This window comes from Mustela lutreola, chromosome 4 (assembly GCF_030435805.1).
Source record: "Mustela lutreola isolate mMusLut2 chromosome 4, mMusLut2.pri, whole genome shotgun sequence".
Classification (NCBI taxonomy): domain Eukaryota; kingdom Metazoa; phylum Chordata; class Mammalia; order Carnivora; family Mustelidae; genus Mustela; species Mustela lutreola.
Genome location: NC_081293.1, coordinates 105,588,171 through 106,164,886, shown reverse-complemented (window position 1 = coordinate 106,164,886; position 576,716 = coordinate 105,588,171). Strand labels below are relative to the sequence as shown.

Here is a 576,716-nt window from a genome sequence, read left to right as displayed (position 1 = left end):
GAACTACTGTGGATAAAGTTAAAAGACCTAATGGTTACTACAGCTCTCATGGTGAGCATTTCAAATTGTAGAAAATTGTTGTATCACTATGTCAGACACCTGAAACTAATATAATATTATATGTCAACTGTATTATGCTAGCTCAAGTTCCAAATTTCTAATAACATTGTGATTCTTTCTTTTTAAAAATTTATTTCTTTTATTTGAGAGAGAAAAAAGGGGGGGTACAAGAAAACATGAGTGGGTGGAGAGGAGGAGAGAGATAATCCAAAACAGACTTCCTGGTAAGCGTGGAGCTCTTCATGGGGCTTGATCTCATAACACTGAGATCATGACCTGAGCGAAAACCAAGAGTCAGATGCTTAACCAGCTAAGCCACCCAGTTGTCCCAACATGCTTGCTCTTTCTGGTGACCAGCCTCCATCCTGAGTCATTTCCTAGCACAAAGTCAAGTGCGATTCAAGTTGTTCATGAATAACAATGACATTACTGTTGTTGAAGAAATTCCAAAGGTTTCCAATGTCTCACTAAAGATCCAAAGATAAAGGTCAGTTATTTTTTAATTATATAAGTCATGGGTAATATAGTTAACATCTTATATTTGAATCAATATTAAGTCAGTTTCAAAAGTATAATATATTTACTTCTATAAAATTCTGTCTCCAACTTAAGTTTTTATTGTCAGAAATTACATCTTTATACATATGTATCCATCAAAATGATAAATATTTTTCACTCACTTTTTATTGAGTTATAATTGACATATAACATCATATTTCAGGTGTACAACATGATATGATGTCTGTATATATTGTGAAATTACATGCAGTAGTCTTTCAAATAATGCATACAAACCAAAAATACAGTAATACTATTATATTTATCCACATAGCTACTTTAAAAATTGTTCCTTATTTCTTGGTATGGATGTGAGTTGTTGCCCAGTGTCCTTTTATTTCAGTCTGAAACCCTCTTTGGCGCTGCTTGTAGGACAAGACCTACTCATGAATATTTCTTTTTGTTTTCCTTTATCTGGGCATGTCTTAATTTCTCACTGATTTTTTTTTTAAAGAAAAGTTCTGCTGTATACATAGAATTCTTGAGTGATACCTTTTTCCCTTTGAATATGCTGTCCCACAGTCTTCCATCATACATGATTTCTAATGAAAAATCAGGGCGGATCTGTTAAATATGGCTGGTATGTTAAAGTCATTTACCCCTTGTTACTTTCAAGATTTACCCTTTTTAAATCTTTCCGCTGTCCAATGATTGGGTCTCTCATTGTATTCTTTAGACTTCTTGGATATGTGGAATCATGTATGACCTCAAATTTGTTTAAGTTTTTGATCATTATTTCTTAACATATACTCTCAACATCTTTCTCTTTCTCCTCTCCTGAGATCACAACTATATCTATGGTGATATATTTAATGGTGTCCTATCAGTCTCTTATGCCCTGTTCATATTTAGTAATTATGTTTTATTTCTGCTTCTCAGGCTGAATCATCACCTAGCTTCAAGTTCACAGACTCTTATATATCTTCACTCATATCTATTATTAAACCCTTCTAATGAATTAATCATTTTATATAACTTTTCAACTCCAAAATTTTTATTGATTACTTTTGTAGAATTTCTTTCTCCTTATTGAAATTATTCTTTCTGTGAAACAGAAAAGACTTTTAGTTTTTAAAGAATATTTAAGAGTTAATGACATTTTTGTTTAGTAAATCCATGTCTGGATTTATTTCATCAGGGAAACTTGCTGTTAATTAATTTTTGTTTTTTTCTGTGTATGGGTCATGTTTTCTTGCTTTCTTATGTGCCTCAATTTTTTTTTGTTGTTGCAAAGCAGACATTTTAAATATGTTTAAGATGCCAATCAATTCTGGAAAACAAGTTCTCCCTCTTTACCAGCATTTGACATTGCTTACTGCAGGACTTGTTATATGTTTAGTGGCTTTTACAAATTAATTTTATGGAATCCATATTCTTTATCATGTGTGGCCTCTGAAGGCCCTGTTCCATTAGCTCACTGGATGTCTAGTTGTTTGACAGAATTCATTAAATACCTGAAACAAGCAAACAAAAATCCCAGTCTTTGCTGATGGGCTCTGTGTGCTTGGAAATACCTTAAACACTCTGCCAGCCAGTTTGAACCTTGCCTTCATTTTCCCTTCCTATTTGCACAGAGTCCAAAGGTCAACCAAAGACAGCCACTCTCTGAGATCTTTCCTGACTATGTGCCCAGCCCTAACCTTGCACATGGCCAAGATTCCCAGGAATCTTGGAATCCCAGGAATAGGTGGGGCTCTTCAAATCCTTATTTCCTAAGCTCCTCATTCCCTAGCCTTTCCTCTAAAGCTTTCACTTAATCTGTTGTTCTCTCTATAATTTATACCTGCTCCAGGTGGCAGCAATATATTTGTCTTTAATTGTTTTAAACAAACATCTCTGATTAAGTTAATCAGCCCTGGGAGAGTTATGAGTCATACAAAAATAAAGGCAAGTCACTTTAACCAGCCTTCATGGACACTCCATTTTCCAGCTGGGTTGAAACAAACAACCACAATTCTTTAAGAAGAAGGTTCATCCTGCTCTCTCCAGTAATAGCCTTGTATACCAAGAATACAGTACAAAGTTTTCAAGGCCAATATTCAAGGCCTCCCAAGGAGAGAAGGATGGTACCCACATCAATTAAACACTGAAAAATTCTCTTCTTTATATTCTTTTTTTTTTTTTCTTGACTAAGTGTTCTACTGATAAAGGTAAGCTTTTTTTTTTTTTTTTTTTACTTCTAAAGTTCTGAAAAAGTTTATTCTTATAAATTTTGCCAGTTAATTTATTGTTTTGTGGGGGAATAGACTCTTGGAGCTCCCTACTGATGTCTCCATTGAGGATCTTGTAGAATGAGAATGTAAGGATGTACTAAAACAAAAACATTTTGCACTTGTGAGAACCCACAAGTTGGTATTTCAGAATGAGCCCATATGTAAATGAAGGACTTCAGTTCATAGTAATACATCAATATCAATCCATTACTTGTGATAAATGTACCATAATATCTTAAAAAATTAACAATATAGAAATCATGATAAATGGATTAGAGTAAGTTATTAAAGATGTTAAGGGAGATAATTTCTCAGAACCAAAGCACAGGCTATTTTTTATTAAAATTTCCTAATGACACATTTCACTCAGAAATAAGTCAAGCAGAGAGAGTCAATTATCATATGGTTTCACTTATTTGTGGAGCATAACAAATAACACAGAGGACATGAGGAGATGCAGAGGAGAAGGGATTTGATGGAAATTGGAGGGGGAGATGAACCATGAGAGACTATGGACTCTGAAAAACAGACTCTGAAAAACAATCTGAGGGTTTTGAAGGGGCAGGGGGTGGAAGGTTGGGGAAGCCTGGTGGTGGATATTATGGAGGGCACATACTGCATGAAGCACTGGGTGTGGTGCATAAACAATGAATTCTGTTACACTGAAAAGAAATTTTAAAAGATTTCCTAATGAATGTGAAATATGATGAGTTTTAAAAGTAATCATCAACTTACTCAAAATTATGAAATTATAACCCATCTAAGATAAAGACCACATTCTGTAAACTTCCTGGATACAAAACAGGTCATCACAAAGAATGAAATATTTGGCTAACTTCAGATTTTTCTCTACCAACCCTATGTAGTAGAAGACATAAGACTATTACCTGTAAATTCTCAGGAACTTTAATTTTTAAGATCCATCACCCAGTCAAACTACCAACACATTTTGAATCCAAGGTAAACAAGCCTTTTGACAAGTGCAAGAACATACATATTCTATTTATTACACTTTTTAGGTAGATACTTGAGGATATGAGGCAGATTTTAAGGGACTAAGCCAAGAAAAAAAAAACAATCACAGATGAAGGAAATTCCAGACAGTAGAAGAACAAATCTAAGAAAAACAGTGGTGAGTAGTTGGAGAGATAAAATAGTCCATAATAAAACAAGGCAAAATTACAGAATTTTTTAATGAATCAAAATTATAATACATTGAGGAAGAGAGAAAAACCTAGAATAAAATAAAGGTATTTGATGAGGTTTGAAAATGGAATAAATATCAACTTTATACCAGGCATGTCTCTATTAGATACAAGGTATTGACACCCAGAGCATATACTTTAATCCTAACATATTATTAGATTTTACTCAATCTTGAAAATGTAAAAATTTTGTTGAAACTTGGAAATATTTCAAAGGAAATAAACTATCATTACATGCATACTTTTTTAAACTGGGCATTTGAATAGCACAGAAAGCTCAAATAAACATGAACTAGCTAAAGTTTGGGGTTGCTGACATGTAGATTTATAAAAGGTGTTGACCTAAAAAATGGAGTGGTATCCTGTGTACACAGATTGGATCAATATTGTAAAGGTGACAGTATTTTACAAAGTAGTTAGCCCTTGGACAATGTGGACTTGAGCTCCATGGGTCCACTTGTACATGGGTTTCAGAAATCTATGTACAGTACTGCAAATGTATTTTCTTTTATGGGTTTCTTAATATTTTTTTCTTTAGCCTACTTTATTGTAAGAATATAGTATATAAAACATACACAAAATACTTGTTAATCAACTATTTATCCAATCTATAAGGCTTCCAGTCAATAGTAGGTGAGCAGTAGATAAGTTTTAGAGAAGTCAAAAGTGATATGTGAATTTTCAACAGTGTAGGGAAGGGGGGTTGATACTGTCACCCTCCATGTTGTTCTGAAGTAATCTATGTATTGTTTCATCTCAAAATAAAATTCCCAGTGGGGTGTTTGTGTGTGTGTGTGTGTGTGTGTGTGTGTGTGTGTGTGTGAACTAGTAGGATAATTATAATTTATATGGAAATAAAAAGGACAGACATAGAAAAATAGTATAATGAAGAATTGCTTACTGCACAAATATAATTTATTTGATATTAAACTTGTTCAAAAGCTATTGTAAGTTAAGACATGACCACATTTTTCTACTGGAATCAAGAAACAATGGAATAAAATGGGAATTACAAAAATATACACCAATATAATGGATACTTAATTTGCAACTAAATTGGTATGATAGAGTAATTGAGGAAAGCTTTATCTTTTGTTTAACATTGTTGGATCAATTAGACAACAGCATAGAAGTTCATGAAAATTGATATCTAATTTACACTATAAGAAGTCAATTACACATGGATTTTAAGTCTAAGTGAGAATTATAAAACAATAAAGACTGTAAAAAATGTTGGAAATATCTCTGTATTTTAGGCATAGGGAAATAGTTCCCAGGAAAAGAAACCAATACTTGTCATAATGGAAAATATTAACAGATTGACTTTATTAAAATGAAGAACTTTAGTTTCTTAAAAGACATCACCTAGAGAGGCAAATGGCAAACCAGAGAATGGGAGTATATTTACCACTCATATAAGCATCAAAAGGCTTGTGTCCAAAATATATGAATCAATTCTACAAAACCATTTATCAAAAACCAATAACCCAAGAGAAAAATGGGCAAGAAGTACTGAAACTGGCACAGCAAAAAGGGAACAATGAACCTGTGAAAGGTGCTCAAGCTCACGACCAATAATGGAAACTAACACCCAAACCACAATAGATATCTACTGCTAACTTGATGGCATGACTGAGAGCCCTATTGAGCATAAGTAAATAGACATGATAATATATTTTTTAATCTGTCTGAAGTTTTCCAAGGCACACAGGACCTGAGAACAGGGACTTGGCAGGAAAGGGAGCCTTCTTCAGGCTGTTTATTCCCTCTGTCCTGCATAATACCCAGGCAAGGAGAGAGGCCTGGGGAGGCTGGTGGGTCACAGTGTCGCTCAGAGTTCTGGGCGGTATCACAGAGGCACAGAGGACAACAAAGTAACATGGGCACTGCTGAGGCTCATAGAACCCAGGGAACCCGGACCCCGGGGAGCAGGAGGATGAAGAGAAGTGATGCCAGCACTCATCACCAATTTCTCCCTTAAAGTATTTGCCAGTTAGGCTTCTCAGCTCAAGAAGCAAAAAGCATAAGCACAGCAACTAAGCAACAGAGCAAAGATTTTCACAATCACACGGTTGTGAGGAGCAAAACGAATATAGGAGCTACCAAAGGGGAAAGATTAGTACTCAAGAGACCACAGACACTCACATGGGACCCCAAGGTGTAGATGTTAAGAGTGGGGATCATTCAGAAAGGCCTAAGACATACCAACATGGAAACCAAGCATGTGTAAGCTCCTGGGTAGATGGAGGTGATGTGCCTCTGGGCTGCCCAACCCAGGAATTCTGAACCCCAGACAAACTTCTCCCAAAATGAAGGCATCTATAGACATTTGGTGGCATTGATTCATAGGGCCATGAAAACAAAGACCAAGATGGTAGATGTCAACGCAAATGTAATAGCACTTACAATAAACTTAAATCAAATTAAAAGACAAGAGTTGACAGATTACGTTATGAAACAAAACTTAAAAATATGATGTTTATAAAACACATGTTTTTTTTTTTTAAGATTTTATTTATTCATCAGAGAGAGAGAAGGAGAGAGTGAGCACAGGCAGACAGAATGGCAGGCAGAGGCAGAGGGAGAAGCAGGCTCCCTGCTGAGCAAGGAGCCCGATGTGGGACTCGATCCCAGGACGCTGGGATCATGACCTGAGCCGAAGGCAGCTGCTTAACCAACTGAGCCACCCAGGCGTCCCTGTTTTTTGTTTTTTTAAAGATTTTATTTATTTGAGAATGAGAGAGAGAGAGCACTAGAGGGAGGAAGAATCATGGGAGAAGCAGATTCCCTGCTGAGTGGGGAGCCCCATGGAGACCTTGATCCTGGGTCTCTGGAATCATGACCTGAGTGGAAGGCAGACATTCAACCAGCTGAGCCACCCATGTGCCCCACAAGACACGTGCTTAAATAAGATTTGAAAGTACAAGGTTGAAAAATTCATTAATTCATGCAAACATTAACTAAAGAAAGCTGGTATAATTAGGTCGGTATTAATAATATTAAGACATATTACTAGATATAAACAGGGACATTTCCAAATGACAAAAGGGTCAATTAAATATGAAAGTATGGAAATCTTAAATTGCCTGCACCTGTTCACATTGCTTGAAAACATGTAGAGCAAAAGTTGAGACATAATCATTGCTGGAATTTAACACACTTATCTCAGAAACCAAACAAGTTAAGAAACCAATCAGGAAGGTTATTGAAGCTATAAACAAAAAGGATAACATACTTGATTGACTAGATGACTTGATGTATGTAGAATGCTTTAAGCAACAACTGCAAAAAATACTTCCTTTTCAAGTGGAAATGGAATATTTGCAAAACTGATCATGTTTTCTGCCTTACCACAAGCTACAACAGATTGCATATGACCAAAATAAAGTGAGGTTTTTGTCTGGTCACGATGGCAGGGAGGAAGGCAGAAATCTGTAATTACAAGAAACCTGGAGAATTTCTCGAAGTGTGGAAAGGAAGCAACAGATTTCTAAGTAACTGATAAGTCAAAAAAGTTTTAAAAATATCAAATTAGACCCAAATAAAGTAAAACAATGGAAAGTATATAAATAAGAGTAGAAATTGATAGAAAAATATGTCCTTCGAAGAAAAATCCACAAAGATGTAAGTCAGTTCTTTGGAAAGTACTTTAAGGTGAATATCTAAAGTCTTTCTCCTGAGATCATTAACAGGACAATAGCTCCACTATAAATTCTTACTTTGTCATTTTACTAAACATTCCAGAATGTGAAATAAATCAAGAAAAAGAAATTTAACATGACCCGTGTGCGTATAATATGGAACAGAATCTTCAGTGAAACTATTTGAATTTTAGTGAATGATTTTAGCTGTTTGCTTTATACAAAGTCAACACACACCCCAATTTCACTGCTTTGTGTCACACCAAAGCATTAAAACTGAAATTGGAAGAAAAAAAATCATTTACAAATTCATCAATCAACCTGAAATACTTAGGAATAAATTCAAATAAAGATTCACATGAGCTCCACCTTGAAGACCTACAAAAATAGAGGGACATATCATACCGGTGGATATTGCATATTATATTTTCATTCATGTTATATCAGCCGTACATACATAGAATCACATGCATGTACAAGATGAATAAATGGGATATATATGCATGTGTATGTATGTGTATGTGATGTACACATCCTACTGATTCTGTTTCTCTGGAGAACACTCATACACATATTATCCTAGACCTATTATCCCTGCTGCTATTTCATCCCCAGTAGTGCTAAGAAATAATTAATCTACTGTCTGTATCTATAGGTTTCCCTTTTTCACAATTTCCTGTGAGTGAAATCATTGAATATGTGTACCTTTAGGACTAGCATTTTCCATTTGACATAAGGTTTTTGGGGATGATCCACATCATAGCATTAATCAGTGATTCATTCCTTTATAATAGCCCATTGTATGATATACCACGTTTGGTTCAGCCATTCATCTGTTGATGGACATTTAGGAGTTCTGACTAGATTGGGTTGTTGTCGTTTTCCATTGACCTTAATTGCTGGCCATGGTAATACTAAGAGACTTCCAAAGGTAATACTCTGTACTCCAGACATGCCCTTCCTCAGCTCCACTGTGGAGTAGCCTTCTAATTTCTCCTCGGGGGGGTCAACACCCCAGCTGCACAGAAACACCCTTTTCTGCCCACATGCATGAAGAGACTCTGTGGGTGGTGGGCTCTGCTTCTGGTTCCCTGGAATCCTGCTAGAGATGTAAATGACCTTCCTTCGGAAATAAGACCTCAAGGACAGCAGAGCATAAGGTCACAAGAACAGGAAGCCAACCTTTTGCTAGTGGGTCACTAGAGGTAATAGTGAACTGTACTAACCATTCCCATCCCTTGATTCCTGGACCCATGAATCCAGGCTGTGGGAAGGACAGCACCACCTATTCAACAATGATTCAGAGCATACACCCTCTCCTGGAGAAACCTGGCCCAGCCCTGAACCGTATAGTGCCCCAGCTGTCACTGTAACTGAGCTTTCAAAAGCTCATTCCACTACTCTGTGAAGCCAGCTGCTGCAGGAGGGCGGGGGATGCGGTAAGATCAGGGATTCCATGAGCAAGCAACCATTGCTGCCCCTCATTTCCTGTCAGGTAAGTTCCTTCGTCAGAAGCGATGCTGTGTGGAATATTGTGATGGGGGCTGAAACATTCTGAAAGCACAAAGACGGTAGTGTTGACAGAAGTGTTGTGTGCAGGGAAGGCTAGTCTGCCTCCGCTCTGGGTGTCTATACCACTAAGAACAAAACACGGCCCGTTCCATGATGGAAGTGGTCCAATGTAATCAACCTGCCACCAGGTGGCTGCCTGAGCACCCTGGGGACTGTGCCTTTTCGGGCGGGGTGCAGTGCTGGTCTCTGCTACCGGCAGACTGGGTACTGCCAGTCTGTGGCCACTGCCAGGCAGGTTTTGTGAGTGGAAGCCATGGGACTGAGCCTCTGTATAACTTCCGTCTCAGCCACCATGGCCATTTTGTTCATAAGGCCATGGGGGGATGGCAAGGTGGCTGAGGAGAGAGACAGACTGGTATCCACAGAATGGGTCACCTTATCCACTTGATTATTAAAATCCCCTACTGAGATCTTCCTCTGCTAAAAATTCACGTGGGACACTAATACCTTTATGGGTTTTGTTTGTTTATTTGTGTTTTTTGGCCAATTCAGCGATGTCTGTCCATGTATCTTTTGCTCAAATTACATTTTCCTTTTCATCCATTTGCTAATGATGTCCTTTCTAAGTCCCTGACCATCTGGACAAACGATTGGCCACTGCCCATGAATTGATATATAATCACCCATCTAGCCATTTCTCATTCCAAGTAAGGTGAAAACACAGATGCAGTCCTTGAAGTTCTGCCCACTGGCAGGATTTCCCTTCATCACCTCCTTCTGGGACATCTACCAGAGGGGCTCTAGGGCTACAGCTGCCCACATTCAAGGGAGCCTGTACACCATACAGAACCACCCATAAAACAGGCCCAGTCTTCTCTTCCTCCATCAGTTGGTAACAGGGAACACTATGAAGTCACAGGTACAGACAGGGAAAGAAGGCAGGTGTAACAGGAGTCAGGACCATACGCCTTGGGAACACTTGTTCCTGGAACATATACCTTCAGGGCCTGGGTGGAGCTGATCTCACATGTAACTCTTCCATTTGACGGTGGAGAGCTGCTGAGTGTGCCTGCTTGACTCGTGTCAGATAACACCTAGTTCATGATGGACAGAGCAAGTGGCACCATAACTAGGTGGCTCACAGAGGCCTGGTAGCTGGCAAAGAGCTGCTTCCCAAAAGGAAAGTAGTTATTTGAAGAAGGTGGCAAGGCTTGGCTCCAAAATTCTAAGATCCCTCACTGTGATTCTCATATAAAGGGCTTGAGAAAGGCTCTGAACCACATCCTTGTCTGCCATCACATGTCAGGCACCACTGGACCTCCTGGGTCAGCTGGCCCAAGGAGAAGAGCAGCTTGTAAAGCAGTCTAGACCTGTTGCAGAGACTTCTCTTGTCTTTGATTCAACTAAAACCAGCAGCTTTCCAAGTGATGCAGTCAGTGGACTGGAGTATCCCGCCCAAATGAGGAATATGTTCCCCTCCCATCCAGAGACCCACTAGGCTTGATGCCTCTTTTTTGGCTGTAGGAGGAACCAGATACAGCATGTTATCTTTGACCCTAGAAGAGATATATAAAGGGAATGATAACCATAGGATGGACTCAGGGTCCCACTGGGTCCACTGCAAGGTGGACCTGAGTTAAACCAGATGTCCCTAAGCCCCTGCTCCCACTAGCGGGCTACAGTGGTATTCTGGGTCTCCTGGACTTAGTAACAGTTCAGAACCAGAATCCAGTAATCCCTCAAAGTTCTGATCACTTCCTTTTCCCCAGTGCACAGTTACCCTGATGCAAGGCCACAGATGCCTTTGGGGAATGCTGCGCAAAAGGTTAACCATATGAATCTTGGGCACTGTACTGGTTCCTTCCTTGAGGGCACCCCGCCTCCCCTTCATTCAAGGGGTCCTAAGCTCACTAGCTCAATCCTGGGAAATGACAGAGGGGCCATGACTCTCTTCTTATGATTCAGGTTAGACTTTGCTTCCCTTAACCTAGAAGTTTCCTGCTAATCCAGATCTACGAATAATGTAGTAAGCTTCCCAATGATTTCACTTCCAGAAACACCATGATCCACCCACTGCTGGAGGCTGCCTGGAGTCAGACTGTTCTGATTGCTGCTTTGGTTCCACGGCCCATCGCGGCAACCACACCCATCTTGCCTTGGGTCCTTGAGTGCCACCACCACGTTGAGTGCCACCACGTGGCCCTGGTACCCCAGGATCCAATTACTCGCACTTGACTTAGGATTCCTTACTCAGTGGCTGCAGTGTCCACTGGAAGGTCTGGGCCACAGAAACAGCAACCACAGAGTGATGAAGTGGTGAAGACCACCGCCAGGGCCACTCTCACAAATTTATTTCTCCTAGTCTCCTGGACTGTGTCCCTCAGTTGGTTCTCTGTCATTAAGAATCTGGTCTTTTTGACCCCCCCACCCTTTTTTTTTTGTTTTCTTTGTTCATCTGTTTTGTTTCTTAAATTCCATATATGGGTGAAATCATATGGTATCTGTCTCCCTCTGACTTACTTTGCTTTGCATAATACTCTCTAGATCCATCTATGTTGTTGCAAGTGGAAGACTGGATTCTTTTGGGGGGGCTGAATAATATTCTATTGTAAGGCTATACTTTATCTTCTTTATCCAGTCATCTCTTAAGGGACACTTGGGCTGCTTCCATAGTTTGGCTATTGTAAATAATGCCACAACAAACACAGGGGCACATGTATCCCTTTGAACTAGTAGTTTTGCACTCTGGGTAAATCCCAGTGATTACTGGATTAGAGGGTAGTTTTATTTTAACTTTTTGAGGACCCTCTATACTATTTTCCACAGTGGCTACACCAATTTGCATTCCCACCCACAATACACAAGTCCCTGAAGCTATAAAATCCTTCTACATTAAACCAAGGTGAGTCTGGCATTTCCAACTTGCTCACTGCGGACCACTGTGGTCTGCATTCCAGCCAACCATCCAGTCACACTGTCCGGGGCTGTCCTTACTCCCAGAGCTGCCACCATAGATGCAGACTCTTACTCAGTTCATCAGCTGGGTCTGGTCCTACTTGATGTTCCTTTCATCCTATTCCACCCACCACATCCATAATGAGAGCTAAAGCAGTCGGCCTTTACATTTGAGGCAAATTTAAAACTGCCTCTGTTGCTGACTGAAAATATGTGTGAAAATACTAAAAACCCTTGAATTGTACATGTTAAGTGAGTGAACTGTATGGTATTTTGGGTCTATCGCCAGATGTCATTTAAACAACAGCTGGGGGGGCGCCTGGGTGGCTCAGTGGGTTAAGCCGCTGCCTTCAGCTCAGGTCATGATCTCGGGGTCCTGGATCGAGTCCCACATCAGGCTCTCTGCTCAGCAGGGAGCCTGCTTCCCTCTCTCTCTCTCTCTGCCTGCCTCTCCATCTACTTGTGATTTCTCTCTGTCAAATAAATAAATAAAATCTTTAAAAAAAAAAAAAAAAAAACAGCTGGGCCATTAGCAATAATGCTCCTTACCCAGAATCTCCTGTCTTCTGCAGGGTCTGTGGCAGCCTGACACAGGCTGGGGAAAGTCTCCCAATGATATTTCCTTTAGAAAGTGCCAGCCTTGCTTCAACCTTCTTCTCTTCCCTCAGCTGAATGGATCCAGGGGCAGAAAGCTACTGAGTCAAGATGTAAAGTTCCTGTGGACTTTTGAGCTTGCACTTGATTTCAAGAGGTGAGATGTGAATTTAAGAACGCTGGGAGGAGGTATGTTTCCCTGAATGAGGAGTAAACTAGTTTATAAAGAGAAGGGAGATGGTGAGTGTTCCTAAAATTCAGCTACTGTGTGGATCCTGGGGTGCAGACAGCACCGTGTCCTTCTTGTGGCTTGTTTGCGCCCTGTGCACGCCCCGTATCCTTCCATCAATTACGAACCTCTGCCTGATCTAACTACTAAAAGAGCACAACGTTATTTCAATTTTAAATAAGTATTTAAAAACTACGGCACGCACGTGCCCAGTTGCCAGGTGCGCTCACTGCGCCAGTGGTTAACTAACAGTAGATTTTGCCCCCATGGGGCACTCGGGGTCCTTCACAGCAGTGGCTCTTGTCACTGTTCTCACTCTTTCTCCAAAACTGTCACATCCACGCATCGAAATAATATACTTCCAATGCTGTGGCTGGATTTTTTTTCCCTTTTATAAAGTGTTTCTTTATTTCCTGATTTGAAAGAGAAAATTGAGCTTTATTGCAATGTCTACTCCACTCTTACCCTTTCCAGCTGAATGCAATCCGTGGTTCGTACTAAGCAATAAGCAGGAGGCTCCTATGACAGCTGTTTAAATGTTGTCGACTGAAGAGTCCAAGAGTTTATTATGGTCCTACATTTTGTTTTTCTGGTATTGTATTTTTCTTTCTTTCTTTCTTTTTTCCTTCGCAGTGCCATCTTTTTTTTTTTCTTTTTTCTTTTTTTGAAGTTGTTAAAACTTCCTAAAACTTGCAAGTGTACTACTGGCAACTGATACTCTCTCCCCTAGATCAGCAACTTCTAGCATTTCAACAGTCGCCTTCTCTCCCTCTCTGTCTTCGACAAGCACACCGTCTCCAACAAAGCAACCTGCAGCCTCTCATCCCTTCACTCTGAGTGCGTTTGCATGGGACCCCTAAGGACAATGCAGGGTTCTACAGAACTTCGATCCAATTAGTTCACAGCTCCCCACATTCTCACAATGTTTTAATATAATATATAAGCCATGTTCAAATTTACCCAGTTGTTAGGTAGCTTTTTAATTTTCTCGAACCCAGACTGCAAACCAGGACCACCTACTGTATTTAGCTGTTGGATCTCCGTCTCCTCCGCTCCAGAACACTTCTTTAGCTCCTCTTCCTGTTCTTCTTGTCTTCCCTTATGTTGACACCACCGGAGCCTCCAAAGCAGTGATTGTACGATTTTTTGAACTCCATCATACCAGATCTGTGAACAGTTTTGAGTAGTCATGGACTACTTCCTTTCCAGACCGTAAGTTTCACCCCCACCCAGTCTGCACTGACCTTCTTTCTTGGAACTGCTGAAAAAACCCATGCCTACCTACCTTTTCTTAGTTTCTTAGTTTTCTGGAACATGTATTTAGTAGCTTTGCAAGAAAAGATGCATGGGAACAATTAGCATAAATTTCGAGAGTTTAGACCCATTGCAAGGTTGTCTCCTAAATGAAAGGCATGCTTCCAGGGAGCCTGATTTTGCTGGATTTTCTTGTCCTTCCCCCCTTTGTCTTCCTATTGCTTTCTCATACCTGCTAGGTAATCCCTCAAATTAGTACACATTTTTATTATAATTTAGTAAGGTCTTGAAAAGGAAAAAGAAAGCAAATTTGCCCCGGTCGCCATCTTCGACAGGAATTAGTACATAAATTAAATATTTTTCTCTCCTGTTTTTTTTGCCATGTATTTGAGAACCCACTCCATTGTGTTGGATTTTTTTTTTTATTAGCACCTTCTGTAGAACTTCATTTTATGATAAAGTTCATTAATGAAATGTTCCTTCTCACACCCATCATCTCGTGTGTGTCTGAGGCCAGGCTTTCCTGACAATGCCTTTGTATATATCATATTCTTTGTTCTGAGTGTTAACCCCCTATTATGGTTCTATTTAACTAATTTTCAAATTTGCCCATAATAAAACAACTGCTATGACCCAATTACATAAGCAAAAACAATTTGACACACTCCTCCATTCTTTCCATTGAAAGGAAGGAAAAATTCTTCACCCTTCAGTGTCTTCCATCTGGACTCGGAATTAAATTGGCAGGAGACAAATTAACGAGAGAAAAAAAGAAAGTTTTACTATATGCACACAGAGGCCCAATGATGGAATCGAGACCTGATTAAATGACCAAGATAGGCAGCGTTTATGCTTTTTTTAGACAAAGAGATAATCGGTGAGGAAATGACAAGACAAAGAAAACTTAACTTTGTGAGTTTTAATTAGTAGGGGATTCTACGCAGAACTGCCGTTGAGGTGGTAGATAAGAAAAAAAGGAACCAGATTTGTTTCTACAGGTTTCTTGGCTTTCAAGTCCCTATCTCCAGAGATAAGGATGTCCTTTACTTGTTAGGAGAGGAAGGATGTTTCTCCAACGGGAGATGTGTTTCCTGCTTTCTGGGGGACAGAGGAGGGTCTGAGTGTCCTTGAACCGACTGTTTCTTCAATAAATTTTATTTAAAACCATCACTATGCCAGGGTGCTGGGTGGCTCAGGTGTTAAGCTTCTGCCTTCAGCTCAGGTCCTGATCTGAAGGTGCTGGGATTGAGCCCCACATCAGGTTCCCTGCTCAGCAGGAAGCCTGCTTCTACCTCTCCCCCTGCCTCATTGTCCTTCTCTTTCCAGCAACTAACTCACTAAAAACAATCTTTAAAATCATCAAAAAACCGTGTGTGGGGAGACATGCCCTTGTTCCTTCCACTACCACCATCGTCCCAAACTTTGCTGAGGCCTTTTCTTTCCCAGTTTATCTTACACATTAAGTCCTAAGTAAAGTCTTTGATATTCTACTCAACTTTATTACAACCAGAGTTATAAACAAAAGACTTAAAGTACCCCCTTAACTGTCGTGAATCATCAGAGTAGTCTTCCTATGGCATAAATATTTCAATTTCGGATTATTGCTTTGGATTTATCCATTAACATCTAAATATGCTACATGACATATTGAAAACAGCTCTTCAGAAAGAAAAAACAGGCAGAATAATTCTGAACCTTTTCATACTGCCAACCTTTATTTTAGCCCTTCAAACTGCTTTCATTAAACAAGCATCTTGCTCTTAACATCAGCCATTCAGCATGAAACACTAACCCTATGCCCATTTCTAATTAATTGTGAAAAAAAAATGAATTTGCATGACATCCAAAGTCTGCAGCCTGGATCCTAAGACACAGTAAAAGCACTCCATATAAGAAACTATCATGTTAAAATGTAAATGTAATGTTTTTAAAATGTAAAAGGCTGAAGAGAATCTTCTCTTAGGATCAGGGATTATGAATTCCGCTATTTGCATCCTGTCCCTTGGTAGGCAGCCACAGCACCTCCCAGGGCTGCCAACATTCAACAGATAGATATGTTCGTTTTGAAACCTGGAACGAATTTCAAACATTACCCCTGACTACGATGAATTAATACATGGGCTTGATATGGAATGAGAGATGACCTTCTCCTCTCCCCAGCTTCATTGAAAACATGGTGCGAAGTCCTGGGGACAGATCTCTCTCTCTCTCTCTCTCTTTTTTTTTTCAAGACTTACCTCCTGAAAGGAGGATGCATTGTAAAATATGCATATTTTATGTAGATCGAGTATGTAAAAGCAAAGGTAAGCCTGCCTAGAAGATGTTAAGCCAGGAGAGGTCTGGCAAGATGGGCCTCTGTTGATTGGACACAATGATTTCTCCTTCCAACTGAATGCAGGGTACATTTTCTACGGGTGTTCAATGATTGACACCTCGGTCACCCTCATTTTTGTATCTTTATATGTAACCTTTAGGATTTTAGCCTGCAAATGGCTCTTTTTTTTTAAATACTTTATTCATCTATTTATCAGAGAAAGAGAGAGAGAGAGCACAAGCAGCAGGAGCATCAGAGTGAGCAGGGAGCCCGATGCAGGACTCCATCCCAGGGCCCCGGGATCATAACCTGAGCCAAAGGCAGCCGCTAGACCGAATAAGCCATCCAGGAATCCCCAAATGGCTCTTTATTTATGGAAAACAATGCGTATGGCTATGGCTAAAGATTGTTTTCATGAAATTTGCATCAAGTATCCATACTCATATTTTTAATAGATTTTTCTAAGCATCTCATCTGTGCCAGACGTGGTGCAGGGATACAGTGGCCTTTGGAGCCCTGGTAATTCCATAATCGTTTCTGATTCCTATCAGTTATTGTTATGGAGAGCTTTTTGGCTCAACTTGCATTTCATCTCAGTCACAATCATGCTGTTAAAAACCGTGGGTCCAAACTCAAGTCACTTATGTTAAGCCCCATGTCTCCAAACCCAGACTTTGTCATTATAGGTCTGTCTCACCCAGATATCCTCAACCAGTCAGTCAGGTGTCACCTGAGCAGCACCTGTGAGGTCACCTGCCTGACAGAACCTCCTGTCCCTGTAAGGAACATAACCTTGTAATAGCCAACCTTTTTCACCTGGCACAACTTCCTTGTCCCTGCTCCCTTCTGTCTACAACAGTCTTTCATCTCGGACAGCCCCTTGAATCCCTGTCCTATCTGCTAGACTGGATGCTACCCACTTCCAGCTGATTTTTGCTCAAGTAAACTGCTAAAATTTTTAAATGCATTTTCTCACCTGTGTGGTGTAGTGGGAAAAACTAAACACCTAGAATTGAAGATCTAAAAAAAGGTATGAGGCTTAGGCATTATATGAAATGCTCAGAGATTCGGTTTCCTAATACAAAAAGTGGGAATGATAGAGATTTCAGAGATTAAAAAGATTAAAAAAGTAAACAAAATAGTAAACATTTGTGGGAACAGTGGAATACAATGACTAAACATCAAACTTTGGAATCTGAAAAATGCACACCTGCTTGTCATTGAGTGAGCAACCCGGAACACATCTGGGGGTTTGTCTGAGCCTCGTTGTCCTTATACGTGCTCCGTGGATTCAACACAGGGACCAAGAGTCACAATTCCCTACATTTCTGTTAAAGTAAACCTTTTAATTTCTGCCAAATCTGGGCAAATATATTAAAGATCAGTGAAGATACAGTCACGAGTGACATTCAGAATATGTCTAGGCTAAGTGTTTTCTAAATGGCATTTGTGGGTTTGTGGGGCACCCGGGTGGCTCAGTCATTAAGCATCTGTCTTCAGCTCAGGTCATGATCTCAGGGTCCTGGGATTGAGCCCCGCATTGGGCTCCCTGCTCAGCAGGAGGCCTGCTTCTCCCTCTCCCTCTCCCACTCCCCCTGCTTATATTCCTTCTCTCGCTGTCTTTGTTTCTGTCAAATAAATAAAATCTTAAAAAAAAAAATAAGCGTATGTTTGTGTTGGGACGCCTGGGTGACTCAGCTGGTTAAGCATCTGCCTTCAGCTTGGGTCATGATCCCGGGGTCCTAGGATTGAGCTTCATGGGGTGGGGAGTCTGCTTCTCTCTGCCTCTGCTGCTCCCCTGCTTATTCTCTTTCTCTGACAAATAAATAAAATATAAAAAATAAATAAATAAATGTGCATTTGTGTGTGTGTGTGTGTGTGTGTGTGTGTGTGTGGTATGACACCGGGGCCTCATCATCCTTTTATCTACTTTTGTTATTTGGGGAGACAGAAAACCAAACAACCCACCGACACGCATTACAGGGAGAAGCACAGCTTTCTATCACTGAGAAGATCCAGTTTCCCAAACCCTCAGTGATTAGATGAATACCATTAAGCAAGACATTGCCGAGACCATGGCAGCCCATTTTCCACATGGGTCTCAAATGAGTCCTGATGATCTTCGGGTCTGAAAGGGAAAGCAATTTGGTCCTGACCGGGCACTGCTGGACTGAGCCATTGAAATGAGTCAGCCAGCCTCTGTCAGGATGCCTTATTTGCAGATCCCGCTGGCCCGAGAAAGTCCACACTGTAACTGGCTGCTCACAGTGAGGACTCTGACCTTTCTGCTGGTTGGTGGGAAGTAGGTAGGTGATGGCTCTGAGGTGCCAGAACCCATGGGAAGCCGGGCATTCATTCCATGGGGTGACTTTTCAGCCTTGCCTTTAGTTGAACAGAAACCTCGATGCAAAATTTTGTAAGTACCTCAAGGAAAGATGGAGAAAAAAATCAATTTTTTTAGTCAGATCAAAGATGCTTGTCTACTCTTTTAATTCCTATTTACATAGGGTTTTTTTTTAAAGGGTTTTATTTATTTATTTGAGAGAGAGAGGCAGAAAGGGAGAGAGCACAGAGGTAGAGTAAGATGGAGAAGCAGACTCCCCACTGCGCAAAGAGCCCGACGACACAGGACTGGATTCCAGGACCCCCAGATCATGACCCAAATGGAAGGCAGACGCTTAACTGACTGAGCCACCCAGGTGCCACTGTGCAGAGTTATTAAGAACTAAGTAAAAAGCTATAGGTAGATTTACCTAGGAGAAATGACAACTTCTTGATCCTAACTATTTCAAAATAATGAAATTACTATTAAAAGGTGTATGGGGAGATAGAGAGGAGAAGGGAGTTGGGGGAAATTGGAAGGGAAGGTGAACCATGAGAGACTATGGACTCTGAAAAACAATCTGAGGGTTTTGAAGGGGCGGGGGTGGGAAGTAGGGGTACCAGGTGGTGGGTATTATAGAGGGCACAGATTGCATGGAGCACTGGGTGTGGTGCAAAAATAATGAATACAGTTATGCTGAAAATAAATAATAAATAAATAAAATGTTAAGAAAAAATGAAAAAAAAAGGTGTATGGCATATGTTCTATAGCTTTTCATCTTCAAGTAAATAATTCATTATTTGGATTACTTAGTATTAAAATGTGTTTCCATAGAAACTAAAGTGTCACAACTTGATTTAATTTAAAAAGTCTTAATTCTGATACAAATGGATGTTTGATTAAGTTTCCAGAAACCTGCCTGTGTTTCTTGATTGGTGTTGTGGTTTATTTTTCTAAAACACAAAAATGAAAATAGGACCGTGAGTAAGAATATTTGAATAAAGACAAGAAAGCCTGGCAATGTTTTACATACAAGTAGTGGTTATGAGAAAGAAAACGGAATTGTTTACTTTAATGTAAATGTGACCCAAAACATTTTTCAAAAAAATGACAGTTAAAATTTTGTACAAATCCAGGCTTATAGACACAAATAACGGACAACTGTTATGTTTCTAATAGCATTTATTGCATGGATAATATAATATCCATGTTATTTTCAATAATCATCCACTATATCTACATCCTATCAAGTACACCTTTTTTTTTTTAGTTTTTTTCACATTTACTTGCAGTGTTTATCCATTCGTTCTTTATGTCCTGTAAAAACCCCAATTAAGATGTAGTTCTGACTCCATATTGTCATCCCACAGTGTAGCAGAAAGAAGAAGCCCACGATAATTAAGTAGCAATTTTATGTTTGAAGAACCAAGTGGAAAACAGTTTCTTCCTTGAACTTTTAGGTACTGTAAAAGTATGCTAAATCCTGAATGTTTCCCCAGATTTAACTCCTCAGTGGAGGTTGTATTGGGGAAGGAAGGCATCGTCCTCTGTTAGCCCTGGAATCATTACTGTTGGATTGGATTGCCGCCATCACAAGGACATGACTCCTGGTTGACCTGGGAGCTGGAGCCCAGCAGCAGGGGACTTCCATACTAGAAGCTGCCCCAAAGAAATAAGCTTGAGACAGCGTTATGGTGCTGAGACCATTGGGATGGTACGCTTGACCGAGACCAGGTAAAGCCTCAGCAGAAACCTCAAGATTTGGCAGGTGGGAGCAAAGATCTCCTTGTTTTGCAGAACCCAAGTCAAGCCTTACGTATGAGTTACCTTGCTCAGTGCACCTGTCACCTGCCCATCTGGCCTGGCCTGCCTGTTCTGTCTTTCCCTGCCCTTCACAGGGGCCTAGTTTCAGATCACACATGGGAGGCTCTCAGGACAATGCACAGCAACAGTTAGGTCAGTGCACATTAAACCTGTGTCAAGAACACATGATAGGACAGTTAATTTGTAGAGGTGTGAGATTGCCTGATAGTTACATAGCATCTTCTGTTTGACCAAGCAATTTCACATGCATTTCTTGCAATCATTCTTTGATGAAATTATGGTTACTTACAATTAACAGTTCAGACTCCTCATCTGCCTTTGGGGATTCTGAATTTCAAATAGCAGGTAACTAGATCGTACTGAATAGCAAATCATGCACTTTTAACTATAGCTCTAGCTTTCCAGGATTATCACTTCTGCACTTTTTTTTTTAGTAATGTATGAAACATACAGAATTTGTTAGGTTTTCCTGATTTTGCCTGTCAGAGGACATTTGAAATGGTGCTCAATTCCCAGACCAAAATGAGTGGCTCTTTTTTTCTGTTATGTATTCATGCTTGTCTCTGGATCATTTTCATTTAAGTCACCATCAAAAGTCTCTAATTTAAGGTGACAAATATATATTTAGTGTAGACAAAAGGATTTGGAGAAATAAAGACACTTATAAGGCCAAGACAATTTTTATTAAGAATTCTTAGAATTGGAATAGGGAAGGTATTGGAGTTATTTAACCACATTATAAAGATATAAGTGATGTGAAACTTAAATATTATTGTGATAGAGTCAACTGTTCAGAACAGACCCAAATAAAATGTCAGTACAGAGGGAAGGTAACATTTCACAGGGTTTATCAACAATGGCTTTTATTAGATCATGGGATTGGGGTTTATAGCAAGCCAATTAAAAGAAAATTCTTTTTTTTTTTTAATAGTTTATTTATTTTAGAGTGAGAAAGAAAGAAAAAAAACATGTGAACTGGGGGAAGGCAGTGGGAAAGGGAGAGGGACAAGACTCCACACTGAGCTCAGAGCTGGTTCCAGGGCTCAATCTCATGACCCTGTGATCATGACCTGAGCCCAAATCAAGGATTGGATGCTTAACACACTGAGCCACCCAGGTACCCAAAAAAGAAAAATTTTAATTTAGATTAATACTATAAGCTATACAGCAAAATAATTCACAGTCAGGTTGAAGTATGAGAATAAAAATGTAAACCAATGATATATGCTATCTATAGTATAGGGCAGGACTTCCTAAGAATCATGACACCATACACAAAAATCAGAGAAGAAAAATGAATAATACTTGCAACTTTGTATTCTAAAAGTTTACTATAAACAAAACTTTAAAATAAGGGAAAAAACTAAAACATACTTTCAAAATAATTGAGAGATAAGGATTCGTTATAAGATGCTTCATTACAGAAAGTTCAATAGAAAATGGGCATGGTACTGAGACAGATAATGCAAAAAGGAAGGAGTAGAAAACTAAGCATACAAAATGTGCATTAAAAAAAATCAAAGATAAACACATTGAAATGGCAAGAAAGTTCATCATAATAGAAATGATGACAAAAATGTCAGTGTAGGAGGGAACTATGAAACACCATATTTCCACAAAAGCAATATATAAAAAGGCAAAAATGGTCAGAATCAAGTTTTTCAGATCTGTAGAATCTGTAAACAAAATTTAAAACATCCAGGGTAATGCTTACTGAAGAAAGAAGCTGATGAATTTTGTAAGAGCTGTAGTATCTCAATTACTGGCTTACCATCTCTCATTCCCCAGCTTTTACACTGAAAACTATAAGACGTTGCTCAAAAAATTAAAGAAGCCCTAATTAAATGAAAAGATACATCATGTTCATGTATTAGGAGAGATAATATGGTTAAGGAAATAATACTACCTAAAGGGGTCTACAGTTTCAGTGCAATCCCTATCAGAACCCAATAGCCCCTTCACTTTTTTAAACAAATGAATATGTTGATTCTAAAACTCAAGTGGAATTCAAAGGACACTAAATAGTCAAAACAAAGAAGAATGAAGTAGAAGAACATACACTTCCCAATTTGAAAGCACACTACAAAGTTAAAATAAACAGAAGAGTGCGGTACTGACATAGGATAAGAATATAGGTCAATGAAGAGGCCTGAACAGTGTACACAGAGTCCTACAGCTACATTCCATTAATTTTCCACAGGGTGCCAAGATCATTCAACAAATAAAGAATCGTTTCTTCAATATATGGTTCGGCGACTATTCTAGATGCAAAAGAATAAAATTGAAACTTTACCTCAGACAATATAACATTAAATCAAAATTGACCCCTCCCCAAAATAATAATAATGATGTAAGAGCGAAAGTATAAAGCTCATGGAAGGAAGCAAAGGTGTAAATATTCATGGACACAGATTAGACAGTGCTTCCTTAAATACGACACCAAAACTACAAACAGCTAAAGGAAAAGATAAATTAAATCCCTAACCCCAATGTGACGCTATTTGGAAATGGGTGTCTTTGGGGGAAGTAATTAGGGTTAAATGAGGTCATAAGGGTGGAGACCCAATCCAAAAGGACTAGTGTCCTTATAAGAAGAGGAAAAGACACGAGAAAATCCCTCTCTCCTTGTGCATGTGGAGGAAAGTCCATGTGAAAGCACAGAGAGCACAGAGAGAATTGGGCTATGTCAAGCCAAGGGGAGAGGCAGCAGAAGGAACTAACTCTTCTCACCTTGATCTTGGACTTTCAGCACCCAGAACTCTGAGAGAATCCATTTCCATTGCTTCACCCACGCAGTCTTGGGGTTTTGTTACTGCAGCCCCAGGAAACTGACACATTGATGAAAGCAAAAATAAATAGTGAAATAAAAAAGAGATTCAATCTAGAATTTATACTTCTAGAGATAAATGCCAAGACATGAATGAAGACATGTGTCCATTTTTACTTATTCCTTTTTGCATTTTTTTTTTAAGAGGGAGCAAGAGTTCTAAGTGCGCTCTGCGGTGAGCACAGAGCCCAACATGGGGCTCAATCTCTGAGATGGTGACCTGAACCAAAACCAAGAGTCAGATGCTTAAATAACTGCACCACCCAGGCACCCTGATATGTGCCTATTTTTAACAAAAAACAAGTTGTGGTGCATGTTATGCAGCTCAATATAGAATATACAGAAGGAATATAAATTTGCTATCTAAAATAAAGAACAGTTATTATAAATTTTACACCTATTTGAGGGAATAGTAATTGCTATTATAAAGAACTTCTACATAAATGCATTTATACACCTTTTTGCTAAGACAAAATTTTGACTAATAAAGTAATAATTCTCCATTAAATACATTTCTGGAATGAAACATATATTAGCATACTGCAAGATCTACAGACTAACATTGATTATCTCCAGGTGAAGGCATGGTGTGGTTTGGCCAACCTACACTGGCCAACAGCAGGTGATATTCTGTATACATGTCATTCAATGAAACCAAGTTGATACCTTGAAATTGACTGTTGTAGAAGTATTTACATCAGACATTAAAAATCAAGTTTTAAATTTCATTTTATTTATTGTTTAGACATACTGGCTTGCTAGCCTACCACTGGCTTTACATTTATGGTATTATTTGTTTGTTTTAATCTTTTCTCTGTGGTTCGTGACACCTTTTCATGTTTTCAGTACTAATCAGTTTTTGGTTACAGCTATCTTCTACTCTTCACATAGTTTCACTGTTATATGATTTGTGATTTTATTTGGTTGAGAATTTTAATTTAATTTAGCACAATTTATCAAATTTTATTTTTCACATTTTATTTTTAAGCTTAATTTTTAAAAATTCCAATATAGTTAACATATGGTGTTATGTTTAGTTTTGGGTGTACAATACAGCGATACAACAATCGTATTCTTTACTTGGTGTTTATCATGACAAATGTACTCTTAATCCCCTTCACTATTTCACTTGTCACACTGCCCACCTCCTCTCTGGCAACTACCAGTTTGTTCTTTATAGTTAAGAGTCTATATTTTGTCTCTTTTTGTCTTTGTTTTGTTTCCTACATTCCAGAGATGAGCGAAGTCATATGGTATTTGTCTTTCTCTGATTGAGTTGTTTTGCTTAGCAAAATACTTTCTAGCTCTGTCCACATCATTGCAAATGACAAGATTTAATCTTTTTTATTGCTGAGTAATATTCCAGTGTGTGTGTGTGTGTGTGTGTATGTGTGTGTGTGTGTTTACCACATCTTCTTTATCCATTCATCTATAAATGAGTGTTTGGTTTTTTTCATATCTTCTTTATATACATACTGCTGTAATAAACATAAGGATGTATATTTCTTCTCGAATTAGTTTCATGGTAGGGTGGCAAATACCCACTTTTCTCAAATGATTCCAAAAAATAGAAAAAGAAGGAAAGTTTCCAAATTCATTCTGAGGCCAGTGTTACCCTGATACAAAACCAGATAAAACACTACAAAGAAAGAATATAGGTCAATATCTCTGATAAACATAGATGCAAAAATCCTCAACAAAATATTAGCTAACCAAATCCAACAATACCTTTAAAAAGTTATTCACCATAATCAAGTAGGATGTATTCCTGGATGCAAGAGTAGTTCAGTATTTGCAAAAGAATCAATGTGATACATCACATCAACAAGATACAAGATAAGAACCATATGGTCATTTCAATAGATACAGAAAAAGCATTTGACAAAGTACAGCATATCCATTCATGATAAAACTGCTCAACAAAGTAGGTTTAGAGGGAACATACATCAATGTCATAAAGGCCATATTTGGAAAACCCACAGCTAACATCATACTCAGTGACAAAAAGCAGATTTCACCTACATCAGGAACAAGACAGGGATGTCCACTCCCTCCACTTTTATTCAACATAGTATGGGAAGCCTTAGTCACACCAATCAGGCAAGAAAAAGAAAGAAAAGGCATCCAGATTAGTAAGGAAGAAGTAAAACTTTTTCTATTTGCAGATGACATGATACCATATATAAAAAACCTCAGACTCCACTAACAAACCACTAGAACTCATAAATAAATTCAATAAAACCACCAGAAAAAATTCAATGTACAGAAATCTGTTGCATTTCTATAAACTTATAATGCAGTAGCAGAAAGAGAAATTAAAAGAACGCAATCCCATGTACGATTGCATCAAAAACAATAAAATGCCTAGGAATATTCTCAAATAAATGATTAAAAGATCTATACTCTGAAAAGTATAAAACATTAGTCAAGAAATTGAAGATGATACAAATAAATGGAAAGATATCCTATGCTCATGGATTAAGAGAACAGTATTGCTACACAAAGCAACCTATAAACTTAATGGAATCCTTATCAAAATGCCAGTAGCAATTTTTGCATAATTAGAAAGAGTAATCCTAACATTTGTGTAGAACCACAAGACACCCCAAATAGCCAAAGCAATCTTGAGTTTTAGTGAAAACTAAAGGTATCACAATCCCAGATTTCAAGATTGACTACAAATCTGTAGTAATCAAAACAGTATGGTGGTGGCATAAAAATATACACATAGATCAATGAAATGGAATAGAAATCCCAGAAATAAATCCATGGTTTCTAGGTATTTAATCTATGACAATGGAGGCAAGAATATCCAATAGGGAAAAGACAGGCTCTTCAACAAATGGGGTTGGGAAAACTGGGCAGCAACACACAAAGAATGAAACTGATCACTTTAACATTTGATTTTTAAAATCTGCTCAGATTTAGTTGTTTTTATGATATGAGACAAGTCTAACTTATTTTTTTACAAAAAAAATCCAATTTTATGGAAGTATTTATTGAATGATACCTAATCCCCCACCACTCTGCTATATGTAGTAAATTACAAATCAAATACATTTATATGCATAGATCTATTTCTGGACCCTTTCGTATTTGTTATTTGAACTGTTTTCTTCTCTGTGGCCGTTTGTGATAGACAGAATAATGGGTTGCCAAGGATGTCTTCAGGCTAAACCACAGAATGTATGAATATGTTACTTTACTGGCAAAATGAATTTTGCAGATGTGATTAACTTAAGTCTATTGAGTTGGGGAGATGACCCTGAACAATCCTGGTGGGTCCAATGTGCAGTTCCTCATGAGCAAAAGGCTGAGGTAGGAGAGTCAACCCCAACAAGCAAGGGCGATGGCTGAAGCACAGTCAGAGACACGGGATTGAGAAAGTCTCCACCAGCCATTGCTGGCTCCCACGGTGGATGGAGGCACTAACCAAGGAATGCAAGTGGCCTGTAGAAAGTCAACGTGCAAGGACAGAGATTCTCCCTTATCATCTCCACTGAGGAATGCAGCCCTGTGGACACCTTGAGTTTAACCTAGACTTCTGTCCTCCAGAGTTTTAAGATAATCAGTTTCTATTGTTTTAAGTCACTAAATTTGATGTGATTTGTTACCACAGCGGTAAGAAATAAAAATACCATACATCCATCATGACCTTCACCTGGTAGTGCTCTGTAATAAGCACTGTTGAGTGAGGGCCCAGGTCTCCGTGCACTGTTCTTCAGAAGTCTCCAGTCTTCCTTGATCGAACACTTACAAAGCAAGGAAACTCCTTCTCATAAATAACCACAGACACACCTGCTTTGTGTACACGCATATATGCACATATATGTGTGCATGTCCAGATATGCCAAACTTCTTGGGACTTCAGAACATCAGACATATAGATCAGCATTTCTCAAAGTAGGGTCCAAGGATACTAGAAGTCCCAAGACCCTTTTAGGAGAGTCCCAAGATTCTCCTTTTGCTGTTCATTTATATGTTAAAACAAACGGACTACAGAAACAGACCTGAGAATCCTGCCGTCTTCTACCAAACAGATAGTAAGTATCTTTTCAAAAATAGAAAACAAAGCTACTCTACTTGTGTTATGGAAACAACAGTTATTTTTCATAAAATATGTGTGATTTATGTTACATCTAATGATTTCTTATGGTCATTTAAGAGCTAAAAATACACACTTTAAAATGTTCTAAACTTCAATGTCTCATCAGATAAATGTAGACCGATGCAATGCACACAAGAAAAGCCTCGCTGTAATCTTTAAGAATTTACTGGAGGTGAAAGTAGTATGCAGAACAATAAAGATTTAAAACTGTTAATACATGTTAAGTTTTAAGCAAGATATATTTATGATGCCAAGTTTCTCTATGAATGAACACATCTCTTTCATGAACACATCACTTTCTGCTTTTATTAAATAGTATCTGATGAAAAAAAATAGTATCTGATGACTTCCAATAACATTTTAAAATTATTTCAAAATATTGTGTGTTTTTTGGTAAGTTTGTTGCTAAATAATTAGTACTTTTGTTTCTGCTTTATGAAGTTTATAAATGTTATAAGCATGTTTTATTTATTTTATAAGGTCCTACTATACTTTTAAAAATGGTATATTTTCTATTTTCTGTGACCTTGGGATATTCCTAAAAATTATCTTTAGATTCTCTGGGATGTTTGTTATCATAGGCAAAAATTTCCTACATTTTCAATACTTACAAGTGTGTTTTTTCTCAGTGCCTAATTACACCATCGAAGATTTTCAGTAGAATACTGAGCAAATCTGTAAGAACAGGGCATCTTGTGTGTCGGTGCCTGTAATTGCCTTAAATTAAAGGAAGGTTTCAAAAATTCAGCATTAATATGATAATTGCTGGAGGAACTTTTTCTAGGTTAATATTGTTAAATCAGGATAAGAAACATTTCTGTTTTCCTATATTCCTATAATTTTTTAATGCCAATAAATAAGTGTTGAATATCACCACATAATTTCTCTATAATGTCTAATATAAGGTTAGACTAGACTCTGGCTGTTACAAATATACCCCAAACCTCACTGCATTACCAGAATAAATACTTTCCTTAAATTACATCATTGTCTATCACAGGATAAATGGGGTATCTTAATACTTCTGTATCTACTAAAGAGTTTATGTATTTAATTTAAAACATTCTCATAAGAGTGTCTGGGTGCCTCGGTCATTAAAAGTCTACCTTTGCCTCAGATCATGATCCTGTGGTCCTGGGTTCGAGCCCCACATCTGGGTCCCTGCTCAGCAGGGAGTCTGCTTCTCCCTCTCCCCCTCCCCCTGCTTGCATTCCCTTTCTCACTGTCTCTCTCCCTGTCTCTCAAATAAATAAATAAAATCTTTTTAAAAATTTAAAAAGTATATATTCTTACAAAGAAAATTCCATGCCCAGGCAACTTCAATCATAAATTCTTACAAATCCTTCCAAGAGGATATAAAAATAGAAAAAAAAAACAATTTGCTTTAAGAAGTTACTATGGTGTAACCTTGATATGATCTGAAGAAGAGAACTGTAAGAAAGGAAAATATCAGGAAATTGTCTCTCATTAACATAGGTATGAAAATAATAAATAAAATATTAGCTAGTGTAGTTCAGCAATGTATAAAACTATAAATAGACCATGATTAATTGGTGTATAGTCCAAGGTTGGTTTAATATTAAAAAAATAAATCAGTGTAATTCACCACATTAAAAAATAAAGGCACAAAGACAGCAATCTTGGTGGTTGCAAAGTACAGCATTTGATAAATTGAAAAATCTGGAAAAAGAATTCAAAAATTCTGAAATTAATGGAAACTTTCTTAATCTGTTAAGGATCGTTTACAAAAAATATATATATATGTAAGCAACACCTTCTTCATGGTGACAGTTTGAAAGCTTTCTTTTTGATCTGAAGAAGAAAAGAGGTCTACTGTCAAAAGATCTTTTCCCCTTGTGTGGGAAGTCCTAGCCAGTGCAATAGTAAGGTCAGAAGGAGCAAAGTGTGAAGATTCAAAGTAAGGGAAAGCTGTGATGATTTGCACATGACATTCTCATGTACACAGAAAACACAGAAAAACTCACCATTAAATTAGGTTAATAAGTGATTTTGGTAAAGTCACTCAGTTCTGGATCTGATCCATGCTGGACCTATAATCTGTTGCTGATCAAAAAGTATTAATTGATGGCATGAACTAACAAAATATACTTATAAACAGATTTAATAGCAATACATAAGGGCTCCACACAAAAGTTATAGAGCTAAATAAATGGAAAAAATGTAAGGCGTTGATGGACTGGAAAATGCAATATTACAAAGATGCCATCAACTTCCAATTGAGCTGTTCATTCAGTCAAGACGACAGAGCTTTTTACAGTCCATATTTACGAAGTAGTTCTAAATCCATATAAAAATGTAAAAAACCAGGCTCCTGGGTGACTCAGTCTGTTAAGCATCTGACTTCTGATTTCAGCTCAGGTCGTGATCTCAGGGTCGTTGAGATCGAGCCCTGAGTTGGGCTCTGTGCTCAGCATGGAGTCTGCTTCAGAGTCTCTCTCCTTCTCTCTCTGCCCCTCAAATAAATAAATAAATCTTTAAAGGAAATGGAAAGGGCCAAGAATAGAAGAGATGATCCTATGGAATCAAAACAAAACTGGAGATCCAAGATTTCCAGGGGTAAAGGGAATGCAATAAAGATGTAATGAAGACAACATCACTGTCCAGGAACAAAAATGGAAACACTGGACTGAGAATCATAAGAGAGGCAGGAAAGGGACCCACAGATAGTTGGACATCTGATTGACAGCAAAGGTGACACCCATGCTGAGGAAGAAAGAGTTAATTTTTTTATATGTAACTGTTTCTTCATTAAGAGAATATTCTTATTTCTACATTCCTTTTTGAAGCAGGTGGCATACCAGGTGTCTTACAGATCTAAAAGTAAAAGGTAAAACAATAATATTCCTGGAAAACATAGAGGACTCTCTTCTGGAACTTAGGAAAGGAAAAATGTCTTATGCAAGACACAGCAAGCACTAGTCATAAAGTAAAAAATTAATAAATATGCAAAGCAAGAATTTCCATTCATTATGATAGCTAAGGAAAGCAAAACTGTCAGGCACTATGTCAAGGAGACAATTCCCAAACTTCTGACAATGGACTTGCATATGAAATATACTTCTTCCTTTTTTTTTTTTTTTTTTTTTAAGGAAAGTGGGGAAGGAGCAGAGGGAAAGGGAAAGAGAATCTCAAGCAGACCGCCTCACTGAGTGTGGACCCCAATGTGGGGCTTGATCTCAAGACCCTGAGGTCATGACCTGAGCCCAAATCAAGAGTTGGACACTCAACTGACTGAGCCACCCAAGCACCCCTAAATTATATTTCAAACTCTTTCTAATCACTCTTAAAATGAGAGTGCCATAAAAATGGGGAGAATATTGTGGATTTTCCTCTAAAAAGAGATCATTGCCATGACCACGATGGTTGACAAAATGTCAAACTTTATTCATTAGAAGGGGAATGCAAACAAAATCATAGTGAGGTAGTTGGAAGAGCTATATTTCAAAGGTGGACTATGGAAACACACTTAAAGAGTTTGTGAATTAATTGAATCACTTCAGAAAACTATTTGGCTGTATCTACTCAAGGTAAACACATACCTACCGTCACCTAGCAATTCTATCCTTAGGTATATTCTCAACAAAAAACAAGTGTGTGTGTGTGTGTGTGTGTGTGTGTGTGTGTTCCCTGAAATCCCCAAACACATTTTCATGGACATATTAGTCATAATAATCCAAAGTTAAGCATCACCAAAATGCCCATCAAAAATAGAATAGGGGGGTGCCTGGGTGGCTCAGTGGGTTAAAGCCTCTGCCTTCGGCTCAGGTCATGATCCCAGGGTCCTGGGATCGAGCCCCACGTCGGGCTCTCTGCTCAGCAGGGAGCCTGCTTCACCCCCCTCCCTGCCTGCCTCTCTGCCTACTTGTGATCTTTGTCTGTCAAATAAATAAATAAAATTTCTAAAAAAAAAAAAAAAAATAGAATAGGGACTAAACAATGCTGTATTCTTAGAATACTACTGGAAATTGAAGAGCGAATATAACACACAGGGTATCTATAATAAATACGAATGTGAGCAAAAGCAGCCAGGGGCCATGCTGTCTACTCTGTAGGCTAAGTACAGAAACAGAGGCAAATCTATGGTAAGCTATGACAGGGTTACCTTTGTAAGTGGGTGGTGTGCCTGAGAAGACTTATGAAGTGCATAACTGTGTTCTGATAAGGTTCTGACAGTAACAGATGTGTTTTCAATTTTTAACATACATTCAGATATAAATGCATGATTAAACACCTTTTTGTAAATTTCAATTAAATTAATTACCACCTGGGTGGCTCAGTGGGTTAAAGCCTCTGCCTTTGGCTCAGGTCATGATCTCAGAGTCCTGGGATAGAGGATGATAGAGTCAGGCTTTCTGCTCAGCAGGGAGTCTGCTTCCCTTCCTCTGTCTCTCTCTTTCTGCCTCCCTCTCTGCCTTCTTGTGATCTCTGTCTCAAATAGATAAAATCTTCAAAAAAATTAATTACTACCCTCTCTATTGACAATGCTCTTTATCTGCAGCTCCTGTGTGTTTTTCTCAACCTCAGATTCACAGATATATCCGATTACTCAATATTTCCACTGGGCATCAAGTGGACATACCAAAAGTCATCTGTTCAAAGGCAAAATCCTGCTCTTTCTTCCCAACTACACTGGACCTGCAGCCTCCCCATTTTAGTTGATGGCAACCCCATCCTTCCATTGAGAGAAAAACTGGGGAGTCGTCATTGATTCTGCTCTTGCTTGCCCACTACCAACCCCTTCTGCTCAGGAAATAGGGTTGGCTCTACTTCCAAATATATGCGGATCCCCACCACTTCCCCCTCTTCCAGTGTTTGCTGCCTGGTCCAAGGCACCATAATTCTTTGCCTAGGTGACTAGAACACTTTGGTCCCTGTTCCAACCAGTGCCCCCTTTTGTCCATTCTCCATACAGTTAGTGTGATTCCTGCAGGACCGGAATTGCATCTGTGGAGAGAACCGTCTGGACTATCTGGATTAGGCAGATGTGAACTACCCATCCCCGGATGCCTCTCACTTTGCCCTTCTAAAGTATACAGATGGGAGTGAGGGGCACCTGGTGCATAACGGGAGAGAGCCAGGATTCATTCTGACCACCCACTCAGACATGGGAGAAATGAGAGGGCCCAGAAGAAAGGTAGGGGACAAGTAAACAACTATGACTGGCCATGCCCAGTGGAGGCTTATTTGTAATCTATTTCTGAATTTACATCATTGATAAGGTATGACTCTCTGGATATTCTTTAATTTAAAGTATTTAACCCCAAATCCTTAATTTAATGTCTTTACCCTATGAACAATAAGATGGGGGTAGGGAGGTATAGGGGTCGCAGGTCTCCTGGGCAGTGTAGCAGTAAGTAAATTGATGGATGTGACCAAGGGTTAACCTTATTCACACTTTCTGTTCATTATGCAAATCCTGTCTCAGCGCGAGGCCTCCCTTGCCACCTGCGTGAAATTAGGGTGGATCCCATGACTTTTCTGGTGACTCTCAGATAATAAGAATGTGGCCACCATAGGCCATTTCCTTCGGCTTTTTGTCTGTGAGTAATTTTCAGGCATAAGCCTAATATCCATTCAACATGTCCCCTAAAACACAGAGAATGTGTTTCTTTGTCTTCAAATACTTTCTTTGGAATACTTTTCAGAAGTTAGACATACTGGGGATATGTGACTTCTAGCACACGGGCATTTTTCTTCAGAGAACTGCTTTTCTTCTTCTCCTTCTTCTTCTTCTTCTTCTTGGTGGGGATGGGGGATAGAGAGAGAAAGACTCCTAAGCGGGCTCCACATTGAGCATGGAGCCTGTCTCGGGGCTTGATCCCACAGTCTTAAGATCATGATCTGAGCTGAAATCAAGAATCAGATGCTTAACCAGCTGAGCCACCCAGGCACCCCAGAGAAATCCTCTCCTCTGATCACTCAAGCTCTTCAAAACTGAGCTGCAGGAGGGCCCTGGGTTGTGGGATTCTAAAGTCTCTTTGACCATGGTCTTTGAAAGTCCTCTATCAGTAGTGTTTGGGATGTCTAGGCACTTGTCACTCTTCTTCTCCAGGGCACTAAGTCTATCTCACATTCCTTGTAAGATCCTGTTCACAGGCTCTAGAGCTTTCCTTTAATTGGGCTCATTAAGCCCGTCAGCATGAACCTACCCCCCTCCTCCCCGCCGCCAAGCAGGGTGGAGATGGACATTCATAATCGTGCCCTGGTGCCGGGGGAGGAACACGGGGTTTCTTATCATGGTTGTGTGGTCTTGGACATATTCAGGACAGCTCTTCTCTTCAGTTTCCATGTTGTAAATCATGGCCTTTGACACCTGCTCGTTACGATGCCTGTGAATTTGATAAAGCAACAGTATGAGTGACTTGCATATGCCACAAGGGACCCTAACATGTATTCTGTGTGTTAATCATGGTGCTGTGAAGTATAAAGTTTGAAAAATAATTCCTAAATTCATACTCTCACTTACCCAGTGCAGTATTTTTTCTAATGCGTTTATTGATGTCAGGAAAAAAAAAAAAAAAAAAGCAAATGTATGGGGGGGGTGTGTATGCACACATAGGCAAATGGAAACATGTAGTTTTCCTGATTCCAATCAAGCGTCCAAGCTCCAAGCTCCCTGCTTCTTGTGTGTGAGCAGAGTACACGCCACAGTGTGCCTCCAGCATGACGTTCTGTGAAGGCAGTGGGTGGCAAAGCAGACTGAGATTCCCAAACCCCTGTCCTTAAAAGATTGAGTTCATGCCATGTCTATTTTCTGACCACAACACTATGAAGCTTGAAGTCAACAGCCAGCCCTTACCTGTCCAACTCTGAAGAGACCATTCTTCTGAATTTCTCTTAATCTGAACATCTGTTCTCTCTGTGTCAACTGTCAACAAATCTTCCTCTCAAAGTGCTCAAGCACTAACAATTAATATGTTCTATTTGAGAAAGTAATAATCCATTGCCTGGATAAGAGGCTCTTACTGAATCTTAAAACAATAGTAGGACAAAAATCTTACTTTTCTGGGGGCTTCAGCAAGTTATTTCAAGGAAGTGTCCTCTGGTTTTCTTGAGAGCACTACTTAGTTATTAGTTAACACTCCCTTCTTAAATGCCACATCATAATAAAACCTTCACATATTCAAATATTCAACCTGAGTCTGGTAGTGTTCCTCAAAATCAATAAAATGTTTAACATTTGTTTAAAGATTATAATTGTGTAAACCCCCCCGCCCCCACTGCAGCTCTGGTTAAAGTTTTCATTTTGTATCTTCATGATAAGGATCTAAGTATTAGCAAATGTAATTGTTCTCAAATTCCATATGCCGGGGGCCAGTGACAAGTGGACAGTATAGGCTTGCCTCCCTCAAGCAAGTGTGTAAGAACATGAGTATAATTAAAAAATCTGGGGACTCAGACTGGACCACCATAAGTAAAGAGGTAGGAAGAAATTATTGTATGCCATGAATCTTAATACTTGTCAGGATTTCTCTGATGCTTGAAAATAATAGTATTATTAAGTACTGTGCACTTGGATAACAATGACAGAGTGTCTTGTTTTCATAACTGCTAGGAATAGACTTCAGATGTCTAGGGAGACATAAACACTAAGAGCTAATTCAAATTGGTCCTTTATTTTTCAGATACTGTTCCTCTGCCTAATCCAACCAATTTCCCCATGACTTACCACGAGGAAACTTCCGCTGCTCACACATTAATTCCTGCATTTATCCACCTCATATATATTGAACTAAGTTTCCTGTAAGATTCCAGATACTGGAGATTATGCTGCTTACAGACCCACTGAGGCTTCCTCTCTGGTTTCTAGTTGATTCATGACCTCACCTGAATCCTGCTATAATTTTTTTTTTCTTGTTTATCTTATTTATCAAATTCTTGTGATTTGACCCTACCATCTTTGACTCCGTGTGCTACCTGGATTACTGGCATTTTGTTGATACTCACATCAAAGGGGTTTTAGTTCCCAGGAAGTTGTCCCTGAGTGGGGGTGGATGAGGCATTCTATGAATACTCTACTGTCATTTGTTGGTCTCCCTCGGTAAGGGACAGTCTATGGAGAGCAAGAGAAGAAAAGTGGAAGCCAATCTTTTAGACCATTCACTTTCATTGATGAACTCAACGTTTCTAGCAACCTTCCAAAGACAAGAGTGGAACTTTGTCTTACAACAAGAGAAACAGAAAGAATAGGTTTACGTGAAAGGGTATTCTCCCCACTTCTCATGACCAAAGTTCAGGCCTCCATCCCAAAAGTTCTGGCAAGATTCAGGCATAGAGTCAGTTCTTTCTGCACCTGTTGACACAATGGCTTTGGAACTCCCTGAAATTCTAGGTAGCATCCTCTATAGGACAGGTCTAATACTGTGTGTGTGTGTGTGTGTGTGTGTGTGTGTGTGTGTGTGTCTCAATATAGGCAACAATTTTAGAGCTTAAGGGGAGAAGAGTGAAAAAGAAGTTTTGCTACTTGTCTTTAAGTATGTTTGTTGTTTCTAATTTCATATGATGAATATCTTAGTTTTAGTCACTTTTATATAATACCTACTATATGTATTTGTTCAGGTAAAATAGGTAGACATAGACATTGAGACAGGAAGAGCTCTCTTTTTGCTGCTTTTCCTCCTCTCTGCCCTCTCCCTAGATAGTTTTCCTTACGCTCACGATGTGGTGACAACGCTCACATAATCGACTCCTCAAGATACATGGACAGTCCAGAGAGCTCTTCTCTGCTCTAGACCCATTACCAAGATGATGGTCTTTATCCTAAAAGAAAAGAAAATGCATTCTATTTTGTCTGCTGTCACCACCAGTTACATTTTATGTAACTTGGAAAGTTAGTTTTTGATGCCATTCTCCATTTCTTGCAAAGATAATTGATCACTTAGTCCTGGTGTGTTATTATTTCTAGCAAATCTCTTCCCTCTGTTTTAGCCACGCTCTCAATATCATAGTCAAAGTTAACCATCATCTCTCTTCTCTTCTGGAACTCTAAGAGCCTCCTAAACAATCAACACACAACTTTTTTTTTTTTTTTCACCATTCATTCCCTTCTCCACATACAACCAAAGATGCCTTTCAAACTCTAATGTTCAAAGTCTATGGGACCTGCAATGTTCCATAGAATCTGGGGCTACATTTGGGTCCTGGCCCTATGCCATTCCTCCACTCATGCTGTGATTTGAACTCTCTTAATGTTCCCTCAAGTTCTCAATTTCACCATGCACCTTGGCACCCCTGCCCCAAGCCTTTTTCATAGGGCATCTACTCACCCAAATGTCCTCTATCTCTATCCCTAAGCAGGGGTCAAGGCCGTCTGTTGACTTAAATTGTCAGCACAATCACATCTTCCCATGAAAACTTATTCTGGCTTCCCTGTGGGTCCTGTGCCTTCTCCACGACCCTGTGCATCATGTTCTTCTCCACATTCCTCACTACGTTGGAGATGCTTTAAGTTTGATGTTAGTCTAATATTGGGTGGGTGGTGACCTACTAGCCTGGAGACAACCTCAGATGAACTCGTAACTTTTCAAGTGTCTATGGCAGCTCTCCCCTTGCCTCATCCTTTTAGCCTTTTAAACCGACTCATTTTTTTTGCAACAATGTAACACATACATTTGTTAGAAACACAAGTTACCGCCTATCTATTTTTCTCCCCTCACACAACTGCATATATGATTCAATGTGGACCAATACTCTTCCCCAAAATTCTGAGCTTAAGGAATTTCATGGTAGCATCTTTGAAAGAAGTACAACTTCTCTGGACACTGTATTTGGGCCAGTAGCTTTCTATGTTTATGGATGTGGTATCTGTCACAGTGGTGATAGGAGGAGATATTGCAAAAGCAGAAGCAGCAGGGACAAGCAATAAGGCCAGTTGGGGTTGAAAAGGGTGGCACAGCGGCTTTCCAACATTATCTGCAAAGAAACTCAAATTTGAAGATCGTCTACAGCTGAAAAATAGTCTTTGAGGCAGCAGCAAAAGACAGTGTAATGTCCCAGAAAAAAATACCTGCATCTCTTCAAGGAAGATCCTCAGTGTTCAAATAACCATTCACTTGGGATCAAATTGGCAACAAAATAAAACAAAGAGCAAATCTGAGTCAAGCAGGTTGGTTGCTTGTGTCTCACACAAATAAATGATTGGTTTTTTTATTTCCAACCTATACCTGTTTTTCTTTTCATTAGGAGTTTTCTCAAGAAATATATAACTTAAGGCCCCAATATAAGAGTAGCAAAAAACCTTTTGTAACTTTTCTACATTTTGGAGTATCTACATTATAAAATTCTTGTCTCCTGGTCCCCTCATTCTTAGTTATAATTTGGTGTTAATACAGGCAAATTAGGTTCTTCCCCAAGACCATGTCTTCATATTCCTCCCAAGAAGCATGGAAGTCAATGGAATCACTCAAAATTGCTGAATGTACTCATATTTATTTGTGAATTATTTGATTAAATGAGATTAATGATAACGACAATGAACATTCAATGTAATAATCTCCTTTCAAGTATCCTCCACCCTCCCTGGGCACCCACCAGCCTCCATAAACCATTACTCATGGCGCTCACACGACTCTTTTTCCTGTTCATTAAATACACTAATTTTGACTGAGAAAACAGCTCCTCCTCTTCTTTTCAAGATGCAAGTGTGAAACGTATGATGAAAAAATGAATCACTTCTGGGAGGAGCTGTTAGGAAGAATGTAAGTGTATGAATGAGATAGCAATTTGCAAGCATAAATGGAAATTTCCACTCCACCAGCCCAGAGGGAGAAAGCAGCGGAAAACAGATTCAACAGTGACATAGACCCTGCCCACACTCACAGGTGCAGAGCAACCTGGTCTGGGAGAGGTCAGAGAGTATAGGGTAGACAGCATGGCTGGGGTGGGGGTGGCAGGTACGCAATGGAGCTCGTCGCCAGGTGTGGGGAGGGACAGTCTTGATGGGATGTGTCTCCTCGTGCTCAGAACCATCAGTATGGGCACGCACAGGGCAGTCTGAGCATCAGTCTGGAACTGTCTTTCCAACCAAGACAAGAGACCTGAGCCCTATGCATATCAGGTTGCCCTCCAAGCTCTGGGATTCCTGTTGAACTTCACAACACACCTGATGGCACAGGTTACCTGCCCATTTCAAAGGCAAGCAAAGAGGAGAAGGCTGGGTGATCCCCACGTTGGTGGCTAGCCTCAGCTTCAAGGGGCCTGGGAGTGTTTTTTTGCGAGGAGGGGAGCTGGGGGGGCAGGGAGCCACATCCTAGGGCTGCTCTAAAGTTCAGGGAAGCTTGGGGAAGGGACAAAAAGAAGCTGATGGCTCCTGACCACACTGCTCTCAACCCTGGCTGGAGGGGGAGGTGTTAGCTCAGAGAAGCCACAGGCTCTGGACTAAAGCAACTGGCACTCTTAACCCAGTTTTGCCATTTTTCATCCTTCTTAATCTAGACTGAGGGTTTCAACTCCATAACCATATCAACTCCATTTCAATACCATAACCCTGCAGGAGGGTTTTCCCTCCTGCAGGGTTATGGTGAAGATCCCACAAGAGGACACTTACAACACACAGTCAGTACTTCATAAATGTTTCCCTGTGAAGATGTGTAGCCCAGTGCCCAGTACTGAGTGAATGTCAGAAAGCATTTGATAATGCAATTAATAAATTAATTAATTGTACCAAGAGACAGGAAGTAAACAGCAAAGGAAAATGCATAGGAACCATAAAATATCTGCTCACAAGATTGAAAGACATTAAGAGCTATAAATGGGCTGGATTCCTCTAATGCCAAGGAGAAGGAGGCATTGAGAAGATCCATTTCCTTTTCTACATTTTATTTCACAGTTTTGTCTTATTTGCTAAAAGTGGCTTCATGTTCTGCAAGCTGCAGGAACTATGAGACCTAAATGCACCCCTTCCCAGCACCACGGGGTGAAAAACTGACATTTGTTAACTTGTTGCAGTCTTGTTTTATTTTATAAGCTTCCCCTTTTCCCCATTCCTTGAGATGACCTTGACCATCATTCATTATTGGTCTTTGAGAGAACACAGGTCTGCAAGGAAACAGACACCTGTCCTTAGGAGCACAAGGGACACCACTCGACAGATTGTCACAAAGGGACCCTGACAGGGTCAGGGTCACACAGCCTGCCCCGGCTGGCTTGGTTATATGACCAGAAACTACATTCAGTTGAAATCTTAGATAGATGAGACTTCCATCCAATGCTGCATCAGAAAGTCACATCTCAGGTATCTTCCCCATCGACATGTAACAATAAATGAGATTTTTAAAAAGCTAATAAACATGGCCTGAGATTCCCAGGCAGAATGGATCTATACACTCATATCACCACCTTTGTTCCAAACACAAACCCACAGCCATTATAAATAATGTGAGGATAGAAAATTCAAATTTCACAGCCATGTTCAGAAATAAAGCTATCAACTCCACGGGCCAGAAATGTAAGTGGAAAGTGGCCAGCAGGAGCCAGGGCTTGGGCGTGGGTCAGGACACAGACTCAGGCTCCCAACATCTCCTGCAGGTGACAGGAGGTGGGGGCAGAGTGGGGGGGCCGCTTGGGCTGGACTGGGGCTCTGCACCTGGGGCAGGACTCCAGAAACAGCTGTTGCCAATGACTTCCTGGGCCACCGCAGGGGAATTTACGTTTTGGAAGCTCTTCTTAAGAGACAATAGAATTTGATGAATACTAAATTGGTACAAATGTGAACATCTATTGAGATGAAGAAAGGAAATCACAACATATTATACATTTTTAAAAGCTGGAAAATGCCACCAACATCACAAATCTAGAAAAATAACAGTATGTATTCACTAATGAACTGATCTAGTGCTCTAACAATTTGCATCTTGTATTTTTACATATTTCTTTACCAAATTCTTCATGCTTATGATTTACAGAACAATGGCATTTTCATAGAACGCCATGTGTCCTATTACTATGTATTATAAATTCTCTCTAGAGGGCATACGAAGGTTATGCAGACTTGGTTCTAGCACAGTTGATATAAATAATTTTTGTGATATTGATACTTTGTTTTTCTTCTTTTGGTCCTAAAGTTATTTGTTGACAATGACCATAAATTTTTGGTAGCTTTGATAAATTTGAGAAAACTTCTAGTAAGTTTTTATTAGTGAGTCAATTGTAAAATTGGTGGCATTCCAAAACTGATTGACCAGTGACTAATAAATACCCTCAAATTAATACTCATTAACTGATTTGTTATAACAACTTCCTTTAGTGCGACTTAACTTTTTATCTATATCAATGTCATTCTTCAAATAATGTTGACAATACATTTAGAGAAAGGTCTCTATGTAAATATGATTCATTTTTCTTCATTAATTAAATTTTCAAACAATCTAAGAACCTACTTGTTACTTCTTTTTGAAACACATCTTTTTCTCTTACTGACTTAAGCTGGGTTCTAGGAGCAGGAATGAGGACTTGGTTTACTGGAGACAGTTTCAGTTTTACAAGATAAAAAAGTTCTGAAGATGGACTTCTGGTGATGGCCCCAGAACAACATGAATGCATTTAATGTTGCTATGAGTACACTTAAATATAGTTAATATGGTCATTTTAAATTTTTTAATTTAATTTTAATTTTTTGAAGATTTTATTTATTTATTTGAGAGTGAGTGTGAGACAACAGGAGCCGGGAGAGGGGAAAAGGGAAAGGGAGAAGCAGGGAGTCCAACATGGGGATTGATCCCAGGATCCTGAGATCATGACTGGGGGTGAAGGCAGACGCTTAACTAACTGAGCCACCCAGGTGCCCCAGTATGATACGGTAATTTTTTTAAGGTAATATGGGGCTTCAACTCACAATTTGGAGATCAAGAGTCAGATGCTCTACCGACTAAGGCATCCAGGCACCCCTAATATGGTCATTTTTATTTTATGTATATTTCACCATAATAAACAAAAAAAATGTGATTGATCTATATGTACTAAGAAATAACCACTATCAGGCTATAGTATGACAAGAAAATAATGTCAAAAAATAGAGAAACATTAACATCTTTATTGAAACGAGCTACCACATTCACAAGCCAAACTTCAAAAATCATACATTCTAAACATTACGAAATCTTAGTACAGGGGGCATCCCATAAGTAGATAAATGTCTTAATGACTCTGAGCAGAGTAGAAGTATTTCAGGATTTAGTGTCTCCATCCTAAAACAAAACAAAACAACACAGAAAACAAAAACCTCTATCCAATGATTATATGATCAGAGCACTAAACTCTACCTTTTACTGTCTAGCCTGTGAGAGGCAGATAGTAGCAGGGAAAGGCCATTTCGATCATTCTCTCCACAAATATTTATCAACCATGAGCAATTTCCTAAGAACTAAGTACTGGGAAGGCAGAAGTTAATTAAACAACCAAAACCATGCCCTTAGGGGGCTCAAATTATAGTGAGGATACACAGACAATAAAGATAATTTTTAAAGTAACATATAGACCATGTTAACACCAGGGTCCTCAGGTTCAGTGAATTAAAACAGAGGACAGTAATTGGTACTTACTTGTGCTAAAAATCGCTCACTGTTTCTCTGAAATTCAAATGTAGTGGGGCACCCTGTGTTTTTTCTGCTAAATGTGGTGGTCCTTCTAATTAAGCAGAACTTATTTAATAAAAAATATGATGAGCACTGTTGAGAGGAGGAAGATTCAGGGGCAGTTATGTAAAAATAAAAACGTGAAGGCTTTTGATCAAAGGAAGACATATAAGTCGACAAGAAGCCGTAGAGAGAAAATACCAAGTGTCAGAGGTCGTCACTACGGAATATTCCCATTTGAGTTCTACAGAATCGAGGTGAGGTCAGAGGGCAGCTGCGGTTGAACAAACGGAATACAAAGTTCATTTGAGAGAAAACTGTTAGCCTGCACATAGCATGCTGATGGCAGCCTGATGAGGGAATATGGCGCCTAAAACATACACTGTATCTGTAAGGGACCCCTTCATGTTCTGTGACCAGCATGCTGACCACAGGTATGGGCAGGGATTTGAAAGACATTTGGACCACCAAGAAGTAATAAAGGAAAAGAATCCTGGCTGAAAAAGGGAATGAGAGTGCCTGCTGAAAGGTCTCTGGGCACCAAGGTTGGATTTTTCATCTACTACCTCTGGCTCCCATGTGAGTAGAACCCACCATGGGCAGGTATGGATTCCACCTTCAGCTCAGCGGTCAGAAGTGACAGAGACCAAAAGTGCCACAAGCTCCTTCCCAGGAAATCTGTGCTCCACTGGTCTGACAGGGAAAGAAAACCTCAGCAAGCCTTCCACAGATCTCCACCCCCTTGTTGGCCAAAGGGAAGAAGAAAGAGTCACCACCCCCATTCTGTCTATGAGTTCACTATTTATCAGGTCACAATAGAATAAAACTATCACTGAAACTTCAACGCCTGTATCTGGCCGTCTTGCCCCAATGACTCAGAGACAGTGACCGAAGGCTTACATCTCTGCTTCCCATCAGCGACTGGTATGCATCTTAGATATTTTAAAGTAATGTTTGTAAGTCACCCATACCCACCTTCCTTGTAGGTTCTTGTGCTCATCTTTTTCCCTAAGTCATTTCATACCGACAACATCATCCACAGTCTGCTGGCCTCTGCACCTGCTGGACATGCACTTGGGCATCCACTTAAGGACATCTTTGAGCTATTCCATATCCATTTCCCCATGACACCAGGCTGGTTTTCCTTTGAATATTTGGGGATCAAAACTGTGTGCCTGGCTTACATCACTGTCCACCCAGTGGATGGGTGGACACCAACCCATCCTGGGTTACAGCCACACCTCCACCAGCTTCATCTCCACATGGTTTTTTGTCCCTCATTCATTCCCTTCTACATCCACTAATTCATTTAATCAGTGAAGCCCACCTTTGCATGTTAATACAGCCATATGATATATAAGAAGTATCTACTCTGTGTCAGGTACATGAGACATACTTTCTAGTCACAAGCCCATTTTATCCGTGAGCTATTCTTAACCTACCCAATTATAAGGTTGACACTAAGTCCAGAATTATTTCTACTGAATTCTGTTGTCCTATGTACAAAACTGAATTCAGATTCAGTCCAAGCTCTCTAATTCAGACTCAATCACATAAGAAACCTGTTCTTATCTGTTACCATCCATTTCAGAAGATTCTAGACAGAAAAAAAAATCAGAAAGATATACATAGGACAGTTAGTTGACAATGGGGTTAATTGTCTCTTTGGACAGAATTATGTCACCACAAAAAATTCAGATCCATGTCCTAACCCCCATCTCTGTAAATGTAACCTAATCTGGAGATATGGTCTTTGCAGCTGTAATTAAGGATCTTGAGATGAAATCATACTCAGTTTAGGTTGGATTCCAAATCCAATGAGTGGTTTCCTTATAGGAGAAGGAAGAGAGAGAATTTTGATGCAGAGAAACAGAGGAAAAAGTCCTATAAAGGTGCAGGCAGAGAATGGACGGCAGCCAACAGCCAAGGAATGCTAAACTTCGCTGGTGGTCACCAGAAGCTAGGGGAGAAGCATGAAACGGGGTCTCCCTCACATGGTCCAGAAGCAAAAACCCAGCCGAAACCTTGATTTTAGATGTCTGGCCTCCAGAACTGACAGAATAAGTCCCTGTTGTTTTAAGTCAGCCAGTTTGTGGTCATTTGTCATGGTGCCCCTGGGACACTAGTATACTCTAAACAGAAACTGCTGTACTCTCTTCAAGGATGTTCCCGATGGATCATTAGTGTGAGCGGTGACCTCAGTATAAGAGCGACACCTTGGGATGTTCAGGGAAACTGTTTCTATCTCTCTTTCTGTATTTCCCTCTCTGGTACTTTATTGTCTCTGCTAGATGGTGTGAGGCAGGGAATTCCTGTTCATGTGGGTGTCCAGGTGGCTTTTTTGCAAATACATCTTTTCTAGCTGTGGTTTCATTGGGTGTTGAAAACACCCAATAAATATTACCCCTTTTCCTCTGATTGAATGTAGAAATTGAAAACCAAAGTTGATTATAAGATGGAAACCAAAATGTGATCTTCAATCTGACAAAGTCTAAGCTGGAGGGTAGAGTATGGTCTTGTGTGGAGACAAGTGGGCTCTGCATACTAAGCTGCAGAACTAAGCACATTTACTCACAGTGCTGGGCACTGGGGCTTTCTCCTCTCTGGTAGACCAGACAGAGCAGCAGAAGCAGCATAACATCTGCTCTCAACAGAGCAAAATGAGGAGATTAAACAAGCTTACCCACTGTAATCTTCCTAAATTCCCAATCAAAATGAGCCATGCTGCCGCCCCTGGGATGAAGCAAGTGAGAGGACAGAAGACACCTGGTGGGTCCCACCAAAGACGTTGCATTGCCATGGAGGGAAGAAGCATTTACTGCTGTAAAATCAAAAGGTCTACATTTAACAGGAGAAAGCTATATATAGATGACCATAGTGACCTTTCCCAAGATAACTGTATCAGTAATTCATGTAATTAAAGAATGCTACGTTGTCCTGAAAACAAATGATCTGCTTAAAGAAGAGTCACCACTCCCTTTCTCAATACCCCAACAGCATTTTGCCTTTAAATTTATGGTAGGATTTTGGAAACGGTGTTATATATCAATATAATGTATATCAACTGATATAATGTATACCAATCTACATGTTTGACTTTCCGATTATGTAAGAACACTTACATATTTTATTGATGTCTATATTCTTGACCCATTGACTGGTATGGTAGGATTTTGGAAACAGTGTTATATATCAATATAATAATGTATACCAATCTACATGTTTGACTTTCCGATTATGTAAGAACACTTACATATTTTTTTTAAAAGATTTTATTTATTTATTTGACAGAGAGGAATCACAGTAGGAGAGAGGAAGGGAAGAGATCACAGAGAGAGGAAGGGAAGCAGGCCCCATGCTGAGCAGAGAGCCCGATGTGGGACTCGATCCCAGGACCCTGAGATCATGACCTGAGCCGAAGGCAGCAGCTTAACCACCTGAGCCACCCAGGCGCCCCAAAACACTTACATATTTTATTGATGTCTATATTCTTGACCCATTGCCTGATCTTGAAATTATTTCCTTCATTAAACTTTCTCTCTTCCACTGAATTATTAGCTCCACTCAACATGTTTCACACCCCTGAAAGTGAAAGCAGACTCCTGGAAGTTAAAGAGTCATGTGAAGGGGTGACTGGGTGGCTCTAAAGGTTGGCTGTCCAACTCTTGATTTCAGCTCAAGTCGTGGTCTCAGGGTTGTGGGATCAAGCCCCACATTGGGCTCCACACTGAGCGTAGCGTCTGCTTGGGATTCTTTTTCTATCTCTCCTCTTCTTGTCCCCACCATCTTTCTCTGTCTCTCAAAAAAAAAAAAAAAAAAAAAAAAAGCTTGATTTTTTTTTAACTTAATATTTTATTCTGGGCGCCTGGGTGGCTCAGTGGGTTAAGCCGCTGCCTTCGGCTCAGGTCATGATCTCGGGGTCCTGGGATCGAGTCCCACATCAGGCTCTCTGCTCAGCGGGGAGCCTGCTTCCCTCTCTCTCTCTCTGCCTGCCTCTCCGACTACTTGTGATTTCTCTCTGTCAAATAAATAAATAAAATCTTAAAAACATGTTAAAAAAATATTTTATTTATTTTTTTTATTAATTTTTTATTTTTTATAAACATATATTTTTATCCCCAGGGATACAGGTCTGTGAATCACCAGGTTTACACACTTCACAGCACTCACCCAAACACATACCCTCCCCAATGTCCATAATCCCACCCCCTTCTCCCAGGGTGATGCAACATGAAAGCTTGATGTTTTTAATTTAAATCATATCATATAAGCATAAGAGAATAAAAACACAAAGTGTGGTTTATGACACAGAAATGATGATATATAAAGAAAATATAGGATACTGGGAAAGTGGGTGCCTCTATTGGTGAGGCATCTGCCTTTGGGATCGAGTTCTGAATTGGACTCCCTGCTCAGCGGGAGTCAAATAAATAAGTAAATCTTTTAAAAGAAACAAAAACAAATTGCACTGATGCAAACTCAGTCATCTACTCATTCATTCATTCATTCATTCACTCACTCACTCACTCAACAAACACTTTATTGAGCACTTTTTTTGACACTGGCACTGGCACAGACACTGGCATTATCTGCCTATGGGAGGCAACTGGACATGTGGGTTATAGCTTTTCCCTTACAGGATTTCTAGGGATGTCTTCATCTTAGCTTGTTTATCCTATTTGTGGTTTCACCACTGACATAGGCTTATTGCAGCCCCTACCCCGCCCACTGCCTCATCACAGTGGGGACTGGTTATTCTCAATAAGTTGTAGAAATGTTTCCTTTTGATGCTTTAACTCCTTTAAGATTATCTATCTTTATTCAAAGAAAATAGAATAACTTTGCTTTTATGAAAGATTTTCATGTTTTTATAAAGTTTAGTAATGCATGCTTTTTAATAAGCTAATAAAAAATTCCTAAATTTGAGTTAAGTATACATTTGTCATCTGAAGTACAGCTTGAAGTGGTATTATTATAATTTTATATAGGTTAACATCAATTAGACCTAAAAATATATTCTAAAGTACTATTGTTCATAAAAAAATATATAATGTTTTAACTAGATTCCTTGTATCTATGAATTAAGTTTTATCCATTGTATTTTTTTTTGACTTATTAAGTATTTTTAAAAGATTTTATTTATTTATTTATTTGACACAGAGAGAGAGAGATCACAAGCAGGCAGACAGAGACAGAGAGGGAAGCAGGCTCCCTGCTAAGCAAAAAGCCCAATGCGGGGCTCAATCCCAGGACTCTGAGACCGTGACCTGAGCCAAAGGCAGAGGCTTAACCCACTGAGCCACCCAGGTGCCCCCAAATTGTTTTTTCTTTTTCTTTTTTAAGATTTTATTTGTTTATTTGACAGAGACAGAGAAAGAGAGGACAAGCATGGGAGTGGCAGGCAGAGGGAGAGGGAGAAGCAGACTCCCCTGCTGAGCAGGGGTCCCAATTCGGGACTCGATCCTAGCAACCTGGGATCATGACCTGAGCTGAAGGCAGACACTTAACTAACTCACCCAGGTGCCCCTAACTTATTAGGTATTTTATTTTAGTTACCCTATAGTTAGCGTACAGTGTTTTATTAGTTGCATAGTGATTCAAGTCTTCCGTGCTATCACCTGGTACTCATCACGACAAGTGCACCCCTCTGTCCCCAACATTTATGTCACCCATCCCCCTACCCACCACCTCTCTAGTAACCGCCAGTTTGTTCTCTATACTTCAGTCTGCTTCTTGGTTTCTCTCTCTCTCTCTCTCTCTCTCTCTCTCTCTCTGATTTTTTTTTGCCTTTGTTCATCTGTATTGTTTCTTAAATTCCACCTATGGTGAGATCATAGGATAATTGTCTTTCTCCGACTTCTTAGCATTCCACTCTCTAACTCCATCCATGTGTGCAAATGACAAGATCTCATTCTTTTTTATGGCTGAATAGTATTTGATAGTATAATATACCACATCTTCTTTATGCATTCGTCTGCTGTGGAAACTTAGACCACTTCCATATCTTGACTATTGTTAAGTGCTGCTGCTATAAACATAGCAGTGCGGGTACCGTCTCACATTACGTTTTTCTATGGTTCGGGTAAATACCCTTTAGTGTGGTTAGTAGATCACCTTTTAATTCTGTTCATTCTATTTTTAATTTTTTGAGGGAACTCCAGAGTGTTTTCTGCAGTGGCTGCACCAGTTTGCACTCCCCCAACGGTGCACAGGGTTCCTTTTTCTCCACATACTTGCCAATACCTGTTGGTTCTTGTGTTGTTGATTTTAGTCATTCTGACAGGTATAAGGTGGTATCTCACTGTGGTTTTGATTTGTGTTTCCCTGATGCCGAGTGATGTGGATCATCATGTGTCTGTTGGCCATCTGGATGTCTTTTTTAGAGAAATGTCTGTTCATGTCCTCTGCCCATTCTGTAATTGGATTATTTGGTTTTTGTGTGTTGAGTTGTGTAAGTTCTCTATATATTTTGGATACTAATCCTTTATCAAACATGTGATTTGCAAATATCTTCTCCCATTCTGTGGGTTGACTTTTAGTTTTGCTGACTGGATCCTTCATTGTGCAAAACTTTTTATTTTGGCATAGTCCCAATAGTTTATTTTTGCTTTTATTTCCCTTGCCTCGAGAGGCACATCTAGAAAAATGTTGCTAAGGCCAATGTCAGGGAAATGGCTGCCTGTGCTCTCTTCTAGGATTTTTATGATTTCAGGCCTCATATTTAAGTCTTTAATCCGTTTTGAGCTTTTTTTGTGTGTATGGTGTAAGAAAGTGGCCCAGTTTCACACTTTTGCATGTAGCGCTCCAGTTTTCCCAACACCATTTGTTGAAGAGACTTTTTCCCTCATTGCATATTCTTTCCTGCTTTGTCAAAAATGGATTGACCACATAATCATGGGTTTGTTTCTGGGCTTTCTGTCCTATTCCATTGATCTATGTGTTTATTTTTGTGCCAATACCATGGTTTTTTTTTATTACTTTACAAATTAAGTTTTTAAAATATTTATTGTTTTTTTTCTGTTTTTCACTCTCCCACTGTTTTGGCTCTCATGAAAATATCCATAATTTTTACCTTTCACAATCACAAATATTTTCCTGATAGCAACAAAGATTGGAAAATATATTTAGATAAATTTTAATGCAAAAATATGTAAGTTGGTAAAATCGTGCTTGCCAGAGGAGGATGTTTTCCAAAATCTGACAGTAGACATTCACCGTACTCCATTGTATGTAAGAACAAGTCAGTGTGGTAACAGGAAATGAGACATTACTGTGGAGATACGAGTTATATGTGCAATTTGCCACTTCTGAATTATGGAGACTTGAGGGTATTTTCCACCTATTGCCTGAATTTGTCTCCTATCCTGGCATCTGTAATCCCAGTTTGATGGTTCTATCTGTATATTTGCATCTGTCCTGGGGTCCATCTTATTAAATTTTCCTACTGGATTATTTATTTTTCAAATGTTCACAAACTTATTTTGAAGTAACACTGAAGTACCACTGATGCAGAAAAGTCCAGAGACCATAAGTGAACTGCGGTATGAATTTCTGCAAAGAGAAAAACTTGCAAAGTCTCAAGATCAAAAAACAGAGTAATGCCAGCTCTATAGAAGTCCATCTCTGGCCACTCCTCGCCTTCATCGGGACTGCGTTCACAGTAACCCCTTGACTTATAACCATATACCAGTTTTACCCCTTTTGAAGTTATGTTAATAAACTTGGATAATAAATAAATTTGGATTATTTGCCTTAAAATTATTTTTTTTTAAGACATGTTCCTTGTGTTGGGGGTTGTAGTGGCATAGGGATAAAGCTTGCTGCATAGTAACCATTTAAGAATATATCACAACTAATGTAACGCTCCCCTTGTCATTAAGTATTTACATGGTTCCTTTGTTTGCCAATTTCAGTTACTTCTTCAATGAACAATCTCATCCATGTTTTTATTTGTAATTTTGTATGATAAGCTTTATAAATACATTTGTATTGCTTACGTATTTAGCCTTGCAATTTTAGGGCCATAGGCAGTCTAAGTTTGGAATTCCAAAGTTCTGTATCAGCAAAAAGACTCCATACCTCCCCACAAGGGAGAAAGTTGCTGCAATAGAGCTGGTGTTGTTCCTTTTTTAAATTTTTTTTTTCATTTTGTCTATTTTAGGAAGTCTATTGTTAGTACCACACTGAAGTTATAATTTTTATTTTGCTGGTAGGCAGGTAATATGAGATTGCATACATTTGTCAAGTGTCTGTTTCACCCTTTTGCCTATCTTTATTATATTTTTATTATTTGCCAGCATTTTCTACTAGGATGTGTATCTTCATTATCTTAATGTTTTGATAAATGTTTTGTTATTTATATATATAGATATAAAGCAATCTTTTAAAGGTTTTATTTATTTAACACAGAGAGAGTGATCACAAGTAGGCAGAGAGGCAGGCAGAGAGAGGTGGGGAAGCAGGCTCCCTGCTGAGCAGAGAACCTGATGCGGGGCTCGATCCCAGGACCCTGAGATCATGACCTGAGCCAAAGGCAGAGGCTTAACCAACTGAGCTACCAGGTGCCCAAGAAAATTATTTTATTTTTTTTTAGTATCCTGTTTGTGAAATCTTTACGAATGCTGAAATCATAAAGATATGTATTCTTTTATATTATTTAACATATCATAATTATACCCACAACACATCTGGAATTGATGAGGTTTGTTTTTTGGCATAGAATGAGATTAATTTTTTTCCAAATAAACATTCAATTGACCCAACATAGTTCATTATTTTTTCCAGTGTGATACAATATCATCTTTGTCATAAAGCTAGTATTCTTATATTGGTAAGGGTTTTCTTAACCTTACTATTGACACACCATTGGCCTATTTCTCTTCCATATGTGTGTGTGTGTTGTGGTTGTGTGTGTGCCAGTACCATCCTGTCTTAAATACCATCACCTTTAAGAATATGCAATATTACCTCTTACTTGTTTGAATGGCTGTCAAAAGAGAAAACAACAAGTGTTAGCCATGATGTGGAGAAGTGGGGATTATTGGTGGAGTTGTTGGTACAATTGTAAAATGTTACAATTACTATTGAAAACATTATAGAAGTTCCTCAAAAAATTAAAAACAGACTCATCAATCCCATTTTTGAGTAAATATCCAGAAGACTTGAAATCAGTCTTAAAGAGGTATTTTTACATCCCTGTTCAGAGCAGCATAGCATAGCCAAGAGGTAAAGGCAACCTAAATGTCCACCAATGAATGAATGGATATTAAAAAAAAAAAGTTATATACATAGAATGGAATATAATTCCTTCCCCTTAAAAGGGAAAGAAATCCTGTTCCATGCTGCAACAGGAATGAAATGTCAGGCTAAAGGCAATCACAAAAAATCAAATACTGATTCCATTTATATGAGGTATCTAGACAGTTAAATCCATAGGAACAGACAGGAGAATAGTAGTTATCAGGGGCCGTGGGAAGGGAGGAAAGGCAAGTTGTGTAATAGGTACAGAGTTTCAGATTAATGCAATGAAAAGTTTCGAAAATTTTTTTCTGCTTTAATGTGAATACACTTCCTACTGAATGGTACACTTAAAATGATTCAGATGCTAAATTTTATATTGCTTTTTACCACAATTTTTTAAAAAACACATGTAATATGATAAATAATTGATAATTATATGATAAAAATATGATAAATTACTGTGTCTTTAACATTGTCTTAACTATTGGAGCCCTGGGAATTTGTATGCATTTTTAAATGTTCTTCTAATTGTCTACAGAAAAAAAGAAATGCTGAGGTTTTGGATTGATTGTATTCTATAGATCAGTTTTAAAAAATAAATTTTTACATCTGTAATTTTAAGCTTTAATTTTCAAAGATATTATATATCTTGGCTCACGTATGATGCTTAATTTCTCTGATATATTTGTAGTTTTGAAGGTATAAGTCTCATTTATCATTTATTACATTTATTCCTAAGAGTTTATTTCCAAATACTATTGTGATCTTTTTAATCCCATTTTTATTTGTTGCTAGAACATAGAAATACTAATGATTTTATGTTAATATACTCAGTGATTTTGCAAAATTCATTTATAAACATGATAGATCACTTGATGATGATGATGTTGGATTTTCTATGTATTCAACAATGTCACCAGCAATATGACAGACTTTTTAAAAAGATTTTATTTATTTATTCTTCTCGTACCCACTTAAGCCCCCGTGTTATAAAAAATAAAAAATTATATTAAAAAAAAGATTTTATTTATTGTGCTCGCTTCGGCAGCACATATACTAAAAAAGATTTTATTTATCTATTTGAGAGAGAGAGAGGGCAAACATGGTGAGGGAGAGAGACAAGCAGACTCCCACTGAGTGTGGAGCCTGATTCAGGGCTTGCTCTCAGGACTCTGAGGTGATAACCTGTGCTGAAAACAATATTTGGGCACTTAAGCCACTGAGCCATCCAGGTGCCCCAATATGACAAGACTTTTTTTAGTTCCTTTCCCCTTATTTATTTCCTTTTCTTCTTACTTAGGCTAGGGCTTCCAGTATAATGTTGAATTCAAGTGTGAATGTGAATGGAAGATACACTTTTTATTACTAATTTCAGTATAATGGAGTTTCTTTACATATTTTGTTTCTGTATCTTACTCTGCATATTTTTGATTGGTCTGTATACCAATCAAATAATAATAATAATAATAATAATAAAAACAGCTAATAATAGTGAAAATAATAATCATTATTTACCATCTATCAGCACTATAGTGTATTCAATAATAACTAATAATAAATGATAATGGTAACCAATAATATTTAATAATAAACAATCATAAGCAACTAAATCATAATAATAAACAATGAAATACTAATAAATAATAAAAACAAATGACTAATCATAATCATTATAAATAATAATAATAATTAACAATAATAATAAACAACTACAAACAAGGCACCTGGGTGGTACACTCCATTAAGCGTCCAAATCTTGGTTTCTGCTCACATTTTGATCTCATGCTTATGAGATCAAGCCCCACACAGGGCTCTGTGCTCAGTGGAGAATCTGCTTGAGATTCCTTCTCCTCCTCCCCCCTCTCCCTCTGCCCCTCCCCAGCTCGCATTTGTGCATTCTCTCTCAAAAATAAATAAATAAATAAATAAAATAAAAATGATTGATATAATCAGGCCACTTCCATAATCTTTTTTTACTGTGTCTCATCTGCTGATAAACCCACAATAGAGTTCTTAATTGCTGGAGAATATTTTTTCAGTTCTATAACTTAATTTAATTATCAATGTTCCAGTTGTATGGTAAATGTTTCTATTTTTTTCAGATATCTATTCTGTAATAATAGCTTTTTTGTTTTCTTCTTTTTTTAAGATCTTTTTTAATTATTTGAGAGAGAGACAGGGAGTGCAGGAGCAAGGGTGAGGAGCAGCAGGCTCCCTGCTGAGCAGAGAGCCTGATGCGGGGCTTGATCCCAGGACTCTGAGACCATGACCTGAACTGAACACAGACACTGAACTGACCGAGCCACCCAGATGCCCCTAGTCATAGCTGTTTGAAGTTATTTCCTCTTAACTGCAGTATCTGGGTCACCTGTGTATTTGTTGCTATTGTCATATTTTTTCTTGCTTTTGGTCATGGGGTCCTCTATCTCGGAATGTCTGGTAATTTTACTTTAGTGTCAGGTGTTGTTCATGAAAAATTATACAGATGTGTGTGTGTGTGTGTGTACATATATATATATATATGTTGACGAGAAACATACACACACACACACACACACACACACACATATATATATATATATATTTATGTTGAAGAGAAAAAAACATGAGTTTGCTTATAGCAGCAACCTCTATAGCAGCCAAAACCTAAACACATTATAGTGCTATCTGATAGAAGGTAAATAGTTTTGATTCTTTTATACCATGGACTGCCAAAAAGGACCATCTCTAAGTACTGCTAAAAAGGAATGCCCAAGATACATTTTTTAAAAAATGAAATGAAACAAATAGGAAGTAATAGTGATTGACACAGTGCCTTCTATTTAACAAAAGGGAAGAAAACCTAGAAGTGCATCTGCCAAAGTTTTCCCACAAGAACAGTAGACTAATTTATACACTCATGAAAATGGTTTCCTCATGGGGAGGGAAGGAATAGGACGGCAATGCAGAGAAATTGGGTAAAAGCAAGACTTTCCTAATACCGCATACTTTCGTGGTTATATTCTTATCATATGTAAATGCTTCATACAAGATAAGACTGTTAAGTCAAAATGAAAAACAAATCTTAACACTGACATAAAACCATTCATGGGTGAAAACCATTTTCGATGAAACAATTTGATGTAGAGAAACTGCCTTGAAACAGTCCAGTGAGACTGGAAGGAGATGAGTGGGGCAAAGAGCAGGGTTGAGACCGTGAAAGCTGAATGATGGAGATACGGACACATTCTGTTATTCCTGCTATTTTAACATACATTTGAGACTGTTTTGTGGAGCATAACAAATATCATGGAGGACATGGGGAGTTGGAGAGGAGAAGGGAGTTGGGGTAAATTGGAAGGGGAGGTGAACCATGAGAGACTATGGACTCTGAAAAACAATCGGAGGGAAATGAAATGGTGGGGGGGGTGGGAGGTTGGGGTACCAGGTGGTGGGTATTATAGAGGGCACAGATTGCATGGAACACTGGGTGTGGTGCAAAAATAATGAATACTGTTATGCTGAAAATAAATAAATTTAATTAATAAAAAAAAGATAGAGTAAAATAATAAAAATATTTTAAAAAAAAGAATGAAAAAATCATGCCAAGAAAGAAAAACCTACAGTAAATATTAGGAGTGACCATCTTGGTCTGGTATCATAACCAGTTTTGGGTGGGGAAATATTTCCTATTTTGCAATAAACATGTATTCCTGTATTGTTTTATTCTCCTTTAAACATTTATTTGTTTGTTTTTAAGAGAGAGAGAGAGAGCAAGGGGAGTGGTAGAGGGAGAGGGAGAGAAAGCATCTCAAGCAGACTCCATGCTGAGCTCAGAGCCCAATACAGGGCTCAATCTCATAACCCTGAGATCATGACCTGAGCTGAAACCAAGAGTTGAATGCTTAACCAACTAAGCCATCCAGGTGCCCCGACATATATTGCTTTGTAATAAGGAAATAAAAATAGCAATAACAAAAAAAGCATTAAAGAAGAAATTCCAGCTTTTCTTTGACCCATCATAGCTAAGGTCTCTAAAATAACATAGGAATTCACATGGTATGTGGTAAGTAGAGGACATCTCATTCATGAGAAGTGAATGATGTTCATGTTTGCCTTAAAATTTCATTTCTGCATTAACATTTGGTTAATTTTGCATTATTTTGTTTTGTTTTGCCATATTAATGATTCATATCTCTATTTGTGTATTCAAAGCATAGATTTATTTTAACTGCAGGTTATATAAGATATAGTTGCATACTACTTAAAGTGTCTCCAAAATCATGAATATAAAACTTTAAGGACATAAATTGCAGTTAGGGAAATGTATTTTATCCATACAAGTTTTATTCAATTTGATTGACATTCTAATGAAACATAACCACTGTTCTAACCCAGGAGACAAAAGAACAGAACAATGGCATAAGCAACAGGGACAGGGATCCGGAGAAGGGGAAAGCCCTGGAAAGCATGCCCATGTTTTCTTTATGGAAATGTTATGGCAAAGTGATGAATTACAGAAGTGTCTTATAAAAATCATTTGACATCTGTTTAGGGAGATTTTTACCTCTGCAGTCATAATTACATTGTGTTTAATTGAAATTTGTTAAACCAAAAATCGGGGCAAACCTTTTCCTAGCCAGCTGTTGAAGGGTAACGAGATAGTATGTTTCCCATCATTGTTTAATTTCCCTTCAAATATAGAATCTGTTGACATCAGTTTCTTCATAAAGGAGAGAGAGAATACACACTTGATGTGCCCTAGAAATTTGTTTGCATTTAATTGAGTTTCGCCTTTATTTTCTAACTGAATTTGACACGTGTTATGTTAACAGAGTGATTAATTGTTGACTTGTTCCTAGGGTTCTATCAAAATTTACCTTTTTTAGTAGCCCCTCCATGTTAAAAAAAAAAAAAAAAAAAAAAAAAAAAAAAAAAAAAAAAAAGCTGATACAATTCAGCAGCTAAATCCCAATAAAGCAATGGGAGATAGCTATCTACCCCAGCTGGTGAGACACAAGCCGTCATGGTATCCAGGCCAGCCTGTCCAGAAGCCTTAATTTCGGCCACGTACGAGAATGGGTTCCATGTGCATGGAATTCAAAAGAGCGCTGTGGTCAGAGAGGCGGACTTCTGTGACCTGCTCCTGTGGATACTTGGTGGCACTTTTTACTGGCCATATGTGACCTTAGATAAATGCCTATGGCTCTAGTTTTCTTCGTGACAGTTACTTCATTTATAAAAATAGGAATACTGGAAATAATAATATACCCACGAGACACAGACCATCAAGTGAGCACGTGCACATGGCACTTCACAAAGCACTTATTGTTTTTGTTTTTATTTATTTTTTTATTTTCAAATACTTGAAAATTTGTATAGCACTTAACTGTATATTGCTTATGCCTTAAGCAGTATTTAAGGGTGAATCAGTGTTAGCAGTATGAATGCGAAGTCTTGACTCCATATCTCTGGAATTAGTCCATTTTCTCTTTACCCACCTAAACATCCACTTTCGTCGTTTTCACTGAGCTCCTGATCCACATCCAGCTCTTGGTACCAGATTCCTGAGTTCCATTCCTCCTCGCATCACTTAGCAAATAGTGCCTGAGTGTTGTCCATGTGCCACGATTGTTGTGCACCGGCTTCTCCTTGCTCATCACTGGTTTGCTGTTGAGCTTTATTTCTTTCAATTCCTACATCCTTTTTAAATTTCCTAGCAACTCCAAGCATTCTGACTTGATTACCCCTGTGCCCACCACTGCTGTGCAAAAGAATTCCACTGACCCGATATCTCGTCTGTCTTAGAATGTGGGGAAAGGTCTGAGAAACAAAACAAGGAGCTCTGAGAAATGCTGTGCATTAACAGGCAGTGCCAAAAATGTTTTTAGGAAAGTCAGCGGAGGACAGTAGAGGAAGATAGGAAATTATCAGTGCTTCCACTTTCGTAACAAAAATTGGCAGTGCTCCCTGAAATTCTCACAGACAGGCAGATAGAGCCAAGACAACTGAAAAACAAATGATAACAGTAGGCACAAACTAATAAAGTTGAGTTGATATTGCATTTATGAAACTTGTGATCCGACGGCTAGATTGACTCTTTTGTAATTAATATATTAGTCTTCATGTGGAGAAGCACGCAGGCCAGTAAGAAGCAGAGCATCAGGCAAACAGATGGAGGGCCTCGGGCAATCAAACACTCTTTGCGTGGCCATGGTTGAGTACATTTTAACAGGCAAGAATTTCTACCATAAGCGCCTAGAAAACTAGACAAAATATATGAAATAACTGTTTTCAGACATCAGCCAACAGGCAGTACAGGAACGTAATCCCTGAAAGGAAACAAACGCAGTGCACATCATCATGATTACCCCAGTTCCGCCTGGAGGCGCCTTCCACATGGCAGCACTGGGCAGGGAAGGCTGAACGGAACCCAGCAGTGTTTTCTGAGCTGAAGGGAGGGATCCGAGTTTGGAGCTCTGGGGGTAGCTGGAATTTGCAGCAGACATTAGGATTCTGAATAGGTGTTCCCCTTTACTATTCAGCTGTGGATGTATGGGTCAGGATCGCAAGAAAAAAGTACCAGAGAAACTACTTGGAGCTGTGGGCTGAAAAGCTAGCAAACTTTGCAAAAGAAGACGTTCAAGTTCCAAGCAGCCAGATAGTGAAACCTTGTTGAATCCCCCGGTGACAGGAGAGAACACAGAATGTCCATACCCAAGAGAAATGGGAGCCAAGCCTTTGTTCACAGAAGTAGGTACCACCAAACATTAGATAACACAAACATTTTTCAAAAGCTTAAGAAAAAATACTGAGAAAGCCGAAGAAGAGAAACTCGCTACATAGCACGCACTCCAAATGGAAGTCATACTGCCTGCAAAGAGAAGAAAGTGGGTTCTTGGACAGATAAGCCAGTGAGGAGGTTGAGCTATAATTTTTCAGTGAATGTGAGCTGTGGGATTTGCACCTTTCTGAAGACTCTTCCTCCAGGAACCCCACTAAGACCCACAAGAAAATTTGGGGAGAATTGTAAGAAAGCTCCTCCATGGTGCAAGAGCCTGGGGGCAGTAGCGTGCTGCAAGCAATACTCGGACTTCTCCCTGGCTCATGTGCTCCATGGAAAAAAGACTCAATCTCCAGACAGAAGGCCATCCAAATGGGTAGGCTGATGGTGTGCTATTGGTTGGGTGAAGGGAATAGGGCCACCACGATGAGCCACCTAGACCTGTCTCCTGTCCCTCTAGGGAACAAAAATTTTATCTTCTGGGAATACGGCATCAAAACCGTAATGTGAGGATGCTGGTTGAAATAATCTCAGCTGGGAACAATAGGAATAGAAAAACAGCTCTGATCCAGGGGACCCAGAATTACATCTCGAGGAAGAGCAGGAACACTGCTTTACCAGTTGTAGCCCAAGACCGAGACAAAAGCAGAACGTCAGAGAGAACTCGTTGCCCCTCCGGCTGCTGCAGATGGTGATGGTTGAGTAAAGGAGCAGGAGAATAAATACAGGGGTTTGCAAGGGACAGCCTCTCCAGAGGGCAGTGAGAAAGACAAGACACAGAGCTCTTGCTGGATGAATTTGACGTCTTTGGTGCATCTACAAATGTAAAAACTAACCCTGCTCTTAATAAAATTAACATCCATACACAAAGTTCTCGGAAGGAAAAGTGTGCTCATCTTCAAACATACAAATACCTCAATATCCTTTGTTTTATACAATGGGTCTGGTTTTCAGTGAAAACTTAGGGTGCATAAGAAAAGGCAAGGAAACACAGTCTGAGGTTATAAAGCAATCCTCAGAACCACACTCCTGTAGGAAGTGGAGGTTGCCCCTGTCAGGAGAACTGTGGCGAATACCTTAGTGGTCCTAATGCAGTGATTCTCATCTGGGGCAGGGAGGTGCTGCCCCCACTAGGGACATCTGGCAATGTCTGGAGATATTCTGATTGGCTCAACTAGGGGTTGCTACGGAATCCAGAAAGATGCTGCCAAGAATCCTGCAAAGAATGGTCCCTGATGACATAAAATTATCCAGACCCAAATATCAATAGTGCTATGGTTGATAAATTTTACACTAATAAAAAAAGTAAAGAAAATGTAAGCTCAGGTAGGAAATTTTACCAGAGAGATACAAAGTAGAAGAAAGAATCTGTTGAAGATGTTAGCAATTAGAAGACAAAAACAAGGGGAGCTTGGGTGGTTCAGTGGATTAAGCCTCTGCCTTGAGCTCAGGTCATGATCGGGGCCCTGGAATCGAGTCCCGCATCGGCCTCTTTGCTCAGCAGAGAGCTTACTTCCCCCTATCTCTCTGCCTGCTTCTCTGACTACTTGTGATTTCTCTCTCTCTGTCAAATAAATAAAATCTTTAAAAAAAAATCCAAGTTAAAAAAAAAAAATCCAAGTTAAAGATAGGCCAATACGGGCACCTGGGTGGCTCAGTGGGTTAAGCCTCTGCCTTCGGCTCAGGTCATGATCTCAGGGTCCTGGGATCGAGCCCCACATGGGGCTCTCTGCTCAGCAGGGAGCCTGCGTCCCCCCTCTCTCACTGCCTGCCTCTCTGCCTACTTGTGATCTCTCTCTGTCAAATAAATAAATAAGATCTTAAAAAAAAGAGGGGTAGAAAGTGGGCAATAGAAATAAGCCAATAGAAATAACCCAAACTGAAAAAAAGCAAAAAGAGAAATAAGAGTGGAAACAGCTCCTAAAGAAGAGAACATTTAAGAATTGTGGAAATTTAGCCAATAAAATACCATAGTTGGAATCAGTAGATGAAGTAAAAGAGAGAAAAGACAGAAGTATTTCAAACAATTTTGGCCAAGAATTTTCCAAAATTCCTGACATGACTGAAGTCCAAGAATCTCATAGAACTTCAAGGAAAATGAGTATCAGTGACACAAACACTCAGGTGTAACCTTCAAGTTGCTAGAAATCAAAGGCAGTGTGCACCCTGCAGAGGCATATATATTAAACTTGGAAAGATACAAAGAAGGGCGTGATGTGTGCCCAGGGACAACATGAAAATTTGTGAACACGGCTTTACACTAAATTTCGGTTAAGATAGTAACCTTCATGGTATGTGTTTTGTTTTCACAAGAATAAAAGGAAAAAAATTAAAATATTTTTCAAAAGCTTAAGAAAAAATATTGAGGAAGCCAGAGAAGAGAATCCCATGACATAGCACACACTCCAAATGGTAGTCCTACTGCCCGCAAAGAGAAGAAGGTTGGTTCTTGTCGGGGGGAGGGGAGGGGGCAAAAATTCTTCTCTATCGCCATGAAGAAAATAATCGTATTGAGAAAAATGTCATTTGTTGGTATTTAACTTTTATATTTAAGGAGAAATTTAAATTTAGTTTATTTTTCCCATAAGGGGGAGGCATAATAATGATGAAAGCAAGGTCGACGGAGACCACTCCCTGCAGGAGAATAAGGATACGCCTCACGTGAAGGGAGCCTGCGGTAAGTCCTCCCAGTAGAGATGCCTTAACTGAGTATCCCAGAAAGAGCGCATTGTGGTTTCCCAAGGGTCGAGGTGCTCCACCAGCCTCCACCACACAGAACGACTCTGAGAACACTCCTCCAGAGGAGAAAGCAAGCAGTCAAGAGGAGTTACCTGTCATCAGTCCTGAAGCCATGTCCCAGCTGAACCAGCTCTCCCGCTGGAATCCCTCCTTGGAGATTTTGCAGAAAAGTTACTGCACATTGACTTATGACAATTATCTGGAAAAAGCAGTTTTACTAAGTAGTTCCCCAGACCTGGTGATTCAGAATGCAGCTTAGAATTGATAGGCTTTTAACAAACTCTTCTCTTATGTGGTGGTTATGTTTTTTAAAAGGGTTTTAATCCTTGGAGATACCAATTCCACTTACAGTTGGAATTATAAGATGTCTGTGATTTACTCTAAAAGGTTGGAGGGGTAGAAAGTGGGCAGAGCTTTGAATTGAATAGGATTGGGCAGGAGCTGATAATCGCTGACACTTGGTGGGTGTTGGTAAACGGTGTGATATTTCACTAAAGTAGAACATTAGAGGGTTATCTGAGATCACCAAGAGTTGTATTACTGTGAATGCTAGTTTTCCGAGATGGAAATTTAATTCTAATGAACTAATTTTACCCTAACAGTCAAGGGATGGGTTGATACAGGATATCAAAGAAACACAGGATCTCAAATGATTATTTGGGATTTTCCCCCGATGCCTCCCACAGAACTGTTTTCCTCCACACTAACTATATTCTTAAACAATCTCCTGACATATGGCAGAAAAGACAGCCACAGGCCGTTCCAGCCTTGCAATTCAAAATACTCTCACAGTAAAGACAGTAACCCCTTCCTCCTGTGCCCCTTTACATACTGAACAGTGTCTGTGTTATACTCATCAAATCAAGTTGGTTGGTCCTGCCCTGGTCACTGGGCCCAAGGGACAAAAGAGGTGAAGACTGGCAAGACAGATCCTTATATTGGCCCCCAAGGACCTTCCTGTTTGTGACCACTGGCAACTCTGTAGCTACATCTACTCTCCTCCAACCATACTGGTCTTTCTTCTGTTCCCCTGATATCCCAGGAACTCCCTCCCCTTATGACTTTGGACCTTGGCTGGAATGTGCTTCCCCCAGAATCCCCATGGCTAACTCCCTAACCACCTTCAAGTCTTGGCTTGAAAGTTTCAAGTGTTATGCCCTACCTTCTTCTCTCTTAGTTCCCCTTATTCTATGGTGTCCCTCCTATACAAGTGTCTTACATTTCTATAGGATAATACACACACAGAGGGGAAGCTGGTGGAGAAACTGGCAAGCTGTCAACATTACCCATGGTTGTGAACAGTGTTACAGTAGCAGGTTATGGTAACAAGCTTGGACTTCAGCCTGTGGGCATCAGGAAACCACTGAAGGCTTTTGTAAATGGAAGTGGCATAATCAGGTTCATTTAAAAATGTTCTCTCTGACTGAAGGATAGAAAACGAACCAGAGAAGGCCATGCTGGAAGATAAGAAGACTGACTTCAAGCAATGTGTAAAGAAGTGAGCGATGGGTCCTGATAGAAATACACACCACCCTACCCAGAGCCTGTGTGGGACAAGACATCTTCTCAAGTTGCCTACAGTATACAACGTTTAGAGTCTTTACCTTAACTCAGTTAATATAGCTTTCTTCTTATAAATAAAAGTTGACTGTAGAGCAAAAAAGTGGAGTTCTTGGTTTATAGTGCACTTTCAGAAATTATCAGTTGGATCTTCAACTGAAAAGTCTAAATTTAGAGTACACTTCAAGACATAATTACAGGTAGTATAGGACCAAGTATATCTTTTTTTTTTATTTTTTTTAAAGAGAGAGAGAGAGAATGCACAGGCAAACCGTGGGATGAGGGGCAGAGGGAGAAAGAGAGAGAGAATCTTAAGCAAGCTTAAGCAAGATGTGGAGTTCCACGCAGAGCTCGATCTCCCAAACTTGAGATCATGACCTGGGCAGAAATCAAGAGTGGGGCTCTTAACTGATGGAACCACCAGGTGTCTCTAAGATTGAGTGTGTCTTAATTGAAGGCAAAGGAATGTGAGGATTTCAGCTTAGGACGTGTCAGCTAAGGAGCACCTTAAGTCTGGCTAACTCTGTGTGTATTTATAATAACAGGTGACCAAGGGGTTCACCCACAATTAGTGTACTGCAAGCCAAGTCCTTCATGTATTGAATGTGAACTACTGAATGTCAGAATGGGACTTTCACATGGAGATGACGTAGAGGGTCCTCCCCAAGTTGAGAAGGGTTTCCATGCTGTGTCACCAAGGTTGAGTCTCAGTCTGTGAACACAGATTTAGATCTTTTTAATTAATTACTCAGAGTTTTGTAGTTTTCCGCATATAGATCCCATACATAATTTGTCAGATTTATAACAGTTACCCTGTCCTTCTTTGTTCCTACCCGGATACAGACATTTCAGCTATGCTGATCTCCAAGCCATCTTGTGAGGCTCAACCGGGTCCTTCATTCAGTGCTCTGAAAGGCTGGGAAAGCTGTGGCTCACTCTGACCATGATTTCCCTGCAAGGAACTCATGGATGGGGGAATTCATTCCCTCTTGCTCTCAGCACTGCAGCACTGGGAATGGGATGATGCAGGCAGAGTGTAATTATGCTCCCAATCCTTTTCGTGTGGTTGTTATCAGGTTCCTTGCTCCCATGTGTTGTTACAGCTTCTCAAGTGCACTCCAGAGCACTTGCCGAGCTACTCTCGTTTGTGGACAGCTGTCTAATTGTATGCTTATTGAAAGACAGAGCCTGGGAACCTCTACTCCACCTTACCTGTCATTCATTTTTTGTTGGGTTGTTTTCTTATTGTTGAGTTTGGGGAATTCTTTATATATTTGGACACAAGTTATTTATCAGAGAGATGTTCATGAAATATTTTCTCCCTGTCTTTGTCCTATCTTTACATTCTCTTAACAGTTTTTTTTTGGTGTGCCTGGGTGGCTGAGTTGGTTAAGCATCTGCCTTTGGCTCAGGTCATGATTCCAGGGTCCTGGGATCAATTTCTGCATTGGGCTCCCTGCTTAGTGGGGAGCCTGCAGCTCCCCCTGCTTGAGCTCTCCCTCTCTCTCTCTGTCAAATAAATAAATAAGTTCTTCGGAAAAAAGTCTTTTTTTTTTTTCTTAACAGAGTCTTTCACAGAGCAGAAGTTTTTCATTTTAATAAAATACAACTGAACACTTTTTCTTTATTGCACTTTGCTTTCACTGTTGTCACAAATATTGCCAAACCCAAGGTCACTTCAATTTTCTTTTTTTTTTTTCTTCCAGAACTCTTAGGGTTTTACATTTTACATTCAGGTCTGTGATTGATTTTGAGTTAATATTTGTGAAGGTTGTAAGGTCTGTGTCTGGGTTCATTTTCTGCACATTTTTTTTTTTTTTGCATACTTATATCGAACTTTGTCAGCACCATTTGGATAAAATACCCTTTCTCCATTAAGTGTCCTTGCTGCATTATCAGCATGTGTGGGGGCCCATGGCAGGCTCTGTTGTGTTAATATATTTCTATTAGTATATTTTTTGTGTTGTTGTCGTATTGTTGTAATTGTTGTATTAGTATATTTGTTGCGTTGTACTGTTGTAATTGTTGTATTAGTATATTTGTATTAGTATATTTGTTGTGTCGTACTGTTGTAATTGTTGTATTAGTACATTTGTATTACTATATTTGTTGTGTGGTATTGTTGTATTTGTATTAGTATATTTGCTGTGTTGTTGTTATGTTGTTGTGATTGTTGTATTAGTACATTTGTATTAGTATATTTGTTGTGTTGTTGTAATTGTATTAGTATATTTGCTATGTTGTACGTTTTAATTGTCATATTAGTATATTTGTTGTGTTGTTGTAATTGTATTAGTATACTTGTATTAATATATTTGCTGTGTTGTAGTATTGTAATTGTCATATTAGTGTATTTGTATTAGTATATTTGCTGTGTTATTATACTGCTGTAACTGGTGTATTAATCTATTTGTCTACACTTCCTCCACTACCATGTTGCTTTACTTTCAGTAGCTTTAAACAAAGTCTTGAAAATGGGTAAATCTTGCAACTTTGTTCTTCTTCTACAGTATTATGCTAGCTTTTCCAGGTCTTTTGTCCTTCCATACAAACTAGAAAAGCAGCTTGTCAGTATCTTCAAAATACCTTTTTGGGATTTTGTTGAAATGGTACTGAATCCGTAGTTCACACTGAGAAAAATTAACATGTCACCAAGGTTGAGTCTCAGTCTGTGAACACAGATTTAGATATTTTTAATTAATTACTCAGAGTTTTGTGGTTTTCCACATATAGATCCCTTACATAATTTGTCAGATTTATAACTGTTGTTTTTTGGGTACTATTGCAAATGATTTTTTTTTTCATTTCAAATTCCAGCTGTCCATTGTTGATACACAGGAAAACAGCCTAGTTGTGTATAACTTTGTCTCTTGTGACTTTTTTTATATTTGATTATTAATTAGTTCCAGAAGATTTTTTCTCTATTGTTTAGAATTTTCTGCATAATCATGTCATCTAAACAGAGGCAGCTGCTATGTTTCTTCCTTTCCAATCTCTGTACCTCTTATTTCTTTTTCTTGACTTTTTATCTAGCTAGGACTGCTGGCACAATCTTAAATCCCAGTGGCGGGCCTTCCTCCTCTCCTTGTTCCTTCTCTTGGTGGGAAAGCATCTAATTTCTCCCCATTAACTGTTAGCTGTGTATCTTCATAGATATTCTTTATCAAGTTGGGAAAGGGTTTTTTTCAATTTCTGTTTTACTGAGAGTTTTTATGATAATTGGGTGTTGAATTTTGTCAAATGCTTTTTCTTCATCTATTGATAAAATCATGTTATATTTTGAAACTCTACATTCCGGTGAAGTGGCGGATGAAAATGATGAATTTCATTTATTATTATTTTTTTTTTTTATTTTTTATTTTTTATAAACATATATTTTTTATATACAAGCCAAAGACTGTAATAAGAGATGAGGAAGGACACTATATCATAATCAAGAAAATGATGAATTTCAAATACTGAGCCAGCCTAATTTGGATAAATCATACTTGGTATATTTACTGTATAATACTTTTTGCACATTATTAGGCTTGATTGGTTAATAGTTTGTTGAGGCTTTTTGGATTGATTTTCATGCAAAATATTAATCTATAGAGTTCTTTCTCATAATGTCTTTATTTGGTTTTGGTTATTAGTGTAATGCTGACCTAATGCAATGGATTAAAAAGTGGTCCCTCTGCTCCTGTTTTCTGGAAAAGATTGTGGAGAATTGCTATCATAAATTCTATAAGAGTTTGGTAATACTCACCAGTTGAAACCACTGGACCTAGTTCTTTCTTTCTTTCTTTCTTTTTTTTTTTTTGGAAGGTTAGTAATTATTAATTTAAATTCCTTTTATAGATTTAGCCATTATCTGATGATCTACTTCTCCTTGTGTGAGTTTTAGAAATTTGTATGTTGCAAGAAATAGCCCCATTTCATCTAGGTAATCAAACTAATAGGCAGAGAGTTGGTCATTGTATTTATTAAACTTTTAATGTCTATGGGATCAGTAGCAATGAGATCTCTTTCAGTTCTGCTATTAAAAATCTGTGTCATCTCTCTTTTTTTCTTCATAAGCTGGAATAGAATTTTATCATTTTATTTATCTTTACAAAGAACCAGCTTTCAGCTCTATTGATTTTCTCTACTGTCTTCCTGTTTTTAATTTCATTGATTTCTGCTTTAATTTACATTTTTATATTCTTCTCCTTCCTTTACCTTAAATTACTCCACTCTTTCACTGGTTCCCTAAAATGAAAGCTGAGATTACTAATTTTATGTGTTTCTCTTTTTCTAATATATGGAATTGATACTATAAAATTCTAAGTAAATACTGCTTTCACTGTCTCCCATAATTTCTGGTAAGTTGTAAGTTCATTTCATTTAGTTCAAAATACTTTTTATTTTTAAATTTTTTTTCTATTTTATTTTATTCTTTTATTTTCCTGTTATTGTGTTCCGTTAGCCAACACACACAGTACATCGTTAGTTTTTGATGCAGTGTTCAGAGATTCATTAGTTGCATATAATACCCCGTGCTATCTGGAGACTTCCTCTTCGACCCATGTGTTATTTAGAAGTGTGTTGTTTAACCCAGTCAGTTGTGGATTTTCCAGCAATTGTCATGTTAATGATTTCAACTTTAATTCCACTGTGGTCTGAGGACATAGTGACTATGATCACTGTTCTTTTAAATTTGTTACGGTGTCTTTTGTGGACTGGGATGCTGGCTGTTTGAATAAGTTTAGGCAAGCTTAGGAAGTATATATTCCGCTGTGGTTGGAGAGGGCATTTTGTGCATATCAATTAGATCACATTGATTGATATCTGGGCATTTTTCCTTGCATTCTGGCATGCCCTGTAGCTTCTGTTGCAGGTGGATATGTTGCATTGCATAGCAGGAACAGAGGTGGGTGTTTAGATTTATGTTAATTGGGCCAAGAGTCAGGCTGGTTTAATATTTGCTGTAGGTATAAATGTCTGAAATTTCCCATTCATTTAGCAAACTTGTCTGTGCCTCCTGTCATGTTCTTGAGCTTCCCTGAGACTTCGTCCTTGGATTACATAAATTTATTTCAGCTCTTTCTAGTGTAATCTGTGTCACTATGCTGGGGCCTTGGTGTGGTGGTAAGGAGGGGGATGGAAAAGTTCTAGGACCTTAGGATCACATCTCGATACTACAGGAGACTGTGTTCTTCCTGGACTCTGACTTCACGATTGTCTCTCAACTCTCTCTTCGCCCTCTTAATTGAAAATGGAAGGTTAAGAGGACTGGAGTAGGAAAAATGTCCTTCCTCCAAGGGGGGATGAATCTCAGATAACTTTTTTCCCTAGAGTCTACGTCTTTCTTATGAGGCATGGTCTGGAAATGTTCCACAATGTGCATATGCCCTTCCTCTGCCAAAGCAACAGTGCTTAGGAGTTTCTGGGTCTGGCTTGAGGACATGGTGGGGTTCCTGGAGGTTAAACCCATGATATGTGGGGATGCAGGGTTCCTGATTCTCATGTTAGTGCATACCCAACCTGTAGCATCTTATTGAAATAGCCATGTAACTTTCCTGTGAGTGCATGGCTCCCTGAAGCACATCTGATCTGTGAGTCTCCTGAGAATGAGAGGGGACATTTGCCTGCAACTTCTGTCCTTTTATGCGTTCACGATTTCTGAACTTCCTTTCAAATCCCAAAAACTTCCCAGATGAGTTGATCTGCCTTTCCTCATCCCCATTTCGAAGATCCAAAGAAAAGTCAACATTTTTCTTACCAGGAATATTGCAATGGTCCCCTCACTGATCTCCACACTCTACCCTTGTGCTCTAGCTCCAATCAATTCTACACGCCACCCAGAAAAATGTTTTAAAATGCAAATTAAATCAATTCTCTCCTCTGCTTAAAGCTCATCAGAGGTGGTAATGAAAATTGAATGGTGAGCTTTTCTGTGTACACTTTAAAGCTTTTGCCCATGCAAGACATGGTGAAATGATCGCCAAGGAATGTAAGATCCTTCCTATGGAAAGAACAGAGCAATGTGGAGAGAGGACCATGGCTAGAGACGTCATAAAAGATGGGAAATGTATAAATGCATGGCGGCATGAGAAAGGCAGAGAATACTAGAAGATGAGGATGGGGATGGTCCAGCGCGAGACGTGTGGTGAAGGGTGCACGAACTATACAAGCACCCTGCTCGCTCTTCAGGATGGTGAAATACGTGGAAAATGAGAGACCCAGGACTCTGTGGACGATGCCAGCTTACACAGGAAATTAACTAGAATCTCTCTGAGGAGCAGTTCGACACTCAGAGACACTCCACTACTACATGCACCAACAGAGCTACCCCAGCTCTGCCCTAGAGAAAAAATCAAGCGTAGGATAAATCTGACTCACAAAAAGACTAAAGAAAGCCGCATAGGAAGCAGACACTAGTCAGAGCTAAAGGCGAGAATGAGGTATCACCATGACCAAAGGGATCAGATGAAAATATGTGAACAGTTTTCCTCACCCTGTGTTTCTATGGTGCCCCCTGAACGCAGGAATAAGTAACTGAATGAATGAGTGAGTGCATAGGGAAAGACTGAAGTGGCTGACTTCTAAATATTTCCAGTTTTATGGTTTGGAGATTTTACAATTTTTCCAAGTATCTCTCTAGAAAGAAAATTCTAGAAGTTAACTGTTGCAGCACTTGGGTGTCAGTTAAGTGTCAGCTCTCAGCTCAGATCACAATCTCAGGGTCTTGGGATAGAGTCCCACATCAGGCTCGTTGCTCAGTGGGGAGCCTGCTTCCCCCTATGCCCCTCCTACTCCCTCGTGAGCGCTCTCTCTCTCTCTCTCTCTCTCTCTCTCTTTGTGTCTGAAATAAATAAATAAAGTCACTCAAAAAATAAAATAAAAGCTAACTGTTAATTGGAAGTCCCATCTGTGCAGGGTGCTGTTGTCTGATAGTCTGTTCCCTGTGCGAGGGTAAGGAGATGGGTTCCAGGGTGCTTTAGCCACCTGGTGTGTCTGCCCCAGTGCATTTGTGCTGGAGACGTGGATTCGCTAGCTCCCTCAGCCTGGCTTTCAGTGACACAGGACATCTCAGCTCCTCCTGCAGATGCAGAAATCAGTGGCGACTTTCATAAAAGAGTGGCAACTTTCGTTCAGACCTGGCAGGCCCAGGAAGTCGTAATTCAAATTCTATTCACTAGTTCAAGACACGTGCTCGTCCTTGGGCCAGCATCCACTCTGCATGTTTAATGCACCAGTTACTGCTGAGACAGTCCTCGCGTGTCTATTAATCTCTCAAATTAAGGAAAGCCAGGTACTTCTTTAGCAATTTATGTTTATGCCCGTTGAACTGATTTTTAGTAGGCTCGGTGTAAATCAGGGCCGGTGAGCAGGATAAACAAAACACAGTTCAAGAAAGGTCAGTAGTATTGCTTATGAATATGGATACAAAATCTTATACTTAATATTAACAAACCAAACAGAACAGTGTATTAAAAGGATGATGTATCACAATCAAGCCAGGTTTACTCCAGAAATGTATGAAGGATCTGACATTTTAAAAAGTCAATTAATATGATCAACACTAACAGAGTTAAGGTCTCCAGATGTTTTTGTTACCTCAACAGATTAAATAAAAGCATTCAATAAAACACAAGCTCCATTTGAGATTAACAGACACAAGCAAATTACTGACTCAGTGAACCGAAATAAAAAACAAAGGACTTCCTCGACCTGATAAAGGCTATCAACACAAAAACTAACTTCGAGTTTAAGGAACAAGAGTGTCCACTTATCCCTACCATGCAAGGGTGTACTGAAGGTTTTGGTCAGTGCTGTAGGGCACGAAAAAAATATTTGTATATGTATATGGATCAGAAAGAAGAAAAAAAATAAAACTACCTTTTTTACAGATGACTTGTTGCATAATAGAAAATGTAAAAGTCTTTAAATAAAATATTAAAGTGAATAAAAGTATATAAGAAAACATAATAAAAAATAGTATTCAAAAATATTATTTTTTTTTAGATTTTTTAATTTATTTATTTGACAAACAGATCACAAGTAGGCAGAGAGGCAGGTGGGGGCGGGAGGAAGCAGGCTCCCCGCTGAGCAGAGAGCCCAATGCAGGGCTCGATCCCAGGACCCTGGGATCATGACCTGAGCCGAAGGCAGAGGCCTTAACCCATTGAGCCACCCAGGCGCCCCTCAAAAATCTTTTACATTCTTATGTATCAGAAAAGAGATACCATTTAAATAACATCAAAAATGTAAAGTATCTAGAAATAAATCTAACAAAATATTTGCAAGATTTTTATGGAGACCTTTATTGATAATATTTAATGTTATTATGGAAAAGTATCCAAATCCGTATAAACGAGGTAATAGACATGTAGTAGAAAATCATGTTCATGTATTGGAAGACTAAATATTTCAAAAATTCTACCTCTCTATGATTTGATCTAGAGTTAATGTCATCTTCATTAAACCCCAAGGTTCTTTGTTTTGTTTTGCTTTTCTATTGCTTATTGACTAGGGGTTGTTTGGGAGGGTGGGGTAGGGAAGGGAGTTGGGAAGAGCATGGCCAAAAGAGTCCAAAATCTCTCTGCACTTCTAAAACACTGAGAGGGTTGGGATGGGTGGTGGAACAGGACGAGGTGAAGAGATTAGCCATACTTAACACTGAGGTTATTCTGAGATGATCATAGAACAGTGTGGGTTTAGAATGAACTCAATGGGATTAGAGATCCCAGAAACACATGGATGACACAGGTAGTAGGGCACACTGAGGGGAAATTGTAAGCATCTTCATCAACTGAGATGAGAGAACATGTATCCACATGGGCGAAGAAGAAGTCGAACCACTTTCTTACACCAGTTCCAGGTGGATTAAAGACCTCAATTTCATTTCTTTTTTTTTTTTTTAGATAAGATTAGGGGCAGAGGCAGAGAGAGAGAGAGAATCTCAAGCAGGTTGATGTCCAGCACAGAGCTTGACATGGGGCTCCATTTCAAGACCCTGAGATCATGACCTGAGCCAAAATAAAGAGTCACATGCTTAGCTGACTCTGCCACCCAGTGCCCTGAAAATATGCTTAATATAATTAATAAGCATAAAAACACAAATTACAGCTCTGGTCAGACACCATTATAACCCAATGGGTTGGCAAAAATTAAGATCTCTTACATGAACAATTGTTAGAATGTGGAGGATGTCAACTATCATATGTGGCCAGGGAGTATGTCAATTGTACAACTACCTTTCAGCATCAACTAACACTTACATGTTCTTAAATCCAGAAAATTTGCCTCTAGACATATTTCTTAAAGAAAACCTTGCATCTGTGAACAAAAACTATCCAGCATTGTTCGTACCAACCAAAACCTAGAAACAACTTAGATCTCCATTCATAGCATATTTAACCCATTGTAGCATATTATACAATGGAATACTGCAAAGCAATAAAAAGATTGGTAATAACAACCATGAGCATCCACACAGATAAACCTTAGGTATTTCTGAGTAAAATAAGCAAGTCAGAAGAATATCTCTGTATGATTACATTCATCTGAATTTCAAAACGGTGCAAGATCAAACATCGCATCTTTAGACATTCGTGCACAGGTGATAAAATTGTATTTACAAATGGCAAGGGGCTATTTACTAAAAATGTCAAAATATGTCTTGGAAAGTGGTGGGGGGAGACACAATTTGGGGATAGCATGTGGGGGTTAATCTTTATAGTGGTTACATGGATTTTCACTTTATCATTCTTTAGTATGTATATATTTACTTCTTATACGCTATATTATATACTTCTTTGCTATATATCAATTATGCATATTTAATATAAATATTTAATATATATGAAATGTATATTTAATATAAATCTTTAATATTGACTTATGAAAGTATACTATCTATGCTTTTTGGTCTCATGTTGTCCTTCTGATAAATAGGATTCTTATCAGAGAACATAGTATTGAGTAATATTGCATGAGTGGCATTATTAAAGCATGAACAGTACAGTGTGCTAATGAAGTTACACACTCATTAGGATAATTGGAGGAGAGGGTGAGTTGTAAAAGTGGAGGAAGGAGGTGGGAATTGATTTTGCAAAGGAACATTGTAAACAGTGGAGAGGGCTTTGGTTGTCACCCAAGGGACTTAGAACCATGCTGTCAGCTAAAGATACCAAAAGTTTTAAAAAGAGGTGTGATATGGATTATAAACTCATCACAAATCCTTAGGGGGACACATGCGCACTTGCACACACGCACATGAATATAGACCACGTGAAGCTTTAGGAAGGGAATACAGAAGGTCTTACCTGACTCACTGAGCAGAGCGAGTCCACGGACTGTAAGTTGTCTGGTCATTCAGATAATGGAAATATATGCCCCTGCAGGTCCTTGTGTCCATTTTTGAAAGTGCTACTTTAGAGAAGCCTGAAGGATAGCCAAGTGGCACCTGGTTGCAAATACAAGTGAGGAGATGAGAGAAGGTGAGAGAGAATGATGTAGACTGAGGCTTCGTCTTCACGAATGCTCAGAGAATGGGGCCCCTGAGGAATTCATATGGTTGAGAAGGACAGAGGAACAAAGACAGAAATCCAGCAAAAACGTATTCATATGAAAGAAAAGAGAGAAGCCAAACCCATAATGGGGCAGAAAAAGAGGCTGAGAAGTGGTAGGAAAACAACTAAAATAGATTGATAATCATAAGGCAATGAAAGAGAGAAGTCTCGGGGAAAATCCCAAAGACCTAAGTAGGTTTTTCTTTTGAGGGCCTCACTCTCTGGAAGTGTTGTCTTCTCTGGAAGGATCAGAGATCAATCAAGGCAGAAAGAGACCCCTCCCAACCATGGCAGAACAACTCTAAATTCGCTTCCAAGTATCCAACTCTTTGAATTCATGTTCTCCATCCCCTGAGTGTGGCCTGCTAATTACTTCTGAGCATGCCAGAGAGGAATGTCACTCCACAACTACCACATATAATGATCACATCTTGCTAGTAGACTCCCTCTCTCTTGCTAGCTGTGCAAGCAAGCTGCTGTGCTGCAAGCTTCCAATGGAAAGGCCACAAAACAAGGAAAAGAAGATGGCCCCATCCAACTGCCAGCCAGGAATTCAAGCCACCAAGCTTACAACTGACAAGGAACTGTCAACTGTCAACACCACACAAGCACGGAAATGACCCTGAGAGAAAGCCACGGCCATGACCAACAGGTTGCTTGCAGTCTTGTGAAAGATAAATAAGAAATCAATCCTGTAACATCATACTTGGACACCTGATGCCCAGAAACTATGCAAAACTAAATGTTTCTCCTATGAAGACACCAAGTCTGTGCTACTTTGGTATCTAGCAATAGATGTCAAACAGTTGTCATGGAAACCAAATTCACCCAGTGATAAAGGGTCTAATGGACATCTCACTCTACTGGCTTTCATGTCCAGGATAGAGTCAGCCATGTCAAATCACTGGAAGTGAAGACTAAGAGTGTATGGCAGTCTTAGCAAAGTCAGTAAAAAATAAGGACAAAAAAAATTTTCTTTTTCAAAGTAGGGGTGGTGAGTTCCACATTGAGAAAGGCAGCGTGAAGATATCTTGGCAGACAAATCCCTTGGTGAAACTTGGGAAAACTATTAAAAAAATGTAACCACAAAATATGTCTAGAAATTGTCCTGAGGACATACAATAATTGACCAAACAATTATTCAAGAAAATCTACTATCACTTGGTAACAACACTGAGTCTTACATTCAAACTATGACCTCTCCCTCCTTTTCCCCCACGTTCAGTGTAAAAGAAACTCCACTCCAGATAGTGCAGCCTAGAACTGCTCTCTCCCATTCCCCCCAGCTGCAAATCAAGGGCTGTAATACCTTCCCAGGAGGAGCAGGACTTCAGCATCTCTCATTCTGTCCCCTAGCCACTCATGGCACAAGCTACACTCTGGGCAGCTGCACCTGGGGCATCACAGATTCCTTTTTGCACCCAGCTTCCACTGGTGAGTTGAGAGTCTGTATATCTGGCAGGAGCCCTGAGAACACTGGGGATCCAGTTACCCTCATCTTGGCTCATCCCTAAGGTAGGTGTTACCAGCCAGGAGATACAGTCCATGGAGGCAGGTAGTCATGCAAAGGGGCAGGTAGAGAAAGTCTTCATCAAACCACTGTCACCCCAGAATGACAGTGCATGTGCCTCAGAGGCTTCCTGCTATGGGAGACATAAACTTTATGAAGATAACTCAGCTAGTCAATAAACAGACAAATAACGACAGCAAGCTCCAGAGATAGAGGTGCACCCAGGGTTGCTACAATATATTATCTAAAATGTCCTGTTGGCAACAGAAAATTATGCAAAATGCAAAGAGCAGGAATATATACACAGGAGGTCAGTGACATGTAACACGAAAGTTCCCGTGAGAGTGACCAGAAGTTGTATTTATAACAATTTCTGAGCTGACATCTACTCCAATGTCCTTTCATTAAAAATAATAAAACCAGGGACGCCTGGGTGGCTCAGTTGGTTAAGCAGCTGCCTTCAGCTCAGGTCATGATCCCGGCATCCTGGGATGAGTCCCACATGGGGCTCCTTGCTCGGCAGGGAGCCTGCTTCTCCCTCTGCCTCTGCCTGCCATTCTGTCTGCCTGTACTCGCTCTCTCCCCCCTTCTTTCTCTGATAAATAAATAAAATCTTTTAAAAAACAAACAAACAAAAAAAAAACAATAAAACCACAACAATAGCAAAATCAAAAGAAACCCTCCAAATTAATATAGTAGAAATAGAAGGGAACTTCTCCAACCTGTTAAGAAACATATATAATATATGTTCTTATAATATGTTTATATATATGTTTATATATGTAATGTTAATATATGTTAATTATATATGTTTCTTATAATATAAGAAACATCTACTCCATCTTTTATTATATAAGAAACATATATAATATAAAGGGGTATGATGTTACCCCAGCTAACATCATACTCAATGTGAATGGCTGGTGGTTAATACTAGGACTATAAGGTCAGGAATGAGAAAGGCTCTTCACTCTTACCACTTGTTCTCAAAATTTACTGGAGGTCTTAGCAAAGGCAACTATGACAGAAAAAGAAATATCAGGCATCCAGATCAGAATGGAAGAAGAAAAACCATGTCCACTCACAGGCCACGTGATCATGCATCTAGAAATTTCTAAAGAACCTACCAAGGAACTATTAGAACTAATGGATTAAATAGGCTGCAGGCTTCAGGATCAATATGCAAAACTGTATTTCTATATTCACAATGAACAATCCATAAGTGAAATTAAAAGAATAATTCAACTTATAATAATATAAAAAACACTAAAATGTTCAAGAATCAATTTAACAAAAAATATGAAAACCATAATCTCAAACCCACAAAATATTGTTAAAAGAAATTAAAGAAGGGGGTGTGTCTGGGTGGCTTAGTCGGTTAAGCAGCTACCTTCAGCTCAGGTCATGATCTCAGAGTCCTGCGATGGAACTCCATATCAGACTCTTTGCTCAGCAGGGGCCTGCTTCTCCCTCTCCCTCTGCCTGCCACTCTGCCTACTTGTGATATCTATCTCTCCATCAAATAAATAAATAAATAATCTTTTTTAAAAAAAGAAATAAAGGAAGGTCTCAAGAAATGGGAAAAGTATCCCATGTTCATGATTCAGAAGATTTAATATTCTTAAGACATTGATATTTCCATAATATGATATAAAGGCATAACATAATTGCTATCATAATTATAGAAGAATTCAGTATAGAACTTAACAAGCTGGTTCTAAAATTTAATTGCAAAGTACTACTAATATCCAAAACAATCTTGAAAAAGAAGAATAGCGCACAAGGACTAATATTTTGTGATTTCAAGACATAAGTACAAGATATAATAATCATGACAATGTGAAACTGGCATCAGGATAAAGATATAGATCAATCTTATAGAACAGGGATTCCAGAACTAAACACATGCATCTATGGCCAATTGATTTTCAATAAGGATTCCAAGACCACCCAATGAGGAAAGAAGTATTTTCAACATATGGTCTTGGAACAACTGGATAGCCATACACAAAAGAATGAAGTTCTACCTCTCACCATATATAAATGTTAACTCCAAATGGATTATAGATCTAAATGTAAGAAGTAAGACTATAAAATCCTTAGAAGGAAGTATAGGGGACAAAATTTTGTGAGCTTGGTCTACCAGTGATTTCTTAGATATGATACCAAAAGCACAAGCAAACAAAATAAAAAGGTAACTTGTACTTAGGCAAAATGAAAAATCTTTGTTCTTGAAAGGACATTATCAAGAGGGATATAAGACAATGCACAGAATTGAAATATTTGAAAATCATACATCTGATAAGAGACTTGCATCTAGAATACATAAATTATCCTTGAAATCCAATAATATAAAGCCATATAACCCAATTAAAAATGTGCAAACATTTTTTTCATTTTTTCTGAACATATGCAGAAAAAGCATTTGACAAAGTACAACCTCCAGCTATAGTAAAAACTCTCAACAAAGTAGGTTTAAAGGGACCATACCTCATATATGGAAAACAACAGCTAACATCATCCTTAAAGGCAAAAAACAGAATTTATCCCTTAATGTCAGGAGCAAGATGGGGATGTCCACACTCACCAGTTTTATTTTTAAAATGTTGATTTGTTTTTAATAAACAAAATATATAAACTGACCATAGATTAATCTTCACAAAAATTTCAGTAAGATAAAAATGTGGAAGGTTTTTTTTTTATTTAATTTTATTTCTTCAGTGTTCCAAGATTCATTGTTTATGCACCACACCCAGTGTTCCACTCCCCAAACTCAACACCCCAAAACCAGATAATCACATCAAAAAATGGGGAGAAGACATAAACAGTCACTTCTCCAAAGAAGACATACAAATGGCTAACAGACACATGAAGAAATGTTCATCATCATTAGCCATCAGGGAGATTCAAATCAAAACCACATTGAGATACCACCTTACACCAGTTAGAATGGCCAAAATCAACAAGATAGTAAACAGCAAATGTTGGGGAGGATGTGGAGAAAGGAGAACCCTCTTCTTACACTGTTGATGGGAATGCAAATTGGTGCAGCCACTTTGGCAAACAGTGTGGAGATTCCTTAAGAAATTAAATGTAGAGCTTTCCTATGACCCTGCCATGGCACTACTGGGTATTTACCCCAAAGATACAGACGTAGTGAAAAGAAGGGCCATCTGTACCCCAATGTTCATAGCACCAATGACCACAATCGCCTAACTGGGAAAGAACCAAGATGCCCTTCAACAGACAAAAGGATAAAGATATGGTCCATATATACAAGGAAGCCATCAGAAAGGCTGAATGCCCGACTTTTGTATCAACATGGGCGGGACTGGAAGAGATTATGCTGAGTGAAATAAGTCAAGCAGAGAGAGTCAATTATCATATAGTCTCACTTACTTGTGGAGCGCTCTCACCACTTTTATTCGACATAGTACTGGAACTCTGAGCTGCAGCAATCAGACAAAAGGGAAGGGGAGGGGAGGGAAGGGAAGGGAAAGGAGAAAAGAGCATCCAAATCAGCAAGGAAGAAGTAAAATTTTCACTATTGGCAAATGGCGTGAAACTATATATAGAAAATTCACGAGTCTAACAAAAAACTGCTAGAACTAATAAACAAATTCAGTAAAGTTGCAGGACACAAAAATCAATGTACAGAAATATGTTACATTTCTATACAGCAATAATGAAGCAACAGAAAGAGAAATTAAGAAATTAACCACATTTAAAATTCCACCCAAATTAATAAGATAACTACGAATAAACCTAACTAAAGAGAAGAAAGATCTGTACTCTGAAAACTGTAAAACACCAGTGAAAGAAATTAAAGACAACACAAAGAAATGGGAGGATGTCCCATGCCCATGGATTAGAAGAACAAATACTGTTAAAATATCTATACCACCCAAAACAATCTATAGATTTAAGGCAATCTCTATTAAAATACCACAAGCATTTTTCATAGAACTAGAATAAAAATCCTAAACTTTGTATGGAACCACAAAAGACCCCAGATAGCCAAAGTAGCCTTGAAAAAGGAAATCAAAGATGGAGGCATCACAATTCTGGACCTCAAGTTATATTACAAAGATGCAGTTATCAACACATAGGATATTAGCACAAAAACAGACACATAGCTCAATGGACCTGAATGGAAAAGCTAGCAACGGAGCCATAATTATATGATCAATTAATCTCCGACAAAGCAGGAAAGAATATCCAGTGGAAAAAAGACAGTCTCTTCAACAAACATTGGGAAAACTGGACAGACACAAACAGAAGAGTGACACTGGACCCTTTTATATTCCATGTGCAAAAATAAACCCAAAATGGATTAGGGACCTAAATATGAAACGTGAAAACATAAAAACCCTAGCAGAGAACACAGCAATAATTTCTCTGACATCAGCCATAGCAACACTTTTCTAGATATGTCTCCTGAGGCAAGGGAAATAAAAGGGAAAATAAACTATTGGGACTTCATCCAAATAAAAAGCTTCTCCACCGAGAAGGAAACAATCAACCAAACTAAAAGGCAACCCACATAATGGGAGAAGATATTTTCAAGTGACATATCTGATAAAAGGTCCGTATCCAAAATATATAAAGAACTTATAAAACTCAACACCCAAAAAACAAATAATCCCATTTAAAATAAGTCAGAAAACATGAATAGACATTTCTCTAAAGAAGACATCCAGGGACACCTGGATGGCTCAGTTGGTTAAGCATCTGCCTTTGGATCAGGTCATGATCCCGGGGTTCTGGGATGATGCCACACTTTGGGCTCCCTGCTCTGTGGAGAGTCTGCCTCTCCCTCTTCTTCTCTCTTCCCCAGACACGTAAAAAGATTTTCAACAGCACTCATCATTAGGGAAATGAGAATCAAAACCACAATGAGATACCACCTCACACCCATCAGAATGGCTAAAATCAACAACACAGGAAACAACAGGTGCTGGTGAGGATGTGGAGAAAAGGGAACCCTCGTGCACTGCTGGTGGGAATGCAAACTGGTACAGCCACTGTGGAAAACAGTATGTAAGTTACACAAAAGCTAGAAATAGAACTATTTTGTAATCTAACAATCACACTAGTAGGTATTTACCCAAGGAATACAAGAACACTAACTGATAGGAGAACATGCATCCCCATGTTTACAGCAACATTGTCTACAACAGACAAGATATGCAAATCACCCAAATGTCCATTGACAGATGAATGGATAAAGAAGATTTGAGATATATATAGATATATAGATATCTATATTTATAGATATCTATAGATATATATATAACAGACTATTACTCAGCCATCAAAATGAATGAAATCTTGCCATTTGCAATGATGTGGTTGGAGCTAGAGAGGATTATGCAAGTGAAGTAAGTTAGTCTGACACTAATAGCCTATGATTTCACTCCCATGTGGAATTTAAGAAACAAAGCAAATGAGCAAAGGGAAAGAAAGAGGAGAGAGAGGCAAACCAAGAGAAGGACTCTTACCTCTAGGGAACACACTGATGGTCACCAGAGGGGAGCTGGGTGGGGGATGCGGGAAGTAGGTGATGGGGATGAAGGAGCACACCTATCGTGAAGAGCACCAGGTGACGTAGGGACATGTGGAATCACTACATTGTACACCTGAAACTAAGATAGCACTGCATGTTCACTATACTGGAATTAAAATAAAAACAAAGGAAGGAAGGAAGGATGAAGGGAAGGAAAGAAGAAAGGAATAAAGAAAGAAACAAGGAAAAAATAAAATAAAATAAATGTATCCATAGCTTGGGGGAAAAAAACTTATATTTGAAAATTGGAGGATGTTTCCTTTTTGTTTTAATCTAAATGGACAATACACACAAAAATAAAGGAACTTGGAAGTATCCATCGCTGTTTGTCTAGGACTAGGTGTTTTCATTATCATTACATTATTTAATACTTAAATTAATCTCATGAAGTAGGAAGTGACAATTCCCTACTAAAACCAGGAACTGGGCATTGCAGGAAATAGGAAAGGTCACTATAAAAGTGGTCAAAAACACCTCATCTAAAAATGTTTATATATATAATGAAGATTGAATATATATAATTAATATATATATTTATTTATTTTCCTTTTCAAGCCATTTTCAATTTTATACACTCCAACTTTAAAAACAAGAAGCATTTTTTTTTAAGATTTTATGTATTTATTCATTTGAGAGAGAGAAGAGCAGGGGAGAGGGGCAAAGGAGAAGAGGTAGAGGGGCAGAGGCAGAGGGAGAAGCAGACTCCTCACTGACTGTGAAGCCTGACGTGGGACTCAATCCGAGGACCCTGAGATCATGACCTGACCTGAAGGTAGAGGCTTAACCCACTGAGTCACTCAGGCACCTCAAAAACAGGAGGTTTAAAAACTAGATAGGTGGACAAAAGATGATGATAGACACATGATAGATGACAGATGATGATGATGATGATGATAGATGATAGATGACAGATAGATAGATAGATAGATAGATAGATACTGGAAGATACAGATAGATTGATAGACTGGTGATAGACAGACTTATATGGCCCTCAACTAACAAGTTGAAGTCCCAACCCCCAGTACCTCAAAATGTGTCTGTCTGGAGATAGAGCCTTGAAAGAGATAGTGAGTTGAAACAAGTCCATCAGATAGCCCTGATCCAGTCTGACTTGTGTCCCCATAAGAAGAGGTTTGGACACTCTCAGGGACACCAAGGGTGTGTGGATGCGGAGGAACGGCCACATGAGGACACAGGAAAAGGCAAGCATCTTCAAGCCAAGGAAAGAGGCCTCAGGAGGAATGAAATCTGCTGCCACCGCGATCTCGGACATCTGACTTTCTGAACTGTGAGACAATACATTTCTGTTATACAAGCCAACTGATCTGTGGTGTTTCCTGATAGTGCAAGAGAAAGACATTTTCATTTTTCTGGTCTCTAATTTTGTAGTTCCAATTATTTCTTGAAAAATAATGTAAAGGAGGCACTCAGAGAGGAGTATATTTTTAGAAATCATTCTCTCATTTCATTCCTAACTGCACAAATAATCCTTATTGATACATCGCCAAGGTAATCTTTGTCACTGGCTGATTTGTCTGGAAATAGTCTAGCTGAGACCCTCACTTTCCCTACTGCACAGTGATTCTCCTTAGCATTTCATCATTGAAAACAAAGGTTTCCTTCCGGGGATACACAAATAACAGATGTTACTACTGTTCATGAGACTGCCCCCCACCCCCTTGGGGCAGAAAGAGCTTCCCTGAGTCTGAACCACCCGCCAAGACTCCCATTTCCACAATCACGGGGCTTAGGTGACTACTAACGGCTCAGATTTTAGGAACCTGCTCACCAATCACTCCATGGCAATCCTAGCTCGATATACACATTTAACACGCATTATTATGAACACTTTTTTCTTCCACGGATTGTTTGCACCTGCCTTGATGACTGACTTTTGTTCATTGCCTTGAGTTTAACCTCCTAATCCCATTACTGTTGATGGGAACTGCCCAGTTAAAGCCCACGCACACAGACGAATATGCCTTGGACATGAGGCTTTGGTACATTCCATCCCATTAACCTCATTCACAGATGGATTTTTCATTGTTATAAATAGACATCATGAGGCGGGGTGCCTTCAACAGGAGGGGACTAAGGGGCCTAGTCCCAAGGGGGTTAATTGAGGAGAAAGCCCATCCAAAAAATTCAGGTAGGGCTTTCATAGAATGTTAGGAGTGACTCAATACCCCTGTCAAACATCAGGCCTCCCGCCTCTGATTCGGGCAAGTTTTGCACCCATGAAGTGTGGCCTTCTGCAGACCTTCAAAGGAGCCGGTGCTCTCATCCCTTCTGGAGTGAAGGGAACTGAGCACGCTTCCATTTCCCCGGGGAGGACAAGAACTCACAAGGGTGTTCACACTGCTTTAACCGGTTTTATACCCTGTTGCGTCTTGCGCTCAGTGGAGACATGCAGGATCCTCCTGCCAACACAGTATTTGTGGACTTTCAGAGCAATGTTTCTGGGTCTCTCTCGGTGACCTTCAGAGAGCAGACTTGAAGAGAAAGGTAGAGTCAGGGCTACTGCCTCTCGCCCATGCATCCCGCAAACCACACACAAAACACAAGCCCAGAAGGAATGGCTGTGCTGGAAGGCTCTTCAGCCACGGGTCAATGTCATTGTGAGAGCCTGTTCAGCAGGGAGCTGCCCCGGATCCCAGCCCACAGGCCGGTCCTCCTCAGCTGAAAGTACCATTGGCTCCTGCTCTCACCCTTGCCTTTAATGTTCTTCTCATCTCTTTCTTTTGTTGCATTGTGTTTCACTGGGATATGAGGCAGAGACAGAAGGAAACAGAAGAGGTAAAGCCTGAAATAAAGCACTATGGGCTAAGAGACCAGAATCTACCAGACACAGCACTTTACAGTGGACGGAGTATGCTCTGTCGTTTTAGACCCAGAGAAAGGGATTATTTTCCTATTTGGAAGCTCAGAGAATAGTCTCACCACTCATTTCCCAGCCCGATGTGAGAGGAGGCACCAGAGCTTCGGGGCGACCCCAGCCGCAAACACGAGGACAAAGTCAAGAACAGTGGGCCTGGGAGAGGAACGGGGTCTTTGCCTCCAAACACAAGCTGGCTGTGAACTTTCCTCTACATCTGTGAAAATATGTTCACTCTGGGGACGTGAGTTTCCAAATCACCAATGAGACGTCGTGCTTCCTGTGACGCGGGTAGCATTCTGTTTTTCACTTATTAACGGATTCAATCTTTCCTGTGATCTTTGATCTTTGAGGTGGGGGCCAGAATATAACTATTCTGCACAGGAGAAATGGATACATGGAGGGGTGAAGACATTGGGGAGGGGGCAGGGGAGCTGGGTTTCTGGACACTCCAGCTTTAGGGCCGCTACCCACATACTGTCTGCTCTCCCCATACTGAAGGACTTCCCCGGGAGCATGCACTGGCTAGTCCACGTGGGGCCTGCTTAAGGACAACCTAAGTTGCCATAGTTCAAATCCTTGAAAGCAAGAGACAAATGGGGGGGGGGGGTATTACGCACAATGAAAAAATATGCATAAGAAAATATAAGTATTTGTGTTGGCCTCTGGTCTAGTTTCTAGCACAGAGCTCTTAAGTCTCTTGAATTGTCTTGGTGACAGCAGTGGCTTTGGATCTAATGAGGTAACTCTTGGGTGGCTCCTGGGTGGGGGTGGGTGACCAGAAGGACCAACCCATGATTAGAAGCTTGTCATTTTCTGCCCCATGTCTCATCCTTCAGTGTAGAGAGAAGGACTGGAGATGGGGTTAGATACCAGTCATACCATGTGAAGAATCCTTAATAAACATCCCAAAAGTATAGAGTTTGGGGAGCTTCTAGGTTAGTGAACACATCTATGTGCACCCCAACTTCACAGGGACAGAAGCTCCTGTGCTTGAGAACTTTCCAGAATTTTCCCTACATTTCCGTTCCTCTGGCTGCTCATCTGTGTCCTTTGTTATCTCTTTTGTGATAAACCAGTAAACATAAGAAAGAGTTTCCCTGAGCTCTGGGAGCCATTCTAAGACCTACACAACCCAAGTGGCTGGTCATGAGAACCCCAATTTACAGTTAGTCAGTCAGAAGTAAGAGGACAACGTGAGACTCACTGGTGTCTACACTGGCTGGGGGTGCAGGGGACTGAGACCTTAACCTGTGGATGTCAGAAGTCTTATGACCCTGATAGCCATGGAGAGAAAGGAAGACACATGTAGGACAGGTGCCATTTTCCTATACGAACTACGAGATGGAAAGCCTTGCTTGTTAAGCACTGATTATGTGTGTGACTCGTCTTACAGGACACATTTACATATTTCCTAAGTACATAAATATAAATGCATATATTTAATATCTGATATGATATCTGTCGTACTATGTGATATAGAATACATAAAATGTATAATAATCATAATAACTCTTAAAACGGGTGTTTGCATCTCCATCTATTTATTTGATATCCTTTTATTTTTAAGATTTATTTATTTATTTTAGAGAGACACAAAGCGAACGTGGGTGGGAGGAACAAAGGAGAGAGTCTTTTTTTTTTTTTTAAAGATTTTATTTATTTACCAGAGAGAGAGTGGGAGAGAGCGAGCACAGGCAGACAGAATGGCAGGCAGAGGCAGAGGGAGAAGCAGGCTCCCTGCTGAGCAAGGAGCCCGACGTGGGACTCGATCCCAGGACGCTAGGATCATGACCTGAGCCGAAGGCAGCTGCTTAACCAACTGAGCCACCCAAGTGTCCCCAAAGGAGAGAGTCTTAAGCAGCCTCTGTTCTGAACGGGGAGCCTGACACAGGACTTGATCTCACCACCCTAAGATCATGAGCTGAGCTGAATCCAAGAGCCAAACACTCCACCAGCTCTACCACGCGGGTGCCCCTTGTTTGAGATCCTTTAATATGAAATATTTTAACCTTCATAAATAGGAAAAAAATACCTGCTTACACCATCCCGATTTTTTTGAATTTTAGCAATTTGCCATATTTCCTTTGGATTTTTCCTTTTCTCCCTGTTCCTTTCTCCCTCCTCTCCTTTATACACTTTCTTTCCTAGATTTTTTCTTCCATTAAAAATTTCAAATATTGCATACACAGCGGAGTCCCATTTCTTTACATATTCAATCCCTAGAGTTTCCTGAAGGTGGTAAGTTTATTTTCTATACATTCAATAGTCATACTGAATATTTCTGTGCCGTTAATAACATAGAATATTGTGTGACTGTGACCTTTTAAATTTTCCCAGGATTGAATTAGCAGATAAATGTATATTTAATTTATATGCATGAAGCATACACACACACGTGTGAATATAAATGTATTATATAACATTCATTGTATATATTATCACACACATGTAATTTTATACCCATTTCTTGTCCCCGTTACACACAGTGGGTCATCTCAACCTCTCACTAATGCAGCCCCAGCTGGCAGCCAGCTTCCCAGTGGGTCCCCCCCCTTCCTCACAAGCTTTTGCCATGGACCGGTGTGCCTGGTCCCTGACAACACCACCAGGTCTTGAGCTCTTTTATTTTTTTTTAATGATTTATTTACTGATTTGCAAGAAAGAAAGCACGTGAGTGGAGGGAGGAGCAGAGGGGGAGAGAGAGAGAGAAACTCTTAGGCAGGTGCCATGCTCCCTGCCGAGCTCAATCCCACAACCCTGAGATTACAACCTGAGCTGATACCAAGAGTCAGACCCTCAACTGACTGCCCCACCCAGGGGCCCAGGACTTGAGCTCTTGCTTTGCTTCTAAACTTCCCCTTGTCCAGCATCTCAAGTCTTTCTCTTGAGCCCAGGTCTGGATGTAGGTTTTGTTTCCTTTGTTCTGTTTATCCAGGCTTTGTATGTGTGTTGAACAAGAGAGATTTTGAACTAGTCCAATGTACTCTGCTGCTAGACAAAGTCAAAGTCGCATTTTATGGATGGAAAAACCAAGCCTCAGATGATCCGCTGACTTCCCCGAGGGCACTGGGACAGGCTGCACCAGGGATCAGCATTGGAGCAGAGCCCCACCTCCAAAGTCCACACTCTGTCTTCTCTCCCTCTCCCTGCTACAGATGGCCTCCTTGTTGGGGAGGTTAAATACTGAGGATTTATTCCAAGCCTATCACTATTTCCAAAGCAATACAAATGGGAATATTAATTTCAGTTTTTGCAGAGTTGTTGCTGGAAATGTAAATGGATATAAGCCAGACAATCATTTTCATTTTCATTCCCATTTAGGGTTTAATGGGGTGATAATATGCCTCTTGTGGAGACTCATCCACTAAGAGACAAAGTCTTGGGATCCAAATCCAGGGCTGTTTCTTCCAGATCATCCTGCTACCCCCCAGGGACTCTATGTCCCAAGGTCCTTTCTGCAGATGCTACGTCTATTTTCCTGTTCCTCCCTGGTCAGCACTGTCCTCACTGCCCACATAGTCACGTCTTTCCAAACTGGAGGTATGGTTTCCATGCACATGTTAACAGCTTCCTGTATTAGCCTTAGGGGGTCTTGACTCTGATTTCAGCTTTTTTTTTTAAGATTTAATTTATTTATTTGAGAGACAGCAAGCATGAGTGGGGGGTAGGGGCAGAGGGAGAAACAGATTCCCTGCAGAGCAGGGAGCCTGATGCATGACTCCATTCCAGGACCCCAAGATCATGACCTGAGCCAAAGTTAGACACTTATCCAACTGAGCCACCCAGGCGCCCCTGATTTCAGCTACTCCTAAATGCCCACAAAAATGTAGCTCCTTCCTGTTTCTGAATATTTGCTGTCAAAGGAACTGAACAAAATCTCCAGGCATTTTGCATTTGAAAAATGCTAAAGTACATGGAGGGGAAGAAAAGAATATATTCAGATTAAGCTTACCTTGAGTAATTCTTTGTACTGTATCATATACCGTGTTAATTAGAAAACCCACCACCTTTTTTTTTTAAACACTTTTTAAGGTTTTATTTATTTATTTGACAGAGATCACAAGTAGGCAGAGAGGCAGGCAGAGAGAGAGAGAGGAGGAAGCAGGCTCCCTGCTGAGCAGAGAGCCCGATGGGGGACTTGATCCCAAGACCCTGGGATCATGACCTGAGCTGAAGGCAGAGGCTTAACCCAGTGAGCCACCCAAGTACCCTCCCCCCCTCTTTTTTTTTTTTTTTTTTTTTGAGAGGGAAGCACATCACAGGATACCTGGAGACCTTCTTTCAACCTGTAGAACAGTTAGTGTCCACAGAACTCATCCATCCATCAAAATATACAGCCCCTCCTGCTGCCCCTCAAGTGTCCACTATGTGTCAGGCATAATGTGTCTGGTGTCCTCTAGAGCTAGGGTGTCTCCCTCACATATTTAGCATACATGTCTTGCTCAGGGATCCATTCTGGAAGCTGAAAAGTATGTTCATTTTCTCGGGCCACTAGAATAAGAACCATAGACTGGGCAGTTTCTAAATAACAGAAATGGGTTTCTCTCAGTTCTAGAAGCTGGACATCCCAGATCAAGCTCCCGGCTGGGTAAGTGCCCTCACATGGTCTTTTTTCTGTTTGTCCTCCGGTGTCTCTTCCACTTCTCATAAGGATGCCTGTCCCATTGGATGAGGGTTCCCCCCACCTGATGGCCCCGTTCAATCTAGTTACTTCCCCCAAAGACCCCACCTCCAAACACAGCCTTCAACGTCAACTTTTTGAAGGGGCACAGTTCAGTTCCTAGCAATGGGTTTCTATTTTTTTGTTTTGTCTGTTTCCCCCTCAACACAAGTTCAACTTGGATTCAATCTGTCATGTCCTGGAGCTCCCCGACCTCTGTGGGCCCCATACACTCAGAGGGCAGCCCCATATCTGAGCACCTCTGCCCCTAGAATTAGCTACTGTGGGACCTTATGGCTTCTTTGAGCTTGGCAATAAAAGTGAAATTAACTTTGGAGGAAGATTGTCATTGGTCCCAAGTATGAGAACAGGGCTGGGGGGTGGGAGGGTTCCTAAAAGATGACATCCACACAGACAAAATGTTCCAGCCTGCACACAGTCAAGTCAATAGAAGTGAGTGCAGGCATCCTTGGTGGAGACAGGGGTCACAAGGAGCCTCAGCGGCCCCAGCATCACCTGGAGCCTGGAGGGGGGAGCTCCCCAGACCTCAGGGGGAGGGGGAAGGGCAGTCTACTGAGGGAGAGCGAATCAATATTACAGGCTCAGGGTCCAAACGTAATTACCGTAATTACCGTCAGCCTTTCTTTGCCTTTGGGAGGAGAACGTGTTAAAAGGCGGCAGACTGAGCCCTCAGTCTCCCCCACTGAGGACTCGAAGAGCAGCAACCTGCAGCACTGTTCCAAAGTCGCGTGGTATCTGGGCCTCCCTCGAGTGGGTGCCGGGAAGTGCAAGGACACCGGCTTCCCTGCCCGTGGTCTGTATCTTCAGCAGAGCCAAAACAAGGGCGGCAGGGAACCAGGCAGGGAACTGGAACAGAGGGGCATCTGTTCTGACCATCTTTGTCCTGTGATCCAAGGGCAGAGTTAGGAGAATTTGGGAAGACATCAGAAACAGTTGCCAAAATCAATATAGCCCCTACCCCCTCCAAATGCAAGGGGCTGTGTGGGCCAGACCGCGGGGTGGGGGTGGGGGGTAAACCCGCAGGCGCGCACTCTCTGGAGAGCAGCCGCAGGGACTGAGAGGACTTACATGCTCTCAGCTGTCACCGGGGAGGTCGTGGGGCATTCAGACTGGCACCGAGGACAGGCATTAGGACAGCATCTCCACATCCCTCCAAAAGCACATGATTATTCCCAATCCCAGGATCGTCCTGACAGCTGACTTCTAATTGCAGTAAGTTTTTAGAAAATAATTCATGGGTGCACAGGTGCATTCTTGTTCCCTCGACAGAATTAGAAGAACAAAAACTTGAACTCTTCCATGCTGAACCACAGGCCTGTCAGAGCTCAGCATGAGAGGAGAAACGGGAATGCATCCAGGGCAAAGAAAGCCACTGGCAGCAGGCAGGAGACAGATGGAAGAGACCGGACAAGGGCAGGAAACCGAAGTCAGATGCACGGCTCCGGGAGACAGATGAGAAGTCAAGGAAGATGACTGAGGATGGGAGGATCGGGGAGGCAGATGGCGGGCTGGAGCAGAGAAACGCATTCCAGGAGACACCAGCCTCCTCCTGAGGCACCAAGAAAGGGGAGACAAGGCTGACCCATGTCTTCTGGGTTCTCTGACAACAAGCACTTCCTTGAGGCTAGTGACCCTTCTTCTCAAAGACTCCCCAGCCGTCAGGGAAGGGCAGACGTACTCCCCACTCACAAGTCTGCCCTTTCAAGGGCCTGAGCCCAATAACAGGCTGCCAAGTCAGTACTGCTTCCAGTGACCAGGGCTATGGTCCCTGCACTGAGACACAGGCAGTCGGCCCAACAAGGAGATGCCCTCCGCTGCTGGAGAACTGCATGTTCTAGCTGTACTTCGTGCCCCCAGCACTTAGTGATCTGACACACTGGCCTCACCCCACGTGGCAGTCCAGGGCAGTACCAGGCATTCAAGTCATACCCCCCTTGAACACCCCCCCCAGGAGTCAAAATTGAGCAATGCAAGTCTGTCACATGGCCACCACCTACCCTTGCAGAAGGGACAGGCTCCCACTTCTGTCCTAAGCATCCTCGGCTCTCCCCAGAGCTGGACAGATCTCTAAGGACAAAGCACTCAGCTCAGTGGAACAGAAGGAATGAGCACGGAAGTTTCAAGTTGGTCTGAGTATTTCTGAGTATGGCATCTGGCCAGGTAAAGTCTTCTCTGACCTTCAGGGCAAGGAGAAAGCCCATTAGTGATACAGGATCTAAGGGATCTGCCTCTTGATCTGTAATGAAAATGAATCGTGATTATGTTTCTTTTCAGCCAGTTTTCCCCAAAGTTGAATTTTATGCTCCCTCCCAACAGAAATTTTGAGGTTCCCTGCTTGGCTTTTGAAAGCCTCTGGTCCTCTCACCAACAGAGTGGATTTTCCTTTATATCTAGTGGTATATAAATCTCCTTGAGGACTGACCCCCACACACAGACCCCCATGTGCAGGCTTTACACACAAACCCCACATGCTGACTCCCTTATGCATAGATCCCATATGTAGACCTCCTTATGCATACAGCCTCCATAAAGACCCACTTACACACAGACCCCCCATATTTAAAAGCCTCCATACAGACCTGCTTACACATAGACCTGCACACACATACCTCCTTATGCACAGACCCCCATTGCAGACCTCCTTTTATACAGGTGTCCTCAGAATGAGCATGACTCCCACTGGAAAGCACCCCTCTAGCTTAGCCTATAGCCTGTACCCCACTTCATCCTAGCATCTAGGAAGATTGCTGGAGCCCCAGGATCTCAGGTCACTAGAATGATTACAGAGTTTCATAAAACCCGTAATTGAGCCTAGGGTTCTGCTGAAAACAGGAAAATGAATGCAATCAAGAAGAAGCAGGATCTGGGAGGCAGAGTCAAGTTTTCACTTTTTGCAAACCCCACGGAGCCCCACAATCAACATATGCTTCACAGATATGTGTTTGAGCTAAAATTTTCATAACTTCACAGGATCTTGTATTAATTTGTTGTCGGCAGATAGAAATAGAAATGAACATGTTTTAAAATCAAACAGACCTGTCTCCAAATCTTTCTTCCTCCACAACCTAATTTTTGGCTCCTATGGCCTGTTTCCTCATCTAGAACACAAAAAGTATGATAACTACTTCACAGAAGGCTGTGACCCAAAATTGAGCTCATGTACATAAAATTCCCTCCACACTTGTTATTACAGAGGAGACAACCAGTAAACCAAAATCCCCTTTTTTTCTCCCCGGGGACACAAAAGATAAGAACATCCAAGTACTCTCTTTCCTCAAACAGGATGTTTTTTACTGGATGGTCATTTGTTTTCTTTATTTTTAAAAAGATTTTATTTACTTATTTTTTTATTTATTCATTTATTTGAGATATATATAGAGAGAGACCAGAGAGAGGAGCAGAGAGACAGGGACAGGCAGATTCCATGCTGACCATGGAGCCTGACGTGAGGCTCCGTCCCATGACCCTGACATCATGACCTGAGCTGAAATCAAGAGTCACATACTCATCCAAGTGAGCCACCCAGGTGCACTAATGGTCCCTTATTTTATACCCAGATCTCCCATAATTAAAGAAAACCAGACCAACTGATTATTTTTTCTTCCAAAGAAAATCACTGTAGTCGGATTTCCAAGGCCATATATGGAAACTACCAGAGCAGAATTTGATGAATTCAATGATTTAAAGGAATGACTTTTTCTAGATCCTAGCTTACAAGAGATTTAGGTAAAACAAGACAAACAGGGGAGAGAATCCAAGCAGAGGAAGTAATTTGGAATATAAGAATACCCCAAAGAAATGTTACCAGTGTCAGGGGCTACCTCACAAAGGAAACCCCAATTTTTTGTTGTTTTGGGGTTTTCTTCACTTATCTGTGCAGCATTTGTGCACAGAAGCTTCTTGGGGGACCTGCCTGCTTTGGCCTTGCAGGGGTGGCATTCACTGGCCATTGTTCCAGTTGAACTTGAGTGCGGACGGGTTCCAAGAAGCAGCAGAAGTAAGCCTATTAGAGGTGGAAGTATCTAGAAGGGCTTTCCAACCTGCTACCCCTTTCAGATGACGTAGGTCATCCCCCAAAATGGGCACACATTCAGATTTTCTGCTCCAGGACCCAGACCTCTACATGGTGCCAAATCCACGTGCTGGTGCTCACAAATTTTTACCAGGTTTTCTGAGCTTCTGTGATGCGCCAACCGTCATTCCAGGTGCCTCATATGTGTAAGCTTATTTAACCCTCAAGACCTGTGTGTTGGAAGTTGATCCCCATGTTATAGGGCAGAGCTTGAGCTCAGAAGCTTGAGTCACGTGAGTTGAACTTGGGCTTTCCAACTGAGGAACCCATGAGTTTTTCCTCACTTCAGTCTCGCACCAATTTCAGGGCTCAAGGTTTTTTATCTCCCTCCATGGCTGACCATGGTCCTCGACTTCTCCTGGGAACCATGTTGCTTCGGCACCATGACCCCACCTCTCACCACCTCCCCCTCCCCAGCACGTGGGTCTCTGTGCATGTACTCCCCATCTCTCCCAATACTGCCAGCTTCTAGACACCCACCTCCAGTGCCCTGCTTGCAGTTCATAAGTGGAAACCACATCACGTGTCAAACAACAGCCTCAGCAATAACCCAACTGTAAACACAGCAGCACATGCCACAAAGCTCCTTCAGTACATGATCCGAAGCACCAGCAGCTGGTACAAAGCCAGCTGTCAAGTAGACCTATCCTGCTGCAGAGGGGGCCAGTTCTTGTGTCCCGAGCATGCTGTCCTCTGTGTGTCCTAGAGGAAGCTGAGAGCCCTCTGGAAGCAGCTAGAGGAACGGCGAACAGATGCTCTTCAGACCTTTATCCATGAATGTGGACCTGCGAGATAGGACATACATGGCCGGAGTTGGAAACCATCCTCCCTAACAAGAATCTGGGGAAAAGCATTCCCATGTTGCCACCCGAAGGCTATCCCCACATGTTGATACAAAGGCAAGAGCAGTATTTAAATCTTTTCTTTTGGGGCTCCTGGGTGGCTCAGTCAGTTGAAGTTCTGCCTTCAGCTCAGGTCATGATCTCAGGGTCCTAGGACTGAGTCCCGCATCAGGCTCCTCACTCAGTGGAGAGTCTGCTTCTCCCTCTGCTCCCTCCCTGCTCACATGCCCTCTCTCTTTCTCTCAAATAAATAAAAAAATCTTTAAATAAAATAAATTCTTTCTTCACCAGTGTTTGAAGGTAGGTGGCTTTGGGAAAGTTATGATGGGTCAAGGGAGAAGTCCCATGCCTTCATTCTCATTGACAAAATGCAAGTAGCAATATTTAGCTCACGGACCTATTCTGAAGCCTAAACAACATAATGTAAGTGGATGTCCATAGCTAATGACTGACACATCAAGTCATCAGCAGACAGATGTTTGTTAACTGTTCAGCCAAATCAAGACCCTTCTGTCTTACCACCCTGCACTGGCACACTCCCCCACCCCGCCCCGCCCCATGTACATGGGGTTCCTGAGGAGCTCTTCAACTCACCAGTTTTAACAGCAGAGTTTAACTGACCAACACTGGGTAATGTATTACATCGACAAAGGATATTTCCATTGGAAATTTTCATAATAAATCATCTCTGTCAACATGACATTTACCAGTACAAGTGCAAATGGCTCCCTTTTCCTTTTCTTTGGAGAGCCTTACCTAATCAACGTTATAATTAAGGAAGTTGTGGACAGGAGATCAATTGAGAAGAGCAAGTGGAATTATTAACGAGGTCCTGTCAGCCAAACGTCTTTGCCAACCTGTCAACATCCGTGTCCCACGCAAAAGTGAGTGTGGACTCTAAGAAGGGGTCACACGTGAGTGACAGCGAGGTGGGACCCTGTTCTCAGATGTTCCCAAATGTTAGCCATGAACTTTGACAAGTGGATGATACATGTATCCACAGTTACAGTATCATACAGAAGAGGTTCCACTGCCCTAAAAATACTTTGTGGGTTGCCTGTTTAGCCCTCCCCAAGCTCCAAACTCTGGCAACCACTGATCTTCTTACCATCTCTATAGTTTGTCTTTTCTAGAGTGCTGTACAGTTGGAATCATACAAGATGTAACATTTCCAGAGTAGCTTCTCTTTCTTAGTAATATGCATGGATGGTGTCTCCATGGCTTTTCATGATTACATAGCTCCTTTTGTTTTAGCACCAAAGGATATTCTCTTGTCTGGACAGACCATGGTTTATTAGCCATCTCCTTCCTGAAGAACACGCTGGTTCCTTCCAAGCCTTGACAATTATGAACAAAGCAGCTGTAAAAATCCATGTGCAGTTTTTGGGCACAACCATAGGTTTTCAGTTCATTTGGGTAAATACCAAGGAGCAAGACTGCTGGATTCTATATTAAGACTATGTTTGGTTGTGCAAGAAACCACCAATGGTTACCATTTTGCATGCCCAACAGCATTGAATGTTTCTACTACTCCATTTCCTTGGTGCTGTCAGTGTTCTGGGTTGGGGCCATCCTAATTGGTGTGTGAGGGTATCTCCTTGTTTTAATTTGCATTTCCCAGATGATCTGTGATGCATCTTTTCATATGCTTACTTACCATCTTCTTTGGTGGGATGTCTGTTTAGACCTTTTGCCTTTCTCGTAATTGTCCCCCCCCCCCCCCCGCCAATTTTCTCATTGCTGAGTTTTAAGAGTTTCTTAAAAGATATTTTGGATATCAGTCCTCTAGTGGAAATGTGTTTTGGAAATAATTTCTACCATCCTGTGGCTTGTCTTCCCATGCATTTAACTGTGTCTTCCACTGAGAGGAAGTTTTAATATTAATGAAGTCCAACTTACCAATGTCTTCCTTCACGGACCTTGAAGTTTTATAGATTTGCATTTTACATTTAGACCTATGATCTAAGTTAACTGAATTAGTCCTGGGGGTAAATTAAAGTCTCTGTCTGGAGTCACTGTTTTGCATGTGACTCCCTAGCCATCCAGGCGTCTTCTGGTGAAAAGAATATCTATGATCGGGGGCTCCTGGGTGGCTCAGTTAGTTAAGCATCCGACTCTTGATTTTGTCTCAGGTCATGATCTCAGCAGTGTGAGATCAAGTCCCGTGCAGGGCTTGGTGTGCAGCACAGAGTCTTCTTGAGATTCTCTCTCTCCCTCTGTCCCTGCCCCCACTCAGAACTCTCTCCAAAAAAAAAAAAAAATGAATATCCATTCTCCATCAAATTGCCTTTTCTTCTTTTTCATTTCTCATCAAAAACAACTCAGAATTATCTACTTTGTGGTTTTTTGAATTAAAAAAAAAAGAAGCAAGAGTTGGAGACTTAGGGTGTTTGTTGCTGGGGGTTAAGTGGTAGGCAGCCAGTACCATTCAGTCAGAGTGGATGAGCCCCTGGCACTTCCCTGAACCAGGTTTGCTCCACATGGAAGACCCTTGAAAGAAAAATTTACCTATTTACCTATTTATTTGACAGAGAGAGAGCTTGGGAACAACAGAGGGAGAGGGAGAAGGAGACTCTTGGCTGTGCAGGGAGCCCCAGGTGGGACTTGATCCCAGGACTCTAGAATCCCAATCTGATCTGAAGGCCAACGCTTCACAGAAGGAGCCCCCAGGTGCCTGGTGGTGGGCATTTTCACATGCGTTCCCGGTGCCTAACCTCCACTAAGCAGCCATGGCATGAATGCCAACTGGCTTTGGCTTCTAAAAGGTCGTAGGCAGCGGTCAGGATCCGAGGAGCAGAGCCGGCATCTCCCCACCAGTTCTGGAGAGGCCAGCCCTCCTGTAGGCCAGCATCGATTTGACCCCCGCAAAGAAGGCCCAGGGTAGCTGGGCAGGCGGAGGTCAGCCAGTCCGGAAGCCTCCCTTTCAAGACTCTCAGGCCCTCCTAGGCTTCAATAGTTTGCTTCAGTTGGAACAAATGACCTGCGCCATGGCCCTGGGGATGGATCTGGGTGGAGGGCACAGGGCCCTGGAGCAGGGGAAGGGAAGGGAAGGGTGCCCTTGCCAGGTTGGACACAGAAAGAAACTGTTCCTTTCCCCTCAGGGTGATTTCAGTTGTAGTTTTCAAATATTTCCACCAAACCCAGAGGCTTGTGTGTCATTTCTGCTCACTTCAGGATCGGTGGAACCCAGCACGCCCTGGGAGCCCCACGTGCGCCCAACGGGGGGGAGTGGGTAGCTGTGGGGGCCGGGGCAGATGCAAGTCAGGGGTAGGAGCTGAAGATCAGCAACTCAGGGGATGCCTGATGCCCCTCGCAGCTCTCTGGGAAGGATCTGCTCTTGTCCAGCTTTGCATCTGAAGAAACTGAAAGACAAAGACCCCTGTCCAAAGTTTGTTCGTGGATGGCAGAGTCTGCCATTACTCACAACACATGGAGTGCCTAGGGGGCCCAGTCAGTGATGCGTCTGTCTGCCTTCGGCTCAGGTCATGATCCCAGGGTTCGGGGATGGAGTTCTGTCAGGCTTCCTGCTCAACAGAGAGCCTGCTTCTCCCTCTCCCTTTGCTCACCTGCTCTGTCTCTCTCTCTTTCTCTCTCAAATAAATATATAAAAATCTAAAAAAAAAAATATTTCCAACACCTGCTAGGTACTTAATAAATATTTCAAAATGGAAGAATGAATAAATTTATCAATTCCTCTGCTCCATCAATCAATAACGCAACACTTGAAACCTCAGTGGGGACAACAGGGTTGCCAGGGGACAGCGTGTGGTGGGGGATGCAGCCCCTCACTGAGGTGTCAGCACACTGAGACATCCAGCTGTGGGACCACTGGCATCATGCCTCAAAGACCTTTGATCTGACTGCCAGAAGTTCGGTGCTGGGCACACAGCTGGTTCTGACTGGTGCCTGGGTGTGGAGGGAGAGGGACATGGCAAGGCAGAGCTGACTGAGGGCCTATGGGGACTTCCGCATTGCTTCACAGGGGAGCAGAGCTCACCAGGTGTCAGTCTGACACACCCCCTACCTGGAAGGCAGCTGACATGGGATCAGGCCAGGGAAAGAGCTGCGATGTGCTGTTAGCTTCTATGTGCTTGGTAGGAACATAAGGCTATTAGAAAGGCGATCCATGTTCAGTGCAGTTCTGACACATGCAAGTTCCACCTACCATAATATCAAAGGCTCCTGTGCCTTCACACCTTGGACCACACCATCATCATCAGCTACCACAGCTACCACTGTATTAGCTGTGGGTGATTGAAAAACCTCAAACCACCCTGCAGCTCTCTGGGCCAGAAATCAGGGCATGAATTAAAGACGTACATCAGGATCGGTGAGCAGTGACATCTTTTCCTGTTGTGTCGGCCAGGCATTGGCCCCTGCTCGTCTGCCACTGGGTCCCTGCATGGCAGGAGCTCCAGCTAGCTGCAGAGAGGGTGGCCTGCCTGGTGGAGGAAAGCAACAAGCTGACACAGAATTAGCAACCCAGCCTCGGCCACTGCCCTACGAGCAAGAGGCTAAAATGGACCAGGGCTGACTCTCCGCTGTTCCGTTGTCCTCATGGACAGTGTACCAGGTCAGATCAGCATAGACATGGGGTCTGCTCACTCCTGAGGATACCCTGATCCAGAGGCTTCTACTTTTTTTTTTTTTTTTTTTTGGATCCAGGAACTGGGTGGGGTGGGATCCATCCAGGAGTGACAAGTACTGAGTCCTGAATCAGGAAAGTGTCTCCAACATTTCCCCATCCCCTCATGAGCTGAGGGACGCCTCAGCAGAGGGTTTAGAAGAACATATAAGGAGAGACACCTGGGAATGGACATGCCTGAATAAGGGGTGCCAATATGCAAGCCAGGGTGCCAAAGTCCTTGAGCGTAAGCCTGCACAGAGTCTGTGCAGAGCCCTGGGTCTTCTGCAAGCAGGAGGGCCTCCCATGCGAGCTTGCCACTTGGAACCTGTGCAACTGTCCATGGTCAGCCTGAACATGGCACACAGTGCTTGGGCCAGGAACCAGAATCCCAGGAGAACAGAGAGAAAATTATATTCTCGTGTTAACCCTATATCTCCCAGGAGAAACAAGCATGATGTTTTACCAAAACGGGCCACCAGAAACAGGACAGTGCAGCTAAGTGAGGCAAAGTGAGGGTGTAGGAAGGGAAAGTGAAGTCCAATACAAACGGAGCTTTTGAAGAAACAGCAGAGGGTGGAATGTGTGTGGTGCTGTCCTTGGCACTCTGGAGGTGCCCAGAGGAGCCCACTGTGGCGACTTTCCCTACAGATGAACAAGGTGGTTTTGACAGACCAGCCATGAGTGATCCGGAAATGATCAGCACCTGGAAAAGTCTTCCCATGGAAGGAGAGTGTAGAGGACAGAAAGCACAAGGCACAAAAGGCCAGCAGCTGATCCACATGTAGAAAGTGCAGGCAGTTTGCTGAGACACAGGAAAGATGCTGCCAGCTCCCCTGAGTCACATCAGGAGAAGAAGAGGCAAATGCTGTCCAAACCTCTCTTTATATTTTTTAAAAGATTTTCTTTATTTATTTGAGAGACAGAAGGAGCACAATCACGGGGAGGGTCAGAGGCAAAGGGAGGAGCAGGCTCCCTGCTGAGCAGAGAACCCAGTGTGGGACTCCATCCCAATGCACACATAACACTGATAGTCAACATTCCTGATGTGTTAAATTAGTGTATACTATAAACATCTTTTACTGTGTTCTATTTCCCTATATATTTGTAACCAATGATGGGAGGGTCTTCCATGTTTCCACAAAAATTTTTCAAAGGTCATGAAACAATCATCTTTTCCTGCATCAAATATTAAGATGGCCTTGGGGTTCCAGGTCGCACAATCCCTCTAAGTCTCCATACTGCTATGTCTCATGAGGATTGCCTCATGATCTGATGCGATCCTGACAACAAATTTGAAAGGATGTGGACTCATTTTTTTTTTAAGATTTATATATTTATTTTAGAGAGAGTGAGAGAGAGCAGTTGGGCAGGGGGGCAAAGTAGAGGGAGAGAGAGAATCTCCAGCAGATTCCTCGCTGAGCATAGAACCCAATGCAGGGCTAGATCCCATGACCCTGAGACCATGACCTGAGCCAAAATCAACTTAACCAACTGCACGACCCAGACGACCCAATATTGACTCATTTTTAATTTGAAGGTGGACATTGAAATCAGCACAGTAAATTCACCTATCAGAAGTCACACATTATAAGGTGTGCAAATATTTGGCTTGAGGAAATAAACCCTACTTGTTTTCCAGAGAAACAGTTCCCGGGATCAATCCACTGGACACGGTCAAGGGCCCCTGTGGTTCCACAGCCTCTCCAGAGCTGACACTTCTGGACTCTTCTGTCCACCTGCAGAGCGACCACATGTCTTCAACTTCCCCTTCCTGGAGCTGTTGAACATCTGTTGGTGGGTTTGCTGCTCATGCATTCTCATGTTTTAGGATACCAGTTCAGGTCTCTGCCATATTTCTATCGATCACCTCTGCTAATAATGAGCCTATCACCAGAGAAATGACTCCGCATCTCACCCTGAAAAAACACGGCCAATTTCAGTCCCAACCTGATGTCATTCCTCTCACTAGTCTTATCTGCAATGAGTTTTACTGTTTTAAGACTTTGGAGCAAGTTGTATTACCCTAGTACTCACCCTGAAGGAAACTTCTGGAAGTTAGAGAAAAAGGAGAGATTAATCTGGCTCAAGACAGGTCCCCAGGGAAGGAGGATATATTTCAGACAAGGTTCCAGTGAGTGCCTTAGAGATTCCCAGTGGGTAAACAGGTGAAGTCTCCAAGTCGGGCCCGTCTAGATGTCATTCAGGTGACAATGGATCTCTGTGGAGGGGATCCAAGCTTCGGAAAATAGCAAAGGTCTTGTGGAAATATGTGCATCCTCTGGAAGCTAGGTCCGTGGAACAAGAACAAAAGTAAGGACATCCCTCTATGAGACAGGCTGGAAATCTACACAATGAGAAATGTTGAGTTAATATGAAGAGGGTGGGTAGGGCTGGGTTTAAGTCAAGCTAGGATTTAGTGATGTCCTGCACGACCCCTCCTGAAGTGAAAGAGTTGTTTTCTAGGATAAAAGGACTGGGTGTGATTAGCACGAAGGAGATTCTGGAATCCATTCTGGGTTCTGGGAGTCGTGCCTTCCAGGTGGGAGCTGATGGCTTCTGTGAACGTCCAAGTGTTGAAAGACAGAGCTGTTGACACAGTTTCTGGTTCATTCAGGACTGACTCGAGTACCACTAAACTGTCATGCTGGAAGCCTCTTTTTGAGGAGCTACAGAGGAGAAAAGGATTACAATTTTTTTTTTTTTATAAACATATATTTTTATCCCCAGGGGTACAGGTCTGTGAATCACCAGGTTTACACACTTCACAGCACTCACCAAATCACATGCCCTCCCCAATGTCCATAATCCCAACCCCTTCTCCCAAACCCCTTCCCCCCGGCAACCCTCAGTTTGTTTTGTGAGATTAAGAGTCACTTATGGTTTGTCTCCCTCCCAATCCCATCTTGTTTCATTTATTCTTCTTCTACCCACTTAAGCCTCCATGTTGCATCACCACTTCCTCATATCAGGGAGATCATATGATAGTTGTCTTTCTCTGCTTGACTTATTTCGCTAAGCATGATATGCTCTAGTTCCATCCATGTTGTTGCAAATGGCAAGATTTCATTTCTTTTGATGGCTGCATAGTATTCCATTGTGTATATATACCACATCTTCTTGATCCATTCATCTGTTGATGGACATCTAGGTTCTTTCCATAGTTTGGCTATTGTGGACATTGCTGCTATAAACATTCGGGTGCATGTGCCCCTTTGGATCACTACATTTGTATCTTTAGGGTAAATACCCAATAGTGCAATTGCTGGGTCATAGGGCAGTTCTATTTTCAACATTTTGAGGAACCTCCATGCTGTTTTCCAGAGTGGCTGCACCAGCTTGCATTCCCACCAACAGTGTAGGAGGGTTCCCCTTTCTCCGCATCCTCGCCAGCATCTGTCATTTCCTGACTTGTTGATTTTAGCCATTCTGACTGGTGTGAGGTGATATCTCATTGTGGTTTTGATTTGTATTTCCCTGATGCCGAATGATATGGAGCACTTTTTCATGTGTCTGTTCGCCATCTGGATGTCTTCTTTGCAGAAATGTCTGTTCATGTCCTCTGCCCATTTCTTGATTGGATTATTTGTTCTTTGGGTGTTGAGTTTGCTAAGTTCTTTATAGATTCTGGACACTAGTCCTTTATCTGATATGTCGTTTGCAAATATCTTCTCCCATTCTGTCAGTTGTCTTTTGATTTTGTTAACTGTTTCCTTTGCTGTGCAAAAGCTTTTGATCTTGATGAAATCCCAGTAGTTCATTTTTTCCCTTGCTTCCCTTGCCTTTTGCGTTGTTCCTAGGAAGATGTTGCTGCGGCAGAGGTCGAAGAGGTTGCTGCCCGTGTTCTCCTCAAGGATTTTGATGGATTCCTTTCGTACATTGAGGTCCTTCATCCATTTTGAGTCTATTTTTGTGTGTGGTGTAAGGAAATGGTCCAATTTCATTTTTCTGCATGTGGCTGTCCAATTTTCCCAGCACCATTTATTGAAAAGGCTGTCTTTTTTCCATTGGACATTCTTTCCTGCTTTGTCGAAGATTAGTTGACCATAGATTTGAGGGTCTATTTCTGGGCTCTCTATTCTGTTCCATTGATCTATGTGTCTGTTTTTGTGCCAGTACCATGCTGTCTTGATGATGACAGCTTTGTAATAGAGCTTGAAGTCCGGAATTGTGATGCCACCAACGTTGGCTTTCTTTTTCAATATCCCTTTGGCTATTCGAAGTCTTTTCTGGTTCCATATAAATTTTAGCATTATTTGTTCCATTTCTTTGAAAAAGATGGATGGTACTTTGATAGGAATTGCATTAAATGTGTAGATTGCTTTAGGTAGCATAGACATTTTCACAATATTTATTCTTCCAATCCAGGAGCATGGAACATTTTTCCATTTCTTTGTGTCTTCCTCAATTTCTTTCATGAGTACTTTATAGTTTTCTGAGTATAGATTCTGTGTCTCTTTGGTTAGGTTTATTCCTAGGTATCTTATGGTTTTGGATGCAATTGTAAATGGGATTGACTCCTTAATATCTCTTTCTTCTGTCTTGCTGTTGGTGTAGAGAAATGCAACTGGTTTCTGTGCATTGATTTTATATCCTGACACTTTACTGAATTGCTGTATAAGTTCTAGCAGTTTTGGAGTGGAGTCTTTTGGGTTTTCCACATATAGTATCATATCATCTGCGAAGAGTGATAATTTGACTTCTTCTTTGCCGATTTGGATGCCTTTAATTTCCTTTTGTTGTCTGATTGCTGAGGCTAGGACCTCTAGTACGATGTTGAATAGCAGTGGTGATAATGGACATCCCTGCCGTGTTCCTGACCTTAGCGGAAAAGCTTTCAGTTTTTCTCCATTGAGAATGATATTTGCGGTGGGTTTTTCATAGATGGCTTTGATGATATTGAGGTATGTGCCCTCTATCCCTACACTTTGAAGAGTTTTGATCAGGAAGGGATGCTGTACTTTGTCAAATGCTTTTTCAGCATCTATTGAGAGTATCATATGGTTCTTGTTCTTTCTTTTATTGATGTGTTGTATCACATTGGCTGATTTGCGGATGTTGAACCAACCTTGCAGCCCTGGAATAAATCCCACTTGGTCGTGGTGAATAATCTTTTTAATGTACTGTTGAATCCTATTGGCTAGTATTTTGTTGAGTATTTTCGCATCTGTGTTCATCAAGGGTATCGGTCTATAGCTCTCTTTTTTGGTGGGATCCTTGTCTGGTTTTGGGATCAAGGTGATGCTGGCTTCATAAAATGAGTTTGGAAGTTTTCCTTCCATTTCTATTTTTTTGGAACAGTTTCAGGAGAATAGGAATTAGTTCTTCTTTAAATGTTTGGTAGAATTCCCCCGGGAAGCCGTCTGGCCCTGGGCTTTTGTTTGTTTGGAGATTTTTAATGACTGTTTCAATCTCCTTACTGGTTATGGGTCTGTTCAGGCTTTCTATTTCTTCCTGGTTCAGTTGTGGTAGTTTATATGTTTCTAGGAATGCATCCATTTCTTCCAGATTGTCAAATTTATTGCCGTAGAGTTGCTCATAGTATGTTCTTATAATAGTTTGTATTTCTTTGGTGTTAGTTGTGATCTTTCCTCTTTCATTCATGATTTTATTTATTTGGGTCCTTTCTCTTTTCTTTTTGATAAGTCGGGCCAGGGGTTTATCAATTTTATTAATTCTTTCAAAGAACCAGCTCCTAGTTTCGTTGATTTGTTCTATTGTTTTTTTGGTTTCTATTTCATTGATTTCTGCTCTGATCTTTATGATTTCTCTTCTCCTGCTGGGCTTAGGGTTTCTTTCTTGTTCTTTCTCCAGCTCCTTTAGGTGTAGGGTTAGGTTGTGTACCTGAGACCTTTCTTGTTTCTTGAGAAAGGCTTGTACCGCTATATATTTTCCTCTCAGGACTGCCCTTGTTGTGTCCCACAGATTTTGAACCGTTGTATTTTCATTATCATTTGTTTCCATGATTTTTTTTCAATTCTTCTTTAATTTCCTGGTTGACCCATTCATTCTTTAGAAGGATACTGTTTAGTCTCCATGTATTTGGGTTCTTTCCAAACTTCCTTTTGTGGTTGAGTTCTAGCTTTAGAGCATTGTGGTCTGAAAATATGCAGGGAATGATCCCAATCTTTTGATACCGGTTGAGTCCTGATTTAGGACCGAGGATGTGATCTATTCTGGAGAATGTTCCATGTGCACTAGAGAAGAATGTGTATTCTGTTGCTTTGGGATGAAATGTTCTGAATATATCTGTGATGTCCATCTGGTCCAGTGTGTCGTTTAAGGCCTTTATTTCCTTGCTGATCTTTTGCTTGGATGACCTGTCCATTTCAGTGAGGGGAGTGTTAAAGTCCCCTACTATTATTGTATTATTGTTGATGTGTTTCTTTGATTTTGTTATTAATTGGTTTATATAGTTGGCTGCTCCCACATTGGGGGCATAGATATTTAAAATTGTTAAATCTTCTTGTTGGACAGACCCTTTGAGTATGATATAGTGTCCTTCCTCATCTCTTATTATAGTCTTTGGCTTAAAATCTAATTGATCTGATATAAGGATTGCCACTCCTGCTTTATTCTGATGTCCATTAGCATGGTAAATTCTTTTCCACCCCCTCACTTTAAATCTGGAGGTGTCTTCGGGCTTAAAATGTGTTTCTTGGAGGCAACATATAGAAGGGTTTTGTTTTTTTATCCATTCTGATACCCTGTGTCTTTTGACAGGGGCATTTAGCCCATTCACATTCAGGGTAAGTATTGAGAGATATGAATTTAGTGCCATTGTATTGCCTGTAAGGTGACTGTTACTGTATATGGTCTCTGTTCCTTTCTGATCTACCACTTGTAGGCTCTCTCTTTGCTTAGAGGAGTCAAGATGGCGGAGAAGTAGCAAGCTGAGACTGCTTCAGCTAGCCGGAGATCAGCTAGATAGCTTATCTAAAGATTGCAAACACCTGAAAATCCATCGGCAGATCGAAGAGAAGAAGAACAGCAATTCTGGAAACAGAAAAACAACCACTTTCTGAAAGGTGTTTTCTTTTTTTAAAAATTCTTTTCTTTTCTTTTCTTTTTTTTTTTTCTTTTCTTTTTGTTTTTTTTTTTTCTTTCTTCCTTTTTGAACCTCTTTTTATCCCCTTTCTCCCCACTCACGATTTTGGATCTCTTCTAATTTGGTTAAAGCATATTTTCCTGGGGTTGTTGCCACCCTTTTAGTATTTTACTTGCCCCTTCATTTACTCTTATCTGGACAAAATGACAAGACGTAAAAATTCAACACAAAAAAAAGAACAAGAGGCAGTACCGAAGGCTAGGGACCTAATCAATACAGACATCGGTAATATGTCAGATCTAGAGTTCAGAATGACAATTCTCAAGGTTCTAGCCGGGCTCGAAAAAGGCATGGAAGATATTAGAGAAACCCTCTCGAGAGATATAAAAGCCCTTTCTGGAGAAATAAAAGAATTAAAATCTAACCAAGGTGAAATCAAAAAAGGATTACAATTTTGTTTAATGATTTTTTTTTAATAGTCAGTGTATTCCAAACACCTTAATTTGTTCAGGGACAGAATCGAATAAGATATAACACCGCCTGGAAGTTGATGGTAATCACGGCATGGATTTAGTTTTTAACCAGTGTGACTTTGCTGTACCAAACACTTTAATGGATTATATCATTGAGCCTTTAAAAAAATCACATAAAGCAATTACCAATAGAGTCCTCATTGAAAAAGGATGCATAAAAAGAAATTTTCCCAAGGTCACCCACACAGTAAGTGGGAAGGGAGTAATCTAACCCTAAACCATTAGACTTTGGAGTCCACATGCTTAACCCCCTGACCTCTGTTTCCCAAACTTTGACAGGGGAAGGAAGGTGCTCCCATAGCCTCCTCAAACCATAATTCATTTTATGGTACTGTTAATCACCTAAAGACATAAATCCAAGTGTAAAGTCTTTCGGATCCCATGAAAATATGATATAGAGCACATCTACAGGTAACAGACGAACCACAACACCAATATAATTTAATATAATACATGAATGAGGCAGGAGATGTGGTTTTCAATAGTAAATTGCAACAGTATATCTGTGAGCCCAAAAGCCTGTCATGACTCACGCCTCCCACAGGTTCCCTGTGTTCCAGCAATGGTGAAATTCATTAGTGTGGTGTGTCGTGGTGCCATCTGGCCTCCACCAGTGAAAACACATCACTCAGGACTTAATTCTCCTCATGCTTTTCCCATTAGCGGGGGACAGAGAAAGAAGCATTTCTTGGCACCAACTGAAATATAAACCCGAACCAATATGTGGCCATTGAAATTTCCCACCTGTGATCAAGTTTAAGTGAGCAATCTCCTACAGAAATGGGGACCCTGGTTTGAGAAATACTTTATTATATTCTTCTACCTCCCTCATAACTGAAAATAGCAGTTGTCTCCTTGTATGATAAATGCCAAGATGGAGGAAAAAGCAGGGGTCCAAGGGATTGTTGAGAGCATCAGCCATTGGCCCTAAGAGGATAGGAAAGTTTTCCTGAAAGTGTGATTTGTGGGCTCATTGTTGAAGAGCTCATTCCTGAAGAGGAAGGGAAGGGTGTTCCAGGAGGAGGACACAGCATAAGAAAAGGCAAGGGGACAAAAAACAGCATGACATATGCACAAAACAGGGGGAAAAAAGTGTAATCCATGAAGAATAAGAGCAGGGAGAGGACGTTTGGGAAGAAAATACAGGACAGATCATGGGATATTTAGATCCACTGGTACATGTATATCCACATCTGCATCTGCACCAAGAGCCACACCCACATCAGCATCTACAGCCCCCTCTGCATCTGCATGTAGAGTCACGCCTACATCTGCTTCTAGAGTCCCATCTGCCTCTGCATCTAGAGCTTGATCTGCATCTGCACCTAAAGCCGCACCTATATCTGCATCTAGAGCCACATCTACATCTGCTTCTAGGGCCCTATCTACTTCTGCATCTAGAACTCCATCTGCATCTGCACCTAAAGCCACACCTGTATCTGCACCTAGAGCCACATCTCCATCTCCATCTAGAGCTGCACCTACATCTGCATCTAGAGCCCCACTTGCATCTGCATCTAGAGCCACACCTACATCTTTATCTACATCTACTGATAATTCATATCTATGTTCACATCTACATCTATATTCCCAAACCCACCCATGCCTATGTGAGGCAATGAATAGAATATCTCTGATGTGTTCATGTCCATTCCCTCCACAGTAGCTCTACAGAGAACACCTCTGCTGTGTTTGCAACAGGGGTCAAGAGCGTGGATGAGGCAATTCTCCACAGTGCCCCTGGACATCCACTTGCTTCATCAGCTTCCTTTATCCTGACCCGCCAGGCCTGCAGAAGGGAGGACTCCTCAGTTGATAAGAATAGCATTTGGAGGGCGCCTGGGTGGCTCAGTGGTTAGGCCGCTGCCTTCGGCTCAGGTCATGATCTCAGGGTCCTGGGATCGAGTCCCGCATCGGGCTCTCTGCTCAGCAGGGAGCCTGCTTCCTCCTCTCTCTCTCTCTGCCTGCCTCTCTGCCTACTTGTGATTTCTCTCTGTCAAATAAATAAATAAATAAATCTTAAAAAAAAAAAAAAAAAAAAAGAATAGCATTTGGACCTCTTTTATTTCCTACCCCTGGCATTTGCTCCTGTAATGTGGCCACGGACTGCTAGGTCCTTAAAATTAGATTTGCAGTTCCCCATGCTCTGATCACTGCATCTCTCATGGCTACATTCCTTAAAGCAATAACTTTCATTTACTATAATGTTTCTTTAATAGGAACATGTTGGCCAATATTCATGTGCACTTACTTGCAAAGCATTTTTTTATCCAAGAGCTTGTGCCAACATGAAGTAGGTGAATTCAGGAAAAGAAGAAAAGCAGAAGGAGAAAAATAAACATGATCACAAGCCCCCTTCCTAGAGTTACTGCTGACATTTGACATGTTTTGTCAGACTATTTCCTTTGCATATTGGGAACATATGGAACTCTGGGTTGTACCATTAACATTATAATGTCACCATGTCTATATAACTTTGACTATACTGGAAAATAATTTAATGGCCATGTACTACTTCTTTATATTCCTTCATACCCTTACTGGCACTGCTACCATATTTTGAACCTTCTTTGGCTCATGTTTCATTTATCAAGTATCTATTGAGTCTTTATCACCAATTAGGGCAGAGCACTTAGATGAATAAGACAAGCTAGGTCCCTGTCCTCAAAGGGCTTACAGTCAAAGGGACAGAAGCAGATAATGACAAAGTGGACAATGAGATTCTGAATTTACCTATATTGTACTCCAACTATTGCAGTGAAAAATTTTCAGTTTTTAACTTTTATTTATGACCCATGGTCCACATGGGTCAAGTGCCAGTAAAAGATTAAGTTCAATACATTTTAGGACACACCAAGAAACTGAGGCTGACTTACAAATCTGACTTACAAAAACTTGAATTCTGAGCTTAAAATATCCCATCACTTAGATTCCTGCTCCTTGAGCGGTGTTGCTTCTTGGGATGCCTGCCTCTAGTATCCACCATCAAACCCTCCTGCCTGTGAGGTCATCTTAATCCTGACCCTAGGTTGGCCAGGCCACTGTATTCTAGCTTGCCTCCTGAGGCACATGAGAATTTCCGGGCCCTTTGACTGAAAAGGGAAGCCCAGGGCACCTGAAGGGACACCACCCAACTCCTTCACCACCAGCACAAGCAACATGTGAGAAACTCTTGGAGGAGCAAGTTCGTGTGCTCCACCCAGAAGACCCAATTCAGAAACTACATGGAGCTCAGCTATGGGGGGTTAAAGGGTTTGGAGCACGCTCTGGGAGATGCAGATGTTCACTCTGTTCAAGAAGCATTGCTGTATGTGACCGCAGTGTGCGCTGGCCCCAAGGACTCTGCAGTCCGAATGGCTATAGCATATGTGCTATCAATCTAGATGTCTCTGAAATGCCATCCCTGCGTCAAGGCACAACCCCACATAGCGGATGAGAAAGGAGACTTTCCGGGGCCCTTGGGGGGGCTCCGTCGGTGAAGCGTCTGCCTTTGGCTCAGGTCACGATCTCGGGGTCCTGGGATTGCGTGAGCCCCGCATTAGGTTCCCTGCTCAGTGGGAAGACCGCTTCTCCCTCTCCCTCTGCGGCTCCCCCTGCTTGTACTCTCTCTCTCAAATAAATAAAATCTTAAAAAGAAAGAAAGAGGAAGGAAGGAAGGAAGGGGAAAAAAAAAAAAGAAGGCTTTCAGAGGTGACCTGTCCCCGTCCTCGTGTGGCACCTCATACAGCTTGAGGGGTTGCCCTGGAGGTCCCTAGCCCTGCCTGTGCCCTCTCGCCCTTCTCCTGCTCTGAGCAGCCAGGCTGGATTTCCTGCAGCCCCGGTGCAACACTCCGAACTCCCACGAGGGGCGCTGTCGTACGCCTCCTCCACCTGCACTGCAGGATGCTGCGGAGCCGCCTGGGGAACGTCCCTCCCTCCCTCCCTCCTGCTTTTCCCACAGGCTCCTGTGTATCCCCGCAAAGCCTGATTTACAATCGCTTTATCTTCATATTGGTTCAAACAAACAAACAAAAATCTACTTGACAGTCAAACTGGAGGAACTAGCTTATTGATTGAACAGGTATGTCTTCTCCCTCTGAAGCATTGTTTTAATGAGAGTGAAGTCGGGTTGTGGGGGGGGGGGCGGTGAGAAGATGGAAATCCACTGAAAAAAATCCACAAGTAATAACCCTGTCGTGCCAACACAAAAATCAATATGGATTCTTTTGTTCAGAAAGTACTTACTGAGGACGTGCAGAATCTCTTAGCCTAGGTATCAGGGAATCAGCAGACACGCTAGAAGTTTTGTAAATCTTGTTTCATCATTCCACCCTCACAGCAATTGTGTAAGGATAAATCATTATCCTGTTCTCCCATAAAGGAGACATGGGAGGAGCAGAGTCTGAGTCGTTGGCCCGAGAGTGCTCATACAAGAAGGGCTGCCTCCCGCATGGTCCCCTGAGTGTCAGCCAGAGGCAAAGGACACACCTGTCCCTCTCTTCCTCATGGTTGACCACCTTGTCCCGTAGACTATCTCTGAGTCTCGATTTTATTCCCGATCACATCTTCTGTGCTCCGGTCGACTGCTACCTTCTTCAGTGTGAAATTTTGTATAGATGTTTACATCCTTAGAAATGCACGCATTTTACTTTATCTGTCCGTCAGTCTTTCCTCAGTACAGGATGTGGCAGGCAGGTCATAATGCACCCACCATCACCAAAGATGACCACTTCCTAACCCGTGGAGCTTGGGATTGTATCATGTTACCTGGCAAGGAGGAAGCCGGCTTGCAGGAATGAAGGACTCCTATAAGCTGACATTGGGATGGGAGATTATCTAATGTGATGGGACGAGTAAAAGACCAGACCTGTCTGCAGAAGGGCGTCTGTGTCCTGCATCTTCCCCCACCAAGACCTTCTTGTCATAGTCTCTAGAATGTACTCTCTGCTTCCGGGTGAGACTTTCTCAAGTTTAGATCTACAAGATGAGTCCCCTCAAAGACCACCAGTGGTCATTCACACCCCTTTGCTCAGTCTTTAAAGATGTCACAGTATGGCTCTGACTTACACATCCTTCTGTCCTTCTTTTTAACTATCAGTTGTGTGTACCCAAGTCTAACCACTAGCTGCTGGCCATGGGTGCCCCCAAATTCCCCCAGAGCCCTGTTCCTGCCTCTGCCTAGATTCCCCGACCCTGTTCTCCTTGTGCCCCAGTGCCAGGCAGGAGACCACATGCGGAGCCCCGTTTCATGGCATGTGACGCTCCCATTCCCACCACGTTGGTGTCGGGAGCACAGACGTGGGAGCTGTCATCTTTAATATCAAAGAGTTCCACACATGACAGTCATATGGAGAACCACTGGTCCAACTACTACCTCTCCAGAGATCCCCCAGACTATTCTGGAACCCTTCACCAGCTGGCGGGGGGTGGGTGGGTTGGGGGATTCTCCCTCTGTACTTTTACCTCTTGACAATTCACAAGTCTTCACTTTAATTGCACATTCTTTTCCCCCTGACCACTGAGCTGCAAGCCCACGAGAGCCAGAAGGGGTCTGCTCTACCCTAGGAGCTTCCCGCAGGGGCAAGCAGGTGTCTAAGCCCGTAAGTAGAGAAGTCAGCAGAAGAGATTCTCGAATGAGCCACCACGCACTGCTCTTCTCAAGCTCATACTCTACAGCCTGCATAAATCAGGTCTTTTAATTATCCCCCAACCTGCCAGGAGAGCAGGATTCTCAGCCTCATTTTAGAGCTGAGGAACTGAGGCTTTTAATGATCTTCCATTGTTTGCCAAAGGGTCTGACTACCTGGCTGGGCTCCCTTCCTGCCCCAGGAGCAGAGAGGTTTTTCAGGATCCTGTCTTCAGATCAGGGAGTTTCAGCAGGGTCTGCTTCCCACCCCTCCACCCTCTCACCTCCTCACCTGCACGTCATTTCCCAAATTCTGCCCTTATCTGCCTATGCCCAGATTTGCCCTCTGCCAAGCGCCTCAGACTCATGACTTCACGGCACGCTTTCCTGCTCCGATGTTCACCTCCCACACCACCTCCAGGATTTTCCTCCAGGTTTCATGCTCCCCCACAGCTGGCCTGGGTGGCTCAGATCCCCAACCAGGCTGAGCCAGGAGCCGTTCGCCTTTCGATTACTCAGGAGACGGGGGATCAAGCCAAGGAGAGCATCTTGCATAGAATGGGCACCAGTAGACATTTGTTGGACTGGCACACGGTTAAAACGATCTACTGGGGTGCAGATGGGTCCAGGCATGGGGAGAAGTCATCCTCAGCCCCTCGCGTAACACGCTATGCCATCAGATCCACGGCCTGATACCCAAAAGCTGGAAAAATCGACGGTGAAATAGAGATTTTTATGGCCACAAGGACCGTGGCTGAATAGTAAACTCTCGGTTGAAAATTATATGGCCACAAATCTGGGAGTGAACTAAAGCAATCAATAGCAAGGCAAGGAGTGAGTAACAGAGGCAAGTCAGCGCTTGAAGCAGGTTTAGCCCCTGTGCTCAGAGCATCTTGCTCTGTTCTCTGCTTCCCACTTAAAATGCAGTAGATTCCAAAGTGGGCAGCTTACTCAGCATCATGTTCCCTGTTCCCTGGGAATCATATACTGCCATATAGTCATTAGCATTGAAACGCATGCCTCTAGGTTAGAGCTCCAGCTCCAGCTGCGTGGGGGGCTGCAGGGAAAGCCTACCCACCGTCGCCTCCATATAATCAGCAGCTTGCCTCTTGTTTGTGTGTTTGTTTTTCCTTGCTGATGTTCAGCCTTTTGCAATTAATCCATTCATTCCTTCTTTCTGCAAACATTTACTGAGCATTTCCTCTGCCCCAGCACCAGGCTACTTACAGAGATTACAAATGAAGGAGGCAGAGCCCCTGCTATGGGAACACACACACACACACACACACACACACACACAATGAACGCGGGTGACCAAACCTCCAGGTTTGCCCCAGGACTGGAGTGTCTCCTCTGTCTTATCAGTCCTGAGATCAGGGAAGTCCTAGGCCTGTCAGGGCATCTGCTCACCCCTGCCAGAGTTCAGTGGTTGGTAGATCATGATGACAAGGTGACTTGGTAACCTTGGATGTTCCCGATTGTAGGACAACCCCACATGGGCCGTCATCAGCAGGCTTGGGCTGCGGCCATAACTCAGGAGGAGAGTCAGGAGGGAGGATGGAGGACAGCCATGGCTGTCCGTGTGGAAGATGCAAGGAGGTCTATATGCAGCCAAACACCAACGCTCTTCCCTAAGGAACATGAAAACACCCACCATCTGCTATAGAATGACTATTCGTGCCCTGCTCCCTGCCCAAATTCACAGGATCCCCAGTGGGCTAGTATTTGGAGGTGAGGCATTTGGAGGTGAGTAGGTCATGAAGGTGGAGTCCCAGAGACCCCCGAGAACTCTTTCCCTCTTTCACCATGTCAGGGGGGAATTACCATGACTTTGCTCTTTTCCTTGTCGGGAGGCAATGCAAGCTGTACCCCATCCCCATCGCCAGGCTGAGTTTCATCTACTTCACACCAGCCCCGAGCTACCAGGGTAGCTGGTGTCCCACAAAGCAGCTGCTGTGAGCCACAGGATCAACGAATGAATTTTTAGCAATAGACCTACATGTTCAATTTGCATTAATGAAGGGTAATTGTGTCCATGCTATACGAGGAAGGATCAATTTCCTTTGTGATGGTAAGAACATAGAGAAACATTCACAGGGAGGATCACCAGGAATCGAAGGCATCTGGGCACAGATAGAGATGTCCTTTTTCTCTCCCACACATTCTCCACCACCTCACATGAGCACTCGCCTGGCACAAATCCTGCCCTCAAAACCCAAGAGGTCTCCATCCGACCTCCTTGTTGCAAGCAGTTCCATTTGCCAGTGGGTCCCTAGATGTGACCTGAGGCACCTGACAGCCCAGTCTCTACGTCTGGAATCATGTTGGGATGTCCTCTGGCAAGGTCTGTCCCTCATGACCCATGCTAGCTGGACACAGGATAACATCTGACTCATAAAGGCCCATCCACAAGGCGAGTTGAGTGGGTCAGACCCCCTAGAAGTCATCTCTGACCATATATAAAGAGAGGAAATGGGCCAGGAGAAGAATTACTGGGGAACAGACCTGAAAGAGACCTTGCAGCCCCTAAAAGTACCAAAAAAGAGGGTTTCAGATCCCACTGTTCTTGTGAGTTTCTTAAATGAGACAATATATATAAAAGCTTTGGAAGGCCACATGGCAAAAGTCAGGGCACAGTAAATGTTGACCTCTATTATTTTGGGTTTCTATGAGATTGCCTGAGGTAATGTTGGAAAACAGATGGATTAGGGCAACCTAGGTGGATCCCATTGGTCCACTCCCAAAGACTGTGCAAAATTACAGGATGCAGTGAGCCTCCCTCACCGTCTGGAATGAGCAGAATTGTGAATTTGGTTATTATTCAAATGAACCAAATAACCCAAAAGGTTGTTTCCAGGATCCACTGATCTCCATCCACACATTGGTTCTGGTGTTTCGTTTTCTCTGATTGTCCATAATATAACCCTGCATAATTGGGCTTGGCCCAGATCAGAGAAAGTTTTATATTTTACAAGAGTGACTTTATTTTTAACATCTGCCGAGCTCCCGTTAACGTACATTCATCCAATGCAACAACTTCTGGTCATGAGTCATAAATTAAACTTAAGCCACAGAACATAGAGTTTCATTTTAATACCTATGCCCTAAACCTGGCAAAATCTATGACTCAGATGACTATGTGGGGCATATGGCTAAGTTTGACTCAATACAAGTTACTTCCGGGAAGCCATATGCCGCAGGCATTCGGACCTACCTCTTGTCATATTTAAAGGAAACGTGTCTTTGTGTTGTTAGCTTGTGCACGGAAGTTCGGAGATGAAACACTGAGTGCACATTAGGTTTAATACTCAAAAAGTATGGGTAGACCTCATCCTGGCATGTCAGAAGCTGGACAGGCCAAGGTCAGCAGAAATTACCAGGGGAGGGGCACCTCGGTGGCTCAGATGGTTAAGCATCCAACTCTTCATTTCTGCTCAGGTCATGACCTCAGGGCTGTAGGATCGAGACCTGTGTTTGGCTCTGCGTGCAACATGGAGTCTGCTTGGGATTCTCTCTTCCCCTTACTCTCCCCCTCCTACCTCCCTGCTTGCACGCACTTTCTCAAAAAAAAAAAAAAAAAAAAAAAATAACGGGAGAAAACCACAAGTCTCATCAGACCCAGACCTGGACCTGGGAGTCACTGTCAGGGATAAGCAAGATGCTGTCTAGGGGACACTGATGCGGGGAAGGTCCATTCCTGGTCTGTCACTGTTGGAAGCAAGGATTCTCTAGGCAGTGGTTGTGATGTCATCTGTACACAGACGGCCACCCAATGGGCTGAGTGGGAGCTGAATCCCAGCAACTTCCTTTAGTGAGCTCTGCTACCACCGTGCATACATGGTGGGAAGGGGTGCCTTTCCTAATTCACTCCAAGATGCATTAGCGGTTAGGGACCTTGGAAGGAAGTCACTACATATATGCAAAGTCAATCAAGTGGTCAGTCAATTATTTCACAAATCCTTATCAGAGATAGAATCAACTTCCCAAAGAATGAAAAAAATGCATTCAAATTATGACCCTTAGGTTGAAAGAAAGAAGATGGGGAAGAGAGAAACAAGGGATCATCGCCCCGTATGACGAGCTCTTGAATACCATTTATATTATAAGTCTGTGACCAGGTTACTTCATTTGATATTTCAGAATTACGGAGAGATATTTCTCATAAAACAGCTGAACAATAAAAGAGAGACAGGCTGAACCACTACCCAATATGACGGTCAAAAATCAGTTCAGTGCCACAACACCTCTCCCAAGGAAGTCATAATCTCCGTGGTAACCAAGGGAACACCACCAGTGGGGAGGACTCCAAAGACAGAATTCAGGCCTGAGAATAAGGTATTTCTGTCACCAGTTCCCAAGTGCCAGTCCATGCCAATGCACCAGTGGCCCCTCAGTCCAGTGAAAGCAATGGGTATCTTATCATCAAATTGTTATTATTTTTTTTTCAATTAGAAGGAATGGTCTCTCTTCAAATCATCAGGTGGATAGAGTAGGGAGGATGCATTACAAGGACTCATCTAGCAGGATCAGACTCCCAGGAACACAGGAATCGGTTGCCGGCCCCATCAAATGGCAATTGTATGGATTGTATGCATTTTTAAAAATTCAGCTTAATTAACTATTCTGATGATTTGTTTTCTTAGCTTTGACCACTGGAACCCTTAAAGCCACAATGTATTGAGTTTTGTGTTTTTTTAGTAAAAGGAGTGAAGTCGGGACCTGTTGATCCAAGTTGGAGCAATCCCTTCGACAGGATTCAGCAGAAATAGAGGGAAAACCTACAGAGTGGCAGCATCGTTTAAAATAAACGAAAACAAATGATACTTGGGTGATAGTTACATCTAAATTTAAAGAAAGCTGGATTTAGAGAATAGATTGGTTTTCAGCTGGTTAATGCCATTTAGCTTTAAAATATAAACACTTAAAAATAAAAACAAATAAAAGAAAAGTATCTTAAACTAAAAAAAAAAGGAAGAAAGAAAGAAAGAAAGAAAGAAGAAGAACCAATCAACTAAAAGAAAAGCACATAATTACTTGTCAGATACACAATCCACTCCCAGAAGAATTTGACACAAAGCCTTCAAAATGACAACTCTTAGGTGGAAAGCAGGTGTGCGGGGAGGAAGAGGGTGAATCGTTCTCAACAGGGACGTGAGAATGAATTCCGTCCTCTGAATGTGATAGTATATAGTAATTCATTACATTGAATAGTATTTTTTTGAGATTTCTAAGTTACCAACCCCATGATTGTGTCCCCATTTTATTTGAATTACAAGCCTTGAGCCCACTTTATAGATGGGTATGTTGATGTCCTAATCAATTCAACCCCAAAAGTGGTTGGAAAAAAAGAAATGGAATATGCATTAGATAGTGCTCATTTGTTGAAACAGCTTAGGGGGGCAGAACCTAACCTCGGGGGAATTAATAAACTGGTTGACCATCCTGGAACCATACTGGCAACTAGTTCCTTACAGGTGAAACTCCTGTAAGCGTTCATTAGTGCAGTCAGCCCTCCAGTCAAGGACTTTTGTGAATATTTCCAGTGTTCCAACCAGCATCCTGGGTGTGAGATTCAGGAAGACAATTAAGGAAAACAAAACGCTTCCAGAAAAACTACCATATAAAATAAGAACCAGGTCATATGATGAATTCAGAGATGGTCTAATAAACTGATGTAAAAGATGACTAGATTTATGTCTTATTATGCAATGATAAGTATTTTAAGCATTACACTACTTTGAGAAACATACATTATGAACTTACATATATATATTATATATATAATATATATATATATATATATCCTTTATTTTATTTGAAATATCCAGAGAAATAAATATTTCAACCTGTAGACATGGAGGTTCTAATTATTTGCAACCTCTCATAGAAGCAGATAGTTCCCGCTACATCAAACAAATCCCCAAACCAGTCAAAGCAAATTCTCAAAGTTGCTTTGACCAGTTACCTATATTTATCCCCAGGTATTGGCATGAACACCTATCACAAGGCTTCCGACCTCCCCAGGGTGGTCAAGGCAGACCTGAATACAAGAGGAAAGTCAAGTCCGTCTAGTTTGTGTTAAGGTCAGAGTGTCAAAGACTCTGATAATTGTTCAACGGTATGAATCCATACAAATTTACAAAGAAAGAAAGTTAAGAATTCAAATCTGTGGTGGATGTAAGTGATAAAATATTTTCTAGAAAATATTTTCAAAATATGTTTACAGAACCTTAACATTAAGCTATCCTCTGACCCAGTAATTTTGTTTCCAGCAAAAGTTTTGAGAAAATTATCAGAAAAACAGGCAGAAATTTATATATTCATCACGCTTTTGTAAGTAAGAGCAAAAATGTGGAATCTCCAACATAGAATAACGGTTTAAAAAAACTATAGTGAACCCACAAGGTGCAATCAGAAAATATAACTTAAAAAAAAAAGTAAGTAATGACATAGGGAAATTCATATGATTGGAGGTTAAGTGAAGAACAGTGGAATGGGGAACTAATAGGCCAAATGATTACAATTTTTTAAAAAATGTAACATGACTTTCTAAGAAATGGGAATTTAGTTGGTTTGAGTTTTTGTCTTTGTAACTTCTACAATCTTAAAAATGTATACAAGGAGCACATAATTCACCCATTGCTGGAGGAATTCTCTCTTTTTGAGATTTTGATTCTCCATGCCACATACTTATATATCCAATTTTGTTAGAAAGAAATTTTCCTTTTGCTCCTCTAAGGTCAAAGCCTGGTCACAGTTCGCAAGAGGCAAGTGACACCGAGTTTCCCCACGATGCTCATTATCCAGAGTGTCAGTTTGATGGAAACCTCTGCCCTGTGTGCTCTCCAGACCAATGCACTTGCTTTAAAATCCATGTTAGAATAAAATTGCTTCCTATTTTTTTGCAAAAGTGGCTTCCAAGTACAGCACAAGCACTAATAATTTGCAGTCTCCAAACAACTGTCAAACTGGCAAGCCCTGGGTTTATAGCTGCCACAGTTCCCACTCGCTTTAAGAATATGTACACTTTATTATGGAAAAGACCACCAGGCACACGGGTGACTCTGGTTTATATTTACACATGCGTGCTATTCAGAGTATCTGCTTGATGTTCATGTTTGCTTGCTATTGATGGGCTACGGATCGATCATAATTTACTTTGGAGCTTTATAAGAACATTTTCTACGTAGTGGTGCCTCGGTGGCTCAGTCGGTTAAGCGACTGACTCTTGGTTTTGGCTCAGGTCGTGATCTTGGGGTCCTGGAATTGAGCTCCATGTTAGGCTCCAAGCTCAGCATGGACTCAGCCTGGGATTCTCTCTCCCTCTCCCTCTGTCACTCCCCACCCCTGCAACCTCTCTCCCTCTCTCTCTCCAATAAATAAATGAATAAATATTTTAAAAATGAGTATTTTCTGCATACTGAAAGTTTTGAAGTGCTTATATTCAAGTAGTGAAGGATGGGGTTGACACTTTTCTAATGAGAAAAGAAGATAGTGTTGTTGCTGTTGTTTAAATCAAATCACACAGTGGCAATTATGTCGGTGCAGGAGTTAGACCTCATTGCTTCCAATCCATCAACTACTATCTGGTATGCCAATGAAGAAATTGATCTCCAAAGACACTACATGATTTTCCCAAGATCACACATTACTAGTGTAGTGGAGGGAGCTCTAGAACTTAAATACTCCTGGCTTCTGGCACGAGTCCAGTGCTTTCTGGAGGGTACATCTATTTTGAGACATCTATAAGGAGGAAAGAAAAAAAAAGTCAAGTAATGTTTTGATGACAGGCAATAATATTAACATGGACCACATATTGAGGCATGAGTATTGGAAATGGTACAATGTATTCACACATAAAAATGGAAAAATAAAGAAATCTTCTGGTCTCAAGTATAATGTCCTCATATCCATAGAATCACAAAACACTTATTTGTTTACGGCTGGCTGTGTTCTCTCCATTACACGGGGGCATTCGTCCTGCATCATTTATCACTTTTTAAAAATATATACATTTTGAGAGAGAGGGAGGGAGCCTGCGCATGAGTGTGATCAAGGCAGGGAGGAGGGGACAGGGAGAGAAGGAGAGAGAGAATCCTCGAGCAGCCTCCCAGCTGAGTGCCGAGCCCAATGTGCAACTCAATCTTACACCTGCACCAAAACCAAAAGTTGGACACTTAAGCAACTGAGCCACCCATGCACCCGTTATCATCTAATTTCTAAAACTGCTTCAATCCACTGTTTCATAATTTTATCTTAAGTAGTACTGATTAACTTTTCTGCAAGCTTAATCCTACTCTGTTTCCAAATCCAATTTATTCAGTTAATTAAGGTCTTCCTTTCGATACATCCCTATCTCTATTTATTTGATACATAAAATACTCTCTAATCAAATTGAAATCTGTAACAGCCTTTCTATAACCTTATTTTACTTTACAAAATACTTTCAAGAGGAAGATTTTCCTCACATGCCCAAATGTTATTCACTGGATTATTTCAGATGATTGTTTATGCATTGATTAATAAATGTGATACTTCATCATTGGAATGACCAATACATTTTTTGTTTAGAGAGAGTGTGAGCGGGGGTGGGGGAGGGACAGAAGGAAAGAGAGAATATCAAGCAGGCTCCACACTCAGGGTGGAACCCAGCACAGGGCTTGGTCCCATGACCCTGAGATCATGATCTGAGCTGAAACCAAGAGTGGGATGCTTAACTGAATGAGCTACCCAAGTACCCCAACCAATATATTTCCAAGAGCTGGCTTTAAAATCTAACTAGACATGCTTATTGTAAAAAAGAAAATGGTTCAGTTCAAGGGGTACCTGTAGAGATAAACCGTCCCAGGATTCTCAGTGCTAAGGGACAGTCCTAACCGGAGTCGAGATGATATTGTTGGATACTACCAAATCCCCCTTAGTAAGAATTGAGAAAACACAGAGAAATGGCACAGGTACAAAATTATGGGATGACCAAATGGGAAAACAGGGTACAGCTTATATTTCTGAAATTTTTGAATGTAGAAGCCTTATGGTCTTTCCTAGAAAAGGTCATTGCTGTCGATGCTGCCGTGGATGCAAACGTTCTTTCTTTTGGATGCCTTTTATGGAATCCTGAGCATCACTCCGATTCTGCCACACTGTAATAAGGATGTTTTCATGAGGTTTTTGGCTACTATGTTGTGCTCTAGGTCACGAGAGTTGACCTAGTAATCAACCAACACTTCCTCACAACATTTTTCACCGACCTGCTATCAAATCAGGCATTGCATGGCTCACAGAAACTATGAAAGAAACATATCATGAACATTAAAAAGTGGAACACCATTGTATTAGTTAAGTCGAGCTCGTGTGACCATAACAGCCATGGATAAATCTCTTATTTAACACAATAGAATGTCTTCTGACTCAAGAGACGACCCATATTAATGGTTCTGGCTGCATGACGACACTTTCACACAGCATGTGCTTAATAACCCCACTTAACTACAAGGAATGTTCCAAAACAGAGCCTTAGTCAGTCCTTGGGGGAAAAGAAATAGGAATGAGGAACCCAGAGCCAGTCTCTGCCAGAGCCAACCCTTCTAGCACCCAAACACCCATTCCATTCTTTTCCTCAAATGAAGGAAAAGTCACTCTTACCCAGGGAAGATACTTCCTTTTCCAGTTAAGCACCAGCAACCAGCTCAGACATCACAAACATCTAGGTGATAAGCAACATCCACCTTTCAGGTGCAGATGGCTCTAAATGGGGTGATGACTTGCAAACCAAGACTATTATATGATTGTTACCTACACACACAATGCACATGGGAGACCAGGCACTGTGCCCCTCAATGATCTCTCCCTAGAATGTGGATAATCAGTGTTCCCAAGGCTGTAAACTTCCCAGCTCTGAGAGGTAACTACCATCCCTGGTTAGGGGCGGGGGTGGGGTGGGGGAGCTTCTTGATTAGCTCCTGATTTTATTTTGGAGGAAGAATCTCCATAGTCTATCATTCTTCACGCCCCATGGCCCTACCAATTTAGAGTTTCCTCCTTCCTTTTACCCTGTGGTTTGTGAAAATGTGCACCCTTTGGGCTTTTAAATTTCTAAGAGTTAAAGGAAGATTTGCATAAACTGGTGAGCCTATATTCTCCAAACGATCAATACTTCATGTCCCAAAAATCATGCATGAATAAAAAATATCTTCAAAGTACAAGTTAAATAAGAGGATTTTCATGTATATGTAAAGTTTTTGTAACTAATCTTCACCTGTTAAGAAATTACTTCTTATCCAGATTTGCTATAGAATCAAGTAAGAATGTCTTTAATCATAGCTACAATTGATGTTGACAATTAGAAGATGACTGTCATGTTATTCCATTTTGCAAACTATGTATCTGTGTGAGGTCATGTTTCTTTTTCCTATATGTCAAGCAAAACAACAGATTGCAACAGATTGAATACAGAGACAAGTGTGTGAATCCAACTACATCCTGTCAAGTTAGACATTAAAGAACTTTGAAAACATACAATGCCACTTTTCTCACTTTTTTTAGGGGATGGATATAGTTATTTTTCAAGAGAAACACATTACTTATGTTGACATGTAGTATATTTATTATTATTTTGAAATAAACTATTTTAAATATAGGTTTAATTTCTCATACAGTAAATATCAAAACACAGAAGGCAAACAAACAAAAGTATTTGTAAGGTCACTGACCATTTTTCAAAGCATAAAGAGACCCTGAGACACAACATTAGTGGGCTACCCATCTGGAAGGAAGCCAAGGAAGAGAGAAGAATGGGTTTTGGTAAATGCATCGTGTCCCTGCTGCGAACATTACAAAATTCCTCACTCCATACAGAATTCTTTGTTGTAAAAATCACAACTATCTGAGGAAAAACAGCAGCAAGCATCTGTGATATAGAATAAATCAACTAAAAGTAGCCATTCTGGGTTATTTCATATGAAAAGCCTTGCATACCAGGAAAGAGCGACAGAATTTGTGAAACTGTGACACGACTCACTATGTTACCTAACAGGGGAACAGGCAGCCCATGGAAACACCCATCCAAACCTGAGACAAATGGCATACATTCATATTTTCAGATGCTCCTAAATTTAGGTGGCCTAATTCCTACTTTATATTGTTATTTCCAGACTCTTGATACTTTTAGTTCGGTCTTTTACGTGGTTCCTAATGGGATAAGGTTCAGTGCTATGCAGTGGCTCATTTTTAAAGTATCTTAGAAAGGCTAGATTTTTCTTTTTAATGTCACTATTGCTTGAGACACACACTTAGAAATAAGAAATCACAAATTTAGCTCAATCCTACAAGAGAGTTGCTTCATCATCGTTGATATCGCTTTCTAGCATTACATACAACACCTAGACAGAACTCACAAGAGAAGTCTTGAACCATGGTGTAAAATGAGTCAATGTGGAAGACGTCTGTAGGACACACCATCCAACAACACCCAAAGGATGTCCCCCTCAAGTACATGGGAACATCCCGCAGCCTCAGTAAATTCCAAAGAACAGAAATCACACCAAGTATGTTCTCCAAACACAGTGGAATTAAGTGAGGAAATTTGGAAAATCCAAAACCATAAGCAAATGAAAGAACACTCTCTGACATGATCAATAGACCAAAAAGGAAACACAAGGAACACTGGAAGATGGAAGATAGTACCTGGACATAGGCGGTGACTCCTCACAGACTGTGGAAGTGGTGACCGGTCTGCTACACCTGTGTCTCCACTGCATAACAGGAGCTGTCCAGCTGCGGCGTCTTTCTCATCATTTCTGCTACTGTTGCAACACCTCAGCTCCTCTGTGGGGGCTAAGGAGGGCACCATTGTGGTGAGCACCAGGCGCCGTAGGAAAGTGTTGAGTCACTACATTTCACACCCAAAGGTGATATTGCACTGTATGCTAACTAACTGGAATTTAAATAAAAACTTAAAACCTAATGAAGTAAGATCAAGTCAAATCCAATCAAATCCTGGGGGGCTCTGTCAGTTGAGCATCTGACTCTCGGTTTCAGCTCAGGTCATGGTCTCGTGGTTGTGGATGGAGCCCTGCATTGGCCTCTGCTTTCACAGTGGAATTTGTTTCAGATTCTCTCTCCCTCTCTCTTTCTCAAGTGAATAATATAAAATAATAGAATAAGTAAAAAGAATCTCTATTTTTAGGCCACGGGTCACTCTAAATTATGTCAATATAGAAGTATAACCAAGAAATAAATTTTTGGGGGGCCTGGGTGGCTCAGTGGGTTAAAGCCTCTACCTTCAGCTCAGGTCATGATCTCAGGTCATGGGATCGAGCCCCACATCCAGCTCTCTGCTCAGCGGGGAGCCTGCTTCTCCCCCCTCCTTGCCTGCTTCTCTGCCTACTTGTGATCTCTCTCTCTCTCTGTCAAATAAATAAATAAAATCTTAAAAAATAAACAAATTTGTGTGGGGTGCCTGGGTGGCTCAGTCAGTTGAGAGCTGGACTCTTGATTTCAGTTCAGGTCATGATCTCGTGGTTGTGGATTGAGCCCTGAGTGGAGCTCTGTGCTCAAAACAGAATCTGCTGAGATTCTCTCTCCCTCTCCCCTGTCCCTCCCTTGTTCTCTCTCTCTCTCTCTCTCAAATAATTAAATAACATCTTTTAAAATAAAAAAAAATTAAAAACTAATTTTGTGTATCTCAAATTTCACAAGACTAAGGATAACCTATAAATGTCAATTCCATCATCTATCCCATGTAATAGAAACACGATAAATAAATGTGCAGTTTTAACATAGTTCTCACCGTGTGACCTAAAAGAGCAATTTTCATTGCCGTTGAAACTACACTTGGCTATTGAATAACACGGGTTGGAACTGCACAGATCCAATTAGATGCAGCTTTGTTTTTCAATAAATCCAGCACAGCACTATAAATGTATTTTCCCCTCTGTATGATTTTCTTAATAATATCTTCTCTTCTTATGCTTCTTCTATTGTGAGAATACAGCATATAATGCATATACAAAATATGTGTGAATAGACTATGTTATCAATAAGGCTTAAGAAATTCAACATAGGTTATTAGGACTTAAGTTTTTGGAGACTTAAAAGTTATTTGTGGATTTTAAGCTACATAGGGTGAGGGGAAGTCAGCATATCTTACCCCCCACATCATCCAGGGGTCAACTATAATAAAATCCTTGATATCCAGATCTCAAGCAAAATTAGTTAGGAAATTAAAGTACAGAGGGGAAAACTCACATCCCAGGCATAACTGACACTTGAGAGGAAAATTGCCAAAGTGCTTGTAGGGAAAAGTAATCATGTCCGTTACATGAAAATTTACAAGGAGGCACCTGGCCATTTCTGTAGCAAAAAACAAAGAGTCTGACGATCTAGAGAATGTTTCAGAGATCCCACTTGGATCCATTCAGAATTGCTCTACTGCAGCCAGATATATAGGAATACAGTAACTTTGATCTTCTCGGTAGATACTCAATTTTTGGAAAAAATTTATTCATGTGGTTCCAAGTCAAATAGTACAAGACAGGAGTGAGAAGCCTCGCTGATGCGTTTATTTGGGATCTAAATGATCACTCTGCATCTCCCCTCCAACCAGGTAATCGACCAGGCAACCACTACTACTGCTGGGTTGTCTGTCCTTTCTAGCCCTATACCATGAACACACAAGCAAAAGTTACAATGCTGTCTCGTGTTCCAGCTTTCCAACACAACGGGAAGAACGTGACCTGGAACGTGCTGGATCTTGGTTTATTCACTTAACTATGCGCGCTGGAGGGATGCCCATTTGCTGCATGGAGAGCTCTCTTTTTTCCTAAGTTTCATAGTACATTATTGGGGGGGGGGTTCAGAATTAATTTTACCATCCAGTATTGATGAAAATCCAGGATATTTTTTTGTTATGAAAAACAATGTTGCAGTGAATAATACAGTAACATGTTACTTTTTTCATGTGTGAATATATTCATAGGATAAATTCCTATATGTAGCATTCATGGGCCAAAGGGATAAGCCCTGATAATTTTGGTCAATATTGCTAGAATACTCTCCAATAGAAGTTTTCTGATTCACATCTCCACTAACAATATATGATTCCCTCTTTTCCACAGCCTTACTAAGAGAGAATATTAACACTTTTCCCATTTTTTGCCCATCAACAGAGTTTGAGGGAGGTTAACCACATTATCGGATGTATTTCCTTATAAAGGAATATATAAGGAAATATATAAGGAAATCAGTTCTTTGTGATGCAAATTGGAACATTTCTCCAATCACTTGTATTTCTTTTTGCCAACTACATGTCTTGTGGTTGTGATTATTGCCTTTAATGTACTAGAATTTCCTGACTGTCTTTTTGTGATTTAGGCATTTAAAATTACAGTTAAATGTACTTCTGCACTGCAAGTTTATAAATAAATTCTAATTTCTAATTATATTTAAATCCTTGCCCCACATAGAGTCTTTCCAGCTGTTCAGTATGAGGTGGAGATCCAAATTAATTTCTTTCCAGATGGTTAGCCTCATTTTATCAATATATTTATCGAATAGTCCTTATATGTCTCTACTGATTTAAGACACCAACTTTAATTTATGTTAAATATATATGTATACACATGCATTTTGATCTTTTCTTTAGTCTATGTATGAGTAGACCAGTGCTATGCTATTTAACAGCTAAATTTCTACAGAAGTATTTAATAATGTTATGACTCATCCACCTACATTCATTTTCACTTCTGTACAGTTTTTTTTTTTTTTTTCTTGTTAATTTCTTTTTCAGGAGTGCCTGGGTGACTCAGTCAGGTAAGCGTCTGCCTTCAGCTCAGGTCATGATCCCGGGGTCCTGGGATCCCGGGATTTTTCATATCTTTTAATACTATTTTCTAGTGTTGTTTTTTTTTCCCCCTTAAGTTTTTTATTACGTGCCTTGGGGTGTGTGTGTGTGTGTGTGTGTTCGTAGTCACGCTATTTCAAGTCCCGTGTCAGGCTCCCTGTTCATGGGGGAAGCTGCTTCACCTTCTCCTCTCTTATGCTCTCTCTCACCATCTCTCGTTCTCTCAAATAAATACTTTTAAAAAAAATAAAATAAAATTTCTTTTCCAATATAACTTGAAACATCTTGTGATAATTCACATCAAAAAAGAACTTACTGACATTTTTATTTACAATTCATCATTATATAACATATAATTTCTAATTCACATTATTTTAATTCATTAAATATATAAATTACCTTAGGTATGACTAATGTATTTACTAAGTCAAACCTCATCCACAGCATAGTAGATATTTCTACTTTTCCAGTACCCTTTTCAATGTATTTGATTATTTTTTATTCCACGTTATTTATTTACTCTGAGACAGAGAAAGAGACACACAGCATGGTGGTAGAGGAGCACAGAGAGTGGGAGAGAGAGAATCTCCAGCAGACTCTGTCCTGAACATGGGGCCTGACACGGGCTCAAACTCACGACCCTGAGATCATGATCCAAGCTGAAGTCAGGAGTCGGACACTTCAACCAAATGAGCCACTGGATGCACTGACTGCCATTTTTCAACTGGTCTTGTACAGAGTTAATTCCTAAGTACTTTTTCTGTTTGTTTTTGTGGTAAATGGCATGCTTTATCTGTGGATACATTCTAATTGGGTACGGTGGATACACATATGAAAGGTACTGATTTTTTTTTATAGTAAGCCTGACTTCTCTGCTAATTTGTTTTTCTTGATTCTCCTGGGTTTCCTCAACATACTTTCAGATAAGTGTCACATAACACCACTCTTAATGTCTTTTTAATTTCTGTGTGTCTGTTTTCTCTTTGCTAAATGTTTTTGCTAATATCTCCAGTACAGCATAAAATAATAGAATGTGGGCTTTATCACTGTGTCGTCCTTGGCTCTTACAGAAATGTTGCCAGAACCCCAGGTTTGAGTTGAAACAGATACATTTAATCAGGCTGCACAAGCATCTATGACTTTCAACTTAATAATTTGATTGCGTTAAGACTTTTAAAAATATTTTCCCAAGGGCTTTTCAGACCATTTAGAGGTATTCATACGGTCATGTTCATTTCCACCCCAGGGCTCCAAGTATATGGAACGGAACGAAGTGAAGGCGTCACTCTGTATACTTCCTCTGTGTCTGTGGTGACGCCCTCTTTTCTCATTCTGAGCATTTTCATGATTACATCAGCAGTTCATCTGTTTGTTGCCATTAGCACAGATCAACTTTAGATTTATTTAATTCAGGGGCCCCTGGGTGGCTCAGTGGGTTAAACCTCTGCCTTCGGCTCAGATCATGATCTCAGGGTCCTGGGATCGAGCCCCGCATCGGGCTCTCTGCTCAGTGGGGAGCCTGCTTCCCCCTCACTCTCTCTGCCTGCCTTTCTGCCTACTTGTGATCTGTCAAATAAATAAATAAAATTTTTAAAAGAAAAAAGATTTATTTAATTCAGTGTTTTCCACCCCACACCTCATCATTTTCTGATTTTATCTCTAGTAATTCCTTCCTTTCCTTTTTGTATTCCATACCTTTTTAAATCTTCTGAGTCAGATATGTAGTCATTGGCTTTTGTCCTTTCTTTTATAAGTACTTAAGGCTATGATTTTTTGTTGGGGTCTTCAGTTTGATACCTGCAGCTTTCCTTTCTTTCACTCTTAATTTTTCCTCCTTGGTGTATAATTATTTTACAGATTTGTTTATTTTATTTTTGAGAGAGAGCATGAGGGGCAGAGGGAGAGAAAGAGGGAGAATCTTCAGGCAGACTCCACAGTGAGCATGGGGCCCAACACGGAACTCTGTCCCACAACCCTGGATGCTGACCTGAGCTGAAATCAAGAGCAGGAAGTCTAATAGACTCAGCCACCCAGGCGCCTCTGGAGTGTATATTTTTGGTTTCCACTTAACCAAAGAGATAAGTGAGTGTATTTTTAAAGTTTTAGGTGAAAAAATTTTGACTGACTTCTGATCTTTAAAGTTTTTTTCTAGTTATATTTTGCATTTAATGTATAGGCTAGTTTTGTGAATGTTACAGAGGCACTTATATAAAGGATATATATTTTTCCAGTGTACTTATTTTAATAAATACCAGTAATCCTTATTAATTATGTTATCTTAGAATCCCACAGTTTTACTTATTTGGGGTTATCCCAATCCTTTCATACTAAGAAAATTGAATTAAATTCTCCTAGTCCTAGTGAATTTCTGTCTCTTCCTCATCTGTCTTATGTCTTGGAATATCTTCTTTTTAAAAGTCTTGGGACGCCTGGGTGGCTCAGTTGGTTAAGCAGCTGCCTTCGGCTCAGGTCATGATCCCAGCGTCCTGGGATCAAGTCCCATATCGGGCTCCTTGCTCCGCAGGGAGCCTGCTTCTCCGTCTGACTCTGCCTGCCACTCTGTCTGCCTGTACTCGCTCTCGCTCGCTCTCTCTGACAAATAAATAAAATCTTTAAAAAAAAAATTAAAAAAAAAAAGTCTGTAATTTAGTTTTTGTCTTAGATGGAATTAAATTATATATTCATTGGTAATTATATCCTTTACACCCAATTAAGTGTCCCCTCTTTGTCTCATGACATAAATATTAATTGGATTCCATTTTGTCTGATGTAACATCATGAGTTCTCCTTTCTTTACTTTTGCTTCATTTTCCTTGTCTCTGGAATATCATTTTTTTGTCAGCCTTTGGAAACCCAGTGTGTGTGTGACTCTTGTATTCAACACAGGGTTCGGTGCTGTTTTGGGTACCAACATGAAAATATTTTATTCCTTTTCCTCTTATAAGTTAAGCCTGTTTACATTTATAAATATGACACATACACGTGTTCTAAATTTTTCATGCTAAATTTTTCATATCTTTTAATGCTATTTTCTGGTGTTGTTTTTTTTTTTCCCCTTAAGTTTTTTATTACATGTCTTGAGGTGTGTGTGTGTGTGTGTGTGTGTGCATGTGTGTGTTTGTAGTCACGCTATTTCAAAGTTCTATAATTTTTGTCTAGTGTTTACCTTTATAATTATAAGTGATACACTCTCCTTATTTCTACTTTTTTGGATGTTTCTATTAATCCTAACCATGAGCCATGATAAAGCTGACTCATACCTCTTTCGCCTTCTCCCATCAACTCTCTCTCTCCCATCCAATTTAACCACATTACTTTTCTTAGTCCTTCCCTTTGGACTTCCCACTACACCAGACTTTTATTAGAGGATTGGTAAGCTGTTAGTTATCCTTCCACTCCCATTTTATAGGATGAGGTGATCAGAATGCACACTGCCTGGCCTCTCCCTGCCATTGTGTTTCAACTTTTCTGCAGTGTACACAACACCTCCATTCTCTCTGGTCACTCTAAAACCCACAGCATCTTCTGTGGTAATCATCTAGGAAATGTGTTCAGTATCCACTGCTAGTCTTTGGCCATAGTTTTTCTGGTTTTTTGTTTGTTTGTTTGTTTTGGTTTTGGGGGGGGTAAATATTATTTATTTATTCCATTTTTATTTTATTTATATCATTAGGGTTTTTAAGTGTCTAAACAGTGTCTTCCAGAAAGTTTCTCAAGGAAAATATTCCGAGTTCTTTAATGTTGAAAGCTCCTGTTTGATAGCCTTTATTGTAGAAGAACTATTGTTGAATTTAAAATATGTGACTCACCATTTCTTTCCCTGTGCATACTTTGGTATAATTTTACCATCTTGTACTGGATGTGTTGCATGTTGCCATGGAGAAGTCTGAGGCTATTTTTTTCCATATTAAATGATTTGCTCTTTTTGTCTGGATGCCCAAGTATTTCTTTATATGTAAGTGCCAATCTCATCACAATTCTATGCCTGAGAAGGAAACATTTTAGAGAAAGTTTTGCTTGGCATCTGGTATAATCTTTCAGGATATAAGCTGCAATCTTCATTTTATCTTTTTTTTCAATTCTCATTAAATATTTTTCCATGTTATTGTTTTGGTTTTGGTCCTTGGTGATTCCAATTGTACATATGTTGGATCACCTTTCGCTGTTTTATGGTTTTCATTTTCTCTCTATTCTTTCAACACATTTTTATTTCCATTTTATTTTGTTTACTTTTCCATTTCTTTCCTCTATGTCCCCTGCTCTGTATTCCATGGTATCCATCCTCTCCTTTATTGTTGTGATGGTTTTCCTTCTGTTGGATATCTCTCCTGGGTTATGCCAGCTCTGCTTTATCTCCTCCTTGCCATACCATTTCTTCCATTATTTTTTTTTTCCTTATTTTGTGGTCTATTCTCATAAAGGCACTTATTTCCTAAATTGGGGAGTATTGTTTTGTTTTTCTTTCTTTAAGCCAAAAATTTTGGTCATAATTTGTATCTTCTCTATGGCAAATTTCTCCAGGGAATGTTCTTTCTCTGTTAGTAATAATGTTTGCTGCCCTTTTTTTCTTCTTCTTTTTTTTTCCTTCTGCTATCTGCACATCAGTATCACAGTAGATCCTTTCTGCATCTCATCATTCCACACCTTGGCTTTTATGGAATAAGGTTCTTTCTGGGAAGACAGTAATTTTCCATGCTTCTAACACCATTGTGCTCTTCATGCTTCTTCTCTACTCCTGTGAGCTGATGCTGGGCTGTGTTGTTTCAGCTGCTGGATTTTTACACTCAGGAATGTTCTCTCTTCTCCTTCCACATGGTATTTCCTTGGTCTCAGCCACTGAGCCTTCTATACCTCCTTAACTCCTTCCTACTTTTTTTATTCTCACTCCTTTGTTAGTCTCTCTCTTTCTTTTTTAAAGATTTTATTTATTTAATTGAAAGAGAGAGACTGAGAGAGAGAGAGAGAAAGCATGAGAAAGGGGAAGGTCAGAGGAAGAAGCAGACTCCCTGAAGAGTGGGGACCCTGATGTGGGGCTTGATCCTGACACTTCAGCATCATGAACTGAGCTGAAGGAAGATACTTAACCAACTGAGTCACCCAGGTGCCCAGGTTTGTTAGTCTTTTATATGTTGTTGGAATCTAGGAATTATATGTATTTCTTAGTTTACTAAAAGTTGAGTTTTCTGCTTTTTTTAAAATTTATTTTGAATAATTTCCAGGAGGAGAAGAATAAGTTGAGCTCTGCAGTCAATAGAACTTCACTGTAGTAGCTTATTGCAATCAGCCTCAAAGATTGTTTTTATCAAATAGATACACAAATTCTCCTTAATTAAAATATTGATCAGAAAATACGTTCTATTATGAACTTGAAACTAAACAATGAATTGTAAAATACAATATATATATATATTTTTTTTTTGCTAGAAAGCATACACAGAGGAGAAGAGGTCTAATACAAGGTCTAGAGAAGAGGACCAGGGTAATCTATGTGATCCCAATTTGCATATCAGATAAAGAATGGTTAGGACTATTTTCCTTTTAAACCTAGGAACTGGCATCACGGAAAGTGACTAGGAATATTGTACCCCAGGGAAACAACTCACTGATATTAGATTTATATTTACCTAAAAGATAACAATAAGGCTTACAAAAGAATTTGCCAAACTACCTTTCCCATCTCTAAAATCTGTTTTCTGTTTCAGTCTCTCTTGACATGACCAATGATGAAAGAGATTCCTCTTCCTTCTCAGATACTTTCAATCCCATGGAATCTGAGTCTGTGAGGGGTGAGAGGGGAACTCCCTTGTTTCTTTTCTTCATAGGTAGGTAGGTAGATAAAGGATAGATAGATGGATGGATGGATAGATAGATAGACAGAAAGGTGATAGATCAATAGCTAAATAGATGAAGATAGGTAGATGATAGATAGATAGATAAGTAATACATGATAGATTGATAGATAGATGATAGATCAATCGATAGATGATAGGTAGATGATAGATGGATAGATACATGATATATACATGATAGATGTATAGGTAGATGTATAGATAGATAGACTGATACATGATAGAGATATATAGATAGATGATAGATGATAAATAGATATCCACACATATCTATATTATAATATAGAAGTTTTTCATCATGAAAAACATCTATATTTTTCATGATGAAAAGTATCTATTTGGTGAACTATCTCTGATGTTACGAGGAATGTTGGCCTTTTTCTTCCATTGTTACCATATTACTGCTTTTTTCTCAATAAAAAGAAGGGAGGAATTATGAAGCCCAGGTGAAAGGTTTAGGCTTTTAACAGACTGAGAGAGAAAGCAACCTCTACCTTGCAGACCTTTTAAGGCCAAGTCTACTTTTTGATGCAGGAATCTGTGACTTTGTTAATTACCTTTCCAGGTTCTTTTTTTATTTCTTTTCTCCTTTCTTTTTTTTCTTTTTCTCTATCTCCCTTCCTTCCCTTCTTGCTTCTTTCCTTTCCTTTTTTTTTTTTTTTTTTGCTAAAATTAGTTTCATTAAACCAGTTCTTCATAAAACAATAATACGACAACTAAATATACATATTTTAATTTTATTATTTTAAAGATTTATTTATTTATTTGACACGGAGAGAGATCACAAGTAGGCAGAGAGGCAGGCAGAGAGGGAGTGGGAAGCAGGCCCCGCACTGAGGAGAGAGCCCTATGCGAGGCTCGATCCCAGGACCTTGAGATCATGGTCCTGAGACCATGAGAGAAGCTGAGCCACTCAGGTGCCCCACATATTTTTTTTTTAAGGGCAACATGAAGACATCTGTTGAAAAGGGGGTGATAAAAGCAACAAAAATATTTGAATTAATACAATCACAGCAGAGATTCAAATGCAAGGTTAGAAAAACCCTATTGTTTGCTGCATTAACCTACGTGAAATAACTTATTTGTGGTGGTTCATTAGGCTTGGAGGAATCCTCAATGGACCGTATTATGCAGAATAAAATTAGAATAAAATATCCCAACCTCCAACATTTTCAACCCAGGTATGAAAATCACAAAGCTATGCTTACAAACTTGTTTACACATCAAAAATTTTAATCAGATCCTTGAGACCACTCCGGATTGATTCATCCAGATTCCCATGATTTCCTTTCAGCCAACTGGGCTCTGTCTCCGAGGTGTGGAGCCATTATTGTTTTTTAGGGTTTTGTTGTTGTTGTTTTGTTTTGTTTAAAGCAAACACACAGGAGCTGGCATAGCTGATGAGCACAGCAAGAGTCTGTAAGGTAGGGACCTCAGGTGATTAGCTGTTCTCTGGTGCCTGGAGCTGAGTTCTAAGGTGGCCCCTAAGCCAGCCTCCTCATCCATAACATGCAGTTCAAGTGTTCAGAGGGGTTTAAATGAGATACCAGGCTCCAGCCATCAATGGAAAAAACTCAATATAGTGATGCCAGTTCACCCAGCATCACTCATCATCCTGATTCCACAATTTCCTTTCTCCCATTGTCAAACTCAGGGACCCAGGCGTGCACCCTGAGCACCCGTGTATGCAAGTTCCCTGAGATGTGCCTTGGTCCCCATTCTCCCACGTTCTCATCCAAACACCCAGAGCTGCTAAACCCTCCCCATTCGTTTAGAAGTTTGCACACCTTGTCTTCTGGCTTCAGTGTGAACTACCTACAAATTTAGAAAAGCTGATGGAGAAGAAGAAGAAACTGGATGATTGGACCCTCATTCAAACTGGACTGCCATCCCGTGTCTCTGTTTACATAAACAAAGTCATTTCATTTGCACGTCCTTCTTCGGGGGCTGGGAGCCTGAGAGAGGCATTCTGATTGTTATATCCAGATGCATTAACTAAGAGTCTGGTGTTAGAGCTTTTTTCCCCCCCTTTATGACTTTGGTGTCCCAATCTTTTGTTTATTAAATAATATTTGATATTATTTAATATACATTTAATATACATCATAAAAACGTAAGTTGACCCTCAGGGGTCATAGGGATAGTGGCTCCACCCACCCCACAGTCAAAAATCTGAGGATGAGTGGACCCTTGCAGTTCAAACCCATGTGGTTATGTAGGGTGGGCTGCACCCTTGGGCAGAATCAACGTCCCCAGTCCCTCTTTGTGTCTTATCTTGTCCTCGCAGGCCAGCAGACAAGGTGGGGTCCACCTTCTGTTTGCGTATCTAGAGCGGCAGCAGAGCAAGCACATGGCCCCATGACTCAGTAAGCAGGGGCAAGGAAAGGACTTCTTTAGGATAATTGGACCCACTCTTTTGAAATAATGATCACGATACATATTTAAAGTTAAGGCGGTGGCTTCTAAGCTGCCTGTTTCTAAAGCACCAGGCATTTTTTTCTTCCTAAAAAAAAAAAAATCTGATTCAAAATCTCATTATATAGGACAGAACAAAGTACAAAGCCGAGCTTCTCTGGTGAAAGGAGGAATCAGGGACCTGACTGCTTGCCAGGAAAAGCCAGAGTCCCTCAGGACACTGTCGGGGACAAGGGGAACGAGGTCACACAGCCTTTCCTTCCAAATGGATTCTGAGGGAAAAATCCGATTTCTCTGTGTCGGAAATCACTGATGATCTTGAGTGAGGTGGGGCTTGAAGTGGCTTCATTCATGCCAAGACTGCATTCTTTCTGCATTCCCGTTCCTCTGATTGTCTTCTGTGTTCACAGCCCTGTCACTCTCGCCTGCTCCGTGTCCTCCAGCTCTAGGTCCTGACAGATTAAGATTCGATTTGGCCCCACCTAATTGATAATATTGTGAGGGAGGCTTGCTTTCTGCCTATAAAAAACTTAAGTATGGCTTGCCACCCAAGACAGCTCTCCGCTCCTTTTTCTCCAGGACCTGGGCCACACTTCATAATGTTGATGCCAGTTGGTGAGCACCACGGTCCCCGACATTCCTCAGCTCCTGCTCCTGGGATGGGGTGGTTTATTATCTCCGTGACTGAGTGTGTTTCTGGCTGACCTTGAACTTCAGCACAGGCTGCTACCCTGGGACATTTCCTTTGGGTTAATCTACTCGACGTTTTGTGCCTTCATGACACAGTTAAGCACAGGCGAAGACTATCCAGGGAAATCAGCATCCCTTTAGGGTCCTGTTGGTTTTCTCACCCCGGCCGGGTCTTAGCATCATTTGGGGAGAATTTCGAAAATCCTACATCATCGACACCCGGACAAATTCAATCAGAGTGCCCAAAGGCTCTGCTCAGAGGTTAGTGTTTCAAACTCTGCTCAGGACATTGCCACGGGCGGCCCCGTGCCAGAGCTGCTGTGTGCAGCTGGGAAAGACCTGGCCCCTTCTACCAAGGTAAGCCCGTTTCCAGGAAGGCCCTCTCCTTTCTCCAGGCTGCACTGCTTGTTTCTCTAGCCACGCTGTGCTAAATTCATATTGCCATGCCCTTTGTCTACTATCCTTAGCTGGTTCTCCTGAGACAGGGTTGCTGGGCACCTGGCCTGTGCCTGGCTTTGCTTCGAGTCACTTCCCTGCCTTTAAGAAAGGAGAATGCTTGATGGGGCCTATGGCTATCACTTCAGGGGACTCTGAAGAAAGCCCATTTGTCCTTCCAAACCTCACCGTCTTCAGCCACCCAGCTGGCCAGTCATTCTGACATTTGAGTTCCCACCTGGTTCCAGAGTCCACTCCTTGGTTGGTGCAGGGAGGGAGGGACAATGGCTGGTTCTAAAACCTCTGGACTGTGGGTTCCTGGTGCACAGAGCTTCACAATGAGGACTCGACTCACCACATGGCTCTGGATAGGAGCTTCATAGATGCTTCCCCCCAGGTGCAGCCCTGTGCACCCCGTAGGCCCAGGAAGGTGCCGTGCCCAACACCCAGTGGAGGACAAAAGGCTTCTCCCATGTCTGCCTGGACCAGAGCTCAGCTCCACAATAGTGAAGAGAGGAGGGAACAAACAGCTCCTGGAAGTCCATGACATCCCTGTGCTGGGATTACCCAGAGGCCCTCTCAGGCCCGCAGAGAGCATGGTCAGCACGGACAGCGGTTTGGGCCTGCCCCAATGCTTGGGATAGCCCTGATGAGGTGTGAGATCCAAGAATCAATAGGTTTCTATTCCAATTATAAGTAAAACCCTTTTTACTTATTAATTTTTTGTTTTTGAGAGTTCTGATTCCTAGTGACTTTTTAGGTTTTTTTAGCTGCATTTTCTAAACTTTAGTCCGAAAACATACTGCTTCTGGAAGAAGAACCACAGTGAAGAGGTATTACAAAAAAAGAATGATTGTTTCAGTGTTAAGTTTTGAGGTTTGCTCCGGTTTATTTTTCAAGACCCGGGTCCAGCTTTTGGTGTGAGCTTAACGTCCCAAAAACAGACCGCATCACCACTGAGGTATTAAAATGCCCAATATTCTGAGAACTATGCTTCAGGAAGGTACGAGGCCTTTTGTTAAGTCATGTAAAAAATAGGCATGTTGTCCTTATTTCACAAATGAAAAACTAAAACCCTCAAATATTTGTAATCACTGGTCCCTCCCTCCACCATTCTGAATATTCTGTCATTGATTTGTAATTATTTTGGGGGCTCAATAATCGATCTCTCTAAAATTAGGAATTAATTTTCAGAGCGTTATATGTTGAACCCCACAAATATTTTAATACTATTTCCCAAACTATGTGGTTAGTGCATCTTTCTCTCCTACTGTATACTTTTATTTATTTTTTAATTTAAATTCAGTGAACCAACATAGAATAGTATGTCATTCGTTTTTGATATATTATTCAATGATGCTTTCGTAGCATACTTTTAAATTTCTATTTGTTAATCTAAAGAGCACTCCTTTTGGAATCTTGAGAACTAGATTCACATCCTAGGTTTTCCTGATAGAAGAGGGGTGGCCAGTGGCTTTACACCCAGAAACATGGGGGCTCCTCAGCTCTGCTGTTGCCCTCCAAGAAGCTCATTTTCCTCGTCTGGAGAACGGTGGTTATCTTGCTTTCTTCATGAGATTATTGTGAGGACAAAATGAGGTCATGCCTATAAATCCAGTCACACTGTGACTGGCACATCATAAATGCTAAATTACTCTCCGTTGTTTTTCTTGCCTCTTAATCATACATACAGATATTTCAAGTTTGTGTAGCTAAACCCCCATGCTGTGCAGAGAGCCCTGGTTCTCCTGACCCCTTGCCTCATGCGTGACTCATCAGTGGAGCCAGGGTTAAAGTTGACGACAGACAAAAATATCTCAACTCTCTTTAATGGGTCCGTCCAAAGCAAGGATTGTATGTCAGCAACAGAAGGACAATGGAAATCTGTAATAGAGGGTTTATTTCTCCCAGAAAAAAAAATGTGTATGAGTTTTAGACACTGAGTTGAAGGTTTTGACAGGTAGCAGTCACCAGAGTGAATGCAGATCTCCTCCTAAGAATCCCTTTGTTTCCTTGCTCAGCACTGCTTCATAGAACACCTGCTACCAGAATTCTACCAGAATTCAAGTTAATCTTTTATTTCCAGTATTAAACCCACATTCTGAATACTCGGTCCCACTGATGTCCGTGACATGGAGGCCACCCCTGGGTTTCACTGCGTTCCATGAAAGAAGAATATAGAATTCTGGGTCTTTTCCTATGAAGTATTCACCAGGCTAGAGTTGCATTAGATCGGCAGCTTGTCCATTGTGTTCTTCCTTAGGAGGGTGTTGATAGTTTGTAACTCAAAAGGCAAGACAAGATCCATGCAGATGAAACGAATCACCTGCGTTTGCACATACGGGCCAGTCCCTGATGTCTCTCCGAATCAGACTTCTGAACAGATGAGTCCTGCCTTTGTTTCTGGTTAGAAACTTCCCCACGCTGGCAGCGCAGAGACTGTCCTTACAGAATATTTAATGTCTACACCCACCCACCACAGAAGCATTTCCACATCCACCCTCATAGCTGGACATTTAGGCTTCCTGTGAACAAGGATCATGCAAAAATAAAGTAGGAAAAAAAAAAAAAACACATGGAATCATCCAGATCTTAGCATTCCTGGCTTTGTTACTTCATCAATGCTCTAATTTACGTTCAAAAATTAACTCACCTGAGCTTCAGTTTCTCACAGGAGATCGCAAGACCAGACACACAGAACGTTCTTACCCCCTCTGTTTCCCTGTCCTGCATACATCCTGTCTGTTTTCCTGTAACTCCCACTCCTGATCTTTTTCTGTCCTCAGCACTGCTTATCTTCATATAACCTCCCCTTCTCCTCCTCCCTGCATGACCCAGCAGTCCTGCATCATTGCAATCTGTTCATTTTTAGGAGACAAAAAAGCCACTCAATGATCGTACATCACACAGGACTTTAATCCACCCAGTAATTGAAAAGTATGAAGGTCTGTAGGCTTCGTGCCCAGACTTCTCGACACCCTGGGTGCCACGGCTGCGTCTCTGGGATTGTGTGGGCTCTGGCCCCATGCACATACTGACTTTGCCTCCAGAAAGACGGCTGTTAGTATGCAGGGTGTCCCTGGGTCACAGCTGGGGAAACCATGAGTCTCTTCCCATGGCTATTCTGTAAGTGGCTTCACCTTCACAGTGTTGGGACCACCTCAAGCCATGAGTTCACTCTCCCACCAACCATTACAGTTAGGGTACCAGATGGCCCTGATTGGCCTAGATTAACTACCCGACAAGAACATATGGTTGTCACACACCCAAGGAGAGGGCTGGCATGGTTTTGGTGTGGCAAATAAAACTTCTACATCCCCTCATCATCACCATCGTTCTCTACCGAGTTCCCTGTTCCTCTCACCTTCACTCCCGTGCTGTGCCGTTCCAATCCAAGCCCATCCTGGTGGCCAGCCACAGAAAGTTCCATAGGAGCACCCTGCCCCCAGAGAATAGTGTGCTAGAAGTGTTTCCAAGAGAAGGTCACCTGCTTGGCTGCCCAGAAATACATAAAGAATTTGCCAGAACTATAAAAACTTCTTATAAACCACACATGAGTCTGAAAGATTTCCTTCTTTCTTTTTTATTTTTTAAAAAGATTTTATTTATTTATTCATGAGAGACAAGAGACAGAGAGAGAGGGAGAAGCAGGCTCCCCGCCGAGCAGGGAGCCCGATGTGAGGCTCCATTCCAGGACCCTGGGATCATGACCTGGGTCAAAGACAGACGCTTCACCGACGGAGCCACCCAGGTGCCGACATCCAAAGTAAAACTCATCTACAATCCGCTTCTGCCCTGGTGAAGAGAGACTGCTCTGTGGAGGAACTGGGGGGAACGTCCAATAGCAGAAGACCCATCGATTAAACGTTGGCTTCTTTCCCACTCAGTCACTGCAATGACCACAAAGGTGTCCAAAATGCACAAGGTCATGGAAATTCATTAATTATTTATATTAAATTGATAGGTTTTGATAGAAAACTTTGTTTGCAGTATGATTAAACTTATGTGAAATAAACAAAAACCATACATGCGAGGATGGTGAAGACCAAAGAAAGTGTGAAAATATTAGCCCTGTCCACCTTCAGGACCATGGATACATTCGTAAGAGTGCAAAAGGGAATACACTTGAGTGTGGAAGTTACAGCACGTGTTATCAACAGATCCCATAGAGAGTATGTCACATTGTAATGAAGATACACAGACTCTCCGGATGCTTCACGTGAGTCATGTCTGCTCTGTTTAGTTTTTTGAAATGCCGATACCTGGGGTGCCTGACTGGCTCAATCAGCTGAGCGTCCAACTCTTGATCTCTGCTCAGGTCAGGATCTCGCCCGGCGCCGGGCTCTGTGCTGAGCACGGAGTCAGCTTGGGAGTCTCCCTCCCCCCACTCCCCTCACCACCACACTCTCTCTCCTTCTTTTCCTCTCTTAAATAAATAAATAAATCTTCCTTAAAAATCCCAGTACCTTATACCTAATAGACCTAAGAGGGCATAACTAGTTAATACTGTGTTCTTTGTCATCTCTCCCATTTCTAGAATGTTCTCCTCAGTGCTTTTAAACCCCCATCATATACCCCATTCTGTAGAAAAATTAGCAATTGTGCTACATGTACATATACCTTAATAAATGTTAAAACTTCACAAAAAATACAAATATTACAAAGGTCTTTATCTTTACAAAATCTCATTGTCACCCACCAATAGAATACCACCTAACAAAAGCACCTATCCCAGGACCCCCTATAATTCTACTTTTTCCTCTTGAAAAACCAGAGCCACAAGCATCTCCCTGGCTGAGTTCCCAGATGCCTGCTGCTTGAGTTTTATTACAAAGCTTGCCCATTTTAATCTGATCCTTTCTTCATGATACATGAGGCTCTCCTTGCAGGGTAAGTTCATTTGAGTGCAGTTCTCTCATTTTAAATTAATCGGCTGCTTTCAACATTATCCAGATTGAAGTGTTGATTGTGTACTATTTATCTTCTTAATAAAAAAAAATTAATCTGCAAAAGATACATCAACGAAGATGGTCTGTTCTCCACTGTGAGAGATGAAGTGGTCTGATGTTCTCACTGAGAGTAACATTTGCTTCCTTGTATTTATTGTGGGGTAGCCATTATTTTATTTAAATGTGATTGCTTTCTGGACTTTATGTTTTTAACATTATTCCCCAAACACCCATCAGATTCACTCCAGATCTCATTGAGACAGGAGCAGCATACTGGCAGGAATGCTGAAAAGCGCCTCCTAATTTCCACTTTTAAGCCAACACCCCCCAGCATCCTGTTTTAGGACCAAAGATGTAACACCCACACCAAAAACAAATATCGCAAAGAGATGCTCTGGTCTACAGAACACGCCTCCCTCCCACCTGCTCAGTGCAGTCCCTTCCTGACAGCACCCCCTCGGCTGCTCCCCTGACCCCCTTCCTCCTTCCCATTCCACCATGTGATGTGGGAAGATGGGCTCACTCACGAATGCCAGAGAGAGCCAGGGAACACGTCCACATAAGCCTAAAATATTCGATCCCACTCTAATTAGTGCAGGATTCTACTCACCAAGAGGTCAGCCCTGTGTGTCCTTGAAGAACAGATGCCTATGATTACTTCAAGGTTAAGAGAAGATGCAGAATGACACAGGTCTTTCTAAAAACCTATGCTCAAAGGAATAAATAAATGAGATGAGGGGTCATGGTAAAAACATTAGCAGAGCCCGGAGATGAAGTCTAGCTCTCCATAGCTTTTCTTCACTCAGCCCTCCAGCCTCAACCAGTGCGTGCCAGGAACCAACAACAGCACATCGGCATGGAGCAGGAAACCATGGAGTCACAGCCCTGCCCTCGTGGTGGGACGAGCTCCGTAAGTCCCATAACAACACAAACTCTCACAGGGCCTCATCAGATGCCATGCACTGCTCTAGAAGTTTTTCACATATTCATTCTTTTAATTCACAAAAATATTGTATGGAAATATTTTTTATTTATTTATCACTGTCCCAATTTTTACAGAAGAAGAAGCCGGGAACGGAAAGTTTAAATAACTGGCCCCCAAGCATGCAGCCAGCCAACTGCAGAGCAGGTATCTGGGTGGGGGCAGGGAATGGTCCTTGCAGCTGGATCCACGGTGCCTGCCACGCTCAACACCCATCCTCACAACAAGGAAGAGTACAGAACCTGGAGGTCCTAAAGTCAAGATAGAGATCATCTTTATCGAAAACTCCAGTGCTTTGGAATAAGGAGACCAAAGCCCAGGGAGGGCTGCTGAGAGAGCACAAAGTAGAGCCACGTCCCCACATGCCATATGACCCTCCTTCATTCAAGACTAGCTAAAGCCAAGGGCGTGCTCCATTTACCGCATCACCTCACGCTGCTTTCCCTGGCCTTCCCTGCCCCCAGCAGAGTGAATGCCTTTGGACAGTGCTGTCTGTACTTTAACTTCAGCTTCTCCCAGTTGGCTCACCATACTTCCTTTTGATGTCTCCTACTATACTGTGTGTATGTACTTCCAAGTCTCACGTCTTCACAACAGGCACCACATACTGGCTAGGCTCGTCACACAGTGTCCAGATAGCCCATGTGTGACGTGATGGTTTCCCCTATGACCAACAAGTAAGGAGCTGACCTCCTAGAGCATTTGGGAAGATCAGAACCAATACGGAATCATTCATTACACTCTGACCATAAAGGGGAATCTCCAAAATGATGGAGTAGATGAAGAAGAAAGGGAAGTGTAGCATGAGGCATGAGCACTACCTGAACACAGAGGAAGCCATGGTCATCCTTGCTCCACCAAATGTGAGCTCTTCTCTTGGCCTACTTGCCCTCATTGTAAAACAATGACTAAGAGGAGATGGTCTCTAGAACTTGGGCTCATTTTCAGCAAGTGCTCTAAACCATTCACTCTGGTTATTGATGAGTGAGATTCAATCCAGTGTTGGTTACTTAGGTGATTCTACTTTGCAAGAATGTTTATCACTTTTGATTTGTACACTTTGCTGTGTACATGACATACTCACCAAGCTACATGAGGGTCTATCTCCAGACATTCACTCCTACCTTTGAAGCTGGGCAAGTGTCCTCATCTCTCCCAGCCTCCACTTATAAATCAAAGCAATCCTACCTACCAGAGCTTTCCTGGGAGAATAAGAGGTCCAGACACATCAAAGCATCTGGAACACAATAGCTTCCCTTGATAATTCTCATAAGGGAACATACTGTGTCTTTTTCACCACCGTTACTCCCAAACGCCCACCATGGAGAATCTTATCAAATGTCTCCTTTAAAGGACCTATTATGTGATTAACTTCCCTACTTTTCTCGAAGACACAGCACACGTTTTATCAACATGACAGGAGAGTTTCCTTTCAGACAGTACCGCACTTGAGAGCTTGGGTATTTCTTTACACAACCCAAGTGGCAGGCAAGATTCACTGGATAATAGTTTCTTCTCCCACGGAGGTTGAGCACAAAGTCCTGCTGAGTTTGTTAATACAGTCCTTCAAGACCTGGCTTGGACTGGGCTGTCCCTAGCCAAGAGACGTGGTGTGAGGCGATGAGTATTTATGTATGTAATTACCTGATTTGCATAGCTAATTGCCCTCTGTCGCTCGTGCAGCACGGCCAGTGCCAGCAGCCTAGACGCAGGGCTGAGAGCCAGCAACGGGCCAGTGCAAACTCTCTCTGCAATTCATTTGCTGAATGGCTTAGACAAATCGGTTAGAGCCTCCACATCTCCATTCCCCACTCTCCATAACAGTGGCGATGGTTAGACTTGTTTACCAATTAGCTGACTTAGTTAATAAATTTAAATTGCTTTGTAGATAGGTGATATCGAGTGCGAGTAAGTATTAATTATTGTGATTTGTGAACACTTCCGAAGTAGTGAGTCTTCTATGCAAATGAGGCAGTAACTAGCCTAATTTGGTAAAAAGAGAAATAAATGTTAAGTAGGAGTTGTGTCAGCAAGTGCAAATGTTTACATGAAAGCAGAAAGGAAGAATTAGAAGACTCTTTGGTGGGGAATTGTCCTTGTACTGCCAAATTAATCTGTTGTTTGAGGCATCTGAAATAGACCGAGTGACAGAGCAAGTTGCGAGAGTCCCTCCCTGGGACGGCCTCGCCGCCCGGGGGAGGGCCAGCAGCTCTCACCAGGTGGCCCAGCAGCTACTCAGGCTGTCCTTGGTGGTGGTTGATTATTAGATTCAATAACCCTGAACTGAAGATGTATTAGGAGCCACACACTGTGTTGGGTGATTGGCAGGATGAGTGTGCCCATCAGACAGACTTGTACTAATGAGTTCTTTTCAGCCTTTAGGGAATTCATAATTTAAGAGAGTAGAATCTGCACATACAAGGGATTGAAAAGCTGTAATGGATGCATGGTAAGAGAAATCAGGAGAGGCTTCATTTTATCAGAGCAGGTGATGTTTGCATGGGTTTCTGGATAACTAGGAAGACAATGGAAAAAGGGGTGCTGAAGGCAGAACACGTAGCTGTACTTTTTGAGCAAACAGATAAGCAGGCCATTCTAGCCACTGTTTGGGGTGTAGACAGAACAGGACCAGGGACAGGGAGCTCAGGTGGGAGATGATATACAGATGTCAGGAGAGGCCAACACAGGGCCAAGGGGAGTATGGGAGATCATCTCATTAGTATATTATCACCCAGAAAACAGGATCCTGTACCAAAGACAGAATTTCAATTCTACAAAAGGACCTCTTCCCTCAGACAATGAAAGTTCCCTTTTCAAGGAACCCCAAGGAATCAAAACCATGACAACACAAGAAGAGTATAAAAATGTCAGGTCTATGCCGTTAAGTGTAAGGGACACAAATGCCTTAAATACCTTTATATAATGAATATTTACTTGTGCAACTGAGAATATAACTGTTTCTCTCATTTCTTCATCCACTGCCAAACATAAGATTATATGGTGGGCATTCGTCAATGTGGGTTTCCTGGGAACTAAACACTTTCTATTTTGTCCATATTCATAGACAATGACCCAGGTAGGAAAGGATAAAAGCAGCTACTTACTTATATACAATATGTTTTTGTCTTGTGTGTTTTTTTTATTTCTTTTTTAAGATTTATTTATGCATTTATTTAAGAGAGAGAGAGACAGAGAGAGAGAGCAAGGGGAGGGGCAGAGGGAGAGCAAGAATCTTAAGACGATCCCAAGGTGAACACCGAGCCTGATACAGGGCTCGAAGTCACAACCCTGGCTCATGACCTGAGCCGTGAAGACATGGATGCTAACCCTACTAAGCCACCCAGGTGGCCCAGCCTTGTGCTTTTATACAGCCCCTTACATGCACGATGTCATTCAAGCTTATTATCCAGATGAGGATGGTGTTACTATCCTTGTTTCCAGAATCAGAAACCAAGCCAGAAAAACATAAGTGATCTGCCAACAACACAGAAACAGTACAGGTTTGCCTGACTCCCAACCCACATACTTCCTGTTTCACCAAACTACAGTTATACCTGAGAAAGGCGAGTTTCGTTATCTGCGATAAATGTCATCTAACAGCTTGTGCCGAAAGAGGGGCAGCAGGGCAGAGCAATGTTAAGAAAAGGGGTGCTTATTTTTAGGTTTTACTTTATTATTGTAAATGACCCCTAATATTGTGCAGAGATAGAAGGTGTGTTGCTTTAACCTCTCCAGTGTCAGGAAGAAACGGAAGGAAGGAAGGAAGGAAGGAAGGAAGGAAGGAAGGAAGGAAGGAAGGAAGGAAGGAAGGAAGGGAGGGAGGAAGGGAGGGAGGAGAAAATAAGAAAGAGAAGAAAGGAAGGAGGAGGGAAGAAGAGAAATGAGAGAAAATATTCATAAATCACACATCTGATAAAGTATGTATATCCAGAATACATAAGAGTTCGTACAACTCAATAATAAAGACAAATAACCCAATATTAAAATAAAATAGGGAAATTCAATTTAAAAGTAAACGAGAGAGTAAATGTCTTCTTGAAGTGTGAAAAAAAAAGTAAATGAGATACTAGCTGACACCCACTAGATTGGTTAAAACAAAAAAGACAAAGATTATTCGTTTTTTGGGTGTTGTGTTTTTTAAGTTCTTTATGTATTTTGGATACTAACCCTTAATCAGATATGTCACTTGCAGATACCTTCTCCCATTCCGAAGGTTTCCTTTTAGTTTTGCTGATTGTCTCCTTCACAGTGCAGAAGCTTTTTACTTTGATGTAGTCCAACAGTTAATTTTTGCTTTGTTTCCCTTGCCTCGAGACATATCTAGTAAGAAATTGCTATGGCTGATATCAGAAAAATCACTGCATTTTAATGGCTTCAGGTCTCACATTTAGGTTTTCAATCAATTTTGAATCTATTTTTGTGCATGGTGTAAGAAAGTGGTCCAGTTTCATTCTTTTCATGTAGCTGTCCAGTGTTCCCAACACCATTTGTTGAAGACACTGTTTTCCCCTTTGGTAATCTTTCCTGCTTTGTCAAAGGTCAATTGCCCATATAACTGTGGCCCATTTCTAGCTTTTCCATTCTGTTCTGTTGCTCTGTGTGTCCATTTTTGTGACAGGACCATACTGTTTTATCACTACAACTTTGTACTATAACTTGAAGTCTGGAATCCTGATGCTTCCAGCTTAGCTTTCCTTTTTAAAGGTCATTTTTGCTATTTGGGGTCCTTTGTGGTTCCATAAAAATTTTAGGATTCTCTGTTCTAGCTCTGAAAAATGCTGTTGGTATTTTGATGGGGGATTGTTTTAGTGTACAAATTACCTTGGGTACTATAGACATTTTAACAATACTTGTTCTTCCGATCCATGAGCATGGGATGTTTTTCCAATTCTTTGTGTCATCCTCAATTTCTTTCATCAGTGTTTTATAGCTTTCAGAACACAGGTCTTTCCCATTTTTGGTTAGGTTTATTCCTAGGTATCTTATATTTAAAGAACTTATTAAACTCAACACCCTAAAAATGAATGATACAATGAAAAAATTGGTAGGAGACATGCATAGACATTTTTCCAAAGAAGACAAACAGATGAAAAGACAGTCAACATTGCTTGTTGTCAAGGAAATACAAATCAAAACTACAATGAGATACCACCTCACACTTGTTAGGCTAAAATCAACAACACAAGAAACAACAGGTCAGTGAGGATGCAGAGAAAGAGGACCCTTGCTGCACTGTTGGTGGGAATGCAAACTGGTACAGCCATGGTGGTCGCAGTATGAAAGCTCCTCAAAGGGCCTTAGTTAAGCCTCAGCCTTCAGCTCAGTTCATGATCCCAGGGTGCTGGGATGGAGCCCCACATCAGGCTCACTGCTCCATGGGGAGTCTGCTTCTCCTCTGTTTCTACCCTTCCTCTGGCTCATGCTCTCTCATATACTTACTCTCTCACACTCTCTTGAATAAATAAAATCTTTTTCCAAAAAGCTCCTCAAAAACTTACAAATAGAACTACCCTGTAATCCAGCAATTGCGCTATTAAATATTTATCCAAAGGACACAAAAATACTAAGGGATACAGGCATCCCAGTGTTTATCAGCATTATCAACAAGAGCCAGACTATGGAAACAACCCAAATACCTATCAGCTGATGAATGGATAAAGAAGAAGTGGTATATGCACACAATGGAATATTATTCAGCCACAAAAAAGGATGAAATCCTGCCATTTGCAAGGATGTGGGTGGAGCTAGAGAGTATAATGCTGAGCAAAGTAACTCAGTCAAAGAAAAGCAAGCACCAAATTATTTCACCCACATGTAAAATTTAAGAAATAAAACAAATGAGCATACAGGAAAAAAAGAGAGAGAGGCAAACCAGGAAACAAACTCTTAACTCTAGAGAACAAACCACTGGTCGCCAGAGAAGAGGGGAGGAGGGGGGTGGGGAGACAGGTGATGGGGATGAAGGAGCACGCCTGTTATGATGAGCACCAGGTGAGGTGTGGAAGTGCTGAGTCACTATGTTGTATACTGGAAACAAAGACAACATTGTATGCTAACTAACTGGAATTTAAATTTGAAAAAAAGACACAGAATAACAAGTGTTGGCAAGAGTGTGGAGAAGTGAAAATTTTGATACTTTATTGATGGGGATACAAAATACTTGTGGTACCATGGATGAACTTCACCGACACTATGCAAGTGAAAGCCAGTCACAAAATAATAAAAGGAAAAAGGGAAAAAAAACACATATTTATGATTCTGTCATCTGAAATATCCATAACAGGAGAACCTAAGAGAATCAAAAGTGGGGGCAGTCAGGGACAAATGCCCTGTGGCTGATGATAGTCACAGGTTTCTTTTGGGCGTAACAGCAATGTTCTAGAATAGGATTATGGAGATGAGCTTTTTCTTAGTAAATATTCCAAGAAGCATTATTTACTTTGGATAGGTGAACTTTGTGGTACGTAAATGTTCTCTCATTAAAGTCGTCCACATAAAAAGGGAATGCTATGAAGCCAATTGATAATTATATCCCCTGATATGCTTTCTTACTCTATAACTCTAAAATGTAATAACTGACCTTGTCCATGTCTGACCAGCCTGAGGATGCAGAGGGCAGATGACCCTCTCAGAGCAACACAGTGAAGGAGCAGCTGGTTTCTACCCTGGACCTATGTGGAAGGCAGCACCCCCAGCAGCACCTGCCCCCCAGTTATGAGAACTTGAGCTCCATCCTGTTTATAAACAAACAAATATTATTCAAGTAGAAGGACCCAAGATTGTGTATTAATCTCAATATAAATTTTGCTGTCTCTATTATTATTCTTGTTTTATGTCTGATAAAACCAAGGCACAAAGAAGACATATATATTTTTAATGTCATACAATAAGTCACCCAAATGCACATTTCCTTGACTTCAAAATGGGAGCTCTTTTCTTCTATGTACATTAGACTTCTTTCTTTAGAAGTTCAAATCCCTAAGAGTTAATTACTTGCTTCAAAGCTATCAAAAAGTTATGGAAAACAAAGTTACTTCCTTACAACTGGTACAAAGAAATGGGCACCAAAGGACTGCAAAGACTGTCAGAAGTAAATGCAATGTGCATGAATGATGGCATTCGTTCCACTTTTAATCTGGTGTTCCTGAAAATGTCTAAATAGTGCAGTACTACACAGAACCTAAATTTCATTTGTTTTTCTTTAATTCTTCTGAAATATATTTCTTCTTATTTTTTCTTCTTTAAAAAGGCAATGTAATTAATGCTCTGGTGGTTAAAGAACAACAACAACCAAAAAAAGAAAAAAAAAAAAAAAAGAACTTTCCATCCTAGAACAGGTGTTAAATTAGCCACAAGAGGACTCTCATGTTATTTCCCAAATGTAATACAATAGAATTACAAGGAATGCATCATTAAAAAGGGAAATGCTTTTTAAACTCCTATTCGCCAGACTAAATTAATAGCTTCTAGGGTTATTGGTTCCCAGAAGGAAACAAGCTGAATTTGTTTACCCCTACATATGAATAATCATGTCCATCATGTTCTGTTGGAAGAAAACATTCAAGAATGATGAATGTTCTTAGTTACAACAAGTAAGCAGTGCACAGTTGGAGGGATGTTGAGAAGAGACACAGATAATGGAGTGTGCCTCAGGAAGTTTGGGTCTGCAGATGAAGGCTGCAAGAGCTCAGTCCAGTACGAGATGTGATCCCTATTATGTGCAAACCAGCACTGCATGAGAAACATTTTGCCCACCGGAGAGTTTAAGGTCTTCCTAATATCACTCAGCCCAGGACAGCAAGTGTCATTTTTGGACCACAAGAAGAGAGAAGCCTGGGAGATGGAAATAAGTAATTCATAAGAGAAAGTAACTTTTTATGGATTTCACCTGAAAAAGAAAAATACTTCACATTAGTGGGTTACCCTAGTGTAACAAATGATTTCTACATGTGCAGTATTCCTAAGAATCCTGTGAGATGGGGCACCTGAGTGGCTCAGTGGGTTAAGCCTCTGCCTTCAGCTCAGGCCGTTGTCTCAGGGTCCTGGGATCGAGTCCTGCATCTGGCTCTCTGCTCACTGGGGAGCCTGCTTCCCTCTCTTTCTCCACCTGCCTCTCTGCCTCCTTGTGATCTCTCTCTCTCTCTGTCTGTCAAATAAATAAATAAAATCTCTAAAAAAGAAAACAAAGAGTCCTGTGAGATAATGTTGTCCACACGTTCCCAATGAGAATACTAAAGGTAGAGTGGTTATGTGCACCCGGGCTTAGCTAGCCTGGATCCACCAGGTGGAGCACTTCAGCTCGAAAGCTGTCCTCCCCATCCCCATGGGCATCTCCTTCACTTGGAGGAATAGGCAGAATAGGCAGACAAAAGGCTGAGGACAATCACTGCTGGTGTTCAGGCCAGCCAGAAAGCAACATAAGCTGACATATCCTGTTCAAGGAGATGCCAGCCTATGGAAGTCAATGGGGAAAAGTCACCGGGGGCAAGTGGTGGGGAGTGAAGCAAAAGAATCAGGAGGATCCAGATTCTGGGAAATGTTGTAAAGGATTTGTAATAGTCAGCTCTGGCTGAGTCAATGTGACTGCACTACCATCTTCCTCTGGGCAATCAACCATGAGGTTGGAATGGGACTGATTCTACCCCTTGACCTGTCTCTGAGAATACAGTCAGCTCAGGAGAAGGGATAAGTGAAATGAGAAATGGACAGGCAGGCAGATAAGAAGCAAGAGAGTAAAGGATAAAGAGACTGTCTGAGATAATGTCATCTTTTGATGTCACTGAACTCCTGGATCCAGCCATTCCTGAAGTCAGAACTAAACTTCTCAAACAACCTCACGATCTCAATGCCATACATATCAAAGTATCTATTTCTTGCTCACATGTTAGCATATCGTTGGGGCAACTTCCATGCACATGTCTTTCCTCCTCCACACAGGACCAACAGGCTACCAGACTCTATTCTTTCCAGAATGATGGCAGAAGCTCAAGAGAACTCACCCAGCATGCGAGCACAATGGAAACCCCTATATCCTCTTAGCTGTCACCCCCATGGCCAAAACTAGTCACAAGACACAGCCCACAGCCGATGGATGAGGAAGTCCACTTGCCTCTGTGAGGTGTGAGGAGCAGGAGCCAATAAATCAACTACCTCCAGCTTCTAAAGGGACTTGACTTCAATAGAAAGTTTCTGCCTGCTTTTACTCACAAATGTGAGACTGTCAGACTTGTTTTAGAGAGAAAAAACTGTGGAAGAAGGAATCAGTTCTTGAGATGTCTGAGGAGGGAACAATTTTTCCCCTTTCCTGAAAAATGTCTGAAACAGAAGTCCTCCTGTGTCTGAGAAGAGTGATGGGATCCACACGCCTGACTCAAGGGAAGGACTTCTGTGACCTGAACACTTGTTGGATCCGACTCCTGCAAATACACGAGGGCACACGTTTTCCTATAGTTTTCATATACACTTGTTGAAAGAAGAAAAAAACTAGAAGGCAGCTAGATCAGGCTTCAGACCTACTTCAAAGGAAGCCACATCCTTCTCCTTCTCCTTCTCTTTCTTCTTCCTATTATTATTATTATTAGTATTAGTAGTAGTAGTAGTAGTAAGTGGGCAAAACTTAAGTTTCCACCTGACTTATTTGTATTGAGTATATGTACATCTCTATTCAATAAGTATAATCCTGTTGTTGTGTCTTTAGACTGATTTGAGCACTTTCTAGGCCATGCCAACCTTCTCCCACCACCTGATCTCACTGCACTGACCAAAATACGTGTGCACATCTCTGTTCGTAAAACTACCACTTTCTTCATTTTTTTGGACTTTGAAGTCACATACCTGAGCACTTCACTTTTCTGAGGCTCCATTTCCTTGTTTTTAAAAGAAAAATATGGGAGTACCTCGGTGGCACAGTCCGTTAAAGCCTCTGACTCTTGGTTTCAGTTCGGGACTGATCTTGGGGTCATGAGATCAAGCCTCACGTCAGGCCCCAGGCTCAGTGCAGAGTCTGCTTGGGATTCTCATTCTCTCTCTCTCAGCCCCTCCCTACCATGAGGAAGTGGTGGGTGGTAAAATCTGTAGCCAGCATGGGGTCTACTGCATTATTAGCTATCACTCATTTCAATGTGGACACACGTTCCCAACGCATCAAAGGCTGCTGTCAATCCTTTTGAAGACACGACAAGCAGGAGGAAAATTGTTCTGTGTCTTAAAAACCAATGACTCCATCTTCTTCATCCATTTATATATACAGTGGAATACTAGGCAGCCATCAAAAAAACACGGAAATCTTGCTATTTGCAATGACATGGATAGAACTAGAGGGTATTGTGCTAAGTGAAGTAAGACAGAGAAAGACAATTATCACATGAGCTCACTGATACGAGGAGTTTGAGAAACAAAACAGAGGGGAAGGGAGAGAAAAATGAAACAAGATGGGACAGGGGAGGGAGACAAATCATAAGAGACTCAATCTCAGGAAGCAAACTGAGATTTGCTGGTGGGGTAGGGAGGTGGGGGATGGGGCGGCCGGGGGATGGACATTGGGTATGTGCTATGGTGAGTGCTGTGAAGTGTGTAAGACTGATGAAGCACAGACTTGTACCCCTGAAACAAATAATACATTATATGTTAATTGAAAAAAAAAAATAAAATTCCACTTAAAAAAAAATTGATGACTTGAGGATAGGTTTAAAACCAACAAACAAAAAGCTATGGCACTTTCTCCTTCCTGGTCAGTTTGAATCTAGCCCTGTACTCAGACTGAGAGTGATATCCGCCTGGTGGCCTGCAGTAAAGAAGGCAGGGCGGGGGGCGGGGGGGGTCTCTCCATCAAGGGCCACAGACATGGGTCTGGGGCAGGAAAAGGAATGCTTTTAATTACCAGTCCTGCTCATAGAGCCTGAGAGAGAGGAAAAACCCACAAAACATAGTTATGTGTGGTCCGTGGCATCTTCTGCTGGGGCTTCAAAGCTCAGTGGGAGGCGACAGGGGGAGGCTGGACTTTCTGCTGTGGTCTCTGGGACTCTATGGGCACTAGAGTCATATGATGTTGAAGGAACGTCCGTGGTAGTCAGTGTGGCCCACACCTGACAAAGTCTTCATCGTGCAAATCTGCACGCTATATACGCTATCACTTTATGGTATTTTTTTAAATTTATTTCTTATTTATTTTCAGCATAACAGTATTCATTATTTTTGCACCACACCCAGTGCTCCATGTAATCCTCACCCTCTATAATACCCACCACCTGGTACCCTGACCTCCCACCCCCCGGCCCCTTCAAAACACTCAGACTGTTTTTCAGAGTCCATAGTCTCTCATGGTTCACCTCTCCTTCCAATTTCCCCCAACTCTCTTCTCCTCTCTATCTCCCCTTGTTCTCCATGCTATTTGTTATGCTCCACAAGTAAGTGAAACCATATAATAATTGACTCTCTCTGCTTGACTTATTTCACTCAGCATAATCTCTTTCAGTCCCGTCCATGTTGCTACAAAAGTTGGGTATTCATCAATTTATGTTTTAATTTTTTAATGATTTATTTATTTTTAGAGGGGGGGAGAGCATGCGAGTGGGAGGTGCAGAGGGAGAGGGAGAGAGAACCCCAAGCAGACTCCATGCTGAGTTTGGAGCCCGACGCAGAGTTTGATCTCATGACCTGGAGACAAGGACCTGAGCCAAAACCAAGAGTTGCACGCTTGACCCGCTACACCACCCAGGCACCACTACGCTATCATTTTGAAGGAAACATAAAGGCAACAAATTAATGTATTTGGATTTAATCTCTTAAGCACAAGAATCATAAATTTCTCCCAAGATCCCTCATTAAGTGTTAAAACAAATATTCTCCTTATATTTAGTTTACCATCTGTGGAAAAAATATGTGTTTTGTTTTGTTTTGTTTTTGTTTTGTTTTGTTTTGTTTTTTTTCAAACTACATTAGAGAATAAGACTCCAACTTGTATCCAGATTTGTCCTACAAATGTACCACTGATGTCGATGACGATTTTGGCAATGCATTCATCATTTTTTGAAGTGGACAAAAGCCAGGATAATTAGCAAATTTACTGGATGTCAGCATCCAAATGACCTTAATAGGCAGTGGGAAAGCCAACATGATGATTAATGAGGATAAAATTCCCTCTACTGGTTTAGGAAAGAGGGAAAGAATCAGAGTTTTTCTTCTACCTGTTTTGTTTGTTTGTTTGTTTGTTCATTTGTTTTAAGATACTTCTACTTTGCAATACAGGAACCAAAATGGGCAATGCTAGGTAGGTCCACTGAGGCTGCCTGAGAGACACTAAGAGGGTATTAGATGGTCAAGCCAAGGGAGTTCTAAACTGCACATAGTCTGCCCAAGAAATGCTCCATGAAGTCAGGAAGTGGGCCAGGACTCTTCAGGTAAAGCAGTCAGTCAGCCTCGAAAGCATCAGTTCGCTGCGGTCCAAACACTGGAGACAAGGATGAAAGGAATGAGCAGGCAAAGGAAGGAAGCCAGAGCTCAGGGCAGGCAGCAGGTAGACCTGCATGGACGCACATTTGGTTCAAGACCAAGCTTGTGCACATGGTCTTCATCTTATCCTATCCCACCTATGAGAGGCTCATCCCAAATTGAAGGGAGGCTCCAAAGGTGTTCTCTTCCACTGAACGGCTGTGAACAAGCAGTTAGTTTGAGTGCTGCCATAGAAGGGTACCACAGAGTCTTCTAGAAAGACACACAATTGTCACCTTCACGAGGTGGGGATCCTGGTGATTGGGGCTGAAAGGATGGGGCTACCGACTGACGATCAGTAGATGACTTCATTTCTTACAGTCACTTCTTTTATACTTTACACAAGATCTGATTACAAAGAGGATATAGATGTACGTGCGGCACATGAACTGCGTGTGAGACATGAGCTACCTGCAGGCTGTGGGCTACGTGCGGGACGTGGGCTACGTGCAGGCTGCGGGCTTCGTGCAGGCAATCAAGTGAGACGAGTGAACAACAACGATTACCTTTTAGCTTTAAATGACAAGAGAAAGTTAGGGATTTTCCACACATACCAGATCCATCTAAAGCAGGACATGTAAGCACTCCAGGATGCTCCGTGTTTATTCCGGGCGTTGGCCCAGGAAGACTCTTGCCCTCCATCTCCTGGAGTTTTCTCCCAGGATCCCACACGACCCCAGTCATACTGGCGAGGATCAGGGTTTGTGTCCCAACACACAATCTTACCACATGTAATCATGGAGGGACGTCACCGTTGCCATATTCTGTTGGAGAAAAGCAAGTCACAGATCCTGACCATACTCAAGGGGAAGGGACAGAGGGACTGAGACCCAAGAAGTGGGGATCTTTGGGAGCAATGATACAGGCTATCAGCCACACGAGGGAGGAATGGGGCAAGAAAATGAAGAAACAGAAACAAAACCCAAAACGGCTCACCCCCTGCTCAGAGTCACTCCCTTCCACTCTTTCTAAAACTTAGAACAGGCTCCACAGAAGGCAATGAGTTACCACCGGAGATTTCCAAGCAGAGACAGAACAGCTGGTCAGTTAGAAAATCAGAAAAGGATGAAGTGCTCACATTACATAAATATTTGAAATTCAGTTTCCGCTATAGAAAATTGGAAAAGACATTAAAATCAGTTGAACCCTATTATTTGCCAGACACCCTTAGAGATACTTTATAAGGTTTTTTAAATTAAATAATGACACACCTCCCTCACATCTCTGTTTTATAGAAAAAGAAAATATGATCAGAGAGAAAAAGGAACTTTTCCAAGTTCTATATGTGGAGAATGTCAGAGCTGGGACTTGACCAGAGCCAGTCAAGTCTTTTATTTTATTTCATGGAAAAGTCTTTGTTTTGCTTCACCTCACAGTACTACTTTATGGCCCTGTACATGCGACATTTGTGCATGATCGCAATGTGAATTTGATTGAGTCTGGCCTCTTTCATTAGTGACGAATCACATTACCCTATGAGTCAGAAAGGAAAGCAAATAAGAGAGCAGTTTCTGTAGAACCATCTCCTTGCCGTGGCTTGGCTGGAGGGGAATGAGAAAAGCAAAAGCTGTAAAAACAGCTTTGAAGATAGAAATAAAATATTGCACTACCTAAATAAAACTGGTACCTTTTCCTGGCTCCCAGCTCTTCCTTAGTCAAAAAAAGATGCTAACTTGGCAGGAGCCGGGAGGAGCAATGTGGAAAATAAAAGCTTTATCCTGAAGCAGGGACGGGAATACAGAAGAATTACCAAATATCTATGTTCTTCCAGCATCAACAAAGACTCTCTGCTCAACTCAACAAATTCAGGGGCTTCCCTGAAGATAGAAGTTAAAATTCCTTGAGAAGTCTGATATGGCTCTGCTGGTTGGAAAGGCCTTGGACCTTCTCTAAATCCTCTCTATGGAGTTCTTGATTTCTGGAGGAGTTGTCAAGCATAGCAAAGAAGAAGAAGAAGAAAGGTCTACAGGAAGGCAAGAATTTCCCTTTTAGCCATGTTCATAAGAACTGCAAATAGCCAAGCACTGGGGAAGGCCGGATTAAAAAGGGCATGATCAGCAGTTTCCAGGAGAGCAGAGAGGCCACGGAAGGTAAGATGGGCAGAAGTCAAACAGCAGAAAAACCACAAGACAGAGCAGCAAAGCTTGCTCCTCCCCTCTGATCTCCCAAATACTATTCTAGAATTATCCATAGTCCTTAGTCCACCCTCCAGTTGACAGGGGTTAGGTAATTTTAAGTGTTAGACATATCTCTAAATGTTGGCATCAGAAATGTAGTAGTGGGGTGCCTGGGTGACCCAGTCAGTTGAGCATCCAATTTTTTATTTAAACTCAGGTCATCATCTCAGGGTCATGAGATACAGCCTCCCATTGAGCTCCAAGTTGAGCATGGCGCCCACTCAAGATTCTTTATCTCCATCTCTCTCTGTCCCTTCACCCCTTAACGCATGCTCTCCTCTCTCTCTCTCAAAAATAAAAATTTAAAAAAAGAAAAAAAAATTCTTTTTCTTTTTGTTTTTTGTTTTTTTTCTCCAAGAGACCCAGGACTGGTGGAGAGGGCAGGGAAGCAAGTCAGCAGTCAAACCTATGTACTGTAATGGTGGGCAATTTTCCACAATTGGTTGCAGAGGAGGGCATCATGCAGCAGGTCGGAAGTAGAAAGAAGAGTTGGTTTTAGCCAAGCAATTAACATCATAATAGCTGCTTTAACCATTATCAGTGTGTGTTAATGGAGCCAGACATAAGTTTCCCATTGGGCAAGGAGGGGAAGGGGACTGTCTTTGCAGGCAGGCTGCCTACCTGTGAACCCCCGCTCCAACATTTACTGTCTATGTGACTTCAAACAAGTGTTTAAGTTTTCCAAGCTGGGGTTTTCTCGACTGAAATGAGCATACCAACTGTCCTATCTCTCAATGTCCTTGTGGTTTTTATGTTTATTTTAGAGAGAGGGGTGGCAGGGGTGGAGGGACAGAGGGAGAGAGAGGGAAATCACAAGACTGCCCCATGAGGCACAGAGCCCAACACAGGGCTTAATCTTAACCACCCCAAGCTGAAATCAAGAGTTTGATGTTCAACCAACAGAACCACCCAGACGCCCTGTGATGGTTTTTATGCAGATAGTCAGAGATACACGTTACTGACATGCTACCTGAAATCCAGTATGTCTTATATAAATGTTGGCAATTGTTTTCATTATAAATAAGATGCAAAGACTTGGATTTGTTCCCTTCATCAGGGTTTTATAGACCTCATGATCTTCTGGATGGCCACCTCCTACAAAGATCCAATAGATCAAGATGGAAGTTCTCAGTATATCTTTGGGGATGGTAGCAGTGCTGGACTTTTACTTGCAAAAGATTGAATTTTGATAACAATATTTTCTTGGCATAGGTGCAAGCATTCTTTCAGGATTTCTAGGGCAAGTGGGCTACAAAATGAAGAAATGGTCCATGTTTCCGAGATAACTCAGTTATAGCATTAACATGCATGAAAGGAAACTAGGTCTATCATGCTATGCTCTAGAGAAAAGAAAAGAGTCTGAGCACAAAATGTGTGAACCTGGGTGGGCCACTTGAGGCTTTCCAGCACCTGGGGACTCCAACCCTCCTTATGGTCTTAGAGCAAATCAGTGAGTCCTACAAGAACTGCCAGTTCTCCCAGCTGCTGACTTTGTCTTTGACCATCTTGTTTATAATCTTACCTCACTGCCTCTGTCACTCTGCTTTATGACACTTCCCTTCGCTAGCATTTCTTCTCTCCTTGACAGAGCTGCAGATGGCCCTTCGGTCTACATGTCTGAGTGAACATCCCACCCCTCGTCTAGAGCCCTTGTCAGGTGGTCCTGTCAAGGACAAAGTCCCCTATAGACTTGAGCAGCCAGCAGTTCAGAATTTCTACTTGTGTTAGTCAGCAACACCGGCTAGGTCCACTGTGGGACGCAGTCCAAAGTGAAATGTCTCAATATGGTGACAGCTGACAACTAAACCAAGCACAGGGCCTTCCAAGAGCGGGACCTGTTCACCTGCATGGTCCCATTCATCAAGATCCAACCAGGAAACCAGAGCCACCTGAAGTATTTGAGACTAAGAAGTGAATTTGGAAGTGGGTTCCTCAGACATGGGAGACCTCAGAAGATAAAGACAGACGACAAAACAAGCCAGACAATGGGCCCTATCAGGAAGCCATCATCAATGACTCTAGACAGAGGGTCAAAGGACAAAAGGAAGAAGGATTTCCAGAGCCCAGCAGCTAGAGGCATCCCACAAAAACTGCACTGATAGTTCCCCTCCAGGTCCCCACAGTGTCTCCTACAAACCCATCCTTGTGGGGAGGCAGCTGACACAGGAACCTGAGCACTCAGCTGGCATGAAGGAGTACCACTGTGAGATAAAGCAAAGATGAAGAAAGATGGGGGATTGGGGCATGGAATCTGAAAGGTGTCCATCTTAAAGATAAAATAACCAATTGCTATTGTTTATTTTTTTTTAACCCAAGGTCATCTTTTATTCAGGACTCTTCCTTTTTTTTTTTTTTCTTTCTTTCTTTCTTTTCTTTCAAAGGAGGTTCCATGCCCAATGCAGGGCTCAAACTCAGGACCCTGAGATCAGAAGTCTCATGTTCTAACAATGAACAAGCCAGGCACCTCAATAGTCAGTTATCTTACTAGAAAAAACAGTTTGAGAATAGAAGAAGAAATGCAAAAGAAATGCTTGCAGGGCAAGCAAACCTTAGCAAGGCACAGATAAGTCCAAAGAGACAAAGGGAAGGTCAGCTTTTAGTAGGTTTTAGAAGAAAACTGAGGAACATTGTTTTGAACAAAAGTTCACTGGAGAAGAGCACAAGTTTGAGGTTATAACAGTTCTTGTTGGCTGGAAGCTGTGATTAGAGTGGTGTTGTTGGGGCAGGAGATCTTCCTTCTCTTTCTTGAAACAGGACATAGAATTCCTAAGTGAACAGTGGCCTCCTTTTATTAAGATTAAGAATTACCTTCTTCCTCCTGGGACCCAGCAGGTTGGAAGGAGTGGTATGTGTGTGAGAGCGTCCCCTTGAGGGCCTTCTGACTCCATTTTTTCTTTTTTTTTTTTTTAATTTTTTCAGTTTATTTATTTTTAGAAAAACAGTATTCATTATTTTTTCACCACACCCAGTGCTCCATGCAATCCATGCCCTCTATAATGCCCACCACCTGGTACCCCAACCTCCCACACCCCCGCCACTTCAAACCCCTCAGATTGTTTTTCAGAGTCCATAGTCTCTCATGATTCACCTCCCCTTCCAATTTACCCCAACTCCCTTCTCCTCTCTAACACTCATTGTCCTCCATGCTATTTGTTATGCTCCACAAATAAGTGAAACCATATGATAATTGACTCTCTCTGCTTGACTTATTTCACTCAGCATAATCTCTTCCAGTCCCGTCCATGTTGCTACAAAAGTTGGGTATTCATCCTTTCTGATGGAGGCATAATACTCCATAGTGTATATGGACCACATCTTCCTTATCCATTCATCCATTGAAGGGCATCTTGGTTCTTTCCATAGTTTGGTGACCATGGCCATTGCTGCTATAAACATTGGGGTACAGATGGCCCTTCTTTTCACGACATCTGTATCTTTGGGGTAAATACCTAGGAGTGCAATTGCAGGGTTATAGGGAAGCTCTATTTTTAATTTCTTGAGGAATCTTCACACCATTCTCCAAAGAGGCTGCACCAACTTGCATTCCCAACAATAGTGTAAGAGGGTTCCCCTTTCTCCACATCCCCTCCAACACATGTTGCTTCCTGTCTTGTTAATTTTGGCCATTCTAACTGGTGTAAGGTGATATCTCACTGTGGTTTTAATTTTTTCAGTGAGATTTCCTTTACTCAGTCACAGAGGCAGGCTGGAGGAGGCTCACACTGTCTCTCACCTCTGCTCATCACATCCATTTCAAACCCAGGATCCCATGGATCTTCAGGTCTCCAGCCGAAGTGTGGTGTGACTCTACTGGGTCTGATAACCTCTGAGCTACCCTCAACACGCCTCCCACAGAATCATGGGTGGGAAACCACTGGATGTTGAGCACACAGCAAAAATCTACAATTGCTTCCCTTGTCTTTTCTGTAACTGGTCAAGAGGCAATGGCTGACCTGCGTGACTTCTCTCACCCACACCTGTTGCTGGGCACACTTACCCTCAATTAACACCTTGACTAATTTGCATTCTTACCCTGCTGGAGGGCATAATGGTCCTCACCTTAATGAGTCATTACTGTAGCATATGACTGCTACCATCAAACCTAGAATTACTTCAGATTACTAGATTACTAGAATTACTTCAGAGAATCCCCTACTTCCCAAATGGGTGCTCCCTGCTCTCATTGTGAGCAGCAGCCACGCTTCCCCTCAATAATCAGGATCAGTCCTCTCAGAGAGGACAGTAGTCCCATGTGCCAACTGGTTCAAAGTCCTAAGGAGACAAAATTAGCCAAGTGGTGCTCTCAGCTTCCAACCAAATGGAACTGATGTTGTTCCCCAGACACAGCATCTCTTTCTTGGAAAGGAGTATCTCTAGACCAGCAGATGTCAAGACTGAAGGGACAGGAAGCAAAGGCCCAGCAAAGGTTTTCCACATACTCGTCCTGTCCCAGTATATAGTCCATTCTGCAGAATGGCAAGCCAATCTTAAAGGTGACATCTCTAGTAAAACCTGAGCCATCAATGGACATTTAATAGGAATTTATCAGGCTAGCTGTTCCTAGATTATAGAGGATATATCAAGACAAGTGCAGCTGGCAGAAGAATTCTGGGCATACAAAATAAATCTATACCAGGAAGTGAAATCTCTGTGTCCCCCAATCCATCACAGGAAGGTTACAATGTTAGCATAATCTCTGTTTCTAGGGAACCGGAACCCAGCGTTGGTCCAGCAATAGTGTTCATCAGACCAGCCTCAGTGTAGGAAAATCCTTGTGTTGAGTCCAAGAAGAGCCCCCACTTCTGCCACTATGGTGACCATACATGGGTCAATGAGCAGTTGCCATGTGGCTGCAGAGAGTGGCTGGCTCACCCCCAGGGCGTGGATTTTCTTGGTCACATCATCGCAAGAACTTTCTCTGCAACAGACGATCTTCTTGAACATTTGTATGAGACAAAAATATCCTCATATTCTCTCTCCATTGCAATATTCCCAACCTCCTATGTTTCCCTAAAATCCCTTCTCTCTAATTGTGGTATAATGATATATTTGTCCTTGTCCTTGCTTCCTGGCACAGAGTTGCTAAAACCCTAGGAATTTCCTGAGGAGAGGAGTGTCTTACCTATAATGAGACCTTCGAGGTCACACCAGGGTTTATGTTGATGAGGTGCTTTCGGGCAGAATTCCCAAGTAGCCTCAGGATGGGGCTGATCACCAGAAAGCCAAGTAATCAGAGGGCTGGAACTTTCCGCCCCACCCCTTACCTCCGGAAAGGGGGCGGGGGAGTTAAGATCGAGCTCTAAAACAGTCTGGAACAGTAAGATTTGGACAGCCTCTGGGTTGGTGAACATATGGACTGGCTGGGAAGGTGTCTAGGAGGGTGGTGCGCCCAGCGGGGGCAGGGAAGCTCCACACCTCCCCCATACCCTATGTTTCCATTCCATCTGGCTGTCCCTGCCTATATCTTTTATAATAAACCAGTAAATGGAAGTAAAGTGATTCTCCCAGTTCTATGAACCATTCTAAAGAATTATCACACCTGAGGAGAGGATCGTGGGACCCCTCGATTTATAACCAGTCAGTTATAAGTATGTGGGACCAGGACTTGTGACGGATGTCTGAAGTGAGGACAGTCTTGTGGGACCAGTCTCTTAAAGCAGTGAAATCTGATGCTAACTCCAAGTAGTTAGTGTCAGAATTGAATTGAATTATTGGATGCCCAATTGGTTTCCAGAGAATTGGTTGTTGATGCTGGAAAGCACCCTACCAATAATTTCAAATCCTTGGCTAAATGTCCGAACCATAAGTCACTGCCCATGATTAAGTTATGTCTACAGCTGTGGCCATTTCTCCCTCCACTCAAAATGGAGAGCCTGACATTACTTCTGGAAGTACTATACTTTGGAAGGATTGTCCGTAACCACTAATTCCCAGGACCACCCCTGAGTGGGATTTTATTGGGGCAGCAATTCACTTTTGGCTGATGCCAGTATATTACACAGTCTTCTGGAAACCAGGACTGAGATTTTGTTCCTTCTCAGTAACTGGCCAAAGGGAATTTCCCTTGAGGCCATAGATTTGGGCTGCAGGAAGGTTAAGAAATTATAAAAAGTCTTAGTCCCCTTCTCATTCAGACTGTTTGTGCTTTATAGATCTGCCTGATTATATGTATATACCTCTCCACTCGAAAATATATTGCTGCTATACTCTTCAGCCTACAGTTTTGTGATTGGATATTGACCAGTTCATCATGGAAAACTCAAGTCTTATAGTCACCTGATACCTCATGGCAAGTCGTAGTCTCTACCAGGACTCATTAACAAGTAACAAGCTATTGAAAAGGGTATGGTTATCAACAGAGGAAGGCATGGCTTTGCTCTATTCCCTGAGATCTTCTCTGTGATTCTCCTATTAGGGATGGCCAGGGGCCCTGAAGGTGCTCTAACTATTACGTATTTTTCCTTGAACTCCATTAAGTCCACTGGACCATGGGGCAGGAATGTTCATGTCACAGCTTGGACCTGCCCCAAAGCTGATCCACTTAAAACTAGCAATCTGTGGGTTATTCCATTACTGGGTTGGAGAAGGACATTTCCAAAGAGCTCAGGGGTAAGACCTGATGGGAGCATGTAAGTCTCATGAAGTATCCCTCTATACTTCTGCAGAGTTTTCAATATCTGAAAATTTCCTTTGTTTTAGCCACCACTCACTATAGATACACCTGCATTAATGCTAAAGAAAAAAGAAACAGCCTGCAGAGAAGCCAGTGAAGCCACTGTCAGACCCTCCCAAAATGTTGCCATTAAATATACTGATGCCAGTAATGCTCCTGATAAAGGGAGCCAGGAATGTTTCTTTTGTACCTTCCCCACAAGATGCCGGGTGGGCTAGGCCACCGCTCGTGCTCCAACTCATTCCAAGTCACCTCACTGTGGATGGTACAAATCATTTATGAAAAAGGCTGCAGATCCATTGTGGTTTAGCTAAACCTTTAGTGAAACAACTCTTAGTTATTTAAAATAAAAAGTTTTTATTTTAGAACAGTTTTAGATTTATAGAAATATTGCAAAAGTTATATAATTTATAGTACAGTATTATAATAGTAGAGTGCATTATTATTAATGGTATACTCATTAGTGAATAGTATCATAATAGTATTATTAACAATAACAAATAGTCTACTTTTGTGCATAAGTATGGTATGCTCGTCGCATTGGGTAGATTTCTTTTTTTTTTAATGTCTCTTTTCCTGTCTAGGACCCCAATCTGGGTACTATGTTAGGTTGCCATGTCTCCTTAGGCTCCTCTTGGCTGTGTAATCATGATTACATGGGGGATATGGATATACCCCTATTTCCATGGGGGAAAGGAATACCAGAGGAAAACTGCCATTTCCATCCATCATATCAAAGGTATACATTAATAAGATGAGCTACTACAGAGCTCAAGGTACTATTTCTCAGGTGTCTCCACCATGGGTTCCCAGCACACTCTTTGGAAGGAAGTCACTATGTCTAACCCACATTTAAGGAGTGAGGAGTTACATTCCACCTGTCTGAGGGCAGAGTGTCGACATAAAGCTTTAGGAATTCTTCTGTATAGGAGATTAGACTGCTCACTTTCATTTACTTATTTATGCCATCATTGATATCAGAATGGACTTATGGATATTTGTGTTATACTTCAGGTTAAAATCCAATATGATTTTATATCTTTATTTGCTCAAATTTTCCAGCTCCAGCTATTGGAGATTTTCAGTCATCTCTTGTGTCCTTTTGAAATGTTCATTGTGTTGAGATTTATTTTGCTCGTTTTCATTTGTGTGTTGGGGGGGGGTATTGCTGTTTTTATTGCTCTTTTGTTTGGTTTTGATCACTTCTTAACATTTTGGCCCAATAAGATAATTCTGACTCATCTTGTGCGTTCCTTTCTCCAGTCCTAGACTAAGCCATTCCTCCTAGAATGCTTGCTTCCTTACACTGGAGAATTAGAAACTATGAGAACACTATTAGAAACTATGATTCAGGCACTAGGTGTGCTCATTGTTACTGGGGTGTTGTTGCTTCCAGCCTCACTCAGCTGATAGAACTATGTACATACAAACCCACATACATACATGTGTCCATGCACACATTTCTATCAGTATTTCTGTATATAACTCTTGTATGTCTAATCTAAACAAGAGCTCGTACTGATGTCTGCAACTCTAATCCATTACAGCATCTAATCCATGGATCATTCTGGCCTCTTCTCCTCACTTACCTGGAACACCAACTCCAACAGTGAGACACCTGGCTCCAGCCAGGTACCACCCATTTACGCATTCAATTCCAGTATACATGTGTAACAGTATCAAGATTATTAAAGAATACCCTCGTGGAAAAAAACCTTATCCACTAAAGCACAGTGCTTTTAAAAATTACTTTTGCCTTTACTCTGACAGACTCCATTCATTTCCAGAGTAACTTGGGTCAGCATCTTATTCCCCTCCCCACATTGGTGAGATGGTTTCATGCATTTATAGTATTACAGGTTGTAATACTTTGTTTATAACTGTATAATTAGATTGCTGTGTGGCATTCTGCTTCCATCCTGTGTTCCCAGACATTCCAAGTGGTTTGTTTGATCAAGTTTTTTCATATGTTATGGTTTACTCATTAGGCTATAAATATCTGTAAGTTTTCACAAATGCATAATATCATGGATCCATCATTATAGTAGCATACAGAATAGTGTCACTATCCTAAAAACTCCCTATACTCCCCCTATTGAACACTTTCCTTCTCCCCTACTTTCACTAATCTGTTCATTGCCACAATGGTTTTGATTCCTTAATGTTGTTTAATTCAATCATGTAGCTTATCAGGCTGGCTTTTTTACTGTGCATTTAGGATTAACAGTTATTTCTCTTCTTTCTTTCTTTTTTTCTGAATTATATTCCATTCTATGAATGGATAACTGCTTTTTATCCATTCACCTATTGGAGGATATCTCGATTGCTTTCAATTTTAGATAATTATACATAACGTCTCTATAAACACTCTCATGAAAGTTTTTGCATAGACATTATTGTTCAGATCACACAGGATGAATACCTGGGTGTGACTGCTGGCTGTACAGTAAGGCTATCTGTGTATGAGATTGCAAAACTGTCTTGCAAAGTAGCCATTCCATGTGCATTTCTACAGAAATGAATGAGAGTGCCTATTGCTCCACCTCTAAGTAGCATTTGGTGTTGTCAGTTTTTTTGGATTTGGGCTATTCTAATAAGTGGTAGTGGTATCACAGTGTTGTTTTAATTTTCAGTTCTCTAAGAACAAATGATATTAAGGAACTTTTCATATGCTTATTTGTCATCTATATGTTGTCTTTGGTGAGGTGTCTTCTTAGGTCCTTTGTCCATTATTTAAGTAGGTTGTTTGATTTCCTGTTGTTGAGTTTTAAGAACGTTTTATATATTTTGACTCCAAGGCATTATCATATATTTGTAAATATTTTCTCCCCAACTGTGGCTTGCCTTTTCATTCTTTGAAAAGTGTTTTTTCGTAAAACTGATATTTTTAATTTTAATAATATCCAACTAATCCATACTTTTCATCTTGTATGAAAACACACACACAGAGAAAAAACACTCATCACCAAGCCCAATGCCTGAGATTTTTCTCCTGTGTGTTCTAGATATTTTATGGCTTTGCATTTTACATGTAGGAGTAAGATCTATTTTGAGTTAACTTTTGTGAGAAGTGTAAGGTCTGTGGATGTCCAGTTGTGTTGCTTTTCCTCCTTTGTCAAAGATATATTGACTATATTTATTTATGCTTGTTTGGGGGCCCTCTGTTCTGTTCAATAATCTGTTTGCTTTGTCTCTCTCTCTCTCTCTCTCTTTTTTTTTTTTTTTTTTTGAGAAAGAGAGCACAATGAAGAGAGGGATAAAGGGAGAGGGAGAGAGGGAATTTCAACCAGGCTCCAAGTTCAGCTAGAGCCTAAGTAGGGCTCAATCTCTTGACCCTGAGACCATGACCTGAGCCAAAATCAAGAGTTGGATGCTTGTGGAAAAAAGACAGTCTCTTCAATAAATGGTGCTGGGAAAACTGGACAGCTATATGTAGAAGAATAAAATTCGACGATTCTATTACACCGTACACAAAGATAAACTCAAAATGGATAAAAGACTTCAACATGAGACAGGAATCCATCAGAATCCTAGAGGAGAACATAGGCAGTAATCTCTTCGATATCAGCCACAGCAACTTCTTTCAAGATATGTCTCCAAAGGCAAAGGAAACAAAAGAGAAAATAAACTTTTGGGACTTCAGCAAAATCAAAAGCTTCTGCAAAGCAAAGGAAACAGTCAAAAAAACAAAGAGGCAACCCACGGAATGGGAGAAGATATTTGCAAATGACAGTACAGACAAAAGGTTGATATCCAGGATCTATAATGAACTCCTCAAACTCAACACACAAAAATAGGCAATCATATAAAAAAAAATGGGCAGAAGATATGGACAGACACTTCTCCAATGAAGACATACAAATGGCTAACAGACACATGAAAAAATGTTCATCATCACTAGCCCTCAGGGAGATTCAAATTAAAACCACATTGAGATATCACCTTACACCAGTTAGAATGGCCAAAATTAACAAGACAGGAAACAATATGTGTTGGAGGGGACATGGAGAAAGGGGAACCCTCTTACACTTTTGGTGGGAATGCAGGTTGATGCAACCTCTTTGGAGAATGGTGTGGAGATTCCTCAAGAAATTATAAATAGAACTTCCCTATGACCCTGCAATTGCACTCCTGGGTATTTACCTCAAAGATAAAGATGTAGTGAAAAGAAGGGCCATCTGTACCCCAATGTTTATAGCAGCAATGGCCACAGTCGCCAAACTATGGAAAGAACCAAGATGCCCTTCAATGGACGAATGGATGAGGAAGATGTGGTCCATATACACTATGGAGTATTATGCCTCCATCAGAAAGTATGGATACCCAACTTTTGTAGTAACATGGACGGGACTGGAAGAGATTATGCTGAGTGAAATAAGTCAAGCAGAGAGAGTCAATTATCATATGGTTTCACTTATTTGTGGAGCATAACAAATAGCATGGAGGACAAGGGGAGATGGAGAGGAGAAGGGAGTTGGGGGAAATTGGAAGGGGAGGTGAATCATGAGAGACTATGGACTCTGAAAAACAATCTGAGGTTTTTGAAGTGACAGGGGATGGGAGGTTGGGGTACCAGGTGGTGGGTATTATAGAGGGCATGGATTGCATGGAGCACTGGGTGTGGTGAAAAAATAATGAATACTGTTATGCTGAAAATAAATAAATTTAATTTAAAAAAAAAGAGTTGGATGCTTAACCAACTGAGCCATCCAGGCGCCTGTTTACTCTGCCTTAATTATTGTAGCTTTATGGTAAGTCGAGTAGTGTCAACCTTCTGAGTTTTTCCTTATTCAGTCACATGTTGGCTATTACATGGCTTCCTGTAAACCTTAGTAATTGTCAAAGTCTATAAAATAACTTGATGGAATTTTAATTAAGACTGCACTGAATCTATATATCAAGTTTAGAATAATTGGCATGTTAATATGGACTCTGTGAACATCAGATATCTATCCACTTGCTTAGATCTAATTTGATATCTTTCATCAGAGTTTTGTAGATTTCTACATATAGATCCTATACGTATTTAAGATCTGACCTAAATATTTCAATTTTTTTTACCACTGTACTTTGTATTTCAAGTTCCAATGGTTCGTTGCCAGTATATAGAAAATTAATTGATTTATATACATTATCCTTTTGTCTTGCCAATTGCTTATAGTTTCAATAATATTTTGGTAAATTCTACATAGGCAATCCTATAAGCTAAGAATAAAGACACTTTTGTTTCTTCCTTTCCAAACCTCATGCCTTTTATTTCCTATTCTTGTCTTGATGTATTAGGTAAGCCTTCACTATGATGTTGAACAGAAGCAGTTCTTTTAGTCTTTTCATGATCCTACTGTATTACCTCATCCTAGGACTAAGATAGAAGTGACTTAATAAAAATCCACCAAGTAATTTTAAAAAATGCTTTATAAATCCAGCAGGTCAGCCCCTCCACTGGCCCATGATCTTTGTATATTTCCTCTTAAATCCTGGATTGAATACAGCTGATCAACTTGAACTCACCCTATGTCATCACAATCAAACTGACTTTTTTTCCTAGTACTCTGTTCAGGGAATGAAAGATTTCACTGGTGGATGTTGACATTAAGAAAGAGGGGAAAATCATTTTAGAAACTAAATATCAGGAAGAGCCAGAATAATCAGGATAGAAGAGAGAGGAATGGAATGGAAGGAAGGTAGAAACTAAGAAGCAAGAGGGAGTAGAAAGAAAAAAAATGAAATACCATGGAAGACAAGGGGCATATACTTTAATCTTTGCTTGGGTTGGAGGTAAGAGGAGTCCAGGTATGCATGTTTTCCTCTCTGCTGCAGAAGGAGTTTTTAATCTGAGCCAGCCATAAAGCCTCCTCCTGCCTGCACACTCCCACTCATGATCTTTAACAGGTCCTAACACTGTCTTTTGAGAATTACAGTAAATGAAATTCTAAGAGATCAGGACAGCAACATGCACATTCACATAATGAGGCAGAGGGCAGAGAAAAACAACACCTGGCTGAGAGGTTATTGAATTTAGTTGGGAAAAGGGGTCCCTAAAAGGGCAAGTGCCTTAGCAACAGACGCATTGGAAATGTAGGGCCAGGAAAGCAAACTTTGTAGCCCCCCCTCCTCTGTCTCTCCCTGGAAGGAGGTGCCTGGCCTCGGAATTGAGCATGCCCTGGTCCTGGAAGAAACTATCCTGCTTCTGTGAATGTAGAAGCATCAAGTCAGCCAAGTCAACAAAATCAGCTCAGTTCTGAACTCCCAAAGCAGCTCCCTGGGTGCACCAACTTCCCTGTGCTGCCCACTACCTTCAGAGTAAGGGCACCAACACTGCATTGCCCAAGAAAATATAACCTTTGACCATCTTATTCTTCACTGCACATGAACAAACTGATATCTGTTGTATAAAATTATTGTCAAGAGTTCAGTTAGTGCTAGTCTACCTATTCTGACGAGACTGAGTGACCCATGAGCTGCGTTCAAGGGCAGAGCCCTGAGCTAGTGAGTACTTGAGTCACAGCTCATATTGCCATCATGTGCCCATCTCAGTCAGACTTCCTTGTCAAGTCCAGGCACCCCACCTTCCTAAAAATGTCAAAACCTCCCACTGACAGTATTTGTATTCCACAAAGCTTAAAATGGTAAGGAAAGAGATAACAAAATGTCATCCTGGGCGCACCTGGGTGGTTCAGACTCTTGATTTCAGCTCAGGTCCTGATTTCAGGGCCCTGAGATTAAGCCCTGCCTCAGGCTCTATACTCACCACAGAGTCTGCTTGAGATTCCTTGTCTCTCCCTCTGCCCCCACCACACTCTGTCTCTAAAATACGTACATACATACATACATACATACAATCTTTAAAACCAATAAAATAAAATACAATGTCATCCTAGACTGGTTCCTTCTGGGGAAGAAGATTTTCCCCTCAAGGAATACCAGGTTTTGTTTTCCCTCAGGGGCCATGTCCCTGCATCTGTTCTGTCTGAGGCTGAGCAGACCACTCAGCCATCTCCTGGCATGAACCTCAGAAAGGAGCTGTTAGTTTACTGCACATTGTAATAGAAGTGAGCAAAGAGGAAACCTTTGCATGGTGCAGTCAACAGACCCTGATGTTCTTTCCTAAAGAGGGCAGTGCATGGTGGGGCGTTGGGTAGATGGAAAATAGCCTAAAAGAGTGAGAGACTCATGTGACAAAAATGTGACCCACATTCTGTGCTAGAGAAGGTGTTTGCAGAAATGCCCACTGCAAGAAAGCAGACAGCGGGGGATCTAGTGCTCCCCTGACTCCACGTACATGAGTCCTCCATTCTGCATGTTAGTCAGGATGTTGGTCTCTGAACATTATGTCCATGTTCAGATTTATGAAGACTGACTTTAAACGATGGATGAAGCCACATCACTTCTTGTAAAAAAAAAAAAAAAAAAAAAAAAAAAAAGAAGAAGAAGAAGAAGAAGAAGAAGAAGAAGAAATCACATAACGGTGATTAATGGCTTGGGAGTGTAGGTGAGCAAACTGCATTCAATCTGGAAATAAAATACATATTCAGCGATGTTTCTTATTCTCTCCGCAGGGGAGATCTGTGATAAAGTTGACTGTGGTTAGGGTGTGTAAAAAGTCTGCTGTCCTTGGGGAAGCAAACATTTTGATATCAAAAGGACTGTGTTGGAAGAACAGGTACCATAAGAAGAGCTCACAGCTCAGCAGCTACAACTGGACACACACCTTACTTGGGCACGGTCTTTAGCTCAGGCTACCCGTTTGGGAGGTATTGTGTTTCTCTGAACATTTTCTACTTTATTCTGATAGCTTCCTCTAACTCTTTTGATAATATTGACAAAGCTCAAAATATGGGCTCAACTCCATTTTATCTGAGAAATAATAACTATAATGCAATGTCTTGGAGAATCTTGATTGCATAAGCAAAATTCTAATTGAACTTGTACTCACAGGAGGGGCTCTGTTGAGAGAAAAGCCCTTGAGAATGAAGGCACACAAGGGAAAACTAAGGCTATTGTAATACCTTCCATTCCCGGGGCATATGAGTTTGAGAGGGGAGGACACAACACTCTGAAATCAATCTGAAGGAGAACGACAACGTCATCAGATCCTAACAAATGGGTAAATATCCCAAATAGTCAACTGGATTTATCATACTATGATGTAAGAACAACTGAACTATAGGGCCCCATGCCCACAGCAGACCCAAGAAGGTCAACCACAATGAAATGTGAACTACTGGACACAAAATTCAAGCTTCCTTAAGTCAAGTGGGAAAAGTCAGGATTCCTAGTTGTGAAGTAACTAGAGTCAACTAGAGTCACACGGAAAACAGATCTTTTCTCCAGAGACCTAGAAAGAAGGGCTTGTGAACAGGAAGGTATACTGATGAGGACCCTCAGATGGAGACTACAGCCCTGAGTTCATTCATGTGAGATGTGAATCTCCGTGTCAGCAGACAATGTAAGCTCTTGACTTCAGGACATCAACATGCAGAGATCTGATTTATCACTAGCAACTTAGGAAATCCATAATATAGCAAAAAACTCATCAGAGTCCTCAGGATGATTAAAATAAATAATGCATAGAAAGTTCTCTGAACGTGCTTGCGTTATGTGGGTGAGTGAGTCTAGCAGGCCATGCCAACCTTGCATCTTGTTGCATTTTGTTTCTGTTTTTAAGCTGAAGAATAGTTCACATGTCTGTGCATTCCTTGGGAATGGGAAGGTCAGATTTCCTTCCAACTGCCAAAGAGTAAGGACTACAGTCAAGGGCACACGAGTGCAGTTGTCTCCAGACAGACTGGGCCCCAGACAGTGTGCATACGGGTCTCAAGAGAAGCTGAAGAGGCTCTCGTGAGTCCTCAGGCACAGAGAAGCCACTGTGGTGGCTGCTGTGGGAAGTGGTAGCCTCGGGGAGGAAAATGGGTCTGCGTTGGCCTCTGTACCACCAGAAGCACCGACAGCAATTCCTGGCACAATGTCAACCACACAGTGGCTAATGCTAGACACTGGATGGCTTTTCAGGCATGCCCATGAGAGTGGCTGGGAGAGATTCACAGTGAACTGACCACACAGAGTTAGAAGCAGCACACGTCCCCTCACAAAGGTCCAGGTAGTAAACTCTTCAGGCTTGTGGCCCACACACTCTGCTGCAGTTAAACTCCGTGGTTATGCACAAAGCATCACCAGAAGATACATCAATGAGCGAGGACGACCATGTCTCAGTCACAGTTTTCCAGATCCAGTTTGCCACCTGGATTCGGCAGCAGTTGGATGCCTGTCTTAACAGAGGGCCTTTGCATGTTTAATAAAATGTTATTCTTCTGTCCCTATAGTAACGAAACATGTCATCATTGTTCACAATTTGGGAAAAATAGAAAAGTGCAAAAAATATCTTAAATCACCTACACATCACCACTCAGAGAACCACTGAAAGGTTTTTATAGGCATTCCATCCAATATTTTTGCCAGACTCTTCTATGAAATTGAAATCCTAATGGTAGAATAATCCCAACTACTGCTATTTCACTGAAAATCATACCATGTAAATAATCTCATAAAAATTCCCCATAAATATTTGGATCACTATATAATATTCTGCCATATGGATATAGCAAGTTTTACTCGATCATATAAACTAGATAAAGAGGTTGCTTCTGATACTTTATATTATGAATAGTTTTGTGATACACAAATCTGTTTTCCCACAAATCTTTAACACATAAATCTCTCCCCATGTGTCTTATCATTTCCTCATAATCCATTGCTTGAAGTAAAATTTAAGTATAAAAGCCAGGCTGTGACCTTTGGAGGACGACAAGAAAGTAAAGGAAATGCTCCTTTGTGATATTTTCTATAGCCTGGCTTCTTTTAGGACAGAACAGATAATATTAAAGAACTTTTCTGTGGTTAAAAACAACTATAATTGATAAATGGTAATTCTATTACCATAAAAACTATTCTATTACCGAAAAACTGTGGTATGCTCATTGATCAGAAATTGTAACAGTCAGGGGTGCCCAAATGGCTCAGTTGTTGGCTCAGGTCATGATCTCAGGGTTGTGAGATCAAGCCCTGCATCAGGCTCCACACTCAGTGGGAAATCTGCATGGGATACTCTCTGTCCCTCTGCCCCTCCCCTGTTCTCTCTCTGTCTCTTTAAATAAATAAATGAATTTTTTTAAAAGAAACTATAACACAGTTCAATTATTCAATTTCAGCAGTTGAGTTTTAAATTTGGATGTTAAGAAGAAGAATCTGGAGATAGAGTACAGGAACCAAAACTGTTTGGGAAGTAATCGTTGTAACAATAATTAACATTTGTGTAATGACTTACTAGTTTTAAATCAATTTCCCATATGTTATTTGATTTGCCTGTAGCATTAGCAGTTTCTCCAGATGGGTGTTTTGCTTTTTGTTTTAAAGATGATTTATTTATTTGGGGGAGAGAGCACAGATGGAAAGGAAGAAGAAGAAGAAGACTCCCCACTGAGCAGAGAGTCCAGTGCGGAGCCCTATCCCAGGACTCCCAGATCATGAATGACCTAAGCTGGAGGCAGGCACACTAACTGACTGAGCCATCCAGGTGCTTGTCCAGATGGGTGTTTTAAGACAATAGGTACATGATCCCAATTAAGCAAATCTGCTCCTGGGCTTGGCACATGGGCATCAAAACATATCCACAGAGTTATTATACTACCACAAACGGAGCTCTAAAGTCTTTGTAGGAAGGAGCTGGTGGGCAGGCACCATCTATTATGTTCTGTTTCCTGCACCTGCTATGCTCACACAGCGCCTGATTGCTTATATTTTCTTTTTGATGGAAGGCATTTGGTTCTTCTAAAGCAATTAACAGTCGGCTTGGTAAAAAGGCCAAATTAGTATCTGAATTAAATAAAATCCAGCATTTTATGTAACACTTAACAATTTATAAAGATCCAAACAAACATTAGAATGTGAACTATGTAACATTAGATTGTTTTCATTCTTAAAAGTAATTATTTCCTTTAATTATTGTTCAGCATAAGAATACTGCCCATGGTCTGCACATGTTCAAAAAATTATTTTGAAATATGACTATGCTGAATTGTGTAGAGGGCTCCCTCATTCAAAGCCACAGAAAACAAACTCATCTCAACCCATCCAACCATCCCCGCTGGTAGCCCCTGGATGAAAGACAACAAAGAGTTAAAAACAATGCTTTCCCAAGTGTTGCAGTTGGTTTCAATAGAGAAGTCTTCTAAAAAAAAGTCTCTAACATTTGCAGTGGATATTCCATTGGGACATAAATCTGAAGAAAAGAGCGAAAATTAAAATGGACATTGAGAAATGACTTTTTTATTTTTGTCAAAATCTGATGGGGGCCCTGCAAACTTAAAAAGAAAGGTTTTATAGTGCATAATCCATAGCTTATAGCCATCAAAACACTCCACAATGTTTTTGACAATTTCTCAGAGATCGTACATTCTTTTTTATCCCAATGTAGTGAGCGTACAGTACTGTGTTAATTTCACAAGTACAATGTAGCAATTTAAAAATTCCATATATTACTCAGCTCTCACCACAACAAGTGCACTCTTTCCTCCCCATCACCTGTTTCCCCCATTCCCTCAAACCCCCTCCCATCTGGTAAACAGCAGCATCTTCCACATACTTAAAGAGTCTGTTCTTTGGGTTGTTTCTCTCTCTCTCTGTTTTTCCCTTGATCATTTTTTTTTCTTTAATTCCACATATGAATGAAGTCACATGGTATTTGTCTTTCTCTGACTGGCTTATTTTGCTTAACATTATACTCTCTAGATCTATCCATGTTGTTGTAAAAGGCAAGATTTCATTCTTGCCTTGGTTAATATTCCATTGTATATATACACCACATCTTTATCCATTTATCTATCAGTGGATACTTGGGCTGCTGCCATAATTTTGCGATTGTAAATAATGCTGCAGTAAACATAGGGATGCATGAATCCTTGTGAATTAGTGTTTTCATATGCTTTGGGTAATATCCAGTATGTGATTACTGGACTGTATGGTATTTCTACTTATAACTTCTTGAGGAGCTTCTATACTCTTTTCCACAGTGGCTGCACCAGTTTGCATTCCGACCAATAGTGCACAAGTGTTCCCCTTTCTCTGCATCTCCACCAGCATTTACTGTTTCTTGTGTTTTTTATTTTAGCCATTCGTATAGATGTGAGGTGACAGCTCACTGTAGTTTTGATTTGTATTTTGATGATGAGTGATGTTGAGCATCTTTTCATGTGTTCTTACGTAAGTAAGGTTCTCTCTCTCTGGCTCTGAACTACTGTTTCCACTGAAATGATGAATTTAATGACTTAATTGTCTAGAAAGTCTACCAATGTCCTCTCCATCTGCTACACTGATAGAAAGAATCCCAGGTTACACATAGGTACAAAGAAATTAAAATAGCTACAAAACCCACTGTAATGAAGACATTTCATTATGAAGGGCAGAACAGTTTATGTCTAAGCAATGTGAAGAATATCAATGTAAACAGCCTTATTCTTAACAATACTTCTGCAAAGAACAGGTGTTGAGCGTGAGGACAGGCTCATGGCTGGGAGGCTAAGTGGTGACTTCTGTGTAGAGGGTTGACAAGAGCACCTCACCCCCAGGTTGAGTGCCAATGAAAAGACCATCCTGAAAAAAACAGACCAAACACCAGGAAACATGCTTCTTTGTAACTAAAATGTGGAGGAGTAATTTTTTTAAAAAATCTCCCTCATAAAACCTAACCAGAGTTTGTACACTTAATCTATGTCACCAGTGTTGCCTGAGAAATCTCAAATGAGGAATTCAGCCTCATGTAGTCTTTGGTTGGTAGTATCAGAGGTGACAGAAAAATCTCAGAAGGAGCATCATTTCAACTGCCCCCAGTAAGTTTCCAAAAATGCCTTTGCAAATACAATCATTCAAAGAGAAAAAAAAGAAAATAAATAATGAAAATTAAAAATAAATAAAACAATAAATAAAGATAAAGGTAAATAAATAATAATAAATGAAAGCGTTCAAGGAAACAGGCATTGTGAATCAAAACAAGTCTTACAATGAAGCTACTAGAATGAGTAGGGACAGAACATAAATTATGTTTAATAAATATCTTGAAAGAGAAGTAGCACATTGAAATATAAGCAAGGAGCAAGAAACCAGGTAGATTTGGGAGAAAATAAATAAATAATAGAACTCAAAATTAAGGAAATAATTATTGAAGTTGAAGACTCATTGACATAGTAAGGAGCAGATTAGCTATAGCTAAAGATAAAATTAGAGAACAAGAACATACAGTATGAAAAATTATTTTGATCACAGCAGAGGGAAGAGTATGAAATACTTAGAAGTGCAAAGAAGAGTTTGACATATATGGAAGATTATTAATAAGAATTCAAGAAAGAACTTGTAAAAATGTTGGGCAAGAGGCAATATTCGTTATGACAACATTTGGCAATTTTGAGAATAGCTAAAAAACACCAAACCTCAGAATCAGAACCACAGTGAAACTTGAAATCAGCTACAGAAATAAAGGTATTTTATTGAAAAAAAAAAAGAAAGAAAGAAAAAAGAAAAGAGTTTTTCCACCAACAAATACTTAAGTAACTTCTAAAGCTGACAAATACTTAAGTAACTTCTAAAGCTGACATTCCCAGGGATTAATAACCTAATCTGAAAATTCAGAAGAAGAAAAAATAAGATGAGCAGCTATTTTAATAACTAATTTGTAACATAATATACTAAATAGGCTAATAATACTTCTGTCTAACTTGTGGAGTTAAACAAAACAAGGTAAAAACTAAATACTGAAAAAAAAAAAAGCATTAAGAATTAGAAAGGAAATGATCCAAATAAAGTCATCCACATGAAGATTATATTTCATTCATGAAAATCATAACTTTGGATTAATATTAAATATTTAATCCCAAAAAGACAAAGATCCGATCTGAAAAATAAGCACAAAGGAAATGATAGAAATAAGTTCAAATATAGCAAAATTAAATAAGTGTAAAAGAACTATGATCCTTAATAAATGACGGATTTCATGCAAGATTAAAAAATCTGGAGAAAGCAAATTTCAAAGGTAGAAAAAGATTGTTAGCTATATTAATCAAAAGAAAACTAGTGTTGTTATATTAGTATGTGGGGAAAGAGACTTGGTAAAGAACATTTCAAGGCAAGGATATTATACACTTATCAAAAAGTACGATTCACCCAGAATAATCTAACACTTTTTTATGAATTCACCAAATGTTATAACCTCAAAATATATAAATCAAAAGCAGGCCTGACCAATAAGAGGGAGAAAAGTAAGAAAATCGACCTCACCAGAAGTTTAAAACTATGCTTGTGAAGTGTGTAAACCTGATGATTCACAGACCTGTACCCCTGGGGATAAAAATATATGTTTATAAAAAATAAAAAATTAAAAAAAAATTAAAACTATGCTTTTCAAAAGATATAAATAAGGGGGCACATGGGGGGCTCAGTTGGTTGAGAGTCTGCCTTCAGCTCAGGTCATGATCCTGGAGTCTTGGGATCAAGCCCTGCATCACAATGGGTTCCCCTCTCAAGTGGGGGTCTGCTTCTCCCTCTGTCCCTTCCTCCTGCTCATGCTCTCTCTCACTCCCAAATAAATAAGTAATATCTAAAATAATAATAATAATAATAAAATTTTTAAAACATATAATTAAGAAAAATAATAGGTAGAAAATGTTAGCAAAACATATATCTGACAAAGTATTGTGTATACCCTTTTAAAAGTAAGCTCACCACTCAATAATAAAGGAAGATTTCCAGGGAAAAAAATGGGCAAACACTTTGAGCCAACATTTCACACACAAAAAAACATATGAATGTCCCATATGCATAAGAAATGTTCACCATTGTTAAACATCAAGAAAACAATATTTAAAACTAAAATTATTCATCACGACATACCCATCACAATAGTAAGATTTAAAAGAGTAAAAAGCATCTACTATTGGCAAGGACTTGGATTGCCTGAAATTTAAAATGGTATGACTACTCTGGAAAAAAATTGTTGTTTTTTAGTTTGTTTTTTGGTTTGCTTGTTTTTTATAAAACTAAAGATACATCTGTCATATGATCCAATCAATAATTCTACACCTAGGTATGTCCACAAAAAAAAAAAAAAAAGGTAGAAGATTGTACTAGAATGTTCTTAGTAGCTATCTTCACACAATAATCTGAGACATGGAAACAGCCCATGAGTCCATCAACAGGAAAATGAATAAAGCAGTTGTGGTATTTCTCTATTTACAATGGAATCCTATTCAACAATAGAGAACACAAAATGACATGGATAAATACCGAAATTACTATACCGCCCGAAGGAAGTCTTTAAAAAAGGATGCATTATGATTACATCTCTGTAAGTTCAAAAATTGGAAAAAAGTAATCTTATAATAGAAAAAAAATCAGAAAGAGAGTTGTCTAGGGTTAGGTAGAGATCTACCAGGAAGAGACATGAGGGTACTGGTCATGTCCTGTACATAGATAGAGATTTTGGTTGCAAAAGTACATACAGTTGTTAAAATTTAAGAGAACCATACATACCTTAAAAGACTTTATTTATTTATTCATTCATTCATTCATTCATTCATTCATTTGAGAGAGAGAACACAAGTGGGGTGAGGAGCAGAGAGAGAAGCAGGCTCTGTGCTGAGCAGAGAACCTGACATAGAGCAAAATCCCAGGATCCTAGGATTACAACCTGAGCTGAAGGCAAGTGCTTAACTGTCTGAGCCACCCAGATGCCCCCAGAAGATACATTTAAAATGTGTGCAGTTTACTAAAAGTAAACCTGACCTCCAAAATATTGTTGAATCATAAGCAACTATTGTTAATGTTTTACATGATGAAATATTAGTGGGGTAGGGAAGTATATCTCAGTGTACTTTGAAACGCATCCAAAGAACAAGTTGGATGTACAAATGGAAAAAGAGAGATGTCACCTGTAATGTTCAGGTCTTGGTTTTCTGGGACTCCACTATAAAGTGTTTTCACCTTTTATTTTTATTTTTAATTATTTAATTTTTAAATAAGATTTTATTTCTTTGTCAGAGAGAGAGAAAGAGAGTGCATGTCCACAAGCATGGGAATAGCAGGCAGAAGGAGAAGCAGGCTCCCTGCCAGGTAAGGAAGCCGGATGGATGCAAGGATGCTGGGATCATGACTTGAGCTGAAAGCAGACACTTAACTGACTGAGTCACCCAGGCATCCCATACTTTCACCTTTTAAAAATATTTATAAATATGTATAATAAAGCCAAGGGGTAAGAGGTAGGCAGAACTTTAAAGAGAAAAGGGATTGACCATAGTTGGAGATGTTGGCATATCATGTTGTGTAATTGTTGGACCAAGCACACAAGGACAAACAGGCCTGAAAACGTGTAGGACTAGAGAAGATTTGAAGGAGAGTCAACCTGACCCAATGGACAAGCCATGGAGGAGAGCTCGTTCTTTTTCTGCCACATCAACACATTTCAAAGTCAGAGACATGAATTAATCTTAAGGAAATACAATTAAGTTAGAGATTAAGAGCAAACAGATATGGGGGAAAAAAAGAGGTATACATTTGAAAATTTTAAATACTATGTTCTACAACTCATAAGTCAATGAAGAAAGCAAAAAGCAGTTTGAAAATACTTGTTTTTGAAAAAAAAAAATGAACACTAATCCCTACCCAATGAACTTTAAATGAAAACTCATAGTCATTACTGCTGAAGTCATTAATGGAAAGAAAGCCGGACAAAAAAGGGCAAGCATTTAACGTGGGAACATGAAAAAGAGCAGAAGAATAGCCTAAGGAAATGAACAGAAGTGTGTAAGAACAGAAACTAGGAAAGTTAAAAAAAAAAAAATACACTCACAGATGCCAAAAGGTGTTTATTTAAATATATTAGTAATATAGTCAAACTTACAATAAGTGACCAGACTTATTACCACAGAACTGTGTACTTAAAAATGGCTTAAGATGTTAAAAAAATAATAATAATAAATGAGGCAAGAATAACACCAGGGCAGAGAAACATGGGATAACACAGAGAAAAAGTCTGTCATGATGCCTGAGGTAGAGTAAGAATTCAAGAAATCATGCCTTAAAAAGGTAAGAAACACAAGGAAACAATTTTAAGAATGAAAAATGTTAACTAATGAAAAATGTAGCACATAATAAGAAACAAGTGCATTTTGGAGGTGCCTGGTTCAGTCAGTTGAGTGTCTGACTCTTGATTTCAACTCATGGCAAGATCTCAGGGTCTTGGGATGAGATTTGCTTTGGGTTCTGAGCTCAGGGGGGAGTCTGCTTCGGATTTTTCTCTCTCCCTCTTCCTCTGCCCCTCTCCACCATCTTCTCTCTCCCTCTAAAATAAATAAATAAATCCCAAAAAAGACCTACGTGTATTATAATCAACTTAATAGCAATAAATTTGAAAACAAAGAGTGTATTGATAAATTCTGAGAAAAAATTTGGAACTTACCGAAATCATTTCTCAAAGAAATATAAGAATAATTATTAACCAAGTCCAGTTGACTTTATGACTTTGTTGGTAAATTTTACCAATTATTCAAGAAATAGATAATTCCAAAGTTATGTAATTGTAGGATACACACAAAAAAACAACAATCTTCAACATGCCCTAAAGGGATAGAAGAACCATAATAGTATTTATATAGATGCAAATGACAAAATATTGTATTTAACAAAACACAAATGACAAAATTAACAAATATAAAAATATGATATATAAGGGAAAATAACGTATAATAAATGTCAATATATGATACATGGCAAAGGAATCTCAGGAATTCATAGCTGCCAAATATCAGAAAATTAATAAAATTCATCACATTTTTGCAGGGCCATTCTTCAGAAAGTTCAACATAGAATTACCACGGGATCCTACAATTGTACTGCTGGCCATACACCCCCAAAATTAAAAACCAGTATTCAAACATGTATGTGCACATGTCCTCATGGTAGCCTGATTCACAATAGTCCAAAGGTGGAAAGAACCCAGAATTGTTGTATACCAGAAACCATGGGAAATATTCCCCATAAAAAGGAGAAAGTTATCGATACACACTAACATATGGACGAATGTCAAAAACATGCTATGTGAAAGATGTTACACTTTAAAATGGTTACTTTCATGTTCTATGAATTTCAACTACAGAAAGAGTGGGGGCACCTGGATGGTTCAGTTGATAGAGACCCTGCGTGAGACTCTTGATCTCAGGGTTGTGAGTTCAAGCCCTTCTAGGTATAGAGATGACCTAAAACAAAATAGAATAAATTAAATTTACAAAAAAAAAAAAAAAAAGGAAAAAAAAACAATACAAGCACAGACACACACACACACACACATAAAGAGAAAAATTTGCCCTTGTCAGGGTGAAGTTTAGTTGCAGAAGTGGGGGGTGTTGTGTGACTATAAAGAAGCAGCAGGTTGGGATGCCTGGGTGGCTCAGTTGGTTAAGCCTCTGCCTTCAGCTCAGGTCATGATCCCAGTGTCCTGGGATTGAGTACCACATCGGGCTCCTTGCTCAGTGGGAAACCTGCTTCTCTCTCTGTTTTTGCCTTCTTGTGCTCTCTCTCTCTCTCTCTCTGATAAATAAATAAAATCTTTAAAAGAAAAAAAAAATAAAAAGAAGAAGAAGAAGCGGGGTGATATCTGTATGTTCTGGGACCAGTTCCCTGTCTTAATTATGGTTGTTTCATAAATCCACAGTGTGATAAAATGGCCACTGTGTCATATTAGCTCTTGGATTTGGTATTTTCCTATAGTTCTGTAGATTGTAACCACTGGAAAAACTGAGAGAAAAGTATAAGGGACCTACTTGTACTATACTTGCAACTTCCTATGAATCTATAATTGCTTCAAACTAAAAAGTTAGAAAAAGAGTTTGATACCCTGACTACATTAAAATTTAGAACTTCTGTTAAGGGGCGCCTGGGTGACCCAGTCAGTTAAGTGTTGCCTTTGGCTCAAGTCATGATCCAGGGTCTTGGAATCAAGCCCTGTGTCAGGCTCCTTGCTCAACAGAGAACCTGCTTCTCCCTCTGCCTCTCTCCCTCACCCAAGTTCATGTTCTCTTTCACTCACTCTCTCCCTCTCTCAAAATAAATAAATAAAATCCTCAAAAAGTTAAAAAAAAAAAGCTATAAAGCATGAAAGTTAAACCCAGAATTTGGTAAAGATAATATATATATATATTAGATATAATATATACGTCTATATAGAGACATATATATTTATATGAAAATGAAAGTTATGGTCTATGAAAGTTAAACCCAGAATTTGGTAAATATAATATATATATATATGGCTTTATATATATATATATATATATATAATTTATATATATATAATTATATATAATTTATATTTAATATATTATATATTTAATATAATATATTTATCTATAAATATATAGACATATGTATATATGTATAATGTGTGTATATATATATATATATATATATATAAAATCAACAAAAGACAATACAAACCACATATGGAATAAGCTTACAACTCAATTAGCAGAACAACAATCAAAAAGAAAAATGAGCAAACTACTTAAACAGGTATTTCAATGGAGAGAAAACATGAATGACAAAAAATACATATATGAAGATAAACTCAACTTTATTAGAATTCAGTATGAATTAACTAAACCACAATGAAGTCATTTACAACCTCTAGGGATGGAGGGAGCTGTGGAATGAAGTGAATTTATAACCACTATCGGTGGGTACGGAAATGGGACCATCACCCTGACAGCAGTTTGGTGAACTTCAGTAAAGTTGAAGACTTGCATTTCCCACAACCTAGTATGTTCCTTCCAAATCATAATCCTTAGGAAACCTCTTGCACATGTGTGCCAGAAGATAATACAACACTGTTCACAGCTGGCTGATGGTCATAGAAAAAAAAAAAGTAGAAACAAACAAAATGTGCAATAACAGGAGAATTTGGAGGAATGCTGTTTGGTGCCTTTCTACAACAAAATTATGTGGAAGACTAACACTGGATACACTATGATTACCTCTTACCACAGTGGATGCTTCTCAGGAGAAAAAAATCCACAGAGTAATACATCTATGTAAAATTCCAAACCTGCTACAATAAGTGAAATGTAGATGACTGGGATAAACCACACACGTGAGATACATGGTGTATAGGATAGAGGTTTCCTCCTTGGGGTTGGAAGAGAAGGAGGAAGATAGAGATCAAGAGGAAACAGCTTCCCAGGGAACTCACTCTGTTCCTGCTCTTAAGTCAGGTGATGAAAATCTGACTGTTTGGATTACTGTACACTTTACTGGATATTAGTAAAAAAATAAATAAATAGGTAAATAAATAGAGTTAGCCTGAGCACTCAGTTGGCATCTCCCCGCTCAAGGAGAAGGCCACTCCGTCCCTTGAGCTCCCTGTGCTCACACCATATCACTGGCTCCCACCCCCTTTCTCTTTCCATTCCTCCTTTGCAACTTTTCCTCCCTTTACTTTATCCTGCAAAGTAGGTAACTGCATTCCCCAATTCCCCATGGAAATCTCATGGCAGAGCACCCCCCTTTAGATGTTCAAGTCCCTTACAATGTCTACAGAGGCGACATTCAAAGCCTTTAACCTGGCTGTGGACTAGATACTGACCATTAGTACGGACATTGAGCTCCATCAGAAGGGACACTGTCCACAAACACCCACATCTCAGTCTTAGTGCAAAGTACATCTAATCAACCGGGCACAGCACTGACATGGAAATTGGCTAACATCTGGATATGCTTTTTGTGGGTGTCACCCCGATTGGGTGGCATGTGCACACCTACAGTTTTGCTGAGGCCTGATCTCCAATGCTTTGCTCAGCTGGGCTAAGTGCAGGCGAACCTCTTACCAAGAAACGCATCCAGCCCGACACTCGGATACGTGAGCTACTGGGTTGTTTTCACTTGGAATAGAACGACATCTTGGAGGAACTCCTATATTTGAGGCACTCTACAAATCTGGCATTTCCCAAGCCTTGACCCAAACCCTCCCCACCACAGAACTTCCAACCACATGAGACCATACAGTTGACAACAAATCAAAATGTTATTACAGCAATTCACTGTATTAATAGCACAATTATCTTTTGTTTGTTGTCTGGACACCTGTGCAGATAAGCCATCTCAAGACAACGGCCATCTCTCATTTTTCTCTTTATTTCAGTACCAATCATAAAGCCTAAAATAAATGTGGGTTCCTAATAAACTCTGGAGTTTATTAGTTAAAAATGAGAATAAGGCTTTTAGTCCTCGCAAGCACTAAAGGTATTTAAGGATGATGTGTGTTTGATGTCTTTCTTTTATCTTTTTCCTGACAGGAAAACAATGAAGAGAGAAAGGGCATTTTATTGTGCTGCCAAACTGGCGACTGTGTAGACATTTCTCATCTCCGCTTTGGAAGGGAAACAATTTATGGTTCATGTTAGTCCATCTATAAATGGTGTTTGTCAGATAACATTCTGTGGAAATCAGAACACTCATAGGGGTACAAAAATCTTGGTACGGATTACTCAATGAGAAACAAGGTTCCAAACTGCAAAGCTGTAGCCAGGCGGGTACAGGACGCCTGGCTCCAGGGATCCCAGAAGACCAGGTTCACCACTCGTCACTGACAAAATCCTGAGGCAGAAAAATAAGTGGTGGGGAAACAAGAAACAAATGGATTCCCGTGAGGCCAACACTGAGAAGACAGTGGATGGCATCTTAAAGACAGTCTCCAAAGTGCCGAAGACACTTCCAGGTTGACAAAAGGAAAATGTGGGGCAAAGGTCGGTGGGTACAGGCAGGTGGACAGTACAGGTCAGGTCCTTTGTTGTCTTGGGGTCAATAATGGAGTAGAGGCACATCTTGCTGGTTTGGGGTAGTCCTTATTGCTTGAGGGGATAGTTTCAGTTCCCATCAGGGGATGTTTTGCCTGCAGGGTCTTTTGCCTGAGTTAAGAGATCAGTCATGTACAGTGAGAATCCCCAGAAATACAGAAAATGTAAAATGTTTATCTACATGATTATATATTTGTTGTGATTTCACCTACTGCTTTCATTCTAAAAGAAATTTTCTCATCATTATCTAATAAGGATGCACATACCTCTTCTAATATAAAATTACTTTAAACTCTTTTTGGCAGGGGGGCACCAGGGTGGCTCTGTCAGTTAAACATCTGTCTTCTGCTCTGGTTATGATCCCAGGGTCCTGGGATCTAGCCCCAGGTCAGACTCCTTGCTCAGCAGGGAGCCTGCTTCTCCCTTTCCCTCTGCCTGCCGGTCCCCCTGTTTATGCTCTCTCTCTCTACCAAATGCTCTCTCTCTATCTATCAAATAAATAAAAATCTTTAAAAAATAAAATAAAATACAACTCTTTTCACGTTCACAGACAGGGAGACCCAGTATTGTCAAGATTCAGTCCTCTCCACTTGATCTAGACGTTGGCTGGAATCCCAATCACAACCCCAGCAAGTTATTTTGTGGATCTTGAAAGAATTATTCTAAAGTTTATATGGAAAGGGGAAATACTCAGAAAAGCCAACAAAATATTGAAGGAGAAGAACAAAGTTGGAGGACTGACAGCCCCCGACTTCAAGATTTACCAGAAAGCTACAGTAATCAAGACAGTATGCTATTAGTGAGAGAATAGATTAATAGATCAGTGGGACAGAGGAGAAGCTAAGAAATAGCCTCCCATAAATAAAATCCACAGATGTTTGACAAAGGAGCGAAGATATCACAATGGAGCAAACAGATGATGCTGGAACAGCCAGTTACCCACACACAACAGAATAAAAAATAAAAATAAAATAAAAATTAATTCAGACACAGACCTTACACCCTTCACATAAGTGAAAGTGGATCACAGACCTAAACGTAAGACCAAACAAAAACAAAAACAACAACAAAAAAAAAACTATAAAAATCCTAGAAGATGACACAGAAGAAAACCACCATGACCTGGGATATGGCGGTGAATCTTAGATACAACACCACAGGCAGGTGTCAATGCAAAATTAACAAACGTTTTGGAATCTCTAGGAGTAAGAAAGAGAGTTGTGTTTGTGCCCAAGTTAGGACAGCTGCCTAGAAACACACTCTTCACAGGGAAAGGACTGTTCTCAAGAATGAATATCTTTTACAATGTTATATACTTTTTACATCTTGTAAAAGTTCAAAAGATTAGTGATTAACATATAAGCAAGAATCACAAATTTTATCATAAAGGAAGGCAAAGAGTAGGAGTGCTGACCCCTATCTCAAGGACAAGATGGTTTTCCTTCATGCTACTCAGGCACAAATCACATGGACAGTGCATGTGTGGAGGATCATAAATCAGGCTGCTGGTTCGAACAAAGTTCATATAAAGTTATGTTGACTTAGAAAAAATTCTAAAGTGGCCTCCCTTGTATGTCAGCCCATGAGATAGTTATTCTCTCCTCACACAGTCCATGAAAGAAGTCAGTCATAAGTGGAACCTCATTAAAATTTACGACTTCTGCCCTGCGGAAGACTAGGTCAACAGTATGGGAAGACAAACCACAGACCGAGAGAAAATGTCTTTCCAAAAGATACCTGAGAAACGACTTATACAAAATATACAAAGAATTTCTAAAACTCAACAATAAGAAAACAAACAATTCAATTAAAAAATAGGCCAAAGACCTTAACACACACCTCACCATAGACACACAGATAGAGAGCACATGAAAAGTTGCTCTTCTTCGTGTCATCAGGGAAATGCAAATTAAGAGCTCAGTGAGCCTCCCTGACATACCTATGAAAACAGCCAAAATCCAGAACACAGACAAAGCTGGTGCTGGTGAGAATATGGAGCAACAGGAACTCTCCTGTATTGCCAGGGAGCATGCAAAATGGCATAGCCACTCTGGAAGAGAGTTTGGTGGTTTCTTACAAAATTAAAGAAAGTGTTACTATATGATCCAGCCATCTCGTGCTTTGGTATTTTTTCCCAAAGGAGTGGAAAGCTTACATCCAGGCAAAAATCTGCACATAGGCTTATCCCTAATGGCTAAGATGTGGAGGCGCTCCAGATGTCCGTCAGTTGCTGAGTAGATAGGAAACATTATTCAAATGAGCAGTCAAGTGACAGAAAGACATGGAAGGAGCCCTGAATGCGTATTCACATGGGAAAGAAGCCAGTCGGAAAAGGCTATGGGCTGTATGATTTTGACAATATGACATTCTAGAAGAAGCAAAAGTATGGAGACAGTAAAAAGATCAGTGGTTCCCTAGGCTTGGGAGAGGGAGGAAGAATGTTTGGAGCACAGGGGATTTTTAGGGCAGTGAACTTGAACGGATTCACATGATACTCATTTGCTTAAAGTCACAGAATGGACACACCAAGAGCGAATCCTCCCATCAGCTAGGACTCTGAGGGAGTCTGACATTCCCGCATAGGGTCAACATGACCCATGGAGCAGTCCAGTGCCAGAGGGCGGTAACAGGCGTGTATGGCAATCTCTACCCCTTCCCCTTGATTTTGCTGTGAATATGAAACCTCTATAGCAAAACCAGTCCTAAGAAAACACTTTTGAAATAGAGAACAACTTCATCGCTTTGCATTTTATTTCCAACTGTTTATTCTCTGTTTTGTGGAGTTCTAGTCATTCTTTGTTGATATACTAAAGGCTTACGTGTATCAAAACCCAACTGAAGGATTTCTGTTTCCCTGGTTGTCTGGGGTTTCTTAATGGCTTTAGATGTTACAAGTTTTAGTGAAGAACGAGACAGGCCACCGTCTGGCACCCACTGTCTTCACTCTCAGAATGGACTCTCTACATCCAGTCACCGGACCTTTAGCTCCGCTGCGGGTCTAGACGGAAGATTAAACCCACACATGCAAATGTGCTCCTTCCAGGTCCACTTGAAAAAGAAAAGTTAATTTGAAAAAAGGCATAAACTCACAGGCACAGTGACTCAGGGGCAGGAGGGAGCAAAGGAGACGTGCAAAAGTAAGGCGCGATGAGGAGGCAGGAGCGGACCTCGCAGAGCGAAGGAGGGGAGTCTGCGGCCCACAGACAAGCAGCCAGCGGCTGGATTCAAACCGCGGAATCCTGCAGTGACAACTTCCTCCTCCCTAACCAGACCTACTCTAAGAATGGGGATAGATACTGAGGAGGCAGGCACGGAGCCTTGGGGTCCTCCAGTCCGCACAGACTGCCCCCCCCCCGCCCCGCCCCGCCCCGCGGATGAACGCAGGGTGGGGCCCGTCACTCCCCAGAGACTTCCAGTCCCAACGGACTAGCTGAACCAGCCGTGGGTTCCCCCCAGAGTGGGCACACAGCTGCCAGATACAGCTTCCCCATGCCAAGGCCAGGAGAGGTCCTCGTCCCCAAAGCTCAGGGATGGCCAGCGAACCTCAGCCTCCGGGACCTTCTCCGCAAAGTCTGTTCACGACCTGGGGTCACCGAAGACACTGACCAGAGGATGCTTCCAAGGCCTGGCAGGCTTGCGGAGCGCCGGTGCTGGCCCTCACAGTCAGCAGCGGAGCAGAGGACCTTGTGCAGACCTGGCTCCACAGCCCAAACCAGCAACCCCGGGGGCCCAAGGACTGCAGGAAGCATTATTTCCACGGACTCCATAGGTGCTAGGATGTTCAGAGGCCTAGGACACTTGCCTTCCGCAGAAGGCAAGTTGTGTGCTCTGAACACAACAGCTCGCTCTGCGGGGCCCCTGGACCCAGTACAAGACCCAATGTCAGAGGACACTTGCAACAGGCTTCAGCCCCTCCGCCACTCCGCTACTCCATAGACACCAATGGACAACAGTCAGAGAGCCCCCACGAAGCTTTCTGGAATGATCCCCCGTTCCCTGAAGTCACTGACGTCCTGTAGAGTACGAGTCCCCATCAGTCAGGTCGGGTGCCCCCCCCCCACCTACAGGGACCCAGTGCCTGGTGAGAAAGGGGGGCGGGAGCATGGTGTGCCTTCCCATTCATGCTTGCACACTTCAGGATTCACTAGACGCGACTCAGAGGCCTTTTGAAAGGGGCTTTTTTTGGATATCAGATACTCTGACTTCCTAAGTATGCACTCCAGTATTTCTCAGGAAAAACTAGGGTGAGTGTATTTCTTGGGATGCTTGAAGCATGTCTAAATCAAGAGTCCACTGCACGAACTTATTTATAACAGGTGAACCCAAAATCAAGTTCACCAGCATTTTAAAAGTATTTGCCAGAAGTCCATTAGATAAAAAAAATTGTCACACGTATGAAACTAGTGAGCTCACATACTTTTTGAGAGTCTGGTCAAGACTGGTGCCAACATATAATTAAATAAAGCTCTGGAGGATTTATAACTGCTACTAACACTGAAAATATATGAATATTTAATTTTAGATTGTAAAGTGTTTCGGGCATTTACGCAAACACAGTGAGTCATTGATTATTGGCTAATGCTCCTTCTTGCAATGTCACAGAGAACTTCAGGGGTTTTCATCCATTTACTATGTGAAACAACATATCAGAAACCAGCCTAAAGGTGGATGCAGTAAATAAATCATAGAAATGTTCACATAATGTATAAATAAATTGGTTAAAGGAAGAAAATATGGGAAAGTGGCCCTAGAGAAACTAGTCTGGAAGCCAAGTGACTTCAGCCAAAAATCCTGTCTGCATGTCTCCAATCTTGCCTACCACTTTGTTGTGTTTGTATGTGTGGTCAGTGCCCTTGGGAGCAAAAGCATCACCCTGCCGGAGATCAGAAGGCAGAGACGGGCCGTGCCCTCCTTGCGTGTGGCTGTGAACCCACCTAAGTCTCCTTTCCTCGTTCTGATGAAGCCAGGAAAAGAGCTTCATGTTGGAGATTGTCCTTAAAATGTGTAAAAGATGTGTTATTTAGAATAAAAAGTAACCTTTTAAGATTAGAAGAAGAAGGAGGAGGTAGTGGAGGAGGAGAAAAAGAAGAGGAAAACAAGGGGAAGAAGGAGAATTTTATGACTGGGTAAAGGCACGATGTGTAACATTGCTGCTTGGACTTTCTTATCATCTACAGGTCTGGGTGCCTGCCTGAAGTCTGGAAATGCACTGGGGGATTCTCAGCTCTACTGGGTGTGCACCGAATGTGCCCACCACTAAGGGAGAGTCCAGTGACCATGCAGGCTAACCACTGGAGGCAGAAAATCAACCCCCCACCTCCCCACCAGGAGCTCCTAGAATAATGAATGAGGTTAAGCCCTTGCCTCCCCAGCAAGAGATGGAAATGCTCTTCTCCGGGTAATTCAATTAACCCCATAGGAAAAACCTAAAATAGTGTCAGTAATGACCCTCACAAGCAGCTCTAACTAGCTGAGGTCGAAATTAACAATCCCTACTCATTTCAGAGCTTCCAATTAGCTTTTAATCCCCTACTCTTTTTTTTTTTAATCCCCTACTCTTAATTACGAAAGGACAGCCATATATTATCATATATCAGAAGAAAGCTCCTATGAGGAAAAAGAGAGGCTTCCTGAAATAATCAGGGGGAACAAAGTAATTTGGGGGAAGTAGAGATCATGCTGACTGAAGAAAACTAAAACAAAGCAAAATTAACATGCTCAGAGGAAGAAAAGACCTACATGGTAAGGGAAGTAATTATATATAAATAAGAGGTATGTGCAAATATATATGCTATCTTTTATATATATATTATTTATTATATATGTTCCTATATATACTGATACATTATTAAGGAATATATAATTCTTAATGAATAAGAATGCCTAATAAATCAGTATTATATATACATATGCATAATCTTTAATTCTCAGTATATAAGAATTCTTCATAAGAATATATATAAATATATATTCTTATATATAATTTTTTTTATTATTTATTTGATAGAGATAGACATAGCAAAAGAGGAACACAAGTACAGGGAGTGGGAGAGGGTGAAGCAGGCTTCCCAGTGAGCAGGAAACCTAATATGGGGCTCAATCCCAGGGCCCTAAGATCATGACCTGAGCCAAAGGCAGACACTTAATGACTGAGCCACCCAGGCGCCCCTCTTATATATAATTTTTAATAGATAGGAATATAATTCTTATACATAAATAATTCTTAGTAAATAAGAATTATGTATACATACATATTTGACATGCACGTTCTGTATATATTTGTCATATATACTACATGCAGCAAAAAATGAAGAATTCATAAAAACTGAAGACATGCTAGCATGTATAAAAAACTGAGCAGAAGAATATACAAGGAAAGTCGAGGAAATCTGTGAAAATTATTGGAAAGATGAAAACATGGAATATACAAAAGGTAAGAAATGTGATTTCATGCAGAAGCTCCAAAGCCCAGTAAAAGGAGTTCCAGGAAAAGATAACCAAGAAAACAAAGTCAAGACAACCATCAATGAAGTAATTCAAGGAACCTTCTAAGAACAAAAGGACATGAAAGGTTCAGTTAAAAGGCCTTGTTTCTGGCTTCCAATTAAGATCTAAGAAGCTGGGACACCTGGGTGGCTCAGTTGGTTAAGCAGCTGCCTTCGGCTCAGGTCATGATCCCAGCGTCCTGGGATCGAGTCCCACATCGGGCTCCTTGCTCGGCAGGGAGCCTGCTTCTCCCTCTGCCTCTGCCTGCCATTCTGTCTGCCTGTGCTCGCTCTCTTTCCCTCTCTCTGACAAATAAATAAAATCTTTAAAAAAAAAAAAAAAAAGATCTAAGAAGCTGGGGAGTGCTACTCCATACCTCACTACAAAGGAAAAAAAAAAAAGGAGGGGGGGATAATCTACAAAATCAGACCTGTTCTTGAATCCAGCAGAGAACCAAGACTTTGAGATAAATCTTGAAAAATGACTTTTCACCATAAACCTTTCAAGTGAGAAGAAATGAGGGACATGCTTCAAGTGCTCATTACAAAAATGGGGAACCCAGAATTCAATTAATTCTGCTGAAAATACCTTTCAATAAAGTAAAGAATTTTTTCAAAATAAAGAATTTTTCAGATGAGCAAAAAGCTTAGGAAAGCCATTAGCAGCTGACTTGCACTGTAAGGATTACTCACAGAAGCTCTTCAGGCAAGGGCACGGGGGTGTCAGGCAGAGACGCACATCTGCATGGAGACATGAGTGTGCTGCGTGTGACATCCACGAAGGTACATGGAGATCTATTGCTTCCTGTTCTTAATTGCTCTAAAATGTGAGGAGCTGTGTAGAACCAACATGGGAACAACACATTCTGTGTTTGCATCATATACAAAATGTATGACAAAATGTCACAAATAATGGGGGGAAGAAGTTGGGTGAATCCAATTGAGTGATCTTTACATGTCACAAGAGGTAGTATAATATTTGAAGATTGTATGTAATTAATTCAAAATGTATAATATAAATCTCCCCCCAAATCACCCCAAAATAGATATTAACAATAAAATCCAAATGACAACCCAAAAGTGAGTATAAAAGGGAATCATAAAAAAAAATAATACTGAATTAAGGGGGCCTGGCTCAGTCAGGGAAACATGGGACTGTATTAAGGTTGTAAGTTCAAACCCCACATTGGGTGTAGAGATTACTTCAAAATAAAATATTTTAAAAAGCACTGAATCAATGCAATGAAGAAAAAAGAGGAAAAGTGATAAAGTGAAAAAACAGAACAAATAAAAAATGACTAGCAAGATAACAGATCCTAATGTGGTCATATCTAAAACCACATTAAATATAAATGCTCTAGGGATAGCATCTAAAGCAGAGATGACCAGAGTGGATACAATAGTAAGGCCCAAATACATGGTGTCTCTGAGAGATCCACTTTAAATATAAGGACTAGGGATGCCTGGTGGCTCAGTCAGTAGAACATGCCACTGTTAATCTCCAGGTTGTGAGTTTGAGCCAATGTTGGGCAGAGATATAAATCAATCAATCAATTAATCAACCAACCAACCAACCTAAATGGGTAAAATTTAATGGATTTAAAAGATATATTATTCAAATCAAAAGAGAAATGGGACATATATATGAATATCAGACATTGTAACTTTATTTTTTAAAAGATTTTATTTCTTTATTTGACAGAGAGAAAGCATATGTAGGCTGAGCGGCAAGCAGAGGGAGTGGGAGAGCAGACTGTCTGCTGAGCAAGGAGTCAGACACAGGGCTCCATCCCAGGACCCTGAGATCATGACCTGAGTGGAAGGCAGAGACTCAACCAACTGAGCCATCCAGGCATCCCATGATATTGTAACTTTAAAACAAGCAGTATGACCAAGGATAAAGAGGGAAGTTGCCTAATTTTTTGTGTAGCAACAATGCTTCAAAATCCACAAAATGAAAGGAGAAATACAGAAATCCGCAATCATAAATGGAGATTTCAATACTCCTTTCTCAGTAATCAGTATAATAGAAAATATGTAGATAGAATGGAACTGAATGACACTGTCAACCGATTTGACCTAACTGATATTTCTGGAACATTCCAACAATACAAGATATGTATTTTTTTAAGTGCACATGGTATAATCACCAAAAAAGCCTTTATTTTTGGCCCAAAAAACCCCAACCCTTAACAAATTGAAGATACTGAAATTATATGAAAAATATTCTTGGAACACCGTGATAGCAAAGTGGAAACAGAGAAAAATATCTGGAAAAAAAAAACCAAATATTTGGAAATCAACAAAACACTTAAATAACCCATAATGAGATAATTAATAGGAAATATTTTTAATTTAACAGAAATAAAATCACAGCATATCAAAATTGATAAATGCAGTTAAATCAGTGCTTAAGGGAAAATTCATAGCATTGAATGGTTACATTACAGAGGAAGGAGAGTCTGAAATCAATGATTTAAATTGTCATTTTCAGAAACCAAAAAGCAAACAATAAAGTACATCCAAAGCAAGGAGGAGAAAAATTAAGATAAGAACCATGATCAATACAATTTAAATAGAAAAGCAATAGGGAAAAAAGTCACTGAAACAAAGAACTGCTTCTTTGAGAGAAATCAATAAAATTTTGAAACCTCTAACTGGAATGACCAATAAAAAATACAGAAGAAATAAATTATAAGCATTAGGAATAAACGTAGTGACATTCCTTTATACACTCCACATACTATAAAGGAATAGTAAGGGAAATGTTGGAACAATGTTCTACCCTGGAATCCAATGGTTTAGAAGAAATAGAAAATTCTTGGGGAGAATTATCTGAATTGGGGTGCCTGGGTGGCTCAGTGGGTTAAAACTTCTGTCTTCAGCTCAGGTCATGATCCCACAGTCCTAGGATCGAGCCCTGCATCGGGCTCTCTGTTCAGCGGGGAGCCTGCTTCCTCCTCTCTCTCTGCCTACTTGTGATCTCTGTCTGTCAAATAAATAAATAAAATCTTAAAAAAAAAATAAAAGATTTCTAATGGACATCAGAAGAAAGCAGGAGTGGCAATCCTTATATCAGATCAATTAGATTTTAAGCCAAAGACTATAATAAGAGATGAGGAAGGACACTATATCATACTCAAAGGGTCTGTCCAACAAGAAGATTTAACAATTTTAAATATCTATGCCCCCAACATGGGAGCAGCCAACTATATAAACCAATTAATAACAAAATCAAAGAAACACATAAACAATAATACAATAATAGTAGGGGACTTTAACACTCCCCTCACTGAAATGGACAGATCATTAAGCAAAAGATCAGCAAGGAAATAAAGGCCTTAAACGACACACTGGACCAGATGGACATCACAGATATATTCAGAACATTTCATCCCAAAGCAACAGAATACACATTCTTCTCTAGTGCACATGGAACATTCTCCAGAATAGATCACATCCTCGGTCCTAAATCAGGACTCAACCGGTATCAAAAGATTGGGATCATTCCCTGCATATTTTCAGACCACAATGCTCTAAAGCTAGAACTCAACCACAAAAGGAAGTTTGAAAAGAACCCAAATACATGGAGACTAAACAGCATCCTTCTAAAGAATGAATGGATCAACCGGGAAATTAAAGAAGAATTGAAAAAAATCATGGAAACAAATGACAATGAAAATACAACGGTTCAAAATCTGTGAGACAAAACAAAGGCAGTCCTGAGAGGAAAATATATAGCGGTACAAGCCTTTCTCAAGAAACAAGAAAGGTCTCAGGTACAAAACCTAACCCTACACCTAAAGGAGCTGGAGAAAGAACAAGAAAGAAACCCTAAGCCCAGCAGGAGAAGAGAAATCATAAAGATCAGAGCAGAAATCAATGAAATAGAAACCAAAAAAACAATAGAACAAATCAACGAAACTAGGAGCTGGTTCTTTGAAAGAATTAATAAAATTGATAAACCCCTGGCCAGACTTATCAAAAAGAAAAGAGAAAGGACCCAAATAAATAAAATCATGAATGAAAGAGGAGAGATCACAACTAACACCAAAGAAATACAAACTATTAAAAGAACATACTATGAGCAACTCTACGCCAACAAATTTGACAATCTGGAAGAAATGGATGCATTCCTAGAAACATATAAACTACCACAACTGAACCAGGAAGAAGTAGAAAGCCTGAACAGACCCATAACCAGTAAGGAGATTGAAACAGTCATTAAAAATCTCCAAACAAACAAAAGCCCAGGGCCAGACGGCTTCCCGGGGGAATTCTACCAAACATTTAAAGAACTAATTCCTATTCTCCTGAAACTGTTCCAAAAAATAGAAATGGAAGGAAAACTTCCAAACTCATTTTTTGAGGCCAGCATCACCTTGATCCCAAAACCAGACAAGGATCCCATCAAAAAAGAGAGCTATAGACCAATATCCTTGATGAACACAGATGCGAAAATACTCAACAAAATACTAGCCAATAGGACTCAACAGTACATTAAAAGGATTATACACCACGACCAAGTGGGATTTATTCCAGGGCTGCAAGGTTGGTTCAACATCCGCAAATCAGTCAATGTGATACAACACATCAATAAAAGAAAGAACAAGAACCAAATGATACTCTCAATAGATGCTGAAAAAGCATTTGACAAAGTACAGCATCCCTTCCTGATCAAAACTCTTCAAAGTGTAGGGATAGAGGGCACATACCTCAATATCATCAAAGCCATCTATGAAAAACCCACCACAAATATCATTCTCAATGGAGAAAAACTGAAAGCTTTTCTGCTAAGGTCAGGAACACGGCAGGGATGTCCATTATCACCACTGCTATTCAACATCGTACTAGAGGTCCTAGCCTCAGCAATCAGACAACAAAAGGAAATTAAAGGCATCCAAATCGGCAAAGAAGAAGTCAAATTATCACTCTTCGCAGATGATATGATACTATATGTGGAAAACCCAAAAGACTCCACTCCAAAACTGCTAGAACTTATACAGGAATTCAGTAAAGTGTCAGGATATAAAATCAATGCACAGAAATCAGTTGCATTTCTCTACACCAACAGCAAGACAGAAGAAAGAGAAATTAAGGAGTCAATCCCATTTACAATTGCACCCAAAACCATAAGATACCTAGGAATAAACCTAACCAAAAAGGCACAGAATCTATACTCAGAAAACTATAAAGTACTCATGAAAGAAATTGAGGAAGACACAGAGAAATGGAAAAATGTTCCATGCTCCTGGATTGGAAGAATAAATATTGTGAAAATGTCTATGCTACCTAAAGCAATCTACACATTTAATGCAATTCCTATCAAAGTACCATCCATCTTTTTCAAAGAAATGGAACAAATAATGCTAAAATTTATATGGAACCAGAAAAGACCTCGAATAGCCAAAGGGATATTGAAAAAGAAAGCCAACGTTGGTGGCACCACAATTCCGGACTTCAAGCTCTATTACAAAGCTGTCATCATCAAGACAGCACAAAAACAGACACATAGATCAATGGAACAGAATAGAGAGCCCAGAAATAGACTCTCAACTCTACAGTCAACTAATCTTCGACAAAGCAGGAAAGAATGTCCAATGGAAAAAAGACAGCCTCTTCAATAAATGGTGCTGGGAAAATTGGACAGCCACTGCAGAAAAATGAAATTGGACCATTTCCTTACACCACATACGAAAATAGACTCAAAATGGATGAAGGACCTCAATGTGCGAAAGGAATCCATCAAAATCCTTGAGGAGAACACAGGAAGCAACCTCTTCGACCTCAGCTGCAGCAACATCTTCCTAGGAACAACGCCAAAGGTAAACGAAGCCAGGGCAAAAATGAACTATTGGGATTTCATCAAGATCAAAAGCTTTTGCATAACAAAGGAAACAGTTAACAAAATCAAAAGATAACTGACAGAATGGGAGAAGATATTTGCAAACGACATATCAGATAAAGGACTAGTGTCCAGAATCTTTAAAGAACTTAGCAAACTCAACACCCATAGAACAAATAATCCATTCAAGAAATGGGCAGAGGACATGAGCAGACATTTCTGCAAAGAAGACATCCAGATGGCGAACAGACACATGAAAAAGTGCTCCATATCACTCGGCATCAGGGAAATACAAATCAAAACCACAATGAGATATCACCTCACACCAGTCAGAATGGCTAAAATCAACAAGTCAGGAAATGACAGATGCTGGCGAGGATGCGGAGAAAGGGGAACCCTCCTACACTGTTGGTGGGAATGCAAGCTGGTGCAGCCACTCTGGAAAACAGCATGGAGGTTCCTCAAAATGTTGAAAATAGAACTGCCCTATGACCCAGCAATTGCACTATTGGGTATTTGCCCTAAAGATACAAACGTAGTGATCCAAAGGGGCACATGCACCTGAATGTTTATAGCAGCAATGTCCACAATAGCCAAACTATGGAAAGAACCTAGATGTCCATCAACAGATGAATGGATCAAGAAGATGTGGTATATATACACAATGGAATACTATGCAGCCATCAAAAGAAATGAAATCTTGCCATTTGCAACAACATGGATGGAACTAGAGCGTATCATGCTTAGCGAAATAAGTCAAGCAGAGAAAGACAACTATCATATGATCTCCCTGATATGAGGAAGTGGTGATGCAACATGGGGGCTTAAGGGGGTAGGAGAAGAATCAATGAAACAAGATGGGATTGGGAGGGAGACAAACCATAAGTGACTCTTAATCTCACAAAACAAACTGAGGGTTGCTGGGGGGAGGGGGTTTAGGAGAAGGGGGTGGGGTTATGGACATTGGGGAGGGTATGTGCTTTGGTGAGTGCTGTGAAGTGTGTAAACCTGGTGATTCACAGACCTGTACCCCTGGGGATAAAAATATATGTTTATAAAAAATAAAAAATTAAAAAAATATAAAATAAAATAAAAGATTTCTTTAAAAAATTATCTGAATTGTCCTTTATCTATTAAAGAAATTAATTTGACTGTTAATAATCTTCCAGCACAGAAAACAACAGAAAATGCCTCCACTGTCCAATTTGGACAAACCCTTAATGATGAGAAAACAACAAAAGTCATCAAACTCATCCAGAACATGAAAGGGGAGAACAGAGTTGATGATGTTCATCTTACACTCATACCAAAACCCAACAAAGGTCCTACAAACAGAGAACCACAGTATAATATCATTTGTGAACACAGATGCCTACATTTTCAATAACTCTTCACAAATAAAACCCAGAAACACCTACAAAGGAGTCATGCATTATGACCAAGCTTGTCTCTAGAACGCAAGCTGCTCAACATTTGAATATCTATCAACGCAATTCCTCATATATCACAGATCCCATCTTAAGGGTTTTAGAGTAAGAAGTCATTGTGTTTGGGGGGATGGGAAATGCAAGGCCTTAGAACCAAGACTGGAATTGCTGCATTAATTATTCTCATCAACAGGCTGAGTGAGAATAACCAGAGGACTTAAAACAAGGAGAGGGGACAACTGAGCCTTGATGGGCATCAGTCTTATCACACGTCACTTTATGGTGCTTCGCAGACCTTGGGGTTTTTACAAATTGTACGTTGGTGGCAACTCTCCCTTGAGCAAGTCTTTCTAACATTTGCTCACCCCACGTGTTTATAATACTCACAGTATTTCGTGCATTCACGTGATTACTCTAGCTATCATGGTGACCTGCACTCACTGATTATGACTTGCTAGAAACTTGGACAATGGTTAGCGTTTTTTAGAAATAGAATTTGTATGTTGTCGTTAAGGTTTGTACGTTGTCGAGACACAAGGCTAGTGCATACTTAGCAGATGACAGAATAGTAAAAACAGGAATTTATATGCACTGGAAAAACAAAAAAAAATTAATTTGACTTGCTTTATTGCAATATTTGCTTTATTGCTGGAGCTTAGAACCAAACTGATAACATCTCCAAAGCATTCCTATAGCTTCTAAATTAAAATTCAGAAGGGAGAGCAAATAGCGAGGCATTTTACATTTTTGAAGACTCGAGGACGTTTCTGCACATGTTCTTTTCCAGGAAAATCAATGAATAGAAGCACAGACCTCCCCAAACGGTCCTGTTAATAAGGATTCCAAGGCAGCAGCTTCTATTTTGGGGAGTAAGAACTAAAACGGTCCGTGATGCATTTTTTATTAAAACCAAGTACTTATTAGTTGTGTAAATTACAGAAAATACAAAGTTGTATAAAAGTGTGTCTGATTTCTAACCGGTAGTGCATGAATGTCAGTGGCTGTTCTGCCCTGCACAGGGCCCCTGTGGCAACAGAATGGTAGAGAATTCTAGAAAATGGCATTCAGACAAGCAATATTTCGGTCGTTATCTAGGTAGTTTCTGCTTAGAAAGTGGAACACTGCTTTTTGTCTCATGCCCACTGTGTTTTATATGGAAAAACACATAGGGCTCATAAATTGTTGACTTCTATAGATTTTCAAAGGTCACAGTTTTCCTTGCTTACAATATTAAATTTGGTATAGATTGTTGTTGGTATTTTTCCTTGTATATTGGTACAGCATTTAAACTGACTGTAGCCTTCCTTCAAAGTGTTATTTTAATTGAGAGAAGTCTTGCAGGATGAGGAGCGCCTGGGGGGGCTCAGTCGGTGAAGCGTCCGACTTAATTTTAGCTCAGGTCATGATCCCAGGGTCCTGGGATCGAGCCCCAGATTGAGCTCCCTGCTCAGCAGGGAGCCTCCTTCTCCCTCTCCCTCTGCCTGCCTCTCTGCCTACTTGTGCTCTCTCTCTCTCTTTGTCAAGTAAATAAAATCTTTAAAAAAATAAAAGGTACATCTTTAAAAACAAAAGTGCAGGGGTACCTGGGTGGCTCAGTGGGTTAAGCATCTGGTTCTTGGATCCAGCTCAGGTCATGATCTCAGGGTCCTGGGATCGAGCCCCCCATCAGGCTCCCTGCTCAGTGGGGAGTCTGCTTGCCATTCCCTCTCCTTCTCCTTCTGCTCTTCCCACTCGTGCTCTCTCTCTCTCAAATAAATAAATAAATCATAAAAAAATTAAAAAGTCCAACCTCCTGCTCACCCAGCACCTCATGGCAATAGTGGTTCATCACACCTTAAAAACTGGACGGATGCTCCCAGATTATGGCATTTCTTTTCTTTTTAAAGATTTGATTGATTGACTGTTTGACTTACATGTTGATTTATTTTAGAGAGAGAATACATATGCTGTGGGAGGAGCAGAGAGAAATGAAAGGGAGAATCTCAAGCAGACTCTGCGCTGAGCACAGAACCCGACATGGGGCTTGACCCCACGACCCTGAGATCATGTCCTGAGCCAAAATCAAGAGTCAGACCCTTCACCATCTGAGCCACCCAGGGGCCACAAACTATGATATTTCTATTTTTTTTTAACTTTAGCTGTGACATTTCATTGTTTCCTTTTCTTCTTTTCTTTTAAATATTTTATTTATTTATTTGACAGGGAGAGAGAGAACAAGCAGGGGGAGCAGAGGCAGAGGGAGAAGCAGGCTCCTCACTGAGTAGAGAGCCCAACACAGGATGTGAGCCCAAGGCAGATGCTCAAAGGATGGAGCCACCCAGGGCCCCTCTTTCCCTTTTCTCTTTTTTCTTTTTCTTTTTTTTTTAAGATTTTATTTATTTATTTGACAGAGATCACAAGTAGGCAGAGAGGCAGGCATATAGAGAGGAGGAAGCCAACTCCCCGCTGAGCAGAGAGCCTGATGTGGGGCTCGATCCCAGGACCCTGGGATCATGACTTGAGCCGAAGGCAGCAGCTTAACCCACTGAGCCACCCAGGTGCCCCTTTCCCTTTTTTCTTAATAAACTATATTATAGTCACTGTGGGAGAATAGGAAACACATATTTTAAAAAATGAAAAAAAAAAAAAGTCATCCAGACTTCAATTTTCTAGAAAGAATCTCTATTAATGTAATGGCTCTGTTCTTCTGGGTTGACACACATACACGTGTGTATAATGCTTCATCTTTCTTAATCCACCTCTCCTCTTCCAGTGCAAGGCTTTCCATGTAATAACTAAAACAGCATGGCTACTTTAAATAACTATCGCTTTGAATATGTCATAATTCACAGAATTTTTAGCCAGAGGCTAGAGAAGAAGCTTTATCCATAAAGATGGACTTTTAAGGACATAAAATGACAAAAGATCTTGGGAGACTGTGTGGGCGAGCACTTTATATTTTAATAAATGAATCAATTTACTAAAAACCATGTGCAGCGAGTCTTTTGCACGCATGGCAGTTTTCCAGGGTCTATGGAGGAGAGACGAAGTGGATCAGGATTCTGATCTCACAGCGTTTACTAAGGAACAGCAAAAGAGACAAGTTCCTCGGGGATGTGGGTAAACAAACTCAGCAAGCAACAGATCACACTAAGAGTACTTTATGGTGGCCTTGGTGGGCACAGACAAGGGTCACGATTACCCAGAGATACAGCTATCTCCTGCTGGGTGTCTGGAGAAGACTTCATGGAAAAAATGGACATTTATTTGGATATTTCAGACCAAAGAGTCTCATGTCAAACTCGACCAGGAAACTTCCCAGCTAGACCGGAAAAGAAGAGTCTATGCAGAATGCACTACTGGACAGACAACCCTGAGCTACTGCACCAGTCCCAGCCTCAGTATGTAATGGGAGCCACTGGGTGGAGATGTTCTTACCGCTAATGTCTGGACTGAGGAGGTTGGAGAGGATGGTGGCCACCTGCTCAGAGCTGGCAGTGAAATTAATCAGAAGTTCTATGAACAAAATCCCCACTGCTTAAGACAGATGTACCAAGAAGAAAAGAAGAGGAATAGGAAGCATCCCTCTGTGGGAGCTCTCCTTGCAAGGGAAAACATAGGCCATAAATCGTGTGCCCTGACGCCCACCTGTCTGAAGTGGACGTTACTAATTGTTTTGTAAATAGTGAGAAACAGAGGCTCACAGCATCAAATGTGTCCTCCAGTCATACGGCTGGCAGGTGAAGGGACGTCAGTGCCACCTCACGGTAATTAGCTTTCGAACCTACCCACTTTGGGTCCCATCACCACTGCCCTGCAAGTGATTGAATGCAAGCAAAAGCCTGAAACAGACTTTTGCATGAAAGCAAGCCCCACATTTTTGGAGGAGTGCAGGGAAGATAGGACAAGCCGGGAAGACAGAGGGGAAGCAGGATGTGAAGACCAGCGTCTGCCTGGCGTCATGGGACACTAACAGCAGCTTCCTTCCGACCGCACTGTCTGCCCAGTTTCAGCAGGACGTCTGTTCTCATACACTGGCCACGATCCAGGCAGCCCAGAACTACAGCCACAGATAGGGGGAGGCCAGGATCTATAGGGGTGAGAAGGGGAGAACTTTGCCCCATTCCCAAAGCAGGTGGACCTGTGAAACTTGGAAATCTTTCTGAAAATGCATGCAGACAAAAAGGGAGAGAGAGAGAGAATGAATAGAAGAGAATATTCCCTGCTAATCAAGACATGCAAATTTTAAGCCCTGTTTTTGGTCTCTAGAAGGACCTCTTCTGCAAACACAGCCCCGCCCCTTTAGTTTCTGCCCCAGAGCTCCCCAACCTCTATGATCTCTAGGTGGGCGCCAGTCCTCGTGATGTTTTTTATTTTGTTTTTGTTTTTCCCAAAGCAGAGAAATATCTCCAGTCACCTGTCACCTAGGGCATTAAACTGAAGCAAAAGTAGAATAGAAATACTCCATGCACCAGCCAACAGGAATGCTGACCACACAGACGACCACACTGTCCCCAGGACTTCTTATTTGTCACCACTGTAGACGTGCTGTGGATGAGATTCATCTTCCAATAAAGAGGCACCGGAAGATATTTCTAGACCATTGAGACAGCCTAGCCCTACCCCAAAGAATCCCCCTACCTTCTGTGCTCAGGTCAGCTTTATAGTTTCTTAAACAATGAATGGCTGTTGTTCAAGACGGCCTTTGGCCATGTTGGCAGGGGGTGGGAACAGCTTTCCCACCTGCCAGCAAAGGCCAAGGGGATGGAAAAACTGCTTTTCCCTGGACTCAGAGCTACAAAAAAGCAAGCAATTCGCTGCTGGTTAGTAGAACAGATGGGCACTTGGCAAGAGGAGACCAGGAGATTCGAATGGGGATGTCTGAGATTGCGTGTATCATTCAGAGAGGCAAGGAGTCTGGAGTAGCAATCACCAGCAGAAAGAGCAGAAGGGCATTTTAGGGCTGCAGAATTATAATTGTATGCATAAACATGAATGCAAGCAGCATTTATAAGCTACCTTGCTGGAGAGCCTGGGTAGCTCATTCGATTAACAGTCTGCCTTTGGCTCAAGTCCTGAGGTCAAACCCTGAGTCAGGCTTTCTGCTCAGCAGGGAGTCTGCTTCTCCCTCTGCCCCTCCCCCTGCTCTCTCTCTCAAATAAATAGATAAAATCTTTTAAAAAAAGTCACCTTGTAGGTGATTTAAAAAGCTGTTTCTGTAACTATGCACACACACACACACACATACACACACACACACACCCCACATACACATACCCATCCTTCTTATCTCTACATAAAAAGTAAAATGAACATATCAATATGTGAAAGAGGTTCCCTTGGGTCATGAATTTTTGTTGCTTTATTTTCTTATGCAAGGTTATAATTTTCCAAATGTCCGTATATGAGCATTTTTTTATTAAATGACATTCATATAATCTTTAATATCAGTAAAAAGAGCATGTCCTTTCCCTCGAGGAAATTACAGTATAATGAAAGAAATGTTAGATCCCCAAAACCTTTGCTTCGATCCTTTCCACATATCCCAGGATCATAAAGTGATTTCACTGTATGTCAAAATTCTCTACCAGCCAAACTGATCACATAGAAGAATGAAGGTCAAAAACTAATTTTTTCACCTTTTGATTTGGAAAAAAAAATAAGGGGGGAAACTTTCATGATAAATGTCTTCTTGTAGAAACTGCTAACATAAAAAGAGTTGGTATTATGCAACAGAAGTAGGGTCGTCAGGCTTAGCAAATAAAAATGCAAGCTTCTCAGTTAAATTTGAATTTCTGATAAACAACATACAATATTTTTAGTAGAAGTATGCCTCCCGCAGTGGTTATGCCTTTTTTTGGCAATCCCAAGTGGAAAGGGTCCAGGAAAAGAAGACTTATTTTTTATTTTCATTTATTTATTTTATATATTTATTTGAGAAAGAGAGAGCTTGATTAGGGGGAGAAACAGGGGCAGAGCAGAGTCGCCACTGAGCAGGGATCCTGACCCGGAGTTTGATCCCAGGACCCCTGGATCATGACCTGAGGGGAAGGAAGATGTTTAACCCACTGAGGCACCTGGGTTCCCCAGAAGATTTATCTTTTAATCTTAGACCCTTACCCTAGCCCTTGGGCTTGGATTCACTTTTCATATTAAATAAGACCACTGGCTTGATATTCTATATAAAGGCACACAGGGTGAGGCCACAACCCATTGGAAGCTTCCTGAGGTTTGTGACAGCCTAAAATATTTTTGCCAGATTTGGACCTGAGCATTTTGAGACATAGGCATTGAGGTATTTGTACCCATTTTGTTGATTTAAAATTTTAGCTTCATTTTTCTAATATTTTTTATAGACCACATAAGCAGTCTCCACATCCGGTTAGCATTTAGAAGGATGTGGGGAGGGGGTCACTCCCATTGCACCAACAAAGAGACAAAGGAAATTTTTTAACAAGTCACTGAGAAGCTGTAGGATGCAAAGAAACTTGAAAGAACTAAATTCTAGAAAGACATGCCTGTCCTAATAATGGAGGGCCCCAGCACCCCTTCCTATCACTATTGAGCTTGGTGGCGGGAATTGGGGACATTAGCCTGAGAAAGTACAAACGTGCTGGGATAAGGAGGCACTGCACAGACTGCTGATAAACCCACAGGCCGACATGCCACTCCCAAGTCTTGGGAAAACACACAGGCAAAGATAATCCTTTCCACCATAATTCTGTAACCTGTGAATTTTGCTGGGAGTTTGGGGGGTAGTGATGGGGTTGGACCATGAAACCTCTGTCTGTGAATCTCATCCCTGCAGCATCTAGACCTCAGCCTCCTGGTCTCACAGTTTCCGTACCCGGCAGCTTCTCTGGGTCTTCCAGACGTGAGACACTGCAGCCCGGAGATCTTTCTGGGTGATTCCCAGAACTGATCAGTCGAAGTATTCTAGTTGCCAAACAGACAAAAGAGAGTGTTTCCTAAAATAAGGAGAATATGTCTATATCACATATATTGGTATTTATCTATAGCCGAACTGTACTGTATCTGTCTCCAGACACACACACACATACTTTCTTTCAGCATATATTATCCTCTTAGAAAAATGTCCAGCACATCAGCACACAAATAATAGAGAAATATTCAGGGAAATAAAAGATTGCAAACCACACTCTGGAGAAATGTCAATCAGTAAAAACAGCCAACAGATGGCTCAGCTTTTAGAATCAGCAGATAAGTGCTTTAAAATAACTACTAAATGAATATATTTTTTAAAAGTAAAAGAAAAGAGTAAAAAGAAAAATTTTAGGAGAGACAAAAAAAAAGAAAACTACATAAAATGACATAGTAAAACCAAAACATGCAATACCAGAAATAAAGTTTTATGGTATAGGATTAACAGCACATTGGACATGGAGAAATAATGAAAAGTGAATTGGAAGAAAAAGTCCATATAAATCACCCAATTGAATTATAGGCTGGGAAAATATTGCTTTTTAAAAAATTGAACAGAGGAAATAAATGAAGTAGAGACTAAAAACACATTACAAAAAATCAATGAAACTGGCGGGTGATTTTTTGAAAAGATAAATAGACAAAACTTCAGCTAGACTTGTCAAGAAAAAGAGCACTCAGATAAATAAAATCATAAATGAAAGAAGAGACATTACAACGGATACCATGGAAATACAAGTAACACTATGAACACTCAGACAGCAATCAAATCGACAAACTATCAGAAGTGGATAAACTCCTAGAAACATCCAACCTACCAAGACTAGATCATGAAGAATTAGAAAATTTGAACAGATCAGTAATGAGTAAGGAGATTTAATCGATAATCAAAACCCTCCCAACAAACAAAATGTTCAGGACCCAGGCTTCACAGGTGAATTCTACCAAACAGTTAGGTAAGAATTAATATCAATCTTTTTCAAACTGTTCTAAAAAATACAAGAGGAGGGAACAGTTCCAAACTTATGAAGCCAGCATTACCCTGATACTAAGACCATACAAGGACACCACAAGAAAAGGAAATTACAGGTCAACATGCCTGATGAACATAAGTACAAAAACCCTCAAGAAAATATTAGCAAACCAAATGTAATACCTTAGAAGGATCACACACGATGATCCTAGGAGATTTATTCCAGTGATGCTTCAACGTATGCAAATCGAATAATAGGATACACCACATTAAAAGAGTTAAACATAAACATAATATGATCATAGGGGTGCCTGGCTGGCTCAGTCGGTAGAGCATGGGACTCTTGATCTCAGGGTCATGAGTTTGAACCCCATGTTGGGTGTAGAGATTACCCAAGAATTTTTTTTAAATTATATGGCCATCTCAGTAGATGCAGAGAAATGGATTCGACAAAATCCAGCAACCACTTGTCTTAAGCATTGTCAGCAAACTGGGTATAGAAGGAAGATGCCTTAACCTATGAAAGCCATATGTGACAAGCATACAGCTAACATCCTACTCAAGAGTAAAAGGCTGATGGCTCTTCCTCTAAGACCAGAAACAACACAGGGATGCCCATACTCGCCCCTTTTATGCATAGTATTCCATAGTGTTGGAAGTCCTGTCCAGAGCAAGGACATGAAAGAAAAGGCATCAAAATCAGAAAAGAAGGAAAACTCTCTCTAGGTGCCAATGACATGATATTACATCTAGAAAATGGCAAAGACTCCACTCAAAAACTGTTATAACTCAGAAACAAATTCAGTAAAGTTACAGGATACAAAATCAGTGCACAAAAACCTGTTGCATTTCCATACACAGATAACCATCTATCAGAAAGAGGAGTTGAGAAGACAATCCTATTTACAATTGCATCAAAAAGAACAAAACACCTAGAGTAAATTTACTAAGAAGGTGAACGAGTACAGTGAAAGCTGTAAACCATTGATTCAAAAATATTGAAGAAGACACAAATAAATGAAAAATATTTCATGCTTATGGGCTGGGAGAATTAATATTGTCAAAATATCCATACTGCACACCGTGATCTAGAGATTTATTACAATCCCTATCAAAATTCCAATGGCATTTTTAATTGAAATAGAATGAATAATCTTCAAATTTCAAACTATGTTACAAAGCTATAGTAAGCAGAACAGTATGGGGCTGGCATATAAACAGACACACATATGGATGGAACAGAGGAAACAGCCCAGAAATAAACCCATGCATATGTGGCCAACACATTTACATATGTGGTCAATTAATGTGCAAAAAAGGATCAAGAAGATATTACAGAAAAAGGATAATCTCTTCAATAAAAGGTGTTAGGAAAAATGGCCAGCTACATGCAAGAGAATGAAAATGGACCTCTGTCTTAATTAATAAACCAAATCCAATCCAAAATGGATTAAAGACTTCAAGGTAAGAAATGAAACAAACAAACAAAAATCCTAGAAGAAAACACAGGGGTAAACTCCTTGACATCGGTTTCAGAATGACTTTCTGGATCTGACACCAAGAGCAAAGGCAACAAAAGCAAAAATAAAAAAGAGAAATCACTTCAAACTAAAAAGTTTCTATATAGCAAAGGAAACCGTCAACAAAATGGAAAGGCACCCTATAAAACGGGAAAAACTAGTTGCAAATGGCATATCTGATAAGGGGTTAATGTCTACAATACATAGTCCTCACACACGTAGAGACCTCTGCCTGCTCCAGACCTTGCATGGATATGACAAGGGACAGGGGGTACAATGGGGGAGTTTGACGAGCTCTAGACAAAGAGCCGCCTGTCCTTGAACCCAGGACCCAGTGTGAGCCAGACCAAGGAGTGGAGATTTGCTTTCACAATGGCTCTGCTGTCACTTGGGAGAAGAAAATAAAACTTATTTTCTATACTGGATGTACACAGAAAGGTTCAAGCTGACACGAATGATGTTGAAACCTTTCTCAGTTTCTCCAAAGACTAGTTACACTCTTCCCTTCTAGTTTTTAGAGGTGAAGGAGAGACACGCAGAAAGAGATAACCTCAGGCAGACTTCCTTCTGAGTGTGGAGCCCAATGCAGGGCTCGATCCCAGGATCCTGAGATCATGACCTGAGCAGAAACCAAGAGTCAGATGCTTAAGGGACTGAGCCACCCTGTTTTAATTTTGACTAAAGTTCTCACGTGTAGCTTGTGAAATCACCCCAGTGCCTTGAAGGCTGCCAACTAACCTCATGAGTACACGTGAGAAGAACTGTTCTTTTTTCTACCATAAAAATGTGTGACTGTTATTTAGAGCTAAGAAATCATTAAATTTTGTGTAAAATTAAGTAAATCTGCAAGTAAGACACTTGAGATGTTTAAATAAAATATAAGTGTGTATACACACACACACATAAAGAATGCATACAACTCAAAATCAAGAGCAAAACAAATCAATGGGCAGAGAAACAACATTTTTTCCCCATGAAGACACACAGATGGCCAACAGGTACATGAAAAAATGTCAACATCACCCACCATCAGGGAAATGCAAGTAAAAACTACAATGAGATATTATCCCACACCTGTTGGAATGGCTATTATCAGAAAAGATAAGAGCTCACAAATGTTGGCAAAGATGCGGAAGAAAAAAAGGAATAGTGTGCACTTTGGGGGAAATGCAAGTTGGTACAAGGTTCACTGCTGTTCCTACTTCTGGATATACACCAGGAAGAAACAAAATCACTCACTTGAAGTGATCTTGTACTACCCCTCCCATTCACTGCAGCATTATTTACAACCGCCAAGACAAAGAAACAACCCAAGTTATCTATAGGTGAATGAATAAATAAAGAATATGTGGTTTATTTACACAAATGCAATATTATTCAGCCATAGGTGGAAAAAAGGAAATTGTGCCATTTGTGACCAAGGTGTTGGGCCTTGAGGGTGTTATGCTAAGTGAAATATGTCAGGCAGAGATATACAAGCACTGTGTTTCACTTACATGTGGACTCTATAGAAACCAAATGGATAGGTACAGAGCAGAGATTTGTCTCACTGAAGGTAGGAGGTTATGGACAGGTAAAATGGGTGAAGGTCAGCAGTCAAAGGCTACAATGTTGAGGAGCCTGGTTGGCTCAGTTGGTTAAGCATCCAACTCCTGACTTCAGCTCAGGTCATGATCTCAGGGTCCTGACACTGAGCCCCACGTTGGGCTCCCTGCTGAGTGGGGACCCTGCTTGGATTCTCTCTCTCCCTCTCCCTGCTTACTCACATGTGCCCACAGGCATACACATTCTCTCTCTCTTTAAAAAAAAAAAAAATGCAAACTTCCTAATACAAACTTACAAAGCAAGTTCTGGGAATGTTATGGACAGCATGGCGACTGAAGTTAACAATATTGTCTCATATATTTTAAAGCTGCAAAGACAGGAGATCTTAAAAGTTTTTGCTCCAAGAAGAAAACATTTATAACTATATGAGATGAATGGATGTTAGCAAATTTATTATGGTAATCATTTTGTAATGTATACATATATCAAATCATCACTCATACACTAAAATGAATACAATGTTGTATGAAATGAATACAATGTTGTATGAAATCTCAATAAAGCTGGGTAAAAGTCATGTCTAACCCCAGTGATCTGATATTGTCAAACATTTGGAAGTATGTGTACCTGGATCCCCAGTAGAAGAATAGGAGAAAAGAGACAGGCCAGGAGAGAAAAATGTTTTTTTTTTTAATTTGGGGCAAAATTTTGTCAAATTTGATCAAAAACAGTAATCCATATATGCAGAACGCACTGTAAGTGTAATCAGGATCGATACAAATGAAATGATAACTGAGAACAGCATAGTTAAATGGCTTAAAATCACCGATATATACAATATCTTAAATGAAGCCAAAGCAAATTCTGCAATAGAAACAAGGAAATAATGTTGCTTTGTTGTTGTTTAATTGCTGGACTTCTCATTCCAAACAATGGAAGATCAAACTGTTGAAACCAAACCTTTAATGTTCTGGGGAAAACAAAAATCTATCACCCTAGAATTCAATATCCAGTGATTAGAATTTTCCATAATGAAAGTCAACTTGTGATAAATGAAGGCTGAACGATTTTGTTGCTTGACTGTAAAGGCTGCTACTGGGAGTTTTTCAGGCTGGAAATAAACCAAAAGAGGATACCAAGTGGAAATCTGTATCTAGAGAAAGAAACAAAGAGCCCTGGAAAGAGTAAATATGTAAGTAAATGGAAATATTATTTTGGTTTTATTCTTAATTTTTTAAATCTAAGTGACTGTTCAAAGTACAGAAACAATAGCTCTAGAGTGGGGTGTTTATAAGATATGTAGAAGTAAACTACATGACCACAGTAGCAAGCAGAACCGCAGAGGGCACACCTGGAATCATAATGTTGTAATATTTCTTGAGTTCTCGATGGAGTGCTACAACAGCAATCAAGGCAAACCGTGACTAAGTAAAGGGTACCTATTATAATCCCCAGAGCAACTATAATGAAAGTAATACAGACATTTAGCTTAAAAAGCCAATAAAACATACGTAATGACATAATAAAAAAATCATTCCAGAAAGAGACCCAAAAAGAGGAACAAAGATCCTAAGAGAAAAATAGAAAACATATATCAAGATGGTACATGTAACCTTGACCATATCAACAATTATAGTAAATGGAAATGCACTAAATGCTTCCAATGAAAGGCAGAGATTTTCATTTAAAAGGCATTCAAGAAGGGGAACAGACATGCTCCTGTCTGGGGATGGACAGGTTGGCCTTGCCCACCTTCCCGCTGTGTTCAAGGGATGAATGTTAAATACAAAATGTTAAATACCCAGCATGTAGACAGATTGAAAGAATAGAAAAAGATCATAGAAGCAGTAAGCATAAGAAGATTGGTGTGACTATATCAGACAAAACAGAATTTCGGAAGAGGACTATTGACAACACAAGACATCACAAAGTGAAGAGAGCTTTGCTAGGAAAGTCATTCAAAACAGCGCCCAGAGGATATGAAGAAAGCCCATCCAGTGCAGGTCTCCTGTTCCAATTTCCCAAACACCCTGAACTTTCAACTTTAATGAATTTCAACTTGTGAGTTGCACCTGGACCACCTCCTAGAACACATCCCTCCACTCTGGACTGAAACAGAGATAATGCAGCATCTGTGAGCTAAACAGCCCATCATGGATGAGATTGCCCATTTAATTCCCCCAGAACCAATCATAATTCTTTCAAAACAAGTTATGTAACCCTGTGTTTTCTGCCTTTGTAAGCTTGTGCTCCCCACTTGCCATTCGGAGCACACTTTCAATTTGGGTCAACTCTGTGTCTCCCTGATTGTAATCCCTGAGACCCCAAATTAACACTTCTGGTGGCTTTACGGCCCCTTCCTGGTTGATGCCAGATAGAAGGAGAATCTTTTCATAATGACAGAAAGGTCAAATAACCAAAAAGTTATAGCAATCTTCAATGTGCATGAAAATACATAACAATATGAAACCATGACAAGAAACATGGACAGAACAGAAAGTACTCAAAGAAAACAGTCATGGCTGGAGATTTTAATGCCCCACAGATGATAGAATATTTTTGCAAACAAAAATTCACTAAGAATATAGAAGATACAAATAATATTCTCGACACAATTGACATTTGTAAAACATTACACCTGAGTCTGCAGAATACAAAATGTTTTCCAGGGCTCATGGAATATTGACCAAAAGAGATCATGCTGGGCCACCAAACAAGTCTTGGTACATTTCAAAACACGGCAATCATAAATATTTCGTTCTCTGACATTTCAATTACATTAAAATTCAATATTAGTGATTATAAAATATGTAGAAAACATTTTGGAAATTTTGCAGCAGCCTTGAATAAGAAATGGGTCCTCAAAAATTAAAAAATCCCCAGAAAAATTAGAAAATATTTTGAACTGAATTATGAGAAGGCATTTACTGGATGCAACATAGCGTTTTTTAAAGTAAAATTAGTCGTTTTTAATAGTTACATTTTAACAGAGGAGTATGAAGTGACTCCTCTAAGCTGCCAATATAGAAACACTAGGGAAAAAAGAGGGATGAAATAGAAAACAAATTGTAGAGCACATCGGTGGAGGCCAACTTCAATGTCTTTAAAAGATTGATGGGAACTTTCAAGGGAATAGAAGAAAACCCACTTAGAAGGAAGAAATTGGAATGACAACTACAGATTGGATGGTTCCGGTATTAAGAGGATGGCAGAAGCACATTATGAACAACCATATGCCCAAATAATTTGATAACCTAAATAAAACAACCAAACTTCTTGAAATTATCTTACCAACATGGTACAAATTAGATCAGAATTGTTAGATATTTATTTCTAAAATAGAATTTATAATTGAAAATCTACTCACGAGTGTTGGTTCTCAGCCTCAGCAGCTTCCCTGGTAAGATCTCAAACCAACCTGGCCTCGGAAGGCAGGGAAGGAAGAAAGGCAGCGGCCGGAGGTGGGCAGCGGCAGGTGGGACGAACTGGGTGACTTACAGGACCCTAGTCTCAGGGCCCTTGAAATGAGGTGCTTCTCGCCCCTCTCCCAAATCTTAAGGAGGCACTAACCGGGTTCAGTCCCTGTACCATTTAGGTGGTCTCTGCCACACATGACTATCTCAAGGCTGTGTCCTTGGGGCAGCTTCTGGGAGGAGGAAAGGCAAGTGGGAGGCACATTCCCAGACCAGGGGAGGGGTAAGAAGCTACCAGCTGCCCAGGTCTGGCTCTTGGAACCACAGGCAGTCATGTCCTCTCGATGACCTCCTCCAACCCTCCAGGTGTGGATGGCTTTGCTGATGAGTTACATCAAACACTCAATGAAGGCATTATTTTAAGACGATGAGAAGATGCTTCACGGTTTCTCCTGTGAAGCCAGTACCCCTAACAGCAAAAACTGATAAAGCTCTCACAAGAAAAAAATTATAGACTAAGATTTCTTGTGAGTATAAACATAAAAATCCACAAGAAATATTACCAGATTGAATCTGGAATTGTGAGCTAATGGGGTTCATCCCAGGAATGCAACATTTGTTCAACATTCAAAAATCAATCCGCGTAATTCACACGTTAGGAGAAAATCTTATGATCAGGTTAACAGATGCAGAACAGATGGACAAAATTCAATACTTGTTCATCATAAAAACAATCAGCAAAGAAAAAATAGGAAGGAATTTCTTCAGTCCAATAAAGGAGAGCAGAGATAAAAAACCAATAGCCAGTATCATATTTAATCACGTACTTTTTAATGCTTTCCATGTGTGATTGGAGACAAGTCTCTGAGTCTTTTATTCCACATTTTGTTGGTGGTCCCCAAAGAATGTAGGCAGGAATTAAAAGATAAAAACTAATAAGGATTCAAAAATAACTAAAGAGGGCTTTATTTGAAGTCCATATAATTTTTGCTTAGAAAATCCTGGGGAATGTAAAGAAATAATTAACAGAATTCCCAAGTGAATGGAGCCCCGGTAACAATAATACCCAGATTCATCAGTTCTCCCTCTCAGAAAAATGGAAACCTATATTCACAAAAAGATTTGAACTTGAATGATCATATTGGCTGTTATTCTAAAAGCCAGAAACAGCCCAAATGTCCCTTGGTGGGTGAATGGGAAAACAAACCTGTCTCCCAGGACACATCACACAGGTAGGCGTCTTGAAAACATCACAGTGAGTGACAATTCGAGCCCCAGAAGGCTCTGCGGTACTCCAGGATGCCCAGTATGGGAAGTGGCTACCCAGCAGAATGAAAGCAGTTCCCCGGGGGCGGCATGTGAAGGACAGACAGGGAGGACAGTCTGATACGGTTCAGCGGAGCAGAAAGTAAGCGGCGACCATGGCCATCTTGAGGGGGTGCTGGCCACACCCGCATATACCTCACCAACATTCACCCAGGTAAATAAAAGCAGTGTGGTGCATTGTATATGAAGCAGGTCCCCGATACAGTTGGTTAGAAACCACAGTGTATGGGTAGACCCTCCAATGAGGACCTTAACAGAGGAGATGGAGGAGCGTGATGGAATTTCGTTTCCTGCAACCCACGTCTGTCTATTGATGAGCTTGCAGATTACCACGCTTGCTACAGCCGTAACCCTGACAGACTTCATAAAGAACAACAGCGAGTCTTTATAAACATGTGTGGCTGTGTTCAGCAGAGGCCAGTGACTTTGTAAGAGCCATGCTCATGGAGCTTTGAAGGAGTCTAAACCGAGAAACGTGCTGGAGAACCCAGCCGCCACGAGGCCCCAGTCTTGCCATGATACTGAGCTCAGAAGAACCGGGGTCGCTGAGGACACGAGCCTCCGCACTGGGAGCCGCCATCCCTCTCCTCTGTCCCCTTAACCGAAGGGGGTCCATTTCGGTTTCATTGGTTTTAGAGTTTCTTTTCTATCTGATCTGTAAATTCATTTTTATCATTGCTTAAAAGCTGTAAGCCGGAGAGTCTGGAGGGTTTTAGGTTTGCATATATTTAAGTGGGATTACAATAAAAAGAATCTAAGTTAAACATTGGGGGTCTGTGAGAATATTTTCTCCTTTTAAAGGGATCAATACATTATTCAGGGCTGGGAAATGCTGAGTATTTCTATATGGTGTTATAACTGGAAAGGATCCAGAAATCTCGATTGGATGCTGGGGCTGCCAGGGCGGGGGAAAATGTAGCAGAGCTGGCAAGGGTGACTCTTCGCACAATTCGGGAACAGTTCTGCCTCTGAGCGTGCAGACGCAGATTGCTGGAACTGCATGAAAGGAATTCTTGTGCAAAAGGAAGCCCGGGCTTAACTGCCAAGCGAGGGGGCATTTTGGAGGCTGCCAAGGATGGGGCTGAAGCCATTTACAGTCTGACCATTGTGGTGGGATTTGGGGAATCTACAGATATGCTTAGGGCTGCCCTTTGAATTGGGAGATTACTGAATTCAAGCAGTGAGCTATTTTATTTGCCACGCCTTTTGCATTTGCAAGTGATAGAAAACTCCAGTCCAAACTCCCCTCCTCACCCCCCCAACCCCAGGGCAAAAGAGAAAGACATTGGCTTTGGCTAGTGGAGACCACAGGTGGAGCCTTCTTGAGACCATGAGGCTCTTGCATAAACATTTTGGGGATTTAATTTGTCCTCTTTTCTTGCTTTGGTTTTCTTCTGTGCTGGCTCCATTTCGGGTAGAATCTACGACTTTGAAAGCCCCCAGCTGATCTGGACTTATTTGTTGTAAGACTCGTCCAACGGCTTCTGGGCTCAGTCGGCTGGGCGTCTGCCTTCCGCTCAGGTCAAGATCCCAGGGTTCTGGGATTGAGCCTCGCATTGGGCTCCCTGGAGCCCTCTTCTCTCTCTCCAGATGCCCCTCCCCCATGTTCCTGCTCTCTCTCTAAAATGCATAAATAAAAATCTTAAAAGAAAAAAAAAGATTCAAGTCCAGTGGGAAAGAGAAAAACCTCCCGTTTTCATACGGTTCAAGTGTGACTCTCATAGTCTTCACTAAGACAGCCAGAGCATCCCTGATTTCCCACTGTGGCCCAGGGACCGCACTACTGCCCAGACCAGTACCAATCCGACAGCTCTACCTGAGAAGCAGGTGGCTGAGAAGTGGGCTAGGGCTTGGTCCTCTCGAGGAAAATCAGATTAGAGTTTGTTACCAGAAAAAAGAAAACGGGCAATGGGCTTCAAACAGTTTTATTTCTATAGTCATGGAAAGAGCTGTATCTATTTACCTGCCCAGGAGCTCCAATAAAATAATTATGAGCACAAATAAGTAAACCTCGAATGAATAAATAGTAACAGTATCTTTGGGCCACGAGGGAGAAGTGTAATTTGAATGCCAGTATGGACGGAATGAAGGGAAAGAAAAACTCTTCTACCCTTCAAGGTTTTCCGGATGGATCAAGAATAAAATTTACATGGGACAGATTTGCAGGAGAAGAAACCAAACTTTTATTATGTGTTTCTAATACTGAAGTCAGAACCTCAAGAAATGACTAAGGCAGGCAGTTTTCATACTTTTCAAACTTAACTTTGAAAGCTTCAGTTGGTGAGGAATTCTAACCAGAATTCCAGCTGGGGAGATAAATTAGTGAAAAGTAGCAAGGGTTCGGTAAATAGCCTTCTGGGCTCTAAATTTCCTTTCTCTGGTGTTAAGGATGTCTCTCTACCTTCTACATGTGGTACCTTCCACATGAGAGATTTATTTCTTGCTTTGAGGGGGCAGAGGAGGGTCTTGGTGTCCTTGAATAAGGGTCTCTTATGTAACTTTTATCAAAGTGGCACACGGACAGACAGCCTGCCTTTGGTCCCTACGGTAACAATTTGAAAAATTTTGTAACAATTTGAAAAACTTTACTCTAAAAATACTAATGAGTGAATTAGTTTCAACCCAGAAGCAAACGAGCCATAGTGTGCTTTTTGAAAAGTCCCAAACTTGACGGTGAGCCGCCAAGCCGCACTCAGGAAACCTCTAGATGAAACAAACGTTGGCTGGTGAGTTAGTTTGCAGGAAGATAGAACGAGGATCCCCAGATTCGTGGGCCACGTTGAATATCTCGATGTAAGTGGCTCATTCCCTGAGACCAACTCCACAAGTAGGTAACAGGGAGTCAGTACCTATGACCGCTTCGGGTGGACACCTCTTCATGACCAGCAGTAGGGACTGGGAGTTGAATCCCTCAACCCTCAGTCAAAGCTTCAAAGGACCTCTTCCTCGAGTGCTGGAAGAGAGTAGGGAATGACCAGGATGCAGAAGGTATAAAACAGAATTCTTCTTGGCCCAGGACGGTGGGGAAATTTCAGGCCTCCTCATGTCTGGTGCTAAAAGACAGGAGTGTCTTTTCACAGCTAGAGATAAAGCGTAACTTGCATGTTCTTGGATCAGAGGGAGAAGACTGGGAGCCTGGGAGCACTCAGGGCACTTGTGGACTGTCTTCAAGGTCAAGCATAGCGTGGGGGTGGGACAGGAGCAGGGGGTGGAGGCAAGACAGATCTCAAAATGCACTTCGTGTCGTGTTGTTGGAGCTCCCTCCTTAATTCTTTTGATAAACGCTTGCCACAGCTCATCTGTGAGCTACAGACGCTGCCATAGAAGCGAGATCCTGGAAATACAGAAGTGACTTAGGGTAAGGAGGTTGGGGTATGAGGGTAGAGAGAGGTGATTGAATCAGCGTATGTAACATCATCTTACAAATGCTGAGGACTGTAGATTTGGGAGGGCAACAAAAGGCTGCTAGAGAGGCAATGTGGTGGCAGCCCTGTCTGCTCACAGGGCCAGATCACCACCCACCGCCCCCTCCCCGGCAACCCCCATGAGGCCAGAATAGGTGGATTCCGTGGAAAGCTCGGTGTGCAAGAAAACCCTGTTCAGCTGTGGCCATGCATCACTGTAGGGTCGTGGACCCGTTACACACTTTCCTCACTACCCTGGATCCCGGGTTTGTTCTGGTTTAAGTGCCGGCCTGTGACCATGTCCTGAACAGCCTGTCCTTCCCACTTTGATTCCCACTGTCCCTCCCACAGATGTCTTAGGACTCCCTCATGCTCACGTCCACACTAGTCCCAGACACCTGGGCAGTCCCACGTTCAGTTTCTATTCAGAAGCAGTTGGGGCAGGGAAGCAACCCCTCACGACAGTGATTCCACACTTCGCACCGGAACACTTGCTCGCGTCTGAGGCCCAGCCAGCCTCCCAGCCCCAAGCAGCATCCCTGCCTGACTATTTCCAGAACTCACTCCTGTAGCTCCCCATCCTCGGAGCTCTGTCACTAGAGTGGCTGATCACATCGGGAGAACAGTGAGATACCCCAGGCTACTTCAAAGTCCCCTTAGTATACCATGGAAGGTTCCAGAAGCCAACCGGCTTGGGGCCTGGGGGAGAAGTCATCCCAGGAAGACACGTGGCCTGACTCTCCACCAGTCTGCATGTACCACCCATTTCTGTTCTCAGTCCCCCTGGACACACCCTCCGTCACACCCTGCGATCAGCTCAGCCCAGCAAAGCACACCCTTCATGGCCCACTCTGGGAGCCCTGGGAACAGCGTAGAGATAATGCTAGGCCTATGGTAGTGCCATAGCTGGGCCAGGCCCTGACACCAGGAAAGACCACGGGCCAGAGAAGCCATCAGGAGAAAACACACCTTGAATCAGAAGTGCCCCAGAGGGGACTCCGGATTCTCTTCACCAACCCCAGGGAAATCCTGCCCTGAATTCCCACAGCATCCAGCACCTGCCACAGACTTCCTTCTTTGGAACTGTCTAGAAGAAGGAGACAACCTTAAGTAAGACAACTGAATGCTTTTCACTAGTACTGAGTGCATGCAGGCCCTCTCCTCCCAGGGCTCATAAGATGCCCACAGAATGTGCCAGCAGGTTCCACACCCCTGACCTCACCGCCTGTTGCCTCAGGCCAATGCACTCTGGTGGGCCCCTGTCTCCTAATGATTGCTTCTGAAACTTTCTTATTGGTCAATGTGTATGTGGTCTGTGATGTTAATGTGGCAGTTGACTTTAGAGTGTATGGACAACAGATCCCTGGAAACCCCCTTTCAAGGAACGCAGTTTTGCCACTGATTTGAGAAGGATATCTGTGAGTCATACACTGGATGGTCTGAACAGATGCTGCTGACTTTTGGCATAACAAGAAGGGAGGAGCCTCCACAGTGCTTTGTAATCAGGCAGCCAGGGCCACGGACTGCACCAGAAAGCAGTGACTCTCCCACCCAGGCATGGATCAAAGGGTAAGCAGGAATGGAGCAGTTGCCTCTGTTGTCTACTAGCCCAGTCCACAGCAGAACTTTAATTGTTGGCTCCCGGAACAGCCAGGCTTACTCAGGGCACATCCATAAGGAGACATCAGAGGACCAAAGGTGGCTTCTCCCACTCCTCGGGTTGAACGAGTGATCCACTTCCATCTAGACCATGGAAGTCCTGCTTCCCCTTGATTTCAGCTGGAAGCAGTTTTCACTCCTCCTAACCCTGACTGATGAAGGCTGACAGCTTCTGGTTTTTGCAGTTTTTCCTTTTCCTGTTTCCTCACTCCTCCTCTAGGTCTGAGAGGCTGTTCATCAAGTTATCCTCCCTCAGTTTGCTCCCGCATTCCTAGGCAAAGGTCAGCTGAGCTCCTGCCATCGTTATAAACAGGTGAACATTCCTCAGAGTGCCAGCAACTGACATCTAGCATCCACAGCCTGGTCTAGTCACTTCCATGTCCCAGGGCTTCTCCGCACCCTGGGGGCGCGCAGTTCCATGGGAACGGCTGAATAGTGGAGCCTGGAGGAACGATGTAAATACAGTAAGTGACTGACAGAGCGCCTCCCCCTGGAGACCACCTGTCTTGCTGCCCCAGGACAAGAGTCTGAGATTTCGGTGTCAGCTCGGCTGGAGCCCAGTTAGCCCTGACCTTAGTGAACTCACCACCTCGTTGAGGTATGGTTTCCCACTGGCAAAATGGAAGACAGTAATGGCACCCCCAAGACTTGGGAGCGTGGAATGGAAGGGAATGAGATGCGCCTGACCGTGCCCAGCACCGTGGGAGGGATGAGTGTGTTTCTCGAAGATTTCTCTCCCCTTGCTCCCACAGAAGTTCTTGATCTTCCCTCCTTCCCTCCTTTCATTTCCTCTCTTGCCCTCTCTCTCTCTCCCTTCCATCCATCCGTCATTCCTTCCCTCCCTCCTTATTTGAGTCACTGAGGCCCTAGACTAAGCACAGAAAGATGAATCATGAACAGCTCCAGCCCTCCACGGAGCCCCTGTTTCTGAGGTGGGTGCAGCTACACAGCCGCTCCGAGAAAGTCACCTGCCTGTCACGGAGACATAAACCAAGTCTTGCTGAGAGAGGATGTTAATATGTCATTGTAGACATATAAAACTCTGTCATAGTCTTGTTTAAAATAGAAGAGAGGACTGAAGAGTTAACCTAGATCTTGGCCTGGGACCAGCCTCCCCTCTCCGCTGCTCAGGACAGGCACTGGCTCTCAGATCCCCTGCTGAGCAAGGTAGTGCTCCTGCTGGTGGGTTTAACTCGGGCGCCCAAAAGGAAACATGGACGGAACAGACTGGGTTCACCGGACAAGGGGCCAGAAATGGGCCACGGCACCAGTGCATTTTTGGGGATTCATATCCATATGGAGATTTTCTTTCCTTTTTCTTTTCTCAGTGAGAAAACAAAGCTCCTGAGACACCCAGTAATTCACCCCAGGTCCCCCAATCTACCCTTGGTAAAGCTGAGATGACACCCATGTCACTTCACTCCCTAACTGGAAAAACTTTCTGCTCTTTATCTGTAGCCCGAGGAGACAGTAGACAAATGATACAAGAAGAAGAAAGGGGGGCAGGGGGGGAGGAAGGGTCATTATTGCTAATGCAATAAATTGTAAATTCTTCTGATGCCTGCAAAGCCCCAATATTTCCTTGGATTTCTCAGCTAATCAAGGCTGCCTGGGTATTGTTATTCAGAAGGACAGAAATCCTTCTAAAACTGCTTTTCCCCTTCATTTCATCCCACCACCTCTGAGAGCATCTGACAGAAAGTGGTTTGGATGCTGGGCTGCACAATTAGCTCCTAATTTTATCAGGCTGCTTCCTGTGAGCCCCACTGTCTCCTAATCATGGCTCTCCACTGTGACCAGGAGGCTGGGACAAAGGCTTTCTGATTCAACTGGAACTGTGATTGAGGTGGGATCGATACAGAGACATCACGATTCCCTCAAACAGACCCCCAACCAATTTTTCAGCCAGAAGTACAAGCACGTATCAGTAGGGTTTTATTATTAGTCACATGCTCTTGGGGCTACCCCGATGCCATGACTTGACGGTACTGTGCAAAACAAATGTATTTAACAGGTGGCCAGGCTGCTGCATTCCAGGGGCACATGTGACTTGAGAGGAGGCGACAGAGAGAAGAGAGAGTAGGGATTCGAAGGCAGAAAGTCTCAAATCATTGTGAACACAGAGAGCCTCTAACCAACCTTGTTTTTAAATTTTTTTTTTTTAATTTTTTGGTTTGTTTGTGTGTGTGTGTGGATAAGCTTCTCCCTGCCTCCTGTGGCCTCTTTGTCCTTTCAAGAACGGAAGGTACATCATCTTTGCCGAAGATGAGAGATGGGAGAGGGGCACCTGGCTGGCTCAGTTGGTTGAACATCCCTCTCTCTTAATCTCAGCCCAGGTCTTCATCTCAGGGTCTTGAGTTCAAGCCATGGCTGGGCTCCAGGCTCCACCTGCAGCCCACTTTAAATAATTAAACAAACAAACAAAAGAGGTGGGGGAGAACAGGAACTTGTCTTAAAGTCCTCTGGTCCCCAGTCCCCCAGTTCAGAGTCTGAGCTTGCCTCAGCTCAGAGCCTGTTTTGCCCCCGCATTTTCAGTGATTCTCAGATGACATTGCCCCGGGAATGCACATGCTTATAAAAATTCCATTTGGGGAGTTAATGTGAACAGGTACCTTTTTTTCCTTTAATCCAAGAAAAGTAGCACATCCACTGGCCAAGATCAAAGGGTGAATCCAAGACCCAAGACCGCACAACACAGGGCTCTGCTTAACAGTTTAGCATCCTTACAACATTAATCCGAAATGTTTCTATTTGTGGCAGAAGAGAGAGTGGGCAGGACAGGGATTCAGAAAGTACGCTGTCCGGATTTTCATGAGTTCTTTCCTCCATACCTCTGGGTTTCTGACCACCAGGAGGAAAATAACTCCCAATGGTCTGCTAAGCCGACGCGGCCTTGGAATTCCAAATTGAACACAGTTTGGTTCAGGTTTTCCAACAGCGGCAAAACCAAGCCGTCCACGGGGAGGAAAGCCAGAGGGGGCCAATTAGGAAGGAAGAAATTAAAGAGAAGAATAAAGGAAAGAAGGAGGCGCGGATGAAAGGTGCCGTGGAGAGTGAGCGACAAGGCAGGAGTCGGGCAGGCGGCCGTGCGGGGGACTGACAGGTGGGTCTAGCGATTTGGGCAGGGAGGCGAGCGGCCAAGAGGTCCCCGACTCCCCGCAGAGCTGGCCGCCGCAGCAACGCCTCGCGAGAGAGCGGGGGCCGCAGAGGAGGGAGCGGGGAGCGCGCGGGGCGGGAGGAGGCGGGAGCCTGGCGCGCGGGCTCCCACGCCGGGCCTCAGTGCCACCCGCCCGCCCGCCGCGCTCCGGGCGCCTCCTCTCCCTCCGACGCGCCGCGGCGGCCCGGCATCCGGTTGCCTGGCGCAGAGATCTCCCCGAGCCCGCGGGGTGGAGAAAGCGAGGCCAAGCCGGGCGGCCCCCCGGGCGCGCTTCGCGGCGGAGACGCGGGGACGAGACCCGGGGCGGAGCGGCGGAGGGCGGCGCGGGCACTGACGCCAGTTGGGCAGCGCGCTGAGCCAGCCCGCGGAGACGCCCTAGCCGAGTGCACGCGCCGGGCGGAGCGCGCAGGTGGGGCTGCGCTCGCCGCGGTGTGCCCCGCGCGGGTCCCCCGCCGGCCGGAGGATGGGCGCCGGCGCCCCGGAACCGCGCCCGCTGCTGCTGCCCCCGAGCCCGCCGCGAGCCCGGCGTCCGGCCCGCGCCCTGCGCTCATGTATGTAGGCTGGGCGCCAGCCCCCAGGGCTGAGGGTGCATGTGGGGTGTCCGCACCCAGCGCGCCGGGAAGCGCTGGGAGCACAGTTCCACCTCTCACTGCTCGGGAGGACCTCCCCCGGACCCCGAGTTTGCAAATGCGGGTGGGAATCGAGGTCCATCTGGCCGGGGCAGGAAGTGAGCACAGGACAAGATTGTCCTAGCTCTACGGGGGGGAGGGGATTTTCACCGGGTTAGGGGGTGTGAAGACCCCCTGCAGCGAGCCGGATGGAGGGTAGGAAGTAGTGGGGAGGGCAAGGGGAAGGGAGCTGGGTTGCCGCACCCTGCAGCGTCTAGGGTTCTCTTGGCCCCTTTGGGCGACAGAAACTTTGGGATCCATGGAGGCTTTCAGAGATGGGGAGAGTGAGAGGGACTCGCCCCCGCCCTGCATCCCCAGCCTCCCCAACCGCCCACGGTGGTGCTGCCTGGGCACTTCTGCTTCACCGCTACGACCCCCTCCAGGGTGAAAGCGATTAGGAGCCCAGCGTCGCAGCCTGCACGGGGGTTTCTCATCAATGCTCCCGGTCGCCGAGTGGCTGGCTGTACACGGAGGTGGGGATGGGGACGAGGGACGGCTGAGGTGCCGAAGCCTCCGGAACCCCCGACCCCGCCGCCGGGGGTGGTCGGTGACATCCTTCCGTGCTTCTGGGCCTGGGGAGGAAGGCGGGGGAAGAGGCGTCTGCTCCCTGCACGCGAGGCATTTAAAAAGTTGTTGGAGATGAATCACGGGGTCCTGGGAGCTTTGTTAACCCCCTCCCGCCCCTTTTCCCAAACGCCCTAAGGCAAGACAGGGAGGGTTTCCCTCCTGTCTTCCTGCACAGTCTTCCTTGTCCAACTCCACTGCGGAATTCTCCATTTAGCAACGGTTGGGAAAGTGTGGCTGGCACCCAGGGGGGCACATCCCGGGCTCCCGGATTATGTGTCTCTCTCCGAGTTTCGCAGGAGGGCGCGGGCCCGGCTCGCTGCCTTCCCGCAGCTCCGGCTCCGCCACCCGCCCAGGGCCGTCCCCACCGCCTACCGCGGCCACAGGAGGAACGCGGCGGGCCGGTGTTTCTCCCGGAGTTCGCTTCCACGTCCGTCTCCACCATCTGTGAGGTCTCAGAAGCCGGCTGGGCAGCGACGCTGGGCATGCTGCCCCCGCCCGCGTCGTGCGACTCGTTAATCTAGAGTGCTGCCGGGGCCGGGCGGCGCGGGGCCGGGTGGGGGCCGGGCGCGCGCGGGCCGCGGGGCTCAGCTGTGCTGCTGTTCTCTCCGCAGGGACGGCGGCTCCCGGCTGGCGGCGGCGCGCCCCCGGGCTGTGAATGCGACTCGCCCCTCGGCCGCGCTCCCCGCCCGCCCGCCCGCCGGGACGTGGTAGGGGATGCCCAGCTCCACTGCGATGGCAGTTGGCGCGCTGTCCAGTTCCCTCCTGGTCACCTGCTGCCTGATGGTGGCTCTGTGCAGTCCGAGCATCCCGCTGGAGAAGCTGGCTCAGGCGCCGGAGCAGCCGGGCCAGGAGAAGCGCGAGCACGCGTCTCGGGACGGCCCGGGGCGGGTGAGCGAGCTCGGGCGCCCCGCGAGGGACGAGGGCGGCAGCGGCCGGGACTGGAAGAGCAAGGGCGGCCGCGGGCTCTCCGGCCGGGAGGCGTGGAGCAAGCAGAAGCAGGCCTGGGCCGCCCAGGGCGGGGGCGCAAAGGCCGGGGACCTGCAGGGCCGGCCCCGCGGGGACACCCCGCAGGGGGAGCCCCCGGCCGCCGCCGCCCAGGACGCGACCGGCCCGGACCTCGCGCCCACGCCGGAGCCACCCGAGGAGTACGCGTACCCGGACTACCGCGGCAAGGGCTGCGTGGACGAGAGCGGCTTCGTGTATGCCATCGGGGAGAAGTTCGCGCCGGGCCCCTCGGCCTGCCCTTGCCTGTGCACCGAGGAGGGGCCGCTGTGCGCGCAGCCCGAGTGCCCGCGGCTGCACCCGCGCTGCATCCACGTCGACACGAGCCAGTGCTGCCCGCAGTGCAAGGAGAGGAGGAACTACTGCGAGTTCCGGGGCAAGACCTACCAGACTCTGGAGGAGTTCGTGGTAAGAGGCGAGCGCCCGCCGGGCCACTTTGCACCTCCCACAGCGGGGTGAGACCTCTCTGCGCACTATGCGCCCCCACTTTGAAGAAGAGGCGCGTTCGTTCTGGTCCTCAGAGGCGGACAGCGCTGTGCTCGCGTCCCCTCAGCGCGATCTCCCATATCAGTGCGGAGGTAATCTCTAAAGCAATGTGGCCAATGCACGGCCTTGCCTTTGGTCTTTGGGTCTTCGCCTTAGAAGGGTACAGAGAGGATGAGGCCCGCAGCAGGGCAGGGACACCCCAACACTCATTGGCTCTGCTGTTAATGTTCAGCCACTGCTCCTAATTTAAAAGTGTTGCCGCTGAAATGCTCAACCTGTTTTCAAACACAGGGTAATTTGCCGTGCCATTTGGGATACATCCTTCAGCTAATAGCTAATTAAGGAAGACTAGTCATATAAATAAGCCATTTCCCTAGATTACATGTTGGGGTATCATGCAAATGTTCTAAAGAATGAAAAGGCAAAGAAAATGCTTGCTCATTGGATGCCAACGGATAGTGGAGGGCGAGAACCAGAAGCTCAGTTTATGGTTACAAATTGTTTGGTTTGAGGTCAGGACTGGTAAGGAGATTAAGAGCAGCTGGCCATGTCCCAGGGGCCTACTGTGTGGCAGGCTTGATGCTGCATCTTCCACATGCATTAACTTAGTTCAACCTCATACCACGCAGGGAGAGAGATTATTACCTGTGATCTCCAGTTGATGGAGAAGAGGAAACTGAGGCACAGAATCTTTAAATATCGTGGGGAAGACAAGGCAGCTGTTCAGCCGACTCTTGTGCTAGGCCAAGCGGTTCTACTCCATATTGCCCCCCTTTCGCCCTACATCTTATGGGAAACAAAAGGCCAGCCCCAGTGGGTGCAGGTTTGGTTGGATATGCTGGCCACGTGTGTGCTGGGGGAGCGCTAACAGCCCTGACTCTCACAGGTGGCCTGTTCAAGGATGCGAGACTCTCCATCTGGATGGCCCCAAGGGGGCTCACCCTGTGGCCTGCTCAACGTGGCCTTGCCTTGGTACATGGGAGGTTTCCTGGGTGGAAGGGGGCACCCTGGGGCTTGCAGCCTCCAAAGCTATGCAAAAAGGCAGGAGTCCCCCAGAAGCCAGCCTCTGAGATCTGCACATTTGGAAATGCCAGGATGTGAGGGCACCGAATGAATTTCAGGAATAAATACCCAGGGGTATAGAACTAGACAGCCAGGAAGGATGGATCTGGAGATAAGATACAAAGTATGGCAAGCATGCTAGGATTTAGTCAGGAAATGGGTGTCCCTCCTGGCCTTGCCAATAGCCAGCTGCATGACAGATACAAAGCGTTGGTCCCCTCTGGAGTTCTTCTTCCTCATCTGCAAACCACAGACTCCAGACCTGATGCTGAGAGTGTGTCTCCAGGCCCTCCTGGTCAGCACAGTTGTTCACTCCGGGCCTTTGGAGAAAGACAGATTTGTTAAGAAAATCCTATGAATAAGGCTTTGGCCATAGGCCCTGAGTGGGGTAGGAATCTTGTTCTCAAAATGTTCTCTGACTTGTGGGAACCAGGGCCCATGCCTCTCCAGATGTTTCCATGTGGAGGCAAAGGTCCTTGTGCAACGCAGAGGCAGCACCTTCCCTGCTGGCCTGGGGCAGGGCTAGAGGAAACGGGCCCAACCCGCTAAAGCTTTTGAGTTTGGGGCTTATAGGAAAATCTAGGAGTTACAAGAACAAATGCAAATTGTTCATTTTTAACTAATAACATGTATGGCTTGCACTCTATGTGGTGTTAAGAGTTCTTTCTTAAGAATCTCATGAAGTTGGCCGAGGAATTATTGCATTTCTGATCTAAAAAGCCAGAACACATCACAAGGTGCCCATTCATCTACCTGAGATGGCAGATAGAAGGGAGAACCCAAACTTCTGTTTTTGTAACTCACCGCTAAGTGCTCACTGCCAACAAGCTGCCCTCGCGTTCAGGGATGGGGGGGAGTTCTTATCTGATTCCTGTTTGCAAAAATCAGTGGTCAGTCAGTAGACTGTGTTTTAGACTCTGGAGACGGGACATGTTAGAGCCACAATGGGACGTTGGGAAGATTATCATCTTGGGAAGAATCAAGATCCCAGTGAACCCATTTTTAGGGTATTAAGTGCATCTTTTCATCTTCAAGTGACACTTTATTTGTAACTTTCATCCCGTCATTACCGGCTGCTGGGAGGGACACGTGCGTGAGTGCATGTCGCCTGGCTGCTGCGAATGTTTGATTCTGTGCTTGCTCCTGTAATAAGCACAGTTTCATCATGAGTTCAGTCCCAGACATTGTACCTATCACGCTCCTTCCTTTCTCTTCCCATTGTAGGCATGACCCCAAGTCACCATGGTTTTGTGCAAGTCATTTTGTGTCCATGTTTTTGTTTCCTTCCATGTCCAAGGAAGGATGCAGCATGCAGCATGAGAAGAATGGCCTAGAATGGAATAGGGTCGTCCACAGGGAGCCCAGGGCGGGGGAGGGAGGTGCTGTGGGTCTCAGTCCTGCGGAATTGTGGTGCTGAGCACCAGGGCACAACCATTGTTCACCTGCCTGCTGAGGCTATTCTGGCTTCTGAGAGAGAGAGAGAGAGAGAGAGAGGCCGGGGTCTGTGGTTTGCACAGCACAGTGAACGCATCTGCTGTCTGAAGCGCTTTGCTCTTCTTGGAAGAGGACGTAATTGAAAGGGAGGTTGTGGGTACAGTAAGGTTCTGCTCGAGGTGCTGTTTACTATAGCAAGGAGGGAGGTGACAAGGAGGCCAGCTCCGGGCCTCCTTCCCTGGGAGGCACACAGGCGCTTAAACCATCCGCTCTCTGCCCTCTCTCTGGGCACTGGAGGCTGGCTGCTCACCGTGGGCATGGCAGAGCTGTCCCTTGTGTCCTGTGCCTGTCATGCGCATTCAGCCCCAGGGAGGGCTCAGCCTCTCTTCTTTCTTGGACACGTGGCTCCCTGCCCAGTTTGCACTGCCAATTCCGCCTTTCCTTTTCTCTCCGAGCTCCCGACCCCATGACAGCCTCCGTTCCTCACGGCCTGGTTGATCTCAGCCAGATGTCAGCAGAAGACCTCACTCACTGCTTCCACGGAATCCCATGAGGCTGCTGGTAATAATTAGAGCCCTATCCGCATTTTTCTGGGGATATTTGCAACTTAATTTGTATATGCAAATAAAACTGTAGTTACGATAGAATTTTCTCCACTGCCTCTCAAATTATACCAAGCGTTTGTCACCTTAGACCAGCAGGTATCCAACTTTGAATAAGGAAACCTGTCTGTGGGTTGATGTTTTTTATACCTGAATGGTATTTTCATGTGCTGTCTGCTTCCTGGGGTCTATTCATTCGCTGGGGTTTCCATAACAAAGTACCACAGACCAGGCGACTTAAACAATATAGATTTATTGATTTACGGTCCTTCAGGCTGGAAGTCTGAGGTCAAGGCATGGGCAGGGCTGGCTCCTTCTGAGGCCTCTCTTCTCCGTGTGCAGATGGCCACCTTCTCCCCAGGTCCTCACCAGGCCCTTCCTCAGGGTGTCTGGGTCTAATCTCCTCTCCTTAGAAGGACACATGTGTCCTCCTCACATCAGATGGGGGCCCAATTGTATGACCTCATTTTAACTGAATTTTCTCAGTTGAGACCCTGTCTCAAAATACAGTCATGTTGGGAAGTGCCGGGGTTAGCCCTGGAACCTGTGAATTTGAGAGGGAGGACCTGATCCAGGCTGTAACGTAGCTAGCTCTAAGGGGCATCAAAGGCCAGAGTTGACCTCATATGCATGAGCCCAAGGAAATACAAGGAATGGGAGGTGAGGGAGGCTTCATCAGCAACTATGATGGAAGAAAGAATTTACAAAGAAAGCACAGAGTGATTGGTGATAAACTCAGTGCCCATGAAGCAGAGTCAGGCAGCCCACCCAAACCTCTGATTCTGTGTGCTTTCCATTCTGAGCCTGGCATTGGAATGACTGTACTGTGCATGTCCATGGAGCCGTGCATCAGATATAATCTGTGGGTTGTTCTCAGGGGCTCTGTGGAGCCTTTCAGATTCGCCCCGATGGGTACCAGGCGGACCAGCAGCAACCCAAATTTGCAATTTACAGAGGGTTTCCCCAGCCCCTGGGGGGACCGTGAAGTTAGAAGTGGGGTCTGCAAGCTTGTTTCTGTGTTTTCTAGAACTCAATCAGTTTCCACGATTCTTTTGGCTGGTGGGACACCCGTGCGGTCTGTCCACAGGGCTCTCGTAGTTAGCAGGAGCTCTGATTGGCAATTGTGTTGGTCTTTGAGGAAAAAGGGAAACTGAATTATTAAAAAGCTCTTGCTCACTCGACCGTCTTCCAAAGCGTGGAGGCCTGTGGAACGGGAGGCAGCTGGGCAGAGATCCACAGGTGAAGGAACTTGGGGCCGCTGGGCCATCCCAGGCTCTCCCTGGGCATCAGTGTCTGACCCGTGATCAACCGTGCGGCAGGATCTCATTTCCACAAGTTTAGTCATGAAAACATTCCATTTAGTAATGAAAACATGAAATTTGGAATCAGAGCTCTCATAAGTAGATCTATCACAGGAAAACGTGGCGGCAGAGAGAAGGACACGGTCATCATAGTTTTCAGTTCCCCGGTATTTATGCTCTTTTGGCGGATGGTCACTTCACAGAAAACAAGACTATTTTTACTTATGTTTGCAAAGAAAATGGTGTCAAGCTGTGTAAGGCTCATGTTCGGAGGTCAGCCCACGACTCCTGCTTAGTTCTGAGTCAGATTTTCTAAATTATGGACATATCAGCTTCTGCCTGTCTGTCCAAAGCCATTTAACCAGTCACAGGTTCTTTTTGTTTTGTTTTGTTTTAAATTTATTTGTTTTCTTTTTAAAAGATTTATTTTTATTTATTTGGGAGAGAGGGAGAGAGAGTGCATGCACACAGGAGCGGGGTGGGGAGTGGGTGGAGGGAGAGGGAGAAGCAGACTCCCTGCGGAGAACAGAGCCCAGTGTGGGACTCAATCCAGAACCCTGAAGTCCTGACCTGAGCCAGAGGCAGGTCAGACACTTACCTGACTTAGCCACCCAGGGGCCCCTAAATAGTAACAGTTTTTTAAAAGGAGGAAGTCTGTGTGCTGTCTCAGGAACTTTCAGATGGGGGCGGGTGTTGACCTTTTAAGATCTGGCAGTTTAGTCACCTGATCAAAGTCGTGGAGCCTAGTCAATGCTGGAACCAGGCTCTGAATCCTAGATTGTGGCCCGGTGAAGGCTGTGTGCTTCCAACCATACCGTCTTATGTCGGCGACCAAATGGGGATGTGGTGAATTCTAGGTAGGGGAGGAAGGGACCGCTCCTACAGGTTTAGAACCTGCCCCACACTTGTGTCCAATAAATGCTCGGTCAGCTTGGCCAAGTGTTTATCTATGTGGATTCCTGCTACATTCAACTCAGGCCATCTAGGACAAAATAAAGGCCTGAGATCCTGTCCTTCAAAGTATGACATCTTGAGTTGCAGTGAGAACAAAAGCGCTGAGTTCCAGGAGCTCCCTCAGGGCAAGGGGGCAGTGGACAGCACCATCAATCTCCAGATGCGGGCAAAACCCCGGACTTTATCAGGCCGACAGCAGGCAGACTGGTGGCCTAAAGCCAACTCCAGCCCAACGAGGTGTCCTGTTGGGCCCACCACACATAAGACATTTCTTTGCCCGTATAGATATTTAACAAATGGGACATTCTTCTACATACCCAGATTGCCAATTTGCTGTCAAAATGGAATGATTCCTAAATGGTGGCCATCTGCCAGAGCTGTGCTGGGCTGCTCCTTTCGAAGGGCATTGGCTCCTCAGCTCCCCATGTCTCCACTTGGCACGATTTACCCTTGGCTTTACAGCCACATAGCTTTGGAACGCCTCTGTGGCCACAGGGGGAGAAATGTCCCCTTAGGAGCCCAGATCCCATGCTGTCATATCCTACCCCTTCAGATGGAGCAGAAAGTCAGCACCTTCTAGAACTTTGAGGACTAAGTACTTACCATTTAAAGACGTCCGTGTGGGCCATTTTCCTGTGGCATCTTGAGTCCCTGAGCAATTCTCAGACCTCTTTTTTTTTCCCCCCAATGGTACAGAATGGAGAGTATCCTGATTATCTCTCCATTTATGAAAAGTTAATGAAGTGTATGTGAAAGCAGTTTGAACCTACGAATCTCTGAACGAATTAAAAAAACAAAACAAAACAAAAACCAAGAAAGTCTGCAGCTAGGTTAGTGTGGTGTCTAGGTATGTCCTGTTGAGTTTGCATCTTGGGGGAGATGACTGCCCCCTAGCAGGGTGTTTGGGCCCTGGCAAGACTTCCTGCAAAGGCTCTCCATCAGGGAGGGGCTCTCTGGGGCTTGCCCATATGTATTTTCTCGGCAGGTGGGGTCTCAGAACCTGATAAATCCCAACAAAAATCTGTTCTTGCTTTTTTTAATTCAAAAACATTGTTTGGGACAAATATTTGCCAAGCACTGGACAAGATGCTGGAGACATAATGTCAAGCTTTGGAGTGCTTCCAGTAAACAGGCAGTGACCCGAGAGCGTGTGATGGGCTGTGAGGAGCATCATGGGGCTCTGCGGGGTACACAGGTGGAAACGGCCCATCCAGACTCTGTGGCTGATGGGTGGTTTTTAAATGACTGAGCGATCCTGGGGCAGGTTTCTGGGGAAGAGTTAAGAGTCTGTCTCAAATAGAGCTTGGGTAGAGGCTACAGTTTTCTACCCCAGCCTACATACCCTAAAGCCATCCTTCGTGGTATGTTTCTGACCACATAGCTGGAAATCCAATTTTTTTTTTTCTGTTTCTGTTCCAAGCCTGAGATTCTGCCAGCTGGATTTCACTTCTCATTCTATTTCTGTCGGGCACTGGGGTGCGGCCAGGACATGGAGTGCCTTTCGAATCTGCAGAAAAGGATGATGTCAGACATCTGCCCATGGCCCCGCGAGTTCTCTTGGAAGCCCTAGGCCCGTAGAAAAGTATAGGGATGGAAAATTAAGATGTCACGTGGGTCTGAGCATTTCCAGAAATGATTTTGCCTTAAACACGATGAGACCACCCCTTGCTTGCCTGGGAATATGGAAGAATGATAGCCTGAACACCTACCGCTTACCAAACTCATGAAGTCCCAGATAGCATATACAACCCATTTTCTTAAGAGCACAGCTGAAACAGATAAAAAAAAGAAAGAAAGAAAGAAAGAAAAAGAAAAAGAAAAAGAAGAAAGAAAAGAAAAGTAAGAGAAATTAATCCCCAGAGGTAGAATCCAGGCAGGAAAGTCAGCCTTATCATGGTGGCCATCAGCAAGCAACCCCTGATACCTGGGACCCAGGCCTTCAATACTCGTGGCCAGGCTGGGGCACATGGCAAGCCCAGGGCCCCAAGCGGAGAGCATCGGATCAGGATGTGACTCATAAGGGTGTGCTCCCCCGAAGAGCATGTCCTACAAGGGGGCAGTGCAGACTGCCTGCCCCAGATGGGCCTCAGGGCTGAGTTGAACAGACAGGTTTGCTCTGAATATTTGTTGTCTCTAGTGCCCACACTCTCTTACGAGCATGAAGCCCATATTCATGCTTCCCTGAGTGGTCCAATAAAAAGTCCAGGTGGGATATTTTTGTTTAAAGGAGCCACAATTACCTGGCAAAACCAAATGCTCCCAGAAGGAATGCACACTCCATGCAAGCTATAAAGAATCCCCACAAATAGTGTTGCCAGGAATGTGACCGCACAATGAAAATTACACACAAAAAGGGGCATCATCCCCAAGGGTCCACCAAGACCAAGGTAGTCCAGTAAGACTCAGATGTTGGGACATAAATGAGACTACTTAATACACAAATATATATATATATATATATATATATATATATATATATATATATATGTTGAAGTAAACTGTATGAGTAAACCAAATGAGCATATTCCAAGTACTAGTCAGTTTTGAAAAGGAGTTAGAACTTGTATAAAGGAATGATAGAATAGTTTGAACCAATATTCCTGAGGGTTCAATAGCTCGTCAGATAGTTTATGGGACAATTCAGCAAGCCAACAGATAGATTTGAAGAAGTCTCCCAGAGTGAAACAAAGATGTGCAGATGGATCATAGGAAGGAGATGTTTTCATATGTGGAGGACAGGGAGAGAAGATTTAATATGGGTCAGATCAGAATTCTGGAAGGGGGTAGTAGGGACTATGGGAAGGGTTATGAGGGGTTAGCATGCCAGACCTTCTATTGGAAAGACTGCCGTTCTCCAATTCAGGAATCCCCATGAATCTAAAGAAAGATGAACAAAATGACACCCCTAGCCATATCATAGTGAGATGGCAGAACACCCAATGCAAGATATTTTCCGAGCAAACAGAGAGAAAAGACTTGACCTGCAAAAAAGCAGTAACTTAGCGGACGTCTGACTTCTTGTCAACAGTGGAAAATCCCAAACAGTAGGAGAACATCTTTAAAGAGCAAAGAGAAAAGAAGAGTTAATCCAATTTATGTATCCAGCAAAACTATCCTTTAGGAAGGCACCTGAATGAATATATTTTTATTTTTTTAAATTGTATTTATTTACTAATTTATTTAAAGAGTGAGTTGGGGAGGGGTAGAGGGAGAGGGAGAATCTCAAACGGACTCAGCACTGAACACAGAGCCTGACTCAGGCTCTATCTCACAACCCTGAGCCCAAAGCAGGACTTGGATGCTTAACTGACTGAGCATTTCGATCAAAGATATTTTAAAATAGAGCATGCCATCAAACAAATCATTGCTGAAAGAACTTCAAAATGCAATCGAAAGGATGAAATCCAGGGAGGAGGAACGTGACCCTGGAAGCTAATCCACAGAGCTAAGAGGGAACAGAAGAAAACTTTTTGCTCACTGAAGTGTAGACCCCTGGTTTTCCATTGGGGGTCATGTTGAGGGGACGTTTGCAATGTATGGGGACATTTTTGGTTGTCATAACTGGGGTGGGGTGGGAAGGTGGTCTCCAGGCTGAGTTTTGAGTTGGGAACTTGATCCTTGAACAACTACGAAATGCCATTAGATAAGACGTAAATGTTCTTAGAAAAAAGTTACTGTGCGTGGCCCAGCTAGCTCAGTCTAGGCTAAGTCATGCCACAGATGAGCAGTTCCAAGGGCCCTTCCTGCTTTCCAGGGCTGTTGGTCACAGATGCTGCCAAGTTCTTATGGCCGTCCACTAGGTAACTCAGAAATAAATAGTATTGTCTTTACCAAAATCTACCACATGGGCTGGTCCATATAGACTGGACCTTCTGTATGGTCCCTTTGCTATCCCCATAGGCTGACAGGCTACACTAATGTATTTACCTCGTTCAACTTTAAGAACAGTTTCTGACTTAAATTTGACTTTCAAATATCATGTGACTTTGAAAAAGTTATCTCAATATCTCCGTAGAGGCTTAAAGCAGATAAGACACAAACTTAGTTTCAAACAAGCCATGACTCATTTATTAATTCCCATTTAGGAATTAGAAGCAATAACTGTGCTCCTTGGTCACACTCTTGAATAGTTGACAGTCCTGGGGACACAGGGCTGTCGGCCAGTGGACAAGCTGTCACAGTGGCATCTCTGTCCCCACAGCCACAGCTGCAGGGAGTTCTCAGGTGGCCCGGATGCAGCGGTCCCTTGTCTCACAGGGCAAGCCTCCCCTGTGCACCTGTTCCTCAACCCACTGCTGGCTTCACCGTGTCACACACGCAGACATATCAGGGGTGCGTGGGTTGGAAGAGAAAGAAACCACACAAGGCCACTGCCTTTCCTTGGGCCTGTGCAGAGCAGGGAGGCAGGTAGCCTGAGGGATGAGCTGTGCTGTGACGTCAGCCTCTCGGCTTAGGTCACTTCCCACTGATGGCAGAGATCCCCTTTTGTCCCCGTGGCTCCCAGGACGCCAACGAAGAAAACTTCTTGCTCTTAGTGACAGCACAGGGCAGCTGCCACAACTTCATGGTTAGCCCTCAGGTGCCACAATGCCCATGCCTGAGCCCAAAGAGGATGTTTCTTGTAAGAGAGCTCTGCAGCATCTTCTCCACCCAAGGGAAAAACCCACAGGAAGGAACTTCATTCACTGGAGAAGCAGCTGGCAGTGTCCTGTTGTGATTCTAGGATCCTCTGGAAGAGGCTCAGATTCAAGAGGAATGCAGGGCCACTGGTGTGAGCTGACAGTGCCCCCACCTGGGCTTGGGCTCCAGCACCCCCTGGGTAACTGGCTGCTGACACACGCCGAATGGAGCTTCAGGGCCACCAGACTCTGACCTCAGATGCTGTCCAGACGGGTGCCTGCGTGGCCACCTGATAGTTGGGGAGGGTGAGCCCTGTTCCTGAAACCTGGCCAGCTTTGGGCAGAGGAAATGGACACCCTCCTTTGGTCGTCTTCATTCCTCCCCACTGAAGATGAGCGTTATACTGTCATCTCAAATGAGGAAGGCCAGAAGGAGCAGCACAGTTTAGTTTTCTTCCAGGGTAAGAGTGTGTGTGTGCTTGTGAGGGTCTGTTAGATTGAGGTATGCCTCTTGATTTCAGTGCATTGTTTTTTCTATTTTTTTCTAATTTGTCACAGTCCCCACCATTCCCTATTAGCACCTCATTCACCACCTTATTTCCTTACCTGACAGGCCCCTGAAAAATGTTGAATTTGTGATCCTTGGGAGAACCAATCACATGTTATGCCCTCATACCCACCTTTTAAAAGCCTCCTCTTTGGAAGACATTTAATTCCAGTCCTTTTTATATTAAGAGAGGACAAAGCTTTCTGCTCAGGGATTACTTTTCACCCTTTACTCTGATTCTAAAACAGAAGGCTTTCAATCTTCCCATTTTTAAAACAGAGAAGTTTGGCTTTTACAACATTTTTCACAGGGTCAGTATCGACCTGGTCTGCCCCCAGGCAGGTGGGAGAGCCCCATAGGGAACGTGTCCCTTCTCTTAAGGGCTCAGTTTAGGAATCTTTGAATGAGCAGAGCTTCTTTTAAAAACCTTAACATCACCTGCTGCTGGGGTGAGTGGATAGGGGCCCCAGGTGGTTCTCGAGGCCTGCGGTCATGGCGCCTGGTCTCTCCTTGCTCTGCTCTATTTGCAGCGGCTGGGGGCTGAGGCACCATGAGTGCGCGTCTCCCTCCACCACAGAAATGGATAGACACATCTCTCCATTGTGGAGGCTGGGAGTGGGATCTGATTCTGTTGAGGCTCAAAGATGGCCATATCCACCTGTGCTCTCCCACAGTGGAGAGAAAGCCCAGAGTGATCACCAGGCTCTTCCTTTCCTTCAAAGGGCACTAATCCTACTTAGGCTCCTAGCCCCTCCGACTCAGCTCCTGACATCCCCACCTCCTAATACCATCTCACTGGGGGGGGGGGGGGGGGGGGACACAGACGTGCAGTCTGTAACAGAAGGCCAGATTCTCTGTTCTGCTTTGGATCTGACCATGTAGTCAGGGCATTCCAGAATGTTCCCCAGGTCTGGATCTTTAGCCCAGAAGGAATAACCTTCTTCAGTTTTGTCAGCTGTTCAACTGCTTGCTGCAGAGCGAAAAACGCCGTGTAGACGCTGCCGGCATCCTTCCCCGCTCTCTGAGGTGAGATCCCACATGCTCTGTATTAATCTGAGGGAGTTCGTCACAAGAGGATTTGAAAGGCGTCCTTAGACAGCCAGTCTTGCCACAAGCTAAGCCGTAAAGAAGGAAAAGTCATTCTTTGATGTGGCGTTGGGTTGTCAGACTGTTGCACTGTTGATCTGTTGAGCGGTAGGAGGGGCGGCTTTCTTCCCAACACTGGAGACCTGACAGCTTCTGGGGACAGTTCTTAATTAAGTCCCTTTGTGTGCAAATCCGCTCTCTGACAGAGAGTGAAAGACAAAGAGAACAAAAACACAATCTTTCCCGCAGGGCGCAGGAAGCAGAAGCTTTCTGTTGCTACAGGGCCAGTGGCTAGTTTGGGGGGCTGGAAGGGGGCTGAGGACAAAAACCCATTAATTGGGGGTGCAGAAAAGAGGGCAGAAAGGCACGCAGGGGTCCGGAGGCATCCTTGCTGCTCTGACTGGTGGAGGGAGCCTGGAGAACAAGGGCCAGCAGGTGCCTCAGTGTCCCTGCTGGACCCTACTGCTGTCCTGTGTGGAGACAGAGCTTTGCAGTGCCTTGGCTGATTTAATAAGAAGATTTCAGGTAAGGAACCAGAGGTGACCTCAGAGGAGGAGTTCGTTCCAGGTGACAGCACACAGTCCCTTGTCCCAGGATTGTGCAGGGAGTCGGGAGAGGGAGGAGGACGAATTCAATGAGCTCACGACAATCGCACGAGTGGCCTGGTGGTCCGCGCCTGGACCCTGCATTCGGGCTGCTGCTGAGACTTGGGTGTAGTCTTTGGCAATGCACCAGACGTGTGGGTGTGTTTCATTTGGGGACGGGAGAAGCGGGGAGGAACCACAGTTGAAAGGCAGCAGTCCCGAGTTTTTCTCCAGCTGCCAAGTAACACAGCTCCGGGCCATCGGAAGCTGGTAAGACCTGGTGGTTTACACAGAAGCAGACTCTGATTTACCTCCGATGCAACTTGCTGACTAGTAAGTGTGACGCCAGGCCCTTCGGAAACAGGCTCAGCTGCTGGAAAGGACGCTTCCGCCATCTGGTGATCAAAATGTGACAGTGACTTTTGGGGAAGCTGCTTGTCATCCCCAGCAAAGACCGCGGTTAGTCACCTGCCTTTTTGCTTGGTGTCTCTGGCAACTTGTGGCTTAATTCACCGTCATCAGATTAATTCCATAACAGGGTCTGGATGTGTAAACAAAACGCAGGTTTTGTTTAGCTTTTGGAGAAGTCCTTCCGTGCTGTGGCTCCCCACATCTGCTGGTGGTGGAAAGCGTGCTCCTTTGAGGGTCTTAGGAATCTCATCATTGGGGGTAATTACTCAGCATTTCCAAATCTCCCCCCTTGGAAGAAGTCTCTCACCTTCTTTTCGTCTCCACTAAATGGTTCTGGGAGCTCATGTAGCCCCACGACAGGGGGAAGGGGTGTTGTGCTGCCTCCTGGGTCTGTGGCTGTGGGCTTCCTTTCTGCTCCCTGCCGCTGCCCCAGCCCCGAGCTCTCAGGATCCCTGCTAGGTTGTCTGGCTGTAAAGCTCCTCCCTGTCCTTATGGCCGTTCCGCTTCTCTACCTGTCCCGTCCTCCTCACCTTCCTTAACCGTCTTCCCTCTTTTTCCAACTAGAAACCACAGCTTCGCCTCAGAATTTCTTACGATGCACCTGCAATTCTCAGCGTCTGTGACTTTCTTCCCTTCTGTTAGTTTCTTTTTTACTTATTTATGCCTCAGCTCCCAAGCCAGATGGAGCACTGAGGCGAGCTGTAGATTTTTTCATATCTGTCCTCGACATGCAGGATTCCACAGGGCAGGGGGCCGGTGGGGTTGCACAGAGGTTGGAGCGGGCGATGGGACCCAGGGAGGCCAGTCCTGGTGTCGCTGTCCCAGGACCTGTGTGTCCATCATCCAGTCTGCAGGATGCACGAGTCCAGACCTTGTATCTTCCATATTCAGATTTGAAAAGAAGTTTGTGCATCGCCTGAGTAACAGAATCTGAACCCCCAGCTGCTCAGTACAAATTTGAGCTCTTTAAAGGCAAACCTGGCAAAGAGGACAGTTAGAAAATCTGTAGCAGGAAGCACATGTGACATCTGTCCACTGGGCTCGGGACTCGACTCCTGCAGAATCTGGAGGCTCTGCTGTGTGATCACAGGCATGCAGCAAGGTCCTCAGATCCCATACATGCTTTTGACATTCTCAGGTCCCTTCTGCGAAGTTGCTGCCTCAGTGTTCACATTGCGCTGGCGACTGAACCTTCTCTTCCATGTGTCCTCCAAATCCCCATCCCTCTTAGTGGAAAGATTTGTCCTCCTTCCCTCGTCCCCAGATGTGGGTGTCTGATCCTGGCGCAGCTTGTGGGGTGCTGAGCCAATTCCTACTGCAGCAAAGCTGTAAATTTTATTTTTTATTTTTTATTTTTTTCATCATGTGCCATGCAAGTTCATTTCAGCTCTTCCCAGTTGTCTCTTTCTTGACTCCGTCAATATCTAATGAGCCTGGATATTTGCACGGGGACAGTCACTGTAACAATCCCATACGTGACGGACACATGGCCCTAGTATTGAGGGGTCCTGAAAGGAGCTGCTGGCCCACTTGCAGCCTGGGATCCGGGCTCTCGGTGCCGAGGACTTGATGCTCTAAGCCCAGTGCACCCGGGAAAATTCAAGAGATTTGGAAGGAAGGGAAGCACGGGGAAAGAGGAAGGGAGAAGGAAGCCCAGAATTCAGCGTCCTTTGTTTTCATGTGAATCTTACTTCGTGTCATTGCAGTGTCCCAACAGTTTGGGGATTACTAGTGGGACACCTCTGCTGATGGGTGAAACAGAAATAGGGAGAAGATTTTATCCAACGGTGAGGGTTTTCACTGTGAAGGTTCTACACTACTAGCTCCTCTTCTCTTTCTTCTCTGTGTGGAAATTAAACCCATCTATGAAAACCCTACAATTGTTCGGGAATGTTCTGCCTTCCACTTGTCTGTCCCTACAGAAGCATCTGCACCCAGCCTGGAATTGTCTCCTGGCCACGAGGAGCACATGCATTTCGTGGCACAGGGCTTTCATGGCATTTCCTCCAGCAATCCCAGCAGAAAGTTCCAGATCCCAGTATAGCAGAGGTTGCCATGCAGGCAACGTGGGATTCAGGGGATGCACGGCATTGTCTGCCCCCTCCCCCTGCCAGGGGCCCTTTGTGGCAGCATAGAACAGGAGGGCGAGTTTAAGTGGATTTGAGGAGAGCAGATGCGTCTTCTGGTGCGTGATGTGAACCTGATCTGTAGGAAGGATGGAGCGAGCTTGTGCCTTCCAGAGTGGAAAGAGATTTGGGCCACGGACAAGACCAGGATTCCCTATTCAACACGCTTTCTGCAATATTTCAGAGCCTGGTACTTCTCGTGGTGATAATGATTATAATCACAGTTGTGAAATCATACAAGGCAGCGTTTCCTACCATCGGTGCCTCACTGCACCTGAGTTCATTAACGTAAAATATAGGTGATAAATGGGAAGCCGCTTATGTAATCCTCACTGAGACGTGTCCCACTCAACCTCTGTCCCCCTCCCGTAGAGATCTTCAATCTGGACGTATGGGGCACTGGATTTCAGCAATATCCATTTAAGCAGGCGTCATTTCACATTTGAGAATCGTCCCAGTAAATGACGGTTCCTGTTCCTACTTCTTTGTTAGGAAATAGACGCAATCTTTACTTTATGGTCCTTATAGCCAACACACATGTGATGGAGATATGCGAATAATTATCGAGCATTATGAGGGTCTAATTACGAGCTGCCCTCAAGGTAATAGCACTGGAGCTTCCGTGATGCGTTGTGTTTACGGTGGCTTCACCGAGCACGTGCTCGAAGGGTTGGTCCTTCACTGCACTGCCTCAGGTTGGAGGGGAACCTTCTCAGATGCACATTGAAGATGACCACAGTAAGGCAGGCCAGCGGCCTCCGCCTGGACCCTGGATCTGAGGCTGGGCCTGGGGTGCTTGGCCTGCTGGCAGTCCTGCTCACCAGCCCAGCTCCCGCCCGTGCTCTTACCTTCCAGAAACATGGCGGAAGCGGTATTTGTCAGTCTGGTTTCAGGACAGGGGTGACTGCACGAATCCACAGACCTTGTCTCGCTTCCGGTTCCTATTCTCTTTCCCCAACACAAGTCCTGTCTCCTCCCGGCACGCGGTGGAGTGGGGGGGTTCCTTGAGAATGGGGACTTTTCCTAACATGCTGAGCTGTTCTTCTAGGCTGTGTGTTTAAATTCTGTCTATGCAGAACCGGGGTTTGTACCCAGAGGATTGCAGAGAAGGGTGTTCCCGTCAGAAGGCGTGCCATCCAGGATGTAGGCTGTGACCTGCTAAGGAGAGGGGCTGCTGTTTCAGAACGAGGTGACCCCTGCTGAAATGTCTTTGGGGGACTGAACAGCGTGGGAAGCAGAGAAAGGATGGCCTCGTCTGACTGCCGGAATGCAGCTGGCAAGTTCACCTTGCTGGTCACAGGCGCAGTGATGCACGGGCATGGTCAAGTTTAGCTTCCATGGCAGGATGGAGAAGATGGGGACGGCGGGAAGCCATCTGGTGCTCGTGCTGGTGCGTGAGGACTCTGCAGCTTTGGGGCAGCTCCGACCTGGTGGCTACAGTCAGAATTTCCTCATGGGCCATCCAAACCTCCACCAGAGTCCGGCTGCTGGAGTCAGCTGCCTGCCCCTGCTGCCGCGTGTGGGGGGGCGGGGGGGCAGGGACTCCATCCATACGTGGCTTAATGAAATGAGCCAGAAAGAGGGTTATGGGCACCCGGAATGCCAGATGCACCCCATGACTGCTGACCCAACCTCTGCGTTGAGGCCACAGCCCATGCTGGATCCTGGGCTGCGGCTTCCTGTCTTCTGGGAAGCCCTCGCATCCCCATCTCAGTCACGGGAGGGCCCCGGCAACTGCCTTGTAGAGGAGTCAGCTCTACGAGGTCTGTCTGCGACAGACCCAGGGACAGCGCTTGCATGGGAGTCGGGGGTGCAGGGGTGGGGTGGGACTGGCAGCAGGGAGAACAGCCGTCCCGAGTGCAGCGGAGTGCTGTCACACCTCCCTTTGAGATGCTGTCACACCTCTCCTTTGTGACATGGTGACGCTGAGCTCACGTGGCTGTGACTTCCTGGTCCAGCCACTGAGTTCACCTAGGCATTTGGAGTGGTGGCAGTGGAGTGGTTTGCACTTTAGTGAACTTTCCTGCTCCGTATGAGGCACTGATGGGAAATAAGGTGATGGACTTAGTGAGGGGAGGAGCCTGTTATAACTGTGCTTTCTGAGCGGAGAGCCGGGTGAAGCCTGACCCTTGGTGATCAGAACTAGACATGCACAAACTAGACATGCACAGAACTCAGCTGGAGTTCTCTGGGGTTGGATTGCACTCTTCCCCCGTGCCCTGGGACCTTGCTGCCAATGGGAGACTGCCATCCTGGGCAGGCAGTTCCGGGAACCGTGGTCAGATGGGGAGCTCTGACTCAGGGCAGGCAGGAAACCTATGAACAGGGTGTGGGGGCCTTTGCCCAGATGGGACTGCAGTGGCCACGGTGTTCTCTGAGCGGTGGGGCAGGGCTTGGCCACTTTGCTCTGTGTGGGACTCAGCAGAGCTAGAGCTCTTTGACGAGGGACAGGAGCCTGGTGTGGGGTGTGGTGAGGATAGGCAGAGCAGGTGACAGGAGGTGAGGCCTGAGTGTGACACTCTTGCTTGTGGTGGTCCCACTTCTGAGCCTCAACTTATATATACATTTTTAGATTGTTTGATTGATTAATTGGAGAGTGAGAGAACGGGCAAGCAGGGGTAGAGGGAGAGAGCGAATCCCAAATAGACTCCGTGCTGAGCACGGAGCCCTACCTGAGACTCCATCCCAGGACCCTGAGATCATGACCTGAGCTGAAACCAAGAGCCTGACGTTTAACTCTCTGAGCCACCCAGGTCTCCCTCAAACTTCTGTTTTTGAGACATGAACCTATCTCCAAAGAGCTGAATCAGGGTTTCTCAGTGTTCTATGATAGCAAAGTTCCCAGCAGAACTTTTGGTCAAGTTGCAGAATCTTTCCAAAGGGAGCAGTCAGGGCCATGGGCATGCACCGTCCGTGCCTCACTCTGTGCGTGGACACAGGGAGGTCGTGGAGCCGGGAGCAGGAGGGAGTGTTTGGTTCTGGGCTGTCTGGCCCAGGATGCGCTCCCTCATGTGGGGAGCTGCAGGGTGAGGCCGCCTCCAGTCCTGTATCCTAGTGTCTGCCGTCTTTGGGACCCACGTCTGCTCCTTTGTGGTTTTTCCTGGAGCTCCCCTCCGGGACAGCCCGGAAACCTGGTCTCCCCTTCCGTCAAATTCCCAAAGCAGAACGGAGCATTTTCCTGCATCCCCACAGTGCAGGCAGCGTGAGGGTGGTGTCAGGCTGTGCCCCTTTCTGGAGGACAGACCCCAGTGATTGTTGACCTTTTTGTTCCTTTCGGACTACCCTGCCCTCCAGATGGAACTGTCCTCACCTCTTCTGGGGCCGGGGGCCTGGCTCCGCACCGTGCAGCCTGCCCTGTCTGTGCTGTGTGGCTTCGGTCCAACACTTCACACTGAAGGCTCGGACACGCAATGAACTGTGTCTCTTGCGACTCAAGGTCTCTCCTGTTAAAACTCCAGATCCTTTTCTTTCCTGCTCACTAAGGCAACACAGCCTTGACAGAAGGATGCTACAGGCTGACAAAGGAGTTAGTGTGGGCAGAAAGAAAAGAGAGCAGCAAAGAACAAAGTTTGTGACAGCATCATGAGCGCCTCACGTTGGCCACCGTGTTCCTGGAAATCGTGCCTTGTGTTGTTGCAAGACTGGCAGCAGCTTCTAAGGCTGTCCTGCACACCAGCTCAGAGCATTACCCTGGGCTGCTCTGAAGTCTCACAGATGCATACTCACTCACTCTACAGGCTCGTGTGCACACACACACAGTCCACACACCCATACACACACACTCTGAGAAACCCCACACTCACAATACACGCACACACTCTTAACATAGTTACACACTCACACACATACACAGGCTCACATACAGTCACACACATGCACTCACAGTCACACGTACACACACATACAAGCACACAGTGATTCATTCTCACACACTCACACATACACCTAGTCACAAACTCACACACTGACACACACAGTCACAAATACACACACACACACAGTTACAAACTGATGTTCACATACTGACACACTCACACCCACACACACTCCAACAACTCACACATATACCCATGTAGCCACTCACACACCTACACTCACAAACTCACACACATACACATGCACACACGCACTCACACTCACACAGATAAGCCTCAGCCCTTGCTCCCAGGCAGACTGACTGAGGGCTAGAGCTGGACAAAAGACCAGGTTTTCATAAAAAATGAGCTTCTATTTCATGAAATAACCAGGGTATTTGGTAGAGATTTGGGACTTAAATTTGGCTAGACGAAGGAGGTGTCCGTGAGTGTTATTTGTGTTCTCTCCCTTTCAAGTGCTGGTTAGTCAGGGTGTGCTGTGCAGAGCAGAGCACCCAGGACCCCCTAGTCCAGGACGCTCTGCCTGACACCCACCCCCACTATCTTTCAAAGCGTCTATTTCCACATGGTGGCTCCTGCTTCTGATTGCTGGGTCCCCATGTGCCGTTTCTGCTTTGTCCTGGGTCAGCCTCATGAACAGTCACTCTAGTGGTGATTTCCAGGGGGAAAAAAATCATCTACATCACAGCCTGCGTGTGGCTGTGACCGATCGAGTTGGTGTCAATGCAACCCTTCTAGGAATGCCGTCATGCTTGATGGGAATGATCCGAGAGGTAGAATCTGGGCCAGCTGCCGGGCTGCAGCACAGAGAAGGCCCCCGCTCACTCAGTGGTGGAGGGAGGGCCCCCTGGAGGCAGTGGGGGAGAAAAGGAAGACCTGCCTGGCTCTGGAATCAGGCCCCTTGGCAAGCTGCCTGCCCCCGAGTCTGCTTCTGCAGCAGCACACTGGGCGAGGGTTCGGTTGACTGCTGCTGTGAGTGCTCCCTGAGGTCGCCTTCAGCCATCTCTTGGCTAGGTACCTCCTTCCTTCACCCGGTCCCATCCCCCTCTGCTATCTGCTCTGCTCCCGTGTGGCGGTGTCCCCAACTAGCTGGGTGGCCCTGGCAGAGCTGTGCAAAAGGGGCTTTCGGAGGGAAACCCGCTTTGCTCCAGCACCCTGGCTCCGCACTTTGCAAACCATGGGGCTGCATCGTGTTTGACACTCCTAAGACACTAGGGTGTCTTCACAGAAGATCCTGGGATTGGAGGGGCGGCGGGGAGGAAAACCTGAGTTTGTCCGGGGAGGATGGCGGGAGGTCTGAGCCTGACCGTGGGCTTGTGTTGCAGGTGTCTCCGTGTGAACGGTGCCGCTGCGAAGCCAACGGGGAGGTGCTGTGCACCGTGTCCGCGTGTCCTCAGACGGAGTGTGTGGACCCCGTGTACGAGCCTGACCAGTGCTGCCCCATCTGCAAAAACGGTACGTGAGGCAAACGTCGAGCACGGGGCGGCCTCCCCCACGCCCCCAGGGGGTTCACCCCAAGTTCGCGGTCTGTTTCGTGGAGGATGAAAGATGTGTGCCTGTGGGTTCGAACACCTGTCTTCACACCCTCATGTGCACACCACGTGGCTGCAGGGCCCTGGGGCGCACTCGGGAGCCCTTCTGCATGGAGGTGTGGTATCAGTCCCCGTGTTCCACAGACTGAGTCAAGAAGCGCTTTGGGGAGAAATTTCCATTTCCAGAGCGAGGAGAGTCACTTATTTTAATTTAACTCTGTTTGTTCTTGCAAAGCAGTTTCTCTCTTTTCAAGACAAATCAAACATGCTGGTTGGGCTCATTTACTTTTCATTACTAAGTGAATTAAACTTGGGACGTAATTGAATATTTTTCATAAGTAAATTAGGCAGGAAGAGCACCCCCTCTCCAGTGAGAGCCGGTGTTAGATCAAAAGCCTCATCTGGTTTATGGAAAAGAAATGGCAGTATGTCCTTGATCATAATTTATAAAGGGAGAGCGTTTCCTCATCCTGAATAATGAGAATGACTTTGTACCTTAAAGTACTGAGTGCCGTCCTGGGCATCACGTTTTAAGAGGGTATATGACAAGAGTGCGTTCCCAGGGACAGTGGGCTTCGCCGTGATGGCTCTCGAGGGAGGCTTGATGAGGCCGTTGGGTTGGAAGCGAGCTGGCTCTGGATTCACCTCTTCAAGAGCTTGAGTCCCTTCCCTGCAAGAGGGATGGGGGAGGGGAATGTCTGCGTGGCCACAGTACATGGTGCTAGGATTCAAGGCCAAAGCCACAAATTGGCTCAGAAAGATGGGAGCTTATCCCTGACCTGAGAACTCCGGAGAAGGAGATGGTCCACTGGTCACCGCGGCATTGCTGGACCATGCAGGAGGCCCTGAGATGTGGGCTTTGTAGGTGGCAGATGGTGACACAGAGGCTATTGTTAGAGTCTGGGGGGATTTGGAGTTTCCGCAATCAAACTTTTGTGGGCCGTGGGGTGCCAAGGATGCCCTGCCTGCCCGAGGTACAGGCAGACACCAGATTTCACCACGACCGTAAATAAACAGAAGAGGGAATGTCACTAACTTTCCAACGTAAGTTTCCAGTGGAAGTGGAAGAAGGAAGGTCCCCGAAGAGCAAGCTCACCGCAGCTGGGGAGGGGGGAAGGTCACTCTATGAGGCTTGGCTCGTGCAGTCTTCTGCACGAGAGTGGACCATGTCAGAGCTGTCGGGGAGTGCATCTGCTGTGGGGTGGGCTGTTCCGTGTGCACCCATCGTGAAGAATGGAAACCACGAGGCATGATTCCATGAGACTGAGATGGAGAGAGTTTCTGAGCAGACTTCACAAATAAGGTTTCTCCACCAGCTATGGGGTGGGAAGGACATCAGTTTGCCTTTCTTTGTGGGTGTCAGTTAGGACTGGCAGAATGGAGTTGGGCTGGGGAAGGGAGGGAAGGTAGAGAGGCCAGCAGCCCTTGGAGGCGTGTGTAGTGCTGCGAGCCTGCTGAGGAACTGGTGAGCTTGTGGCATCCCTCAGGAAATCAGGGAGGTTCCTATCCAGGTAGCAGTACCTGCCAGTGGGCAGGGGAGTGCACTGCACAAGAAACCTCTCATGGAGTCAGGCTATTCAGTAGAAGGCTCAAATGTGAGGTGCTCACATATTTGGTTATGTTAAATATCCAAGATACAGTGTATTTTTTCTTAAGAAGCATGGTAAGAAACAATGTTTTGGCATTTGATAGGGTGTCTTTGTATATTTCCAAAAGTTGGAAAGATGTGGTTTCAGTCTCTGAGGAAGTGCTAGTCCTTGAAACTGTATAGCTTCCAAACCCACAGAAAAGTTGAAATCCTTGTACAATGAACAAGTGTAGACCTTCCACTGCATTTACCTAGCGCAAATGTTTTGCCATTTTCGCTGTTATCTCTTTTGGTCTCTGTCTTTGTCCCCACTTCCCCCCATCTCTGTATATAACCCAATGCCATCAGCACATTTCTTTCTTTGTTCGTTCCCATCATAGAAGCTGGAGACCTTCTATTTATACCAACGCCAGCATGAAGCCTACTGAATAGAGTTCAAGACTTTTTTTTGCAGTTCTGTTTGCTCTTAGGATTTATCCCAGTTAGGGTAGAGAATCGGTGAACTATGATTAGAAAGTATCTGGATTAATTTCTTTTTTTTTTTTTTTTCATCCCCAGGACATTGATTTCATCACTGAAAGTTTATACCCCTTTCTCCCATACCCCAGCCCCTCCCTTGTGGCAGTCACCTGTTTGTTCTTGAATTAACTCTTTATTGGTGTGCATATGCTAAAAGTTTAAGGATTCTTACTTTGAGAGATAGCACAGGCTGGAATAGAGCAGGATTTGGGGGATGGCATATTAGAGATTCTTAGAAGGAGCATAAATATATATTTTTTAAAAAAAACCAGATTCAAGAAGGATTACAGATTCAAGAAGGATTTGTATTAAAAGGTTTTGATCCAATTATGTCAAAACATCAACAACTTCTTATTTTCAGGAGTGCCAAGGAGAAAGAAGTTTAAATGAGCCTAATCATATACCATATTCACCAGATGGAATGGCTTTCTGCGGCCTGTAGTATTCTCACCTTGACAGGGTCAATGGTGTTTTGAATTCTTACCAAAAGATTCGTTTGAAAATGAGAAGAATTTCTATGGAATGTGAATGCTCTATAGTAATTAACTGAGATTAGCAAATAATTTATAGTAGTCTATCTCTGCTCCCCGCATGCACAAAACAATGGTGTCATAAGAAAATACTACTAGTGGGCTCACAGACTGTAGACATCAAAACCAGTGCCTTACCCAAAATTAGATGCCAGGATAGAAGTTGCTTGGATGCAGTATGAAGATTCTGAGTCCCAATCTTGTGAGACAGGCCTTTACTCTGCATACTCTAATGTCTTCCCCTGTAGCACTGAATGCCTCCTCCTTCTGACAGAGGGAAAATTTCGGCTCTGTAGCAAGCTGCCGAAGTCACTCATGTCAGAGGAGCAAGAATGCAAGGGATACAAATAAAAGATCACAAACCAAGTACGACTTAGTATTTCCACTTTGATGACTGGTATAGATGAGTCTGCCAAGGATTTTCTTTCCATAAGATGGCTTGTGTGGCACTGGGGTTTTTTTGTTGTTGTTTTTTTGTTTTGGGGGGTGTTTTGTTTTGTTTTGTTTTGTTTTTCCCCAGTGATACAAACAGCAAATGTTATTTGTATGGACTTTCAAGATTTCAGGTTTGCTCTGGCGACAGGGGCATCTCAGAGGTGAGTTTCACAGCACTCATGCCACGGAAGCCCCTTGGTCTCAGAGCACCTATGATGGCAGAGGTGAAGCTGCTCTGCTCTGCACATGCACACGCTCTTCCTTCATGCATAGGAACAGGCACGACCTTAACTCTGAGCCTTGCTCTGATTCTCTGAAGGGGAATAGCCCAAGGTGGTAGGAGGTAGTTCGAGAGCACTAAAGTCCTGAGTTAAGAGACTGTGCATCTCACGACAGTATCATGCTCACTAATGATACTGTTGACCCTTGAACAACATGGGTTTGGGTCCACTTATATGCAGGGGTTTTTTTCCCCAATAAGTACAGGATAGTTCTATAAATGTAGTTTTGCTTCCTCATGAGTTTCTTAACATTTTCTCTGCTCTAGCTTACTTTCTTGTAAGAATACAGAATATAACACATACAGCATACAAAATATGTGTTAATCAATTCTTTGTGTTATTGTTAAGGTTTCTGGTTAACTGTAGGCTGTGAATTAAGTTAAGTTTTGGGGGAGTCAAAAGTTATACACAGACTTTTGCCTGCACAGAGGTCAGTTCCCTAAACCCCCACATTGTCCCAGGGTCGATTAGCTATTTGAACTGTATTTCTCCAAGAAAATAAATATGGCTTTTTGGAGAAGAAAATGAAAATTTTCATAAAATTTGTAAGAAAAATACTGAGACTTCAAATTACTAGAAGCACTTTCATGAAAAATATGAGAAACATTGACTAAGAATTAGAGTTTCTTTTTTTCCCCCATGTATCTCAAAGAGTAGGATAAAATAATTAAACTGCATGTAGTGAGTTGGGAAGAACTGAATGGTGTGTGTTTGCATGTGAGAGAGAGAGAGAGAGAGAGAGATTCATATCAGGAATCCTTTTCACGAGGAACAACCTACTCTCATTGGCCTCACCATCGAATCTTTCCAAAATCTTTACCACAGACATAAAACCAATCTTTTGGAAATGCTTGGTTGCTATTTAGAAATGACGTGAATTTTGTCTATTAAAAATATCAAGGAAACTATAAGTATCAGAATTAATCCTTGATACAGAATTGTTGTACAGGTCAATATGTAAAAATCAGTCATGTTTCTATATACCAGCAACCAATAGAAATGAATTGAAAAATAATCTTTCATATAATATATAAATATATAAAATATATGCATTATTATACACACACACAGTGGAATATTATTCATCCATCAAAAAGAATGAAATCTTGCCATTTGCAATGACGTGAAACTAGTGGGTATTATGCTAAATGAAATAAGTCAATCAGAGAAAGACAATTATCACATGATTTCACTCTTACGTGGAATTTAAGAAACAAAACAGAGGATCATAGGGGAAGGGAGGGAAAAATAAAACAAGATGAAATCAGAGAGGAAGACAAACCACAAGAGACTCTTTTTTTTTCTTAATAAAAATTGTTATTTATTTATTTGTTTATTTGTCAGAGAGACAGACAGAGAGAGAAAGAGCACAAGCAGCAGGCAGAGGGAGAATTAGGCTCCCTGATGAGCAAGGAGCCTGATGTGGGACCTGACCCAGGACCCTGGGATCATGACCTCAGCTGAAGGCAGGCAGTCAACCAGCCACTCAGATGTCCCAATAGACTCTTAATCATAGGATACAAACTGAGGATTGCTGGAGGGGAAGGAAGGTTGTGGGATAGGGTAACTGGGTGATGGACATTAAGGAAGGCATGTGATATAATGAGGACTGGGTGTTATATAAGACTGATGAATCACTGAACTCAACCTCTGAAACCAATAATATATGCTATGTTAATTAATTGAATTTAAATTAGAAAATAAATAGGACCAATTTCATTTTTCTGCATGTGGCTGTCCAATTTTCCCAGCATCATTTATTGAAAAGGCTGTCTTTTTTCCATTGGACATTCTTTCCTGCTTTGTCAAAGATGAGTTGACCATAGAGTTGAGGGTCTATTTCTGGGCTCTCTATTCTGTTCCATTGATCTATGTGTCTGTTTTTGTGCCAGTACCATGCTGTCTTGATGATGACAGCTTTGTAATAGAGCTTGAAGTCCGGGATTGTGATGCCACCAACGTTGGCTTTCTTTTTCAATATCCCTTTGGCTATTCGAGGTCTTTTCTGGTTCCATATAAATTTTAGCATTATTTGTTCCATTTCTTTGAAAAAGATGGATGGTACTTTGATAGGAATTGCATTAAATGTGTAGATTGCTTTAGGTAGCATAGACATTTTCACAATATTTATTCTTCCAATCCAGGAGCATGGAACATTTTTCCATTTCTTTGTGTCTTCCTCAATTTCTTTCATGAGTACTTTATAGTTTTCTGAGTATAGATTCTGTGTCTCTTTGGTTAGGCTTATTCCTAGGTATCTTATGGTTTTGGATGCAATTGTAAATGGGATTGACTCCTTAATATCTCTTTCTTCTGTCTTGCTGTTGGTGTAGAGAAATGCAACTGGTTTCTGTGCATTGATTTTATATCCTGACACTTTACTGAATTGCTGTATAAGTTCTAGCAGTTTTGGAGTGGAGTCTTTTGGGTTTTCCACATATAGTATCATATCATCTGCGAAGAGTGATAATTTGACTTCTTCTTTGCCGATTTGGATGCCTTTAATTTCCTTTTGTTGTCTGATTGCTGAGGCTAGGACCTCTAGTACGATGTTGAATAGCAGTGGTGATATTGGACCATTTCCTTACACCACACGCGAAAATAGACTCAAAATGGATGAAGGACCTCAATGTACGAAAGGAATCCATCAAAATCCTTGAGGAGAACACGGGCAGCAACCTCTTCGACCTCTGCCGCAGCAACATCTTCCTAGGAACAACGCAAAAGGCAAGGGAAGCAAGGGAAAAAATGAACTACTGGGATTTCATCAAGATCAAAAGCTTTTGCACAGCAAAGGAAACAGTTAACAAAATCAAAAGACAACTAACAGAATGGGAGAAGACATTTGCAAACGACATATCAGATAAAGGACTAGTGTCCAGAATCTATAAAGAACTTAGCAAACTCAACACCCAAAGAACAAATAATCCAATCAAGAAATGGGCAGAGGACATGAACAGACATTTCTGCAAAGAAGACATCCAGATGGCCAACAGACACATGAAAAAGTGCTCCATATCACTCGGCATCAGGGAAATACAAATCAAAACCACAATGAGATATCACCTCACACCAGTCAGAATGGCTAAAATCAACAAGTCAGGAAATGACAGATGCTGGCGAGGATGCGGAGAAAGGGGAACCCTCCTACACTGTTGGTGGGAATGCAAGCTGGTGCAGCCACTCTGGAAAACAGCATGGAGGTTCCTCAAAATGTTGAAAATAGAACTGCCCTATGACCCAGCAATTGCACTATTGGGTATTTACCCTAAAGATACAAATGTAGTGATCCAAAGGGGCACGTGCACCCGAATGTTTATAGCAGCAATGTCCACAATAGCCAAACTATGGAAAGAACCTAGATGTCCATCAACAGATGAATGGATCAAGAAGATGTGGTATATATACACAATGGAATACTATGCAGCCATCAAAAGAAATGAAATCTTGCCATTTGCAACAACATGGATGGAACTAGAGTGTATCATGCTTAGCGAAATAAGTCAAGCAGAGAAAGACAACTATCATATGATCTCCCTGATATGAGGAAGTGGTGATGCAACATGGAGGCTTAAGTGGGTAGAAGAAGAATAAATGAAACAAGATGGGATTGGGAGGGAGACAAACCATAAGTGACTCTTAATCTCACAAAACAAACTGAGGGTTGCCGGGGGGAGGGGGTTTGGGAGAAGGGGGTGGGATTATGGACATTGGGGAGGGTATGTGATTTGGTGAGTGCTGTGAAGTGTGTAAACCTGGTGATTCACAGACCTGTACCCCTGGGGATAAAAATATATGTTTATAAAAAATAAAAAATTTAAAAAAAAAAAAGAAAAAGAAAATAAATAGGAGAAACAAAAGATAAAAATATAAAATTAATCTTTCAAATAACATCATACATATTAAATACTTAGAAGTAAATCTAACAAAATTTTGCAAGATTACCACAGTTAAAAATCTTAAATTTATTGAGAGAAATTAAAGAAGTCCTAAGTAAATGGAATGATATAATATGTTCATTAAGTGGAAGACTCAATAATGTGAAAAATGTCTATCTGCCTCAAAGGAAGCTCTTGTTTCAGCACAATTCCAGTTTAAAAAAAAAAAAGCAAAAACAAGACAACAGAAATGATGCTGTGTATGTGTGTACATGTGTGGCTATTACCAAACTGATTCTAAAATCCACATGGAAATATAAAAGTTAAAAGACTAGCCAATGAAATGCTGAAGGAGAGCAACAAAGCTGAAAAATGTGCACTACAGAAGTAACTCACGTATTGTGGTATTGTCTCAAAGATAAAAATACTAACAATTGGGAGAAGAAAAGAATCAGAAAAGACACAGACATAAAGATCACTAGATGTGTGATTAAGCTGGCACCACAGTACACTGGGGTAGGAGGATCTTTTCAATTAATGGTGCTAGGTTTATACAAGACATAAGTACCAGGTCTTCTACTTCACACTGTATGAAAAAATCAATTTCAGATAGTATTTAAATATGAAAGTTAAACTAATAATGATTTTAGTAGAAAACATAGGAGACCACTGTTATGATTTTGAGTAGGCAAAGATTAATTTAAAAGGACACTGAAAACATTAATCATATTGAAAGGAATTAATAAAATTGGACTTTGTTAAAATTAGGAACCCTTGGGGTACCTGAGTGGCTCAGTGGGTAAAGTCTCTGCCTTTGGCTCAGGTCATAATCTCAGGGTCCTGAAATCAAGCCCTGCCTAAGGCTCTCTGCTCAGTAGGGAGCCTGCTTCCTCCTCTCTCTGCCTGCCTCTCTGCCTACTTATGATCTCTCTCTCTGTGTCAAATAAATAAATAAAAGTTTTTTTTAAAAAAAATTAGAACCTCTATTCATCAACAACACTTATTAAGCCAGGGCAAAGCAACCCAAATATAGAGGGGAAAAATGCAACACATAAATCTGATAAATGATTGAACAACTCCAACACATAAAGACAAAGCTGAGAGATAAAAAAGAAAGAAAACCATAATGGGGACTCCCACCTCTCTTTGGACCTCAGTGTCCTTTTCCTCCTTCCACTGATCAGAGAGACATATCTTCTCAGTGAGTGTTGGGTACTGCCACTCCCCACAACTTCCATAATATTACGGTTTTGTAACAGGACCTATTCTTGGTGCAAAGACATGAGAGAAAGAAAATTGGATTTCCTGTTTTTGTGAAATTAAATTAGAATTACTCTATAGTAGATTGTGATAAATTGAGATGCATATTTTAATTCTTAGAAGAGTAATTAAAATCAACATGAGAATTAAACATGACACACTAAAAATATTTATCTAACATAATAAAGGTAGTCAGGGATGAACAGAAGATTAAAATCCAGGAAGCTTACAGAAAATAAATAAAAATGCATATGCACTTAACACAGCCCCAAAACACATAAGGTAAAAATGGATACAATTCAAAGAAGAAATAGAAACTTTAAATAATTGTAGTTAGAAATTGCAAAAAAACAATGCAGCAATCATAGAAAAACTAGATAGAAAATAAGCAAGGATATAGAAGACTTGAATGACAGTCAAATAACTTGACCTGACATATGTACAGAAAATAATACCCAACCACTGGAGAATTCTTTACAAGTGGAGATGGACATCTCTAGGGCAGACCATTTGTCAGGACATAAAATAAGTCTTAAAATATTAATATAAAGGTTGATCACATAAAGTATGTTCTTTGAGTACAACACCATTAAATAAGCACTGTAAACAAAAAATTTATGATACTTAACAAAAACTTACTATATGTCCACAAGTTTGAGAACATATGTCCACATAAAGATGTGTATGTAAATGTTCACAGCAGTATTATCCTTAATAACAAAAAAAAAAAAAAAGAAAAGAAAAGAAAATGGAAATAGTCCAAATGTACATTAACTGGTAAATGGATAAACATGTGGTAAAACCACATGATATTATATAATTTACCAATAAAAAATGAACAATGATATGTGCTAGAAAGGATCAAACCTCAGACAAATCATTCCATATCACAAAAGATGGCCTGCTGTATGATTCCATTTTTTGAAAGCTCTAGAGTAGGCAGATATACATAGGGAGAAACCCCTCACTGATGGCCTAGCCCTGGGGTCAGAGAGGGATTCTTTGCAAATGGCCATGAGGGGATTTATTCAAGTGATGGAATATTTTTAAGTCGGTTGTTATGATACCTACAAAATTAAATAAATTTACTAAAATTACTAAATTGTGTACTTATAATAGGTGAGTTTTATGGTATTTAAAATATACCTCAATGCTGCTAGAAGTATTGACAACCTCTTAAAAAGATGGACAAAGTTGGGGTACATGGGTGGCTCAGTCATTTAAGCATGTGCCTTCGGCTCAGGTCATGATCTTGGGGTCCTGGGATGGAGCCCCACATCAGGCTCTCTGCTCAGTGGGGAGTCTGCTTCTCCCTCTGCCTGTGCTGCTCCCCCTGTTGTGCCTTCATTGTCTTTCTCTCTCTCTCTTTCTCTCAAATAAATAGATGAAATCTTAAAAAAAAAAAAAAAAGACAATGTAATTTTTGTAATTTGCCTTACTCACTCCTAAGGCTGGTATGAATACATTTCCTTCCGTCTTTCCTCAGAGACTGTCTTTTCAGATCCTGGTCTGGTGCCTTTGATAACTATGAAATGTTCTCATTAGGTCTCTTGAAGCTGAGACCTTTCTAAGCATGTACCGTTATTGACCTTCAGGAGCTGGGAGGCTGTCAAGAAAGACAGACATACACACTCAACCAGGTGGATGGCTCCTCATAGACTTCCGTGCTGTAGATACCCTGTACCTGGAACAGAAGTCAGCTCCCCACACAACACCTGTCTAGTTATTCTTCAGTTGCTCTGTGGATACCTCTGCCTCCTTCAATGGCGCCCTTGTAGTCATTCTAGACTCTTCCTTTCTATGATTCAACTTCCTACATCCTAGGGCTGCAAATGCAGGGAGAATGAGGGTCACTAGGTGCCTGCAGGTCTCAGGTGGGAGCCCAGACTCCAGGATGCACCTTTCACCCAGATAAACCCTGGTAAGCATCAGAATAGCTTCCAGGACTTAGGAAAAACAAACCTTCTGGGCATCACTGCTGAAGTTCCTAATCTGGAAGGTTTGGCCTAGGGCCTGAGAATTTGCATTTTTTTTAAAAGTAAGCTTTATGCCCAACATGGGACTTGAACCCCACCCATTGATCAAGAGTTGCATGCTTCTGTTTCTGTTGCTGCTGGTGCAGGGACTGCCCCTGCAGAACCAATGATTTCAGGCTTGTGTCTTCTCACTCTGTCGTCTTGGTCAAGTGTAAGAAGAGAAGTTGCGAGGCTTTTGACATACAGGAGGTCATTCAGAGCTTGGGATGCACTTCCAAATGCCTTATTTTGTACTTGGTGTTCCTCTAGAGATTTTAGAGTTTAGAGAAATAAGTACCATGTAATAATATTTTAAAAATGGAAATATCAGGGCAGAAAGAAAATGACTTGCCTGGCCAGTCAAAAACGTTGCTCAGGATTTATGCTCTCCATCACCCTACACATCGGCTAGGACAGGCGAGCAGCAGATTTGACTGTAAGCTTCCTAGAAGACAAAGCAGTTTTGCTTTTCAGCAGACATGTCTTCCTAGTGAAGTGTTTGCCTAGGAACAATAACATAAATGATGTTTTTTACAATTGTAAAAGTTTTAGGGACGCCTGGCTGGCTCAGTTGGAAGAGCATGTGACTCTTGATCTCAGTGTTGTGGGTTCAAACTCCATGTTGGATGTAGAGATTATTTTTTTAAGTCTTCTTTCTCATGTGTCTTCTGTTATACTTACATTTTGGTGTTGTGGGAACAGTGATGCAGACGGCATCCCATTAATGCTCATAAAGCCCGGTGAGCATCAGTCACTTGTTCTTTCTTTTTAAAGATTGTATTTACTTATTTTAGAGAGAGAGAAAAAGAGTGTGAGTTGGGGGAGGGGCAGAGAGAGAGAAGGAATCTCAAGCAGACTCCTCCCGGTGCACAAGTTGCTGACACAGGATTTGCTTCCATGACCCTGAGACCATGACCTGAACCAAAACCAAGAGTCGAACGCTTAACCAACTGAGTCACCCGGGCTCCCTTAATCATTTGTTCTTTAGAGAAGGTCTCAAATTTCCCCTGGTGTTCCTCCTCCCTCTCCTGAGAGTCCCTCACTCTGGGTTAGAGGTTGCTCAATCCAGGCTTAGATCCTCAGGGTCATCTGAGAAGCTCGGACGGCTCCCAGGTCTTCTCCTTTCTGATAACTTAGCCAAAGAGGAAGAATGGGTAGAGTGTGAAATCCTAAATCCAGAAGCTTCATTTGTTTTCATCTCCTCCTGAAATCTCTGCATTAGCCACTCTTCTTTGGAAATTTGTCAGTAGTTCTAAAGGACACTTTTGTGTGCAAACATTTGGGACAGAATCCTTTTTGTTGAGATGAATAAATCGAGACCCATACTGCCCCAAAGCGGTGGCAAGCGGATAATGATGGAGAACCGCTTTCCTGAGTTAAACCTCTAGACAGAAGCTGTATGACTGTGGCTTTTTTGTTTTGTTTTGTTTTTAATGTTTCCTAAAGTCAGACTGCATTTGGCCACGAATTTCAGGCAGGCAGGGACTCTGGTCACAAACTAGTGTCCACCAGGCTTGACCATTTCCATTTTACCCGGTACATTCGATCTTGCTGAGGGCCAGACCTGGAACCCCTCTTTCTTCTCCCCTCTTTGTGAAGACCCATATTCAACTGTCCTCACCTGGGAAACCTTCTCTAGCCTATTTCTTAAGGCAAGTTTGTGGCCCTGTTGATTCTTCTCCAAAGCAAGAGCCCTAATCACTTTGTATTCTGATGCAGGAACTGGGGAGACACCATAATGAAACATGGTCTTTTGTTGACCATTGGGGTCTTTTTTTTTTTCTTTCTTAAGATTATTGGAGAGTAGTGTGTGAGTGCACACATGTGTGCTCATACATTTGTGTGGGCACATGTGTTTTAGAAAACATTGAGGCACATCTTCCTTATTTAACTGCAGAGACAAAGATGAGTCAAGTGATGGTGCCCGGCCTTAGTGAGCTCATAGTCTCGGGGGTGGAGGGGAGAGTAGTCCTGTAAATAACTTGTGTCTGCTACTTTGCTGGAATTTATGATGACAGCAGTGAGGGACATAGGGGGGAAATCCTGAGTAAGATGGCAGTAAACATTACCATGTGTATGGCCTGTATTTGTTTTCGAATCTTGTCCTTTGGATGCAATCCCAGCAGTGAGATGATTAGGTCAAAGGGTGAGAACATTTTTATGATTCAGATACATAACTTCATGTGGTTTTGCAGAATGGTTCATGCATTTATAAAGCTTCTGGTTTCATGATAACCTTGCTAAATTTTTTGTTATTTTAATTTATAGAATATGTTGCTTATTTGTATTAAGGACCTAGACTCTAAAATATTTCATGGCATTCGCCACCCCCTCTGCTGCCATAACGTATTCTACTCTGCTGCCTTCTTAACAAAATAACTTTGAGTAATATCCCATTGTGTATATGGACCTCATCTTTATCCATGCATCTGTTGAAGGGCATCTTGGCTCTCTCCATAATTTGGTTATTGTGGCCATTGCTGTTATGAACATTGGGGTACAGATGGCCCTTCTTTTCACTGCATCTGTATCTTTGGGGTAAATACCCAGTAGTGCAATTTCTGGGTCATAGGGTAGCTCTATTTTTAATTTTTTGAGGAACCTCCTTACTGTTTTCCTAAGTGGCTGCACCAGCTTGCATTCCCACCAACAGTGTAGGAGGGTTCCCTTTCTCTGCATCTTCACCAACACCTGTCATTTCCTGACTTGTTAATCTTTGCCATTCTGACTGGTGTGAGGTGGTATCTCAGTGTGAGTGCATACCCAACTTCTGTATCAACATGGACGGTACTGGAGGACATTATGCTGAGTGAAGTAAGTCAAGCAGAGAGATCCAATTATCATATGGCTTCACTTACTTGTAGAGCATATAGAATAGTACGGAGGACATGGGGAGATGGAGAGGAGAGGGGAGTTGGGGAAATCGGAGGGGGAGATGAACCATGAGAGACTGTGGACTCTGAGAAACAAACTGAGGGGTTTGGAGGGGAAGGGGGTAGGGGGATGGGTGAGCCTGGTGGTGGGTATTGAGGAGGGCTCGTATTTCAGGGAGCACTGGGTTTTTTTTTATACGTAAACAATGAATCAGGGTGCCTAGGTGGCTCAGTTGGTTGGGTGACTGTCTTCTGCTCAGGTCATGATCCAGGAGTCCCAGGATCGGGTCCCGCCTGGAGCTCCTAGCTCCACGGGGCGTCTGCTTCTCCCTTTGACCTTCACCCCTCTCATGCTCTCTCCCACTTTCTCTCTCTCAAATGGATAAGTAAAATCTTTAAAAAGGAAAAAAAAATAAACAATGAATCATGGAACATTGCATCCAAAACTAATGATGTATTTTATGGTGACTAACATAACACAATAAAAAAAAAGTCACTAAAAACATAAATAACTTTGAGCAGGACTTCAAGAGTCCTTGGTGTCTGGAAGTCATTGCTGTGCAAACAAATTCTTGCAGTGCCCTGTAATACAACGAGGTATGTAATACAGCGAGGAATTTAATCAAGTAACCTGATTTCTCCGTATCCTTTCTGTATCTATAGAGTGGATATCCAGCTTCAGCTGTGGCTGCCTTGAAACAGCAAAGCCACAGGGTGGGTTTACAAGTGTTTCATTCATTCAGATATTGGCTGAGCCTCGCTTCCTGCTATAGGAGATACATTGGCAAAAGGGAAGGATTCTAGAAACACAGGTCCTGTGAGGGAACTGGGACCCACCCCTGACCCCTGTTCCTCCGAAACCGAGAAGCACATGGGAGAGGAGGAGGGAGCAGCCCCAAGGGCTCTGGAAGCAGGAGGAGCCAGGAGGGTGGCCCTGGGTGGGGCATGCACAGGAGTGAAGGGGCTGGGAGAGTCCCACAAGCCTGGAGGTAGGAGGGAGTGGGCTCCTGCGAGGGTGGGCACACACAAACTCACCAAGGACCTTTATGCCACATAAGAGGTCTGATTCAATCCCAAGGCAGTGAGGCACCCCACAAGGGCTTTAGGACGGAAGCGGCACAAATGTATCTGACCTGCAGTGGTCACTCTGGGTGTGGGCTCAGATCCCGCGGAAGAGCAGGCTGTAGGCTCTGTTGGAAGACAACGCCTCTGTGGATACCCTTGTGCGGTGTTTTGCGCGGTCGAGTTAGACTAAATTCCTTGTAGGAGTAGCGTGGAAAGCCCCGGCTCTGGAGCCCAGCGGATGTGACTTTCTGGCCGAGTCCCTGTCACCTTGCTCCGTGTCCTTCTTCCGCTTCTTCACCTGCAGACGAGCACCGTCCATGCGCACCCAGCAGGCTTGGTGAGAGGGTCAAACACACCAACTCCTTCTGTCCGATCAGGACGCAACGACCATTTCCTCCCTCCTTTGTCCTCCTAGGGCTCCGTCCACCTGGGCTCCTTAAAACTAACCTGGCCCCAGATTTTCTTGTGAGGAGCCCCTGAATTGGTACCGTGGATGCTGTGGCAGTTGGCCCAGCCTTAGGCAGACGAAGGTTGCAAAAGAGCTTGTGTTTCCCTTTGTCCTCCAGAAGATTACCCATTCATAGACTTTGGCCATTATTCATCTGGTAAAAGCCGCTTGGTCATTAATACAGTGGCCAAAAAATACCCCCACCCTGTGTCCTTAGCCAAAGGGAAATCAATTGTCACGGTAGACAATAAAGCTATTCATCCTGAGGCAGGCAGATATCTTTGCCACATCCAACAGCATGATCAATGGCGCCATTACCAGAGCAAACTCGAACTGCATCCAAAATGCTTAAACGGGCTGCATTTGGGTAGAAATGGGCTGACAGTGTGAAGACAAGTAGCCCCGTGCACGGCTTCCCCAATTCGTCTCCGTCTGCAGGAGAATAAGCCAATGAATATTCTTAGAGAGGGCTTTCAGGGATGCACCAGGGAATATAAAATCCCGTCTCTGTTGATCGGAAGACACATTCCACTCTTACGCCGACAGAAAACTCACACCTTTTATTTGTCTTGCGGGAAGATAAACTTCAGGTATAAAAGAGCCCATTACCCCAGGAGGGATCCATAAACCACGGGTTCTGAAAATTGTATCTCATCTTTTCTAAAACAAATGCCTTCGCTTAAGAGCGGTTTCAATTTGGTAACCCTGACAGCTGTGCACTGAATTCATCCTTAATCACACATTTGCTGAGTGTCTTTTCAAAGCCCATCAGCCAACAGCGAGAACAGTATTATCCTATGGGAGGAAAACATCACCAATTCTTTAATGAGAAGCCGTCACATTTCATAGAATTGCGGGACCCTGAAAAGAGGGTCTCTATTTTAACCTATGTTCTAACTCGATTCTGGTAACGAAGGGAGACAGAAGCAGTTGTTGGAACAAATCTGGTCACACGAGGTGGGAGTGAGTACATCTTGGGCTTCACCCCCAAGAGCCCCAAATGCTGGTGCGTCTGCACTCAGGTCACTGTGGAGACAAAGGCTAAGTGGGTGGCCATGGAAAAGCACATGGGAGATGCCTTTGACCGTCAGGAAAATCCCTCGAAGGTGTTCAGAGGCTGTGAAGCCCAGTTCAGAGACTAACCGGGCCAGAGGATTTGTAGGACCCTTCAGGGCTAAAACGTTATTCCTCTTTGGCTCTAACACATAAGCATCTCCAGCATCATTAGTCAGCAATGCACTCTGAGTGCCCAGTAAGAGCAGTGTTCCTTTCTCTGGTAAATTCATGCATTTTCTTGTCTTTCCTCATCTTCCTTTTGTCAGTAAGTCATTTTGTAAAGGAACACGATAATCGCTGAAAACAAGATACGCACTTATTTTTTGAAGACCCACAGAGAGCAGGGCGTGTGTCGCCTCCCAGTCTTGTAGAGGAGATGCACAGAGATGCCAGGCAGGGCTGCTGGCTCCTGTTCCATCCACCCCTGCCGCCCACCTGAGAGAGACCAGCTTGGTGGCAGTGACCATGCCATGCTTCTGGAAGCCCCAGGAGGAATTTGTGTCTCTTTAGCTCTCATGAATACTTTACTGACCATCTACCCCATGGCTTCTCTGGGCTCTGAACTATCTTAAGTGCCGGAAACATCTCTCACGCAATCGCTTCAAACCCCAGACTCCACGAAATGATCACGAAGGCAGGCTGACGTTCATTATCTCTAGAGAGCAGCCTCAGAATAATGAAGACGCTGGGACTGTTCCCTCCAGGCCCCGTGAGTAATGAAAAGCCTGAAGATTTTATAAGCAGGCGACAATAAAAAGATACTTGTTTTAAGGAAATCCATTTTTGTCTAGTCTAGCCTTACCTTAGAAGAACTTTGTAGAGATTATAATGTATTTTAAAAATAATGATTACAACAAAATCCAGTGTCGCCAAAAGGGGGTCTTTTACCCACATTTTGTTCACAGATTCTGATCAGTGTGACCAATTTTGCTTTTGTCTTGTGGTTCTGAAGGAATGGAAATATGTTCCCAGGCATATGCTGGGAATACAAGTAAGGTGCACCCCACCGAAACTGCCTCTTCCTATCACTAAAACAGGTAATGCCTTTACAGCTTCTAACCACACTGGTAGAAATCGATCATTTGAAATGCCTGAAGAGTTGAAAAGGGACAGTCACACCCCAGAGAAGCCGTGCAAGCCTAAGCTTGTAAGTATATGGGGAGTCTGGCACTCCCGGGGACCCCGAGGAAAAGGTCTTCATGCACAGAAATGAGCAGCCGTCCCACAGCCAGAGCTGCACTCTGCAACCCTCTGTTTTGTAACTAAACATTTTATTAGCAATGAGCTAAAAAAAGGGGGGGAAGGGGAGAAAAAAAAAGGAAGGGGTAAAATTAGGAGGAAAGTGAGCATTTACATTTTTTAAAGATTTTTTTATTTACATGAGAGAGAAAGAGAGAGCACGGCGGGGGGTGGGGGTGGGGAAGCTGCCCATTGAACTAGGAACCCAGTGCAGGATTTGATCTCAGGACCCTGGATTCATGACCTGAGCCAAAGTCAGACACTTAACCAACTGAGCCACTTGGATGGCCCGAAAGTGAACATTTAGCAAACAGTGTTGACTTTCCATTTCTCGAGGTTCTTGGTGGTGAACTCGTAATTTATAAACTTTGTCTAGTCACTGATGAGGTCACAGTGAATTCTCTGAACAGATACAGATAAATTGGAAACATGAATCTGCTTAAGACACATTGCTCTCAGGGGCTCCTGGGTGGCTCAGTGGGTTAGGTATTCACTCTTCATTTCAGCTCAGGTCCTAATCTCCTGGGTGGTGAGACTGAGCCTAACATCCAGCTTCCCCCTCTGTGGGAATCTGTCTGGATGTGGACTCCCTCTGTCCCACTTGTGCTGTCTCTGTCTCTGCCTCTCTCAAATAAATTTTGAAACATTAAAAATTAAATTTAAAAAATAAAGAAATATGGCTTCCAGCTCAAAAGTTAGTAGTAATTTTAAGAAGACTGTCTAAAGACAATGATTTAAGATGATTTAAGACAATGATTTAATGGTGACAAAGGCATACTTACCTGTTCATCTCTAAACCATGAACTCTCACGGAGAGCCACTTACTGCAGACTAATGTCACTCATTTTCAGCTGCATGTTTTTTTTGTTTTTGTACAAAAGCTAAAACAACAGCTGTTAAAAATGGTTTCTCCAATAGCAGAAGAAAAATGCAGCAAAAAAAAAAAATGTCCATTTTCTATCAGTTTCTCCTAAGATTAAGATAGAAAATCAATTCAGTTATTTTCAAAACCAAAGTCAGTTTTGTTTGGTTTTGTTGTTGAAATTCAATTCCTGGAATCAAAGCAAAACTTTTGGAAATTAATCCTATCAAAGGTAAAACATCTAAAGCAATCACTAATCCTATTTTAGACGTGTTTTAATAAGTTCAAGGTTGAAAGTAAAATTATTGTTTGAGTGCTATTATGAATACATTTTTGGCAGAACAGAGTATCATTGTGAAAACATGATCGCGGGCGCCTGGGTGGCTGAGTCGTTTAAGCATCTGGCTCTTGATTTCAGCTCAGGTCATGATCTCTGGGTCGTGAAGCCTGCTTAAGATTCTCTTTCCCTCTACCTCTGCTCCTATACCCTCTGTCCCCCACCCCTACCTAACCTGCTCTCTCATTCTGTCTCTCCTCAAAAAAACAAAATAACACAAAACAAAACAAAAACACCATGATCTTGCTAACCTCATAAACCGGTACAGTAGAAATACATTTGAAGTTGAATGTGGCGTGCATGGTATTTGTAATGGCGTCCAAGCAAACTGTGGTATCCTAGAAATAGATACGGAAGCTATAATTGTCAAGATTTTAAAATAATCTAAGCATATTATTTTGTGAAGAAAAAAATCTCTTGGGCAGATTTGTGGGTGCCACTTTCACCAGTTGGGTTCTCTTCAGAAACGGGTGAACTTGGAAGATTTGTCGAGTTGACCTTGAGTGCATAACAGTGTTTTTTGGCATTTTTTGTTTTAAACATAAAGTCATTGTCTACATTTTGGCTGTGTATTTCTTTCAAAATCAGTTGGGAGTCTTTAGTCACAGTATTCCACAAATAGAAAAAAGACTTCAGCTTTTGAAGTTTTACAGAGGAATGGTTGAGAGAACCAAACTGGTCAGCCAGACAGTAGGTAGATGGCTCTGGATAGAAAGAGTGGGGCCACCCCTGTGTGTGATTTAATCCTCAGATCATTGTGTGTGGGGACATATCAGTGTGTGGGAAGAGTGTTTTGATTGAGCTCATGTAAAATTGGATCCCTAGATACTGTGTAATGAAATGACACAAAGTTGAGAAACCCTGTGATTTTTCTAACATTTGAATTCAATGAACACACAAAAAAAATCATAAACAGGGACAAAATATTTGTTGTGTTGAGTCTTAAAATGTATTTAATAAGGAAAGTCACTCTATAGTGCTGTATAGGACCTATGAAAATATTTGGCATATCCATGAAAACCATGATTAGAAATGAGGATTTTTTCCATTTCACAAATTTTCTCTTAGTTTGCCAGGTGGTAGCTCAGCACCGATAGAGAGAGAATTTTCCCAATTAAAAATATACTCTCAGAGAAGTCAATTCAATATGTTAATCATTACAAATTTATAAGCTATAATGGTAACTTGAAAAAAATTCCAGGAAATTTTTTGGAAACATTTAAAATAGTAAGACTATAAAAAAATTTCTCTCAAAAATGGGATTGTATGGTTAAGACACTGAAAATGAAGTTTGTTATTAACTCTACAAAAGATAATTATTCCTAGTGTAGGGAGGAAATAGTTTTCCTTGGCCCCTTTAGAGTTCCTGCCTGGATCTGAAAAGAAGATTGACAGAGATCAACAAGAGAAAACAAGGACACAAACTTTATTAAATGTTTACACATTTATGGGAGTCTTCACAAGGGAATGAAGAGCCGAAGAATGACCAGAGCAGGCAGCTCTTTGACCTTTCAGACAAACAATACCTTTGTGGAGATTTGCCAAGTGCATTTGGTTGTGGGGTCGGTGGTGAAGGGTACAGGGGTGGGGCTCCTGTCTGGCTCATTCACAGAAGGATGGGACTCTTGCTTTCAGGGTCATGAGTTCAAGACTGGAGCAGGAAGACCCTCAGGCAGCAGATTTTTTTTTTCTTTTAAGATTTTGTTTATTTATTTTAAGAAACAGAGAGAGGACATATGTGTGAGTGGGAGGAGGGGCAGAGGGAGAAGGAGAGAAGCAGACTTCCTGCTGAGCACAGAGCCTGATGCAGGGCTCGATCCCACAAGCCTGAGATTATGACCAGAGTCAAAGTCAGGTGTTGGTTGCTTAACCAACTGAGCCATCCAGGCACCCCACCCCCCGTAGCAGCTTTAAAATAGGCACATATATAATCCTGTGGGACCATAGTTTTGTAATCCTTGCTGGTCACTAGCCTGGGTGGTCTAGAGGTGTCTCCTGAGTGGTCGTTGCAAAAATCAGAGCCCTAGACAAGTGCATAAGCTCCTTTCTGGGAGGTACTGGTGAGATTTAGTGAAGCTGAGGGAGAATGCAAAGATGGCGCCCCCTTGCTCCCAAAAACACCTTCATCGCATCTGTGACATAAACCTGAAGCCTGTCCCTCAGGCTGAAGCTGTAGGACAAGTCAATAGACCTTTTTCATGGAAAAAAGGGGGTTTACACTTCAGTCCACTGTGTGAAGTACTTGGGGGTTCCAGCCTGACAAGACCTGTCTTTCCAGTTGTCCCAGATCCATGAGGCGGAGAAATACACCACCCCACCCCCCCACTGCTACCAGAGCCATGTGATCAAGGGGCATCCCCCAAGTGAGCTGGCTGTGGCAAGGTGTCAGGACAGCACAAAGCCAAGGTGCATCTGCCAATGTTAGAGGGTCAGCAGGAGCACTCAGGGCTGCAACCCACCTGCCTGTTCTAGTGGGGGCTGCAGGAGAGCTTAGGGACCGTTTGCACCTGCCTGTGCTAGATAGGTAGAGAGAAGGAGTGCACAAATGGCAACCAACAGTGCCTCCATTTCTGGAGACCATTCTGATGGGTCCCTGCCCTCCAGCAGATCCTTCACGATTAGCCCAAGAATCCCCCTCATGACAGTCTTGGGGCTTCTGGAAATGCTGCCTTTGTGCCAGTCCAGGGTGAGTGGGTCTGTACACAAGGCCTTTAAGAGTAATGTTGCAGTTCCCTACGGCCCTTTGGGTCTCCTGGACATGAGCCCCATTGGTTCCCAAAGCCAGGTGTTCTGGGGGCTCCTCTTTCCAGTGCAGCTCCCAAGGGCTGGGGTGCCTGATGGGGGCCACGAACTACTTGCTTCTCAGAGAGAAGCTCAGGATTTCTGAGATCTCTCTTCATTGTAGGTTGCCACGCCAGGGGTGGGATTTTGTCAAGACCACATCTCTGTCTCTTTTCCCCAGCTCCTTTATCGTTCGTTGAGGAGGAGCTGGTCAGCTAGTTTTCAGGTGCTTCTTGGAAGAAATTAGGGGATATGGAGCAGTAGATTCAGTGTTTCTGTGGGAGGAGGCGAGTTCAGCATCTGCCTGTGCCGCCATCTTGGACCACCTGTCAGCTCCTTTTAGTTCTGTATTCACTATCTGTGGAACAGTAACCACCTTTTTCTTCCTGTAAGATGAGAGGTAATTGCATTTATTCTCTAGATTTATTCTGAGGGGAGTTGACCCACAGTGTTACATCAGGGGTACATCTTACTGATTTCACAGATTTATACGCCATGCTGTGTTCACCACAAACATACCTTCCAGCTACCCTGTTATGTTATCACAGTATCATTGACCTTATTCCCTATGTGGTGCCTCTTCTACTTGTGACTTGTTCACACCACAACTGGAAGTCCGTGTCTCCCACTCCTTCTCACTCATTTCTGCCCATCCCCCACTCCTTTCCATTCCCCCTTCAGTTCTATTTATAGATCTAATGGGTTTATTCTACTTTTTTAAGTTTTATTTATTTGAGAGAGAACACAGTTGTGGGGAGGGACAGAGGGGGATGGAGAAGCAGACTCCCCACTGAGCAGAGAGCCCACATGGAGCTCAATCCCCAGACTCCAGGATCATGACCTGAGCCTGAAGGCAGATACTTAACTGCCTGAGCCACCCAGAAACCCCATTTATTCATTTCTTTTATTCCACTTAAGAGTTGAGTTATACGGTATTTGTCTTTCTCAGTCTGACTTTTTTACTTAGACTAATATTACATTCAAAAACAGTTGCTTTGGGGCACCTGGGTGGCTCAGTTGTTAAGCATCTGCCTTTGCCTCAGGTCATGATCCCAGCATCCTGGGATTGAGTCCCACATGGGGCTCCCTGCTTGGCAGGAAGCCTGCTTCTCCCTCTCCCACTTCCCCTGTTTGTGTTCCCTCTCTCGCTGTGTCTCTTTCTGTCAAATAAATAAAATCTTTTAAAAAAAAGATTGTTCTCATTGCTTCCTGCCATTCCTATGGGAAATCCTCTTGTTCATAGTCCTCACTGTCTGAGATGTCCACTTGCTCCCTGTAAGGAGCAGTTGTACACCATCTGTCATGGCCCAGTGACTCCATGCCTCACGGACTTGCTAGGAAGCTTCTTTGATGGAGCATTGGGACCCCCCCCACACCCCTCCAGCCATGGACCTCCCTTCCCTTCTTAGTCCTTTCGTTTTATTGCCCTAGGCTGATCTCTGAATATGTTTTCAGAATGAATTTTGATCTTTTCTCTATTCGGGTCGAGCGTGTATGGGGGCCTGATTTACAGGCCATGAAATGCACGTATTTTCATTATCTGGTTTGTTGCAATATGTGCATTTGTGTCAAGTACATCGGACTACCTGTTACCACAGAAAGCTCCTTCAGGCACACAGCCTTTAATTTCCACCCTCATGCACTCGCCAGAGGAACCCAGGTTCTAGTTTCTGTCCCTGTAGATCACTTTTGTGTGTTTGTAGACGTCGCTTAAGTGGAGTCACACATGGGATACTTGGTGCACGGCTTCTTTCACTCAAGCATTGTTTCCGATGCTCTTCCATGGACCCGTGCTCCTTTGCATCTGGGCTCGTTTTTCTTGCTGAGTGGTGCTGTATGGTACAATCCACTGCAATCCGGAGATCTTCTCCCCTGCTGATGGACATGCGGTTGCTTCCAGTTCTGGCTGTAATGAATATGGTGCACAAACACTTTGTAGCAGTCTTTGCACAGACTTGCACTTGTGTGGCTGTTAGGGGAACAGTGGCCAGTGGACCACACATTAGGTCTATGTTTAAAGTCACAAGAGTGCCTGGTTGGTTTAGTGGGTTGGTCTCCTGCCTTTGGCTGGGGTCATGATCTCAGAATCCTTGGATCAAGACCTGCATTGGGCTCTCTGCTCAGCAGGGAGCCTGCTTCCTCCCCCCTTTCTCTACCTGCCTCTCTGCCTACTTGTGATCTCCGTCAGATGAATAAATAAAATCTTTAGGCACTTGGGTGGCTCAGTGGGTTGAAGCCTCTGCCTTCAGCTCAGGTCATGATCTCAGGTCTTAGGATTGAGCCCCACATTGGGCTCTCTGTTCATTGGGGAGGCCTGCTCCCCACCCCCCTCTCTTTGCCTGCCTCTTTGCCTACTTGTGATCTCTGTCCAAAAAAAAAAAAAAAAAAAATCTTAATTAAAAAAAATAAATAAATAAAGTCACAAGAAATCGACAGTTTGCAAGCGTTGGGTACCATTTCACGTGCCTGCCAACAATGTGTGAGAATCCTGGGTGATAAACCTCCTCACCAGGACTCTGTATTGTCACTTTGGAAACCCAGCCTCCCTGGGGGTGGATGGTGGCACCCCCCCAGCATCTACATCAGGTTGCGGCCTTGGAGTGTAAGTTCTTCCCTGGTGTCAGGTGTTTTTAGAGCTTGACCAGGGCTATCCCTTTACCAGGACTTGGGATCTGAAAACCAGTTTGACCTGGATTTTTTTTTTTTAAGTTTCCTATTTCAGTGGACAGCTTTCTGAACTACGAGACTCTTTCTCTGTTTACAGCCAGGCCACTGGTTATTTGGTCCCTGGGGGACTCCCCTTGCTCTGCCTCTGTGCAGCTGGTGTCCCTGGCTTTCATGGTTTCCTTCTACTCTGTGCCACTGCAGGGCATGCACAGTGCTCAGCAAAGACCCGGACAGCTTGGCAGCTCTGCTGCCCTGCCCTAGACGTCCCCTAGGCCATTGATGAACCCGTGGAAAAGGGCAAGTGTTGGGGCGGGGGGGAAGACTGGCTTCAGAGCTGGTGGATAGCATCAGGCCATCTGCTGGGGGCTATTAAAATTGGCAAATATTCTAGCTGCCCCCTCCTGGTCAGTCACTCTCTGTCACCAGGAAGGCTTGTCTTTTTCTGGATTTAACCACTCTGGGCCTTTTGGCTCCAAAATGATGAGCACATTAAACCTCAATCCCAGCTTAGGTCCTAGAGGGCTTGCAATGCCTTCTGGTTCTGAGAAAAAGGATGGCGTCCTGAGACTGTGCATTAGCCACCTGGAAGCTGAGCTTCCGAGAGAGTCATCTGGAGATCAGCCACTCTGTGCTGGGCTGCTGTGATCTCTCCAGCTCACCAGCTCTCAGATTGTTGTTGCTGCCTGTAGTGAGGTTCACAGCCATGGGAGTGGGTTCACAGATTTCTCTCATGTCCTCCTGCTACTGAGACATTTTTCTTCTGCCTTCAAAAGAACAGTCCATGGAATGGAGTGAGGCTTTTGCACTGGTAGCTCCCCTTCTCCTGGCTATGCTCAGCTCTTCCCTGGAGGTCTCCCTTTCTTCCAAGTCCCCGGGAGCAAACCTGAGACGTTCTCCTCTGTTCTATTCTCGCAAGTTGTAGCATCTTCATTTTCCCTTTAGAGTTTAAAAAATACATATATATTTAGCAAGCAAAAGTCCCAGCTTGGAAGCAAAGCTTTTTCCTTAGGAACTGGTCCTCCATGGGGTGCTGAATGCTCCCTGTGGTTAGAGTTCTCTGATCTCTCTGGGGTCTTGATTTCTGAGTGAGGGGAGTTTCCTGGATGTGATTTCAGAATCTGTGAGTTCACCTTGTGTCACTCTTGCCTTCTTGTCCATTTGGCTGGTGATAGTTTTCCTGGAATAGCTCGTTTCTCAGGTAAATCCCTTCATTGTTCCTCTCTAGTCCGTGGTTTGAACCTTCTGGAAAGTTCATTAATCCTCAAGCCCCCGACTGCATGTCTAGCATGACCGATACAATAGGATGTTCTTGATACTTTCTCTAGGGAGTTGCGCTTCTTCTTTTGCTTGGGAGGCTGCCCCTGGGTCCAAACGGAGGGTACTTGTCCCCAGCTGCCTGCTCTTCTCCTCTTGTTCCAACACACTTGTTCATGTGGTGGTTTTACAGAGTTGTTTTAAATAATTGTGAGTGAAGTATTATTCTTTTTGGTTAAATGTTATTCTGTCCTTTAATTAAAAAATTTTCAGCCACTATCATAAAAAGGAACATTCCATGTGGTATGGACAGCAGGGATGATAGGACAAAAGTTGTGTTTCTTTAGCATAATTATTTAATCTGGAGAGGAGAAGGTTTTAACGTTTCAAGGGAGAAATGTAATAACTGAGCACTTATTTAATGGGGAAGGAGCTAGATTTATTCTGTGTAGCTTAGTAGGCCCTTATGGGTAGAATGAATGCACAGGTGGAAAATTTTGGCTCAGTATAGAGACTCCTAATAATGACTAAGAGTGCTTTGGTCGTGATGAGCACTGAGTAAAGTACAGAAATGTTGGGTGACTATAGTGTACACTTGAAACTAATATAACACGATGTTAATTTTACTGGAGTAAAACAAAAACATTTTTAAAAATTCCAACTTGGTAAAAATAGCCTTTCATTTAAGACAATCATTGCAAGGGGAGAAGGGACCGTTGCAAAAAGCAAAATCACAGGTGCCCTCAGGCCAAATAGGCTTTCTTTGCTAGAAAGGAATAAGCCAGACAGAGACAACTATGCGGGGGAACATGGGATGGATCAGAAAGTACATCGGAGAATATTCTACACGAGATCAGTGTGTTTTGGGTAAGGGTGCTGCTGTCTGCCCCTCACACTGATGGTGGCCCTGAAGAAAGGTTAACTCAAATTTTGTTCTGATCGATTGCTGGGGATATATCAGTCCAGCTAATCAAGAGTGAACATTTGGAAGGTCTGTGTCTGGCTTCATCATGGGTGAATAAGAGAGCAACTGTGAAACTCATCTAAGTCACATGGGGAAGAGTCATCCTTGGTGGTCAGCCATTTTCCAGAATGCAAAATGATGGGGGGATTCCTTGACCTTCAGATAAAACTCAACATTGTCAAGACTTTCTTGTGTCTGAGAAGTCTTGACAGTGAGCAGTGCCCAATAGTCCTTTTGCTTTCCTGGACCATTTACCAAATGCCTACCATGTGCTCCACTAGGTCCTGGAGTTAACGGTGTGGCCCATAAATTGACCCTTCCCCCAGGAGATCACACTAAAAACATCCCAGGGAGGAAGACATTTCCAGAACTCCAGCTACTGACTATGTACATTTTGAGTGGAAAATGCACAAAATTCAGGAAATCAGGATGAATAGTCAGGACTAAAAGCACACAAGGAAGCCCTATGATTTGCTGATGGATTGGATTTGGGGCATGAAAAAGAGGCATCCCAATTAACTACAAGAAGTTCAGCGAAGCAGCTGGAAGGATGGGATTGATATTTGTTGATGCTGAGAATGTGGGTGCATCAAGATGGTGGGGATGGCTTAGGAGTCCATTTTTAGGGAGTTAAGTTTGGCAAGCCAATTAGATATCCAAATGGTTTTACCACTTAAGGAACTGGAGCCTGGAACCCACACGAGGCATCCAGTCTGGAGAGGAACATGTGGAAGTGGCCCTTGCATCATCACATGCACAGTCCGGAAAGTTGGCCTTGTACCACAGGGACAGTAGATTGGTTGGGCAAGACCAGCTATGGTCTTTCGGAGTTCTGGGCTGATGGGTAGGATTTGGGAGTGAGGTAGTGTTCCTGTTTTCCAAAACAATCTTCTCTGATCATTGAGCAGGGCTGTTGAGTTTAGCTGAACAACATTTTATGGGTTATGTGGGCCTTGGGGCACACATCGAGGTTGACTTGATGCAGCTCATTTGTATGTTCCTCTGTCTTCCTTTCATTATCTCCAGTGGCTAATTCATTTCCAGGAGGGACTCTGTGGGAATCAAATAGTTCAATTATATGGAGAATGAATCTAGGCAGAGAGCTTTCACCACACATTAAGAAGCCCATGTTGGAAATAAAGTACAGAGCTTTAAGAGTAGAATTCTGGTGATGTGAATATATATTCTTCCAGTAAGCTGGTGAGCAAGTTGATTACTTAGCAATTTCGTCAGTCCTACTATGTGTCAGTAGAAAATACAAGGTTTTCTGGCAATATGGCAGACAGAGCTGAGGCTCATGAAACCCCTCCTATTACATGCAAGAAATGCTGGGTAAATACATACTTTTTGTTTTTGTTTTTGAAATATGTAGCTGGTCTGGAAGAGAATAAGTAAGTAAAATCCCCCAAGTGTTAGACATGAAGTGGAAACCAATCAATCAAATTAGACAGTCAATACCAGTGACCTGGCAGTTTGGGACTGGCTGGAGGCCCCAACAATTGGCCTTGTGATCCCCTGTGGGGACGGGGCATTTGGCTGTGTGTGACACAAGTAGGAAGGGAAAATAACTTCCTCTAACCTTATGAGCTCTTAACTGAGACCCCTGAAACAAAAGATAGACTTAAATGAAAGAAAAACAAATAGGCTTTTTAACTGTATACCTCATGTCTACTTGGAAAGACCCAGAAAAACTGAACAAGTCTCCAGGACGGCCCAAGCCATCTTTGGTTAAAGGCAGAGATGTTGGGGTGTGGAAGCCAGTTATGGGAGGTGACTAGGAAAACAGCAAACTAGGGTAAGTTTGTTGAGAGATTTAAGGCCCTGCCTTTGTCAATGGTAAGAGTTTCTTGTGATTTAGCCTTCCTTCTCTTCCGGATATGAATCATGATTTCTCTTATAAATATAAATTTTCCTCCAAAAGGGCAGTTTCTGTTTGCATAGCGTCTCCTGTGTTTGCAGCCTCTCAAAAATATTCAGCCCCCAAAAGTCCTTATTCCAAAGAAGCGCATTTTAAGGTGAGAGAATTCTGCCCCCCACCACACATGTGCATGGGCTTGGGGTACAACTTTTTCTGTGCCCAGGGTGGGGATCAGAAAAACACGGTTGGAAATTGTCAAGGGGCAGCAAGCAGCATCGGAAACATGTTGCCAGGGGCAGTGCAAGGCTGATTCTCTTCAACCCACTGCAGTTGGGGAGAGAGACCAGTGTAGACTGAGCTCAACTGCACCCAAGGCAGGTAAGAGGGTTTCTAGCGGAGAACAGTGGGAATAGAGGCGGATACGGGGAAGTGAAAAAAGAGGAACGAAGAGGGTTTGGGAGACTGGGGAAAACAGGAAGTACCAGAAGAGAGGACCGAACGTGGCTTGGCTGAGGGTCGGATGAGGTGGTGTTTGGCAGCTTTGCGTTTTCTTGAGTGAGGACTCCCCGAAGACTAGAGGAGCTAGGGGGGCCTCGGTGGGGCACCCAGGTAAAAGCCAGCTTTAGGCGGGTGGGGGTAAACACAGTCTCAGAGGTCCCATCTGACCAGGTACTTCAAGGTCCACAAATTAAAGTTTAGACCCATGGAACCCTGGTGGAAGGAAGCTCACACCAGTCCAGGGACATTTCCACAAATCGGGAGCAACGCAATCCCTGAAAATATTAAACTGCACCAAAAATAAGGTCACGTGAAAAATAATAATGAACTTGCAACAGGGAGCATAAAATAGAGAAAAGGCACAAGCAGTATTCAGGAAGAGAAAAGTCACAAGACCTACTCAAAACGATAATGGAGGTTACACTATTTCAAAGAAGAACACAGTGAATAATTGTATGCAAAAATACTGAAAATGTGAGCAAAATAAACATTTTTGGAGAAAGATGAAATTCCAAAATTGATCCAAGAGAAGAAAAAAAATCCAAATAGCCATGCAAACATTGAAAAAAAAGTGGAATTAGTGATTTAGTTTTTAAAAACCTGCTCCCAAGTAACAGGTGCAGATTGTCTTACAGACTGTCAAGAAGCGGCGAACCGCTGTGCTGCTCTACAGTGTGTGGGTGATGAAAGAATGTGAAAGTGCCTGAGCGCTTCATGAGGGGAAAAGAGTCCTTGGACAAGGTAGTTCTGGAATTCGGTCGCACAAACACAGATACAACAATTAATACATAAAATGTCATCAGACCGAATCCATCAAAGTGACACGAAAACCCTTTGATGATCAAGTAGTGTTTCTCCGTGCAGTCCAATGGCCACCATAAGAAAAGCAGTTGAGAGATAATCAGGGGATTAAGTGTGCGATTCTTTTCCCGTGCTTGGAAGAAGTGTCTGAGAGCCCTCGGTTCCTATTCAGACCAAACAGTAACACCCGCTGCAAATGAGGGGTGAGAGCGAGGTCTAGAACCTGATAGAGACGCCAGCAAGACAAAGACCGGCCGCAGACACAGTTAAAGCTGGAACACGGTAAGCATTCTCTTCAGGAAAAGGAGAGACTCCCCGTTCTCATCATTTGTGTGTTGGCGGGTTACTGGAAGTCCTCAGGAATACAGGAGCGAAGTAGCAGACGCACAGGAGCGAGCGCCCGCGGGGGAGGAGGGCGGTGCTGTGACCGCTGCGCGTGTCTGCTCTGTGCTGAGCTGTCGCTGGCTATAGGCGGTGGAGAGTCGTCACCAAAGGTGACTTTCTTTGCAGCAGATAAGGAGATCACGGGGAATGACTTCCAAACTCCTGGCTCCCCAGGTTGGGGTGTCTTTCATGTAGCGTCAGAATGATTGTCCCATGTAAAGGCGGGCTTAAGGTTGTGCGTGGCTGTTGTCTGGGATCCTCATGACGTTCGTGCTCCTCCCAGGGTGAGGAGTTCACCCTTACGAAGAAGCTGAGCTCAAGCCAGCTTGGCCTGCCTTAGCCCCGCTGGTTCTTGGGAATCTAGGGCTATGCGGGGGTCTAAGACCATAACAGGAGCGCAGGACCTTGTTTGCTCTTGGGCTGGAACCATATCCATTGACCTGGACTCCAGACATCATATGATCTCAGTCCTATTCACAGAAGACAGAATGTGGAAAATCCAAAGAGTCTAAAGAGAAGCCATCGGAGTCAGTGACTATTGATACAAAAGGGGGGAAAAAAAAAAAAAGGAAAGAAAAGAAAAAAAAAAAATCAGTGGCTTTCCTATACAACAAAAACAACTAATTAGAAAGTGTGATAAATGGGTTATTGATTCAGTGTCACTGCAAGGACATATATGACCTATCGTCATTGACTGTCTGGCCTATTAATACTTTTCTTTTCCTTCTTGACACATTTTTTTTTCCAAATTTGTTATAATGACCATCAGACAAAAGGAAAACATTGAAACCTTTACCGTGATTTAAGTTCCTTACAAAAACAATTGAAGATCAATTCAGTTGCTTTATATGAAAATACAATTCCTTGGTTTTCCATTCCTGGACGTTGCATGATAATTTCAGGTAGTAATGAACAGAAGCTGGCGGATGAGTCTTCGTTAAGTGGTTTGCTTTCATTCTGGTGTTAACAGAAGACTGAGATGCTATTCCCAGATTAATCCAATACAGGAGTCAAGCCATCAATTTAATGTGGAGACAGTATTTTAGCCAGATTACTCAAAAGGTATATTGGTGGGCATAAAACAAATTGGTAACAATGTTTGAGTTAAAATAAATTGAGAAAGGAGTAGGTTGATGACTTCCATTAATATCTTTACTATTAATGTTTTGGTCTTTGGCTTTTATTACAACTTCATTTGAAATCTATATTCAAGCATGCACAGAATTTACAAAAATCTTTCTTGGAGGCTGGAAAAATATTTCAGAATTTTGAGAAGCAAAACGATATCTGTGCCTTCAAAAATAAACCAGATGCTGTTTCATCATGGATACAGCTTGTATTGGGTATTCTGCTCAGAGAGAAGTAAGGTGGGAGGTTCGCACTACCTTTGTCCTGCCCTTGAACAGAATTTCAAAAGACATGAGGGTTTGTGCACAATTAACTGCTAAAGACTGTAGTCAGTAATTACTCAAAGTCTGAGTCTTTGAAGTCTAAGTTACTTGGTCTGTGTGACATTAAAAATTGGCTTTCGAGATATTATATGGCAACTATTGAAGTGAGTTGAGGAACTTCACAAAAATGACCCAGTTCTTTTCAAACATTTTTATTAAACATATTCCATAGAGATGTGAGGATTTTAAATTAAGAATTGCAACTGTGATATTCAGTGAGGGAATATTGAAACCACCAGAGCTCTGTGAAACTCGGCGGACCATGCAAACGTTTTTCATACTGCCTTGTGTAATCAAGCTTAATTAAATTCAGACATTCCTAGAATAATTGCTGAAAATTGTGTCTATCTTCTACAAAAACTGATATTCAGTGTGAGGAAACCAATAACAAGTGATCTGGTTTATGTCCTTTACTGGATTAGGCGAGAGCGCGGGTGGAGGAATTTTGGATCCCCTCTTCTTGGCTACAAAAAAAAGATCCTTCATGCAAAGCTTGTCCTGGAGGCCTGGAGGCTGCTTGTGGCATAGAAAAGCTCAGAACAAGGCTCCAGTTCACCTGCTAAGAATAGGACACTCACTGGACACCTGTCCTCAGAGCGATCCCTGGTATCTGGAGGGACACGTTGAAACTCACAGTTGGGAAATATACACGAAAAACAAGGAGCTCTGTCCTCTGCACCCCTACTTCCTTTCAGAAAGGACTTGTGACGATATCGCAATAAAACTGGAAAAGAAGGGAAGTCTTGATGACACTCGCCCCAGATACAGAATACAGAAAGGTTTGAAATCTAAGAAGCGACGTAATCTGGGAGGAAGGGAAAAAAAAGATCAATCGAATAGCAGGCTGTGACCCTGAATGCTTTCCAAAGGTCACTCACACTTCTTCGAGAGGACACACAAATTCTGTTTTGCATTTTCTAGAACCGAAGGTGGGGGATTCTAAGCCATCACATGATGTGGAGTGCTCATAAAACAAACTATGTTGCTCAGGAGAAGCCTATCTCTTTATTTTTTGGAGAACTCGGAAATTCCCATTAGTCTTTATGATGTAATAAAAAATAATAATAATAAAGTCTCTGAAATCCTTACAGAAAATGCAAGCATAAAGTTCAAGGATATGCTTTTAACTTTCTTCTGTGGACTTGGTGGGTCAGGGCCAAGCACTGCTCAGTGAAAGTGAATCAGAAGTCTGAGCTCTCCAGCCCAGACAAGGGAGTCTCAGGTGGTCTGGTTTATCCAAGCATTAAATGTACACATACACATGCTGTGGGATTGAGGGCTTTCTAGAAGGTTCTGTTCTGTATCCCTCTCTGATGTGTGAGCCTCTGATAAGAACCGGGGAGTAGAATCAGGCTTCTCGTTTTCTGGTAACTATGCACTGGGGACCCATAACCAGGAACGGGGAACGGCGGAGTGAGTGTGACGCATTTTTCATCAGAGACTCTTGAATGATATTGTGTGAAAGGCTTAAAGTGTGATTTACCTATGCTCTCTTATTTAAATCACGTCTTCTTCTGCACATCTGCCCTCTGCTTCATTTGCTAGGATAATGGGTTGGACCTTTCGGAAGGATCTGGCTGTTGGCAGAGCCAGGGCAGAGCAGAAGCAGACTCTTGTTGCTTTGCATCTTGACCCCTTGACGGTGGGAGCACAGCAGGGACAGGTGTTAAGGACGTGAGGCTCACAGCTGGCATCCCTCCAGGGGCTGGGGAAGGGAGGGCCCTCTTCGATGGGGCTCCAGGGTGGTCTGTCCTGGAAATGGTGTGTGGTTGGATACTGCTCTTAGAGTAGACCATCCCGTGTGCAACACGTGTTCCGAGAGAGGGATGGCCTAACATCCTGGTAAATCCCGACGGTCATGATACCTACAGTGATTTTTCAAGACCTTTAAAGTTTGCAGGATTTTCTAGGACTTTTTATTTTATACCATATCGCTTAAGCCTCATGGTGACTCTCCAAAAGATATATACTGTGTATAAATAGTATATCAAGAAACGAGGCTTAGAGGGGGTTACATATGGTGCCCAGCATCACGCAACTATGAGGAGGTTTTCCAGACTGGATTACATCCTTCCAAAATTCATGAGTTGCATTCCTGACCCTCAATAGGACTGTATTTGGAGACAGCACCTGTGGGAGTTGATAAGGCTGAAAAAGTTCATGAAGGCGGGACCCTCATTGGATAGGGCTGTTGTCCATACAAGAAGAGGAAGAGACAGCAGAGTGTGCTCTCCTTATGCAGACATGGCCAGAAGGTGGCTGTCCACAAGCCAGAAAGAGAGTTTTCCCCAGAAACTGAGTCCCTAGCACCTTGCCCTTGGATGTGCTATCCTTCTGAATTTGGAGAAATACCTTTCTGTTGTTTAAACCCCTTCCCAGTCTGCTAGGGCAGCCTGAACTGTATAACATCAGATCCAAAGGCAGGATTTGAATTCGGACTCTGTATCCCCCGAAGTCTTTAACAGATGCCCCGGTATCTCACAGGCAATAAGCAACATCACGTGATTTACTCTTCTCTGGCACATGTGCTCTTAGGACCCTGGAACTGCAGGGGACCTGAAGCTTTGCTGGTTAAGAAATGTCTGGAATCCCATTTCACATATTTGGGACGAGAAGTGCAGAGATAGAGTGTATGGATTGGTAGCTTGCACCTTAGGCATGATCTGGGGAGGAAAGCACCTTCCAGAGGGCAGGGCTATCCTCCGGGAACTGGGTGTGTGTTTTCCTTCAGCGATGCTGGAGGTCCCTCACGTGGTGCCCTTGCTTGGAAGGTCCAGGACAACACACTCTGGGTCAGTGCACATGGGAGCTTAGCAGGTAGCTGGAAACGTTCTGAGATAAAAGAGCCTGACAAAGGAGGGTCCTCTGACCCTATCTCAAGGTTAATGCTGGGGTTTGAACCCCGTGTTTCTCATTGTGAGGTCTTGTGTTTCTAGAACCTGAAGTTACAAACATTCAACACAGGTGTATTGTTTTCTAAACTAAGTGTCTGTCACTGTTTTCCCACATGAATGATTTTAAGGGCCATATCGTGTCTTCCTAAGCTCAAGGCCATGGTGAGGGCTCAGGGAGTTGGACATAATGTCTCTTTCCATGAGGTGGATGCTGGGACACTTTTCTCCCACTCTAGCCACCACTCGGGCCCACATGGTCAACTGAGCATCCTGTACACAAACCCAATCCCCCCTTCCTGTCACACTGACTCTACATAAGGAAGGCTACCCTAGGGCAGCCACCGTTCTTTGGATAGTAGTGGAGTAAATCTTGGAAATTATTTCCTAACATGGCTCATAGATGAGTAAATGTTTCTTTGGATACTAAATGCAAATTATTAGAATCGCCACCATGGTCTAGAACTGCGGAGAGCATGGGGTTGAGGGGGGCTGTCTCTTCAGACTGAGTATAAAATATTCTAATAGTCCTGGGGAATACACACCTCAGCATTGAAGTTGTGGTCATTGAAGGGGCGCCTGGATGGCTCAGTCGGTGAAGCGGCTACCTTCAGCTCAGGTCATGATCCCGGGGTCCTGGGATTGAGCCCCGCATTGGGCTCCCTAGTCCTTGGGGAGCCTGCCTCTGGCTCTGCCCCTCTCTCCATATCTCTCATGAATACATAAATAAACTCTTTAAAAAAAAAAAGAAAAGAAAGAAAGAAAGAAAAACTCAGGAAGACTCCAGCGCCAGTGGTAATGTCCGGCAGTGGGAGCAGGAGTTTTGGGTCACTGAGCGTGTCAGCGTTAGGTTCCCTAATAAGCAGATGTTTTGGAAATTCCTTTGCTTTTATTTATTTCGAGAATAGAAGGGATGTGGAAAGATTATTCTTTTTTCTTCCTAAATATCTAAAACCCTGACTTCAGTGCAGTGTCAGGAGCTTTACGCCTAATAAGCTGCCTATTTCCTGTCTCGTTCATTTCTATGCATCAGGCCTTCAGGAGAATTCTCATGATTTCCTGCTGCAGCTTCACTGGGGTTCGAGTTCACAAGGAGCCACGCACCCTTATATTTGGTTTGTCTCTTGCCGCCATCGTCTCTCTAACCCCCAAGGCCATGGGCAGCCTCGGCATGTGTGCAGGTCGGCTCCACCGCTGGTCAGCGAGGCAGCTGCAGGAGAGGACGAGGGGGAGGGTGGACTGGGAGGGCATCAGGAGGAGAAGTAGAAGGAACACTTTCTTCTGGATCAGATCCCCCCGAAGGAGAGGAAGTAGAAACACTTGGTCTTATTTGAGTGCACGTAGGAGGGTAGCTTGGGATTTTTTTTCTGTCTGTTGAGACATCATACATGTGGGAGTGAAGCTGTCTGTTCCGGTCTGGGAGGAATTCCAGAGAATGTGGTCTTTAAGTGCTAGGCTCACGGGGCACCATGGAGGCAAGGAAGAGGGCCCTGACAGTTCCCTGTTAACACAGACAAACACAACCGAGACTATGGCCACTTACGAGAACTAGCGTTTGCAAGGGAGCCTAAGACATCACATGGTATATTTCTTGTAAGAAGAGAATAAGGCAAAAGCAGTTAGCAGAACTATCAGCTCTAAGTACCGTAGGCAAGCAGAAATAAAAGATTTGAGTAGAGAAAGGAAATTAAATGTGTTGGTGGAATTTAAGTGAGGGATTCACCACTTAAATGTGGATATAAAAGTTTCACCTAAATGCAAGCGAACAAGTATCTTTTTTTCCGGAGTTTCATGCCTCAGAGGTCCAGTTTGGCAGGGCATATTGGGAATCTCTAAGAATCAGTACAGCAAATTTCCTGAAATAAGGTGGATGTGGAGTGTGTTCCATCTGACCTCATAGTTGGCAGGGACACATGTGAGAGGCCCTGCTGTATACATGTACACAGCTTGGCTCCCTTTTCTTCTAATGTTTCATCCCACTCAATGTCCTTGTCCACTTGTCCTATAATCGTGTCATAATTTAAGGAGACGTTTGCACAGAGCCCGCTTCTGTGGGAAATCAGTGCTCGCCTCTCTGCATTTCTTAGCACCAGAACCTGTAGCACCTGCCTTCACCCCTTCATGATCAGCAAGACAAGTGCAACATTGCACCCGATAGAAAATCAGCCACTCTTATGAAGAGAACCTTTTAAAGTCAGCTCTTCTAGCGATGTTGTTAGCATCATAGAAATCTACAGGAAATACACGCTAAGTTCCCATTCATGCACCTGCATGAATAAACAATGGCGACTGTGACACCGTAGCTCATATGAGAACACTATCATTTGGGAAATAAAAAAAATATTTAAAAATCTATTGTCCACCGATTTTAATTTAAAATAGAAAAAAAAAGCCATGACTTCTTTTATTTTACTTCATTTTATTTTCCTTTCCTTTATTTTTTTTTATTTTATTTCCTTTACTTTTATTTTTAAGTGGATGGATACCTGTTAGATACGATAGTCTAGACAAATCAGTACAGTAGAATATAAAAACTCAGAGGGAACATGTGCACCAAGCATGGGTTAGGTTACTAATGTTGGGAAGTCCACCCCAGAAATACTCAATGACAGGAAAGGAACCTACACCTTCATCTCAAGGATTCTTCCAGAAATAGATCCCCCGAGCCTGTGTTAGTGAGCTTAATTAAGAAGTTCTTGTCAGAATATTCTATGCACTTGCATACTGATTAACTCTCATTGACGTTATCAAAAAGGAATTTAGGAGATGATACAATAAGTTGTGCAAGTCCAAAGTGAGTGATTATCATGGAGCTGTTGAGATGGAAGAAAATCTCCGTGAGAATTTGGTGATGTTTCCACCAGAGCGTGGAGGCCAGTGGGACCCAGTGGGAAAGGCTGTATTTCCCTGTGCTTCATGATGAGTGCTAGATGCCCCTGTGAGATCATCCATAGGCTCTTGCTTGAAAACGTCTTGATTCCTATAACAAGGAGGGGTGCATATGGGAATTCCAGGACTTGGCCATACTCATGAAAATCCAGATTCAAATTCTGCATTCAACTTCATTTTCTTATGAATGAGCCACTTTTCTTGGTGCCGCCAGATAACTCCAGGCCCATGAACGTCTTGGGCCACAGATCAGGAATTATCAGACCCATGGCTTTGCTGAGTGAAGGGGCTGTGGCTCCGTGAGGCCCATCGGCTGACGAGGCACACATTTTTGGAGATTCAGGGGCTTGTGCCCCTGGTTCACATTCAGGAGAGAGGGGACCTGCCCTTGATCAGCTCAGTCCACAGAGAAGCAGCCCAATCTGCAGACCCAGGAACATTCTCCTATTCCCTAAAGTGAATGATTTCAGGAGGTCCAGAAATGGGTTTTCATTCCAAGTGCCCAAACTTCACCTGTTGGCTGTTTTTCGCTCTTCCACGATTCCCTGGCAAGCAGCAGCCGTGGCCTGAGGACACCCATTATGGGTGAGAGGAGAGAGGTCTGGAAGCAGGCCCACGTGTTCCGAGGGACAGGGCACTTGCAGGCTCCTTCGGGACCAGTAGCTCTTGCAGACAGTGGGACGGTGTCAAACAAGGGGATGCTTGTTTTGGGAAGCTACCTCAACTGTCTCTCAGGAAGGGAGGATGACAGATCAGCTGTAGAGCAGAAAGCCGAGTTTTATGATGAGCATGCCGGGGAGGATCTAACCGAACAATTCACGGGCGTGGGCTCCAGAGACACCGCAGTGAAAAATCTCTACCCACCAACACCTAATAAAAGAAACTGAGTGCACGCACACACACACACACACACACACACACACACACACACACACCCTCCTTTCTCCCTAGATGCTTCTGCGTACAACTCCAACAGGACAAGCTTTGGGAACTGTGGCCCCTCTGAGACTTGCCACAGGGGAGGAGAGAGCTCACTCTGTTTTGTACCGAGAAGTGTTCATGGTTTCCATGGTGTTAAAATGTCAATATCTTCTACTAGAAAATATAATTTGTCTCTGAAGTACCACGGAGGGTTGTTGTCTTGACATTAGGGATTTCTGGTTTTGAAAAGTGACCACTGTCCCTGGCCCCAAAGATTCCGTCTGGTGTTAACATCCGACTGGTTTCTCAGACTAACCCTTTCTCCTGTGTTCTCACTCCCTGTCTCTCATTGTTTACACTTCATTCTTTAAAAAAAAAAAAAAAAAGTATTTATTTGAGAGAGAGTGAGAGAGCCAGTGGGAGGAGGGACAGAGGCAAGAGACAATCTCGAGCTGACTCTGAGCCTAGCACAGAGCCTGAGGCGGGTCTTGATCTCATGACCCTGTGATCATGACCTGAGCCAAAATCAAGACCCAGATGCTCAACCAGCTGAGCCACTCAGGCACCCCACTTTAGTCTTTTTTATACTGAAACTATTAAATGTCAAGGGTAACTCTCTTATTAGTGTTTGGATGGTTATAATCACAAATGGTATTATTGAAATTATTGGTTGTATATGAAAATGTGCATTTCTGTAGAAATTTTAGACCGGTAAGCACCTGGACAGAGTCCTAGACCACCTTCTCTATTCTTCAGGATCTCTCCAGACTGGCCTCCCACTTCTGCATTCCTTTCCCAACCTCACATAGTGTCTAAGATAAAAATAATCTCACATTACTACCCAGTGTGCGTCCTTCCCCGACGTCCCGAGGCATTCGGCGGAACACAGACGCCAGCTTCTCACCCAAACACTCTACCGTCAGCCCCAGCCTTGGCTGCTGTCCAGGGGCAGACTGCTCCCCACTCTCACGGGTGTGTCCCAGAGCCCCGCAGAGCGGCTTACCTTCCCCCTCCCCTTGGCCTCTGCACCTGCTCTTCCCCGTGCAGGCTCTGCCCTTGCCACCTTCCTGGTTTGGCCGTGACCCTGCAGGATTCAGCTCAAGCAGCCTCTCTTTCGAAAGCCAGTGGCATCTAAGACGACTCCCTGCTTTCATCCTAACGACACTGTTATTAGCATTGCCTTACAATCCTCTATTATTTTAATATTTTAATATTCTCTTTCCTGCGTTCAGCTGTTAACACCACACAGATTTCTTCACCTTGTACCCACAGGGCCTAAAGACTTGCTGACCCTCTAGTCCCTCACGATGTATTCCCTGAATTAATTCATCATCTCACCACAGAGGAATGCACGCCTTTTCCCTCCCTGTATCTGGCTGCGTATGTAAATTTCCCCCACATCCTCTGACAGGCAGAGAAGCACGCTCACTCGCTAATCACCCTGACACCTTGGCAGTTTCTCCTGGATGCAGAAAAATATTATGATACAAATATCTGATTGTTTTTCTTTGAAAGAATAATTAGCAGTTTGACAGACCGCACATGTGAATTATTCAGTGCGAGGCTGTGAATTTTCTGCACGCGGAGTTTAACTGTAGCTCGCAGTGAGCAGAAGGTCTGTGTTACAGACTGTGGATGTCTTTGAAAATGTTGGCTTCTTACTTGCAAAGTGTTTTAAAAGAACAGCAAGCTACAGGGACTGGAGCGTGATAAGAAGAGATGAGTTTTAAAAGGGCCTCTCCCAGGTGGGAGGAAGCTTCTGCAATATGTGAGTTTAAGACGTAAATAGGGAGAGCATTTTATAATCCAATAACTGAGTCGGGCGACACATTCCTTATCTGACCAGGATCGGGCGTGTGACCTCCAACAATCTGCATACTGTCCGTTACCCTCATTGTTCATATGTAACTCGGGGTGCTGATGGGACCTGTGTGGCAGGATTGTCGCGAGGGTCCAACAGCGCTGAGTGTGGGGGCCTGAATATAGAGCCAGCCGGGGTCCCTGCGTATCAGCCCCCTGATATCCTTGCGACCCTCCTGGGGCCATGCGCTTTATGGGGTGCCTTCCGTGATGATTACAGGTGGCAAGCCAACGCATGCGGAGATGAATGCCCAAGAAAAGGGGTGCAGCAGCCATAGGGGGTCACACAGGGAAGCACCAGGGTCCAGTGGGAGGCCTAGGGAGACGGAGGAAACGTCCTGCAGCCCTTTCCTGTGGTCTCCCTGGGAAGGAAGCAGGTGAACAGGCTGAGGACTGTGAGTAATTCCATGCATTCCAGGCACCAGGGCTGTCCTGATGCCTGGTTCCTGGCTCTGCAGTGATGAGGAGGAGAGATAGCCTCCCCCTCCACCTCCCCGAGGGTGAGAGCCCACCATGGAGGACAGGTGGGTTGTGGCTTGGGATCTGATGTTGTGCTTCTGGAAAGCACTTCAGGTAGCTGTTGGCTACCTCCACGTAGCTTCGAGGCCCTGGGAGGGGCCATCTCTCCAGGCCCCAGGGCCCCCGATGACCAAGCCTCAAAACCTGGGAAACGGACCAGGCTGATGCAGCATGGCACGCCCCATGGGGCATCTGTTGTGTCCTGTGTGTCCATCCATCCATTACCCAGGGGTCCCACTGCAGGCATCAGATCTGCTCACAGCCATCTTGCCCCTGCCCTGCCGCCTTTGTGCAGCCCCGCTGAACAGAGGAAGTAGGAGACGTTCTCCCCCGTGGGAGCCAGGGCAGGGGCTCCAGACAAGCGTTCTCTAGGTGACTCCAGATGACCTGGCCTGGGGCAGACATCCCCGTACCCTGACACGTGCTTCTGTCCCTAGCAGAGGTCTCAGCCCCTGCTCCCCACTGGCCTGCCTTCTCCCCTCTGGCTGCTGGCAGGAGCTATCACTTGCATTTGCCATTTGTGAAATCTTGCCCCAAAGTGTCCATCTATAAACCATTGACTGCTCATGCCTGCTTCCCCAGATCCCATAGGTTCAAAATCTACGAAACAAACTTGTTTTTATGTTTCGTATAAAGAATTTTTCTTACATGTTGATGACATCGAAGGACATTTTGGTAACTAGTCTCTGGTCTTTAAATTTTACATATATATCTATATATATATTCATATATATATATGAATGAATTTATTTATTTATTTTGGTGGGGGCAGAGGTAAAGGAAGAGAAACTCCAGCCTACTCTGGGCACTGAGTGTGGAACCTGACGGGGCACTCGATCTCACAACCCCGAGATCAGGACTGGAGCCAAAACCAAGAGTCGGAGGCTTAACCCGCAGTGCCACCTAGGAGCCTCCTTCAATTATTTTCTGTTCCACAAAAAAAGAAAAAGAAAAAAGAAAAAACGAAAGAAAGAAAATGCATTTTAAAAGTATAATCAATGTAATGAGTTCCAGAAAGGAATCTAGGCGATAAATACCACTAAGGATATTTCCAGAATTGTTTTAAAGCTCCGTATCTGTGATGCATTATGATCTTACAGGGAGCATATAAACATACTGATACTTGTCAAGTGTGTTTTTATGGCACTTGATCCTTGAAGTAGCAAAGTGTTTCACGGGCCCCAGAACATGTGTCTGTATGTGGCAGAGCCAAGAGCTACAGCCTTGGGGTTTCTTGTCCAGCTGTGACCCATATCCCCTTCTCCCACTTTGCCCCCAAGGCCCCACCACCAGTTTCTGGTCTGCGGCCCTGGGAAGGATACAGAGAACAGCTGTGCCGTCCACCCCACTGGAGGAGAAATGGACGCAATTGCCAGGAGTTGAGTCCACGCTACTTAGGTCGTTGACAAACAGATTGTCCTTTAGATAAGCATAGCATCCTCCCAGCTCTGAAATCATTCATCAGGGCAGTCAGGTGGGCAAAGAGAGCACTGGGGACCGAGTAGCCAAGGAAGGAGCTGTATGTGTGGCCCCAGAAGGCTCTGGAAGCAGGGCTGGGAGAGGGCACCTGCCTGTGGGGCTGGTGGGACTCATGGGGCTTGCAGGCCTCATGGGGCTCAGTGTCCACGGCCCCCAGGCATCTGTGCTCCTGTTCCACAGGGGGTAGGGCCAGATGTCAGCACCTCCAGAGACACACCAGCCTCCACCTGCCTTCCTGCACCGGCTCAGTCTGAGAACAGCAGCTGTCGGTCAGGGTCTGAGGTGTACTCGCCCTTCAGTTATAACAGGAGGACTGCACATGGCTGCCTGGGCCAGCACCACGGGCAACTGCCCTGACTGTGCCCTGACTGTGTGTCTAGCTGTCCAGATGGGGCTCCTGCCCTCGTCGTGTCCCAGGCTGGATCACAGCTTGTCTTCCGACCTGTGAAGGCACTGGAAGCCCAGCTGGTGGAATTGAGAAGAGTTTGGGAGGACGGAGCACATACCATGACACAGTACTCAGGAAAAGTGAGGGTAGGACCCTATAGCACAGTGCGTGGGAAGACTGAGCACAGTCCCATAAATGAGTACCCAAAACAACCGAGCACAGCACTGCACATTGCACAGGAGGTCTGACCGCAGTCATGTAGCACAGTAGGTAGGAAGACTGAGCAGAGTACCACAGAATAGTACAAAGGAAGACCAAACACTGACCCATAGCATATTGCATAGGAGAACTAAGCACAGTACCATACCACAGCTGGTAGGAGTACTGAGCAGAGTACCACAGAACAGTACACAGGAAGACTGAGCACAGTACCACAGCACAGCTGGGAAGAGGACTGAGCATAGTCTTGTAGCACAGTAGGTAGGACTAAGCACAGTACCATAAAACAATATACAGGAAGACTGAGCACAGTACCACAACGTATTACACAGGAGGACTGAGCACAGCACCACAGAAAAGTACATAGGAGGACTGAGCACAGTCCCCCAGCACAGCACGCACTAGGGGTCTGTCACCAGTGAGGGTCTGAGAGTAAAGACCCCTGCTCGGGCCGCACCCGGGCCCTGAATTACATCCCCCTTTACTGCAGACGCAGTGGCTGACTTGACCCTGCTCCTGCGGGGCTCGGTGGGCGGGTTCAGGATGAGCCCGGCAAGACCATATCTCAGGACCGGGACGGCCTGGAACTAAGAGCCCTTCAGAGCCACAGCGGACGGCGGGGTGGTCTTTCCCTGCCTCCGCTCGGGAACAGAGTCTGGCTGGCTCCTCCCACTGTGGCTCCGTGCGGCGCGGGGTGCGGGGGTGTGGGGGGAGGGCAGGTGCGCCCCCATCGATGATGCATGCACCCCGCCTTCGAGCTCTGCGTGAGCAGATGGGCAGCGCACAAGAGCTGCCCGAGAGTTGGGCCTCGACGCTGGCGGGGGGCCAGCCGCACAGACGTTCCCCCGTGGACACGGCGGGCAGGAACGCGCCATGCCTCGGCCTGCCTTGTGTGAGACCCTCCCCACACCGGCCCGGCGCACGGGCAGCCGCAGAAGCCCGGCCTGCGTCCAGCCGAGTGACCGGAGTGACCCCACGCCCTGGGACTTCACTCGCATCCTCGGTCTTGGGGCGTTAGAGCAGCGCGGGGCTCCCCGAGGAGCCGGGATGACCCGCGCGGGTCACTTTCTGGGCCCGGGCCACTTGCTGTCAGCGGCACGTTTGCTGATCAGCCGCTGGTCTTTGCGCGCTCCCCGAGCGATGCCTCTCAGCCCTTTAGCCAGAGGGTCTCACTCCGTCTGCAAAGCAAACCCTGGGGGCCCGCGGGCTGAATGAGTGAGTGTGTGTGTGTGTGGTCGAGCCTTTCATCTGGGACAAAGTGATGGCCTGGGGACAAAGCGACTGGTCCGTCCTCAGCGGAAGCCCGGTGACCCAGCAGCGAGTGGACCGGGCTGGGTGTCGCTCCTGCAGACCTGTGTCTGGGGGGTGGGTGTCTCTGGCTTCATCAACCTCCCCCGGAGATTGGAGCGGCATTAACTTCTCCCGGAGCCTGGTCCTGCACAGGCCTTTGGGGTCTGGGCTTTCCACCCAAGTCTTGGCCTGGACCGCCCCTCCACCCAGGAGCCACAGTTGAGTCGTGCCCTGGACGGCAGTGCCATCTGGTGGCGGCATGCTTGAACTGCGGGCTCAGTCAGAGGGCGCGCGGTGAATCCCCCGCAGGGGGCTGGGGACTCCCGTGAGGATGAGAATAAGCACGGGGTCATCATCTTCCATAAAACTACATACAGCCCTTCATGACCCAACACCCTGCCCTCCTCCTCCTCGCCCCACGCAGGAAACCCAACAGCAACAAAGGACAGAGGCAAAAGCCCCAGGGCCTCAGCCTTGGCCGAAACCTTGTTTGAGGTTTTGATGGGGTCACAGGCCGTCGGGCAGGGGTCCCTGGGGATGGCCATAGTGTCTGCTCTTACGCCTGTGGGAAGCAGGGAGCACCGTCGGGAGAGGAGGACCTCTCGCAGGTGACTGAGGCCTTACTTTCTACCTCCCTGTTGCTGGCGTACCCACACGGGGGAGGGACCTGGCGGCGTGGCCATCACACCTGCTGAGGTCACTGTCACTGTCCACATGAGCTCTGAGGACAGAGCAGGAGTAGTATGGCCAGTGCCAGCTGCGGGAACTGCCTGGTTAGGGGCCGGGGAGAACATTTTTTGCCATCAGAACAGAAATGTGGGAGCCTGGGAGGCTCAATCCGTTAAGCACCCGACTCTTGGCTGTCGGCTCAGGTCACGGTCTCAGAGTGGTGGGATGGAGCCCTGCGTGGGGCTCAACACTCAGCGGGCTTTCTGCTTGAGATTCTCCCTCTCCCTCGGCCCCTCCCCCTGCTCTCTCACTCGCTTGCTCTCGCAAATAAATAAAGAGAAATAGGAAGTATGGTAACGATGCAAGGACCGCGTGTCTGTCTGGAGGGACCAGGACTTCCCTGCTTCTGTATTCTAAACCGGAGAAATGAATATGCTTCCCAGTCAGGTGTGACCGAAGCAGAAACGTGATTGTAAGAAGTGTGCTCCTGTTACGTTCTTAACAGTGACCACGACGAGCCTATTTCACGGCTCCTAAAAGGCACCTCCTTCCATTGCACACGTCATGCATCCCCTTTGGAAGTGGGATGTGTTGCAGTCAGTGGCCGGAGAAAACATTCCTGGCGAATTGACAGTCCATGTTCCTTCTTAGGGATTCCTCATGTTCCCTCCCGTCCCTGACAGCCCAGAGTAGGTGGGATCCCGATAGCCTGGGCTTGGGGGGTGCATGTGCTGGACAGGGACTGGCCGCTGCTGCTGCTGGATGAGACTGACTCTCCCAGAGCCCACTTCGTGGGACGACGTGGCAGGGCAGTTCCAAGGGAAGGAGGAGGGAGGTCCAGGAGAGAGGGAACATGCCTCAGTGAGGACAAGGTGAGCCAACAGTGGGGAGGGGCCCGCATATTGCAGGTGACCCTGTTCCTGGGACTAGGGGCAGGACAGCATCCAGGGTCTCGTAGTGGTTTCAGTTGTCTTCATAAGATGTGTTGATGGTGGGTCCCTACACCTCATGTTGGCTTTGTCTCATTTTCACAAGTTACCCTTCCTTCGTATCAAGGAAATACTTCATGGGGTTTTTGACGGAGGATCAAAAGAGCGCTGCCCTGGGGTGCGAGAGCCCTCATTAGATGATGACTGGTTTGCTGTCCCTTCCCTTGGACATCGCCGAACTGGTTTCCAAATCTGTAAGATGGGAACAAATTGGTCCCAACTCCCTGCTTCACAGGGTCAGAAAAACGTCAGAAATTACATGTGCAGATACATTTCAAGAACTCTATGTCATATGGGGCTCCATTGTTGTCCATTTACTTGTGTGTGAATCTCCCATCTCCTTTCTGCCCTCCTCAGCCTGCCTAACACCCTTCCCTGAATCTGAGCTCCAGGAGAGAAGGAAACTTGTCTGTCTCATGTATCGGTCTACTTGTGTGTCTACAAGGGTAGGATCTCCATAAACAGTCGCTGATTATATTGTATGAATAAATGAATTAATTAACTCTCCTTTTTTTGAAGATTTATTTATTCATTTGAGAGAGAGAGAGGGAAAGGGCACGTGCATGAGTAGGGGAGGGGCAGAGGGAGAGAGAATCTTAAGCAGACACCGTGCTGAGCAGGGAGCTCAATGTGGGGCTTGATCTCGTGATCCTGAGATCACAACGTGAGCCCAAGCCAAGAGTCTGGACCCTTACCCAACTGTGCCACCCAGGTGCCTCAAATTGCGTCTCCTTTTGTTCCTAAAATCAAGAAGCGTGCAGATCCTATTAGTGTCAGGTAACTTACTTATGAGGAAGGTTCTCTGCTATGCTTCTGAGCCCACTGAGCGCCCATACCGGCTCCCTGAAAATCAGCGAGCATCAACAAGGGGCTCCTCCCAGAGACAGCACCCTGGCCAGAGAGCCCCTATATTTTCTGCTGCACCCTGAAATATGTTGTTAGCACATGCATTGACAATTAATTTCTCTCTCACCAAATAAATCCAGACCATGGCTCTCCACCGTTTCAGGTGTGGACTGACATGAGAGTGAAGGGGTGCCCTGCTTCATAAGGAGGGGGAGCTGGAAGATTCTGGAAGGCCTGTGTGGTCTCCCCCCCTCTCTTTGGTGGACAAGGACCACTAGCCTATGGAGACACCAAGTGGGCCGGAGAAAGGCCATGGCACTTCTGCTGAGTGTAGGGATCAGTCAGCCTGAGATGGAAGCTTAGGGTCTTTTTGGGATATTTCTGACCATGCATCTTGCTTCAGGTGCGTCCACTGTTTTCTAGATCTCCTCCTGACCCCGGTGTGCATGGGCACTTTTGAATGCTCCAACATCACAAATAAACGTTTCCCTGGGCTTCCTCCCTTCACTGGAGGAGGGGGTGGGGTGCTACCCCTGTCCGACACCCAGGTGGCTGCAGGTGTTTGTCCCTGTACGAGGGTTTCAAGTTCTCTGTGGGGCTTTTCCACCCCAAGGGAACAGGTTCCGAGCTAGAAGAAGCAGACTTGGTCGGGGTCCCACAGGTAGCCCCGGGCAGCTTCAAACACGCATATACAATGGTTTGCAAATACGCCCCTTCCCCCGCACCCAGGACCAGGGTCCCCCTGGGGAGAGCAGCCTGCAGTCTTCAAGGGGAGCCACAAGGGGAGGGGAAGAGCTTTCCTTCCATTCTTCCATTGCCGTTTTCTTGCTTCGGTGCTCACTCAGCTGCTGTAGACCATTGACAGGCTTCATCTCCTAAGTTCTGTCGGTTATTTCTGACCATTCCTGCTTGTTTCTCAGCGTTTCTGCAGGAGGATGGAGTGTGGAGCCCTCTGTTCCACCATTTTGCTGAGACCACTCTATTTACTCCAAAAGGCCTCATGGGCCACGGTAAATAATTGTAAGTGGTACGGGGTTTGTGCCACGTTTTCCAACTGAAATTTGTCATGTAGAAATGTAATTTTGTATATTGATTTTATAAGAACGTGGAGTTAAAGACGAGGAGACTATTCTGGAAGGGGCCAAGGGCATGGCAGGGAAGTTGGAAGCGTCTTCATGGGTTGTGATCAGAGATCAGATTCCTTCAGATCAAATCATGGATTCTCTCCCAGCCATTTGGTACTCTTTGATAAGTTAAACTTCAGCCCTCAATTTCCTCACCTGCTGCCTCCCAGTCCCCCAAGTTCTTACCCAGTACCCCACTGGTCTCCACACCGTGGTGGCCCTCTACACTGGGTAGCATTTCATGATGTTGTCGGCGATGACTTCATGATTCTTGGCAGCCATTTTGACTCATTGATGGACTCACTGACAACCTCCTGAAACCTTCCCAGTCTTAGTTTTAAAAACTCTTGCTTTATGTGTCTCCCAAGACTAGTTCTTCCTTCTTCCTAGAGTCTTTCTCTAGGTGACAATATGGGAAATGGGAAACTTTTATTTTTCAACCCAGAAAATTCTGGCTTCCCATGTTTCCTGTCCATACTGCCTATAAGCTAAATAGTTCTTCTCAGGCTCATGCCTCCCCCGCCGCACGTTAGTCCCTTGCCAGACACAGCTGGGAGCAGCTGACCCTCAGACACATCCCAAAGCAAGTGAGGTGTATGTGTTCCTGTTGAGTTTCCCTGAAGTCACATAGGCTAATCGTGTCACCATCACCTGACCCCAGCTGTCCTTCTTCCTGCCTTGACCAGCAGGGTCCACGCCACTTGCCCAGCCTCTGCCCGCGACCCAGTCCTCATGCTGATGGCACACAGAAGCTTGTGGCTGTTCCCTGGGGCCTTGGGGCTGTGGAAGGAGTGAGAGGTTCAGGCCTGCTTGTGTTAGACTTGCTGGTGCTTCTCGGACCAGAGCAGGTCACACAACCACATCCTGGCTTCAAAGATGGGCGAACAGACTCCAGTTCTTCCTGGAAGGAGACGTGAAGGCTCATCGCAAAGGGCTGGTGATGGGCCTCCTTTGGAGGACGCCGGAGAGTTGCTGATCTCCCATTTGGTAGAAGGAGGGAGGACACGTGAGCAGCGGCTTCCGGGGGCTGTAATCACTGGCTCGTTGGAGTTCTGAGCAAAGCCGCACTGCATTGGGTCTCTGGGCTTCTGTGTGGTAGGGATGGAACCACATTTGCTTCCTTTCAATTTGGACAGACCGAAGCAGGGACATGCCTAAAGTGGTTCCAGTGAGCCACAGCAATGAAGCAAACCCTCCTGTCTCAGAGGGACAAGAGATTGGAAAGCCATTCTGTGGCCTCTCCTTGTCAAGAGGCTCCTAAGGGAGACTTTCAACCAGGGCAGGATCACCCAGAAAGGATTATGCTCCTTATCCTGTGGCTCCATGTAGAAAGACAGATGGCTCATGAAATTTAAATGACAACACCAGGGGTCCTGCGAATATTCCGGGCCCTGCTCTCTGGAGTCCAATGTATACAGAGCAGAGTGTGAGAAACATCTTTCCCCTCAGCCAACTTGCCCTGTAGAGATTTAGCCTGTATCTGTCCACACCCCTTATGGATCCCACAGAGACATTTTATTAACCAGAAGTATCACTACTAAATATCTATATATTTGAGGATTTTTCACTCCTGAAGATGGGTGGAAAGGAGGAACAAGAACAAAATGAGGAAAAGCTGTGTTCTCATGAATTCACTTAATGCCGGATTGGGCTTCTGAGCCCAGACGGGAGCAGGCCGAGAGCGTGGTGGAAGGCAGGTCAGGACGACCCTGGGGCGTCCTGCTGCACAGCCACGTGGAAGGAAAAGGTTAGGAAATGGCGCACTGAGCTAAATCAACAGTGTCCCACGCGCTGACACCCAACACTCGCAGGTTGTAAGTGAAGGGATGTACAGCTGCCCACAGGCTCTGTGGAGGTCAAGGTTCTGGGCTGTGTCGGGGAGGACCTGGGAGTCTGAGGAGCTCATCTTGCTGCGTTCTGGCTCTGGGAGAGACCTGGGGCTGGAGGTGCGGACAACCCTGGTCCTAAGGTACCCCTGTCAGTCTTCCCCACACAGGGGCTGGGAATGTGCCCCAAGACACCTGTAGGAAGGATGGACTCTTTCCAGGTGCCCGCTGTCCCCAGAAGTAGGATTTTTTTTTTTTTTTAAGGAAAATTACATCTTGATCAGGAAGACTCCATATAATCCACTTTCCCTACAGTGATGGTGCTCCTGTCCCTTGAGGTAACATTAAGGAGAGCTCAGGGAAAGATTAGGTTCAGCTGGCAGAAGGCATACATTTTTGTTTATTTACTTTTGTTTATTTTTTTTTCATTGTTTTTAAAGGCAGTAACCAAGTTTTGTCCTCTTGACCCACAGGAATTTTGCATGAATTTCTAACTATCCATGGGTGGTTCACTTCTCTGCTCACAGACCTGTGGACAGGGTACATACACTTAGTACTAGTGAGATGAAGCTCATCTAGTTCAGGTCACCATGCCTGTTGAGGGCTTATGGTTATGTTTCATAAAAACATGCAGACCACCCAGAAGGAGAGAAAGTGCTGGCAAATGTTCCCGTATTTAGATCGTCCTACACCTACGATAAATTTTCCTGACATTCACATGCACCATTAAAATGCTCTCAGGGGCTTCTGGGTGGCTCAGTCAGTTCGTCTCAAATCCTGATCTCAGGGTCCCGGGATTGAGTCCCACGTCAGGCTCCCTGCTCGGCAGCAAGTCTGCTTCTCCTTCTGCCTCTGCCTCTGCCACTCCACCCCTGACCCTCTCTCTCGCTCATGCTCTCTCTCAAATAAATAAATAAAATCTTTTTTTTTTTTTTAAAGATTTTATTTATTTATTTATCAGAGAGAGAGCGAGCGAAAGCGAGCACAGGCAGACAGAGTGGAAGGCAGAGTCAGAGGGAGAAGCAGGCTCCCTGCGGAGCAAGGAGCCCGATGTGGGACTCGATCCCAGGACCCTGAGATCATGACCTGAGCCGAAGGCAGCAGCTTAACCAACTGAGCCACCCAGGCGTCCCAAAAATCTTTTTTTTTTAAATGCTCTCACGTAAGGAGGTATGAAAGATGGTTATATGGCGGGAAATGTTCTTGTCTCAGATATATGTAGGGTATTCTAGAATATAACTTTCAGAGGGAAAAGCGAGTTTAAAAAAACATTGGGGTTCCCTCTGAAATGTGAGTTTTTGGAAATGCTGCAAGTGAAGGCCTGTTGACACGTCCACACGATTTCCCCATACCTCTCCTCAGAACACTGGCCCCCCAGGTAAGCGCTGCAGGAGATCGAGGGCATACATTTGAGAGACACATGGCATCCTGTAGCTCGGAGAAGAGGCGGACATTGACTCTTCCGTTTTGTGCGGTAATTGCTGTAGGTTAAGCCTGTAGGAAGCATGGGGTGGACGGAGATATTCCTTCACCCGGGCCCCAGGGCGTAACGGTGGGAAGTCATACTGAGCAAGGCTGGAAGGGGGCACTCCCGCTCCAGGTGGAGGAGCAGGAGTCCAGGAGATGAACGGTTTCAAAAATCAGGGCCACGCGAGGGTAGGAAAATTCCAGGCAGGGGAAAAAAGAATCGTCTCATAAAGGATAAAATGAGGTGCTGCCGTTGGTGTTTCACAGTATTTCTAGGCTGTGAGTAGCTTAGATGTTTATATGTCCATCATCTTTTCTCAAAAAAAAAAATTACAGAGAGTGATCGGGGCAGGGTGGGCAGGCAGAGGGACAGGGAGAGAGAGAATCTTAAGCAGGCTCCACGGCCAGCACAGAGCCCAAGGCAGGGCTCAATCCCATGACCTTAAGATCATGACCTGAGCTGAAATCAAGAGTCAGACACTCACCCACCTGAGACACCCAGGCACCCCAATCTTTTTGCAAAAATTTAAATCCCTTTTTTGATACACGTTGATCAAAGTCATTGGAATAAGAGTCCTAAAAATCAATGTGTTCCTCCCTAGAATGGTTAAAATGCAAAAGCCTACCCGTGGCAAGCAACAGCGAGGGCATACAGCAGGGGGCGCTGTCTCACTCAGCAACCGTCCCCCTGTGCCCCTCAAGGCCAGCACTTCACTCCTGGAGACCCGGCCAGGGGAAGGAGTTGCACCTGCCCACCAGGAGACATTTACAAATGCGTGCAATACGTTTTAGTCAGAGGAGCTCAAAACTCCAGACAGCCTACGTGCCCATCCGGAGGAGGGCGGATTAACACACTGACCAATTCCAGATTTCAAAACCAATGAACCACTTCTCAGATGCAACACATGGTGGAGTCCAGAAATGCTCTTCTGAGGAAGAGAAGCCGTGAGCAAAAGAGCGCGTTAGAAGTCTGTGCTAGTGAGGGGCGTGAGGAAACATTCGGGGGAAATAAGAAGTTTCTGCTGGTGACTGGGGTCGTCGCTGCACAAGTACCTATGTATGAAAATACTCCTCTGACCTGTAAGATTGTTATTTTTAAACTGTATATAAGTAACCAAAAATTTTTAAAGGTGACTAAGTGATAGGGGCACCTGGGGGGCTCGGTCAGTTGAATGTCTGACTCTTGATTTCAACTCAGGTCATGAGATCAGAGGGTCATAAGATCGAGCCCCACATCAGGTGCCAAGCTCAGTGGGGAGTGTCTGCATGAGATTATCTCCCTCTCCCTCTGCTCCCCTCCACAGGCACATGTGCTTGCTCTCTCTCTACAATAAATAAACAAATAAAGAAAATATTTTGAACAAAATTTAAAAGATGAGTAAATGGTAGGTGATAGCAGAGACCATTACTTGGGTAATAATGAACAGATCTTGCCTTAAGGGTTGAGAGTCTCATCCCTGCACAAGTGAGCTAAGGCTACAGGTGTCTTGTGCCTGAGGGAGGACAAAACTGGCTCCCCTTTGGGTGAAGGAGCCAGGAATCCATGACATTATCACGGGGAGATGATAGAAAATTTCCCCCATGAACCTGGGCTGGGGAGACGCCCCATGCATAGTGAGTCATGAGTCCAACCCAGTCCCTTCCTGGAGAGGAATGACTCTCTTACATCTCATTTTACACTGATCTTTGTGGGGGTCTAATTCAAGAAACTTAAAAAAAAAAAAAAGCTGACTAATGACAGGTAAATTCCATAGGGCCTGAGCAAAGCACCTGTGAAACCGCTCTGGGATGTGTTAGACCCTCTTAGAGGAAAATCCTTTGTAGGAGTTGATAATTGAAAATGAGGAAATGTGCTAAAAACTACAAAGCTATGGAAAACATCCCAAAGAACCAACGCATTGGAGAACTTACCCCTAAGAATCCAGAGATAAGGGAGCATTACAAAACAAACCTCAAACAACTAATCAGAAATAAATAAAAGAGGGCACCTGGGTGGCTCAGTTGGTGAAGTGTCCGACTCTTGATTTCAGCTCAGGTCGTGACCCCAAGGTCGTGAGATCGAGCCCTGCCTCAGGCTCCCGTAGGGAGATGGTCCTTCTCCCTCTCCCTTGGCCTTTCCCCCCAACTTGCACACACTGTTTCTCAAAATAATTTTTTTTTTGAAGTTCAGAATATGTGACCTAGGGCTTGTACTTCTAGAAGCTTATCCAAAGGAAATAATCCTTTGTAACCCACAACTTACAGAAGGCCGTCTCAGGCATATAAGTCACTGGTGAGGACTTCTAAGCTAAGAGACACAGTCTGGGTCAGTCCTGTCAGTACGCTAGGATGCTAAAATACATCGTGCAAGGAAATTGGAAAACGGGCATTTTCTGCACGGGGAGCAGTTTCGGTTGCTTCAGTGAAAAATCCATACATCCTCCATTTTAAAAAAAAAAAAAGCATGTTGGTTTTTTTCCGTCTGCTGCTTTGTCATTGATGAGCTTGGGCAAGTCACGTTTAAACTTCAAGCCTCAGTTTTCCTATCTATAAAGTGGGAACATAACACCTGTCTCACAGAGTTCTAAAAATCACCGAACATATGCCAAATCTCTTTTAAGACCAAAACTCCTATCTAAGTATAGGGGAAATCTTAAGGAAATCTTAAGGAGTGTCCAGAGATAATTTTTTACATGATTAGTATTTAATTTAGTACTTCAGTTAGAGACCTATTTGCAGGAAGAGTATGAGTGTAACTGAGGGCAGCCCCAGAACAGGGGTCAGGGGAGGAATTTTCCTTTTCAGGAGCCTTGACATTTTATCCTATTTTAAGACCCCCTTCCTCCTCCTCCTCTTTCTGACAGTCTGCATCTGTGTTCAGTCTTCACCTGTCACTACAGTTCTATTTGGTATGCATAAATGCGGCATAATTAGCTTGAAAACGCATCTCCTAATTACAGTTGTGGAGTTGCTTTATTTGCTCAACCCTCACAGCAAAGGAGTATGACACAGCCTGCCAAGTCAACTTAAAACACAAGGTCTAAATTTGTCCGTGCGGGGCGTTTGGTGTGCTCATTTCACGGAGCCTTTGCTCCATTTCTTTTGACGGGTTTGGAGGGCGAGCACTTAACCACATTTATTCCTTCGCTTGCCCTGGCGTCGGACTTTCTGCTTGAATGCCAGCCTCTTCCAGAATTAGGGGCGATGCCAGAAGGAACCAGAAGGAAAAATGTTGCCACCGGCATCCCTCCCAGGTGGTGTGAGGGTCGAATGAGAAAACCCGTGGGCAGACACAGGCCGCTGGCCTGGCACCTAGTGGGTGCTCCGAAGTCTTCCCCGAGCCCCGGTTCACTTACTCATCCTCTTTTCCCTCCTCCTTCTCCCAGACTCATGGGTGGACAGATTCTGATTGGTCACCGCTGCGGTGTGTCTGCTAGGGGTGGGGGGGTGAACACAGAGAGTCAGGAGCTGGGGGTTACAGCCTTATGTCAGGCCCTAACTTTAAACCCTGGACAGCCGCTATCAGCTACTTTCACTTAAGCCTCTTATCATTAATTATAATAGAATTCTAATTAATGTAATTGTAATAAATTATTATTACTATAATTATTAGTATGGTGGTGATTTTGAAACCGGCAGGGCCCTCTCCCCCTCTTCCCCACCCCCACGATCAGGCACCTGCTTCCTCTCTCCTCATGCCTGGGCTCCGCGTTTTGGTTGTGCTGTGGGGCAGCATCCTGTGTCCCTCACATTAGGTTTCCCTGTCCTTTCCTGATCTCTTCTGGATGTTTGAAGGCCATCTTAACAGGTGTGAGGTGGCATCTCATTGGGGTTGTGATTTGCATTTTCCTGACGATGAGTGATGTGGAGCATCTTTTCACGTACCTGCCTTCCTTAGACAAATGCCTGTTCAGGCCCCTTCCAGTTTTTTATTTGGGTGATTTGTTTGTGTGTTTTTGCTGTCGAGTCCATATGTTCCTCACGCATCTCAGATACTGACCCTTATTGGGTTATATGCTTTGCGACTGCCTCTTCCATTCTGTAGGTTGCCTTTCATTTTGTTGATTATTTCCTTTACTCTGTAGAAGCTTCTTAACTTGATATGGTCCCACTTGTTTTTGTTTTCGTTTTTGTTTTCTGTGCTTTTAGTGTCCCATCCAAGAAATCCATGTCAAGGAGATTTTTCTCTAAGTTTCCTTTTAGGAGTTTTATGGTTTCAGGTTTTATGTTTACTGAAGTCTTTAATCCACTTTGAGTTGATTTTTGTGTATGGTGTAAGGTAGGGGTTCTTCCCTTTGTATGTGGAAATCAGTTCTCCAAGCTGTTTGTTGAAGAGATTTTCCTTCCCCACTCTGTGCTCCTGGCACTTTGTGGAAGAGTAAGTCTCACATACATACGCCTGCCTATCCATATCTCATATCTATATATCTATATCTATTAATAAAATCCTTTTAAAAAGAATGAACAAATATATTTTTTAAAGATTTTATTTATTTATTTGACAGACAGAGATCACAAGTAGGCAGAGAGAGGTGGGGAAACAGGCTCCCTGCTGAGCCCGATGTGGGACTCGATCCCGGGACCCTGAGATCATGACCTGAGTCGAAGGCATAGACTTAACCCACTGAGCCACAAGAATGAACAAATGCCCCAAGAATGAACAAATACTAAAATAAAAATGTTTATCATTTGGTATAGTCAATCTTGACTTAATTGAGTAAAGTTTTGCTATTCTTTGTTTAAACTTGTCCTGAAAATAAATTATATTTTTATATCAGTTTCCATGCCTGAGAGCAAACGAAAACAGCTTCTCAATAAGCAACAAAGTGCCATCTGCTTGCTTAACTGTGGTGCACAGAAGGTTTTTTTTTTTTTTTTCGGTTTTAAAAAATTTTTAACACAGAAAATGTGCATAAATATTTAAGAATAGATTTACACGTGCCATAACACTTAATAAACTGGAGATACAATTAATATTCATTCTGTTCTTCTATTAATTTAACAGAAAACAGGACGAAGGGAGAGGCCCTCTCTTCCTCACAGGGAACTCGTCCAATATGTGCAAGTAGGAGGAGGAACGTAGCTTGCTGGATATTTCTCTCCATTCTGTAGGGCCTGTCCCCTAGCCCCACCTCATCTCATAATGTTTGCACATATGTTACAGCAATAAAAAGCCAGTGAGGAAAACATTGTTCTTTCACAGCAATAAGCCACCACTGTCTTCATTTCAGTGTTCTCTTCTATTCTTTTTCCAAGTACATCATGTTCAGACTTCCACTATAATGGTTGGATACAACAGTGTAGCTGGGGAGGGAGAGTGACAGACAGACAGACAGACGTGTGACTTCCCCACCCCCAGGTTTCAGTTGGGGAGATAAATGTGGGACCCTTCTTGAAATGCCTATTCCAGAAGCATGGAGAAAAGTATCTAAAGGAATCTGATTATTCTAATTTCCAAAAGGGAATTAAGGCAATTTTTAAGCAAGATTTATGTACTTTTCTCGTCTAAATTCTCCTGAGACTTGTCCTCTCTGAAGCAGTAGCCCACCCAAAGCTGAGTCATCCCCATCACTGGGCCTGTAGGAGAGATGAGGGCTCCTCTCACCCCTCCCCCACCACTCTGTCACCGGAGGTGTCTCTCCCCCAGTCTGTCCTCCGAGACCGAGAACCCAAGACAAGATCAGAAACCAAAACTCAGGGGCACCTGGGTGGCTCCATGGGCTAATGACTCTGCCTTTGGCTCAGGTCATGAACTCAGGGTCCTGGAATCGAGCCCCACATTGGGCTCCCTGCTCAGTGGGGAGTCTGCTTCCTCCTCCCTCTGCCTGCCTCTCTGCCTACTTGTCATTTCTGTAGGCAAATAAATAAATAAATTTCTGTCAAATAAATAAATAAAATCTTAAAAAAAGAAAAAAAGAAACCAAAACTCAGGAAGAGACTTCTTTGACCAAATCAATGAAAGTACAACCTCCAACGAGTCAAATAAAGACAAAGATGCGAAGAATTAACCTACAAAATGAGGGGGACGTAAAGAGGATATAATAGTGGTGGGGCTGAGTTTACAATATTAAAGAATCCATTGTACACGTGTAAGGTTTAATACATAATTAATAAAATACGAAAGTCTCAAAGAAGGGAAGTATTTTGGGGTTTACTAAAAATGCTGCAAAAGGAGAAGTGGAACGTTGCAATGGTCTTAAAAGCTTAGAAGAAATTGAAATGATTGTTAAATAATTTAGTTTCAGGAGTGTTTACGTGGTGACATTTTGAAAGCTTTCAAGGAGCAGATAATATGTCTCTAGCTCAAGAGGTGTCCGGGTGGCTCAGCCGGTTAAGTGTCCGACTCTTGGTTTCTGCTCAGGTCATGATCTTATAAAAGGAGAGAAAGTTTCTAATGCACTTCATAAGATTAGGATGATTCTGCCACAACCAAATTTGAAAAAAATACCTCTGTAGGAAAGCTACAGAAAAATCCCACTTACTAATATGGATAGGACAGTAAATTAAATATAAGCAAAGCACATCCTAAAGGGTAATTATTCTAGAAATGATAGGATTGGCTCTAAAAACACTTTTAAATACAAGAAATGTCTGTTTCAATTCAAGCTTAAAGAGTGAGATGCCAAGAGACACTTCTGAGACTGAAAACCTGTTCAAACACCATTTTTTTTATTATTTATTTCTTTTTAGTGTAACAGAATTCATTGTTTTTGCACCACACCCAGTGCTCCATGCAATCTGTGCCCTCTATAATACCCACCACCTGGTACCCCAACCTCCCACCCCCCGCCCTTTCAAAACCCTCCGATTGTTTTCGGAGTCCATAGTCTCTCATGGTTCACCTTCCCTTCCAATTTCCCTCAACTCCCTTCTCCTAACTCCCCATGTCCTCCATGCTATTTGTTATGCTTCACAAATAAGTGAAACCATATGATAATTGACTCTCTCTGCTTGACTTATTTCACTCAGCATAATCTCCTCCAGCTCCGTCCGTCCGTGTTGCTACAAAAGTTGAGTATTCATCCTTTCTGTTGGAGACATAATACTCCATAGTGTATATGGACCACATCTTCCTTATCCATTCGTCCGTTGAAGGGCATCTTTGTTTCTTCCTTAGTTTGGCAACTGTGGCCATTTTGAACACCATTTTATCTGGAAATTCTTCTACCAAGTCTAGGAAGACATGAAACCTGTGTGGCAGTTACATTACTGGGAGCGAAAAGGATCATTTTCCATTAGCTTTCAATTATTCAGTTAAACAGCCTAAAATAAAGTACTGGGCAGCTAACATGCTTCATGATGGGGTTCAGTCATTTCTCCCAGCAAACGACACAACGTGGAATTTTGCGTAACAGCCAAGAAAAGTGACAGTGGAGGAGAGACACTGGTTCCCGGCGTGAGGAAGTTCAGGGACGACCAGAGGCCCCTTGGGTGTCGTGTAGACAGGTGGAGAGGTCAGGCGAGCGAAGCTGGGGAGCTGCGGGGAAGGGAGAACCCGGGGGCTGGGGGCTCGTTGGGGTCTGAGGCCACCAGGCTGGGTGAAAGCCAAGTGCACCCTGGCCGCCACCACGCAGCCCCGGAAGAGGGGACCCTGGCAAACTGCGCTTGCATTCTGTTTACTGAGATTGTCTGTGGGGCTCTGAGTCCTTTTCAGTAAAAGCCCTTGAATATTCAGACACGAAGAATATTCATATCAGAAGGGGTTGCTTCTCCATATCAGCACGACCTCTACAATGATAATGTCTCCCGGTGGCTGTAAACCCTCAGTTAAAATGTCTCCTGGTGTGGAGGCTTTGACCTCAAAGGGATTTTTCCTCATGTATTTCATAAGTATGCTCTTCGATATATGTACAGCCTAATTTTAGATTTTATTTTTCTGACAAAATGTTCATATTCATTCTTTAGGTAATATGATGAGTCATGTCCTATAGGAATGGCCCCCTCTTTGAAATTCATCTTTCTGTTCAAATTTTCTGATCGTTGGTCTATACTTCTGCTCCTTGCAGGCCACACTTTCGGTTGCTTCCTTCAGCTTCCCTGTTCATGGAAAACCATCAGCTTGTTCCTTACCTCACCATCGCAGAACCCCATGAGACTTTGCTGCTTCCTATCTCATGGATCCTTTTTTAGTTTTGTGTTTTTTTCTTGGCTTTCAACCCGTGTGTTTTGCTTTTATCCTTTGGTGTCTTTTAGATGTATCTTATGTAGGTTCCTGTTGGAGTTTCTTGAACATTCTGAGAGGGTGTGAGGCAGAGTCTGTCTCCGGGTGGTCTGTGTGGCCCCCTTGCTTGTGGGCCCCAGAAGGCTGAACTTCCTCTGTGTCTTTGGCAGATTCTGCCTTGACTCCTGATTGACTTTTAGGAGGGATTTAACAGGATGTTCCTTTGGTATCTAATTCACTGTTTTCTTGTGTGTGTAGGTTTTATTCTTCCATAAAATGGCATGAGCTAGGTAGAGGGACTTGACCCTTCCTGTCCGTAGCTGTGGTTCAGTGGGTCACCGAACGTTCTAAGTTTAGTTCTTGCTCAGATAAGTTTAGGTATTGGACTCTAAAGGTGTTATTCTAGTACGTTCTATTCTACTAGAAATATAAGGGTTTTCCCACCCTCTTTTGTAACTTGCTGGTCAGGTTTGGTGATGTCCCTCAGCCCTTGTGGCTCCTCTGTGCAAAGGGGTTGCTGCAAATGCTGGGCCCTGGGAGGCCTGCCGTAGTGGGAGCTGTGTTCCAGCACAGCCCCAGCCCCAGGGGTGCAGAGGCTGAGCCCTGACACCTGTGTGGCAGGGGGAGGCCCGGCGGGAGTGTACACACAGACCAGGCACTGCCTGTGGCCATCAGAGTGGGCCCTGCTGAGGACACCAGACGTCCATGGCAAATCTCTTCCAGTTCCAGTGGTACAGCCCTCGTTTTGGGGTGACATGGGCTCACTTCATGATGACCTCAGATGTGTTTGTCTCCCATGGCCCGGAAAAGGGCCATTTCCTGGACTGCCCCCACGTCCATGGGGTTTGCAGGATGCCATATAGGGTCCGTGTTGAAGGCTAGCCTGATGACATGGCACTGGACACAGCTGGGTGCCGTGAGAAGAGTCAGGTGGTGATGCTGGTGTTTTCCCACGTGCTTGAGGGGTCTGTGCCCTGTGTGTGGGGACAGCGGGAAGTTTTGCACAACAAGAGGAGAGGGCCAGCAGTCGAGACGGACAGACAAAGGAGGACGCCCCAGGTGCAGGGACCCAAGGCTGACAGAATGAGCGAACAAGGAGGCGGCTCCAGGAGAGTGGCCTGGGCAGAACTCTGGGGCACACAGGGATCTCTCTGCATTCCCTCCTTGGTCCCCTTCTCTTCAGAGCTTCCACAGGTGGCTTTCCAAGGTGACCAGTACACTTTTGTTGGAGGGAAAAGTGCATATTGGAAAAGACTGGCAGGCCTAATTAACATGGCTTTTAAATTTCCCATTTGAATTCCAGAAGCCTTTGTTGGTCCTCAGCAACAGCACAGACGTGTCCCCGTATGTCACCGTCATTCACACTTGCGGTTTTAAAACAGGGAGGCCATCTGGCACGGTAGAAAGCATCCAAAAGTTCAAGAGACAAAGACACATTTTGCAAAAGAAAGTCTAATGTCTAATCTCACCTCAACTGTATTGGTATTTCTAGGCTTCCATCCTCCCATCTGTAGGTCAGGGAGGTCTGGACACGATGCCCAGTTCCAGATCTGATATTTGACATCCTAACCCTCAACCTTCCCATCTTCCCATCTTAACACCCACGCCTCTCCCATGGGAACATACGGAGGCAAGACAAAGAGAGGGTATGAAGAACCACATACGTGTGCGGTGTTGATTATCCTACTAATGGTAGGGCAGGTATATTTGCTACAAACTTGGAAATTGTGTTCCCATATACATTATATTTTTACTTAAGCACATAGAGCACACATGAAAACTTGTACTTAATTTGCTAATGACTTAATAGCAGGAGGGCAAAAGAGCTTGCTTAAAACCAGGGACGTGGGGCACCTGTGAAGCATCTGCCTTCGGCTCAGGTCATGACCCCAGGGACCTAGGATCGAGCCACACATCGGGCTTCCTGCTCAGCGGGGAGTCTGCTTCTCCCTCTGCCTGCTGCTCCCCTTGCTTGTCCACATGCTCGCGTTCTCTCTCTCTCTTTCTCTCACACACACACAAATAAATAAATAAAATATAAAAAAGAAAAGAAAACACGGACGTATATGGTTCCTGCAGAAAGGAATGCACACAGGAGATTGCTAAGTTAGACTAACATGCTGTTTCATGGTTGACAATAAATCAGTGCATCCCCCATGGTTTATATGACGTTAGCATCTTCACGATGTCTACAGGTGATCATCCCACCTTACAGAGCTACCTAGGGTCTGTTCCTCACTTGAGAACGGTCAGTCCAATAGGTTTTGACAACAAAATTATAAGCCCATGCTCTCCTCTCAGCCAGGACGAAATAGGGCGGATGAAGAGAAGCCCATTTAAGGTCACGCTAAGGGCAGGATAGCGTAGACCCACATTTAAACCCAAGACAAACACACAAAATGGTTTGGAGACATTGGGGAGCAAGTGCCCTCAGTCTTCCTGGGACAGCAGTGCTGGGTCAGATGTCCCACTGAAAGCCAGAGCCTGGGCTTTGGGCTGAGCTGAGGGATGGAAGATGATGTTGGGGCAGCCAGGGCAGCTGGGAACTGAGAGGGAAGCTCTGCTGGAGAAGAGGGAGCCACCAGGAAGTGAGGCTGAAATTCTTCATGGAACTTCCCTTCCATGCACTCACAGGTTCTGAGGCCGTTCACGTGCAGGGCAAGGCCCGCAGAGCCCAAGGAGTAAGCAGTGCGGTGGCTGGGACTGGAGTAGAGATCTCTCTGGGAATTGCTGTGCTTAGGACAGAGATGACATCCCAGGGCCTTCCGAGTCAAAGAGACCCTAGTAAACATCCTGGGCTTTCAACCGAGATTGCCCCAGGAGTGTGGGGAGACGGTCGGACCCACCCCAACAAAGCCAGCAGTCTACTCTCAGCTGGGTCCAGTACTCCTCACGTCCCCTACTATCTTGCCAAAGGCATCATCCCAGCCTTACAGTTCTGCCTTCATATTTCCTAAAAAACAGCCAGGCAGGCCAAGAAATAAGACCAGATGACCCAAACCAAGAGAAACACAAAATAGAAAATAATAAATATACACACAGGTTATCAAGATATGGTAAATACCACACAGGTTTGTTTTTTTGTTTTTTGTTTTGTTCCTTGTTTTTTGTTTTTGTTTTTCTTAAAACTCTGTTAAGATGCTCAAGGAACACAGAAGAGCTGGAGAATTTCCCAGAGAACTGGACTGCACTGAGAAAGTCATAAAACTGACAAATGCAGGAAGAAATCCAGGATTCTGGGGAAGGGTTTGCCTAAGAGCTGAGGTGGAGCAGAGAGCAGGGTCATGATCTAGAAAGCGTGTCTGTGGAAAATAGGTGAGGCAGCCCAAGAAACAAGAGGAAAATGGGAGGAACGTAATGGATTTCTAGAAAGACAGAAGGTCTGATGCAGGACTGACCAAGCTGCAGAAGCAATAAAGAAAGGGACAGAATGGAATGGGAATGAACCTGAAGAGGCGTTGGCCCAGGAAGTCCAACCAGAGTCACAAGTCGCAGAAACCCAAAGCAGGAAATAAAACAGAGAAATCTTCAGCAAGACGGAGACTAAAAACACGGAAAACCAGAGGACACAAAAGTCTCAAGAGTGAGCAGAAGGACGGCAGGCTATCTTCGGGGGAACAAAGCCCCGTCCAGGCCGGCTGTCAGCAAGGATGCTGGAGAAGTCTAGGAGCACAGCATCACCCTTCGGAAGTGAAGGTTCCATTTCCAGTCCTTTGGGAAACACTGCAGAAGAGGAAAGCAGAGAGTGTCTTTTGCCAGCAGACGTGAGCTACTGAAGTGGCTCCAAGGAGCGTGTCAGGCAGCAGGAAAAGGAACAAGCTCAGAGAAGAGATCAAAAGGAATAAAAGTGCTTGATTAATCCACAAGAAGACAGCAGAGGGAGAAGAGGCAATGAAAACAGCTGGAACAAATAGAAAATAAATCCCAAGACCATAGATTGAAGCCCAAATGTATTCAGCATTGCATCAAATAAAAATAAAGCAAGTGTGACTAAAAGATTAAGAGTTTCGTGCAGAGCCTTTCTAAATCCAGATTTTTCTTTCAAGAGATACTTTAACAATACGGTCAAAAAAAAATATTGAAAATAAATACAGGGTCAAGACAGACCCTGTAATGTAGCCAACGGGAGCATCTGACACATGATATCAGATAATTTAGATTTTACAGCAAGAAGCATCCCTAGAGACCAATGAAAACGTGAACATGCCACTGATCTAAATATACATGTACCTAATGGCATAGCTTTAAATAGGTTAAAAAATTGAGATAACTGAAAAGAGAGACAAGAATCCCGTAATTATAATAGGAAATATTATTCACAGACATGTGTCAGAAACAGGACCCATCCGCGTATGTGAAGACTTCTTACAAATAAATAAAATCTGGACAACCCAATGGAAAATAAAGACAAAAGACTTGGATGTCACACTGTGAAAGGCAACATTGAAATCATTAGTGATCAGAGAAATGCAAATTAAAACCACCATCTAGAGGTGCCTGGGTGGCTCAGTCTGTTAAGAGTGGGTGGGACTCTTGGTTTCGGTTCAGGTCATGATCTCACCGTCCTGAAATCGAGCCCCTCCAGGGCACCAGGCTGCGCGAGAAGCCTGCTTCAGATTCTCCCTCTCTTCCTCTCTCACCTTCCCTCTCCCTGCTCATACTCTCTCTCCCTTCCCTGAAAACAATAAAGAAATAAATATTTTAAAAAATTTTAAGAAACACAATCCAATATTTTGACACATGCACTTGATCTGATAAAATATAATAAAAAATAACAATGTCAGGTGTGGCCAAGGACCTGAATGAACTAAAATTATCACATACTAACTCTGGGGGACTAAAGTGTTATAGTCGCTTTGAGAAAACGTGTATGCATGGGTTTCTACTAGGGCTGAAAGGTCACATACCCCATGTGACCCGAGTGCCCCACTCTGGTGGGGGGAGCACAGACTAGAATCAAGTCTAAGAATGTATGTAGCAGCTTGTATCCCCTACAGCTCAGATAGTACTCTAGCCCGCCTCTCAGAAATTTGGAAGTCAGACATCTATCAATAATAGGAAGGATAGACAGATTGTAGAATATTCAGAAAATGGAACACGAATGAGCTAAAGACGCATGATGGCGGGAGCATCACATTGGGAAGAGCTGCCTGCCGCAGACCAGTTTGTGCATGAGGGTTCTATTCCTACGAAGTGCAGACACGTGTGGCCCTATGAGGTCTGTGGCTCGCTGGGGCCGGGGCACAGGGGGATACTCAGGTCGCAGTCCTGTCCCCATCCTCAGTTTGTGTGGCGGGTTCATGGGTGTGTTGACTGGGGAAAAATTCACCCAGCTTACAACCGAATATTTGTACATTTTTTCTGGAAAATAAAACGATTGCGTTAAAAATGCCCCAGTAACAAGGTGTACAGCGTGCTTGAATTAGGAAACATTTCGGGGGCTGTGGGATGGCCCTGCGCACCGGCTTACCTGCTGGAGAGCTGGCCTGTGCTGCCCCCCTGTCTACCTGTGGGCTCTGCGGTGCTGTGCAGGGCGTGGCGGTGGGGGCGGGGGAGACGTCTCCTCCCTGCACTTATTCTTACTGCTTCCCTAATCAGACACCGCTCTGCGGAATAAAAATGCCCCTCAGGATAGGAGTGACCATTTGTGCACAAAGGCCTCCATGGTCAGCTGAGTTCTGAGCAGGCTGCACACGTGAGCCCGTCCTCCAAGGCTCTCAGTGCAGATCCGACAGTGAAGACACCCATTGGGTCTGCAGGGCACAGACCCCACGAGGCCTGCCCCGGGTGATTTGACAGTGGGGACTTCTTCCCAACTGCAGGCCTTTCACCATGTGTCAGAACTTTGGAAAATGCTTCTTTCAGGTCTCATTACTTAACTAAGGCGTTTTTGGAGATTGTGTCACTTAAAAGGGAAGGACTTTTTTTGGCTTCTTGAATTTCAGTGCATGCTTGGGGTCAGAGAGTAAACTGCACCAGTTCGGAAGGATGGGGTAAGATGACCCAGGATTACCTACTCCTAACCAGGAATCGGAAAAAGGGGGTTCTCCCAGGAAGCTGAAGGGAACATCAGCTCCCAGGACTGGAAAGGTGGGACATTGCAACCTCATCTGCTCACTTCCGGAGCTGTCCAGAGGACAGTATATTCCTCCGGCAGAGGCAGCTTTCTTACAAAAAGGTCTGTTTTACAGAAATCAAACCTATTTCCTTTCCGTGCACAATTTAGTGCCATTTTAAATTTATCCTTATTTTAATTGTCCTGCTGCTGCTTCCTGGTTAAACGATGATCTTGTACTAGATCGTTCCCTGAAGAACATGTGTGCACATGGACACGTATGCACACACATACGAACATGTACTTGGTTACTTCATTTGATTTGGCTGGGAGATGAGAATGCACATTAGGGAAACAGTATTTCCTTTCTGAGACCAGTGCCCTGCAAGGCACCATATCTGCCAGGTGCACAAGGAAATTGAAACCATCGTTTTCCCTGTAAATACCAGCAGGGGGATTTCATATTCAGAAGTCAGATTTATGGGTAGGAAATGTGACTTACAATAGGGTAGAAAGAACATCGTTGTTTCAAGTCAAGGAACTGGTGTTCAAGTTCGGCATACTTGGAAATTATTCTTATATTAATGTCATGGTTCCCAGGGAGCGAATGCCTGTAATCTGGTACCTCAGATAACATGAGCTGCCCTGAGCCAGTGCTGGCCCCGCTGGGCACCTACACCCTGTGGATTTCTGCTCCAGCTCCCTGTCATTCTCGGGAGCAGGGCTGTGCCTCAGCGTTTAGTCTTTGATGGAAGAGAAGGCGATACGCCTCCAGGCACCTGCGTAGCTGCGCCTTCATTAACACCAGGTCGTCTTGCTGCGTACATTGCTTGTAAACATTCAAGCACATCAGCAACTTGTCCATCAGCCTGGACGTGTTAGTTTCACTGAGCTAGGTCAATTCATGACTTAATTCTAGAACTGTAACCCGTCTGTACCTGTACTGTAACTGTAACCATAACTCAGTAATAAACTGAGCTCCATCCCAGACCCTGGGATCGTGGCTCCTGCCCGCCGGGACGCCCCATCAGGGAAAGCACCCGTCATGGCCACGGAGGTTGTCACTGTGGACGGAGTTTCCGGTGGAGACGCGGGAGTTTCCGGTGGAGACGCGGGAGTTTCCGGTGGAGACGCACGCAGGAGCAGCCAGGGCAGTGGCTCATGACAAAAGTCCCAGCAGGTGCCTCTGGACTTGGAATCTGTAAGCTCAGCCTCATGCCCTGAGCTGAGTACACACTAAGAGGACACACCTGTCATGGGCTACTTGTGTAGGTGACCAAGGCAGAACAGGGAACTGGACCCACTACCTCGGGAGACGCAGTGTGGAGGACCGTGCTGGGAGGAGAGACGCTCCTTGCCGTGGTCGGCCGCGGGTGGTCAGACCTCCGTTCGCCACGCTCGGACTGCTACAGGCTCTTCCGATGCCCTGCCTCAGGCTCGTCCAGCCGCAGCCAGGTCCTGACGGTACAGATGACGGCTTCCATCCGCAATGCGAGCCCTCTGCCCTGACACCAGGTTAGCACAGAGAAGTTTGATGTAGCCGTGCCTGCCAGCTGTCCCCTGGAACAACTGTCCCAGAGGCAAGAAAAGCCTTCTATACTGTGTTCATTTCGGAATCGGCCATCTTTAGCCGGAGGGTCCTCTCCGAACAACCGGGCCCGATGAACATAACGTATTGTAGCCGTAATTGATTAGGAGTCGTGAGACTTGACTGATAGTTGTTCTAAGTCTCATTTTCCATATTTGTAAAATTGTTCTCTATGCCTCCTGTTTCTGCTAAAGTAGCATATAAATATGAAAGTTAAATAGTATAATGAGATTAATTAATAAAGATTAAAACCTATTTATATCCCCATATTTACTAATGAAGTAAACTGTCTGGAATTTTATTTGCAGCTAAATGGCTAAAGTAGCCAGAATCTATTTTTATACATCAGGATTCTCTTCAATCATTTATCTTTTAGTTTTACCAACTTTTACCAACTTAGCATAAGCAGAAGTGGGTGGGTTTTTGTTTGTTTTCCCCTCAAGATTCTTAGTAGTTCTTGAGTTATAAGTCTGTAAGACTGTTTCATGAAAAGGGAAAATACAGCCCATCCACACCTGTGAGATGGCAGTTAATGCAGTACGGGAGGGGAAATGGATGAAACCGAATGCTGACACTACAAATCAGTTAAGTCACCACTTCAAGAAACCAGAGAAAGAAAAGCCAAATAAACCGAAAGTAGCAGCAAGACAAGAATAGTAAAGATAAGAAAAAAGTCAATAAAATTGAAAACAGAAGATCACTAGAGAAATGTCAATGAACAAAAAAATTGGTTCTTTGAAAAGATCCATGAAGTTGATAAACCTCTAGCAAAATGAAGGACTTTAGTGGGGGGAGAAGGTGCAATTTACTAACAACAGGAATATAACAAGATACACCACACTACACCCAACAGAAATGAAAGGAGGGACAAAGAAATACTGTCAGCAGCTCCACATGCATGAATTTCACAACCAGAGGATAAGTGCCAATTCTTTGAAAAATAAAAACAACGCCAACTCATCCAAATGGGAAATAGATAATTTATATGAAAACTATTAGGGAAATTGAATTAATAATTTTAAAACTTCCCTAAAAACCCTAATGGTTTCACTGGGGAATAATACCAAGTATTTAAAGAATTAATATGACCTCAATGCAATGTCTTCCAACAACAGAGGAGGATGGAATTCTTTCCAACCCATTCTATGAAGCCGGTGTTATTCTGATACCAAAACCAGGTAAAGACAAGAGAAAAACAAATAGCATGGAGGACAAGGGGAGTTAGAGAGGAGAAGGGAGTTGGGGGAAATTAGAAGGGGAGGTGAACCATGAAAGACTATGGACTCTGAAAAACAATCTGAGGGGTTTGAAGTGGCGGGGGGTGGAATGTTGGGGGAACCAGGTGGTGAGTATTAGAGAGGGCATGGATTGCATGGAGCACTGGGTGTGGTGCAAAAACAAGGAATACTGTTATGCTGAAAAAAAAAAGGCAAGAGAAAAAGACAGTTTTTTTTAACTACAAATCAATATCCTGCATAAATAAAAACAAAATTTCTTACTACAATATTAACAAACAAAATACACCAATATACAAAAAGAATTTTATGCTGTAACCAAGTTGGGATTTACTTAAGGTATGCAAAATTTGTTTAGTCTTCAAAAATCAGTCATTGTGGTTTCCAGTTCATCAGAGAAGTAAGGTCACAGGGCAAACTGCTCCCGCTAAAACTGGAGACACAGACAGATACAGAGAAGCCAACTTAGCAGAGCAGGAACCTCCATGGGAACCAGTGATGGGCTAAAAATCCTAAATTATAGTTGATGAAGACCCAACTTGTAATTGACAAGTTGCTGGAGGTTCAGTTGCTTGGTGAGTCTGAGAGTCAAAAACTCCAACAGGACCTAGTCATGGAGGATTCCACTAATTTTGTGAGCTTTGATGTCTTAGGGAAGGGAGAAGGAGGAGAGGAAATACCCATTTTGAAATTGTTCAGAGCATTCTTTTCCCTCAGGAGAAACTATTTGACAGTCTAACTGACCTGGGGTACAGGACATAGCCAACCCTATCTCGCCCTAGCCTTCCACATGGGAAAATGGAAGTACCCAATTCCAGCCCAATCTAGCCATCCTGGACAGCCAAAGTGGATGTAGGGATAAGAAGCATTTGTGAGGTTCACAGTCCAGAGTCAATGGCTTGGGAAAAAACTGAGATGGAGTCATAGGCTGGAGAATTCTTCCTCTCCCCCACACCTTACCACCATGCTACTACACTTTTATTCACAGTGCTTTCTTTTATCCAATATATTATGTCTTTAACTATCAAAATTTTTTTTTAAAAATTATAAGGCATACTAAAAGGCCATAAAGATGAGACAAGCAAGTATCAGAACCAGAGTCAGATAATGTCATGTTGGAATTCTCAAACCAGGATTTTATTTTTACTCTTTTTCAAGATTGATTTATTTAGAAGAGAGGTGGTGGGGAAGGGCAGAGGGAAACTAAGAGGGAGGGAAGCAGACTTCCTGATGAGCATGGAGCCCAATGTGGGGCTCGATCTCATGAGTGCAAGATCATGGCCTGAGCTGAAACCAAGATTTGGCCACTTTACTGACTGAGCCATCCAGGTGCCCTTCAAACTAGGATTTTAAAATAACTATGATTAATGGGGCGCCTGGGTAGCTCAGTGGGTCAAGTCTCTACCTTTGGCTCAGGTCATGATTCCAAGGTCCTGGGATTGAGCCCTGCAGAGGGCTCTCTGCTCAGCAGAAGGCCTGCTTCTGCTTCTCTTCCACTCTCTCTGCCTGCCTCTCTGCCTACTTGTGATCTCTCTCTGTCAAATAACAAATAATTAAAAAGTAACTATGATTAATATGTTAAATGTTCTAATGGAAATAGACAACAAACAAGAATGGATGGGTAAGTTGAGTGATGGAAGCTCTAAGAAAGAACCAAAAATAAATTTCAGAATGCTATAGAAATATCAAAAGCACTGACATAAATAAAGAATGCCTTTGCTGGCTGATCAGCAAACTATCCAAGAACCATGGAACAGCTGCAGAAGGTATAATGTATGCATAATGGAAATCCCAGAAAGGGGGGACACATAAAAAAGAACAGAAGCAATATTTGAGTTAGTAACTGAGAATTCCCCCCAAATTAATCTTATACACACCAACCTATGGATCTAGGAAGCTCAAGAACTCCATGCAGAATAAGTGCCCCCCAAAACCCCAAAACAAACAAACAAAAAAACCCAAAACAACAACAACAATAAAAAAAAAAAAAAACCCTACACCTAGGCATACCATAGTCAAACTTCAGAAAATTAAAGATAAGGAAAGACTCTTAAGAGAAACAGAGAAGAAACAGAGGCCAAAGCACCTCACCCATAGAGGAGCAAATAAAGGGATCACATCCAACTTGTCTTTGGAAACTACTTTGAAGCAAGTAGTGTATATTAAAATATTTCATATTGAAAGAATTCTATACCCTACAAAAATATCCTGAAAACTGAAAGAGAAATAAAGACTTTATCAGACTAACAAAAATTAAGGGAGCTTTCTGCCAGTGGACCTCCCTTGCAAGAAATGTTAAGAGAAGCTCTTTAGAGAGAGAGAGAAGGTGAGATGCAGGCACTTGGATCTATGTAAAGGAAGAGCATCAGAGAATGAATAAGGAAAGGTAGGAAAAAAACGTATTTTTCTTAATCTTTTTTTTTTTTTTTTTAAAAGAGAGAGTGAGCGTGTGCATGCAGTGGGGAGGGACAGAAGGAGAGGGAGAGAGAATCTTAAGCAGGCCCCATGACCAGCATCGAGCCCAACTTGGGGCTGGACATAGCGCTTAATCTCATGACCCTGAGATTATGATCTGAGCCAAAGTCAAGAGTTGGACACTTATCTGACTGAGCCACCCAGATGCCCCTTATTTTTCTCAACCTTCAGTGATCTAACAGATAATAATTCATTCAAAATGAAACTATTAACCATAGATCCAGTTACATATGCTGATACATAGTTGGATAGATACCTTTAGTTATGCTTATGAATAAGTGAAATTAATAATAATATAGCTGCAATAGCTGGGAGGGAGGGGTTGGGATTATTTGTTATTTGTCATTATTCACACTATTCTTGAAGCTCAATAGTGTTATTTGAAAGTGGGCTTGGATTAGTTAAAAAAAAAAAAGTGCAACATATGTTTAAGAAGGAGAGAAAATCTGATCCTATAAAGTGCTAAGTTAAATCAGAAAAGGCAGAAAGAGAAGGAAATAAAAATAAGAACAAAGAATAAAAGCAACAAGTAGAAAAGAGTAAAATATATGGTAGCTAGAAATACAATTATATCAATGATCACTTTATTTGTTTCAAAGATTTTTTTTTTTTTAATTTTAGAGAGAGGGTGCATTAGTGTGCACAAGTCGGGGGAGGAGAAGAGGGAGAGAATCTTCAAGCAGACTCCCCCCTGAGCATGGAACCTGACATGGGGCTCAGTCTCATGACTCTGAGATCATGACTGGAGCCCAAACCAAGAGTTGGATCCTGAACTGACTGAGCCACCTAGGCAACTCTCAATAATCACTCCAAATGTTAGTGGCCTAAGAGACAGAAGTAGAACAGATCAGAAAGTAAGATCCAGCTATATATATGTATTGTCTATGAGAAACCCATTTTAAATATAAAACATATATATATTAAAAGTAAGTGGATGGAGAAAAATAAAGCATTCTAATGCTAACAAAAAGAAAGCAGAAGTAGCTGTATTTTTTTTAAAGATTTTATTATTTATTTGATAGACAGAGATCACAAGCAGGCAGAGAGGCAGGCAGAGAGAGAGGAAGGGAAGCAGGCTCTCCACCGAGCAGAGAGCCCGATGTGGGGCTCGATCCCAGGACCCTGGGATCATGACCTGAGCCGAAGGCAGAGGCTTTAACCCACTGAGCCACCCAGGTGCCCCCAGAAGTAGCTGTATTAATTTGAGTAGACTTCAAAGCAAAGAAGGATATCCAAGATAAAGGAGGTAACTACATAATGATAAATGGGTCAGTTCTCCAAGAAGATATAATAACCCTCAACATGTATTCTTCAACAACAGAATTTCAGAGTACAAGAGGCAAAAACTGATGGAACTGCAAGAAGAAACACATGAATTCACTATTACAGTGGGAGACTTCAACATCTCTTATTGGAAATGGACAGATCCAGGAGGCAAAAAATGAGTAAGGACGTAGTTGAACACAGTACCGTCAATCAACTGAATATAGTTGATATTTATTGGCTACTTTACCCAAGAATGGCACAATACACATTCTTCTCAAGTTCTCATGGCATATTTACCAAGATGGAGCTCAACCTGGGCCATAAAACACACTGTGTCACATGTAAATGAACAGAAGTCATACAGTGTCTGCTCTCTGTCCACAGTGGAATTAAATCAGAAATCAATAAGAGAAAGATATCTGAAAAATCCACAGATACTTGGAGGGGCACAACAGCCTTCCAAAAAAACACACAAATCACAAAAGGAGTCTCAAGAGAAATTTTAAACATTTTAAAAATTTTTAAACTTTTTGAACTTCATTAAAATGAAAACACAATGATCAGAATTTGTGGGATGCAGCAAAAGTGGGGATTGGAGGGATACTTAAGGCATTGAATGTATATATTAGAAAATAAGAAAGTACTGAAATCAATTTGAACTCCCATCTAAGAAACATTGAAAGAGAAAGGCAAATTAAATCCAAAGGAAGCAGAAGAAAAAATAATAATAAAAATTTGAGCAGAAATAAATTCCATTCAAAATGAGAAACAGAGGGGCACCTGATCTCTCTCTCTGTCAAATAAATAAATAAAATCATTTTTTTAAAAAAAATGAGAAACAGAGAAAGTCAAACAGACCAAGAGTTGGTTCTTTGAAAAAAAAAAAAAAAAAACAAATTAATAGAATTGAGACGCCTCTAGCCAGGCTAACTAGGGGAAGAAGAGAGAGGACACAAACCACTAATACCATGAAATAGGGGACATCACTCCAGATCCTACAGACGTCAGAAGGGTAACAGGGGAATACTAAGAACAATTCTGTGCCTACATGTTTGACAACCCACATGAAATGACAGTCATTGGTATTGGCAAAAGAATATATAACCAGCTCAATAAACAGAATTGAGAACCCAAATATAAGTCCAAATACATAGAGTGACCTGATCTTGAAGTAAACACAATATCATGAAGAAAAGATGATCTTTTTAACAAATGGTGGTAGAATAATTAGGCATCCACATGCATAAACATATAACCATATGGCATTTGCCTTTTTCTGAATGACTTACTTCCCTTAGCGTAATACTTTCTAGGTCCATCCATGTCGTTACAAGTGGCAAGATTTCATTCTTTCTTATGGCTGAATAATATTCCAGTGCATATATATTCCACACCTTCTTTGTCCATTCACCTATCAATGGACTTTTAGGTTGCTTCCATAGCTTGGTGATTGTAAATTATGTTGCTACAACATGGGGGTGCAGGCACCCTTTCAAGTTGGTAAATACCCAGTAGCAGGACTGTTGGCTTATATAATATTTCTATTTTTCATTTTTTGAGGAACTTCCATACTGTATTCCACTGGGGCTGCCCCTGGTTGCATTCCCACCGACAGTGCATGAGGGTTCACACCTCTCTCCATCTCCACCAGCACTTGTTATTTCTTGTTTTTTGTTTGTTTATTGTTGGTTTGTTTTTTTGTTTTTCGTTTTTTTCCCTTCTGACAGGTGTGAGGCGATAGCTCATTGTGGTTTTGATTTGCATTTCCCTGATGATGAGTGATGTGGAGCCCCTTTGCATGTGTCTGTTGACCATCCAAATGCCTTCTTTGGAAAAGTGTCTATCCGGGTCCCTCTGCCTAGATTCTGTAAAAGAGGCTATTAAAGCTCAAAACAATGAAATTACTTAGTCCAAGATCACATAACTATTAAGCAGAGGTATCACATTTGAATCCAGATTTTTCTGGAGAGGAGACCTGTAAGGACCTACACCCACAAGTACAGGATTTCTGGACAGTTGTGTCTTCTAAGTGTGTCTTCTGTGTGAAGAGCACACTGAGAGATATTAGGGAAAATTAGAAGGAGATTGTGTCCTTAGATTAAACTCTGCAAAAGAAACAAACAGAAATAAAGAAACATGCTAAAGACAGCTAGAGGGACTGTAGATTTCACCGGTGTTTCACGTGCCACAGTGTGGACAAAGTGGATCCTGCCCGGAGCAGCTGCCATGCCACTGTTAGGCTCTCACCTCAGACAGAGAGCTGAGGAAGCCATCCTGGGGCACAGAGGTCAGGAGGAGCCCCAAGTGGGTTGTGCGGGAATGTGCAGAGATGGAGGATCTCACGTTGACCGACTGAGTGGGTGAGGGTCTGTATTTAAAATACTGTAATTCACCAAAACTGACAGAGGAGAGGATCTTGACCACACCTGGTAAGGCTGGATATACAGAACCAGCGCTCGAGAGAGAAGAGCGGAGCCGCAATTTGGATTCATCCTCAGATGGATGATTGTGAATGCTTCAAGGTCTCCAGTGGAGAAAAAATAAGGCAAGGGCTGAATCCTAGGGCTGTGTCTGAGTAGGAAGGGCCAGGGGCAAGAAGAAGCCAGAGCCCTGGCAGGGAGAAGGAGCTGTGTATACTGGGGTACAGGTTCCAGAGGATGACATCGACCCCTTGGCTAATGTGAAAAGCAGAATTATAAGAGCCAGTTTTTATCCTGGAGCTTGTTTGGATTAGTTTGTTAAAAAAAAAAAAAAAAAAAAAAACTTGCAGGCGAATGTTTCTCATCTCTTTTATGGCTGTGAACATCACAATTAAACATATTTTGGTAGTGAGCATGTTATCAAAGACTACAGATGCAGAGAAGGGAGAATGAGACTGACTCAGTGTTGAAGTTCAAAGCTGGGGGTGGGGTGCCTTATTTAGGCCCCAGTAAGTACTCATGTGTCCATTTTACAGGGAGCTCGGAGGTAGAGCAGATCTGGAAGCCTGTGGAATGTACAGGCCTGGTCCAGTGCTAAATGGTGCTTTCCGAAGGGGATCCCAGACCAGCAGTGGCAGCAGCACATAGCACGTGGGAACATGTCACCTAAGCTTGTTCTCCAGCCCCATCCCACACCGAATGAATCAGAACTGCGGGGTTAGGACTAGCAGCCAGTGTTTGAAGAGCCCCCTGGGGGCCTATGTCCAAACACCGGCTCTGAGAGGTGCAGCAGTTACACGGGGCTTACTATGACTCCAGGAAGTTTGCTTATTTAAACTTCCTCCTGTAAAGGTGCCATGAAGAATAAGGCTGGTTGTTTTTGAAAGTCACAGTTAATTAGCTTTTTACTGTGATTCCTTAGAATTAATTAAATTAAATGATTGCAGATTGGACTTCTGTAGAAGGCCCCCGAATGGAACAGTTAGTGAAAATCACAGTATGGCCTCTCATAAAAAATGGAAATAACATTAGTTTCATTTCAGGACAAACGTGGGAGTGCTTCGTATCATTTAAGTTGTCACTTTGCCACCGTCATTCATAGGAGAGGGAATAAAACACATCCTGTAAAGCTGGCTACCTAATGAAATGCATTGCGTATTCATGCACACTGCTAATATAAATGTTCTTCTGCATTGCAGGCCCAAACTGCTTTGCGGAGACGGCGGTCATCCCAGCTGGGAGAGAAGTCAAGACGGACGAGTGCACCATCTGTCACTGCACTTATGAGGAGGGCACGTGGAGGATCGAGAGACAGGCCATGTGTACGAGGCACGAGTGCCGGCAGATGTAGACCCAGGACCGCAAACAAAAACAAAAACAAAAAAAAGTTTTTCTAGAACATTTTACTGATGGGAACATTCTAGATGATGACTCTGGGGAATAGCATTCAACAGGAGAAGACTTTTTGATGAGGACAATGGAACATGGTTGGTACTTTTGCGTTTCTTGCTAACAGTTACTGCAAAAGAAGGAAATGGGTGTGTTTCCAAATGTCCACAAGAACTTTGGGCATAAACCCTCTCTCTAAATAAATGTGCTATTTTCACAGTAAGTACACCGAAGTACACTATTCTATATTAAATGTATTTCTATAATCCCTCTATTAGAGAGCTTATATAAATGTTTTCTATAGATACAGATTAAAAATGCCGTGTTGTCAACCGTGCTCACTGTGTACCTGCATATCGTCTTCAGTTCCCGATTCTCTCATGTGAGCTTTTAAGTGGTAGCTGGCTTCTGCTTCACACCTTGGAACAGTGCGCCCATCGATGGACCGTAAGAAAATGAAATACTGAAATCCTGACCCCCGTCCCGTTCTGTCTCGTTACAGAGACAGACCCCGTGTCTGTCCTTACAAGATCCGGTCTCCTTTGCACAAACATGCTTCCTACTCGTGATGACTCCCTGCTTTGCTCACCTCTGTTCTCAGTCATTTGGGAGAGGAAGGTACAAAGTTAACCGACACGCACTTTTTCTGTGTATTCAAGGCTCCTGTGTTGGGGACCAGAGATGATCACAAGCATAGGGCTCATTCTCACGCACATTACTTTCTCTTGCGGGCATGCCTTCAATCATCTCGTAAGCCAAGCAATGGCGCAGGATGGACAGTTTGCCTTACCGTCCTACCAGGCTGAAGCGCACAGTGAAATAGGGGGGTTTCTTGAGTCTGGAGCAGAATAGAGGAAAACCCAAACCCCAGGCAGTCTCCACCTGGAATCCAGACACAGTGCAGGGATTCCCACCTGTCCTCTCAGTGGATGCGTGTTTCTTACCAGAACGATCAACTCCCCTCTGTAAGGGGCAGTGTAGACTATGAAAGATGGCCCTGTATTAGGCGTCCTTCCTGAGCAGAGAGAGGCGCGTCCCAGCCAGTTTGTGAACACAGCACCCCACATGTGTTCAGCTACTTTTGTGTGGTTACCTGTAATCCCAAACGGATTTTGCCTCTCCTCATTTGGACAGGGGAGCAGGAGAAGCCACTGCAGATCCCGATCCTTGAGCAATGCATATATCAGAATATCTCTGCCTTTAGCAATCACACTGACCCCCGGCACACTGCTGGGGAAGGTGACCAGTCTTAATAGGCATACAGTGAGAAATAATGATTGTCATTATCTGAATCTTTAAAGGGTTTTTTTTCTTCCATATTTTTATTTATTCCAAATTTTTGAATTAAGCAGCGATTAGGTACAAATCATCTGATGACAAAAAAGAGAATAAAGCATGGTTTCTTGTCTTCATGGGCTTTGGGCCCTAGACTTAACACGAGTAGGAAATTATAGTGCCTTGTGGCAGGAGGTCAATTCAAGGAGACTTTCAACTTTCCTTTTCAACTTTCAAAGGAAAGTTGGAAAACTTCCCTGAAAAGAGCAGAGAATACCAAAATATCACGCAGTATCTAAGAAACCCCTTCAATCATTAAAGGTTGACTAATGAAGAAAAATGGATATATTTGTCATTATTGAAAACATGAACCACTATGTACCTTAATAAATGTACAGCCAGCACTAACCGAAGCCTCAAGAACTTTACATATGCTTACACTTAATTTGAATCTTGTTTATCACAAACCGCCGTGGGCCAAATGGGCTCCACACACATAGATTTTCAAGAAAACACTCAGGGGAATTACTAGCTAGTTGCTTTCCAAAACTTAAACTTCCGTACTAAACTAAAGGCTACTAGACATTGGCCATCATCACTCTATTATCGAAAGGTAGATTTTCTTTGGAGACGAGGTTATATAAATTACGATTTTGCCACCAGTGGGCTCTAATCCCCACTGGGAGGTGGGTCATTGACTATTGCTAACAGTACACAAAGTAGCCTCTTCTCTCCCCAGGAAACATGCTACAGTTAGACTCAGAGGCCCAGGGTCTCCCTGCCTCCCGTGATGATGTAAGTCCCCACCTGCATGGGTGGTGAGCTCTGCAGTAAGTACAGGGGGACCTGTGAGAATTTCGGGAAACCTGGGACTTTGTCGTATAGAGTGAACAGGAAAGCACCTTGAGAAACAGACTTGCTCATGCTCTAAAAGTGTGACCCGCCCTTGTCCCAGGTGCAGTGTGGAGATCTGGAACACAGCAGCTGTTCTTACACTGAAGTAAGTCCCTGTCCCTCTCTGGGACGAACCCCTCATTCCTCTTTCCACGTAAGAACGCTACGTAAACCACACATGTGGCCCAATCTGGGTTAATGACACTGCGTATCCTTAATGTAGAATGACGCTATTTGCATTTTTGTCTAAGAGAGACTTATTTTTCTTAGGTTAGTTCTTGCCATGAGTGTGGGGTTCCCCATCTAGAAGGTGGTAGCACATTGAAATTTTATTTTCTTTTTTCCCATAGAATCTTTTGCAAAAGTTTTTAACAGTGACATTGTTCTATTCATTCAACCTTAATAACTGCATTATAAAAAGAGGAAAATACACATCCAAGTTATCTGATTCCAAAATATTCTGGTTTGGACACGGTCCTGAAAAGGAACCTCAAAGTTCACATGCAGATGTGTTGGAGAGCCATAATTCTTAGTATTCCCATAGGTCTGCTCCTTGGGTCCCTTTATGTTGTTAAGTGACTTCTTCGGGTTGAAAAGGGAAATAGCGCTTTCAGACGTAACGCACACATGTACTTCAAGTTATTCAACCTGCATATCTGCCCATGCGAAGCGACATGTACTCTGGAAACGATCGAACCTGGCGTCCCAGACATCCAAGCGAGATGTTCTCTTTCAGTCACAGGATCTTTCCTGTGTCGTTGCGTGGGTCTGTCAGCCCTTGTACATTTCACGGAAGTCTGGGGTAATTTCAAAGCCCTGCATTTTATTCCTTCTTGCAGCACATGTGAGACGCGTCCCCACCCAGCACCAGGGCTGGTGCAGAAGTGAGAGCGTCCTTGACACAAGGAGATTACATGCCTTGAAGCTGACATTTCAGCATTTTTCTTTGGGCTTTTTGACACTTTCAATTTGTTCTTCTTCTTTGCACAATGAAACAGGTTTAAGAGATAGATTCTTACCCATTTTAAAAATCTGTAGCAACATGAATATGTTTAAGAAACTCTCCTCTCTGTTCCCCCAACACAAATGTCGTATGTATAAAATGTTTAAAAAATCCAGTTTCAAAGAATTTAGGTGTTTTCTTTCTTTTTCTTATCTTTTCTTTTCTTTCTTTCTTTTTTTTTTTTTTTTTTTTTTTGCTTTGCTTTTAAGCAGTGAAAGGTGTTTAATGTATCCATTATTTGAAATGCTCCCAGTATACACTAACTTAACCGAACACTGAAAATTATATCCATTATTTTTAAATATAAACATCCAGGAAACAGAATTATAGACACAAGTCAAATTTAACAAATATCAGCAGTTTGCTATATCTGCTTTAATAGGCAAGAGATTGAGTCTGCTCTTAATAACTTTTAAAAAATCAGATGCTTTTCTGCAATGCCATGTAAAAAGGAAAGGTGAGGGGCACCTGGCTGGCTCAGTCGGTAGAGCGTGTGACTCTTGATCTCGGGGTCATGAGTTCAACCCCACGTTGGGAGTAGAGTTTACTTAAAAAACAATTAAGGGGAGGTGATTAGGTGCCACCTTATCCACACAACAAGGCAGGTTAGGCACCTGTGGTTGCAGCATCTGCTCCGTTAGCCAGTATAATTGGCACACACTGTCGTTACTAGACTTACCTGCACAGCCCTCTGTTCCCACTAGCAGCCCCTGTGGATGGCTGGTGCCCTCACTTTTCCTGAGTATTCAGATGCAGAGAGAGCAATCACTCCTTCAGGAATACACGAAGGTTTCTAGCTCATATGTTCTGTGTGCTAGAGGCTACTTCTCCCTGTTCCCTGTAGAGCTGGCTCATCCTTGCCATTCTTGCCAGCCTCCCCAGTCTACCAGTTTCGTTCCCTGAACACAGATGATGTTTTTGACTGAACAAATACAGGGCAAACTCCTCAGGGTATGGGCTGGCATCTTCACAGCTAGGTCACAGCCCACACCCTGAGTCTCTGCTGGCTGTGAGAGCCTCAGGCTTTGGGTGCCGCCAACCACTCTCTGAACATGGCCTCTGTTTCCCAACTCCCTGGCTTTTCAGCACTTGTAGACGGTCACCATTTTTCAACTAACGTGCTGTTGCTTCTGAGAAAGCTTCTTTCGTCCTAATGTGGACAGTTGCTCTGGGCACCTACCATACTGTCTGTCTGGTATTTTATGCTAGCATGATTTAGAGATCATAACATACTTTGCAAAATAGTTCCTTTTGTCTGTTTGCTCTATTATTCATGCTAAAATCTCTTTCTTTCAGGCTACAGAACATTCAGTCCCTAGACTCTCATCCAATACTTTTATGCTAAAGGCTTGCTGAATTGTGTTCGATATATTAACACAGAGTTCTTTGCTGTCCATGTTTAAGGCCAATGACTGTCTTGAAGAGCAACTCAAAGCTTCCATGACTGTTTGCCCGACCTGTTGTCTCCTGCTTTCTCAGCTGACGTGCAAACCTCAGTGTCCAGGGTATAGCAAACTGAGACATAGCAAATCCCCACCATTGCAGAGTTTATAGCGAATGGCCCTTAGGCGCTGGCCATTTCTGATGCAAGCCTAATTAAAATTTCTGAGGCTGAAAATAATTTCTTATATTGAGGAGACACTGGTTCTTAGTAATGATAAAACAAATCAAGTTTACAGCTTTGGTCTTTACAGTATTTATTTACTTACTTCTGACTTTCAGAATATAAATTTCTTGTCTTAGACTTTCACAGTGCAGTATGCATGCATGCTGTCATCTTTGTACGTAATTACTCAATAGGTCTCTGATAAAGTAATGAATCAATGAACTCAGTCATGTCTGCAGAAACACCCACTTCCACAGGCTGTTGGGAAAGTGTTAGGAGGTGGTGGTTGCCTACATTTAATCGCGTGTCAAAGTTCACTCTGAGTTTTGCAGAGGACCTGGGTTTGGGGGATTTTTTATTTGTTTTTGCATGTGTTTTAACTTTAACATGAAAATGTAGAAATAAAGTCCAAACACCTAATTTTTATTTTTATGTTTTATTGCTTTTACATCTCTATTTTAATTCCAGTTACTTGGCATACAGTATTGTATCTGTTTCAGGAGTACAATGAGTGATTCAAGAGTTCCAGGTGCTTATGATGACAGGTGCACTCCTGCTTCCCCACCACCTGCTTCCCCATCTCCTTCCTCTCCGGTGATCATCAGGGTGTTCTCTAGAGTTAAGAGTCTGTTTCTTGGCTTCCCTCTCTTTCTTCTCCCCCTTTGCTCATTTGTTTTATTTCTTAAATTCCACATGAGTGAGATCATATGGCATCAGTCTTTCTCTGATTGACTTATTTCACTCTGCATTATTCTCCCTAGGTCCATCCGTGTTATTATAAATGGCAGGATTTCATTTCTTTTTCTGACAAACATTTCATTGTTTATATATATTACATCCTCCTCACCCATCCATCAGTTGATGGGCACTTGGGTAGCTTCCATAATTCTGCTCTTGTACATAACGTTGCTATTTTGATGTAGTCCTAGTAGGTTTTTTTTTAAATTAATTTTATTTTTTCAGTGTTCAAAGTTTATTTTTGATTTGTTTCCTTTGCTTCAAAAGACATGTCTAGAAAAAGTTGCTGTGGCCGATGTCAAAGAAGTCACTGTGTTCTCTTCTAAGATTTTTACGTTCAGGTCTCTCATTTAGGTCTTCAATCTACCTTGAATTTATCTTCAGGAATGGCATAAGAAGGTGGTCCAGTTTCATTCTTTTGCATGTAGCTGTCCAGTTTTCCCAACACCATTTGTTGAAGAGACCATCTTTTTTCTATTGGATATTGTTTCCTGCTTTGTCAAAGAATAACTGGCCATTTAATTGTGGGTTTATTTCTGGTGTCTTGATCTATATGTCCATATTTGTATGCGTACCATATTGCTTTTTTAAAAAATGTTTGTTTGCATTAGTTTCAGAGGTAGAACTTAGTGACTCACCAGTTGCATATAACACCCAGTGCTCACTACAGTGCCACAGTGTTTTGATCACTACGGCTTTGTGATAGAACTTGAAGTCTGGAATTGTGAGGCCTCCAACTTTGCTTTCCTTTTTCAAGATTGCTTTGGCTGTTTGGGGTCTTTGGTGGTTTTGTACAACTTTTAGGATTCTTTGTTCTGTAAAAAATGCTGTTGGTGTTTTGATAGGAGTCCCATTAAATGTGTAGATTGCTTTGGGTGACATTGGCATTGTAACAATATTTGTTCTTCCACTTCATGCTCATGGAATATCTTCTCATTCTTTGTGTCACCCACAATTTCTTTTGTCAGTATTTCACAATGTTCAGAGTATAGATCTTTCGCCTGTTTGGTTAGGTTTTATTGCTAGGTATCTTGCTACTTAGGGAATAAATCCTGTTGAATGCTACGTCACAGGGACATCCTTGCCAGGCATGCTCACCCAAAGTGTCAATAACATTAGGAAGATTTAAGTGAAAATGCGCTCTGGCACATGGGCATTTGACAGTCCAAGTGATATGTACTATTTAACTCTCTCCAGTGAGTTCAAAGAAGTACACAAAACCTATGACTTAAACGTTATTCAGGTACAGGGTTAACTATAATCAAAGGATATACCTAGAGTCACTTTAGTACATCACTGACACATGCTGGGGAGTTAAAGCAATTGTAAATGTTGCCTCCTTAGTTTCAAATTCAATTTTCAGGAAATACAAACATTTCTCACTCTTATTTAAAATTTAGTAATATTTAATGATTAACTTTTTAAAGATTTTTTATTTATGCATTTGAAAGGCACAGAGCATACAAGTGAGACCATGAGTCGGGGGAGACGTAAAGGGAGAGGGAGAAGGAGACTCCTTCCTAAGCAAGTTGCCCAATGTGGGGCTCGGTCTTAGGACCCTGAAATTATGACCTGAGCCAAAATGAATAGTCAGAGGTTTAACCACTGAGTCACCCAGGTGTTCTATAGGTGCTTTTTAATTTCATTTAGCCTCAGTATCCCCAGTGGTTCATAGTCTCCCTTTGTTTGCAAAAAAGTCAATGTGGGCTTGGAGAAGTTCAGAAATAGGCTTAAATTTCAGTGTAGTGATTGATGGGATTAAGAACAAAACTCTGCTTTATGAGAGAGCTTGGGCTTTGAAGTCTTACCATTCACTTTTAGAGCAGGGGCCTCTAGATAGAAGACCAGATTTTCAAAATGCTCTTGGGTTCTACTCCTCCCAAATACTGGGAATGGTACTTGTATGAATGGCATTTAGGAGATCAGCCTCCTGACCCCCTAATTCAACTATGGTGATTTTGATATTTGTCAAAGCAAAAGGTAGCTCCTCACAAAATACTGACCTCCTTTGTCTAAGTGTTTGTCATATATTTTGATCCCTAACTGATCAATACCTAGATTGCTTGTTCAAATAGTATTCAAGCTTCAGTGGTGTTTTATATGTCTATTTTTTAGATATGGTCCTTCCACTGAGACTTACAAAATATGGCTAAATGTTAGGACCCAGTCTTCCTGAAGCTGAGTGAAACTACCTGCCATTTACTGTGTGCCAATTCTATGACAAGCACTCCAACAGGCATTTCAAATTCTTTCACTTTAGTTCTCCCTTTTGTCAACTCTGAAGTATTGATGAGGAAATTAACACATGGTAGGTAACTTGTTCCATGTCAGGGAGAGAAGTGAGGCATCTCCATCTGGTTCCATTTTCCTGCGTGGGGTGTGGTCAGGGCTGGAACGGATCGCACCACCTGCATCAAATATTCTCCCATCAGAGTAGCTGCTGACCTTATTCCATCATTTCTCTCCGTCTATGGATATTTACGGGGTATATGCTGTGTCAAGTTTGGCTTCAGCCTCGGTGACTAGGAAATGCATGGTTCCCAAGTGTACCCTTAGTCAAGTACACTACAGAGGTGCAAAAATCAGCAGAAATAGGGAAGAGATTGCAGGCCACTTTGAACTTGGGCACTAAAGCCATTAACTGGCATCAGCAACACCATTTATAACTGAGAACAAATTTGCACTACCTCCTGGCATACGTTAGCTGGTGACTGAATGATGAAACTCATACTGTGTGGAACCAATGACTTAAAAAAAAAAATTAAGTGCCTTCTTGGGTTAGTTCTGCTCTCTCCATCGCATTCTACACACATTTTCCACCTCAGCCTCGCCAACTCTGGTTTAATGTAGTTACTATAAATTAATTATAGAGTGCTCTGCTCACGTTATGTAATGTTAAATCTGCGACTTCAAAGTACGTGCTATTTCCCAAAACAACTCAGAGATGATGGGAGTGGTTGGAGAAGGTGTCCCCAGCTGCCAGTTGTGGGCTGCTGGCCAGGTGGATCCACCTGCCCCTGCCCTCCCTTGCTGTTTCTCTAGAAGAAAATAGTCCCATTTAAAAATAGATGTTGTTGCAATAAAGGGGTTTGATACAAAAATATGTCCCATCTGTCTTTTTGTATGTTGTAGATTAATTGTGGCATTGATACTGTAAAAAAATATATATAAAGATCTTACAACTAGCAACACTGAAATGAGAATCAAAATGTGCCCTTTACCAAAAACTAAATGTCTTTAAAAGAAACACTATGGGCTTTTTTAGTACAATAAACAGTTTATCTACACTTTGAAAGGACAAATAATTTTATATAATAATTGGGGGGGACGTACAGAGAGTGATTAATTTGCACATGGAACTCAAAATGGGAAAGTTGAAATTTAAGAGTAATGCAAATTTTAAAAGACATTTTAGAAACTTTTCAAATCATGACAGGTATTTCTTAAAAACTCAAGGTTATATAATGAACCCCTTTCTTAAGGAAACAAAGAAAATAATAAGACAAAAGTAGTTTATGGGTGAGATAATTTTCACTCAATTTATTCCTCAAAAAAGCTGGAGGTTCTCTTTCTATACATGCATGAATACAAATGGATAGTTACCTTCTAAATTTACTGAAACCTAAAATATAAATAGAAGTGGGATATGATGAAAACAAAAGACACAAGAAGTATCATTGGCTAGACATTCCTTTTAAACCAGATATCAAAGAAAGCTGGCTATAAGCAGTAACAGGTGCACTGGGTAGACCAAGACCCTTTTCAGCTGATTTTGTCATTTGTCTGTGTAAATGCAGCTACATAAATCCTGTAACTATTTCTGCATAGCTATAAATACGAGCATGTGTATATATACATATGTATTCAATTGTGTTATTTACTACTTATAATTTGAATTGATCTTTTTAAAGAATTTTAAATTCCTATTACATGGACCCAGTATTTGAAAGTGAAAAAAGAAAAGATTTTGGCAAATGGCATCATTTGCAAATATATGTGATGCTTTACAAGGTGCCAGATAATTAGAATTGTTTTCATTTCTAACAAACTGTTGTAGGGAAAAAATATACTAAAATGTTGTACTTATTACATTTATGAATTACAGTTTTCTATAGACTGAGAACAATGATATATTTTTATAGGTTCTTTAGTGAAAGTGAGTCTGCCAGCAAGTGTTCATGTTCGGGGTACAACAACATCAATTTTCTCTACCAAGTGTAACAACAGAGGAATCTCTAACCACTATCTTTCCTGCTTATCTGACATATGGAGACTATCACACTCAGCGCTGAAGATACCAAGGGGAATTCCAGTCAGGGAGAAAGAGGGGAGGAAATTGATCCAAAGGGAATGCCCACGATGCTTTTAGGGAACAAGGACTAGCACGTGCTGGGTGGAGCGATGGCTCTGGTGCCCGGTGAGAGGATGTGGGCACCTGGCTTCCACCCCCGGCACAGCCCTTAGTCCACACTTACAGAATTGCAATGGCTAAAATCCAAGGCCAAAGCATCCTTGTAATATTTAAATATCCTCAAAAATTTTTGCAAACTCTTTGCTTTATGTAATTTAGCAGCAAAGCCTTTGGCCATTGGAGGTGTGGTTCCAAACACCATCCTACCACTCGCTGAATGTTGATCAGGTACAAGACACCTACCTCTGTACTTCTGACTGCTCTTTAGTCAAGTGGGACAGCAGAGCATCCCTGAAGATAATTACATGAGTTCCTATTTGTAAAACACACAGGCTAGAATAGATAATATTGACAAAGCACAAGGTCCTCATAACGGGGTTTATTACTTAATACACTGGAAATATGAGAATATTGAAAACTAACACATTTTGGAGATTCTAATTCAGTAAAAGTGGATGTCTAATTTGGGACTCATTTTGTTCCTATGTTTAAATTAAAAACATACAACTTACATAATCTCATAGCTTTTATCCCATTTATATATAATATCTGCCAGAAAAATGTTTTATAATACCTTAATATTATGTGGAGCTGAATTTATATGGTTAGGCCCAATCTGTATGTGTTGTTGCATGGGTATGTGTGTTGAACTGATTTGTAAAATAAACTATTTATTAAACTGGGTTTTGCACTTCCAGACAGAGTCACATTTAAGAGAATACGTCTAAAATATTTCAGCCTTTTAAACTAGATTAAACAAGAATAAAGTGTGTCATTAAAAATACTCAAAAATCTACAATTATTTTAAGTTATTTAAATAAAATCCTGAGGCTTATTCAAATATATATTCTGACTTTCACTTGTGTCATTTAAATGGAGGACAGATACTGCTTTATACTAAGTAGTATCTACACTATAATCATGCCCCACAGCACGTGATGATGGTATGTTTTTACTCCGTCATTTCTAAAAGTGAATATAATGCTCCTTAAACAAAATAACTAGAACTATGGACTCAGGGTAAGTACGTATCTTGAATTCTGATTCTTTTTATGGACCCCCCTCACTAGAGTTTTCTTTGCTGTAAAATCAAGAAAGGCTTCTTTGAAAATTAATAAAAAACAAAAATCTTTTTAAAACTAAGAACTTTACTCACATTCCTGAACTGGCACATTATGTTAATTTGGAAAAATCTTCCTGCCAAAGTCAACAAAATAAACTGGACAGAATATATAATCCCTCCTGAAGCACTTAAAGAGCTAAAAACCTAGGAAAAACTACCAAACCAAGAGCTGGAAAACTCAAATATGCAGTATAGCCTGGCATTCTGAGCATTCCTGCCCCAGTATGACTCCTATTTGGGACAGTGAACAGAGACACTGAACAGCACTTTTTGCATCATGTGGGGTGAGTGCGTAGGGCAATATGCGGAGTGTGGGTGTACCAAGCGTGGGACCTTTGTAACCTCCCCACACTTCAGTGGGTGACCCCAGGGCTGCATGCAAGGTGCACAGGTGTTCTGAGGGTGAACTAGGTGCCATCTTAATGACAGCCCATCTCTGAATCATTGGATTACTCCCAAAAATCAGAGTTGCTGAAACCGAGTTAAAGTGATCCCAGGTCATTGCAGTGTCTGACTCCTTTCTAAGAGTCAGTGATACCATCTTTGGCCCTGAACTATGACGACAAACATTACCAAACACAAAGCAATGGTCAAAACTACAGAGGCACACGGAACTGAGAGACAACATCAACACAGAGGAGCTGAAATCTGGAACAGCACCTGCAGATCCACAGGTTGTCTAATGAGCCAGTAATCAGATCCAGAATATAAAGCCAGTCCACTGCACTCAGCAGGCACAGGACAAAATTACAAATTTCAGCAGAGGATTAGAAACCCAATTCAGACCAAGCAAAACGGAAAAAAAAAAAAAAAAGTTAAGAATTTTGGAACTGCAAAATGCGAAGTTATGGTCGAATGGGCTTCACAGCATATTAGACACAGTTTAAGAGAGAATAATGAATTGGAAGACCGAACAAAAGAAAAGCAGCACAGATAGAAAATGCAAAAGCAAGCAGAAGAAAGTAAAGAATATAGTGAATATTTAAAGCTACAAAAGGATGAAGGGGGAAGGGTGGAACAGAAGCAACAGTTGAAAGATAATGACTGATGACCTTCTAAAGACAATGAAGGAGGGCAACAATAACAACGCAGAAAACAATGATAACAACATGGTATAAAAAAAAAAAAAAAAAAAAAAAAAAAAAAAAAAAAAACCATGGAATTCCGAATAGAGTTAAAGATCTTCAAAGCGCTGAAGGAAATAACTGCCAACTTATAATTCTATGAGGGTTGTTGGGGGGAGGGGGTTTGGGAGAAGGGGGTGGTATTATGGACATTGGGGAGGGTATGTGTTTTGGTGAGTGCTGTGAAGTGTGTAAACCTGGTGATTCACAGACCTGTACCCCTGGGGATAAAAATATATGTTTATAAAAAATAAAAAATTATATTTAAAATAATAATAATAATAATAATTCTATGTACAGACACAGAACCTTAGAGATCACAGTACACTTGGCGCCTCATCAAGATCTAGTTTTTTTATTGATGCTTTTATCATTTTGTAGACAATGCAAAAGGCCCAGGACAGTTTAACTCCACAGAACCCCTCCTTACTTACACCTATTGTTTTGGTTGTTTTAGTTTTGCATATTTTAAATTTGTAAATCCTTACAACCATTTTTCTAATATATACTATTCATTTCGCTATAGCTCCATATTTACCATGTTATTGTTTATTTCTTCCTTCGCTTCACTGCAAATAATTTTTCTTCTGCCCGCAGAATACTCTTTTAGGTATTTCTTTTAGTGAATTTCTACTGTTGATAATTTTTCAATTTTCATTTGATTGAAAGTATCTTTATGGCAACTGCATTCTTACAGGATGAGGGGGCACCTGAGTGACTCAGTTGGTGAAGTGTCTGCCTCTGGCTTGGGTCATGATCTCAGGTTCCTGAAATCCAGCCCTGCATCTGGCTCCCTGCTAAGGAGAGAGTCTGCTTCTCCCTCTTGCTCTGCCCCCTCCCTACTTGTGCATCCCCCCAACCCTGCTCTTGCTCTCTCTCTCGTTCATGCTCTCTCTCTCAAATAAATTCTTTTTTAAAAAGGATGATTATATAAACGGTAAAAGGACCAATAAATATTACATCTTGATAAAGACATACAGCATAATCTACAGGGTAATACTTTTATATGTAACTGGTGGAATAAATAGGAGACATAAAAAATTCAGAAGTTTTGGACACCATACTTAACAAAGGTGACCTACTGGACATGCACATATTTCTTTCTAAAAAGTTACAGAATACACCGTTTTAAAAATACACGTGGAAAATTTATAAACACTGACTTTAAACTGAGCCATGAAGTCTCAACATACTATAATCTGACATCATGGAGATTATAAATCCTGACAACAGTTCAATTAAACTATAAATCAATAAAAAATATTTTAAAAATCTCCATATGTTATAAATCAAGAAACAGAATTCCAAATATGCCAAAGGACAAAGGAGATGGCCAACAGAAATTATAAATCTGATGTGACTGAGTGAGAATAAATAGAAGGCATAAATAACCAATGTCAGGAATGGGAAAGGCAAACTCACCACAGATTCCAAAGATACTAAGATAATGAAATTAAATTACAGGAGACTTCTGGTCCTGCCAAAATAAAGTATCCCCATTCCCCCAAGGTTCACCATGTTACTACGAAAAATCCTTGACACAACAAACAAGCTTAAGAAACCTCAGGAATCTGTAGAGGAGGAGAAGGCTGCCTAAGAACCTCAGGAGTTGCGGGACACCACTGCTGGAGTTCCCTGGTTTCTTTACTGCACCCCATATATCCCAGGCCCACCAACAAACACAGACAAAAAATTGGTTGGGAAAAAGCTGACTGACCTGGTAGCCAAAGACCTTTCTGGCCATAAACCCACCCTACCAAGTGAAAGCACCAAGGCAAGACTGTACCTCCAGCCCTGGTCTTACTTGTCCCAGCTGTCCTCTCACCCATCCTCTACCCCACAGAAGGAGAGGGCACTCCCATGTCCCTGTTGGCTGGTTTTGGCCCAATTCCTGCACTTCTTACACTGCACAGTGGCCCATACCTTGGCCGAATGTTCTTCTATGAAGGGTTCCATGCCTGGGGGGTCAGGCCTGGGCAGCTATGCTATACATAATGGGCAGGCATATATTCCATAAAAGGTGAACCACTGGAAAGAGTTGGATGTCATCAGTTTATTACCACATGGACGTTTGGTGTCCTTGAGGAACAGTGCCCTATCAGGAACTCACTGTTGGTCTCTGTTTGGGATAAATCTGACATTCAGAGGTGTCATTGGCTGTAAGAGTCAATGGGGGAAATGGAAGCCCATGCTATTGGGACCATATATAGCCCCATCACTGTCTCCTGGCCATTGCATTTACGTGTCCATACGACATGTATGCTAGTGCAGCTGATGAGGGAAGCTGGCCAAGATACTTAAACTACTTGGTCATTTGGTAACTTTTCCAAGGATGATTTTTGCTGTATGCTAGTGTGTGATTAAAAATCTTTGCACTTTTGGGGCCTGGGTGGCTCAGACAGTTGAGCATCTGACTCTTGATTTTGGCTCAGGTCATCATCTCAGGGTTGTGGGGCTTTATGCTTGGCACATCTGTTTTTCCCTCCCCCTCTGCTCTTCACCCCATCCCCCCACTCTTTCTCAAATAAAATAAAGTCTTCATACTTTGCACCTATGATGTATGTCACTCCATGGCCCCCTGTCCCAGACCTCCTTGTCTCCAGTCTCCTAGTATTTTTCCTTCTAGGCCTCTAGCCACAGCCAGGCTACTGACCACTGACTAGGAACACTATAGTTTACCCTCTCCAGTCTTTCAGGGCTACCTCCAAAATAGGATAACCACTCTCAAATTCTGGCTTGAAACCACTGGCAAAGCCAATCCACTCAAAAATCAAGCTTGGGATTTTTTCCTTATCCTCAGCTGTTTGAACTAATGTGAGCTTGAAGCAGAGCAGTACACTTGGTATAGGTGATATGGAGGTCTGGATTACCTGCTCATGCAGCTTACCTACTTGGGTCCTCTGGTCCTGCCTGGATTCAGTTCTCAATGTACCATCTCCATCTAACAATGGATTGCCAGCAGGTCAGTTCTGGGTTCTGGCCACTACCACAGTTCTGGATTCATGGCCACTTGGTGCCCCATAGTTAGGCATTCCTTCAGTCTTGTATGACTTGTATAGCTCTGGCTACCTCTCCTCCCATTGTGGGAAACCCACCAATACTCAGACCAGCACATCCTGATGACCCTGTGAATGGTGTGTCCTTGAGCTTTTTTGTGGAACACAATGTGCTGGGGCAGCTCTGGCATTTCTATGTTGCTCAGTGTGGCCCATCACTTTTTCCAGACATCTCCCAAGCATTAAGTTTCCCCATAACCTAGGGGACTTGCCAGGGGGTTAAATATCATATCCCTTGAAAGTATACTAGGTAATAAATTCCTGCATAGTCAGTTTTATATTCCAGTTCCTTTGATCAAACATCTCCAAACTCCAATCCCCTAGTTCCTGCCCATACCAGTATAGGGTCTTTCTGTATGGTACCAGGGAGGGCCTTTGGCTCTCACACATGGTCTTCAACTGCTTGTGAAGACTTCCACTTCAGATTCATTCTTTTTTTTTTTTTTAAGATTTTATTTATTTATTTGACAGACAGAGATCATAAGTAGGCAAAGAGGCAGGCAGAGAGAGTGGAGGAAGCAGGCTCTCCAAGGAGCAGAAAGCCTGATGCGGGGCTCAATCCCAGGACCCTGGGATCATGACCTGAGCTGAAGGCAGATGCTTTAACCCACTGAGCCACCCAGGCACCCCAGATTCTTTCTTTTCAAAGTATCAATCTGACTTGACAGTGACCTATTGGCATCACTTTCCCTTATCTTTTAAAGACCTAACTCATCACAACCTGCAAAGATATGCCATTCAGCAGAGCAATCCCTCTGCCCACTGGGGAGTCAGTGAGAAAATCCCATCTTACTGCCTGTATTCTCAGACCAGCTCCAGGCATTACTTAGGTTAGCTTGGATCTTCTGGGAAAGTCACAAAACTAGGACTGGATGTGGAAGAGGTTAATCTGGGAATATATCTGTGAAAGAAAAATGGGAGGAAGAGAAAACATGTAATGATGCAGGTTGGACCCCATGAGGAGAGGAGGAGGGAAGGTCTTAGGTACTGAGTTGTAGACTATAGTACAGTTCTAAGAAGGAACTGGCTCAGCTGATGAATGGTTCTCAAACCCCAGCTGCCCATCAGGAAGCCCCCACAGACCTAGGTAAGGGGCCTGCATTCTGTCACTGGTGGTGGCAGCAGTCTGTGGGAAGCACATGATTGGTGTGAGCAGAGGTGGATTCAGAGAGTAGCAGCAGGGCCGTCAGTCAGTTACTCCTTCCAGTAAAGACTGTCATGGCAGTCATGCCAATACTGCCAGCCACACCTATACTGGGTGCTCTAGTCTTCCATTTACTTTTACCACAGGACAAAGCAGCACTCAGACTTGCCTTGGAAGACTGCTAGCATCATCCCTATTCCTTTGTGTTACGGCAATCCAGTTCTCTGTTGATTTGGGTCAATCAGTTCAAACCAGTACAATCACTAGCTTTTTACCCTTGGTTCAAGCTCATGGGGTAGAAGTTCCAGCTTACAATTTAATAGAGGCATTCTTCCCTATGTAAATAATACCTCCAAACTAGCAAAATCCAAAGTTAAAGAGGGAGGAAGCCAGTGTTTTTCTAGCAGAAAGGCAGAAGCCATTCCTACTACCTACACCCAACACACATATAACCCATGAGTCTTAACTATAGCACCAACAGCATGATACATCAGTGTCATTTAGTCAGTCATAGTTCTAGAGTCTCCCACTATGCCCATCTTACAATAATCACTATAACTCCACAGGCACAAAATGGATGAAGGCCATGTGGCTATTTGCTAATAGTTGGTGATTTGGAGCAAAAATTATCACACCAGGAAGACATTACTCTAGCTCCAGTAAGTGATGTCACTTGGCTGGCACCATACAAGTCTTCAGCTTTAGTCCAGATGGCTTCAAGGCCAGTGAATTACATGACTATGAGCTTGCGGCCACACTTCATTTCCTACAAAATGAGTTCCCTGGTCAGTGGCAATGCTGGGAGGAATATAATGACAGCAATAAAAGCATTTGGTAAATCCACAGATGGCAGTTTGGGCAGAAATATTGTATGCAGGGAAGGCAAATCTGTATCCAGTTCCCGTGTGAACAAAGTGACGAGCCTTTCATGATGAGCTTGGTCCAGTGTAGCCAATCTGCTATGCCAGTGGCTGGTTATCTCTCTGGTAAACATTGCCATGTTGGGGGCTCATAGTTGGACTCTGCTGTTGGAAGGTCAGGCGCTCAGAAGTAGCTGTAGCCAGCTTGTTCCTTAGTAGCCAGCAGACCCACCATCTTTGTCACCATGACCACTTAGCTCATGAGCCTACTGGCAAGAAGAGAGAAACTGACCATTATCCATGGATGGATGGGTCATCATGCCCATGGGATTATTAAGGTTCTCCGCTGAGTTTCTCTCTACTGTGCATTCCTTCACACTTGGTGCTCATTTGGAGAGATCATACACATTTTCTAACACTCTGTCACCAGATGTCCAATCTTGTTCCTTCCAAGTCTCTGATCAGTGAGCTAAACTGTTGACTTACTGTTGCTTAAAAATCTACACAGACCTATACTTCTAGTAATCCCCCATTCCTGACAAAGTGTTAAAACAGGTACACTGTTCCAAGTTCTACCTGTGGAGAAGGGGAATTCTTTACCACTCCCCGTCAGGATCACCCCTGTGAGTGTAACTGTAGCTGTCCACTTTGCAATGCTGCCAAAATTTGGTGCAGATAGGTTAGAATCAAACCTTTTCTCCCCCAGTCAATTTGTGTTGGCGAATACCACATGAGGTCATGGATGCAGGGGGAAGTGAGAAGGCAGGGCTTGGAACCATGAGAGTCTGAGCCACTGCCTCTACACCTGTGCATGCCCAGTTTCACAGCCCCATGTGTTGGGAGTACAAATGAACAAGACATTTTGCCAGCAGCTCTGATTACATAGCAGCTTGGCAAACAACTCTAAAACACAGAACCAATCCAGAAGCTGTGTCTCAAAAGGAGAACAGTTATCTGAAGAAGAGTTATCAGCATGGTTTTCTCTCCCAATCCAAAGTTTCATACGGCGATTTACCACACCTCTAGAAACCTGCCCAAGATTGCACACAGTACATCATCTGCTGCGACATTCCTAGTGTGTCTGGACTGGTTAGGTCACACTGCCCACACAGGGAGCGGCTAGTGCACTGGCTATAATGGCTGCCGGGCCAGGTCTTGTTCTGAGCCTCATTCAGTACTGGTGGTCTCTCATGTTACTTTGTAAATGAGCAGAAACAACACTTACTTGACATAAATGCTAACTTCAAACCCAAGAAAACCCCCCTCTTAGGTAATGCACTTCTTTGTGGAGGAAGTCAGATAATAAAGAAATTCATCCATCATCACATCAACATACCCCAGATCACAGGACCCCTGGAATTTTTACCATGGTAGCAGGCTCCTGAATTTTTGTGGGGGCTTATATCCAACCCTCTGACATCATACGTCTCACAAAGTTGTGTGAAGACCTTGATAATTCCTATGTACCAGATGCAGTTATAAGGGTGCCTCTAACTGGAGTAGATAAGTGTGGTGCACCACAAAATGGACAAAATTGTGAAATTACCAGCAGTCAAGTTGATGAGCAAGGCTAGAGTACAACACATCCCTGCAGCAGGACAGTGCTTCTGGCCAGCCTGCAGAAAACAAACTGCTCCTGGTGGGCTCTACCTTAAAGCATAGAGATGAAGCTGTTCACCAGATCTGCAGCTGCATTCCATACTTTGGGGACTAAATTTATTCTAGTCAATAAACAATATCTGTAAAAGGAGCTCTGAGTGGAATCCCACCTGAACAAGTTGGATGGTCATTCTCTGAGATCCATGTCTATCTTCGGTATAGCCCAAAGAGATGGGATCTTCAGTGATGCATAGGAATCACTATCCCTTCCTCCTTCTGGCCTTTGAAAATGACATTAGTCTCTGCAAGCCCTCCAGAAATGCAATATTGCTTTGGTTAAACATTTTGGTAGGTAAAGATAGTTCTAGAGAAGTTCACTGAGACTTTTTTTTTTTTTTTTTTATAGTCACCATAACTGTACAGTTCATGAAACCAAAAAGAGGAATAGGTCCAGTTGCTATTCCAACTATACTTTCTGGGACTCACAGTGGGCTAGGAGGTCCATCCAATTTATAGAGAGATGAGCCTGACCCTAAATTCCTTTATTAGTCTCCACCCTAAGCATAGAGGCATTTTGGTTCTCAGGAGGAGCATCAGGTAAGAGCTGGAGTCCAGTAATCTCCAAAATATTTGCTAGTTTTCATAACCTTTTATGCAGTCCCCCTACTCAATGGATGCGGTTCTCCTTAGGGAGGGCTGGAAAGACTTGCAAGCATAAATATTTGGCAGAGCAGTGAATCCTTCCTCAAGAGTTGCCATGAGCAGCCCCTGTCCCACACTGTTCAAGGTATAAACATCTGTGGGTCTGTGATTCAATTCTCATAATATTAGCTAAGAAGTCAAGACTCAACTGTCATTGGCTTAAATCAGGCTCCTTTGAAACAGGCTGAGAGCTCTAATATATAAAATTAGATTCTAAAACAATGGTGGTCTGGACTGCCATCCATTTCTCTCAGTGCTAGGGGCATAATGAACAACAGGCCCATGCAAAAATCGTTCTGATTTCAACCCTGATGCCCACCTGTCTTTGATCTCCTGTTGGCACAATAACTAGATGTCATCATCACCATTAGATTAGTGCAGTCTATTTCAATGACAGCATTCCAACTACCATTACGGGACCAAAGAGCTTCCATTGTGAGATTTTGAGAAAGCCAGCAGTCCACTTGCCAAGAACTCCTCCAAGCTCTAGACATGTCAGGAACCAGAGATAGGGGAGTGGGCAAGCAGTCACCATACAGAAAATCTACTTCAGCACTCCAATCTTCTCAGACTTTAGATATCTTATTCAGCATGCCAAGTACTTCTGGCTTCATCAATTCCATTCAGCATAATCCACTGCTGGATTCAAGTTGATTCACAGATTCCAAAGTCAATCAGATGAGCAAACTCTTTTAGTGCTATTCTTAGCTACTCAAGATAATACACTGAATCCAGACCTCTGATAAGTGTGTCCATTTCAGTAAACTCAGTCCAATTCAACATTATTTTCCTTCCATTCTAGGTGTCCTTGGGATCTACTCCCATATATATCAGTTATAAGTTTTCTATTGCTGTGTAACAAATTACCACAAATTTTGTGACCTGAAACAACATTCATTTATTCTCTCAGTGTCTGCCAGTGAGGAGTCTGAGTGTGGTTTAGCTGGGTCCTCTGTGCAGGACACTGCTTTTGTCAAGGTGTTAGCTGGGATGGGTTCTGTTCTGAGTATGGACACCCCTTCTAAGCCCATGTGGCTGTTGGCAGAGCTCAATTACCTGCACTTGTAGAACTGAGGCCCTGATAGGTATTATCTGACAGGAGAGGCTGCTCTCAGTGTGCAGAGCTCCCTGCAGGATCTCTAACAGGTCCTGTCACAACATGGCAGCTCATTTCTTCAGGACCAGATGGTGACTCTCTTGCTCCAGTCTGCTAATACAAAGTCTAACATAACGTAAGGGAATCATATAAGTGACCATCCCACCTTTGACATCTTCTATCGTCTCCAATCAAGACAAAGGTACTTCCCACACTCCAGACAGGATTCTACAGGATACAACTCATTGGAGACAGGATCCCCATTGGGGACAGCATGTATAACCCAGATATCTTCTGATATAAACTGGCCAGCTACTCACTGGGCACTTCAAGTTTAAGTATAGGTTGAGAAGCAATGAAAAACAGTGATGATGGCTTTGGGAAGGTGAGACAACCATTTTAGGAGAGACAATAGATTCTCCAGACAATGGGAAGACTACTCCTCAGGGGTGGAAGGGCAGCTTCCAGTGGCAAAAGCAACCCAGTCCAATGTTGGGTTTAATGTGCCCAGCTTCACTGGGATCTTCCCTAGGCCCTCATCTCAATTTTGAGGGTCCTACACTCTCTTTCCCAATCACGGTTTTATCTTTAGCATGAGAAACATTACTAGGTTGTGAATTCAAGTTACTTGATCAATCAGCCCACCGTCTGACTAGAACTTATTAGAAATCTGTGTGGTCACAGGAGCAAAGAGCTACTTTCATTACAGTCAAAGAGGATTTCTAGTCCTCCAAAGCCTTCAACTCACTGTTTTCTTTCACCCAGTCCTTACTTCATAGTCTTCATTAAACTGTATTACTTCACCTGCTGCTTGACCCACTAAGACCCAAGTCCATGTCTTTTATTCCTTTCTTCTATTAATGAGAACAAAACCTGAATCTATCAGCCTTCCACTCCTTTGTACTACTGGGGCCCTTGTGACATGATTCAGTTCAGTATAATTTAGAAGTTTTATACTGGGTTTTCATTTTCATCTTCTGAATGGAAGGTAAACTCAAGACCTAGAAGCACAACCACCACCAGCAACTGTGAGGACAAAAGCTGCACTAAGGAGGGGGACCAAAAAATGGACAAGTGGCGTGAGGGGATGATGGCACCATGCCGCCACTGCACCAGCTCTAAGCTGACCTCCTGGACTTCAGAGAGAAAAGAAACCACCAAATCAGTACTCTGTGACTTGCAGTAGAACCCAGTCAAAACTGGCACACATCTTCACACTTACCAGCTGTGTAACCTGGGAAAGTTACAGAATTACTGTGACTCATTTTCTCATACACAGAACAAGAAGAATAATGGCAAGTCACAGAGTTGAGAATATTAAATATGAAAATACACATGAAGGATTTCAAACAAAACCTTTCACACAGTAAGGAGTCGGTAAATGACAATTATCAGCAACAGCAGCAGCTCTCCTCTACGAGGAAAGCACTCACCCATACTCAACATAATTAAAATGTGGGAAACTATTCCATGTATTAAAATAACAATTTAAAAAATGATGCCAGAGAGAGTGTAGTGAAGTGTGCACTCGGATATATTACTGGTAGGAGTACAAACTGGTACCTTTTTTTAGGAAGGAGATTGGCAAATGGTCCAGATGATTAGAAGTACCCAAATCTGGTATTCTTCTGGCTACTTAGCATAGAGAAGACTTCAAAATATCACAGAGTATTATGAAAGAAAAAGTTAGCTGTCATGCTATGTGTAACAGTGAAACTTTGGAAAGCAGTACAAACATCCACAAATTAGAAACATGTAGCCATATTAACTTTGCTAAAGTGTACCAAATATTACAGTGATTAAAATGATGTTAATGAATTGAATAAATTAGCATGGAAAATACACCTAATATTAAGGAAAACACTGGTATCTATAGCATGAATAAAATGCTCACACCATCTGGAAATGTTAGCATTGCTGTTACCTGGGTTCTGCTATTACAGGCCACATTCCCTGCTACTGTAGTGAATATTCTATCGGTTAGGATCCTTTTACCTGCGAGTTAAACAGAAAATCTAGCTTGCTTTGGCACAAGGCATGTTCTCATCTCACACAACTGGGCAAGCCCAGGGCAGGCTGGGTCTCAGACACAACCTGGGCAGCGGTTCAACACCATCATCAAGGCCCTGGTTCCTTGGACTTCTCCACTCTGTGCCCGCAGGTTGGTCCATGGTTTCAATATACGACTTCCAGAAAGAAGCCATGGGCTGACAGTTAAGAAAGGACTCTCTCTGCAGTGAACAAACTTGGTGCTTTGCTGGGAAGAGGGGCAGAAGCAAATTCATGCTGGAGAGGTGAGCAATAATGTCTTCTGCCAATTTTGACTATTTTAATTTTTCCAAGTATGTTCATCGCTTCCAAGTTTTTGAAAAGTAATTTCTTTCTTTGTAGGAAATTTGAGAAACAGAGGATACCAAAAAAACTTCCCACATGATCCTATTACATAAAACAACTGTTGTTAACATTTTGGTTCATTTGATTCAAAACTCTAAAGAATAGTACAGAACATTCTATCCTATGGAAATAGCACAATTTATTCAATCACTTCACTCCTGTAGGTCATCAACATTAATTCCATTTGCATTGTTATATAGAATGTGGATGTTAATACCATCAGGCATAATATCACACCTGATTTCTGTTTTACTTTCTGATAGTCTCCCTGTAAGTGACATTCCTGGATCAACCTTGTTAGGGCTCTTTTTTACATATTACCAAATGAATACACATTTACACGTTTATAATAAGAAACAAATCTGATTAATAAGATATAATATGGGAATCATATTTACCTTAGCTTCGCAGGTTCATGTAAACATCACATTATTTTACTGTTAAAAATAGGTTAAAATGAAGGCATTATATAAATGTTAAGATATTATTCTGATGCAAACAAAAACAACAAACACTTGAAACTGCCTTATGACAATAATGTCTCTCAGGGATTAGTCTGTAATTTTCACCTAACACACTGTCATCACTTAAAACAATTTCCAACAGTCTACATTATATGTTAGCAGACGCAGTGGTTACCTTCATTACTGAAGTATTGAATACTTCATTACTGAAGTATTCATTACTGAAGTATATTTATACTCGCAGGGCCCTTCCATGCCTCACTCCCATGACTCCCCTATGGTTGGTTTTTTCCTATCCCAGATCACCCTCTCTTCTTGACTGGATTCCAATCTCAGTAACCTGCAGCACCATTTTAATTCTGTTTTGCTTCCCGAGGCTGACTAGCTGTTGAGCTGATACTGTTCATCCCCAGGAAAATGTTTTCTAAGTCAAATTCCTCAGTATTTTTAAATACCAGGAAAAGAGTTAACCCAAACTCAGGCAATACTAAAGAACATACATTTCATTCCATCTTATTACACAATCTGAAATCTGAAGAGCTCTAGCAGCTACACTGCTTTTACAGATGATGACTTAGAAGGCCTTTTACTAGTTACAAAAGACAGGTACTGAAGAACCATAGCCCCCAAAGAGTATCATTGCAAATACGTGACTTAATAGAGCCAAGAAGGCTTTTTAAAGAAAAGACCTCTAAAAATCTTATGAAAACATTTATGTCATCATTATGAAAGTTACAAGTAATTTTTTAAAAAAAGATCACCATGGCTAACAAAGAAATGTCATTTCACTTCCCTTTGTACTTGTGAGAATTCCAGGGTAATATTTGCCCACAGCATGACCAAATGAGAAACTAACTTATCTACTGGTCAATTTTAAAAAGTCAAATAGACCCTAGATATAAGTAAACTTTCTTCCTGTCAATGCAAAATTGTGCCTAGACCCCACCTGTGAATATTTGCCATTTACAAATGCTTATGTCTTAAGAAAGGAAATATGAAGGGAAAAAACAGGGAATGTCCAAGAGACTAGAAAGTGTTACAAGTGAAACAAAAAATTGAGAAACTACTAATTTTCTAAGTTGCTCAGGTATTTTTCTAATACTTAAACCCTTACATTTTGGGTAATTTTTCATATTCAAATACAGAACCCCAGTGTGAGAGAGGGGTACACTGGTGGCAGCAGAAGCATCTGTGATGTAACACTTTAATGATAAAGGAAATACAATAAAAGATGTGATGACTGTTCGATACTTCTCCCTAGAGGTGTCCTCAGGGCAAGAGATTGCCTAATCTCTCTCTCTCCACAATGTGAAAGTTCAAAGGTTAATTTAGGCACATACAATGATTATTCCACTCTAAAATGTCAGAAAGGTAATTTAAAGGTCTCTAAACCAAAAAGGTGAAGGTCACATTGAACTACATTAAAAACCCACTGAGTTGTTGGGACCTGACCTTATACTATAGTGGCTAAAAGTCTGCAATGAAAAGATGCACCGGCTTTGTAAGACGTGATCTTGAAGTACGGAAGGTCAAACTAGAAGAAAATAATCTCAAAAAATTAAATCAAAGGTAGGAAGCAAGCTGAAATTAAAATGATTATAAAAGAACATGGTGACCTGAGATTAGTTAACATACTGTAAAGAGAATGGGCTGTTTTAAAATAATCCGGAAAAGTCTTTTGGGATTAACACCAATAGAGTATTTGAAACCCTTTTTAAAAATCAGTGATCCAAGAAATATTCTGAAATCATGTGTAGTTCTGGCATTAATGGATAAAGATTAGTGGATGCTCCATTCGTGAAGCATTTGGACATACAATATACAATGTTTCAATTAAAATGATGACACCATATTTTGTAAAATCTAATATATTTAATTTTGGCATAATAGTGATTTATTATGTATTAATATTTCAAAAATATACTTTTGTGTTTAACAAACTACTAGAGATCTCAAACTCATGACCTATAAGCATGCTTTTGCTCCAAACGCCAGGCTGCTGTTGCACTGAAGGCAGTGGGTTCCATCGCGGGGGTTATAAGACCCAGGACTGCAGATCACTGTGAAGAAAGAATAGTTAATAAGCACCAGTTCCTTCAAATGCCACAACAATTAATTTTACATGGAGAATACATTTTCAAAAAAGACTCTTTTTTCTTTTTATAATTTTTGTTTTTAATCATGGTAAAATACACATAAAATTTACCATCTTAACTATTTTTAAGTGTGCAGTTCAACAGTGTGAAGTATATTCATGTTGCTGTACAACTAACTTCCAGAACGTTCTCATCTGGGAAAAACTGCAAGTCTATATCATTAAAAACCTCTCCATTTCCCCTTCCCCTAATGCCTAGTAGCAATCCTTCTAGTGTCTATTTCTAAATACCTCATATAAGTGACAAATTGTAACTTTTCACTTCTTCCCGGCTTAGACCAAGACTGTGACCCCACATGGTTTTACTGATCACACAAGGTCGAGCTGAGAAAGCTAGCTAGGTTATCTGGTAGACTGCATCAGAAGCCAAAGAGCAGAAGAGGGCCCACACTAACAACCACGCCTTCAACGCAAAGATACCCCAGATATGGGAAGGACTTCCAGCTTATTTCTTTTATTTATTTATTTATTTATTTGACAGACAGAGATCACAAAAAGGCAGAGAGGCAGGCAGAGAGAGAGAGGAGGAAGCAGGCTCCCTGAGGAGCAGATAGACCAATGCGGGGCATGATCCCAGCACTCCGGGATCATGACCTGAGCCAAAGGCAGAGGCTTTAACCCACTGAGCCACCCAGGCTTATTTCTCCCCAGCTTATTTCTAATAATCTCCTGACTTCATGTCTTATTTCTGTCCCTTGCTGAAAGATTAACTTTGGAAAAAATTACTAACTTAACTCAGTCTGATCATCCTTAAAATATGGATAACTGTATATAAGGAATATGTTACCACAGTGATCTTTGCCTATCAGAAAGTATAGAAGGGCAGAAAGAATCTAATGGCAAACAGCATGGAGGACATGGGGAGTTAGAGAGGAGAAGGGAGTTGGGGGAAATTGGAAGGGGAAGTGAACCATGAGAGACTATGGACTCTAAAAAACAATCTGAGGGGTTTGAAGTGGCGGGGGGGTGGGAGGTTGGGGTACCAGGTGGTGGGTATTATAGAGGGCACGGATTTCATGGAGCACTGGGTGTGGTGAAAAAATAATGAATACTGTTATGCTGAAAATAAATAAAAAACAAATTTTAAAAAAGACTCGAATGGCAAATATATTCTCTTTGACTGACTCTGGATTCTGGGTAAGTGGTCAATTCTTAGTTCTAGCTTCCTCATTTGTAAAACAGTTCCAGTAACAAGGAAGACTACACTATTATGAGAGGACTGAAATCAGATGACTTATATGAAAATGCAACCAGAACACCGCCATGCCTCAATAAATGCTCTGCCGTCTGTGGGACCACTTCTCCCATGCTGGAGGCCACGTGATGCCCACCTATCAAACTGGGCTGGGGTCTCTGATTACCCTGTTCCTCCTTTTCCTATTGCAAATTTGGTCAGCCAAGGATTCACAGGGATGTCAGTTGCACATCTAAGGCATGGCTATTATGGGCCATCAGAGAAGATTCTTTTTCTGGCACCATGATCAATGACACGTGCCATTGTTTGGATCTGGGTCATGGTACATTATTTCATTTCATATCGCTCGTTCAAAAAATAAACTTTCAAATTGGGAAATAGTTTAACCATTACTCAGAGAAAGTATTTTTCATTCTGGTTTTAATAGATATTTTGTTTGGGGAATCATGTTTCAGGAATATGTACTGGTTAAACAAAGTTAAGTCCATTGTTTGCTGCAGTAATAACAGTATTTAAAGTGGCAATGTACAGGGTAAGAATGTCATGATGTGATATTTTTCAAAGGTGTGTGATCATGGTACTCTTTCTTTCAAAACACATATTAGTATTTCTTAAAGTACAAATATGGATGCTAAGAAAAGGTATGTGTTAACACATAGGGAGAAGAGAAATGTAAATGTGCAGGCAGTCTTTACACACATACAGTATCACCAGTGGAGCTGACGCTGGCAAGAAATCATCCAAACCCAACTTAAATAAATATGATCTAATAAATGTTCTCAGAATTAATAAATCTCTATAACATAGTATGTACAATACTTCAGAGACCTTATCTCTCTCTCCTAAAACATATTCTAAAATATCATGTTCTCCTTCATGTGGAATTGAGGAAAAATTCTCAAAAGTTATTTAACTTTAAAGTAGAAGATTAGCTGGGGTGCCTGGGTGGCTCAGTGGGTTGAGCCTCTGCCTTCAGTTCAGGTCATGATCTCAAGGTCCTGGAATGGAGTCCCACATTGGGCTCTCTGCTCGGCAGGGAGCCTGCCTCCCCCCAACCCCTCTCTGTGCCTGACTCTCTGCCTGTGGACCTTGTGATCTCTGTCAAATAAATAAATTAATTAAAAAAAATAAAGTAGAAGATTAGCAAAATTATCTTCTAGGTTTTAGTCTCACGAGCAGAATATTTCACAGCTGCAGTTTTGAGAACAACCTGATTAAATCTTGATAAGAGAGGGAAGCACTGATCAGTACTGACATACAAAGAAATGAGAAGAAGGCAGAGAAAAAAATCTTCATGAATTTTGGATAGGAAATATTTCCTTAAAAAGGGAAATAACCAAGCATAATATAAAACATGGGGTACATGTAGTATTATAATTAAGAAGTTAATTAAAAAATGATGAAATTAACAACAGTCAAGCAACAAAACTGGGACACAGTTGCAGCTAAATAACCAATGGAATACCATCGTGAAGATACAAATAATTCATATTAGTCATGAGAAAAGGACACAAAACCAATTAAAAACAGGAATAAAAGAGAAAAAATAGATGTCCAACTAACGTCATTTTTACTGAGCCACAAAAAAACCCAAAACTATCCAAAGAAATTAAGAATTTGGGAATGAAAATCAACAGCAAACTATAATATACTGAGGGAAACTTCAGCACGAGGACAGCTCCAGGTCCCACAGGCTCCCATAGAAATATTAAATAAACAACTAGAGACTGGCTAAAATAACCTTCTAGGTCTGGAAATTGGTCAAAGATCAACAGCAGCCAAACGAACACGCAATCGAGAAGTCATATTCTAAATAGTCCAAAATTTGTAGCATTCTTTTGCTCACCCTTGTCCCAGCTCCTTTCCAGGCAGACCTACAGGAAAGGCAGCCCAGTGCTGGGTTCCATCCCACAGACCAGAGAGCAAAACAAATGGGATCAGCCACCTGTCCAACGGCCAACTGAGGGGTTCAGTCTCCATGTTGCTTATTTCAGAGCTTGTTCAAATCTCAGACTATGGGAAGCCCTGGGCACATTCTTGAGAACCAGAAGGTGATGACAGCTCCCAGATACCTGGGGTTAGAGACTGGTATATTAAGGAATAGGACAGAACACCTAAGGATCACAGGAGAAGCAATATGTGGACTCTCAGGGAAATGAAGATATTAAAAAACAGACCCCCCCCCAAAAAAAGCAGCCAAGTATACAGAGGAATCAGAAGAGAGCACATAGGACCAAACATTTGAGAAGGTGCTCAACATCATTATTAGGGAAGTACCAATCAAAACTGGAGTATGATATCATTTCACGCCTATTAGAATGGACACCATCAAAAAAAAAAAAAAAAAAAAAAAAAAAAAAAGAAGAAGAAGAACAGAACAGAACAAGTGTTGGTGATGATGTGAAGAAACTGGAGCTCTTGTGCACAGTTGGTGGGAATGCATAATGGTGTAACTGCTATAGGAAAAATATGGAGGTTCCTCAAAACATTAAAAATGCATGTACCAGATGATTCAGCAGTTCCACTTCTGGATATAGAGCCAAGAGAACTGAAAGCAGGATCCTAAAGGGACATCTCTAGACCTTTGTTCACTGCAGCATTGCTTACCACAGCCAAGAGGTGAAAAGAACCCAAGGGTCCCTCAGTGTGCAAATGGACAAAGAAAATGTATACACAACAGAATATCCTTCAGCCTTAAAACAATAAATCCTGCAACATGTTGCAATATGACAAAACTTGAGAATATTATGCAAAGTGAACTGAGGCCAGTTACAAAGACAAATAGTACATGATTTTGCTTACAAGAACTATCCAAACAAATCAAACTCAGAGAAACAGAAAGAGCTGTGGTTTCTAGTAGCTAAAGGAGGAAGAAATGGAAGTTGTTCTTCAAGAGGTGTGCAGTTTTGGCTTATGAAAAGTTCTAGATATCTGCTGCACAACAATGTAAAGTTAAGGCTACTAAACTGTATACTTAAAAATGGTCAAGGCAGTTGGTTTTGTTATGTTTTTTAACCACTATTAAAAGTTTTTTAAAAATAAAACAAATTGGAAAAGAACAAAAACCTTCCAACAAATAAGAGGCCAAGTCCACGTCTTCACAGATGAATTCTACCATAAATTATAAAGAAAGAAAGACATTAACCCCAATCCTTCTTAAACTCTTCCAATAAATTAAGAGGAAAGGAAAACTTCTGGACTCATTCTATAAGGGCAGAATTGCCCTATTCCTAAAGCCAAAGACTGTACGTGAAAAACAAACTACGTACTAATAACTCTTCTGAATATTGATGGAAAAATCCTCAACAAAATACTAAACCAACTCAGCAGCATATTAAAAGGATTATATACCATGGTCACTTTGGATTTATTTCTAAAACACAAGGACAGTTTAGTATATGAAACCTAAGAAGAGCTCCTTATATCATATGAACTGAATGACAGGGGGAAATAACATACAATAATCTCAACTGATGCACAAAAGCATTTGACAAAATTCAACATCCATGTTATGGTAAAAACTCTAAGCGAACTTCAATTTTATAATGGGGTGTTATCAACCATAGTTACTATGTCAGATCCTGAGACTTATCCATCTTATAGCTGAAAGTATTACTTAAATGTTTTCACCAAAGGTAAATAGAAGATAAGTATGTGAGATGATGGGGGTGTTGATGAACGAGATGGGAGAAATCCTCCCACCATGCATATATGTATCAGGTCATCACAATGTACACTTTGAGTATCTTACAATTTTGTCCATTATACCTCAATAGGTATGAAAAATACCACAGGAACATAAGTAAAGGAGCACAAGGCAAAGCAGCCAAATAAAAAGGAGTTTTGTAGGGACGCCTGGATGGCTCAGTCAGTTAAGCCACCGCCTTCGGCTTGGGTCATGGTCCCAGGACTCCTTGCTCGGCAGGGACCCTGCTTCTCTCTCTGCCTCTGCCTGACACCTTGCCTGCTTGTGCTTCCTCTCTCTCTCTGACTAAATAAATCAATAAAATCTTTAAAAAAAAAAAAAGAGTTTTGTAGTGAGTCAAGTTTGGTTGTTTCAAATTCTAATTTTTCATTTACCATCTTTATAAACACATGCAAGTACCTACCCTAAGACTGCCAAGATTCAAGTTCCTTGATTACAAAATTGGGATGCTTCCTACATCAAAAGGATATTTGTTATTTACGAAAACATTGGACAGACTTTTAGCAAAGCTTCAGTTATTATGATAAAGAAATCAGTGAGGGTGCCTGGGTGGCTTCAGCTCAGGTCATGATCCTGGAGTCCCGGGATCGAGTCCTGCATCAGGCTCCTAGCTCCACGGGGAGTCTGCTTCTCCCTCTAACCTTCTTCCCTCTCCTGCTCTCTCTCACTGTCTCTCTCTCAAATAAATAAATGGAATCTTAAAAAAAAAAAAAAAGTTAAGAAATCAGTGAAATGTATATTTCTATGGGGTAAGCAGAGCTTAATGCACTGACCAAAACATAGTCAGCACTCAGGATACTATGACAGAACTCAATCTCATGTTCTTCTCATTCTGGAGTTCTTATAGCAAAACTCTATTGCCCATATAGCCCTTACCACATCTGGTCATTAACTGCTACCTAAATTTTCACACATTCAAAGTTTTATCCCATTAGATTACACACTCCCTAAAATTCCCACAAGATAAAATTCTGTGTGTTTTGGGGAATTTCCTCTCATATCATTTAAACCATGTTTGATAATGGATAATATAATAGATACTTATTTAATTTAAAAAAAAAAACACTTAAAAGAGAGGAATAAAATGGATTTTCTTCAACCTGATAAAGGGCATTCATGAAAACCCAAAGTCAGTATCATAACTTTAAGAGACTGAGCTTTTCCTCTAAGATTAGGAAAAAGATAAGCATGACTATTATCACTCCTTCTTTTAACACAACATTGGAAGTCTTAGCTAGAGCATGGGGAAAAAAAAAAGAATTCAAATTAGAAAGAGGTAACATTAGCCTGTCCATAGACAGTATGCAAAAAAAATAATCCACCAAAAACCACTAATTGACCTAATAAACAAATTTAGCCAAGTTACAAGATACAAAATTGACATGCAAAATCAGTTGTGTTTCTATACACTAACAATGAACAATCCAAAAACAAAATTTAGAAAGTAGTTCTAGGGCACCTGGTTGGCTCAGTCGTTAAGCATCTGCCTTCAACCCAGGTCCATATTGGCTCCCTGCTCAGTGGGAAGTCTGCTTTCTCCTCCCCCCACTCCCTGCTTGTGTTCCCTCTCTCACTGTATCTCTCTCTCTCTCTCTCTCTCTCTGTAAAATAAATAAAATCTTAAAAAAAAAGATAATAGTTCTATTTATAATAGCATCAAAAATATAATATTTAGGAGTAAATAACCAACAAGGCATAATACTTGTATACCAAAAACTACTAAAAATTACTGAAAGAAATCAAAGGAGACACAAATAAATGGAAAGACATCTCATGTCCATGGGTTGGAATATTTAATATTGTTAAGATGTCAGTGCTACTGCAAACCATTCATAGATTCTATACAAATTTTATCAAAATATCAGTGACAATATTTTCAGAAAAAGAAAAAAGTCCATCCTAAAATTCACTGAAACCTCAAGGGACAAAGAAAAGCCAAAACAATTTCGAAAATCAAAGCTGTAAATCTCATACTTGCTGATTTTAACACTACAAAGCTACAAAAACAAACATGTCTGCTTCTGATATAGAGAAAGAGAGACAAACAGAATAAACTAGTAAAGAAATAAACTCTCAAATGATTTGGAACAAGAGTACCAAGATCATCAAAGGAGGTAAGGACAGCCTTGCCAACAAATGGTAGTAGGTAAGGGAGATGTCCACATTGAAATGTACGAGTCTGAACTCTTACCTTATGCTATATGTAAAAAGTTAGCTCAAAAAAATCAAAGATCCAAACAGAAGAGCTAAAATTGTAAAACTCCTGGAATAAAATGTAGAATAAAAGATGCATGACATTACATTTTGCAGTGGTTTGTTTATGTAACAACAAAAGCATCTGGACAAAAGAAAAGCATAGTTATATGCAAAGGAGATTAATATCCAAAATAATAATAGTAATAAAGAACTCTAATTCAACAACAAAGTCAATTAAATAGTGGGCAAAAGCTCAAAAGTAGCCATTTCTTCAAACAAGACATACAAATCACCAATAAATACATGAAAAGATAATAATATCACTAACCATAAAGGAAATGCAAATCAACAGCACAATAAGACACTTCACACACATTAGGGTAGCAAGTTACTTAAAAACAAAACAAAACAAAAACCACTTAAAATAATGAGTGTTGGCCAAGATGCAGAGAAACTGCAAGACTGAATTATGCTTTGTTGGTGGGGACACAAAATGGTGGAGGCTTTGTGTACGGTGGTTTCTCCAAAAAATTTAAAACTGAATTACTATAGGATCCGGTGATTCTACTTCTGGGTATAAGCATATGGACTGAAGTTGTGTGCCTCTCTAAAATGTGTATGTGAGGGACGCCTGGGTGGCTCAGTTGGTTAAGCAGCTGCCTTCGGCTCAGGTCATGAACCCAGCGCCCTGGGATCGAGTCCTGCATCAGGCTCCTTGCTCGGTGGGGAGCCTGCTTCTCCCTCTGTCTCTGCCTGCCATTCTGTCTGCCTGTGCTCACTCGCTCTCGCGCTCTCTCTGATAAATAAATAAAATCTTTAAAATGTGTATGTGAAAATCTAACTCCCAGTGTAGCTCTCTCTAGAGATGGGGCCTCTTAGGAAGTAATAAAGGTGCAATGAGGTCATAATAAGAGTGGGACTCTGATCTGATAGTATTAGTATCCTTATAAAGCAACAGCAGAGTGCCCACTTTCTTTCTCCTTCTGCATATATTAGCCAAGACCACCTGAGGATATAATGAGAAAGCGGTATGCCATACCACTTGCAAGCCAAGAAGAAAGCACTCATGGGAAACCAAAACCTTGAACCTGAACTTTTAGGCTCCAGAATTGTGGGGAAAAAATTGTACTGTTTAAACCATTCAGGCTGGGATTTTGTTACAGAAGCCCAAAAGCACAGATATAATATTTATGCACAAGATCTCAAAGCAGGATCTCAAAGAGGTATCTGCACACCATGTTCGCTGCAGAATTATTCACAATAGCCTTAAGGTAGAAACAACTCCAATTTCCATTGACAGTTGAATGGATAAAATATAAATGTGGTACATACATGTGGATAGAAAAGATGTAGTATAATTCACAGGAATAAAAGACACGGCATAAGGAATATAATCAATTATATTCTAATAGCATTGTATGGGGATAGATGGTAGTTACACTTGTGGTAAACACAGCATAACGCATAAACTTGTCAGATCACTGTGTATACAGTCACCTGAACTTAATATAACATTGTGTGTCAACTATACTCAAATAAAAAATTATAAAATAAAAAAAGATGTGGTACATAAATTTAAGGTGAACTAATGTGAAACAAATACGGGAATGTGAACCTATGAAAAGTAATGCAGAATGTGTTGAAAATGTGTGATGGTAACCTATCACACATTTCCAAGAATGTGAATGTGGTCCATCCATACAATGGAATATTATTCAATCTTAAAAAGAAAGGAATTTTGACTTATGATACAACACAGATGCTAAGTGAAATAAGCCAAGCACAAAAGGACAAATACTATATAAAGGTACCTGTAGTAGTCAAATTTATAGACCGAAAGAAGAATGGTGATTGTCAGGGCATAAAGGAAGAGGGGACTGGGGACTTAATGTTTAATAGGTACAGAATTTCATATGAGGAAGATGAAAAAAGTTCTAGAGATGGATGGTGCTGAAGGTTAATACAACAATGTAAGTGTACTTAATGCTATGAAACTGTACCTTTAAATATGCTTGAAACATTATCTTATGTATTAATGTGATACATTACATAGGGTCATCAGGTCACAAATATGTAAAGTGTGATTATGCCAAAAACTGCATACAAGATTTCTCCTACATTGCTATTACAAAAGTGTCATACACCAAATTTGGAAAACAGATTGATATATTTTAGTGAATTTCATAAATTCTGACCCAGTATTAAGTAAAGACTCTGAAGAATCTTAGATACTAACATGTATAACCAAAGATATTCATAAAGCATTATTCATCATGGCAAAAAAAAACGGAAATAGAAAGCAACTTCAAATAACGAAACAGATATATACACCTTAATATATTCATATAATAGAATATTACATAGAAAAAGAAACTTTTTTCTTTAAAGATTTTATTTACTTATTGGACAGACAGAGATCACAAGTAGGCAGAGAGGCAGGCAGGGATGGTGGGAATCAGGCTCCCCGCCAAGCAAAGAGCCCAATCAATGTGGGGCTCAATCCCAGGACCCTGAGATTATGACCTGAGCCGAAAGCAGAGGCTTTAACCCACTAAGCCACCCAGGCACCCCCAGAATAAGAAACTTTTAAAGATACTATAACCATAAAAATATGAATGAATTTCACAAATACAGTCCACAATAATGTGCATCAATTAAAATGGCCTACTATTAGATCCTCAGGCTAGATTTTTAAAAATCCAACTTTATGCTGTTAAAGGAACTGTGTAAATAGTAACGAAGTTAATTTTTACCAGTGATACACTCAAATAAAATATGAACCACAATGTTCTCTTATATAACTTGATGAACAATTTAAAACTGGTAGCATTAAAAAAAAAATAAAGAAGGTGGTTTATCCTCTCTAGACATCAAGACATTTAATAAATTTAGTAATTACCACAGATCAGTAAAACAAAAGAAGGACCCCTTAAAAGACATATATATGGTATGTACCCTTATTTTAGATCTGAGGATTAAGAAAATTTTGACGTTAATCAAATTCATTACTAGAAAAAATTTTTAATGATTGTGAGGCAGGTAAATATTTTCTAGAAAGGAATAAAGAAAAGGGGCAATAAGACATACTACATGATAACAACAAAGAATATGTACCAAAAAACAAAGTCCACAATGTTCAAAAACAAGTAGTAAGAAAACTCCAATTCTAACTTATAACAAATTAATCAGAAATTCAGTCTCACTGGGTATGAAAAAAAAGGACAGATTTTAGGCCACCAGAAATAATGGGAAAAATTCAGTGAAATAGAATCAAGAGCTTTAAAATCTGCGTATATATAACCTTCACATGTGTCAATGATATTTTAAGAAGCTCAGCAAAAAGCAAGAGTTGGAAGCCTGAATAAACCAAGATGATGATAACTATGCTGGGGGGACAGAGGTCAGATTGTGAATCTGGCATGTTATTAAAACAGAAATCAACAATCTTCAGAAGAAAAATAAACCAGAAGATGCTACATAGTACTATCCATAAAGTTGAGTATATATCATAAAAATTACTAGATTTTCAAAGACACAGAAAACTGTGACTCATAGTCAAGAGAAAAAAGATCAATAGAAACAGATCCAAAATAACACAGATATGGTAATTCACCATAAAGACTTTAAAGCAGCTAGCATAAATGTATTCAAGGACATACATTATCATAATAACTAAGCAGATTGGAAAACTGAATCATAGAAATGGAAGTTCTAAGGCACATAAAATTCTAGACCCCAAAACTAAAATATTAAAAAAAAAAAAACCTAGAAGTATTTAGTAGCAAAATAATGACAAAAGTAGAATACTCAGTAAATATGAAGATATACCAACAGGAATTGCCCATTCTGCAGAATAAAGAGAAACAAAAGTTTCAAAACATCAATAGACAGTGATACCAGCAAAAGTACTGGTAACTCCAAAAGGCTTTCCCAACCAAAAAAAAAAAAAACATGAAAAAAAAAAAAAAAATCAAGCAAAAACTCTCAGAGTGGGGCACCTGGGTAGCTCAGTGGGTTAAAGCCTCTGCCTTCGGCTCAGGTCATGATCCCAGGGTCCTGGGATTGAGCCTGGCATCGGGCTCTCTGCTCAGCAGGGAGTCTGCTTCTCCCCCTCCCTTCTCTCTGCCTGCCTGTCTGCCTACTTGTGATCTCTGTCTGTCAAATAAATAAAAAAAACAAAAAAACTAAAAAACAAAACAAATCTCAGAGTTAACTAGAAAAACAACATACTGGAAATAGTAATATGGCAGAAATGCTTTTTCTTATCTGTAATTACTTTTAACACAAATGGATTAAAGTCCACGGTCAGAGGTAGAAGACTGACAGAATGAATAAATAAAACACAACACTATATACAACCCGGAGAAGACTCACTTCAGATCAAAAGAAACAAACAGGTTGAAAATGAAAGAATAGAAAAAGATACTCCATGAAAATAGTAACAAAAAAAAGCTAGATGGCTGTACTAATATAGAAACAGTCAAAAACTGTTATAAGAGGAAAAGAAGGAAACTATACACTTATAAAAGGGTCAATTCACCAAGATATAACAATTATAAAAATATATACAACAGACACTAGGAACACAAAATATATAAAGCAAACTGACAGAATTAAGGGAGAAATTGAAAGCTTTATGGTAATAATTAGAGATTTCATTACCTCACTTCAAATCATGGAGTTTTATTTTTTTAAAGATTTATTTGACAGAAAGAGAGAGAGAAAGTATGCACACAAGTAGGCAGAGAGGCAGGCAGAGGGAGAGGTAGAAGCAGGCTCCCTGCTCCCAAGACCTTGGGATCATAATCTGAGCCAAAGACAGATGCTTAATCAACAGAGCTACCCAGGAGCCTGTGGATCAAGTTTTAGAAAGAAGATCAGCAGAGGACCGACAACACAATTAAGTCAATTAACCCTAACAGACATACATAAAAACACTCCACCCAAAGTGACAGAATACCCATTTTTCTCAAATGTACATGGATTGTTTCCTAGGATAAAAAATATTTGGGGCCACAATGCAGACCCTAAAAAGACTGGCATACAAATCATTTTATAATCACAACAGAATGAGGCTGGAAATCCACAACATAAGAAAAAGTGGAAAGCTCACAATTACATGGAAATTTATTTTCTCTTGAATGATCAATAGGATAAAGAAGATATCAAAAGAAAAACTGGAAATGCAAAGTTGTTTCAAAATTAGAAAATCAATCAATGCAAATTTCTATCCTAACAATGGAGGACAAGAACCATATGATTATTTTAAAAGTTGCAGATAAAGTGTGGGAGAAAATTCATTAACTTTTCATGATTACAGCAAACCAAGAATGGTAGGGGTGCTGCTTCAAACTAACAACAAGCATCAAAGAAAATCCTACTATTTTTACTGAAAGTAAAAAGTTATTTATCTCTAATATTGGGAAGGGGGCAAGAATACCTCTTTTTATTTCTAATCAACACTGTATTGGAGGAGCTAGCCAATGCAATAAAACAAGTAAAAAAATAAAAGGCATAATTATAAGACAAAGTAATAAAATTGCTTTTACTTGCACATGGTATATTTATTCATTCAAGAAAAATACAGAGTACACAAAATAATTTTGATATCTAATCAGTGAATTCAAAAGTCACGTGGTCCAGGTCAGTATTTATTAATCAACTGTACTTTCTTTCTTCCTGTGGGTGCCACTGAATAAGCACATTAAAATCTCCCCTGCCACTGCTGTCATGTCTAAATCAGAGTCTCCCAAGGAGCCCAGATAACTGTGGAAGCTCATCATCAGTGGTTTGGTCTTTGGAACAGCCAATAAGAGTCTGAGGAGCCATGGTAAGCAATGGGGAATGTTCATGGACTGTGTAGTAATGAGAGATCCAAACACCAAGCACTTGGGAGGTTTTGTCTGTCACATATGCCACTGCAGAAGAGGTGGGTGCAGCCACGAACACAATGCCATACAAGGTGGATGGAAGAGTTGTCGAACCAAAGTGGGCTGTCTCAAGAGAACATCTGCAAAGATCTGGTGCCTACTTAACTGTGAAGAAGATTTTTGTTGGTGGCATTAAAGAAGACACTGAAGTACATCACCCAAGAGATTTTGAAAAGTATGGGAAAACTGAAGTGATTGAAATCATGACTAAAATAATAGCCAGAAGAAAGGCTTTGCTTTTGTAATATTTGATGACCATGACTCTGCAGACAAGATTATCATTCAGAAACACCATATTGTGAATGATCACAACTGTGAAGTAAGATAAGCCCTACCTAAGTGAAAGATGGCTAGTGCTGCATCCAGCCAAAGAGGTCGATGTGGTTCTGGAAACTTTGGTGGTATTCATGGAGAAACTTCAGGAAACGAGGTGGCTTTGGTGGCAGTCAAGGTGGTGGTGAATATGGAAGCACTGGGGATGGTTATCATGGACATCGTAATGATGGAAGCTATTCTGGAAGTGAGAGAGAATGCAATGATTCTGTCAACTACAACAATCAATCTTCTCATTTTGAATCCAAGGAATAAGGGAAATTTTGGAGGCAGAAGCCCTAACCCCTAACATGGTACAGGTCAGTGTTCTGGCAAACCACACAACAAAGGTGGCTATGGTGGTTAGAGCAGAAAGAGGAGCTATGACAGTGGTGGAGCATTTTAATTAATGTCAATTAAAAAAGCTGATCAGGGGAGGAGAGCAGAGAATGACAGGTATACGAGATTTATGAACTCAGCCAAACACAGTGGTGGCAGGTCCTAACTGCCACAAAGAAGACATATTTCAGACAATACTCACATGCATGGAAAAAAACTCAAGGACTGTATTTGTCATGAATAGTGTAACAGATTGTTTTAGTTTCTGTTCCATTGAGAATGCAAAGCATTACAACAAAGGGTTTTAATGTAGACCTTTTTTTGCACCCATGCTACTGACTGCTAAATTTAACAGTCTGATCATGATGCTGAAAGACTATATCTTTTGAAAAATGTAGTATAAACTCAGGCTACTCTGAAGCCATTCTGGTAAACTACCCCAACAATGTGAAGTTAGAATTCCTTCAAGATGATTCCAGGTTCCATTCAAAACTGATATACAACCTGCCCAGGCACAGAAGCCATTGTCTTCAGAACCTTCGATATAATTGAAATGACACACTAAATCAGTTGTGACTTGGAGTTCACCATTTACCCAAGCAAAGTCAAAGGGTTTATCTGGTTATTCAATATGATTGTTGGCACATCCTATGTAACATACCTAAATTGAATTATGGTATCAGATAAAATTATAAATGGGAACAAAGCCTGTGTATCATACAATATCATATCATATGCAATCAATAAATGATTTAATATCATCTTCAAAAAAATCCACTGCACTCTTATATGCTAACTGAAAAAAATCATAAAAAACAATTTCATTTATATTCCAAACAAATTACTAAAAACAAGAACAACAAAAAAAAAAACAAACCATACCATCTTTCAGAATAAATCCAAGGAAAATATATGCAGACTACCAAACATCCTTGAGACAAATTTAAATTTAATTCGCACGGATGGAGGATAACCATGTTCACTGTCAGAAGAGTGTATTTGTTTGGGATGATAATCATTATCAATTTTGTGTCTAGAATCAATGTAATCTATTCAAACCACAGCAGGCTTGTTTGCAGAAATTGGCATGCTAATTCTAAACCTTATATGGTACTTCAAAAAGTAGAATGACCAAACCATTTTGGTAACATTTACCATGAAGCTTTAGGAATCAACACTGTTGTATTCCTGAAATAAAAGATACTAATGGATGGCGCAAAATCAAACCTACATGAGGATAGTCCACTGAATTTCAACAAGAGGTACAGGAAATTCTAATGGAGAGAGAGAAGTGTTTGAAGAAGTCGTGCTAGATCACCAGGACAGGATATCTGTTTGATAACCAAAAAATGATCATCAACCTTACCTTGTACCAAAGAGACATGTTAATTCAAATGGACCACAGACTTAAATGTACAACCCAAAAGTACTAAATGAAAAGCACAGGGGAAAATCTTTGTCATCGTAGAATATGTAAAGGTTTATTAGAACACAAAAACAAAAGAACCTCAGGATAAAAAATTAGTAAATTGGATTTCAGTGTTTTTCTCTCAAAACAAAAAAGCAGGCCAGTCTGGGAGAATACATTCATGCACATACAAGTTCCCCTCACTATCTGAAAGCAGAGCACACCTGGGAAACACTTTGGAAGCTGAAATGGTGCAAAGCAAAGAAGCAACTACCACTTCATGGAAGAGGAAATCCTCTTGAACCTTCTCTAGGTAAAGAAAACCTATTCTAAGGTACGTCTTTAATAAAAGCAAAGTGGCATAAAATGAAATTTCAGATGGTAGGGAAAACCTGTATATTGGAAAGTGACTTTTGTCTATACTATATTAAGAACTCTTACAACTCAGTAAGACAAAGAACCACTTAAATAATGAGAAAGATATTTAAACAGATATTGTGTAAATGAAATACCAATGTCCAATAGGAACTTGAAAATATCTTTTTAAAAGGAAATTTTAAAATTAAAACCACAATGAGATACTACTACATACACACACACTAAAAGTGCTTAAATTAAAAAGAATGACCATACTATGCCCTGGGAAGTATTTGGAATTAAATAACTAGAACTCCCCAACTTTGCTGGTAGAACATGAAATTGTACAGCCCTATGAAAATAATTTGGCTTTTTTTTTTTATAAAGTTAAACATACACTTACCGTATGACCCAGCAATCGCAGTCATAGGTATTTTCCCAGGAGAACTGAAAACATATGTCCACACAAAGACTTGTACAGGAATGTTCATAGCAGCTTTATTTGTAATGGCCTAAAACTGGAAACAACCCAAATGTCCATCATCAGGTGAATGGATAAACAGAATGTGGTATATCCATACAACGGGACACTACCCAGCAATAAACAACAAACTATTAATACATGCAATAACACTGGTGAATCTCAAAACCATTCTGCTGAGTGAAAGTATTCAAACATTATATACTGCATGACTCCACTTACGGAAAGTTATAAAAATGCAGGCTAATATATAGTGATACAAAGCATATTAAGTATTTGGGAAAGGATGTGGAAGTACTATCAATCATAACATGGCATAAGCAAAATACAGTATCGTAACAAAGATCCTTTTCTTGATTGTGGTGGTAGTTTCATGAATATATGCATGTCCAAGTCATTAAACTGTATAATTTCAAAATGAGAAGTTAATCCTAAGTCAATGTTGAGCCCAAACAAAGCAAATTACAGAAGTTAAAGAAGACAATGTGTATTCACGCAAACCAATGCTATCTGTCATTATTGATTACCGTAATAAAAAAGTTAGAAGACAAACATCCTGAATTGGAATAAAAAATAACCAAATTCTGATAACAGATATATCTGAGCATAAAGGAAAGACAATGGACTGTGAAAACCTAATTTATAGGAGGTTTCAGCTGTTTTGTATTTAAATTGCTTTAAATCTTAGAATATGAAGTGCCAATATAAATTGAATAGATGACATATTTGTTTATTCACTGGAATGATATATGTGCATAGTTGTTTACAGTATCATTCTCTATATTTCTAGATGTTTGAAATATACCATTATAAAAAAGAGATTCATTTCCAAATAGCCATAATAATTCTCTGCCCCACACACACCTTTCCCCCAAAAGCAAAACCAAACAAAAATAAACATGTGGGTACAGATAGCTTCAAAAAGAATTAAACACCTGAGGAGAAAATCATATAAATTTTACGCAAACTATTTAGAAAAAACAAGAAGAGGGAATGATTGTGATTCATTTTTTAAATAGCAGCACCCTAATACTAAAATTTTATAAATATTCTCAAAACTACAGACTGAAGTCCCTCAGGAATAGATATAAAAATCCATAACTGTTAGCACATAAAATCTGGTGATATATAGAAATTATAAATGATGATCACATGTAGTTTATATTCCATTAACTTACACAAGGTCAGTTCAACATCTGTGTATACATCAATGCATCATAAAATATAACAGATAAAAATACATGATTATCTCAATAGTGTGTAAAAAAATGACAAAATTCAATCTCATTCACAGTCAAAGAATAAAAATAAACAAGGAATAGAAGACAATCTCCTTCATCAATCAATGGTACCTCTGAAAAGCCTCCAACTAGTGTCACACCTAATGGGAAAGCCTGTGGGTTGTGACAAGGGATAGAGGAAAAAGATGCCAACTCTCACCACTCTGTTGAGCCCTTTTCTGAACATGTGGGCAATAATAACAAAGGAGATGGGAACTAATAAAAAAAGTGAGACTGCCCTTATTCCTATGTGACATGATTAGGTATAAAAAAAAATCCCCAAAATTAAAAAAACAAAACAAAACACAAAACTCAGCACAGTAACTGTGTTTAGCAAGACCACATTAGACAAAGTTAATATTTCTAGAAGAATATAGGAAAAATGCTTTATGAATCTGGGATAAACAGAAATTTCCTAGATAAACACAGTATCTTTGGGCCATTAAGAAAAAAATTGAGAAACTTAGTTTTATCAAAATTATAACTTCTCATATTTGAAAGATACCATTCAGAAAGTTGACAGAGAATACACACAGACTTATTTCCACAAAATATAAATAAATCTTTGTAAGTCTATGTTTAGAAGAAAAATAACCTGATAAAAAGGGAAGAGGAAAATATCTGAACAATTCACAAAAGAATATGTATGAGAGCTCACAGAGAACATAAGATGATACTTGGTATCACCTATTGCATGGTAACGTAAATTGTACTGCAAATGAGATAGCACTGTTCTCTGAGACAGATAAAACCTAAAAACATGGACAGTATCAAGATTGTAAGAATGTGCAGCAAGTGGAAATCTCATACATTGCTGAGATCATCCATGGATGAAAACCGTCCAACCAATACTCTATAAACATGGGCGTTTCTTAACAGTTCACACATACCTTACCATGTTACCCTACACCTTAACTCTCATGTAATTTTACCCAAGAGAAAACAATATATAACTCCACACAAAAACTCACAAAGAAATGTTCATGCATGCTTATTCACAATAGCCAAAACTAGAAACAACCGAAATGCCTATGACGAGTTGAATGGATAAACAGTTATACTTACTAAGTAGTTGTGAGTGATTATGAAGCGGTGAAAGGGAACAATTTGGGGAAAAGAAATTTCTGTATCTTTATAGTGGTATTGGTTAAATCAATGAGTAGATATGTCAGAACTCACTGAACTGTGCAATTAAAATGTTTACGCTAAAATTAAAATGTGTGCATTTATGACACCTTAATAAAGTTGATTAAAAAATATTTTAATTTTTTAATTAAAAATTAATTAATTTTAAGGTGGCTCAGTTAAATGTCCAACTCTTGATCTGAGCTCAGGCCATGACCTCAGGTCATGAGACTGCGTCCTCCATCACTCCCTATGCTGGGCCTGGAGCCTGTTTGAGATCCTTTCTCCCTCTACCCTCCCACCCACTCATTGCATTCTCTCTCTCAAAATAAATACATATATTCCCCACAAATAAAGCTCCTAGCCCAAACAGTTTCATTGGTAAATTCTGTGAAATACTTGAGGAAAAAAACGATTAATATGCATACTAATAGTATTTTTCCTTTTTATCTATAGATTAATAGTATTTTCCTTTATATATATACACACACATACATACACATGAACATATGTATCATATATACATATATAAATATATATGTATCATATATACACACATATATACATTATATATGTATCATATATATATGATTTTTCAGAATACAAAGTAAGAAAGAACACTGCCAATTTGTTTTTAGTGGCTGGCCTATTCATGATTGCTAAAACTGAGAAAGAAATTATAATAAAATGCATAATATAATATACAATTCCTTAAAATAATAGCACATTAAATTCAACAACATGTAATGATGAAGTGGAGTTTGTCCAAGGAATATAAAATTCAATACATACTTTTAAAGATTAAATATACTTTGTTGTTTTAATAAATGTGGAAAAACAGCTGACAAAATTCAACTCTCATCCATAATAAAACAGCTCAAAAACTAATAATAAATAGGAATTTCTTAATCTGATAAAGAACATGTAAAAACCAAACACTACAGTTAGCATTATACTTCAAGGTGAAATACTGTATATCTTCTTCCTAAGATTAGAAACAAGATAAGCATATTTCTTTTCATAATTTATATTAAATATTTACTCAAGGCCCCTGCAACAAGAAACTAGAAATAGGGGGTACAAATATTGACAGGAATAAGTAATACTTTATTTGCTAACCCATATGATTGTTTACATAGCAGATCAGAGGGGTCCACAAACTATTTGCTATAACTAAGTTTAGTAGATCACAGGAAGTAAATCCTACATATAAAATAAATTTGTATTTTTTTTTAACAATCAGCAATTGAAAACAATTTTAAAAACCAATTTATTGATGCGCTGCCTACTGCGCTAAGGAGGCAGGTAAAATAGAGTAAAAATATGTAAGGCATTCTCATCAAAAATGACAAAATACTGATGAGAAATTTAAGAAGCCCTAGAGAAACAGAGATACCTCTACACTGGTTTCTATAATAGCCATAGTAATTTACATTTCCACCAAGGGTATGCAAGAGTCTATTTTTCACATCCTCCCCAACACTTATCTCTTCACTTCTTGTCTTATTGATAACAATATGATGATATCTCATTGTGGTTTTGATTTTCATTTCCCTGGTGATTAGTGATTTTGCGTACCTTTCTATATACCTGTGGGCCATTGGCATGTCTTCTGGAGAAATGTCTATTCTGGTCATTTGCCTGTTTTTTAATTGGATTACTTATTTTATGCTATTGAGTTGTAGGAGATTCCTTACATATTTTGGGGATTAAGTCCATATGAGATACATGGTTTGTAAATATTTAGTCAAAATATGGAAATAACCTAAATGCCTATCCATGAATAAATGAATAAAGAAAATGTGATTTATATATACAATGGAATATTATTCAGCCTTAAGAAAGAAGGAAATTCTACCATTTGTGTCAACATGGCTGAACCTGGAAGACATTATGCTAAGTGAAATAAAGCAAACACAGCAAGACAAATACTGCGTGATTTCACTTACATGCACAATCTAAAACAGTCAAACTCAAAGGAGCCAATGGTAGAAAGGTGGTTGCCAGGGGCTGATAAGAGGGAGAAATGAGGAAATATTATAGTTTCAGTTACACAGGATGAATTAATTTCTAGAGATCAAAATATAGCAATGTAGCTATAATAAATAATACTGTATACTTGAAATTTACTTAAGGGGTAGACAGTAAGCGATCTCACCACACACATGAATGGTACCTATGTGAGATAATGGGAGGTGATGGATATGTTAATTAGCTTGTGGCAATTATTTCACAATGTATACATATATCAAAATATCAAGCTGTATATTCTATATACAATTTTATCAATTGTAACACGATAAAGATGAAAAAATAAAACAGCTCATGAATACAAAGCCACATTCTCTCCAAGTCATCATTCTATCAGGCTTACTGAAAACAGAAATTGGCCACGCTGATTCTGAAATGTATATGGAAATACAAAGAACTTTTCCAAAGGTGGCAAACACCATATATCCCATCCGAAACATTCTCAGATTGCAACCTCATTGAGCAGTAGTCTGTGTCACCTCCCTCTGAACTTGAGTAGACCTTTGTGAGTATGGCAAAAGTGACACAAGGTGACTCCTGAGGCTGGTCATAAAACACATAGCATTCCACTGTCTTCTTAGGACATAAGCTTTTAAATTCCATTGCCATACTATATTGTAATAATCCACAGTGCTGATGCTGGGCTGGTTTTAGTGCATATTACCATGAGTCAGTATGCAAATCCTCATGAATGAGAGGCATATGGCCAGAGTCAAGACAAAATTATTGCAATAGCAGGGAATAATCAGCCTAGACTGAACTCTGGTTCAGCCTAATAAACCTTAAAAGCAAGATCAGAAATGCTTAGACTGTTGCCAAACAACTTATTTGTGTGTGCCAGGACAAAATTCTCACACACACACACACACACACACACAAACAGATACACACACAAAATAGAGAAATACAGAAATATTCAATAAGCAACAAGACACACATAATGTCTGGCATTCAGTGAAAAATCAACTATATGAGAGGCAAGAAAATATGACTAATAATAAAAAGAAAAATAAATTGCCATCTCCTCTGAATAATCAGTGAGGACTAGCAGAAAACAACATTAAAATAATTAATGTAACAGTATTCCAGTAAGTTCAAATCTTAATATATGGAAGATATAAAAAGCGTTTTTTGGAGGTCAAAACTAAGATGTGTGAGATGAAAAAGTGGACGGGGTAAGATTAATGGTCTATGAAACACTGCCAGAGACAAGATGAGTAAGTGTGAAGAGGTGATGGTATACACTACAAGCCTAAAGTAACCACTAAAATAAAAACACAGACTTGTACTTAATAAGTGAACAGCAAGATTAATGCAATCATAAACTATATTCAGTTGATTTAATCAAATGAAGAAAACTAGAGAAAAAAGGGGAAAATAGGATGGGAAATAGAAAACAGTGAGATGATACGCTTAAACCTAACAATATCAACTGTCACATTAAGCTGGGTTTAAAGATCCCAATTAAAAGATAGATATTGTCAGATTAGATTTTTTTTTTTTTAAAGCAGAATCAAATTTTATGTTGCCAAACTAAATACATCTTAAATACAAAGACAAATTTAAAGTAAGGAAATAGTAAACGATATAGCATAGCATGTGTACAGGTCAGTTTTTTTTTTTAAGTATTTTATTTATTTATTTGACAAAGAGAGATCACAAGTAGGCAGAGAGGCAGGAAGAGAGAGAGAGGGAAGCAGGCTCTCTGCTGAGCAGAGAGCCCGATGCAGGACTCGATCCCAGGACCCTGAGATCATGACCCCAGCCGAAAGCAGCAGCTTAACCCACTGAACCACCCAGGCGCCCCATACAGGTCAGTTTTATGTATCAACTTGGCTAAGTAATACCTGCTAGTTATTTGGTCAAATGCTAATCTCGGCATTGCTGTGAAGGTATTGTGTAGATGTGGTTAACATTTATAATCAGTTGACTTTATTAAAGGTGATACCCTGATGGGACTGATCTACTCAGTTAAAAGGCCTAGGAGCAGAACTGAGGCTCCCCTTCCAGCAGGCCCACCCTATGGACTTTGAAATTGTTTAGCTAGCTATCAAAATCACATAAGCCAATTTCTTACAATAAATCTCTAAATATATAGTATATATTTTACTGATTCTATTTCTCTGATGGAACCTTGACTGATAAAACCTATTAACACTAACAAAAAGAAATCTTTATTACTTAATTGGCAATGTTAACATTAAGCAAACTACTAGTCAGAGGAAGACCATTATAAGGATTATTTTATAATGATAAGGGTGTTAACATAAATAGGAGGATATAATACCCTTAACCATTTATGCACAAAATGGCAGAACTTCAAGTGAAAAAAAAAAAAAAAACCTGAAAGGAATATAAAAAGAAATACATAATTCATTCACTTTCATAAGAAAGGTACATACCCTTCTTGAAATTATTAATATAATAGACAGAAAGTCAGTAAGGATATAGGAAATTTAAATAACATTAACAACCAAACTGACCCATTCAATATTTACAGAACAGTCTACCCAATGAGGGAGAAATAATATATTTTGTTAAGATATTATTTATTTGAGAGAGTGAGTGAGAGAGAGAAAGAACAAGCAGGGGGAGAGGAAGCAGCAGACTCTGTGCTGAGCAGGGAGCCTGATGAGGGACTCAATCCCAGGACCCTGAGATCATGATCTGAGCTGAAGGCAGAAACTTGCTAACTAACTGAGCCACCCAGGTGCCCCATCTTAGCATGTACACGAGATCCTACATAGGACTATCAGCTGATTTCTCAGCAGAAACCTTGCAGGCCAGAAGAAAGTGGCATGATATACTTAAAGCGCTGAAGAAAAAAAATCCTATACCTGGTAATAATGCCCTTCAAAAATCTGGGAAAAATTAAGCTGTTCCCAGATAAAGAAAAGCTGAGGGAGTTCAAGATCACTATACCTGCCCTAAAATAAATGTAAAAGGGAGTCCTCCCAGTAGAAATGAAAGAATGCTAGACAGTAACTCAAAGCCAGGTAACTATTAAAGATCTTTGGTAAGGTAAATATATGAGGAGTATAAATGTGGGTATTAGTATTATTATTTAGATTTGTAACCACATTTTTGTTTTCCGAAGGATTTAGGAGACAAATGCATAAAAATAATTACAATTTCTGTTTTGGGGCACACAATATTAAAGATATAATTTGGGACACAAATAATTTAAAGAGAATGTAGAGCTTTTATATTTGAATAAATTTAAGTTTGTATCAGTTAACATTAGACTGTTAGAAAGTTAGGTTGTCATATGTCATCCCCATTATAACCACAGAGAAAATAGTTTTGCTATACATACAAAGGAAACAAGAAGGTAATCAAAAAGTATCACTATAATAAATCAACTAAATAGAAAAGAAGGTATAAATGGAAGAAATAAGGAACAAAAAAGTTTTAAGAAGGGGCGCCTGGGTGGCTCAGTGGGTTAAAGCCTCTGCTCAGGTCATGATCTCAGAGTCCTGGGATTGAGCCCTGCATCGCATCGGGCTCTCTGCTCAGCAGGGAGCCTGTTTCCTCCTTTCTCTGCCTACTTGTGATCTCTGTCTGTCAAATAAATAAATAAAATCTTAAAAAAAAAAGTTTTAAGAAACACAGAAAACAAATAATAAAAAACCTGAGGTCCTTAAAAGGAATAAATTTAAATATAACTGGATTAACCTCTTTAATCAAAAGAGACCACATAGCAAATAATAAAAAATGATGTGACTACAGTTAACCATGAGAGACCCAAATGGACCTAAGATGCAAATAGGCTAAAAGTAAAAAACAAAACAAAAAACAAAACAAACAAACAAACAAAAAACAGAGAAAGTTACAACATGCAAATAAGAACCAAAAGAAAGTTGGGGTGGATACCTAATTATCAGACGAAATGGACTTTCAGACAAAAACTGTTACAAAATAAAAGGATGAGACATTACATATTGATGAAGGACAATTCAGTTCATCAACAAGACAGAGCAATTATAAACATGTATGCATCGCACCTAACAACAGAGTCCCAAAATATATACAGCAAAATAATAGAATTGAAAGGAAAAAGAGTTATTCAAAATAATGACTTGAAAACCCCACTTTTAACAGTTAACAACCAAACAAAATATCAATACAAGGCTTGAACAAAACTATAAACCAACAGGACTTAAGAGACATACACAGAAGCCTGCACTAGAATAGCTAGATAAACATTTTTTTTTTTTAAAGATTTTATTTATTTATTTGACAGAGAGAAATTACAAGTAAGCAGAGAGGCAGGCAGAGAGAGGAGGAAGCAGGCTCCCTGCTGAGCAGAGAGCCCGATGCGGGACTTGATCCCAGGACCCTGAGATCATGACCCGAGCCGAAGGCAGCGGCTTAACCCACTGAGCCACCCAGGCGCCCTAGATAAACATTTTTATCAAAGGCACATGGGACATTCTCCAGGACAGACCATAAGTTGGGCGACAAAAAAAGAAGTCAATACATTTTAAAAGATTGAAATCACTGAAGTATCTTTTCTAATCCCAAGAGAGTAAAGCTAGAAATGAATAAAGAATGAACAGTGGAAAATTCACAAATATTTGGAAATCAAACAATATATTCTTAAACAATCAATGTATTGATTAACAAACACAAAGTAAATAAATACTATGAGAGAAATAAAATTAAAAATACAATATACCAAAACTTATGGGATGCAGGAAAATATGTACTAAGAGTTTCATTTATACCCCCCAACACATACAACAAAAAAGAAGCAAGATCTCAAATTAATAAACAAGCTTAAGGTATTAGGAAAAGTGGAACAAACTGAGCAGAAAGCAAACAGAATGAAGGAAATAATAAAGCTTAAAGGTGAGTATAATACATATATATATATAGTACATATAATATATACAATATGGAAAAATCAACAAAACCCAAAGTTGGTTCTTTTGAAAAGATCCACAAAATTGACAACTTCATGCAGACTAAGACTAAGTGAGAAAAGACTCAAGACACTAAAATCACAATACTAGTGAATGTAGGAACATTACTACTGATTTTACATATTACATAAATTATATATGAATAACTATACACCAACAAACTGAATAACCTAGATGAAATGGGAAAATTTCTAGAAACACATGTTCCACTAAAAATGACACATAAAGAAATAAAAAATCTGAATAGATCTATAACTGAATATATAACTGGTAAGATATTGGATCAATAACCAAAAACCTTCCCATAAGGAATAGCCCAGGATTACACAGCTTCCCTGGTGAAATCTACTAAAGTTTACAAGAAGTAACACCTATTCTTTTTTCAAACTCATCCAGAAGTTTGCAGATGAAGGAAAACCCCCAGAGACTACCATTACCCTGATATCAAAATCAGACAGCACAAGAAAAATACAGTTCAATATCCCTTATGAGTATAGATGTAAAAATACTCAACGAAATACAAGGAACTAAATGCAGCAACATATTAAAGGATTATACACTATGACCAAGTGCGTTTTATTCCCAGAATGCAAGAATGATTCAACGTATGAAAATTTGATCAGTGGAATACACCAAATTAACAGAATAAAGGGAGAAAAAACCCCAACATATGCTCTTCTCAGCAGATACAGAAAAAACATCTTCCCAATGTCAACACTCATTCATGACAAAAATAATCAACTATGAATGGAAGAAAAGTTCCTAAACATGTTGAAAGCCATACATGAAAGACACACAGCTAACATCATATTCAACTATGAAAGATTGAAGCTTCATCCCCAAGATCAAAATCAACACAGATGTCTACATTTGCCATTCATACTCAACATATTGGATGTTCTAGACACAGTAACCTGGTAGGAAAAAGAAAAAAAAAAGGAATCTAACTGAAAGTGAAAAATAAAATTATTTCTGTACATAGATCTGATCTTATGACTCTAAAAATAACCCCTATGAGTCCAATAAACAAATTTAGCAAAGTTGTACCATATTAAGTCGATACACTCATTTCTAAAATCAACAATGAGCAATTCAAGAGGAAATTTTAAAAATCATTTACAATATCATCAAAAAGAATAAAATGTTCAGAAACAAATTTAAGCAAGAAGGTAAAAGATCTGTTCAATGACAACTACACAACACTGCTGAAAGAAATTAAAGAAAACAAAAACTATTGGAAAGATCTGTATTATTGGATTAGATGACTTAATATCATTAAGGTTAATATTCTAATACTACTCAAATTAATCTATAGATTCAATGCAATCCCTATCAAATAAAACCCCAATTGTGTCAGTTTTTTTTTTTTTTTCAGAACAAAATCAAACATCATCCTAAAATCCATACAGAAACTCAAGTATCTACAAGTAACTAGAAAATCTTGAAAAAGAAAGGGGAAATTGGAGGAATCCCATTTCCTGATTTCAAAACTTATTACAAAGCTGGAGTGTCTGGGTGGCTCATTTGGTTAAGTGTCTGACTCCTGATTTATGTTTGGGTCACGATCTCAAGAGTCCTAGGACAGAGCCCCGTGTTGGGTTCAACATGGGGCTCTGTACTGGGTGTGGAGCCCGCTTGGTATTCTCTCCCATAGCCCCTCTCCCTGCTTGATCTCTCTTTAAAAAAAAAAAAAAAGAACAAATTAAAAAAATACCTTATCACCAAGCTATAGTTACCAAAACAGTGTGGCATAAACATGGGCACAAAGACCAATGGAAAAGAAGAGCAATCCCAGAAACAAACCCTCCCATACATGGTAAACTGATGTTTAACAAGAAAGCCAAGTTCATTCCATGGGTAAAGTATAGTCTTTTTAACAAACGATTCTGGGAAACTGAATACCCATATGCAAGTGAGTAACACTGGACCCTCACCTTACATCATCTACAAAAGTCAATTTCCAGAAGCCCTACCACGATACACCACTCCCCTGGAGATTAGGTTTCAGCCTATGAATTTTGGGGGGATACAAATATTGTCTACATCAATAAGTTTGGTGAAAGGTATCCCAAAAGCTTTGTACATTTTTCTAACTTTCCTGAAGCCTACTATTATAGCAAAATAAAAAGTTCTAAAACTATCAAGCACCTAGATATAAAAAGAAGCAAAATATTTGTAAGACCACTGAGAACAATTACAATGGGGAGACATTCACTAAAGATGTAAAGGAAGATTTTAAAATGAAGATTCATAAACATACCCATAAGCACACATGTATGCACACACACACATTAATTAACTGGAAGATACAGTATCGGTAGGGTGGCCATTCTCCCCAAATAGATTTATAGATTCAGTGAAGTCATGATCAAAATCCAATAGCCATTTTTGTAGAACTTGACAAACTGACTGAAAAATTTAAATGGAGGTGCAATGGCCTCATGATGCAAAAGGACCTGCCTTATCAGAGATCAAAACTCATGAAGTTACACTAATTGGTGAAGAGATCGGTAAGTATTGTAACAAAACAAGAAGTGCTCAGAAACATATCTACCTATACAAATACAAGTGAGCACACAGCAAAGCATGAATTTCTCAATGAATGGGCCTGTGAAATTGGGCATTCTGTGAAATGAAATCAGATTGCTTTACATAATACAGTACTACTTTACATAATACAAAACAATCCAACTGAGAGATGCTATACCACCCACTTATGCTTAAACATAAGAGTCACACTTCATTCCTCTCAACTTCTTCAAGCTTTTACAATCCATGCATAATTTTTTTTTCTTGTGCCTCTTAAACACACTAAACCTATCGCATTCTCTATGGTCATGGCCAATAGTACCTTATTAAGCAGGCCATGCTAAGTCTGGCCTTTGTATGTGTCTTCTCTCTGCAGGAAAACTCAGTTCACAGATCTCTGCACGATCTGCTTCTTATCACACGGGGCTGAACTCAAGAGTCACTTTTTGAGTGAAGCCTTCCCTGAAGTCCAATTAATGTAGACATTCAGTCCTCTGTCCAAACCCTACTTACTCTCCCTGATGGTCAGTCTCATTTGAACCCACAGCCTAGTGCATTTCCCTCCCTTCTCCTAGAACTGACATCAACAGACTCCGTCACACAGGTCCCTTCCCTTTGCGTCTGGCCAGAGAGGCTCCATTAGAGGACTGCAGTGCAGGGCATGTGTTCCCCTCTTGCTAGCTGTGGGTTCTCTGTAGTGACTGCCTCATCATATGCCCATAGCCTGCACCAGGCAGTCCATCTCTCCAGCACCAGCCCTTATAAGTTTCTGCACCTTCCTTCCTCCTCTTTATCCTTCAAAACTAGGGATGGAAAATGTTTCAAGCTGTTGTAGTCCTAGATGCCTCAACATACCTTACTGCCCCCCTTCACTCTGCCCAAACCTCTAACAATGGCACTTTCATTAAATGTTATTCAAAATACTAGTGAGTAGGCGTCTGTTTTCTGTTTAGACCCAACTGATAAACTACAGTATATCACATCACCTTGTTGAATGTTTTTCACTGGGCCTATCACCACATGTGATGATTTTATTCACTTCTCTCTTTATGAGTTGTTTGACCTGATAAATTTAAACATCAAGGAAGTAACTTTTTAGGTCATTCATCAATGTATCCCTAGGGCCTTACACTTAATAATAATAAGTACCATATACATATTACGAGATTCTAACACATTTCTGGTTGGATAAGGCATAAAATGATGCCATTATTGTAATAAAGGTATTTATGAGTTGCTGAAAGCTAAGCAGGAATTGGCTCATTGAAGGTGCAGCAAGTTATGCTCTGAAGCCAGGGTTTTATTACCACAGGTTTGGAAGTGAAGAAATGAAGGGATTGCATGTGGAATTTAGAAGTACAAGTGAGAGTAATGTGAGGTGTGGACTGAAGAGACGAGGGATGGCAGTTAGGAGGAGAAGATGATTGTCTCAGGCACACACAGAAAATGGAATTCAAAGTAGATAATTATAATAGGAATAGAGACAGAGAAATAAATTCGGGAGAAAGACACAAAATAGAATTTAACTGTGGTGGGGGGCAGTGAGGGAGAAAGAAAGGAAGGAAAAGGGAAGAAAACCTCGTGGAATGTTGTTTGGTTCAGGAGCCTCGAGTGGGAGGGTGGGAGCCCCCGGAGCATGCAGTGACGTGAGTAACACAGGCCTTGCTTTACTTGGCCCTTAGGGTCTGCTTTTTACTCTTTGGGAAGTGATGCTCCGAGTCCAATAAAAGAAGTTCCAACAAGTCTGTAATTACACCTTTATTGTTGGAGAGGTTAAAATAGGGTAAAAGCTTTAATCTGAAATAAAATAACACACCAAAAAATATCCAAGTCAAAATGCTCACTTTCTAAAAGTGCTCACATTTCTGTAAATTTGTATAAGGAATCACTGAAAATATATAAGTTGATTAAGTGTAATTATAAATCATCTTTAACATAGTAGTAAAAACAAAAAATAATCTAAAGGTCAACATAAACAAAATGCTAAAACAATTTTATTGTTAGCTGTTTCAAATAAATAAAACTAGTACAAAGACAGCAGAGTAATACAGAACTATAACTTAATAGAAAATAATTCATAATAATTTCATTATTCCCACTGAACCATCATTAATAGCTCTATTAAAATTATAAATTTATGAAGACAAAGATCAAGTGACACTACACAGAAATCATAAGTTTGAATCATTAGAGAAAAAAACTCCTTGCAATTTTAATTTTTTTTCTTCACAGCGCCTTTAACAATGGTGTTCAGGCTGAGGGAAAAATTTAATATTGTCACATTTTATAATGAAATATAACCCATGGAGAGAAAAAAACAAGATATAAATGTACAATATGACAAATATTTGCATAGAAACCAATCTAGAAACAGTGTAGGCTGTAACACAGAAAACTGGCATCTTCCCAAAATTCCTCCTGTGCCCCCACGAATCATACTCCCTTCCATCTCTCCAGAAGTCAACACTCCTCTGCTGTGTCTCATGAATGAATCTCTGTAACAGTGGTTAGCTATGCCTCAGTTGTAGGTTCTGTGGTAGTTAGCTTCCTTCCCAGGAGCTGCGTTTATAAAATGTATGCGAATGCTTGTGATCCCCACTCATTGACTGCCACTCTCGTGAAGCATTCCACTGTATGAACAGATCACTGTTTCTTCATATGCTTTACCATTAATGGACATTTGGGCTGCCTCTGGTTTGGGGCTATTACGAAATATACAAAGATGAGCTTTCCCTAAGAGCTGAATGCCAGTCACGCAGTGGGTGTACTGCGCATTTATTGCACTGCCAAGCTGTGTTCCAAAGTGGCAGGATCTCCATTCAGGCAGGCAGGGCGTAGCGGCTCCCCAGGGGCACTGCACCCTTTTCAACACCTAGTTGGTCACAACTGCTTACTTTCTGCCAATTTCACAGCTGTGGCAGTAGGATCTCATTCTGTTCTTAGTTCATATTTCTCTAGTTACATAAAGTTTGAACCTATTTTCACATATCCATTGATCATCTGGAATTAATCTTTTGTGAAGTAAACTTGTTAAATTTCCTATTTAAAAATTTTTTTTTTAATTTTTTTACAGGTTCTTTATTTATATGCTCTGGGTACTAGTCTTTTGTTGGTTATGCCCACTACAAATAAATTTTCTCATTCTGTGGATTATCTTTTATCTCTCTGCACTGTCTTGATAAACAGAAATACTTAATTTAGTAGAAAAATTATCACTTATTAAAATTAGTGATTTAAAAAAATAAAATAAATTAAAAAATAAAATTAGTGATTTTTTGTGCTTTTTTTCAGAAATTGTTTTTCTGATCCTAAAGACATGATGATATTCTCCTACATTATATTCTAAAATATTTACAGTTTTTCTTTATGTATTATGTCTATAACACCTCTGGAAGTGATTTTTGACTGGTTCCAATTTCACTGTTGTTCTATATGGCTTGGCATTCCAGTTTTACTTCTCTGACAATTTTTGGTTTTTGTATTTAAAACATGTTATTTATTAAGCATTCACAAATTTAGCAATATTATATTATTTTATCATCTTTGGTAGATTTATCCTTTTATCATACTGTAACGCCCTCTGTGTATACAGTGAGATTTCTTGCCTTCAACTGTTTTCTCAATATCAGTTTTTTCTTTTTAATCATTATTTTTCTTGGTTTTTGGATTTAAAATTAAAACAAAGGTTGAGGGTTTGCATGTCTAAGCAGAATAAATTTCAGAGTCTAAGAGCGCTTTTAGAAGCAACTATATCTATTAAACAATTCACTTTCACTGCATAATTAAAGTACATAAGGACTTTATTACTAAAATCACTTAACAAAATCATCTCAAGATGTTTAAATACTCTAACCTGTAACCTAGTTATTTCTGACCACTCACATAGACACTATACCACTATCAAAGATCTCCTTGCTTGATTCTTCCTGGGATTCCCCAAATTTGAATGTACAACAGCAAATCTTATCTATAAAGAAAGCAACAGAAATTAACAACATTGCATAAACTATTACTAAACTACACAATCAATCCTCAGAAGTCCGTGAAAAATAATGTTTCACTAGTAGAAGGGAAGTTTTATTATGTAGGTACTGCCTTACCAATGTTACTACTATTAAAGCACTTCCAGACCAACACTAACAGGAAAGCACTTTACCAGCTGTTGCCATGCCCACACTAACACTCAGGAATCTCTAACCTCCACATGTATTAGAATCACCTAGAAAACTTGTTACAGATGTAGATGTCTGCTTCCCATACATTGATTTATTTTGATAAAAATCTTTGGGTATTTTTATTATATTATATTATATTATATTGGTCTATTATATTAGACTTTTAAAACTACTGCAATAATTTAAAGAGGAAGAAAAAGAAGGTGAAGTGTGATTATTATATCAAAAATGTTATTTAACATACAGGTGTTCTTTTTTTTTGTTTATTTTTGAGGTGATAAGAATAAAATAAACATAAAAAACAAGATATACAGGTTTATATAGAAATAACAGAAACTACAGAAATTACCAGGAAATATTTCAGAATCTTATGTTTTAAAAAAAAATCAGAAAACAGTATAATACTCTAGCTGGTCTTTGGTTTTGTATTATGCTTAGGATACAATTAATGAAATTAAGAGACGTCTATGATTCACAATTTAATTAGAATCTTCTCTTTCAGGGCCAAAATGATTGACAAAATCATGCATATAATAAGCAATGCTAAATGTGAAATTAAAGAAGTATTTCACAGTGAAAATTAATTTAAAACGTTACAAAAATTAGAAAAATTCTACACAGGTAGAAATGTTAAGGCTCTACTAGTTTATAAGCAAGTAATCTTTATCTGTCATGGACAAGTAAAATTACATGAGTGAAATAAGACATCCAAAAGAAAAGACAACACCACTACTCACTTCGCCTACTGCTGAAAAAGTAAATAACCTTCTCTCACATAATGAACATTCCTGTCCTGACCAATCTCCTTTGTTAAACATAAACTCATGGTGTTTTCATTTTGGAAGTAAGTGGCTTTACAAAGTACCTCCTAGGTTTTATTTGCTCCTTCTAGTAGTCCATTTATACGCAAATGAAGTTCATTTAATACGTTAATTTTGTCCTGTAACCAGTGGCAAATATTTTATACTGCCTTCCAATTCAAAGAATGATTTAAATGTCTTTTTGGGTAGTAAAAGTTCTCTAAAAATTGAGTGATGGCCTCCTGTAAGATAGACAAAAACCACTGTGTAAGATAGACAAAAACCACTGTATATGATGGTCACATTAGACTTAACTGATTTCTGCTCAAAAAGCAAGTTCAGTCTCACTTCATTCGTCTAACAGACAATAACAACACAAAGAAGATTCTAAATTAAAATATTTACCATATGATGGCGTGAGATGAAATTTAGCAAATCTCTAGTTAATAAGTATACTGAGCAACGATAATTATCCCATAAAATTAAAAAAATAAATTTATTTCTGTCCTCTACTCAAAAGATGTGGCTCCTGCTGCCACATTAAAGTTGAGCTATTCCACTTTGCTCTCTAAACCCCACTAAGCCCGCAGCTCTTCTCTACTCCTCCTCTAGCCCAAATTATGCAAAACTCTCCCAGAAACCTGACACTCCTTCAGGCCCTACCCTGGAAAGTAAATGCTACCCCTGCACCTTCAAAGACAACAAGTCCAACATCGTTTCAAAGCAATATCTCAACCACATTCCCTGTGACCCAGGCCATCTGTAACTCAGTTTCCTTAATATTATCTCCTTTTCACGATCTTCCCTGCAGATTAGCAGACCTCTTGTTCCTTAACTGTTCCAAGGATGAATCTCTCCTGTCTCTAAACAGACAGAGGTGGGCAGAGACCATGTTTCTGGGAGAACAAAATAGTAGGCAGAAAATATTTTTGAGACTTGTAAGTTTCATTACATGCTCTGTCATCAGGAGTAAAATAACTGATGAATAACTTCATCAAACAGTACAGTGCATAACAAACCGAACGTTACAATTACATGGTAAAACAAGAAAATCTGGTAACTGTATTATTCTCCACAATTTTATAAATGCACAAAAATTTTAGTAATGAAATTTCTGTGCTTCTCAGAGAATCTTGTTATTTTATTTGAAAGAGCTATGCTTAACTATTTCGAAACTTTTGGAATTAATGAGATACAAACATTAAACTTTTTAGTTTATCTTAGGTCTTTATTAAGTAAAAATATAAACTCATTTAATAGACAGTTAAACTACCAGGTTCTGGTTCACTGTTTGGTTTTCCAGGCTTTCTTCATCATTATCTGTGCTCTGAAGTGATATACATAATTACAGACCATGAAAATAGTTAAAATTGGCATATGTGTTTTGTTTGTTACATCTGTGTCATATTTCCTAAGATAAGTTTTCAAGTACATTTTTGTCAAATTTCATATCCTTTAACAAAAACTAACCAGAGAAAAAAACTAAAATACTGACAGAACTGAAGGAAAAAATAACACCAAAGTGAAATCTAGCCAATTAAATAAAGCAAAGCAAGAATATTTAGTGCTCTATTATATGAAAAGTATTTTGATCTAACTTAAGATTGTAGAAGGAGAGAGGAAAGGAACCATCAGAGAAGACTGAATGACAATGGTACTAATTTATTGATGTTGATATTAGAAAGCCTTTAAAACAAGATTTAGAGGGGGCGCAGGTTGGGGGATGGGGCAGCCAGGTGATAGGTATTAAGGAGGGCACATGTGGTGATGAGCACTGGCTGTTATGCGCAACTAATGAATCAATGAACACTACAAACTGAACACAATAAAATAAAATAAAATAAAACTGAAGATTATCTGCCTCATTCAACTTTTGAAAACAGAAATTCAAAGACACTGAATCCATGAATTAACTCATCTTAAACAGCCTCTGTAGAACTCTGTTAACAGAAAAGACAGATGAAAGCCAGAGAGTGCTCACACTCCTTAGAGCTAGGATCAAAAGTCAGAAAAAACAATCAGTAATAGAACAATTCCTGTGCTTAATTTACAAAAAGGTAAAAATATATCTCCTCTAGACTATACAAATGTAAACTCGTCAATGACTGATTCTAAACAATAACATCACTAGGCTCCTCCTAGGGTAAGTAGCTCTAAGTGACACAACTATTCTTTGAACTTCCTCCCAGACAACTGCCTAATGCTACCATCCCTTTACCATAATGTTATTACAAAGGCTGAAATCAAGCCAGCTTTTTTCCTTTTAGATCTTCAAATTCACATAGCCTTTTCAAACACTGCTTCAAATAGGCTAGAGATATATCTAAATGACAGTAAAAATAAATAATAGGCATTCACTTAGGCATCATGAAAAGAAGTTAGTTTTCATAAATATAAACCATGAAATTACAGTTCATTACATACCACAGCATTCAGGACATTTTGGATGTTTCAGGGTATTCATTCCATACCCTGGAAAGCAGCGATTAATCCAAACCATTTGGAGAGTACCTTCAATATAGTATATTTCAGGCAATGGCTCTGCACGTCTGCCTAGAACTTCTACTTGTTGATTAAAAAATCTCTCTATAAGATTTTTAGCCTAAAATTGAAATACAATATGAGAAAATTATTATCAGAAATAAATGTAATTTTAGAACAAATAAGGGTGCTTATGTACTTAGAAGCAGTGAAAACAAATTTTTGAGGTTCTTACTTATAGTCAATGGATATACATAACACATATAAAAATTAAAAGATTTCACCTATAAATATAAAATTTCCAAATGTACTTCAAATACAACCCAAAGAAACCATTCAGATATATAACCAACATTTTGATCCCTTTGGATTTTGAATAGTATATGGCATATGAGCAAAATCAAAATAGCTCTTTGAAATTAAACATACTCTAAGAAACATACTCCAACAATTGATGTATTTAAAAACATATACTTTAACTTTAAAAGCATATCCCTTAAAAAGGAATACCCTCCACTCTTTCCACAAAGAAAAATTAGGTTTAAAAATAAGAGGAAATACAGTAAATACTAAAATTTCCAGCTCTGTTCTTCCAAAATTAAATTTATAAACTAACTAAAGCATCACCCTGATCTATAACTAATTGCCTTTCTACTTGTAATAACTATTCTGACTTGACTCCTAAAATTAAGAGGCTTATGATTTTCAGTGTTAAAGTGTGAGGTAGGGTCATGAATTCAAACCCTCTATAAGCCAGTTAGTTCTCCTCAATTTTATTGTTCTAACTTCTAATGCAGTCAGGAACATGAATGAATGGACTCATGTCAGTCTGTAGCCACCAAAGGTGTACTTCAACTTACTGATTTCTTCAAATGTCTAACAAATTACATTCCTTGCATGAAAATTGTAAGTACAAATGTTTTTCAATACTATTGCATTTAAAGTATATATACAACTCTTATTCTATTAGTCAATTACTCACCAACTTTTTATAGTTTAAATGGTTTGCTTTTGCTTTTGATAAATCTTGGTAAATTTGTTGCTATTCATTTGGTCAAACACATAAATTTGGGTTAAGAAAGTGCTTAAGAATTAATTTGACATAAATCTGCTATCTAATTAACCATATTTAAATGCCAGATACAATTAAAAGTTTCAGAAGACACAATCATAATCACTCAGCTTCCTAATCCCACTTCCAAGGGGGGGTGGGTGGGAATCAACAATGCTAGATATGGGAAAACCTGATAGGAACAAAAATGATCATATAAATCAGATAACTATTTCTTATTTTACCTCTAAAAAAAATAAGGGATAGATCTCTTCTTTGACAAAAATAAAAATAAGGCAAAACATTCTTTATATTTAGTATGTTTATGGTTAGCATGGGGCTAATTATTTGTACCAGAGGGTGAAACTGACAAATTCTCTCAGCTGGGTAAGGATTACAGATTTTAATGTAAAACACTTTCAACCAATTTGGATGATGTAAGAACAAATCATAATTATAGAAACTTTCCATAAATTAATTATCTGGCCTAAGATATAAAGAATTAATCTGACTGAATAAACATCAGAGTTTCTAGCCCATGCTACTCCCCCCTTCACTACCCCCCAGAGTACTTCAAACAATGATTAAGCATCTATGGAAGGAACATATTCTACAGTGACTGGTCACTAATCAGAGGACTAGAACAAGAAGCCATTACTGTTTCAACAATGAGTAGTCTGTAAAATACATGAATTCTGTAAGAGAGAAGTTGAGTAGCTTATTTTAAATAACACAATCTGTTCCATTGACCATGCCAAGTTAGGTAGTGAATAAAGGTGATTGGAAAAGCGTTAATATTTATTGTACATTTGTCCAAAAGCTTAGAAAGCAGTAACTACTTAACATCATGGGAATTCTACAACAAGCAAAACATATCATACGTAATACAAGACCACAGTCCAACCAGAGCCCCACTATCCACTAGGGGAGAGCTAGTATCTACAGGTGTTACAGATATTACACCTGTAAGTTAGAGTCCTCTAGAAATCTCTGGTTAGAACCTATATTTGAAAATCTCTGTGGAAAATAACTATGATAATCAAATGGGGATAGAATTAAGAAATAAAGAAGACAGAAGCTTAAAGGTATCTTGGATAAAATGGAAATAACTGTGAGTTTGCATAAAAAAGACCAGTGATACCGGTGCTCTGGGAGCAAATGAAAGAATAGATATCATATCTCATATGAGAAGGTCCTAAAGGAGAACTATAAAAAAGTATTGTAAACAGAAACATAAAGCTGTCATTCTCATAGTGGAATCACTGTAACATGATACTATGTACACATGACAGTGAACTGGGCACAGAACTATTGAGATAAAGTTCAGTTTCTTTCCTTCTTTCTTTCTTTTTTTTTTTTTTTTTTTTTTTTGGATAAAGCTCAATTTCAAATCAGAACCAAAGCCAACAGGAAGAAAATAAAAGCTTATGTAACAATTTAAATTCTATGAAAGTTGTAATCCATTCCAGAGATACATACTGAATCCTAGCACTTCAGAAGAGAAAATTTTAACTTTGTACTGTGGGGATTACTTCAATCCTGAAGCAAAAGACAAGAGAGTCCACTCTTCATTCAGCAATGTCACTGCAGTGGTGGTTGTTCCACAAGAATTGCAATGTGCACTAGAAAAACTAGGCTTTTAAGAAGAACACTAAAGGCAAACTATATGTTTTGAAATTATGAGAGATTTAAACAGTTATATTTAAAAACTTTAAAGTAGCATATTTCTAATTGAAAAAAGCAAGCCACAGGCAGTAGGAGTACAAATATGACATTTAAAACTACAGGAAAAGATTTCCACTTCCAACCATATGGTACGGTAGATATCCTGAAAAAACCTCCTGCTACAAATCACCTCACTGAACATAAGAGGACTAAGACCTTGTGTCACTATATTTCAACAATGATAGGGAATGAGAACAGAAAGGAAAGAAGACAGGAAGAAAAAGAGTGAAAAAGAGAGAGAGAAAGAGAGGCTAAAGATGAGGAGAGAACTACAAATGTAATTGTAGCTAAATTCCTTATTCATTTGATACTAATTCTAGTATTCGAGGATGTTCCAATTTAGCATCCTCCAGAGTATTCTAATTTGCTAGCCTACAGAGATAAGGGGGAAAAGCCTTAAATCTGTTAAAAAAAAAAAAAAAGACTCTAAGTAAAACAATGAACGAAGAAAAAACTTCAGCTACAAAGGGGAAATAATAAGAAAGCTTCTCTATCAAAGCTGGGGAAGGAAAAGGAAAAGGGTTGGAGTAGAACAATGGGGAAAGCAAAGACTTCTCTGTAAATTACTACATAATGATTTGCTTTCAAGAGGGAGGAAAATGGTGCTTGTACCCACTGGTCCAAAATCTAAGTGCACTGCTTTAGGGAAAAGAGGAAGATGACCTTTAGGGTAGCTGGCATGACTCTACAGCTATGGAGAAGGAGCAAAATCATAAAATACCTCCTTTAGAAGGGAGCTGGCACACAAAGTCCTAGCATTTCAGGACATTGCCCTGGAGAAAACGACTGAGTTGCTCTTAACACTTGCTATGGTTCTCAGCACCCAGCATGGCTCTACAGGATGGAAGAAGGAATACAACTCTTAGACATTCCCCCAGGAAAGAGCTAGAGAAACTAAGGAGGTGCTTCCAAAGAAAAGGTTTGGGAGACTCCACCCTACCCCACAAAATCTCTACTCTGGCCATTCCCTCCTAAAGCAAGAACATGAAGATAGGAAGAAGTGACAATTTCTTTACATGTACAGACACCAAACAAGGTTACCAGGATCACAAAGAAATCATGGAAGTATGACACCAGAAACAAGCAAACTAAAAAAGCTCCAACAGCAGACTACAAGGATACAAAGATCTATGAACTGCCTAACAAAGAATTCAAAATAATCTTAAAGAAGCTCAGTAAGACACAAGAAAACACAGAGAGATAATAAACAAAATCAGGAAAACAACAAATGAACAAAATGAAAAGTCCAATAAAGAAATAAAAACCATAAAAAAAGGACCAAAGAAATTTTGGTATGAAGAATATAATGACTGAACTGAAAAATTCAATTAAGAGTTTCAATTAAGCAGAAAAGAAATCCGTGAACTCAAAAGCAGATAATTTGAAATTATCCAGTCAGAGAAGAAAAAAGAAATAAAGCTGAAGAAAGCCTACAGGACATATTTGACACCAACCAAGTCAACACACACATTATGGAGATCCCGTAAGTAAGAAAAACACAAAGAAACAGAAAGCAAATTTGAAGAAATAATATCAAAGAATTTCCTAATCCCGGGAAAATAAACAGACATCCAGGTTCATGAAGCTTAAAGAATCGCAAATGAGTTGCACAAAGGACACCAAGAAACATTATGAATTAGGAAAGCAGCTGGAGAAAAGCAACCAATCAAATAAAGGATACACCCCGTCCTATGATACTATCAGCAGATTTCTCAGCAGAAACCTTGCAGGCCAGAAAAGTGTGTAATAATACACTTAAAGTGCAGAATGAAAAAGAACCTACCAATCAAGGATAGTACAGCCATCAAAACTGCCCTTTAAAAATGAAGGAGATGGGGAAGGAAGAAGAAGACGACAACGACGACTAAGAAGACGAAGAAGATGACGATGAAGAAGACAAAGACGAAGACAAAGAAAAAGATGAAGAAGACGACAAAGAAGACGACGAAGACAGACGAAGACGACAAGGAAGAAGATGACGACAATGAAGAAGACGAAGATGACGACGAAGACAAAGACAATGACGACAAAGAGGAAGAAGACAATGAAGACGATGAAGATAAAGACGAAGAAGATGAAGATGATAACGATGAAGACGAAGAAGACGAGGAAGAAGACGATGAAGACAAAGACGAAGATGATGATGAAGACAAAGAAGACAATGATGAAGACGAAAATGAAGATGAAGACGAAGAAGAGGAGGAGCTGAGATCTTCAGCCAGCAAACAAAAACCGAAGGAGTTTGATACGACCAGAAGCCCCAACATTTCAGTGAGAACAGTGCCTTACAAAAAGTGTTAAGGAGAATTCAACAAGATGAAATAAAAGGATGCTAAATAGCAACATTAAAAAAATGAAAGTATAGGGATGCCCGCGTGGCACATATGGTTAAGCATCCGACTCTTGGTTTGGGCTCAGGATGTAATCTCAGGGCATGGGATCAAGCCCCACATAGGGCTCTGTGCTCAGCACTATGTGCTTAAAAATTCTCTCTCCCTCACCCCATCTGCCCCTTATTCTCACACACTCACTCTCTAAGACAAATCTTTTAAAAAATGGAAGTATAAATCTCACTGGTAAATGTAAATATATACGCAAATACAAAATAACATAACACTATAAGGGTGACACAGAAAATTTAATTAAAGCCAGAAAAAAAGTTAAAGACATAAGTATTAATAATAAACATAACTACAAAAACCTGTTAATGGATCCGCAATATAAAAGATGTGAACTGTGACATCAATAATGGAGTGTGGGGGGGGATAGAAAAATGTAGATTTTTTTCATGTACAGTTAAGTTATCCAGTTAAAATAGACTGTTATAAATCTAAGATTTATATATAAGCTTTATGATAACCACAAAGGAAATAGCTGAAGAAGGGAATCAAAGCATATCAATAATAAAAAAAAAAAAAAAAACATCAAATAACAAAGGAAGTCAGCACCAAAGGACGACAGTAATGACCTATACAGCAGACAAAAAACAATTAACAAACTGGAAAGAGGAAGCCCTTACATGACAATAATTACTTTAACTATAAACAGATTAAAACCCCCAGTCAAAAAACACAGAGTGGCTTTATGGATAAAATAAGACCCAACTCGAAGCTGTGTACAAGAAAGCGATTTTAGATTTAAGGAAACTCATAGGCTAAAAGTGTAGAATGAAAAAAAAAAAAATCCATCGATGAAAACCAGGGCAAGGATGCCATACTTATATCTTGAAAAAATCACCTTGACACAAATAAAAAAAAATAGTCATAAAAAAAGTAATTATATAATGATTAAAGAGTCAATTCAAAAGAATGATATAATAATTATAAATATATCTGCATCAAACATAGAATATATAAACATATAAAGCAAATACTGATAGAACTGAAGGAAAAAATAGCATCAATATAATAATACTAGGACACTTCAGTACTCCAACTGCAATAATGGACAGAACATTTAGACATAAAATCAAAAAGGAACCACCAGACTTGAACAACACTATAAACCAAATGCACTTAACAGATATATGGAACTTTCCATAAACAGTCATGTTTATAAATACATAATTCTTAAGAGCTACAAGGTGAAAGTTACTCATTCTATCAATAAATGAATGGATAACAAAATGTGGCATTTATGTACAATGGAATGTTATGCAACCTTTTAAAAGGAAGAAACTTCTAAGACATGGTATAATATGGATAAACCTTGAGGACATTAAGCTAAGTGAAATAAGCCAATTATGAAATGGCAATTACTATATGATTCCATTTATATGAGGCATGTAAAAGAGTCAAACTCAAAGAAACAAAAAGTTGAATGCTGGCTGCTAGCACCTAGAGAAGGAGGAAATTAGGAGTTAGCATGTCCTATCCACAACTGATGGAACTATTACATAGGAAAACGAGAAAGACTGTCAAATGATGTAAACAATGTTATCATAACCTAAATACCAAAAAAGAAACTCAACAAAAGCAATTTTTTTTTCCAAGTACTCAAACAATGCTTACCAAGACAGATCATGTTCTGGACCTTCCAATAAAGCTCACCAAATCGAAAAGAACTGAAATCAATGACACCCTTTGGGTAAACACCCAGCAGTGAGATTCCTGGATCATAGGGTTGTTCTATTTTTAACTTTTTGAGGAAACTACATAGTGTTTTCCAGAGCAGGTGTACCAGTTTGCATTCCTAACAACAGTGTAAGAGAGGTCCCCTTTCTCCACATCCTCGCCAATACCTGTTGGTTCCTGTGCTATTAATTTTGGCAGTTCTGACAGGTGTAAAGTGATATCCCATTGCAGTTTTGATTTATATTTCCCTGGTTTGCACCTTATTTGCATTTCCCCATAATCTGTGATTACAAAGATGTTGAGCATCTTTCCATGTGTTGGTTCACCATCTGTAGGTCTTCTTTGGAAAAATGTCTACTCATTTCTTCTGCCCATTTTTAAATTATATTATTTGTTTTCTGGATGCTGAGTTTTGTAAGTTTTTTATATATTTTGGATCCTAAACCTCTATCACATATGTGATTTGTAAATATCATCTCCCATTCTGTCCTTTGTCTTTAGTTTTTTTGGTGTTTTCTTCACTGTGCAGGAGCTTTTTATTTTGATGAAGTCCTGATCATTTTTGCTTAGTTTCCCTTGCCTCAAGAGACATATTTAGTAAGAAGTTGCTGTGGCCAATGTCAAAGAGGTTATTGCTTGTGTTCTCCTCTAGGATTTTAATGGTTTCCTGTCCCACATTTAGGTCTTCTATCCATTCTGAGTTTATTTTTGTGTATTATGTGAGAAAGTGGTTCAGTTTCATTCTTCTGCAGGTTGCTGTCCAGTTTTTCCAACACCATTTATTGAAGGGACTATCTTTCTTCCATTGGATAGTCTTTCCTACTTTGTCAAGTTTTAACTGACCGTACAGTTGTAGGTCCATTTCTGGTTTTTCTATTCTGTTCCATTGATCTATGTGTCTGTTTTTGTGCCAGGACCACAGGTCATGATAACTACAGCTTTATAATAAAATTTGAATGTTGATGCCTCCAGTTTTGCTTTGGCTATTTGGTGTTTTCTTCAGTTCCATACAAATGTTAGGATTGTTTGTTCCAGCTCTGTGAAAAATGCTCATTGTATTTTGATAGGTATTGTATTAAATGTGTAGATTACATTAGGTAATATAGGTATCTTAATACTTGTTCTTCCAATCCATGAGCATGGAATAGTTGTCTGTTTATGTCATTTTCAGTTTCATTTATCTGTGTTTTTTATCTTACTTTATTTAAATTCAGTTAATTAACATATAGTGTATCATTAGTTTCAGATGTAGAGTTCAGTTATTCATCAATTGCATGTAATACCAGTGTTCATCAGATCACGTGCCCTCAATGTCCATCACCCAGTTATCCTATTCCCATCACCCAGCTTCCCTCCAACAACCCTCAGTATATTTTCTAAGAGTCTCTTATGGTTTGTCTCCCTCTCTGATGTCATCTTTATTTTTCCTTTCTTTCCCCTGTGATCCTGTTTTGTTTCTTAAATTTCACATATATTTTTCTTTCTCTGACTGACTTATTTCACTTAGCATAATACCCTCTAGTTCCATCCACATCATTGCAAATAGCAAGATTTCATTAGTTCTGATGGATGAGTGACATTCCAGTGTGTGCCCCTTGTGTGCACGCATATCAAAAATGACCCTTTCCATTCACTACATTTGTATCTTTGGGGTAAATACCTAATAGTACAGTTGCTGGGTTGTAAGGCAGCTCTACCTTCAACTTTTTGAGGAAGCTCCATACTGTTTTCCAGAGAGGTATTCTACCACCCCTGCATTCTCACCAACAATGTTTTATAGTTTTCAGAGCACAGATCTTTTACCTCTTTGGTTAGGTTTATTCCTAAGCATATTATGGTTTTGGGTACAATCAGAAATGGGACTGATTCCTTGATTTCTCTTTCTGCAGCTTCCTTACTGTTATATAGAAATACAGATTTCTGTGTGTTGATTTTGTACCCTGTGATTTTATTGAATTTATGTATCAGTTTTAGCAATTTTTTTAGTGGAGTCTTTTGGATTTTCTGTACAGTTTATCATGTCATCTGCAAATAGTGAAAGGATACAAAAACACTGATTTAAAAGGATACATGCACTCCAATGTTTACAGCAGCATTATCAACAATAGTCAAATTATGGAAACAGTCCAAATGCCCATTGGCCAGATGAATGGATAAAGAAGATGTGGTATATATACACAATAGAATATTATTCAGCCATAAAAATGAATGAAATCTTCCCCTATGCAACAACATGAACAGAGCTACAGAATATTATACTAAACAAAATAAGTCAGAGAATACAAATACCATATGATTTCACTCATATGTGGCATTTAAGAAATAAAACGAAAGAGGGAGGCAAACCATAAGTGGCTTTAACTATAGCAAACAAACTGATGGTTGTTGGAGGGGAAGTGGGCAGTAGGGGAGGATAGGTTAGATAGGTGACAGGGATTAAAGAGGGCATGTATTACAATAAGCACTAGGTGTTATATATAAGTGATGAATGACTAAATTCTACTCCAGAAACCAACAAAACACTACAAATTAACTAACTACAATTTAAATAAAATCCTGGAAGAAAAGAAAGAAAATAAAACAAAGAAGTGAAGGAAAAAAAGAGAGAGAGGCAAGCCAAGAAACAAGACTCTTGACTAGAGTACACACTACTGGTTACCAGAGGGGTGGGGGGGGGCAGCGTGTAAGATGTGGGGAAAACAGGAGATGGGGAATTAGGAGTGCACTTCTCATGATGAGCACCAGGTGATATAGGGAAGTGTTGAATCACTAAGTTCTACACCTGAAATTAGTATTATACTGTATGTGAACTAATTGGAATTTAAATAAAAATTTAGAAAAATAAAATCAATGATATATGAAAATATGTGAGATGCAGCTAAAGCACTGCTGAGTGGAAATTTACAGCACAAACCTTTATATGAGGCAAGGAAATTAAAAAAAACACTAAACAAAGCCCCTATCTCAAGCAACTATAAAAAGAACCGGAAGACAAAAAAGAAAGAGAATAGAAAAAAGGAAATAAGATGGAAGTCAAATTTAATGGAACTGAAAACAGGAAAACAATAAAGTCAATGTCACACAAAGCTAGTTTTTCATAAGATCAATAAAATTAATAAATTCTAGCAAGAGTGACAAAAATAACAGAGAAGACCAAACAGAACGATTAGCAATGAAATGAAGAGTATTACCAACAGGTGCTGAAGGTCAATAACAGAAAACTCCACAGGACTTTATCTTCAAGCATATGACAAATTAGAAATGGACCAATTCTTCAAACACTACCAAGTTAAAAGTTCAACTACAATAAAAACAAATATTTAGGGGTGCCTGGGTGGCTTGGTCGGTTGAGTATCTGCCTTCAGCTCAGGTCATGATCCTGGAGTCCTGGGCAATCCCTGTGTCAGGCTCCCAGCTAAGCAGGGAGCCTGCTTCTCCGTCTTCCTCTGTGATCTCTCTAACTCTCACTCTCTCTCAAATAAATAAAAATAATCTTTAAAGAAATAAAAACAAATATCTGAATAGTTCTGTAACTATTAAAGGAATTAAATATGTAAGAAAAAGCTCGGTAAATAAAAATCTCCCAGTTTCCCAAGAAAATTCTACCAAACATTTTAAAAACTAATGCTGAAGTTAAATCATCTCTTCCAGAAAACAGAAGAGATGGTAAAACTTCCCACTTTATTTTGTGAATCTAGTATTACCTAAAAACCAAAGCCAGTCAGAGTCTATATCAAAGAACAACTAGGGACCAGTATCGTTCATGAACTCAACACAGTATGAACAAACTAAATCCAACCATGTCTAAGACATTTTCAGCATGACCATGTGGGATTTATTCCAGGTAGGCAAGGTCGCTTCATTATTTTAAAACCAATCAATGTCATCCACATATCCGCATATAAAAGAAGAAAAATCCTATGATCTCAAAAATTAACTCAGAAAAGCCTTAGACAACAGCCAATACTTATTAACAAAATCTCACCAAAATAAGATTACAGGGGAATTGTCTCAGAATTATTTACAAAAAGCATCTACAAAAAACCTACAGCAGACATAATACTTCATGTGGAAAGATGAATGCTTTCTCCATAAGCTCAAAAAAAAGGAAAGGGTATCTACTCTCACGACCTATATTAAACACAGTATGGATGTTTTAGCCACTTCAGTAATTCAAAAAATCAGTAAAGACCCAAACATACAGATTGGAAAGGAAAAAATAAAACTGCCTCAATTAGGAAATGACATGACTGTCAGCAAAGAAAACCCCAAGGAATGTGAAACCTTCCACAATACAAAAAACCTCCTAGAGCTCTTATCTAAGTTCAGCAGGTACCTTAGAAACAAGGTAAACACGTGCTGATAAAAATGCATTACCATACACTGACGAAGAGCAAATTAAAATACAGATTACTTAATGCTGTTCCACAGAAAAGGAAACACTTAGTATAAACTTATTAAAATGTATAGGTTATGTATGCTAAAACATACAAAAAAGATGATTAAAAAAAATGTCGAAGACCTAAAATGATGTAGAGAGAGATCATGTCCATGGATTGGAAGAAAGAACACAGTAAAAGCGTAAGTTATTCCCAATTTTATACAGAAGCACACATCAGAGATACTGTGGGTTTTGCCCCAACCACCACTCTAAAGCCAGTATCACAATAAACTGACTCAAATTTTTTGGTTTCCCCAGGCATACAAAAATTATATTTATGCAATCTTCTAGTCTATTAAGTGTGCAATGGCAGCAGTATGTCTAAACAAAACATTGTACAGATCTTAACTAAAAAATACTTTTTGCTAAACAATGCTAGCCATCATTTGAGCTATCACGAAGTCCTATCTTTTTGCTGGTGAAGGCTCTGCCTCAATGTTGATGGCTGCTGACTAACCAGGGTGGTGGTGGCTGAAGGATGGTGTGGCCATGGCCATTTCTAAAGCTAAGACAACAGGGAACTTTGCCACGTCGATTGCTCTTGCTTTTGCGAATGCTTTCTCTGTAGCATGGGAGGCTGTTTGGTACAGCCTGTACCAAAGTTCTGTCTACCCACAGAACTTCTTCCGAAGTTGGAGTCTGTCCTCTCGAACTCCACCACCGCTGCTTTATCAGCTAAGTTCCTGCAATATTCTAAATCTGTTGTTGTCCCTTCAACGGTCTTCACAGAATCTCCACCAGGAGCGGATTCCATCTCACAAAACCAGTCTTTGCGGGTCCGTAAGAAGCAACTCCTCCTCCGCTCACGTTTGATCCTGAGACTGTAGCAATCCAGTCCCATCTTCAGGCTCCATATCCAGTTCCAGTTCTCTGGCTGCTTCCACCACATCTGCAGTGACTTCCTGCACTGAAGTCTGGAACCTTCAATTTGTAAAGAAGCGCAGTAGCTGTGAAGCGCAGTAAAGCAAGGCGTAATAAAATGAGGTATGCCTGTGCAGGACTGACTAACATAATTCCTACCAACATCCCAAAGGGTTTTGTAGACATACACAGACTTTTGCTAAAATTTATTTAATGATGCACAGATCCTAAAATAGATAACACAATCTTGCTAAGACAGGGATACAATGGGAAGAATAGTGGCCCATCATTAAGGCCACAGTAGATAAAACAGGGAGGTATTGAGAGAGGCATAAACACAAAGAAGGGAAAAGGATAAAGAACCCAGAAATAGAGCCACACAAATATTCTCAACTATAGTTGAACAAAAGAACTAAAGCTATTCAATGGAGAAAGGACAGGATTTTTAACAAAGGATGTTGGGAGAAATGTGACATCCACAGGCAAAACAGTAACAACAAAAATAGGCTGGTCCTAAATCTCATACATAAAGCAAAACTAACTCAAAATGATTGCAGATATCATCTGTATTGTAAAAACAAAAGAAAAAAAATATGTAAAATGTAAAAAATAAAAAATAAAGAGTGGAAAATCTTCAGAATACAGGACTATACAGAGTTCTTAGGTTTGATCCAAAAAGGCACAACCTGTTAAAAAAAAAATGGAGATGCTTGACTTCATAAATATTAAAAACTTCTTTCCTTAAAAACCCTTGTGAAGAAGAAGACAAGACAAGCTAAAATCCGGGAGAAAATATTTACAAACAACACATGAGAAAAACACTCGATCTAGAATATATAAAGAACCCTTTTCACTGAACATGAAATAAGCAAAAATTCCAATAGAAAATGTAGAAAATGAGCAGCAGATAGTTCATCAAAAGGATGTGCAGGTGGCAAATAAGCATAACAAAAAACGACCGACATCATTAGCAATTAGGGAAATGCAAATTAAAATCATAATGGGATATTACTAAATTACTTTTCCATGGGGGATAAAATAAACAATAGTTACAATACCACATGCCAATAAGAATGTGGAGAAATGACCACTCATACACCGCTGATGGAAATGTAAAATTAACTATAATATGATCCAGAATTAGTAAGCCAAAATGGTGAATTATTTTCACATGAAAACTTGTACACCAAAGTTCACAAAAGCTATAATTTTACCAGTCAAAAACTGGGATCAGTCCAGATGTCCTACAACAGATAAAAAGCTAAATGAGCTGTGGTATATGCACCATGGAACACTACGCAGTAATATAAAGGAACCAACATTGGTACATGCACCACCTTGGATATCCTGAGCGAAAAAAGCCAATCCCGTAAGGTTTCATTCTTTATGATTACTGAAACTTTAAAAATAGAGGACAGAATAGTGAATGTCAAGTGTTAAGGAAAGGGGGAGCAGGGCAGAGTCAGGAAAGAGGTGGGCATGGCTTTAAAAAGCAAGAAGGGATCCTTGTGGGACTGCAACGGTCTGTATCCTGGACTATAGTGGTGTATACATGACTTAACACATAGAAACAAATATGCAAGACTGCAAACAAAGTTGCAAGACTGCAACTGTCTGTATCTGGACTACAGTGGTGGATACATGACTTAACACACAGAAACAAATTTGAGTAGACTGGCCAAGGCTAAATGAGAGCAGTGGATTTTAGCAATGTCAATATCTCTGCTTCTGATACTGTTCTTTATCAGTATGTTTGCAAGACGTTAGCAGTGGGAGAAACTGGGCAAAATGGACAAGGGATTCCCCTATAATATTTTTACAACTGTAGGTCTACTTAAAATTCTTAGTATTTCCACATAAAATAAAAAGATCTTAAAAAAACTGATGTATGAGTGTCCCTGTATAATTGTTACAATAATTTTAAAACAAAGCCACAAATTCTACAGCATGCATCTCATACGATAATGGTGCTTGAACTTCCTTCTTTAAAGGAGGCAGACCTATGAATGCTTTGACCAAGATACTACAACACAGAAGATGCCAAATAACTCCCAAACTGAGTTAGAAAAGGCCTATGGTTTATGCTTTTCACTTCCTATGGCTTTCTTACAGTAGGTGACCCCCTGTCTCAGAAACAAACCATCTGCTATGAGAAGTTTAAACCACATGGATGTTCAAAAATATGGAGATGGTAGAGAATGGAGTGTGGGAGAGAAAAAAGAAAAATAGAATAAATCATAGCTTTAATTTTCCAAAAATTTGATGAAAAACATGAAATCATAGATTCAATAACCACAAACCAATCTCACATAGACCACATACAAATAAGACCAAACCAAAGCATACCATAATCAAATTGCTAAGAACTAAAGACACAGAAAAAAAAAAAAATAAAATACTGAAAGCAAAGAAAAAAACCAACACATTAAAACAACAACCTGTAGGGCCACCTCAGAGGCTCAGCTCAGTCAATTAAGTGTCTGACTTGGTTTCCATTCAGGTCATGATCTCAGGGTCATGAGATCTAGCTTCAGGTTGGGCTCCACACTGGGTGTGGTGCCTGCTTAAGATTCTCTCTCTCTCTCTCCCCCTCTCTCTCTGCTATTTCGCTTCCAACACCTGCTCTCTCTAAAATAAATGTCAGTTTTTTAAAAAAATGTAAATAATGGACTTATCAGAAGCAACAGAGGCAAGAAGAGAGTGAAAAAGAACCTAAAATGTTGAAAAAGTAGGCTCCCAGATCAAAATTCCCTAACCAATGAAATATTCTTCATAAATTAAAAAATAAATAAATAAAAACAAATAGAATTTATAGGTAAAAGAAAACTGAAGAAATCCTTTGTAAGCAGATCACAACCACAAAAAATGCAACAGAAGATTTTTCAGGCTAAAGGGAAATAGTATCAGATAAAAACTTTGATCCTCAGAAGAAAGGAAAAACATAGAAAATGGTACTACACATGTAAAAGACTATTTGTTCTTTAAATATCTTTAAGATATGCATGACTATTTACAGCAAATGCCTCCAAAGTATTTTTATAATATAGGTGGATAGAATGACTGCAAAAAGATGAGGGTGGTTTAAATGAAGCTATAAAATGGCAACATTTCTATATTTAGCAGGAAGGGGCAAAATACACATTTTATGTGAACTGTGAAATGATAAAAAGATGTATATCACAATTTTTAGAGCAACCACTCAAACAAATAAGTCAAAGAGTATACAGCAATGAGGACAACAGCCAATTAAAACTTCTGAGAGGCCCATTTGCTTAACTTAATAGCTGCAACTAACAGGAAGGTTTCCAACATAACATACATCAAGGGGACAACTGCATACTTTCTGGAGACCAGAGAGGCTGGGGGTACAACCTGTGTATCTCCCTCTCTCCCAATCTGGGACAGCTATCTCCTGAGAAGGAGCTCCTGTAAATATTAGTCCCTGGTTTTTGCGGCTGCCACTAAATGGGCACTCCTTAATTACTGGGCTATGGTGGCCAGCAGGGCTCAGGTCAGGGATTCAACGGGACAACAGAAAAGAAACCCCACAGGCTTGCTGCAGAGGGAACAATCAGAAAATCTCACCTCTCCCTCTTCCCCTGAAACAGGTAGGTGTGCATAATTTAAATGCTGCATCCTAAGGACCTGGCTTCCAATCACCCTACATATAGGTACTGAGGAGATCTTCCCTTTGGGACCCTGACAGATGTTGGCACACCCTCAACTAGTGGGAACCTGTAACATCAAAGAAGGTTGCTTGGAAAAATCACAAAGCATGAAGACAACAAAGAGTCAAAGACATTATGGGGATCCCTAAAAGAAAAAAAGAGAAAAGGGGCAGAAAGCTATCTGAAGAAACAATGGCTGAAAACTTCCTTAATCTTAAGAAAGAAACAAAATATCCAGATCCTGGAAACACAAATGGACCTGAAGAAGAAGAACCCAAAGAAACCCACACCAAGACACATTTATTAAATTATCAAAAACTAAACACAGAAAAAGAATCTTATAAGCAGCAAAAGAACAACAACTTGCTATAGACAGGGGAATCCCCACAGGACTACTACTGTTTTCAACAGTAACTCTGGCCAAAAGGGAATGGCACAATATTTTCAAGGAGCTAGAAGATAAAAACTGCCAAACATGAATGCTCTTCCATAGAAAGTTGTATGACAGAAATGAAAGGAGAGAGCGAGCTCTGCATACATTCAGAAGCTGAAGGAGTTCCTCACCTTATGAGAAACTGGCCTTATGAGAAATGTTAAAGGGAGTTCCTTAAGATAAAAGGAAAACATGCTAACTAGTAAAAGGAAAATACATGAAAGTATAAATTTCAAGGGAAAAGGTAAATCTACAGTGGAATTCTGAATAATCTACTGTTAATAGTTTAATCACTTGCTAAATATAGTATGAAGGTCAAAAGACAGTAGAAATAACTATAATAAATATAACAACTTACTAATGGGTACACAAGACAAGATTTAAATAGGGACATAAAAACATAAAACATTACGGGGAGTAAAAGTAAAGAGCTTCAGAATTCATGTGAATTTAAGTCCATTACAGATTAAAATAAAATGTTGCAACTGTAAAATATTGTACATAATTCTCATGGTAACCAAAAAGCAAAAACCTATAGTAAGAACACACAAAGAGAAAAGAATCTAAACATAACATTGTAGGAAGTGAGCAAGGAAAGTGAGCAAAAGAGAAAGAAAGGAAATTAAAAAAAAAAAAAAAAAAAAAAAAAGCCACACAAAAAAATGCTATTTCCATAACTACTTATTTGAAATGTGAAGGGACTAGAATTTCTAATCAAAAGGCATGGAGTGGTTTACTGGATATAAAACAAGACCGAACTATATGCTGTCTACATGAAATTGACTTCAGGTTTAAGGAAACACAAAAAATTAAACTGAAGGAATAGGAAAAGATACTCCATGTAAATAGAAACTAAAAGAAAGCTGGAGAAGCCATGCTTAATATGAGACAAAATAGAATTTAAGGCAAAAAATGTAGTAAGTGACAAAAAAGTCATTACATGCCCATCAACTCATGAACAGATAAAAAATGTACCTATATACCATGGAATATTATTCAGTCATCAAAAAGAATGAAAATCTGCAATAATGCAGATGGAACTGGAGGGTTGTATGCTGAGTGAAATAAGTCAGTCAGAGAAAGACAAGTATCATATGATTTCACTCATATGTGTAATTTATGAAACAAAACAGATGAATATAATGAAAGGGAAGGAAAAATAAAATAAGATAAAATCAAAAGAAGAGGAAAACCACAAGATACTCCTCTTAACTTTAGGAAACAATCTGGGAAGGGGAGATATGGTAACTGGGTGATGGACTTTCAGAAGGGCACTTGATGCAATGAGCGCTGGGTGATATATGCAACTAACAAATCACTAAATTCTACCTCTAAAACTAATAATACACTATAAGTTACTTAATTGATTTTTAATAAAAAATTTCAAAATGCACATCAGCAATGAAAATAAAGAAGTAATTAAAGGTACAAACTTCCAGTTACAGTTGACCCCCAACTACCCATGGAGGATATGTCCCAAAACCCCCAGTGGGTGCCTGAGACTGTGAATATTATTCAACCCCATAATACCATGTTTTCTTCTATCCACACACACCTATGGTACAGTTTAAATTATCAAGTATACCATAGTAAGGGATTAACAATAATAATAAAATAGAACAATTATAATAATGTACAATAATAAAATTTACATGAATGTAATCTCTTTATCTCTGACTCTTAAAATATCTTTTCGTACTGCACTTGTCCCCTTGTTTTACTTGTGATGATGTGACATGACAAAGGTCCCTACATGATGAGAAGAAGTGTGGTCAATAATGCAGGCATTGTGACACAGCATTAGGGTACTAATGACCTACTGACAAAAGAAGGAAGATCATCTGCTTCTGGACTATAGTTGACCATGGGTAACTGAAAACATGGGAAGTGTGTGCAGAGAGAATTTTAACATCTACTTCTCTTAGCAACTTCCAAATATACAATACAATGTTGTTGACCAGAGTCAAAGTGGTGTACCTGACATCCCAGACTTACTTACCTTGTACAGCTGTACACACAAAATGTGCAACTCTGTGTATTTACAGATGTCAACTTAATGTGGTAATAGCATTGCAATATATACATGTATTAAATCATTATTTGTATACCTGAAACTGATAACACTATATGTCTAAAACCAGTATCATGTTATATGTCAATTTTATCTCAATATAAATAAATGGGTAGATAGATAAAATGAAACTCTAAAAATACACACAGAGGATAAAAAAAGGGAACAAAATTAGGCAACAATTGTAAAACAGTAGGCATAAATCCAACTGTATCATAATTACATTAAATTTTACTGGAATAAATGCTCCAATTAAAGATTTTTTTATTGAGACAAAGGGGTTAATTATATGTTATCTATAAGAAACATGCATTTTAAATATAAAGACACAGAGAACTGAAATTAAGTGGTTAGAAACATATACCCCTTGGAAACAGTAAGCATTAGACAAATGAATTAACATTAATTTCAGATAAAATTTGAGAGCAAGAATTAGAAGGGCCATCTGTACCCCAATGTTTATAGCAGCAATGGCCATGGTCGCCATACTGTGGAAAGAACCAAGATGCCCTTCAACAGACGAATGGATAAGGAAGATGTGGTCCATATACACTATGGAGTATTATGCCTCCATCAGAAAGGATGAATACCCAACTTTTGTAGCAACATGGATGGGACTGGAAGAGATTATGCTGAGTGAAGTAAGTCAAGCAGAGATTATTATATGGTTTCACTTATTTGTGGAGCACAGCAAATAGCATGGAGGACAAAGGGAGATGGAGAGGAGAAGGGAGTTGAGGGAAATTGGAAGGGAAGGTAAACCGTAAGAGACTATGGACTCTGAAAAACAATCTGAGGGTTTTGAAGGGGCGGGGGTGGGAGGTTGGGGGAACCAGGTGGTGGGTATTAGAGAGGGCACGGATTGCATGGAGCACTGGGTGTGGTGCAAAAACAACAAATACTGTTATGCTGAAAAAAATTAATTAAAAAAAATAAAGGGAACATTTCATAATAATAAAAGAACAAACTACAGTTTTTAGTTTAAAGGTCTCACATATTTTGTTAAATTTGTAATGAAGACATATGTGGGTTTTTTCAATAAATGCAGAATTAGTATTTGAACCAAATGAACAAATATCCATAACATAATCTCTCAGTAAATGAGGAATAGAGGGGAACTTCCTTGATCTGCTAAAAGGCATCTATGAAATTTGGAGCTAACAGCATATTTAATAGTGAAAGCCTAAATTGTAGCTTCCCTAAGATCAGGAACAAGAAAAGGATATCTACTCTTACCTCATCTATTCAACATCATACTGTAGATTCAAACAGGATCAGGAGAGAAATAAAAGGCATAAAAATCAGAAAAAAAGGAAACACTGTCTCTTATTTGCATTTGATGACATGATGGTTTACACAGAAAATCCTAAGTAGTCTTTAAAGCAACTACTGTAAGAAATGAATTTAACAAGTGGCTATAAATATAATATGCAAATATGCACCATGCAAACATCTACGGACAACTGGCCAATGAATTTTTTAAATAGTCCATTTAAGACAGCCCTAAAAAAATTAAAACCCACAAAATATTTAGGAACAAATCGAGCAGAAAATGTGCAATCCAAGCCCTTTAAACTAAAAACTGCCAAAGAAAAAATAATAAAAAGGTGAATTTTTTAAACCTAAATAAACAGGGAGAACTGACATGTTTAGGTATTGGAAAACATATTATTGAAATATTACTTACCAATTGACCTATAGATACATGGTAACTCTTATCAGAATCCAGGGCATTTTTTTATTTGTTTGTTTTTAGAAATCTGACATGGAGACTTAAAAAAAATTCTTTAATTAAAAAGGACCGAGAACATCTAGAACAATCTGTGAGGGTGTGCCCCTTCCAGAGGAACTCACTTGTGGATTCAGGATGTAGGGGCAGGGCAGGCCGGATGGAGATGTCCAATCGGTGAGGCGTATGTATGTACTGGGGGAATTGGGATTCAATTGGCTGCCTATGTAGGGGCGGGGCTCAACCACTCCTATAAAGGTTGGTCTGTGAGGCTGTCAGAAAAAGGAAGCAGGAGAGCTGTTGGCGGGAGCAGAAGAGTCAGCGGGAGCTAAAGAGTCAGGGGGAGCGGAAGAGTCGGCGGGAACAGAAGAGGAGTGACAGCTCTTGTAAGAGCTATAACCGCCTCCTGCGGTCCTGAGCCTCCAGCCGCCTGCAGCTTCAAGCTGCCTGTGGTCCCACCTCCAGTGGTCCCACCTCTGGTAGCCCCTAGATGCCTGCAGTCCCGAGACACCAGCGGTCCAGCTGTCAGCGGTCCCGACGCCTGCAGTCCCAAGACACCAGCGGTCCAGCTGTCAGCGGTCAGACGCCTACAGTCCCGAGACAATGGCGGTCCAGCTGTCAGCGGTCCCGACGCCTGCAGTCCCAAGACATCAGCAGTCCAGCTGTCAGCAGTACCGACGCCTGCAGCCCCTAGACGCCTGCAGTCCTGAGACACCAACGGTTCAGCCGTCAGTGCTCCGAGACGCCAGCGGCCCCACCCACTCACCACGACCCTCAGCAGCGTCGCTGCAGGGAATGGCCTAGATCTGGCCACCCCGAGCCACGAGCGGCCTTGTCATCCTAGCCACAGCTCACTGGAGCCGCGTCATTCCAGGGAGCGGCTTCGTCTGGGAAGAGGCCTCCTCCGGGAGCAGCATCAGTGGGAAAGAGGCTTCCTCCAGAGTGGCCTCTTTGGGGAGCAGCCCTGTCCAGGGAGCGACCTCATTAGTAACAGTCTCATCCTGGGAGAGGCCTTGTCCAGAGCAGCCACATTGGGAGTGGGCTTGCCGGGGTCAACGTTGTCACCTTTTCGTAAGAGACAGCTCTGACCGGTCAGTGTCATTCTTGATGCTTGGCGTGAAATAAAGCTTTGCTTGACCTTCGCTTTGTATCAGTCTCATTCCTTTGATCATGGACCCTAACAAATCTTGAAAAGGAACCAAGATAAAATACTTATACTACTTGACATCAGATTTGCTGTAAAGGTACAGGCATGAACAAAGGGTGGCACTGGCATAAAGATTGAAAAATACATCACTGGAAGAGAAGAGTGGAAAACCAGTGCATCAAAGAAGAAACAGAATATATCTGGATCAAATCTTCAAAGAGATATACTTCCCCTGGGACAAATACGGCAAAGTAAGTCTGAATTTCCCATAGTTGGGGGAACATTTTAGGTTACCTAGACCTTGCTAAATTCAAAGTGTATTTAGTAATAAGAAGCTAATACCAAACGAAAAGGCCCTAAAGTTGAAAACTGAATGAAATGAACAATAAAGCCAACAATACAAAATAATTTTTCAGATTTGTAAATCAAAGCCCCTGGAATGCTTCTGTGAAAATACTCTGGTCTGGAGATTTTGAATTCATTTTATTATTGTGCTAACTATTATACTGCTATTCCACTACCATCAACCAAAAAACACCCATCTATTTTAATATAATAGGCAAAAAGAGACCATCTTATGCCCAGAAAAGCTAAAAAGGGAAGCAGGAAGGAAAGCAGAAGAGAAAAAGGCAGATAGATGTATAGAAAAAAAAAAAAAAAAAGAAAGGAAGAAAAGAAAAAGTATCCAAATGACAGGAAAATCATAGGGCAGAATGTTTGTTGATAGCAATGTAATACAGCTACATAATATTCTAAGGAATTAATAAAACTGCACACCTTTGTTACTGCAAGTTTCATGGAATGCAGAATTTGATATTTTTATTTCAATATAAGAAGTACAAATAAAATTAATTCTCACTGTTGAATGATATAAGAAAACTACAAATGGATATCAGCATGAAATCACCTTGAAGGAAAATAATAAAATGTCTCTGTTTCCTTCCCTAGTCCTAATTTCTCTGCTTGAACACACATTCCGACATAACCAAAGAAATTACACCAACTGAAGGACTATGACTGTTCAGAAGTTTGAAGATTGGTAGGAATCTAAAAGATGTGCTATTAATTAAAGAAAGGATGATTAGCACATTACCCATGGATTAAGAAATAAGAATAAAAAAATAAGACTGACTGCTCTCTGGTACCCCAGAACAAAAACCCTATTTCCAAAGTAAAAATAAATAAATAAATAAATATCAAATCTATCACAGAGATGAAGGTTAACCCCTAAGGAAAACTTCTAAATGGAATACCAGATAACACACAGATTGATGAGGTAGCTATATTTCAGGAGGCCACAAATTAAGAAATCATACCCCTGTCAGTTTCACTGGGCAAAGTGATGGTTGTGGACCTGAACATGCAATATACCTATACTTTTATAAGGACATTTTGACAACTATCATAATGTAATAAGTAATCTTAAATTCCAAATATTTAAAAATAACATTTTTTAAAGATTTTATTTATTTGATAGAGACAGAGACAGAGTGGGAACACAAGCAGGGGGAGGGGGAGAGGCAGGCTTCCCGCTGAGCAGAGAGCCCAATATGGGGCTCAATCCCAGGACCCCAGGATCATGATCTGAACCAAAGGCAAACACTTAATGACTGAGCCACCCAGGCTCCCCTAAAAATAATATTTTTTTACAAAGTGCTTCTGATCACAGGGGAGTAACCACAGATAGGACACAAAACTGCCATAAGTTACAGTGTAAACAGTATGTGAAGTATAACATGAAAGAGAAAACTAAAGTAGATTGCTGCTGGGAGGCTCAGCCTAATTTCTGCCTTGAGCATAGACACAGGATGCTGCTTTTAGAAGAACATTAAAATGGTTAAGAAACAAGGTAGATCAAATTTTATCATTTTAGGGTAGGGTAACAGTAATCCTTAGGGAATTCTACTTGATTAATAATTCTAAATTAACATGGAATAGCAAATAAGGCCAAAGAAACGGAAAAATCACCTTTCTTAACACAGTTACAAGATACTAAATTTTAAAGCATTTCATAAAAATATTAACTGTATTAAGTTCTTATCATTTATTATTTGATGAAGTTTTATTTTTACTGTTGAATTTCCTAAATTGAGGGGTAGATTTGATGTGCTCAATAACTACTGAGATGCTTACTTACACACTCTGCATTTTCATGTTTTTTTCAATTTCTCCAGCCTCACATAACATACCTTAGACAGTCTTTTGGAAGATTCACAATTATGGTCTGCACATGGCTTAGGTCCTTTTTCAGTGTCTAGAGATGAAACTGAAAAAATACATTATATTTTATCATTATATTTTATATTTTTATTATTTTATTTATATTTTAGGGCCCAAAGTCTATATCACAATATGAAAATCGGTTTTTGAAATACACAATAGGTCATTTATCTAATATTCCTCATCCAGTAATAATTAAGCAATTTCCTAATGTTAAACTATACTAGTCAGCTATAAATGTAAGCCAAAGAATTGTTTTATGTAAATCAGGAACACTTCACTAAGTGAACCTAAGGGTTAATAATAATGATAGTAAAAATAACAATGCCTGACGATGACAATGATGAAAGATTAGAGCAGAAATACATAAAACAGAAAACAGAAAAATCATAGAAAAACTTCACCATATGAAGAGTTGCTTTTTGAAAAGTAAACAAAATTTACAATCCCTTAGTGAAACTAACCAAGGAAAAAAGGAAGGGCCCAAACCAACAAAATTATAAATAAAAAAATTATATAACTGTAAAATGGGAATTCAAAAGATCATTAAAAGGCTACTAGGAATAACTATATACCACTTAACTGTACAATGTGGAAGACATAAAAACTCGTGAGACATAAAAATCAAAGAGGAAATAAGAAAAAAATGACTTAAGGATTTTGATTAAATAATCTTTCTAGATTATTTCATCAAGTTAATTACCACAGTTCTAAAGCCTTGTTACTTCCCATTATTTATGAAAATACATAAAAAGATATCTGAAAAGAAATTCAAAAATTAAAAAAATTTTAAAAATCTGATTTCTATCCCTAGGTCTAGCACTAATAAACACAGGCATATTATTTAATATCTCCTTGAGATCCAGTCTCTGCTCTGTAAAGTAAGAGGCTATTATGATTTTGTCTCCTTCCTAGCTGTGAAAATAGGATTTAAAATGTCAATCTTAACAATTTAAGTTCTATATAATATAACCACAAACAATTGTGACAAGTTTACTTTCCCCAAATTCTCTACATGAGAAGACAGATCCTGGCTTATATTATCAACATTTGCCTAGCACATTATATAAAATATGTTGGATGGATAAGCACTGATATGAAAATAATAAAACTGACCACAGAAGTATTAATAATGCAGAATATACTGTGGAATAATGGGAAATCTTCATTACTTCAATATTCTTTTTTAGTATCTCTTCAAAACAGTGCACATCATGAAATTTCCCTGTTGCCCTCTCAACTGATATCATAAAGTATTACAAAATACCACAAAAAGACAATATAGTACATCACAGTGATTTCATAAAACCAAACAAAACAGGTGTTAACTTGAAGCAGACCTCCAAGAAGGGCTGTAAATAAGGTTAAAAAAAGTTTTTGTTTCTTTATGGACTATCTTTTAAATCCTTTTAAAATGAGACCATCATAAAACTAGACCCAGGAAATGAAAATTGCTAGACTTATGTACCAAAAATATACAATGAAGTTTAAAAAAAGTACTTTTAAAAATGTAGCCAAATATTTAAAATATTATTTATCTAAGGTCTTTTGAAACTACTGTTCATTACAAAGTATTTCAGAAGACAGTAGGCCAGAATCTACCTCTTTATCATAATATGATTATGAGATCAGATCAGACAATTTTATTTTTAATTTGAGTCTATATAAAAGTTTAAGGCAAATTTAAAAATCCATCAGAATCTACTATTTATTGGGGTATGCAGGCAGATCAGTTGGTTAAACAACTGCCTTCAGCTCAGGTAATGATTGGGCGCTCTGCTCGGAGATGAGTCTGCTTCTCCCTCTTCCCCTCACCCAGCTCATATTCACTTGCTCTCTCTCAAATAAAAAAAATCGTTTTTAAAAATCTACTATTTAGGGGCAACTGAGTGGCTCATTTTTTAGGAGTCTGCCTTCGGCTCACGTCATGGTTCAAGGGTCCTGTGATCAAGTCCCGCATTGAGCGCCCTGTTTAGTGGGAAGCCTGCTTCTCTCTTTTCCACTCCTCCTGCCTGTGTTCCCTTCTCTCTCTGTCTCTCTTTCTCTCTGTCAAACAGATGAATCTTTAAAAAAAAAAAAGAAAAAAAATCTATTCATTAAACTAAAGCAAAATTGTTGGAAACAATAACAGAATCCACAAAAATTATCCAGTCTTTAAAGTCAGTGTGGAGAGTGGTTAATCAAGTCATTAACATCTAGAATGCTTAAGTTATACTCCAGTACTAAAGGTGGTAACAGCCAACAGGCAATATTCACCCCCACCACCTTTTTAGGTAAACCAAACAACACTTATGCTGTCTAGATCAGTTCAATTAGCTCTCTAGAGCTAAGAAAGCATCTTTTCTTTCTGAACCCCTGCCTCCTTTGATATACATGCTTTACTTAGGCTAGGTGGCCAAGCTCATCCTGTATAAAACTATGCATGCTTTTTTGTCTTTTTATATGAAACTTTCTACAAAATTTAAAAATGAAAAAGAAATGATATCTGTAAAATGGTGAAGTAGGATATTTCAAGTGATATCCTACCATAGAAAGGCTGACAAAGACACAAAACAGTAAGAATCAAATTTGCTGACACCTAATTTTTACATCAACGAAGAAAATGCTAAGTCCACAGAAGCTGACTTATGCACAGCACCTGAAGAAACTTTTATCAGAACACTAGCTAACAAGCTAAAGGACATGAGAGATCATGTACAACAAAGAACAGTCTTACAAAGGTAGTTTAGATAAGTCACTAAAACAAATTATTACAACTCACATGAGCAACAAAAACAAACACAACAGAGGTAGAAGAATCTGACTTCATGATTACTACCTCCTAGACTATTAAAAATGTACAGTTTTCAAAAAATTATAAGGAATATGAAGAAAGAAGACAGTATGAACCAACTGCCAAACAAAGAAACAAACAATCCCTGAGGAAGCACAGAAATTGGAATTCCTATTATATTAAATATATTCAAAAAACTAAAGAAAGTAATTAACAAATACAAAGAGGAAAATAATTTCTCAACAAATAGAACATATTAATAAAGTGAAGGAAAAGAAACTCAAAAGAAATTCTGAAAGTGGCAGTTACGACAATGAAAATGAAGAACTCACTGTAGGCTTTCAAGTACAAATTTGATTTTGTGAAAAAATAAGTGAACTTGAGGATAGGAAAACTGAAATTATCAAGTTACAGGAGCAGAAAGAAAAAGCAGGAAGAGAAATGAAAGCCTAAGAGATCTGTGACACATCAAGGGTACTAACATATGCATAATGGGAGTCATAGGTGAGAAAAAGAAGAAAGAAACTTAAAGAACATTTGAAAAATGTCAGTAATGTCCCAATTTAAGAAAAGATATATATCTACATACTCCCCAAAAAATCAATGGAATTCAAGGAGGATAAAGGCAAGGAATTCAACGGTGAAACACATTATAATAAATCTGGCAAAAATCAAAGACAAAGAAATTATCTTGAAAGCAGAAAGAGAGAGAGAAGAAGAAAAGGAAGTTGTCACTTACTGCAAAGTCCATCAAAAAGAATAATAGCAGATTTCTTGTAAAAAAAAAAAAATGGCTATCAGAAGGCAGTGAGATAACACATTTAAAGTATTAAAAGAAAAAACGGTCAACCAAGAATCCTGTATCTGGAAAAGTATCTTTCAGAAATGAAGAAGAAAGTAAAATATACCAAACACAATGCTTGCAACATTAGCCAGTAACAGGACAACAGACAGTAGTCCAATGTTATGCAAAGAAATAAAGAGCAGTGGTAAAGTCAGCTCCACAGACATAGGGCAATATTATTGTATTTTTATTATTTTAACTCTTTTTTCATGTAGATGATTAAAAATAAATATGTAAGATAATAATCATAAATCTATGTTAGTGGTTAAACAATGGATAATAATGCTATTATCAGGAACATCACAGGAAGGAAGGAACAAACTATACTGGGGCAGAGTTTTGGTACCCTGTTCAAACTAGGCTGGTATTCAAACTATACAATTACATACAGAAGTTATTAACTGTAAAACTCAGGACAGCTGCCAAGAAAATAACTAGAATATAGTCAGAAAAAGAAATGAAAATAAAATCAAAATGCTATTTTATAGTCAATTAAACAGAAGAAGAATCAGTAATGGAACCATTAATAAATAAAAAAAGGTAAAAGAGAACTTCAGTTTATACTCCAATACTAAAGGCACTTGAATGCTGTCACTACTGTCCTCACAAGAAAAGAGGTAAATAAACTGAGACTCACAAAATCCTTTTTGATTCATCAGATAACTGAGGTCTCAAAGAATACTGCTGCCCACACCACTGTAGGGAAAAAGAGGTAGTTATGGAGAATTATTGCTTACCCAGAGGAGAAGCCCCAGAGCAAGAGCCTGCCAGGGGAGCTAGCACCACTAGGAAAACCTGAAACTTGGAATCTGTTGAAGGCTTGCAGTGAGAAAGCTCAAGTATTAAAAAAATTCCAGATCACAGGGACCTCCACACTTTCATGAGTTTTTGCCCCCATCAGTCCCAAAAGGTTCTTAGGTAGGGGACTAAAAACAAATCCCCTAGTGCTTCTAGCATGAGGAAGAACAAAATAAACATTTTGAAATGCACCAAAAATACTCAGATGTCTTCAATGAAAGCTTGTCTTATTGAGAAATATTTTACTGTAGCTCAAGCACCTTGAGGTTTACCAGAGTCTAAATGACCTTGCAGACTGGAAATATCCAACTCCAACTACCTGTAGGTTTCCAGTGAAAATCAAGAAAGAAGAGGAAAAACACTGCTGAAGGTTTCACACAAAAGGTGTATGCTGTCTAAAATCCTGAGATCTGGTTGTGGGGAGACAGAATGCTTTTGCTACCTCTACAAATTACCACCACATTAACAGGGTATCTTATAAACCAAGAGATTACAACAGAAGGATTTTAAATCTCATACTTAAGAAGAAGACTTTAGGGAAACTCAAAGACAACAAAGGAGACAAAATCAAGAGTATCACAGAAATTTTTAGCCTCTAAAACCAATAGTTCTCATAAATAGTAAATAGAGGCCAAATCCTAAACAGAGAAGCAAAAAATATTATAATAAAACACACCTAATTCAGTTCTTACTATTAGGCATATCATTTCCAGTTTTCAATAAAAACTTTCAAGAAATACTAAAAGGCAAGAAAGTTTCAAAAAACACAGCAAGCTGGGTGTCTGGGTGGCACAGTTTATTGGGCGTCCAACTCTTGATTTCAGCTCAGGTCATGATCTCAGGGTCATGAGATTGAGCCCTGTGTCAGGTTCTAAGGCCAGTGTGGAATATGCTTCAAATACTCTCTTTCCCTCTTGACCTCTGGCCCTCCCCCTCCGACTCTCACCCTCTCTAAAACAAAATAAACAAAATCTTAAAAAAAAAAAAAAAAGGAACTGAACAAGTATTATAATCATACTCAGAAATGGCAGAGACATTGACGTTATTATACTGGAAATTTAAAATAACTATGACAATAGGCAAAGGGCTCAAATGGAAAGGGTAGACAATGCAAGAATAGACGGGTAGTGTAAGGACAGAAATTAAAACTCTACGAATGCCTCAAAAGGAAATGCCAGAATCAAAAATGCCATAAAAGAAATGAATGTCTTCCATGAGGTCATCAGGAGACTAAATGTGGCTGAGGAAAAAATCAGACTGGACTGGAGATTGAAGTACGTCAGTGGAAACTTCTGAACCTGAAAAGCAAAGTGAAAAAATCATGGGAAAAAAACAAACAGAAAAGAACTTCCAAGAACTGTTGAACACTAGCAAAAGTTACAATGTACATACAATAGGAATACCTGAGGGAAAAGAATTAATGAAATGAAAAGGATCTTTTTAGCAACAGTGGATAAGAATTTTCCAGTTAATGACAGACAAAAGCAGAGCTCCAGGAAACTAACAGACAACACGCAGAATAAATACTGAAAAATCTTCACAGGGGTCTACCATATCTAAACTATAGAAAATCAAACAAAAAGAAAATCCTTAAAGAAGCAAGGGGATAAAATACTCCTTACTAATAGAGAAGGAAGGGTAAGATTTACATCGAAGAAGATTCTGAGAAGATGGCGGAGTAGAAGTCTCCCCTCATACACAACAATTTCAGTGGAAGAATCTGTGCCATGTAACTGTTCTGGAATTCGGAAGTCTATGGGAATTATGACAATTTCCAAGAGAAGGCTTGGACGGCAAGTTGTTAATTTCAGTCAATTTTGGCTCTTAGCACAGTAGTGGCTCCCCATCCAACACCTAAAGAACCATGGCCGGCAGCTGTGCACGTATTCTTGAAATAGCCTGTACATAGCTTATAGGAGCCAGGATGGGGAAGTTAAAACAAAAAAACAACCCTGACCTCCAAATATCAGATGTGTGCTTAATTTGCTCACTGCTTCTTCTTTCACAGAGATGCAGGTAAGAGGCAGGCGGCCCTTACTGTTGCACATCCTTTCATGTCACAAGTCCCTCTCACACAAGATGTGAGAGATGACTAGTAGAGACCAGAAAGCGTCAGTGCCCCTTTTTTGCCTCATTTTTCTCTTTTATTTTTTTGGGTAGCCAGGAATTAAACAGAATGGTATCTAAAAACGACATTTATAGGATAAATAGGAAGTGATCATATATGAACAAGAAAGATAAAAGAAAGACAAGAACTGAGAGAACTTAAGTTTATACCTCACATGGACCTTCAGTACAGAGACAGCCTACACTGATTTAAAAAAATAAACAAAACAATAAAATAAACCCTGGAAAATGAAAAGAATCTTATTTCTATTTTACACTTACACTATTAGACTCAAACGCCCAGTATTCAAGAAATAAGACATATGAAGAAACAGTATGGTCTGTTCAAAGGAAAAAAGTAAATCAACAGGAACTATCCCTGAAAAACACCTGACGTCAAGTTTATTGGACTAAGACTTTAAAACAACCCCCTGGAGGACGGGGAAAGAATTACAGAATATGTAGATAGAGTCAAAATTATGTATGAGCAAATATGTATTAATAAAGAGATAGGAGGGGCACCTGGGTGGCTCAGTGGGTTAAGCCTCTGCCTTCGGCTCAGGTAATGATCCCAGGGTCCTGGGATCGAGCCCTGTATCGGGCTCTCTGCTCAGCGGAGAGCCTGCTTCCTCCTTTCTCTGTGCCTGCCTCTCTGCCTACTTGTGATCTCTCTCTCTCTCTGTCAAATAAATAAATAAAATCTTTTAAAAAAATAAAGAGACAGGAAACAAAAAATTCACTAAAATGATCTGAATGCAGATGCAATCAGGCAGAAGAAAAAATCAGCCCACTTGAAAACAGATCATTAGAAATTATTAAATCAGAGAAAAAGAAAAAGCCTGAGGAAAAGTGAGCAGAACCTAAGAAAACTTTTGAACATCATCAAATGAACACAAATGAACCAAAATATACATTATGGAGTCCCAGAAGGAAAGACAGCAAGTATTGGAGCAATCATTTTAAGAAAATAGTGGCTGAAAACTTCTTGAATTTGATGAAATCATGAATAGAAACATCTAAGAAGCTCAACAAACACCAAGTAAGGTGAACTCAAGAGACTGACTCCCAGGAAGACACATTATAACGAAGCCTCTGAAAGACAAAGAATCCCAAAAGCAGGAAGAGAGAACTAACATGTCACATACAAAAAGTTTTCAGTAAGATGAGCTGACTCCACCACAAAAATTTGAGAGACCAGATGTCATACGCTGATATATTCAGTGTACTAAAAGCTGTTCTTTTTTTGGTTTTGTTTTTGTTTGTTTTTAAGTATCAACTAAGAATCCTGTAACATGCAAAACTGTCTTTCAAGAGTAAGGGGGAGTTCAGACATTCCTAAATAAACAAAAGCTGAGGAACTTGTTACCATTAGTCCTGCCCTCCAAGAAATGCAGGAGTCCTGCAGGGTGAAAGGGAGGGTAACGTGAAGCACTATGAATAAAAGGTCTCCATAAAGGTAAATACGTGAGTAATGCTAAAAGCTAGTATTATTGTAAGACTAGAATCTAACAGCAATTTTTTACATGATTTAAGAAGCTATTAAAAATGTCTAAAAGCTAGTATTACTGTAACTTTGGTTTGTAACTTCACATTTTATTTTCTGCATAATTTGAGAGACTAAATTCATTTAAAATAATTTTTACTTTATATTTGGGGGCAATTTATAAAGTCATAATTTTATGACGACAACAATGGAAAAGGATGGGAAGAGAACTGTGAAAGCTCCCAACAGACAAAGATACTGTAAGAAAGTTTAAGATCCATACCACTAATGAACACTGATGCAAAAGTCAATAAAATACTAGCAAACCAAATTAAGGAACACATTAACAGGATAATATACCATGATTAAGTGGGATTAACTACCAGAATGCAAGGATAAATCAAGATACAAAAATCAATCATTGTAAGACACCACATTAACAGAATGAAGGGACCAAAAAACCTATATGACCATCTCATTTGATGCAGAAAAGTCATTTTACAAAATTCAACACCCTTTAATGGAAAAAAAAAATACTCAAAATGCAGAAACAGGAAGAAAATCCCACCATATAATGAAAGACACACACATATATATATCAATAGTCAATATCACATTCAGTGGTAAAAGACTTCAAGACCAGGAACAAAGCAAGGATGTAGTTTTGCCATTTCTATTCAACAAGTACCAGAAGTTCTAGCCAATGCAGTAAGGCAAGAAAAAGAAATATAAAGTATCCATCTGGAAAAGAAGTGAAATTATTTCTCTTCAGAGATAGTGAAACATCATGTGTAGGAGTAAAGATTCCACAAATAAAACTGTACAAGTAAGTTCTATAAACTTGCCAGATACAAAGTCAGCTGCATTTCTATATATTGCAATCAACAGCATGGGAAGGAAAATATGAAAAGAATTTCACTTATGATAGCATCAAAAAATACCTAGGAATTAACCAAAGAGGTTAATTACTTGTATCATGAAAATTACAAAGCACTGCTAAGAAAATAAAGAAGACATAAATGAATGAAACTGTGCTCCATGATCATAGATTAGAAGACTTAATATTATTAAGATGCTTATACTATCCGAAGGAATCTATGGATTCAATGCATTTCCTACCAAAATCCCAATGGCCTTATATGGCAGAAATGGAAAACCAGATGCTAAAAACCATGGAACTGCAACTGACGTAGGCAAAGCAATACTGAAAGATGAACAAAAGTCTCCCATTTCCAAGTTTCAAATCTCATGTTTCAAAGCTACAATAAAAGACTTATGATCACAACAGGGTGGTACTGGTATAAGGACAGGAATTGCTGCTGCCCCTCGGAACAATTTGTTACTTAAACTGAAACCCCTGGAGGATTTTACTAGTTACCAAACACATTTAGATATGGCCTTAAGAAATACATATACTGGCAACAGGTCTTTGGGGAGAAGGAGGATATACGACCGTGAAGCTGGGCAGCTGGGGATGCCCAGCTCGCTCAGGGCGGAATGCCGCCTGCTTCAGGGAAGTGGAGCACCCAGGAACACTGGGTCAGCTCAGGGTGGAAGGAAAACCACCTGCTTCCCTTATCGTTATCGCTCCTTTCTCTTCCCAGAAGCGCCCCTTGTTAGTTAGATGAGTCCTTTGAATGTGCTTGTTTAACTATAAACTTTATCCTCTTTCTTGCTTGCCTGCAAGACGTGACTAACGTTTGACTTTCATCGATCCTTCTATTGGCTATTGTTTTCTATCCAATAAAAGTGAGGCTGTGGAGTTGCTAGTGGCAGCAGTCCTTTCGACTGTGTCCCCTGCTCCCAGTCTTTTGCAGCTGACTTGTTTGTGCCTAATTCTTCTCTCATCACCGACTGGAAGCGGCAGGAATACAGAAAAATTAAATAGGACAGTCCAGAAATAAACCCATATATCTGTGGTTACCCGACTTTCAACAAGGGTACACTCACAATTCAATGAGGGGGACCACAGTCTCCAAAAAATGCTGCTGGGCCAACTGAACATCCACACGTCAGTGAAGACAGGACCCGTATTTGACAGTACATAAAAAAATTACCTCAAAATCAATCTTTGACCTAAATGCAGAGGTAAAACTTCAAAATTCTTAGAAGAAAACAAAGTAGTATACAAAAAAGATCAATAAATAATCTAAGATTACACTTCAAAGAAAAAGAAAGGGGGGGGGGAGTTGTCCCAATGTAAGAAGAAAGGAAATAATAAAAATTAAAGCAGATGTCTTCTTTGGAAAAATGTCCAGTTTTTCAATTGGATTATTTGGTTAGGGTGCTCAGTTTTACAAGTTCATTATATATTGTAGATACTAAACTTTTATCAGATACATCATTTGCCAGTGTCTTCTCCCATTTAATGGGCTGCTTATTAGTTTTGTTGATTGTTTCCTTTGCTGTGCAAATCTTTTTATCTTGATTAAGTCCCAAAAGTTTATTTTTCCTTCTGTTTCCCTTGCCTCAGGAGACATCTCTTAAAAGAAGCTGCTACAGTCAATGTCAAACAAGTTACTGCCTGGGTTCTCTTCTAGAACTTTATACTTTCAGGTCTCACATTAAGGTCTTTAATCCATTTTGATTTTATTTTTGTATATGGTATAAGAAAGTGGTCCAGTTTCATTCTTTTGCATGTAGCTGTCCAGTTTTCCCAACACCATTTGTTAAAGAGACTGTCTTTTTCCCATTGGATATTCTCTCTTGTTTTGTCGAAGATTAAATGATTATATAGTTAGGAGTTCATTTCCAGGTTTTCTAATCTGTTCCATTAGTCTCTGTGTCTATTTCTACGCTAGTACCATACTGTTTTGATCACCACAGCTTTGTAATATAACCTGAATTCCAGAACTATGATGCTTCCAAGCTTTCTTTGCCTTTCCTTTTCAAGATTGTTTTGGCTCTTCGGGGTCTTTTGTGGCTATATACGAATATTAGGATTGTTTGTTCTACTGTGAGAAATGTATTTTGGTATTTTGATAGGGACTGCATTAAACATATAGATTGCTTTGGGTAGCATAGACATTTTAACAATATTTGTTTTTCCAGTGCAGTGGGGAGGTTGGTAGGGGATGGGTTAAATGGGTGGTTGGGATTAAGGAGTGCACTTGTCATGATGAGTGCATGGAGATGTATGACGTGTTTAATTACTAGAATGTATACCTGTAACGAATATAACACTGTATGTTAAGTAACTAGAACTAAAATCTTATACAAATTAAAGGAGAAATAAACAGAATATGGAATAGGAAAAAATAGAATTAAGAAAAATGATAGCTGGTTCTTTGAAAAAATAAACCAATGTATAACTTTTAGCTAGATAAGAAAAAAAGAGAGGCTCAAATAAGTAAAATCTTAAAACAATAGGGAAACATTACAATCTGATACCACAGAAATACAAATGATCCTTAGAGACTGCTATGAATAACAATATACCAAAAACTTGACAACCTGGAAGAAATGCATACATTCTTTTTTTAAAAACATTTTATTTATTTATTTATTTGATAAAGAAAGAGAGTGGGTGGGGGGAGGAGCACAGAAAGGGGGGGATCTTAAGCACACTTCACACGGAGTGCAGAGCTCAATATGGGGCTCCATCTCACAATGCTGAGATTATGACTTGAGCCGAAATTGAGTCAGATGCTTAATTGGCTGGACCACCCATGCATCCCAGAAATGGGTATAGGATTCATCCCTGGGATGCAAGGATGGTTCAACATATGCAAATCAACAACTGTGATGCATCCCATTGTTAGGAAGAAAAATAAAATCCCATGATCATCTCAATTGATACAAAAGTATTTGACAAAATTCAACAGCCATTCACAATAAAAATTCCTAATAAACTGGGTATAAAAGGAAAGTACTTCAACATAATAAAAGCTGTATATTACAAGCCCACAGCTGACATCATACTCAATGGTAAAAGGTTAAAGATTTTCCTCTGAGATCAAGAACGAGACAAGGGTGCCTAGTCTCACCATGCCAATATAATAGTATTAGAAGACCTAGCTCAAGCAAACAGAAAGAGAAAGAAAAGGCATTTGCATCAAAAACAAATAAGTAAAACCATCTCTGTCTGCAGATGATGTGTTTCAAAATATAGAGAAAACAACAGACGCCATCAAAAAAACTGTCAGACCTAATAAATGAATCTAGTAACATTGACAGACATAAAATCAACATACAAATATCAATTGCATTTCAATACAATAATGACACATTACTTAAAAAAAAAAGAAAACAATCCCACTTATAATAACATCAAAAATAATAATATACTTAGGAATAAATTTAAACAATAAGGTAAACGATCTGTACACTGCAAACATATACTGATAAGGAAACTGTAGACTCACAAATTAATAGAAAGATATCTCATGTTCATGAATTTAAAGTATCAACATTATTAAAATGTCCATACAACCCAAAGCAATGTATGGATCCAATATAATCTCTATCAAGATTCCACCAGCATTTTTTACAGAAATATTAAAAAAATAAAAATAAAAATTTTATGGAACCACAGAAGATACTGAATAGCCAATGTACTTCTGAAAAAGAGGAGAACTGGAGGCAATACACTTCTAATTTCAATGTATATTACAAAGTATAGTAATCAAAACCAATAGGATACTGGCATGAAATCAGACACGATCTATGGAACAGAACTGAATGCCCAGGAAATAAACTCATGCATATAAAGTCAAAGGAGCCAAGAATACTCTGTGAAGAACATGTGGTCTCTAAAACAAACTGTACTGGGAAAAGCAAATAGTCTATATGCAAAGAATGAAACTGGACTCCTATCTCACACCACTCACAAAAATTAATTTGAATTGAATTAAAGATTTTAATGTTAAGACATAAACCATAAAATTCCTAGAAGAAAACATGCAAGAAAGGTCCCTGACAGTAAACATGCCAATGACTTTATGAATAGGACACCCAAAACACAAACAATGAAAACAAAACAAAACAAAAAATATGTGAACTACATCAAACTAGGAAAGTTCTTCATGGTAAAGGAAATAATTGTGTGTGTGTGTGTGTGTGTGTGTGTGTGTGTCTCCAGACACAATGGAACAGCATTTAGCCCTGAAAATGAAGGAAATTCTGCCATTTGCAACAAAGTGGATGAACCTTTAGGGCATTGTGCTAAGTGAAACAAGTCAGACAGAGAAATAAATACTTATGAATTCACTAACATACAGAATAGACTAAAACTAGTCACAGGAACAGAAAACTGATTAGTGATTGCTGGGGTAGCAGGTGGGACCTGAGGCAAATGAATAAAAGTAAACAAAGGGTATAAACTTGTAGTTATAAAAAGTGTAAGCACACAGATATAAGGCAGAGTGTGAATTACAGAAGATATAATGTGAGTATAGTTGATAATTAATGTGTGTATATTTGAAAACTGCTTAAAGAATAGATTTTAAAATTTCTCACCACAGAAGAATAAGATAAAATAAACTGTAAGTATATGAGATGATGTGTTAACTTTGTTGTAATAATTAATATATAGTTGTACATATATACACACGTGTGTATATACAGGATACACACATACACATACAAAATCCTTATGTTATACTTCTTAAACTTATATACTGTTATATGCCCATTTATTTCAATAAAGGTGGAAAGAAAGCAAAAATTGGGCAAAGGACTTGAATATACTTTTCTCTAAAAAATATATACAAATGGCCAATAAGCACATGAGATGTTCAACATCATTAGTCATTAGAAAAATGCATTTCGAGCCCACTATGCCTCATTTCTATTGTATATCATCTCTCTTCTCTTGAGGGTTAAACTTTACTTCCGAGGTCTTGTAAGGATTATTAAATGCCTATTAATAGCCCCTATTAAACACACTGGGTACAAAGGCCTCATAACTCTTATGAATGCTAATAGTGAGTCCTTGAAGGGCTAAAGAAAGATTCTAACTGTGATACTTTGTCTCAGAAGCTACAGACTAACTTCCAAAATTCTTTTGAAGACAGAGGAAAGCATTAAAGAAGATAAAAGACAGTGCAAATGGGGTTGAACACCTTTTCTCCTGTAAAGCTTCACATATCTCAACTGTGTCTAAAAATTCAATTCTAGATGGCCAAAACAACAACAACAAACCAGAAAATTGGAGAAATGGGTGAGTACAATCAAACATCAGCAGTAGAGGAACGAAGGACAACAGCAAGCGGTATCATCTGAGATGGAAAAAGGATGGAGTCCTATTGCCAGGGGCAGGGGGACCCAATACGAACATGTGAATCATTACTCCACAGTGTAAATTTATTCATAAACAGGCCCTTTATAGATATACATGTAGGTACAAAATCAATTCTTTGTTTTCTAGAATACATTGGGTCTCCACTCTGTGTTATTAGGAAAAGCACGGTAAGCTGTTACAATGGTCCCTCTGGTCTGTAATATTAACTCATGTTATTAGAATTAGATGCTTTTCCAGCTAAGTATCAAGGTAGGCATTTCTTTATACCAAATACTATTCTCTAATAAATTACCACAGCAAGGTTTAGTTATTGGAAAGTGCTACCTTTTCATTAAGTATGTGAATCAGAATTTTATGTTGGGGCCTATCAGAACTAAGTCAAAGCAGAGAACATGAAACATATTCAGATCTGTAACATTTACTTTTGAAAAATTCTGCAGGTAATTCATTTTTGTTTTGAATTCATTTTCTTTAAAGAACTATATATACTTACCTGAAAATGTAAAGAACAATTCATTTTGCAAACCAGCTCTTTGCATTTTAACACGATGGCATTCCGACTTCAGTAAAGAAACTTCACATGAAAGGTCAAGAACCAATTTGCTCAAAATCTGAAGAAGTTTCTTCTCAAAAGAAATATTATAGATACTATTGCAAGGAGCTGCATGATATCGAGCTGTGAACTGGTAATAATAATGAGGCTCACGATAAGCTGTAAAAAATTAAAGAACAACACAAAAGTGGGTATTTAAACAATTAAAATATACTGCAACTACTAAAATGAAACTGTTACTTGAAATAAGATCATAGTATTTTTATATCCATCCTGAGGAAACTGGGGGATTGAGGGAGACAGGGATTATGTCATCACATGCCCCATGCCTATGGTATCAAAACTGAGATTCTGGGTGCCTGAGTGGCTGAGTCGGTGAACCCTTGATTTTGGCTCAGGTCATGATCTCAGGGTTGAGGATGAGCTCAATATCAGGCTCTGCACTCAGCAGGGAACCTGCCTGAGATTCTCTCCCTCTCCTTCTGCCCTTCCCCCCTACTTGCTTATGTCCGTTCTCTCTCTCTCTCTCTCTTCCCCCACCCCTCAAAATAAATAAATAAATAAATCTTTTTAAAAAAATCAAAACTAAGATTTTAACCAAGAAGCCTGCCTCATACGTAATCTGTGTCCTTAACCAATACATTATTCTTCCTCAAACAGGAAAGAAATTTCTCAAAGTTTAACTATTCATCTTAAAACAAACAACAGTCCTGTAATTACCAACTATAGGCAAAAACTGGTATGTTTCTTATAAATCTACCAGTTTTACTGAGTTCCATTACAATATCTGAAACTGAGAACCTTTCTTCCCTAACCATTTTAAAATCCCACTGAAATGAGAGGAAAAATACAAAAATCATAGGAAATTCAAAATAATTATATACATATTATATAATCACATTCTTGACATAATGACATCAAAATAAAAATCAACAATGAAAAATCTATCAAATATTTTAAAATAAAATACTACTAAATAACAAATAGTGTATCCAATAAAGTAATGATGATTAAAAATATTAAAACAATTACAGTAGCATGACATGACATGTGGAAAAACGGTACAAGCTCATTTCCCAATGAAAGCAATGTCAATTATTTTTAGAAAACAGCCATTTATAATGTCTGAAAATGGTCCTAACATAAGCAGAAAGAGGGAAGGGTTCCTGGAAAAAGAAAGTCATAGCTCTCTGGGCATAAGAACAGTAATTTCAGGCCCTGGCCATCTTAGGCAAGCATACAGGAATGAACAGCCTGTGCCAGACCAGGAGACAGCCAAATCATACCAGAAACAATAAATTAGTGACAAAATTCCCAGTGCTAGTTAGTTATGACAACTATCTCAATTAATCATGAGCAGATAGCAGTTTACTGGATTGTACTCACCAACTTTTAACTGTGTCAGAACTTCAAAGCCACAAAAAAGCTGAGAGATCTGATCCAAGCCACTCTCTTTGTTAACTTGCACACTATGGCTCAGGGAATGCAAAGTGTTATTTAAACACATTCTCCTGGGTGAGAGTATGGGAAATAAGGCACCACCCAGGAGGTGAAATGACATCTGGCAGCAACACAACCTTCAACGCCTCCACCGGCTGGTGGCTGAGGCCCGGGCAGGGGAAGAAGAAGTGTGTATAGAAACTAGGGAAGGCTAAATATTTTCTTGCAGTAACCAGAGCCAGCAAATGTTCAATTATCATCCTTTACTTTTCTGATAACAGAAATAATCTTTGTGGAAAGAGAAACAAAAAATTTGTAAGCAAACAATAAACCATACAAACTCCCAGTACTGATTCCAAAGTGAGGTCTGACCTGAAGCACACTCTTGCGTTAACTTCACCGGATCTAAACCCCTCTGAGCACTCAGAGGCTGGACCCACCCAGGCCAGAGAACTGATTATACATGCCCATGCCTGCCCCTGCCTGCCCTCGGAATACTGACCTGGACTCTGCCACCTTAAATGACTTTTTGCCCAACTCCAACCTGTATTCCCCCTTGAGCAAGCCCCTTCATAAATATGGATGCACCCTCAGCTTAAAGCTTCCCCAATTTTCTTGTTCCAGGAGACACCAGTGTGGGTAAGAGCCCTGAGGTTCTCTTTGCTCACTGCAAGTAAAACCTCTCCTTTTCTTGTCTGAGAACAACACTGGGAAAGTCAGTGGGGAGGAGCTACCATGGGGTCAGAAAAAAATCTCAAACACAGACCTGGGGAATACGCTTTCAAAGGAACCCAAATTTAACTGGATTAGTGTTCAGACGAATTTATGTCTACGGCACTGTCAAAAACAAAAGATCCATCAAACTGCTCTGGGTACACCCAAGCTGCACCTTCTTAAAACAAACCAGGGGCGGGGGGTGGGGGGGGTGTCTTCGTGTTATGGTGGGTGAGGAGTGAACTTCACAGAAATGATGTAGGTACTTGCTAAGCAAATAAACATGAAATAATTATCACAAGGCTGGGGAGAGCAGGGGTATGGGTTACTACCCAGGGTTCATACTCTATCTAAAAAGTCCAATTTCTAGAAAAGGAACAGTAAAATATGACTCACGTACTGGAAAAAATGAGGGAACAGTAACCACTTTTGAGAATGATCAGACGTGGGATTTAAGAGATAAAGATTTCAAACCATTCATCATAAATATGCTAAAACCAGCACCTGGGTGGCTCAGTCAGTTGAGCATCTGACTCAGTTTTGGCTCAGGTTGTGATCTCAGGGTCATGAGATCAAGCCTCATGTTTGGTTCCACACTGAGCACAGAGCCTGTTTGGGAATCTTTCTCTCTCCCCCTCTACCCCTTCCCCCGGCTTGAGCACATAAAAAAGAAAGAAAATGTTAACATAACTCAAGAAGATTATTATTAAAGATGGAAGACATAATGACAATCTCACATTAAATAAAGAATATCTATAAAGTTAGAATTATAAAAAAATGAACCAAGTGGACACACTGCAGTTGAAAAATGAAAACATGCAAAGGAGAAATGGACCAAGGGGCTTAGCAGATATGATCTGGCTAAAAAATGAATCAGCTAAAAGAAGTTCTTCAGACTGAAAGACCATGACCTCACTCAATAATATGAATCCACACCCAAAAACAAAGTGTTCTAGTAAAGGTAATTATATAATTATGAAGACAGTATAAGTGCATATTTCTTCTACTTTTTTCCTCTTTATGGATTTAAAAAGCAGTTGTATAAAAGAATTTGTATACAATGTACCAAAGGTCCCCTGTGTGGGGCTACAGAAATTACTATAGATGGTTAATTTGATACGTGGGAGCAAATGAAGAAAATAAAACATGATCATCAAGAAGACTGATTAAACAAAACCTATAAACACACACTTTCTCTCCTTTCTAGCTCTGGCTTCTCAGAAACACATAAAACTATATAAAATAACTATGTATGGTTACTTATGCAACATTTACAAATATAACATGTATAATATTAATACCACAAAAAGCAGGAAAAGGGAATATATGTATGTGTGTGTGTGTGTGTATACATACATATATATATATATATATATATATATATATGAGTGACATTCTATATCTCACTGGAAATAAGTTAGTATAAATGTCAAGGTGACAGTGGTAGGCTAAGATACATGTCGTAGTCTCAGAACAATCAATAAGGGAGTAACTCAAAAATATACAGTGAAAAATCATTAAAGAAATTAAAATGCGGGGCACCTGAGTGGCTCAGTGGGTTAAAGCCTCTGCCTTCAGCTCAGGTCATGATCCCAGGGTCCTAGGATTGAGCCCCACATCGGGCTCTCTGCTCAGCAGGAAGCCTGCTTCCTCCTCTCTGCCTGCCTCTCTGCCTACTTGTGATCTCTGTCAAATAAATAAATAAAATCTTAAAAAAAAAGAAATTAAAATGCTACATTAAAAACATACATTTACTTCAAAAGAATTAATGAGAAACAGAGGAACATTCATGAAACAAGAAACAAAACAACAGTGTATATATCTAATTATATAAAAATGTTAAATGTGAAAGAATGGTACTATCTAATTAAAAGGCAGACACTGTGAAACTGGGTTAAAAAAGCAGTATCAGTTACTTGGTGTCTAAATGAGTCACATGTTACCTTAAATGATACAAATAAACTGAAAGTACTACAATGAAAAATGAAACTATACACTACACATATACAAACACAAGAAAGCAGAAGTGGCCACACAATTATCATGCAAGATGGACTTTAAAAGAAAAAAAAAGTTCCTAGGGAAAGAAAGGAACATTTTATTAAGATAAAAGGGACAATCTCTCAGTAAGAACAATTACAAACATAGACACGCCTTAGAACAAAGCACCAAAACAAAACAAAACCTGACAAAAATAAATAGACAACACTATTAGAGACGTCAATACCATGCTGAAAATAATAGAAAAAATAGGTAGGAGAACAACAAATAAATAGAAGACTTGGGTAATGTCAGGGACAAAACAGAACAGATACCTATAGAACTCTCCACCCAACAGCAGCAAAATGTTCTTCTCAAGTACTCACAGCGCATTCTCAAAGATGTTGCATATTCTAAGCTACCAATCTCAATAAACTTAAAAGGACTGAAGTACAAAGTATTTTCTCTGACTACACTGAATAAAATTTAAAAAAAAGAAATTCATGGCCAAAACTAAGAATCGGATTCTTAAACCACTGTGCCACCCAAGCACGCCAAATTCTAGAAAACATTTAAAGAAATGTTAACAATTCATAATTAACTCTTCCAAAATGAGAAAATGAAGAAAAACTTCCCAATTCATATTATTATTACCCTGACAGCAAAACCACATAAAAAATTTATCACAAGAAATCTTTGGACCAATCTCTTATGAATACAGATGCAAGAATTTTCAACAAAACACTAGTAAACTGAATCTTGCAGGGTACTGAAAGAATTATACATCATGACCAAATGGGATTTATTGCAAAATGCAAGGTTAGTTAAACATTTGAAAAACCAATGAATTTAATACACTACAAAATAAAAACCACATAATTATCTCAATGCAGAAAAAAACAAAAAACACTTGACAAAATCCAACAAACTTCCATACTTACAAACATAATCAACAAATTTGGTACAGGAAACTTCCTCAACCTAATCAAGAAAACCTACATAAAAACCACAGTTAACATCACATTTACAAGGAAGAAAAGAATGTCTGCTTTAACCATTCTTATTCAGCAAAATATAAGAAGTCCTAGTCATCACAGTCAGAAAAACAAGGCATACAAATTGAAAAAAATAATAATAAACTGCCTCTGTGTGTTTATGTCATGACTGTCTCACAAAGAATTTACAAAATAAAAGATTCTAGAACTGTTAAGTAACTTTAACAAGAAAACAGATTATAAGATTAAGACACAAATAAATCCTTGGTTATATATTAACAATAAACATTTGAAATCCAAAATTTAAAACCTAATGCCATCCAAAATTATTCAAAAAAAAAAATAATAATATACTTAGGTATATACTTAACATGTACGTGAAAGAAATAAGAATAGATTTTTTAAAAACATATAAAAGAAATTAAGAAAGATCTAATTAAATGGAGATATACCATGTTCATGGATTGAAACACTCACTATAGTAGAGGTGACATTTCTCCCCCAAATTTATCTACAGAGTATATGTAATTCCCATAGAAATTCTGCCAGGACATTTTGTAGGTACATTCAAGATATTCTAAAGTTGATATGAAAGAGGAAGTCCCAAAAAACACAAAAACAATCTTCATAAAAAAAAGGATAGTGGGAAGAATCACTCCACTTGGTATTGAATGTTTCTATATTATATAGTTATATTAATTGACAGTGTGGTACTGGCAGAGGAAAAGACCTATTGATTAAGGAAAGAAATTAGAGAACACAGATATAGACCCCCACAAATATTCTCAACTGGTTTTTGACAAAGGTACAAAAACAATTCATCAAAGGAAGAACAGACTTTGCAAGAAGTGAAGCTGGCATAACTGTATATCCATATATAAAAAGTTAAACCTCAAACCTTATACAAAAATTAACAGAAAATTTGTGCCATTAAAAGTAAACTCTAAGACTGTAGAAGAAATAGATCATCTTTAGCTATGGCTAAGCATAGAACTTTTAGACTTGATACCAAAAGCATGATTAATAACCAAATCTGATAAAACAGACCTCATGAAATTAAAAAAACTTCGACTTTGCAAAATTACTACAAATTACAAGACATTAAGAAGAGAAACTGTAGGGGCACCTGGGTGGCTCAGTGGGTTAAAGCCTCTGCCTTCGGCTCAGGTCATGATCCCAGGGTCCTGGGACCGAGCCCCGCATCCATCCGGCGCTCTGCTCAGCAGGGAGCCTGCTTTCTCCTCTCTCTCTCTGCCTGCCTCCCTGCCTACTTGTGATTTCTGTCTGTCAAATAAATAAATAAAATCTTTGGAAAAAAAGGAAAAAAAAAGGAATAGAAACTGTAGAAGATAAATAAATGGAAAAATAATTCATGTGTATGGACTGTAAGAATATTTCTAAGATGTTCAGACTACCCTATCAACTGATTCAATAAAATTCCTATCAGAATTCAATAGCATTTTTTATAGAAATAAAACAAACAATCCTAAAATTCATATGGAACCACAAAAGACTCCAAATAGCCAAAGCAATCTTGAGAAAAAACAAAGCTGGAGGCATCACACTCCCTGAATTCAAACTGTACTATGAAGCTACAGTAATGAAAAAAGTAAAAAAACAAACAAAAAAAAACAGATAAATGGAAGAGACTTACATACACAGTCAATTAATTTACAAAAAAAAAAAAAGAGAGAGAGAGAGAGAGAGAGAAACATGCAATGATGGAAAGGATAGTCTCTTCAACAACTGGTGCTGGAAAAACTGGACCACCCATAGAAAAGGATAGAAACTGGGCCACTAACTTACACCAAACACAAGAATTAACTCAAAGTAGATTAAAGAACTGAATGCAAGACCTAAAACCATAAAACTCCTAGAAGAAAATATAGGTGATGAGCTCTTTGGCAATTTTTCTGATACCAAGAATAAAAGCAATAAAAGCAAAAATAAACAAGTGGGACTACATAAAACTAAAAAGCTTCTGTACAGCAAAAGAAATAATCAACAAAATAAAAAAGATAACTTACTAATAGAAGAAAACTGTTGCAAACCATATGTATAATGAGCAGTTAATACCCAAAATTTCTGAAGACCTAATACGACTCAACAGCAAAAAACACAAACAATCCAATTAAAAATGGGCAGAAGATTTACATAAGCATTTTTCCAAAGACACAGAGATGACCCACAGATACGTGAAAAAAATATTCAACATCATCATCAGGGAAATGCATATCAAAACCACAATGAGATACCACCTCGCACCTGTCAGAAGAGCTGTAATCAACACAGGAAACAAACTGGAGCAGCCAGTGGAAAACGGTACAGAGGTTCCTCACGAAATTATAACTGAACTACATTTTGATCCAGCAATTCCACTTCTAGATTTAGCCCCCACAAAAAAACACTAACACAAAAAGATATCTGCAGCCCCATGTTCACTGTGGCACTACTTACCACAGCCAGGATAAGGAAACCGTGTCCAGTGACAGTTGAATGGCTAAAGAAATCTTGGGATTTGACCACACACATGCGTGCATACATGTAGCAATGTGGGTGGACTTTGAAGGCATTACACCAAGTGCAATAAATTAGACAAAGACAGACAAATACTGTATGATTTCTCCTATATGTATAATCTTAAAAAAAAAAAAAAAGGAAAGAAAAGAAAACCTCATTGATAACAGAGAACAGATTGGTGGCTGCCACAGGCAGGTAGTGAAGGTTAGAAAAAACAGATGAGGGGATCAAGATAAAAAAATTAAAAGTTAAAAAAATATATTCTGGATCCCCTCCCTTTGGGGAAAAAAAATCTCATTAAGACACTGAAAAGATATAGACCAGAAGAGAAAATTTGCAAATATCATAACCTACCAAAGAATATATATGGAAATCTGTATTTAAAAAAAATCAAGGCACTCAATAATACCACATCAAAAATTCCAATTAGAAAATGGGCAAAAATATCAACGGACATTTAACCAAAGAGGGTATACAGTTGGCAAATATGCTCATAAATTATGTTCAACGTCCACAGATATTAGGTAAACGCTAACGAAAACCACAGTGAAATATCACTTCATACCCATCAGAACGGTTAAAATAAAAGATAATGACAACACTGAATACCAGAGAGGACATAGAGAAGCTGTTGGCAGAATGTAAACTTGCACAGCCGCTGTGGCAAAGAATTTGGCAATTTCTTATAAACCTAATATGTAACTATCTCATGTCCACATCCAATATGCACTTTGGGCATTTATCCCACAGATATAAAAGCATGTACCTACACAAAAAAAAATATACACAAGCTTCATAGCAACTTTACATGTTATAGCCCCAAGCCTGAAACAACCCGGACGTGCTTCAGCGGGTGAGGGGTTAAACAGACTGTGGCACATGTGGGCTGCAAAGTACAGCTCAGAATAAAGGAAATGAATGATAAATGCACACCACCATACAGATGAACTTCCAGAGAATTAAGCCAAATGAAGAAAATCCAATCCCATAAAATTACGTATGCTATTCCTGTACTTATATAATAATTTTAAAATGATGAAGTTACAGAATTGGAGAAGATGGTGGTTATCAGTCACAATGAGGTGGTAAGAGGGAAATGGGTAGAGTATAAAAGGACAACGCACAGATGCCTTCCACTGAGTGTCTGCCTTCGGCTCAGGTCACGATCTCAGGGTAGAAATTCACTTCTCCCTCTCCCTCTGCCCCTCCACCCAGGCTTGTGCGCTCTCTCTCTCTCTTAAATAAATAAATTAAATCTTTAAAAAAAAAAGGACAACCCAAAGTATACTTCTGTTGCTAGTGTTGCTATGTATCCTAACTGTAGCAGTGCATACAGGAGACTACACCTGCGATAAAATTTAGAGAATTAAACACACACACAAACTCACAACAAAGGACTATAAAACTGGAGGAACCTGACTCAGATTGCTGTACATTATGAACTTAGTATCTTGGCCTGATTATGTGCAATATGTTCACAAGATGTCACTATGGGGGAAAACTGAGTAAAAGCACACATAGGATCTCTGGATCATATTTTGCAACTACCCATGAATCTATAATTATCCTGAAATAAAATGTTTAATTAAAAAAACACAGGTGATGGTTGACTCAGTCGGTTAAGTGTCCAACTCTTGATTTTGGCTCAAGAGATTAAGCCTCATGTCAGACTCTGTGCTCAGCTCTGAGTCTGCTTGAGACATTTTCTCACCCTCTCTCTGCCCCTTCCCCTACTTGCCATAAATAAATAAATACTTTAATAAAAAAATAAACACAGGCCAACCAAATAAATATAGGAAACTTTTATTTTCTAGGTATAAGGAATGATCTCAGAAAAAAAATCAAATGCAAAAAAAAAAAATCACAATTCAAAAAGCTGGTAAATCAGGGCACCTGGTGGTTCAGTTGGTTAAGTGATTGCCTTCCGCTCAGATCATGATCCTGGAGATTCAGGATCCAGTCCCGCATCATGCTTCTTGCTCAGCAGGGAGTCTGCTTCTCTGACCCTCCCCCTTCTCATGTGGGTACTCGCTCACTCTCTCCTTCTCTCTCTCTCAAATAAATAAAATCTTAAAAAAAAAAAAATCTGGGCAGGCGCCTGGGTGGCTCAGTGGGTTAAGCCTCTGCCTTCAGCTCAGGTCATGATCTCAGGGTCCCAGGATAGAGCCCCTCTTTGCTCGGCAGAAAGCCTGCTCCCCCCTCCCTCTCTTCCTGCCTCTCTGCCTACTTGTGATCTCTCTTTCTCTCTGTCAAATAAATAAAATCTTAAAAAAAAAAAAAAGCTGGTAGCTCTCACTATAACAACATTTGAACCTTCTGGAGTATAAACAACACCATACTGAGAGATAGGCAGAAGCTACTGCAGTATGATAAAGGATTGATATGCAGACTGGTAAGACCCTATAAATTACTAAGAAAAAGGCAAGTCATCCAAAATGAAAATGGCATCAAAACTAAAAAGGCAACGTAATCCACTAGGTAACAAAAATACTTTTAAATGCTCAAATTTACTAATTAAGGATGGGCATATTAAAGGAATGAGTCACCATAAATCTATGGTCTTGCCATATTTAAATCTCATAGTAATTCTGGATGTTATGTTATTTTTGTTACTTTCTAAAATTTTAAACATTCCATATATAAAAATGTAATTATAAGTGAATTCAGTTCCTCTAATTCAGGGAAGCTTACTCAGCATAAGCCAAACACAAGCCAACAGAAAAAATCCTATCTTATAAAAGATCAAGTTTTCATATAGTATGGCAGGGATATAAATTGGTCCACACTTTATAGGAAACTGACAGATTCTATCAAAAATAACACTGAATATTCTGTAGAAGATTTTACCTTATAGAATTCTTCTTACAGAAATACTAACAATTTAGTTTCCATAATATGAAAATACATGTGTATCTTGTGGTGAGCACAGGATAAAGTTTAAAGTTGTGGAATCGCTATGTTGTACAGCTAAGACTAACGTAACATTTTATGTCAGCTATACTAACAAAAATAATATAAAAACACCATTTATATACCAAACATGTATACTAAAGAACTTATACTAAAAACATAAAAGGGAATCTAATTGGCTTTTGTGCCTGTATAACAAAATTAACTTTAAGGTAAGAACACACACTCCCGAATCAGAATTCCTAGATTCACATCGGAGTCTCCCCACATTCACTTAACCCCTCTATGCCTCAGTGTTTGTACACAGGCAGACCACAGCAGTATGTACTGCACAGTCTGTTGTGGGGATTAAATTAGCTGAATACAAATAAAGCACTTCTGACAATGCCTTGCAGAGGCAAGCGTTTTATGGGTATGAGAATTACATGTAAAAATGCAGCACTGCTTGGCACAGATTAGCTATGCTCATCATTTACCATAAACTAGCATTCATTTAAGGCAATGCTACAATTGTCAGTTTATGTGAATACACTCTTATCAGAAATTATATTCGGTACAGACAAAACCTATAAAATAACAAGATGGAGAAAACTATGTAACAAAAGTGAAGCATGACTGATTCAGGAATTTTTGCAAATGATAGTAAATATGATTTCTCATTTAAAAATGATATCTTTCTTTGGATATATGGGATAGTGTTTATTCAGTGACCAAAAATTATTAGGAAACCACTAATAATTCTGCCATTTGTTCTGTAACTCAGTTGAAACAAAGATGGTACATTACTCTCCTATTGCTACTGTAACAAATCATCACAAATGTAGTGGCTGGAAATGGCACGAATTTATCATCTTGAAATTCTAAAAATCAGAAGTCCAAAGTGAATCTTACAAGGCTAGAATCAGGGTACATTCCTTCTGGAAGCTCTAGAGGAAACTGTCTGCCATCCTCAGCTTCTAGAAGCCTCCTGCACTCCCTGGTGTTTGGCCCCTACTCCATCCTCAAAGAGAACCACTGAGACCTCTCCTTCCACCATGACATGTCCTCTATGCGCTGCTGACTCTCACGCCTCCTCTTATAAGGACCCTGTGATTATACTGGGCCTACTCAGCTTTCTCAGGATCATCTCTCCTTGTCCAGGTCCTTAGCTTATTACTATGTGCAGAGTCCCTTCTGCTGTCTTGAGGTAGCACACTGAGAGGTGCTGGAGATCAGACACCTGCATGGGGGAGGGCTACTACCTCTCCAACATGGGTGGGCCTCCCCATGAGAGGGAACCTATAAGCCACCTTTGCTCAGGCTGTTCTCCTGGCTACTCCATTACCCACCTAGCCTTCCCAATCTCAAACTTCCAGAGATCAAATTGCTTTTAGAAAAGGATTATACAGTGGCATTTCATGCTCCTGTCTAGGGGGATAGCAGTGTGCCATCAAGCATGAAATTTCAGGATTTAAAAGCAGTACAGGTTATATTATAATAATTTGAAAACATAATTTCTGTAACTCCCATTTTCATTCATCAGCTTAAATTTATGTGTTCCTGTCAACTATCCCCTGAAAAAACAAGCCCCGTCCTCACCACTAACACTTTACAGAGTACTTTGTAAAACACAGGAAAGGAGGAATTGTTCTTTAATTAAAAGACTAAAAAATGACAAAATGCTTTTAAGACAAACCTAAAGATACATAAATACTTGAAAACATTAAGAAATGTTAAAAATACAATGAAATGCACTCCTTACCATATATAACATATTTAAGTTGAAGATTTTTAACAATTTCTTCCACAGTAGGTTTATACTCCAGGAAACATGTATACACTCCACTCATGCTCTCCTCAAAGTTCTGGAATATGAGGCTTCCTGTGGATGTCACTTGTGCAGTGCTGTTCTCTAATAAAGAAATAAGATAGAGTATTTAGTTGCTTAAACGATATGACACTGAGATAAAATGACAAAGTGTTTTCTAAACAGAGTTAAAAACATCAGATTTTACCTACAGAATCACTGAAAGGAGCTGGGGGCCTAACTTAGTCATTGCGCCTGGTGTTTGTTGACAGCATGTGACAGGATGACCTTCTTAGTGTCTGATTTTTTTTTTTAATTTAATTTTATTTTTTCAGTGTTCCAAGATTCACTGTTTATGCACCACACCCAGTGCCCCATGCAAACGTGCCCTCCTCAATACCCACCATCAGGATCACCTCACCTTAGTGTCTGATTTTTACTAATTGAGTTCACCAACTGTGTGGCACCTAAGTAGTAAGAAACTAACAATTCCATGTACTTAATGCACTCCTGATCTCCCTGCCCAGCTGTGAGCACTAACAGATATTCATATATATATGAAAACAGTAGGTATCTGCATACACTATAATTATGTATATGTGTATTTTATAGCTAAATTATGCCTTCCGTAAGCTCACAAACTACAAAGTACATGTGAAAAGGGAGGAATGCACCCAGAACAAAAGCTAACCCAAGATACTAACAACTAGGTACTTCTAGTCATTACACATGATAGCAGGCAAAGGCTGGGTTACAACCCAAAGGGCTGCTCAAGAAAGAAAACAGATCAGATCACCCTAATTGTCCAAGCACAGAGCACAGAGTTGCAGTGTTTAGAGTTAGGACTGGGTGCAAGAGTCCTTTTGACTTCCATGTGCTTCATTACCTCAGTATCACACTGAGAGAAACTGTTTATGAACTGTTTAACCCTCTGGTAACCCCTTAATCTTTCTAAAGTCTAGGTCCTTCATTTGTGAAACAACGAATCATAATACATGATAGCATACCTCACAAGATTGTTTTCCTGTGACAAATACAACAACTGTTAAAGTATTTGAAAAATCTACAAATCCTTAAGCAATTCAAGTTGTCATTTTCAAAGTTCATAACCAGTTGTGCATCTGAAAACCATTACATTGAAATTCACCCAACAATTTAATATGCCATTCATTAGAATGAAAAGTATTAACCTAGCAAATGCTTATCCTCTCTTCTTTAAGTAAACAACTTATTATATTTTTCAATGTGAGGTTTATTTTGAATAAATTTATGTCCTCAAAATAAGACAAAAGATGAATGTTCTTAGGAAATTTTCACTATTAATTTGCTCAATAAAAATGTGTTGGGTTTCTAGTACATGCAAAGCTCTACTTCAGATACTGAAGGAGAAATGGATAGATGGATATATTCTCCCTCAAGGAATTTACATAGAGAATTATGCCATAAGAATTCCTATTTCCATATCCTGGATGAAGCTGGAAAACAGGTTATAAATTGGGACTGTTTGTATTACAATGCCTATTTCTTCACGAATATTTTTTGATGAAAGATTACAGATTTATCATAACATCTCTTTTCTAAAACAGATTAACAAGTTTTCAACTGTTTGCTATATATTTCAGCAGAGACAAATACTTGATAGTAAATATGATAAAAGGTGCCTAATATATGTCAGTCAAGGAAGAGAAATGCTATATGATTTCACTCATATGTGGAATTCAAGAAACAAAACAAGCATAGGGGGAGAGAGAGAGAGAGAGAGAGCGAGCAAGAGAGGCAAACCAAGAAACAGATTCTTAACTCTACAGAACAAACTGATGGTCACCAGAGGGGAAATAGGTGGGGCGATGGAGGAAATGGGTGAGGGATTAAGGAGGGCACTTTTGATGAGCACTGGGTGTTGTATGGAAGTGTTGAATCACTAAATTGTACACTTGAAACTAATACTAGACTGTCTATTAACTACCTGGAATTTAAATAAATTTTTAAAAATAAATAATTAATATGTATTCTTCTCAAACTATAAGGAAAAAAAAAGTACCCATAGATATTAAATATCATGTTGTCAATGAAGATATGCATTCTTGGCAATAATTTGTAATGAAATTTTCCCAATTCAGAAGTATAAATTAATAAGTGCATTAAAACATATCTGAATGCCTACTATAATGTTAAATATTAGGACAGCCAGAAAAACAAGTTGCATATGATCCATAACAAAATACCCTCTCACCTTATTTTTAAAAAAATTTAAAGTGGCACACTTGAAAAGATACCCAGAGGATTCCACAGCCAATAGAAAACCCATTCTATAACGCTACTTAAAAAATGACTTTTTGAGTAACTAAGTTTGAATGGAATTTCATGATGCTGAGGGACACTACTATAACAACTCACACAGCGTACAGTCAATGAATAACTGAATGAGTCAGTACCTCTTCTCTCTCTACAACTTAGTTTGATCATCTAAAAATTCAGAGTTGGACTATACTGCCAGAAGTCCATGTCGTAGAGCTCTAAAATTACATGGCAAAATTTATGCACAATTTCATTACAACTTAATATTTTTATTTATTAATTTTTGACATAGATTTTTATTTATTTGTTTGACAGAGAGAGAGATATCACATGTAGGCAGAGAGACAGGGGTGGAGGGGAGCGGGCTCCTTGCTGAGCAGAGAGCCCGATGCTGATGCAGGGCTAAATCCCAGGACCCTGAGATCATGACCTAAGCCAAAGGCAGAGGCTTAACCCACCAAGCCACCTAGGTGCACCACACTTATAATTTTTAAAAATAGGTTTACATTTTTGGTTTCTGCTCAGATATGAAAATTGACTATGAGTACATTGATTCCACTATTACAATTAGGAAAAAGACAAACTTTCAATTAACAACTCTTCTTGAACCTATCAAAAGATTACAGTGGGATTACAACAAACCTGAAATTTGGGGATAGACAGTAACCTATAAAGAGAACAAGGACCCATGTATTTAAGAAGACTCCGCTAAAAATTTTCAGTGAATTGCTAAAAGCCAGTGTCAACCAGTGTCAACATGTCAAGCTTCTGAGGACCAGATACTAGGGTGGGGGAAGGCGGGGGTATTATACCCTCTTACAGGCTCTACCTTCAGCAACAACTGAGTGGTCAAATGGAAGGTGAGGGGAATCCTGAGCAAGACTCCCATTGGGTTCTGGCTAAAGGATGGGTCTAGCAAACTGCCAAAATCTACCCATGCCCATTTCCCACTTCCTGGTAAGAACAATGCTTTAATCTATAGGGAAAAAAGGAACAAAAATAGTCACATGGGGCACTATGGAAACTTGGTACCACTAGGGAAGGATACAGGAAGGAAAAAAAAAAGAGCCTCATCCTTGTAGAAGAATCGGCAAGAAGTATTAGGCCAACCCTAAAGGTGGAGAAGCATTTGTGATGGCCCCACCCCGCCCTGCCAAGACCCAAGGATACCATACCTGCCAAAAGCTAAGCTTAACTGAACATCAGAGACTGTCCTTCTCCCCCAGCTTCCCATCAGTAATAAGAATCTAGTAAAAATGCAGTGCAATCAAATTAGAAGACCTGCAAGAAAGAGATTCTTTCCAGAGAATTTTTTTTTTTTTTTAAGGAGAAATCAAAGCCAAAGAAAGATCAGACACTGGGGAAAAATAACTTCTCATAAACCAGACTACACCTAAAACATCTTTAAAGCTATCTGAAGCTTTCAATAACCACTGCAACAACCAATATTAAACCCAGACAAATTCTTGACTAGATGAACACAAACTCGTAATACTGAAGACATAACACTATTTAAAATATATATATTTTATTTATTTAAGCAAGGAAGAGAGAATACATGAGCAGAGGGAGAGGGAGAAGTAGACTTCCCTGCTGATCAATAATTTGTAATGAAGTTATGCAGGGCTCTATCCCAATACTCTGGATCATGACCTGAGCAGAAGGCAGACACTTAACAGACTGAGCCACCCAGGCACCCTGACATAACACTATTTTTAAAAAGGTGGTGATCTCAAAACATAAAAATACTTATTATCTACTGTCTTATTTAAGATATCCAACTTTAACAAAAACTTAGAAGGCATGTACAAAAGTAAGAAATGACACATTTCCAAAATACCAAGCAATATACAGAGGCAGACATTTTTTTTTAAAGATTTATTTATTTATTTATTTGATAGAAAGAGATCACAGCTAGGCAGAAAGGAAGGCAGAGAGAAGCAGACTCCCCACCAAGTAGAGAGCCCCATGTGGGGCTCGATCCCAGGACCCTGAGATCATGACCTGAGCCGAAGGCAGAGGCTTAACCCACTGAGCCATCCAGGTACTTTTAAATGACACAGATATCAAAAATATTAGACAGTAAATTTAAAATAACAATGACAAATGTACCAAAATATTTAATGGAAAACATAGATAATATATAAGACCAGATAGGAGAGATTTCAGCAGAAACTGAAACTGTAAGAAATAATTAAATGAAAATGGCAGAATAGCAAAACAAAATGAACAACAACAACAACACACACACACACAAATCCCACAATAACACAGATGAAGTATTTCTTCATGGGCTTGTAAAAAGCTTGACAGCTAAGGAAAGAATTGATGAACTCGAAGACAGGTCCAAAGAAACAACCCAACCTGAATCACGAAGAGAAAAAATAAAATACTGCTACAACCACCACCAAGAAGAAAGAATCCAAGAGCTGTGGAACAGTACCATACAGTGTTACATCTACATGATAGAAATCTTAGGAGAGGAGGGACAGCATGGGACAGAATAAATATTTGAAGACATAATAGCTAAGAATTTTTTTAAATTAATGGCAAATACCAAACTAAATGTCCAAGAAGCTTAGAGACCACTAAGCAGAAAAAAGTATAAAAAAACAAAAAAAAAGGTATATAATATTCAAATCCCTGAAAATGAAAGGCAAAGAAAAAAATCTCGAAGTCCATTAGAAAAAAATGACACAATGTCTACAGAGGGACTGGGATAAGATTACAGCAGACTTGTCATTAGAAAACATGTAAGCAAAAAGAATCCAGAAAGGCAGCTTTAGAATGTTGAAAGAAAAAAAACTGTCAACCCAGAATCCACAACCAGCACAAGATAAGCAAACTTAACCCAAATCACACAGAGGAAAGAAAATAATAAAAAACAAAAACAGAGACCAATGAAATCGAAAACAAAAAATAACAGAGAAAAATAAATCAAACCACGAGCTGGTCCTTTGAAAGGACTGAAAAAATTGTTTAACCTGTATCAAGAGAGACCAAAATGAAAGGGAACAGATTACAGCCAGTATCAAGCAGAATGGGGCACATCATACAGATTCTGAATATATTAAAGAAAGTATCACAAACTACTTCATGTACACAAATTTCACAGTTGAAAGAAGATTCTAAATTGGACAAATTATTTAAGATACAAAATACAAAAAGTCACAAAATGGTGAGTAGGGAAAATTCTATTCCTACTTCATTTATATAATACCTGTGAAATCTGAAGCCAGACTTCAAAGGCACATGACTTTAAGTAAGTACCTTATTCTCTCAAGTCCTCTGTTTTTTCACATATAAAATGGAGGGAATGATTGTACTTACTGAAGAGGGCTGTCCAAAAAACTAAACAACTAGTATGTGTATGTGTGGCTGTATGCCAGTACACAACAAATACACAAAGAGAAGTTAGGGAGTAATACTGTAAAAGGTCAGGGCACTGTTTACCTAACAGGGGTTTGGGGACAGAAGAACAGGATTTGTAAGCAACTTACTATAAGGTGCAACAGTCTTGGTAATGGTATATATTGAATACTAGGTTCTGGGATGTTTGTTTTATTGTGTGTCATAAGTTGCATGTATCTTATATAACTTTGTATATATGAACTGCTTCATTCCATAGAAATATATCAAGGTAAAGTAAAATAAAAATCTATGATCTCATTAGAAACAAGAGTGTAGTTACAGGGTAAAATTCAACAGATGTGCATATGTGTGTTAATATATGTTCAGGTAAGTGGGGAAGTGCACACACCAGAACGAGTTAATTCATGAGAATGGAAGGGAGCCTGGAGTAAGAGGTACAGGTCTTTGTGCAAAAAATGTATTACATTTGTAAATAAAAAAAATATTGAAGGAGGGGTGCCTGGGTGTCTCAGCAAGTTGTGTCCACATGTTAATTTTGGCTCAGGTCATGATCTCAGGGTCATGGGTTCGAGCCCTGTGTTTGGCTACATGCTGCGCATGGAGCCTGCTTGGGATTCTCTCTCTCCTTCTTCCCCTGCCCCTCCCCTGTTCATGTGCTCTCTCTCTCAAAAAAAAAAAAAAAAAGAAAAAAAAGAAAAAAAAGAAAGAAAGAAAAAAGAAAGAAAGAAAAGAGTAAGAAAGAAGAAAAAAATGAAAGAGAAATGGTGGGGGGAGTAGGGACTGAGTGAGAGAGAGAGAGAAGGTGGGGAAAGAGAAAGAGACCAAATCTAAGATTGGTCCGCTATATTTTACAACCCATCTAAACAATCTGAATATTTCTCTCCAGGAGAATGTGCAAGTAATTACATAATCACATGATTTCTTTTATCCAATTTTAGGTAAGCTAACTTTGGAATATTCATAAAAAGATAACTAAGTACAGTGCACTTTAATCTAGATTCATTCTAAAGAGATTCTCCACTTTTTAAGCTTTAGGAAAATTAGACATTTCCAGTTCTTTCTGAAATCATAATGATAGTACAGCAAATGATCTTTAAAACTGGTAGACAGTGAATTATGATGCAATGATGTACTGCAAACTAAAATATGATCATGATGTCAGAATACCAGAATTTTCTAAGAATAGTTTTTATAAATAAAAAAACACTATTAATATAATTTTATTATAACGACATTTTTCAACATCTATCTTATACTATGAAAGGGAGTAAATTAAATTATTGCTTCCAGTTGAAGAAGTCAAAATTCTATCATATATTATATTTTGCAAGATAAACTACAAGACTGGCATGGCATCTTAGAGAAAAAAATATTTCAGATTTCAATCTCCAAATCAAAGGAGTAACATTTGTTAAAACAGAACAATACTTGAACACTTCGGTTTTGAACTTACAGAGTTTTATTTATTTTTTTCTTTTAAAGATTTTTTTATTTACCTATTTGACAGACAGAGACCACAAGTAGGCAGAGAGGCAGGCAGAGAGAGAGGGGGAAGCAGGCTCCCTGCTGAGCAGAAAGCCCAATGCAGGGCTGGATCCCAGGACCTTGGGATTATGACCTGAGCCGAAGGCAGAGGCTTTAACCCACTGAGCCACCCAGGCGCCCCATGAACTTACAGAGTTTTAACACCAGACATAAAATATATTTAACACACGTTTGCAGTAAAAATATAGTCCAATTACATTTTCAGTACTGGATGTTCTTATACTTGGCCCATTTCATGGATTTTTAAGTGCATAGTCTCAGGATTTCTGCTACTGATCTCTGCTAATCCCCTCCTCCTGCATTACTACAGTCAGGCAGAGATGCTGGGTTTGATCTTTCAATTTCCCACAAAGCCTAGTGCAATGGTACCCACCAAGTGGCCACTCCCTAATTAAGACCTGAAGCGGGCTTGGTGGTATAGTGGTGAGCATAGCTGCCTTCCTAATTAAGACCTGAGTAGTTCACTTTGAAGGACCACCTCACCCAAAGAGAGGAGTACCTCTTTAATTCTAAGCTACTTTAGAATCTGCATAAATATTGTAGAAATATACAGCTGAGATCATTCAAGTATATAAAAATGTGAATTAACGTATTACAAAACAAATACTTCCAATGACTGTTTACTGAGCAAATATTTGATATGAATAAACTTCTTCCCCCCAACCAACATAACAAAATAAACCTGAAGGCTTTTGTACAGAGGCACTCTCTCAAAATACCAAAAGGATAGAAAGAAAGAAAGAAAGAAAGAAAGAAAGAAAATAAATAAATGTGGTGAATAAAGTAATAAATAAAACCTCCTCAGAAAGGATGCAAAAATAATTAGGTGTTTCATTGAACAGATCTTTTTTTTTTTTTTTTTTTAAAGATTTTATTTATTTATTTGACAGAGAGAAATCACAAGTAGATGGAGAGGCAGGCAGAGAGAGAGAGGGAAGCAGGCTCCCTGCTGAGCAGAGAGCCCGATGTGGGGCTCGATCCCAGGACCCTGGGATCATGACCCGAGCCGAAGGCAGCGGCTTAACCCACTGAGCCACCCAGGCGCCCCATCATTGAACAGATCTTTAGGATGAAAATTCATTAAGCAGGGTATTCATCAAGGCTGAAAACAAGAACAGCTAAGCTAATTAATATTTTTTAAATTATGCTGCAAAAACAAATCAGCTTTTAGCAAATGAAAAATCAGAATAAAAGTAAGATATGCATTTCAAAGCAACAAAATAAGTTGAATAGAGAAAATGCTGATCACATGAGTCATACCAATAGCAGTCTCTATGTGGAAAGAAGTATCTTCATGACAGTAAGAGCCTGTTTTCTCAAAAGTGTGTTGAAAACTGTAAGGCAACCATCCAGAGTTTCAAGTCTACCTTCTCCTCCAGATGAACACCTGAGTACTACGGTCCCTCTTTTGTAAGCACAGCACCAATAACATATTAATACACAATCACGGTCAAACCATGCAGCTTATCTAAATGCCTATGTTTAATACTAAAATACTCAATGTTAAATTTAGTCTTTTTTTAATGGATAATAATATTTAATCCAAGTATAATCCACATGGATTTTAGTCAGAAAGAAATAGAAAACCAGAAAATATTAAGACTCTAACTACAAATAAAGTCTCAAGTTGTCCCAAAGTGGGACTGCAGAAAAACAAACAAAACCTTATTGTACATCTGTAGCTCAAAGGGCTCGTTTGTACTTTTAACAAAAACAGAATTATATCTGCTTCTTTATATACACTTGACTAAGAAAAGTTTGACTGGGGTAATGAAAATGACATTAGTAACTTCAAAAAAAAGTCACATTTTTGTGGAATACAGCTGCCGAGAGAACTCCACACACATGGAGACTCTCACTCCAAAGGGAGCCACAGGGTAAAAAAAAAAACACAAAACAAAAAAACTTGAGGAAACATACATATGTAAGAGATACGAATACTCTCTCTGTTCTGCATATATTTCAGATACATTAATGTAATTATGATAAGTGAAACAAAAGCCTACCTGAAATAATTTTTCCTCTTGGTCCATGCCATTGGAATGATGGATCTATCATTTCCGAATTTCGCAGTCGTGGCGTTACACATAACACGTGTGGACTCTTTTGATGAAGCATAACATATACTTTCACTGAAAATACAACATTAAAATGTTCCAATAATATTTTATATTCTTTCATGCTCTAAAATGTCTCACATTTTTGTAGTTTGGGCTGCATGCTTTCATAACTTTTCTTTGGGTTATTGCAATTACTTGATAAAAACTAAATTTCTTCACATTCCATGTATTAACTAACACTCAAAATACACACATGCATTTTATTTGGGTGTGTGTGTGTGTATCTCAATCTGAAAATAATGCATTGGTCTTTTATGAAGAGTTCATTAAACTAACTTATTTTATTCTCAGGATATTATTTTAATTACAAAGGATTAAGACAATTACAAATTATTAACACTTTATCTTAGTTTTGCAAAGCTACCAGAACTGAAAGCAATCAATAAAATCATTTAGATTAGAGGAATAATAGATTATTCACAGTGATGTGACACAAAATACTGAACTTAAAAATTAAATGATTAAAAAGTCAATAAATACATGCTATAACTTTAATTATTAAGCATTTTTCTCACTTTTTTTGGAGACCTGTTTACTTATTTGAGAGAGTGAGCACAAGCAGGGGGAGGGACAGAGAGAGAGAGGCAGAAGTAGACACCTTGCTGAGCAGGGAGCCCCTGATGGGGCTTGATCCCAGAGACCTGAGACATTATGACCAGAGTCAAAAACAGATACCAACTGAGCTACCCAGGTGCCCCTCCCACTTTGCTTCAAAATTTAAAGAATACTGATCATTAAACAGGCAAAAATAGTATTCTTTAGAAGATACAAAAGGAATACAGTAAAGATTCAATTATTTTGAATCTACATGTAAGTAAGCTTTCAGAAAAGGTTCTATAACCCCTTAGTAATTGCATGCTATCCCCTCAACTGACTCACTAAATATAGTTTTCTGTGATCCAGTAAAACAAAAACTGTACTTGTACTTGAGAACTGAAATTTTTCTTAACTTTAAAGAGACTGTCTCTTAAGTTTCACCATACAGCATGCCGTTTACCGAATGTAGTTTTTAGACAGATATTCTTAAATAGGTTAAGAAAATTCCCCTGTATTCTTAGTTATTTGTTTTTATCATTAACTGGTTGAATTTTAACAAATTTTTTTCTATACTGAATGAGGTGGTCATTCTTTTTCTTGAATACTTTAATGAAATGTTTGATATAAGTATTGCTTTCCTGGAATAATTCTAACTGATCATGCTCTTTTATTTAAATATTGCTAAATTCAGGGGGCACCAGGGTGGCTCAGTACTTTAAGTGGTTTCAGCTCAGGTCATGATCTCATGGGTCATGAGATCAAGCCCTACATGGGCCTTCCAATCAGAGGAGAGTCTGCTTGAGATTCTCTCCCTCTGCCACTCCCCTCCCTGGGTGAATGCACTCTCTTCCCCTCTGTCTCTCAAATAAATAAATATATCTTTAAAAAAAATAAACAAATAAATATGGTTGGATTCAATTTTCAAATATTAATCCTGGGATAGTTGTACCTATATTCAGAAATACAGTTGCATGTCATTGTTATACTATCCTTTGTCCTTTTCCAATTTCAGTATCCAATTTCAAAGTTACTTAGAATTTAATATTATTAAGAAAGGTCTCTAAAGTTATAATAGCCACATAAAGTGAACTGGGCAGATTTTCTCCTATAAATTTTCTCTGAAAGAATATGGAAACTGTTTTTTGTCCTTGGAAAACTGTTTAGCCTGGTACACCTTTTTTTTTTTTTTTTTTTTTTTTTTTTTTGGCAATGGGGAAAAGTTGGAAAACAAATTTTTGATTACCAATCAGGAAAACATAATTCATTATTAGTCTAACATGTAACTTAATCAAGTCTGTTTTAGAAATTTATATTTTATTAGACTTGTTCATTTAAAGTTTATGTAGCATAAAATTATTCAAAGTATTAAGTTGTAATTTATAAAGTTCAGAATACCTTTATCTATTCATAATACTTTTTATACTTCTGATATTCATGAAACATTTATCAAAAGCCCATCTACTAACTGTTCCAAAGACAGTTTTTGGTTCCATTAAACCTACTGTTCTTCTCTGGTCTCTTTCACTAATTCCTTCTTTTATTTTTTTCCTACTCGCCTCAGTTAATTTCCACTTCTTTCTTCTGACTTCCTGGATACCTGTGTAATGTAGACAGTTGTCCCTCCTCAGTGTGACTTACTGGTTCTTCTGGGCACCAACTGTCTTCTACATAACTCTTATTACATCTCTTCTCACACCATTTTCCCTGAGCCTGCCTGCTCAGCCCGTCCTAAAGCAGCGCACTGAACCACTCCTGTGTGGCTTGACTCAGCGAGTTATCTAAAGTTATCTAAACGCCACCTCACCTGTGGAAACTCCTCACAGGTATGTCCTTCCTGTTCTGCCCTTCCTCTAGCCTCCACTAACCTCTGTACGTGTTTAAATCAAAGAAAATATAACTGAACCCAGAAGTTTCCTCACACAAGATCAACATATAGAAGTAAATAATGCCCCAGTACCTCAATAAAACATTAAGCCATGTAATGGAAAAGAAGATGACATTTACAGAACAATAGATAGAAGTTAATCAATAATCAAACAAGGCCACTGTGGGGAATATGCTCAGATACCAGCAAAGATACACAGTTAGACATAATCCCTAATAAGGTAACTTTAAATATGTCGATTTATCCTCCTATTGATGTATACCATTAATATAGTTAAAAGTAAACTCCCAGAACAATCTTTTTTTTTCTGTAGTTCATGTTTTGTTTTGTTTTGTTTTTTTAAGATTTTATTTATTTCTTTGACAGATAGAGATCACAAGTAGGCAGAGAGGCAGGCAGAGAGAGAGGAAGGGAATCAGGCTCCCCACTGAGCAGAGAGCCTGACTCAGGGCTTGATCCCAGGACCCTGGGATCATGACCTGAGCCGAAGGCAGAGGCTTAACCCACTGAGCCACCCAGGCGCCCCCATGTTCATGTTTTTAAATGAAGTGTACCCATAAGGTCACATCAGTTTCAGGTGCACAACACGGTGAATCAACCAGTCTCTGTGCTATGCTGTGCTCAGCACAGGTGCAGCTCCCATCCATCACCATACAATGCTTGTATAATATCACTGACTACATTCCCTGTGCTGTGCCTTTCACCCCCATGACACATTCTCTCCATAACTGGAAGCCCACATCTACCACTCCCCTTCACCCATTTTGCTCATTCCCCCCATCTGCCTCTCCTCTTGCACCCGTCCGTTTGTTCTCCGTATTTATCATGGGTCTATTTTACAATTTAGACTTAAAGGCTGTAGTTCTAAAACAAAAGCTGTGCTATCAGTGAAAATGGCAGAGGAAGGAACTCTAAAAAATTATCTCCCTCATAAAGGTAATATAAAAACTGGCAGATGGGGCGCCTGGGTGGCTCAGTGGGTTAAGCCGCTGCCTTCGGCTCAGGTCATGATCTCAGGGTCCTGGGATCGAGTCCCGCATCAGGCTCTCTGCTTGGCAGGGAGCCTGCTTCCCTCTCTCTCTCTCTCTGCCTGCCTCTCCATCTACTTGTGATTTCTCTCTGTCAAATAAATAAATAAAATATTAAAAAAAAAAAAACTGGCAGAAATTGTCAGGATCAACATTTTCAGAATTCTGGAAATTAATCAAAGTGTGACAACCAGTGAAAAACTTATTCAAGAGAAACAACTGAATCTTGGCACAGATGGGCTGAATTATGCCTCTCTCCAAATGCATACATTTGAGCCCTAATCCCTGTACCTCAGAATGTGAACATATCTGGACACAGTCTTCACAAAAGTAATCAACTTCAGATGAGTCATTAGGGTGAGCCCAAATCCAGTGACTGGTGTCCTATGAAAGGGGAAAATCTGGAGACATAGAAATACAGAGGGTACGTGATGTGAAGACACACAGGCTGAAGATGGGCACCTATGAGCCAAGGAAGGAGAAGTGCAACAGACCCTTACCTCACAGCCCTCAGGCACAATCAACCCTACCTCCATGACTGAGCTCTGGCCTCCAGAACTGGAAGACAATACCAGTCTCTGGTATTTTGTTACAAGGGCCTGGGGGGCTCCTAGCATTCTAAGTTCCCCCATTGCCATCTCCCTCTCCTCCTCCCCAGTCGGCCTTAGCTCTGATAACCACTGTGCCAATCACTGTAAGAACCAGCAGCTTGGCAGCCACTAGAGGGGCAGACAGGGCTGGAGGGACTTCAAAGCCTCCTTCCCAGAGAACTGTCACTATTTGACCTCTCTGGCAGCTTCTAAGAAGATAGCACTCAAAAGCTGTCTTCACATGATTTAACTCGGAGCACAACCACCATACAAAACCTCTTCCCAAAGAGTATTTTTCAAAAATAACTAGAGACTTTCTTTTAACTCTGCAAATGCCAGATGCAGAAGGTAATGCTTGGGGTAAAACAGGCTAAACAAAATGCTTAAGAGGAAAATCTGGGAATGACAAGTCCATAGGAGCTCTGAAAACTTCTAACATACCCCTGGATAAACAGAAGGCCACATGCACATGCCCAGGACCGGCATGCTTAGTCAGGTCAGAAAATAAGTTCTCACCTCTGGCTGAAATTGATGCTCTGCAGAGCAGACAAGTGAAGGACAAAGTAATCAATGCCTAGCTAAATGCTGAGAGTGTACCACACAAGCACACAAAGAACCTCAGCAAAGACTAGGAGACTAACTAGTTCCAGGTGTCAATAAAATCTCCATCCAGCTATCAGCCTAGGCTAACTGAGCAGTGACTTTAGTGGCTACATATCACAAATGATATAGAAACTAAAGAATTCATTCAGAAAAATCATTAAACATACCAACAATAACAAGACATTAATAACATTCACACCTGATTTCCAGAGTTGCCACATTAAATTACGTTGAAAGTCTAGTTTTCAACTAAAAATATGAAACATTTCATCAAGAAATTATACTCAATACTCAAGAAAGTATTGTCATAGGTAGGGAAAAGAAAAGCAACCAACAGAAATCGTCCCTGAGAAAACCCAAATTTGGGACTTACTGAACAAATACTTTAAATCATTTCATTTTTTAAAATTATTTCATTTTTTAAAATCTGAATTCGATTAACCAACATATAGTACATCATTAGCCTCAGATGTAGTGTTCAATAATTTATCAGTTGCACACAATACCTAATGCTCATCACATTACATGCCCTCCTTAATGCCCATCACCCAATTATCCCATTCCTCCAACCATCTACCCTCCAGCAACTCTTGTTTTTTAGAGTTAAGAGTCTCTTATGGTTTTTCTCTCTGATGACTTCCCCTTCAGTTTTCCCTCCCTTACCGTATGATCCTCTGCACTGTTTTCTTATGTACCACATATGAGTGAAACCATATTATTGTCTTTCTCTGACTAAGTTATTTCACTTAGCCTAATCCCCTCCAGTTCCATCTATGTTGATGCAAATTGTAAGTATTCGTCCTTTCTGATGACTGAGTACCATTGTATATATGAACCACATCTTCTTTATCTATTCATCTGGTGAAGGACATCTCGGCTCCTTCCACAGTTTGGCTATTATGGACATTGCTGCTTTGAACATTGGGGTGCATGTGCTTTTCCCTACATCTATATCTTGGGGAGTAAATACCCAGTAGTATAACTGCTGGGTCATAGGGTAGCTCTATTTTTAACATCTTGAGGAAACTCCATATTGTTTTCCAGAGTGGTTGTACCAGTTTTCAAACACACCTACAGTATAAAAGGAGGATTCTCCTTTCTCTTCATCATCAACATTTATTGTTTCTTATCTTGTTAATTTTAGCCATTCTGACTGGTGTAAGGTGTTATCTCTTTGTGGTTCTGATTTGTATTTCCCTGATACCAAGTGATGTGGAGCATTTTTCATGTGCATGTCTTTGGAGAAATGCCTGTTCATGTCTTCTGCCCATTTCTTGACTGGATTATTTGTTTTCTGGGTGTTGAGTTTGATAAGTTCTTTAAAGATACCACCAAAATTTTTCACAGAGCTGGAACAAATAGTCCTAAAATTTGTATGGAAACATAAAAGACCCCAAATAGCCAAAGAAATGTTGAAAAAGAAAAGTCAAATCAGTTATTTTAAATATGATTAAAGAACATTATGTCTATGGTACTAAAAAAAAGTATGAAAATGATTTCTCTCCAAACAATATCAATAAAGAAACAGAAGTTATTAAAAAAAAAAAAAAAAAAAAGAACCCAAAAGAAATTCTGCATTAAAAAGTACAATAACTTGGACTCCCGGGTGGCTCAGTGGGTTAAGCCTCTGCCTTCAGCTCAGGTCATGATCCTAGAGTCCTGGGATCCAGTACCACATCAGGCTCCCTGCTCAGCAGGGGGCCTGCTTCCCTCTCTCTCTCTCTTTGTCTCCCTCTCTGCCTATTTGTGATCTCTCTCTGTCAAATAAATAAATAAAATCTTTAAAAAATATAAAAAACTTAAAAAAAAATAATAAAAAGTAAAATAATTGAATTGAAAAACTCACTGTAAGAATTAAAAGCAGAGGAGGGAGTCAAGATGGCGGAGAAGTAGCAAGCTGAGACTGCTTCAGCTAGCCGGAGATCAGCTAGATAGCTTATCTAAAGATTGCAAACACCTGAAAATCCATCGGCAGATCGAAGAGAAGAAGAACAGCAATTCTGGAAACAGAAAAACAACCACTTTCTGAAAGGTAGGACCGGCGGAGAAGTGAATCCAAAGCGACGGGAAGATAGACCCCGGGGGGAGGGGCCGGCTCCCGGCAAGCGGCGGAGCAACCGCGCACAAAATCAGGACTTTTAAAAGTCTGTTCCGCGGAGGGACATCGCTCCAGAGGCTAAACCGGGGCGAAGCCCACGCGGGGTCAGCGTGGCCTCAGGTCCCGCAGGGTCACAGAAGGATCGGGGGTGTCTGAGTGTCGCAGAGCTTGCGGGTATTGGAACGGGAAAGCCGGCTACAGAGACAGAGCCGACAGTAAGCTCGCAGCTCCGTGTTACCTTGAACCGGTCGCAGGCTCGGTGAGCTCGGAGCGCGGCCGGAGGTCAGGCAGACGGGAGTAACTGGGCGCTGTTCTCTGAGGGCGCACTGAGGAGTGGGGCCCTGGGCTCTCGGCTCCTCCGGGCCGGAGACCAGGAGGCCACCATTTGTATTCCCGTCCTCTGGAACTCTACGGAAAGCGCTCAGGGAACAAAAGCTCCTGAAAGCAAACCCGAGCGGATTACTCACCCCGGCCCCGGGTAAGGGCGGTGTAATTCCGCCTGGGGCAAAGACACTTGAAAATCACTACAACAGGCCCCTCCCCCAGAAGATCAACAAGAAATCCAGCCGAGACCAAGCTCACATACCAAGGAGTGCGGTTTCAATACCAAGGAGAGCAGCAGAATTCCAGAGGAGGAGAAAGCCAAGCACGGAACTCATGGCTTTTTTCCTGTGATTTTTTTTTAGTCTTGCAGTTAATTTAATTTTTTCTTTTTCATTTTTTTTTTTTTTTTCTCGCCTTCGGGTAAAATTTTTTTTTTTTTTAACTGTTACCTTTTTCTTTTTTAACGATTTTTTACTAGTTTATCTAATATATATATATATTTTTTTTACATTTTTCTTAGGTGTTTTCTTTTTTAAAAAAAAATTCTTTTCTTTTTTTTTTTTTTTTTTTTTTTTTTTTCTTTTTTCTTTCTTCCTTTTTGAACCTCTTTTTATCCCCTTTCTCCCCACTCACGATTTTGGATCTCTTCTAATTTGGCTAAAGCATATTTTCCTGGGGTTGTTGCCACCCTTTTAGTATTTTACTTGCCCCTTCATTTACTCTTATCTGGACAAAATGACAAGACGTAAAAATTCACCACAAAAAAAAGAACAAGAGGCAGTACCGAAGGCTAGGGACCTAATCAATACAGACATCGGTAATATGTCAGATCTAGAGTTCAGAATGACAATTCTCAAGGTTCTAGCCGGGCTCGAAAAAGGCATGGAAGATATTAGAGAAACCCTCTCGAGAGATATAAAAGCCCTTTCTGGAGAAATAAAAGAACTAAAATCTAACCAAGTTGAAATCAAAAAAGCTATTAATGAGGTGCAATCAAAAATGGAGGCTCTCACTGCTAGGATAAATGAGGCAGAAGAAAGAATTAGTGATATAGAAGACCAAATGACAGAGAATAAAGAAGCTGATCAAAAGAGGGACAAACAGCTACTGGACCACGAGGGGAGAATTCGAGAAATAAGTGACACCATAAGACGAAACAACATTAGAATAATTGGGATTCCAGAAGAAGAAGAAAGTGAGAGGGGAGCAGAAGGTATACTGGAGAGAATTATTGGGGAGAATTTCCCCAATATGGCAAAGGGAACAAGCATCAAAATTCAGGAGGTTCAGAGAATGCCCCTCAAAATAAATAAGAATAGGCCCACACCCCGTCACATAATAGTAAAATTTACAAGTCTCAATGACAAAGAGAAAATCCTGAAAGCAGCCCGGGAAAAGAAGTCTGTAACATACAATGGTAAAAATATTAGATTGGCAGCTGACTTATCCACAGAGACCTGGCAGGCCAGAAAGAGCTGGCATGATATTTTCAGAGCACTAAACGAGAAAAACATGCAGCCAAGAATACTATATCCAGCTAGGCTATCATTGAAAATAGAAGGAGAGATTAAAAGCTTCCAGGACAAACAACAACTGAAAGAATTTGCAAATACCAAACCAGCTCTACAGGAAATATTGAAAGGGGTCCTCTAAGCAAAGAGAGAGCCTACAAGTGGTAGATCAGAAAGGAACAGAGACCATATACAGTAACAGTCACCTTACAGGCAATACAATGGCACTAAATTCATATCTCTCAATAGTTACCCTGAATGTGAATGGGCTAAATGCCCCTGTCAAAAGACACAGGGTATCAGAATGGATAAAAAAACAAAACCCATCTATATGTTGCCTCCAAGAAACACATTTTAAGCCCGAAGACACCTCCAGATTTAAAGTGAGGGGGTGGAAAAGAATTTACCATGCTAATGGACATCAGAAGAAAGCAGGAGTGGCAATCCTTATATCAGATCAATTAGATTTTAAGCCAAAGACTGTAATAAGAGATGAGGAAGGACACTATATCATACTCAAAGGGTCTGTCCAACAAGAAGATTTAACAATTTTAAATATCTATGCCCCCAACGTGGGAGCAGCCAACTATATAAACCAATTAATAACAAAATCAAAGAAACACATAAACAACAATACAATAATAGTAGGGGACTTTAATATTCCCCTCACTGAAATGGACAGGTCATCCAAGCAAAAGATCAGCAAGGAAATAAAGGCCTTAAATGACACACTGGACCAGATGGACATCACAGATATATTCAGAATATTTCATCCCAAAGCAACAGAATACACATTCTTCTCTAGTGCACATGGTACATTCTCCAGAATAGATCACATCCTCGGTCCTAAATCAGGACTCAACCGGTATCAAAAGATTGGGATCATTCCCTGCATATTTTCAGACCACAATGCTCTAAAGCTAGAACTCAACCACAAAAGGAAGTTTGGAAAGAACCCAAATACATGGAGACTAAACAGTATCCTTCTAAAGAATGAATGGGTCAACCGGGAAATTAAAGAAGAATTGAAAAAAATCATGGAAACAAATGATAATGAAAATACAACGGTTCAAAATCTGTGGGACACAACAAAGGCAGTCCTGAGAGGAAAATATATAGCGGTACAAGCCTTTCTCAAGAAACAAGAAAGGTCTCAGGTACACAACCTAACCCTACACCTAAAGGAGCTGGAGAAGGAACAAGAAAGAAACCCTAAGCCCAGCAGGAGAAGAGAAATCATAAAGATCAGAGCAGAAATCAATGAAATAGAAACCAAAAAAACAATAGAACAAATCAACGAAACTAGGAGCTGGTTCTTTGAAAGAATTAATAAAATTGATAAACCCCTGGCCAGACTTATCAAAAAGAAAAGAGAAAGGACCCAAATAAATAAAATCATGAATGAAAGAGGAGAGATCACAACTAACACCAAGGAAATACAAACTATTATAAGAACATACTATGAGCAACTCTACGGCAATAAATTTGACAATCTGGAAGAAATGGATGCATTCCTAGAAACATATAAACTACCACAACTGAACCATGAAGAAATAGAAAGCCTGAACAGACCCATAACCAGTAAGGAGATTGAAACAGTCATTAAAAATCTCCAAACAAACAAAAGCCCAGGGCCAGACGGCTTCCCGGGGGAATTCTACCAAACATTTAAAGAAGAACTAATTCCTATTCTCCTGAAACTGTTCCAAAAAATAGAAATGGAAGGAAAACTTCCAAACTCATTTTATGAGGCCAGCATCACCTTGATCCCAAAACCAGACAAGGATCCCACCAAAAAAGAGAGCTATAGACCGATATCCTTGATGAACACAGATGCGAAAATACTCAACAAAATACTAGCCAATCGGATTCAACAGTACATTAAAAAGATTATTCACCACGACCAAGTGGGATTTATTCCAGGGCTGCAAGGTTGGTTCAACATCCGCAAATCAGTCAATGTGATACAACACATCAATAAAAGTAAGAACAAGAACCATATGATACTCTCAATAGATGCTGAAAAAGCATTTGACAAAGTACAACATCCCTTCCTGATCAAAACTCTTCAAAGTGTAGGGATAGAGGGCACATACCTCAATATCATCAAAGCCATCTATGAAAAACCCACCGCAAATATCATTCTCAATGGAGAAAAACTGAAAGCTTTTCCGCTAAGGTCAGGAACACGGCAGGGATGTCCATTATCACCACTGCTATTCAACATCGTACTAGAGGTCCTAGCCTCAGCAATCAGACAACAAAAGGAAATTAAAGGCATCCAAATCGGCAAAGAAGAAGTCAAATTATCACTCTTCGCAGATGATATGATACTATATGTGGAAAACCCAAAAGACTCCACTCCAAAACTGCTAGAACTTATACAGGAATTCAGTAAAGTGTCAGGATATAAAATCAATGCACAGAAATCAGTTGCATTTCTCTACACCAACAGCAAGACAGAAGAAAGAGATATTAAGGAGTCAATCCCATTTACAATTGCATCCAAAACCATAAGATACCTAGGAATAAACCTAACCAAAGAGACACAGAATCTATACTCAGAAAACTATAAAGTACTCATGAAAGAAATTGAGGAAGACACAAAGAAATGGAAAAATGTTCCATGCTCCTGGATTGGAAGAATAAATATTGTGAAAATGTCTATGCTACCTAAAGCAATCTACACATTTAATGCAATTCCTATCAAAGTACCATCCATCTTTTTCAAAGAAATGGAACAAATAATTCTAAAATTTATATGGAACCAGAAAAGACCTCGAATAGCCAAAGGGATATTGAAAAAGAAAGCCAACATTGGTGGCATCACAATTCCGGACTTCAAGCTCTATTACAAAGCTGTCATCATCAAGACAGCATGGTACTGGCACAAAAACAGACACATAGATCAATGGAACAGAATAGAGAGCCCAGAAATAGACCCTCAACTCTATGGTCAACTAATCTTCGACAAAGCAGGAAAGAATGTCCAATGGAAAAAAGACAGCCTTTTCAATAAATGGTGCTGGGAAAATTGGACAGCCACATGCAGAAAAATGAAATTGGACCATTTCCTTACACCACACACAAAAATAGACTCAAAATGGATGAAGGACCTCAATGTACGAAAGGAATCCATCAAAATCCTTGAGGAGAACACGGGCAGCAACCTCTTCGACCTCTGCCGCAGCAACATCTTCCTAGGAACAACGCAAAAGGCAAGGGAAGCAAGGGAAAAAATGAACTACTGGGATTTCATCAAGATCAAAAGCTTTTGCACAGCAAAGGAAACAGTTAACAAAATCAAAAGACAACTGACAGAATGGGAGAAGATATTTGCAAACGACATATCAGATAAAGGACTAGTGTCCAGAATCTATAAAGAACTTAGCAAACTCAACACCCAAAGAACAAATAATCCAATCAAGAAATGGGCAGAAGACATGAACAGACATTTCTGCAAAGAAGACATCCAGATGGCGAACAGACACATGAAAAAGTGCTCCATATCACTCGGCATCAGGGAAATACAAATCAAAACCACAATGAGATATCACCTCACACCAGTCAGAATGGCTAAAATCAACAAGTCAGGAAATGACAGATGCTGGCGAGGATGCGGAGAAAGGGGAACCCTCCTACACTGTTGGTGGGAATGCAAGCTGGTGCAGCCACTCTGGAAAACAGCATGGAGGTTCCTCAAAATGTTGAAAATAGAACTGCCCTATGACCCAGCAATTGCACTATTGGGTATTTACCCTAAAGATACAAATGTAGTGATCCAAAGGGACACATGCACCCGAATGTTTATAGCAGCAATGTCCACAATAGCCAAACTATGGAAAGAACCTAGATGTCCATCAACAGATGAATGGATCAAGAAGATGTGGTATATATACACAATGGAATACTATGCAGCCATCAAAAGAAATGAAATCTTGCCATTTGCAACAACATGGATGGAACTAGAGCGTATCATGCTTAGCGAAATAAGTCAAGCAGAGAAAGACAACTATCATATGATCTCCCTGATATGAGGAAGTGGTGATGCAACATGGAGGCTTAAGTGGGTAGAAGAATAAATGAAACAAGATGGGATTGGGAGGGAGACAAACCATAAGTGACTCTTAATCTCACAAAACAAACTGAGGGTTGCCGGGGGGAGGGGGTTGGGGAGAAGGGGGTGGGATTATGGACATTGGGGAGGGTATGTGATTTGGTGAGTGCTGTGAAGTGTGTAAACCTGGTGATTCACAGACCTGGGGATAAAAATATATGTATATAAAAAATATATGTTTATTAAAAAAAAAAAAAAAAAAAAAAAAAATGGTTAAGATGATAAAAAAAAAAAAAAAAAAAGAATTAAAAGCAGACCTAAGCTGGCAGAAACAAGAATCAGACAACTTCAAGATAAGTCAGTTTGGAGTTATCCAGTCTAAGAAAGAAGGAAAAAAGAAAACTAAAGGTAAATGAACAATACACCAGAGACCTGTGGGAAACCACCCAGCACACCATTGTATGCATAATACAACTTCCACATAAGGGTGGAGAGTAAAAGAGTACAAAGAATAGCTGAAGAAATAATGATAAAACTTCCCCAAACTGATGAAAAGCACAAATTTACATATCAAAGAACAATGAACTCAAATTAGGATCCATTCAAAGAAATCCATACCTAGACACATCATAATCTTCTGTTAAAGTCTGAAAAGAGAGACTCTTGAAAGCAGCAAGAGAAGCAACTTGTTAAATACACATGATCGTTAAATTAGTACCTTATTTCTCATCAAAAACCATAATGAAAACAATGAGTAAGGTGACTGAATTAATAATTAAAAATCTTTGTACAAGGAAAAGTTCAGCACAAGGTGAATTCACTAGTGAATTTTACCAAACAAGTCGAATTAACAACACTTCATAAACTCTTTAAAAAAAAAAAAAAAGAGGGAACATGTCCTAACTTATTCTATGAAGCCACTATTACCCTAAAACCAAAATCAGACAAAAACAACATAAGAAAACTACAGAACAATTTCCCTTATGAATACAGACATAAAAATCCTCAGAATAGTGGCAGCCAATCCTGCAGCATCAAAAAGAATTATGCATCATAATCAAGATTTATCCCAGGATTGCATTTCTTGTTCAAGATATAAAAATCAATCAATGTAATACCAAATTATATCTATAGAACAAAGGACAGAAAATACACAATCATCTCAATGTATGCAGAAAAAGGATTTGACAAAATCCAACATCTTTTCACAATAAAAACATTCAACAAACTATGAACAGAAGGGAATTTCTCAATCTAATAAAATCTACCTACAAAAAACTCACAGATAAAGTCATATTTGATATTTCAGACTGAAATATTTCATACTGAAAGACTGAAATCTTCCCCCATCTAAGATCAGGAGTAAGAGACAAGGATATCTGTTGTTGTCAGTACTGAACCAAAGGTTCTAGCTGGAGCAACTGGCAAGAAAAAAAACAAAATCAAAAAAACAGGGCATCCAGATTGGTAAGGGAAAAATAAAACTATCTCTATCATCAGATGACATGATCTTATACCTAGAAAATCCTAAGAAATAACTCCCCCACCACCTTAAAAGAAAAAAGAATAGAGATAATAAATGATTCAGGGGGCGCCTGGGTGGCTCAGTGGGTTAAGCCGCTGCCTTCGGCTCAGGTCATGATCTCAGGGTCCTGGGATCGAGGCCCGCATCGGGCTCTCTGCTCAGCAGGGAGCCTGCTTCCTCCTCTCTCTCTGCCTGCCTCTCTGCCTGCTTGTGATCTCTTTCTGTCAAATAAATAAATAAAATCTTTAAAAAAAAAAAAAATAATAAAAATAAATGATTCAGGAAGGTGACCGAATACAATTTGAAAAATTCAATTATATTTCTAAATAACAGCAATGAATAATCCAAAACCTGAATAAAACCTTTCCACTTACAGCAGCATAAAAAAGAATAAAATACTTAGGAATAAATTTAACAAAAGTGGTGCAATACCTATATACCAGTAGCTATAAAACAAACCGGAGGGGAATTAAAGAAGATCTTAGTAGATGGAAAGATACTCCCAAGCTCATGAATTGGAAAAGTTAATGTGATTAATTTGCCAGTAATCCCAAAATTGATCTACACTTCAACACAATCCCAACTCAAATCCCAATGGGCTTTTCTGCAGAAATGAACAACCTCATTCTAGCATTAATATGGAGTTCCATGTGACCCAGCATAGCCAAAACAATGTTGAGAAACAGTGAATTTTAAGGACTCATACTTAATGATTTCTAAACATACTTTAAAGCAACAGAAATCAAGACAGTATGGTACTGTCCATAAGGACAGATCAATGAGATAGAATCAGAGTCCAGAAAAAAGCCCAAACATCTATGGCAAACTGCTTCTCAGCAGGGCACCAAGAAAATTCAACAGGGATAAAAAAGTATCTTGAAAAAATGGTGCTGGAACAACTGGATATCCACAAGCAAAAGAATGAGGTTTGACCTCAATCTTGTAAATTAATCCAAAATGGATCAAAGTCCTAAATATAACAGCTGAAACTATGAATTTCTTATAAAAAATAAAGGAGTAAAACTTTAAATGTTGAGTAGGCAACACCTAACACACTAGTACCAAAGGGCAAAATAGATATCAGACTTTATCAGTCTAAAATGTGGGCTTTAAAGGACACTATTTAAAAAGTGAAAACACATTTATTCGTTTCTCAAATTCCACCTGAGTGAAATCATATGGTGTTTGTCTTTCTCTGACTTATTTCCCATACCATAATACACTTTTTTACCCCATCCCTGGCACTGCAAATGGCAAGACCTTATTCTTTTTTATGGCTGAGTAATTTTCCATTGTGGATTATATACATACACACACACCACATCTTCTTTATCTTTTCATCAACTGATGGACATTTGGGCTGTTTACAAATGGATAAAGGAAAAAAAGTAATGGATACAAACCAAGAAACAGACTCTTGACTACAGAGAATGAACAAACAGATGGTTACCAGAGGGGAGATGGGTGGAGGGATGGGGGAAATAGGTGAAGGAGATTAGGAGCACACTCATCATGTGTGACGAACACTAAGTAATGCACAGAATTGTTGATCACTATATTGTACACCTGAGTCTAATATAACACTTCATGTTAACTATGCTAGAATTAAAAGTTTAAAATTAGAAAGAAATTTTTCAAGTGAAAACACAATCCATAGAATTAGAGAAAATATCTGTAAATAAAATATCTAGTAAGGGTTTAGAATCCAGAATGTATTCAAAATAACTTTCAACTCAATAATAAAACACTCAATTAAAAAATGGGTAAAGGACTTGAACAGATATTTCCACACAGAAGATAACCAAACATTCATTAAACACATAAAAAGGTCTTAAACATCATTAGACATTATGGAAATGCAAAATAAAACCACTTCAAAATCCACTTCACACACACTGGGATGGCTATAATAAAAAAAGATAAACAGTAACAAGTATGGGCAAGGCTGCTGTAAAATCTGATCCTCACACACTGCTGGTCTGAAAGTAAAATAGTAAAGGCTCTATAAAAAATAGTTTGGCAGGGCGCCTGGGTGGCTCAGTGGGTTAAAGGTTCTGCCTTCAGCTCAGGTCATGATCCCAGGGTCCTGGGATTCAGCCCTGTATTGGGCTCTCTGCTCAGCAGGGAGCCTGCTTCCTCCTCTCTCTCTGCCTGCTTCTCTGCCTACTTGTGATCTCTGTCTGTCAAATAAATAAATAAAATCTTTAAAAAAATAGTTTGGCAGTTCCTCAGAAGGTTAAACATAGAGTTACTCTATGTTCTAGGTATATATTCAGAAGAATTGAAAATGTAGGTTCACACATAAACTTCTTCAGGAATGATGGTAACAGCAATGTTCGTAACAGCAATGTTCGTAACAGCCAGAAAGTGGAAACTACCCAAAAATCCATCAACTGACAGATTCACAAACAGTGGTATATCCATACAATGGAATATTATTCAGCCATAAAGTGGAATATGACATGAATAAACTCAAAAACACTATACTCGGTAAAAGTAGCCAAATGCAAAGCAGCACACCATGTATGATTCCACTTACATAGAATGTCCAGAACAGGGAAATTCATAGGGACAGAGAGTATACTAGTGGTTTCCAGGGACTGGAGAGTGATTGCTTACTGGCTATGGCATTTCTTTTTGGAGCTATAAAAATGCTGCCGTATCACACAGTGATCGCTGCAAAACCTTGCTATGTACTAAATCGCTGCAATATACTAAAAATTATTGGAACGTTCACTCCAAAGGAGGAATTTTGGGGCACCCAGGTGACTCAGAGTCAGTTCAGCATCTGCCTTCAGCTCAGGTCATGATCCCAGCATCCTGGGGTTGAACCCCATATGAGACTCCTTGCTCAGCAGGGAGCCTACTTCTCCCTCTCCCTCTGCCCACCTGCCTGCCGCTCCCCCTGCTTGTGCTCTCTCACACTATCCCTCTGTGTCAAATAAGTAAATAAAATCTTTAAAAAAAAAAAAGGAGGAATTTTAAGCATGCAAATTTACCTCAAAAAACAAAAAAAAACACAACCAAGAAAGTTTTAATTACCATGCCTCTCATATGACTACTGGAAAAGCTTATGAATCCAAAATCTTAATAATACAGATCCCATCTGAAACATACTTCAGCATTATTTCAACTACATATGTTTATTAATAATCATATAATAATTATTATATATTATTATATTATTATCATAATTATATAATAACAAGCAGGAACACTAGACAACTTTAATTAGGTAACTTCTAGAGAATCATTTTCACACACTGAAGCAGTTACAGCAAACAGAATCAGAGCTGGATCAACCAAACCATATGGGAACAACTATAATCCATTTTCATAGAAGGAAAAGGCCTTAGGAGACTGGGATGTCTGGGGAACATTAGCCTTTTGGACAAGATCAATAAAATTTAAACAAATGCTAAATACTTTCTTAAAAGCACTGAACATCTATTTATTAATACCTGGAAAATTTGATGATCCCACTATTTTCACCGCGTCTTGGGTCAAGTGAAAACCTCTCGGTAATCGAATCAAATATCCAACTATAGAAAACAAAAAGAAATTATCAGCAACCTGCCTCATTAGAAATTCCAAGATACCAAATGGTAAAGCATCATAGCATACTTGATCTCGGTTGGAGGGGGACCATAAGCCAATGTCTTCCAACATCCAGCATCTCCCCTCCAATCACTCTCCCCCTCGTGCTGCGGTGAAACTAACCTACTCACTGATTTCCCGACTGCAGCTCATGTCGGGACTTTTTCTACAACCACTTAGAATACTGTTTCAAAATCCCAACCCCTCAAGCTTCAAGACCCTCTTCCTGCAAACCTTCTGTTTGTCCTCACCACTTCTCATAGTCCCTTCCCGCCATCACCAGCACCTCTTTCAGGGCCGTTTACGCTGCATTATGCTACAGTTCTTACACATGTATACAATGTATATGATTTTTCGTTAGATTATAAACTCCACTGATAGGCGGATGCCTTGACAGTAGGATCAATGTTTATGTCAACGTATCAAGAATCAACACCAAGCATCTTGCAGTAAGACAAACTGAGTAAGGAGAGTTGAATAGGATGTATTGAGAATCTTCCATCCTTGCTGGATGAGCAAATGGACCTGAGAGCGCGCAAGGGCCCAGCGGTGCGAGCGGCATAAAAAACAGAGTGAAACATCCACCCAGGGGCATTTAACAGGGAGGGAGGCGGGTGTACCGAAAGTCAGAAAGCCCCTTACTGGCCTCGGGAACGTCACCTTAAACTCTAGAACCTCCGCTTTCCTCGCCCGCACGAAGAGACCACATTGGTCAGTCCCGGCGGTGTTGCAGGGACCGAAGGAAGGCGGCACGGACTGGGAAATGCTACGTGAACATCAGTTCGGCCTACCCAGCGCTTCGGAACCAAGGTATCACCCTCTTACTCCAGGTCTGCCCTGTGCTTGGACCTAAAGCCAGCGGACCCCCACCCTCACGACTACCCCACTAGTGAAAGACCCTGGACCGCGATCGGGAAGGACCCCCTTCTCCACCCGCTATCCCCTACTCAGAACGGAACCTGCGGAGCCCGACGCCCAGACCACGGCTTCGCCCCACCTCCGTCCTCCTTGCTCCCCCTCCCGCGTCCCCGGCCGCAATCCCCCTACGTTGACTGTTCCCGGAGAAGCGCTCTCGTCTCCCCGGCTCTGCGCCATTTTTGGCATTCCGACCAAATCTCTCTGGTTTTGCTATGCGACGCCAGGAGACCCTTTATTTTCACAAAGCCTAACACCCGAGCACACAATCGTGCAGCCAACACCGTCCCGGTTACCCGGCGGCGGCTGAGCCCTCCCTCCCGCGCACGTACGCGCGTATCTGCAAACACGATGGAACTTTTTGGACACGAGGGAGGACGCGAAAGGCGGCGGGAAACATCACCCCCGACCTCCCCAGCCGTCCCCGCATTTTATGACTACGACCGATAGATGGCGCTGAGGGCCAGGCGGGAGGGGCGCCCCACGGCGCGGAGGCAGCGCCGCCGACGCCTCACCTGACGGGGACGCCCGCGCCACGAAGGCGGAGAGCAGGAGGACGACCGCGGCCCGGAAGAGCGGGGAGCCCGCGACCGGAGCCCGCCGCCAGCCCCGCCGCCGCCGCCGGCCGGGGGCCGAAGCCTCCATTCGCTCGCCGCCGCCTGCCGACCGTCGGCGCAGAAGGTCGTTAGGCGGCGCGCGCCCACCTGTCCGCCGGAAGTCGGAGGGCTGTGGACCGGAAGGAAGGCCGGAAGGACGAGCCGCCGCTTCCGCCGGGGCGGAGGCGAGGGCCGGGACGGAGCGCGGCGGCGTGTGTCCTGGCCCGTGCCCCTCGACGCCAATCGAGGGCTGTCGCTCCGCGCTCTGTGCCGACCCGTGGTCGGGCCTTCGGGACCCGGGCGCTGCCCAGGGGGCCCTGCCGAAGGTTCTAGTGCGGGAGAAGCGCCGCGGACCCCGCCGCCCGCACCTTGCCATGGAGTGCGCGCCCGTGGGCCCCGGGAGGCCGTTTCCGGAGCAGGCTGACCGGGCGTCATGAGCGGGGTCCGCCCCGAACAGCGGCCTGTGGGACCCGACTGCGGGGGCTTGCCTGACCCCCGACGCCCCGGCTAACCCACTGTGCTCCGGGGATTGGTGGCACCTGAGTGGGGCGTAAGTGCATGCACCCCAGTGTGGCTGAAAGGAGGACTGTGGGCCCGGAGACAGGCCGCGTGGGCCGAGCAGAGGAGGTTGACCGGGCCTGGGAGATCGCCTTCTGCTCCCGAGTTCGAGGAGCACGTGACGACCCCCGCCCGCGTTCCAGCCGGGATGTGATCGGAGGATCGCGCGTTGGCGGCCCTGCAGCGGGAAGGATGGGCTAGGCGGGGACGAGCTCCCCTGGGGATGAGCTACAACCCGGGACGAGCGCCAGCGGGAGCCGCCGCACCGAAGAATGGGGTGTGCGCGCTGGATGCAGATGCCCCGCGGTGACGTGCGCCGCTCCCTTCGCCCGCGGAGACCGGCGGGACCCTTCGCCGGAGGCGCCGTGTTCCGGGAGAGGGTTTAAAGTGGACAGCCTGACCGCCTCCGCAGCCACCTCGCTTGTTCGGTTGTGTGTGCGGAAGGTCGACGGCTTTCGGTGCCTGCGGATCGCAGCCCGTGCGGCCCGCCGTCCCCGTTCTGTGTCTGGGCCTTGGAAGCCAAGATCTCGTCTGTTTTGACACCATCTTAATCTCATACGGTGCGCATCCAGGTCGTGATGAATTTTGAAAAGAGGGAAGGAGCCAAAAAAGGAGGAAGGAAAGAATGAGCAGAAAGGAATAGGCTTCGTTCTGATCCGGGATCGGGATCGGGACGGTCCTTGAGTTCTCTGGCTCTTTTTATGCGTGTCTTAACTGGTAAATTGTGCAGCACGATTTATTCACTGATTAGATTACATCTTTGGAAATTCTTTCTAGTCTGTGTAAGGTTCTGAATTAAATTGACTGTGCTCGAAGGGCGTCTGGGTGGTGCCGCTGATGAAGCCCCGGACTCTTGGCTTCAGCCCAGGTCATGAGGTCAGCGTCCTGGATCAGTCCTGCGGGAGGCAGGGAGAGGGTGGGTTGATGGGGTCTGTTTGAGAGTCTCCCTCTCTCTCTGCGTCTCTTCTGTCTCCCCTTTCTCTAAAATAAATAAATAAAAATCTTTTAAAAAATAAATTTACTGTGTTTGAGCATGCTTTATTTTGGTTTGGATCTCGCCAGCATTTTGGTCAAGACCTTGCAGTTCCTTTGAGTACGTCGAATAAATAATGTATTTTACTGAATAGAGCCCAATCACTATGTCTAGGTACATACTGCTAAAGCTCTTCTTAATTTGTATGAACAGGTAAACCTGCACAATACCAAATGGACTTTCGACTTCATTGATTTTTTTATTTCTGCCATCGAGAAGTTTATCAGTCCCTCCTACTGTGCACTGTGTAAATTCCCAGCATTCAACCCAAGAGTAGGCTGTTACACTGGAGACTACTTCATGTGTGCTGTGGATCTGAAGAGGGAAAGCCAAATGCTGGAAATACGCAACTAGGTTTCTCATTCATGTTTGCATAGGTTTTGGTTTGGCTTTGTTTTACTCCAGAAGAGTTGGTGTGAGCCCTGTGCCCAAATTCCAATATTTATAATTCCTGTGGTAGCAGTTTTCATGCAAGTCCAAATTATCTCATTGAAATGAGCTTTTAAATGACCAATATATATATTTTTTACATGTGAGTTAATAGCTCATACCTTATTGTAGTTTTCTGAAATGAGTTCAAAAAATCCCATTGGTCTTATTCTATACATTGGAAGCCAAAAGGTAAAGTAATTTAGGGCATTTGAAAGATAAATTGTATTTTGACTATTATTTTTCTTAAAAAATAGGTCACTGAGTTAACTGAGTGTAAGACCTGTTCATTCTTTGCACTGCATTCGAGTTTACATTTATTTAGGTAGTGATTTTTGTAATTTATTGTATCTATAAGGTAAATACTTAATTTTTTACTCATATATACTTTAAAAATACATTCTCTCTTGATTAACTGCTTTGTACTCTAATGAATATCATTTACTTAAAAAATACTAACTTATGGAAACATTTGAAAATAAGTAACAAATGGATGGTGGGAAGAAAACTCTCATGAAAATATCACTAACAAGGCTATTTTTGTTTTTCCTAAGAATTAAATTATGACATATAGAGTAAATAGTCCAATGTGCTAGAGTTCTAGCTGTTGCCAAGCAACAAGGGCTCTCTTTTGTCTTGTTTTTCTGTCCTGGTCCCTTAATGTCCTATACTTCTTTTGGTAGAGAAAAGATAGTTGCCTTTAAAAAAAAAACAAAAACAAAAAACCTCAATATTTCCAGTTTAGTAACTTTATGTTGATAACCAATCCTCAATTATTGCAAATAGTGAGTTTTATAGTTAAATAGAAAGGAGTCATCAGAAGCAGTTAATTTACAGTCATCCAAAAGTCTAAAGAAAGGCCATGGATGTGGATTCACAGTACACCCCTGGAAAGATAAGTATCTCTGAAAGGTCCATCCTTTCAGGAAAAAAGGCTGTTGAGAATACAGATTACCCACACTACTATAATCTCTTAAGGAAAATGAACATGCCTTTTGTGAAGGGAGTTGAAGACAGACATAACTATGGCAGAATTGAAAAGAAATGCAACCCTACTTTTCTTAAATTTCACCCCTATCCCCCGTCAGTCTTGCCGGACTACCATTTACACTATCCTTATCCCCCACCATATGGGCGAGATTATCCGTTATTTCCACTTCGGGATGATGTGCCCTTGGGTGATTCCTGTTCAGGGTTTTTGAGTCCTGGTGGTGATGCTGACTTAAAGCCTGGCATTGGCAGAACCATACCAAGTCTAGTGGACTTCAGTGATGTGAAACCACAACATCGAGTTCCCAGACCAGACACAGGATTTCAAACAACACTGAAAAGACAAACCATTTTATTAGAAGAACTAAAACAAGACAGGAGATGGAATTCCAGGGCAATACCAGACATTTCTATCAGAGCAAGACTTGGAGGTAACGTGACATGGGCTTTATAATTTTTAAAAATTCAAACAAGAAAGAAGAGCATGGATATAAGAATGAGTATTTAGCAGAAAATTTCACATAAAATTATGAAGAACCCAATAAGGAACTCTTATTTTTAAGTCATAGATTGCAAGGAAACACTAGCAAGAATGATTAGCCTTTTATAAACCTGTTTGTAAAAAAAGAATTTTTTAAATGCATTAATTAGGGTAAGTGACCAACACAAAGTGGATTTCAGATAATTTATTCTAGACATGTGGATAACCTAATTTTTCCACAAGGCCATGTATGTTTAGTTTTGATAATTGTGTATCATGCCTTTATATCTGTCTCCCTTGAAAAAACAAATCTCTGGTGGTTATAAAGTGCTAGATCACAGGAGCTGAAATGAAATGGGTAGATCGTTCGTTGAAAGTAGATTTGGGGGTCTGCTAGAAAGCAACCCTTCCATAGCCCTGGACACAGAATCAATGATCCCTTACTGATAGCTATACCTCATGGTTTCTCCATGAGAACTCCCAGAGAGTGTCACTGGCCTGGTACAGAAAGAGTGAGAAACACTTCCAAAGGAAAGCCACATGGAGTATTTTTGTATGGAAGTGTGTCTGGCAAGCAGGGATTGCAAGCAGGTTAACATCTTTGAGTATGTGGAAAGGAAAAGATCAAATGCTGCAGCAAGAGATCCTACGCTTCCTCTAGTGCCAGACCCTCACCCCCCTCCACTGCTCTTAGGCACCTGGCCATAGACTAGAGGCCTAAAGCGACAGTATGTGGAGAAACAGTGACACCACAATTTGCTGGAGCAGTGGGGATCCATGGGTCCCTGCCCTTTCTCCATGAAGAGGGGCCATAATCACTTGGGACCTGGAAGGGGTAAGAATAAAGGAAAAGAAAATAAAAATGAAGGACCCCTCTTCCCAGCCCCACCCTGCAAATACCCACTTTTGAACAGGCAGAGCAATTTGGAGAGATACAAGCATATGATAAGAGTTATGCTTTTAATTTTGCACTTCAGCTGTGGACTTAGCACATGTGCTTCAGGAAATCCCTCAGTTTGGAATTTCCTTATAAAGGGTATGAATGGGGTTCGACGATCTATTTTAACAAATAAGTATTTTCTAATCTCTTGGAAATGCCATCTAATGAAATACAGTATTACCAAAAGCTCATGTAATTTTGCTTTGAACCACTGATGAGTCCAGGTCAGTCTTGCAGACATAGAATATCTTACTGATTCCGACTGTGGAAAAGAGCTTGAACTCACTCTTTTGCTAATGTTTCAATGTAAAATAATGGTCAGTGTCAAGAATATGTCTTTAAAGGAACTGAAGTTGTTTTTTCTAGTAGTCCTATTCTAGACAAATATACCACTTTCCTTGTAAGCAGTAAACCCTAGCCTAGTGTAATTTTAAGAGCAATGTTTTAGTTTGTAAGTTTTCCTAAGATTGGACTCTCAAAACATTATTACAGCAAATTAGAAGTTGAAGAAATAATTTATTAAAGCTAACATACAACAAAAATGGAGTTAATAGACTTTACATCAATAATTCAGTTGAAGTATAGGACTTGCTACCCAGATCAGTACAACAGAATTCTATAGACCCTCTGGGCTTAAGTCCTGACAGAAGGCTTACTTGCACTATGACCCAGGGCTCTTTATGCCTGTGTATCCATATTTGTAAATTCATGTACTAGTAATACTTCATAAAATATTAGTGGAGACTATTTAACATAACTCACGTAAAGATATCCGACATGAAGGAATGCACCAATAAATGTAAGCTATTAGAAAGTCCGGAATTTTCAGTTCCTTGGCAAAAAGAGTACTGCTCTTATAAAACTGTAAGGATTAAATGAATAAAGACAGGTAAAGCTCTTAACAAAATTACTGGAACCTGGCTAAAGCAGTCAATTAATAGTAGCTATTTAATATTAGCTGTTACAGTTTCAAAAAGTAATACTGGTGGCCCATGGATTCAGTTCAATGTAACTTGTCCTAGGTTTTCAGTGATTTTGTAGATCTTAGAAATAATCATTAATTATAAATAATACTTTAAAATTTTAGCAAACCTAAATACACATAATTTTGAACACATTCTTATAAGAATGCCTTTGTAAAATTAATTATATCACACATCAGTATGCTTTTCAGTGGGGTTTCATAAATACCAAAAAGATATAAAAGATTATATTGCCAATTTCTTGCTTTATTCCAACTTTGTCTGGACAACTGGGTTCAGTAATTTTTTGTTCCTAGTTGGCTTTCTTTCTCAGATACCAACCAAGTACTCTAAACTTACCCTAATTATATTCAAACCTTTCGTTGGTCTGTTTGCCTCTCTTTACAGCAGATGACACGTCTTCCTTATGACAGGAAAAATAAAGGTGGTCACATCCCTGATTTCCCTGCGCTCAGGTTCCTAATATAAATACTCATAACTCTTTGTATATCTTCCTGCTTTTTTCTTTTTAAGCCATGGTCTCAGCTCCAGTTGCTAAAACAAATCACAGACTGGGTGCCTTAAGCAACAGGCATTTATTTAGGGTGGGAAATCCAAGATCAAGCTACCAGCTAACTTGATTCCTGCTGAGAGCCCTTTCTCTGGCTTGCAGAGGGCCTGGTTCTTGCTGTTTCCTTACAGGGCAGAGAGAGAGATACACACGGGCTCTGGCCTCTCTCCCTCTTTTTATAAGGAGAGTAATCCTATCACGGGAGTCACACCCTCCAGATGGTAAATAAACCTAATGCCCTCCCTAATACCCCCAACCTTCAAATGCCATCACTTTGGGGGTAAGTGTTTCTTTTTTTAAAAAAAAATAATTTATTTATTTGTAAGAGAGAGAGGGAGAAAGAGAGCATGAACAGGGGGAGCAGGAGGCAGAGGGAGAATCACGTTCCTCGCTGAGCAAGGAGCCTGATACAGGGCTCGGATCTCAAGACCTTGGGATCAGGGCCTGAGACAAAGGCAGACAATTAACCGACTGAATCACCTGGCCATCCCGTAAAAGTTTCAATATGTGAATTGGGGAAGGGGAGGTCCATAACAATCCACCATTTTTAAGTGTATGGTTCATTGGCAATAAGAGCAATCTTCACCACCGTTCACCTCCTTAGCACTTTTCATCTTAAAAAACTGAAACTCTGTACCCATTAAATACTAACTTTCTATGTCCTCCCCTCCTCCCAGTCCCTGGCAATCACCATTTTACTTTCTGTCTCAGAATTTGGCTACTCTAGAAACCTCACGTAAGTGAAGTCAAAAAGTATGGGTCTTTTTGTGACTGGCTTATTTCACTTAGCATAATGCCTTCATGGATAACAATGTCCATGTTGTAGCATGTATCAGAATTTCTTTTTAAGGCTGAATAACTTTCTTTTTTATGTATATACTACATTTTGTTTATCCGTCCGTGGACACAAGTTGCTTCACATTTTGGATATTGTGAGTAACATTGCTATGAACAAAGGGATTCAAATATCTTTTCGAGACCCCACTTTCAGTTCGATGGGGTATATACCCAAAAGTGGAATTTCTCTATTACATGGTAATTCCATGTTTAATGTTTTAAGAAACCACCATACTGTTTTTCATAGTGGCTACTCTGTTTTGAATTTCCACCAACAATGCACAAATATAACTCCTTGCATCCAAGGGATAAACCTCACTTGGTCATGGTGTCTAATACTGTCAATGTGCTGTTAAATTGTTTTTTAGTATTTTGAGGATTTTTGCATCAATATTTACTAGGGATATTGATCTGTAGTTTTCTTGCAGTGTCTTTTTCTGACTTTGGTATCAAGCTAATGTTGGCTTCATAGAACAAGTTTTTGATTATTGATTCTCCTTATTAGTTACAGATCTGTTCATATTTTCTGTTTCATAATGATTCAGTCTTGGTAGGTTACATGTTTCTAGGAATCTATTTCATCTAGGTTATAGAATTTGTTAGTGCACAGTTGTTCATGGTACATTCTTATCCTTTTTATTTCTGTAAAGTTGTTAGTTTGCAAACTCAAGAATTCTTTGGGTGAAATCCAAAACTGGCCCTCATACAAGGAAGGCAAAGAGAGAACAAAGAAAGAGGCAGGCCACTCCAGATGGGTAAGTGGCAGAGTTAATAAGCAAGAGAACTTATATACAAGTCTTGTCTTGGGCAGCTACAAGACAAGTAGATCTCTACACCTGGCCATTGGAATCCTAAAAGTTTTTATAAGACCTTCACAGGGTTCAGTTATCTATACCATCCAGATGGTCTCAACAACATCTTACTCTGGGCTACATTTTAAAACAGCTCCTGCTGGGGGAATGGTGGGCAGAAGGTCCATTTGAAGGACAGGGGAGTGGACGAGAAGCCCCCCATGCCTGAGTCCAGTTCACAGGAAGTAACGTCCTCTTGATGGCCTCCTCCAACAAAAATCATTTGTACTGTCCCCTTTATCATTTGCGATTTTGGTTTATTTAAGTCCTCTGTTTTTTTCTGAGTCATCTGAGTCTAGCTAAATGTTTGTCATTTTTTTTATATTTAAAAAAACAACTCTTGATTTCATTGATTCTACTGGTTTTTATTTTTTCCCCTTCTCTATATTGTGTATATCTACACTGCTCTTTATTTCCTTCTTGCTAGTTTTGGGTTCAGTTTCTTTCTTTTTTTTTTTTCATAGTTTTTTAAGTTATAAATTTAGGTTGTTAATTTGAGATCTTTTTTTCATTAAGTATTTATACCTACAAACTTCTCTCTTAGCTCTACTTTTGTTGAATCCCATAATTTTGTTGTACTGTGTTTTTGTTTTCCTTTGTCTCAAGATAATTCTTAATTTTCCACAGGATTTCTTTGGTTGTTTAGGGTATGGTATTTAATTTTCACACATTGGTAGTTTCATTCCATTTTATCAATTTCTACTTTGATTCCATTGTGATCAGAAAATACACTTTACATGATTTCAGTCTTTTAAAATTTATGAAGACCTGTTTTGTGGCCTACAATATAATCTGTTCTATAGAATGTTCCATGTGCATTTGAAAAAAATATTGTTTCTACTTGGGTATTCTGTTGGATGAAGTGTTCTGTGCATATATTCTGTGTCAAAGTATTGTTTGACTCCTGTATTCCTTACTGATCTTTGTCGAGTTGTTCAATCCATTACTGAAAGTGGAGTATTAAAGTCTCCAACTATTACTGTAGAGTTACTTAAATTTGGTCAATATTTGCATCATATATTTTGAAGGTCTATATTTGGTGCAAATAGATAAAGTAGAAAACAGAAAAGTAGAAAAAAAATCAACTAAACCTGAAACTGGTTCTTTTAAAATAACAAAATTGACCTACCTTGAACTATATTGAGAAAGAAACCCTAAAAACAATATTGTAGATGTTGAAAACATGTATTTCTAACCGTTAGAGGAGAGAAAACACACGAATAAGAAAATAAACATAGAATAGTCCTTCAATCTCTCTTTTAAGGTTTTGTTTCTTTAAAACTACATTACGGAAATGTTTTATAATAAAAATAATAGGGCCTATGGAAAAATACGTTTTATGGCAACTGTTACAAACTCACTCAGTTTCATCAGATACACACAAAACCAACTCACGATGAAAGTATCACAGTCTCAAACATGTTAGATCTCTAGTACGTGAAGAAATGGTACGGTACTTTCCTTGACAAGGGACTTGACATTTGTTTGGTGGCATGAGAGTGGTGAAGTGAGATTGTGGATTACGAGGAAGAGGGTGTGGCTCTCCGTGGCTCTCGGTGGTTCACTCCTTCCTGTGTGTTCCTGCCACCCTCCTGCCATGAGATGAGGTCTGTTTCCTTCCCACACTGATTCTGGGCTCTACCCATGCTGCAAGTGGAGACTTTTTTTTTTTTCCACATTGGGATTGGGCCCCTTGGGATTCCTTTTCTGGATTCAGTCACTATTTTGTGAAAAATTCAACATAGGGCCATAAGGGAAAAAAAAAATAACAACAACAATAACAAGTCACTGGTCAGGAAGCCCAGCTCAGATCCCTGGTAATAGTCAACACCCACTCACCAGCCAGTGAGTGAGATAATTTAGGACATCTTGAGAGATCCCAACCTACACCACATGACATAGGAAACCCTGACTAGCTTCAGAGTCCTGGGAGACAATGAATGGTTGTTTTAACATACTAGCCTTTGGGGGGCTTTGTTTCACACAGTAGATACTGAAACGAGGTAATGGAAATGGCATCATCATACTCAAGAATGAATGTCCTGACCCTGGGGTGCTTAGCTGTAATCTGTTGTCGTGTTCCCTATCTCCTACTCTGGTTTAAATATCAAGTCCTAAGTTCTGTTTTTTTCTCTATTTTCCTCTTTTTCAAAGCTGTTGCTGCTGTTGGAGGGTAGTCGGCTGGAGGGTTTCCTTCAGCCAGCTGGGTCACAGAATTATCCTTATTCTCAAAATTGAAATAATCATGGGATTCAGCACTGCCTTTCTCACTTTGCCTTGATCTCTTGCCTCTGCTTCTATATTTTCTCTTGTTGCTGGTGACAAAGACTTAGCAGTCCAACACAAAACCCATTTACTAGCTCCTGGTTTTGCGAGAAGACTGGGCACACTCAACCAGTTTTCTTTTTTCTGGTTTTTTTTTTTTTCAATTAATTTAATTTTATTTTTTTAAGTGTTCCAAGATTCATTGTTTATGCACCATACTCAGTGCTCCATGCAATATGTGCCCTCCTTAATACCCACCACCAGGATCACCCAACCCCCACCCCCTCCCTTCCAAAACCCTCAGTTTGTTTCTCAGAGTCCACAGTCTCTCATGGTTCATCTCTCCCTCCAATTTCCCCAACTCCCTTCTCCTCTCCAACTCCCCATGTCCTCTGTGTTATTCTTTATGCTCCACAAGTAAGTGAAACCATATGACAATTGACTCTCTCTGATTGACTTATTTCACTCAGCATAATCTCTTCCAGTCCCGTCCATGTTGATATAAAAGTTGGGTATTCGTCCTTTCTGATGGAGGAATAATATGCCATTGTATACATGAACCATATCTTCTTTATCCATTTGTATGTTGAAGGGCATCTTGACTCTTTCCACAATTTGGCTATTATGGACATTGCTGCTATGAACATTGGGGTGTAGATGGCCCTTCTTTTCACTACATCTGCATCTTTGGGGTAAATACTCAGTAGTGCAATTGCAAGGTCAGAGGGTAGCTCTATTTTTAATCTCAACTGGTTTTCTATTCAGGATCTAACCACCCAAACCTGCAGTGTCTGGGGGAGTCCACTTGAAGCTCATTTAGAATCCAGTTCCTTGCATTAGAGGTGTCTGTTTCCTTGTCTCAGACAGCCAGGGACTCTCTGCTCCTGGAGGCTACCAATGCTCCTCCTCACATGGTCTCCTCCGTCTTCCAAGTCCACAGTGGGGTGTCGAGACCTTCTCAGACTCCGACCATTCTGACTTCCCCTTTATCAGGGTTAAAGCAAATATTATCTTCAGGAAGCTGTTCTTAACTTCCCACAGTCTGGCTGGGCTAGTATTCTTCCTCTGCACTCCACCAGCAGTTGGAGCACAAGGATTAGAGTTGCTACACAACACGAAATTATCTACAAATGGGACTATCTTTTCCATTTGTTCATGAGCACCACAAAACCGGGAACCCCTTTCCCTCTCTGTGTGTGCATCTACTTCCATTTACAGCACAGTAAATACTTGTTATAATCTGTGTGCCGATTTGCTAGTGTCTTAGGACTTCTGTCATTAGATACATTTTCTGCCTAGTAACCGACTCCTTTGTGTTGCGTCCACCCCCAATACACCCACATGCTCATCTGCAGATTCGCAGTACTCAGCAGACCTCTTCAAGTAATGAGTAGTAACAATTGCACTGCTACTATTCCCTAACATGCATGTTCCAGAGCAATTCGGTTCTCACTGCTAATAAAAGTTGTTACATAATCCATGGACATGTCAGATAATATGATACAGTTTAGCTTTCATGTAGGAAGTATTTCTGGTGGAACAACAACAACAACAAAAAAACCGTTATCACGTTTTTAACCCAACACACATAAATTTTTGTTTTCAGGATGGACAAGCCCGCTGAAAGTCACTCCTCTACCACCTCGTCATGAAGTATGCTCAATCAGTCACATGTATGCCTTTGATGAAGAATCAACGTGTACGGTGAGATTATCTGACCCAATATTTGTAATTAGTTTCTTTGTGCCTCTGATATTCGAAGCCCTGCAAAAATTAGCTGCTGTTCATAAAGTACTTCTTCTGTGCCAGGCACCATGCAGCCCCTCACAGTGATTGCGTGGTGTGTCTTACCTTGCGCCTTCCTACAACCAGACTATGGGGAGGAGGGCGTGGTGAATGCCAGTAGTGCCCAACCCAAGTGTCCTTTACTGGCAAGGGCATGCTCTTCTGGTAGCAGCGAGTGGTGGCCCCTAAATGGCAGATGACCAGCAGCCCGGAGGACAGCACCCTGCCACACGGTCCCCTGAGACTTTGACCCATGGCCGACTGACTTCCCTGAGGAAACCTGTAAATCTAAGCTGAGTCCTGCTGAGACCACATTGTCCCTAGTTTCTTGTCCTGGTTCTATCCTGCTCTTCACCTAGAGTGCTCCTAGAGTGCACAACTTGAGCAAAAATCATGTTTCTGTCCCTGCCTCTGGGCAAGGTGGTGCTGTTATCTCCACTTTATCTGAGAAAGCTAATGCCCAGGGACGTTCACTAATTGACTTTAAACCCCACAGTAAGTATGAAACCAAAATTTACACCTAGGTATCCTTCTGAACTTAAGGATTGTGTTAATCACCCTTTTTGTATGTGGATTGAACAGTCTCTAAAGCCATGCTAGTTAAATGAGTTGAAGACGTCGACAGATATATAGATATCTCAAGGTTTTCCTTTGGAAAAAAAAAAGGCTTTATTGGGATATATTTCATACACCAGAGAAATCATCCGTTTAGAGTGTCCAGTGTTTTTTTTTTATAAGATACAGTATTAAGCAATGTTACCATAATCTAATTATAGAACATTTCATCACCCCAAAAAGAAACCCCATACCCATTAGCAATGAAGTTATGAATACTTTAAGGAATCAGTATCCATTTCTTAAATCCCTTCCAAAAATTGATCTTCCTGTGAATTTATCTGTGGTTGGAGTGTTAGATTTATTTCTAATTCCCCCCCCTTCCTTCACAATTTCCCATTCTAATTTTCCCACAGAGGGGGCTGGAGAATACCTCCCGCAACCAGCAGCCGTACCATACAGTACAAGAATATGGAAAAAAAAATCATTCAAAATACATGTCATCAATGCCTCCTTTATCAAGATGCCTTCCACCCATGCCAGGGTTTTCTGATTTTCCTTGTCTATAGATTTTTCTTTATAAGAAAATCTTGGCCTTAGAAATAGGGGTAATTTGTCCTATTTTGAGCTATTCCAACCTCAGATAAAATGCAGAATTTTGTCACCAGGGTAAAGAAAATGTGTACTTAATAGTTTCACTTATTCTATCTTCAGACTTTTCAAAGAATCCATTGCTCCTGCAGGCAAGTCCTTTGAGAACAAATCAAAGTAAACATTATAAGAAATTGAAGGCACTGGTGCCTTTTGTTTTTCATGTTAGCTGCAAATTCATGGCAAGTCTCCATGCTTTATCTAGTTATTTATTTTAGAGTTGGAATATTGAAGTACGTGCTTGTCATGCAAATACTTACTCACAGACTTATTTAAATTTAAAATAAGTTTAGGCTTTTTGTTACCGAAAATAAATCTGGATATTTTACTTCTTGTAGTGGAAGTTTAACCAGGTAAATGGGACAATGCTTGCAATGGAAAACAACTAGATTAATATTTCTTTTTTCTTAAAATTTCCAAAAGCTAATAATGGAGAGAGACGTTACTAGGTCAACAAAAAGTAGGAAACTCTAAAAATTAAGCCTCGCACCCAAGGCCACTTTGGCCACACAGGAATTTACCATTCTAGAAGGGAAAACTACAACTTTGAGTTGGATGTCGTGGTCTCATAGGTGTAAAAGATCAAATGTTGGAATTGATCTCTGAAAACAATCCACTGCTTTGGGATGAATGCCTGAAAGCTTGCGGCTTAGAAGAAAGGCTAGATCAATAGTAAAAAAGCCCTTGAGCAGATTAAAGCCTGGCTTGGTCCAAGTAAATGAGAACACTTCGTGTCTTGAACTGGCATTAAGGGAATCTTAGGATGCTGTCCTTTCCAGGATGCAGGCAGACACAAAACTTCTTTGCAGAAAGATAATGTCTAATTAAGCCTTAAATTATTTCCATCGATAACTTTTAAAATATAATGTCCGGTATACAACCAACGGTAGCTAAACATGTAAAGAGAAAGAACACCGTGACTCAGAATCAGCAGGAAAGAGAGAAAACAAAAAGGGACCCAAATTGATTCTAGACATTGAAGATATGCAAGGAGAGAAAAGATGAGTTCAGGGTTTCTGTAAAGAAATTAAATATTACAAAATGAGGAGTTAAGAAATTGGGGGGGAGAAGTAGTTCCAGAACGGAAAAGTATAACAAGCAAAGACCTGGTAAGTGCACAGTGCAGCAGATCTGACACAGAGAATTGGGGGATTGGTAGAGAAATGAGGAAATACCATTTAGGATCAAACACAAATACACAAGAAATGGAATAAGAAACATCAAGGATACAGTGGAAAAAGAAGAACATGTATTTACTCGAAATCCCAGATGTATAGGAGAGTAGGACAGAAGCAACATGCACAGATGCAATTACCATATCCACCATGTGCTCAATTCTGGGGTTTCCTGGAGGGTACCCTCACATTCCCTTCTCTACACTGGGAACTAAGGCCCCCCAGAAGCACCACATACCACAGCAATGACAGTCACTGTTCATCCCAGCACCAAGGAAAGTGGCAGCACAATTTTCAAGAGAGCCAAAGCATGGAAGACACATGAATGGACAGAAATAGGAAACTCCTGAAATTTTTCACATTGTTCATGGTAATTGCATGGTTTGGAATCTGGACTCGGCCGTCATCTTTTATCAGCTCTAGCAAAATGTGAAGAAATTCTAAGGAGTTGAAGCATTTATGATGTTGACTATGATGAAGGATCTTAATGTGAATGATGTTAAGGTTTTAGGACATAAAGGAAGATGTCCTTAATGTCTTGTAACCAAACCTAAGAAGTATCTAGCATCAGTAGGTTCCCATTGAACCAGATTCCAAGATCACTAAAGCTGAAGTCAAATAGCAAATTTAGCCCCTCCTTTATGAAACAGCACACACTAAACATGTAGAGAACAGAAAGAGACAAAAGACACAGCCGCAAGAGAAAAGCTATTATAAGGATTGACTTTGAGAAAACAGTGTCAATGATACATTTCTGAAAACAAACGTTTCATAAAGAAACTGAAGATACATAACATACAGAAGTGGCAGCCTATAAAGACTAATCAGGAAGTGGAAAAAATGGTGTACTGAAGAAAAATCCAGATGCCAATGAAAGATGATGCTATGATACCTATGATCTACCAAAATGATGATGACCAGTGATATGAACCTCCAGAAAAGGGGGAAGCATCCATTTCAGATATTGCTAGAGGAGACTTAGACATGGGTGCAGAAGAATTAATGGTCTCCCTGTTGAAGAACAGTAAGAACACACAGATTTCAGAATCTTTGTCCCTACAAGAGGAAGACCGATCTTACCCACACATTATCCAGCAACCGTATCAATGCATTATCCACAGGACACAGGTGATTGTGACAGATCTTGTGAATCACTGAGAAGGGCACAATACAAAATATTTTATTTTTTTAAGATTTTATTTATTTATTTGGCAGACAGAGATCACAAGTAGGCAGAGAGGTGAGCAGGGGGCGGGGGGAAGCAGGCTCCCTGCTGAGCAGAGAGCCTGTTGATTCGGGTCTCAATCCCAGGCCCCAGAGATCATGACCTGAGCTGAAGGCAGAGGCTTTTCCTGCTGAGCCCCCCAGGCACCCCAATAAAATATATTTTAAATGAATTATTGCCAATTCTGATTTAGTATACTTTCTACAAGTGAAAAATTAATGGGACTTTGCTTTTCTGCATCCCTTCTTTTTGACAGTAGATCCATTGGTTTTAGTTGATTCTTGGTTCTGTCTCTAACATAGCTCTTATTATGACTTACATTCACATGTAATTTTCAGAGAAGATACAGAAATTACACTGATGATGTAGCAGCAGTTGATTTGGCAAAGATTCAATACTTATTAGGATATAGCATTCAGAATGTTAGGTGGATTGTTGTCACCTCTACGCTAAACATAGATTTCTTTTTTTAATCTGAAAAGACATTGAATTATCTGTTCACGACTGTTACTGATCAGAGTCATTATAAACTGTGTGACAATTAACAAGAAAACAGGACATTGGTAGATTTAGTATAGACAAAACTAAATATAGTAGAATAACAAAGCACAATTAGCAAGTTGACCTAATAGATAGATATAAATACACCTTTTTGCAAGGACCATTAATAAAAATGGCCACATACTGTACCATAAAACAACCAGAAATTTTTCAAATATATATACATATTTAATTTTTGCCTTACGTATTTGTTTATTCTTTTAATTTCTGTGATTCACATACAGTGTTATATTAGTTTCAGATGTATAATAGATTCATCAGTTCTGTACATTTCACAAATATCTTAAATCATACAAATATGTTCTTTGACCACAAGACAATTAGACAGATCAGAACATCCTAGAAAATTATGTATTTGGAAATGTAAAAATATGTTCATGAGTGAGTAATGGGCCGAAGAAAAATCATGAAAGAAACTAGAAAATTACTTGAACTGAACTATAATAGTAATATTGTAGCAAAATCTGTGAGAATGAGTTATAATAATTCCTAGAGGAAATATGTAATCTGAAATGAGTATGTTATAACAGAAGGAAACCTAAAAATTTAAGAACTGAGCAAGCTAAAAAAACATGGCAAAATCAATTTTTTTAAGCTGGAGGAAGAAAATAATAAAGATAAAGTAATAAGGAAATGGAAAACAAATGGTTTTAAAAATCACCAGAGCCAGAAGTTAGTTTATTGAAAAAAATTGATGAATTTCTGCCAATGCTGTTCAAAAGAACAAACAAATGTAGCAGTTAAGGAGCCAAATGTAATGGCAGCTCCATAAAACTGTGCTCCCCTACATGGCCTTAAAAGCAGAATAGGACAAGTATTAGCATACAAAAACTTTCAACATATTTAGAAGAGAAATACTAAACTTCAAATTACTGCAAGTTAAAAGAAGAGAAAGAAAACAAAAAACCCTAACAAGTCATACTTTGAGCCCTTAATTAATTAATTAATTAATTGGTAAATGAGGACAATCTTGGGGGAAAAAAAAAAAAAAGGCATGGTAGAGAGAAGTCACCCTAGGATTCATCTAACGACCACGGACGGAAGATAAAGCAGACTGTCAGTCTGAAAAGCACACCTGATTTGAAGTGGCAGTTTTTCAGCGGCACTGATGGTGTTAGAGAAGTTTGAAAGAAAGAGTCGGGGATGCCTGGTGGCTCTGTCGGTTAAGCGTCTGCCTTTGGCTCAAGTCGTTCAAGTCGTGATCCCAGAATCCTGGGGTGGAGTCCCTTATCAGGCTCCCTGCTTAGTGGGGAGCCTGCTTCTCCCTCTGCCTGCTGCTCCCCCTGCTGTGCCCCCTCTCTCTCTCTCTCTGACAAACAAAAGAGTCACCGTTTGGAGGTGGGGTGATAAAAATAAAAAAAAAAATGAGGGAAAGAGGAAAAACCAATATTCTAAAAGCCAAAAAGAATGAGTTGAGCGGAAGTTGCACAACCCTCCTGGTCACAATTATCTGCCACAGGAAAACAACTTATTAGAGAAAGTGCTGCACTTTGCTACACTGACAGAAGGGGGCAGCATTGAACTAAAAATAGCTCAAACCACACCAAATCCATCAAATGAATGGAAGAGAACTGGATAAATCTGTTCCAAGAAATGGTAACAAAACAGAAAACAAGAATCAAAATACGTTAATGAAAATAAGAATCAAAAGAAGAGCCAAATACTTTAATAAGAATACAAAACACCAAATCAACTATAAAACAGAAGAAAACTGTACTATAATATTCCAAACTGAATTACATGTTTCAAACAATCATTTGAGGACATGAAAAGCTGCCTTCACACAGAAATTTAAGAAAATAAATCCAAATAAAATTGACAGTGAAAAAAGTGAAAGAAATGGAAATTTCATTCAGAAATTAAGAATTACACTTTGCCCAAGGGAAACAAGATTCAAATAAAAATTTAAGGAGGCACAGGGGTACCTGGATGCCTCAATTAAGCATCTGACTTCCGTTTCAGCTCGGGTCATGATCTTGGGGTTGTGAGATCGAGCCCCGCATCTGGCTCTGCACTCTGTTCCCCCTGCCCCCCACTTGCACACTTGCTCACCTTCTCTCTCTCTCTAATACAAATAAACCTTTTAAAAGTTTTAAACAAGGGGCATTGAGGAAAGGCAAGAAAACATCCAGCAGAAGAAAAGAAGATGGAGAATCAGTTAAAAATACCTGAGTGAAACTGGTTGAGATGGAAGAAAGGCAAAAAAGAAACTATATATATATATATATATATATATATATATATATATATACATTCCATATATATATATGGAATCCCCCAAGGGAAAACAAAGAAAAGCAATGGTCAGGCTGGAATTAGTTGGTTCAACCAGGGTCTGTGAGCCTTGCACCATTGACATTTTCAGCTGGATTCAGCTGGATCAATTCTTTGCCATGGAAGACCGTTGTGTGCAATGTAAGGTCACAGGCAACATTCTGGATGCTAGTAACATCCTTCCTGGTGGATGAAAGTTCCTCTCCGAAGCTAGACAACAGACAGCAACATAAACCAAAAAAAGTACAAAATAAAGTTTTTTTTAAAAAATAAAAAAAGACATTAAGGAAGCAAAGGACATGGAGTATCAGCTGTTCTACCCACTTTTCTGCCTTGACATATAGAAAATTGGACAAAATAAGAGAAATGATGGTTTCCAGACACTGGACAAAAGGTAGTGAAGGACTAGGATGTCTAAAGGAGGGAAAATAACCACGCGAACCCTGCGTTTCACCAACTTACTGCCTGGAGGCAGTTTCTGAGCCAGTCGTGGAAGGGAAGGCCATGCCTTCTTGAGTTGGGAAGACAGGGATTGGAGTTCGGAGCACCCAAGGCATCTGGAGTTTTAAGATTGGGGTTCCAGAAAGGAGGGAGTTGCGGAGCCAGTGCTCTGAAGAGCTGGGGAAGAGAGTGTGTGCATCTGCGAACACTGATCTGTAGACTGACAAAAGGAAACTGCTGAAGTGGAGGAAGATGTTCTTTAGAGGACTGCACGAGCATGACCGTCCTCCGAGGCTTTAATGGGGCAGGGCATAGTCCAGGTCCCCACTTGTAGAACACAGGATATCAGGCAAACTGTTTAGAAGGATATCATTATCGTAGTCAGGCTGAATTAGCCCTACTCTAATGGTTCCTATGGGCTTGCTTGAATAGGTTAAAAGAAGCCCCTCAAACACCCCCTGATTTTAATTACTTAACTTTGTGCTGGAAAAAAATCTAACACTATTTAAGAGTAAAACAAGTTTTAGGAAGCAATAATCCAAGATCCAAAATATTCCAAGGAAAATGACTTTTATGCCAAGAAGTAGGAAAATACCACCCAGAGTCAGGAGGAACAATAAATCATTATTACCATACCTGGAAGTGGTAGATACAAAGAAACAAGCAGACAAGGATGTGCAAACAGCTATTACAAATACGTTCTGTATGTTCGGATGGTAGAGGAAACCACAACCGTGGAGATGGGGAAAATGTGTGATGTAAACAAGACTCAAGAGGACGTTAAGACATGAAAGACACAGTAACCAAAATGGCATATAAATGGGCATAGTTTTAGGAGCAGACCAGATACTGTAGGATAAAAGACCCGTGAAGTTCAAAACGTAGCAAGAACCATCCAAAATGAAATAGAAAACAAATAAAGTATCAGTTAGCTGCAGGATGATATCAAGCTGTTTAATATACCTGTAATTGAATATATATATATATATATATATATATATATATATATATACCTGTAATTGGAGTCCCAGAAAAAAAGAAAGTGGGAAAAATGGGCAAACCATGGCCAGTGTTGTTCCTAAATGATTATAAATGTACAGACATAAGGAAATCAGCAAGTGCCAAGCTGTATAAAGATAAAGGAAACTATGCACATAAATTATGGGAAACAATGATAAAAAGAACATCTTAAAACAGCTAGAGGAAAAAATATATTATATACAGAGGAATACATGTAAAAATGACACTGGGCTTGGGGTGCCTGGGTGGCTCAGTGGGTAAAGCCTCTGCCTTCGGCTCAGGTCATGATCTCAGGGTCCTGGGATCGAGTCCCGCATTGGGCTCTCTGCTCAGCAGGGAGCCTGCTTCCTCCTCTCTCTCTCTCTCTGTTTGCCTCTCTGCGTACTTGTGATCTCTCTCTGTCAAATAAATAAATTAATTTAAAAAAAAAAAAAGAATGACACTGGGCTCTTGTCAGAATCTGTGTGTGCTGGAAGAATATGGAGACATGTATTTTAAATATCAGAAAACATTAATTAAGAGTACATTAACTAGTGGGGCACGTGGGTGGCTCAGGCTGTTAAGCATCCTACTCTTCTTGGTTTTGAATCAGGTCATGATCAGGTCGTGAGATGGGGCCCACACGGGGCTCCAGGCTCAGCAGGAATCTTCCCGAGATGCTCCCGCTTCCACTCCCTCTTGCTCCGCCCCTCTCCTACTTGTGCTCTCTCTCTCAAATAAATAAATGAATCTTAAAAAAAAAAAAAAAAAAAAAAAAAAAAGCATCACTAGTAAATTTCCAAAAGAAAGGCAGAGTAGACATTTTCAGGAAAATAAAGCTGAGGGACATATTGCCAACAGACCTGAAGGAGGTTCTTCAGACAAAAGAATATGGTGTACGTGGAAATTTGAGTTTATACAATGGGATGAAGTTGAGGTCAAGAGAAATGGTAACTATGTGGGTAAATAGAAAACACTGCCTTTCATTTTGAAATTCTTTAAAATATCATTGAATGTTTAAGCCAACAATAGTTGCAATGTATTTGGGGGGTACAGCACATGCAGAGCTGAATTGTGCAACAATAGCACAAGGGAGGGCAGGATGAAAATAGACATATGCTATTATAATTTTTTACACTATTCATGAAGTGGTATACTATTATACTTTAAACCCTAGAATTAAAGATACATACGTCTTACAGTGACAGTAATAACAGAAGCCAATCAATCAATCAATCAATCATAGGCAATAAGCTAATGGGGGAGACAAAATGAAATTTAAAAAAGAAAAAAAACCTCAAACAATACAAAAGAAAGTAACATAAAAAGGAAAAGAACAGAAGAAATAAACAATAAATAAAACTATATTTAAACCAAGTTATGTCAGATGTTATGTTGGATACAATTTAATATAAGGAAATTGAAAGTCAGCGGTTTTTATGCTAGAGAAAAAAATTCCATACCCAATTATATGCTGACTGCAAGAAAACAATGTAAAATAGAAAAAGAAGAGTAAGATGGGAAGCACTAAGTTGTTTTGTAGTTTCAGTGCAATCCAAATCAATAGCTTAGCTGTATTTATGTGGAATTTGACAGGTTCTTTATAAAATAGATACAGAGAAGCAAAGAATCAGAGACAACCAAGAGTACTATTAACAAAAGGGAAAAAAATCAATGGTCATTTAGACCAAAACTCTCAGCAAATGAGACTTAGAAGGGAACGTCTTCAATCTGATATAGGGCATCTATGAAAAACCTGAGGCTAAAGGAAATAATGAAAAAGACTGAATGTCTTTCCCTTAATATCAGGAAAAAGACAAACGTGCCTGCTATTACCACTGTCATTTTCCATTTAGTGGAGAGGATAGCTATTGCAGAAAGGCAAGAAAAAGAAATAGAAATCATAAATATTGGAAAGGAAGAAGTAATTCCAACTCATGTAGAGATGACATGATATTTAGGGCTTTGTTTTTTTTTTTTTAAAGATGTATTTACTTGAAAGAAAGAAAGAGCATGAGCAGGAGGGGCAGAGGGGGAGGGAGAGAGGATTCCAAGCAGACTCCGTGGTCAGCATGAAGCCTGATGCGGGGCTTGATGTCATCAAGAGTCAGATGCTTAATCAACTGTGCCACCTAGGTGCCCCTGACTGATCATATTTGTAAAAAGTCCTCAGAAATTTTCAAACCAAGTGTTAGAAATAATCAAATTTATCAGACGCAAAGGCTTATTGTTATTGTATAAAAATCAATTGTAATGTTACATATCAGAAGCAAACAACTGGAAAATGAAAGGTTAAAACATTCCATTAACAATAGTACCAAAAACCACACAAGATTTGATTTAAAACCATGCATTTTTTTAACTGAAAACTTTGGTACATTACTGAGTGAAATAAATTAGCAAAGACTTAAATAAAAGAAAAATAAACTAGGCTCTTGGGTCAGAAGACTTGTTGCTGGATTACTATTTCTCCAACTGGCCTGGAGATTCAGTGCAAACCCTATCTAAAATTAAAACAACTGGAAATTCCAAGTGTGACAAGGATACAGAGCATTGGGATGCAAAATGGTACAACGAGTTTGGAAACTCTTGAACACTGTTTAGACGGTGAACCTACACCTGTGCCGGCCGTAGACAGCCACCCCATGGCTAGCTGTTTACCCGAGACAAATTTAAATACATGTCCACGTGAAAACTTGGACATAAACATGTTGAAAGCAGCTCTATTCGTGACAGTCTAAAAATGGAAACCAACTAAATGTTTATGTGCATGTGAAAGAGTGAACCGATGGTGGCCGATCCGTACAATGGAATAGTAGTCAGCAGTTAGATCGACCGTAGTGATGAGCCTTGCGACAAGACAAACTTCCAGAATCATTATACTGCATGAATACAGTCAGAAACAAAACATGACGTACCATGGATTCTATGTAGATGAAATTCTGAAAACGCAAACCAATAAGATGGACAAAAAATGGATCAGCTGTTGCCCTGGTCTGGGAGGAGAGGGAGACATGGATGGCAAAGGGGCATGAGGAACCTTTCAGCAAAATGTCAATGCTCTGAATCTGTTACAGTCGCTTCATGGTTGTACACGACTGCACAACCTCCTTGGACTGTATGTGGGAGTGGATGACATTCATTGCAAGTACACTACAACTCCGTACAATCTGTTTTCTTTTAAAGAGTGGTCTTATAAACCACTTTAAGCCAGTGAGGTTGACAATGTAGATAAAATGAACAAATGGTGTAAAAACACAACTTTCCAAAACTGACACAAGGAGAAAACCTCAGTGGACCTATGTCTGTGAAAATACTTTTGCGGATTATCATAACACTTTTTACAGAGGAAACACTAGGTGGAGGTAGTTTTATAAAAATCAAATGTTTAAGGGAGAAATCATATCATCATATCCAAATAATCCATTGAGGAAAATAGAGCTCTGTCACCAAAATGTAAACTATATTACAACAAAAAATTACAGTCTAATATGTCTACAAACAAACAAAACAATCCTTGGGAAATTTTACTAAGTTAAATTTGGCAATGTATTAAATAGATAATACATCATGATGAAATAGAGATCATCCCAGGATTGCAAAATTGGCTTACCATTCAGAAATCAATGCCTGTGATTTATTGTATTAACAGAATTTTAATATATCTATGTATATATATATAAATCATCTCAGTCAATGATTGAAGGCCAAAATCAAAAAGAAATCATTTTTTCTAGTGTCTAGAAATTGAAAAATAAAATTATAAAAATACCACTATAGTAACATTTTTAAAAAGATTTTATTTATTTTTTTGACAGACAGAGATCACAGGCAGAGAGGCAGGCAGAGAGAGGGGGTAGAGAGGCTCCCTGTTGAGCAGAGAGCCCATGCAGGGCTCAGTCCCAGCTGGGATCATGACCTGAGCTGAAGGCAGAGGCTTTAACCCACTGAGCCACCCAGGAGCCCCTATAATAATATTTTTAAAAACTATAATGTTAGGGAAAAAGTTAATAAAAAATGTTCAAAGATCTGCACTGAAAACGATCTCAAGATGCTGAGACAAATAAAAGATCTAAATAAATTCAGACATAATGTTATTTTCATGGAGTGAAAAACTCAGTATTTTTTAAGATATCAATATTCAAATTAAGCTCCAAATAGTTGCAGTTCTTTCCCTACCATAATTCTGTGCCTTTTTAATACAAAGTTGCTTTTGTCTCTGAAATTTACATTAATTTACATCTTGAAAAAAAGTAATGCCATAGGAAAGTGATTCTACCTGATTTGAAGACCCACAGCAATGCCGCACTAAGACAGTGTTGTTTTGGTGTAATAACAGAGAAATCAACTGAACAGAATTGAGAGTCCAGAAATAGACAGTTTTTACACAAAAGTAACAAGACGGTTCACTGGTTTACATGCAGTGTTTTCAACAAACAGTCTCTGAACAGCTGGACATGCATGTGGTAGGGAGCCCTGTACCCCTTTCTCATACCGTCACAGAAATTACTTTGTGCTGGCCATTGACCTGAACGGAAAAGCTAGCACGAAGAAAGTCCTACAACAAAATACAAGATAAAATATCTGCAGTTGGTGAGCAGAGTTTCTTACAGAGGACATCAAAATCACTATGTCTAGAAAAAAATTCATTCTGTCAACACTAAAGTCCTTTGTTCTTTGGACCACTGTGAAGGTAAAAGTGTGAGCCACAGACGGAAAGAAAGTGCCTGCAGCATCTGTCAAGATCTGTGGGGTAAGAACTCACGCGACTTGATAGCAAAAATATTTTTTAATACCTCAAGACTGAAATAAATGTTTCACAAAAGAAGACATATAAATGCCCAACAGGCATATGAAAAGGTGTTCATTTTTAGTTGTGAAGGAAGTACAAATGTTAATCAAAATGGAATAGTACTGAGTACCGAAGAGAAAGACTAAAATTACGATGCTTGGAAACCATCAAGGAGCTAGTATGATGTAAAAAGAGAGGCAAAGAATTCTTTTTTAAATATGTGTATAATTTGAAATGTTTTTTCAAAGAAAAGAAAAAGATGCTTGACAACACCGTATGTTGGTGAGGACAGAAAGCAAATGGATTTCTCAAACCTTTGGCATACCTTATAAAGGGACACGCCTACACCGTGACCCGTTAATTCCATCTTTAAGTATTTACCCAATAAAATCAAAGTACATGTCCACGAAGAGACTTGTATAGGAACACTTGTATGTAGCAGCTCAATTAATATGTACACAAAAAATCCGTAGAAAAGAATATGGATTAACAGATCACGGAATGGAAAGTATTCAATAAAAAAGTGTAAACCAGAACATGAGAGAATCTCACCAATACTAAAAGCCAATATTAAGGGGCACCTGAGTAGCTCAGTCAGTTAAGCATCCAACTCTTGGTTTCAGCTCAGGTCATGATCTCAGGGTCATGAGATCAAGCCCGGCAATAGGATTTGCACCAAGTGGGCCGTTTACTGGAGATTTTCTCTGTCCTTCTCCCTCTATCCCTCCCCTCCCAATAAATAAAATAAATCTTTTTTTATAAAGGCAATACTAATAAGTAAAAAAAAAAAAAAAAAGCCAGTTTCGAAAAAATACATAATTCTGATTCCAATTACATGAAGCCAGGAGCAGGCAAAGCTAAGTGTTAGTAATAGAACATGGAGTCATGGCTGTCAATGGGGAGTGAAAATCAGCTGAGAGCAGAAATGAAGCATTTGGGGAGATGACAAAAATGTTCTGTATTTCGACTGATATACTGGCTATAAATATATGAGTTTCTCATTTAAGTCAAAGTGATTGATTAAATTGTACAGTAAAAATCTATACCTTTTCCTGTATGTAAATGTCGGAATTCTAGAATTCAGGATTAGGAAGCTTCCTTTCAGAATTGTCAAAGAATAAGGTTGTTGTTTTTTTTTTCCCACAAATCCTCCCTATCACCTCAGATATATTGAGGTGCTACAGATGTATCAAAGTGCTACACATATTTTAAAACCAATACTTAGCTGAGCTGAAAAGCAAAAGAAGAGAGAAGATGTAGTTTCCAGAAAGGAAGAGAAAATTTAGTTCTAAAAATGGTTGTGCCACTGAAATTACATTTTTCATGGGGGAAGCTTTGGGTAACAATGACCCCAATATGCTGTGATGGGGACACTATAGATGTTTAATTCTCTTTTACATAATCCATAGATTCTGGACTATCTTGTGGTTTTAGTGTATCATACTCTCCTAGATTCATTCTTCTGGACATCAGGTTAGAAGGATAGAAGCAAAATCAGAGAGGGACATCCTCCTCTTTCTAAGAACTTGTTCCAGAAAATGCACACGTCACTTTAAATGATGTTGGCTGAACTCAATATTGCACTAGCTGCAAAGGAATTGTGAAAGAATTATCTTTAAGCTAAGGTCATGGGTCCAAATAAAAATGGGCTTTTTTTTTTTTTTAAACTGTAGAAATGGGGAATGAACTGTTTTTGGCTGAAACCAAAGAATATACAGGCTAGGATTTTAATACCTACATAAGAATGGGAGTCTCAGATCTCAGGATAGATATTTGGAATTGAGTTTTCTGTATAAATTCAGGTACCATAAAGGACTATCTCAGCAATGAGCAAGAATTTGAACAAATCTTTACGCATGGGTGGGAAGTTGGCTATCTGACCCAGACAATAAATTGGAAAATACCATATATCATCCATGAAGAAAAAGAAACTTTGTTCTGTACCACGGGGATACCTGGATCACAATTTATTAGGACACATGTAGTGTGGGACTACCATATCCTAAAATTAAAAAAAAGAGAAGGAGGAGGGGGAGAGGGAGGAGGAGGAGGAGGAGGAGAAGAAGAAGAAAAGCTTTGTACCCAGAAAAAATAAGCAATGCTCCACAGCAACATTTCCACGAAGTGGCATTGACATGTAGCATCCCACAGAAAAAAGCTATCTCTAGAAGAAACCACAGTCAAAATCATACTCTGCATGTGAAAAAAGTCTCTTGTGAGAAGGTGTCAGCAGACCAACATAAGGGGGGCATCTTACCCAAGGACCCTCAGATAATAGAGCCATCTGTATATGCATTAACTTTCATGAAACTGAATTTCTAAGGAAAGAACAAGACTTAAGGAAAAGAACAGGCAGATATGAAAAAGAAACAAAGCAAATTCTTTAAAATCAAGCATTTATCTTTAAAGAAATCATTAAATATTTTTGTTTCCTCTGTGGTGGAGTAAGCTCCTAAAAGACTAACCCTCCCACCAGTAACAACCCCAGACTCTGATGAAACACAAATCCACTGGGTCAAGACCTCCGGTGATTGAACAAAATCAGGTAAATTTCAGAGTTAAAACTTAGAGGATGAACTCAGGGTGATTTTCCCCTTGTGGCCTGGAGTTTGGCTACGTTCAGGCAACTGGAGTAGTTAAAATTTCAGTAGAAATCTCTGTCTTTCCGACCTAAAGAGATGAAAGAATGGAGCATACACCAAGAATTAAAGGAAAGAATCCAAGAAGGGAGACAGGGAGGGAGCCAGAGTTCCACATATGAACTTAGCCCACATGTTTGGCTGATGTCTGGGCTCTCCTTGCTCAAAACAGATTCTGATCAGTCCTATCAAAGGCTAACAAGGTACTGATCTAAGATCTCGCTATTATCCAAAACACACTCAGGAATAATGCGGAATCCAGGGCCTCCACAACATTAAAGGTACAATGTCCAACATAAAATCCAAAATTACTCAACATACAAAAAACCATGGAAAATGGGATAAGCTCACATGGGAACATGCTAGAGGCTAGAATTATCACACAGAGATTTTAATACAGCTATTGTAACTGTGCTTAGTGCTATAATGGAGAATATACTTATAATCATAAGACAGGAACTTTCATCAAAGAAATAGAATGCAAAAACAGAGCCAAAAAGAAATTTTAAAACTAAAATTTCAAAATCTTAAAATAGAAATGATATGGGATTACTTAGCATAAAGGATATGACAAGGAAAGTATGAAGGATTTAAAAGTAGAACTTGGAGAGGGTGGAAAAAAAGGAACTATAAATAAATGAACAGAGTCCCAGGGACCCATGGAACAGGATGAAAAAGTTAAATACACTAATTGTAGTCCAAGAATAAAAGGGGAAGTAAAATGTAACAGAAAATAATATTTGAAGAAATAATTACTGAAACGTCTCCAAATTTGATGCAAGATATACATTTACAGTTTTCAAGAGGCTTATTGAATTCCAAACAGTATAAACATTTTTCAAAAAGCCCAAGCATCAGATATTCAGGTTCAAAAGATACTAAGAAAATTTTGAAAGTAGCAAGAGAAAAGTAAGTTGAAACCTCACAGTCCTCTCATCAGACAAGAAGACAGTGGAGCAATGGAGCAAAATATTTACGGTCTGATAAAAAAAAATGCACCACACCAGAATACTATACCTAGAAACTCGAACTTTCAAAGACGAAGCCTGGGTTGGCCTTCTACTGAAGAAGAAATTGGCATAAATTTAGTGACTTAGACAGTACAAATTTATCATCTTAGACTTCTGGAGGTCAGAGTCAGAAATGGGTCTCGCCGAGCTGAAATCAAGGTGCTGGCAAGGTTGCATATCTTCTAGAGTCTGTCGCGTGGAATCCGTGTCCTTGGAGTCTTCAGCCTCTAGCTCCTGGGCTTTGTCTTCATCCTCAGAGCCAGCGATGGTAGGTTGAGCTCTTCCCTCATCAGACGGAATCACTCTGACCTACTCTTCTGCTTTGACCTTCTACTTTTAGGGACCCTAGGATTACATTGTGCCCATGTGAGTGTCTAGGATGGTTTTCTTATTTTAAAGTCACTTGATTAACACTTTAAATCCATTGGCAACCTGAATTACCCTTTTCCGTATAAGCTAACAAATGCAATTTCCAGGGACTAGGACGTGGATATAACTGGGGGCCTGATTATATTGAACATATTAAAAAGCTATGTAAAGAAATTTGCAAGACAAGAAAAAACAAAGGCAGTAGATAGCCAGTGGAAATTCACTACAAGAAATCTTGGGTCTTTAAGATCATTTTTTCCTTTTAACTTCTTTAAAGTACATATAACTGTTTAAAACAAACATCTAACATTGTTCTCTGAAGCATATTAGGAATGTAAATATAGCTCATGTGACAGCTGTAAAATAAGGAATGACAGAGATGGGTGGTTGTAGTGTTTGCACATTTTATGTGAAGTGGTACAATGTTAACTCCAAGTCAACTGTGGAAAGTTAAAGACATTAATGAAACCTCTGAAACAAGACTGAAATGTGCCATAACTAGTTATTGTTAAGGAGACTATTTATGACATAACTGGTATTCTAAAAAAACCCCACTCATTTAAATAATCTAAAGAAGGCAGAAAAGAGGAGCAGAAACATAAGGACATAAAGACAGACAACTATAATAAAATTCTATATATAATTCCTAATATATCAATTGTTACATTAAATCTTAATATACTAAACATTTGAATGGAAAGGCAGAGGTTATCAGAATGGATAAAAAAGCAAGACGTAACTATATGTGGATTTACAAGAGTTACACATTGAAGATGCAAATAGGCTGAAAGTAAATGAACACAAAACGTATCAAGTGTATATGATATATTCACCATAGTGTTATGCTGGAGCATAAAACAAGTCTTCATATATTTAAATGTATTGAAATAATTCTACTTTTGTTCTTAACCTGTCACAGAGTTAAGTTAAAAATAAGTAACCATGAGATGCTTAGGAAAATATCAAATACTTTCACATTAAAAATCATACTTCTAAATAATCTGTATGTTAAAAAAGAAATCATAAAAAAATTAGAAAATGTTTTAAACCGAACAATGATAAAATTATTACCTATTAAATTTTGTATAATGCAGCTAAAATTCTGCTAAAAAGAAAAAAAATTAGCCTTTTATGCTTATTTTAGGAAACCAGTAAGTTCTGAAAATTAAAGATTAATGATTAAGAAACTACCAGAATGGTTAAAGAAAAAGGACTAAAAAGATAAGAGTAAAAAATCAATGAAAAAAAGGAAAGATACAGGAGAGAAAACTTAGAGCCAAAAGTTATTTCTTTAAAAGGATCAATGAAAGTGATAGATATTTTATTAGTATAATCAAGAAAGAGAGAGATAACACATATTACCAACAGAGAAAAATAAAGAGTTTATTCCTGCTGATCCTAAAAGCAAAAAAGAAAATACTATAAACTATAGTATGCCAGTTCATTTAGCATCTTAAATTACATGAACAAATTCCTTAAAAAGTATGACATCCTAAAATTGATACTAATGAAATAGGATACATGAATGCTCTCTATTTATTAAAGAAATTTAATTTTTCTGATCAAAAGTCTTCCCACACTGAAAATTGTAGGATCAGTTGATTTCACTGCTGAATTTTGTCAAACATTTTTGGAAGAAATCACATCAATCTAATATAAGTTATTTCAGAAAATAGAAGAAGGAACACTTTCTGAGTAGTTTTAGAAGTCCAACTTAACCTAATATTCCTGAACCAGACACAGAACTTTTTAAAAAAAGAGGAAATTACGTTCTTCACATACAGAAACACAAAAATTATTGCAAAGTGTTAGTAAACCAAAACCAGTCATTTATAAGAAGGGCAATGTGTTATGATCAAGTGAGGTTTATCCCAGGAGTGAAAATATGTCTTTACCTTTCAAACATCCTTCAGTACAATTCATCCCACTGGTGACCATCAGCGTGTTCACTATGGTTAAGAGTGTCTTGGTTTGTCTCTCTCTCTTTCTCCGCCCTCCCCGCCTTCAATTTTCTTGAATTCCACCTATGAATGAGATCATATGACTGATACCTGTGCAGAATTGGGGAATAATGTAAGGCCTGCTGTGACTTTGCTAGGAGACCTAAATGAGGTCCTTGAGCAGCCTGTTGGAGAATCTGATGAAACACCATGGCAGTGTCCTCCAGAGAACAAGTGGTAGAAAACTTGGAGCGGACGGGTGTAGAGCAAGGTAGCTGCATCAGAGGAATCATGGCAGTTCAAGATGGAAGGAACTTGCCTCTCTTCTCTGGTGTGCGAGTATGGAAGAGCGCCTCCTCCAGCTTGGGGATCATCACCAGTGGGCCGGAAGAGCACAGGAATCAGCTTCCCCCAAATCCCTGCCTAGGAATTTTTACATGGCTTTAGACCATGTTCAAGAACAACTCCCTGGAGACTGTATTGTGGTAAGAGAAGGAGCAGATCCTATGGCTGTGGGACGGACGCACTGTGCTTCAGAACCAACTTCCTCATCACAGGCTTGAGGCTGGTGCTTTTGGAACAATGGAAGTTGGGTTGGGATTTGCCAGTACAAGCTCTACTGTGGCTGAAGACAGAAACCCAGGGCAGTGGGTCATCTGGGTGGAAGGAGATGGTGACTTTGGGTTTTCTAGCATGGAGGTGGGAACTGTCTGATGTTACAACTTGCCAGTTGTACTTTTGGTGAGGATCAATGAGGGAATTCACCAAGGTTTCAATGCAGACACTTGGAACAGGATGTTGAAATTTGGAGATGCTAATGCAGTGCCCCACAGCTGCCTGCCCCGCTTCCTGCCATTCTGTCTCCTGCGAAACCCACAGCAGGAGCAGGTTACAACTGCAGTTGGAGGCAAAAGTATCTTGTACAAAACCAGAAAAATCCCCAAATCACCGAGGCAGAGCTTGGCAGACACACAACTAAGCCCTCTCTTACCAGTATTATGAAGAACCAGGAGCCACGTGGAAGGGTCAGGACTTTCCCTGGCTGACCTACTCTGATATGTAAAGATGCCAGGGAGTGGTCTGGAGGAGTTTTCTCTTTCTCATAAGGCAGGACTTCATTTTCCACAGCAAAATTACGAAAATGTCAAAATCATTCACCAATAAAAAAATTAAAACCACTTCTGGGGCGCCTGGGTGGCTCATTGGGTTAAGCCGCTGCCTTTGGCTCAGGTCATGATCTCAGGGTCCTGGGATCGAGTCCCGCATCGGGCTCTCTGCTCAGCAGGGAGCCTGCTTCCTTCTCTCTCTCTCTCTGCCTGCCTCTCAGTGTACTTGTAATTTCTCTCTGTCAAATAAATAAATAAAATCTTTAAAAAAAAAACCACTTCTAAATTATATATATATATATATATATATATATATATATATATATATCACTCATCCTGCTAACAGAACCATGACAATGATTTCACTAGAGGTAGCCTTGGTGAAATTAAAAAAATATGTAACAACCAGGTTTCAACAGAGACTAGAAACAGGAAGAAGGAAGTGTGGTAAGCTGGAAAGTGCATAGGGTGAGAATGGGTGTTAGGGATGAACAGATGCTAATGTTAGGACACTTGGCGGGCAGAGCGAGAAAGTCTAGTATTTGTCTATGGGAGCTTCATAAGAAAATAAATTGAATCCACTGACAATAAAGAGAAAAATGGAGACTTGTCCAAATTGCTGAAAGTTATACATTCTCAGATTGAAGAAGCATAGCATATCATGAGCCAGATGAAAAAAGATCTTCTCCTAAACAAATTTTCTTTGAAGGAAACCCAAGACAAATATCCTAAATATTAGCAGAGGATGGGAGTGGGGGAACGTGGAGCCAACCATCCTTATCAGTGTCCTTCCAAAGCAATGACAACAGGCCAGAGGTCAATGAGATAGACTTAGGTTATGACATAAACATTAGCATTAAACTAGAATTCTAAATCCATCCAGAACAGTACTGAAGGGTGAGGATGAGTTAACAACTGAGGTAGCAGAGGTTCATGTCTTTGAAAGAATACTGAAAACTAGAACTTCAGCCAAAGAGAATGGAACCAGGAATACAGGGTTAAAAACAAAAATGAATAGAATACACGAAGGAAAAGCTGGCAAAGAACCACTGATAAAATATTGTGGAAAATTTAAACAGACACTCTTTAAAGATAGTAATGGCAATGGTTATAATAATAAGTCATTTTAATTAAATGAGATGAAAGGTAGGAAGCGGGAAACATGGTAGACCTAATGTCCTATCTTCAGAAGACAAGACAAACATTTTAAGATGTTTGAATTGCATGGTGCTGAAAACATCATTTGCTAACATTTAAAATTCAAGACCTTTCTCCTAAAGAATTGATTTTCCGTTAACTTGAATACACAATTTGTCGATTTTAACTTAATTCCTGGGAGGTTATGTAGGGAATGTATATATCCAAAGCAATTGGGCAAAGTAGGGGAGCATTAAACCTGGCCACCCACAGGGTGCTAGGACAGGAGAAAAGTAGGGACAGAGGAACAAGAAACCATGTGCACAGAAAGTGTGAGCACTTCCCGTGTCTATCTGATCTCCTTTAACACATTATTTGCCCCTTCTAGGAGGATCGGGAACCGCTTTTACAACCAGACAGAAAATACAGTTCAAAGGACTCATTTTACAAGTCCTCGACTCAAAAGTAAGCATTTTTCCCAAGTGTAGCTCTGCACTCAGTGGGGAGTCTGCTTGGGGCTCTCCCTCTCCTTCTCCCTTTTCTCCCTCTGCCCCTTCCCCTCCACATAAATAAATAAAACTTTTAAAAAATGGTAAAAACTAAAAAAAAAATTTTTTTAAAGTATTTCTATGACATCTTTCATGACAGGTCCTCTCTGTGTCCACAGTGTCCGGGCTTCAGTGAGTTGTTCAGAGAACATCAAATGCAGATATTTACTCACTCACACTGATGGCTAAAATAAAGAGGTCAAGGGAGGGTCTTAAAGAAAATCTATGTCTGTTAGAAGAATAAGACCAAAGCACAAAGGAAATGGTCAGAGAGAGGAGGAGATAGGAGTATGGCATCGCAGAAAACCAATGCAGAGAAAGCCTGAAGGAGTTCATTTACTCAAAAACCATATTCAGTCCTTGCTGCGTGTCTGTGCCGTGGGCTAGGAGTTCATCTGGGAATAAGGCAGACAAAGATCTCTGTTCTCAAAGTGCTGTCATTCGAAAGGGAGATGGACGATAAGCACAAACGTAACATGTGAATAGCTCGTATCTTAGAAGGTGATGAGTCTGTGGAAGCATTAAAGAGAAGAGGTGGAATGGAAAGAGAGCATCGGAGTGCCCCCTGTAAGGGTGGGAGGCATCATTCATGGAGGAGGTCGGGGGCGAGGGGGCTCCTCCCGTGATGGGATTTGAGAGAAGCTCAGAAAACAAATGGGAGTGACTTGCGGAACTCTAGAGTCACCATTTTCCAGGCAGAGGGAATCCAGAGTCAGGAGGAAGACCTGTGTTAGCAGTGTGCATAGGGTTGGGGATGAACAAGGAGCTGGGGTGTCTAGAACAGAGTACAGGAGGGGAATTAGGAAGAGAAGATGGGAAAAAGCAGAGACTGCCTGGAACCAGATGTCCAGGGGCACTTTAGGCAACTGTAAACGCCAGGGCTTTTTCACTTGAGGGAAGTGAAGGTTTAGCAGAGAAGTAGTAAGGTCAGACTTACAGAAAGCAACATGGTGGCCTCTGTGCTCCCAGCCAACCAGATGGGGCAGAAAGGGGAGGCCAATTGGGAGGGTACCGTGGGAATCTGTAGAGGTCAGGCAAGGACAGTTTGCTGGAGGTTGGCGGGAAACTATCGGCCACAGTTGGCTTCTGGATATATTTTGAAAGTAGAGTCAACACAACTTCTAGGTTGGAGGTAATGAGTGTCAAGGGAATAAGAGTCAAGAACAATCCAAGGGTTTGAACTAAAAGCCGGATGGCCTGAGGTTGCCATTCCTTTGACACAGTGACAGCAGGGGAATGGGTTTGGAGGGAAACGTCTGAAGTCCATTTTCAACCTGCTGAATACAAATATAAAGATGTTCATCAGACATCCAAGTGACTATGTCAAGCAGGTAGCAGGGTGTATGGGTCTGGGGTTGGGAAGAGCAGTCCGAGCCAGAGGAATAAGGGGAGGGGTCATGGCGTAGCAACACGTGTGAATTGGCACGCATGTTAAGGGTGTTCAGGGAGGAGGGAGTGAAACTGTGCAAAGGGTCAAGAACGGTGAGCCCCGAGAAGAGATGATTGCAGCTGTCCAGTGAACTCTGAAGTCAGCAGAGCAACACAGAGTGGAGAAGTGGGGGCAGGGGGGTGGCTGCCGTGAGCACAAGGGACAGACAATGTGTGTAGGCACCACAAAGCCCTTGATTCCCCCCAAAATCCTTCCCTCCCCGGGGGCTGAACCCAGCAGACGTGCCTCACATTTGGGCTTCACGGTTTCCTTTCACACCGATGGCACACCCATCACAAACAGAGTTCATGAAATTCACTTATGAATAGGTATTTTCCCAGAAGGTTTATAAAAATATAAAGAATATGTGACATGTGTGATTACAATCAGAAGTTGTGCTTTCTCTCTCTCTCTCTCACTCTCTCTCTCTCTCTGCAAGTCTCCTTAGCAGGAGAAATCAACATCTGGAAACTTGTTGACCCAAATAATGCCAATTCGTGAATGAAAATGTCACTTACTAGCCCTTTCTCTTATGTTGTTTTGTGTATAAGAAATGTTCTGTGAAATATCCTGCCATTCTGTAAGCTTTGGGTTCGATCATCTGTACTTAGTTTGCAGGAAGTTGAAAATTAGGCACTTTTGAAAAGATTTTATTTATTTGAGAGAGCGAGAGAGCAGGAGTGGTGGGAGGGGCAGAGGGAGAGGGAGACGCAGACTCCCCACTGAGCAGGGATCCCAACACAGGAGCTCCACCTCAGGACTCTGAGATCATGACCTCCGCTGAAGGCACGTGCTTAATGGACTGAGTCACCAGGTGCCTTGAAAATTAAGGCATTTTAAGGAACTGTACTTCTTGCCCATTTTGTGGCTGAGATGAAGGGAGAAGGAAATTCCATTTCAACATATACTTGGAGATTCTAAGGCAAAAATCATACAGCTTTTTTCTGTAAACTGTCAATTTTTAATGAGGGATTATTTTCATTCTACCCCATAATTCGGAAGAAAAGAGAACTAGTCAACAAAATGCATTATTAGGGTTATGGTGCCCTGCTGTCTGAAGTTCATGTCCCTTGGACGGAACAATCCACATAAACCACAGGCATTACAAGTCTGGATGTCAAGTTTGTACCCAAATCGTATGCCTTAGCTCCCCATGGTAAAACAACAGCAGAAGTATAGCGACAATCATTTTACACAGTTCTCTTGGTTGGTGTGTTGGCAACAGCTTCTTGTTTTCCTTAGGAAGAGTGTCGCTTATGTGGGAGCCTTCGTTAACTCCAAGTGATGGGGTGAAAATATTTATCCCGTTAGAACAGGCTGCAGCTTTTTAGCATTCTTGAAAAACAAAAGACTATACAAATTTACACTATTTACCAAGCTGCAGTGCTTTGAGCAGTATTTAAAAAGAGAAATAAACTTCATTTACATTAAAAACAAAAACAAAAACAAAAGGACAGGAAGAAATACAGGGCATGGAGCTGTCAGAACCTTAGAGCAAGCTGAGCAAAGAGCTCCAGAGAAAGCATCCACACACCATCTGGGGGCTGGTAGTGAGATGCTCCCCATCTCACCCTTCTCATCTTAAAAATGAAGGATTTTAACAAAATGGCTTCTCATTTCCTCTCCAGCTTTTGATTTCATTCCCTATCATATTCTTTTTTTTTTTTTTTTTAAGATTTTATTTATTTATTTGACAGAGAGAGATCACAAGTAGGCAGAAAGGCAGGCAGAGAGAGAGAGAGAGGGAGGGAAGCAGGCTCCCCACTGAGCAGAGAGCCCGACGTGGGCCTCGATCTCAGGACCCTGAGATCATGACCTGAGTCGAAGGCAGCGGCTCAACCCACTGAGCCACCCAGGCGCCCTCCCTATCGTATTCTTATCTTGGTGTCTCTCAGAAAAAAATTCAGGGGTCATTTTAGAAATAGTTACTGAATTGGTTAAGTTGTGATGCTTTGCTCAGAATATAGGGATTTTTGACACAACAGAGTATGAAATCATGCTATTTGATAGTCTCATTTAAAACATCATATAGGGACGCCTGGGTGGCTCAGTTGGTTAAGCAGCTGCCTTCGGCTCAGGTCATGATCCCAGCGCCCTGGGATCGAGTCCCACATCAGGCTCCTTGCTCAGCAGGGAGCCTGTTTCTCCCTCTGCCTCTGCCTGCCATTCTGTGTGCCTGTGCTCGCTCTCTCCCCCTCTCTCTCTCTGATAAATAAATAAAATCTTTAAAACATCATATAAAAGTTTCCTTGGCGGGGGGGGCAGGGACTTGGGTAACCTGTATGGAAAATTCCATAAAATATTCGTGAAATGCGTCAGAAGCTCAAACAGAGATGCGTCTTGTAAGATTTAACTCAATTCAGGTGAATTTCTTATGACACTACCATTCAGGTATTATGTCTGAAAATTGCACCATTTTAGGGGCCCCTTGGTGGCTGAGTCAGTTAAGCCTTTGGCTCAGGTCCTGTGATAGAGTCTGACATCTGGCTCTTTGCTCAGTGGGGGAGCCTGCTTCTCCCTCTGCCTGCTACTCCCCCTGCTTGTTCTCTCTCTCTGTGACAAATAAATAAATAAATAAAATATTTAAAAAGAGAAAGAAAGAAAAATGCACCATTTAAGGTTTTGCTACAATTAAAAATATCTTATAAGAGTTAGTTTTTCTTTAGGACACAGTAATTTCAGAGTGAGTGAGCTGCCACATTGTGGGACCATCACTGTGCTACTTAGGTTCACAAATATTAACTTAATAAACCCTCACATCATTCCTATGCAGTAAATATGACTTTTATATGGTTTCTTATCCAGGCTTTTATCCCAAGCATAGTGCTAGAAATATAGGGATCGCTGAATAGGTATTTGTTGAGGGACTGGGATCACTGGTAATTATGTGTTTGCCAGCTGAGAGGAGTGGGGTTGTTTGGAAGGAGAAGTCTGGCTGACGGGGTAGAGTGGAGCATTCAGCATTTGCGGCAAGGCTGGGAGGGTACGGGCAGGATGCTGGGTGCCAGGGTTGGCTGTCTATCCATCTATCCTGTCGTGATGCCGCCGCCGGAATAAGGGCTCTTCGGTTTTCCTTCAGGATCAAACTGGAGTCTGTTTAGCAGCACCTGTCATGTGTGTGTGTGTCCAAAACAACAGAACTTTCAAAGCTTGAAATCCAAGATGGCTGGACTCCGGGTACCACGCTCCAGACTTTGATAATCAGGGTCCCTGCTGTAGGGCAGTGGGAATGGGACTCACTCTTCAGGGGCGGAGAATCCACTTCTGCGTCCTGACTTGGACCATCAGTAGTTGAGTGCCTTAAGCAAACAAATTTCATTTTCTAAGCTAGAGTTTGTTTATTTGTAAGTTAATGAATGGTCTTTCTGCCTTGCTGCGAAAATCAAATCCATTTTTGTGTGCAAACTTACTATAAGACATATAATTCAGTGCATTGGTTTTCCATTGCCATGTGACTGATGACCACACTTTACCAACTTTAAGCCACATGACTACAGTCAGAAGTCCAGGTGTGCCCCACCTGGGGTCAATACTCAGCGTTTCTCAGGCTGGAATCAGAATGTCACCTGGGGCTGGGTCCTTGAGCTCTGGGAGTGATCGGATTCTTGGCAGAATTCAGTTCATTCCAGATGCTGGGCTCAGGAGGTGTTTCTTTTTCTTTCCTTTTCTTTCTTCCTTCCTTCCTCCCTCTTTCTTTCTTTCTTTTTAAGATTTTACTTATTTGTTTGAAAGAGAGAACAGGAACAGGGGGAGGGTCAGAGCAAGAGGGAGAAGCAAACTCCCCGCTGAGCTCGGAGCCCACCCTGGGGCTCAACCCCACTGATGTGGGAAACAGAGACACAAGAACAGTTATTAAATATCCTTACTATCCAGAGCCCACTGACTTCAAGTCCTTGAAACAGGCAGAGTGACCTCCCTCTAGGGACTCAACTGCCTCCACTTTAACACTTTGCTAAGGGAAAAGGGGAGCCTGACCGCCCTCCACCCCCGTCCCAGCCAGGATCCTGTAAGTCTACTTTAACATATAAAAATTCCTTTGGGATAAAAATATATGTTTATAAAAAATAAAAAAATTATAAAAAAAAAAAAATTCCTTTGGAAACTTCCTTTATCTCTAAACCCTCCAAGATACATGTAGGCAATCATCCCCAAGCACAAGGCCCACCGATATACATCTGAAGGGTCTCATAACTAAGGTTTTATTAGACAGTAATAAATGATCTTTTCCCAACCATAGCTAGCCCCTCAAGGTACTAGAAACCTTGCTTCCAAAATTCCTTAGAGTGTTATATCATCCCTAAACCCCTCCCAACTTGCAAGCAAGCAATGGACCACTCACTCCTCACAACCCTGGGGCAGCAGCTCTTCCTGCCCACGGGTCCTGTCCCCGTGCTTTAATAATCCACCATTTTGCACCAAAGACATCTCAAGAATTCCTTTTTGGTCATCAGCTCCGGACCTCACCCCACCAATCCTCCCTTATATTTTAAACTTCATCACCAGGTCCCCTGGATCACGACCTGAACTGAAATCAAGAGTCAGATATTTAACCGACTGAGTCACCGAGGTGCCCCTCATGAGATGTTTCTTGAAGGACAGCTGCAAAGTGTCTACTGTGCCTTTGTCTCTTTTTAGGGCTCACCTCTTTGGGTCAGACCTCCTTAGGAGAATCCACATTTTGATGAACTCAAGTTCAACCGATTAGGGACCTTAATTATATAGACACCACCCTTTGGCCATTTAAAGTTGGCATACAGAGTATCACAGCTGTGATACCTTGTCATACTCCTTTGCTCAGCCCACACTGGAGGGAAGGTGGTTATACACGGTACGTACACCAGAGGGCAGGAGTCGCAGGGATGCCCTAGAATTCCACCTGCCACACGGTATACAACACTCATACCATTTGAATACATACTTTTCGTAAAATATCCTTATTTCATAATTTCACAGAGCCTATGAAGTTGTTCCTTGGGACAAGATGCTACCACCAAAACTCGATCCAGAGGAAACAACAGTGGAAAAAGCTGCTGACCTGATTTCACAGTGTTTTACACTGAAGAGATATGAAGGGACCCCAGCAATAACCCAGGTCAGCGATTAAGGACCTCAATTCCTTGTGCCTAATGCCTTTTCCCATATATATAAAGTTGCGTTTTTGCAACAACGCATTTATTTCTAAATTGAAGCCCAAAACTTGACCTCTCATTTTATTGTAAGAAATATTGAAAGAACAGTAAATACATACATTTATGGAATTGAAAGCACCGTAATCACAAAAAGTCATCAATGGCCTCAGATACTTTGATGTTACCTGTATTGGGCTTTTCAAACATTTATTTAAAGACTGCCTCTGTCTCAAAAGTCATTTGCAATGACCGTGTTTATTTTAAAAGTGCCCAAGGAGGACTGAGGGATGGAGAAATAGTTATGATTCCGTTAGAGAACCTGTGTTGAGAACAGTTCTTGAAATTGAATCTAACCTCTACATTCTGAGACAGAATGGGAAAACCCATGAATCAGAGAGGTTTTATTTCTAGTAAAACAAAGCATAGTTGTCTCCAGAGATGCCTGTTTTCATTTTTATTTTATATTTTATTTCATTTTATTTTATTTTGAGAGAGAGGGCAGGGAGGGGCAGAGGGAGAGAGATAGAAGCAGGCTCTATGCTCAGGACAGTGCTCGACATGGGGCTCGATCTCTTGACCCTGAGATCATGACCTGAGCTGAAATCAAGAGTCGGATGATTAACCAACAGAGCCCCCCACAGGCAACCCTCTTTTTTCATTTCCAAACATCGAGAATTTAGCACATGAATTTCTGAATGCGCACCACAGCCAGGGTACTTTCCCTAACGTGTGAATCACTTCATATTCCTCCACCGATTAAAACCCATCACTTTCGAGAAAGTGAAATCCCTGTGCTTTGACAGGACATGTCCCCAGTTCTGTTACTTGCACTTGACCTCCTCAGCCTGATCCCCACTTTGGGTTCCTCCTGCTCCCCCAGCCCCGCCCTCCAAACAGTGCTCCTCTCCCTACCACAGTCCCCCCACCCCCAGGCTAAGTCCCCTGAATCCTTTGGGTCTTATGTCGGACCTCACGTTTGCCCTCTCAACCCTGACTCTGTGCTTGCAAAGCAACTCTTAACTTGCATTGAATCTCTTGCCCTTATGCTCTGTTGCTCATCCCTTAGAAGTCTGACAAGCCCGGGACCACCTCTCATAACAACACTCTTTCCTACATAAACCACATAACAGTAAAGAAAATAATTATATATAAATATGGTGCTAAACACGGACTCCTAAGAGGTTCGGAACCACAGGGTAAGAAGCCCACAAGATTTTGAAAAACTTTGTCAGCTTTTACAGAGCAAAATGGCAGCAACAGAGGGGGAAATGCGGCTCCAAGATAAAGTCTTGGCACAGGATGTGCGCATCGAAATTAAACTCAGTCGGAGGACAGAAAACGTGTCTGGATTATTACAGCTGTTTTTAAGGATCTCTCAACTACTTAAAAATAGTTTTACATGTTTTGCAAATTGGTCACTTTTGAACATATTCTTTGGCATTTAGTTACACCAGAACCCAAAGTCCTTCCCAGCAAGATGAGGTTCAAAGCTCAGGGTATAGGCAGAGCAGGAAAAGGAAGACCAGCCTGGGGCCGCCGAGGGTGGACCGAAAAGCAGTGAGTATAGGCTTTGGGATGAAAATCAAAATCATACCTTCAATCCAAACGAGGTGGGTGATGAGACAGACTCCAGCCCTGCAAAAACAAAACTAAGGGTCTGAGAGCAGAGTAGAGACCAGGAGGGGCTCTGGGGCAAATCCCTGAGTTGCAAAGCAGGCTTGGGGAGTGCTTTCTGCTGGGAGCCTGGAGCTTGCCTGTGATGCTGTAGGGACAGTTAGCAGCCCTGTGGCTTCTAGACAAGACATGACAGTGACTTACGCATTAAATATGTCATTCATTTTGCTGCTGATTTTAGGTGGTTGGTGGACTCTGGGACAGATTTCAAACAAGATCCTTCTCGACACCGGTCAAGCCCATTACTTTGTAAGTTTTTTCCTTTTGTGTGCTCATCAGTAGATGTTTCCCTATCACAGTTCTCTCATTGATATGTCTGGTGCTCCCATCCATGGCTTATAAGAGGGGGTGAGGATCTCTCGGCTACTTAAAATATTTTTCCATCTTTGGAAAATTGGCCATTTTGAAACATATTCTTTGGCATTAAATTATGCCTGAACCCAAAGTCCTGGGATGGACCAATCCTCTGGTCCATCCCTGTGATGGGAAAGAGAACCCAATCCCATTCACTTGCTCAGTGTTGCCTGCTTTCTCTTATTTTCTCTTAACCTTCCTTACAATTTAGACTATGAATGGGGCATTTGGGTGGCTCAGTGGGTTATGTACCAGACTCTTGATTTTGGCTCAGGTCTTGATCTCAGTGTTCTGATATTGATCCCTGTGTCAGGCTCCTGTGGAGTGTGGAGCCTGCTTAAGAATCTCTCTCTCTCCTTCTGCTCCTACCCCCACCACACACTGTCTGTCTCTGTCTCTCTCTCTTAAAAAGAAAAGAAAAGAAAAGAAAACCAAGAATTTAAAATCATTTAAAAATAAGGAATGCCTTATGAATACGCTGATATGAAGAATTATAGTCTGAAATCCATGGACTCCAAGGGATTATAACTTTTTTTATCAACTTTTGCATCAGATAGTTATTTTGTGTTTTATTTTATGCTAGAAACTGTGGTTTTATTATTTATTAATCCTTCCATAAAAGTCATTTTGTGCATTTAGTTGTAAAAGATCTCTTGTTTCCGTCGTTGAAAATATCACTATTTCTCCCTATTTTTTGTTCTCACTACAATCCACAATCCGGGTTATCCTTTGTTTTTATGTTTTAAATTTATTTTTGAATATTTAATATGTACGAAACATGCAAATAAGAATATGATGCAATCTGTGTATTCACTTCCCAGTTTTAGAAATAGAACATTACCAACATGATGGTGAGTCTCTCTGTGCTTCCTTAGGGATCACTAATATTCTGAATTTGACTTTTCATTTTTCATACATTGCTGTAAGACTTTAAAACATATGCATTCTTTTTAACCAAGATATGGCATTGTGTTCCATGGTTATAAACTCAATATAGTGGCATGTATATGTGTGTGTTTGTGTGTGTGTGTATGTATGTATGTGTATATATATGTGTGTGTGTGTGTGTGTGTGTGTATTGAATGTTTTTGTTCAACGCTGCGTTTGTGAGATGCATACAAGTTGGCACATAGGTCTCTAGGTGCTGACCTTCCTTGCTGGACAGGCTTGTGTTGTATGGATATACCACAATTTATTTATCTTTCTTGTAATATAATTCCTTTTATGATTTTATTGCAGTTGGAAACAGTGTCCTCATTTATTCATGTACCAAGCTCAAAAATATTTCTAGATTTTATGTACATACTTATGCCTACAATGGCTGCCTCAGGAGGATGCACTTCTTTATATTCTAGATACCAAAACATTCTTATCCAGATGAATTGTATCCATGGGGTAAACCATGAGCAATGCTTGAGTTCCCATGACTGCACATCATGGCCAGCATTTAAAAAAAAAAACTCTACTCTTATGAGCATGAAATCGTATTTCATTATCACTTCCACTTCTATTTACCTGATAGCCAATACTCATTTTTTTTTTTGTTGGTTATGACTTACTTGGGTGTTTACATTTGTAACTTACCTGTTCACATATTTTATCCCCTTTGCAGTTGGATTCCTTGTTTTTTTATGTATTAATTGCATAAATTTTTATGTTTACTATTCTGCAAAAAAATTGTTTATTGGTAACATGCATCAAAATATCTCCTTTAGTCTTTGACTTTTCTGTTTTATACTGTTCTTTGCTGAACTGAAGTTATGAATTTTAATATAACTGAAATCATCAATATTTTCTTCCATGTCTTATTATTTTTATAGGCTTTTAAATAGATCTTTCGCTACCTGAAGTAATATATTATTCTTCTTTACTTTTTTTCTAAAAAACACTTCGCTTTTCACAGTTATCTCTTGAAACCACAGGAAATCAACTCAGGTTTAGAGTGTGAATGAGAGATCCATTTCTCCAGATGACTGAATAATCACGCTAGTACAGGTTAATGAGTATACTCCACGAAGTAGTTAATGAGTGAAGTGTAGCCTGTTGGTGGCAACACTGGTGGTGAGTCACAATCACCATTTTGTAGAATTAAATAGAATAGAAAATATGAGTCATACAGAAGTCTAAGCAGATCTCTGTACTTTGCAAAACATACTACAGATGTTTATAAAGAATTGTGTGAGACAGACAGATAATGCTTAAGAAAAACACGTGTCCTAGAGAGTCAATCGTCACCTCAATGGGAAGGTTCATCTTGTATATTTAATTTTATATTTACCTAATCCCCAATTAATTGCTAAGTCCAGGAGATTTTTACCTGTAGTCAACAAAATGGATGAGAGCTCTTGATAAGTTTCAGTTATGGAAAAATAATGTCAAAGACAACATTTTTTCAAATCTCTGTATGACAGCAATAAAATTGTATATATTGTCCTTTAGAAATGAATTTTTATATCATTAAAAGAAAAAAGAATAATCAAGTGAAAATAGGCAAAATCATCACCACATTTAACTGCTGAGTCTAGTATTGCAAATGGTGAAAACACTGAGAAGAATGTTGTCTTGTCAACCGAGTTAGTTTTTCTCAAGCCGTATTCTAAAAATAGAGTGTAAACTTTTTGATAAAGATTACTCAAAATGTTTTCCCAAATGTGTAATACCTCCTAATATAAAAAAGAGATTCCAATGTATAAACTGAGATGAGAATTTAATAATTCTTAAAAGATTAAGACTTGCACAAAATATAAAAGACTCACAGCAAGCTGAAACTGTTGCTGGTCACATTCAAATATCTTTTCAAAGAACAAAGACGCAAATCATCAGTGCCAACTCTTATATTATGTGAGTACTAATGAAAACACTTTATTAGAATGTTTTTATTTATATAGCATGTGGTGAAATAGCAAATCATCCACCCAGAGGATAAAATTTGTCCCGTTTATGTGACTTCATTCCCTTTAAAATTTTTAAATTTTTTGAAACTGTTGGTAGTCACATTCAAATATCTCTTAAAAGAACAAACATGCAAATCATCAGTGCCAACCCTAATATTATGTGAGTACTAATAAAAACACTTTATTAGAATGTTTTTATTTATATAGCATGTGGTGAAATAACAAATAATCCACCCAGAGGATAAAATTTGTCCCATTTATGTGACTTCATTCCCTTTAAAATTTTTAATTTTTTTTTTAATTTTAAATTTTAGATTTTGGGGGGGGTGCAGAAGGAGAAGAAGAGAGCACAGAGCCTGAGGTGGGGATCGATCTTATGACCCTGAGATCAGGACCTGAGCTACAACCAAGAGTCAGATGCTTAACCGACTGAACCACCCAGGTGCCCTCACTGCATTTTTTAAATAGGAAATCATCTGATGAATGAAAAGCTGTATGTGTTAGTCAGTATCGCCACGTGTCCAGACTCCTGAGAGTGGCGCTCACCCTGGAGCCTTCCTCTGTGCAAATGTTGCTCCCAGGAATCCACGGTAAAACCATATTGGAACATCTATGAGGCTCAACTCGTAATGCTCAAACCTAGAAGCCACCCAGATCTCTTTCAACAGGCCAGTGGGCAGGCATGCACTGGATAAACATACTAGATGCACCTGTGCAATGGCGTACCACTCAGCAATGACAAAACTAAATGCAACCCACGACAGCGTGTGTGGAGTGCGCTTTGCTCAGGGAAAGCAGCCAGACCCAAAAGGCCACGTGTTGTATGGGTCCATTTATAGGACATTTAGAAAAGGCAAAACTATTGGGATGAGACTAGAGCAATGGCAGTGGGAGCTGGAAAGGAGGATTACAGAGAGCTTCTAAAGGAAACATTTAGGGTAGCGAACAGCTCTGGACGGCTGACTTGACTCTGTACTTGTGAAGCCCATAGAGCTAGTCATTAAAAAGGACTTACTTCACCGCACGCCGGGGGACCTCAGGTGGTTAAGCATTATGCTTTTGGGCTGGGATCAAGTCCCGCATCCGGCTCTCTTAGCGAGGAGTCGGCTTCTTCTTCTGCCCTTGCTCCTCCCCCTGCTCATGCTCTCTAAAGAACAAACTTTAGTGAATGGGAAGTGAAATAAATATATACATATATGCACAAATCCACACGGACAGCCAAACCTGCTGGATGTCGGCGGGGTCCAGAACGGAGTACACATGTTGACAAAAGATTCTACGTTACAAATAAATGACATAACTACATTAAGTGGGTGGTCCTAGATAAGTTTGGGTTTTAATAAGTCTGGAAACAGTAGTTGGACCGAATAATGTCAGGCCAAAGACGAAAAGAACCGTATCTAAACACTGTGCTCTGGATAGAGCCTGTGTCTCCCTGGGAAATGGGTGGCGATTCTAACACTTCTTACATGTATGGGTTTGAACAAATGACGCGTTTAGTCAGTAACAGGAAGCAGGTTTCATGCTGTCAGGAAGAATACAAATAAGTAAGGAAGAAAGGCTATGAATGAACTGTGCTGTTGGATTTGATCAGGAAGGATCCTATGAACTCAGGTTTGCTGTAATTTATTTACAAACAGTAGATACAGAAATACACATCAGTATATGGGTCTACACACTTCCTACACTGACTTCCGTCCCTAGCTCTGTCCACTCAGCGGACCCAGGAGCAGGGACCTCTACCCCAGCAGCCATAAGCATATCTAGCCCCCAGATGTTGGCTTTTATTTAAAAAAAAAAAAACTTTATTTATTTATGAAAAAGAGAGAGAGAAGAGATGGGCAGAGGAATAAGCAGGCTCCCCACTGAGCAGGAACTCAGCAGATTCATAGCTTGATCCCAGGATCCTGAAATTATGACCTGAGCCCAAGGCAGACCCTTAACCAACTGAGCCGCCCAGGCGCCCCCAGATGCTGACCTTTATTTTAAAATTTTTTTAATTCATTAATTTTTTTATTATGTTAAGATGTTGGCTTTTAATCACCATTTTTCGGTAAAAGAAATTATGAGACCCCTGGAGAAATGGCTGATTCTGGGGCTAGAGCAGGGAAAATAGAAAACAAACCCAGATCTCCTTGAGATTTCATAAGTAATTGTGATCTCATGTGAATGACCAAACCTCGTGCCCTGGCTGCTTCGTCTCTACCATGGAGAATTAGACTGGCTGGTCAGGAGGAGCCACTCAACATGAAAATTCCTTGTGTTGAAGAAAATTGGGGGCTCAGCTTTGTCAAATATTACCCATTTAGTTTCGAAGGAAGCCTACAGCAAAGGAGAAAGCCAAGAGGAGAGGCTTTAAAATAGGGCCACAGGGAGCAAGCCAGAAGTCCTCAAGACTTGGAGTCCATTTGTTCTGCTTTTTAATTTTTCACTTAAAACTCCATCTTTAAATCACCTCTGTTTCTAGTTACAAACATTAAGAGGTTAATTCCCATGAGGTATGTCTGAAGACTTTGCTTTTCTTTTAATAATAAGAGAAACACTGTAATAATTTGATGCTTATGAAGTTAATGTCCATTGTCCATATTCTCTCTTTTTTCTAAGCGTGAGTCCAAGTTCCAGAAGCAAATACATTCCTCTTTATACGTAAGTGAGAGTGTTTCTTAATGTCTTAAAAATGACTAGATTTACATCTAAATTGTAGCTGCCTTCAGCTCATTCATGTTTGTAATTCACTGTTTAAGACAACTAACACTTTCAAACAGATTTCTAATGTTTTGCCAGCACAGAGCCTGCTTAATGTCAGGACTTTCATCACAGATCTGTTAACGATTTTGATAAAAGAAAGAAAGGGGGAGTGGTATTTTTCTGTTTCCCCAAATTGGTTATTTTACGAAGTAAAATACACTGGGTGCTACTAATATTGGGTGTTGTCAAGCAGAAAGGCTTTGATACTCGATGCAGAAGATACAGACGTGCCCACAAACACTGAAGTGCAGGAAATGTCTCTTCTTACTTGTCTAGATTTAAACTTGGCTTTCCATAGTTGGCAAAGACATGCGTCGTCCAGCCTGTAGGGGTCTGTCTGCTTCGGGTTGAGGAATGGCCCTGTCTTGGAGTCCCTTGGAGCTGCTAACCCAGAATGTCACCTTATAGACAATAGACATTTCTTTCTAACAGTTCTGGGGCCTGGAGCCTGAGATCTGAGTGCCAGCATGGTGGAGAGAGGACTCTCTCCCGAGTCCCAGACTTCCCCATGGGTGCTGCCAGGGTGGAAAGGGAAAGAGAGCTCCTTAGAAGAACGTGACTCCCGCTCAGGAGGGCTCCACCTTCACGCCAAGCTTCTCCCACCTCCGCTCCCTCCACCTCCTCCTACCATCCCCTTCAGGTATTAGAATAGCAGCACAGGAATACAGGAGGAACATAAATATTCGGGTCATAGGACCATGGAACCAAGTGAATCTGAGAATATGGGTCTTTCATCTTTGCCCTCTCCCTCCCTCATTACTGCTCTGTGATGGAGGCAACCAGTCTTTCCAACTAGGTTTCCTTCCCCAGCAGGAGCCCTAGTGGCTCTGGTGGATGCCAGTCTCTGCCCTGCCCCAGGCTTGATCCTTGTCTCCAGGGAAGGAGCCACCACAGGCTGCAGAGACGGCCTGATTCTTGGCACAAAATCCCAACCCATCTGTTACTCCCACTCTGGCCCAAACTTAAGATCATGAGGGCCTCCAAACTGTTGCTCTGAAAATGGGAAAATCTCCTGCCTTCATTTTTTTAAGGCAAATTATTCCATCATCATGGTTGTTATTATTATTATTATTAATTTATTTTGGTTTTTCAGTTTTTGATCTATTTTAGCAAATAAGATTTCCTTTGGATGTTAGGACCCTGTTGATCTTTTCTTCCATTTTTCTTATCAAGAAACCCACGTTTTCTTTTCTTGTCATGCAAACAGTGGTTACGTGCAGTCCACAAATGCTGATGACGTGGATGACCCCTTTGGAGACATCACATCTGTCACCAAGCCTCGGAGCTCTAAAACACTCTATACAAACACAAGTCGGTGAGTTCCATGTATAATCACTCCCTTACGTTACCATTAAAGATGGAATACCATGATGGGCTTTACCATAAGTGAGATATAAAGGACTGTCACCATGGACATAGCTTGAGAAGAAAGACACCAGCTGCACAAAAGCACTTGTCACAGACGGGATGACAATTTTGTGCACTGACTCCCCTGGGCACCTGGATATACATTCATGTGATGTGTTTTATATCCCATATAAAATATAATTTCACATATGTAAAATATACTCACATAAACTATATAAAATATATTGTAAAATTGTATAATAATATACTTATAAATATTTATACACATCTATAATCTTATATATACACTTATTGTATACTTATACACCTACATAATCTTATATAATATATAATCTAAATATATCACATATGTTTTATCATATACAAATAATATATACAATAATATGTAGTATAGTCTATAGAATATGCTTATATAATATAACATATAACATAACATTATTCATTATATAAAACATATACAATATAGGCATGCCTGGGTGGCTCAGTTGGTTAGGCAGCTGCCTTCAGCTCAGGTCGTGATCCCGGCGCCCTGGGATCGAGTCCCATGTCAGGCTCCTTGCTTGGCAGGGAGTCTGCTTCTCCCTCTGCCTCTGCCTGCCATTCTGTCTGCTTGTGCTAGCTCGCTCTCCCTCTCTCTCTCTGACAAATTAAAAAAATATATATACAATATAAAATAATATAATACAAAGTTATATACAATATATCGTATATAAATATAAAAATATATTTGACTTGTAACATATTAAGCCATATAAATATTTATGGCTTGTTTATGTATAGTATGTAGGTATGTTTGCTTTCACCAGTGGGAACACTAGGGCTCGGAAATTGCTTCCCTAGGATGCACCAGGTGCTGCTGGAAGTTGAAATCCCACGCTCTTTCCATTATGCCACTGAGTCACTGAATGTCATGGATATGATCCCTTCAGTTTCCATGATGACTGACAGACTTGCACATTTCATGCAAGGCCAAACTGAATCATGACAGTATTTTCAATGTTAATGGATTCTTTTTTTTTTTTTTAAGATTTTATTTATTTATTTGCAGACAGAGATCACAAGTAGGCAGAGAAGCAGGCAGAGAGAGAAGGGGAAGCAGGCTCCCTGCCGAGCAGAGAGCCCGATGTGGGGCTCTATCCCAGGACCCTGAGATCATGACCTGAGCCGAAGGCAGAGGCTTAACCCACTGAGCCACCCAGGCGCCCCCCCCCCTTTTTTTTTAATGTCAACTGTGCCTTTTAAATGTCAGCAAGTTGCCTTTCACCATGGCAGGTTAGATGCAATCCTGTATCCTACAGTAATCTCACAGTCCCCTTGGTTACCTATTCTGACTACGTAATTCTTTTGACTGCTTGGCCAAACTAGAAAATATGTTTCAAATATAACCTCAGTTTTAAAATACAGTTATGAACTTATCTCACTTAAATCTCTAGAAAAGGAACTCAAAGGAAAAGACAAAAGAGCCTATAAAACGTTCCAGGTGCCGTGTTAAGAACTGTGGTAACATAAAGATAAAAAAGACAAGAGACTTCATCCTGTGTACCTTAAGAATCGGAGGGATGGATTAGGGCTGTACACAAGCAATCACGATATAAAGCAGGCTGAAATAAGTCCCCAGAAAAGTTAGTTTCGTGTTTCGGAAGCTCATATGCACAGAGAGACCACTTTCACTCGTGGGACCCAAAGGCTGCGTGTGATGTTTGAGCTGAACCTTGAGGAAGGATCTGTTGGTGTGATTCTTCCTCAAATTTTGCAGGGAAATTAGTGCTATTAAATGTAGTAACTCTAAAGATGTTAAAAGAAGGACATGGGGGTGAAACCAATTAGAAAAGATCCTAGAGGTATAAAAATTTAATACTGTTTTTCTTTTGAAATGTATCTTTAAATTGTGAAACATTTTATGAAACATTCTTGCCAAATAATTAAAACATATGGTCTTGGGTCATTCTTCAAAGAGAGTGACGAGCAGCCGGGCAGTATTTTAAGAATTTGATGTAAGACATACCATCTAACCTGAGTAACTTTGGACCATGCCACTCTCCCTGGTCTTGCTGTTGATTTTTATTTTTAAGGAAGTGAAAGGGTGCTTGGATCTCTGAAAAGAAGACGTGTATTGTACTTGTGCGATTTCGGCACTAGAGGGCCACCAAGTTCGCGAAGTTTCTTCTTCCCATCAGCTTTTAGTTTTTCACGTAATTGTAACCTTTTAACACAAAGAAATGCTTTGCGCTTATTTTGGAATATTGATAGGTACCAAAATATGTAGTGTCCTATGTAACATATAAAGTAAAATAACATATAAATGCGTGAGCCTTCCTGCCTAGATAAAGAGATAACATTTTGCTAATATCTTTTAAGCCACTTGTGAGCCTCCCAACCCATCCTCTGGGTCCCCTTTCCCAGCCCCGAAGCCATTCCCATCAGACTGCATGCTTAGCCTTCACTCGCTTTGCTTGATAGTTTTACTACATATATACCGACCCTTAAACAAAATATTTTGTTGTTTTTTCAAAACTACATTGAGCTAAAAGACACCACCATACGATGCCATTTACATAAAATCCCACACCCAGAAATGCACAAACTTGACTACTTTTGCGTCAAGTTCAGAATATAGCGTGCCATCCTATACCAAAGCAAATATGACTCTTCTCTTAATTCCTTATCTTAAACTTTCTTAAAGGAAAATGTCTTCATGGTATTACCATCAGGATTCTCCCCATAGTTCGTGAGACTTAATTGTGGTGGCTGAGTGCACTCTTCACTCCATCAACAGAAGCCAGATTTCAGAGGCTCAAGGTCACTGTCTTTTCCTTCAGGTGGTTCCACTGTTGGGATCACCAGTCTCCCGAAAGAGTGACCATCTTTCAAATTGCCCTCCTTAATTTCAGATTCTGCTTTCTGGTTACCAAGTCATCTGATGCAGCCAGGGTGTTCAAATTGCCAGTGATTGTACCAATCGTTTAAAAAAGAGCTTAAAAAGTTATTATAGAACTAAATCTGATCATTAAGGGGGAAAAAGCACAGAGAAAATGGTCACAATAAAAAATTTAACCACACTGTCACACAAACACACAACCATTATTAAGGTTTTGACATAGTCCCACCTGTCCTATGCACTTTTAGTCTTGCTTTCCTATATTTACTAGCTTGGGTCATACTACGTTTTGAAATTTTACCACCTTAGTGAGTGCTGTGAAGTGTGTAAACCTGGCAATTCACAGACCTGTACCCCTGGGACTAATAATACATTATATGTTTATTAAAATTTAAAAAAAAATCAAATGAATAAATAATAAAATAAAAAATTGTAAAAAGAAATAACTCATAATTCCATAAGTTAAAGATAACCACTATAAAAATGTTTTATTCTGTATACAGATATAAATTTTAGTAAAAATTTGAATTATAAATTATAATTATAATAATTTATATAATTATAATTAGAATTATAAATTATAATTTGAATTATAAATTATAATTATAAAAAAATTTACCACCTTAACATTACAACAGTATTGTGGGTACATTTATTATGCACTCCTTATAATTTTTATTTGTGTAGATGTGTTTGTCATTGACTAGTTTACGTGACTAGGTAACATATGCAATTCCTTTGTATTTTTTTTGTTATGATAAACAATGCTTTTTTATAGATAATGCTGTTTTATATAAAATGTTTTACAAGCACTTTTTTATGTGACTCTTTTTTATGATTTGGGATTGTTTATTTAAGGGAGACTCCTCCAAGTGAATTTTGGAGTCAAAACACCTGAACATTCTTAAGCAGGTTGCAAACTCATTTTTTGGGAGTGAAATTTTATGTAAATTTATAACAGAACAAGTATTTATTCTGCATGTTTGTGCTCTCCTTTGATGCTAGGGTTAAAACTCACCCGACATCTTTTTTTTTTTTTTTTTTAATCCACTAAAAAACAATTCGAATAATTTTAAAGTGTGGAAAGTAAACATCTCTTCCATTTTCAACCCCAAAATTAAAACTCGATATATTTCTTACTCTCCCCCCCCACACACACATGAGCATCTGCAAAGTATAGGTCCGTGTGCATTGTTGTGTGCGTACATTTGTGATGGGTATAGAGTTGAAATACGCAACGCACGGTCTCCCTGACATTATGCAGGACTATTAAAATCTTTCCAATGGCTGCCTGAAAGGCTATAGTATAGTTTACAGAAGCCAAGGGCTTAGTACACATTTTTTCTATTGTGAACAATGTAACAATAAATACCTCTGCATACATCTTTGCACAATTATGCATGCATTTATGTAGAATAAATCCCTAAAAACAGAGTTTTCTCATTAAAATTGAGGTATTTTTTGATTTGTAGGAGTGCTCGGATATGACAAAACATTTACAGTTGAGGAACTCAAAGTATTAATGCAGTTTGCATTGTAGTTCAACTTGTAACTTGAGACTAGTTTAGGAACTAAGTGAATCCACAATATCCATTGAGTTCAACAGGAAATCCTAAAGCTCAGGAAAAATGGCTTTTTCATTCCTTCGGGAAACAAGTACTATTTACTGCATCAGGATACTATTCAGGACTTAAAAAAAAAAATACAAAGTCACTTCTCACTTAGAATCTGTGTCAAGCAAAAAAAGTAAGGCAAAAACTAACATAAGGAAAAGCTAACTAGGGAAACCCCTTGACCTCCAAATCTGATTTTTTATGCTTCTCTTGAATGCAAGAGCTATATTCTTAGCAAGAGCTTCATGAGCAAGGTTGACGAGAGGCTCGTTTTCTTTTAGTAATTACCTATGATTGCATATGGTTCCATAGTGCTTTGCATTCGTGGGTCATCGGTGTGAAAAGCACCAAGTGTGGGAATGATCGGGAACAGCCTGTCTGTGCCAAGGCAGGATTCAAAGGCACACAATTCTGCTCTTTCCTAAGGAAATGTTGGAAGTGGGTTTTCTTTTGCCAAGAACCAGCTGTTGGAGCTATGTAACTGGGGTCTTAGGTGGTGGCTCTCACCTGGCCCAGCCCTGCTTTTACCAGCAGGGAAACAGGTTCAGAGAAGGAGAGGTGTTCGTCCAGCTGACGCAGCCCAGTGAACCCAGCGAGGTGGAAGCTGGCCATGGACCCGTGCCTCCCGCCCCCACACCTGGTGCTTTCCAGACGCCATGGGCCTGTTTTCCCAAACCCACCAGGCCCCATCCCCCCACGGGGCTGCCTTCCACAGAGTTGTAGTCCTTCATTTCAGGACTATACACAGTTTCATATTTACTGTGACTTCACCTCAATCATCTCTGCGATGAAGCATTTGGAAAGAAGCAGTGATTGTCCAAAATGGATCCTCAGACAGGTGCTCACGAAGGTCTGGGATGGGAGAAGGCGGGGCCTTCCTGCCAGGCACCAAGGTGTGCCACACCTTTAAACACACACACACACACACACACACACACACACACACACACACACCTTACCACAACCCAAGGTTCAAGAATGAGGCTATGAATAGTAGTTCCTTACCTTAGCCACACTTCTGCCTTTTCAGAGGACTTTCACATCTACTCCTTCATTTGTTTTTCAAAATAATGTGATGAGGCCCGGGAATTGGTTTGGTCCCCATTTTACAGATGAGAAGGCTGAGGCCGGAGAGCATGATGTAAAGAGCCCCAGAGCATTCATTTCAGGAGAGGCTGAGAGACGGGCTCCCTCACCCCCAGGTCAGGCTCGTGCCCTGCCCCCAAGGACACATTTCGGCATCAGGTGTAGACTCCAGCCCTGTTGGCGTTTGAAGCCTCTGGGTTATTTCTGTGTCCCCTTCCCTTCTAGGAGAGTCTAAGAACAGAGGAAAAATGAGTTAACAGTAAATGGTAACAACAGCAATGTTATTGTGGATAAGGATAACAATAAAACTGTAATTTCTGGGAAGATCTTGGGGCCCAAATAGCTTCAATTCTGAGGAACAAAACCCAATGTCCAAAATGATTGTGGTCTTACTTATATTTCTCTCCCAACAATCAAAACAAGTACATCCGAGCTCAAAGCCCCTCCTTCCTTCTCCCCTCCAGCAGTGGGCTCCCCAACGAAGCTCGAAGCTCGGCAGCCCCCTTCTCTCCCCGCTCCTGAAGGCCCAGTCTTGACCCCGCCCCACCCTCTTGCTCTGGGCCAGCCGTGACCCCTCCCCTCCCTGCCCCCTCCAGGGGAACAACAGTCCCCTGACCAGAGCACAGTGTGGCTCCAAGAGCGTCAGTTCTGTTGTCTAAGGCCCTGCGGCTGGTAGGCGCAGTCCCAGGATTCTGTGCCACCCTCTCTGTCCTCTGCCTCTGACCTCATGCCAGTTTCTTTCTGTATCCCTCCCATTCACCCCCTTCCATCTCTCCTTAACTTTGCATTGGTGGTCTTCACCCCACTTGGGCTCTTCAAATCTCTGCATGTGCATTTAAAACCGTTCTTACTAACGTGAAAGGAGTCAGGAGCAGGCCTGGCTGATTTCCGCCTGGACGTGCACCCGACACTAACCGCTCTCCATGACGGATCATCGAATCGACTGGAACTTGCGTGTGAACCCACGCCCTGAGTAAATGCGACCATTTGGAGGCAGCAGAGCTCTCCTGCCTCGGTCCTTCCATCCGGCCTTCTGGGTGGGGTGGCTCTGCCCCCGCAGGCCCCCAAGGCTCTGGACACATTCCTTGGACTTTTTCTGCAGCCTCCGTTCCTGCACCTGCACCAGAGGCATGATTCTAGGACCTACAACACAGGTTCTTGTGAGGATTAAGTCAATTCCCTCGAGCCTTTCAAATGGCCCCTGGGAAACCGAGCTGGCTCGGTGAGCGGGCCTCCCATCCGTGGGACAGCGAGGAGGCTGTGTGCAGGCCAAGATTCCAGCCCACGTGCACACGACCTGTGTTCTCCACCCAACCTGCTCTTTCTTCCTGTTTAGCTTGGAATCACACACCTTCTGTGCTCCCTTTCCTGAGAGGCTCACTAAGCTATGGTCTAAAGTTCTCTGTTCTGTATTTTATTTCACTAGATAGAACAAAACCAATTAGTCGCAAATGTAGGTGATAATATTTTCCCACGTACCCGGCTTACTCCAGAATCAGGGTGCACCAGAAGGGCCCAAGGGCCTAGAAGCTCTGGTGCAAAGACAAACAATGGAGACTTGTCTTATTTTTAAATGAGTTCCAGCTTGTTTCGGATCCCCTTAAGTGGGGCAGGGGGGCCTTTGACCATGGGACCCACCCAGAGGTGCATTTCAAAGCCCTCACATTCTAGAGCCTTTCACAGATTGTCTCCTCCCCCTAGAAAACCACGTCGACCCTCAGCAACAAGGCTCTAGACTGTCCCCCAGAGACTGTTCTCTTCTTGACCGGAGGTCAACATGTTGCATTGAAGATGGGAAAAAAGTCCCCCCGTGATGTGCCTACAAAGGGCAGGTGGTAAATGGAATAGATCTAGAAGCGGTATGGGTGAGGACTTCTGCTTTCAAATATTTGCCCAAACTTCAAAATTGGTTTATTATGCAACTGATTTCATTTCTTAAGCCTAAGTGGCTTATCTTTAACATAGTGTTCTGGCTCATGGTTTGTTGTTATTGGATGTGATGTAAGGTAACATCATATCATTATAATGTAGTGTATAATATCCCTTCACATCAATTACCTCTCCCACGAGGCACATAGAGCTGTATGATGTCCTCTGTCAAGCTCTCCTCCTGATGGACAAACCACTTGCCTCCATCTTTCACTTCTTAACTGCTCTCCTGGAAGGCCGTGACTTTAGAGGCATTGTAATTCTGCAGGTGTTTCGGAGGCAGTGGAAAAAAAAAAAAAAAAATCTCACACAGAGGAAGGGGATTTCCTCTGTAACATGCATGGAAGCTTTACAGAATGCTTGGGGGAAAGACAGACACATGAATAATTTTGCCCCGTTTTTGGTTACCTCTCTGACATACAGCCACCCTTCTTCAAGAAAATTCCAGGAAATCCTAAAGGGCACTGCCTAGAATTCAGCAATGCTCATTTGATCACCCGGGTCCCTCCAACAAACCTGAAAATGTAGCTCTGACACGGGGATTTCCAAACTTCGAAGCATCACTTATCTAGAATTATCTGGAGAGCTTTTAAAGACCCCACATCCCAGGTCACACTCCCTTACCAGTTAAATCATGTCTGGGGGCTGGGAGTCAGGCATGGGTACCTTCGAAAAATCCCCATGAATTTTCAGTGTGTGGGGACATTTGGAAACCACTGTCTGAACATCTTTTCAGCTGCCCGTGCTGGATAAGCTTCACTTGGAAGTTGCTGCCTGTGGTCTTGGCCCTTTCCTCGCCACTGGTGTATGAATGATGACGGCAGCCATCCCTCTCCCTCCCGAACACACACGATAAGCTGAGGTTCCAGCCCCAACAGGACACTAGGAGCTCAAGTCCACAAAGACCGGGTACTAATTGAGCGAGCATCAGGCTTTGCACGTACTGGGTTCTTGCTCCTTGAAATACACGTTAAATTCTGTACCATCCCTGGCCGTGGAGGCCACGGCCACAGGCCGTAAGCAGCAGCAGGGACTGAGCCCATAAAGATATTAGTTATTATTCATATGCCTCCGAACTGCTTATCAAGATGCTTCTTTGGAATACTGGCTTGCCTTTCATGTAGGGAGATTATATCTGCTGTGAAACACCTTCCCATATGTTCCCGTGTGGTCTCTCTCCCCCTCACTGGAGGGATAAGGACAGACAGAGAAGGCAGCAGAGTTAAGCGGGATAGAACTGAACAAGCCAGTGCTTGTCTAAATCTGTGCAGTTTCAAGAAATTATGTGAAATCGAGAATGTGGTACAACAATGGTGGTAAGAAAACATTATTTTGTAAAGACAGCTCTGTGGGGGCCTGGGTGGCTCAGTCAGTTGAGCATCTGCCTTCGGCTCAGGTTGTAGTCCCAGGGTCCTGGGGTCGAGACCTGCATAGGACTCACAGCTCAGTGGGGAGTCTGCTTCTCCCTCTTCCTCTGCCTGCCGCTCCCCCAGTTTGTTCTCACTACCTTGCTCTATCTGTCTGTCCCAAATAAATACATAATATCTCTAAAAAACAAAAAACCCACAGTTGCGTGTCCACTAGGATTGGAGGCTGCAAGACAGAGTCATGTGTGGAACACAGGTCTGGGGTTCTGTAAAGAATCCACGTCCTCCTCCACCAGGAAACAGCTCAGGGGTGAATCATGTATGTAAAATACTGGCAAATTCAAATAATAGGAAAAACATGGGCTGGAAGTCAGTTTCTTCAGTCCTAGAGGAGAGCGGCTATCTGCATCTCCGAGTCGGCATGCCCCCACCTGCACCCTTTCCTGTTTGCCAGCCCAATTTCCCGAGTCATCCTTTGTACTTTCGTATGTGGGTGCTGGTGACCAGGGCTATTTCACAAATGCCTCTTCTCATTTCCTCTGTCCTCATCTTTAACTCTTTCTTTCAGCTCTGCCAATATTCCAGGATACACCGGGAAGGTTCATTTCACAGCCAGACAGCCTGCCAATTCTGACATTCCATCAACAGCCCCATCACCGGACTCAGAAGTTCACCGGTAAGTCCAAGTCCTATTACTCAATGTGCTCAGACACACTAGGAGTGGTCGGGAGGCCAGGGGGCGGGGTGGATCCTCATTATGGTTATTCCATTAAAGAACAATTTAAAGAGTAAATTTACATCATATTAAAACTGGGGTGTCAAGTCCAGAAGACAGAGGTGTTCACGTTCCTGCTGTTGCTAAAAGGAGCATGCAAAGATGCTTAAAGCCTGTTAGGTGAGCAGCATCTTTACCTCTCGGACTCACAGCTTTGCACGCATGTCACCCTTCCGCATAACCAGCAGAACATGCGTGGATGCCTGGAGCCCAACGCATGCACCCCATATTTACTCCCCGTGAATCACCGCCTTAGTTTCTGTAAGAGACAACATTCTGTTGAATGTCACATATATTTTTAAACACCGTTTTCCACATTGAAAGCAGGAGACGTCAGACAGAAGGCTCTCGCGGACTCTTATTTGGAGCTGCCAGAGAGAAGCAGCGCGTTTCTTATTGTTCATTATAACTCAAATCTGAACACATTTGACGGACGTCCTGGGCTTGCAAATAAGATGACACAGTCTTGGAAATGCAAATGTGGTCTTAACCAGGTCCAGTGGCAGGCTCCTGCAAATACATAAGCTATCCCGGGAGGTCGCTGTGTGTTTTGGAGGGCTTGGGAGGCAGCTCTCCCACAAAGGGCTCCTTTTCTCCTTTCGGTAGAGCATCTGTTCATTTGTCAAATGTTTATTGAGCATGCATTCTGGGCCAGGCACCGTTAAAGGCCCTGAGCACGAAGGCCCAACAGGCATGATCCTGGCTCTCAAGAGCTTACGTTCTGATGTGACAGCACAAAAGCACACAAGTAACTGAAGAAATAAAATGATTTGAAAGCATGCTGTGTGCTTTGAAGAATAAAAGGCGGGACAGTGTAGTCGGGTGTAGTCTGGCCAGGGTGCTGAGTTACCTCAGCAATCAGGGAGGGCTTTGGGAGGAGGTGACCTACAGGTGGACTCCAAGCCATCCCACTGGATTTCGTATATGCTCCAAAAGGCAGCAAGTGGGGAGAGCCTTCTGGGCCCTAATGGTCAGTTCATACAGCTGTTTTGTTTTAGATTTTACTTATTTATTTGACAGAGATCACAAGTAGGCAGAGAGGCAGGCAGAGAGAGAGGAGGAAGCAGGCTTCCTGCTGAGCAGAGAGCCTGATTCGGGGTTCAATCCCAGGACCTTGGGACCATGACCTGAGCCGGAGGCAGAGACTTTAACCCACTGAGCCACCCAGGTGCCCCCGTACAGCTGTTTATTCTCCCATTCACTCATGACTTTACTGGTTCATCTGTATGTTCTTTCCCTATGTCAATGGACATTCATGGTGCTCCTGGAACTCACAAAAACTAGTCCCAGTTTGCAAGGAGCTCACATTCTAGCACTGAACAAGAAAACAGTGATAGTAGAGGATGATGCCTATCACCCGAGTACTGTCATTCATGTGGGTGAGTACTTCATCTACACCAGGCTGTCCAAGTGCTTTGTACTCAAAAACTCATGTCACCAACCCAGAACCCCTGTGACGGTGGTGCTCTTTTCCCCCCATTTTACAGATCAGGACAATGAGGCAAACAGAAGAGTCCAGGGGATCTGCGTAGGGGGCTAAGGAAGGCTTCACAGAGGAAGCAGGTCATACTGTGACCCTTGGAGGAAGAGACTCCCTGGTCTCACAGATATTTGCAGGCCACGCTGTGTGTGAAAGGACTGGTCCCAGGGATCCCACACAGGAAGCCCCTCACCACGCAGCCGTGAAACCAGAGGAGGGCGTTGTGTGGACCTGTGTATGAGATGCCCAGATCATTGCACACCCTGTATGCACGACCTGGTCCCTCAGGCAGCGACTGAGTGGAGGGAAAAGCAGGGCACGTTTTCCAGTGTCACAGGTCCATTTGCAAAGGCAGGACTGATGAAAATTTAGATAATGAATGTATTTTATTTCACTAGAAGTCCTGAAGTAAGGAGGGCAAATTAAATACATTCTGATGTCTGTTGTTTAGACATAGTGTCCACAAAACTAGAATCATACATTGTGTCTGGGTGGTTAAGGACAGAGGAGAGACGGGCCGGTGTCTTCCCAGGGCTCATGGGAACATTCACATCCTTCTTTCAGGATCCATCTTCTCTCCCCACATGTCTCGACCTCAGCTCCGACACCTGGTGGGTCTAGCATGTTTCCCCAACCATGTGATCTAGCTGATCCATGTTCCACTGTATTTCAAAGAAATCTGCTTTTCCAAGTGGAAAACCATTCCCTACTGTTACTTACCGCTACTGTTACGACAGCTACTAATGTTGCTCCTGTTGTTCCCGCTGCCCCCAGTGTTGCTACTGCTACATGCCCTGGGCAGCCCCACACTCATCACTCCCCACGTGCTGCACATAGCTTTGTCATCTTGTCTCAGACTGGGGACCGAGGACCCTCTGTGGTGGCTTCTCTGGGGTTCTTATTCTTGGGGTACACATGGGCTCTTGAAACACAGATAGTGGCAGCAACTCAAGGGTCGCTCCCAAGGAAGTGACCAGCCTCTGCTGAGTCAGATCTCCAGATCTCCATTCTTGTGCCCACCCCTAATGGAGGTGCGTGACAGGCACTGAGGCTTGGCCGTGAGAAAACACAGTGGGGCACTCAGATTTTAAAAAGCTTTCTCTGAGGTGCCTGGGTGACTCAGTCGGTTAAGTGCCTGCCTTTGGCTCACGTCATGCTCCAAGGTCCTGGGATCGCATCCCACGTCTCCATCTCCCTCTACCTGCTGCTCCTTGTTTGTTCTCGCTCTCTGACAAATAAATAAATAAAATCTTAAAAAAACAAAACAAACAAACAAACAAACAAAAAGCTTTCTGTAGCACGAGGACCTCCCTGGCCCTTGAGATCAGAGAACATCAGACCTTTGGTGTATCACCTCTCAATTTTTGTGACACTCTTTAATGTATTTTTGCTGAAAATTCTCCATGAAAGTGGGAGTTGAAGTCTCTCTCTGATGAGTATCATGAGAGCTTAGTGAGCTGACTTCCTCCTGATGGTGTCTGACTGATCTGCTGTGTTTTTCCTGTTGTTTCTAAGAGACTGTCTGCACGCAGGCCATGCTCTGGGCACTCCTGAGCCCAGGCTCTGGTACTCAGCCTCATAGTTGCTCTGTAACCCCCGTGCTGCTGGGAGCCTGCACTGCCCGGTGCCTGAAGCCCATCTCCAGGTGTTCTGGTGAATTCTCCCCTCCCTGTCCCCAACATCAGAATCTCTCCTCCCACCATCGCTTCTGTCTCCTTTCCCGCCAAAGACAAGGTCTTGGTCTTCCGTGCGAGCACCAGGTCCTTTTCAACCCAGCTCCCTTCCTGTCGCTTGAGAAGAAAGTCTACTGCCTCCCACCCCAGCCACCTCCCCTGTAGAAATCACAGACACCCCCTTTGAGAAGCCATCCCTTTCTCTTCCCTCCTTCCTCTCACTTCTAAGCTTCTTTCAGAGGCGGACACCCAGTCTCCACTGCCATGTCTGCCTCCACGCCCTTCCAGCCCACTCTCTCCCTCCCTGAGTCTGCATTCTGAAACTGCCAGTCAACAATGCTCCTGCCTGCCAGATGTAGGCAGGGGAGACTACCAGGAGAGAAGGGACCAATGATACCTCTTCATGTAGAGGGCGCGCTGGTGCATTTGCTGTGGATCCTTGTGCCCGGGAGGCTGCAGTAGTGGTCTGTGATTAAAGCGTTTAGGTCTTGAATGTCAATGCCAAGGGGTTGCAGTCCATGTGGTCCCAATAACACACTTTAAGCAAGGTATAGGACATCAAGTGTGCCTTAGATTGAGGTTGAAGTGAGACATGGAATAGCAAGGAAAGAGATTAGTGGAGGAGATTGAAGTGAGGGGCAGGGATGTAGGGAGTAGAGGACACTGACATTTTGAATCTCTAATTTCAAGAGCAAGGGAATGCCCGTGGGGCTTCTCCTCATTCCTGTTTCCAGGACAGTTCAGAGTTTCCTCTGCATTCCCTCCCATCAGAATACCACCTGCGCAGAAGCTTGACTTGGTCCTTCAACAGACTTTTCCCACAACATACTAAAAAAATGATGACTTCATGATAACCATAGCATTAAAAAGGGGCACCCAGGTGCCTCAGTTGGTTAAGCGTCAGCCTTCAGCTCAGGTCGCGATGCTGGAGTCCTGGAAGCCTGCTTCTCGCTCTCCCTCTACTCCCCCCCCCCACCCCTGTGCATGTTCTCTCTCTTTCCCTCTAATAAATAAAAATCTTTTTAAAAAATCATAGTATTTTTAAAAAGCCACTTTAGTCTGAGTTGCTGTGGCTCTGTAACTTTTGCCACATACAAACACCACACGGAATGTGTGTGATTCAAACAGCAGCAAATTCACAGCAAAATGCAGTTGTTCAAGAGAGTTGGCATGACCTGTGTCCATACCGGGAAGACTGCCTCAGGGTATGAACAGGGTTGGGAAACCATTATTTGCATGGAGTTCTATATTTTTATTTTCTTTTAATTCTTCCAACAGACTTAGTAGACAACATTACTCCTGCTGGCTAAAAGAGCAAACTAGGACATGTGAGGTTAAGGATGTCATGTGAGAGCAGTCAGCTTAACCCCACTGGCAGGGGGAAACCCACTCTCGGCCCTATATGTGGCCCGTCCCACCCGCACCCTGAACCTCTCCCCACATCCCCTATGGCCTCCCACCTCTGTCTCCATGCACCTCTTCTTTATCTACCACCCTGCTTTCATCATGACTCACTTAACCCCTCACTGACACAGACTCTGGGGGTATCTTTCTTGGCCCAGAGAAGTGACTCTCTATGCCTCTTGGCCCCGGCTTGCTTCCATAGGGACTTTTTGTTATAACATTTGAGTACCTCCTTTTGACTACATTTTCTATTCTATCCATTCTTAGCACTGACTATAATTCTATGCACAGAACGGATTTTCAGTCAATGAAACTGATTACAATATGATGCATATAATGCAATAAATGGAGCCGAATGCAAATAAAGAAACAAATGAAACAATGCACACAAGGATTAATCATCCCCAGTCTCCCTTTCTGTTATGAGCACTCCTGACCCTCATTCCCTCTCCTGAACATGAGTATCATTAGTGGGAAAACAGATCAGGTTATATATTTTAACATATATTTCATGGCTCTTTTTTTTCTTTTTTTTTTTTTTTTTCCTCCACCCTGTTATAGCATCTTACGGAAAGAAATGAAGGTTGATGTCTTCCGTCACCAGGCACCACTGTCTCAAATGGTCACAAATGTAAAACCCTACAATCCCTTCAATAAGAAGCAACAAGAAACTGTAGGCTACTGACAAAGGCCTGCCCTCTGAGTAGGACTTAGAAATCTCAGTCTTGGTGAGGCACTGCCTTTGGTGTGATGGGGGAATAAAAGACCTGGGCTTGTTCTGGGTGTGTTCATACAGATCAGATGAGGTCTGGTGCTTTTTGTTTTGCCTCAGGCAGAGTGTCTGGGGCTCCAACCTCAGTCACTGACCTGACCTGGCCCTGGAGTGCCACCATTCCATGATGGCAGCCAAGATTTTCTGGAAGCCGTCAGTAGCAGCGATTCTATTTTAGAAGATTCCTCTTTAGAGTTGGAATGCCAAGTCTACCTAGAGGCTTCATGTCTTGGCCATGTTAATGCAGTGATTAAAACTGCAGAGGACAGATCACATATTTTGTGAACACAGACTATCCAATCAAAACCCCATATATTCTTAATGGGAAGACTGAGTGGCTGAGAGTGAAAAGGGTATGTTCTTTCCACATATGGCATCACATGGGGACAACTTCTATGACAACAAAGGACAAAGCCATCCTTTACCTGGCCGAAATATTTCTCTTTCAGAAAAAGAAGCATCCCCCAGGCTCCATGAAGCTCACAGGGCTACAGTGAGCAGTCATATCCACTTTAGGGTTGGTGTGTGGGCTGCCTGGGTCTTGGCCAAAGACTGCACCAGCTCCAGAATCACTACATGGGCTATGCGGAGTCCCTCTGGCCAGGCAAATGTAGCTTTACTTGTATACATGTGAAGTTTATTTCTATTTGTGTACACATATCTGTGGATCCCGTCAGAGTTTGCAAAGTGCTTTCCCAAACCTTAAGCTCATGTGATCCTGAAAACCCATAATAAGCATTCTATGGTCCTTGCTTTGGGATCCTCTGAGCATTAAGATCCTTGCTACTTTATGAACAGCCAGACGAAGGCAAGGAAAAGTGCAGTATTTATCTCAGTTCATGCTACTAATAATTGGTAGGGTTAGAACTAGAACCCAGGCTTTCCAAATAGAGATACTGTGCCTCCATTTCTCTACAGATTGGATAGCCTTCACAGCTATTCAGAAACAAAACAAACAGAAACAGAAAAAAAGACAAAAAAATTCCCTATTTCCTAGACCATTTAGAGGTATTTCTCAGGTTTTTTGTTGTTTGTTTGTTTTTCCTGCTTTCTTCTTCCAAATGGTTCTGAATGAGATAGTGATCCTATGGAGCTTTAAGCCAATGTGTAAGCCCTGCTTATTCTTCCAAAAAGGCAAAATCAGCTCTTTGTTTGGGGATTGGGTATCGCCTCAGTTGACATCTATAGATCTGGATGTTGGCTCTTCAGACCATCTTTATGAGCTCCTTTCTTCCAGAAAGAACAGGAAGGCTTGTGACCATTCATTCTGGGAAGTGGACTTGCCTTCAAGGAAAAGCAATGGTTTCACTGAACCCAGTGTTGTGGCCTAATTATTTTCAGAACAAGCAAATCTGTTTTAAAAAAAAAAATCAGACCACAACAAAAATCTTCATCTCTGGAAGATTCTCACCCAAATGCAAATGCGAGGGATTAGCCCTGTACAGGAAGTCAATTAATGCAAGGGCCAGAGATCACATTTTGCGGTAAACATCCCTGGCAGGTCACTCTGTCAGGAGGTGTTACTGCTCAAAATCAGGGGCACCTGTTTGTTGTTCTGGGCCTTTCTATAGCACAGTCCCAGCAGCATCTGACCTTCACCTTCTGTAGCTTAAGATAATGACTACCATCCTTGACAGTGCAGGTGACTGGACACCTCTCGGAGCCCTGAGCACCTTCGAAGCTGCTTCTAGAGGAATGTTGGCATTGTCTGCAGCATTCTCAAGCCACATCCAACAGAAGAAAGATGGCAGCTCTCCAGTTGCACCATAACTAGCCCAGACTTGTTTCCTGTGAAGAGAAAATGAAAATCCTGCTCACCGTAGATCTTGAATCCGAGGCCAACATAGAAGTACCAGCCCAGCCCCTAGAAATTCCTGGCCTTTACCTATGACTGTCAGTTGTATTATTCCAGTTTCCCTCATTAGCTGTTTAAAAGAAAACTGTAAAAATCAAGGAAGAGCACCCAATGGATATGGATCTGCTTTTCAGATTCTGAAGTCTGATCTTGGGTCAGTCTGATGCACTGGGAATGGATGTACCTGTGCCTTCTTGGATTAGCCCCTTGCTCATTCTTCTCTCCCCAGAACATGGGCTTTCCTACAGCTTTACTCTCTAGGCTTTTATTTATCCCTAGGGGTGACCCAAACACAGAGAACCCCTGCAGTTTCCATAACACTTAGGAGGAATATAGCGTTCAAAAGTCTTAGAGAGCTCGTCCATAAGAGATAATGCATTCCAATAAGCTTATTCTAGAAGATAGTGATATTACAATGTAATATTGTAACTATGTTACTCAAACTCAATAATACAAAAAGTATGATACTCCTGATAGAGAAGATGAAATCTAGAGAGAAGCAGATAAAGAAAGCATCTCAACCCCCTGAATACAGGATAGATTTATTTCAACAGATGATCTGGAAACAACTCTTGGGAAACAAAACAGAAAAATACATCAGGTCTTTCCCATAAATCAAAAGTAAACTGCTTCTGGAATAGAGCTTTAAGTGGATAATTGACAGCCTTAGGCATGTTACCTGGGAATTCGAGAGAATTAGTTTATGAGGTGGTGGGAAAATTTTTCCAGAGTCCACTAAAGCCAGAAATTATGAAGAAAAAAATGAACTACTTTAACTTGAAAAATAGCACCAAAAATTTTTAAAGAAAAACCTGTTGGCAAAATATGTCAGACAAAAATTCATATCCTCACTATAAAAGCAGTTCATCATGGGGGAAAAGAGATTACAACAATAGAAACAAGACAATGGATATTAATAAATACACTCAAAAAATAAGAAATACAAGTGGCCGAAGACCAAATGATGTATTATCATCTCAGGAGTACTAGACACATGCCTGTAGTATTTCACATTCTACTTGCCAATCAGTACTGGTAAGAAAAGAGCCACAGCTTCGTTTTCCAGGAGTAGGACCCGACACTGATCACACCTTTCTGGAGGGCATTCAGCACTGTTTCCAGAGCTTTACCAGCTGGCAAAGGTTCAAACCTAGTAATTTTGCTTTTAGGGTTTTGCCAAGCAAAGAATTACACCAGTGAGCAAATACGTTTATATAAAGAAATTGAAGGCGTGGCAATTTATGACAAAAATTAGAAACAACTTTATGCCCATTGAGAGAAAATTTAATAAATTGCAGCACATGAATATACTAGATACAATAGTGCATTCAAAAGACAATGGAGGTCTCTATTATCACGGAAAGATGTACATGCAATTATTGGGAAGTGTAAGAAGCAGATTTTACAACAGTATGTATTTAGTTATTCTATTTCATTTTAAAAGGGTATACACAGAATAATGTGGGGAGATATAAAACACATTAGTGGTAATTGTGTGTTTTTATATTGTTATACTGACATGTATTTCTTTAAAATTGGAAAATTTGAGAAGTTATAGAAAAAAAACCTATATCCCTAAACTATCAGATATTTCCTTTAATAAATTTAGTACCAAGGAGACATTTGCTCTCCTGAAGAGCAGGTGTCTTGAGTGTGAGAATTATGTAAGCCACCCACCTCCATCTTCTCTAAAATTTGGTGGTTTGTAATATAGATAGGTGTGAAATTACTTAGGTGCCCCAAATGGAAAATGCTAAAATGGAAAGTGCTTCCATTTTCCCATGCCTGCCAGGAAGCTCAAGGCTGAATTAAATCAGTACATGAACTTAGAGACATTAATAAACTTGATTCAAGGTTCTGCATTTAAAGCTGTTACTCAAGGAAGCCTCTTGAGTCATTCTGGGACGTGGCATGTCTGAGAACAACTGGTTTTCTACGTGCTTTTTCCCCTTTCCACACAGTTTCAGATTTTTCTGTTTTAATTTTAAGATCTTTGTGATAGGGGGAGATGCCTGACTGTTAGGGGGAAATCAGTAGGTCACAGATCACATTAGACATGTTCAATGTGTTTCACGCACTAGATGGAGCACTGAGCCATGGAAGGGAAATCCACTCCAGGACAGTAGAGTGAAAATGGGGTGGGTCTTCATGGTTGGTCACCCTCCCGCCCCGAAGGTGCAGCCGGAAGCCGGTGGTTGGGGTTAGAGACGCCAAGGATCCGGTAGCAGGAACAACCTGACCACTGGGGGCCATGTTCTAATAATTAATAATATCTAAATTACACCCAGTTGTTCCACAAAACCCAAGCAGGCTGGATAGTTTTCATCTCTGGGAATCTTGAGCTCTGCATTATAATCAATAACCTGCTAAGGAAGAAAAATGACAAATAGCTACAACTAACTACAGAAAATATATAGCTTCAAGGTCAATTTTTTAAAAATATCTGCTTTGAAGGTGGGGTTTTCTCTGACCAATCTCACATAATCCCTGGGAGGCAAGGAGGCATTCTGACTCAGAGGAGGGGTTCTACAATCGCTCTGAAAGGGCACCAGCTCTCCAGGTCCGAGCCATAGCTTCTGGGAGAAAAATAACACTGGCCTGATGGAACAATGGAAATGATGCTGTGATTACAATGATAAACACGGGTCTAACAGTAGCCCTGAGAGTACGGAGAATCTCATTACCTGACTTAACATGGGAAGGTGATCCACACTCTTCCCGAGTGCACTCAGTCCTTCCAAAAGTCCCCCGAGACACAGCAGTGTGTGCCAAGCCTGTGGTCAGGATCCCACGGGGTCCTTGCCGATATTGTGGGGTCTGTGTCAACAAGCCAAGGGGGGCAGTCGAAAAAGTCATTAAACACTGATTGCGCTGAGGAGGCTCCAGAGAGCACCAACATGCATAATCTCTCAAAAATACAAAAATTAAACCCTTCGTGTAGTCAGTCGAGTCCATTTTTCTCCAAAACATTATGCTGCATTAAAAAATATGTGGCATTTATAAAAAATATATGTTTATAAAAAATATGTGGCATTTTTCCAAATAAAAATATGACTTCCTATCACAAGAAAGGTGCTTGTGCACACAGGTGCGCACACACACACACACACACACACACACACATTTAAGGAATGATTCAGCGGAACTAATTCTGTATCTTTACCATAAGAGACCTTGCAAGGTTTACCCATATTAATAGTCCTTCTGAAAAGGGGGAATTATTTCATTATATTGGGATGTGGGAGCAGCAATTGGTAGTCCATAAGGCGCTGGGCATCTAATGAGAGCACAATAAATTCTCAATAAACCCGCATATGAAGCCGAGTGTTCTGATCCAGGCCCCACAGTCTCAGGGTTTTCTCTGACTTTGCATTACAGAAGATCCTTGGGCTTTCTCTCCAAATGGTATTCAGATGCTCTCCTGCAGTTTTATCAAGCCCTTGGGTGTGCTGATAGTTTGTTTTGAATGTACTCACAAGTGTGAACACCAGAGCACTTCCTATCCCTTAAACCTAGTTCCCCACACACAGCGAACACTGACTTCGAAAGGTCGGGCTGCTCGTTCATCACACCCACGGATCACAACACACAGGAAAATCTCTTGAGTGTCACCCCCACACGCAGACACCCAGAGTGGGTTTCGAGGGCAAACCCCACTGGTTCTACCCTGTGAACTGTAAACGAGAACAGCTTTACTTCCTTGCCTTTGCACTTTGGAGGTAAAGCCATAAAGTGTCAGTGTTAATCTATTCTTCCTGTGTTGGCAGAGCCACGAGATACAACATAGAAGAGACTTGGCAATGCAGTGGGGAGGGTGGAGGGCAGGTGTGGGGTCCTTGGCAGGGAGAGTCCATTGGATCTGCTTTAGGATCAAGGAAGGGGTGGGGTGGTCCAGTTCCCAGTGCAGCCCTGAGGCCCCAGGTGGGATTGTGAGCTTCTGTGCAGGTCAAAGCAGAGTCAAGGGAAAACTCAGCCGGAATGGAAAGAGGAGGTCCTGGAACCATGTGGTCTGATTTCTGCAGAGCAGAGAGTCCAAACACAAATTGGAGTGTCGGGTAAATACCCCCTAACATTTAATGGCGTAGGCCGTTCATCTATGTGCAATTAGGTAAGATGATAAAGTCAACAAAAGTCTTCCCTGAGAGGGTCCCTCAGTAGTCACATTTTCAGCCAGCTGTCTTGCGTGTCCTTCATGACATGGCTCTGAGACCACTGTGAACCGTAGATGCCGCATTCAAACACTGAACAAGACCAAGACAGCTTGATCACAGCCACTCTAGATTCCGGGGGAGGACATGGACATTTCTAAGGGAATGTTGGCCCTTCTGTCCTCTCTATTCACCATGACTCTGGTTGGCGTGGCCTCCGCTTGGTCTCAGCTCTTGGGATTTCTGTCCACCTTACACTGAACTCTGCACACAGCAGAGACCTGGTGGGAGAAAATGCTGGCACTTAGCCACTTGGACCCACCAGGGAGGAGGTGTAGGGCTTCAAAATTAAGTCCATGTCTTGAGGGAAGATTTGGCCCTATGAGGTACTGACTGCCTTGGCCAACCCCAGTGCAAATGGAGAGGCATTCAACCCCGTAGCTGGTGACATGCTTGGAGCTGGCATGTCTGTGGCAGCACAGATGCCAGCACTCTCCCAGGAGGCTTTCTGCGCTCACATTTATTGTCATCCAGATGCAGACTAAATGTGTAATCAAGGAAATTACCTACAATACAGTATAGAATGCAGTAGTATATAAAGAGCTACTGCATATCCAGAAGATGAATCTGGATCCATGTCTGAAAATAACAGGGTCTGTCTGTCTGTCTATCTATCCATCTATGTATCCATGGATTTATCTATCCATCTACCTATCCATCTATCTCTCTCTATCCGTCTGTTTATCCATCTGTCCATCCATCTGTCTCTCCATCCATCCATCTGTTCATATGTCTATCTCTCCATCTTTCTATCCATCTATCCATCCATTCACCTGTCCATCAGTCTATCTATCTATCTATCTATCTATCTATCATCTACCCATCCATCCATTCATGTATCTCTAATCATTCTACTTCAACTTTACAAGACCTTTTGACTTTCTTTACCTTTTAGGAAAAGACTTATCTCTCCTAATTTGCTCATCAAACTAGGGTCAGTAATATGTATTTTAGGTTATTGGTATTCTTAGTTTTGTTATTTAAAAGACTATGTCTCAACTGCCATCTGGTAAAGGTCACAGAAATATTAATATACTTCTAAAACAGAGGACCAAAAGGCTCAGCTTTCAGCGCAAGTTAAAGTGTGGTGTTGCAAATTGCAGAAAATCAGTGGCCTGTATCTCTCCAAGAATTATTTCATAATGAATTTACCAGTTGAGAAATAAAAGGACTTCTCTGGAGTCAACCTTACACACAAAGCAGTGAAATGCACACGGGGACTATGAACTTTCAAGGAGGCCTTTTGAGCACAAGGGGACAGGTGATTGATGTCCACACACCCTGGGTAGAGGGGAAGGGGTGACTTGAATGACCAGGATGTCAGTCCCAGCTTAGGGCACCAGAGCAAACTTGTTTCTTGAAGGAGTGTGTGAGGACAAAGGGCCTGCAGGGTGCATAGTGAAAGAACAGGTGTGGGTGCGCCCTGCTCCCAATGTTCCTCAGGGGCAGTCTGTTGGAAACATCCCCCACATGTGATTCCTGTCAGCAACACAGATAGGGCTCCGTATCACCCAACGAGTTCTGCTGCTGCTGCTTGGGTAGCTCTGATCTTTTGTGCAGCGAATTCAGCTCTTGGCTCCACAGAACAATGGAGGAGCCCTCCAGCTCCTCCAGTTGGAGACTGACTCCTGTAAAGGCTGTTGTGGTAGGCTGTGCCAGGCCCAAGAATGTTGGCTGGACAGCTACACCCTATGTAAGGTGCATGCTGGCTGCCCCCAGGGAAGGCTCCCAAGAGCTCAGACATGGAGACCATCAAACCAGGAAGGTGACAGCTCCTCGTAATTCTCCAAAGCACAGGGACCTTTGCAAAACCCTTGACCTCTTCTGCTTAAAAGGTGAGGTTAGCTAAGGTGGGGAGTGATGTTGTTAATGTTGACTGTGGTTTGATCATAGTTCCTTTGAATTCTTTATGGTTTGTCCTTGCGGGTGCCAGGAGACTCAGGCTCCTGAAAAAGGTTCTGTTCTTTAGAAAAACTTCAACCCCCCCTTCCTTTCTCACAGGCTCTACAGAGAGGTGCCCTTTCCATCAGAAGCACCCCTTGTGAGGGAGTTGCTCACTTTCACTTCCTGCCTGAGAAGAAAGCGGTGTGTGCTGAAGTGGAGGGTGATGACAGGGAGGGGCAGGACAGGGTCTTCACCAGGATCAAAAGGGAAGAAACCATGCTGTGTACGGAGGGACCATGAATCTCACCACTGCCCTTCCTGGGGTCTGGCCACCGAATGTGGTATTTGATATTTGATTACTCTTGGTTGAATCTTTTATCTTCCTCTTTCTCTAACTTTCTAAATATTCACATGGTATCCCATGAAGACTTTGATCTCTTCCCTTAGAAAGGGGCTGTGCATTTAAGCCCTACCCTTGCAGCCGACACACTGGTCCACATCAAAGTCAGTGTCCCCTCATTGCGGCTGGGGAGATGCACAGACTCTGGTACTCTCCTTGATTTATGGCAAGAAATTTACATCCTTGATGCTCACATTTTGTATCAGAAAAATTGCTGTGTTGTTGAGGACATTCAAGGAGAGAACATACATAAATACCAGGCACAGTAGAGACATTCAACTCATAATAACATTGTTATTATTAAAAATGACTCTCCTCTGAAACAGATCGTGGCTCCCCCTCTTGTGTTGTATGTGCTGTCCATGTAACAGGCAGCCCTTCCCCCACCCTGCCCAGCCCCCGCCATCCACATCCTATGGCCTCTGATCCTGCTCCACCTCAACAATCCTGATGAGCCAGTGACACCATGACTCACCCGTGTGCCAAAGCCAGAAGTTGAGAGTCATCCTACACCCAGTTTGGCTTTTAATACAGCTGTCAAATAAGTCCGCTTATGCCTGTGACCCTCATATTGTCTTACTTTGGTTTTGTATGCAAAATACAATGAAAATACAAATGCAAAATACAATGAAAAGGCACATTTATGTATTTCTCTTTCCCATCCTTGAGGTCTGGTACCATGTTTTATCTATCTTCATATCAACCAGGGCCCTGCACCTAGCCAGACATGTATTAGGTAATACTTGAAAATGTCTGTGAAATAAATGAATGGAAGGATGGAGGGATGGATGGATGGAGGGAGGGGTCCATGGATGCATGAACACATGGATGGGTGAATGGATGGATGGACAGATGGAAGGATGGAGGGACCCATGGATGGGTGAATGGATGGATGGACAGATGGAAGGATGGATGACATATGGGTGGGTGAATGGATGGAGGGACACATGGATGGGTGAATGGATGGATGGACAGATGGAAAGATGGAGGACACATGGGTGGGTGAATGGATGGATGGACAGATGGAAGGATGGAGGGACACATGGGTGGGTGGATGGATGGATGGACAGATGGAAGGATGGAGGGACACGTGGATGGGTGAATGGATGGATGCACGGATGGATGGGTGGAGGGACGATGGTTCACCAGGACTCCGGGCAGTCTCCTTGTGCACACACATTTTACTGGGACACAGAACACATCAAGTTCTTCTACTAAGGGCTAAATTGCATAGTGTAGATTGTGCACATTTTATAGCCTTAGAGAAAAGAAAGAAACTTGTAGGTCAGGGCAGCTGGGAAAAACTGTATAAGATGAGGACATGGAGTTAAAACTTGAATGAAAATAGAGAAGGATCTCAAATGTCAATTTTTAAATATTTTCCTTTTCTATCCAGTACAACCTCACTGATTTGGACCTAATGCTCAGGATTCTTGAATAATTTTAGTATACTTCCTCTGAATTTGCCAAGTGAAGAGGCAAACAACATCACAAACTAATTAGAGTTTGCAGTTTCAGTGAGGGGCTGGGCAGACGGAAGGGAAGGGAAGCGAGGATGCCACAACCTTTTAATGTTTCTGTGTGCCAGGTCCAAGTATTATTTCATTTAACTGCTCCAGCTACTCTAAAGGTATGTGTTCTTTCATACAGTTCACAGATGAAGACCTAGACTTCAGACAGGTCTGCAGGGTAGCACGTTAACTCACAGTGGGATGAGAATTCTCCCCAAAGGGGGGCTTCCTCAGCACCCATGGCCTCTGTGGTTGGTCAGCACCACAGCCTGTGCTGAGCCAGGCTCAAATGATTGCTATTCTGATTGCAAATTATTGTGAGCTATGGGTAATCAAGTACCACTCATTTAAAATCTGACTGTAGGAGAAGAAAACACTTCTTTGAAAATACCCAACAATTCTGATAAGTCAGGTGGAACTGCCAGATTCCTTCAGAACAGTGACCTCTGACTCTGTGTGTTCCATTTCAGGAAAAGTGACTGTCCTCGGCCTGATTCTCAGGGAGGAGGCTCCACTGGCCTGAATTGATGAGCACCCTCCACCTTCGTCTTTAATAAAACTCCTGTGTATGTCTCAGGTTTGGGCACAGATCTGAGGGCACATTCAGTTACTCAGCCAACACACCTGTGGGGGGCTCACTCCAGCACAGCTGGGTTCACAGGGGGGTGTGATGTGCTGTGTTTCAGCTGCAGAGACAAACAGTATAGGTAAGGTAAGGCTCTGGGTGCCACAGGTATAACTAAAGACGTCTACCAGAGGACAGAATAGACAGTGCTTCTTGGGGCTCATGACCTTGAGCCCTGAATAATGCCACGAACTTCACTAAGGGGAGGGAAGGGGAGGGGAGAACCTTCCAGGTAACATGGGAGCCAGAGCAAAGAAGGAAGATATGTGGCTGGACTAGAGACCCAACTTGATGACTTCCTCCATCACATGGGCTGGTAGTTTTCCAGAACAATGGTCTCAGAAGTCCTTGACACTCCTAAAAATTATTAAGATTCTGAATTTGTTCATGTGGCTCATACCATTGATATTTACTATATTAGAAGTTAGAACTGACAAATTTAAAAATATTTATTAATTCATTTTAAAGCCATAGAAATAAAGTCATTATGCATTAACACAACCCATTCTTTATGAAAAATAAGTACTTTGCAAAAAAATAAGAAAGAAAAGAAAAAGAAATTTAATGAGTTTTGTTTTAATTTTTGCAAATCTTGTTAGTGTCTCATTTTCTAAAAGGCAGCAGGTTTCCTGCATCTGCTTCTGGACTGCAAATCTATGGCAATAGATTTGTCTTTGGTTGATGTATGGGGAAAATGTGAACACACACCATTGGTAAGGAGAGGCGTGTCTTAGCAGCCTTTTCAGGCAACCATGATGTTTTTCTTTGATTCTATCTAGAAAATCAAGTGGTAGTTTCTTCAAGATTAGATGCCATGTAGAAGTAGAACAACGCTCCACTGAAAATCAATGGGTCCTTCCCCCATTTTGTGAACATGGAGACTCTGGGTCCCAGAGTCTCTGTTCTAGGATGTGTCCCCTTGGGATGAGCTGTAAGGGAAATTTTCTCCCCAGAGTTCGAGGTGGAATGCAGGTGATGACTGCTCTGCCATCATTCTGTAGCACTGTCTTCCAGTTATTCAAATACTAATGAAGCAAATGCTACCCATAGAGGCCCTCCTGCTCAGCTCTTCCTCTGTCTCTCTGACTCCTGGGCTATGTGTGTGGAGTTACCTGAGGAAGGGGCTTCCCCAGGATACCCACACCCCCAAGATCAGAGACCATGAGAACAGACATGGGTTTCAGTGTGTCCTTGTAAGGCTCCAACTCTGCCCTGTGGGTACTGGTCTCCTCCTCATCTTCCTTCCCAATGGCCTGCTGGTGGGCTGGGGGCTCCAGCAGCATCAGAGAGGGGACAGCCTGGTGCAGGCTGCTTGGCCAACACCCTTCTGTAGCAAGTTCACCAAAAAATGGTGTGTGTGAGTGGAGCACCTTGGTGGCTCAGTCAGTTAAGTGTCTGACTCTTGATTTTGGTTCAGGTCATGATCTCAGGGTCTGTGAGATCGAGTCCAGTGTTGGGCTCCGTGCTGAGAATAGAACCTGCTTAAGATTCTCTCTCTCCCTCACCCTCTGACCCTCCCCTCTCATTTTCTTTCTCTCTCTCTCTCTCTCACACACACGCACACACACTCTCTAAAAAAAAAAAAAATGTGAAATTTAAAAATGTGTGTGTCCATATACATGGACATCTGTATTTGTACATGTATATATATCTATGTCCCTGTTTCTGCTTTTCTTGTTGGATCCTTCAACCAGATCCACATTCCAAATGGATCTTCTGTCCATCTGTGATTTTACCTCATGCATATCAAAAGAATATCGGGTACCCCAAGGTCACCCAGATGACTCTTTGAGAACTGCTGATGGAGGGAGTCTGTAAGAAATAACAGAAGTCAGCCCAGCATCAGATTTTGAAGGATCCCTATATGCCAGCATAAGGACTTTAAATGAAGATGGTCAAGAACTGTGTAATAACATCACTTCGAATTGGGGTGTAGGACATTTTGAATAGAAAGACTGACCACAAGGCAGTAACAGCAGGGGCGACCCACTCTCATGGCATGGCTTCAATGGCCTTCTGTTCACCCATGATCCACAAACAGGGGAAGCTCACCCCTGGGATCCAGTCCCCTGGCCGAGACCCAGAGTCTCTCTCCTAACCTTCGCTGGACAGCTCTGCTCGGCTGTCATGCAAACAACTCAACTCAGGATATCCACCTCCAAACCCTTCCCACTGACCCCTGCTCTCAGGCTGGCTTCTGTCCCTGACTTCACACGTGTAGTTGCCGTTCCAAACCTGCATGGAGTCACCTCGGCTGGTTACCTGCACGCAGTCCCACATCCCAAACCCCCACCTCTGCTCCCAGGGCACCCTCACTACATCACATGCAAAAAAGAGATCCCCAGGTTCTATGGAATACAACTCCTGTTGGGGTCGATTCCACGTTAAAACATGTTAAACCCCTAGGGCCTGCCTGGGCCTACTTAGATAGTGACTCCGTGTTGCCTAGATAGCCATTTTGTTAGTTAATAAATGCCTCAACAGTTATTGATATCAGTCCCAGGTCACTGTTACTAAAACACACATCTAAAACAAGGCCATTTTGTTTATATCGGTTCCAGGTAACTATTACTAAAACACACACCTAAAACAAGGCCATTTTGTTGTTTAATGAATGCCTCAACAGTTACTAGTATCGGTTCCGGGTAACCGTTACTAAAACACACAGGTAGGAGACATCCAATCAGCCAAAGCCACGTATGCCGATGTCTGCGATTGTGCCCTATAAAAACTAGCCTGTAAGACCAAGGGGGGGTGGGTCGCTCTCTTCGGAGGCGGCCCTGGCTGGTCAGTCTGACTTCTGATGCTTGGCATAGAATAAGGCTCTGCGTGACTTGATCTCAGTCTCGTTCCTTTGATAACGGACCCAACACTCCGAATGTCGTAACTTCTCTTCTCTCCACGGCCACCTTTGGTCCGCCTCCAGCTCAGGCCGTCCTCATTCCATGGCTGACGCTTTCATGATGAGCGGTCTGCGGTAGCGCTCTCTGCTTCCTCCTCCCTCCTTCACTCCAGTTCTGCCCTCTGTAAATCCACCTTCCTCGTTGTTGCTAGATGCTGGCTCTAAAACACACATCTGCTCATTTAACTTTTTGATAGGAATTCTTCTAGTTTCAGCGCAATCCCACCAAACCCCAGAACAAACCCTTTGCCCTCAGCTGAGTTCAGCAGGTCTCTCGAGACATGGCTCCTGCCTTCCTTTCCAGGCTCATCTTCTCCCTGCCACCAAGCCATCCCATACTGCCACTGCGCAGGCTGCCAGCGTTCATTTTACACTTTTTTATGGGCTCTCTTGTCTTCCTTGCCAGCTTCCTCACCGTAAACTTAAAGACCCAATGGTAATATCCTAGGTCTTCCTAACCCCCTGGGGGAATCCATTACTGATTCTCATTTGTAGTGCACTTTGTACTTACAGCTATCTACTTAATGGATTGTTTCATAACTGTTTACCTGTATACTTGTTTGGCCCATAAGTCTGGGAACTACATCCTGTGAAGGGAGAGACATTGCCTAACACATATTGGGAACACAGCTGATGTTGGGAGAAGTCATCTGAAGATCATGTATATGAAAGATAGAAGATGGCATCTGCTTTCCACCTCTGCCATCGTATCTAACACGAGTCCTAGGATGTTGAAGATGAGCGGGGAATATTGCAAATTTATTTACTTCAATCTGTCACGACTTTAGGAAACATTTATTAAAAACCCACCCCATCCCAGGAAAAGGGAACCGTATATTCTGCATCGAGAGAGAAATGGGCCCTGGGACATACCTGGCTGAAAAGAATGCTGATCTAGAGCCACATATACGGGCCTTTGGAAATCTTACGTGGAATTGACAGCAGTTGTGTCCTGACTGACGAGGTTTGCACACTGGACGTGCTCACGAGGTGAGAACAGGTAAAGGTTGGGCTGTCGGCAGGTGAAGAGTCACAATGCAGGACACATGTAAAACCGCCCTACAGTGGGCTACTGTGCCAGCTTATTTTAGAACAAAATAGGGGAGTTTCCCGTCTGAGTCTGGCAGAGAGAGCTGATCAGGAGAGGAAGCCAATAAAAATATAATGCATTTGACTTCAGAGGCTGCACGCTGATGGCAAAATGGGCTGTGATGACTTGATTCCAGCTGTGTTCTGCAAACATTCCTATGCCACCGAGGTCCCTCTCTTACATCCAGGTCATGCATGGGTGGTTCTTGTCATATCTTTCCATAGCCTTCCACGTGAAACTGGTTTTCGGATATTTTAGCTCAAAAGAAGAGTCCCCATCTGGTCATTTGCTGGAAACCTGCTCCCTCGATATCCTGTTGCAGGCACGATCTCGTCTGAACATACCAGATCATTCTGGAGTTCTCTTTGAAGCACACTTTGTGCTTCTCTGTTAGTAAGATTGCTACACAATGATTGAGTGCTGTGTATGCACAGCTATCCTGTCAAAATGTTGTTTTCAGCCAATTAAATAATTATAACTTAGGTAAATAACACAGAATTATTTAGGCAAAGGATTTGCTATAATAAGTTAGTAAGTATGCTTGCTTTTTTTTTTTTTTTTTTTTTTTTACATTAGCCTCAGAAATCCTTACATCTTGCCATTTGGCTGATAAGGAATCATAGGAGCAGAAACGAAATCTGGCCTCAGTCAGTGACGTCGACTGTCAGCAAGCTGCATGATCTCCAGCAAGTCACAGGGCACCTCTGGGCCTCAGATGCCCTCCGCAGATTGAGGAGGTTGGTTCTGAGGATTTTCTAAGTCCTTTCCCACCTCTGTCTTGAGGATACCATGAGTAACTAGAATCTTCCTGACCCTATCAGCCAACTAGGAAGCACCCATAAGAAAGATATCATACCTTAGGTGCCTGATGGGCTTATAGGTATGAGTGACTGATGATTACTTGGACATCTGTGTGTTTTTTCTGATCATGCATCTACTTCCCCAAACAGAATCCTGCAGGCGGAGTTCATAGGGCGTGTGCTGGCCACAAAGCCGGGTCATGGGGTTTTGCTGAACATGGACATCAGTTCTTATATTTTCAGGGTGTAGGTCACAATCTTAAGGCCCTGACCAAGACCCACCCAATGGGTCACTGAGTGGGGCTTTGGGGAATGCAGGTGGGGTAGCAGAGAGAAAAGTAACCCAAGGGTATCCAGTCAGCTTCAGCTATGTTTCTATGCCAGCTGTTCTCAAGAACCCATGGCCAGACCCCAAGGCCAGCTTGCTCAGGTCTCCATTCCCTGGGACTGCCCATGCCATCTTTCCCAGGATCCAAGGACTTGGTGCCCTTTGGCCTCCGGAGGGGTGCCCACAAGAGGCAGGAATAATGGGCTTCATGGCAGTCATCCCATGGCCACTCCACCTGTTCTGACGGGCTCCTAGGTCTTCACAGCTCTCCACTCTCTGGCTCCTTCCTGTTTCTGGTCTCATTCCTATGCACTGAGCTAGCAACTTACCTGTACTCTCTCCAGTCTCAAGGGCCTTGCCTTGGTGTATGGACTCTGATCACCCATTTCAGACATCAGAAAGGGCACTTCCCCTCACACCCCAAGCCCACAAGGATGATGGGAGTGTTCACCAGGCAGAAATGCCCATTATGGAGCAAGATTCTGGTCTACACACAAAGCATTCGAGCTGGGAAGACTGTGGTGCAAGCCCATTGCATGCATTGGTCTTTATCCCCATAGAAATCTGTACTCATTCTACAAAGGTCTGTTTAGCTGGGTGTTGTGGATACCAATATTGGCAGAGTGAGACTGTCTTTGTGCCTCAGGATATTCTTTTTTTTTTTAAATTTTTTCAATTTATTTATTTTCAGAAAAACAGTATTCATTATTTTTTCACCACACCCAGTGCTCCATGCAATCCATGCCCTCTATAATACCCACCACCTGGTACTCCAACCTCCCCCCCCCACCACTTCAAACCCCTCAGATTGTTTTTCAGAGTCCATAGTCTCTCATGATTCACCTCCCCTTCCAATTTACCCCAACTCCCTTCTCCTAACATCCCTTGTCCTCCATGATATTTGTTATGCTCCACAAATAAGTGAAATCATATGATAACTGACTCTCTCTGCTTGACTTATTTCACTCAGCATAATCTCTTCCAGTCCCTTCCATGTTGCTACAAAAGTTCGGTATTCATCTTTTCTGATGGAGACATAATACTCCATAGTGTACATGGACCACATCTTCCTTATCCGTTCGTCCGTTGAAGGGCATCTTGGTTCTTTCCATAGTTTGGCGACCGTGGCCATTGCTGCTATAAACATTGGGGTACAGATGGCCCTTCTTTTCACAACATCTGTATCTTTGGGGTAAATACCCAGGAGTGCAATTGCAGGGTCATAGGGAAGTTCTATTTTTAATTTCTTGAGGAATATCTACACTGTTCTCCAAAGAGGCTGCACCAACTTGCATTCCCACCAACAGTGTAAGAGGGTTCCCCTTTCTCCATATCCTCTCCAACACATGTTGTTTCCTGTTTTGTTAATTTTGGCCATTCTAACTGTGTAAGGTGATATCTCAATGTGGTTTTAATTTTAATCTCCCTGAGGGCTAATGATGATGAACATTTTTTCATGTGTCTGATAGCCATTTGTATGTCTTGATGGGAGAAGTGTCTGTTCATATCTTCTTCCCATTTTTTGATATGTTTGCTTGTTTCATGTGTGTTAAGTTTGAGGAGTTCATTATAGATCCTGGATATCAACCTTTTGTCTGTACTATCATTTGCAAATATCTTCTCCCATTCCGTGGGTTGCCTCCTTGTTTTGTTGACTGTTTCCTTTGCTGTACAGAAGCTTTTGATTTTGATGAAGTCCCAAAAATTTATTTTCGCTTTTGTTTCCTTTGCCTTTGGAGACATATCTTGAAAGAAGTTGCTGTGGCTGATCTCGAAAAGATTACTGCCTATGTTCTCCTCTAGGATTCTGATGGATTCCTGTCTCACGTTGAGGTCTTTTATCCATTTTGAGTTGATCTTTGTGTACGGTGTAAGAGAATGGTTGAGTTTCATTCTTCTACATATAGCTGTCCAGTTTTCCCAGCACCATTTATTGAAGAGACTGTCTTTTTTCCACTGTATATTTTTTCCTGTTTTGTCAAGGATTAATTGACCATAGAGTTGAGGGTCCATATCTGGGCTCTGTACTCTGTTCCACTGGTCTATGTGTCTGTTTTTATGCCAGTACCATGCTGTCTTGGTGATCACAGCTTTGTAATAAAGCTTGAAATCCGGTAACATGATGCCCCCAGCTTTATTTTTGTTTTTCAACATTTCTTTAGCGATTCGGGGTCTCTTCTGATTCCATACAAATTTTAGGATTATTTGCTCCAGCTCTTTGAAGAATACCAGTGGAATTTTTATCGGAATGGCATTAAAAGTATATATTGCTCTAGGCAGTATAGACATTTTAACAATGTTTATTCTTCCGATCCAAGAGTATGGAACGGTCTTCCATCTTTTTGTGTCTTCTTCAATTTCTTTCATGAGTGCTCTGTAGTTCCTCGAGTATAGATCCTTTACCTCTTTGGTTAGGTTTATTCCCAGGTATCTTATGGTTCTTGGTGCTATAGTAAATGGAATCGATTCTCTAATTTCCCTTTCTATATTTTCATTGTTAGTGTATAAGAAAGCCACTGATTTCTGCACATTGACTTTGTATCCTGTCACGTTGCTGAATTGCTGTATGAGTTCTAGTAGTTTGGGGGTGAGGATATTCTTTTCATCTTTAAACTTCCTTCTCCTTTACGGGGAAGTTGTGTCTTATAAATGGGGGGGGGGAGTCTAAAACTTGTCAGGACAAAACTTCTGCTATGAGCAAAGTTGAACCCTGACTTTACATCATGTTAAAAACTTCCCCAAATGGATAAAATAAAACTAAATATAAGATCTAAACTAGAAAGCTTTTAAAAGAAAACACCTCATGAATTTGGATTTGGCAATTATGTTGTGGGCCAAACACCAAAAGCACTGACAAAAAATTTTAAAAATAAATATGTGGGACCATATCAACTTAAAAACATCTGTGCATCAAAAGACACAACTGACAGAGTGAAAAAGGCAACCTACAGAATGGGAGAAGATGTTTGCAAATCATGTATCTGATAAGGATAGGATTTATAACTAATTCTTATAGCTCAACACCACAATAACTCAATTTTAAAAATGGGCAAATGACTTGAATAGATATTTCTCTAACTAAGATACACAAATGATCAACAAGCACATAAAAATATGCTCAATATTCCTTTGGGAAATACAAGTTAAAACCCCCGTAAGATGTTACCACATGCCCTTTAGGATGACTACTATCAAAAACAAAAACAAAAAAGACAACCCCCCCCCAAAAAAAACAAGTGTTGTTGAAGATGTGGAGAAATGAGAATTCTTGCACATTATTGTGGGAATGTAAAATGGGATAGCAGCTATGGAAAACATTATAGCAGTTCCTCAAGAAATTAAAATTTTGATCCAGCCATCCAGTTCTGGGTATATATCCAAAAAAATTGAAAGCAGCTCTCAAAGAGATATTGGCATACCCATGCGTGCTGGCATCGTTCACAATAACCAAAAAGGGGAAGCAGCCCAAGTGTCTACCCAAGGATGAATGGACAGCAAAAGGTTCGATACACATAGACTAGAATATTATTCAACCTTATAAAGCAATCACATTCTGACACGTGCTACAACATGGAGCAATCTTGAGGACATGACATTTAGTAAAATAAGCCAGTTGCAGAAGGACAAATACTGTGTGACTCCATCAACGAGGTACTTAGAGAAGCCAGATGTATAGAGACAGAAGCGCAGAGTGGTGGCTTCGAGGAGCTGGGAGCGTGGGAGAAGTGGAGCTATTGTTTAATGGGGACAGAGCTACAGTGTTGCAAGATGGAAAAGCTCTGAAAGTTGCACAACAGTGTCAATGTATTTAACATTACTGAACCGTACTCTTTAAAATGGTTAAGATGGCGAGTTTCATGTCAGGTGTATTTTACCACAGTAAAAAAGCTTGTGCTAAGAGAAATGAGCCATATTGGCAGTAAGACAGATGGGAGAAGGCTGGAGAGGAATGAGCAAATGTCCTGGGTGCCAGGGTTAAGAGGGAAGGACACTTGCTCCATTGGACAGGTACACAACTTCTGCACAGGTGCACCATCTCTTGAAAGCCTGGTATATTCATGGTCACCTGAGAGTACACTGATTTTCTCTTGGGTGTTGGGTTACACCAGGACAGGCTTCCAGAACATTTGGATGTAAATGGAGAATAGAAAATACACCCTGTGACTCTTCTCTCCCTAGCTAGCTACCTGGGGAGACAGGCACATATCCAGTTAGCCAGCACTATAATTTCATCAATGGTCTCGTGGAAATATTACCAAAGTTCAGGGAAAGCAGTTCTTTTTCCCTGAGCACACCAGAGAGAAGTTATCATGCAGAAAATCAGCTTCAGAATGAGCAGGGATCTCTGTGGTACAGAAAGGCTCTCACTGTGTGCAGGGCACGAGCAATGTAGAGAGACCTTGGACTGGGCACACTCTTTAGAGGTGGCGGGAGCAGGCTCAGCAAGACTAAGCCCCACCAGGGGCCACCCAAAGAAGGCTGCCTTGGCTCCCAGGGATCACCTCAGAACTGCCCTGTGTGCCCCTGGCCAATAAAGCGATCTGGGTTCCCAACGTGATCAAGGGGAAATCATCTCCCACAGTGCAGTGTCAGAGAGCAAATCCCAAGTGCCCGACACCCAGGAAGGCACAGACCAGCTCCTCGAGAGCTTTCAAAATGCTGGTAAACTGAGGCTTTGACATGAGAATTCATTGCCCCTGGTTTTCACTCAAGATGAGAAAAATGTCAATCCTTTCCATTTTCATTGGACCATCCTTTAAAGAACATACTACCTGTCAGTGGTTGTATTTGGTGCTGAAACTATGATGAAACACATTCTCTGCTCACAGGGCCCGTGATGGGCACAGGCACCACAGAGCCAGGTGAGGCCACGGTTTGTCACAAACCCCACCTGGGCTCCGTACAGCCCACCGCACATCGAGCCCAGTGCATCCTTAATGCACACAGTCAACCCAAGAGGCTGTGTTGTCATAACAATCCCATTCTACAGATCAGAAAGCTGAGGTCCCGGGAAGATGGGTAACTTGCAGAAAATCATGCAGTAGACAGCTGCTGGAGAGGGACAGAAGCAACAATCCCATCATACAGAGGGACGCGGGTGTCCTTCGAGATGGACAGGTAGAGGGAGAAGCCCAGACAAAGGGATGCGTGGGGCTGGCAGAGAGAAAAATCTGGAGGGTGAGGAGGGGAGAGCTGGAGGTGACGGGTGGTGGACGCTCCAGGGCCTTGAATGCCAAGTCATGTTTTTGTTGTTGTTGTTGTTGTTGTTGTTTGACATCTGGAGACAGGGCAGCTCTCCTTGGGATTCCATGGGGATTTTTCTTTTTCCTTAGCCTTCAAGTTAATTACAGGAATGTGCAGGCCGTGATAGCCAAGCAATTAGATTCCCTGAGTGCTTTCACACATGGCTGGCTTTACCCAGCAGATTAACGACGCGGCACAGCCAGTGTGAGTCCAGCCTCAAACTGAGCCTTTCTGTGTCCAAATCAGCGGCTCCTGAGACATCCAGGCCAGAGATCCCAGAGGCAGGGGTCCCCAGGAGGCTAGCATGCTCTGTAGTCCCAGGGGACTTCCGGTCTCTGAACCTGCGAAGCGCCCCAGGGGACCTTGCAGAGCCCGCCAGACCCCAAGTGTCCCCCCACCAACCCCTTGTCCAACTTCCCAGGACAGGAATTCTGCCATCTCCAGCGAGTTGCTCCTCTCTCTAGACACTTCCGTTAGAAATGCGTTTTTGTGTATAATAAATTGCTTCTCCTTGGCGGAAAATCATTTCTGGTTGTTATCTTTGTGATCGGTTACTTCTCCTGTCCTTTAATGGACTTCCCTGATTATACGGCTAGTCATTAAAAGCTTAGTCCCCAGCACAATGGTATCTTATGTAGAGTGATCCATGAGAGCTTTATGGAGGCTTACCAGCCGCGGCCTTAATTTTACTCATTCGTCTTAATTTTTTGTAATCATTTTTTGTAAAGAGGGTATAATGTCAGGCTTGCTTCCCTGCCTCTGACAGATCCAATCTAGCAGATAATTACCATAAGGAAATTGATGCTTTTGTGTGCGGGAGAGAATTTAATTTACTCAGACATCCTACAGTACAATGCATTCCAGAAGATATGAGGATTTAAGTTTTTAAGAAATTAAATTTTACTATTTAACATGATTACTTATGTTGAACATCATTAACTAGCTTTTTTAACTGTTTGAAATAATTACAAGCACACTTGCTGTGTCTAAAATCCGGAGTCTGCATTAAATATGGGTTAAGGATCCATGAAATGAAAAGAAAATCCCGTACTCCCGTACTCTTTCTTTCTCTCCGGTCTTCCCAAATCTGCTCTTTAAAAACCCAGGGAGGAGGGCCGAGAAGACACCGGCTTTGAACACCGTGTACTTTTCCTGCACGCCCTTTCAGCCATGCTTGATATCCCAGTATTTTCTTAGCTGGCTGGGCCTGGTGCTTTATTTCCACCTGCCTGTCTCGGGTGGGGGTCGGGGGAGGTTTTTGGTGGAAAGCGCTGGAAGCATTGAGAAAGCGTTTGGGGACGGTGCAGTCCACAGAGCCCAGGGCATGCAGGCGGAGGGGCCACTTCCTGTATTTCCTGTTTTTTTTTTTTTTTTTTTTTTTCTCTTTTTTATACACCCTGGGAGGGGGTGGGGGCTGGGGGGAGACAATGCCAAGTGCATGCGAGGACCACCACAAAGCTGAGGCACAAAGACAAGACGGGAAGCCGAGGGCCTTTCTGGAAACTGGCTCCTGCCTCTACGCCGGATTGTGGGAGGCCACGGGGAGGGAGACTCGGGGGTAGAATTTCTCTTCAGCCGGTCTAACCTTGTTAACCAGATTCCCAAGAGTTCCTCAATCCTTTCCTAAACGTGAAGTGAAACACTCGACAGGAAATTTCTGGACAAAGCCAGCCCAGAAGTTCCCTTTATCCAGTCGCTCTGCCCCCTTCACATCTCCTCTGAGGATGCGCCTTCAGAGAAGGCCTCGCACCCTGTGTCCGCGGCCGGCCCTGTGACTGTTTGGGTAACAGCCGGGGGATTGCCCAAGGGTCCCAGCCGGAAATTCCCCCTCTCCCTCTGCGGAGGAAGCTGGGGGCCCCGGGGGCCTCTGCGGTGGTCGCGCCGGAGAAGGTTCTGGAATTCCACCCGGCTTCATCCTTCCCAATGGCTCAGGGTGGACACCGAATTCCTCCATTCCTGGCAACGGTGGGGTGTTTGTGGAGACTGCGGAGCCTCCCTGGGATGAAGGGCCGCTCCATAAACGGGGAAGATAAAGGCCAAACATCGAGAAATGACACTGGGGTTAGATGGGAGGAGGGGCGTTCGGCCCTTGCTAAATGGTCACGTCTCTGCCTGGGAAGCACTCAAGTCTTTGAACTTTTCTACATGATTTTATTTAAGAACCTACTTGCACCTGTGAGTCGTTTTTTAAGCTGTGAGGGACAAAAAAGGAAGCAGAGACGCAGGCGATGCGACATGGTAAATGGTGGTCTGGGAAACAGTCTGGGAGCAGCATGAAGGGAGATTTGGGGCCAGATGATGGTAGCTACTCCTGGCCCTCTCTGGAGTAGTTATGCCTGTCTCTACTTCAGAGATATTTGGGACTTAGGCTATTAAATACATGTCTGAATACAGCTCCCATTACAGCTAACACTGATAGCTAATAACCTCAGAGACTTACCCTCTGCTCATGCGCTTCTAAGCTTCTCACGAATATTGATTCCTTTCACGCATGTGCTCCCGCATGTGTGCACTCGTACACGCACACACACCCCATGCTGTTATTATCCCATTTTACAGTGGGAGAAACCCGGGTATGGAGAATAAAGCAACATGCTCAAAGAGGATGAGCTGGAATTTGAACCCAGGACGGCTGTTACCAGCATCCACATTCTCAGCTGCCAGGCTATGCCAGTGGGAGTGCTGGGTCACCGCTGGGCCTAGATCCACCTGCACCACCCCAAAACCAGCTGGAACAACTGGCATTGCTTCATTAGTTACTGCTGCAGTCTGGGTTCTAGCACCTACTGGGTCCTTCCCTCCGCCAGTCAGATATCTACTCACAAACAGTTACCGGCACCTGCTACGGGTCAGACGCTCTGCGAGGCGCCTTCAGACATCCAGTAAAAATCATTTCATCTAACACCCTCCACGCATTATCTGTAGGAGGTGCATGCATCGCAGGCACCCATGTTAACACGTCTAGTCTCTCAAATCACTTCATGTTCCATCGACAGTGTTACTGACTCCCATAAGTTTGGGCTGCTGCTTTCCCGGCTGTCCAGACCCTGCACCCACCCCCGCCCCCAACCGACCGCACAGACACAAGGCAGAGCTTCCTCTTTCCACCGTGGCAGGTTGTCCCAGAGTGTGGCTCCCGACTTCTGCCCCACAGAAGGGCACATGGCTCAGCAGTCCGGGTTAACCGTGTCCCTGCTAGATTTAGTAGGAGCTGCAACATGTTACCATTGGGTTTCCTGCCTGTAAGAAGGCTCAGTTCTTTCTTTCTTTCTTTCTTTTTTAAAGATTTTATTTATTTATTTATTTAAGAAAGAGTGAGAACGAGCAGTTTGAGGGGGAGGGGCAAAGGGAAAGGAGCAGACTCTCCCAATGTGGGGCTCGGTCCAAGGACCCTGGGATCATGACCTGAGCCAAAGACAGATGCTTAACCATCTGAGCCATCCAGTGATCCCTTTTCCTTCTTTTTTAAATTAAGTCATCTCTAAGCCCAACGTGGGGCTTGAACTCATAACCCTGAGATCAAGAATTTCATGCTCCACTGAGGTAGGGATTCCAACTCTTCTCGTCTCTGAGCTGTGCTAGCCGGCAGCCGTCAGATGCACTCCCCTCTTTGGCTCGAGTTAGTCAGTTTCTGCTGCATGTCACGTGGGGCACGGCACCTTAGTCGACCTCCCACCGCACGCGCCCATGCACTCAGGCACCAGGTACTGATCATTCTGCCCGTGAAATGGCCCTGATGGGTCAATCCTCTTCCCTCTGGCCACGGCCTCAAAGCCCGCATCCTGCCCCACCTAGGCCAGCACAGGAGCCGTCTGCTCTGTCCCCACACCCACGCACCTGGTCTCTACAGCCCACCCCACTCCTGCTGCCTGTGCACACGGCACAGCAACCCCCCTTGCACACACATTCGATCCCTCCGCTTCTGAGGCCCCACCTTCTTCAAGGGCTGCCATAGCCAGCAGGACCAAACCTCCAGGCTCTGCAGAGCCCACAAGGGCCTCTGTGACCTCACCCCGCATCGCGTTGCCACTTCCCCTCCGCTCCCTGCCCTACTGCCCCACCCTCACCAGGAAGTTCACTTGAGTAACACCACACGAGGTTCCCAAAACATGAGATGACCTTGACATTCAGGTTTGGGTGCATACTGTTTCTTCAGCTAGGAATTTTCATCTGTTCTGATTCCCTTGTCCACTTCTTACTCAAGACTTAAGGTTCCCATCAAACACTGTCTCGTCCAAGCAGCCTTCTCTGTCTCTCCCTGCCCTGGACCCACCGTGGAGCTGTGTGAAGCTGTGATTAAAGACTCATGCTCTGCAGTCAGACTAAGGAGACACAGATGCAGACCTTCTCTCCTGATGGCCAAATGATAGTAAGGAAGTCCGTGTACCTGTGTAGATATCAGTCTCCTCCCATTTAAGGTGGTACAGGAACATTACCTTCCTCACACAGTCCCCTGTGAGGATGGATTGAGATTATTCGTTCAATACTTACCACCTAGGGCTCGACAAAAATGAAATATTGCGATCACAGTAATTCTCTTACGGCTTTGCACTGCTTATACCTGCACGTCTGCGCTACACATCAGGCAAGTCTCTCATATCAGATGCTGAGTTTTGCAGGAGCACGTGCCCAGCGTTGGGAGCTGTGCTATATAACACGCTCTTGAAAGACGTCAGTTCCATGGTCAGTTAAAACCAGGCTTGACGGGTCCACGCTAGGAAACACCTATGTGTTGCCTCCTCAATCTGTCAGAAAGAGAAGATGACAGTGGGTAGGTTTCAGAGACCCAGTCACGGTGGGCTTTGCTGTTGAAGAGATGGTTAAAAACACTATGACCTCGATGACAGTGAGGAAGCCCTTGGGAGTCAATTCAGGGAAACGGTCACAGTGAGGGGTTTGGGGCCCCTCAGGTGAAAGGGGCCCGAGGCAAAGGGAAGTGGGAAGGGCAGTGGTTGTCCCACAGAACACTTCTATCTTCTGAAACCTACGGAGCATCGTGTACATTGACCAGAGGCAGAAACTGGCTCCCCATCCTCGGGGATCCTTCCAGGTGCTGGGCAGTTTCACTGTTAAAAACAAGGACTACAGGATCAGATGAAATTTCAGCTCGGCCACTTAATAGGCACCTCGTGTGAGTCTGGGGACTTGAAACCTCAGTGTCCAAGTGCAGCATAGACAGTAGACTCAATGATACTGTAAAACTTTGTATAGTGACACCAACCCTGATGAGCATTTAATAACATGATTAGTGTGGAATCATCACTCTGTACACCTGCAACTAATGTAACATTGTGTGTCAACTACACTTCAGTTTAAAAACATGGGGTGCCCCAGTGGCTCGGTCAGTTACCTTTCTGACTCTTGATTTTGGCTCAGGTCACGATCTCTGGGCGGTGAGAGGGAGCCCTGTGTCAGGCTCTGTGCTCAGCACAGTCTGCTTGTCTGTCTTCCCCTGCTCCTCCTCTCACTCTCTAAATAGATAAATAAATAAATAAAATCTTTAAAAAATTAAAAAATTAAAAAAAATTTCAGTGTCCTTATATGTAAAAAAGCATAAGGATACCTACTCTGTGGGGTTGCCAGCAAGATGGTTCCTCTGTTGGGTAAGAGGAGTGGGCACCTGTCATGTACAGAGCATTCCACAGCCTGTGGCAATTGTAATTAATATGTATCCTAAGATGCTTTGTGTCTTATACATTCTAAATCCAGTGAGAAAAGAAAAATAAACACAACGTTTGGAAAAGAGCTGTACAAGTTACAATCTACTCAAGAAATGGAAGCTGTTTATTGAGTGTTGTTTGCCTTCCAGGCTCGAGGCCAGGCACTTTGTGTGTTTTCTTGTTTATTTCTTCCTCACCCAAGAGTTAGATGCCAATGTATTTAGACGGTTCCTTCTACTTCCAGAAATTCTCGGGATTGGAGCTACTAGACTATGTGTTCCATCACACTGGACAAGCATCTGGGTTTCAACATCTCGGTACATTGATCAGCAATAATGGGGTTAACGATGCTCTTATTCCAAGAGTCTCAAATTATGTTTCAACATTAACACATTAACATTGAATGACAATGCATTATAAGTAGTGTTTCAATTTGAAATTGAAATGGTATCAATTAGCCTTTAAACTAGCCTAAATAAATTCCGTTTGGTAGCTCAGAAATTATTAAAATACTACAATTTTGAACAAGAGGTTTTAGAAGTTTTCATTCTATTCTAATGATTTATACTAATACTAATCGTACATGTGTCTATAATCTCTTGTCTTAAGAGGGAAGAAGACCAGGGACCTTCAGCTGGTAAAGCCTCACAGCCTGATTGGGAATGTGTAGCCATAATAAGAACGACGATTTCCAGGGCGTCTGGGTGGCACAGTTGTTAAGCAGCTGCTTTTGGCTCAGGTCATGATCCCAGGATCCTCGGATCGAGCCCTGTGTTGGGTTACCTGCTCAGCGAGAAGCCTGCTTCTCCCTCTCCCGCTTCGCCTGCTTGTGTTCCCTCTCTTGTTGTGTCTCTCTCTGTCAAATAAATAAATAAAATCTTGGAAATAAAAAAAAAAAAAAGAAAGAATGGTGATTTCCTTTCCGATGGCTGTGGAGAGAGAGAACTCAAAATCCGGGAGAAGCAGGGTCTAAGCGTACAGTGTCAGTCATGCCCAGAGACATTCAACGACTTGCTGGCTACCCTCTACTCCCAGCCTTCAGCTGGTGGGGCCGTGGCCTAGAAGCTGAAAGGGTATTCCTTTTCTCAGTTCCTCCATGGCTCATGTTGTCCCACACACTTCCCGGTTGTCGACACAAACTCTTGCCTCCTGTGTGAGAGTAGGCACCACCGAAGGCACCAAGCTGACTTTGCTCATCTCCTGAGACCCTCCATCTCCCATTATCCAGTAAACCGCTAGTACTAATGATACATACCTATTAAAATTCTTAGTCCTTTTAGGGGCACCTGGGTGGCTCGGTGGCTTAAGTGTCTGACTCTTGATTTCAGCTCGGGTCTTGATCTCAGGGTCATGAATTCAAGCCCCATGGCTTGGGCATGGACCTGTTAAAAACATGCCCATGCTGGGCATGGACCTGTTAAAAACAAACAAGCAAACAAACAAACAAAAACCCCAAACCTCTCTCCTTTTAGAGAATGTGCCTCATCCCTGATGCCAGGCTCACCCGGACACATGCTCCACTTGCCTCTTAGGGAAATCCCGGAGGAGGAATGCTTCTCCCAACTTTGCTAGGACCACACCTCCATGTCTGTGCTCAATCCATGGGCTGGACATGGTCAAAACGCAGCTGACACCTAGGGTTGCTGCAAGACATTCGTGAGATCAGGCATCATGAGGTCCAGCACAGTGTCTAATATAAAGAGCCACAATGAGAAAATGCTTAGGAAACATTAGCCGTCTCCCCCACCCTGGAGAGCTACCACTGTGTGACATTCATGGGCTGCTGGGGTTGGTGGGAACTCAGCTTCTACTCCCTGCCGTGTAGCCACTGAGGGCAGCCAGGCCATCACCTTGCCTGTCAATCACCTTCCTTGTCATCTTCACTGCTACTCTCAGCTCAGTACAGCTCCTCCTAACACACCCAACAACAGCCAACCCATGCTGTTAACACAACAGTGGTGGACGGGCACCATGTGTTCTAGCCTTGCCCTGAGACCAGAGCGATCCTTCAGAACAAAACTTAGATCACCGGCCCCTCCACCACACTCCTCAGCACACAGCCCTCGGTGACTGACCATCCCCAGCTACACTCACCATCCTTCACCGGCCATCGGCACGGTGCCTGCAGACGGAAACGCAGACGACCCTTTCTGCACCCTTGGTCCCCCTGTGTCCTGCATCCCTCTCCCCATGACCATCTTGGTTCAGCCTTGAATTCAGTCTGCCCTCTGCGTACTCACATAACTTTCACACCCACATTTTGCCTCTGGATTTGCAGATTCCCAGACCAAGGAAGCCACAGTTGGTAGGACACCTGCTCTAAAATGCTCACATTCTCTTCACTGGAAGGCAGTGCTGGGGTGCCAACAGGCCAACCATTTCTTTCCATCCTTAACAACTTCTTACAGCTTTATAAAACGACTTCCTATTCCAGCCCTCATAAGCTGGTCGCTGCCCGCATTTGTTCTGGGAGGCAACAAGTCCTGTTGACCTTGCTATCCTTAAGAAAAACTCCACCTCCTTCTTTTCTGACCTCTCATCGGTCTGGTACACAGGCTATATGCATCGGATCTTAGCTCTACTCATCCCTGGGCTTTTGCCCTTGAGCATGATTTTTAACCCTTGAAAGTCTTGGTTTCCTGGTCTGTAAAATGGGAGCAATAATAATACCCGTCTTGGGAAACAAAGAACACAATCCAGGAAAATAGTGCATTCTCAATAAACATGAGTGAATACTTCGTGGCCATGACCCCTGAACCTCCGTCCCACTGCCATGTGGCCATAGCTCGGGGACAGCCGTGGTGGGACAGTGGGTTAGAGACAGAGAAGCCTGTCCCAACACGGAGATATCAGTTACGTTTCCTGAACAAATAACTTCTTCCCAACGAGTGAGAAGGGGCTTCTCCCAAATGTCTCCCATCCCCCACTCCCTGCGATGGAACAGTGGGACCATCGAGGAGTCCGGGCAGGCCGGCTGTTGGCCGCACCCAGGGAGTACTCAACGTCCTTGTGTTCAGGCTTATTTACAAACTGGAGACACAGGTGGCCCCACTGGAAAGGTGACTGTGGGGCTGAATATACTCCCTGGCACATGTGTCTGGCGTGTAGCAGGTGCTCAGGAAAGAGATGTGATACGTGAATCGGGATCGTACATAACATCAGCCATGAAACCTTCATCAGGCTGTTTGTTTGGTAATGGCATTGATATGGCATCCTCTGCTCAAGATGCAGAATGAGAACAAAGAACTAGGAGCACCTTCTCCTGGGGAAGACCTAAACCACGGCTCCCCCATCCTCCCCAAGACCCCGCCCACCACAATGTGGAGCACACTGCTCACCTTCCAGACCCAGTGTTGAGGAATTGGGATGGATTTTATCTGCAAAGAAATATCACTAATGTTTAGGAAAACATGTGCACGAAATGGTGAACACTGCACGAGGTTAGTAAGGTGAGAAGAGCTCTGGACTTTACTCCTTCACTCACCAGCAGTTTGGGGGCCTCTGTTTCCTCCTTGGTAAAATGGCTCTCAGCAGTGAGCCCTTGAGTTCCAGGAGGACTAGAGGAGCTGCTGTGCAGGAAAGCACTCTGTAAACTGCAAAGCCCTATGTGAATGTCCCACCTGGAAGAGACAACCCTTGATCTCCCTATAACCTGGAGAGTTACCATCTTTGAGAAAAGAACTACCTAATTGCGTGTGAGTCCTCCTGATGGGTCATGAGTAGCTCTGACTGCTTCTCACCTGGTAACAGGAGTATCCCACACCTGCTCTTAGCTCCCACCTATTGGCCTCTGCCATGGCCAGTTTCCTATCAGAGTTGCTGCCAGTACCTGCCTCTGTCTGCCTCCCTCTAGAAGTGCTGGAAATCCAGGCTGGTTCTCTGGAAAGAAGGACCTGACCACCTCCCATCCATGCCAGGGCTCAGTGCTATTGCACGTGACTTGTGCAGTGACAGGTCCAGGGAGGGCCGGCATGTGCAAAGCGTTTCCGTCCTTGTCCATACGCCAGAGGCAGTGTCCGGTGGAAACAGCAGAGCTTAGGAATTAGAAGCCGAGGCTCAAATACCAGCTCATCAGTGGCTTCTGGGTGAATCTGGGCAGATCGGGTCAACTCCCTCACCCCACTGTCACTACCTGTGAAACTGGGCTACTAACATCAGTTTCACGACACATGCAGCTAGAGTTACGCCCAACAGCCAGGCAGAGCTGACCCCCGAGTTGATGGCAGTGAACACCAGCCTGGTACTCCAATGTATTTCTGGGTTTGCTTTGTCCACATGCTGGTGGAGACTTTTGTGTCTATGCACTCCTTTCCCTTGGTATTTTAAATTGGTAAGAAAAAAAAATTCTGATTCCTTTTAATGTTCTTTCTGATTTTGCTTTTTTCTCCTCTCTTCCCCGGAGTCTTAACTGACCCTGAATTATTCTCCTGCTCCCTTGTCTTCCATTTCCAATATAGTTCCAGACGGGTGACTCTGAAGCCACTGCGTGAACCTGCCTAACCATAAATACAATTTGACGAACGATTTCCGAGCTGCCCGTAACGTGAGGAAGGAGGCGATCTTGGCTTCTCGTATCATTGAGTCTCACGCATCCCTTCCGCATAAATGGCCGAAGCCCAGTGAAACGATCTCATATGGCTGAGATTTCACACAATACACTGTGATCATCGACCTGGGGACCGCTCTTCAGGCTTGCCTCCTCTCTTTCTTGAAGGAAAGTCACGGCCATTATAAGGAGGATGGTGCAGGCCCAGGACAAAGGACCACGGAAGGCGTGCCTCATTTATCCAGTGGAGGGTAGGGTTGTTGGCACCAGTCCAGGGACCCGAAGGTCAGGCCTGGATTTCAAGTGAGTGGAGGAGGGCGTCCTTGGGGGAAGGCAAGGCAGCACACAGTCGTATCACAATTCTGTCCTTGCTTAACATTTTGTAAGACCCATGGGTAATTCCCTCACAAAACAGAAAATTTAAGAATACACGCCTCCTTCCATAGGTTGTGAGTGACAGTGGTCCTTTAACTGGGTCTGAAGAAGAAAGTTATTTGTACATATTGGAGTAGAAAATAGTTTCTTCTTCTTCCTCCTCCTCCTCTTCTCCTTCTCCTTCTTCTTCTTTGATATCTGAATATGACCAGTTTTATCAGCCTGGGGTATAAGTTAAATCACTTTCCTAGGAATTGCGTAAGCTTCCCCTTGCTCTTATTAGCAAGAAGATCCACATTTCCCCGCTGCAGCTGACGTGGTCCAGGGGGCCATTGTCATGTCCATGTTCCAAGCAGAGGGATGGAGAATAGGATACGTGGCCAGTCCTCTCCATGCCATCGCTTGTAGCTAGATACCAGTTCTGTCCACGCTGAGGGCTGTGTCACTCTGCACTGGCTTCTGGGCTGCTCTGGGCACTGGCAGGGGCCACAGGGGTGTCCACCTGGGCCCCTTGATCATACCTTCCTTGGCTCACCTTCCACGTGCATCCACTGCTCCCAGCATGGCTTGCCTTCATCCCTGGTCTTGGGCAGCCAGCAAAGCTGCCAGCGTCAGCTCAGCCCCCCGACCTTCAGCTGAGTTGGCTCCTTTCCCAGCAGTGGTGTTAGTTAAGCCCTAGCTAGAGAGGCTTGAGGTCCTCATCCCTTCACACCCAATGGCCTTGAGCTCTTCACCTAAATGGGGCCATGCTTTCTCTCCAGGGCTCTCGACCCCGACGGATGGGACCGTGATTGAAGTCCAACGAATGTCACACTGTATCCTCCTGCACTCTAACAGATTTTGCTCAGTGGATTCCTACCTCTGCCACACGAAGTTGGGGTGGAAGCAATTAAATAAATACAATTTAAACATCAGTGAGATGTTGTTTAAATACTAGTGCCCAATTATATGTAAGAGCAAAATCTTATATTATCTCCCATACTTAAATCTCATAGTATACATGAGGGAAAGGTGGTTGAGAATCTTCCTGGCTTTCCCAGCCCTCCCTGAAATCCAGTCCATCTAGAGTCTCATCCTATTTTCCTTGTGCAATGGCCTTCTGCTGCTCTAGTTATAGTCTTGTGAACTTCACCTGCACTGGGATGGCAGCTCCTTACCTGGCCACTCACCTGGCTTCTCTGACCATCCTTCACTGTCCCCACACCAGTCTTTCCGAGCATAGGAGCATAGTGCCAGTCCACCTCCGCCCATTCCAGAACCTTCCATGAGGGCAATTTCCCTGTCAGCTCAGCAATTCCTTCCATGCCCTCCACCGCTGAACCTGAAGTAAGACCTTTTGATAGGACTCCTTGTGGTGGCGGTGGGCAGAACCTATGTGATCTTCCAGGAGAAACTCTAATTATGACTCTTCTCATTTGTGTGATGGAGGCCTCAGGTGAAGTCCGGGTGTGAGATGGGGGACTGGACTGGACGAAGATGAAGCAGTGTTGCAGGGAAGCTGGATGATGAGGTAAGACGTGAGATGGGGAAGGCATCAGGGATTGAACCACAAATGAACGCCCACGTGTCCTCACTGTCCAGGCTGTCAACCTGGCAGTCATGGTGGCCACACATCATGAGGAGCAGCTTCCAAGGTCAGGCAACGAGATATTACTAGTATCCTGGACTTTATCCAAACCGTCGGAGCCAAACCCTGCAGAAGGGTGAATAGTTTCTCATGTCCCTTCCATCCACAGCTACTGAAATCCACTCCAGCTTTCCAGCATCTGCTCAAATGCCAAGTCCCAGAAGAAGCTGCCACTGGTTCCCTCAACTGGATTTTATATGACCTGACCCCAAGCACCAGTCAGTGTGAATGCATTTCGTTTACAAGCTTGGAAGTTATTTTAGAGCAAAGATCATGCCTTAATCATTTCCTTTTTTCGGAATAGCAACAAAATGACTTGCCCAGAGGAGGTATTCAAGAGACATTGCTGGCGGGGTAACCATGTCCCCCATATGGATATTTCCACAACTTGGGCAGTGGGGAGTGGAACAGGAAGGCTCTGCCCCCTGTCTTAGCTCTGTCAAGAGAATGCTAGAAAGCAGGGGCTTAAACAACAGACGCTTATTTCTCACCATTCTGGAGGCTGGACGCCCAAGGTCAAGGTTCCAGAGGGTTTGCTGTTTGCTGCGGGTCTGCTTTCTGGTGCATGGATGGCCACATTCTTGCTATGTCCTCACATGGCAGAAAGAGAGCCAGGACCCTCCTGGGGGTCTCTTCTACAATGGCACTGGTCCCATTCAGGAGGGCTCTACACTCATGACTTAATCATTTCCACAAAACCTCACCTCCTAACACCATGGCATTGGGGGTGAGGATTTCAATGTGGGAATTCTGGGGGGGATGGGAGAAGAAGTGGCACAAATTCAGTTCCTAACACACGCCAAAGCAGTTACACGTATGGCATGGCTAGAATCAGAAGACAGAGGACTGCAAAGACTGGCCAGCATTTAGGGAGGTTGGAATCGCCACACTGCTGGTGATAACGGAGAGTGGATCAAATGCTTTGCCAGACTCTCTGGCTATTCCTCAAATGGGCAAGCACGGTATCGAGACATGAACCAGGGACGCAACACCTCGGTATGTAGCCAGAGAAAGGAAATCACGTGTGCCACAAAGTCTGTAACACCAATACTCTGCCAAAAGGGGCAATTCACAAGATCCAAAAAGGACCAAAATCCAGCACGCCCATCCACAGGTGGATGGATGAACAAAATGTGCTCTAGTCACAGGATATCATTTGGCTATAGAAGGAATAAAGTGCCATTACACGCAAAACACGGAGAACTTTCGAAACATGCTGCTAAGTGGAAGAAGCCACGAAAGGTCATGTATCATATAAGTCCACTTTTACAAATTGTGAAGAACTGGTACAGCTGTAGAAGCATAATGTGGATGACTCGTTGCTGGGGGGCCTGGGGGACGAGGGGGCGGGAGGTATAATGAGTGCTCCCCAGGAGGTACAAAGTGTCTTTCTGGGGTGATAAAAAGGTTATAAACTTAGATTATGCTGATGGCTGCACCGCTTCCTGGATATACTAAGAACAAAACAAACAAACAAACAAAAAACAAGGGTTGAATTGTACAATTTAAATAAGTGACTTTTAGGCTATGAAATCCTGTCCTGATAAAGCTGTGGCAAATTCCAGAAAAGAAGGGAAGAAAAAGAAAAGAGTCATACTTATTTATGGCCCTAGCTACTTGGTGAATCTGTTTCTCGAGACAGGTGAGAACCGAGAGCTCCATCCTTATGGCCATAAGTGTCAAAGCCCAGGATGTGTCCCCATAGGCGTGCCGGGAGAGTGGGGTGGAGGAAGGTTCGGGGGGGGAGCTGAGATTTCCCCCGGGAGAGCCCAGATCTGGACAATCAGAAGAGGAGCATAACCAGCAATATGGTATTCGGAAACACAGACCTGGAAGCAGTTCGGCTGAGAGCAGGTCAGGAAGATAGAGACCTAGATGAGAGGCCGCATGGCCGCATCAAGCAAAGAGAATGGAAAGCGATCTGAGATCAGAGTGAAAGCACGGGCATCAGGGACCACAGAGGCCTGCAGAAGAAGCCCTCCCAAAATGGAAATGATGTTGAGTTCTGTCGACACAATATTGTGTCAAGAGGTTTTATTAGGGGGCGCTCGGGGGACTCGGTCATTAAGCGTCTGCCTTCGGCTCAGGTCATGATCCCAGGTCCTGGGATGGAGCCCTGCATCAGGCTCCTTGTTTCCCCCTCTCTGGCTCCCTCATGCTCATGCTCTGGCTCTTGCTCTTTCTCTCTCTGTCAAATAAATAAATTAATTAAATATATATTATATATATATATATATATATATATATATATATATTTTTTTTTAAAGAGGTTTTATTAGATAAGCACACAGCATGTCCTTTGGGTTCTGGCTGGAGATCCTCGCACACTGGAGAGTCCTCATGGGGAAGGGGGGTGTGTCAACTGGAGGGACTGGGCAGAGTCCACTCTGGTCTCTGCTCAGGTGTCTCCAAGGCCAAAATCAGGGAGTCAGCTGGAGGTTCTGGCAGGGGGAGAGGGGAAGGATTTGCATTCACCTCACCCCGATTGTTGGTAGAGTTCGGTTTCTGTGGTTGTAGGATGGAGGTCCCCCATCCCTTGATGGCTGTCGGTGGGGCTAGGCTTTGCTCCTCGATGCTGCCCAATTCCTGCTCACAGCTTCCAGGTGTGTCCCCGCACAAAAGTCAAGTCCCCTGCGTACGTTAATTCACTCTACTTCCCCTTCTGTGGCATGTCCTGCCTCTGCCCAGAAAATGTGCTCAGCTCTTAAGGGTTGACATGGTTAAATCTGGAGTACTCTCCCTATTTAAGATCACTGATTAGCAGTCACTGTTACACCCTCCAAGGTCGTTGGGCCTTGTAATGACTCATGGTCAAGATTCCAGGGATGACTGTTCAGCTGTCTTTGGGGGAGATTCTATTATGACGGGGAGAGGGCATGTGTCTGTGCTGTTGCACATCCTCAAGATTATGTAATTACCCTCACAGCTTTTAAAATATTACCTCTTAACTCTTCTTACTGCTATCAGTTTAAATTCTTACTCATTCAATGTACTCAAGACCAAAATTCCAAAATAGTACGAGTTAACTCTGTGCGCGCCTGCGTGCACACACACACAGAGACACACACACACGCACAAACATTACTGAATGTTTCCTTTTCCTGAAACTTAATAAATAGTTATAATAATGAAAAGGCTGTTTCTATTTCTCCAGATTAATTATTCAAATGATTCCAATTTGATGAAAACACTGGACATTCTCCCCCGGAAACACAAAATTTCCAACACAGTTTCTAAGATTTCAACCTACATTACGACCTTCCAACCTAAACTACCTCTAATTCGGACCAAGCCTCTCATTTTATAGATAAAAAGAGTCCTGCAGTCTGGTATGCCCAAGGGCATGTACTAATTCACCGCAGTTCAAGCTTAGAGCCCCGGTTCCGCATAGCTCTGCCTGTGCCGGGTGGATCGTGCTCTGTGAAAGGGTGTCCCAACAAGGTGGACGCATAGGGAAGGGGACATGAGGGTCTTAGCCTAAGTAAAGGAGGACAAGGAGAGACAAAGATTGAGAAAAGTACAATCAAAGGCACAAGACAGACCAGGGAAAGTAACAGATGCTGGGTGTATTAGCCAGCTCTCTGCAAAACAGAACCAGTAGGATGTGTATGTTCCAAGGGAGAGATTTACTCTAAGGAGCTGGCTCATGTGAATTTAGGGGCTGGCCAGTTTGGAACCAATAGGGAAAATAAGTAAGCGTGTGGCCCAGAGAGGAGCTGATGTTGCAGCTCAAGTCCGAATGCAGTCTGGAGGCACAGTTCCTTCTTCCTGCAGGGATCTCAGGGTTTACTCCTCATGCCTTCAACTGGTTAGGTGAGGCCCACCCACATTTGGAGGGTCATCTTTATGAAAAGTCTCCTGATTTAAGTGCTAATCTCATCTAAAAACAAACAAGAAAAAAACACCTTCACATAAGAGCTGAGAGTGGTTTATAACCCCAAAACGGGTCATAATAACAGCGAAGTCGATTCACGTCATGAATAGTTACAGCAAGTAAAGAGGCAGACATTCCATTTCTGTGGTACGTCTGGGTGATTAACTTAGGTGGCAAGGTCAGAATGCTGAGGCCATATAGTTGTATTTAAATATGGACTAATTCCAGCCGCAGGCAGTCTGCAGAGCTGTGGACTGGCCCTCTCCTTTCCCCAGGCGTCCTCGGCCACACGCTCCTGCTCTAGTTCTCTCAGGGCTCCTCAGACCTCTGGGCGTGTCTGCTTTTCTGGCTGAGCTGACCTTCAGGGATGTGCTCTTAGGCTTGTTTCTTTACCAGCCTTGGCTATGAGTAGACCTTAAACTTAGGACGTCTTGACCTCTGATCTTTAATGGACTTCTTCTAGAACTGCATCAAATGATGAGGACTGTGTAACCTGACACCTTTTCCACCTTTTCCACCTTTTCCACCAGCCCCTAAGCCAGCAGCAGGTTAGCCCCGGCCTCCAAGCCTTCCTTTCCCTGGCACCGACCCTGACAGGGGCTGTCGGCTCTTGTCAGCTCTCCATGTTTCCAGCAGTATCTGGTCTGCTTCCCATGAAATCACTGTCAAAGTTGATCCCTTTTAGCTTCGAGGCACAGCTAAACTTGAGACTGTCATTTCTAATGACTGTCCTCAGGTCTGCACTTAACATAAGAGGATTACAATGTCGAAAGGAAAACTTAAAGCCGGTGTCAGCAATTCCCACTCCTGGCTGGGTTCCGCTTCACCCCTGTGGCTCTCACTCAATCCAAACACTGCCGCCCTTTGGCTGGGCCTACTCCTTCATCCTCAGGACTCCCAAAACCTGTCCCCACCTCGGCTCTGCTTCCATAACCACAGAAGGGGGGAACGACTGACTTTTCATCATCACTGTCACCTGGGCAGAAAATAGATGTGTCCAGGAAAATAGATGTCTCCCACTATTACCAAACGCTGTTTCCGTTGAAAGCCCCAACACCACTGGAAAGCTGATCAAATCATTTTGCCTCCGAGAAAAGAGATAGCACCTGCCCCCAAGACTGTTGAGACCTCCAGAAACTGATCGCCATTTAAAACTAGCTCATTCATCCCTGACCCAGAGAGAGGAGGTCTGTGGGCTGTGCTTTGTGTGTGCAGCAGCCTAGGGCCTGGGAATGGAGTGACAGGAAGTTCCTGCCCCATTGAGGAGGGCCCACGGAGGCTCCCAGGGGCTGGCCCCAGGTGAGTCACACAGGCAAGCCAGACCCAGGTGGGTGACAGGATCAGAGCTGCTCTGACTCACCGCCCACCTCTGTGGGCACCCAGCACTTCATGCCCTGCAGAGTGGGCGTATGAAATTGGGCCATGAGTAATGGAGAGGCAGCCACCAGCCTTGGTGTCTTGTTTTCCAGAGAAAAGTTGATGTTTTGATTCTACTTTCTTTTTTTCAGCTCAAGATGCTTCTGGACATATAAATTGTGTTTGAAAAACCTTACATACATTTTCCAAATAGCCTAGAATATATTTGAATTGCAAAATAAGAGAAGATGCCAAGGGTCACTTACCCCTTTGTAATAAGAGTATCCCAAGAACAATTACAAAAGTTTTCCTTGTTAATTTTTCAAAGGAATAGAATTGGGTTACTCTGTCATGGGAGCCAGGTCTTAGTGATCAAAACTGATTTCAAGGAGGAAAACTGAGCTGGAATTTTATCCCTCGGTCTTCTGCTCCTACTCAGGACCCACCAGCAACTGTGATGACAGCTTTGGCACCACTCAGACTAAGTCGGGGGGACGCCGTTGTCCAGGATTGAACGATTAATCCATTTGTTCAAATCTGCCCGTTGCTAAGCATCTTTCCTCAACGGACGTCGAGGGAAAAGACAGTGTGGTCTTGATCTGGATCCTTTGGGCTCAACTACTTGTTCTATGAAAGCAGAAACCCGTCTATTTACCAAACATGGTGAACACTCAAAGAGATTTATTGCATAAATGAATGAGGAATGGCTGATTTTAAGCAGGTACGCAGGGTAACATGCACTTCCTTTTTTGCTCTCTGTTTTACAAAGGAATGCCAAATGACTCCTTAAAGACGATGAGGATCTGTAGTCTGTCCACTGTGTGTGTCTCGTGTTGCGGGAGCCCCTGCCTTTCCCGGGGTGGCGGGGGCAGGGGGTGCTGCTAGGGCGGAGGCTGGCCTCCTTCTCACTCACCTCTTCCCACTTCCATCACTCTTGCCTCCCAGGGTCCTCTGGCCTCGACTCTCAACCATTCAAATCTTAATTTCTAAAGCTGACTCATTTTCCGCTTCAAGCTCACATTTTCTTTCCCCCTAAATTTGCATAGATCTTTTCCACTCATTGTTTCACTCATAATTCATGGAATCCTCTTCCAAACACCCCAACGAGTCATCACTGTGCTGGGAGCGTGTTCTGGGTGCATGCCTTCTCTTAGCTCAGATGAGACCCGGGGGCAGCTCCCAGGGAGACACACAGAAGGTCTGACTCACGAACTGTGGGCATTGGAAAGAAAGAAGGCGAATGGCTTCTTTCGCGATCCGTTGGGCAGGGCCTCAAAAGGTCAGAAGGATGTGGTGTGTGAAGGAACGGCTTGAGGAAACGTGGGGAAGCAGAGATGTGCAGGTTTGTCTGGGAGCAGAGAGGACCCAGTGTGGCTGCAGGTGGAGGTGATCTCCTGGTGGGATCCTGGGCCAGGGTGGTGGTCTGAGTTTGGACTTAATGCTCGTGTACATTTTCTGTTTGATGATGGAATTTGAACTTCCACCCCTCGTGGTAAGAATTCACACCTCCTTTGAGAAAGGAATGATTTGCGATACTTCTGAAACAAGAGAGTGGTGAGGACCAAGGTGCCATCTTGCCAGCTTCATGTCGTGACCATTTCTTTCTCAGGGGCGATGTTGGATCAACTGACGCACCTTCTTGGAGTTTCGAGATCTTCCAGGGTGACATGCAAACATTAATAGGCACTCCATTGGGCAACGTGTGGGTGAGAGGGGAAGATGTGTGCGAGAGCCCGCGGAATGCCTGGCTCTCTCCCCGCCCAGCCCCTGCGGGGGACAGGTCCCCGGGCTGTGCCACCCAACGCTGAATTGCACCGGGAAAGAACACAAGGCTGAGCCCAGATAAGCCAGTAGGAAGGACCAGATGTCATTTCTGAGGTTTTTTAACTGAGTGGAACTTTTTATGCAGGAAAACAAGGTAAAAATTTCCCAAGGGGGTTCTGCGAGATTTCCAGCACTTCCTAAATTAGCCCTGACCAGTAAAACCACGAGAGCAGACTTCCTGGCAGGGCCTGGCGCTTCCATTTCCAGTCCCAACCGAAAGCAGGAAGCATTGAGACAAGTAATAATTCAACTCTTCAGTTGGCTTCCAAAATTATCCACATTCGGGTCCCTTGGCATTTGCACCAAAGGTCAGGAGTTATTCTGATTTTATCTGGTCCAGGTTATCGACTCGTTTTTGACCGAACCGATCGCAGACTCCCTGGTACCTGATAGAGATATTTTTATGTGTTCCTCATCAGCCCGATGTAGACTAAGCAGAGCTCCCTCCCAGGGGCAGGAGCCTGGTAAGCCCGAGCTTAGGCACTGTTAACCCGGCAAGAGAATGGAAGAAAATCCCATACGGTTCCCAACTCTGCCGCTGATTAGCAACACTGCCGCTGATTAGCAACACCACAGAAAGAAAACTGTTTCAATTTACTAAATCTTGGTTTTCTATTCTATAAAACAAAGAAGATCCACACTCATGAGGGGGCTACCATAAAAAAATAAAAACACGTAAAGATAAAATAACAAGTATTGGCAAGGACTGGGAGAAATTGTAATCTTTTCCGTGCTATTGGGAAAGTAAAATGATGCCACCACTGTGGAAAACAGCAGGGCAGTTCCTCTAAAAGATTAAATATAGACTTCCCATAGGATCGAGGACTTCTACTTCCAGATTATACTCCAAAGAATTGCAAAGAGAGTCTGAAACGTGTATTTACACACTGGGATCCACAATCTCCAAAGGGCAGAAACAACTCAAATGTTCATCAGGGGATGAACAGATAAACAAATGTGCTCTATACACACAAAGGAAATGTGACTCAGCCTTAGAAAGGAAGGACACGGGCACCTGGGTGGCTCAGTCAGTTCAGCGTCTGACTCTTGAATCAGGTCAGGTCATGATCTCAGGCTCCTGTGATGGATCCTTGCCTTGGGCTCTGTGCTCAGCACAGTCTTCTTGTCCCTCTCCATTTGCCCCCCCCCCATGCTCGTGAGCTCCCTCTCTCTCTCAAATAAATGCATAAAGTCTAAAAAAAAAGAAAGAAAGAAAGAAAGAAAGAAAGAAGGACCTCTTGACACCTACTACAACATGGATGAAACTTGAGGACTTGGTTAGTTGAATAAACTCGCTGCAGAAAGACAAACACTGCCTGCTTTCGTCATATGAGGTACTTAGACCAGTAGAGGAGGATGGTGGGTGCTAGGGGCAGCAAGAGGGGAAAGGGGGGGTAGTATTTAATGAGGACAGGGTTTCAGTTTGGGGAAAAAGTCCTGGAGGTAGTTGGTGGTGACTATTGCACAATAATACAAATGTACTCACTGATTTTATTTATTTATTTATTTTTTAACGGCGAAGCTCCTTATTTTCCTACACAGTGTTTAACCACGACTGTTCTTCTGTATCGGGAATTCTAGTTATAATTCAGTCTTAGATTCTAGACAAAGTACATTCATCCATACTAAGAGGTCACAGCACGTGTCACCTTGCTGGAAATGCGGGCTCTGTTGTTAAGGACATGAAGCTTCTCAGGAAGGTGTTCAGTGTCCCCACGGTCATTCTGGCCTCTGGACACCCAGCTGCTCTGTGAACAACCCGCAGGCCTGGAGTACCAGGTCCTCCTCTGTGCCGAGCCCTCCTGGGAGGGCCTGGAGCACACAGACTTGTCCAGGGCACACAGACAGACAGATGATGACGCCAGCAGCAGGCTGGTCTCAGAGGCTTTCTTCAGCTCGTCTCTCATATTGTGCTACCCCTTCTCCCTTTCTTTTTCTGGTCTGCTTGGCTTTATCTGAATAATTCTGCCTCCTGCAATGCTTTGATCACAGATCAACAGGTGGAGTGGGGAATGTTTCCCCTTTAATGAACAGATTTACTTAGGTTGGCAGAGGGTGGAGGACAAGGCGGGATCATGACCCCTGGAGGATGGGCGGATGTGGTCCTGGTGATGGAAGGGGCAGTCCCGGGAGCGGCATCAACCTTGTGAAGAAAGACTCGAGATGGTACAATTGCCAGATCACTGAGGCTCAATCATGACTTTACTTCCTTTTGGAAAACATTAAATCCTTTGAGGCTGGCAGAGTCATAGACGTTTAGAAACTTGTGGAAATTGTCCATTGTGTCATTTGACTTTGACTTTTTTTTTCTTTTGCTTTGAATTATCAGCTAAGCCTCCACTGTGTGTTATGGCATTATGAGATGGAAGAGAGGTACCTCTTTAGAAAGCCTGTAAAAATCATCACTGTGAGTCAGTCACAAGTAGCAATGCCAGCTGAGCCCTCTGATGGGGGCAGAGACCCTCAGACTTCCCGAAATCATTTGGAACCCCTTTGCTGACATCCTCCCCCGTGAAGGAATGGACATGGAGATGTGGCTGATGCTTGGGGGGCTGTTAGGAGCCAGGGTAGGTGGCCATTCCAAGAACCCCAGCACGCCCCCTCCCGCGTTTCCACCATGCCCCTGCCCCACATCACAATGGGCAGGGAAAGGTCTGTCATCAGCAGCATAATGGGATGGTAGGAAGCTTCCAAGTTTAAGTTCTAAAAGATGCTGACCTTTCTTCCTCCTCCAGCCCCTCTCATCGCCCCCTTCTCCCCCAGCCCCAGAAAAGCAAGCTGCTGTGTCATGAGCCTCCTGGTGATGGACGGAAGCCTCTTGCCACCAGCCACATGCAGGGGACGTCCATGTTCCCACCCGGCTGACAACTTCCCTGCAGTTTCAAGCCTCCCTTGGTTGTCTGCCTGGTTTGGAGAGAGCTATTACACAGCAGAATCATAACTAATACAAATCCCACCAGTGCTTTTTGAAAAGCTCTGGCATCCACCCACCCAGGGCTGTACCAGCTTTGTGGGGCTCAGTCACAATAGCCTTTGACTCCTGTGGGTCTGCTTAATAAAGTCAACACAAGTCCAAGTCCATCCCTTTCTCTGCAGTGTCCTGAGGACCCCTGCATTTTTCCTTAACTCCCCAGTTCTGACCTTTGTTCTGTGGTCAGAAGAATTAAGGACACCTACATATGGGGACTTGAGCCTCTGCTTCTGGCACGATGATGTGTTTTCCTTTCCTCCATCTCAGTGGCTTGTGACAAGTGAGTGAATTGTGGAAAGAGTAGCCTTCAGGGCCACACAGACATGAGTGCAAACTCTAGCCCTAGTCTCTTAATGGAGTTGCAGCCTCTCTGTGAAGCTGTTTCCTTATCTGTAAAAGGGGAAAAGGATAACCTGCAGGATCATCGTGGGTGAAAAAGATGACAGGGGAGAGTCCTGAATGTCAAAGGGGTGATGTCTTAGTGGTTTACTGAGGCATAACAGACCTCTCTAAAATTAGTGGCTTTAGACAACCTCATGGGTGTGAGGGGTGACTGGAGAACCGCTGGACTCCGCTTTCTGGACTGTGTGGCCTCAACTCAGCTGTGTAGCTTCATCAAGTTGCAAGGTCAGCAGAGCTGGGGGTCACATGTCTGGCAGTGGGTGTTGGCCTCAGTTTTTCACCATGTGACCAGACAGTTTCCAGAGGATGAGCCAGGCATTCTGACTCGGTGGTCTCTGAACAGAGTTTCAAGAGGTCAAAGCAAAAATCACAAGATCTCCCAGGTCTTAGCTTCTGGAGTTTGCAAAATCACACTTCCAATCATCTCACTATCAGTTATGATCATGGTCCATCCCAGGATGCCCCCACTTCCAGAGGTGGGAAACAGATGCTTCAGAGTCACCTTGCAAGGGGACACACACACACACACACACACACACACACTTCTTTAGAAGGAATCCGTGCCCATGTTTTGCAATCCACCACGAGCATGCAGTAAGCTGTGTCTGTATCATTTTTTCCCCTTGAGGTTACCAGAGTGGCCATCAGAACACAGCTCGGGAGCCTGCATGACCTCAGCTTACATCCCCACTCAGAAGAGCTATCTGTGTGATCTCAAGACGGTTACTGAGCCCCTCTGAGGTTTACTGTTTCTGAAACTTCTTTCACACCTCCACACGTGGGGCTGCTTTCTTCAGCTCTTGGACTCTCCCCTCTGGTGCCCTCTGTTCTCATGTATAGTCTTTGAAATTAAAATAGAACAGGGGGAGATTGGCCACATCCATGAACAGCTCCTGAATCTCTGACCCAGACCCCTGCAAGCTTCCCACAGTGGTGAGTCTCCATGAGGAGCCCTGTATGCCAACATCAGTCTCAAAGCCATGAGGAATGGCTCCAGGAAAACCATGTACCCACACGGAAGGAAGCATGGGGAATAAGCCACTTTCTGAGTTTGGGTTCTCCAGCCCAGACCTAAAACATCATTCTTACCTCTGTAAGGAGAAGGGGGATAGCGTTCAGCAAGGTGAAACTAGTACAGAACACAAGCCAGAGTGAAAGATCAGAAAGTCAGGGGGATGGGAGGTAATGTGTGTTTACATTGTATCTTGCTTCCTAATGCTCACCAGAAACAAAACAGCTCAACTGATATCCCTGGACATGAGCTATCCCAAAGCATCCCCACCCACCCCAGGGACAAAGGGAGGCGAGGGAAAACTTGGAAGTACTTGGGAGCATCCCTCCCCTGGAGACCATCTCCCAAGTTTCAGGCAGAGGAACTTCTCATTCATTAACTCCACAGTCTTAGAGAGCGCCTGTCACATCCGAGACTCCATGCTAGGTGGATATTGCTGTCTGTGACGGACTTCTGTGCTGCCTGTATGATTCTCCACGAACATCAGATGCCTGTCTTGCCATGCATGCAGCTGTCTGCCATGCATCCTTGAGGAGGAAAGCACCCAGGGCTTCCTGTTCCACCCCCTCCACCCACCCAGGCCCTTGGGGATCAGGTGGGGGACACCCAGTCTAGCACTACCTGCTCCAGTTCACCCAGCCTTCTTTCAGATCCTCAAAGAGGCCTCTCTCCCTCTGCCTTGGGGACTTAGAGCCTCTGTCCTTCTATTGGGGGCATTCTTCCCTCTTTTCACTGAGTTAACTCTCACTGATCTATTTTCTGTGCAAAGCTTCCTTCCTCGGGAGGTCTGGCAGGCCACATAAAGTTCCTTTGTTTTGTGTTCTCATGTAAGAAGTCATTTTTTCTTGGTAGCATTCTCAGCGTAATTATGCAATCATTTATGTGATGTTTAGATCAATCTTCATCTGCTTTATGAGGCTCTATGCTCTTTGAGAATAGGAACTGGGTGGTCTTGTCGCAACTTCCTATTGCCAGCATCTGGCATTGTCCTTGGCACTCAGTAATTACCTGATGAATCAGTGAATGAATTAATCTCTCTTGGTGGTCTGCAGAGACATCCCCTGAGCCTCCCCTGCAGGTGGCAAAGTGGGGTCCCAAGATAAGACTTAACCTCAGAGTAATGCCCCTTCTGGGAGGCTTGGGCCCATCTTTGACCCCCTTTTTCTTTTGTGGCTTTAACCTGGAGCCCGTAACTTTGCCTCTGTTCCAGGAGTCCCTTTTGTGGTGTCTCCCAGAAAGACTAGGGAATGCTCATCTAAATCCTGTGCTGGCTGCCTCAGATATCCCCCAGTGCCAGGTTCAGTGTCATCCACTTCTTACTACAATTTGGAGACAGAGAGCACAGACAAGGCTTTGCATCAGGCAGCACTTCCAAGTTGGGGTTATTGACTATTCCCAAAGGCATCTGGTGGCAATGAACGCACACGAGGGAAAAACAAGAGTGCAAAACTGTGTCTAAGGCAGGAGAGTTTCCTAGTGAGGACGCACCCCCCTTCCAGGAGACCCACAGACCAGTTACAACTTCCTGTCGGCTGCTCTTCCAGACAGTCTGATCAGTCTGCCTGCAGGGCCCTGGCTTTCGAGGGGAACTTGATTCTTGCATCTGAGGGCCTAGATCAAGCATGTTGCTGGCTGGGTTTGCTTTTATTATACACATTCTTACAATGTCTTCATTTTGGCCTAAGTGAAACTGAATGCTATCAAAGGCTTGCACAGGACAAATGACACTGCTCCTACCTAACCCCAACTGCTCTGGACCTCAGGGCCCAGGCTTTCAGCTGAGGGGGTTGCTGGCAAGTGTCCCTTCTCCTCTGGGGGATTTCTAAGTGTGAACAACAGACCAGTGCTGTAGGCACCCACAAAACCAGGCTCTGATTCCGCCAGGACCTGTTGCTATGGAAAGTGAATGGGTTAGGGTGGCAGCATGGGAGAGGAAATCATGGGGAGGAAATTTTCTCCCCTCACCCTCGATAATTCTTCTTATCCTGAGATTGGGGAGACAGTGGAGATTGTGCCAACCTAAAAATAGGAAAGATGGAACAGGAGCTCAGCATGCCAGAGGGGTAGACGGCCAGCAGGTGGCAGTGGTGACTGGGTTCTTGCATCTGCCAGTCCTGGCCCTGTGGACAAACCTCCAGCCTGGTGGGGAAACCAAGGCCTGGCTGGCACTGGAAGAGTACCAAGGTCAGCCAGTGAGCAGGGCTGCAGTCCTATGTCCCTCCTTCTCTGGGGCGGGGCTGTCACGGGTGACTGAGCGCCCCATGGTCGGTAGTAAGCCTGTCTCACTCCTGCAGCGGGTGGGGAGACCTGGGGCCCCGTAGGAACTTGGGCATTCCTGCTCAAGGCGGGGGCGGGTGGGCCAGGAAGAGGGGGCACTGTTCAAAGAGAGGTGACATTTGGGTCCTGTTTGAAGTCGGTGTGACTAACACCTGCTTGCTGGGGAGGAAGGTGAGGTTCTTCCAGGCAGAAAAGCAGCCTATGGCGGAAGCCTCTGTGGTGGCAGGTGCATGAGGAGGGAGGGCAAGTGAGAAATAGACATAAGGCTGTTTGTGCAGGGCCAGCTCAGTGACAGGTGGCCAGCTGTGGCCGTCTGCATGTGCACCCACTGGACAGGGCAGCAGCTCCAGGCTGTCTACACACGGGTCATCAGGCTGGCTGCATGGGGAGGTCAGGGCCCCCTCCTGTGTAGGGGGAGCAGGATGGAGCCCACAACCATGAACAGAAGGCAGGGACAGACAGAGGGACCTGGGGTGGCCAGACCAACCCCCGACCCCCAGGTCTAAGCCAGGGACCCTCTGCTCTCCCCCACCAACACTCTGTGATATTTCTCCCCTTACACTAGTGCCACCATTACCGTCTGTCCCCTGCATCACACCGCAAACACCAGAACCCTCCAGAAATGTGTTGTAGTTTGTGTTTCTGGGTTCAGGACCATGTCCTCCATGTGGGTGAAGAGCAAAGAGATGTAGAGTCGAGGTGCTCAGAGTGCCCAGGGTGGCCCCCGGATGCCTGGGTCCACGAATGCAAGAAAGAAGGCCAACGGGAAGGGCTGTGAGAGCAGCAGCCAGGCCGCAGGGACCTTTGCACTCCGAAAGAGGGAAGTCCCAGGGCACGTTGTGCCTCCCAGATGGGCTCAGGTGCCTGGCCAGAGCTCAGGAGAAGCCTGGCCACAAGCCTGGGGTGCCCCGTGGAAGCTGAGGTCAGGAATGGGAGGGATCAGCTGCTCCCATCACATGCCCCCATCAGACCCATGGAAATGCACCCTGAGGCCGACCCTGCTCTGAGCACTGCGGTACACCTGGGGGACCCTGGGCCCAATCTGCCTGGGAGGTCGGGTTCTATTGAGAGCAGGTGGACATGGACAGAAGAGCAGTCACCGAGGAAGTGAACACAACTCTTCTCTCTGCCCCAGACTCGGAGAGGCTGGAGGGACAGAGGGCTGGTGTCCCCCAGGTCCTTGCCTCTTTGAGGGACCATCTCTAATGAAGAGATGTTCGAGTAAGACTGAGTGACAGAGCCCCTATTCCAGGCACCAGAAACAGCAGTGAGGAGCCCTTGGGCTGGAGGCTGAAGGCAAGGATGTGGGAGCCAGCAGGGACCTCAGCTGGGGCTCCTGGACCGGCTGGGGCTACAGGGTACACTCTGAGAATGGGGCGGCCGAGGATTTTAGGTCGGTCTGACGCAACTACATCACCAAGGGTTGTGTCTGGCCCCCACTTTGCTCACCGTATGGAGAAGTGATTGCAGGGCCAAAACGAGAGTGGGGGAACCAGGTAGAAGGCCGCAGTTGCGGTCCGTGGAGAGAGGACTGGGATTTGCAGCAGTGGAGATGAAATGAAGGCTTGGATCATTGCTGAAGCGAGGGTCAGGCTGTGAGAACCCACTGGTGGATTAGATGAGCTGGAGAGGGGGATGGGTGGTAAAAGGGGAACTGTCCTGAAATGCCCAGAAAAGAGCAATTGCATGATGTCGGCACCATACAGCTAGAGATGGCCCCATGATGTCATCCAAGACCTTTGGCAGATCAAGCTGAGGTTTCTGGCAAAAGCCACGTTTCGGTTCATGGAAGGTCGAGTGGGAAGTGTGGACATACAGTGAGGGCTCCTGGGTCACTGGTGCGTGGGCAACCCCACCCGGTCCCCGCCCAGTCCCCACCCAGTCCCCACCCAGTCCCCTGCACAGACGGCTCCTTCTCCAGGGACACACTGACAGGAGAAAGCCCCTCCATTTTCCATCTGCCTTCAATCTCTCCCCACTGGAGCCATGAGTTCTTTCTTGATGTCCCTGGCACTAATGAAAGCCACCCCTTCCCTCTTTACCAGTGCCACCAACATGTCCTGGATACTTTCTGACAGTGGCAGGTGGAATGAGGCCCCCAGGGACCATACAACCCTGTCTTGCTGGATCAGAAGCGGCTCTCTTTTCCATCTTCAGGATGAGAAACATGGCAGGACAGAGAGAAGCTCCTCCTGCCACTGATCCTGTGGCCGTAACCAGAGCCGAGGTGTGCCTCCTTGATAGGCAACTGTCTGAATTTGACTGTCTATTTTTCAGAGGACACTGTCCTCTTAAAGGGCTAGTGTCTATTTTTCAGGAACCAAATGTGTTTGAATACAGTCCCAGAATCTTAGAAAGGACTTTAAACAGATTTGAGGTGGTTTCCTAAGAAAAGAGCAAGGTGGGGAAAGCGAAGACATAAAAGCAAAGTCATGGTTTCTGGCTCAATAACATATGGTGGAAACAACAGAGCCCTTGATACATTGTTGCATTTTTAGCAATCATCCCTAACTATAAAATTAGGCGTGCATTTCACCAATGAAGAAACAGTGTTTGTGCACTTGGCTCAGAAATGGCTGATTTCGGGGTAGGAGGGGTGTTGTTGGCAATGTCGCATGGAACAGCCAGTGTGGAACCCTAGAATGGGGCTGGAGGACCCAAAGGAAACATGTACATTCGTGAAAACCTACTGGAAAGACCTTCGGCTGTTACCCTCAGGGGATGTAGGCTTCGAAAATCTCTCCTGTGAAGGGGGACTGCTGTCACATGCTGACCATGGGCCAGGCGGCCAGACTCAAAAAAGGAGCGCTTCTCCAGGTCTGTGTGCTCTCCACCAGGGAAGTCATCATCTCTGGGTGTGTCAGCATTGAGGTTTTGCAGGTGCTCACAGCTCAGCGGGACCCACCAAGCGACCGCACAGCCTCTTCCATCATTCCCTTGGTCTCCCTGCAATGCCCCCTACTGCGTAGACATTCTGTGATTCCTCTGAGGTCAGCTCAGTCCTTTCCACACATTGTTCTCTGTACACTGACTGTGGCCAGACCCCGAAGGAGGGGTCGCAGTGGTGATGGGGAGAGTCCGAACTTTGTACAAAGGATGCCCCGGTGGTAAGGGGTGCTGCTACCTGGAGGCAGCCATGCACTCCTCCTACTAACGAGAGATATTTCCAGAAGAGATATTTCCAGATATTATGTCAGTCACACTTCACACTGAAGAAGCAAATAACAGGGTGCAGGGGGTTGGCCTTGGTCTCGAGGCCTTGTCTGATGGCTATGTGTCCCCACACCACCCTGCATTCCCGTGACTGTGGTGCACAGACCAACGGTTGGACTTGTGAGGTTCTGGTACTTGGCATCCATCACCTTATGTTGCTCCCGTGGCACCCAGTGAAATACATACCTTTGGAATAACACATGTCCATATGTGGAAATGAAGCTCAGAGACATGAAGTCACTTGCCCGGAGTCACACAGAACGTGGTGAAGCTGGGGTTGGGATCTTTGTGCCTCCAGAACATGTCCTAACTGTTGTCCATTCTGCTGATCAACAGGGAACCTTACCTCATTGTTCCTAGGAAATGCACCTGACCACCCAGACACTGACCTCCCAGAGGTTGGAGGGAGCCATTGCTTTTGGCTGAATTCTGCTATCAGCAAGCGATTTCGTGGTCTGAGACCCAAGTCAAGTTGAATGTATGCAAACTCAGGGAGCAACTATGCAGGTCTCCCCTATCTCTGTGGTGTCTGCTTTGCACTGTGTGCCCGGCACAAGCCAGCGAAGACACTTTGTGGCTTGGCCAAGCAACTCTTGTATCCGGCTGCATCCAGAACTCTCTTACCCAAGACCACTGGTGGCACTACTCTTCTCGAATGCTGGAAGACAGCATGGTCAGCGAGGGGTGGCACCTGGGGAGACCCCCTCAAGCCAGAGATGCATTCTGATTCTCCTTTGGATGGGCGAGGCAAGGTGCCTCAACCTGGGCCTCAGTTTACCCTCTTTAAAATGTCCTAATAAATACCTGGCTGTCTTCTTTCAGAAGCTGGGATCAAATGAGCAGTTACTAAGTTACCTACCAGATGCAGAACGAATATTTGTAATCATGCCACCTCACAGGGTGTGTCAGGGATCAAGAGAGCCTGTGGATTGTAAACACTTATATTGTGAAGGGGGAGGCCAATACTGGGAATTGTGTTCAACCGCAGACAGTAATTTAAAAAAAAAAAAAACTTATCTAATTGATTTTTTTAAAGTACCATTAATGAGTTTGGGCACTGAAATAGCTCAGTTTTTTTTTTTTTAAATGCTAGAATATGCTATTTCATAATGTTGAATAATGACTGGTATTAATATTTATAAAAGAAAATTACAAACCTATGTAATGGTATCCAATTGAGGAGGACTATAATTAATAAAGTGAATACTTACAATCATGCAGTGCCTGTGCGTGGAATCTAGAAGGCCAGCCATGTGTGTAGGATGGAGAAGAAACGAGCGGTCTGCAGTGAAGGCGAACATGCACGTGTGTTGCCCCGCTCCCCATGTGCCCCCTTCTACTGTGGATTCATGTGCACCCCTCCTTAATAAAAGGGTAGCTTGACCTCTCTTTCATTCACATGATAAGCATGATTGAGTAGGCTCCATGTGGGAAACTCTGCTTGGTATTGATGACTTTATTTTTTATTTTATTTATTTACTTGAGAGAGAGAGAGAGTAAGAGAGAGTGAGAAGGGGGAGGGGCAGAGGGAGAAGGAGAAGCAGAGTCCCCACTGAGCAGGGAGCCCAGTGCAGGGGCTTGATCCCAGGACCCCAAGATCACGACTTGGCCCAAAGGCAGACCCTTACCTGACTGAGCCACCCAGGTGTCCCTGATGACTTTTGTTTAATGACTTAGCCCATGTCCTCTACTAACAGTATGCATGATGTGGACACATGGAGTCCATATGCTTCCACAACAATCAATGTAATGCCCATGGCCCCCACTGGGAGGGAGAGAGGGCATCTGAGGTGGGTCCTTTGCACTCAACTCCTCATTCCAGTAGCCAGGTTGGTGGGCCGCCTTCACTTCAGGACAGACTGAGGGGAATGCGGCCACACTCAGGGAAAGATGTGAAGTTGACAAGGTTTGCTCCAGTCCCCCTTCCACCAAGGGGACAAGGTGGAAGCCGGGGTGCCCCCACAGTGGGACTCACTGTAACATACATGTTCCGTGCTCTCAGCGACAGTGAGCTGCCATCACCTACCCCCACGGGCCAGGGGCTCTTCCCAGGCTGAGGAAAGTGAAGACCAGGACGAGGTGGGTGCAGTGTGCTGTCCCCGAGAGTGATGTGCCGGCCTCCACCTTCTGCATCTCCCTCCCTTCTGCCTTCCCTCCCCCTCTCGGTCCATGTCTGCTGTCTTGCTGGCCCAGCCTTGCTCCTGCGTTGGTGACCATACTCTCCAGGCTGCCGTTTCGAGTAATATGGGGGGTGATTTTGCAGTCTCATGTCCTGGGGAGGATACATTTGGGATATGGTAGAAAAGCCAGTAACCACTGAGAGGTACATGTCTGGTCTGGCTTCCCATGTCCTGGGACCCCGTGGGAGGAAAAACAGTCCGTGTGCCTGCTGCTGACTCTCGGAGGAGAGCCTGGAGGGTTCCAGTACTTCTAGCTGACAGCAAGGGCTTTGCAAGTGGGCGGGTGATGACAAGATGAAGAGAGTTGGTACTGTCTTGAAGGGGACACTGTACCGGTGGAGATAGACATGTGCATGAAGAGAAGGTACCAATCAGAGGAAGGAGGGTGAGGATAGAGGGTGCAGAGTGGGTCCATGAGGCCGGGCTGGAATGGAGACTTCCTGGAGCCCAGCTCAGAGGGAGGCCACGGTGGGCTGAGCCCCACCCCAGTCTGTGGCTCAGGAATGACAAGGAAGTGCTGGCAACCAAGGGTGCCAGCAAATAGGACTCAAGGATGGTGTGGAAGAAACGAGGCTGAGGAAAGCAGGCGCTGAGTCCCCCAGTGCACCTGGGCCCCTCAGGCTGAGCCCCTTCATTGCTAATCCAGGGACTTTCCCAATGCTTGGAGAGCCAGCACCGTCATGGTGGCAGTGACAGCAAGAGGTCTCTGTCTGGGGTCCCTACACAGGCTCTGGCTGGCTGGGCTCAGCTGGGCAGGTGCTCGGAGCCTGACTGGAAATAGCAACTTGATGCAGGATGGAGGGGGAGGGAAGAGGGGAGAGGGCGCCAGGGAATCTGCCTGGGCCACTGGGTGGAGTGGGGATCGCCCCCCCACCCAGCACCCCTCCTTCCTTCCCTCCGGTTCCAGCCCAGTGCTTATCTCTAAATCAAGCATGCACGAGGCCAGGATACACATCTTCTGGGGCCTCCAGAGAGTTGGAAACCACATCCGTACCTTGGCTTCTACACGAGGGGAACTGCCCAACCCTGGAGGACGCCTGGTCTCCACCACCTGCCTCCACTTCCTCCCAGCAGCCTCTGCTTAACGCGGCGGGATCTGGGCTCTCCTCCTGGCTCGAGAGCTCAGCCCATCTGCTATTCTTGGCTTGTCCACATGTGCCTGCTTTGTCCCTCCTCATTCCTTGTCTTTGTTCCTCAATGTTTCAGGGGCTATATGAATTCAGCACCACCCCGCACCCTAATGTCACATACACAACCAGTCATTTGGTCTACACAGAATGCAGAGCACAGCGCTGACATGCTCTCTGTACCAGGAACTGGGGGTTCTTCCTGTGCCTGGTCTCAAATGGGTTCATTCCTCCTTCTAGCACATCCCTTCTGTCTGCCCGGCATACAGGCTGCCCTTCTTTGGCAGCATCAAACCCAGAAAGGGCTTTAGAGAGTGAATCTGTTCACTCCTGATTCCT

General features: G+C 41.6%; 3 protein-coding genes, 1 long non-coding RNA gene and 1 pseudogene across 6 annotated transcripts; 3 read left to right on the top strand and 2 right to left on the bottom strand.

The window, feature by feature from the left end:
- Positions 1-33,749: 33,749 nt before the first annotated feature.
- Positions 33,750-35,915, bottom strand: LOC131830367 (uncharacterized). The gene is made up of 3 exons (XR_009353129.1): positions 35,835-35,915; positions 35,586-35,691; positions 33,750-33,967 (listed from the first exon to the last, which is right to left on the bottom strand). It is a non-coding gene; the product is annotated as an uncharacterized LOC131830367 (long non-coding RNA).
- Positions 35,916-223,239: 187,324 nt separating this feature from the next.
- Positions 223,240-324,662, top strand: VWC2 (von Willebrand factor C domain containing 2). 2 transcript variants are annotated; one of them, XR_009352754.1, is made up of 4 exons: positions 223,240-224,112; positions 244,117-244,246; positions 319,123-319,531; positions 319,617-324,662. XR_009352754.1 is itself a non-coding variant. In XM_059170640.1 (3 exons), exons 1-3 carry the CDS (start codon positions 223,417-223,419, stop codon positions 319,272-319,274), a joined length of 978 nt encoding a protein of 325 aa, XP_059026623.1. In that variant the 5' UTR covers positions 223,240-223,416; the 3' UTR covers positions 319,275-324,662. The 2 variants fall into 2 exon arrangements, 1 of the variants encoding a protein (XP_059026623.1); XM_059170640.1 differs by having other exon boundaries at positions 319,123-324,662.
- Positions 324,663-344,679: 20,017 nt separating this feature from the next.
- On the bottom strand, positions 344,680-459,499 carry ZPBP (zona pellucida binding protein). 2 transcript variants are annotated; one of them, XR_009352753.1, is made up of 9 exons: positions 459,309-459,499; positions 457,743-457,823; positions 440,010-440,135; positions 430,744-430,893; positions 418,384-418,602; positions 403,615-403,691; positions 380,170-380,347; positions 360,803-360,917; positions 344,771-344,861 (listed from the first exon to the last, which is right to left on the bottom strand). XR_009352753.1 is itself a non-coding variant. In XM_059170639.1 (8 exons), exons 1-8 carry the CDS (start codon positions 459,436-459,438, stop codon positions 344,767-344,769), a joined length of 1,056 nt encoding a protein of 351 aa, XP_059026622.1. In that variant the 5' UTR covers positions 459,439-459,495; the 3' UTR covers positions 344,680-344,766. The 2 variants fall into 2 exon arrangements, 1 of the variants encoding a protein (XP_059026622.1); XM_059170639.1 differs by lacking the exon at positions 360,803-360,917 and having other exon boundaries at positions 344,680-344,861; positions 459,309-459,495.
- A 2,567-nt stretch (positions 459,500-462,066) lies between these two features.
- On the top strand, positions 462,067-523,105 carry SPMIP7 (sperm microtubule inner protein 7). The gene is made up of 9 exons (XM_059172643.1): positions 462,067-462,830; positions 470,913-471,010; positions 492,354-492,430; positions 498,896-499,034; positions 500,927-500,994; positions 506,598-506,639; positions 507,949-508,056; positions 517,551-517,658; positions 522,876-523,105. Exons 1-9 carry the CDS (start codon positions 462,272-462,274, stop codon positions 522,997-522,999), a joined length of 1,323 nt encoding a protein of 440 aa, XP_059028626.1. The 5' UTR covers positions 462,067-462,271; the 3' UTR covers positions 523,000-523,105.
- LOC131830026 (2-hydroxyacyl-CoA lyase 1-like) lies at positions 489,823-490,785 on the top strand (annotated as a pseudogene).
- Positions 523,106-576,716: the final 53,611 nt, after the last annotated feature.

Excerpts from the sequence above, each read along its gene's own strand:
- ZPBP (XM_059170639.1), bottom strand. The coding sequence starts at position 459,438 with ATGGAGGCTTCGGCCCCCGGCCGGCGGCGGCGGCGGGGCTGGCGGCGG. Across the intron at positions 457,824-459,308 it reads GGCGCGGGCGTCCCCGTCAG|TTGGATATTTGATTCGATTA; the intron begins GTGAGGCGTCGG and ends TGTTTTCTATAG. Across the intron at positions 380,348-403,614 it reads CTTCCAAAAGACTGTCTAAG|GCTAAAAATCTTATAGAGAG; the intron begins GTATGTTATGTG and ends TTTCAATTTTAG.
- VWC2 (XM_059170640.1), top strand. The coding sequence starts at position 223,417 with ATGCCCAGCTCCACTGCGATGGCAGTTGGCGCGCTGTCCAGTTCCCTC. Across the intron at positions 224,113-244,116 it reads AGACTCTGGAGGAGTTCGTG|GTGTCTCCGTGTGAACGGTG; the intron begins GTAAGAGGCGAG and ends CTTGTGTTGCAG. Across the intron at positions 244,247-319,122 it reads CTGCCCCATCTGCAAAAACG|GCCCAAACTGCTTTGCGGAG; the intron begins GTACGTGAGGCA and ends TCTGCATTGCAG.
- SPMIP7 (XM_059172643.1), top strand. The coding sequence starts at position 462,272 with ATGGATGTGGATTCACAGTACACCCCTGGAAAGATAAGTATCTCTGAA. Across the intron at positions 462,831-470,912 it reads TATCAGAGCAAGACTTGGAG|GATGGACAAGCCCGCTGAAA; the intron begins GTAACGTGACAT and ends TTTTGTTTTCAG. Across the intron at positions 499,035-500,926 it reads GGACCCCAGCAATAACCCAG|GTGGTTGGTGGACTCTGGGA; the intron begins GTCAGCGATTAA and ends TGCTGATTTTAG.